This window comes from Amblyomma americanum, chromosome 5 (genome assembly GCF_052857255.1).
Source record: "Amblyomma americanum isolate KBUSLIRL-KWMA chromosome 5, ASM5285725v1, whole genome shotgun sequence".
Classification (NCBI taxonomy): domain Eukaryota; kingdom Metazoa; phylum Arthropoda; class Arachnida; order Ixodida; family Ixodidae; genus Amblyomma; species Amblyomma americanum.
In genome coordinates this window covers 21,218,299-21,715,015 of record NC_135501.1, presented here as the reverse complement: position 1 = coordinate 21,715,015, position 496,717 = coordinate 21,218,299, and the positions used below count along the sequence as shown (strand labels likewise).

At 49.8% G+C, this 496,717-nt stretch overlaps 2 protein-coding genes and 1 pseudogene across 2 annotated transcripts; 2 read left to right on the top strand and 1 right to left on the bottom strand.

The window, feature by feature from the left end:
• Positions 1–9,332: 9,332 nt before the first annotated feature.
• On the bottom strand, positions 9,333–273,331 carry Cda5 (Chitin deacetylase-like 5). The gene is made up of 6 exons (XM_077664633.1): positions 273,155–273,331; positions 24,279–24,464; positions 19,359–20,661; positions 17,407–17,635; positions 15,090–15,286; positions 9,333–10,540 (listed from the first exon to the last, which is right to left on the bottom strand). The coding sequence occupies exons 1-6, from the start codon at positions 273,231–273,233 to the stop codon at positions 9,754–9,756; spliced, it is 2,781 nt and encodes a 926-aa protein (XP_077520759.1). The 5' UTR covers positions 273,234–273,331; the 3' UTR covers positions 9,333–9,753.
• LOC144133558 (uncharacterized) lies at positions 176,706–195,687 on the top strand (annotated as a pseudogene).
• Positions 273,332–363,921: 90,590 nt separating the features above from the next.
• Positions 363,922–365,914, top strand: LOC144133732 (uncharacterized). The gene is made up of 3 exons (XM_077666861.1): positions 363,922–364,142; positions 365,139–365,289; positions 365,544–365,914. Exons 1-3 carry the CDS (start codon positions 363,922–363,924, stop codon positions 365,904–365,906), a joined length of 735 nt encoding a protein of 244 aa, XP_077522987.1. The 3' UTR covers positions 365,907–365,914.
• Positions 365,915–496,717: the final 130,803 nt, after the last annotated feature.

The window sequence follows — 496,717 nt, the reverse complement described above, 5'->3', positions numbered from 1 at the left end:
TCTATTTTTACTAGACCATTTCCCCGTGACTTCTATTCACATGACAATATTTCCCCTGTGTTGCTCTAAACGTAGCTATAGTATTTTACATGCTGTACATTAAGACACTATTTCGAGGCACTAAATGTTTCTAAACATTCAGCTTCCCTCCCGGAAAGAAACAAGCCTGTGTGACCAGCGTCTATGATATTCTACTTCCTTTTAGTATACTGGCCTGAGGTGTTTCATTGATTGGTATTCTGCATGATAAGTCCTAATATGAATACTCTTTATGGTCGGTCAGGTAACTTATGTCGTAATTTGTGGTATACAGTCAGCAGGATAACACTTGCTTGAAAGCTCAAATTCGGTCTCTACAGAATATCTACAGGTGCGGACTGCACAGTCACTTTTTCCTTTCGTTGCCATCGTCACCTGTAATTTGCAGTTTTGCGGTACCTGCACTGTGCGTGCACATGCATTTTGGTACCTCACCTAGCTCCTGCTGGCTAGGAGCGGTTGCGAACAGTGCAGTAAAAATTTGTCTTTACAGTGAAAATTTCAGCCCTGCGGACTGTACACAGGACGCGGACTGTATGCTGTAAATTACAGTAATTAGGAAAAGCGCTCTGTTGCGGACGCCACATGCAGAAAACTTATCTGTGAAGATCACGTGATTCATACTGTCAAATGCTTTCGAGAAAAGTACGAATAAATAGTTCATGAATCAGTTTCTTCTATGGTACGTTGTGAATTGTGAATTCTGTTCCTTGAAGAAAGCGAGTTCAGTCGAAAATTTTTACCGAAAGCCAGATTGCTTCTCGATCATGAGATTGTGTCCATAAAAAAGCTGGAATAGCTTTTAAATATTCGTTTTTTTTTAAACGTTCTGAAAAACTGGAGCCACAATTTTATGGTTAGTGACAGCATTTATGCGGCCGTTTTTATGCATGACGATTATAAACCTGCATTTCATTGCTTTAAGTCACTTAGTTTGGGGAGTACAACAAGCGCCATTATAAGAAAACATTTATTTTTGTACAAAGGTGGTTGAAAAGCCATAACTAATATGGAAATCAGATCTCCATAAAGTCAATTATTTTAAAAGTATCAAGTCATGAAGGTTAATGAGTTATGCTGACGCCATATTCTTCCGTAGTAAAAGTCAAAAGCGCACCGTTAACTCCTCTCTTCTCTGAAACATTGCTAAAAGGCAAGCGAACACAGTACATCACGTCACCATGAATATTGGCACGTCACCCCTTCACACGTCGGGCTCATTTCCGCTCTTTTTTCTCAGGTGTGTATATTTATAATTCGCGAAAAAAATTGTAATATATCGATCATTATAATTATGCTCTCCAAGGACAATCGCATGCCCTCCACGCTAAGTAGGTTCGCCTTCACCGACGAATTAATCGGTTGGTGTGATTTAAATATATAAGAAGTTCGATGTAATTCAGGTACGTGGGCTTCAAATATACACGGTGTTCCACCTAAGCCATTACACAGTTTTAAAAAATACGGTTTGTGATTTAGAAGAGCGCTTTTTTCTTCATAGCATTGTCAGCGGTGTAAAGCATCAGAATACAGCTAAGGTGCGCTAACTAGCAGGCTGGTTAACTTTTTAGCTATTTACGTTAGGCTCTTTAATTACTAAGAGGCGTGTAGCCGACCGCAAATAATATCCATATCAGTTTTTAGAATTTCTAAAACGTGGTAACTCTCTGCGCTGTGGCCAAACAAATTTTGCCTGCATCGCGCCAAAATGCATGCGCTTTCGAGAAGCTTGCAGACAACGCCACCTCTCCGGCGCACTTAACTCGTCGAAAAAAGCATTATTTGTTGGGACACAGCGTCGAGTGTAAGCGCGCTTTCGAAATTCTAAAAACTAATACGAATATTATTTACGGTGTGCTACACGCCTCTCAGTGATTAAGGAGCCCAACAGTAGTTAAAAGTTAACTATTCAATATTAGTCACCCATTCTGCTAGTTAGGACGCCTTAGCTGTATTCTGATGTACTGCACCCCTGAAAGTGCTGTGCCTAAAAAAGCGCTCTTCTGACTAAAAAGCCTATTTTTAAAAATTGTGCAAAGTCTTGGATGAAACACCCTCTATGTATTTCCTTGAGTGGTTACGCTAGTTCTACTTGCTTGATATGACATCCTTGCACTGTGCTTTAAATGTTTTTCTTTTTTGCTTTTCTCTTCTTGCTACCGTAACCGTCCTCTCAGCTTTCCTTTGGGTATTATTGTATTTTGTGCCCCATATTGTCCTGATGTGTGAAAGGTGTGCATGAAGGTTCGTTTCTTGAGCTTCCCTGCTAGCGAAGGTAGGCGATGGGAGCTCTTTCAAGCTGCTTGAAGCGGTTTTTACTGCCTTTATGTCTTTAGCATGTATTGTTTGAAAATAAATAAAGGATCTGCTCTTAAAAAAAAGAAAAACAGTCAGTGCCATCTAACGAGTATACCGTTCAAGTACGCCGAATTCCAGCGTACACCTACACAGCTAGGCCACAATAAGGGCGGTGAAAAACTGGCAAGGGTCTCATCAGCAGACCAGCGATCTCTTCGATCAGACGTCTGACGTTTTATCTTCCTGACTATCGCCGCTTTTGAACATGTGAACAGAGAGTGAAGCTTGACACAGACGACATCGGCGCTCGTCTATGCCGCGTTAATTCGTCTTTTTACTATCTCCAATACACTGTAGCGCAGCAAAAGACGAGGACACAAGAGACGAGATACGAACACCACGAGCGCTTGTGTCCTCGTCTTTTGCTGCGCTACAGTGTATTGGAACTATGTACCAACAAGCCCAAAAAGCCACGCTAATGAACTTTTTACTATCGTAAGACAAATCCCTCAAATGCAAGTTCCATTAACACCTCCCTGACTGTTGCAAATTCTGCTCGCTTAATCCGTCGGGCGTGTCCTGTAAACTGTCGCGAGCGAAAGGCGTGTTTTCTTCGAACATATGAGAAATAAAATTCACCAAGCCGCTCAGTTTAGAGTGCCTATATGGGACCGTGCCTTTCTGCGTATAGCAGGATGGGCGTAGCAGAACACCCACGCTGCTGTTAGTGCTTGAAAGCTGTTGAAGTTTAGCAGTAGACTTGGTGATCGTTCAGCGTGGCGTTCCAGAACTACGTCACACAAGAGGGGAGCAAAGAAGCCCGCGTCTCTCCTTGCTCGTCCCCCGCGTAGCAGCATCGCGCGAGATGAAGGTGCTGAGCTGCCGCAGCTCCACCCCCCGCGGCAGGCTCGTCTGTCGTCGCAGGGCGGACACAGGCAGCAGCTGTTGAAGGGCTCATTTATTGGGACAACACGGAGGGGGTACACGAAAGAAACGTCTCTAAAACGGCCGGCGGCCGGAGGTACAACAACAAGACACGGGGGATCGCTACACAACAGATGAGGTACGGCCGGCCGCACGCCGCACGCGTGTGCAGAAAAGAACTGCGCTCTGCTCGCCGCCTGGCGGGGAAGGACTGCTTCCCAAGGAGGCTGCGTCACGCATCTTCAGAGCCTAGAACTTGGGCGTTTATTTGGTCTTAGGTATGTTCTGTTTGCATGGCTTCGGAACCGGGCGGCATGCTTTTGCGGAGCCGCTGGCGATTTTTTCACCTGCGTGCCTCCGGCTCGCAAGCCAAAGTTGAACGTTTTCGTGGGATGTGAATGTACGCGAATACCAAATGCTGCTGTTTAGCACAAATTCCTCAGGTGAAGTGGTGCAAAATTAATATTTACACTCTCTTGACGTCTTTATGTCACCGCACAAGCTTCTGGGTAGATTCTGACCCACTGGCGAAGAAAGGCTGCTGCATAAACTGTCTAGCGTAATTTCAAAACGGCATTCGGAAGTTGGGCTGAAGATAACTACGGCTAAAGAGTGGCGGCACCATCTGCGGGGCAACTAGCCTCTTTTTTTTTCTTTAAGCTAATTTTTCTAGCGCTAGTCAGTGTCTTGCACACGAGGCGCTGACCTGTTCAGGCTTGCGTTGCTCTTAGTGGAGTTTCTTGGGGATATGAAAGCTTGCCAACCCGTTCTCCTCAGTGTGCTCATGCTGATGAATCCACAGTAGAAAGCGAGCGAATCAAAACTAGACGTGTACTGTTCTGCGAGGAATGCCGCCTACGCTGTGAGTGCCCTCTGGAACAATGTGGACGGTGTGCATGCTTCGAGCGCTTTCCGACGGACGGCCATCGTGTAAGAGGCGAAGCAGTAAAACGAGTCGAGTCGCCAAACTACGAGGTGAGACTGTCGAGGTGAGGTGTCTGTAGAGCACCTGTTCTCGGCTGACAAAATGCGTGTTGAGACCAGAGAAGGAACCGCGGTGGCCAAATGGCCAGGTTGGCTTGGTCACTGAAGCACGGCCGCCCAGTACTCGGCAGTAAGGCCTCAACGTTTCCGCGCGCCAGGCGGTCTGCGCAGAAACAGTTCTTTACCGCTCGCCCAGTGCGGGGTTGGAGGGGGACACAACGGAGACACACACACGCCGCACGGCTGCTGGCACGGGGGCGGCGCGCGGCGGACCCGGCACGCGCGACACGTGGGCCCGGAGGAGAGAGGGAAGGAGGAGAGGGCGACACCTTGCGCATCTGCCGAACGTTCATCTTGGGCTGCGTATTGGTGGATTGTGCAGGCATTGGTCTCCTAATCGGAGCGAAAGTAAGCCTCCTGGTTTCGACTGGCGGTCGCGCTCGGACCCGCACCTTAACACCTCAGGGGGCTTCTCGCCTGAGGAAATATGCTAGAAATTTGTTCCGAGAGTAGCATGCGTGACGGCAGTTTGGTTAGGCGCGCCGAGTGACGACTCCTCCTCCCGCAGTGCGGCTCAGCACTGGCGCTCCTCCGGGCGTGCTATGTACACGCCGAGCGCCTCGTGACGCCCCGGCGTGGCCTCGGCAAATGGTGGCGCTCATTTTGGACGCCGACGAGGCATGTCGGCTGGGGCAGGGCTGGAATGCACTCGAGTGCCTGTTTGGGCTCTTTCGGCCGTCAAGCATCTTCGCTCACTTGGCCCTAGGCGGACACGGCAGGAATACGACGAACGAGTGATACTGGCATTCGCACTGCAAGCTGGAAATTACACAGCTGTGGTGTGAGAACAGTGCTGGTTCGTAAAAAAAAAAACAATCGCAACACAAGAAGAAAAAATAAGTGGTAGGAATGAACAGCACGAGCGCAACCTGTCACTGCTTTTCGCCTTCTGTAGCGCTACAGGTATTTTTCTTTTTTCAAGCACTATGCACCAGCAAGCACAAGGCACTGTAGTGCTTTGTAGTTTGTCGTTTGCCCTTCTTGATTCCAGCCATGTTCGCCGGCTGGCTGCGGTGAACGAACGCTTTCCTGTCCGGACGCTCAGTCTTAGCGCTGACAGGAAAACGGTCCTTGCCGAGGCCGCTGAGATGAGCTCAAGCGCTCTCTGCCAAGCCTCTCGCTGCCTCGTACCAATACGAGTCCGGCACAAGTCGAAAGGTACCCTTAAGCCGACATACGTCGCCTGCGTTTCGCTCATTCGCTGGGCAGCACCAGCAGGAGATTCTCTCTGCCACGAACCAATGCAGCGGCGCCACGATGGGTGCCACGAGGCCTCTGATTATTCAACCACATTTCCTAGCGGCGCGCAACAAAACACACGTGATGCCATATCCTCCACGCAAAGCGCACTGCGCCGGTCCTTCCCTCAAAAGTGAAAATGCACTCGTCTGGCGTTTTTTAAGCGCCTTCCTTCGCCGCAGGTATCCTGCGGCTCGGAATTCTGCCCTGGGAACCGACAGAGGCCATTGCACGTGGCGTGGGGGAAAGACACGCGCTTTGCGACTCGCGAATACTAGCTGGAATGTCTACAAAGCTCATGGCCATAAATACACTTTCCTGGGCATAAATTAATGGCGCCTTGAATGCAACAAAATATACATTGAGTAAAACAGAAAAAAACAAACAAACAAATTCACAATGGCAACGCCAAGGGTTCACAACCGTGAATGAAGTAGCATGCGCGAAGCGCTGACTACGCTTCCAGCCGAGCGGTGCGCCGTCGTGTTCGGCCGTCGACAAGCTCGCCGAGATGCTCCGGCTGAGGCTAGGCACGAACCCGCGCTTATTTCCTTTTCGCTGCGCAGTGCAGCGCTGCACACCGAATGCAGTCTTCGGTCAAAAGTGCCGCGCCTGAAGAAACACACCTGTGGCGCAGAGTGGCGCCCCATTTGTCAACAAGGGAGTCAGCCTCTGAATTGGGGCTCTTGAGAAAAACGGGTTCACACCACTTCTTATTGGATTGCGGCCAGTTAGCTAGCGCACCCGCCCACATACAATGCTCGGCAACTTTATCGTAGCAGATTTTAAAAATCATCCCGCCTCAATCGGAGCCACGTTTGTACTGAAAGAGCGCACAAACTTTGCGTATCGAGGTAACTTTTGTATCGCTACAAGTCTGACAACTACATTGAAGAGCTTCGCCCGAGCATGATGCGAAACCAGAATTGTCTGCGACGAGCTCGAGGAAGCTGAAGTCGCTAACGCCGAGTTTCGGCCGATGGTGAGCGGGGGCGTCATCTAGGAAGGGACCCGAGCACCTTGCTAGCGCTTTCATATGCAGTCAGTAGATGGCGCAACCACCGCGCTTCGGCAAAAATTCGACATATGCTTTTTAGGTTCCGAAAAAGCATATGTCGAATTTTTGCCGAAGCGCGGTGGTTGCGCCATCTACTGCCTGCATATGAAAGCGCCAGCAAGGTGCTAGGGTCCCTCCCTAGATGGCGCCCCGCTCACCATCAGCCGAAACTCGGCGTTAGCGACTTCAGCTTCCTCGAGCTCGTCGCAGACAATTCTGGTTCCGCATCATGCTCGGGCGAAGCTCTTCAATGCAGTTGCATATGCTTTTTCGGTTCGAACCCGACCGCGGCGGCTGCGTTTTTATGGAGGAAAAACGCTAAGGCGCCCGTGTGCTGTGCGATGTCAGTGCACGTTAAAGATCCCCAGGTGGTCGAAATTATTCCGGAGCCCTCCACTACGGCACCTCTCTCTTCCTTTCTTCTTTCACTCCCTCCTTTATCCCTTCCCTTACGGCGCGGTTCAGGTGTCCAACGATATATGAGACAGATATTGCGCCATTTCCTTTCCCCAAAAAACCAATTATTTTTCGGTTCCTCATTCTCGGCGCAGACGATTACGGGCTTTCATTATGCGCGGCTGAGTCAAGTAAATACCGTTGTCATATTTGGCATCAGACAAAAGTTACCTCAATACGCAAGCTTGATGCGCACTTTCAGCGGAAACGAGCCATTGGGTGAGGCGGAACAATTCTTGAAAGTTGTTACGGTAAAGCTGCAGAGCAGAGTATGTGTAGCGAGGGGCAGACTTGGCGCCGAGTTTTGCGGTTACTCCCTTACGCGGGTTGCGTTCCGCTGTCGAGCTGAGCGCCCGATCGACGTGGCTAGACGTAGTGACGACCAGCCGAAATATTCCCAGTGGAACGGAGACGCGGAAGTGGGTCAGAGAATTTCCGGTGCGCCCCTTAGCTACTGCAGGTCGTGCTAACACTAGCGGCAGCCTGTTTTACTTCCTTTGGCGCCCTGTGAGACACGCTCATCTGTGTTCGCATGCTGTACATTCAAACAGAGTATTCTGCAGTGCGTACTGCGCAGGATTTGCAGGAAAAAAATAAATAGTTAAGAACTGGGGATTTTCGCATTCCTGAATGCCGAAAAGAAACGGCAAAAGTTTGAGAGCCGCGCGTCTTCCTCCTCCAACCCATTCGTACAACACGTGAAGAAGTGGGCTGGTCGGTGCGTCACCGGGGCGCAGAAAAGCGCGTGAAACGTGGAATAAGGGCTCAGTAGGGGCCACGCAGCGCCGACAAATTCAAACTTGTACTCACGCACACATGAAAACGGTGGCTGTAGAAATACTATGGTGTAGAAACAGCTTTCTCTGCCTCTGACGACTTGCAGTCATGCCAAGGAGAGCAAAAGAGACATGCAAATAACAGAGCATCGACTTGTTACAGTGCTAAAGGTAAAGTTTGGCAGACTCCTTTTTTGCGAGCTCTATCAATGTCCGGACGCAGTTTGCCCCTTTGCAACTAAAATGGGGACAACGACTGCTCGGCGCTTTGTCTATTTCATTCCCCTCGCTATCTTGCGCGTCGAAAGACGAGGCGGGGAAAGGAAGCTGGTGCACGTGCTGCGATCCCACAGACATGGAGGGCACTTCTCGAGGCGACGAGGTCGTTGGAAGTCAGCGCTGCGCGGAGTTTGTCGTCCCCTTACTGCCCGTTACTGAATCTCTGAGAGGTCCTCTGGGCGTATGTAGGCGCCGCCAGGACGGTTCGCGCTGACCTGCGCAGTGGCGCGACTGCAGTCCGGTGCGCATTTCCAAACCAAACGGGCCCGTACAAATCTTTCGAGGGCGGCGTCACTGGCTCGGTGAGCACGCTTCGCGGTATGCGATGCTGTCGTGGGGAGAATGTAATACTGGCACTGTGTGGCCTCCACACAGGGCTCCGCATTCTTGGCCGGAGAGTGACTGAGATTCGACCGCGCGGACCACTGCAGCCGCCAGGTGTTGCGTGACAAGTGCAAGGACTTAAAATTGGCCAATTTTTGCATCGCTGCGGAAGCGGAGCGTGTTACAGGAGCCCATAGGCTTAAAATTCGCTGTCGTAACGCGGTTCCCTCAATATGCGCAGTATTTAGTGCTTGATGACGTGCACAACTGCAGCGTCCCTCGTTCATTCTGACGCTTCATCTGGCGATTCTAATCGTCACGGTTGCGAAATCGGCGAAATTAGACACGGGTGCTCAGATGCACTCTGGATGCCATATGCACTGCTTGGAGAAAAACTGCTGTTCTACATGGTGCAGGACAGCTGTAATCATGTGCGGCACCTTTGGCAAGAAGTGTTACTTTCCTAACTTGCGTTAATCATCAATAGTGTCTCACACAAAACAGAATTGACATTATTTTTGTCGTGATCGGTCTGGTAATACTAAAGGAAGTCGATTAAAACACAGCTGACTCCTTTCGACAGTTAGCTTCCCTTAATGTCTTATCATAAGTACTAGGGCAGGAAACGCCTTAATGGATGTTGCAGCCATTTTTTGCCATAAGCCGAGCGTAGATGCCTTTAAAGAAAAGGTCTAATCTTCATCATTTGCAAATATGGTACAATTTCTTACAAGTTTCGATGTTCTGACAGGTGCAATGAATAGGCAGTGGTCATTTGCAGCAATCGGGCAGAATACAACCTGCATACTACTCATGGAAGTAGCCGCATTTATTCCACCGCATAATTTCCAGGCTTTCTTGAGCACGTTACATGTGCTGGCCCCCTGTTATTTTTTGTCATTATTTTAGTTACCGCGCCACACTTCGCCTTTTCGCTAAGGCCGATTCCGCCGGCGAGGCGTGCTGACGGCGAATTTTTTCTTTTCTAATTTTTTTTTTCGCATTCACGCGATCGTGGGCTTCCAGCGGTAACGCGCTAAAGTGAATTAGCGCGGCTTGTGCTCACAATTTGAGGACATAAAGCTGCCGCTCACACTACAGGATTGTACAGTTGTCACTACGCGTGGTCCGGCGGTCGAAGCATACTCTCCGACCTGAATTGGCTAAACATCCTTACGATTTTCTGAAAGATTTATCGTCCCCCCTCAAGATCCAATAGCTTCGGTCGCGGGTTCCTCGTTACCAAGGTCACCAACGCCTTCCTCATCATGACTAATTCGAAGAGCAATTAGGCCTTATTCGCTCAGAAAGCGCCATCTAGCGCCTGGCGCCTTTGCTGCCGAAGCCCGTGTTTCCCACCCAGGGGTAGACGTCGGGGCAGGGCTGGCACGTCTTCATGTAGCGCAGACCGCCCTGGTAGGGCACGTTGCAGACGGTGGGCCGGTGGCACGGCTCGGGCCGGTCGCCGCGGGGCGCACACTGCCACGGCTCGAAGGAGTTGATGCGGCTGTTGGGCGTCGGGTTGCGGATCCACTGGATGAGCTGCCAGTTGGTGAGGAGCCAGACGTCGCCCTTGGACAGGATGTGGTCGAGGAAGCGCAGGAAGCCCTTCTTGTGGTGCTGCGTGTTGAACCAGGCCGAGTGGTAGAAGAGGTTGAAGGGAGCCCGGTTGCTCTTGTAGTGGCGGTTGAAGTTCTTGAGCAGCATCTTGTAGACGCCCTCGTCGTCTCCCGGGTTGGAGCACGCGTCGCCCATGGAGCAGCGGCCGCCGCGCAGGTCGATCCACATGACCATTCCCACCTCCCAGACGCCCGGGAAGGACTTACTGGGGCAGGGCGTGATCATGCACTCGTGGTTGATGGCGTAGTCCAGCGTGTACGGCCAGAAGGGCGGGTTGTTCTCGAACACGGGCATGGACGAGTCGTATGTGAAGTTGGCCTCGTGCAGCATCTCGAACATCTTGTTGCCGCCGATCTGCAGGAACGGGGCGCGCATGCCCCGCACGTCCTCCAGCTTCACGCCGCCGAACAGGTGCAGGATCTCGCGCTGGCCGGCCACCTCCTTGAACCACTGCTGCTTGGAGAACTTCTCGCCGAAGCTGTGCCTGCGACGGAAAACCCAATGAATGAGCCCAAAGGAAGACTTGCGAAGAGTTCAGCCACATTTCGTCGCTTTCGTAAAGACCACGGTCGCAATTAGTGTTGCTGAAGGAGGTTTTACGTCGCGTTAATTCGACGTGCACAAAGAGTAAATACACTTTGTCGGACACAGTTTCAGAACACATTGGCGCCGTTATTCTCGGCTTATGTTATCGCGGGTAAGCTGCAAAAACACTTTTTTTTGTAAATTCCGAGTTGTGACGTGTTAAATGTCAAGAATGCAAAGTTCTTTAGCACATAGGGGCAATAACAGCATGCTCACATCTAATATGCCTCTTTTCCGTCGAAGAAGGAATAAAAAATCTCTGTCACAAGGGATGTATAAAAAAAACTCAGGATTAAACATGGTTTGGTCTGATAGATGCATCCTCTTTGAGTTGCCTGAATCCGCTGCTCTATTAGTCGTTCACTCACGCACCACTCTGTTGGGCCAATATACCATCGGCTTCGGACAATTGAGAGCGGCACAAGGCATAGTTTTCGTTGGAGGCCACACATTTTATCCTCTCATTCAGGAGACGCAGGCTTGAGGCAGCTTTTTCGAGGCTGTAAATGTGACCCCCCCCCCCCCCCCCGACACACACGAGAACTAGGTGCGGGGATTCCTCATAGATAACGATTTAACTGGCAACGTAGAGGAATTGTATAGCATTTACAAGAGGGCAGCAATTAACGTAATTTATAAGCCTAAAGTATCGTGAAAATTAATCGTGGCACAGGCCTATGCGCCTAAATCCAGCCGTGATGACCTGATATTCGAAATCTTGTATGAAGACGTGGAAACGGAAATTAACAACTGTACTGACGGGTGACTTCACTGTCATGGTAGGCAAGAGATAGGTAGTAAACCAGACAGCGGGTGACCATATGGCATTGGTTGTAGGAATAGCAAGGGGAGTTATTAGTAGAGTTCGCATAGAAAAATAATTTACTGATCATGAATACCTTGTTCCAGAAACGAAAGAACAGGAAGTGGAGGTAGAAGGTCCCCAATGGTAAGACTTTTTGCACTTTTTGCTTTCCAGTGCCTGGCAGCACAGGAAATAACGGCATGGCTTGACCGCTTTTCTTCTTTTTGCCTCACGTGCTGCTTCACAACTGAGACAGCTGAGGATGCATGCCATGGCAGTCTAGAGTACCTTCCCGCACATCACTACACTGACACATGCTACATGCGTCTTATATTCGCCGCTGAATGGCCTCGAATCCACAGTTAGACTGCAGCGACGGAATCACCAATATCATCGTCATCAGAGACAGGGACTATTTCTTCGAGACTGACGGAGCCTTGCACTGGCAGTGGGGTTGGCAGCACTGGAAAGAACGGCATGGCCAGACCGCATTTCTTCTTTTTGCCTCAGGTTCGTGGAAAGCGTTCTTACGTATGTCTTAGAGATGACAGTCCTGGTCTTACTGTGCTGCCAAGCCAACGTGCCGGCCAAAAAATCGCTATTGAGTGTTTAGAGATTATTGCCTTATATTACAGTGTGGCGGTGGCATGGAAATGAATCGTGGCCCTAACGCTAATTGCTTACAGAGATTCTTAGCGGACAAAATGCTATCAAAGCGGACATATCTGACATGAAAGAAAAGATGGCTTCCAGGCAGTCAGCAATCTCACAAATTGCATAATTGTCAAAAGGCTGGAAGATTTTGAAAGAGAGATGACGATATTGCGAACCAAAATAGGCAGCATGCAAATAAAATTGATTCTCTTGAGAATCAAAGTAGGCGCAATAACTTAGTCACTCGGGGGATCGGGGAGGCACCCAGTGAAACAGAAAAACAATGGAAGGATGCAGTCATGAGCCGCGTCTTTCAGATGAAACTGGGTGTATCGGTGACAAGTCTGGGGGTGGTGAAAGACTTTTATTGCGTCGAAAAAAGGCGCAGGGAGGTATGATTGGACCGACTCTTAGCGGACAAGTCTGGAGCGTATTCATAGAATGAGAAAGCCGGAATACGACTAAAATTGAACGGAGATTTTGCGCCTAGCAAGTTTCACTGAAAAACGAGAAATACTGTGCAATACTAAATAGTTGAAGTGTTCAGCGATTTCTACCGGTGAATATTTTTCAGCAAGTGTTAGGAAAAAGCGGCAGAAACTCTGGGAAAGTGCCTCAGACAGCCGACGGTATAAAAAACGGGTCACATTAGTCTTTGACTACATTAAGACAGATAACGTGACATATGCCTGGTATCAAGAAAATAATGAACGATATCAAGTGCGCGAGCATACATCAAAGCGGCAAACTGAAAAACATAATGATACGCAGGCTTGACAGGCGGAAAGATAAGTTCGGCTTATTTAATGCGAACGCAAGAAGCGTAGTAACCAAGGTCGCAGACTTGGAACGTGTTTTCATTGAGTATGAACCCGACGTCATGCTTGTGACAGACTTGGCTACAGCCTTCAATTTTAGATTCGGAAATTTGTCCTCCCGGCTACAGTGTTATTGTGTGCGCTTCCGGTCACTTAACGTTACAGCTATAATTTTTCTTTCTATAGCTCGCTGCGTTGTCCTCAATTTAATCTGAACCCTTTTCGTTAGCCTCCACGTTTCTCCTCCGTAGCTCAGTACTGATAAGATACAGATGTTATGTGCTTTTCTCTTCAGGGATATTGGCAAACTGCCAATCATGATCTGAGAGAACCGGCCATATGCGCTCCACCCAATTTTTATTCTTGTAGCTATTTCCCTCTCATGATCCGTATCAACGGCCACTACCAACCCTGAGTAGATGTATTCCCTCACCACTTTCAGCACCTCGCTACCAATAGTAAACTGCTGTTCCCTTCCGAGACTATTGGACATTAAATTGGTTTTCTGCATATTATTTTTTTAGATACGAATTACTACTATGCCTGCCTAACCCATTGATCATGTCTTCAATTTCATCTACTGAGTGACTCAGCAAGGAAATGTAATCAGCGAATCGCAAATCACTTAGACCTTCTTCATTAACTCTTATCCCGAACTGCTCCCAATTCAGGCCTCAGAATACCTCCTGTAAACAGGCGGTGAACAGCATTGGCGAGATCGTGTCTCCCTGGCTGATACTCCTCCTGATCGGAATTTTATTGCTGAGTTTATGGAAGACTATCACAGCTGTGCACCCGCTATAGATACCTTCCAGTGTTTTGACATAAGGCTCTTGTACAGCCTGATTCCGCTATGCCTGCATGACTGCTGAAATATTGACTGAGTCAAGTGCTTTCTCATAATCTATGAAGGCTACATATAGGGGTTGGCTATACTCTGCGCACTTCTCTGATTTATAGTGTGGATATAACCTGATTTATAGTGTGGAATGTGGTCTGTTGTTGATCACCATTTAAGGAAGCCTGCCTAATCATTTGGTTGATTGAAGTCTAAGGTTGTCTGTTGATCTATAAGGAAAGGAACATCGCGACTATAACAATTTTAGACCGGTCACTTTACCAGTCGGTTGCACATAAGGTATTTCTAAGGTACTCGCTAACAGAATAGGAGCAGCCTAGACATCAATCAACCAAATGACCGATATGACTTTTATAAGGCTATCCGACAATAGACCATAATCCCTCGATCAGTCAAGTGATAATGAATGGCACAAACTATAACCAATTCATAGCCTTTATAGATAACAAGAAAGCATTTGTCTCAGCTGAAGCCTGAGCAGCCATGCGTGCGTTACGAAACCAGGTCGTAGAGTAGGAGTGCGTAAAATTCCTCTAAATTTCAGGTAATCAGATTAAGACGGTATAGTGCAGAAGCACAGTCTGAACTACCTGTAGCACATGATAACTTAGGAAGAAGCGCTGGTAAACATTTCTGGTGTGGGAACGAGCTACCTGTTACCATGCTATCTCGAGCATCACAAGATGGGATTTCAACTCCGGTTTGCAATAATATTTGAAGCACTCTCATACGCATCTTAACTGTTTAACCCTTTTTTATTTCGCCTCACTTGTTATTTTTTCTGAATGTGATCGGCTTGCCTTCACTCATATACTTAAGGCCTGAAAATGACTGATATTTGTAATAAATTAAAAATTAAATGAAACACTCTAAACAGCTATCATCCACAGCCTTCCAGACCACCGCCAAAAGGCTAATATAAAGGATAATACGACCCCATTTTTCAAGTCATCCATTCCACAAGCTATCTATGACTGGAACTCCTTAGTACCGTCCTGGGGAGCACATATGAATTTTAAAACGACCCTGCATACTGCACCATTATGGTTTGAGGGCGCCTTTTTTTACTTCGTCCTAGGGTGTCCTTGCTTTACGCTTTTTTTTTCAATATATTCCACGCCATATTTTTATTAAGCATGGATGTTATTGTCAAATAAATTTGTTCGCCATACATGACAACATTGTTATTTGTTGCTATGTTATTTAGTCAGATCGTATTTTGTCGATGTACAACCGTGTACCGTGACACGAAGGAAATAATTAAAATGCAAGCGGGGCGTACAGGATGCGCATAAGGCGCCGAGACACTCACGTGACCGTGTGCGAGGCCATCTCGTGTCCCTTGGAGTAGAGCGTCTGCACCTGCCCGTAGTCGGTCCACTCGTGCGACACGTAGAAAGTGCCGCGGATGGGGCAGCCGTTGGGGTTCTTGCGGCCCGTGTCGAAGATCTCCGTGTAGTGGTCAAAGTTGAGGTCGTTGACTGCATCGTCGAACGTTAGCAGCACCACCTGCAGAGGGAAGACACGTGACCAATCTCGCAGCAGCTTCGCGCGAAGAACGCAGGACCGAACTTCGCGTCCCGTACAGGGCGACTGAAGCCACACCTTCTTGAGATGTCCTCTCATAGCCCTGGCGAGTGCCACGACGGCGGTGACGAAGGACGCCCAAAATGTGATGGTAGCACATGTATGCAAGGCCAAACGAAATTTAGTACCCGCGGCGTAGCAGCGCCGAGAGCAACGTTTTTACATGGCTCATCGGCATCAAAACCAAGCGTCGTTGAACGTAAAAGTCTTCATGAAAAGTCCCAGGTGAGGCCACCGTGGTATCAAATAAAAGCAAAATGTTTCCCGAAAGCGAGCGGAATTGAACCAAGGACTTTCAGACTGCGAGTCCATCATGCAACCCAGAGGGCGAAAAAAATGCTTTTTTAAAATACGGTGTTTATTACGATAAATTATGTTATATTTACAAGAAGCATTCACAAGTCTTTCAGGAAACTGCATGAAAGACATCTAAAAAAAAGGTACAGCAAGAGAGCGCTAGGCAGAAGGTAAGGCTGAGCACGCCAACTAGAGGAGTGCCACTTCCGTTTGAAGTCTGTTCGTGCACTTCCCTCAGATTAATAGTCATTTGGCAGAAATGAGATGTCGTCGCAACAACTGATTAACAAAATAGCGCTACATCTTGCCGCACAAAGGGTCCCTTGTGTATGCGTTGCGTTACGTCTGTATGCCAATGCGTAGGTGCGTATTAGAAAAGAAGAGAAAAACAACAAAAATACATCGGTAATAAAATGGAAATAAAAAACGATGCTCTCGCATTCAAAGGAACCAGGTGGTCTTAGGTGCCCTCCGTAATTTTCCTTGGCCAGAAGACCACGGCGCTGGAACGGAGCATGGCGCGGCGCCTGAAATATGGAGCGATTGATTGCCGTCTGCGTGTTCGGTCTAGCTCTAATTGCCGCGTCGTTTCTACAGGTTTCGCGGGCCCTCTTGGGCTGCTTCAACCACAACTTCACTTTTTCCTGCGTGTCCATATCTGCCCCAGAAAGGTCACCCCTCAAGCCACGGGACGGGTGAGCTCCACTGCTCGCATACGGCTGTAAGGCCACTTTCAATGGGAGAGTGCACACGGCCGCGGGATGCAGCGGCGAGTCAGCCGAGAAGAGCGAGAAATAAATTTCGTGGGCGCAGACCCTCCAGACGTCGCATAAAATCCTTCGCGGCTTGGCCACTAGTTTTCAGTACAAGAATATTTTTAAGCTTGCCATTTTGTTGCGAAATGTCATTCCATTCAACGCTTTACACTGCAACAGGGGCGAAGTGTCATAAAGTATATTACCTGCTTCACCCATACATAACAAGCAGCTACTGCAGTGCTCTTCGGCACCAGCGCCGAAGTGACGCTGAGATTGGAGCACATAATTTATAAAGCACGATCTAATCACGTCACTCGCACTGCTCTTGGTTTCTGTAGCCCCAATTTTTTGCCGCGCCAGTGGCCCTATCACAAAACTGATCGACTAGTGTCCTGCTAAAGACAAGGACAAAAACTGCAGGGGACACTTCAGCTCCGCGTTAAGGGAATGACGTGGTAGCATTAATGGGTTAACGCCCCCGCATGCGGAATAGGTCATTCTCTATTTCATATTCATAGATCTCTCGGCGTCCTCACCCCATTCTTGGCGCAGTGGTGCAGCGGTTAAGCGATGCGCCACTGTACCGGCAGGTGGCTGTTTCAAACAGAGCCGCCGGTGGGGCGTGTGAGTCCCAGGTTGCTCTTCGCGAACAACCTTTCGCAACTAAACACCTATTTCATTTCATTCCTCCACTCTGCCTGCTCTCTTTTGTTTCCGCTGCTCAAGCTCAGGTGCTTCAGTGTCGATGGCAGATGCCGGTGCTAGCAAAAAATCTTTTCCTTCCTTTTATATTATTATTTTAATGGAACCACTACTACTACTACTGCCACGGTGGGTAGGCTATGACGACGTCACAACCCTGTCGCACCTAGGTTGCTTATCTGGGGATTTTTCTGTCACCGACGACGACCACTCCGGGGTGTCCATTGAACGGGACCCTAAACGCTGTCTCGTTAGTACTGAAGCGGACACAAGAGGAGCGCCCACCTGTGGCGTCTCGTGCGGCGGCAGGTCTCCGGGTATCTCGGGCCCTCCGCAGTGGCAGTCAGGAAGGCGGCACTTGCGTGCCTCACAGCGGCCGGCCGTCTCCAGAGGCGTGGGCGTCGCGTACAGGTTTCGCGGCCGGGCAGGAGGCGAAGCCGGGGTCGGCGGCGCCGGCGGCCGCGTCGCCGGACGGCTGAAGCCCTTGGGTGGCGGCCGCCGGGTGGGTACCGGCCTGCGCAAAGGCCGCTCTCAGCTGGGCAAATCATATACCAGTTGGCTACAGCCAAGTGCACTGACGAGGCGGAATGAATGAATACAAGTTTATTTGTGAGCAAAAAAATAATGCGTGGAGTCCTAGACAAGGACCCCATTGGAGATGGCCGCCTGTTTCGCCCGTTGCGCCAGCGCTCTCTGGTCCTCCAGCCGTGAGCTGGTCAGCATCCCCTCCCACTGCTCAACTGAGGGGTTTCTGGTGCTCGCTAGCTCCTGGTATTTTTTTTTGGCACACCCAAATCGTATGAAATATATTCGAGTATTCCTCACAACATGGACATTTATCTGAATATAGTGTGGGATGTATCATATGCAGAAGGCTGAGGTGTGGGCATGTATTAGTTTGTAGTTTGCGTAACACTACTTCTTCCGCCTTAGTGAGTTCCTTGTGAGTCTGCGGGAATGTTTTTCTTTCCAGTCTGTAATGCTGTAATAGCTTCATGTATGTGGTTAGCCTTTCCTCCTTCTCCTCACCGACCTCGGATAACTCCCGGTAAGTAAATGCTCGGGCTGCAGCGTGGGCGCCATTGTTATCTCGAAGAGTCTCATGAGCAGGTGTCGATATTACGGTGACCATTTCTATCTTTTTGAAATTTTGCTTCAGGATTGTTGCCGCTTTCTTGGCAACTCTCCCTTTGACGAGATTTCTGGAGGCGGCTCAGGAGTATGTGATCGCAAACTGATTCGTTGGATCTGCTATGGCTAGTGCAATCGCTACCTTCTCGGCTTTCTCCGGTTTAACTCCTTTAAGGGTTACTGCCGTTTTGATTTTAAGGTTGTTATCTACCACTACAGCAGTCATGGCATCTTTGTCTTTGTATTCTGCCTCATCCGTGAATGCAACTCCTGCCTCTTTTCCATGCCAATCCTGAATGTATCTTGCTCTTTCTGCTGCTCCTGATTCGTGGTATTCGGGATGCATGTTTCCTGATATCTACAAGGTTTTTACTATTTTCCTGAGTTCCTTGGGTTGGTACCCCTTTCTGATTCTGCTCTAATGACTTCATTCCTAGCGTTTCCAATACTTACCTTCCAGGTCGTGCTTGTAGACATCCTCTCTATTTACGCGATAAGATGGGCCTCCATTAGTTCCTCGAATGTGTTGTGTAAGCCTAGTGCTAGTAGCTTTGCTGCTGACGTACCTGTAGGTAGACGCAAAGCATGTTTATATGATTTCCTGATGAGAACATTCATCTTTTCTCTCTCGCTGGTTTTTAGCACCATGTGCGGCATTGCGTACGTGATTCTGGTAATAATAAATGCCTGTATGAGTTTAACCGAATCCTTTTCCTTCATCCCATATTTACTGTTCATGAATCGATTTATCAATCGTAATACACTTCATTTGTGGTATCGGTGAGCTTTTTGAGCGCCGTGATGTTTCCTACGTCAGCTTGGATGTGCATGCCCAGTATGTTAATGGTGTTGGCAATCCTTACTTGTTCTTCACCGTTTTGTTCTTGAATATTTATTTCGTCTCCCTGCATGCGTTGTCCCTAGCTAATAAGTATTGTTTCGAACTTTTATGGCGAGCACTGGAGTCAGCATGTCCCTGCGTACTGCTGCACCACATCAGCTGCTTGTTGTGACGCATAGAATGATGCACCAAACTAGGAACTTTTAGCCGCCGACGCCCATTCCCGTCAGACTGTATATTAGGGCCGTGAGATGCGCAAACCTACCTCGAGGTCGTCGTCGTCGTCGTGGTGGTGGTAGTAGTGGTGGTCGTGGTCCTGTACTTGACTCGTCTCGTGGGCCGGGGGGTCGTGGTGGTCGGGTAGGGCTCCTCTTCGTCCGGGTACGCGTACTCCGACTGCAGCGAGTAGTTGTGGTCGTAGTCCTGGTAGGACGGGTACGTCGGCACCCTAGTGGGCGCCTGCGTAGCCCTTTGCGTGGCCGAGTTCTCGTAGGCGTACGTCTGCGTCACCGGCAGCGGGGCCCTTTGCACCGTGACGTGGGACGGTGGCGGTATCTGGGATACCAGCGTCTGCTGCTGCTGCTGTGTCCTGGGGTAGAAGCGGGCGTCCCTGTTCCGGCCCCGGCTGGATGGCCGCACGCTCGAGTCGCTCAGCACACGCTGCACGTCCGGCTGGGCGCCCGGCAGCTGCTGGCGCTGCTGGTCCTGCAGGAAGGCTCGGAACTCGTTCTCGTCGTCGTTGTAGCTGCTCACTCCGCTCGAGTACTGGTACCTGCTCTGGTCTCGCGGGTACGTGACCAGTACGACGTCCTTGCGGCCGTCCGCGGCGCCAAGGGAAGGCGCGCGCGCGCTGTTTCCACCGTAGACGGAGGGGATCACGACTTCGTCGTCCAGATGGGGATTGGGCGCGGCCAATATGGCCGTCTGGTCCCTCTTGAAGACCTGGTCCGATTCCTTGTCCTTCTGGTCGCCGGTGTTTCGGTAGAGGGGCTTTACAAAAACACTCAGCGAGTCTGGCTGCTTTTGTGCGGGCTCTTTATCGGTGTTCGGGATGAACTTGTCCGGGCGTCCGCCGTCCGATCCGAGGATCTTGCCATCAGAATTCACTAGCTGTGGCACTGCTTCGTCGTACTGTGGCTGCTGTGGATCGTAACTGTTGGACTGGGGCGTTTTGGGCGACACACTCTTGCGAGGCTCTTCGAGGCCCGGCGAGACGGTGTCGTGCTCTTCCGGCGCCTCGGTCGAGCCGCTGTCGTCGTCGACCTCCTCACTCTCCTCCTCTTCTTCCGAGTTTTTGCTGTCATCTTCGTCGTAGAGCGTCTGGTACTCGGGCGCCGCCGTCGGCTGTCGTCGTGTGGCCGGCGGCGGAGCCGGCGTCGTGGTCGTCCTCAGCGTGGTCGTGGTCGTGCGCAGCGTGGTCGTGGTGGGGCGGCCTCGGAACCGTGTCGGCCTGGTCGTTTCGGCCGTCTGGCGACCCCCGGAAGACTTGCGCGTGCCGCTGCGGCGCTGGCTCCCACTGAACGTCTCCTCCTTCCTGCCTGGCGCTGGCGTCGTCGCTTTCCGGGACGCTGCGCCGGAAAATCGGGCACGCGAAAGTGAGCAACCGATTAACGGCAGCCCAGGAAAAAGTGCCAGCAGGAATTCTTTTTGGATATTCCTCACCTTAAAGAAGAACTAAAGGAAACAAAGCTGGACACTTAATCGCATGTGTTCGCCTAGCCTGGGCTACGGATGGAATTTTTATCATCGTCAGCCTAACTACGCCCGACGCAGGAAAAAATCCTTCCCCATGTTCTTTCAATTAGTTCTTCCTGTGCTACCATACACCCGCAAGCTTACCAGTCTCATCGGCCCCTTGATTCCCTGCCACGACCTGCTAAGCTTGCCTTCTCTTGGAATCCTTTCTGGTAACTATAAGGGCCATCGTTTATCATGCATTGACCTTATATATTCAGCCCATAACCATTTTCTTCTTCCTTATTTCGACCCGTATATCATTAACTGGCATTTGTTCCCTGACCCGCTCTGCTCTTTTTCCGTCTCTTAACGTTACACATTACGATGTTCTTTCCATACCTCGCTGCACTGTCCTCAGTTTAAGTTCGTTACCCTGTTCGTTAGCCTCCAGGCCTATATACGATAGGTGAGCACCAGTAATATGCGCTTATTATGTACTTTCTTCTTTTCGTGGATGCTTGTGAACTGCTACTCATCTCATGAGAATTCCTGCAAAATGCCTCCGACCCCATTCTTATTCGCCTGGTTATTTTACCTTCGCAGTTAAATTGTGCGATCAGTATACTTTACCTCGGTACATGCATGCGTTCTCTTACCACTTCCACTGTATCGCTGCCTATTGTAAACTGTTGTTACACACCGAGACTGATGAATATTACTGTCAATATGTGCATAATTGCTTTTAGACCCACCCTTCTGCTTTGCCTGTGTAGCTCCTCAATCCTGCATCGCTTCCATGAATTCATCCCATTAGTTGCTTAGGAAGGCAATGCGTCCGCGAATCGGAAATTACTGCCTTATTATTAATTTACGTTGTGCCTTAGTGGTCCCCATCCACGTTATTGAGAAGGCAGGAAGGTAGAATTCTTGGCAACACAAAACAAAATGAACATTGGTGAAGCGCGAGATTCACTCCCACTAGCAACGTTTTGACAACAGTCCCAAATGAAGACAAGTTCCCTTGTCGAAACATTGGCTAGCGGACAGAGGTTCCACCTCGGCCCTTCGTAATTTTTTATGCGTCGCCTTCCCAACTGCATTCTCTAAGTGCATCCTGCTAACACACGGCGAATAGTTAACGGAAAGAATTTCTTCGTACACAGTAAAATAAGCACTGGTGAGTTGTACGCTAATAAATCCGTGAAAAGAGTATAGACGTTGTTCTCAGTTGCAGTTGATCCTCGAAAAATAAACAACAAGAAAGTTCTTAGCTGCAACCGCGAACGATAGAAGCCAAGGCTGTAAAGTTACTGCTTGAAATGAACTTGGGCAAGCTACAGAAGGAGGTTACTATAACGAGCACCTGCTTGAAATCACTCCTACTCAAAATCTTTCCACACAGAGCTAACGCTCAGAAACTGGAGGCTTTCAGCGTTCAAGGTTTATAGTTGTGTGGCGGATACCTGGGAACCGGACCACTGATGAACCGTGCTTCAGGTAGAAAAAAAGAACGAACACAAAAGAATAAAAAGAATAAAAGTCTTTCCGTGTATGTGCAAACTCTTGCGGAATCTAACTTTTGCATCGACGTTGTTTATACGGCCCCTTGCAAACTGCCTAGTTAGTGCACTCTGTTGAACGAGCGCCCGGCAAAGAAAAAACTTTGTGGCATTATGTACTCGACTAAATATGTCACCTCTACTGTAGCACATAAGATTTCCCTTATCTATGGTCTTTTGTGTATAGGACAGAGAAGGCGCTGCCTTTAGTAAACGACAGGGTGAGGGAAAATGCAGCGTCCTTGGATTCCATTTATGGCACAAACTTGTCTTGCAATGCAGAGCCCGCAGCAAGTCCGACACATGCGCGAACACATCTGTTAAAAAGTGAAGTTTTCTGAGCCGCTATTTTTCGATGTCTCGGTATCGATAATTTATCTGTTTGCCTTTCTGGATTGAAATTTTTTTTTCTTTGTTTTGATCGGCGATGCAGCCAGTCGGGTTTCATTTCATAAAATCGTATCTGTCGATTTGTATCCACCAGTGGCGCAGCCTTTCCTTCATTTTGCATGTATTTTGTTTCGAGTGCGTTGGCCTACGCAGATTTGTTCCTTGGGTCAAAGGCGCTTTTCCGTTCAGCGGGTTACCCTCCCCTACGTTTTTTGGGAAATAAAGTTTGCTACTACTACAACTAGTTGTGAGATTGCGCTTCGTCCCTTTGTTGTTGTTAGTCCCGTTTGTATTGCGGAAAAAAATTATTTTCAATGATATTTGACTAACTGGTCCACGAGTCCGCACTATACTGCACTCGATCCTGGGGCAATGTTTCCCCTCACGACTCTTCCCTAGCTCCTCTTAGAAATTTAGCAACTGTGGTGCCTACCTTCAGAAGTCTCCACGTGAAGAACTGCCACGATTCTCTCGTACTGTTTACTCGTCATGAAACATGTGCGTAACTTGAGAACCGACCCTGGCATATGCCAGCCGGAGTGACCACACCCCAGCGCAACATCGATGGCAGTGCACAGCATATTGTACGTCTAGAGTCCGGCAGCAATCGCGGAAGCCTAAAGTATGCGTGCCACGTAGCCCCGAGCCTGCGGTGATCATCTTTGGCAACGATTTCTTTCGCTCTACCCTAGCGCAGAGTTAAGCTCTAGCGCAGTCGTGACGAAAACAGTGGGAAGTGAAGTACCACCAATGGCGGCGACAGTGGTCTGCAGGATATATCATTTCTTTATTCATATTTCCTGTGAAAACAGAGTAAAAGAAGCCATCAGGGCATATAGTTCAGTACGAGGGATATAACTGCATTTTAGAACTTGAAGCAACTACTGAAAGCGGAAAGCGCTTGAGTTTATTGCTGCCTTAATGCGAATTTCAAGACGGCCTGACATTGTTATTTGTCATACTGTTGTAATTTACTGCAAGGTGCACCACACAGTGTTATTCTGTTACTTTGCATCACAAAATTATGAGGATTTGAACGAAAACATCTTCGACAGAAGTCCGCCTGGAGATGAAGTCCTCTCAACTAACACAATTATAAGGCTCTCACTGCACTCCGATTCGGAAGCAATAAATCTAAATTTGTAATTTAACCGATTAGTTCATTATTTTCTTTATTTATCCTTTGAGACATACACCTGTCTAAGGTGCTGCAGCAAAAGACAATATTCTTGCCTGAAAAAGGCCTCGGCACCCAAAGCATGAGTACACCCTGCAGCACACAGTTACTTCAGAGTGTGATGGTTGCATAAAATTGGAGGTAACGAAGGTGTAGCTCCTAACCTCGTATGCCAGACCTGCAAAACCGGACCACCTGAATCGTTGTCGGAAACAAGGAGTGAATAAGCGCCGACGGATTGCGTCCCTCGGCCTTCCTGCAATTGGCATTTCCTGACTTCTTTAGCGGAGGATCGGCTCCTCCCCGTGTACACTCTGAGGGGGCTCACAGAGGGTGCCTGCGAATCTGATAACACAGTGCCCCCCGAAGAGGAGACGCTCACCTCCGGCACACTGCACATTGCGTGGCCAGTCGCACGTCTGCAGCTCGACGCTGAAGTAGAGGCCGCCCGTGCAGCTCTCGTGCAAGGCGTCTCCGAAGACGCACACGAAGTACTTGCTGCAGTCATTCTCGTCCGCGTAGTAGCCGAACTGCTCCGGACACTTGAACTCGTCACTGGGGGCGCCCTCTGCCAAAGGAGAGAAGAGGCACAGGTACATCTCTAGCCGCCCATGCATTTCGCGGCTAGTACTGGTGACGGGGAGCGCTTCTCATCATGTTTAGCGCCAGCCACTACACGACCTCCCTCCGAGTACAGATTAAATTTCGCTGTTGTCTCGATTTTGGCCACCAATTAGATAACCTCCGCTTCGTCATTTCTGGCAGTGTTTTTCCTCCACTGTCCCTAATCCTCAGTGCCATGAATAAATCAGCCCCATTGCCGGGAATGTAGGGGGAAGTCCTTTACAACAAGTATTATGTGTTCAGCCGTTTCCTCGTGCTTTCTACGCCCACCGCATAACTTGTCTCTCTTTTGGTAGTTCACTCGATACGTCCTAGTCCGCGATACTCCTGTCCTGGCTTCGAACAACAAACAGCTTCCCCTACAATTATCGTAGATATTTTCTTTGGAACATTCCTGCTTGAACGTTTTTAAGTTCACAGCGCCGATTTCTCCTGAATCCTATTTAATACAGACCCCTTTTTGTTTATTTAACCTTTTTCTTAGCCAGCAATTACTGCTTTGCCCCCCTCCCCTACTGCTGTCCAAACGCTTGTCTAACAGCTTTTCTATTCCGCCTTCTCCATTTTCTAAAAACAACTGGAAAATTTTCTAGCGGACAGCTTTCCCTCATTTCTCTTAATCGCTTCTCAAATCCCATCGTGCTACTAACTTCTCTTCTCTCGAACGATGCCCATCACATGTCACCGTGTACCCCGCGATTTGGTATCTTTCCAGGTGCTCAAAACCAAGCGAACCTGCTGCTCATCCGTTCACCTGGCGTGCAGATAGTAAAAGATTTCGAAAAGGGCACTTGCTGATGAAATAGTTAGCCTGCAATTAGTGCGATATGAACAGCAGCCTTAGTAACAACGCCATAAGTAGGCAGAGAAGCACCAGGAGAAAGCTCAGAACGGTATATAACTAGCCCAACAAGTATTTCTCAAGTATTGCTGAGTTATACCTATAAAAGACACCGTCATCGTCATCATCATCATCATGAGTCTGACTATGCCCACTGCAGGGCAAAGACCTCTCCCATGTATCTGCAATTAACCCTGTTCTTTGCGAGCTGCGCCCATCCAATGCCTGCAAACTTCTTAATCTCAATTGTCCGCCTAACTTTCTGCCGGCCCCTGCTACGCTTGCCTTCTCTTGTAATCCACTCCGTTACCCTTACGGACCAGCAGTTATCTTGCCTTCGCTTTACATACTCTGCCCAAGCCCATTTCTTCCTCTTGATTTCAACTAGAATGTCATTAACATGACTTTGTTCCATCACCCACTCTGCCCGCTTCCGGTCTCTTAACGTTAAACCTGTCATTTTTCGTTCCATAGCTCGCTGCGTTCTCCTTAACCTCAGTTGTCACTACCTGCCCTAATTAGAGGTATTCCTTGACCACTTCCATCACTTCGCTGCTAATTGTGAACTGCTGTTCCCTTGCTAGACTTTTGAAAATTACTTTGAGCTTCCGCATATTAATTTTTACACCCAACGTTCTGCTCTGCCTGTCTAAATCACTGACCATGATTTGAAGTTCATCTCCTGACTGACGCAGCAAGGCAATGTTATCAGCGAATTGCAGATAATTATTGAGGTATTCTCCATTAACTCTTATCCCCAACTGTTCCCAATTCAGCCCTCGGAATACCTCCTGTAAACAGGCGGTGAATAGCATTGGCGAGATCGTGTCACGCTCACCAGGTGAGAAAAAGAGGCTGCTTGAAAACGCTGTAGCTTTTGCACTGCGACAGCCGCATCTGAAACGCCCTCCTCAAAGCCGCACGCACTGCACCCCGGTCGTTCCTCGCACTAAGTGCCACTTTCGTTGTCATTGGTCGATATTGGACGCGCGGCCGATTACGTCATACGCTTAGAAATTGCTTTCGGAGGCTCTATGCGTACGTATACGTAAAGGTCGGTTGGTACACCAAGTATTTAGACGCCGCCAAACGCTTTGAGACGATTTCAGCGTGGTCCCGCCATCGAGAAAGCGCCAAGTGAAAGGCGCATTATGTCCGCCTGTATCGAGCGCGCGGCGGGGTCGGCTTACATATGTCGACACCGGCGGGTGCTCACAATCGGGATCCTTAGCGGCGAGATTTTTCTCAGCTTTACACTTCGGTGCTCCATCACTTTTCGTGCGATGGACTACTCTTTCACCTTTACATGCACTTCATCCATGATATGGTTGCGCAATTCCTGCATGACTGCTGACATTGCGACAGAATTACATGCCTAGGGGCTGGTTGTATTCTGCGCAGTTCTTTGTCACCGGGTTGACGGATGGGTATGGTCTGTTGACCGAAACGCGATATAAGGCATCTGCTTCTTTTTATTAGGAATACGATACTGTACTGGCATTATTCCACGTTTCCTCCACACTGGAGGCCATGAGCTATCGTGTGTACAGGCTGGCAAGATTTTATAGCAACCCATATCCGCCTTGCCCCAAAGGAATACGCTGCTCACACGGTGCCTCTTTGCCAATGCGGTTCTCTTTTTCTGGCGTTAGATTCGCCGCCAGCGCGGCGCGGGAGAACTACTCCGCGTTGATTCACATCTCCGGCGCCGCTCGTATTAAGGAACAATACCGGAACGACGTTGGCGACAAGGAAAAAAAAAAACAAAGCTGTTCACTCACAGCATGACCTTTAAGCGGCATCTCGGTGCCAAGGCAACTCCGTCGCCTAGGCTAATACATTAAGCATAAGCTTGCTCAAAAGAGAGAACGGCAAGACTAAAAAAGCATCGAGCACTCGGCCCTGCTCTCCCTTGAGAGGGCGAAGAGGAAAAGGAGTTCAACGCCAGGGTGCAAAGCGGGAATTGTGCGAACAGCCCGAGATGGAGAAGAGAGTTACGGGGGCGTCGCTGATGCAACGGCAACTAACGCGCCAGATGCAGATACTTCGAGCAGTGAGGACTCTTCGTCGGGAATTCGAATATCGTGGAGTTGCCACTCCGGGTCGCAGGTTCTTCGAAATGCACTGCGGTTATTTGAATACAGCCGTTTCTAGGATGTTGTGTTTAGATTTGCGAACATTTCGCCAAATTTCGCGTTCCCTTCACATTTATGTGTGCTGGAGCAGCATTTAATGACGAAATTTCTGCTTAAATATATTTAATTTCATCACGACTCTTAAAGATGAATAAATCTCTGTACTGATAGTGTTGCGCGGAAACCAAAGAGCCCATATTAACGACGCACGAGTTTGTCTTCTGCCCAGCGGGCAACTAAGCTTATAGGGGGTAGAATTTTTCAAATACTATGGATATTTGACTATCACGCCTCCGAGCTTATGGAGCCCTCGAGGCAATAAGTCAGCATGTATCCAGGGATGAAATGTAATAAAGAACTTCACCCGTCCAATCTTCTCCCCGCAGCACTGGAAGCGCGAAGGACATACACGCGGCGTCGTGCGCATTATCTATCGACCACGACCGGGAAACCAGTGCTGCTTCCTAGTAAATGAACAGAAAGCTCATCCGGGTCGGTGAAAAATTATCACAATGGCAACATCCCTCGTTTCTAGCGCTGTATATATATATTATTTATTATTATTTCGAAACACAATTCAATCGTCATGCTGGTCACCACCCTACGCAGATTTCCTTTCCGCCTTCGAACAGCGTTAGCGCCGCAGCTGTCACTCGACGAAGTGGCGTCGCACGCCCTTGGTCGCCATTTGGCGGACGGCCCAGTTGGGTATGAGTTCTTGCTTTCTTTTCTGCCCTGTCCACATGGGAACGATATGCCACAAAGGAGCGCAGACTTGTGATTGTAATAGCACTTCTCCTTATAAAATGTAATGTAACTAATTAATATCACCACTGTTTGCCTACTGGTTTTATTTTTCAACGTGAAATTTTTAATACAAAACCTGTTCAGGAAACGAAGCTTACAAACTGTTATGCACGATTGCTTAAACATCGCGGCAAAGAATGTAGCCTTTGTGCCGGCATCACTGTAGTTGCATCTGAATATTGCTTTCACGTGGTGTCATGGGCCCCATAGATGAATCGGCTCTCTCCTGTACCGCCGATTTCCAACGCACAAAAGAAACACCCGCCCTGGATTCGTCCTTTGTACTCGTGTTTTTCATCAGAACGATCGAGCGAAAACGTGATGGCAGCCTCCGTTAGCGAACGCCGCGGCCACAGCGCAACGTTCTCAGGAAGCCGCTTCACAAAAGATCTCCGCTGGCTCCCGAGTTGAGCGCGAAACCGTCGCGGCCTTCGAAAAGGTCGTCGATTGAAGTCGTCGAGAAAAGATTTGAATCAGGGGCGTGCCTCGGCTACCGACTGCTGGCGCCCCCTGCCGGCGCTCCGGTTCGTTCGCTGACTGCAGCGAACACTGACGACCAGTGGTCACTTGCCTACCCCCCCCCCCCCCCCCCCCCTCGGAGGGTGTGTGCAGACCAAGCTGCCGCCCCGGTTCGTCATCCGGAGGCGGGGGCGGTCGAGGTTAGCGGAGAAAGAAGCTGTGCATTTCGCCAGTTGGGAGAAGACCATGAGCCTCGAACTCCCCACTTCTCCAGGCCAAAGAGCAGATCTAAGTCAAGATTGAGCCGGAGAGGAATTCGGCACAGTATGCCGACACTGAGACATCCTGGTCGGCTGGTCTGTACATGAGAATTGAGAAACCTGTTATTACACCGACAGTGCATTCGTTCTACTTGGCTGCACTTCGCAGACGGTGATCAGGGAATATGGGGTGTGTCGACAAAAGGCATTCACACTTGCCACTCACTCGGCTGCAGCTACAGTTGCCAACACACGTCTGCTAGGCGTCACCATCGCGCCACGCAGTGCTTGCGAGGCGTAGTCATATATTGCAGCGCTAGCAGTCTTTTCGTTCCGATGGAAGGCAATTCCACTCGGTCCATGTTTAACGAAGAAAAGAATGAGAGAAGGCCATGGCTTCACAAGCGATGGCGTTTACTTTGCAGAAGTGGTCTGTAGCGAAAGAGCTGTAAGATGGCTTGCAAAGGAATGCATGCTTCAGCTCGTCATGATCGTAATTTTATGAAAAAGGCTGAGAAGCGATCCTTTACTGCAGAGTCAGTTGCCTTGAGGTAGTCATGCTGTTGCCATTGTAATTCAAACTAATAGAACGTATGAAGTTATTGCGAATCATGTCCATCCTGAAAAGGGAAGTTCCAAAAAAGACGTATACTCCCGTTTTTACGCACTGGCGTTTCCTGCGTACACAATATATCACCGTCGGTCACTTAGTGGTAACGGAGTCGATCCAAAGATATTTATAAATGCAGCAGGAGGCGACCAAGAGTCAGCAGGTGCCACGGATGACATGAACATGTTTGCGGCGACCAAGGATGCCCGTAGGTGGCGCTGTGCAGCATTAACAGGAAAGAACTGCGGTCCAAAGGAAACCCAGTCGTTCTTGCTATCCACCTTTTAAGAAGGTGACCTAGCTGAAAGAAAATAAACTTGGTTCGTTGTCATCCCTGAGAAGCTGCTGGAGAAAAAAAAATGCCCGATGATTGCAGAACAGCGTAACGCGAAATTCGAGCGCAGCTTGATTTTGCGATACACTGAAGCAGAAAACTTGGACGATGCTTAAGCAGTCTTTAGAGTACAAAGCAGAGCATTGTTGCTTTGTCACACAAAGCCTTTAAACTCCACCCATCCTAATCGGTAATAGAATTGCAGCGATGTTAGGCCTCAACCAACCAAGGAAATAGGCTGCTTTCCGGAACAGGGGCAGGCCTAAATTGAGTGCAGTAAGTATGCGCTTTATCGGCAAGTCTGAGGCGCACGGCCCCACTTTTTGGCTGCATAACCTCAGCGGCGTTCTGCTACTTATTCCAAAGAGGCCTCAGCCTGTTTTTGTTCATTTGGCTTATGTGACACGTCCTAGCGTTGTGTTGTTTTCTTAAGGTTGGTCGCCTTGTAGGATTTTTGTTTTTATTCGTACGCCGTGAACCTGATGGGGACATCAGAAATGTGGCTCCACAGCAAAGGCATACAGGCACGCCGTGAAAGATGCGCATCTTAGTGTTATAAAATAGTTCGGGAGGCCATAATTCTAGCGCATATTGAGATAGGTAGCCAGCGGCTTTTGGTAAAGAGTTTTCAGCCTTCCCCTAAAAATGCATTCCAAAGGGAGAACTTCCCGTGCGAATTTATCGCGGCGAAAAATCTTGCGCCCCATGCAAGGACGAAGCGAATGCCACCGGCAGGCGCCCGATGGCGTCCGTTCGCCCCGGCAGGCAGCAGAGTATGCGGCCCACCTCGCTTACTCTAACCGGGTGGACCGCTGCAACACGGCGGCCGAGACAAATGTCGAGCCGCAACATGTGGCCGCTCTTCCAAGCCCTCATCAACGCCGCACAGAAACGCAGAAGCAAGTACACAAAGCCATGCACTAATTCCAAGGAAATACAACGCCATTGACACAAGCGCTCCGGGATCGCTGCCTGTGCCCAACTCAGGACGCCCGAAGATCGGCCTACTCGTACGCAGGCGGGGAAAACTCGGAGTTCGACAAGCCTTTCCAGCCACACGATCTGCAGGCCAGTCTGGCCAAAATGAAGAGGGGCACCGCGCCGGGCCAGGACAAGGTCACCGTCAAACTTCTGGCGAACCTCCCTGATTCAGCGTACCAGTGCCTTCTAGAATACATCATTGTGATCTGGACGCGGGGAAACACGTCTCCCCATTGACTGGAAGACGGCCCTTGTCACCTTCATCCCGAAGGCCGGGAAACCGATCGACACGGACAACCTCCGACCCATCTCTCTCACCTCGTGTGTGGGCAGATTGATGGAGATTATGGTGCGGGATCGTCTGTCCGAGGACCTCGAACAACACAACACCTTCGCGGATACCATGTTCGGATTTCGCCCTCACAGATCCGCACAGGATGTCCTGCTCCAACTCGACCGCGAAATCTTGAACCCCATCACACACCCCCAAAACGACAAAATTGTCCTCGCGCTCGACCCGAAAGCAGTGTTCGACAACGTAACTCACGAGGTCATACTCATCCACGCTTGAGTTAAACACACTGCGGCACCAATACCTTAAATTACGTCTACCAATTTCTCACGGACAGACTGTCCTACGTCTGAATACAGGGCCAAGAGCACGGGCCTTTCCTGTTCTGCACAAGGGAGACTCCTCAAAGCGCGGTGCTGTGTCCACTCCTATTCAACATTGTCATGATGCGCCTACCTGCCCTGCTGGGTACGCTCGAAGGGGTCCAGCACGCGCTGTACGCCGACGACATCACCCTCTGGGGCTACGCAAGGACGCCTGGTGGACATGAAAACCTGACTGCAAGCGGCCACCAGCATAGCGGACCGCTATGCCCGCGACTGTGATCTGCAATGCTCCCCGCAGAAATCGGAATTCGTGCGTCTGTGCACCTCGCGCACATGCTCGGCCCCAATCAATCTCTTCTTGCAAAGCGGTCCCATTCACGAATCCAAGGAAATTTGAATCCTCGGACTCTTCATACACGATCAGCGACGCTGTGACACCGCTCGCCAAGCTCCGGCCGGGGTTGGGGGGGGGGGGGGGGGGGGGGCGACCAGTTGGGCCGCGTGGTCCGCCGGGTTTCCAACAAGCGCGGTGGGTTACGATGCAACGACGCCTTGCGGCTGGCGAACGCATTTGTGACCAGTCGAAACTTGCATACGACTCCCTACCTCTGCCTGAGGAAATAGGAGGATGCCCTCGAGGTCATCCTCCGCAAAATCATGAAACGAGCGCTGGACCTTCCGGTCTCTATCTCTACCAGCCACTTCATGGCACTGGGGGTGGTGAACACTTTCAGAGAACTTCGAGAGGCCCACCTCACCAACCAATACACTCGTCTCACAAGAACGGGGTTGGGTCACCGCCTTCTAGCCCGACCTCACATCGAGCACACCAATTCACAAAGGTGAGATGCAGCCTTTTCGTGCACTGGAGACGCGTCCTCCCCGTGCGGCCTCCCCCCACCAACATGTCCAAAGAGGATCACAATGGCAGACGCCTGGCGCAGGCAGAAGCCTTGAACCGCCATTTTGGGAGCAAACCAGGAGTATTTTAGACGCCTCCAGGTCGGACGCCTGGGATGGTACACGGCCGCGGTCGTCCAGAGGGAAAAAAAGTGACAGGCTTACTTTGAAGTCCTAGTCAACAATTCAAGCAGAGGAGGTTGCCATTGTCCTGGCAGCCTTCGACTCCTCCTCCATAAACATAATCGCCGACTCGCGAGGGGCTTGTCGAAACGTCGAGCAAGGGTGGGCTGCTTTACTGGCTTATAGCACCCACCAAAATTGTAGACGAGACTCGGATCCCGCGCACCGATCTCTAGTTTGGACTCCAGGTCACCAAGGTCTCCACGCAAACGAGGCAGCCGACGCCGCCGCCTGCGCGCTCACACTCGGGCATTTCCCACGGGACCCGACGCCGACCAGGACTCCGATTTCAATGCGGTTTACACTTGTAAAAAAATATGCGATTATTACAAATACACGCACCAAATTAACTCTTCCCACTCCGTGCAAAGGGCTCGAGAAGACCAACGAGCGGGTACTCCTGCGCCTGCTCACTAACACGATGCCCGGGCACTCGAAAGCATTTCGATCCTCAATTCGACGGGTGGTGCTCGCACTGTGGGGAGGTGTCTAAAACCTAGCACATGGTGTGGGCCTGCCAACAGAACCCATCCCTACCCCCTATCCCAAATTCCACCCGAGAGGACTGGAAGGCGAGCCTGTCCGGCTGCTGCACCCTCGCGGCCCAAAGGGCCTCAACGCGGCGCGCCCAGGCTGCGGCAACCGCCAATGCGTGCCTTACTAGACATCCCACCCAGCGGTTGTAAGGGCGTGACCTTTGAGGCCACCACTCCCAACACTCGCTCTACGATTACATAAACGTTTTCACCGCCACCACCACCAACAACGCCACCGGCGCGCACCGCCACCGGGCCGGGCGCAGCGTCTATCATTAGGGGCCTAAAGTATGTAGTCATCGCAGCGATACTCTGATTATTAGTAGTGGCTGCCGAAGTGCAAATTAAGCGGCTACAGCATACGACCAAATAGCAGACCGAATGGTAGATATCCATGAAGACTTAAAAGACCGTGGTTGATTCCTGTGGGCACAAAGGAGACGCTCTAGGCTTCATTTCTAGTGAAACTAAGTCAGGTCTGAGTCCCGGATTTTTCTTTCTCGGAAGAAAGAAAAGCGCAGACGCGTTTCTTTCTTCAGAGGCACGCTCCTGTCGACCAATTAGAAAATGTGGAGTGCTGTCATCACTGTTGTACAGGCGTGAGCAAAAGTCGAGACCGGGGCCGCTTCGTTGGGGTGGGAGACAAGTGGAGAGACCAGACCACGGCTCCGGCGGCCGGAGCGGTGCGCGATCCCTGCGGAGGTGCCCTGAGAAGCGAAACTCCGCCCTCGCGCCACTGCTTATCACGCTGGATAAATTTATAGGGCGGTGTGTTCAGCTACACTGCTGTTGACGGCCGCGACGAAGCGGAGCAGCTAAGGAGCACCAAATACGTCGCGATTTTGCGGCAGCCCATCCGCGCTGAGGTTGTGCATTCAAGTAACCCTTTGAAACGGGTTTTTGGGTTCGTGGAGCGAGGACGCTTCTTTCTGTTCGCCGATTGGAACATGCAATTATTAGACGCGTGCAGACGAGTTCGCACTCAAGGTAAAAACAATCTTCAGTGCGAAGAAAAATCGAAACATTCGTGCAACTAAAACCAACTGTCCTATAACACTGCAAAACAGCCATGGTGGCTCAGTGGTTATGGTGTTCAGCTGCTGACTCGAAAGACGCGTATTTGGTCCCGGCCGAGGCGGTCGCATTTCGATGGAGATGAAATGTTAGAGGCCCGTGTACTGCGTGATGTCAGTGCATGTCAAAGAGCCGTACTTGGTCGAAATTATCCAGAGCCTTACACAACGGCGTCCCTCATAGCCTGAGTAGTTTACAGACATTGAATCCCATAAAACCATTTACCACTGCACAACGCAGTGGTTTGACGCCGCGTTGGCGTCTGCTTGCTCCGCTACTGAGCGACAGCGCTATATTCTTGACACTGCGATGCGTGCTCCCCTTCGTTGCGACCGTCAGCGGCAGAGTAGCCGAACGCCGCAGCAGATATTTACCGAGTGCTCGCGCGAGAGCGAGGGCGAAGTTCGTCGTCACTGGGGGGCACTCTCGCTGCGAGACCGCTGGCGCTCCTGCCGCCGGAGACGCAGTCTCCCGAATTTTGCTCACGCCTGTACTTCGTGATTGTTGCGGGGTGTTTAAATTACCCGCGCTTTGTCCTGTGGTTGCCACGCGACGACCCTGCCGACCAATGCAGGAATTTCCTTGCGCCCAAGGGGCTTTCGCCGAACGTCCGCTCCAATGCTGCCGCTTTAAAATAGCCTAGAGAAAAAGGTGCGGCGGGCACCGGCATCTTGCCATGTACACGTTTGAGCAGCAGCCGGGCAGAGCCACTGGCTGCAGGAGCCCTGGACTAAGGGCCCCTTTCAGTTCAGGGGGCGCGAAGCTCTTTATTTAAGGAAATGTCTGCTGTCTTGACCGGCCATTGAGTAGTTTGGCTGTTGCAACAGGAGGGGCCTGTAACCCACCGCAATTAATATCTATAAGAGTTTTTAGAATTCAGGAAACGCGGTTACCCTCGCAGTTGTGGCCCAACAGATTTTGGCTACACCGCGTTAAAATACATGGCCTTTCGAGAAGCTTGCAGGCAAAGCTACCTTTCCAGTGCACCTAGCCCGTCGAAATACCCAAAATTTGTTGGACTACAGCGCCGAGGCTAACCGCCTTTCCGAGATGAAAAAAAACGAACATGGATATTAATTACGGTGGGCTACACGTCTTTTAATAATTGCGGAGGCTAACGGTCATAGTTAAATGGATAACTATTCAATATTAGTGTGACAAGCGTGCTGTTAGCACTTAGCCGTATTCTGATGTACTACAGCGCTCACAGTGCTAGCCTCTGTGAGCACCCTCTTCTAAACTCTTCTAACTCAAAAAGCCCATTTTTTAATCGTCTAATGTCTTAGGTGACACATCCCATACATCCACCTTATAGCTTTCCCTTCACATCACCGTTCCCAGCCATCATTTTGCATGAGCCACATGTCTAGAATGGTTCCGAACGTTGATTATATATACTGCGGCGGCAGCGAACCTACTGTACGAGAGACGAAACGCCGCGAACAAAGATGGCAGCGTAGATCGTCGTGACGTATCTACTCGCTTTCGAATCCTGTGAAGGAATCTGCAGCACAATTGAAGCACGTAAGAAGAGCAATTCTAAGCATTCTTAAGGTTATTTGCACAACAGGCCACCGTCGGACTCAATGCAAAGAGCAGTATGTATCGAAATGGTGTGACAACTAGCAGATGACCATTACCATGGAAAAAACTGTCTGCATGGCAGTCGCTAGAAAGAAACAGCCATTAAATTACAATTATGAAATCGAACAGAAGACACAAAGGTAGAGCAGTTCAAGTATCTTGGCGTTATTATTGCCTCGGACCTACGATGGAAGGAGCACGTGACACACATTGCCACAAATACAGTCATCATGAATCCCCCACACTGTTTCTGCAAAAAGCCGGCCTCTCTACAATCCACATACGAGCCAGAGTGCTGCGGCTTAAGTTTCTGTTCCTCCTTTTGAATGATCGCACAAAACTTGATAAGACTAGATATCTGCTTGAGCCTAACACGCGTTTCACAAGAACAAAACATGAAAAACATCTATCCGAATACAGATACTGTAGTGATGCGTTCAAATTTTCATTTTTCCCACATGTGATTCGTGAGTGGAGTATCCCGCGTCTGTTCACTCACCCACTCTGCTCGCTTCCGGTCTCTTGTCATTACAGCTACCATTTCCTTTCCATTGCTCGTTGCGTACGTATCAACAATATGCGGTGAAATACGCTATAGTATCCACAACTGCTTCTGTATAAGTTTCTACACAACCAGAGGGTGGGCTTTTCATTTGTATCATGAGCAAAGAATAAAATCTCCTTTTACATTTCAGTATATACGGCAACCATCAAATTATCTTCTTTCTGGTGGTGCTAGTCTAACACGCGCTTTCGCAGGCGGGGCTCCGACGCTCTTAGATTGCTGACCTGCAGGGTTTCGCCCCGTAGTTCAAGAAAGCGGACTAAGCAAAGGACGCAAAGGCTAGCATGAACATGCGACGCGGTTAAGCTTGTAGGGTTTTAATAGGGAGATAAATACGCTCTCCCCGCTTAACCGCGACTGACTCAGTTCAAAACCGCCCGGACACCATGCCGTGATCGCATGCGCTACCGAGCGCATGCCGACCACGGCAGGCCTTGCTCTGAGGGATCAAAGGAATGATGCTCTGGCTGACACAAACAAGGTATTTATTTATGCCACAGCAACAATAACGCCAGCTAGCAACAAAACACACTAAGGAATCGAAGTCGTCCGACTTACCAGCACGGTTACGAATGAACGTTCGCCCACGCTCCAAAGCCGCACGGGACGAGGTGCGGGAGAACGTTCCCCCCACGGGGCCTCGCCTAGCCCCGCTGACGGGAGCGGAGCACCGCGCCGAACGGTCCGCGTACGTCGAGTTCCTGAGCCGAAGCACGGCCGGTCTAGACGCGCGCTTTCGCTGCGCTCCCCACGAGACCGGCCGTGGCCGAAGAAAGAGTAGCCATCACGCCGTTAATGGCACTAGTGTCGCTGCGGCGTCGGCGCCCTCCCTTGTTAGCTAAGGCAACTAACCGGGGAGGGTGCATCACGGAAAAGCAAACCAAAGGGGACGAGTCCCCACAAGCTCGATCGGTGAAACTGCATCGGAGAGCTCCAAAGAATGGCTGCTGCTTAGTTTACTGTACAACATGGAACCGGTAACTGCTCGAACTAAGAGTGTTCCCTTAAAGCAGAGTTCACTTGCTAAAAGCTTTTGTTGGCTCAATGATCCGCAGATTAGGCAGATCATTTGGAATCCTTCAGCCCGCCGTTCACGGGACACTGGGAAGAAGTAGAAGAGATGCTATTTTCCTCAGCCAGGGAACTATTTGTCTTCCGAAGCACAGATGAATCATGAGTACCTGCGCTGGTCGAAGGGGTTGGGGGTTATAAATAAAATGAAGGCCGATTTAGCGTGGTTAGGCCATATGCGGCATAGGTGGGCTAGCACTTTGGTTTTCAATTCGGTTTCGGTTCGAGGCTGGGTTTTCGAGGTCAAGCAGGCTTCAGACAAAGATTCGCCTAATCGGGCTAAAGCTACGCCTTATTTTAAGACATTGAGTTGGGCTAGCTGGCATTTGCTTGCTGGAATAATTTCCTTAGCGGTTTAAAAACACAGACTCTACTTCTGCGACAAACGGACAAGGGAAATCCACTAGCAGGTGTTCCTTGTGTGTTTGTCGCAGATGAAGTGTCTATGCTTTTAAACCGCTAAGAAAGTGATCCCAGCTTCACTTTGCGATTATAACAGGTTAGCTTTACCAGATTAAGACCCATATATGCGGAACTGTTCATTCTCTACTTTACATTCATATATCTATGGGAGTCCTGCACTCCTGGCGCAGTGGTGCAGCGATTAAGCAATGCGCCACTGCCTTGTGATGGCAGCTGCTTCCATCGGGGCGACTTGTGCGGCCCAGGTTCCTCTTCCTGAGCAACCCCTCGTGACCAAACCATTAATTTAACTGCTAACTACCATGGTGCGCACTTCGCCCACAATCCGGTCGGAAGGATTTGATGACGTCACAAGGTCACGTGATATCGGTGGCCCACCTGCCACCTAGGTGGCAGGCGGGCCACCCGCTATCACGTGGGTAGAGGGACCTCTCAGTGGAAGAATGGAAGTGGTGGAATGGAACATCTAGTGCAAACGCACTAAAAGGTGTGAAGTGCCGTGGGAACCTGTGATCCTCTTCGTTTACGTTATATACTATACCGTATATACTATACGGTGGAGACCTCCACCGAGACGCCGTTAAACGCGAGCCTAGTCAACGCTTAGAATGACAAGCGCAACCTGGGGAGGTTACTTGAGGCGCGATATAGGTCCGCGTCCCGTGTCCGGTCGAGGCGCACACCGCATGTCGAATCCGGGCCACCACTCGTCCCCGTCGCGGAGGCCGTGCGCGCCGGGACCTTCGTCGGCGCGCCTCATGCGTCCTCCAGGCGCTAATGCGGTCAACAAAGCGGCCACCGCCCACGTCAAGCGGGCCGCGCGAACGGGAGCGCGCGTTGGGGCGCGGCCGAGTGAAAGCGCCGCGGCCGCAGGCACTTGATCGCCGCAGCGCTCCTTTTAAAAAGCCCCTCAACCACGCTGCTTAAGAAATTTCGTCACGAATTTGCGCAAAGGCACCCTGAGGACTCTGTGCAGCGGTGAAGCAGCCTCGCAGTGCTGCTTCTCACCAGCAGTGCGTGGGCACGCCTTGTCGGGCTCCACCAGTGGGCACTGCACGGCGGATGAGCAAAGACACCTCGCGTCGCGGCTCATCTACATTCGTCACTAGCGACTTTTCGCGCCCGCGACTCAATCGACGCTAAGGCATGTTCGCCCTGGCGTGTTTCGCAGGATGCCCGACCGAGTTTTGTCCACTCGGGACGCGCTCCGAGTGATATCAAGCGGTCACGCAGACGGGCCCAATTTGCGGCTCCTTCCCGAAGCCTCTCCCTCCGGAGGAGATTTGCCGGAAGAGCCGTGCCGCTCGGCGTCGGTTCTTCCGCGCTGTCAGGTCAATTACACCGCACTCCCTTCATCCGTTAGCGCATGCGCCGATGTCAGCGAAAAAGGGGAGGGCCTGCTCATGTTCCCGAGCAATGCGGCTGTGGAAGCTGCACTGGCGCGTGCCTCCGTATTTGCGGTAGCCAGCCGCGCAAGCTGTCCTTGCCCCAGCTGCACGCGCACGACGAAGGGCATTGCGGATAGTCAGTGTGCTCCTTCTCGGCTGCATGTCTAAGCATGTCGAAGCTACATGCAGAGAAGCGGCCAAGAGAGCCCGTCTTCGAGACCGTGTAGTGGGGTGAGTGTAACGTTAAAAAGTGAAAAAAAATCTTTAATTTTCATGCAAGGCAAATTACAGGGAGTAATCTCAATGTCACAAAAGTTATGGTACAATATGGCATGGTATGATATGGTATAGTGTGAGGCAGTAATTACATTTAATTTCATTTTTTTTGCTCTTAAGGACGGGGGCAGGTTAACATGTTTAGCGTTCCTTGGAAATGCTGCTGGAAAAAGGAAAGAGTAAAACACAGCGAAAAAAATGTAGGACCAGCTGAATGTACAGTTGCAGGAACGCGCGAAAATATAACAAACAATGAAGCCTGGAAATCATTAACAATATGTCGTGAATAACTAAATTAGCGTACCAGTGCCCCATTTGGGCTATTAAAGACGACGCAGTAGCGGGCCCGCGGATTAATTCAGACCACATGGTGCTCTGTAACAGTCGCTGACAGTAGACAGCACTTAGGCGCTTTTGCATTTCGACACCAGATATCAGAAAAAGAATCATGACCGTGCACACATTACGCGCCGTCTGCATACGATGGTAAAATACACTACGGCCTCTTCCCAAGCTTTATATTTTTCGAGCGGTTCTTCAAATGAGGAGACTGCTTAAATGGAGATATTTCACAGAAGCCCGCCATTATTTTATGATTATGCCATTATGATGCATCAAGACGAATTTTGCGGCCTAGAGAGAGAGAGAGCGAAAGACAGAAAGGTAGGGGGGTTAACTAGGCGGGCACCAGAAAACGGGTAAGGCTTGTTAATTCGCAAGTTGGTGAACTGATTTCTACTAGTCAGCTTACTGTATAGTAAGACGACTGGTTGCAGCTGGTTGAAAACAACAGCTATATCAGTTTTTAGAATTTCGGAAACGGTATAACCCCTGGCAGTGCGGCTGAATAAATTTTCGCCGTATCATGCGCTTTAAAAAAAATCCCGCGTCTGTGGCGCGCTACAACATCCACCACTACACATCACATGTGAGCTACATTTCTACATTTGTTCCAGCATTTGTGCACATTTTTAGAAGTACTGCATGTTCTGCCTCTCACCATGATCTCGGCATTCCTTAACAACGACACCTCAACGCGAATTCGAGGGCTGTCTTCCAGCACCCGTCTGGACTTGGCTTTTAAAAAGTGCCTCTGTGCCTAGGTGCGTTCGTATTAAGAAATAAATGCACGGTAGTGATCGCATCTTCATACATTTTGTGACGAATACGAAGAAGAGGGAAATGGCGCGGGACAGAGGGCTAGCGCTAGGTTCTGAGCCATTAAATCATATTATCATTTGTCATCATATCGTCCAGTCCTTTCGCTTGCCACCTCGTAACATTATTATCATTACTGTTATTGTGTTATCTACATCTGCCAAACGTTAGCGACGCATTTACTGTGCAGCGTTCAAAGCACGCAAGAAACACGCAGAGAAGCCATTTACATATCTATACAAGACAGAACCATGGAGACTACATGTGACAGTGCCTCCGATCCCTTCGACAACGAGCAGAACGCAGATAATGGGCGCGCAAAATCTCTTCTCGATCTCAGGGATGCAAGGCACTGTTGAGATCGGCGAACACGGACCTAGGAAAAATTCCTAGAAGACCAACGCGAAGGTGGATGAGTCAACGGGAGGAAACGCTGCGGCGAGGACTGGCGTTCGCGGAAGCAGCGGCGACAGCTGCGTCTCGAAGTGCCCAGTAAAACGAGCTCTTGGGCGAGTTGATTAGTTATCTTAAGCTGAGTAGCAGCGAAAAAAAAAAACACACACAAAAGAAGCAGACACCGAGAGACACGCACAGACGCTGCACTCACAACGGATTTTATTCCAAGCCATCAAGCGGAATATATAGGCTGCGTCGGGCATGCGCGTTAAGAGAGAAAGAAGGCGTGCCACCACGACATCCTGAACATATACCTTCTAGCAGAAAAAGCACTTTTGTGCAGTTGTGAGTGCAGTGCCTGTGCGTGTCTCTCGCTATCTCGTTCTTCTTCTTTTGTGTGTATGTGTTTTGCGCTGCTACTATGCCTTAGTCAAGTGGCCAAGTATGCCCTCGAGTCGCCGGACTGAATGACACTGGTGAAAGCTCACGCGGGGGTGTTAATTGAAAGACGGCTGCTACCTCGACAGATGTCCCACGCTTCAGACAACAGGCGGGGAGACAAGGTCGTTTATTCATCTCCTAGGAGACGGCTTGACATTCCTTTCCCACTGTAGCGCCGAACTCTCCACAATGATGAAGTCGACTCGCCAGTATTCGATGCGTCTTTTACTCTTCGCATTTGCTGGGAATCGGCGTGCCATCCCTTTTCCAAAACGGCACCGACTTGGTCGTACTGGTGACATCAATGCGACAGTGTTCGAGGACTGTCTTTTCTCCTTCCCATCGACCGAGCTGCGAGAGAGCATCAGCACAGCCCCCTGCCGCTGGAGGTACCACCAGTGTCTACATCTGCTCGCTTGATTCAATGTCGTTCATTCCCAAGTCAGGGGTATGGGAAATACGAAGGGTATTTAACGGGCTGGCTGGTTTGTTAGCGAGACACTCCTATCCCGACTATAAATATGTAAAAATAAACATACTGTATAGTTTCCTTCTTAGCGGAGTCCGACACCGTTCTTCTGAGCCGGTACCTGCGGTGCCAGACAACCCAAGGGCCCCTCGTCTACAACAGCGCATGCAGAAGAATATCCAGCACAGAATGCAAAGCCTGGAGGCGGTACATTGGAAGACATACTGTGATTCCCTTGATTCTTGAAAGTCTCTGTCATACGTTTGCAATGTTGTGCGTAGCCTTTTGACGCTTAAGCTTCTTGCACTCCCCTAAAGACGCAGCGAGATTGAAGTATGCAGACTTCTGAGCCAGGGTAGCAGGCCCAACGATCCCGTCCATAACGCTGACTTTCAGCGAAGTGCTATAGTTTGAGAAATTCGCGGATGGACCTCTGATTCTCATTGGAAGAGCTGGGCGCCGCTCTGGCTAGTTGCAAACGGCCATCATCGCCGAGGCCCGATAGTGTGAGATATTCTCAGCATGCAAACCTTGGAGAAATGACTCGACGTGCACCCTTGGACCACCGTTTCAACCATTCGTGGTATGAGAGTACGGTTCCTAACGAGTGGCCAGTCCAGTCGTCTAGTTCCACGTCTAAAACCGTGCACATCCCCATTTGACTTCACATCGTGCCGTCCTACAGCGCCGGTTGTCTAGATCCGTAGGCAAAGTCAAGGAAAGGATGGTGTCTACACGCATTGACTGGAGAGCTATTAAAATATATCCTGCTCTCGACGCGGCGTCTCGGCTGCCGAGAATATGGTTGACCTGTAGTCATCCGTCAAACAGCCAAAACATTTTAAGCGCTTGCTCACGGCGTTGATCTGAGATGTCGAAGGTGCATACGGTAAGGAAGCTGCCGAACTTGGTGGACGCGTGTTCAGCTACATACGCAGTTATTGATCGGCTAGATAACTCTTGGCGTATGCTGATGACATGCCAATGTTTCCTCATTTCACATCCCGTGTGGTCCCACCGGGTGGACTGCTGATCCCAAAACATTTAAGTCTTCCACTTAGCGACCTCGGCGACGTACAACCAGAGTCGGCCCAACTCTCAATCTAGACTATCGGCTTTGTATTTGTGCTCCAAAAATCACGCACCCATAAGTTTGAGGCAGGTTTCAAAACACGGTATGCAGTCTTACATCCTACTTCCGGCTGCAAGGCCTGAACATCTCTACCGAAAAGTGCTCACTTGCTCACACCGTATGCACTACGTATGAATTGCACAGACAGACCTTACGAAACAAGCCATCATTTTTTTACAGTAATCATCCATCGATATCTATCGTGGATCACTCATATCTTGAATATGAAAACGGGACTGTGCGATTCTTGGGGAGCGTTTGTGCGATCGATGATCCTGCTGTATAAACCATTATTAATTGTATTCCTGTTGTATCTCTATACATGAAAACTTTAGGAAAGCAAACATCCGAACTCTCTGGCCGCGCCTAGGATTTACAAAATGTGCCTCTACGACCGCAATCGTAATAATCGGTCAGAAGCATTCCATCAATACCTGCATTGCAGTCGACACCCTGAAAGCGCATAATCGGCACCACTCTCGGATTCCCTGCCACCACATTTCCAGCCTTCCTATAACCAGGCCAAGTACCGTATTTGCCAAAGTAACCAAGCAATGTGGTTTGTTTTGTAGCGATAGCTACGTTACGGTAGCATTTCGAGCCTTCAGCGTGGCGGCGCCGCCACCCTGCGGCTGCGCCGCCACGCTGTCACGTGGTTGGCCACGTGTTGCGGAGCAGCTGCCGGTGGCGCTGTGCCGTGGCTGATCATGTGGTTGGTCACGTGATCAAGTTTCCTTCGGCCAGCTGTAGCTATCGCGTCACCCCAGGTTTAACCAGAGGTAAACGACCACCAATTTTCTTCGCCGTGTAACGAAGCACTGATGTCGCCATCTGAGCTCTAAATTTGTGTTAGGAAAGGAGGACCCTTGTCTTCACTTTCAGATACCTTTTGATCACTGGAGATGCCCTGAAGGACTCGACGACTGCACGGCTTCGAAGCAAACCCTGTTGTCTGGTTACTCTGGCAAAGACGGTACATTGCGAAATTCCTTGGTGCCCATCGCGCCATCCTGCAATACCATTTCCCAACCTTGCCGATATCGTCCTTTCCATCATGAAGATAGCATAAACATCGTGCGCTTCAGCCGCCGCGGAATTTCAATGGTTGTGGTGCTCGAGTGCTGGCTCGAAAAACGCGTGTTCGATCCTTACCAAGGCAGTCGCATTTCGAAGGAGGCCAAACGGTAGAGGCCCGAGTTTTGTGCGATTTTAGCGCACGTTAAAGTACCCTAGATGCTCTAAGTTATCTGGCTCCTTCCACTACGGCGCCCCTAACAGCCTGAGTTACTTTGGCATATGAAACCCTAGAAAATGTATATTATAAACCTCGTATGCTTCTTTCTTAACAGGGAATCACGGATTTATCGCCGACAGCATTACAACAGGACCCTCTTAAATATTTGCATGATAACCACGGACATCGGCTGCACGTCTACACCGACGGCTTAGTGAACCGGATTAGTTCTGGCACTGTGATCATCCCCGTGTGGACAGCAGTAATCAGAGTAAAGGCATCTACCCAGATTTCATGGACGGGTGCAAAGCTTTCTGCTCTTAGTGTCTCCATTGAGTATATAAAAAAATCCTCCTGCAGCCTCCTGAAGATGACGATGAAGTGGCCCTAGACGAGAACGCCGTCCCTAGACCGGAAGCCGGTTAAGGTTCCGATCATCTCGCGTCCCTCTGCTCTGCTGGGAACGATCGGCTAAGTTTCGGGTGGCTTCTCGTTTTGTGGGCTTTAAGCACGCGGCAAGGCAGTAAGCCCGGGCTATGTCTACCCAGTCTCCCGGTCAAGGGAGCTCCCCCTGGTCGGCTTCTCTATCCTCTGATCGCCTGTCTTTGGAAGCTTTTTTGCGCAGCGGCGTCGGCAGTATCCCTGTTGCGCTGGTGCCTCACGATGGCGATGCAATCAAGATGACCAACGCTGGAGCTGTTCGGGCTGCTGTCCAGTCAACCTCATCTCCTTATGAGTCAATCTCAGAGGTACGCCAGTTTGGACGCGGCGGGATTCTGTGTAGATCGCCAGACCAGGACTGTGTCAGAGATTTACTAAAGGCCTCATCCTTTGCCTCGCTTCGGGTAAGTTCATTTACCACTTCACAACTGGCTTGCACGAAAGGTATCGTTCGATGCGTGGACTCTTCCCTGTCTCCAGCAGAGACTCTTGAGCTTCTGTCTGCTGCGGGTGTTGTTGCTGTGCACCGCTGTAGCCGGGATGTAAACAACATGCGGGTGCCTACCGAATCTGTGATTGCCATTTTTGTCGGAACTTCCTGCCCCTCTGAAATCAAGGCATGGCCTCTAATTTTTCGGGTAGACTCTTTGTCATTTGCGCCTTTGCAGTGCAACAACTGCTGGCGCTATGACCATAGCGCCGGCGGTTGTAAATCTAACTTGCGTTGCTGCAACTGGGGTGGTCATGCAACCAGCACTGCACTGAGCAAAACGAGAATTCTTGCCTTTGAGGTGGGGCCCAGTCTGCAAACTACTCAAATTGTCCCTCCCGAGCGCAGGAAATCCAAATTCTAGAGACAATTGACAGAAAACGCTGTTCGCGCCGTGATGCTACTACACAGCTGAAAGAACGTACCCCCGGTTATGCAGGTGTGACCGCTCGTCAAGCAGTCGTGTTAAACTCGACGCTGCCCCAACCAATTGCGGCTGCTGTGGAGGCCTGAATGTCTAAAATGGTAGAAAGGATTGTCGCAAGTGTATCGGAGTGCCTTCAAACGTTCTAGAGACTCAGCTTATACATGCCGTGCAGGCCGGTTTGGCCCCACTCTCGACAGCAGTTCGTTTTACTCTTACCCGGTCTACAATTCCTGAAGCATATCAGCCCCAGGAAAGTACTACAGTCCATTCCGTGGTACTTATCTCCGGTACTTTGAGTGATGATGCTATCATCTATGATTTCGAGATGATGGAGCCTGAGGCGCGGGTTCTCAAGCGCAGCGGGTCCCCAATGTCTCATTCGTCGTCTTCTCCACGTACCCAGCCCAAATCAAAGAAGCAACAGCTTGGCACCAAGCCCAAGGATACCATTTTGGGGCAGACAGTGGCTGCTGCTAGGCTTTCACAACCATAGCGTCGTTGCGAGCTCTACAGTGGAATTGTCGCTCTATTCTTTCAGCTTCCACAGACTTACTCTGCATTTCTACCCAACTTAATCCGGATGTCATAATTGACCATTTGCGGAAAAGTTTCTGCGCATGCGCGGTGAAAGCGCAGCTAGCGCCCTCTGTAGGCGATTTGGTTTTGGTTGGAAAACATGAGCTGGCCGTGCATTCCAGCGCTGTAGTGCGGCGACAGATGTGAGCTGTAACTGCCACGTAACTGTCATGTAACTTCAACGCGTTTCTAACTAAACTGACCACGCGTTTTGCAACAGCGATACTTGGACGTAATAAAAGCCGCTACGAGATACAACGCGCAAAAGACGAAGCCGTTAATGGAGCCAGCAATTCGCGCATCGAGCACGTTTCAAAACGACTGTTCCTGCTACATTTCGCGCTTGCTCCCAAGTGCGCACAGCTCGGTCATTCTAGAAGAGTTTTGCCATCGACGCACGTGCGTATTCGGTGACAGCCAAATTATTTGTACTAGTATGAACATTCATAAATGCTACAATGTCAAGCTGTGCTATCTCAACAGCGAAGCACGCGTCAGTGCGCAACCTCGCCTATATCCGCGCATTCCAACGCTCCAGCGGCCTGTTAGAACGCAAAGCAATGCTCTATCGTATCAGCACGAGCCGTGGTTGAGATGGTGCAACGGGTCGTTTACTGACCAGTTAAGTGTGGCCTGCGGCAAAAGGTGCTGCAAGAAGTTAGCAGAATCTCTTGCCCTATCAAGGAAGCGCGAACATAAATGAGCATTAGGAAAGTGCATTTCATTATGCTGTTACACTCGCCCGCACTTAGGCGCACATTCATGCACACTTTCATTTGGTCATTCGGCGTTCCGGTGAGGTAGTAGACTGCAGGTTCAACCACACATGGTCGTTTTTCAGGCTACAACTCGAAAACTCTTCGCCCCACCCCGTTTCTAAAAACGGAAATGGGGTGTTCTCCTCCTCCATCATCCCCTTTCGTTAGCAAACGCACGCTTCCGGCGAAGAAACAACGCTAGAGCAAGAAAACAAGCGCACGTGAACAGCTGAAATCTACCTTTGCACACGCCTGCTCGAGAACCCCTTTCCAACCAAAAGTGCCAGCGGAGCTTCCCTGTTTGCACGGCAGGCGGCGCTCGCTTTTCCGCAAGTGGTCTATTCTGCAAGAAACCTACATTTTCATTTTAAAAATTACCGTCCATTTCGCCTAGATCGCCAGTCAAGAGGAGGTGGTTTATTAACTTTAGTCTCTTCAAAATTTAGCCACAGGGCTAACGTATCTTTTTATAATCAACTGCACAACTCCAACCAAAAATTTTAACTTTAACCCAACGTTTTGAAGCCGGCTCGGCTCCTTCATCAGGGGTGACTGAGGGCAGTAGCTAGCGTCTTTTAAGTATGGAGGGGGGGCGGGGGTGTCACAGGAACGACAGCTGTGACGCGAAAGGCGCGGGGGAGGGGGTTTAGGCTGTTAGTCACGCTGGCACACTGCAGGGAGGTGCTGAATGGCGACTTTTTTTTTTAGTTGAACAGCGAAGTCCCTGGGCATATACTCGGGGCAGATTTCTTTTTGTGCGGTTGATATTGTTCGGGGTGGTTTGGATATGCCAGGATTCCAGAAGGAGCCTTTTGCGGTAATTTGTTTTGGTTCCGAGGATGCGGGTTTCTTCGAAGTTGATTCTATGGTCGGAGTCCTCGGAATGTTCGGCTACTGGATTGCGTTCTCTTGCGAATTTGCGGACGTCGTTTTTATGTTGCCGAATTCTTTCTTTGAAATTTTTGGTTTCGCCGATGTAGCTTGCGTCGCAGTCGGCTCATGGAATTTTGTAGACAATGCCTTGGGCTCTTTCTCTGGGCGGTCTTTCTCTCTTTCTCTCGGCGGCAGGTAGGCAAAGCGCAACAGTGTGTGTGGGCTTGTGCGCAACCTGGAGACCCGATGTTTTCAGGATTCGGGTGATGGTCTCGCTGACACCTCCGACATAAGGTAAAGTGACGTATTTTGGCGGTGGCGTTGGTCTTTGTGCGTTGATTTCTTGACGAATGTTTTGTTTTTGACGTCGAATGGTTTTTTGAATAAAGACTTTTGGGCAGCCGTTCGTGATGAGTTCTTGAATATCGTGCGTTGTTCTTTCTTTCTGTCAAGTTCTGTGCTTCAGTATGTCTGCAATCTTCTGAACAGAGTCTTCACCACTGATGCTTTATGGACTGTCGGGTGGTTCAAAGAGAAGTGGAGATACCGGCCTGATTGGGTTGGTTTCCTCCGCAAATTCGCAAGAGAACGCAATTCAGTAGCCGAACATTCCGAGGACTCCGACCATAGAATCAACTTCGAAGAAACCCGCATCCTCGGAACCGAAACAAATTACCGCAAAAGGCTCCTTCTGGAATCCTGGCATATCGAAACCACCCCGAACAATATCACCCGCACAAAAGGAAACCTGCCCCCAGTATATGCCCAGGGACTTCGCTCTTCAACTAAAAAAAAAGTCGCCATTCAGCACCTCTCTACAGTGCGCCAGCGTGACTAACAGCCTAAACCCCCCTCCCCTTCCCCGCGCCTTTCGCGTTACAGCTGTCGTTCCTTTGACACCCCCGCCCCCCTCCATACTTAAAAGACGCTAGCTACTGCCCTCAGTCGCCCCTGATGAAGGAGCCGAGTCGGCTTCGAAACGTTGGGTTAAAGTTAAAATTTTTGGTTGGCGTTGTGCAGTTTATTATAAGTCTTCAAACCCAACCAGACAGGCAAATCTGTCAAAATGTTTAGTTTTCAAAGGTATCTTTTCAACAAATGTCTCCTGACTGTGAGATTTTGGCATTAGAAATTGCACTTCCTGGGTGCTCTCCATTTTTCATAGCAAATTGTTATTTCCCCTCTGGAGTTCAGGATATTAGACCTCTGGAGTTGTTACTCGCTAACTGCAAAAACCCAGTTCTCGTGGCAGGCGCGCGACTTCAATTCTCAGCATGTGTCGTGGGGTTTTAGGACTAATGCATGCGGCAAGCGCCTTTGGGACTGGGATTCTGATCACAACGTTATGTGCTTAAATTCAGGATCGGCCACTTGTCTTCGCGCACAGACTCAGTCTGTTTTAGATCTGACGTTCACTAGTCCTGGCATTGGCGTAACGGATTTGTCGACTGTTGATTGCGGTACAAGTGACCATATACCTATTCATTTTGATATCGTATGTCGTGTAACTCCTGCGTCTTCTTAGTTGCGGCCACATATAAATTATGACACCTCTCTAACTGAAAAAACCCAGTTCTCGTGGCTGGCGCGCGACTTCAATTCTGAGCATGTGTCGTGTGGTTTTAGGACTAATACATGCGGCAAGCGCCTTTGGGACTGGGATTCTGATCACAACGTTATGTGCTTAAATTCAGGATCGGCCATTTGTCTTCGCGCACAGACTCAGTCTGTTTTAGATCTGACGTTCACTAGTCCTGGCATTGGCGTAACGGATTTGTCGACTGTTGATTGCGGTACAAGTGACCATATACCTATTCATTTTGATATCGTATGTCGTGTAACTCCTGCGTCTTCTTAGTTGCGGCCACATATAAATTATGACAGACGGCGTTGCGCTCTGTCCTTGCGTCAGTGTCTAACATAGCCGAGGCCCACTAATCAACAAGCATGTGTCTGGCTATAGAAGAATGCCGTAAAAAAGTCGGAGTTTGTGGTGCGGCCAACAAAAGGGAATTCTTCTACCTTTTGGAATGAGGACTGTACGAGCGATTACAGGCGTAGGAAGGCAGCATGGAAAAAGCTTCTTCATAACCAATGCCCAAATAACTGGAGTGATCATAAATTTAATGCAGCCACCTTTAAACGCACAGTTTCTCGTGCGAAGGAAAAGTATGACTCATAACATTTCGATTATCTTTCGAAGTTGGGCAAACGACGTGCACTATTCGGCTTTCTACGGTCTAGAAAGCAGCTCATGAACTCTAGTAATTTACAATAATTGCCACGGGCCTGCAAAAGCGGTTTTTGTCTCTACTGCCTTTACGACCAGCGTTGTTTGCATCAGTGGTGCCCAATAATAATGCCTCACAGGTTAACGATCGCAGCTTTCCCAAGTTGTACAGAGATTACCAGCGGCTGATCCTGGCCCTGATGGTGTCACTACAAAGATGTTCAAGACTCTCTATGAGGAGTCTCCCGACTCCTTATTGCACCTCATAAACTACTCTATCAAACACGCTTGGATACCTTCTTAGTGAAAGCTGGCCAAGGTGATTCCTTTACTGAAAAATCAGGGTGGAGGCTATGAATTGGATAATATTAGGCCAATTTCTTTAACATCAAACGTGGTAAAATTAATAGAAAGGGTGTTACTAATTCGAGTGTCAGCCTTCGTGGACAGCAAAAATATACTCAGCCCGTGTCAACTCGGATTCCGGCCACAATGTTCGATATGGAATGCACATGCTGATCTTGAGAGCAGAATTCTCCTTGCTCGTCGTCAACGCCAGGTCGCGGCTTTGGTTACGCTAGACGTTGCCAAACCTTACAACAATGTAGAACACTCCATCCTAATACATAGGCTATAGTCTCTTCTGTTTCCAGATTATATAGTTGCTTGGATATCGCCAGTTCTTTATAACAGAGAATTCTTTTGCATCCATAATGGTGTGCATTCAAAGAGGTACAAACAAACGAGAGCTGTGTACCGCAAGGAGCTGTTCTTTCGCCTGCGCTCTTTAATATTCTGTTGAGATCAATTCCTCTCCATCGACATGTACGCACTTACGTCTATGCGGACGCCATTGCGTTTTTTGCGGCTCCGCCGGATATACATTCCCTGTATGGTCTGTTGCAGTCATATTTGAGTACACTTTATCACTGGATGAGCAGCTTACACAGCAAGTGCGCCATCCTTGTTTTCCCTCTACAGAATCCTGTAGTGGTCTCTCTCACTTGTCACTTACAACCAATACCACAGGTTCAATGACTAAAATACATAGGGGTCATTTATGACGAGCAACTCACCTGGCGACCCCACATTGACCATGTCGCAGTGAAAGGGGCTCGTGCCGTGGGCATGCTACGTAGCCACTGGTGCGGCATGCGAAGAGATGCGCTGTTAATGATTTACAAAATATATGTCAGGCCAATTTTAGAATTTGGATCTGTGTTGTTTTCAGGCTCGGCTACATACAAACTTCGTCTTCTCGTCCTTTTGGGGAGGGAAGCACATAGAATGTGGCTTGGCTTCCCAAAATTTGTGGCTACCAATGTTCTGTGTACCTTGAAGCCCGCATTCCCCATCTCTTATCTCGACTTTAATTTTTAACTGTGCAGACTTACCTAAGAATCTACGAATCTCGTTTCCACCGTTCACAAATCATTTTCTGCTGCCAGCCGACTTCCTTTTTTAGTGCCCTCTGGTATCGTTTTCATACCCCACAGGTAGTGCTTGTGCAAAGATTACTTGAGCCTTTAGATGTGAAAATTTATGACATCCTTCCTGCGCTATGCAGAGGGCCCACTGTCCACATTGTTTTCGACGATATTTACCCCCAAAATGCAAAAGGTTTGCCACCCTGTATTCTAAATGGTCTACTAGAAGATCATCTAAGGACTGTACCTAAAATATTGCAATAGCAACCGACGCATCGCAGTGCAATTAAAAGGCAGGTGTGGGAATATTCTGTTCGCATTTAGACTGGTCCTTTTCACTTCGCCTTCCAGATTTCACCCCTATTTTTCAAGCAGAGTTTCTGGCAGTAGTACTTGCTCTACACAAGATAGACCCCTCTATTACCGCAGTGGCAGTAATTACCGATTCTTTATCTCTGTGTTCGTCCCTCGCCGCGCATGTTGACGGTCCCATTTTCAACACAATCTTGTCCCTGCTTCCTCCGCATTTGAGTCTTGTTCATTTAGTATGGGTTCCCGGTCACAGCAGTGTGACAGTTAATGAGATTGCTGACAATCTCGCAAAGGCTTCCCTCAGCGGCCCCGTGTTGCCAATCATCCTGGCTACAGCCTATATTACAGCATCTAGATTTCGGCGACGTGCATTTGAAGCACGCAAGACACAACACTTGTAACATCGGCGGATTACCAGCACCTCAGATATTCTTGGAACAGGCAAGTTTGTCAATCTCGGCAGCTTGAAGTATCTCTGACGAGGCTGCGGTGCCGTATACCTTCTCTAAATTTCTATTTACACACGTCGGGTTTGGCGCTCTCTCCTCTTTGCGCATTTTGCCGTGAGCCTGAATCTATTGAGCATTTTTTGCTCTATTGTCGCCGATACACCTCTTTGTGAAGAAGGTTGCCGGAGGAGCCCTTGCGGCCGCTTGGTCTTACTTCAAGCAGCCCGCTCTTGCTATCATTTGGTGCCACCATATTTGGGTTTAGCCACAGAACTGTTTGTACCGCTGTTCTAAATTTCCTGATAGAATCTCACCGACTGCCATGCTAGGGGTTACAGTTTTCTTCCCTCTCAATTATTACATTCTGACTTAATAATTCTGTTCCAGTCCCTCTATTTATAATTATTATTATTATTATTACTAATTTCGAAATCAACACTTTCAACCCTTTTATCTTCATGAGGAAGAATCCTCCGGTTTTGCTTTCCCGCGTGCTTTTCATTTTATTTACCTGAATACAGGCGAATAGCCACCCGATTCTTGGCCGATCCCCCAGTGTGGGTATGTGCCATCTTTTGATAAGCTAACAACAACAACAACGCCGTCCCTTCGCCTCAGTTTTTTTTCCTGATTTACGACATTACATTGAAACCACTGTTTCTTTTTTGGTGACGGTGATGGAAGTGGACGCTGTTGAACTTCAGTCCGGTCGGTCAGCCGCTGCCGCCCAGAGGAAACGTCTTGGAAAAATTGCAGCGCAGCAGTAACAAATACGAGACGAGAAGGACGCAAACACAAGCGCTGACTAACAACTGTGTTTTATTGCTCTGAGCCAGCCTATATAAGAACTAGGTACAAAACAACAAAACAGAAACCAACACATCACCTCACGCATTCGTGGCACGATTATCGGAATTGTCTCCCGTTCCCCCAATCTTTCGTCCTATCATTGGCGTTCAGAAATGACATTTCTTTTTCACTAAGGCACACAGAGGGGTTGCTGACACACTTATCTGCGCATTTTGATATCGCCAGAGCTTCTGCTATCAATCTCGTGGTGGTGTCCCGACACTTACGAAGAATAACTGTGCTTTCAAGGGCAGGGGTGCAGCCTTTGCACTGGCTACAGTGTAAGGCGAGTTCCCCTGAGTTTGGGTCCCTTAGGTTCCTTTTGTGCTCTTGTAGCCTTGTGTTCAGACATCTCCCTGTTTGGCCTATATAGATGCTGCCGCACGACAGGGGAATTGAATATACGACATCTTTTTCGCAATCGACGAGACGCGGACGGTGCCTCGTCATGCAGTCGGGCTCACGTTCGGTGTCAGAATTTACTCCTCTGCACAACTGATGCAGTTTCTTCGGGGCCGAGAAGAAAATATCAATTCCCGCTCTGTTTCCTATCCTTTTCAGTTTGTGTGATACTGCATGTAGGTATGGTATCACAGCTGCCTTTGTTCGACGTTCATTTGTGGTGGGCCCATTTCGCGATTGTTTCAGTATGCCCTCTGCAACAGCAATTAGGAGATGCGCTGGATATCCGGCTTGCTCAAGACGACCCACTTGGCTTCGAAAGGCTTCCTCTTTACGGTGCCCACATGTTTTCTCAAGAGCGCTCACAAAGCACGACTTCACAATGGCCCTCTTCACAAGCTTTGAGTGCGCTGAGGCATACGGGAGGACTGGTTTTTTACCCCTCGGCTCACAGGCCCAGCAAACGTGATCAGAGCCAAAGTACAGTCCTAAATCTAAGAACCTAATGTGGCCGTTGGCTGGCCGCTCATGAGTCACCTCCAACGGTCGAAGACACTCTGAAAACATTGTCAAAACTTCGGGCACTCGCGTATTCGCACAACCGTTTTCGCCGTTCAAGATTACGAGAAAATCGTCTACAAACCTAAACACTTCGTCTATGCCAAACTCAGCGCATCGTTCCCGTATCTTGCGGTCCCGGACACCAAGGCATATATCGCTTAGTACGGGCGCGACACAAGAACCAACTAGCCAGTCACTATGTTTTAAGAAACGTCTTGGCCTCCCAAATGACGCAAGCAGCCAGGCCACCGGGGTGGACTCGGCCACCAGTGATGACTCTTCGGCTGACGACGGCTTCATCAGAGTCGTAAGCAAGAAGGCGAAACTGAGACTGCGCAAAGGTGAGGACTCGTCGTCGTCTGGTACGTCCTCGATCACTACGGAGCGAGGATCACAAGCACATACTGTCCTATTATTGCCAGAGACTCCCAGCGACAATCTCAGCCACGTCTGCGTTCCTGGAGGCCCGCGTCCCGGGAGCAATTAAAGATGTGAGGGTGAATCGTTTTAGAAATGTAGTCGCCATTGATGTCATGGACCGGAACGCGCTTGAGAGCTTGAGCACCATCAGAACGCTCGGCGTTATCAGCTTTTGTTTCCATGTCCTTCTAGGCAGCGGCACTACGGCAGGCGTCATTTACGACGTCGACGTAGCCATCCGCGACTCTGATCTGCCCATTTCAATTCAACCAGCTACCGACGGTGTAGCCATACTGCAAGCTCAGCGTCTTGGAAGGACAAAGTGCATCAAGCTGACCTTCCAAGGGGACTGCATTCCTACGTACGTGAAGGTTGGACACTCTCGGCAAGCAGTTAGGCCTTTCGTCCCAGATGCTGGATTTTTTTTAATTCAGTGCTTGCAGCTGTCCAATAGCTGGCACAACGCATCCTCCAGTCTCATCCTTCCGAGCAGAAGACCGATGCTTACGTTGTCATCAACATTATCAGCCTCAACGGCAAGCAGCCTTTCTTGACACTGGAACGTCTGCGCTGCCTTGTGATGGAGGGCCCTCGATCTGTTCCACTCAGGTCGCAGCATTCGGCAGCCCTCAAGGTTTGCAGGCTACAGCTGCGGTGGCCTGTGACTTAGTGCTTGTGTCATTGCCTGTCGTGCTTGCTACGGACCGAATTTCTCTGCTTCTTATTCTTTTACGCCCCCTCATCCCTCTGCCCCAGTGGAGTGTAGCCAACCGGAACATTTTACTGTTTATCCGCCCAGCCTTTCCTCTACCACTTCTCTCTCTCTCTCTCTCTCTCTCCTCCTGCAGCGATCTATTCTCACTGACTTAAAAGCAGCCCATGAAAAAGTGTCCAGGGAAATTCATGAGGTACACATCAGCCTGTAATCAATATAAAATGTGATGCAATGTACCTATGGGCACCAGAACACAGCGGCATTGCAGGCAATCACCCTGCGGACAAGGCCACGTAAACCACTCACCAGAACCGACATTGCGTGTCAATACCGATTTCGTGTGCGTACGCAGCGGGTAGGATTCGAACGCTTGCCTCATTTAATTTCGGGTAGTTTTCGAGTCCGCGTATGCAATCCCCGGACCCCGACCAGCAACTACAATTTCTACCCGGCTTACCACGGCGTGAAGCAACTTTGCTGTGTCGCGTGTGGCCTGGCGTCGCATTCACGAGCCACTACTGCTATGTTATCGGTGTGGCTCATAGCCCATGCGTTACCTGTTGGTGCGACGAAACCATAGAGCACATTATCTTATCATGCCCTACATATAGTGCCGAAAGGCAGCCTCTATGCTCTGCGATGGAGCATCTTGATCCACGCGCACTGATTGAGATGATTCTGGACAATGGCTGCAGTGATCGTTGGCGGTGAAGGCCTGATCACATGTAATGCTCGATTTATTGACAGCGTCGGGCTTGCATAGACTGTGACTCTGCCGCAAGCTAAATGCGTACTGACTTCATTTTCCTCCAAGCTGTCTTTACTCCTTCTTCTGTTATCCACCATCCATTTCTCCTCAGGGTAGCAAGCCGTTTTCTCATTCCTTTGATTGTCTTCCTCCTCTTCGATTATATCGCTGCATTGCATTGTATTGTGTTTGAATTGTATTAGCATTGTTTTACTTTCCTTGCACTGTATTTATGCTGCTCGCCTCCCTCCCTTTCCCGTTAAGGAACCATGTTGGGGTCCTTAAGGGTAAATAAATGACAATGAATACAAAGTTACTACGCTATAGTGGAACGTTTGAAGGCCTCTTATCGAGACGAAACGGCATGTTATAGATCATCCCAATGTGGATTGCAGTGCTCCAAGGCAAATTCCCTTCAACTAATCGGCTTCATTATCGATGTTACAATAAGTGGTGTCATTATGGGCGTAAGACATTTCAAGCGCCAAATTATACGTAAATAAGGTTGTCAGTAACAGCAGCCCTTACCGCACGATGCGTGTATGGTGATGTCTGTTATCCCCCGAAGAGACGTAATGACTTCATTCGAGTTCCATTTGCCTGCAGCTCTTGTCGTGCTTTGTCACAGCTCCACGCTATCCCTCTCACTGGGATAAGTCATTCAGACAAGCAGATGGAGAGAATCGAATAGAACAGGATGGAGATAATGGCACCAGAGGCGCCTTACACGAAATACATGCTCTTCTTGCGCTGTTCGCGAACCAACCGGGGAAACAGCACGCAAAATGGCGACCTCATTCTTCTCGATTTCCATCTGCATATGCGATCAGAAATCTAGAGTGATAAATATATATATATATATAGCTGTGAAAACATGAGGTAATTGACTGCTTAAAATAATATACATCGAAGTATACGCTTCATTTAAGGAAACATTTTTATTTGACTCGACGTTTCGATCGGAGGACCGATCTTTTTCAAGAAAAAGATCGGTCCTCCGATCGAAACGTCGAGTGAAATAAAAATGTTTCCTTAAATGAAGCGTATACTTCGATGTATATATATATATAGTCTCACGTGTTTAATATCGCACGCACTCCACTCGACTGAGGGCCCCGCATTTGTTTCCCCTGATTATAGCGGGGTGCGGCCCTTACATATAAGGTGCACCTTCAGTTCACTTTCCAAGCTATATTGCGGGCAAACTGACGCTATATCTGGCACGTTACGCAGATAACTTTAAGGTTCCTCATCGCTGTCGCGGTCGCCTCTGGTCGGTCCCAGCTCCTTGCCACCTGGTAAATGAAGTGATCTTCGGTGCCATCGAATGCACTGTAAGTTTCTCTCCGGGGAAGTTTCTGTTCTAACAACAGTGTCCGGGGAAACCACAGGCCACGAATTCAAAAGCCACGAGCAGACGAGCTCTTTTGATACCCTACGTAGACGCCCTGTCGGCGTAACTTCGTGGTCAGCCGCTGCCATCCAGACAGGCGCCTGAATTCTGCTTCAAGTGGTGCACAGGTGAGCAGCGGTTAAGCTTGGAAGGTGACAATAATGGAGGCAGCTGTCGTCATCTCGCTGCTTATCGGGCAGTGTGCCACTCAAGCAAATTTGTATAAAGTTTAACGCTGTTGTTCGTTGCATATCATTTTTTTATATTAAAACATCCGCTTCCGAAATGGGAGTGCGGCCGATACACGTGGGCGGCTCTTAGCCGCGTGTATGCGGCGAGACTCATCTGTACCTTGCGATTCATCTCCAATGTCTCGCTTATTCCTGCAGACTGCCTCCAGCAACGTTTGGTTCTTAGGAGGTTGCCGTCATGGGTCAGGAAGCGTGAGCCAATCGTGTAATTTAAAAGGAAGCATGCTTCACCTAGGCTGACCACAGAACGAGTCCTTCGTAACGCCACCACACCGGATGAATTAGGGGGCTCGCTGTAGGCCGTCAGAGCTGCCATTAAACGCACTCCAGGCCGGCACGCAGAGCGCAGGCTGGCCGATCCCACTCGGGACGCCGTTCGAACAGCGATATGAAAATCGGGCGCCTGCAACTGGACGGGCGGTACGCACCTTGAGCGGGGTATTTTGACGCCCCATACTCGAAGCAACGCGCATTCGTATGCAGATTTTAACAGGCGTCTGCAGCGAGCATTAAATTCATCTCATCCGCACCGCTTGCTCGTTGGTGAATGCGGGCACACTTTCGCCTCTTCGTCGGTGGTGCTTTTCCCAAACTGTCGCCACCAGCCGCTCCTTTCGCTCCTGCACGCAGCTGATGCTGACGCCTAGCAATTTATTATTCGCGCTGCGATGCCACCGGTATTTTTGAGAACTCTTTCACTGCGATACCGTGTTTTCGGCACCTACTGTTTTCGTCAAGGCTTTTGTCGTCTACATGACAGAGATACTGGGCAACACAGTTGACGCAAGAGAAACATGACATCGGTGGCACGAATCGGACACTTTTCTCCAACGGCGCAGAGAAAGACCAAGCGGCCGACCAAGCTCTACTCGTGAAGCCGGCTGCTTCGGGGCCTGTGTGGTTTGCTCGCGAAGGCGTGATAAGAGCTCACTTGTAGAAGCCGCCTCCTCGCTCGCTTAGCCTCATAACCCGGAGGCCACCACCCTCAGTCGACCTCCATTGCTGTGACGTTCTCTCAACCTCCCCAGCCAAACACAGGTTCGGTCGCATCGCACATCGCTGAGTCAGGGAGCACATTGTGGACGAAAGGGCGCGAGGTACGGCGGTGGGGCTCCGCTAGATTTTACGCATGAAACATCCGCTTCGCCATCTTCCGGTCAGTAGCGATACTTCGCGGTGCACGTTGCGAATATGCTCATGAGGCGGCAACACTCGCAATCCTCCTCACGCATTTCTCCGCCGGCCTCACCTGCTCGCCTCTCACGTTCGTTAGAGCAGATTGTGCACACGACGCCCCCGCTGTTCGCGGCTTTCATGAGACGATTGCCCGACACAGCCAAGCCGCTCACGCGTGTACGGGGCCGTTGGTCGGGAAGAGGGCATTGCTCAACGTCGCTGCAAAGTCAGACAATTCTCTTTTAGGTCCCATTCTGTGTTCCTGTCAAATAGCTTACTTCATTCGCTTAAAACGTACTGCAGCCAGTGAACATAAAGCGGAGTGCAGCAGAGGGCAAAATAAATGCTATACAACGCAGTCAGGAGGGACGACCGGTTCATGTGAAAACAACAAAAGCTGAATCGAAAACGCAGCGGTGGAGGAAAGGAAGGGCTAGTAAAGAATTAAGAAAGGTCATTTAGTCATGTTCCTCAAAAGAAGTTACGTCAGCTGCGGAAAAGACGCCTACTGCAAGTACAACTCGAATGGGCGAGGTTGCGCAGAAAAACGACTGCTTGAAAATACATGCGCGGGCGAAGTGGAGATAGGTGTGCGGTATTGGTATGGTGAGTAGGAGCCTTAGTGCGCATGATCATAGAGCTACGGCGGCGCTGTGGACTACGGTGGCGCTGGTGAACCCTCTCAATATTAGGTTACACGCAACATAAATACCTCCAAACGTCGGAGATGGACCGACACCACCGTAGCTCAGTTGGCAGAGCCTTGGACGCGAAATGCGGAGCCCGTGGCTTCGGATCCAACCGACGGCATGCGGTTGTCTTTTCTTCCCTTTCTCAGTCATAAAGTAATTACAACCAATTTCCCATCGATCAAAACCACAAGTTAGAAGAAAGCGAACTGGAAGCATTCCTCTATGGTAACCAGGGGGCCGGCCCAACAGATACAGACCCTCTTGCTGAGGCTCCCCAGACCTTTGCTGAAATCACCAACCTCCACAGAGAAACGAAAGGCCAATTTTCGTCTCCCCACCCCGATTTAAATCGAGCGCAAGCCACCATGCTCCGCAGGTTGCAAACACACTCTATCCTTAGCCATTCTAGACTATCACTCATCACAGACGGGGAATACGACTCCCCCCCCCCGCCAAAACTGTAACCAGGGAGAAATCGCCGCCCATGCGCATATCTTCTAAGCATTGGCGGGAAACCCGCCCCCATGAACCTTACTGCCAGCTCCCTCCGAGGAGGGATGCAACCAACTCCTCAGAAGGCCAGACAAGACCATCCAAATCCCACCTGTGGGCCACACCAAGCCCATCTGCCCTAAATCCCGACATTCTATGGCAATAAAGTTGTTTCTCTCTCTCCTCTACGCTTTCCTATGTTTCGGCGACTGTTGTCTCCTTCACTTGGGAGATGGTGACATACTGCGCCTTTCCCGTGCAAACGCGTTTTTGGAAATCGGTCTCCGCCGAATACAACGTGATCGATGCGTCCCTGACAAACTGCTTCACTTTGTTATGAACGTGACAAGTTTCTAACGTGATTGTGAATTTCTAATCCGCGCTTCTGCGCGACCAAATTAGAAACTTGGAGATGCTCTGGACGCTTGGCCAGAAAAGAGCTGACCGCTTGCGTGAGCAGCTGACACACCAGAATGAGCGATCCTCTGGGCGTACAAATGTGGAGGTGAATGAGCTGTCACAGAAATCGAACAAGAGCGTCATCAAAGTAAAATGAAATGAAAATGAAACAACACGGCACCCGCCAAAAGAGAAATGAAATCACGCTGCGGCGCCGTGTGACAGCTGAAGCGTCATTTCATTCGCCATTTGGCCGCCGCCGTTTTATTTTTCGTCGTGTACCGACGGACTTCCGCCAACCCTGTGTCGTCGCGTACAGCGCACGCACGTTGAGAGATAAGGCGCTTTCCTTATGAGTGGCTGCTGTAGCACATGCCGTGCGTCAGCGACCCCATGGAGAGCACGTACCGCGGCAATGGAGACGCGACGACGTGGGCGCGAATATGCGCGAAACTACGTGAAGAGGCAATAAGGAGGCGTCAGAGAAAAGCGAAGCAACGAAGACCTTCGCTATAAAAGACTCGGAGAACGCGTTTGGTTGTAGCTGCTATGCTCAGTCTGCGGTCGCTGTAATTCGCGTCGGTCGCCTCCTGCAGCGCTGCTGTTTTTTTCACCATGAAACAACAATGCCCAGCTACTCTGTAGAGGTAATAACCGTTCTGGCATATCTTTTTCGTTTGGAAAACTGTTAACTTGCAGTTAGCATTATTTCGACAGTGAGAAAATCTGGCAGAGTTAGAATTCTGCAAAATTCGTTGCTTTTATTTCTCTTTCTATACATTCATACTGTCTGCCTCAGAACTCGTGTTACGAACTTGTTCAGCTGCCTCTTAGGTAAAAAAAAAGAGCTGTTCGTTTTTTCTACACTTACATCTGATATCTTTACCCACGCGATATTTTGCTGGGTTTCTAGAAATTTACCGAAAATTTATATCTACAGGCTATATATATTTTGTGGAAGAAACTGCCGACTTCCAAATTTCGTTCGTCCAGCTACCAATATATCCAACCCCGATAGGGAAGACGTAAAGAACAATAAATGGATGGCTCCTGCACTTCGAACACCATATAATTCAAAGTCTTTCGCATTCAGTATCTAACAGTACTGGATAAATTGTATTCGATGGATTTCGAGCCATCATACGAATATGTGTTCTCTATGAGCTTATAAACTTCCGAACTTTTTGAAACGTTGGAATGTAATTTATATTATCTAGTTTTATTTACTACACATTTCTTGAGATTTTCCTGCATAATAGCGGCTAGCCGAGCTGTATTAGCCGTAGAAACCACTACAAAAGATAGCGTGCAGCAAGTGTGACGGGAAGTATGTACAGCTATGAATTAGCGTAAAGGACGAGACGAGGAGGAGAGGGATGACACACGCGTTTTTTTTTTTTGCCTGTTTGTGCAGTCTGGCGAGCTCGCGAGGCACCGAAAATATTAATACGGGGGTTAGCTCAGCAGCACGCGCGACAGGCCGCAGTCAAAAGGCACAGCAAAATCCAAGCCACCCAATAACTAGCTGCAGCGTCCTCGTCGTCGTCAACCGCACGACTGAGAAAACGTCCTCTTCACCTCGCGACTGCGTACCGTAACAGTACCCCCAATTACGCCCCGCTGAGAGAAGCACAGTCCCTCGGCGCAGTGCCGGCCTTTGGAGTGGGCGACCTGTGCGGTCGCACAGAGCGCCAGCATAAAGCGGGCGCCGACACTGTCGGGGAGTGAAGCAATAGGTTCGACCGACTCCGAACGCCTCGCACAAAAGATCAGTCAGTGCCGCTGTCTTTGCCGTCCTCTCCGCATGTCGCCTGTTCCGAAGAAGCACTCCACCGCCAGCAACAAAGCCAGGGGGGCTTCTATTCATGCCTCTAGCATTGGCTGGTTTCTTATAAAGGTTCAGATCAATCAGGCAGCCAATATTTGCACTTTTTTCGTGCTCGCAACTAACTCGAACAACAACCGAAGTTGTCTGGAAATGCAACTGAACATATTTTTCACTGATAAGCCTCTCTGCGTGCTAGTTTTCATACCAAAGCAGCTGTTTGTGATGTTAGCGGTCTGTGACCCGCTGGGACCTAGGTATAACCTAGGGCGGAATCATGGCGAAGACTTCTGGCTGGCACTATGGGTTCGCGGTCTCCCTTCAGGCTTCAGCCATCGAAATACACAGGCCAAGTTAATGAACTGTCAAAAGAATTTTGCTCTAATATCAGGCGTCCCCTAGAAAAACAACGAATTGACAAATGGTAAATTTAAAGAAAAAATTAGTTTGATGGCCGAGGGGGGAAGGGGGCGCCTTGGCAGTAGTTAGCATAGGGCGCCGAATGAGGTAAGGCCCTGCCTTGGCGTCCTAAGGTGGCCCGGTTCGAGCGGTAGGGTTTAAGGCGGGCGACGTGCACAAGCTCTGTGCAGGGGGCCGCGGGAGGAGAGGTAGGGTGCAGGAGCGTGATTTCGTAGGTCACATAGCTAAGTTGCCTCGGGACGCGGCAAGGACCCACGTGACGAGGCAGTAGCTTCTCACACAGGCCCGCACGGCACGCAGGGAACCAGAGAAGTTCGAGGGAACACAACCCGATTGTGAGCAAACTGCCCACCGTGGAAGGAGGCAGCTAAATTATTGACTGGTCGCTCGGCAAGAGCAACCTGGGCCGCACAAGGTCCACCGCTGGGAGCACCTACCATCGCAGGGCAGTGGCGCATCGCCCAACCGCTCCACCCCTGCGCCAGGAGTAGTACGAGGACTGCCAGAGATCCATGAATCTGTAGTCAAGAATGACAATTTCAGCATAAATGGGATTTAGCCCATTACGCGTATCGCGCCATACCCTTAAGACGGAGCTTAACTGGCCTCTTCAATTTTTGTTAGGCTATGGTTGCGTGAAGAATTTTGGCCCTAGATCTAAGCTGCTCCCTGCTTTCTTAGGAAGGAAACGCAACGCTACCGATGGAGTTAATTAATAGTGATGCAAATAAACCCGACTAGCCCAGCTTCATTCTCTGATGAGCTAACTACAACCATAATACAAACTGTTATGTTTGTGTCTACAGATATAATAAACCCATAAAAGGATTTAAAGGAAGAAACAATAAAACCGATAACGACCATACACACAAAGAGAAAAAATTCTACAGTAATGAACAACACATACATTCGCTCAAATATCAGAAAATACATTAAGGTGAACCAAACAAAGCAATGCATACCGACTGACATTTTGCAAGATACATCAGTGGCTTTTTTATTTTATATCCAGCAACGTCTCATTGCAAGTACGGGGATGGTTATGAGTTGAAGACTCTAATTTGTAATTGCTTCGATAAAATGGCATTGTCCGTACACCCTGATTTATTATGTGCATCAAAGAACGGCGTAATTCCAAAGATGCCAAAGCTGATTGTTTGTCACATGATTGCCAGAAAAATAGTCTTTGCAAAAGATTAAATTCTTTTAGATTGTCTACTCGGATAATTTAGCCGCCTCGGATGGCGGCTAATGTTCGACACAATCTTTGACGATGTGCGATGCGATGAAATATTTTTGTAGTACACACGCTTACTTACACTTGTCTGTGCTTGCAGCCCATACCAAATTATTGTAATTTAATTGTGAATGAAACAGTGCACAGTAAATCTGAACATTACATTTTAAAGGCACAGTGACACGACATCGGGACAGTGGATCTGCAACTGAAGAAAGTTTTTAAAAAGGTAATCAAAGTGCCGCTCCCGATGCAAGTTAGGCGAAAAATATACTCATTTTGTTTTGTATTTTTGAACGATACAGGTGACCGCTCCTTGAAAATTTAACGCATAACACTGGTACAGGCCAACGCTTCGACCGAAATATTATTTCTTTAGTTTTCGTTATTTTAAGTTTATGTATAAGGAAGATAATACTAATTACCTACAGCAGCGTTACACTTTGTTATGAGATGGTCTAGGTCAGGGCCAAGGAAGATCAGTTCGGTGTCATCAGCGCATGTTATAAATTGAACCGTATTGTGCATGTTAATAATATCTCTAATGAGTGCATCAAACAAGGTCCCCAGTAGACTTATTTGCGTACACCAAAGCGCATTGCTAGAAACAACTAGCAATAAATTCAGTATCGTTGCTCTATACATACTGAACTTGTTTGTGTGTGCGCGAGCGCATGCGTGATTGTGTATGCGTGCGTGCGCTCGTGCGCGTATGTGTTTTGGGATGGTGCTAATGTACAGAAGGGGTGAACCTTACTTTCACCATGTCCGCAGTTGCTTAGCCGATATCTCTCAATAAAACGAAAAATTTCCGATTACTTTAGCACAAAATTCCTCGATTCGTCGAGAGAAGTCACACGACCTTGTGACGTCATCAGAACCTGTCCCACCGAATTGTGAGAAAACTGCTCACCGTGGGAGACGACAGTAAAAATAATGATTTGTCAAGAGAGGTCACGTCACCTTTCGACGTCATCATAACCTGGGCGCCACGACACGTGCAATTTCCTGATTGGGTTGTGAGCTACTTGCTCCCCACGGCACGTGACAATCAAAATAGTTCAAATGAATTCAATGCAGTTGCTGCCTTCCCACCCTGACGCCACGCATTAGCCTTACGGAGCAACCTGGGTCTCACAAGCCACGCCAGTGGCTATGTTTGAAGCAGGTATACCTGCCGGGGCAGCGGCGCCAGTACTAGTGTGAGGACTCCCCGCGCTCTACGAATGCGATTGAGTGGGTCGTGGCGTTACAAGCATCACGTGACCACCAGTGGACCAGTCACGGAGCACTGCCAAATCTTAACGTCTAATACTCCGAAGTTTGGAAGATGGCGTTGGCCCACACCCAAAAATCCATAAGACTAAAATTATAGAAATCGGTCAACCTAAGAAAATAGTTAAGGTAGAAAAACGGATTAGTGGATGGATTAAGGCGAATTAGTTGGTCGGATTACATATTCCTCACCCGATAATCTAATCGAAGGTACTCGAAGATTCTAGAACGCCACGACTCATGCATACCATATATAAGGGCAACGGAAGCGGTTGCAACCGGAGTTTTGACGGGAAAAGCAAAAGAAGAAAATTGGACACTAAATGTAGACACCATAGCAGGCAATCTAGTGCTACAGCATTTTTTTTTCTTTAAGAAAGTTCTTAAGGAGGCACCAATGTTTTTTCCGCTCCTCCTTTGGGAACAGAAACGTAAATTGAAATAAATCGGCTCAGCAGTCGGAAGAAGCCCTCGGACAAGACCCAAGAATAGAATGGAATAGAATAGAAGCTTTATTGTCCGCAATATTTACATATTAATTTTCTGCCGCACCTAAGCACGTCGATGCTTGTGGATGGACCGGCAGAAGCAGTCACACCATACACCGGACAACATAACGCTTACAAATGTATTCATTTGATTCATAAATCAACAATATAAAAAAACGGACAAGTATATTCTCAAGAAGTGATGCCACACTCATGCACAGAGTTGAGGACCTAACAATATGCTGAAGTACAGGAATAAGACACCACGAAAGTGGTGGCAATTTTCGTATACAGTTCTGCTGAGTAAGAGAGCCAGAAAGGAGAAAATAGCAATACACTGCCCTTTCACTGCAACCAGTTCTACAAGTGCACTTTTCATTTTCTAAGTAACTGAAGACACAGGCATGCATGAGACTGATAAAAAAAATTAAATGAAGGAATAAAATAAGCACAAAAGAGTGACATAAAAAAAGTTACGACACTTCCAGAACCACGATTATGCCAAGGAGGAAACAGAAAATAAAAGCTAAAAGGGAAAAAATCTATCATCAAAGTACGAAGTTTCTTAACAGGAGTTTTGCTTTTTTCCTGCCGCTGATACTCAGGAGCTCTTGAGGTAACCTGTTTAACAACGTTGGAAATAATAGGTAGGAGTTCTTTTCCCATAATTAGCATAAACTCATGGCATCACAAATCTTTCCTTTGGCCTTAGTGCTCTTCTTTTGTTCACAGGTTCTTTGTAATTGATGTCATAATAATTTGTTGTTAGAATTACGTATTGATATAACTGTCTTAAAATAAATAGGCTTAAATCATTCATGATATCTCCTGATTGTCTGTTATTTATTTGTTCCCGTACACAATATTTCTGGAAATCTTGCGCAACAGTTTATTAACCTTTGTTTGCCGAGTAACAGAGAAGCTGCTGTAGATTGCTATAGCGTATCGTAGGATGCTTTCGCCTAAAGACTGAAACACATTGTAACATGTTTTGGCAGTTTCTCGTTCTCGTAATTTGTATATATATATGCCACAACTTGCCTTAGACTTTTAGAAATGTAGAAATGTATATGACATGTTCATCCCAGGTAAAGAACTCATCTATGAGCAGACCCAGATATTCGCAGAGTGGTATGAGGAAATGTGACAACAGCTATTGTCACATGGCAGTGAATGAAGTCTTAATTTTCCATTAAATTCAGCGCGCTTGTGAGGACTCTTAATGTACATGAACTTTGTTTTATCACGATTTACGTATATGTAATTTTTATACATCCACTATATTATTCTGCTTACATCTCCTTGCATTGCGAACAACGCATAGTCATAAGATCAGTGGGTAAGTGCCAGTGCTCTTTCATCAGCGTACTGAAATAACTGAGATGAAATATTTAAGGTATTCAGGTTATTTATATAAATGTTGAAAAGTAGCGGCCCAATTCTCGAGCCTTGTGGAACACCATGCTATATTAACTTGTTATCGCTAATTGATTTTCCTATTTTTACTGCTTGGAATCTTCCGGTCAGGTAGTCTTCAAACATTGAAGCAAACTTGCCTCTAAATACTGTTAAGTTGAGTTTTCAATTAAATTCCTATGATCGATAGTATCGAAGGCTTTAGTCATATCTAGTAACAACGTTAGTGTTATTACATCGCTATCTAGAGCCGCAGAAACGAAATCGTTGAACTCTTCTAATAATGTTGTAGTACATCGATGTTTTCTAAATCCATACTGAGTATTAGCTAATAGTGAATGTTTATCACAGAAACTGATCATAATACTATGGAGATATTTTTTTGTTTATATGCGTTATTTCAGGAAGAATGGCTATTGGTCTATAGTTACTTATTTCGCTGATTTTTCCTTTTTCATGGACCGGTCTATCAACTGAAATTTTCAGTTCTTCAGGCATTTTCGCTGTAGCCAATACGCCATTTAAAATACATAACAGCACGTTAGTAAGCTTGTATATCTTAAGGATCAGGTCACGAGGCCTTATTTCATCGTATCCAGCTGGATTATTGAAGGCGATCCAGTGTATAATATCAAACAAATCGAAGCGAGTCATTTCGGGTAAGTACGCAGAGTATATATTACTTTGCCCTTTCAGCTCATTGAGATCTTCAGGGCGCATTTTCTGTCTTAGTAATGCAGGTTCAGTCCAAAATTAATTGTTAAAATTTTCACAGAGTTCAATTGTGCCATTTGAGTCTCCAAACGCTTTTTGGAGCATTTTGTCTGCATTGCGGTCTGTACAATGCCCCATTAATTGATCCAGACATGACCAGGTTCTTTTGGCTGCCTCTTTTGCCCGGGCTAATCCTTTCGCAAAATATCTTTTTTTTTTCGCTAATTTAAGCTTCTCTCTAACCTCGTTAGAAACTCGTAGAGTTCCAATATTGCGCGCGTGAATAACGTTGTGCTGTCTGCGGTGCCGGGAAACTTAAAGCAGAAAAGCTGCAGAGGAAAACGTTATCCGCCAAGTATGTAAGAAAAAAATAATGTTTTACTCATCCTGGAATAAATTCTTGAGAATAGGCACAATCAACGGTAATTGCGCACGGCCGGTCCTTTTCCGTTAGCTTAACTACAATTAAAAAGTTAAAATTCTTTACGAAGTGCTTCCATCTGAATGAGTATGGACTACTAGTACCTCAGGATTACTCATACGCCACCATGCATAAAAGAAAAAAGAAGCTATGGCCATCCATCTCAGCGCATCGACGTCCTGGTCATAAAGCAAAGCTAACACGACTGCAGAGCGGGCGAGGTGCTAAGTTCAATCGTAGATAAGCAGTGATAAAAACAAAACAAAGAGGAGCTCTTACCCCTATGATAGGGCAATCGATCACGATAGCTGCTACCTAATTCGACACATGATCCACGAAATGCATAGCAAGCTTGGTGATGTTTGCTGTGTTGGTGATTTATTATGCCAACAACCTGAGTGTTCGCGCGCCGAGCCAGAACGTTAGTCGGCTCCGTGCCAGTTCCGGTTCTTGAGGTCAGGTGAATTCGTGCATATGAGCGTAATCGCTTTTTCATTTTGCAGCCTACTGAACTCGAGTTCATTCGCGTGTTTTGTTTTATGTAGGTCGAATGCTTAGGACTGGTTTCGACAGTGGCGTCCCCTGATGCAACGTCGACAACGAATTGCTAGTGCTTCATGACATCCACTTGAAGTCGCCAGCAAGGACGGTTGCCGAACTGTGCTATCATGAAATCACAATTCAACAGTTTCTCTCATATTTCTTACCCTTTGTATAAAAAACTTGCTAACAGTTTTGGCTAAGCGCGCGAACGCTCATTTTGTTGATATAAATCCACACAGCAACCATCATCATCATCCCCCATCGTGGCCCTCTTTTCTCTTTTTTCTCCTCTTCCCGTTCCCCAGCATGATAAATGCATGATAAATGAGTTCGACAGGCAGTGGAGAACGGTCGGTCTTAAAATTACCATGCAGAAAACCAACATAATGTACAACAGCCCCTTATAAAAATGGTTTATAGAGAGTCTATAGACTTCTTATAGGTTCTATTGCCTCCCCATAGATATTTCTATTTGTCTAATTATTGTCTATAGACTGTCTATAGACAAAAAGTCTACTAAAAGCATATGGCCACAAATATATAGATTGTCTATAGACTGTATGTAGGTTCTGTATTGCCTATAGACTGCTCATAAGGGTTTGTCTACAGAATGTCTATAGACTTTATAGACAGAAGTCTATGGACAGTCTATAGACTCTGTAAAGAAATTTTGTAAGTCTCGCAAGGGAACAGCAGTTCACACTAGGTAGCGATGTACTGGAAGTGGTAAGGGAATACGTCTACTCAGGGCAGGTAGTGGCAGCTGATCCGGATCAGGAGAGGGAAATAACTAGAAGGGTAAAGTGGAGTGGAGCGCATATGGCAGGTTCTCTCAGATCATGAACAGCAGGTTGCAAATATACCTCAAGATAAAAGCGTAAAACACCTGTATCTTATCGGTACTTACCTACGGGGCAGAAACGTGGAGGCTAACGAAAAGGGTACAGCTTAAGTTAAGGAGAACGCAGCGAGCTATGGAAAGAAAAATAATAGGTGTAACATTAAGAGACAGGAAGAGGGCAGAGTGGGTGAGGGAACAAACACGGGTTAATGACATCCTAGTCGAAATCAAGAGGAAGAAATGGGCTCGGGCAGGGCATGTAATGCGAAGCAAGATAACTTCTGGTCCTTAAAGGGGCCCCGAAACACATGTTCAGCGCATTGTTTTGCGTTTTGGTTGCATAGAATGAGTTATAGTGATGCTATTAGCATTGGTCGCACCGCGTATACTGCGGTTTTTAATATTTTAATTAGCTCGCAAAAACAAATTCGTGGCGCTGACGGTGTCACCATACAGTGGCGGTTTTTAATAACGGATATGACATCACTTAGCGGGAGCTTGATGATTGGACAAATAGTAAATATGCTGCAAATTGTGTTAATAACTAGAGATACATTTCGTCAAGTTTTCGTGTTTTAAATTACATTAACAAAACCAACTTGTTTGCCTTAGATAAACCCACTGTAAAGCAAGTAAAACAAAAATACACGACCAGAGGCTCTGGCTACTTTTTGCATCGAAGGGGTTTGCGCCTCTCTGTAAACATCCTATGACCTAGCACTCAACACTTATGGGTATACTCTCTATGTATCTTAGAGCGGCTTTGCAGAATAGATCCTATCGAGCCATTGAACTCTATAAGCGTTCGTTTCGGTCCCAAGGAAGGATGCGTTCGTTTCACATTTAGCAGGGAGTGCGCATCGTCAGCTTGTGGAGGATCACCGGGCAGCGGAGCCAGGTGTAAACTTGGAAACGCAAAAAAACCGTGAACCTGTTTTTTGTGTTCCCTTACTCTGTCCGTCGTCCGTTTTTTTGCGCTTCCAAGTTTACAACATGCATCACCAGCTAGCCCGGCAGCTTGCTCTCCGGAGCCAGGTGGCGCCACGTTCCCGTCAACAGCACGCGCTCTTTGCTCGTCGTGACCAACCAGCGCTAGGAGCGACGGGCAATGATTGGCGGTAAGCAGTAGCGCTACGCGCTATGCTAAATGTGTCTGATACCTTGCGCAGGCTGTCACACCGTCGCAGTATCTCGCGCTCGAGTTCGGATCCATAAGTAAGGAAACGTCACTGATCAGTGTTCCCTTCTGCGCCGTTGACGTGATGATGAAGCATCGCTGGGTCAGCTGGGCGTTCACTGGGTTGTGGTAACCATGCAAACGGCGCTGCCAGCCTTGGCATGAACGAGTTACAGAGAACAGGCAACCATGGAGTGCAAACTTCCGTCACGTGCTGATAGGCTGTTTTGGTCGGTCGCACTAAGTGTCGTCATTGGGAAAGTGAAATGGGAATGGGAAGCTTTGATAAAATCCAGTTGAGGGCAGCATTTTGTTTGCTTGTATTTTGAAATGTCTTCTTTGAATAACTCCCATTCTGATGAATCGATTCTCGTAATTCTTTTTGAGTCAGCATCTGTGTGACATAAAGAATCCATTTGAAGTGTAACCGGTATCCGTTCAAGCAGTGTTTCGCAGCCCCTTTAAGGGTAACGGAGCGGCAGAAAATTAGGTGGACGGAGGAGATTAAGACGATTGCGAGGACACGGTGGCCGCAGCTGGCAAAGAGCAGAGCTAATTGGGGAGACATGGGAGAGGCTTTTTCACTGCAGTGGACCTCGTCAGGCTGATGATGATGACGCTGTTTCTTTGAAATTTAGCTGCCCCAATGAGCCTCCTTCATTCAAGAATGTTGGCTGTAATGTGTACGTTCATGGTGAACTAGAAGAAGACAATTTAGATTATACTGGCAACTCTTTATGAAGTCGCACTGTAGGCGGTACATTGTGACGCGCCACTAATGCAGCTCTAGAGCTCTGCACGTGCACGGAAGCGAGCGGCAATGCGGTGGTGAAAGGAGAAAGCGTGCAGCGGGTACCCCCCCTTTCTATTTTTCTATCTGGCATGGCGCTCTCTGTGAGGAGCAGTAGCGCCGTTCGGGGGTGCTTTCGCAGTTTATATTAGGCTCCTGTTGTTTCACATCTGGTTCGCAGTCGGCTCCTGCTCAGAATCTTCACGTGAGAGAATCGCGGTGCATAACCCTCGCGAGTACTCCAATGCTCAACAAGACAGGCGCCGTCATCGTTCTCCAGATATTCTGCGTGCTCCCTGAGTAGCATTCTAGGCTGATATTTCCGGCTCTGTTGCCCGGTGGTCATTACCACAAGTACGGGACAGCTGCAGCCACTCAGTCATTCTATTAACGCGATAGCATTAGCGGTTCCGTTCTCGAGAAAAGCCGGCGACCTTCGGTCACGATAAAGCAGGCGGCCCAACTGCCACGTAGGGCCTCGGTGATTTGATCGATAGAGGTAACGCGATTTTTTTTTTTTGATGCCATCACAATCTGCCCATCGTTTTGTGAGGAACCTGACCTCCCCCCCCCCCCCCCCCCCCCCCGTTGTTACCGGTGGCAATTAGAATAAATCAATTACATACATTACGGAAGCCAACAGTCACCAAGTAAGCCAAGGAGCATAGGGGATGCTAGTTTTTAATTTGGGGTGTTGAACAGTGGGAGAATAATAAGGTAATTATTTTTAAGATAATTCATTTGAAAACGGAAGAAAAACAAACACATGCCGCCGATGGGATCCGAACCCACACAGCTTCCTCCCGTCATCGTTTAGTCATGTTCCGTGCACGTGACACTCGCGGTAACACAGGACGTACTACGTCCGCCGCTAATGAAGAGGTTGGCGCTGGTGGACACTGTCAAGGTTCGGTTACACTACACATAAATAGTCCTGAAAGAAGAGGATTGGGCAGCCGTCGCCGTAGCTCGCTTGGTAGAGCCCCGCACACGGAATTCGAAGGTCGTGGGTTCGGGTCCCACGGGCGGTATGCTGCCGTTTTTCTTGTGCTTTCATTTTTAAAATAATTGCCCTATTATGCTGCCGTTGGTGAGCACCAGAAAATTAAAAAAAAATCATCCCCTACGCTGCTTGGTTTCGGTCACTGTTGCCTTCCGTCCTGTGTTCCGTCAAGAGGCGCACTTTACCCTTCCCTTGTCTGCTCAATTACATTCAGTTCGACTCAAGCGCTTTAGCCGAATAGAAAAACGCAAAGTATACATGATCAATTTCGCATACAGGCGTGTAGGCAGAAACTAACCCAAAGATAAGGAGTGCTAGCCCGAGAGAGATCGCTATTGCTATCGAAAAGTACTTTTAAGGGTTGGTTAAACGTCATCCAGTTTTGTTTCTTTTTTGCGCCACGGATGATGTCAGCGCCTAATTTTTGAATCTTCAAAGCTATGTGCCACTTCGCGGCAAGCAAGGAAGCTAAAACCACGAATTTTTTTTTAGTATGCGTCTTTTTGCTTTCTTTGTTGCGCTGGCCTCACGCAAATTCATTTACCCCCCTTAAATAATGTATTGGGTGGAACAGATATGCATAGATATATAAAATATTTCTGCTAATTTAGAAAAACATTGATACCGGAACTGCGACTCTCATTTCTTTATTTTCCCCTGTTGACATTTGTGCCTCCGTGATGAATTTGTTTACTAAGCGATGGGAATCTCATCGATTTATTGGAGCTCATGGTAGATTTACTTGGCACACCGGATCGAATTTATCTGCGAGAAATACGTGTCTCATCTCTGGACGTTTTACCGATACGTTGCTCGACCCAAGACACCGGCAGGCGTTCGTTGGGCCCAGCCGACCCGCTACAGCACCTTGTCCCGGTTGAGGGGTGAGCTTGTCGCCGCGCGCCTTTCGTCCCTTCGCCGCCTGCCACGTCGCAGTCCACCAGGGGCGCGCTCCAATCGCCAGTCGCAAAGCGCACCGGTCTCACGCCTTCTCGTGCGCGCGCCAGGACGCCGTCCCTGAGAGCAGGCGCCGTGCGTGCGGCACAAGTGCTTTTGCGTCGGCCTTCCGCCTTGACCCCTGTCCTGGAAAGCGGCCGACCAGCTCGCCGCAGATTTAAAGCGGTCCTGGGAAAGCGCGGTCGGCGGCGCTCCCGCCCGCCGGTGGGGCATCGCGTGCCTCTGAGCGAGTGAGCCGCCGCAGCGCGCAACACCTGGCCATGAAACAAAAGTCGCCATCGTTGTGCACGCACAAATACAACGCTTCCCACAAAGCAGTGAATGCAGAAGCGGTTGCAGCCCAGTTCCTGAGGACAGCAAGACAGCCGGATGATGACCATCAATGAGGGACGCCCGTCTACCCACAATTTCATGGGCAGCATCGCAGCCGTCACGAGAAACCCAGGCGAAAAATCTTCCGATACATCCGCTCATTTCTCAGCCATACGCAGGCGATAATTACAGCAGGAGAGATTGAGTCATCGCATTTTCGGCTAGGGGGCAGAGGGGCACTGCAGGGATTGGCACTGTAACCGTTTCTCTTAACTCTCTCCTTCATAAAAATTCCACCAGGACTAGACGCCATGCCCAGGTTGAGACGTACATTCTACGCAGGTGACATCACCCTCTGGATCACCAGCGGGAGCGGCGGTCAGACAGAGGAAACGTTGCAAAGCGCGGTAGACACTACCTCGGAGCTCGTAGGTAAAGCACGCCTAACATGCTCGCACCCAAAGTCGGAGCTACTAGTCACCAAGGAAACTCAGAGGTCCCGTTACCAGGAGACAAGCGCCCCAACCTTCGCTTAACGTGTGCGGAGGTCAAATAGGGTAAACAGAAGATCTGCATGCCAACCGCGGGAGGCGGGTAAAAGAAAGAAACCTTTGTAGGATAGTGCAGGATAGTGTATGTGTGCACTGTCATACCTTGTTATGAACGAGAATGCGCACCAGCCGAAGAGGATTAAGGGAATATTCCATCGACCGGGATGATCACGCGGTAGCGGCAATTTCGACAGATCGCTTGACCCCACGAGGACCCCACGAAAAAAGATGTGCTGGGAACTTGCCTGCGGAATCTTTCCCACGCTCTTCAGGAAGGGGGGAGATGACCTTCCCTTTGTTTCCTCGCAATGCGTGACCAACGGTGGTCAGCCGACAGGGGAAGACGGGAACGGTGACTTCCAGCCATTAATTAACCGTGACTGACAACAGCCATCCCAACCGGAGATAGCCCGCCGGAGTTGTAGCCAGGGCGCCGCACCGGTGTTTTCCATGAACACGTGCAGCTTGGGGCGAAGTAGCAGCGGACCTCCGAACCCTGCTCGCCCATTCCCACGGTGCTCCGCGTGAGATGTGTTGTGTCACTCTCCCGATCTGTGCCTCGCGTTCAATTGGCTACCGCCTAGTGAAAGGGGCGGAGCCTAAGTGTATTTAACAGGCGACCTGAGTGAGAACGATCGCTCTGGGCCCTGACGACAAGGCTCAAGTCGCTCGACGCTATGAACTTTTAATTTGTGACTGTTTGCTCTTTTCCTAAATTATGTAAATAAGTTTCCCTCAGTGCCAGTAAACCTGTTTGTGTTTTGTTGTCCCAAAGGTCTGCTTGCATCCTTCCTCATCCCTTCTCCTGTCACACAACGCTACCCTGCATCAAAACAGCCGGTCATGCTACCCTCCAAGCTATAACAACCTGAAGCAAATTACGCAAGCATAGAAGGCAGCCTTGGAGCTGCCGAAATTCACGTCGAATGAAAGACTCCTGGGACTGGGAATACATAACACACTGGAGCAGCTCAAGGAGGCTCACCTCACGATGCAAATATTACGGCTTAAGCGCACGAAGGCAAGCATAGCCAAACCACGGACACGAAAACACAAATACCCCAGCTCATTAGGAAGCGATCGCGGATGACACCGCTGCCACAGAATATGCACCCTTCACTCCACAAAGGAAGAAGGGAAGCTAGGGCAAAAGCTCTACACAAGCTGTCTATGTAGACGCGGCAGAATACACACCAAGCGGGGCGTTCGCACTGGCGGTGGTGGACGTGCGCAGGCGGCTATCGGCCTCGGGGTCGGTAGGGACAAAATATTCAGAAACAGAGGAAGAGGCAGCTGTGGCACTAGCCATAGATGGCACTGACGCGAGTACAATCTTCTCGGATTCAAAATTGGCCGTCCCTAGCTTTGCGGGGGGCAGAATCTCGAGTTCGGCACAACAGATACTGAAACAGACCGGACAACCTTACAAAGAAATTGAGGTGATATGGGTACTGGCTCACTCAGGGAATCTGCGAAACGAAGTGGCCCACAGCATGGCTCGAGGTTTCGTCAACCGAGTCAGTTGGTAGTCCGTATCCATGGATTACTCCAAGGGGGGGCTGTCATCTTTCACGATATTTTTTTTTAATTGGTTTTTGGGGAAAGGAAATGGCGCGGTATCTGTCTCATATATCGTTGGACACCTGAACCACGCCGTAAGGGAAGGGATAAAGGAGGGAGTCAAAGAAGAAAGGAAGAAAGAGGTGCCGTAGTGGAGGGCTCCGGAATAATTTCGACCACCTGGGGATCTTTAACGTGCACTGACATCGCACAGCACACGGGCGCCTTAGCGTTTTTCCTCCATAAAAACGCAGCCGCCGCGGTCGGGTTCGAACCCGGGAACTCCGGATCAGTAGTCGAGCGCCCTAACCACTGAGCCACCACGGCGGGTTAACACCACGATATCACAAGCCATTAAAAATTGGAAAGTCACAAATTTTCACCATCTGTAAGGCTCAAGAGGCCACCTGGAGGAGACAACAAAAGAGGTTCTTTCTTAGCCCATATCTATGGGCAAAAATGCACCCGGATACAGGTTCTGTATTGAGACAGCCACGCATGATCACATACTATCACAATGTAAAGGAGAACTTTCATCGGAGGGTCTAGTACAAATTCCTTCTCTTCAGCAATGGGAGGCCGTTCTGGTCAGCTCGGAACGGGCATTCAAGCCTTCACCAGCGAGTGGGCCACTAAGGCCGCCGCTAGCCATGGGCAGGAGGCCATCTAGCGCGGACCGTGTGCATCTTGATGAAATAAACGTTTTCAAATCCAATCGCAGCGAGCGATGCAGCCCGGGCACAAGCTTGGAACAGATACAGGGTGACAGGGATCGCTGTTTCACCAAAGCTTGCAAGTGATGGGCACTTTAACCGCGGGCAAATAATTAGTGTCCACACGTCATCCACGTTGAAAACAACTCTGCTGCTTTGATTGGCATGAAAGAATTGCCTGTCCAACCGTCTAGACGACGCAGCGCCATCCGTCGAGAGGAAAGTTTTCCACTGGGGTTGGCACGCGGCAAATGACAGACTGCCAGACTTGGAATTGAAAACTTTCGTTACCGCAGTAACTGCGCCTTCTAATGACATATCCCGTAGGTTCTCAAAATACACACAGAAAGCATAGCGCAGTGCCTGTACTCTACGTTCCTTGGAGCGCTATGGAAGCCACTCACGACGGAGCGTCAAGCGTGCTCCTCCGTGACAGGCCGCCTGCTCGCGGCTTGCACTGATATGGTTAGAAAAGAAGCTGTCTACGCTGTATAGGTACGATACTCTTATGCACGTTTACGTATGCTAAACGCAAGCATTTCGCGGGATGTTACGCCACCTATCACATTCGTATTTTCAGTTCATAGTTTGAATACGGAGGCAAAACGATAAAGTCAGCCCAGTGGCGCTATCTGGTTGTTAGAATCGGAACCGGTTTTGTAAACAAATTGACGCTCTTCTTAGGACTAGAAGCGGCAAAATCGTTGCTCTAAATAAAAAAAAATAAAGCGAATTCATCGCCCATCTGTTTTTCTATAGCCAGCGAAAGCCTTGTGGCACATTTGCGGTCAGCGAACGTGCTGAAAACGCCTGTAACAGCGACGAGTTCAGTCCGAAGCGGGGGGTATTGCTTCGATGAGGGCCGCCATTTTAGAAACGATGTTTGAACGTACACGTACAACAGTCGCACACGCTAAACTCTGGAAAATACGTACGTAACGCGAGCGTAGGTATGAAATAGCGTTTGCCGCATGCGCTCTTCAAGTACGATATATCCCATACACGCACATCTTGTTTTATACGGTTTGCTGCGGCGATTTTGTCTTTTCCTTTCCCTTCTTTCCCAATGAGCACCAGAGGCATATATACATGCTCAGGAACCGCAATAAACCTTTGTTGAAAGTAGCTCTAGTCATGTCCTCGCCTCGTCTTTTGTGGTCACGGCGCTATGCTTTCTGTGTGACGATGAGCCAAGACGCCGAAACATATTCACTCCTAAAAGGCTTCTCAGAATCAACTAGAATATAGTTTACGTAAATGTACTGTCCTCGTTTACAACCAAACCATGTTTACAAAATAGGGAGCACTCACGGACGCTAGAGGCGCCGTCTTCTCCTACTGTGTACGGTTCTCTTATCATGACGCTTGAGGACTTCCTTCTCTGTACAGCTACCGATGCTGTCTAATTTGAACGGCCATCAGGAAAACCTCAGATTTCAATCAACCAAATGATCAGGCCGGCCTTCGTAAAGGATACTCGGCAATGGATCACATTCACGCTATCAAACAGGAGATAGAGAAATGCGCAGAATATAACGGTTTATGGGGGTTTAACGTCCCAAAGCGACTCAGGCTATGAGGGACGCCGTAGTGAAGGGCTCCGGAAATTTCGACCATCTGGGATTCTTTTACGTGCACTGACATAGCACAGCACACGGGCCTCTAGAATTTCGCCTCCATCGAAATTCTAACGCCGCGGCCGGGATCGAACACGCGTCTTTCGGGCCGGCAGCCGAGCGGCATAACCACTCACTCAGCCACCGCGGCGGCTACATTATATAACGAACACCTATATGTAACCTTCACTGATTACCAGAAAGCATACAACTGACCCATCGGAAGCCTCAGTAGTCGTGAAGGCATTGCGAAATCAAGCTGCTGAAGAGCCTTAAGTGAAAATACTGAAATATATATATATATATATATATATATATATATATATATATATATATATATATATATATATATATATATATTGTAATGACGAAGATGTGTCAACGCGGTAGCGGCAGTGCGATCGCTGAGCGCGCGCTGCTGGCTAGCTCTAGAACAACCGCCGACGCCTAGAAGAACCCCGTTCAGTGCCTGGTTTTCTCAGGGCTATTAAAGCCATTTTGTATATATATATATATATATATATATATATATATATATATATATATATATATATATATATATATATATATATATATATATATATATATATATATATATATATATGCTGCTTGTGCTACGCCTGTAAAGCTCCCATAGTCCTCCATAAAGTCAGCAATAAAGTTCCAAATAAGGCAGCTTGTCTGGCAGGGACACACATTCTCGCCAATTCTTTTCACCGCGTGTCTACAAGAGGTATTCCGAGGTCTAGATTGGGAACAGTTAGAGATAAGAGCTAATCAAGAATACCTAAGCAATCTGTTATTCGCTGATGCCATTGTCTTGCTAAGACATTCAGGAGATGTACTTGCGAAGCATGATCAATGAGTTAGACAGGCAGAGCACAACGGCGGGCGTAAAAATTAACATGCAGAAAACAAAATTAATGTTCTGGAGTCTCGCAGGGGAACAGCAGCTCACAATTGGTGGCTAGATGCTGGAAGTGGTAAGGGAATACGTGTACTTAGAGCATGTAGTGGCCGCTGATCCGGATTATCCGGATCCCGTGGAGCACATATGGCAGGTTCTCTAAGATCATGAATGGCAGCTTACCAATATCCCTCAAGAGCAAAAGTATGCACCAGCTGTGTCTTACCTGTACTTACTTATAGGGCAGAAATGCGGAGAATAACGAAAAGGGTTGGGCCCGAGTTAAGGATAACGCAGCGAGCTATGGAAATAAAAATGATAGGTTTAACGTTACTACACCGGGAGCGGGTAGAGTGGGTGAGGGAGCAAACGCTGGTTAATGACAACCTATTCGAAATCAAGATGAAGAAATGGGCTTGGGCAGGGCATGTAATGCGAAGGCAAAAGAACCGCTGGTCCTTAAGTGTATAGGAGTGGATTTCAAGCGAAGGCAAGCTCATAAGGGTCCGTAGAAAATTAGGTGGGCGGATGAAACTTAGAAACTGGCAAAGAACAGGGATAATTGGAGAGACATTGGAGAAGCTCTCGCCCTTCAATGGGCGTAGTTAGGCTGATGGCGATGTTGATTTGACAGCAAATGTACACACGCGGCAGAATATCGGGCTCCAGCAGAAGCTCGCATGATCCGAAAAGAAACACCCTCGTGATTGAGCGCCCAGACGTTGGGGAGGTAAATCCGGCATCACAACAGACATTTATAGTGACGTTTAAAAAAGATATCGCCTTCGATATGTACTTGCATACTTCTTTTTGCTCATCCCAAAAGCAGTAGCCAGCCCTTAACGAAGGTCCGCATTAACATGTGCTCTGCGAAGCAAGAAAATATTTCGAACGCTTTGTTTACTTTTGCGTCTTTTGGACCACGCTCACGGCCGGTGTCCCCGCCCGAGGGCAACTCCGGCACGCATATAGAGTGGTGTTTTAAAAATGCATGAACTTCGAATGACGTCCCACACTTACGTATGCTGTTCTGAGATGTACTCGGCTTTTGTTAACGAAGCCATGACCTCTGAGGTGCACTGCGACATATGAAAAGTGCATTAAAAACGGTTTCCTCTATGCATTAATATGGCCGTACACACAGCTGTAACCCCAGCCGGCAAAATCAGCGCCATCGCTCCTTGTGCTTTCCAGATCGGTGTTAGTATATGGACATACACAAACACTGATGGCAGGGCAAGCAGCGCGTCCAGTAGTTGCACCTTTGCACGCGAAAATACTGCCGTTGTTGCTATCCTCGTGGCTTTGCCCGCGCAAAGCATATGTCGCAGTATGTTTTATCCCCACGGGGTGGCTTCGAGAAAAATCTGACACGGCGCGCACATCAAAAAGTGCCGACATGCCGCAAGCATAAATAACGGGCATGTGTGCGGTTCCCTACCTTGTATAAGGTGCACGGGTGTCCTAAAGGAAGACTTATCAGCTCACGTCGACGGCATACCAAACAAGAATTGTTTCGTAGATGAAGTTTTTAGCAAAAATTACTAAGTGCTCCAAATTTTGTAGCAGTCAAGGACAGTGCATAGAGTGTTACGTTTTGCATCTCATTAATTAGCCAGAGTTTGATAGCTGAAAGCGTTTGAGCTTGTGTTTTGTAGCGGTGCACACAGCCTCGTGGTATTTACTCGAGAAGCTGATGGAGAGTTTTTTATGCGTTTTGTGCACGAACCTACTTATGATCTGAGCAACTGAGCATAGGTTCAACCACTTGTCTTTTAATGAGGAAGCCAGCGAGACTAATTTGGATCACAAAAAGGAATTTGGATTATAGGCCTTAATTACACGTCCCTAAATTCTGCTGGTAGTTGTGCTTTCATGGAATGCCCCATCACAGACATTTGGTGTTGCGGCTCTGATATGCTCAATTACTACTGTGCTGAATCAGAACACACTGCTGGCTGGGTTGAGTTCATGAAACTGCTTTTTGTTGGAGTGCATATTTTTGACAATGCATACGCCCCAAGCTCTTACCCTCTCTAAGGAAAAAAAAGCGTCAGGGTGACAATCTTTGTTAAAAGACGGCAATGCATGCACTGCGACTACTGCGGGTATGATCACATACTAACTATATGTTTTGACTTGCCAAGATTGTGAACAAACCCAGTAGGGCACCCGCGGATATGCCCAGTTGCTTGTGTTTCCGGCAGGCCAACGGTTTTTCGGGTGCTCGCTGTGACGGATTTTTCCAGATACCGTCCCGCAGAGGAAGTAACTGCCCACTTGCAAAGCGAGGAAATGACTGAGAATAGCCACAGCGGTAGTGACAGTTGTTGTTTCATTAAAAAAATGCAAGGAGGAATGGGCGTGGAAACTGTGCGTAGCTGACTGACTAAAGGGAGTACGCTTGAAATAATCCCCGACCGAGAATAGCCGCGCCACCAATCTTTTGGCATTACGGAAAGGTAGCGTGCACTTGTACAAACCATTCGCTCGGAAGCCTTTCCAGCTTCCTCGGCCATCTATCCAGTGCCGATCGACTTAACTGAACGTGGGTATTCCGTGGCTTGTCTAGGTCTGCACAAAACCCTGGCCAATCCCCCACTACGGGTATGTGCCATTTCCCACAACAACCGGATAAGTGGTGCGAAGGAGCTGGTTGCGCTGCAGCGGCCAACCGGCCAGCTGTGCAAGCCACGCTGGCTCTGTCCACCCAAGATGAGGCTCTCTTCGCAACAAGCGTTGCAGAAACTTCTGAAGTAAGAAGGTCACCGGTATTTTTTTGCCACAGCAATTCTGACCTGCAAAAAGCTGTCGATTACTTGCTTCATCTAAGACATGCGCAAGCTCCGCACAAAGGTTGCACAGTGCGTCGTGTCTGCATGTAGGCAGTGGAGAGCGGTCAGCAAGACACTCCAGAAGTATAGTTCGGCGGCCGAAAAAAAAAATACTCCAAGCGCCTTGCGCTCAGGAGACATGCCAAGAGCTACAGACGACCGAAGTAACGAGACAGGCTTAGAACGAGCGAAGCGGCACTTGATCAGCAGCTCCACGGTGAAAGTGTGGTCGCCGCTGGACAACTTCAGTTAGAACATTTTTCCGAAACCTTGCGTGCTGTCGGCATCAAACCCGTGCACAGACTGACGCAGTTCGGATGTTATCGGTTTAGTCCAAACCAGATCAGGCGAAAGCGCTGAAATGCAGATTCGCTTTGCAAGAAGGCTGTACGAGCTTAGCTAGCCGCTTGGATCTTCTATCCTGCACCACCGTTTTATTGAAGCATAGCAGCATGAGGGACTGTGGCCGCAGGAAGCATATTTTCCTGTCTGGAAAGACTGACCGTAGTCACATTAAACCACAGCTCGTACCGTCAGGAGTACGTGTTTCGTGTATCATAAACTTTGACTAGCACAATCGTCGAGTTGCTTATGCCGATCCAGCGCAGGTTGCCACTCCACGGGTGCACGGCCACGAGACCACCGCTTGCCTGGCGCTCACCTTCCAAAACAGAAATGCAATCGTCACACAGTCATGCGCGGAAAATGTAACAATTTCAGTTCACAATGTTGATATGCTAGCTGTAACGGATGCTAACGATCATCATTAGTAGCAGCAGCCTAATTACGCCCTCTGCAGGACAAAGGCCTTTCTTAGAGGCCTCTTGACATTTTATACGAAGTCTACAGCGGATAAATTGCCAGCAGCATGTGCAAGGTCAGGACTGCATGCAGCCAGCAACCACCTCAACATGAGCTGGTCAGCTAAAGCGAATAATGCAGGAGGTTCGCAAGTGTGGGTGCACGTGCTCCAAGCAAATCGCACCGAACTGGAAAGCACTGAGAAATGCCATTGCTTTTCCGTGGGTTTGGTCAGCTGGCGAAGATTGGATTGTGCTCTCGTTTTGCATGCGTTTCCGCCAAGTCAGCATTTTTTTCTGCTCACGGGAGAGGCGTGCAAATGTCGAATATTTTCGATCACGATGAATCAAATCGGGATATGAAGACAAAGAAAAATGCCGTCGGATATCGAATACTTGTTCAGTGTGAAAAACCCAAGAAAAATCCGGAGAAGTTTTCCTGCTTTTTCTCGAAATATAGCATCTTTTTTATAACTTAAATTAACCAAAACCTTTCTGCCTCAGCACCATACAAACAAACCAGCAAGCAAACAAAAAATTAAAGTGGATTAGCTCAGCTAATCCAGGATATACAAAGCGAAAGATGTCGGCGTCTACTGCGTTCATTGGCGTTGGCGTTGACAATGTTCTAGATGGCGATGGCTTTGAGCAACGGAAGGCCGCATAACTGGCTCCCTGGATATGCAGACGCCTCATTCGTGCTTGGATACATGTGAGGGTGGTGAGAGAGAGATGTGGCCTCAGTGCATTAGCGCTGACAGCGTTGTGGCTGATATGCGGCACTGCAGCAATAGCTAGGCCGCAGCGTTCATTTGGTGATCAATCTTTAGAGATCAACCATTAACTGCATGGAGTCCCAGGGTGCCAGGGAGGGCGCGCTGACTATCCAGTGTGCGGAACGCAATCAAAGCAGGCTTTTGCATTTGGGCACCAACGCCACGTACATGAAAGCGAGATTGAGGTCTCCACTGACCCACGGAGCCGGTTGTGCGCCTTTCCTTTCGTGAAAATGAACGGCCTTTGCAAAGTTGTGAACGCCAATGAACTCTATGAACGCAGTCGGCTCACTTGTTTTGTTTGGTTTTTGAGGAATAATAATAATAATAATTGGTTTTGGGGGAAAGGAAAATGCAGATTATCTGTCTCATATATCGTTGGACACCTGAACAGCGCCGTAAGGGAAGGGTAAAGGAGGGAGTGAAAGAAGAAAGGAAGAGAGAGGTGCCGTAGTGGAGGGCTCCGGAATAATTTCGACCACCTGGGGATCTTTAACGTGCACTGACATCGCACAGCACACGGGCGCCTTAGCGTTTTTCCTCCATAAAAACGCAGCCGCCGCGGTCGGGTTCGAACCCGGGAACTCCGGATCAGTAGTCGAGCGCCCTAACCACTGAGCCACCGCGGCGGGGCATTTTTGAGGAAAGGAAATGCCACATTAATGTCCGGTGGACACTCGAACCGCGCCGTAAAAGAAGGAATAAAGGAGAAAGGGAAATAATAATAATAATAATAATAATAATAATAATAATAATAATAATAATAATAATAATAATAATAATAATAATAATTGGTTTTGGGGGAAAGGAAATGGCGCAGTATCTGTCTCATATATCGTTGGACACCTGAACCGCGCCGTAAGGGAAGGGATAAAGGAGGGAGAGAAAGAATAAAGGAAGAAAGAGGTGCCGTTTCGATATAGGCTTCCGAGCCAGTGTCCCCGGGTTCGAACCCGGCCCGTGCGCTGTGCGATGTCAGGTGCACATTAAAGATCCCTAAGGGGTCGAAGATATCTGGAGTCCTTCACCACAACGCCTCTTTCTCTCTTTCTTCTTTCTCTCCCACCACCTCCCACCCCATTTACACGCCTATATTCTTTGCTGACCTATCGGCACTTGGCTTGGCTTCACACGCAGTTTCCTGAAAAAACGAAAACTGGGCAATTTGTGGACGTTTATCAATCATGGACGGCGGAAAAGGAGGACGCCGAGCAAGAAACTGAAGCACGAAGGTAGACACAGCGCTGGGTGCGTTGTTTGCTTTTTGGCCGACGTTGTCTTCTTACGCCGTTCAAACATGCTTCCCTGCAGTGTCGGCTATAGTCCCGCTCGTGGGTATGCGATATGACTGAAGGGACTATCAGCAAGAGCAACGAAGGAGATAGAAGACATTTCTTACACGAGACAGAAGATGAAAATCAAGGAGCAATTGGTACAGAAAAAAAATTGCAGGGAACACTTTAGCTGCGCCTTACGGGTATGACGCGGTGGCGTTAATAGGTTAATTAATGACCATATATGTGGATATGGTCATTCTTGACTTTACACTCATAGATCCCTGGGTGTCCTCGTACCACACCTGGGGCAGTGGTGCAGCCGTTAAGCGGTGCACCACTGCCCTGCGATGGAAGGTGCTGGCTCCCTGTTGGTACGACTTTGTTTGGTGTGTCATGCATGTGTGCTCTTTGTGCGGTGTGTGTACTGAGCCACCTCATATGGTTCTTCTACTTGGAGCGCACTCGCACGCGGGACGCCGGAGTGTCAACACTGAGGATAGGAAACACTTGCCTGGCTTATTCTGGCTCCCTTCTTGTCTGTGCACTACCGAAATGCGTCCCTATGTTCTAGTTTCGTACCCTCACTCATTTAGCCAAGTTCTGAGCCTTATGCGAACAGCGGTAGCCAGGGGTGAAGATTCGATGCGATTTCTGATGTTAATCCTTTTGCAACGTTTAATTTCCTTTTCGTTTAATTTGATACACTGGCAGTGGTCGGAGCAGTCGGTGACGTTTGCGCTGGGTTGACATCACGCTCAGCGTCGCATAAATGCAAATTATGTCACTTCCATAAACTTTCTAATTAACTACGGAAACAAGTTGCGAAGTATGACCGAGTACCCAAACAAGCAAAGCATAAGACTGGGTCGAAAAACCATTCTGCAGGACACGAAAGTAACGTTGAACAGTCTCGAAAGGGCAAACAATTTACAACAAGCTGTGAGGCATTAGATGTGAAGGAGTACGTCTACTTAGGGCAGGTATTAACCGCGACCATCGCGAGCCTGAAATAACTATGAGAATAAGAATGAGGTGGAGTTCTTTGGGCGGGTACTCTTTGGTGATGAGCGGCAGCTTACCGGTATCGCTCGAAAGGAAATAATACATCATTTGTATTTTCTCACTCATGGCGTGTGGGGAGGAAATTTGGAGCCTAACGAAAACGCTTGGAAGTAACGTTGAGAACAACGCAGCGAGCAGTGGATAGGAAAATGACAGGTGCAATGTTTAGAGACAGGAGACAGGAAGAGAGCAGGATGTATCAGAGCACGAATGCCAGTTCATAATATCGTAGTCGGAGCCAATAGGAAAAAAGGGGCATGGGCAGGTCATGGAATACGAGGACAAGGTAAGCGATGGTCCCTTGGGGTAGCGGAGTGGATGAGAAGAGGAGGCAAGCGTAGCAGCGGGCGGAAAAGAGTCAGGAGGGCGGAGGGTATCAGGAAGTCTGCGGGCACAAGGCGGCCGCAGCTAACAAGGGTATAAGAGACCTGCGGTGGACGCAATTAGTCTCGCGATGACGACAATGATGCCTTGTATGGACGCTCATGCTGCACGGGCAGACCGTCGCCGACGCCGGCGAGTGAGAAACCTCGACGACGCGTACGACATGCGTGACCAGCTTTTCTGGGTCATCGTTTCGATCTACCGAGCGATCACGCTGAAGGTTTGTTATGCTGAGAAGGTAAACGCCGATTTATTACCGAAAAGGCGAAATACTGCAATTTACGCTGAGCGTATTGCCCAACTGCATTGCATACGGCCATTTGCTTTCGCTACATTCCATGTTATTTGCAGCACTAAATTCTCTTCCAAATGTTTCTGCAGGTTAATTCTGAGGGATTTTCATCTTCTCTCCGGGTGGGTGCAACTTAACGGCGGGCGTGCTAAAGCAGTTCGTGTCGTCAACCTAGCCCATCACTGCTTGCAGTGCGCACTCTGATTAAATCTCTGCTTGTTTCTTAGTGCGAACAAAACACAGGCATAGTGGGAGAATTTAGGCGAATGTGATTGCCTAAAGACGTTGACGGTATCCCGTTAGAATAAAACAAGCTTTTATTTATCTTCTTCTGGAATTAAAGATGCAGTAAACCGATACACTATTGTGCTTCAGTTTTTTTTTTTTATGCATGAGAGCAAACGCGGAAGCGTCGCCAGGGTCGTGTGCCTCTTATTACTTATCACATTTCATTTTGAGATCACATATATTTCGCGAACTGTGCTCCTCGTCCATTCTCTCTTTCCCTTCTCAATTCTCTCATCCCTTTTCCTCAGTGCAGGGTTGTGAACCGGAACACCCTTCTGGTTAACATCCCTGCCTTTCCCCGTCCTGTTTATCTCTTTTTTTATTAAAGAAAACGTAGTTTTCATACAGCTTCTCTTTTGCCTCTGACTGCCCTGAATATGGAACATTGTCTGAATTTGAAGCAACTTGTAATCTTTCATGAACGTCACGGTACCCCGAAGCGCGTACATTTGCTACGCCTCGACTGACGGGCGAACCTCGAACCGCTGCAAGTGCTTTCCACTGGTACTGTCGGGTGCGGGAAGACGTTCGTCCTTCACTTGGCCAAGGACTTCTACAAGAGGCGCTTCAACGTGGGTGGCGACAGCGGCGGGTCCAATGCCAACGCATAAATCGTGTGTGCCACCACCGGTAAAGCCGCCGTCGCACTGGGTGGAGTGACCGGCCGCCCTACGTTCAAGCTGACCACCACGCAGGGCTGCGGCCTAATCATCGGTGACACGTTCAGGGACGCGTCCACTGTGTGAAATACGTCATCATCGACGCATGCTTGACTGCGGCCGCACATGCATGCGGGTTAGAACCACCTGGAGCAGTTTGGCGGTATGGACATGATCCAATGCGGGCACCTGCGCCAGCCACCGCGAGTCTCCCAGGACTCTGCGAGTGGCCGAAGAAGAAGCGAAACGGAAGAGGCGCTCAGATGTAGCGGAGCAGCCGGACTGGAAGCAATGTATAGCAACTGCTACGCGCTAGCGGAGGCGTGATATTTTATATCCGGCGGCCGGTACACATTTTTGTTTTTTCTCTTTTTTTAGTCCCAATACACTCTGCGTCGCTGGGAACAAACGCGTGTTAATGATCTCCTAGTCGAAATGAAAAGGACTGAATGGGCTTGGGCAGGGCATGTAATGCGAAGGCAAGATAGCCTCCGGTCCTTAAGGGTAAAGGAGTGGATTCCATGGGAAGGGAGGCGTGGCAGGGGGCGGCAGAAAGTTAGGTGGGCCGATGAGGTTAAGAAGTTTGCTGGGAAAGGGTGGCCACAGCTGGCACAGGGCAGGGTTTATTTATTTATTCATTTATTTATTATACCCTCAGGGCCGCTACGGCATTGTAGAGGGGAATGGTTACAAAAAAAGTGAAATGAATTTAACAACTGGAGTTAATGAAACAGACAAGGTGCAAACATGACTCCTACATATACATTGTTAGCTAAAGCGTTCAAGAGAAAAAAAAGATAACAAAATATAAAACATATCCTAGTTATACAATGTTAGCCAGAACGTTCTTAAATAATTGATGTTCGGTGATAGTGGCCGCAGAAGAAGGAAGGTGATTCCACTCATTTCATGTGCGTGGAACGAATGACTGAAAAAGAAAGTTTTTGTTCCGCAGAAAGGTGTGCCAACCTTATAAATGTGGTCTTGTCTCGGTGATACGTACTGATGTGGTAAGATAAGTTCGGTACGAAACTGCGGGTGGTAGAATAATTTGTGAAAAAGACGCAGAAGAAAACTTTTGCGACGTGATGACAAGGATGATAAGTTAAGGCTAGATTTCATGGCACTGATACTTGCTTCTCTGGTATAGTGAGACAGAATGAAGCAAGTAGAATTATTCTGAACCATTTCCAATGCCTGTGTTAGGTTTGTTTGACCTTGGCACCAAATTGACGCGGCGTACTCGAGCTTGGGCCGTATGAGAGTTTTATAAAGGAGTAATTTTAAAAAGGAATGTGCCTTGGAAAAGTTGCATCGTAAGTATCCAAGCATTCGGTGAGCACTGGATGTTATCTGCGTGATGTGAACGTTCCAAGTTAGATCAGAGGTTATGGGAAGGCCGAGATACTTGTAAGTAGTTATCGGATCTAACGGTGCGTTATTAAAAGAATACACAGGAAGTTCGTTAGCATTGCTTGACACCCGCATAAATTTACACTTCTTAATATTCAATTCCATTCACCATAATTTACACCATGCAGAAACAGCGTGAAGGTCTGATCGGAGCCTGGTTATGTCGTCATCACAAGTTATTTCGGTGAAAATTACAGTCATCAGCAAATAAGTGAATACGCGAGGAGGCGCAGGCAGGTAAGTCGTTACTGTAAATGAGAAATAAAAGAGGCCCAAGCACAGAGCCTTGTGGAACATCTTAGTGAACTGGACATTGCTTCGAGGTTACGACACTGAGACAAACTGTGAGCGGTTAGTCAGGAAAATCTCAAGCCAGTGCATAATTTTGGTATCAAGTTTTAGCTGATGCAGTTTGTAAATTAATAAACTATGACACACCTTATCAAATGCTTTTGAAAAATATAAAAAGATTAAGTCAGCTACTGAGGAGTGATCAAGTATTAGGTGCAGTTTATGCGTGAACGATACTGGTTGGATTTAACAAAAGTATGTTTTGCGAAAGCCGTGCTGAAATTGTGCGAAAAATGAGTTCGCTTCTAAAAGTTCTTGTAAACCAGCGCAACGGCTCGAAGCCAAACAGAAAGGGACAAAACACAGCGCTGAACTAACAACAGAATAGTTTTATTCAGGGCACCATGCAGTGGTTAAATACACGCTGGTATCACAGAATAACGGAAAAACAAAGAAAAACAAGACAAAATAAGAAAAAATATCGTTTCACAGCCTATTATTGTGATTGTGCGAAAGCTTTGCCGAAGCACGTAATCGATGACATTAGGTATCCGTGTTCTTTTTCCGAGACAGCAACAGAAGGGGTGCTTATGCATTGCGTACCTATCCTCACGATTTCTTATGCCTCAATTATCTCCCTGATGAGCTGGTCTTTACTTTTTGCTACAATTTTACTGCTCTTGAACATTGGGCGTCATGAGCAATGACGACAGTGAATCCCGATATGGCGGACGGCATTCTTCACATTATTGTTGTGCTCCTTAATTCTTTCATTTAAACACCGACCAGTTTGGCCAACGTACGACCGACCACAAGACAGAGGAATTGAATATACCAAGTTGTCTTGGCACTGAACATATTTCTTCTCATGCTTCTTCGTGCACACAGGAACATCGCGACGTGTTTTGTTTGGCCGATTTACACGCGCACATAAGGTCTTCAATTTTACAGGAGCTGAAAACACATCTACTCCAGCTCGTTTTCCTATTCTTTTCAAATTGTGCGATAAAACATGAATGTAAGGAATTACGGATACGTTTTTTCCTCGGCTAACTTGCTTGGCAGTAGCTCCAAGTTTCAACTTCTTCAGCGTTCCCTCCGCTACCGAATTTAACAAGTGAAGCGGGTATCGTGCAGCAACAAGCCTTTCAACCTGGCATGAAAAACTGTGCGTGGCCTTATGCCTCCAAGATTTTTTCATGGCATTGCCGAAACAAGATGTGGCAATGCTTCGTTTCACTAGCTTAGAGTGTGAAGAGCAGTATGGAAGTAGAGGCTTCCTGCTTCTAGGTTCAAAGGCGCAGCATACATGAACATCATTAAAAAACAGAGTCAGGTCTAAAAATTTTATGGAGTCATTAACAGGCACTTCATGAATTATTTCCAGAGGCGACATAACGTCTGCAAAGACAGAACAAAGTTTAGCCACCTCTGCAGGAAGATTTTCCGGTTCACATTCAAGTAAAATAAGGTAATAATCTACAAAGCGAAACACTTTTTTAACATTTGATCCCTTGGGGCGAATATAGAGTGCTCTGTTATTCATAGCTAAATACAAATCGGTGAGCGATGGCGCAATACGCGCTCCTATGCATATTCTTTTCTTTTGAATGAAAACACGCCCATCCCATTCTGCATAGGTAGACTTAGGTAGGTTTGTGTCAGTTCTAAAACGTTTCCTACCGGAACGCCAGAAGCATTATGAAACGCAATGGCACCATAATCGTCTATGACTTCACTAATGCACGGTAACATTTTGTCATGAGGAATGGAGTAATACAGGTCTTTGATATCAATTGAAAAAGCGCGCACCTGCTTGCTGCTATGGTTATTTTTTAGAAATTCGATTACATCGTCTGATTTTTTCACCTGATAAGGATCGTCAAAGGTTAGGAGAGTTAGGCACTTTTGTAAAAACCTACCCAGGCACTGTTGCCACGCGCCGTTTTCTGAAATAATCACCCGTAAAGGTTGGCAATCTGAGAAAAGAGAATATGTTCAAATATTTTTCAAGGTGTACTGGTTAAAGAAACTGGCCGATAGTTAAGCGGGCAATGTTTCGTACCTTATTTTTGGAGTGGAATCACCTTCCCAAACTTCCATACAGCAGGCAGTGAACCTTTGTCAACGTGAAAGACATGAGAGCGCAAAATGGCGACACGGACGAGTAAGGGAACACTTCCAACAGGATTTATTCAAGGACGAGCGTTTGTATCCCCCCTTATCTATGCTCTTAATCGCAGTTGACGAACATTCACCTCTCACAGATGTGCATCAAGAAACAGCATTTCACTGTGGCGAATAACAACTGACGTGTCACTAATGCAATTATCACCTCGCTTCTTGATCAAGTGGTTGTCAAACGGTTGTTGAAAAATCTCTGGAAGTATAACGGAACAACGTGAGTTAGTGTTCTTCAGAAACTTTGGATTAATTAGGTCACAGCCAGGAGCAGATGAAAGTTTCAGTGATGTGATTACTTTTTCTACGCCGACTGGTTCAATGGATGAAAGGTACATTACAGCAAAGTCGTAAGAATGTGTAGTTGGATTAGTGGCATGGGTGTGTTTCGAAAAGTTGCGTGTAATAACCTGATTAAAGATGGATGCAGAATTGGCAATGTGGGATGGCGTTTTCATTGTCATCAACAAGGGATAATATGTCGTCATGCTTTGGGTTAATGGTGCGCCAAAACTTTTTCGTGTCAGTAGATAGCATAGACGGCAGTGCGTTTCTTAAAAAAAGTTATCTTTTGCATCTTTGAGGGCTGTGATGTAGTCGTTAGACGCACGTTTGTAGGTTGCCCATTTTGGTCTGTTAGCAGATGCTTTAGCTGATTTGTATAAACGTTTATTTTTCTGTTAGATAAGCGCTTGATGTGAGTGTTGTACCAAGGAGCGTGACCATTAGAAGAAAGAGTGTATGTAGGGATAAACTTTTCTGTCAATTCAGTTGTTTTACTAATAAACATGTCCCACTTCGACTGCACACTGCGGTCGTCGAATTCTGTGAGGAAAGGATCAAGAAATATACACTGCTCTTTGTTAATGGAATGAAAATCGGCTTTCTTGTAGTCCCGAATAGTCTTGGTTTTCTTCCTTATTTTGCCCGTGAAATGTTGATGTTAAATTAATAAGAGAATGGTCGCTTAGGGGAGGTAAATAACTAATGTTGGAAATAAACTCGGGCCAAGTTCTTAGCAGTAGGTCAAGAGTACTAGCAGCATGTGGTGTGGTTCTGGTAGGCTGTGCTATGACTTCACTGAAAGGGAATAATGCCTACAAGTCGAGAAAACCGTTTCGCAAGGTGGAAAAAGGGTGTATGATAATGGGTTCGTTATTCCATGCGATGTTTGGAATATTGAAATCGCCAAGCAAAAACAAGGGCAAGAAAGGATGGCGTGTTATGACGATGTTGATCGCATCTTGTAATTCGTCAACAAAAGAGGCAGAGTGAGTAGGAGAAATATAGTATGCGCCAATTATAATTTTTCTTTGGAAATTTACTTCAATAACTGCCCATACTATCTCCAAGTTAGTAGTAATACTAATATGCTGAGAGTGTGAGTGTTTGTTAATAGCCAGAAGGACACCGCCGCCTTCTTTTATCGCACGGTCGCAGCGATAAACGGAGAAGCGACGAGCGGTTAAGAAAATTTCGTGGTCACGAACATGCTCATGCAGCCAAGTTGCAGTAAGTACATGCTTACAGGTGTCTATTGCAGAAGTGAACGAGTCGTGTTGGTTTTTAATGCTTCGAATGTTAATTGGAGACAGGCACGTACCCAGTTTTTTTTTTTTTCGGGAGGGGCCTGAGGCAGTTGTATAGCGCGAAGATCGGAGGGGGGGAAGGGGGTGGGGGCTCCACCTTGGATACGTTCCTGACTGGAAAGATATGGGAGAGTGGGAAAGTCCTTCGGCCTGCAGTGGGCGTTGTCAGGTTAATGATATTAGTGTCACCGGTGGTCTTCGCTTTCGAGCTTTGTTTTGTCCAGAATTCTGGAGATAAAAGTCGGGCAAAACTTTTTACCTCAAATTAGGCTAGAAATCTGATTTATGAGTAATATTTTCCATAATTAGGGGCTATCCTATCATATTTTACAGCACAAAAACAAAATAATTTGCTCTAAAAAGTCGCTCATGCGAGGGGCATAAAACACTCAATTTTCGCATATTGTTTTCTAAACAATATGAAAATGGCCAGTTCCACTCCAAAACGATGCCCAAATAAGATATTTCGTTTTTTTAATTTATTAGAATTAATTATCCCCGTGATGTTCATTGCCATAACCGAAAATTCCGTCAATTGGAAAGAAATTACTAATAGCAATGACCAGAATGTTTTGAACAATGCTGTGAACAATGTTTTGAAATGGTGCGACCAATGGGGCATGGTTCTCAATGCTGACAAAAGTGTGTATCTTCCGATAACAAGAAAAAACATACCACATAGTTACACATACAAATTAATTTCGTCCTCTCTTGAACAAGTATCTAACTACAAATACTTAGGCATAGCTATAACTAGGAAATTAACGTGGAACTTGCATATCAATAACATTTGCTCTTCCGCATTTCGCAAATTGTGCTGCTTAAGACAAACTGAAGAACGCGCCTCCTAACATCAAGCTACTTTGTTATTCTTGTATAATCAGACCGAAACTCGAATACGCATGCGTAGTGTGGGACCCGTATACTAAATCTAACATAGCCAATTTGGAACGAATACAGAGAAAGGCTGTTAGATTCATCTTTAATAAATATGCAAAGACTGACTCCCCCACCACTTTGATAGAAATTAACCAAATTGAACGACTTGAACTCCGAAGAAAAAAGTTCAGGTTAGAGTTTCTTGCGCTTTTATTAGAGAACAAATTTGGTCTGGACCCCTCATTATACTTAAAGCCGTTATCTGCCAGACAAACTCGACATTACCAACCTAGTTTTCTAACCCCTATATTCGCCAAAACAGACACCTACAAGTTTTCAATTTTCCCACGAACTATAATAGATTGGAAACAAATAAACCAACCATTTCCCCATGAGGTCCAACCAATTAGTGCTATTTCTGTCTATTTTCCAGAGTTATTTCTTTCTTATTTCGCTCACTTGTACGCCCACCCTGCTTGGACTTAGTGTCCGCCGTATTTCATTGATAAATAGATAAAAATAAAAAGGTTCATATTTCGGGCCATTTTGCCTGCAGCAGCTTAAAAACTCCCTCCACCCAATTTGAAGAAATCGGACGATTTCATTTTCTGAAATTCCGAGAAACTCCGTAACAATTCCTTTTTCTCCACGCTTTTCCACTCAAATTTTCAGAAAAAGGGAAGGTTTTCTGAATGAAAGTTCACTCATTTCATTGAGCAGATTACACTATGACCATGAAAACGTCTGTATGACAGTAAAAGGGGGCTGGACTGTCCTCTAGCCCTTTCATTAAAAAGGAGTGCACCGGAAAAAGAGCTTACTTCCTTTTCTCTCCTTCCTATTGAAAGTGCGTACGGTAAGACGCAGAACGTCTTCGCCTGAGCAGCACTTGCCTGCCCTCACTGCGACAAGATCTGTTCAACGTCTCAGCGATCGTTTTAAACGCTGAAGAGCCTTGGAGCAGGACGTCATTATCGCTGGTACCGTTTGATGCATTGGTGCCTACGAGACGCCACATCAGTGCCCGTCTTTGGCTTCTTGCTTTCAAAAAGTGTGGTTGAATTTGCCTTAAAATTTAGCACCATTCCAAACGAAAACGTTACAATCAGTTTACAAAGATCATTCCACTGAAAGCATGGTGATGATTATTTTTATGGCGCAAGCGCAGCTTTGGTCGATGAGCGCCATGGCACAAGGTAGTTTTTCATTTCACAAGGAGGGGTCAAATGCCCATTTCCCAAGCATTTCACCCTAAAAAGCCGAGCACCAGACCAGGGGAAAGCTTGTATCACCTATTGTATCACCGGTGGGTACCCGGCGGCACTGGGGATCGAGCCCCGCACCTCCCGCATTCGAGGCGGATGCTCAACCACTAGGCCACCGCTGCCGTGTCCCACTGAAAGCACCCTGCTGGGTTAAGCGCTACGTGGTGCTCGCTACTTTTTGTGCTGTCTCTTCAGCTTCGTCTGCAGAAAAACAGTTTCCTACAAGGCCTAATTTCGGGTAGAAATTGGGTTAAATTGGAGTCGGCACGATGTTTAAGAAATCTGTCCGGGGTGCAAGAATCAGGTACAATCCGGTTTTGCCCGCAAAAGATGGGCCCTATGAGTGATCGCCGACCAAATTTTTTTACTACTGTGCTTTTGAAGCCTGCCTTGCTGTGCTGGTATTGAAAAAAAAAAACTAATTATCCCCACGAGCCTTTATCTTGGCTTTGTAAAACGGCGAAAATGAGCTAGTCGTTTTTAAATATACCTAATTGCAAGCTATTATACGACGTACAGAGGCACATGCCAGTGCCAAAAGGGACAGCGTCGTGGCACCACCCTGAAGCAACGAGGTCCGCATTACGGCATGCATTCTCATTTGGAGGCAGCTTGACCGATGGCTTTGCGATGCGCCCACTTTGCCATTTGGCGATGTGAACCGCCTCCACATCCTCACGGCACAAATGAGTTCTGTGTTCGCAAACAGCTTTGAAGCGCCCCGATTCGACATCAGGCGTATAATACTTGACATCGACCACCTAAAATAAGCCACAAGAATAAGCTTCAATGAAACGACCATGCAGGGGACGAAGATTGTCGGTCGCCCTGCTGGTTCCTCGTCGGTGTTAGAGGTAAGAACATAAAAGCATTTTCAGGGAGGTCTGCTGAACTGATAAAACATGCAGAAAGCACCCAAACCACCAAACCACCCAGTGTACCCGTATCTGCTACTTAACCTGATATCAGTAACCTTCGAGATGGCTGGAAGATTTCTCAGAATAATGTATTTATTTTTCTCCTAAACAACATTTCAGATGTCGTTTTAAGCGTGAATCGTTGGTTATAATAGCAGAGGCAGATATTCCACACTACGACCACCACAGAACAGTGGCAGCGCCTTCCCACGTATCCTACAAGTAACGTTCAGGTCTGTTTCGCGCTGCATACGCTATGAAAAAGTTTCACTCACCAAACAAATCATTAGTACAACGGAATAATGTTGCAGATTTATACCCCCCATGTGACATTTCGATGAAAACAAGATATGCAGTAGGCAGCCCACTGAAGGTTGTCGAAGCGATGAAAGAAGGGCTGCCTGCCCTCCTCTCAGTTCTGCTCTCCCGCGACCGCGCTCACCTCACCGCCACCAAAGCGTCACTTGACATTGTGCGTCGTAAGCAGACTTACCGTGTCGCAAGCTGCAGGCCGCTACCCTTAAAGGAGAGCTTTATGAGAGAGGAAGACGGGCATCACTAAGGCCTCGTTAAACAGGCGCCGTACAAGCAATGCCCGCAAGAACGGTCCCAAGATCCGCAGCGAGCTCAGAAGACGCGTGCTCTTCAGCCAGCACTTACCTGCAAGAAAACGAAAGCACTGCTCACAAGGTGTCCCGAATAACAATAAACGCACAACTGAACACAACCACTACCGGCCCTCACCACACGAGCGGCAGGAACAGAAACGACTAACCAAGGGGCGACGTAACGGTCGGAATCGACAACGACAAAGGTTGGTATAGGGACACAGCTGTGCTGCTATAGACGTGCATGCTGCTGGCATGGTGAGCAAAAAACCTGGGGCCCTAACGGCATTTTTAAAGGAAATGCGATAGCATTGGGAAGTCGACTCTCTACCAAATAGCTCAAAGGGCTCCCAAATTTGGAAGCAGGCCAAACCCACAAACTGGATTAACACGAATTAGTCGAAATTAGCAGCTGCATTAGAGGGATTATTGGATGGATTAATGTGAACTGGCGGGTACATTAAAGTGGCTTAGTCTGAGATTTAGGAGCAAATAAAGCGCTTGCTGCTTTACAACACTCAGTGAACGCAAATTGTTTCATGAGTAAGCTCCAATAAAACGAAAGCGATTCTTTATGCACTGCTAAAAAATTCGCGGGTGATAAATATGATTCATGCGGAGGAGAATGCGTTCGCAAACGGGCGTCGATTTCGTGAGCGCATCGAATGGTGGCGCCCGCTTTGTGCTGTCAAAATGACGTGCGCGTCAGCGGTTTTCTGGCGCCATCTGTGCGTAACGGCCGCAACTGGTGGCACAGCGCGAGAGGCTGGCAGTTTAACACGCGGAGAGAAAATGCTACGTTGGAAAAAAAAAAGGTGGCGATGGCCGAGTGGTCTCAAGCAGCGGCTAGCGAAGCTGATCTGTTCGCACCGCCAAGGGTAGAATTCCGCTTCATGTCGGCAGCAATGTGTTCTTTCTTTTACTCAGCGCTCTTTTGGACATACATCGGACGCTAGATTTTCGTTAACATATCCGTTCTAACACTATCATCATCGTCATCATCAGCCAGACTACGCCCACTGCGGTGCAAAGGCCTCCCCCATATCCCTCCAATTAAACGTGTCCTTTCCAACGAGCACAAAGCATAAATAAATTCTAAATTGTTTATTCTGAGAAGCGGCACATCTGCTATGAGGCACGCCGTAATAGAGTGCTCCGGATTAATTTCGATCATCCTGGGTTCTTCACACGGGAATTTTGTATTTCGCCTCCACTGAAATACGGCCATCGCCACTGGTATCGAACCAGCGATATTAAGATCAGCATCAAACGCCAAAGGCGCGCCGTCGCTCCGCGTTTTGTATATTCAACCGAAGGAAAAATATCACTCGACGTCCTTTAGGATGTGACTTGGTGCAGATCGCGTAGCGATTGCTGATTCAGAAAATATCTGAGGCTCATTTTTCAAAGCATTCATATTGGAGTTAAAATGTTGCCTGTCTAGGTCATTGATCATGCTTTGCAGTTCGTGCCGTGAGTAACTTAGTAAGCCAATGTCATAAGCGAATCGCGGATTACTAAAGAATTCACCATTAATCTTTTCGCCAACTGTTCCCAATCCAGGCCACAGAATGCCTCCAGTAAACAGGCGGTGACTTTAGTGAGATTATGTCTCACTGCCTGACACCTTTCCTGATTGGAATTTTATTTATTTCACACTGCCAATCCGGTCAGGGATCGCAACAGAAAGGGTATTTAAAAGTGCGCGCACAATAGCATAAAAATATGGCAATGATAAAGATTCAAAATACACATCAATACACTACATAAACTTTATGCATCAGGAAAGAAGTCAGAAAGACTACAATGATGTGCATGTTACAAGAACTGGGCTGGAGAGATAATTATACCGCAAAATGCACAAAAAAAGGTAGGGAGAAAATCACAATATGAAACTAAGAAAATAATTACTGAGTTGTAAGTAATCAGTTTTCAACATGCGTGATAATGGAATTTAGTGCTGAGCTATTAACAGTGGACATGTTCAAAGCGTTCCATTCGCGCCTCGTTTGCGGAAGGACTCAGCACCTATAAATACCAGTCTGGAATGCAAACTTGTCTATAGTGTGTGTAAGGTTATAACGTGTTAGCCTTGTTCGGGGTTTTCAGGTTTTGATATATATATAGTGAGGTCTCCAGTTTTAATTGGTTGTGTACGAGTTGATACGTAGTTTTAAGGCGCGCAAGTTTGGTTCTATTTTGAACCGTTAGCTGTCCTGAGTGTTTGAGCAATTCGGTCTGTGAGTCTGTTAACCTGTGCTTGATATACCGGGTGTTACAAGGAAGACACGGAAGTAATTTAAAAAAAATAGAATTTTTGAGATCAAAATATGGGTTTTCGAGTATATTATTAGCAGTGCTGGCGACACCAGAACACCGGTGATTCGCCTTAAATAGTAAGCTGATTAACTAACTTTTAACGATTAACTTTTGAAGTATAAGAGTTCGGTGGCTAGTTGCAATCAGATATCTGTAGCCGGTCGTTAATAATAGCCATATCAGTTGTTAGAATTTAGAAAACGGGATTACCCTTGGCGCTGTGGCTCGACAAAATTTGGCTTTCTCGTCTAGTTACGTGCACTGGAGGGGTTGGTTTGCCTGCGTGCTTTCGAAAGCGCATGTATTTTTTCACGATAACCACAAATATTGTTGAGCCACTGCGGCGAGGGTAATCACGTTTTTGAAATTCCAAAAACTTATATGGCGGTTACTGACGGACAGCTACAAATCTCTAATTGCAACAAGAAAGCTAACTCTAACAGTTACCAAGTTAATTATTGGAAATTAGTTAACAATCGTACTAGTTAAGATAATTTCCTGGTTTTCTGCCGTCCGCAAACACTGCAATACCATGCCGCAAAAGCCATATGTTTGCCTCAAAAATTCTATTTCTAAAAATTACTTAAAGACTTCCTTGTAACATCCGGTATCAATATAACGCCTTTCTTTGTACACCTCGAAATTTCTTAATCAGCTTGTTAGTGAAACGAAAACAAAAGGATTTGCATAGTCTAGAATTGGTCCCGCGAATGTTTTGTACGCAAGTAACTTAGTCTCAGATGGTGCTAGTTTGAGGCGCCTATAAACGAAAAATAACTATTTTAGTGCAGTTGATGTGACATTGCTAACATGAGAATCCCACTTGAGGTGAGAAGTTAGTGCAATGCCGAAGTATTTGCATTCGTGAGCAGATGGAAGAGGAATGGCGTTTTAACACTTTCACTACGGCGGCGATTTTCGGGGCCCCAATTCGGGTGCGCCGTGGCCCACCGGTGGCCCACTCGTAGACTTTTTTGGCTGCAATTAACTTGAAACCGACCATATATTGCAGTAGCAACCTGGCGCGTGCGTCTTTCGCAGGCTCTTTGAAACACGTGAGCGTCCCGGGGCCCTTAACAGCGCCACTCGATATTCATCAGACAAATCAGACAACTAGCTTATCAGACATACGTACGCCCAAAGCTTGAATACGCCTCATCCATCTGGAACCCTTCACAAGCATACCTTACAAATGAATTAGAAGCCGTTCAAAATCGAGCTGCACGGTTCATCATGTCACAGTACTCGCGTGATAGTAGTGTCACTGCACTAAAACGAGCCCTTTCCCTCCCAAGTCTCCAATCACGTCGCATCGTATCACGCCTATGCCTCCTTCATTCCTTTTTCTACCGCCCTATTAATAGGCATCCTTTGCTGCAGCCGCCATCAAGAATATCCCCTCGCCTAAACCACACTCATCCCATAGCTCCCATTAAAGGCCGCACATCAGCCATGAATGTTTCATTCTTTCCAGATGCAATAGCCCGATGGAATGCCCTACCTGATAATATTGCTTCTTGCACAGATCGAGCAATTTTCCGCACTGAATTAGCGAATCACCTGTGTCTTACGTGATGTATTCGGCTTCATCAAATAATCTGATCCTGTGTTACTATCTCCTTTAATGTTTTTAATTTTAATTTATCGTTTCATTGCTTTTTGTTTTTGTTTTTATTGAGCTGGTACCATATGTTGTACACACTGTTCTTGCCCCCGCCTTATGTAATGCCCACGGGCCCTTAAGGCTTCAATAAATGAAATGAAATGAAATAAAATGAAATGCCGAATACACGAAGTGACCCACTGGTGGCCGCCAACGAAGGGAACGTGTTTTATGCAGTACTGAAAAATCGATCTGCTCTCTCTTTTTCTGGTTACTGAAAAAAGAACAGGTTTGTTAACGTTAATAGTCATGTGTAAATATTCGCACCACTTGGTCACCGCTGTTAAGGCGCTATTCTAAGCTATATGGTCATTAACAGAGTTAATTTCGTGATTGTCGGTAAAAAATCTAATATTGTGAGAAACTCCAGCAGGCATATCATTTATAAAAATTAAGGAAAATACTGGCGCTAGAAGACTTCCTTATGGAACACCTGATATTACAATGGTGGCTTTATGCAGAACTATGGGAGCCGTTATAACTATACTCCGGTATGTTCACATAAGGCTCATCCCCATGCACATTCCGTCGGAATTCTCCCGGTGTGCTGTTTAAACAATTATAAGGTCAATTCTAACCTATAAATCCTTTCTGAAGCAGAAAAGTTAATTTAGAATTTATTAGGCCCGCTGCTAGAAAACATGAGGCCTATACTCCACCCCTCGAACCCACACCTAGAACATCTTATAGCACGCCATCCTTGAGCTATACCATCCCAGCATTGCAGAACATATTACGCTCGACAAATTAAAACCCGGGATATGAGTCTATGCTCAGTTTGTTATGCCGTGAAGAACTGTCACAGATTTCTGAGAATCTTGCAGCGTCAATCAATCAATCAATCAATCAATCAATCAATCAATCAATCAATCAATCAATCTTTATTTTAACATAAGATGTTGAGGGGCTCACTCAAAAAGGTAAGAATGAGTTCACTGCTAATTAGGACAATATAAAGACACTAAAAACATCATGCAGCACTTCCTTAGTACGTGGCTATAGTATTAAACAGAAATATTATGTAGGCAAATGTAACGAAATTTTCGACTTGTACGCGCTTATTGTCTCTTCTAGTAAATCGCCGGATAATTCCTTTTTTTATGTGCAAAGTTGTACACGCTGTCCACAATGGTCAACACATTGCACACGCCGTTTGTGCAACCATGTGCGCGCAGTATAATGAAGCATCCTGGTATTGTGGGCTTTAACGTGTTTAAATAGATTATTCATTTCTTTACGACGTACTGCACAAAGCTGTACCCATGGTTTATGAACTGATGTTAACGATATTCATTGCATTATGTTTTCATCTCTAATATTGTTGGAATTGACTCTGACACGCTGTTTCGCCATTATGTCAACGGCCGGGACTTTCTTCAAGCTTTTTTTCACAGCTTTTTGCCCTGCTTCTCCTATTCGTATGGATCGGGGAAAAAAAAACAAGTGAAAAATGAAAACTAGCCAGCGAAAGATTGTTATCTGGGCTCCTTAAGATATTCCTGCAGAGGCATCGAATGAAATGACCTGCGTTTGGTACCGACATCTTGAACGACAGAAATGAGCAAAAAGAACATGACAAGCAGCTCAATTCATAGTGTTTTTAACCAATGGCTTTATGAGGACTTGCTTAATGCTTTCTCGTCAGACACATTCAACGCTATGAGGGAACGCGCGTGCCGAGTTGGAATGCGATGGCAGCTTTTGAGGAACCGAAGGCACAGATCCAGCAGGCAATCACTGGGAGAAAAGTGGTATTTATTGATACATATCTGCATCATAGCGCCGACAACGCTCCATTGCCCTGTATTCAGAACCAGGAAACGTCGTCCACGACTCCAAAGGATGACATAAGCAACAATGAAGAGGAGCCATGGCTCCACCCTAAACCAGTGTGATCACGCGGGTGAATGGAATAGTTCGCCGGACGCAGCCGACCCCGTATTTCCAGGCAGCCTGTTCCAACCGCACTGTGGTGCAAGGCACAACCGGTCGCACAGGTTAGCGTAATTCGTGCTACGTGAGGCCATATGGAGGCTCTTCGAAGCGAACCCAGCACGGCAGCAGCAAGCTGAACTGGGCTCGCAGAAGACAGGGGCTTAAGCCGCACTCTGGCAGAGGGCTGCAAATAGATCGACTCGCCCCTAAAAACAACAGCGCGCTTCTCGCTTTCCCTCTCGGGCCTACCGCAAAACGCCGCTGTGGCGCGGCCCACACAGCCCCGCGGGCCCAGAAAGCCGCCGGTCACGCCGTGATAAGCGGGGCGCCGCCGCGGGACGGACGGCCGACCTTGGGCGACCTCGGCCGGCCGCGCCCTGGCGACCTTTCCACGCTGCTGGCAGACGGGAAACGCGCCTGATCTGTATCCAGAGCAGGCGAAAATCACGCAGCCACTGCCAAGAGCCCCATACCGGCGGCGCCGTAGAGCAGTGCGAGTCAGGGCCGTTGAGAAGCGACACTCCCAGTCAGTTCCCAATCGCAAGTCCCAGGAGACCGACGACAGGCGTCTTCCAGAAGCGGGATAAAACTGAACAGGAAGCAATAGTGCACGGATCAAAGGTGTGGTGAGCTGTATCGAGATTCAAACCGACTGGCTCACGTGCAATGCGGCTCCCCCAGCTCGGCCGAATGGAACACCATCAGCGAAGCACGTCTGTGCGTGCCCTGGGCGTGGCATGACCTCATTCGAAGAATACGACCGCACAGCCGGCTACCAGTAGCGAGCGGCTGAGTCAGCCATCAGGTGTTTCGCATTCTCTTTTACATCGACGCTGGCGAAGGACGTGAAGGGCCACCATAGTTTTACCTCGTTCGCTGCCAAACGCGGGTACCGCCAAAAAGATACCTCCGCGAGGTGTTCAGCCCACCGCATATAACCTGAAAGGAAAAATGATGGCTGGAACTCCGTGAAATAAATAAATCGACTTTGTGTTGTCCCCATGGTGCCATGAACCCTGAACTTTAATATCAGTTCAGCTTGAAACGGGCAGGGCCTGACGATCAAAGTTAGCTGCTTCGATGACTTCTAGGTTTTCCCAGAAACAGCTAACATAAATCGTAGCGTCAATGAAATTTTAAATCTGGTTAAAGAAAATGGTTTGGGTTTATCTTTTACTTTTGAACTGCTCAATGATCAGATACTACATCTTGATCTTTATTTATTTTCTAGTCTGACCATGTTTTCTGGCAATTCGAAAAGAAAATGAACCAGTGCTTCTCCAATAATACTTGCGGGGAGCTAAGGTGAATCCGATCCGATACCATTTTCGAAAATAAAAAAGAAAATTTACAGCAGTAAGTTTCATCAAAATACGGAGTCAGTAAGTTCCTCACGGCTCGTATGCCGGGGGGGGGATACAAGATCTAGCGCGGCCGTATGGTCAAGTAGCAGTTCGAGCAGAGAGAGTAGATAAACACTTGTCATCTTGTCTTCACAGTTCAAGTGACTCAATAATGTCAGTCACCATGGGCTCCGTTGGGGTGACTACAAATTTCACAACGAAATCTAAAGGGGTTATCTGAATTTTCTCAAGTTTTGTAATGTAGTTTCGTGTACGAGTTTCGTTATGTCGACTAATAATGAAGTTTGGTGCTGACACACGCGAAATAGGTAAGCGGTTTCCCTTTCGGAGGCGCATTTGTAAGATTTGGTCCCTATGCGCTGCGATCGAAAATGGGTCCATTTCTGTTCCGCCACTGCCTTGTGGCGCTTTCTTGTTTATTTTCTCCACTGGAGAAGAGAGTGCCATTGTAAGCAAACATGTAAAATAGGTGTTTCGCTACGAGGAGTCAGTTGCTCTTTCATCGACCGGGGCAGCGGTTTGGTCGAGCGCCCGGACGTCCAGCGCGAGATCCCCTTTGCGACGACTGAACGTGGCGCTCTGCGTTATGCAAGAGTGACGTGGGGGCCGTTCGGCATCGCGGGACCGGGGGGGGGGGGGGGGGGAGCTTTGTTGGCGGTTAAAAGGCGCGCGGACGCTGCGGGCAAGGCCTCGCATCAAGGACGCCGCTAGCGGAGGCGAGCGGAGCTCGACACAAGGGGGCGGTTTACGCAAAACAATGCAGAGCGGTTGGGGGCCAACTTGGGCTCCGTCTCGTCGGAATCAAGCGAGCGGTATGCGTGCGACATGAAGCCACTGCTGCTGAGCCGCCGTTGCATGGATGCCGCCCGTGGGTCGCTTGTCCACGCAGAAATGATGGCGCCGTGACGAGGCGAACGATGGAGACTGCGCTTAACGCCCTCTGCTGGTCACTCGACCTCAACCTCGGCTGCTCAGTGGCTGCACGGTGTGTAAAACACCTGGCGGAATTCAGCAGAATACCAAGGAATGCCGGGCCAGCGAGGTGTGAAGTTATGCCGCTATACGCTGCACGCTTACGCCGTGCTCGCCCATCAGTGCGTCGCGCGTGTCGAGGTGCCTTTAAGCGACTGCTTTTGGACTCTGCATGCGCATCACGGGGACGTGCGTGCCCTTGGGCGTTGTTGCTTGGCGATCGGAGGCGGAACAAATTCAATGTCCTTTCGGCAAACAGGTGCGCGCAAACGCTCACCTATGCGCCGTATTCCATTCATTCGGTCCACCCAAGGGCCATCCTTGGCAACTGGCGCAAGGCGTGCGCGATTCGCTCGCCGCGGTGAGCGCAGCTAGGCGTTGTCTGCGTGGCTGCGCCCGACGGCAGCGGTCGCTGTCTTCGCAACGACTGCTGCGAAGGTCTCTCATTGGAGCTACTACAGTACAGGAACAAAGAAATCGAGAAAGAGGACTGGCTTTCTTCAGCGGAAGGGGTTCGAAGAAAAGTGAAAAGCAATCGACTCCCTTTCGAGTTTATTTCGTGCTCGTCTAAAATGAAAAGGGTGCACAACCGCCAGTTCTTGGTTATGAGCGCTACTGATATTAATTTATGTGACCTTTTCGTTCTGCGGTGGCCGCCCTTTGTTTCGTCTGGCAGTGAATACGAAGCGCTCCGAATAACTCCTCGCTCGTAACATGCTCGATAGTAGCGTGAGAGCAGGGGGCAAATTCATTGCTGTGCATACGCCGGGACGTGCCGCAGTTGCCGTGACAACTAAATAAAAGTGCCCGCACCCTTACTGCTACTTCCGTTCCTATTTTTCACTTGTCTGGTCAGAGAAAAATTCTGATTTTTGAGCGTTCATTTGCCCGCACAGCCCTTATGTCCAATCAACAGACATGCGCGGAATGCACGCCGCAACTACCATGGGAGTCGGGCCCTTCGTCGAGTCCTCCGAGCGCCCGTCGTCTTGGCTGCCAGAGGAGCCCGTACGTGAAATGGTGGTCGCTTTATTCGCTCCGGTTGCGTTTCCGAAGTCCTTGCTTCACCCCCCACGGCGGCGGCCATTTCCCAACCTCTCCAAGGAAAGCGGCAACAAATCGAGCAGAGGGAAACTCGCTGACCTCGTTTCCCCGAGGCGCAGTGGCCCGGCCGGAAGCGCGACTGCTGCGCGGGCAGCGCCTTCCACTCGGGCGGCCGTTCCGTTTTTTCACCCGCATCGCGAGCGTAGAGAAATGTCTGCATACAGCGGTCCCCCACGGTTAACCCGCGAGCGGTCAGCCTGCGCAGGTCACCGTGGAACGGGTTCTAAACAAACCGCGGGCACTGCGCTTCGGCTCCGCTCGTGCCTCCGGTGAAAGCGGTTCTCGCACGTGCACTGCGGTGGCGCCGACAAACGGCACTTCCGGCCGAGTGCATTCTTCCGAAGCCCTCCATCCCGACTACGCTGTGATTCCTCCGCCCGCACGGTGTGGGCACCACTCGGGAGTCCACCGCCTGCATTGCAACGTCGTCATCTCTGCAGCCGTCGCTTATGCGTGTGTCGCGCCTTCTTCATTCAGCACCAATTCTAAGGCGTACGCTTTGCTTGCCCCATTGAGCTAAAGCCTCGATGGCACTTCGGTAGTGCCCATAAAAGATGACGTCCTCATGCAACCTGAGAGGTGGCGTTTAAATTAATTATCGGTCTCGCGAGGGTGTTCGCGAAGAGCAAGGGTGTTCGGGAAGAGTGGCAGCAGCTGCCATCTCAGGGCACCGGCGCACCGCTTAAACGCTGCCCCACTGCGCCAGGAGTGGTATACGAGGACTCGCAGGGATATATCAATGGTAAGTAGGGAAAGACCAACCCTGCATATAGGGGCATTAACCCATCACAGCCTTAAGGCGGACCGTGGGTTGCAGTGCGGCGACGACTGCCATCACGAAGCTAGCATACGTAAACAGTGTTGAGTGAAAACAAAGCCGACCCCTGGTCTGCCGTCGAGCCCGCACTCCGCCTACACAGCAGCAGCCCGAGCCGATGCAGACTCATAATTATAAAATTAATGCAAGCATGAAGAAATGGCTGGTGGGGAGTGTAAACGCGCGCCGCGGTACGGTGGCTACTGCCTTCACGAAGTTACCGCGTCGACCAGAAGCGGTGCGGCGGCGGCTACGTGTAGCCATGCAGAGGTAGAATGGCCAGCTTCGTGGCATCGCGTTACAGCACGCCACACGGCGACTGCGTTCACAAAGTGAGCGGGCGAGCTTATGCCTTCTCACACGTAAGCACTCCTAAGTGTCTCTGCCGACTTTTGAAACGAAAGCTCCACTCGCTAGGTTTTCAAGAGGGCAGCGTCAGTGCAGTCACGTGACAGGTGTCACGTGGCAGGTCATGTGACCAACTGACGTCACCACAATCTGCCCACCGTGGCAGGTGGCAACTGCCCCATCGGGCATTTCATCGACGCTTTACAGACAATCCGTTCGGCAGTGTGTGTGGCGCTTGTGGACGCAGCCGTGGAAAGGAAGCTTTCGCTTCTCAAGCTTCTCACCAGGGTTAGCCAAAGTTTAGACCACAGCTTTCTTTTCTTGCAGCGAAAGTTTAATAGCTTTCTGTAAGCCATTTAGGGTATCCAACGGCAGCCTTAACGCGCCACGGTTTTGAGGTTGAGGTGTCCACATGAAGTGGCATAGTTACTGAGCCGTTTGTTTCCTAAAAATACACTGACGGCTCTCGTTCCCGCCGTTTACTCGGTCCCGTCAAAGGCATACAGAGACATAGAGAGGAAGTAAAGCGCTAAGCCCGAACGCTGACCTCGACTTTTTTTTATGTCAGATTTGCAGCAGTGATGACATCGACCATTCGTGTCATGAGCAAATTTTCAATAAAAGTTTACAACGCTCAATACAGCGCTGAAAGTTCTCAATGTTTTGAAGCAAAGTACGCACCAAAAATGTGCAGTGAAGAGAGGGATGGTCAGGTACATCAGGCACAAGTTTAGCAGGCTTGTCTTGCTCTCCGCGTTACTCCCGTTCACTCGTGTCTCACTAAGTACAGTGCGTCCGCTTCTGTAAAAACCTCCCGTTTATGCTATAAGGGAGGTAGGTACCTATTTGGCTAGTTGGCGCTCTGACATCGTAATTATCTCTTTAGCGCAAACGACAGGACAAAGGCAACGACGAAGGCGGGCGTTACTCACAGCAGATTTATTGAAGGCATATATATTCGCAGGCCTACGCAGGCGCAACCTGCTAAGGGATCTTGTAAAGTAGTAAGGAGAAAGTTATCATACCAGAGGCGAAAGAAACCACCCCTGCATTGCACAGTGCGACAAATGTGTCAGACGATCTTGTCCCGCATTTTTCACAAAGAAACATCTCCAAGTTTCACGAGCGGGTTTCTGCTACCTATCATAACAGCGGGACAACATTGCGTAAGTGACGCATCAGTTGTACAGTAGAGTGCAGAGAAGTTCTTTTCGCGACTCGTGTAACGTAGATCGTGAATAGAAGGCAGCAACATGGCTCAAACGTCACTGCGACATATAGTGGGCTGCACTACATGAACTGCGCTTGAAACAACCTTGAGGTAATTGGTGAGGAATCGAACCTCTGAGCCTTGGATTGCGAATCAGACACGTTACCCCTAGGCCACGTAGGCCCCTTGGTACGGCCTGGTTAAGGCGTTTTTTTTTTACGTATGTCATGCGGTCTTTCACATAATGTGTTAGGTGACGATCCTATGTTAATGAGTATACGAGTGAGTTACAAAAATGGTCTGAATCCGTACGTATAAATTAGATGAACGCACAAGCTGCTATATTTCGTTTTAAAGACAAAGCACCTCCTTCATCCCTCGAGATTAAAATATACTCACGACGTACACATTTGGCTCAATAATTTAAATGTCTAGGAGTAGTTTTTTTTCTTCTAGCATGTCTTAGGAACACGACGTGGACCATATAGCAAGGAGCTGGTTCAAATAACCGGGGTCATAAGTCGGCTGAGATGCGTTACAAATACTTAAATACCTTAACTACTGACCTGTTACCCTCTAATTTCCTCGTGCGTTCTTCCTCATGCTTCGAACAATGCCCAGCCCATCTCCACCTGTATTTCCTCGTTCGTGGTTTTGCCGTGGTCGCCTAGTGCTCATCCGCCATCACACCTCTAATTCGTGTCTAACCCCGATTGCCCTCAGCCACGAAACAAACCGCATTCTCAAAAGTAACTCCTGGCTCCAGCCCTGGCATCGTTGCAGCGCCCCTGGTGTGCGTGCGCTCACTTTCAGACACCCAACCACGGATGGGACATAGGGCGAACCGCCGCGCGTCTCATCCAGCTACCAAGCGCGTCCCATCGCGTGCGCACAGGCCGTGCACGTGCATTGAAATTAGGGCTTGAGGGTAGGAAAGAAAAAAAAAAGGGGGGGGGGGGGGCTTTGGCCCAATCCAGCTGAGCCAGAATATGCAGAGCGCAAGCTCTGTTAACATGGCTAGACGCATTTTAGCTTTGGTTCACCTGTATTGTTTCAGGACGTCAGCGAGTGCAAATCACGTCATGCATCACGCGTCACAAACAAGTGCAAGAGCGAGCGTACAGAGCGCCGGTCGGCGCAGGAGTGGACGTGAATGCCAAGCGCAAGAGCGAATCACGTGACACCTCACTTGTAGTCAAGGGTCTGGCGGAATCCCGTCTGGTCGGGATGGTGCATGATACTAGTGAGTCACGCCGACCAAAAATTAAGATGGAATGACGTTTCGGCTCCCACACGGGAGCCTTGTTCACAATGAGGCAAAACGTTGCGGTGGTGCCTTTTTTATGCGGCGTATATGCGATCCCAGGCATCTCGCGTAGATAGGTGGCAAATTCCCGTCATTTCGATTGATAGTATGCGCTGTTGTTTGGATGATCAGCGACTCAAGATAGAGCCATGATTTCCTGTCTCTCTCTTTGGCGACCACACGTGCCTCTGCCCAGTTGATATTGTGGCTGGCAGATACTGAATGCTCGACAAGCGCATTTTGTTCTGCGCGCCGGTTCTTCACGTCATTCTTATGTTCATGTAATCTGCGTGCAAAATCTCCTGTTTCGCCTATGTATACTGATGGGCAGTCGGCACATGGAACCTGATAAACAACGCCAGGGAATCTTTCTTTCTTAAGCCCGTCCTTGACATTGACAAGTTGGCTTCTCAGTTTTTGAGATGGCACATGAGCAGTGTGCACACCATATGAACGTAAGATACGCGCAAGTGCATCACTGATGCCTGGGACGTATGGGAGAGCCGTTCGCTTTTCTGCGCTTTCGGCTGGCTGCATCCTAGGGCGGTCAAGTTTTCGCTGCATGGAGTCGATGACGTGCACCGGGTAACCACAGGTCGTGAAATCACGTCGTATGTGTTTCGATTCAGCCGCTTGGTCTTCCCGCCTGGAACGTACTTTCATGCGTCGGAGGAGCGGTGAAACAACCGAACGTTTTTGGCAATCTGGGTGAATTGACCTGTAACTGAGGTAATGGCCGGTATGTGTAGGTTTCCGGTAAACGCTGAAATTTAATCTAGAGGAATCTCTTGTGACAAGCAGATCCAAAAATGGGAGACGGCCATCGATTTCTTCTTCCACGGTGAACTGTATGGCTGGCTCTATGCTGTTCAGTTGCACAATAAAATCTTTCAATGCTTCCCTCTTAATCACGCAAAAGCAGTCATTCACGTACCTTAGGAAAACTTTGGGGGCAGGCGTGAATGCAGCGAGCGCGCGGCGTTCGATTTCTTCCATGGTCAGATTTGCGACCGTGACGGAGATGGAAGCTCCCATCGCAGCACCGTGGATCTGCTTGTAAGGGACGTTCTCAAAGGTGAAATAGGTGTTTGTCAGGCAAATACGGAGAAGTCGAGTCAGGTCTAGAACGTCGTTGGGTCGGATTCAAGGGCAGCGGTGCAGACTTTCACGGCAAGGTCCACTGGAACACTTGTGAAAAGGGATTTTACGTCGAAAGATACCATTGTTTCACCGGTTTCCACTTCCAGGTGTCGAACTTTTTCGATGAAGTCCTGGGTGTTGCGTATGTGTGTAGGTCTTTTGCCTACGAGAGGGGAGATAACGCGGTGCAAAAATTTTGATAAATTCTGAAGAGGCGAACGCGTGAAGTCTACAATAGGGCGCAACGGGACATCAGGCTTATGAATCTTCGGGAGTCCGTAGATCGCAGGGGGTGAACCATTGTGGCATAGCAGGTAGTAATAGAGGGAACGTTGCTGTGGGGGAACCATCCGAAAGACATCCGCCAGTAGTTTTTGCAGTTCCTTCTGAACTTTGGCCGTGGGATCCCGAGCAAGTTTGGCGTAAGTGCCCTCATCCTCCAAGAGAAGCAGCATTTTTTCCTTGCATTTGCTTCTATCGAGCAGCACCGTTGCATTCCCCTTGTCGGCCGGGAGTACCACGATGTCTGGATTACTGCGAAGGCTCGTGACCGCTTCTTTCTCTTGACGTGTCAGTGACGAAATCGCGAGATGCGAAGGTAACTTGGACAGAACGCCGACCACGCGTGTACGTGCTTCCTCTCGGCACGACGGGTCAACCTGGGTGAGAGCATTTTCTGCCGCACAAATCATCTTTCTTGTGTCTAGGGCCGGACCAATGTTGAAATTTAGGCCCGGGCTCAAGATCGACATTTCCGCCTTGTTGGGTTGGTAAGATGACAGGTTCCTTACAAACCTATTTGGGGCGTCCGGAGACCTGTCTCTTTGGCGTTGCATTAGCCTTTCTAGTTTGTGTTCATGAGCATGCTCAGCTTTTCGTGAACGGAGGCCAGCTTGGAAATTTGCGTGGAGTTGAATGCGGGGGAAATCACCGGGACAGTTGAATTCCAGTCGTCGTCGTGCGAAGAACGCATCATTTTCCAGTTTCCTGATTGTGTCCTTACACTCAAGAATCCTGGCTTGTAGAAGCTGTCGCTCCGCCTTCGAGACAACAGACAGTCCGAACTTTGTGGAAACCGGTCGGTGCAGCGTCAATGAACGAGGAATTAAGCTTCGGGCTTTGCAGGCGAGGTTGAACTTGAGGTGCCCCTTGAATGCAGCAATCCGAGTTGTCAACGAAACGAAGCGTCGTGTCTCACTGATGATGGGTTGACCATACGTCTGGCGAAAATGCTTGTAGTCAAGGGTCTGGCGGAATCCCGTCTGGTCGGGATGGTACATGATACTAGTGAGTCGCACCGACCAAAAATTAAGATGGAATGACGTTTCGGCTCCCACACGGGAGCCTTGTTCACAATGAGGCAAAACGTTGCGGTGGTGCCTTTTTTATGCGGCGTATATGCGATCCCAGGCATCTCGCGTAGATAGGTGGCAAATTCCCGTCATTTCGATTGATAGTATGCGCTGTTGTTTTGATGATCAGCGACTCAAGATAGAGCCGTGATTTCCTGTCTTTTTCTTGCCACACCTGCCGCCGCGGTGGCTCAGTGGCTATGGCGCTCGGCTCCTGACCCGAAAGACGTGGGTCCGATACCGGCCGCGGCGGTCGAATTTCGATGAAGGCGAAATTCTAGAGGCCCGTGTACTGTGTGACGTCAGTGAACGTTAAGAACCCCGGCGAAATCACTGAAGCCCTTCACCACGTCGTCCCTCATAGCCTCTGTCGCTTTGGGAAGTTAAACCCCCATAAACGAAACCAAACATGCCACAATGGTGAGGAGGAGCGGCCGATCAGCAGCCAGCGCGGCTGGGGCGGCGAAGTTGGAAATTAAGATCGAGGCGCCTGCCACGCGCCATTTTGCACATGTGGCGCGCCTCCCGTTAGAGGTGAAATCTAAGAGCCAGACGACCTTCAGGCTCGGCATGGGAGGAGTAGAGCTTTTCGCTCTAAAACGTGGCAGGGTTTTGACGTAGCTAAACCGAGTAGACGTGCGAACGCATTTGTTCAGCCTGGTTGACTCATGGTTTTGCTTTGCTAGGTTGTCGGCACGGCTGACAACGATATTAGACTCCGGTCAAGCTCGGATCGAGATTAAGCTGATCTGATCTGTTCGCGCCGCCGATGGAAGTTGATGAAGGTGGCGATGTGCAATGCACAGCACGAGTGCATTCGAGTGCATACCTGCATGGCGAGTGCTATGCAGGTAATCATTCAAATGAGGTGGCTGATTACTTAGCAAGGTCGGCTCTTGACGGGTCAGTGACACATCCCGTCCCGAATTGCAGCCTGCTGGCAATTTCCAGGTTTCAGCGTTTCCAATACATATCAGCCTGGTTACGTGATACCTTACTAAATACCACTGATTATCAGCACCTAGCATTTAATTGGAATGTCCGTTCGTGTAAAACCAGGCTGTGTGAGGTATCAGTGACGCGGTTGCGGTGCAGGATTCCCAGTTTGAATTTGTATCCATGCAGGTGTAGGTTGACACCGACAAACCTATGTGGCGCATGCGGGGAAGTTGAATCTGTAGACCACTTTCTCCTCTACTGTCCACAGTTCACACTTCAAATAAAGATTTGCCTGAAGGTCCCTCTCTCCAGGTTAGAGATCACGTCATCTCTGCCAGTGTTACTATCGTTCGGTGCGAGTGCCAAAGGATTTGCACTGGGTTCATTTTGTGGGATTCTCCGTGATTATATAATTGCAAATCTTAGGTTTATTTGCTAACTCTCTTAAAATTCTTCGAGCTCTTTTTTTCACCAAAATTTTATCTGTTATTTTACTTTAAATAATCTTCTCTCGTTTCTATTCATACCTTTTTTCAAAATTCACGCATGGTGCTAAAATTTCGTCGTACCTTGTTTATGCCACTAAACCTTAGCCAATCCCCCGTGTGGGTATGTGCCATGTATTAAGAGGAAGAAGAAGAAGCGTGAGTGTGTGTTGCAGTTTAACACGAGGCGGGATTGGCTGCATCGATAGCATAAGCGGTGCCCTCGTTCAGTCGTCAGACGAAGCTAAGCTATTCGCGCCGCCACAGGTTCGAAACCCAGTCGCGGCAATATTTATTATATTTCTGCATGGGCTGTTGCTATGCTCGGTTTTACCAAGGTCGCTTTCAAGGCCACACAAACTCGGTGAGCCAGTTATACGTCGTGAAGCAATGCGTTAGCACTGAAGCGCAGTAACGCTGAAGCAGTAAGCGCACTGAAGCGCCCTTCTCGCTTGGCGTCTCAAGGGATGAAGGAGGGAATGTGAGAAGGATGAAAGAAAGAGGCACCGTGGTGGAGGGCGCTGGGTTAACTTACACCCCATGGGGGCCCTGAACGTGTAATGGCATCGTACAGCACACGGGCGTGAGTAGCATTTCGCCGCCACAGAAGCGCAGCCGACCTACGGCATGGTGGAAGCAGCAGGAGAATAGGGTAGTTTTCACACGTTTGGAGTACTCGAGGCCCTGAGGAGGGTAGGCGGATGTTTACGCAGTCTCATAGTACTTGGCGGATGTGGCGCCACCTTCGCACCCATAAGTACACGTGACGGTAATACGCACTTGTGACGTCAGTGGCGACGAGATAACGAGCGTCGCTTGGTATCGACGTCACTTCGCTTCGTGGCGTGGACAAAGGTGAGTCGGACGGGGCTGCCGTCTAAGCTCCCAGTGAGTTTAGCAGTTGCGCATCACAGCGTAAACTATAGGCGTAACTTTTCTTGTGCCTGTCGTTTTAACGGGCTGCTTTACCTGGTCGCACTGCATACAACTGGCTCAACTTTCGCAACTTCTCTGTGGCACTGCCCGCAGTGCGGAGCAGCAGTTCCCTGATCAGGAAAAGTGACCTGGCTGTGATGACGAGTAAATGGAAAAAGAAACAGTATTTCAGACGGGCGAAATTGCTTTTTTATTTAATTTATTTTAACCCTCGTTCCCTTGTTTCTTCAATTTTCATTACACTCTTTCCAACATCTCTCAAAATTTGTTATTCGATTTCCCAGTTTCCTCAACTTTCATTTATCAACCGCTTGATACAAGTCTGATGAATTTTTCTCCCGTTTGGATCTGCACCAAAGTCTTGCCAATCCCGCACCGTGGGTATGTGCGATCGCTTCAGAGGCACCAAAAACGACTGTTCCGTCCACAATAGCGCGTGTGTCTCCAGCTGCAAGAGCTTCCGGTATTCATGGCTACCGACCTCTGCGGCGTGCGCGCTGAGTCGCACTGCAGCCGCAAGTGCTACGACACGTGTTGGCCAGCTTCGCCAGTTGTGATGCCGTACGCCCTGCATTGAACGAAAGCAGCGGCTCACCGGGCTCTTTGGGGCCCAGGAAGATAGGTGTTTATCTTCCGAAAGCCTACTCGGAGAAACTATGCCGCCCGCTGAAGGAGAACGATTAGGCAGGATTTCCGGAAGACTTGGAACAGTTTCGAACTGAAAGCGATTTGTTCAGGCATCAGACCATTCTCCGAGTTCGTCTCCTCTCAGGCAGCCAGCACGTGGCCGCGTTCGCTACGGTCTCGGCTGTTGGGGGCGCGTCAACGAGACGGCCGTTGACTCCACGGCGGGAGGTCAGCGGGTGCTGCCGGCCAATTGGGAACACACGTGTCGCGCGGCGACACATCGGCCGGCGTTGGCCCCATGGGCGTCAAAAGGAGATGTGCCAGCGGGCTGCGTTGCGTCGCGTCGTGAGTCCCATGACAGCAGCAGGTGCGCGAACGCATCGCCAGTCGCCGACTGCACCTTACAGCCAGAACTAATCCCCAGGAGGCCGCTCGGTCATTGTCAGCTTTCTTCGCGCAATTAGCTGACAAACAAACCAGCGCGCCTGGCAACCAGCCAAGGACGGGGCAACATGTGCGACCACGCCGCAATTGCTCTACTCGATGGGCAGGAAACGGGGCCGCTGCCGATGAACTCTTTCACGAGATAGCCAGCGGATTTCACACTTCCCGCTTCCTCGGCGCCGTGTTATTCAACTGCGCCGCGAGCGTGGAAGCCGACAGCATCGGCACAAAAATGGTTTAAAGTGATTTGTAATCCGATCTGTGCATTCTTTTGTGCCTTGTAATGCCTTTTTTTACAAGCTTTTGTTGGGTTGAAGCTATAGTACAGCAAGCATGCATATTGTTCCAGGCCGATTCCTTTTCCTTTTCTTCTTGCGCGTTGTCTTCACAGACACCTCTTGCCAGGTAATGAGGTTCAACTAGAAATTTTGGTATTCCAAAGCTCTGCTCAATTCCGTACTTGCGTTGTTCTTGTTTTCTTTGCGCGAGTGTATCTTTAACCCGAGTAGTTATCTTGTTCTGCGTTTTTTTTCTACATTCTTGCTTACCTTTTGTATTATTTGTCCACCCACTCCTGCCCAGGACCATTCATAGGGTTGGCAGTACTTATAAAATAAATAAATAAACGTAAGCTGCCCTGTCGGAGCACTGGGTTCACTATTCCAATTCATATTAATAGCGATTCTGAAGAGGCAGATGAAAGGTGCTGAACGCGACGTTAGGTGGTCTCTTGGCTGCTCTCCACTGTTGTATCGAGAGGAGCGAATGAAAAATGGGAAGAAGCAAAAAGAACGATACAGGTGCAAAAGACACTCGCGAGAAGCATGCTGAACCTGTGCGAAAACCGTTTTGCAGATGCGCAGTCAACTTTCCACAATCCTTCCGCTTTCCGGACTGCTTATAAACCTTTCCTTGCTGCTTTGCACCAGCGACATACGTCATACGTTACAATTCTTATTACCCTCTAGAAAGAGTGCCGAACCAGGCCGAGTGTTTCTCTTTACCATCAGCCCACAATGAACTTTAAACTTACTTTGCTATCTCCTATCACCTCAGCCTAAAGTCCTTTGTTGTGCTACACTGAGTCTGCGCTATTTGTTAATAATGCCGTTCAGTGTAAGTCTTTGTTCGATGGGTTCCTACATTCCCCTTTGCAAGTTGTTTCTTAGCGGCAAGCCGTTGCAGGAAACAGGGGCAGTTTGGTCCGAGCCTGTCGTTGGTCTACAGCAGTTATAGAGCTATTGAAACGTTGAAAACGAAATATTCCTCTACGCGTTCAAGCGCAATGCGTGTATGGCACGTCGCGTCAGAATGCAGCAGCGTTGATGTCCGCTCAAGAACAAAACTGACGGGATTTTCAACCGCCGGTAATAACTGTTGCAAGGTTTGGTCGACAAAGGGAGGGCACATTGGACATTTTGGCGACATGGTGCCAAAATAAATCGCTTTCGAAAAGCATGCAGGCGAAGCAACCCCTCCAGTCCGCGTAACTAGTCGAAAAAGCCATTTTTTTGCCGATCCACAGCAAAGAGGATAATGGCGTTTTCGAAATTTTAAAATCTGACACGACTATTACCTATACAACCGGCTACAAATATCTAATTGCAACCAGTTGCCTAAATGTATAGTTAATCTAACTAGTTAACTTTGTTCACCCGTTTCCTGGTGTCCACTGCCAATGGGACTATTCTGCCGCAGAAGCAATTGTCATAACATGAAATGCCTATTTTTATAAATATAGTCCGGCTTCCCTGAGACACCTGGTATGTATATGTATTTTCGGACCGGTTAATTTGACTCAATATTTGCTGTTTTTCTCCCTTAAATGAATACCGACTTTCTTTGCACTTTTTTTTTAATGTACACCGTGTTTTCGCTGCTTAATATATGAGTGTCTTTTCATGTGTTGTTTAAGTTTTTACTGTAACTTCTTTTCTCTCGGGGAGATTTTCGGCACCTCTTCCCTCCAAGCTGTGTTGCTGCCGGCTCTCCATCTCTGCTACTTAGTTGCAACGGTGAGAAACCATTTAATGCTGTGCCTGAGCCCAACTGCGGGCTCGGCGGAAGGTCCTGAAGGTCTGCACAGCGGAGGGTCCATGCTCCTTTGCTGAGCATTGGGCTCATCCCCTACGCTCACTCCTAGAGCAGCACCATCAATGCTGTGCAGAGCGTTGAGCTTTACTGCGAAAGGAGTGCTGGTGGTGTTGTCTCTTCTTTGTCTTTTTGTCTTTTTTTTTAATTATTGTTTCGGTTGCTTCTTAACTCGATAGCGTTAAATATTCTGTTCCCCAGAAATACTTGCTGTAGGGCTATAGTTGGCTCACGTTATAAATTTAAACGGCGCTATGGACACTAACACGCGAAATACAGGGCGGATAGAAATGGCGCCTTTCTGTCCACAATGTATGTTCGGTGTTCGTAACTTAAATTTATAACTTTACCCCAGGAAATGCGCTGTTGGCGTTGTGAGCGAAAAATCACGGTCATGGCTCTGTCAGGTGGTCCCGAGAGAACAACGTAGGAGGCAGGTTGGCCACCTAGGTCACTTGACCTTGCGGCGTCATCACAACCTGCCCACCGGATAGTGAGCAAACTGCCCGCCGTGGCAGGTGGCAGTAAAGTTAATGATTTGTCGCTCGGGGACAGCAACCTGCGTCGCACAAAATAAGGCCCACGACTGGGGGAACCCTCCATCGTAGGGCAATGGCCCATCGCTTAACCGCTGCATGGGGCATGGGGACTCCCAGTGGTCTATGAATGTAAAGTAGTGAGTGAACTTCTGCTTATATAATTGGTGCGGGTGCACGCATGTCACTTTAGAAATCGGCCGGTGATGGCGGCACCTCTGTTTGGTTTCTTTGTCTTTTCGAACTCATAAAAGCTCTGTTTGCGGCGAGAGTGGTCTTGTTTGGGATTAGAAAGCGTTACCCCATGGGAACAGGGGGGCTCCATTTCTTCTCAGTGCTCTTTAGGTCCGGCAAAGCCCTGTTGGCTCGGGCTGCCATTCCCTTGCATGTTTTTATTCTTTCTGCACGTTTGCGAGAAGAACAATGGAAAGGTTTGTGTCAGTCGAAAGGTGTGTGTCTCTCCCAGCTGGTTTTGTCCGTTGCACACGCGCCGTACCATGCTCATGGCCGCGTGGATTTCGGTGCTGGAGCTGGTGACCGTGAGGTCCGATCTGCCGCTCGATTGTTCGACTTCCGCCGCCGCTCAACCGCTGGAGCTGCTCGAGATTTCCCACCTGGGGTACTCGAGACCTTGACGAACGGCCAGCAGCTCTAGACTCGCTTCTTGGCGCACAGCATATAGAGCGAAGCTTGCCACGAATAAGTAGCGAGAAAACGAGCCAGAAGCTTCACTGTGGCTGCCACCGTAGTAGTGTTTTGAATCAGGAGTAAGCAGCGAATACCGACACCTTCAAAGACCGCGCGAGGCGCTGTGTTAGCAACTAGCAAGGGTTAACGGCGTGTTTGCCACTGCATGTTCCTTTCAGACCACAACAACTGCAAGTGCAGACAGCGTCTGCTCCGTTGTAGAATAATGCAGGTTGCGAAGCCACGGTCCGAAGTCGCTCCGCACCCAACAAGCGGCGACATCAACCTGGGGATCAATGGAGTAGTGCGCGAATGGGAGGGGGGGGGTTCTTGTATTGATATTGCAATATCGTTTAAAAAAATGAGTACTTTTTTGCGTCATACCAACACGAAAAAGCGTAAGGATATTTTGTGTAATGTTAAAAGAATGGCCTTGTCCAGTTAAAACTTATGTTTTGCATGTACTGATTTTATTGGAAGCCACTTCCTGCGCTTCCCTTAAACGCCGGTATTTACCGTAGAGTACTGCTTCACGGCCTATTCAGCTTGATTTAGAGTAGAGCCGAACAGAGCAAGCGAAACTGAGAGCACTGGCATTAATGCAAAACGTCACCGCAGACGCGTGAACAGAGCAGAGCTGCATTCCCGGATCCTGCCGGCATTCCCGGTGTGCGCGGCAAACTCAGGCATCCGGAGGAGCGGTTAGAGAAAGTTCACAGCTGCGCCCATCACAGGCTGACTAGGCTTCGCGCCGATCGTGCTCGTCACTCGTGCGGTCGCCGGCCTCCGGTTTGCTTGGACCAAGCCACGCATACAAAGTGGCTGTTTCATCGAGCAAGACAAACGCGTCGTCAGCGCACGGAAAGGGACCGTGACGCAATGATTGCGCCTCTTGACACATGCATGCATCCGAAATCGCATTGAAAGTATCGCAGGAGACTGCTTTAGATTATCCTTCGGCCGCTTTCAAATGCCGTCGGCGTTAATCAGGCGGACTAACGAGAAAAACAGCTGACAGGGTCAACGCGGGTCGCTGATACGCGGCCGTCCCCTTAATTTAAATGAAGCGTATAGCCGGCCGGTCCGGAGCCGAGGTCCGCGGCACACTGGGGAACCGGTCGCCCAGACGTCCTTGGGGTCTTTGCATTCCCGGCGGCCTCCCAGCAGAAGAGCGTGCGGGACTGCAGGTTTTCCCACAGCGAAAGTGGCTGGGAAACAGCGCGGGCTTCGCTCGAGGCCTGCATTGTTGCGCGCAGGTCGTGACAAAGGGCCGCGTCTCGCATCACCAGCCTGACTAACTGCGCGGAGCAGCTATCCGCACGCATTACACGCACGACTGCAGGCTCATCTCGCGTCGGTGCGGCCGAACCTTTAGCCAGGACCCCGGCGGGGCTTGACGCGCCAGTTCGCCAGCGGCCCGTTTGCGATGCTGCCGCGCAAGGCGGGTAATGGGCACAGAATGGTTTGGCCGACAAAGCGCTCTCAGATCCGCGGCCACAGGTCGACCTTTAGCGATACCGCCAGCGTCTGGATTCGTACCGAGAAGGTTCAAGCCACGAGTGCGGACGTGGAGGCGCGGTCGAGAGTCGGAGCGTACGTGCGTCCTTCTGCTGGCAAGAGTCTCGGAAGAATATCAGAATAGAAGAATATTAGCACTGCTGTCGTCACCACAGCAAAAATCATGGGCCACCAACGCAGGCAGGCGGCGAGTTGAGACGCTTACTTCTGGATCAGTCATTGGTTCTGTCAGGTGACGCAGAAAATTAGGCACGGTGGCCATGCGATGAGCACTGCGTAGCAAAGGCTGCCGCTATAACTGAGCTGCATCGAGTGTTGAATCCCACCCGGAAGTCAGAGTGGCCGCGCCGAGAAGATGATCCTGTCTGCCTTTCTCTCATATGAAGCTCTCTCTCTCCCCCGTGGACTCGAAGTGGGTTTGGAGGAGCGGTCAACCGCATCACAAGGACGTCAGCGCTTAAAACCGTGGCAACATGTTGCCCTGCAAACCCTTGTTGCGCCTTGGACGCCTTAAGGCGTGCTTACATTAGCGGGAAAACGCGCAACGCAGGACCTTTTCCGCGCGCCGCTTCCCGCACAAGCCGGTTTTTCTCCCGCAGACAGCCTGCTGTGCCGTCCCGCAGAGCGATAAGTCCGGTACCTATTTGTCCCCTTGCCGCTGACGAGAACAGCCAATGGGCGCCGACCGTGAACCGTGACGTCGGTCCCAGTTCAGTGACCCCGTCGGCGGAGGCGGAGGCTGCGCGCGTCCCGCCGGCCGGCCGGGCACTCGGCGGCTGCTTTGTCAGCACGGACATGCGACTTGAGACGGTGCAGAAGCGACGGTGCAGAAGCAGCGAACAAACAAGTATAAGTACGATTACCGTAGCCAACAGCTCATCGTTCGAACCAGCCATCCTCGAGACAAAAATGGCGACGGGTGGAGAGCTAGCAGACGATCAAGACGATGACGCGAGAAAAGGGCGCGCTTTGTCACGTGACCATCCCCTTCTCTTCCTGCTCGTTCGGGTCCTCCCTCAGCGCCTCCTCTCTCCACATTCCAAGACAACCGCAGCGAGAAAACGCGCGCAGTGTGAGCGTCATTCCGAGGAGCTGCGAGGCAGCGCCGACGTTGACGCTGTGCCGCTGCGGGAAGCTTCCCGCTAGTGTGAGCGCGCCTTTAAAGGTATTTTTTCGCGCCCAACATTCCCTCCCTCAGCCTTCTTCGTGGCGTTCGTTCTCATTCGGTCGAGACGCTGGAGCGGTTGAATCGGTGTCAGCAGTGGGAGAAGCGCACTGCTGGCCGAGACCCTTGGACACTTGCTCCGCTTGAAGCCGCCTACGGAGTGGCCGCGCGTCGGCGGCGTCGGGCGGCCTTCTGCCGCGTCCTTGTGCGTGTGCTGCAACCGGTCAGGTGCGGCCCGGAATGGTCGCACGGATGCACCGGTGGCATCGCGTGCGGCGAGTTGCCTTCCCGAGAATCTGCGGGCGTGTTCACTTTAGTCTGCCAATGTCATGCGTGTCCGATCGGAGCTTCTCTTAAAGCCAAATAATCGAGTGATGTGAAAGAATCAGCTACCACGCCGCGTCGAAGAAGCATCGGCCCAAGGGTGCCACGCACAAGAGCCTAGGGACCAAGGATGTGCCCTGGTGACCACAGCACAGCTGCATTTCCAGAAATTATAGGACATCCCTTCCTCCGTAAAGGGCGCCTGCAGCGAGTTTACTCTTCCGACTGGCATAGCTGCTACCTCTAATGCAGCTGCTACCACCACCACTACTGCTACTCATTACCACTGCAACGCTTCTGTAACATTACTTCGCTGCTACTACTACTACATTTACCAGTACTATTCGTGGCTACACTACCACTACTATTAGTGTGAAAGTACTCATACGCTCACCAACATTGACCAAAAATCTTGTAAGTTCTCTCTTGTGCCGTTGCCTAGAAGCAGCGGCGCCATGTTAACTTACAAAGAAATTAAATTAATATCCACGACTGGGAGTCCAACCCGCGGCTGCACGCACAGATCAGCTTCGCAGGCCTCTGCGCGAGAGCACTAGGCTATCGCCGCAGCCGAACACGCTTCGCGTTAAACACGCTCTCGCGCTGTGCATTGCACGTCGTCGTCTTCGTTAACCAATACTCCAATCAGACTAATGTCGCCAGTAATGGCAACGACCCCCCAAAGCGAAACCCTGAGCCAACCAAGCCAAACAGAGGCTTAACTACGTTAAAAGCCCACCACTTTTTAAAATAAAAGGGCACCACGCTGCAATACAAAGGGTATGTGCTTCCGGATTTCGCAGTAGAGCTTTGTGTTCCGCCCAGTGATATCTGTGCATATCCCCCGCCCCCGCCCCCCTCTTTTTTTCTGGAGGCACCCCTTAATTCTTAAGAATTTTATTTTTCGTAACGCAACTTGGAATTTTTGTCATGCCGGCCATGAGGGATGGAGTCATAAGCTTTCCTTTTTCTACGCGAGACATCAAGGTCAGAAATAACGAATAAAAATGAAAACCGCTTCTACGTTACCCTTAACAGCCCACCCCTTAAAGGGACTATGCAATAAATTAATTGAGATTACGTAAAGCAGACGAGAGATAGGCATTCGATCACTCGTCTCCCGAGTGCAAGAATTTTTGAGCTAGCATCAACAGCGAAGATATAGACGATTAAAAATTGCGCTCCTCCTCTCCCCCTTAACTCGTACACAAGGAGCGCCAGAAAAAAATAAAGAAAACAGCTCTGGGACTGGGCCCCGCCCATGAATACGTCATCCGCTGACGTTTATTGACCAACTTCCGATTGTCGCTCCTATCCCGCCAGCAGCAGAGTCGGCGGCGTGGCGGCATCTATCCGGTCTCTCTGCCTTCCTGGATTGCAGTGCGCGTCGGGTTTCTTTGCTTGTCATCTGTGGTAATTAGCAGTAATAAACCCGGACCTCGAGGTGCGACTGCTCGCTTTTACGGCCGCGATGGGCATCGAGCCCTATGCGTGCGCACGAAGAGCCGTGCCAGTGGCTCCGGAACTCCCGACAGAAGGAGGCGGCAGAGGAAGATTGAAAATGGTTTCAATCGCTTGCGCACCATATCTGCCCTGGCTCGCGCTTACCCGAGAGGGTTGCGCGGCGGGACGAGCAGACGATATTCACGGCTACCGGAAGTGTGCCCGTGACGTCGTGGCTGCCGTGGCTCCAGCGAATGACAGCGTGTAGTGGCCTGGCGACGTCATGGGTAGTGTGACGTCTTTCTTCCACGATTTGAGTTCCAAAATCGGTCACTACGAGCAGACCAATCGGCCCGCGAATTTTAAAAAAAAACGGTTTTTAAAAGTTCATAATAAATTGCCGACTCAGTTCTGAAGACTCATACTTGGTGTTAATGCTTCTTAGCACCATTTCTAAGCATTGAAAACATTTACAAGTGACTTTTTATTCGTTGCATAGTCCCCTTAATTTGTGTTCCTGGGGAAACCCCTTATTTCATTGTTTCTCGACACCCTTCCGCAGAGCAGGGCAGTCACGTCGAACCTTTTCCGAGCAAAATTGTCTTGCCGTCTCGATGCCGCCGTGCGGACTCCAGGAACTTTGGCCTTCAATCTACCGCCAGAGTGTATTCCGGCGACCACATTGTGTATCATCCGATGAAAAGCCTCACCGATAAATGTTAGAGCTGCGCAAAAGACGAGGACACAGACAAAGAGGAACGCACAAAACACCACCGGTGTTTTGTGTTTTTCCTCGTTGCCTGTGTCCTGGTGTTTTGCGCAGTTCTAACCTTTCCGGAACTATGAATCAACCAGCCCGCAAGAACGTCCTCCTGAACGTCTAAAGTGCCCACTCTTCTGTCTTTCGTCCGTTCTGTAGCTGAGTTCTTCACAAAAAGAACGCCATATTTTACCGACATGATTGCTGTGCAATGCGGCCTCGAAAAAGTGCCCATACCATGCTAGAGCAACCATTGGCGACTGCCTATGAGTGCCGGAAGAAGTTGGTACGTGAAGTTCACAAAATAACATAAAGTTCTTCAGCTCAGAGTAAGTAAATAATATTGTAGTTTGAAGCACAGAACACGTTAAATACGTCAACAGGGCTCTCCATGTTTCTTTAGGATGGCATTAACTGCGCTCGTCCCGTGGGCTTCTTCTCTCTTGTCCCTCCTTTTTGCGCAGTTAATTATTGTGATTAACTGCCGCCTTGACATCCCGGATCTACGCTAAAACCAATCGATGCGCGTTGTGGAAGTAAGATCCTCGGTTCCTGAACATCTGAGCAGTGCTTACGGTGTATACCTGCAAGTTTACACTGGTGGGTCTGTGAGCAGAAATGAGCGGACATGCTCAGTCGCGATTGTAGCGCCTGACCTTCGTATATCTTGAGTTGGCCGCTTTCAAAGAGCAGTATTCTCAAATTCGGCTGAATCTTTGGCCATTGCAAAGTACCTCAAACGCCTTCTTTCTGCAAATCGCAGTGTTATTCTGTTTTGACTCCAAGTGTGCGATAGAGCGCCGTGGATATATTTTTGCCCTGGTCTCTCGGTTGGCTTAAAAAGCTACAACTCAGAGGATTTACAGCGTGTTTTCACTGGGTGTTATCTAGATTGGAGTCGCTGGGAGCATCTTCTCGCCCAAGAAGCTCGGTCATATTAAACTTCAGTGCACGTTCCAGCGGGAGAGAACTTCGCAAAGCAGTAAGTGATACGCCTCACTATTCTCTCTTGGGTTATTTCTCCACTTTCCTCGTGTTACACGAAGCTTGTCACGAGAGAGAGCTCCTCTCTTGTATCGCTTGCGGACCATATCTGCCTGAGCGCCGGTATGCATGCTCAGGAATCACCGTGCCGCTTCAATTATGCACCACGTAAACTGTGAGGTTGTGGGTGATGTTAACCATGTCCTTTTAGTTTGGTAAAATTTTCATGGCGATCGCGAAAGTCTCCCGTACGACCCAAAGAGAGTGAACGTTCCGTTGGACCAGGATTACCGTGTCGTTTACCCTGAGTGCTCATGATTTGAGCAGTGAATTACTATATCTGTTGGCAATGGGATATCGATGCGAGCATAAGATGACAAGGTTGATTGGAAAGATATAGGAGAGGCGCTCATTAGGAGCAAAATTTCGAAATTTACGCATTCTTTACTTTAAATTTGGAGCCTAAAGGTTTAAACGGAAATTTTTCTTGTATTGCCTGAAACCTTGTTATAGCATTGTTTGCGTTAAGGTTGAAAACTGCCACTGCACTGTTCCTTAAAACAACTGTAAATATAAGCCGCCGCGGTGGCACAATGGTTATGGCGCTCGGCTGCTGACCGGAAAGACGCTGGTTCAATCAGGGCCACGACGGTCCAATTTCGGTGGAGACGAAATTCTAGAGGCCCGTGTACTGCGCGATGTCAGTGCTCGTTAAAGAACCCCAGGTGGTCTAAATTTCCAGAGGCCTTCACTACGGCGTCCCTCATAGCCTGAGTCGTTTTGGGATGTTAACTCCCCCCCCCCCCCCCCCCCCCCCATAAAAAAAATATATATATAGACTGTAAATATCTGGATTTCTTGGAAAAAGGCCACATTGACGACTAGTAAACGCTATTTGCACAAAGGTGCGTGGCAAAAAAAAAAAACTATTCAGCGCATATAATTAGTTTCACTAACAAAAAAGTAGAAAAGTACTCTGTTGTCGGCGGGAAATAAATTATTATAAAGGGTTCGCATTGGTGTGAAGCCGGCATCTGCTACGGTCGGATACAAACGGTTTTTATTTCCGCTCTCACTCAACATTTGCAGCTGTCATCAGTGCTAAACGTATTGTGATAAGACGGCGCAATGAGGTTATTTCATCATTTCAATTATTCTTCAAGAATATGTTTGGGCGGAATGCTCACAGTGTACAGGGTATGCCATGCTGTTCACTTTGATCATAACGGAAACACGGAATTTAAAAAGTCAATCTGAACGTATTCGATACATAAGCATTTATTATTTACATCTTTCTTCCTTTCTTCTTTCACTAAGTCCTTTATCCCTTTCCTTACGGCGCGGTTCGGATGTCCGCCGAGAAATGTGACACAGTTACTGCGCCATTTCCTTTCCTCAGAAAACAAAACAAAGCCAATTATTTTTACTAAGGCAGAAGGGAGTTCTGCACCCTGGGGCAGGACTTGAGAAATGTTCGCGTGTCAGGGCTCAAGCACGACTGCTTGGTGAAAGTGGAGCGAAGCGAACCTGTGCTGGAAGGTCCTGAGCGACTGCTGCGAACGCGATGCGCGCACTGGCGCTAAACGAACGGCAGCTGTAGCGAAGGCTGCCAGAGCCGGCGGTGGCGCCACCACAGCGCTCCCATTCCAAGCCGGTCCCGACAAGGTGCGTCCACGCCTGTTGGCCAAGAACCCGACGGGTCACCGCCGGGGTCGTGAGAAAGGCCGCCGGGGTGCGCTTCATCGCCGCCTCCTCGTTACATTAGCGTGGGTGGCTCACGGAGCGACAACGTCAGCGCCAAATATCCGCCGCCACGGCTTCCAGCGTGCCCTGTGTTGAATCAAGTATGTACATGGTTCACTACACTGGACTGCTAAAGCAGATCCTTCTTCCGCTCAGACGCCTATCCTACAGACGAGGGTAGCATAAACAGACCATGCTTCTCGTTACCGCAGTCGGGGAAACAAAGAATCCAGCAAGAGCACCGAGGGACGTTCGATACGCAGCGCAAAGCGCTATCTACCGCCACCGGCGCAACGGCTGATAGCTTCCGCGCAACCCATAACCGGCGTAGACCAAGACTAATTGGTAAGATACGACGGCTGCGGGTTACAACGCATTACGCAGACATGCCACATCAGCATAAAGTTTACGATCACCGTTGAACAGCCGACGTGCACAGGCCAACACCGGAAAAGCACACACACACACACACACACACACACACACACACACACACACACACACACACACACACACACACACACACACACACACACACACACACACACACACACACACACACACACACACACACACACACACACACACACACACACACACACACACACACCCGGCGAGGGCGCCCCGTATGCTGCGTATACTATACCTTCTGATGGTTGCCATAGCTTGAGGCTTGGCTTAGGGAGTTCCTCGGATTAATCTTATTCACAGGTGCAGTACCTGCTCGTTCCTCGACTCGCCAGATCGTGATGGGTTCTTCGGCCCGCAGAGAAGTGGAGAGGGCAGGACGGAGTGGTTGGTTGAGAAAGCGCGCCAATCTTGAAGCACGATTGTAGCACTTATTTATTGATTCATTTACATTTGAAGTAGAAACTGCTATTAATGTTTGAAGCAGACCAGCGGTAAGAAATAGGATTACTGGCCTTCACAAAAAAAAATTACGCTATACCGGGAGTGTTCTATGGGTTTAGGTGGGCCATGTAATGCGAAGGCGAGCAAACCAGAGTGGATTCCAAGAGAAGACAAGCGTAGCAGGGGACGACAGAAAGAGGTTGGCGGATGAGGTTAGGAAATTTGCGGGGACACGATGGCCGCAGCTGGCAAAGGACGGGGTTAATTTGGGAGGCATGGAAGAGGCCTTTGCCTGCAGTGGGCGTAGTCAGGCTGATGATGACGATGATGTTTAGCAGTTTAGCGCTTTGAAGGCTAAATAAGGGAACAAAGCTGGAGTTTGGTCGCGCGACGACAGCGTCGTACTGCGCTCATGGCGGCGAGCCGCAAAACTAAAGCGGTACGGTGCCGCGGCAGCTCGCGCTGTCCTCGTCAGGACGGCCGTGGCACAGCAGGGGCTGGCACTCCGCTAGCTTCCCGTGCTCATTGGATATCACATATTTGGCTGTGTTTGAGCATAATGAACAGGGAACACTTACCAAGACGAAGGCTAGGACAGAGGGAAGGTGCATTCACACACAAAAATTCGCTCGGTGAGTGTGTGAAGTTTGAGCGTTTTTGTGGTAAGGGAGTAATTATTCATTAGCATCTACCCAAGCGCAGCCATACGGCTACAAAGAAAAGCTATAGATTACATAGCATATTGAACAAATTTTTTATTTTTCTCAATGTCCCAACTTTCTGTGGAAGCTATATAGCTTTTCTTTGTAGCCGCTTGGCTGCGCTTGAGTGGATGCCAATCAGTAATTAGTCCGCTATTACAAGTCTACTCCACCTTGGGGGATTCGCCGAAGCATTCGACCGACGTTATTTTTATTGTTTTCGTCACGCTACTCGCTTTATGTTGCATGCGGCGGCATTTTTTCGATGGCTGAAGCGGTCCGGCCGAAGGAGAATGGGGAAACGAGGCTGTCGCATGTACAGTACTACAACAGTACACAGAACACAAAGGGACGAGATCCGACTGTGAAGCTTGTGGGAGATTGCTGTGTGTATGCAGAGCAGCCGCTGTTTTCCCCTTCGACTCCTCTGAAACCCCGTCGTTTAAGTGAGCAGCGGCACCGCAAAGTACAGCTCTGGACGCCGCCTGTCTCCCTGCTGGGAATTCTGGCCATTTCAGCCGCGCTTTGAGGCGTTTCGCTGCGCGGTTCCCTCATTGGGCCGCAGAGACGTGACGTAGGGCTATCTATGCTGCGCTTCCTCGGGGGATCGGTTCCTGACGCGCAGGGAGGTCGATAAAGCCCAGCAACGAGCGCGGGACGCTGGACGGCTGTCTCGCTGTCCCCGTATCCTTAGCCGACGGCCTTTCACGTGCTTTGTCTGGCTAGTTCCTATCATCACGAGCCGAGAGCTTCGCGCCCCGCCCTTGCGGAAACTGCGAGCGCCCGGCGAAACCCCCCTAGTAACCGCAGCCTCTGAGCCGAGAGCAGCCGATAGCGCCAGTTTTCCCTCCGCGCCGGCCTACGCGTGCCAACTCTTGCTAGTGCGCGCATCTGCTGCGGCCAACTGTCAGTGTGCGGAGGACGCCAGGTGCATATTGGCTGAGGGGGTGTAATGCAGGGCTTGTGTCATAGTTTTCTGCGTAATATATACACGTACTGTGAATGCTGCCAATTGTCTCGGAGTGAGGCGTGCCCAGAACATGCCAGACCCCTTTCGGCACGGTGCTCGAACCACTGGTTCGAGCACCGTGCCTAAAGCACGCCGCCGGGAGATGTAAGGAAGCCCACTCTCGGGCTACGAACCGACGTCGCGCCGGGAGAGATCCAAGTAGATGCCTACATTTCTGGCTCCCGAACGCAGGGCAGATTGAATGCCTATGGAAATGGGGTCACGCACAAAATGAGAACCAGCGTGACCAGCTTACCGCGTCATGTACTCCAGTTTTAGGGAGGTGTCACCTTTGGCGTTTCTCGCGAACGTCGTCGGGTGGGAAAGGTCAGTCGTCGCTGGAGGTGTTTCAGTCACAGGGACAGCAGAAACAGGAGACTGACAGATTGCAGTATCCGGCGTGAGAGAGCACGCGGAAAACACCGTTCGCCTCGGTCTGAGCCCGCTTGAAGTATCAGTAGGGAAAGGAGTGCAGTCTGTGATGGAAGGAGCCAGACTGCCAAGAGCATCACTTGTTAACGGTGCAACCAGAGCGGTACGTGCTCTAGCGCAGACGGCTGCTGGCCCGTTCCGACGGTGTGCTGAAATGCCCATGTCTGGTGCACCTGAGAGCACGAGGACGGTGGTAGAGACAGAGCAGCTGCTTACAGATACCGGACATCCTAGGACCTAAAAGGACTGGAGCGGGCGCACCAGATTCGTTGGCGTTGCTGCAGGCTGCGACGCGGGTTATCTAGTTTCCGTCGGCTGATCTTCAGGCTTCGGTGAAGGCGTCCATGCGAAGACTCGCGGGAGACGATGAAATTGGCCTTCCCAACATACCGCCGCTATGCGAACACAGTCAGTGTGATTGACCTCATTGAAAGTCTATCGCACTGCAGGCTGGGGTACAGCTGCATGACTGTGAGGTGCTCACTCGTATTGTGCCTATGACCCATACGGGGCGAGGAGCGCTGTGGTACCGGCTTTATAGTCACCCACCAACCACGTTCAATGAGTTGAAGGCAGCTCTCCGTCGGAAAACCCTGCCCCGAGGCTGTCATTGCAGGGCACGGCCAGAGGTAGAGCTTAATAACAAGGTGAAGTTTGGGTCACTGACCAAGTCACAAAGAAATGAAAATGACGTTTCGGGCCCCGTACGGCACCCTTGTTCAAAATAAGACTGTCAAGGAAGAAGGCGGGATTATATAGTCTTCAGAATTCTCCTAATATTTTTGCGTGGATATGATGAACACAGCCTTGATTCCTGTTCAAGGTGTCTCGTCGTCTGGACGACTAATGATTCTAGATGCCGTCTTTTCAAATTATTCCTTTCTGTGGTTATAATCTCCGCCTCGTCCCAGGCTATCTCGTGGCCAGTGGTCTGCGCGTGCTCGGCGATAGCGTTCTTTGATGCGCGGTTGTTCCTTACGACGCCTTGATGATCTTTCATTCGTCGCTGAAAGTTCCAGGTTTCGCCGATACAGACGGAAGTGCAGTCGTTGAAGGAACTTTGTAAACCACACCAGGAAATTTGGCGCGTGGCAGTGGATCCTTTATGTTCACAAGTTCGGCACGTAGCTTGCTTGTTGGCACTTGGGCGATGTGCACTCCGTGCTTCCTGATGATTCTGGAAAGGGTTTCACTGATTCCACGTACATAAGGAACTGTAGCACGCTTCATGGTTTTAGCGGTTGTATCTTGTTGTCCCCTCGTGCGTTGCAAGTTTTTTGACATATTTTTCACAAGGTTACTGGGGTAACCGTTTCGCTCGAGACCCCTTTTTACCACCTAAAGTTCGTTGCTGAAGCTTGCCGGGTCTGTGCAGACACTTCTTGCACGGTTCAGTAGTGACGAAACAACTGATCGTTTGTGAGCTAAGGGGTGGGACGATTCAGAGTGAAAATATCGCCCGGAGTGCGTCGGCTTTCGGAACACGCTAAAACTTAAGCAGCATGCGTCATGCTTGACGTTGATGTCCAAAAACGGGATGCTGTCATTCATTTCCTCTTCCACGTTAAATTTATAGATGACTCCGTGGCATTGAGATGCTCAAGGAAGCTTTGTAGATGCTGCTTGTTCAGAATTCAAAAGCAGTCATCCACGTACCTCAGGAACACCTTTAGACGTGGCTTGAATGAGTTCAGGGCTTTACTTTCAAGGGCTTCCATTGTAAGGTTGGCAGCCGTCACTGAAATTGACGTTCCCATAGCAGTACGAAAAATCTGCTTGCACAGCGTACCGTTGTAAACGAAATACGTGTTAGCGAGACAGAAGCGAAGGAGTCCAGTGATCTCGCTAACTTCCAACGGCGTACGATCGAGGAAGGATGTATCGTTCTTCAGGGCCTCTTTGCAGGTGTGTACGGCAAGTTCGACCGGAACACTCGTGAACAATGAGCATACATCGCATGACACAAGTATCTCGTTTTCATCCAGGGTAACGTCCTTGACCTTCTCAATGAACTCTTGCGAATTCTTGATGTGCGTCGCTGACTGTCCCGCCAATGGAGCCAAAATTTTGTGCAAGTATCCTGGCAATTTGAAAGCGGGGATCTTGTGCAATCCACGATTGGTCTGAGCGGAGTTCCAATTTTGTGGATCTTGGGCAAACCGTATATTGCGGGAGCCGATCCATTTGTGAAAAGAAGTCTGTAGTAAAGCTTCCTATGAGAAGGAGGGAGACCACTGAATATGTCCGAAAGGATTTTTTGGAGACTTGACTGCACTTTTGAACTCGGGTCCTTGGACAGCTTACAGTAGGTCCTTTCGTCCTCGCACATCCGTCTATATCGGCGAAACCGGGAACTTTCAGCGACGAATGAAAGGTCATCAACGCGACGTAAGGAACCATCGCGCATCAAAGAACGCTATCGCCGAGCACGTGCAGACCACTGGCCACGAAATAGCCTGGGACGAGGCGGAGATGGTAGCCACAGAAAGGAATAATTTGAAAAGACTGCATCTAGAATCACTAGTCATCCAGACGACGAAATACACCTTGAACAAGAATCAAGGCTCTCTTCATCATATCTACGCAAAAAGATTAGGAACAATCCTGAAGACTATATAATCCCGCCTTCTTCCTTGAGTCTTATTGTGAACAAGGGTCCCGTACAGGGCCCGAAACGTCATTTTCGTTTGTTTGTGACTTGGTCAGTGACCCAAACTTCACCGTGTTATTATGCTTCACCCTGACCAGACAGTATTCCGTCGAACGTTAGACTAAGAGGTTGAGCTGTGGAAGCAGGTGGCTGAAGATTAATTGCTTTAGTATGTGCGGGCGCATGAGGACCTTTCTCAGATCGGCGAACCGACCGCTTCAAACCACCAGCGAGTCGCAAGAGTCGATAGGCAGGTGAATCCCACTTTTGCTGCCTACCTGCGTGGCCGTCGGTTTCGCGACCTGTAGGATCTGGCTGTGGAGGCGATGCGCATTCAAGGAGACATTCTCGCCATACGAGGCTATTGCTATATGCTACCTGCCACTTGAGGGCGCGCTGCGTGTGGGAAGGGCCTTCTACCATTCCCACCATCGTTATCTCTGCCCAAGTTGAGTGCGCAGTCGGCACGGAGGGCAGCCAACTGCCGCAGTTAAGCGAACGCGCTCTACAGTTCTCGTTACTACCCGGAATGGCTGGTCTTCCGCCACTACAGGCCACTGCCGGTGGCGATGCGCATCGGGCCATCGACGTGTGACGTGTCTCGTCAAGACGACCTCCGTGCATTCCACATTCTCCATCGTGTTGTGTCGCGTGATTTACCCCTTTGGTTGGCTGTGCGGCCCGCGAGCGCACTTAGCCCCGCCTCAAACATTCCGACCATGCGCAGGCGTGTTTGCTATCACTGGCTGGTGGCGACCGCCCCAAAAGCAGCGAGGGTTCTGCGTATATACAGTCAGGTAGAAAAGATTACGCGATGCCCATTTGCGGAAAAAAAATTCCAGTTACCAGTATTTATTTTGTACGGCGGGGGACGATTCGCTTAAAGAGCAGTAATGGCGCTTGGCGGTGCTTTCGAAGTTCACTTGGGTGTCGATGCGCGTCGCTCCCTGCCACTCTTCGCGGTGCACCGGAACTCGTCACTTGTGAAGAGTGGATCTTAAAGCATTTTTGGCGCTGGAAAAAAAAAGACGACGGATAGATGGCAACAATTTGGAACCATATAAAAATTGTCTTCAAGATTAAACAAACCAACTAGCCCAAACTGTTGATGGCGGCCCTATTAGCCCAGAACGACTGATAAGACCAAGCCTGGGAGTCACCTCATATTTATATACCATGATAGGAGGGTGAAGTGAGCGCCTGAGTGCAATGGGTTTCTCGTTTTGCATGAGAACCATGGACGCCTACGGCACGTATACACCGATGGCTCAGGGGCCACTTCCAGTTCCTCGGGCTCCGTAGTCGTCCCCGTAAGGACCATAGTTAAGAAAGTGAAAACATCACACCGGACTTCATCGACTGGCGCAGAACTTACGGCTATTCGTGTCGCCATTGAGCACATCAGTGAAGAAACACCCCAGCAATGGTCAGTTTTCACTTATTTAAAGGCCAAGCGTTACAATCTGCTCTTCGCCATGGGTCCCATGAACAACTTGTCGCGGAAATCCGAGAGCTGCACCACACCGCCATCAACAAAGGGCACTATATTGTTTACCAAAGGCTGCCAGGACACAGGGGCATCGCAGGCAACCGCCGCGTGGACGAGGCCGAGCGAACTTCTCACCACGAGGGCGATTCTGCGTCCATTTCCATCTCGAGAGCCGACGCAGTGGGTACGCTTCGAACACTGGCACTGGACATCACGCCTGCCGCATAGAGTTTAGGAGAATTCTCGAATTCGCGTATAAATCCTTGGACCCAGATCTGATGCTCCGGCTTCCATACGGCCTCGCACGACGTGAAGCGACTTTGCTGCGTCGCCTGTGGCTTGGTGTAGCTTTCACCAACGATTACTCCTTAACCGGTATTGCTGATAGCCCCGCATGCGCCATCTGCGGGTGTGACGAGAATATAACCCACATACTTTGTGACCGCCCGGCCTACAGTGCCGAAAGGCAGTCTGTCTGCCGTGCGCTGAAGCGTACGTCTAGATACACGCCCAGTGACGGAAATGAAGACTCTCGGCCACTGGCCGCGGCGATTGTTGGCGGTGAAGGCCTCCAAGGCACTGCTCCGCTTCTTGAGGGCACGATAGGCTGTGACTTTACTCAACGCTGTGACATTGCGTAGTGACTTCAATTTCTTGCTACTCTCTTTTCTCCTTCATCGTTCTATACCGTCACCCGTTTCCCATCGTGCAGGGTAGCAAACCGGTTATTCTTCCGGTTAACCTCCCCTCTTCCTCCTCGTGTTTCTGTATGTAATATCTCAGTATAAATGAGAGCTCGAAGAACTGATACATATTTCGAGAAATAAAACCAGCGGGCTGGACGCAAACATGGTAGAGAAAGACGATGTTGTACAATAAATTCACTTTATTTCAGTGACGATCGCACATATACCTTCAGAAATGAAACCAGGCATGTGCACACGTGGCACGCGCATATGTGATTCAATTGCTGAAGAGTATACATTCCAGATATGTGGAATGTTTTTAGCATTTCGAGAACAATTAACTTATGCTTAGTTTTTTTCTGATAGCATTAGTGCTTATTTGTTTGCAGAAGGGTTGAAGTGCGGCCAGTTGGTTCATATTAACTTGAAAAAAAAACTGTCACAAAAGACAAGAGAACGAGTGTTCACGCCACAAGGACTGGACTGTCAACTGAGATTTATTAGACAAAACATAGTCCCAGCAAGGCCAGCAGAGCATGCGCAACAGCCGCATCAGAACTCAACGCGCATAGGGCACACATGATACACATCTACCGTCCCCGGCATTTGTTTGCGTCCGGCAAGTTTTTTTTTTTTTGCAGAGAGCATTAGTGCTTAATTGTTGGGGTCAAGCAAGTTCTTTTTTTTTTGGCAGATAGCATTAGTGCTTATTTGTTTGAGTCCGGCAGTACTGCCGCTACTTCGCGATGACCGGTACAGTATTCGCTTTGCCAAATGCAGCGTCCCGTCTGGCCTGCATACACCTTGCCACAGCTTATCGGAATCTGATAAAGTACATTTATTCTGCAAGGCAAAAATTTGTTTTTCTGGTTGGTGCCACATCCAACCTCGCATTTAACAAACGATTACAGGAGCTTGACAACACCTCAGATGCACCACGTGAAGATCATCTACCTAAGCACCGCAAGCCGTGCTGAAGCATGCTCTGTGCTCTACAGCCAAAGATTACCGGTTGTGCGAGTGAACTAAAGGAACGCGAAACGCTTAGCCAAGCAGATAGAGTGGTTTGGCCCTGACGCGAGTGAAGCTTCCATCTACTTGTACAAGAAGCTGGATTTCGTGGCCTTGAGAATGACTGTGCGTTTGATGGTAGTCTGTGTCTGGTGCACATTGTTTGCTGTTCTAGAAGAAAGGAGGCACTGGCGCAAGAAAACATTGGTTAGTCTGCGCTCGTGCCGTGGGCTTCTTTTCTATGTCCTGTCCGTTGAGTAGATTTGTGTTTGAACAATGTACCAGCTAGCCTCCCCTCGAACTCCTCTGGAACCATGGACTGCTCTAGAATTTCAGTTTGTGTTGCTGGATGTGCAGTGCTGGAGCGCTCTACACAATGCCAGGAATTACACTCTCGCGTCGGACAGCACAAACGTTTCGCTTTTTATCAAAACGCAGCCGCAGTGGCTAGGGTTTGTTCCCACGTCCTCGAGCTCGGCAGCCGAACGACATAACCAGTGAGCTACTTCAGCGAAGGCCAGCAGAAGAAAGCGTTTCGCGACAAGCGTGCAGTGTGGAGAGAGTAATGAATGTGAAAGCCACTGTATTCCGCCTTTCTCACGCGGCAGCACCGTGCATGGGCGCCTATCTTCCTCGAGCACCATTGGTTGAAAAGAAACTGCCAGCTGTTGCTACGAATGCGCAGTTTATGTTAGCGACAAGCGCAAGCAACAGATGTCGGCAGCTGTCAAGAACACATCTTGCAACTTCGCAGGCTAAGATGGCGCCTCGTGGAGCCTGATCGCGCCTGCGTCGCTCACGTGTGATTGTTTTCGACCACTTTTAAGGCGAAAGCCTTTAATGGCTCATGCTGGGTCCGTCCGTCCGTCCGTTATGCTCTTGAACATAACGAGATCACCTTCGAGATCACCAGCCCGGGCTTGCGCGGCGGATAATCTCGGAGGCCATGTTGCGCCATTAGTAGTTCAATGCACATGCGCGAGGTGGAGCCACCGACGCGCGCACCACGCCCGCGCCAGACACCTCGCAGCTGTCGACCGGGTCGGGTGCCGCGCAACCTCCCTCCTAGCACTCGCTTCAATGGAGTCTCAGAATGCGGGCAAACACAAGTACTTAATTTAGATCTTAACCACACGTCAGAGCCATAAGCATCAACACGGCGCTAACGGCTTTCGACTCACCGCAGTTTATGTCAACAGAGTGCCGCCCTACATTTTTTCTGACTAGCAGACACATTTTCGCGCACTCCACATCTTGTGAAAATGCATTTCATGGAGAGTTGGATTGGACAAGAATCGGTCGGTTCCCTCAACGCACGATGGGAAGGGGGTGACGGCATTACGACGGTATAAATGCACATTTCCCTCTCTCAGACTCGATTGGCAACCTGGCGATAATAGAGAGCGATGCACCAGAAGCGTGACGGCTTCAACCACCGCTAAATTTGCCGTTACCCTTGGCCGCTGCCTGAGTAAAGCCTGCCCGATTCGAGCGCGATGGATGCCAAGTAAATCAAGCCTTCTACTGCCGACCTTCTTTCGTTTCTGCCGTCGGCTAGTCTCCGCGCCAGCTCCACACGTGCAGGCAGAGCTCGAGAACGCTTCATAATTAGCGACATACGACAAATTCTGGTTCTCTTTTCATTCTCGAGGCGACGCCTCTTAGATCAGCATTGGCCTGCCATGCCGACAATTCGAGCTATGACATTAGCCACCGCTCCCGGTACTCAGCGCCACATAGCGACGAGTAAACGAACAAAGGCGTCCAAAAGGTTCCCATTGAAAGCGATCGACGTGACTGGCATTCAAGCAGAGGAGGCTTTGGCCTTGGCGTCAATGTTTTATCGGAAAGAAAAGTGACATGTACGTGGCAAAGCATTCATAGTCGTTGCAGAAGCAAGTGTATTTCGTACTGTAGGTTTCGGAGAGTTGTTTTGAGCGATCAACTTAAAATTGTACAGGTCCGTGTATTTTGCTGCGTTTGTGTACCTTTTCTTTTTGTTTCCTCTTCGAGTCCTTTTTTTTTGGCATCCCTACTTTATCTGGGGCGGTTGCGAAATTGCGCATGCGCCATAATATCGATCTCCCTTATAAAAAACTGATCTATCGTATAAACGTTTGTGTTCGCACGACGACTACATGCAGTAATTTTTTTTCTTGCCTATTCAATGACCACATCGTTCAAGGTGTTGCCGGTTCCAGTATAGAGGCTCCTTTCCGATTCAGGTCATGCGCAAAGTTCTGTGCAGTGCTTTAATTTCAGTTCGCCAAGTTGCACAGAGCAGCGCTCTAAAGCTGCCTTTCAATTCTGACGTAATGAATTCAGTCGTCGGCGTGCTGTCTGGCCGGCACCGTGGTAGCCTGCTGCCATTCTCTCACCGCGATCAGCTCGGACAATGCACAACCTAAGGCCGACGACAGCTAGCCACGCAGCGGCCGTGTCAAGGCCGCCGCCGCACCAGCGATGGGCCGTGCCAGAAACAATTCAGCGCTTGAAAGGCCCGCTCGCGGGCAGCAGGGGACGGCGCCACAGCGTCGCCCACTGCTGGCGTACCCGTTCATGGGCTCGGTTCTCGCTTCTGACCGGGCAACGGTATGCGCTAGGGAGTCAGTCGCTCGAGCCAGTGTGTGCTCAGAGGAAAGGCGCTTAAAATACAAGGATATTACAGATCATACCCAGGAGGGCATAGTTGTGGGCCAGTTGGGGCGACATTGTAAAGAGCAAAAAAACGCAATAAGAGACGGGAGAGAGAGGCCGGCGGCAACGCAGGGCCATTCTAACAACTGAACATTTATTGAAGGAACATCGCGGCTTATCAATGGCGCGTGTACTCTGGCAAACAATCACAAAGTGAGGGTGTAGACATGAGGAAACAAGCAATTCCATGGTAAAATTGGCCGCATTCAGCACGTGGAATGCATGAAAAGAAACCCGGTCAGAGATGACACAATCGGCATGGGCAAAAAATGGAATAAACAACCTAGAGTCGCGGATCATTTCTAACCTGGAAACAGACCCCGCGTGGTATCTCAACGGCTACGGCATTCGGCTACCCAGGTCGAAGTCGCGGGGTCGAACTCCGAACGCGTCGGCCGCACAGTGATGCAGGCGATGTGAAAAACACGTCTCTGTTCATACGAAAACATTTCATTTCATTTTATTCCCTTAAAGGCCCCAAAAGAGCGTTGTTACATAAGGAGTGACAACAATAAAAAGCACGGATTCACAATGACAGGAAAGTTTTTTACATTTTCAACGAAAAGACTTGGGCAAGTGATGATGGCAACGTTGTTTGGAAGGCCGTTCCAGTCTGCGGCTGCAGGAGGAAAGAAGGAATTAGAAAAAGTGACGGTGTGTGAGCGTGGACGGGCAACATGTAGGTGATGGCTGGTGCGATGAGATATGCGTGCTGGGGGAAGAATATAAGGTGCGATGTGCATAGGGCTGTGGAAGAATTTGTGAAATAAAGACAGGCTGGCGATGTGACGGCGATAATCCGGATGTTGTTTTTAAGGAGGAAACGCTGATTTCATAAGAGTACGATGAATGAATGAAGCGAGCAGCGCGATTTTGAACAGATCCAAGGGCATTGATGAGGTAAGCTTGATGACGATTCCAAATGGGCCATGCAAATTCTAGTTTGGACCTGACGAATGATTTGTAAGCTAATAACTTTACATGTTGGTGAGCATGGTGAAGATGGCGCTTGAGGAAACGTAGCGTATTGTTTGCTGACGATATTAGGTTAGTAACATGCAAGCTCCAAGAAAGATCGCTAGAAATTGTTATGCCTAGGTACTTGTATCTCTGAACTAGTTGTACGGGAACTTCTGATGTTTTGTAAGAGAAAGAGGATTACGGCGGCGGCTGATGGACAAAAGATTACATTTACGTGGGTTAAGTTCCATTAGCCACTTATTACACCACTCCTGAACAGCATTGAGATCATTTTGAAGAGAACATTGGTCAGCGGTGGTGAGAACAGCACGATAAAGTACACAGTCGTCAGCGAACATGCGTATGTTAGATGTTACGTTCGAAGGCAGATCATTAATGTATATGAGAAACAGTAACGGGCCAAGCACAGATCCGTGTGGAACGCCCGACGTTACTAAGAGTGAGTTAGAGTTATATTGTTAACGGAGACAAACTGCGAACGATTAGTTAAAAACTCTTGAATCCACTTCAAAATATGTGGGTGCAAATTTAATTGGGAAAGTTTTATCAACAGGCGTTTATGGCGTACTTTATCAAAGGCTTTCGCAAAATCTAAAAATACGATGTCAGTCTGTAGATTACACTCAAGGTTAGCATGCAGATCATGAACGAACGTAGCAAGTTAGGTCTCGCAGGAGTAACCCCGGCGAAACCAGTGCTGAGCAGGTTGAAAACATTTGTTCGAATTATGGAATGCCATGATATGGGTATAGATAACGTGTTCCATGATTTTGCAGGGAATACTAGTTAGAGAGATGGGACGGTAATTAAGCGGCGTGTTCTTGTTACCTGATTTGTAGACTGGAAACATTACAGCAAGCTGGTGTTACGGCTACAAGGGAAGAAGACCCGTGCATGCATGCGGCTGACGCACAACTCAGGTCCCTCCACGAGAACAGCCTCGACAACCTGAAATAGCGTATCGACAGCCTCATCTTGTGCCATATCGAAAGTGCGCGAAATAAAAGAAAGAGAAGCGCCCGAGTGATGTGTGACGTCAGAGCACGTTTAGTCGACCAACTGAAATTTGCCTGCATCAATGCATTACCGCGTTCTAAAGACTACTCTCAGAAAGCGGAACTGTTATAAGCGCGAGGAATCTAAAACATGAAATGCAGGAATTACGGCTACTGGATGTTTTCACCAACAAGCTGCGGTCACGTAACATTTTAAGCGTATGTATCTGAGGCTAGACTGCGACGCCTATCACTTTCCGACGATGATCTCGGTGTCGCTATTAACCCTACGAAGGTGAATCGAGGAGTAGAAAAGCAATATTATGTTTCTATATTCAATTTTTTAGGAGCAAAATCTATTGTACTTGAAGCACAGCTGCATGAGGTTCCCGTGGCCTTTTCGTCCGCGCGTGGGACTCGGAACTCTATGAAGAAGTGGACAAGCGGCTGTTAGATCGGGCCGGAGAGAGTTCAGGATGCCGAGCGCCGTGTCACTTTAGAGTGGTTAAGAAGGTAATTCTGGCGGGCTAGTTGGTTCATTAAGAATGTCAACAGCTGGATTTTTAATCGACCACACAAGTAGTCTGAACCTGGTATAAAACGTGTCAGCTGACAAAAAAGTGCGCAGGCTGAAAACGACGAAACGTTTCTACTACGGCATGGCGGCTCCTGAGTGCCAAGATAAGCTCAGGTCGGTATTCAAGCAGTACTTTCGCTTTCACACCAGATCCTCTTCAGAGGCCAGAAACGTGGCGTATCAGGGAAGTCCGGAGTTTTCTCTCAGTCCGCTGGCCGCCCACATGGCCGCGCGTAAGCTCTCACTGGCAGCCAAGCACGGGCCACCTGGCTAGGTTCGCTCATTGGCCAAGCCCCAAATGTGATAGAGCCTCCCGCTTCTGGAAGGTGGCGCATCCAAGACTTCGCAATGAGCCCTCTTCCGTGCGGGCGCCGATAACTTCCTCGTGCCGGCCCGCCTTGTCCAGAGAAAAATGTTTTTCGAAAGGTGTCGGGAGCCGGCAGATGCGCGTGAGCGGCCTTCGCAAGAGAGAACAACGCCGTCGCTGCGACTATCTGGCGGCAGCGGAGCAACACGAGAGAACAGCTTCCAGAGAACGACTGGACCGTGCCGACGCGGAGGCAACGCGAAGAGACTTTTCCTCGGGGGCCCGTTCTGAGGACAGGGAGCCGCACGGCACCCACGCAGCTGTAACCCGACGTTCAGGGTTACGAGCACATTAACCTTCACCGCTGTGGTCGGCTTGAGCGTTGCGTTAATTTCTTTTGGTGCAGTATGCCACATATCGCAAACAAGGCGCGTAAAAAAGACGGAAAGGAATGGAGAGCAGACAAAGAGAATAGAGTCGGAACAATAAGGAGGTGTTTGAAAGGGCTACAGGTATAACCACACATCTCGATATAGTCGTTCATCGCAAAGGAAAAAGAGCGCAAACTTCACAAGTACAGAGAAAGGGAAGACAAGACGGTGGCGCAGGTAGGCACGTAATTCATATCGTTTTAATTGAACCCATAATCTGCGGCTCTTTGCATTGTCCTGGAGGCACAGACGAATGTGGGAGTTCCAGCAGAGCCTAGGCTCCGAAAAATCCGGACGCGCAACGCTGGTGTTGCTGGGACTGTCTTTCTTCGAGACAACCAATGCCCAAACACCTCGTGAGACATAACAAAAAGCCCTGAGAACGCCTGTCACACAATGCGCGTGCACCGCACATCAGTCTCAGAGGCAGGTGTTGCTCACGGGGGCTGCGGCTCTACTTGCGAGCGCACACAAGCGATACTTTCCCCGGTGCGAGCTGTGCCGCTACCGACACCGCTTGTGTGTGCGTGCGCGCGCGTGTGTGTGTGGGATGCGTGCAGCGCCATTCTTATGGATAGGCGGATGGTGGGCGCCCAAGGTATCTTATTGCCAGCTTGTATGTCTGGTTCTGAGCTGCTTTTTCGCCCCACGTTTGCTACCTTGCAGCTATAGCGGGGACTATAGAAAGCCTGCACAGAAGAGCGGCTCTCAATCGTCTCCTCCGCATGCGAAATTTAAGGCTGCCCTCTGAAGACTTTTGCAGCACTAGCTGTTAGAGGTGCGTTGATCCCCAGGATAGCTATTCAGGGCGTTTTTATCTTTCCTTAATGGGCGCCCTTGATGTTTGGTGCGCTTTTTAAGTGGAGGTCTACAATACGAGGAGGTTCGTTATGGCGAGAGTAAACTTTTGTAAAGATTTGTTACTTTTCTTGGCTTTTTCAAAAGTCAAGCACCTCATAATACTTCTAGCCACAATTTTGTGTTATAATGCAAGCTTTTTATACGTTTAAATGACTGCGGTAAGGATGTGTACCACATTTGAGGTCCCTTTACGAAGACAATCGCACAAATCAGTGCCACATTTTCTACAAACCCGGGGTCTAAACGGCTTGAAAGTGATATCAGTCAATTTCTAGGGTCATTCTGAGTGTGAATTTACTATTTTTGTGCATGTGAGACGCAACAAAACATCGTACCTGCAAAAGGGTTACCAGGGCTTATTTCAGTGAAAAGCCTGACAAAGGCATTGTTTAGATCGCTTCTTAGCCCGCGCCTTCCACGTCTGGTTATCTTTCCAACACTCTGTGTGTGGTTCACACTTATCTAATACCATAATAACGTGCTGTAACGAACGCCTTCCAGCTAAGGCTTCACGCCTCGCATGTGCAGCACGTCGGTGATGTCGGCCTTCTTTGCAATCATATGGCGCTTGACGTGAGCGTTGAGGGGGCGGTTCAACTAGACCTTCCGCGGCACGGACGTCATCATGCAGTCCGCGTTATCTTCAACGTCCACCACCAGTACACGCAGATGCCATAACGGGCGCCACCGTGAACATGTCTACGAAGCTGCATAAACGGCCTTCTTGGGGCGTCCAAGGGTTCACTCGCGGTATTAAGCGCCGGCAGATGGCGTGGTCTCGGCGGTCACCGGACTTCTGCGACAGCTGTTGCTGCGGCTGGGAATATGCCGTGACACTGTGTGCACTACATACTTCGTCTTCTTTGCGGTTCACAGCATAGGTGGCGCGAAGAAAGGTTGATAATGGCTCGTTTGCCGGCTGAGCGAGCGTTCGAGCGTCAGTTTTCGAGCTGTGTTGCAATGCGACATGACTATACCCCATTTCATACATAACAGGCAACGCTGGCAAAGCTAGCGCGCCTGTTCGCGCAGGCTAAGTCCGCGTCCAAAAAGTAGTTCGCCATAAAGCCACACTGGCCGTAGAGCCGCGGCGGTCGAATTTCGATGGAGGCGAAATTATAGAGGCCCGTGTGCTGTGCGCTGTCAGTGCACGTTAAAGAGCCCCAGGCGGTCGAAATTTCCGGAGCCCTTCACTACGGCGTCTCTCATAGCCTGAGTCGCTTTGGGACGTTAAACCCTGATAAACCATAAACCAAACACTGGCCGTAGACATATTTCGTGTGGCAAATCTCAAGTACCGTGAATGACAACCTCCTACACTCCATTTTATCTCTTGCTACATTTTCGTCCTGCGGGTCATCGAGACTTCGAGAAGTAAAAACGGCATGCATGTGGCGGTAGGACACGCAGCTCGTATGGCGAACCGCTCTTGCTCGATCCGCGCCTAAAAAGTAGGCCAGAGGGCCTCAGCACTGAGCGCCTCACGGCTTTGACCGAGATTTGCAGTGCTACTACTTCGTTTTATGCCGCTCTTTGTTCTACGTTCAAGCCCACACCGAGGCTTCGATATGGACAAATAATACGCAGCGGAGTAATATGGTTTCGCAGATGCACTACTTGCGCAGCCTCCACAGCGTGACGTGCAATGTATTGTTAAGAACGCCGACAGCAAGTCTAGTAATTAGCAACGGCGACATTAAGTCTCTCCTGTAGCCATCTGTTTCTACCAGGTGGCATCCAGCAACTCGATGGTAATCGCTCCCAGGCCGGCCGGAAAGAGCGGAGGCCTGAAGTTTGAGCATAGCCGGGCCTCTTTCCCAATTCTCCGACGCCGCCGCGGCGAGGAAGCGGCCGTCATCTTCCCCAATCGCCGTGACTATGCCGGGGGACAAAGGGGCCTCGTTTCCGGTGGCTCTTCAGCGTTGAGCACTGCAGCGGGCTGGCAGTAATCGCCCGCAACATCCGCAGGCATCTCTAAGGACAAAAAGCCACTTTCGGCCTGTCTTCCCGACCTTGTGTTCATCAGACCTTGCGCATCGGTTGTCATGTGATGAAGAACAGGTGTTGGCAGCACGTGGGAACGTTTGGCTGGCCAGATGACGTCACCTACCGCACTCGGCATGACCCCGACAGCGTCCTCCTCACTCTCGGGCTCAACATGTGACGAGGCGTGTGTTTATGTGCGATAATGTGAGATTGTGCGCGTGAGTGAGAGTTTCAGGCCACTCCCACTCCGGAGAGGGCGTCCTCAACCTAGGGATTTAGGGACGAATAACGATATAAAACTCGACAGCGAGTACAGTGAGAGAATCCGCCTTTTGATCTTTACGCTTGTGAAAATGTAAATAAACCCACTCGTAATCTTCCTCCCATCACCCAACTCATTCAACTCGTCGGCAGTCCTGTCCCGGTGGTGGCGGTGGGAACGGGCATCGTCTTGACCGTGGTTCCGTCTGAGCGCGAAGCCGAACCCATATCGTCAACAGTAGGAAACGAAGTGCAGGCCCTGCGTATAGAGTATAGGCCGGCCACGCGCCTTTGGCCGCAGTCGAGGAGAACAAACTCCCAGCTGCCGCCACCTGCTATTCACTATACTCGTCTGTGGGGCCAGTTGTGCGCAGCGGACGGCATTCAGTTAAGCTCCAGCCTAGAAAGACCCCCTAAAACCGCTTTTAGCACCCCCTCCCCCCAAAAAATGAATAAAGAAGACCAGTGCACAAAGGCCTCCTTTAAAGTTACCCAAAATAGGTTCCTAGATGTGTTGCAGCGCGGTCTCTGTTGATTTTCTACCTTAGAATTCATATCGTTGTTAGCGTATTATATTTAGAGTATTCAGAAAACTTAACAATTTTATCATTAAGCATCTCGGAACTTTACAAAATAGCGGCAAAACAAAGATAAGTTTGTCAAAGTAATTTTTCTCTCTGAATATAAATGTTATGCGTGCGACTTGTCACTCGTCAGGGAATGCTTGAGTTTGCAGTATGGAGTCGGAAATATACGCAACAGGGCATGCGTTAAAAGGAAGTGTTGCCTTGATGGGAGGCGCTCTAATTTCGCCATTGTTTTTTGGCGAGAAGGTATTCTTGTTTCCGTTTGCAGCAGTTACAGCTTCCTCCCCAGATGTAGGCGCTAAATACCACAAGTTGCGACAAACGCAATAAGCTATATAGATCTACAGACCTTGTAGAGTGAACGATTCATGGGCTATTATAGGAACGGCCGCATAAAGAAAATGAGTTTTAACTTGTTTGCCAGTAGTACATACCTAAAAAAGAATCTGTTCCCTTCATGTGGACACCACTCTTTGTGACGCTGTAAGATACTTCGCAAAGTTGCTTGAAATAATGCTTAATTGATAACTTTTTATCGCAGTAAGCTGATGCAGCCTTTTCCATCTGTTTTTAGAACTCTGAAATGAGCCGGTTCTTTCCCGTAAAAATTGTGTGTACAAACGTCCAGTATTCAAATTCTTTCTTACCAGCTTATGTTTGTTTTTCAAGCACGCATGGAAAAGGAGAGTTGCGCTGGCAAAGCACTTTTTCTAAGAAAATGCGGTATGCGTTAGGCAGGTCCACTTCGCTATACAGTGTTTCGTATAAGAAATTACGCAATTTTTAAAAATAGGCTTTACGAGCTAGAAGAGCGCTTTTTCTGGCAAAATCATTGTCAGTGTGGTGTGTTACATTAGAGAACAGCTAAGACGTGCTAACCAGAAGGATGGTTAATTAATATACAATAGTTAACTTTTAAACTGTTATTGTTAGGATCCTTAATTATGGACAGCAATGTAGCCCACCGTAATTATTATCCGTATCAATTTTCAGAATTACGAAAACGCGGTTACCCTCTTCGCTGTGTCCCAACAAATGTTGGCTACATAGTGCCAAGATACGTGCACTTTCGAGAAGCTTGCAGGCAAAGCAACCTCTCCAGTGCATGTAACTCCTCGAAATAGCCAAAATTTGTTGGTTCACAGAGCCGACGGTAACTGCGTTTTCGAAACTCTAAAAAGTGATTTGGATAATAATTATGGTGGGCTACGCGCCTCTCAGCAATTAAGTAGCCTAACAGCGATAGTTAAAAAGCTAACTGTTTATATTAGTTAGCCATTCTGCTAGTTAGCACGTCTTAGCTGTATTCTGTGTACTATACCAGTGACAATGCTATGACGAAAAACGTGCGCTTCTAATTCAAATTTCTTGTTAAAAAATTTCGTAAAGTCTTAAGAGAAACACCCTGTATGCATGCTCCATACAAGGAATCTTCCAATAAATAAATGAATACGCCGTTACAAGCGATTTCACCCAGTAGTTAAGAGAACTCTGCAATGTTCTCGATGATGATTCGTAGGGCGCATTTGAATTAATTCATTTCTTTCTAGTGAAAAGAGGGCAACAGAGGGAGGTGGCCAATTAAAGGGAAACTGAGAAGAAATATAAGTTTGCCTTTATCGATGGGGCACGGCGTTTTAATCTAAAAAAAAAACACTGTCACCGAAATCCGAGCTTTAATAAGCTAGAAAAGAATTAAAAACGACATACAGGTGTCGCCAACAGCGGCCGATTTCGCAACCAACACGCGTGCGTCCGCCCCTTTTTTCTTGCGCGGATCATAGAAGCCACACTACGCCGCTTTCTCTTCACAACGGGGGCGTCCATCCTTTGCGGTAAAGGCCGTTTGCAAGTGGCATACAACTATAGTAGTATAGTTTATTTAACTGCTGAGGAGAATTTAAAAAAAAAATATCCTCGCCTATAAATGCGCCTTTTGCCGTCCGCAACACGCCACCAGAGGCAGCACAGAATCGATTTTTACGAAGAACAAAAATTGGATGGAGTTGTGGTCAGTGTTCGTTTCAACCAGTCAGAATTGCTCCGGATGTTCTCACGTCTAGCGAGAGATTTGCGAACGTTGATTAATTCGTGTACGTTTCCCTGCAATATTCCTGCAGGCATTTTGCGTCATGCAGCTGCATCTGACTAGAGTAGTTAAATCAGTATTCGGATGACCGAATATTATAACGTGCCGATCACTCCGACATGCGTATTGAAGGAAAGACGGAAAAAAATAATAAACATTCCCTATGCCCTTTTTTTTTCGGAGCCTGTTGGCTTCCTTCATGCGACTGGAGTTCAATCATTCTCGCTTAACTTTCTCACTAGCGTCAGCCTAAAGGATTGAAGACGCCTAATTTTGTGGCGTGTTTTCTTCTTTCAAATGACGCTTTAGAAATTAGCATACATGGACCACCGCGTGGTTTTCTCCTACTACCACTAAATAACATATAATTAATTTTATTCTTTCATGCGGTTTCGGTTTTATCAATCGAACGATGGTTGTGACGTGTAGTTGATGTTTAGGTCACGTGCGGCACAAAAACTGACAATATAAGTGCTGATACGTCGTTTGTTGTAATTGTAGCTATTCAAGCAGGCTAGCTATTGAAGTGCTGTAGTGAGTTAAAACTACGTATCAGAACGCAGCGATGGCGTAGAGGTAGAACATCCGCCTCGCGTGCAAGAGGACCGGGGTTCGAATCCTGGTGCCGCGCAATTCTCCACCGGGTTTAAAAAAAATCCGCGTGTCGATGGAATTGCATAACCAGGCCTGGAGTGCGGCCTGATCTCGGTGACCAGAACCGACAACGCACTCTCTCACCAGAGCAGGATTTGGCCACCCTGGTGTAGTACTTGGCCACAACATTCTATGATCAAACCAATTAACCCTCGGCCCTCAGTCCCCAGCGGCTGCAGAGCAACTGACCACGGCGGCGGTCAGACCTGTGACGCAGCGGAGGGTGCTAAGAATCTCTGGCTCCGGACAGGCCGCCATTGGAATCTGAACCTGGCAACGTTTAACGCTAGAACTTTAGCTAGTGAGGCTAGCCTAGCAGTGCTGTTCGAGGAACTAGCGGGAATTAAATGGGATGTGATAGGGCTTAGCGAAGTTAGGAGGACAGGTGAGGCGCATACAGTACTAAAGGACGAACACATACTGTGCTATCGCGGGTTAGAGGATAGACGAGAACTAGGTGTGCGATTCCTCATTAATAAGGATATAGCTGGCAACGTAGAGGAGCTCTACAGTATTAACGAGAGGGTAGCAGCTATAGTAATTAGGCTGAATTGGAGGTACAAGCTGAAAGTGGTGCAGACCTACGCACCCACATCCAGCCATGATGACCAGACCGTTGAAAGTTTATATGAGGACGTAGAATCGGCAATGATTATAGTAAAATCGCAGTACACTGTACTGATGGGAGACTTCAATGCGAAGGTGGGCAAGGAGCAGGCTGACGACCACGCGGTACGTGACTATGGGATAGGCTCTAGAAATAGCAGGGGAGAGTTATTAGCCGAATTCGCGGATAAAAATAATGTAAGGATCATGAATACCCTCTTCCGCAAACGCGAAAACAGGAAGTGGACCTGGAAGAGCCCAAATGGTGAGATTAAAAATGAAATCGACTTCATACTATGCGCTAAAACCTGGCATCATTCAGGATGCGGCCGTCCTCGGAAAGGTGCGTTGTAGCGACCACAGAATGGTAAGGTCTAGAATTAGCTTATACTTGAAGAGGGAACAGAAGAAGCTAGTGAAGAAGAAGACCATTAACGAGTTAGCCGTAAGAGGGAAAGCACAGGAGTTTAGGATAGCGCTGCAAAACAGATATTCGGCTTTAACTGAGGAAGATGATCTTGATGTTCATTCAATGCACCATAATCTGACATCAATAATTATGGAGTGCTCAGTAGAAGTAGGCGATAGGAAAGTTCGAAAGGATGCCGGGAAGCTATCTCAGGTGTCGAAAGATCTGATTAAGAAGCGCCAAAACATGAGGGCATCTAACACTACCGATAGAATAGAACGAACGGAGCTATCAAAGTTATTAAATAAGCGCAAGGTAGCCGACATAAGGAAGTTAATTATGGAGAGAATCGAGCATGCTATAAAGAACGGAGGTAGCCTAAAAACAGTGAAGAGGAAACTAGGCATAGGTAAAAACCAGATGTATGCATTAAGAGACAAGCAGGGCAATATCATTAGCAATATGGATAAGATAGTTAACGTAGCCGAAGAGTTCTACACAGACCTGTACAGTATCCAATGTAATCAGAGCGTTAATGAGAAAGACAGCAGTGCACAGTATTGCGTCATCCCGCCAGTAACGAAAGATGAAGTAAAGAAAGCCTTAGAAGCAATGAAAAGGGGAAAAACAGCTGGGGAGGATCAGGTAACAGCAGATCTGTTGAAGGATGGAGGGGACAATCTACTAGAAAAACTAGCCACCCTGTATACGCAATGCCTTATGACCTCGACTGTACCAGAAGCTTGGAAGATTGCAAACATAATCTTAATTCATAAGAAGGGAGACGCCAAGGACTTGAAAAATTACAGGCCGATCAGCTTACTATCCGTTGCCTACAAAGTATTTACTAAGGTAATCGCTAATAGAGTCAGGGCAACGTTAGACTTTAATGAACCAAATGATCAGGCAGGCTTTCGTAAAGGATATTCCACAATAGATCATATTCACACTATCAATCAGGTGATAGAGAAATGCGCAGAATATAACCAACCTCTATATATAGCTTTCATTGATTACGAGAAAGCATTCGACTCAGTGGAAACCTCAGCAGTCATACAGGCATTGCGTAATCAGAGGGTAGAAGAGCCTTATGTCAAAATACTGGAAGATATATATAGCAACTGCACAGCTACTATAGTCCTCCATAAAGTCAGCAATAAAATTCCAATAAGGAAGGGCGTCAGGCAAGGAGACACGATCTCGCCAATGCTGTTTACCGCATATTTACAGGAGGCATTTCGAGGCCTGAATTGGGAACAGTTGGGAATAAGAATAAATGGAGAACACCTAAATAATCTGCGATTTGCTGATGACATTGGCTTGCTGAGTCACTCAGGAGGTGAACTGCAAATCATGATCAATGAGTTAGACAGGCAGAGCAGATCGATGGGTCTAAAAATTAACATGCAGAAAACCAAGGTAATGTTCAACAGCCTAGCAAGGGAACAACCGCTCACAATTGGCAGCGAGAGCCTAGAAATTGTGACGGAATACGTCTACTTAGGGCAGGTAGTGACAGCTGATCCGGATCATGAGAGGGAGATAACTAGAAGGATAAGAATGGGGTGGAGCGCATATGGAAAATTCTCGCAGATCATGAGTGGCAGTTTACCAATTTCCCTCAAGAGGAAAGTGTAGAACAGCATAATCTTACCGGTACTCACCTACGGGGCAGAAACGTGGGGGACAACGAAAAGAGTTCAGCTTAAGTTAAGGACAACGCAGCGAGCCATGGAAAGAAAAATGATAGGTGTAACGTTAAGAGATCGGAAGCGGGCAGAGTGGGTGAGGGAACAAACACGGGTTAATGACATCCTAGTCGAAATCAAGAGAAAGAAATGGGCTTGGGCAGGGCATGTAATGCGAAGGCAAGACAACCGCTGGTTCTTAAGGGTAACGGAGTGGATTCCAAGAGAAAGTAAGCGTAGCAAGGGGCGGCAGAAGTTTAGGTGGGCGGATGAGATCAAGAAGTTTGTAGGCAAAGGGTGGATGCAGCTGGCAAAGGATAGGGTTAATTGGAGAGACATGGGAGAGGCCTTTGCCCTGAAGTGGGTGTAGTAAGGCTGATGATGATGATGATGATAGTTGCGATCGTGTCGACTGCGCCAGTTGCGATCCTGTGTCGACTGCGCCAGTTGAGTTTCCCCTTCCGGTGGCGATGAGAGGAAACTACTTGATGATGAAATCGGGGTTTCTTGATGACCCGGTGGTTCTACTCGCAAACATTCACGTTACTCAAGGAAAGGAGAACAACATAGGTATAAAAACGAGAAGAAACAAAGCAAGGAGAAAACTATTTACATGACTAAATCGTGGATCAGACGAATTCAGCCCCCGCTGAACCCAGAGCGCTTGGTTTTAAACCCTCTTTCTCCGCCCTTAGCGGGGACAGCAACCAATAAGACAACAGACGACCCATCTCGCCAATCAGGGGTCAGGGAAAGGAAAATAAGGATTTCCGCCAACTAATCACAGATTGGGGAAAGAGTGCTGATTAAACATTTGGGAAAGGAGAGGTTGCAATCAAATAGACAAACAGCACAAACGCGACCTCCCTCTCCCACGGCACCCACGGCCCAGCCGTTACCACTTTCTTTCGCACACGCGACAAAACGATCCCTAAAGTGTTTACAGAATACACCGCACGAGACGAACACAGTCGTTACGGGAATAGTGGGTTTCTGGTCACTCGGCTAATACTCAGCCGTATCTCGTGCGCCCCCGAAACCTCGTCAACCACTTAACAACCACATGTCGACAGCTGTACATGGTTAGCGTTTTTCCCGGCGGGTCATCCCCGTGACGGCGCGGCGTAAACGAGGACGTCCGCCGCACGAAGGGGAGGCAGGGACGGGACGGGCCCCTTTGTTGGGGACTTCCGACTCCACTGAAGCGGCCTTCCCTGCGGACACAATATCAACGAGTTCGCGGAAAGGTCAGCGAACTCCACACCTCCCAACCAAGAATGTCACGCGGACACTTGCTGTCAATGTGACAAAGTCCGGCCACAAGGCTCGCGGAACAAAATTACACACGCGCGCCCAAGTATGCTCGGCTGTTCCATCAGTCCACACACACGCGCGCACATTGCGCTTAATTCAATCAGCACACACAAGGTTAGGACACCAATCTGCACATTCCAGAATCCACCATGTCAGATCGGTGCACCAAATTGGCAGAAACGATTTCTAGCCGCCTACATCTCGAAACAGAAGCTTATGTTTCTTTTTACCTTCGTCAACCAGATCGGCTCTACATTTCGAATTATCCGGCGCATCGCCGGTTGCAAAGGCAGCCGCCGCTTTCGGATTTGCATTGTCAGCTTGCTCAAAATCGACAGAGCTCACCAGCTTCCTGAACTCCACAAAGATTGCTGCTGTCATCGCGTCTGCATTCTCCCGTTCTCTGAATCTCGCACTAAAGTTAGTTCTCAGATCTGCTACTTCACATGCAGCTTCACATCGTGTTTCAGGTGAGGCTAGCTCTTTGCAGAGCTTGCAGCCGATGTTCTCATGAAGAAAAACAATCTCCTCAAGCATTCTTGCCCCACAATTACCTTGACCAGCTTGGTTCCGCACTTCTGGTAATGAGGTATCATGCTTCATGTTTAGACTTGCAGGGATGAATGCAGTATCCGGATCTCCGAGTTCCCTACCTGCTGTGAAACTCTTTGCAGCTGTCGCTGTTAACTCCCAATCTGCTGCAGAGACATTTGCAGCTTCCGAATCTGCTTGAAGCTCTACTGAAGCCTCAGGTTTGTCACTAACGGATTCGCGCGGAATTTTTAAATGCTCTTTGACATCAGCTTTCTCATTTTCTTCCTGCAGCTGCACCTTTTCTGGCTGCACTAGCAGCGCGGGCGTCTCAAGTGTTATCAACTTCCCTACACCTGCAGCTACATCTGCTGTTACTGCGCACAGTGTCAGCTCCAGCTTGCTAACCAACTCATTTTTGGCAGCTAGCTTACCATCACCTGCAAGGAGTGTGCCCACTATCAGATCTTGATTTACATCTTCCTCGCGCGTTCCCGCTGCCTCAGAGCTAGCGCCGACCTGCTCTTGGGCAACGCTGAACGCTTGTTCACGAGAAGTACACTCCTGCCCCTCCTTGGTCTGCTCTATATGTGCTCGCTCTGACAGCGAATGCTTCACAGGTGTGACTAACGCCTCTATGCCTACAGTACAGTCTTTTTTTTTCGCACACAACGTTAGATCGCCCTCCTGTTTTGTTGTTTCGGCCCCTGAATCCACACAGGCTTCAGAACTCTGACCTTCGGTTTGCAAGTCGCCGCATGCCGGCGCCAGTATCTCTATCTGAGCTACTAGCTCGCACACATCTCCCCTCACCGCGGGAACACCTTGTTCTTGCTCTTTCGGACACTCAATCATCGAATGCCCAAATTTCATGCAGACAAAACATTGAACTAATGCGAATAAGACCTCGCTATTGACTTTCGCCCCCTGTCTTAATTTTAACTGCATCTGTGCAAGTTTTCTCTTTTCCAGCTCAATTTGGAGTCTCAAATTTTCAATTTCACTCAGCTTTTCTGCCTCCTCCTGCTCAACACGTCGCATCCTGCCCTCCTGGTCATACCGTACGGCAGCCATCTCCGTTTTCCGTGCTATCGTTTCTAGCACTAAACACTACACCGACATGGTGAATTCGGAGAAAGCAGAAAGGTCTCCTACCTTACTGGTTGCTCTCTGCCCCGGTGATCTCGTCGTCCTCAGTGATGACGACAGGCTCCTCGATGCGGACGACTTGAGCTCTGGATCTCTCAGCAGCTCGCTGACTTCTGCCTCGTTTGACTGGCTTGACTTGGTCGCCTGGTTACTTTTCAGCAGCTCGCTGACTCGAACCCGTTCGATGTGGACGCTTGGTTCTTTTCAGCAGCTCGCTGACTCGAACCCTCGATGGCTTGTTGTTGCCCGGCTCCTTCAGCTCCTAGCTGACTTGAGCCTCCGACGTCCTCTCGAACTCGACCCGTGATCCTGAAGCTTTCGACGTCAGTCTATCGACGCAGCTTCACGTTTTCTCCTTTAGCACAAACTGCTTGTCCACCGACTTGTTCTTCTCACCTTCCGTCCAATGCCTTGAGTAGAAAGAAGTTGCGATCCTGTCTCCACTGCACCAGTTGCGACCGTGTCGACTGCGCCAGTTGCGATCCTATGCAGACTGCGCCAGTTGAGTTTCCCCTTCCGGTGGCGATGAGAGGAAACTACTTGATGTTGAAATCGGGGTTTCTTGATGACCCGGTGGTTCTACTCGCAAACATTCACATTACTCATGGAAAGGAGAAGGTTAACTATTTATTTACAACATAGGTAAAAAAACGAGAAGAAACAAAGCAAGGAGAAAACTATTTACATGACTAAATCGTGGATCAGACGAATTCAGCCCCCGCTCAACCCAGAGCGCTTGGTTTTAAACCCTCTGTCTCCGCCCTTAGCGGGGACAGCAACCAATAAGATAACAGACGACCCATCTCGCCAATCAGGGGTCAGGGAAAGGAAAATAAGGATTTCCGCCAACTAATCACAGATTGGGGAAGAGTGCTGATTAAACATTTGGGAAAGGAGAGGTTGCAATCAAATAGACAAACAGCACAAACGCGACCTCCCTCTCCCACGGCACCCACGGCCCAGCCGTTACCACTTTCGCACACGCGACAAAACGATCCCTAAAGTGTTTACAGAATACACCGCACGAGACGAACACAGTCGTTACGGGAATAGTGGGTTTCCGGTCACTCGGCTAATACTCAGCCGTATCTCGTGCGCCCCCGAAACCTCGTCAACCACTTAACAACCACATGTCGACAGCTGTACATGGTTAGCGTTTTTCCCGGCGGGTCATCTCCGTGAGGGCGCGGCGTAAACGAGGACGTCCGCCGCACGAAGGGGAGGCAGGGACGGGACGGGCCCCTTTGTTGGGGACTTCCGACTCCACTGGAGCGGCCTTCCCTGCGGACACAATATAAACGAGTTCGCGGAAAGGTCAGCGAACTCCACAATGATGATCAGCATTTATAGCGCCACCTCTTCGTAGGTCACGTGACCTAAACATAACATCAGGTCACAACAATCGTTCGGTTGATAAAACCGAAACAGCGTCAAGAAGCAATTCAGTTATAAATTATTTAGCGGTCGTAGGTGAATACGAATGTCTAGCGCATCGTTTGAAAGAAGAAAGAGGGTAAGCTAAAATTTGGTGTTATAGTTATTCAATAAATATTTCATCCATATTTAGTACCCGTAAGTTTGAGAGAACATAATCATTGGAATATGTTAAGTGTAGCGACACTCGTTGCCAGACTCTGTTAACCTCAGTGCAGGGCGACGGAGTCGATTGCAAGGGAACCACTGTGCGGCTGGATGGGAGGACATAGAGTGATGTCGCCTCGTCGGACAGGGTTGGGCACTACAAGGATAATTGCAGTGGGTGTAATGCGATTGATGAGGACGCTCACCTCGTTCATGTCTGCAGCACCTGATGACATAATATTCAAAGCCGACTGATTCTTCGGCTCCCACTGTCGCGACACAAATATTTCTCCTGAGTACTTCGTAGTCCGTGCTCTGAAGTTAGAGCAAGCTTCTTACTGCGATGCCTTCTGCTTTTCTGTAGTAAGACTACCAAGGTGGAACGGCGACCGCAGCGCGAATGCATCGCGGAAGAAGGGGATGCAGCAGAGAGCACTTTGAAGAGTGCCAAATCAGGTTTATCAATACGTAAGTGGGCTAATTGCAGAGCGTTTGCATTGTTGTTAAGTAAGTATGAGCCTGTACGCTGCCGTCAGTACTCACCTCTCGGGGGTTGTGTGCCGAGTACTCCCGTGGCGCTGACTGTCGTCCATTTTTTTTAATTACAAATAATGTAGGCCCTCTTCGAGCCAAAGAAAGAGTGTTTACAACGAATTGCACAAAAAGATAAAAGGATCTGAGATTTACTTTGTAAGTAATAGCGCCTGATTACGCCGCTATATAGGAAGCAAAGCGGTCAACCGAATTAAAAACACAGTGAAGTGGGTGACTGTCAAAAGCAGTTCAGAAATTGCCTCGAAACTCACACTTTTGCCCTGCCGCGGTGGCTCAGTGGTTAGGGCGCTCGACTACTGATCCGGAGTTCCCGGGTTCGAACCCGACCGCGGCGGCTGCGTTTTTATGGAGGAAAAACGCTAAGGCGCCCGTGTGCTGTGCGATGTCAGTGCACGTTAAAGATCCCGAGGTGGTCGAAATTATTCCGGAGCCCTCCACTACGGCACCTATTCTTCCTTTCTTCTTTCACTCCCTCCCTTATCCCTTCCCTTACGGCGCTGTTCAGGTGTCCAAAGATATATGAGACAGATACTGCGCCATTTCCTTTCCCCCAAAACCAATTATTATTAACTCACACTTTTGTCTTCAGTTCACAAAAGCGTCAAAAGCACAACAGTTTACTGCCATTGGGGGCAAATGATTCCGAACAGCGACTGCACTTGGGAACTGCGAATATTTTTATGAAATATTCTGACAATTGTGCTTATACTTTTTTTATTCTGATTAGTACGTGCAGGCTGTTTGCATGTATCCTGAAGGTAAATTGATGGGGGCATTTTCAAGCGCGGAAAATAAAGGTTGTACGAAAATTGATCTGCCTGAAGATAGTGTTGAAGTTTGGCTTTGTTTCGTAGATTATAGACGCTGGATCTCTGTAGGAAGAGAGTATGAAGCATGGTACTAAACTCTGAACATGCTCCATAATTTCGATGCGATGTTTCTGATACGGACTAGAGATTAAATGAGCATCATCGTTGCGGTATTCATCGCGGTTGCCTTCACGCTCTCCCAGCTCGTCAGCGACTCTGGCGATGGGGACGAGTATAGGAAGCAAGATGTCTATCGGCGCCAGGAGAATGGCGGGGATGTAGCGCTCGTTCGGACGTTAACCGCGACGCCATCCAACTGGACGCGTCCGTCGGCCCCTCAGCCTTGCACCGTGCGGGTCGGCCTCCAGCCCGTGTGCCGCTGCGCAATGAGCGTGTTTCCCAACGGCGGCGACAATGGCCGCCGGGACACAAAGGGCGCGGCGGCCGACAAGAGCGTCCAGTGCCCAGCGAAGATAACGATTTCGACATAGCGTTACTCCCGTGTACACTCGTTATCCCATATCTTTCTTCTCTCTGAACGTTTACTATGCGCGCATAAATGCAAGGTTCTGTCAAGTGTCATGACCGCTGCAGTCTGCGTCTTGTAGCGGTCTCTTGGACCTACTCAAGACGTTACGAGAAAAGCTTGGCGTGGAGACACGGGACAGGCGAAGATGCACCGCTAACTTTCATCCATAATTGGATTTTCCACCTGCACGAAGAAACATCAAGTCGCTCCTCTTCCATTCGCAAGAGGTCAGATTAGGGGAGCACGTAGTTTGTCCGCTCAATCAATGGATAGGAGGCACATGAGGCTTGAGACAAACTAGGTTAAGGAAGCAGCATAAGCGGGTACCGAGTTTTTAAAGTGCACGCGAGGGTACTAAGCGAACAGTACCGTAGGTAACCCAGAACGAGCCGACTCATTTGGTTACAATGTAATTTGAATGAATAAACATCAATTCTGTTTTAAACAGCCCAACTAATACCATAATAATGCATGTTTCTGCACCACAATGTTTACAGATGCCGCCTCCGAAAGTTCCCTTTTAACTACGGATGCGGGCCGTGTCCAATGCCTGCACTAATAACGTGTCACCAAGTTCAGCCTTGTGCATTTCTGCTTGTGAAAGCACCTTCTGGCACCTTTGTCCGGGAAATACTCAGTAACATACATGTTGCAATGGAACATGCATGTTGTTATGGGATTAGAGGCCCAACATTACTCTGAATTAAATCTTACTCATCCCATAGAACACAGCATGTCCAAATAACTGAACATAAGTCAACATTACGTATAGCCTCTTGCGGGATGGCCCACAGAGCATCCTGGGACCATTGCTATTTAACGCTGTATATTAATGACATCGTCAGTGTGGATTCTAAGGATCCTTTCATAATTTACGCTCACGATACCAGTTTGTTATTACCTGACGATAGTAGCAGTAAGTTAAGGAGAAATGCAAACATGCTCTTGAAAAAAATACAAATATGGTCAGACAAAAATCTTGTGTCAGTTATGCTGCAAAATCTCAGCGAGTACTTTTTCATCTAAGAAATAAAAGGAGCAGTGAATTCGGAGAGCTATTTTATAATGGAGAGCAAAATGAGTTAGTAAGGTCATTAAAATCACTTGACGTACTATTAATCCAAAATGTGAAGTGCAACGACCACATAAAGCATGCACCGTTAAAGACATCTAGAACCACGGGATTTGCTGTATGTCGCGCTTCAGAAGCAGTCTCCCACAAAAGGTGAAAGTGTCGCTGTGTCATGCATTATTTCTTCACATTTGAACTACTGCTCATTAGTATGGGGCACTGCTACGCAAACCAATTTGAAGAAACTAGCCGTTCTAGAAAAACGGGCCCTCAGAATGGTTGATAACCTCCCAAATGGACACTTAACAATAATCTTATTTTTCAGGTACATCTTTAAAGTTTTCAGCCCGTATACTTATAAACTATTGCACGCTTATAAAACAGAACGAAGAAGATGCGCCGACAATCAGACTTAGCCCTGATTCATTTATTTACCTGCCCCTATCCACGCCATGAAAAACCACACTGGGCGTTACCGAAAGTGAGAACAAATTATGGGCGCCAAATGGTAGCATTTAAACTTTCATAACTGCTTAATAAATTAAAATTAAATGACGAAAATATTCACATAAGAAACGTTAGCTATTCTAGCGTCCTCTGATACTTTCTCCTGCAAGCCTCCCTTTCCCAATCTTTTCATTTCCGTGTCGTGTAACTAATTTGCAAGGGTATTTTTGGTTGCTGTTATTGTTGCTATTTCCCTGTTCTATATTGATTCTAGTTTTGGTTGCAGTAATTGTTATTTCGAGCTGTTTTTCTTTGTCTGCACACACTGGTGATTGCAATTTTGTTTTAATATTTTGCGCTTACGCTTCGTTCTAACTTTCTATTTGCTATCGTAATAGAAGTGCCGTCGCATGAAAATCCTTACTTGCTGTAAAGGGAGTGAGAAATTTTTCACGCGTTAATCGCTTTTATTCCAATCCCCTGCATCAATATATGGTGATGGGAAATAATAATAATAAATGTAAATAATAAAAATAACCTTGCTCACCTTATTATTATAAACAAAACGAAACTGAGCCAGTGAAGATGCCGCTTAGACACGTACCCAATAAATCTGGACAAAATCATTTTTTTAGCGGAAAACTGTGTATGAACTCAATTTTTCATGTAATATAAGATTTCACTATAACCACCAATATACCCATAGATCTGCCGATGGCGGCCATGTATTTTTTTTATTAACATTTTAAGTATGGTCAAAAGCGTTCACCATTGGTTTTCTATGGAAGTGTTAACTCTTCGATGCGATCGACGGAAACACTTTCAAAGAAAGATTTCTACATATCACAAGAACGAACCATTACCTCCAACGTTTTTGTAAGCGCATCCATAATTTTCCAATTAAAAAAAATTGTGTTCGAGAATGTTTAACATGTTGACTAAGGCAAAGGGTTCCCCTCGGTGCAGTTAGCCGCATCCCTGCCTGAGCGATAGTGCGACAACCTACCTTGGTCACAGGAATACCAACAGCGCGTTCTCAAGGGTGCCGTGCTTTCTGGCGGCTGACCGGGACACTAGAAGTGACCAGTCTGGTAGATTCAGGACGGCGACGCCCAACAGAGAGCGGCCCCCTCGCGGCTATCGTTTCCTTTTTTTTTTTGAAACTTACCCGCCCCGATGCTCAGTGGTTATAGAACTCAGCTGCTGACCCGAAACACGCGAGTTCGATCCTGGCCGCGGCGATCGAATTTCGATGGAGGCGAAACGCATAAGGCGCTCGTGTGCTGTGCGATGTCAGCGCACGTTAAAGATCCCTGTGTGGTCGGTATTGTCCGGAGCCTTTCACTACTGCGTCCCTCATAGCCGGAGTCGCTTTCGGACGTAAAAGCCCCATAAACCAAACCGTTTTGGAAACTAGAGTGCCCGGCTTAACACTGCGGCTCGTTCGGCACAAAGCGATCAATTACCTTGCTAACATTGCCAAGAAGAGGCCGCAATCAAATGCGTGGTGGCGACAGGGTCTCTCCGCCGTAGGGGTCTCCCCTAGCAGGCACTGTTCGCCCTTCTAGTGGAAAGGGCTAAAATCGCTCCATCACTCATCACAGTAGTAAGCAACCATCTAACCTTCATGTCGCAGCCGACATGTGTCGCCCCAACAAACCGCTGCTCATCGCAGTACCTGATGCTCCGATGGGAAGTGCTCCATGCAGGCTATTTCAACTAAGTGCAGGTTTCGACGGGCCTAGGTTTCTAGGCGTTCCTTAAAGAAGTGTCACTACTGGGCGCATCTTCCGATTGCGGGCATACGTACGTACGTGCAAAACAGGCTCCAGGCACGTACGTCCGTACAGTCTTTGGCAAAAGTAGCCGGGCTCAGGTGGCTTCTTTTTTAGCCGCGCAGCGAATCACTTATGGCAGCCCTTAAGCCCTGGATCTGTGTACAGTAAGGTGAACCCTTGTCCTCTCGTTGCGACATCATTTGGTCTTTAGGGGTGCCGCATATGCTTCGTTATACGGTTGAGAAGCAAAAACCTGCTGCTCGGTGACTTTTGGCAAAGGGCCCGGGGTGCGCACCTGCCCACCTGGTTGTGGGCACCGAGGAGCGTGTGTACATCTGGCAGGCATTCAGCTGAGCCTTCGTGGTAAATGGCTTCCGGGTAAAGGCCTTTAGCCAAAATTGCTTCATGACAATGGCCAAGCTAAATCGGATGCTATTTTCGAAGTGCTCATGATTTGCTAATTGCAGACAAAATTAGCCACTGTCTTACCTTTAACTAAAGCTCAGCATTTCCAATGCAGAAGTTGTTGAGCATCTAGAGAATTGGCCACTTCAGTTGTTTTGTGCCTTTAACGTGTTTTTTTTTTCTAGAGCTTGACATAAATCCCGAGATAAAAGAATGCCACGTGCTTAAGCCCTAGCTCCATCATCGCGATATCGGCGCCCGCAAACGCTCCACGTTTGGGCTCAACGCAGCCGTGCCGTGATGAATGAACGGGACCCCAATCCCAGAGGCGGCTCCGCGATGAACGCGGCGGGCACTTCGTTTCGTCAGCGGCGCGAGGCACAATCAAGACCACGTAGAGCTGCTGGGAATCATGTCTGCTATGCCGCAAAGCGTCGTATCGGCCCGTGCAATGCGAGCGTCGTCAGCGGACGCAACCGCCTCCCCCCCCCCCCCCCCCCCCACCTCCTCGCTCGTATTCCCTTAAAATTGAGCTCAGCGGAGGCGTCTCCCTTCGCAAAACACTAAAAACGAATTGGTCCTTACAGGGGCTTTTCGGGAGCACGCTTTCCCCTGGCGCCCTCCCTTTTAGGGACAGAGTGTGCTACCGAAGCCCGAGGGTAAAACACGGGCGGCTTACGATTGGCAACGGAAACAAATTCCCCATTCAAAACATGCGAAGTTCTAACAGTTACGAAGATTTTCACGGAGTTTTGATCACCGTTATTTGCTAACCACGGGAGCGCTGGTGCTGCGTTTTAAATGCCTCCTTCCATTGCTAACTCTATACATCAAGTTACTATAACTTGCAGTGAGAATGTGCCTCCGTTGACAACAGTAAGCACTTTTTTTATTTGGTCATCAAAATCCACTCTAGCACTTCGACAGCATACCCTGCCCCTAAATGGGAGTGCACTAGAGGACAGCTTACTCCACTTTTTACTCCTTTATAGGCCTTATGTAGCGCTTTGTAGTCAAAGCTTGTACTTATTTTCGTGTTTCCAATGTCCGAGTGCTCCCTTTGCACAATGATCGGCCTTAGCAGCCTGCAAGGTCCATTGAAAAAATAAGTAAACAAATAAGTAAATAAGTAAATAAATATTCATGTTTACACTGTTACGCAAACGACACGACACACCGCGCCCGTGATCGTTTCGCACGTTGGGGACTGAGAGGAGTCGCCAGTGCCAGGAACACGTTGCGTCTGCTGCTTCACATGAAAGGTGCTCGGCCTGTGGGCCCTGGCTGTCCCTGGGATGTCCCTAGGGGCGTCCCGGGGACACCGGCTCTCTGCAAGTCGGGGCCACTAAAGGCCAAAACTCAGCAATTTTCCAATTAGTACTCGTTGCGCCTGCTTGAGTTTTCTTTTCCGCACTCCACCACGTACTTCAAGGAATGGCGGCCTGTCAGAAAAGTTGGCCACCGTCAACGACTTAGGCTGCGTGTTCAAAGAAATAACTGTGGCGACGCTGATGTCACCTTAAGAGTGGATCCAATGCGAGCGGAAGGTACTTTGCTGCTGCATGCATGTTATGTGTGAGCTCTTTCACCCCATACACAATGTTGTCACTGTCATCGTATCTTTATTTGCACACACATAATCATGCGCTGAGTTAAACCCCTCAGAACCTGTTCCAACACGATTGTCTCGCCATTTACTGGTGGCGCCCTCGCCCCTTGTTTTTCAGGTTTGAACTCTCGAGCTGCGGTGAGCCCGTGACAATTGAATTGTACCAGTTTATTTGCCACCTGCCACAGTGGGCGATTGCTCACAACATGGTGTGCAGGTTTTGATGACGTCACAAGGTCACACGACCTTATGACGTCCGCACCTTCTCTACCAATCAGCGGCTTTTGTGACTAACGCAGGACGCCCAATCGCATGATACGCAAGTGCATGGCGCGGAGGCCTCAATTGCATGAAATTTATCGTAATTTAATTGTCACCTACCACGGTCGGCAGGTCGTGATGACATTACAGGGTGAGGTGACCTCTCTCGACCAATGAGCGAGTTTTTCGCCAGAGGCAGGGCGCGAAATCGCATGATGTGAAGTCCAGCGTTGATGCATTAAAAGCTAAGATTCCCATTATTTAAATCTCATTGAGTTAAAAACCACTTCTTAATAAAAGCAAAGGATACAAACACGAAAATGATTGCGAGCCTATTACTGGAAAACATTCTGTATTTTCCCGCCACTGGTGACGTCACACCGCTGCAACCAACAGCGAGTTTTGCATCGCCAATTTCTGGGCCACAACGGAAGCAATGCTGTATTTGCATTCAGTGCAAAAAGAGGCATACGGACACGACACACAAGGGAGCGCGAAATTTGACGCGACACGGAACCACCACCTCTTCTTCGTTGTATTAATATTTGGCTGACAGCGTAAACGTCCCAGAGCCTCGTCGATGCCTTGTATTAATGGCAGTAATTTATCAAACAACGAACTCCAATCGTCAAGGCCAGGGCACGACGGGGCTCAGTTTAATCACCTCATCGGTCTTATGTCATCTTCTTCGCAGGCGCCTTTAAAAGAGGGGGAGGCGGGTGGGGTCGTCTTGAAGCGTTTCACGCAGTGCGGCAGTGGTAGCAATTGTCGTGCACTGAGAAGGCTCGAAGGCATGCATGACACCGTTCTCTTAATTTATTCCCCTCCTTTTGTAGCCGGGTTCGTGTTTTGCCATGGCCTTTGCTTTGATCCGCAGAGAAATTTCTATGGCAATTCTTAAAACGTCCTGAAAACTTGTCAGGATTACCATTTCGCTTTAAGCGGAATTATCGACCTAAAATTTGGTTAAAAACTGAGCTTCTTCGAGTGAAACAGTATTGTACCAGCACTTCTCTTTGTTGCCAGTTGTTAAAACGGTTTCTGTTGAATTTTTCCAGTTTCATTTCTCTGACTGTCGAAACAGTTGTATTTAAACGCCTCTGGATTAACGATTATAAAATACCGTATACCCCGGCCCACTGCCTAAGACGCAAAGAACCTTACGTGGTCCCTAAGAATGCAACAAAATACGGAAGAACGCGTTCGTATTATATTCCAGCCACGGATATTTGATCAATCATCAGCACCTGTATTAGAGGCAAACCCGAGACATCCCATTAAAAATCTACTTTAAGGTTTAAGCTGATAGTTTTTCAGCGCAACGGCACGCGGCAAAAGAAAAGAAGGAAGAGAAGAAGCACGAACACAGCGGGACTAACTGGCAGCTGTTTATTCAGGGACGCACACTCAGCTTAATTACATTGAGACCAGCGCAGGCGCGCCTTTCAAGGAAAAAAAAAAGAAGACAAAGTAAACGCATCACACATTTATCGCAAAAACTTTGAAAGGAACGTCTTTTCTGCATTATGCAAAATGACCGAAGTAGCGCTGACACATTCTGACCCAGCTCTTTGAATACAGTATGCGTATATCGTTTGGCGGGTTGTTTTTAACTTGCTTCTGCTCAAAATCCTCACTCCAGAAAACATAGGTGCACAATCCTTGCAAGTAGCGCAGTTCTCGACAAGGTTAGCATCTTCCCTATTTCTTGGGTCTCTTGCGTGAGCTATGAGCTTCAATGAGCTTAAATCAAGAATACCAAATAGCCCAAGGACTAACTCTACTGAAGTGCTTAGAGCTCCAGAACTTTGAGTACCATTTTTGTATAACTTTACAATTCAACGTTCCGGTGAAAGCTTTCTGCATGTTTCTGCGACATGAATGTCAGGCATTGCCAGCCGAGCCCTCGGAGGCTTTGGCAGGCTTGCGATCTGTATTTTGTTTTCGTTTTTGCACAGTAAAGATTGTATTGTATTTCTAATCCGAGTGACAGAACAGAGTATCATTTCATGATTGCGGCTCAAACTGCAGGTGCAGACAGCACTGTGTTGGGAGCATTTGATTGTAGGCATTGTGCGCCTCCTATATATAGGCGCCTAGCCCCGTTTTCTTGGTTCTGTTGCCTATTTAACTGGTAGTGATGTGAACCATACAAGCAACCTGCGTACCTAATCTCCTGTGCCGAGCTTTGACGCTCATCTTACGCGTGGGAAATTCATCGCACCAGCCGGTGAAGCACCAGGTCGTCTTTAATTTATACGGGGAAGTAAACAGGTAGTAAACACTTCAAGCTATTAGTATGTGCTCCACAATGCAGGGAGATTGCTTAAAGCAAATCAAGACGCCTTCCGCAGGAATAAATTCGGTCTGTCATTCAAGCTGGCCCCGACCATGCAAAACGAATAGCGTTTGTTGGAAGCCTAATTATCATTTCATTTTGTTTTTGAAGCCTGTCATCTTCAGTCGGCAATCTCTCACTAACAGCAGCATTTTCTGACCGAGCGTGTTTGCACACCAAAGCGGACTTTGGTTTTGGCTCTTGAGGAAAGCTCTTACGATCCCTATATTGTATGACAATGCATATGACTTCAGCAGCCGTTTCGAAACGTCTGTCTCGAAACATTCGGGTTCGGCTGTTTCATGACCTTCAGTGGTGAGATTTTTGCTAGTTGGGCATCACTGACCTTCAAGACTGTCTATGTGAGGAACATGGCGGCTCAAAATGGAAGCGAAAAATTTGACGCCTCACGTTAAATTCCCACATTGACAACTCCGTTGTTCAGCCATGTCTTGTTAAAAGAAACTCATAGGACGGTTACCACAGTGTAACATCAGGTTCAGTGACAGCTGTCGAGGTATTTTTATTACGCGATATACTGAGCTGAAGAATTTGAAAGCGACGTGTATATATGCACAGTTTTAGAACATTTTTTTCGCTGTCTTTCATACTTAATCGTTCATCGATTAGCGCTGCTCTAAAGTCAGGCGTTCCACGTTCGCCTCTCCTCGAGCGGCACATTTCACAGCGGCCGCATCAGATGGACCGTGCTATATTTCTCCGGTCTCGCCAAACTCTCCTCCCTTCCACGGTAACCAGTCTTCAGGTGGTCTCCGTGAAGCCGCCGCCTGGTTGCTCATTACTCGCACTCGCCATACATTCCTCCTTCCACGGTAACTACCGTCGGGCTGGATCTCGTGAAAACCATCCTCCAACTGTAGCTTTTTACGTTCTGGTCATAACCATCTCCTTTGTACCGAAGGGGAGGCGACTCGCATTCGGAAAGTGCTGGGCTCGATCTCCACTGCTGTCCGCAGCCCATGTGTTTTTCCTATGGGTAGAGAGATACCCTGTCTTCATGCTTCTAAGAGGGTCACGTCTCGAAAGTGGCCTTACAGTGACTCCGGGTGCCCCTTCCCGACCATAGACGGCGTCATCACCGAGCTCCGGCTATGGGAGACCCCATCGGAGTCACCCGCCGGTAAAACAGGTTCGAGCGCAACCCTCGGCCTGGCGCCCGATTTTTAGTGCGGCGCTGCAACGCTCGAAACCCTCTCAAACGGAGCATACGACCTGGTTTGTAGGGGGCTCCCTGGGTGCATCCGAGGGTAACCCAACAGCACAAATGGGTACGCATCTTCTCCGGGCAGGTGTTCGGCCATGTAGGAGCCTCCTTCTAGAAGGTGGCCTACGGCACTCTCTCCTACGTGGGTTGTCGGGTTCTCCTGTCCGACCACGGATGGCTTGGTGGTTGAGCATCCGCCATGAGTGGGAGGAACTTCGTTGTCACCGAATGCCTACTGGTAAAGCAGGCACAAGGGCACTCTTGGTCTGGTGCTCGGCTATTATGGGACCTCAGCGCTGGGAAACATGACCCAGCACATTCTGAAAAGTTGCCCCGCTCGTAGGTGCGGCAATCTTTTAGCCGCAGTGGTGGCCTTGTCGTAGAGCATCCGCCATGCGTTCGATGGATGCTTGTTTAAATCCCTAATGCGCTGCCAGGCGCGCACCAGTTTTCTAATGGGTACAAGATTTCCCCGAGCTTATTGCTCGGTTCTTCTGCGGTGAAATGCTTGTAAAACGGCCTTTGTCACCTTGCTTGCCCTCGATGGAAGATTTATCCGCGAGGGACTTTCACAGCTCTGCCTCGTCAAAACTAATCAGAAACGCCGTATGAGGAGAAGGAAAAAATTACTCAACGCTTACGGCATGACCTATAATGCGCTAAACTCCTCGTTGCTTCGCGGGACATTTGCGAAGGCCGCCTGAGCTAGAACGAAGGCTGTCTATCGAGTGATGTCGCATATGCAGTTATCGCTGGGGGAAAAAAAAAAGTCGGCAGAGACACTTAAGACTGCGCCTGCTTACTTTCTGAACGACGCCACCACGCGCTGCGGCGTGATGTGACCAGGCGCGATGCAGCTGGCAATTTTACTTCTTCATGGCTCCTCGCAGCCGCCGTACGCAGCCCTTGTGGTCTGCGCGCTAACTTTGTGCAGGGAAGGGCCGCCGTACCTCGACCCGCGCTCTGCCGTAAGGGTATGTATGGCACGATAGGTAGTGGATTAATGCCCACTATACCGAATTGGTATTTTTCTAGTTAACATTAATAAATCCCTGAGAGTCCTCATAAAAATCCTGGCGCAGTGGTGCAGTGGTTAAGCGGTGCTCCACAGCCCTGGGATGGCAGGTGCTGGCACAGGTGGATTTTCTGTGATCTAGGTTGCTCTTCCCGAACAACCAGATTAATTTGCACCCGCTTCAGTATCGGGCCTTACACGCCCGTTGCGCGCCCTCTTCCCAAGAGCAGCTCTCCATGGCACCTGCGCTGACGGCGGCCTCCGCGGAGATCGGGGACCCCATTCGTGCCTGTCGGCGCGAACGGGCCGCCCGGGGACCGTTATGGAAGCCGATCGGCGCGCTCGATCGAGGCTCGCCCGGAACGAGCCTCTTTTCCTGAACATTGCGGTCAGGGCTGTCAGACGAGCCGGACAGCGGCGCAGGAAACGCCTCGCTCGTGCCGGCGACGCAACCGCCGCCGCAGGTACCGCACCTTCCGCCGTATAACCGCTGCGCCCTCCGCCGCCGCCGACTTCATTATGAGACGGCTCTCCGGGAGGAGGTAGCTGAGGTCCTAGACGCGTATTAAGCGCACTGAACGAAGGGGCCGCTGCGTGGAAATAGCAAGCCAAAAGCACTTCATTAAGTAAACCCTGCATCAATGCATGAAGTTCCTTGGCACCCAATCAACTCGGTGAGCGTGAGACCCGAGGATGTGCAGTGAGCGCGTCGCCTTTGCCCTGTAGTGGGTGAAGTCAGGCTGATGATGATGAAGACAGCAGCAGACATTGCACGCATCAACCAACTCCATTCGTTGCCCGCAGCTGCCGAATGCACGCGCAAACAGCGACGCAGCTTACAAGATTGAAAATGCTGTTACATAGGCCTTCCTCCACTGCGGAATGAGGAAGGAGGCGGCCCCGAAGAAAGCCGCGCGTGTCGTGCGCCGGAAAGCGGGGGGCTCCGCCTAACGAGTGGATAGCCTCCGCGCCGGGTTACGCGCGCTGGCTTCCGGGAATACCGCCCTCGGCTGATATGCTGCGAGTAACCGGCATGACTGCGCCTGCTCCGTGCTAGTCTGAGACGCAAGGGACCCTGTCCAGAAGCGGGAAAGCGACAGGTCGCAGAGGGTGCTGCAGACATGCGAGCGGCATCCGCGCACGCAGACGCGTCGGGGAACTGAGAGCCCCCTGGTAGTATGCGACGGCGACATCATCATGGACAAGGGCGCTGACCAGGGCTGAGGAAAATGCTGTCAACTCGATGTGGGACAATCGGCCATGTCACCGATGCATCAATCGCCCAAGACGTAGTCGGCAAGGAGCCGAATTCGGCGCAGAACTGTGCCTTCTTCACACTGAGCTGCGCGATCCTGAGGAAAAATTTCGCCGCGTGAACGTCGGAATTTCACCTGCACTCGCTGCACTGTGATAACGCGACGAATTTCGCGGAAGGTATTTTCTAGGAGGAAATGCGGAACCTTTAAAACGGATGTATCCACACTCGTGGCGTCTTCAGGCCCAGCGTGAAATGGAAAACACCTCCACTGCGCTGGGCAGCGCTTATAAATCGGCACACACGAGTTGAGCCATTTTCTGCCTCAGAAGTAAGTCCTAACGGGCGAACGTTGCGTGAACGGTTCGCCTTTGTATCTGTAGCAGTTATAAGCCTACAGCCGGGGCGGCCGTACGTATTCGTACGTGTACGTTCCTAGGCACTTGTTTGTGACCTCGGAAGAATTCTTCTGAGAGCGTTCGTAACGCGGCTGCGGCCTCCTTCGGCGACAGTACACAACCATGGGAATCCTTTGTTCTCAGACACCGACTTGGGAACCGAATCACTGGCACTATAGTAATCTTGCCCATGATTCTTGCCGGAAGCGGTAATTACTCACTGTGGCTGTGGCCATGTACGTCTTTTACACTTCAGATCGTTTCTGCACACGGTTGCCGGCTCTCGTCCGGCTGTAATTTAAGACAGCTGTACCGCACACACGGTGGGCAGGTCCTACAAGATCTATAATGCGCCTCATCACACACCGCCAGCTAAAGAGGATTAGGGCTTTGTCAAGCGACGAAGGCCTTTGGCGCATATTGCCAGCAACCTACTGGTTTTCGTGCGCAAACCCACCTACAACGAGCAGATAAGGTGGCCATGTGCAGCCATCGCATTTTATTCGAAACGGGTATCTCCGAGGTGGCAACTTTGCTTCTATATACCCCTAAAGATGCACTCCTGCCTCGCCCCTCAAAAGTGACTCAAGGACCTTGCGCTAAGGTCGGCCAATTAAGAAAAAGGGCCACTTTTGCAGCGTCCACATAGCAGCTGGCACAGTCCTCGGTGCGGACGCACGCCAACAGCGAGGATCGCGTGTCGAGTGAAACCCGCCGCCGTTGTACCGCAGCCGGCTAGTTGCTACGGGACCAGGAAAAACGCGGCCTCGCGGGGAGAAACAATGCGGCCGCTGGGGCCGGCGCGGCTGCAACGCTGCCGGGCTTGACCGCCGCGTCCTTCCGCCGGTTACTGTGCGCCCGAGGCATTCTGCTCCCTGCTGAGACAGAGAAGGACAGTTCTACTACGCACGCGCTCTACAGGGACGCAAGAAGGGGATTCAGGCGCACCTGCCGCGGTGGCTCAGTGGTTAGAGCGCCCGGCTCCTGAGCCGGAGTGCCCGGATTGGAACCCGGCCGCGGCGGCCGCGTCTCGATGGAGGCGAAATGCAAAAGGCGCCCGTGTGCTATGCGATGTCAGTGCACGTTGAAGAATGAATGAATATTGGTTTTTGTGCAAAGCAATTGGCGCAGTATCTGTCTCACATATCGGCGGACACCTGAACCGCGCCGTAAGGGAAGGGATAAAGGAGGGAGCGAAAGAAGAAAGGAAGAGAGAAGTGTCGTAGTGGAAGACTCCGGAATAATTTCGACCACCTGGGGACCTTTAACGTGAACTGACATCGCACAGCACCCGGGCGCCTTTGCGTTTCGCCTCCATCAAAACGCTGCCGCCGCGGTCGGGTTCGAATCAGGGTACTCCTGATCAGTAGCCGAGCGTCCTAACCACTGAGCCACAGCGGCGAGGGTTCCCCAGGTGGCGGAGCCCTCCACTACGGCACCTCTTTCTTCCCTTCTTCTCTGAGTCCCTCCTTTATCTCTTCCCTTACGCGGCGCGGTTCAGGTGTCCGCCGATATGTGAGACGCATACTGCGCTATTTCCTTTCCTCAAAAGCCAGTTTTCCAGGAGCAAGCTCAGCTCCTGGATAAATTTTCTCTACCGCCCAAGTCCTTGAGGTGGAAAAGTGTAATATTTACAATATGAATTAGCAGTTATCACCAGGAAAGGTGCAGCAGCTCTCGTGCGTATCGCCGACACCCGGACCAACCCTTAGGGAATTGGAACAAAGGAGGTATTGTTAGCACTGAGAACACTCGAAAACTCGAGAGGGCGACAATGAGCACTTAGCATGAAGCATACAAGGATGGCGACAGATTTTCAAAAGGAACCTGAAGCTGTCGCCTGAGAACCAAGGAACACCGAACCCCGCAGCTTGGAACGGACGCCTTCGGGTGCTGCTGCTGCTGATGATGATGATTATGTTGAGCAAGAAAGGGACAATGCAAAAATGCTTTTTTCGACATTGAGAATTGAAAAAAAAAACAATCTTGAATTTTTAGTTTCCTTCGGCCTGGCTAGCTGATTCTTCAAGGACTTTACTGGCGGGAGATCGGTGCGGGTTTTTTATTTTTTTATTCATTTATTGAAAATACCTTACAAGGCCCATAAGGGCCTTGAGTAAGGCTGTAAGGATAAGTAAAAACATTGTACAGGAGAAACTTGTAGGCAAAAGATACACAAGTGCAAGATACGTAGAGTTATAACAGTAGAAGCAGCATGGATACAGCGCACATGGCACACGTACACATCTAAAGAAAAAGCAGCGGTCATACTGGATGGGCGAAATTTTTCAAGATGCACAAGAAACCAAAAAATAGCGAAATACAAACAGGGAAAAGGCATTATGTGTCAGAAGAAGAAACATTTAAAAAACCACGATTGTCATTTCAGTAAATGTTTGAGCAGCTGATCTTGGAATGGTTAATTGTTGCAACCGCATGCGACAATGTCGGGAAGATCATCCCGAATAGTGATGACACGCAATTGAAGATGAGTCGAAAGCCTAGATTCTTGTGGGTATGCGCTTGATGCAGAACTGATTACGTAGGCGGCGTGAAGGCGTGTCGAGAGTTAAGGAAGATGACCCGTTGCTATAATGATAGTTGTGAAAAAAGTACAAAAAGCGCCGGAACGGCGAATGTTTAATGGCTAGAGAGTTTGATATTAGGTAGTTTTGATATGGGCGCCGTATAGGGTGGGCAAATTCTAGTTGCCGCCGCAAAATTGTTAGATAAGGCAGTTTTACGTAGGGGAGCCTGACAGGTTCTGCCGCAGGTACCGTAATGATCAGGCAGTTTTAGTACAAATGACATGAATATGCGGGATCCATGAGAGACTATATATGCTTGAGCTGGATACCAAACTACTTGTATGCTGATGCCCGAGACACTACTGTGCTATATCACGAGGTAAGTGAAGTTGGAGTTGGTATACGCTTCCGGCTGAAAGAGACTGCCGTACGTGTAGTCGAGTTAAGCGTCATTTTTCATTTGATATGCGGATGAAGTATGCATGGAATTAATTGAGTAAATGACGCAAGGAGTAAGTCGTTAGTGTATATTAGAAACAATAAAGGGCCAAGAACACTGCCGTGAGGCACACCTGATTCTACGTTACTGAGTGAGAAGGTGAAGCTGTTAACTGCCGTGAACTGTTGACGAAAAGAAAGTTGAGAAGCCATGACAATGCTAAAAAATGTAGGCAAAGAGTTTTAAGTGAATCGGGAATGCGCGACGCGGTCGGAAGCTTTAGCAAAATCTAAAAAGATGCAGTCAGCTTGTAAGTTAGCGTCCGTGTTGAAATGCGCCAGTCGTGAATTCTAGCAGCTGCGCGTAAAAAAAAATTGAAAATTCAAACCTTTCCGGCAGCCATGCTGTTTAGGAAAACAGAAATAGTTTAGTTCCCGTTGACAGTAAACGTAAGAAGCGAAAATGTGCTCGCGTAATGCAGCAAATGCATGTTAGTGAAATGGGGCGGTAGTTTTGCGGTAACTTTCTGTTTCCGTTTTTAAACACAGGTATGGCCTTGGCGATTTTGCACTCTGCAGGGAGAAACTTTGATATTAATGATTGCTGAAAGATGAGGAAAATAATACGACTGGATATCAATATACTGTTCCTTAATATTTTAAAGTTAATGTAGTCAGCGCCAGTGCTAGTAGAGACCTCAAGGTCTGGAATGAGATGAGCGATACCTAAAGCGGTGATGTTAATAGGAGTCATGTATTGATAACCATAACCAGAACCAACGGGTATCAACTCAAATCGAATCAAATTTATTCCACCACACAAAAAAGGCCGCCACCGTCTCGAAGACGTTGAAGTAACGAGCGTTAGCTGTTTGGTTTACTTGAATTGCTATGAATGAGATTAAAGGCAGGTACACCAATGAAAATACGAATTTGGCCGCCCGGCGTTCTCGGAAGTATCCGAGTATATCTGATCTCTTGGACTTATTTCCCAGATCTTCTTTGGCCACGTCGTAAGATGTGGATGGTTTGGGATGATCCATGTCCTTCTTCAAACGCACTGTGGTAGTGAACGTATCGGCGAAACGAGCGTATCTGAGAGGAGCTCCCGAGGGAGACGGCTTATTACGGATGGATGAATGGATCATAAGAGCGTCCCCTTTGAAACGGGGTGGATTGCCACCATGCTACGCGTGCACGCACGCCGCGTAGTCGAGCGATCGACGCCTACCACCATCTATCAGAGAAATTACGATGCACGTCTACCCGATGTCGAGTTACACTCCCTCAAGATACGTCCCAAACGGAATTTACTTCCTTTGGGGGGTCAAGGGGGGCCTAGATTTCGGCTTGCGGTGCGATATGCTAACGGTTCAATTAGTAATTGCATGTATACAATGTTTTCCTATTATTTAATGGTGGTCTTCTTTCTATACCACAATACATAGGGCTTTTTTTGCCTACCAAATTCGGTACATAACTATTCCCGGATGGGTGCCCCTTGTCGTCGGAGTATAAATATAGCGGAATGGATATGTGCATGCATGGCGGTCCTGAAACGGGATAGTTTTCTTACACGTTATGGGATACTTTTTGAATCGTGTTTCTTTCCTCGGGCTGTACTGCGCACCTTGGTGCAGCCGCTGCAGCTGAACATTGCACCCCCCCCCCCCCAAAAAAAAAAACGAAGGGAGGGAGGGCAGGAAGGGGAGGTATGGGAGGCAGCCAAAGGAATGTTGCCAGTGTGAGCCACCTCAGCTCATAGAATAGCTTCGGCCACTTCTTCCCCTGACGCCATACTCACATAGTTCCACCACTATCCATCATATTGGACCGTGACGTCATCATTGGCACCGGCAGGTGGTTGTTTCTACAATGCTATTGTAGATGGCGTTACAAGTCTCAATGCGAGATGTGCTGTTTTCTAGTTGCTACCACAGATGGCGCTGTGATCTCAGGGTGGTAGCAGACCCCACAAAATCTCGAAACGCGATGAGTAAGAGCTAACGCTCTTAAAAGTTACGAGGAGGGCAGATAAAAGTTGTGAGAACCGCTTGAGGAGCCCTGACCCCCTAGCACACGGGCAGCATAGAAGCGTGCGGCTAAGGAAATTCAATACAGGAAGTATGCTGCAGTGACCTTCCCTTGTGAATACAGATGGAAAATATCAGTTATATGTAGGCGACCATTCACTCTCCGGAAGTGGTAGGTGGTCATCATTGCACACTGAAGTATGACTACTATAGCACTTTCGGGAGATGTCACACTCCAAAACTTTTTGGGATTAGCTTTCAAGAGAGCAGGCAGGTCAGGAGAAAATTGTCTTTGGGAGCGTGAATTGCGGGACAACAAGAGTTCAGGCATTCAGTACGTTTTTCGTCGGCACGTGCTTAGCTTTTTTGTACAAACGCCTTTTTTTATTCGATGACGACAGAGAGATCTCTAGAACCATGTATCATATTTATCGTTTGAGATACGAATCAAGGGAACATATTCGGTACCCAGATTAGTGATCATGTTCTTAAAAACCACTGTTCAACGGACCTGTCAGAAAATGAAGGCAAGGTCGTTCGAATGAAAAATTTGTTACGTGCAATAAGATAGCCTTACAACAGGCTCCATTGTTATCGCGAGCATGCCTAAATCTAATGTCTTGAAATGGTAATGGAGCATTAAGGTTTAATTGAACAAGCGCATGATCACTAAAACCGTCGAGGAATTGGACTCCACCAATCGTTTTAGGCGCACTGGGGAAGACAAGTTCTAGAATCTTAGAACCGCGGCTTGCTTGATTAATTTTGTTGCAGAACCGATATGGCAGAAGGCGGTCAGTACAGTCTGCTTATGCCTGATATGGCCACTGGTGAGCAGGTGCTGTGTACGAATCTGACAAAACTGCCTCGTTCATAAATATTACTGAGAATATTAGTGGTCTCGATTTTGGCGAGCATGGGGTGCACTGACCGGAAAGAAATTTCCTTAAACTTCTTTATCCGAAAGCCATCCTTGGAAGCAGCGAAATGGACACGCCTCGAAAGGATACGTTCAAATGAAACTTCTCATCCTGCTGCAAACGCCCATCGCCAAATCCCTGCGCCCAGTCGCATCACGGCTGACCCAGTGAACAGTACTCTCGCTCTCGCACAGCGGAAGAAGGGTTGGTTTTCCTTTCACAAACACAGGGGCATTTGGAGGACATCCGCAAACCAAGCACTGCGCCCTGACTCGCCAGTACTGGCCTCTCACTTCTTCACGTGACATTCGCTCGTGTCGCCCTGTTGGTGAGGCCACGTGTCTCTCGACACAGGCTGCAAACTAGGTCCAGGCGGCAAAGCGAACAGCGTCAGCCACGGGCGGACACACTCCACTGCCGTCGCCGCTATCTGTGAAGTTAATTGTTCCGCGTGCGCTCACTTCCACTCGAAAGCGGTTGCTGCGCCTTTGTCACGACGGCGTCGGAAAACGCGGGCTTTGTGCCGCTGCGCACAAAGACAGCGCAGTGTCGACACCCGACACAGCGGTTCCGTATAACAAGGCTTGGCGCTCGGACCTCGCACGTTGGCCTCGCGACGTGCGCGCTGTCGGCGCTACTGCAACCGAGAGTCGCGCGACAGTCACGTGTCAGAGCGAGCGGCCCTCTTAGAGATCGACGCAGCTCAACAGACGACTCCTCACTTCGCCCACTGAACACGCAACGCGCTTCCTACAGTTGAGCCTGACGTGCGTCAGGAAACGCAGCGATTCCCACAATTTGTAATTCATCAAAAGAAGACCGCACTTTACGTTTACAGATGCGGAAGGTGCCGAAGCGGGTTTCCGAGTGAAACAGAGTTTTAACACTTGCGAGAAAATGGGGCCTACAATATGCCAAAATTGTGACTAGAACTCCACAGGAAGACCATCTGGCCCAGGCGCTGAGCATCGTTTCATGGAATCTAACGCCTCGATTTCACCTGGTGTTGGCGGAGCCATAAGGCCATCATGAAGTTCAGCGGCAACCTGCGGCAAGCCTGCAAAGAATGGGTGTGCGGAAACGTCATCGCGATCGACCAGAAGGAGCGACTGAGCAATATCTCGGAAATGGACGAAAAAGGCACTGAAATTCCTGCCAACTGGCTGGGCCACACACCTGGCGGAATATGTAAAAGCAGGGGCACCTCGAGGGCACAGCAGCTCCTGGCGTGCAAACCGAAGCACCTCAGTATGAGCAGTTGGACTGTGTCGACAACGCCAAGCGGCCGCTGTCAAAGAAGATGATCGTAAAAGACGCTGGAGACGCTCCGAAAGCTCCTTTTCCATGCGCACATAAGCGACGATGGCGACGGGGTGCGCTGAGCTATACGCAGCTTCGCCGTCACTACACGCACCTCAGCTGAGCCGCGAGCCCTAAGGGCTCGACCAGAAGCTGCGCAATGGTGACGCCACTGCTCCTTCAGACGGTCCCAGTCACCAGGCACGGCCCCAACAACCGAAAAACGCAATGCCCGCGTTAGTCCTTCCCTCGTGCTGGCGTCGTGAAGGATGCGTACATCCAAACGCCATGGTCTGTGATGAGACACCGCAGCCGCCCGAACCCCGAGTGACAGAAGAAAGGGGCGATGGTCTGATACGTATGCCGGCGAGGATGGCAGCGTCATTACGTTATAGCAGCACACACTGTCCTCGAAAGGCCCGTCGGTGCATACGCCCTGTCTAACCTGCTCGATGATAATCCGCGACACCAAGTACCACAAAGACACCCCCATACAGGAGCTCATAAGCGTCTGTGAGCATAAACTGGTTGACTAGGCGACGCAACTCGCGCGCATTCTAGTCTGGCCCGCCCCTACCAGGGCCCTGCACATCAGCGACCGTATCGAGCACGCAGTTGAAATCGCCCAACATCACAACGTTACGTCCTCCAAGAAAATACATATCTAGATCTTTAAAGAATGAGTTTACCAAATTATAATGCGCAGGTGCATAGATGCAAAGGATTCTCAGGCGAAGTGCGTTAAACGTGCAATCGAACGCCAGCACACGTCCAAGCGCATCGTTGGTAACATGATGGTCTTGCAGGAGGATGCGGTTCAAACAAGAACGCCAACGCCGCTAGAACGCGTGCTGGCGTACGAAAAAAAAACATCGATGCCAAACCTACCATTAAATTCCAACACGCCACTGAGGCGAAAAAATTGGTTTCTTGTAGGCAGAGGATATCGCAACCCTAAAAACGAGCGAAAGCGACCACCTCGGCCTGATTCATAACCTTGCGGAACCTCTGCACGATAAGAGTACTGATGTTAAGGGTAGTCATTTTGGAAATTAAAAATAAAACTAGGAGCTGTGATGTCTAGGCAATACAATGCGCACCGCGAACGGTGCCAAACCACCTCACTTTTTTCGTAGGGTCGGACCAGAAGCGGCATGAGGCCTCCTTGGCCGACCAGCAGAAATGTGCGAGTCCATAGTCGATGCATGCGGACGCTTTAAGCTCGAACTCAAAGCGACCATCTCAAAATCCGAAGACAGGGTACTAGAAATGCTGGCGCTAATCCTCGATGTAGAAGAGGACGGCGACTGCACAGGTTCCGCGTCAGGAGATGGCCTTGACTCCTGCCCAGGAGAAATATTTGTGCGACACTAAACCTCGATGACGAAGGAGATGCCGACGGCGGCCTCGGCTCCGGCCCAGCCACGATGAGAGTCTCGTAAATGACGAGGTTGACTAAGAAGACGAGGACGACAAGCTGCTCTCGTCGCCATCGGTCTCAGATATGTTGGCGTTGTTGGTCAAAGCCGCAACGCTGACTGCGGGCTGCCGAGCGGGCTCCGAGAGCGGCTTTTCCCCAACATTAGAGACTTGCAGGGGCGCAATGGGCTCCGTAGAGGCAGGTACACTTGGAGAGACTGAGGCTGACAGTGCAGGCACATTTACTGTCGGTTTGCTAGGTGCATCACTGGATGCCTCAGCCGCAGGCACCGGTTCTTCCACACAGACACTCTGAGACACAGAGGAACCACCCGTAACAGCGTCGGTGTCGGAAACGCCGGGCTCCTTGATGCCTTCATCGGCTGCCTGTGCGGCCGGCGGAGGTGCAGGTCGGGCCGCCGCCTCAGAGTACGATCGAGGGCTTGATCGCGCATGCCACGGTAGCGTGTGGTTCACCACAACGTCGACACGGCAGCACACAACCTTGGCCATGGTGCCCAAACACCCCGCAGCGGGCGCAGAACGGAGCCGTGCACTGGGCTCTGAAGTGTGCAGTCGACCCACACTGCCGACAAACACGCTGCATGCTTTTGTAATCGCATGTGACGTTGTGGCCAGCAACCTTGATATAGTTAAGCACGGGCGACTCGGACTTCATTTGAATTTGGACGCACCGCGTCCCGGTGGGGAAAGTGGGACGCCTCCCCATGGTGCCGCGACTTACGTGCAGAACCTTGCCATAAGGGAAAAGAGCTTTGGCAAGGGCATCACTTGGTACTCTGGCGGCCAGAAAAGAACAGTCACCTGAGTCACCTGCGGAATCAGGGGGACGACAACGGCGCGTTCCTTGCCGATGATGAGGCAGGGCGCATCAACGATTGCAGCCATGGCGGCTTAACACTTCGCGGTTACTTGGTAATTGCGCCCACCGAAGTGCTGGACACAACAAACTTCTTCCAATCAAACTACGGAGTCTGTCGCATCGACGATATCCTCCGGACTAGCCCCCTCAGGGGCAACTACATCAAAGGCAGAAACCTCTGTAGGTGGCTGTCTCACCATATTGAGGCTCCCGCCAGCCGAAGGACACCCGACCAGAGATCGAACACCGACCACCGACGCAAGCCAGCGGCCGGAACACACAGCTCCGAAGACGCTACCACTCCGCCACGGCAAGAGCTGCGACTGACACTCCGGGTGGCTAGGCCACCCGGAGGCGTGGTGTTGTTGCCAGCGGATAGAGCATGCACGTCCCCTCATGCTTCACCACATTTCAGGCGAGTGGTTAACGTGACTGCCCTGAAATGAATGGATGTAAATTTTTGATCGCGATAGCATTGAAAACTAAATGTCAGGGCCAAAAGTTACGGAGTACCTGACTAGGCGCACAAACTTTAAACTAAGTTGGGGAAAAATTAAAATTGGTTTCTGGGGAGAGGAAATGACGCAATATCTGTCCCAAATATCGGCGGACACCTGAACAGCGCCGTAAGGGAAGGGATGAATGAAGTAGTGACAGAAGACAGAAGAACAGTGTCATAGTGGTGGCTCTGGAATTATTTCACCCACCTGGGGATCTTCAAAGTCCACTAACATCGCACAGCAAACGGGCTGCTTTTGCGTTTCGCTTCCACTGAAACGCGGCCGCCGCGGTGGGGTTCGAACCCGGTTACTTCGGCGCGGTTCGGGTGTCTACCGAGATATGTAAGACAGTTACTGCGCCATTTCCTTTTTTCAAAAGCAATTTTCATTTTCGTGACCCTCAGCGGATAATATAAGTCCACTTCGCCCTATGCACGGCGTCGGCCACATCAACTGTGGTATTGGACTGAAGGCTCCACCTGCTTTGTTCCAACGTACTCCTTCTTCTTGCCTCTCAGTAGATGCTTATTCCTTCCGTCCTATAACCGCCACAGACTTGTGGCGACTCTCTGCCTCTGCGATTTGAGGAAGGAATGGTTTTTTTTCAGATAGAAATATAAAAAGAGAAGTACCGCCTGAAAATTCTGTTATCTCTCAGCACAGGGACCACAGCGGCCTTCGCTTTTGTTGCGCGCAAAGAACTATCTCGAAAACACTGACAGTAGCTAGCCACCGCGTGGGTCGAATAAGCGGCCTCGAAGGGCGCGGAGGCAACCACTGTCGGACCATAAGCCGAGCGTGCATCGGCTGGTGCCTCCTACCGTCGCTCACTCGTGGTGGGTATCGTCAGGCGCGTCCCGCAGCCCTGCGCAAACTCGGCTGACTCGATGTTAGCTGGTTCGAAAAATAGTGATCGACTACGCTGGCGTCCTCGCACAAATCTAAAAATGATTGCAGCTGGGTGTCAGTGCGTATCTCCTGGCGACCTTAAAGTGCAATAACGAGACAAGCACCCTTGAGGGACGCACGCCGGTTCGAGAGGCGTTACGCGTGTGATTGCAGAGAGAATCGCGTGAGGAGGTCGTGCATGCGCGCACTCTGTCATTGGTGTAAGGCTCTCGACCACAGGACGTATTTACAGCGATCGCCATGCTGCTCTGCTATCCATTCATAAGTGGGTCATTCTTCTTAGGCCACGGCCACCGTGCTCTTACTTCACGCCACGCCCAACGACCATCCGCTCCTGGAGGCTTAGCGCCGGACGGGCCCCTGAACGCCACGAAGGGGCTGGGGATGCCCCTGTCACCCTGATGCAAGCTCAGACGCAGACCGGTACAGAGCTAGGGCAGGCCGTAGCTGAGCTCCAACGCAGCGTCCGCGTCCTGGAACACGGCCCACGCAAAAGAGTGGACGACATAACGATCCAATAGCCAAGGTATACAGGCGCATCAACAACATAAATGACGGCAGTGACGCAGAAAGCAACCTCGATGGCAGCAACTACTAATACCTCTAGAGACATCCCAAATCAATTGGAAATATGGCAGTGGAGCTGTCGCTCGTTTCATAAAAAAGGACACTCGTTGCAACTGTCCATTCAGATTTTCCCGACTAGGAACGCGAAATAGCGTTTCGCCTCCATCGAAACGCAGCCGCCGCGGTCGGGTTGGAACCAACTTCGTTTGTTTCACTGTTTTGCAATAGGAGGGATACTTGGGACACACTTTCGGTATAAAACTGTCTGTTCGCACCTCGCGGGGAAGCACATTACGTGCAGTGGCTAACCATTTAAGGGGGAGGGGGGGTCCACTTTAAAGTTGTGCCAGTTTTAGCGCAGCTCTTTCGTTCACTAGTTGCTATGCGGTACTTTTCTTCGTTTCTACCATAAAACAAAATTGTACCTCTTTGATATGGAGGACTTCAAGGCCTGAAGGGCCGTCTTTAGCGGCTCTCTCAAACTGCATCCCACGGAGTCCACTGCCCTCTCGTGTTTCGGAAGGCGGCAGTGCGGTGCAGTGCAAAGGGCGCGTCACGAGAACGCGCTGGGGGTCCGCACTGCTGCGTCTTCCCTCGACGAAAATACACGCGCGGCAACGCTTCCCGGAAGGCGCCCCCCGATGACACGGCGCGCACGACTCGTCGCGCGCCGCGGGTGCCTCCCGCGTGTGGTCCTTGTTTCCGGCCTTCCGAAAGAGCGGCGCTTTTTGCGCCGCAGTCGGGAACAGCGCATTCGCTGTCTGCCGCAACCCCGTCACGAGGGCAGCCAACACTCCAGGGGAACCCTCGGGTGGATCGAGCAGCTTCCCGCTATCATGTGGCCCCGTCATAATTATCGCCTATCAATTGGTCTGAGTTCGAACATCGTGTTCGAACACAACCGATTCTCGACCAGATAGATTTTTTTGTCACTTTTGAATACCTTGAGCGTTGGTTTATATTCCTCTGTACCCATATGGTTACGCTCGGGTGAGCGCGAATGAATAAAAATTTCCTCGATAAAGTTTATTACGCTTTTGATTTCAGAAACCTTGAAACAAAGCCGCAGCCTGGAGGTGGACACTACGCGAGTGCGAGGGGCGTGGCATATTCCGACTGCGTGTGGGGCAAAAGCGAAATAACATCACTAAACTTGCTGCCGCAAGAAGGCTCACATAGGCCCGCACAAGCGTAGCCTTTAAAAGCCTTACGAGCGTCTCGGATGAAAAGAAATCACGCACCGAAAAGGATAGACAACCTCTCGATTGAAAACGTTCCATCCCTTACAAGTACAGCCGTATGCTTCCCTTATAACGCCTATTAATTTTTCTTCACATTATTCACATTGCATTTGTTTTTACTTTGTTACAACTTGCAGACAGACAGAAGCCGTTTGCTATGAAACAAAAAGAATCCCCTTTTCATAATAGTGAGAGTTTATTACCTGGGTGTGCGGTGATTCAGCCGCAGCAAACGGTCTCGCATCACCACAAAGCCTTGGGCTTCAATCGCAGCACTAGACGATCGCTGCCCCACCCGCGCTGGAGCAGCGGAGTGACGAGGAGCAGGGAGCATAGCACCGGGGGCTGGGCAGTGACTGCCACGTGCCACGTCGTCACGGAGAGTAGCGATTTGATGGACGTCTCCCTGCTCTCTCCGCATGCGCACCGTTGTCGAACAGCGCGGTACACGGCCCAACGACCCGGAATGTGCCGCGAAATAGCTGCCTACGATCACATATTGTGGAGCTGTAAAAAGGAGCCGCCACCGGAATACATTGAGCAGGGTAGCACTCTGAACGCTGTTTTATTCTAGACAGATTTTTCCAACGGTAAGAAAATAATATTTTTTCTCAATTTTTGCTGCAATTTGCATCTTCGAAACAGTAAGGTGTTTCTTGATCCCTCGTATGTTTACCTAAAAACCTGGCATTTGGATGTTACTTTTTCCATCCATAGTGACCATATGTACGAAATTTCCTACGTCCCTGTAAAATATTAGCCCCGTGCATTTTGCACTGGATACAAATACCATTTCTTTCTTGAAGTCGAATATGCCAGTAGGGCAGAAAAAGACATCGTTTCAGTGGGAACAAAAATGATGCTCACAGGCGCCTTTGTTGCTAAGACGTCTATTTTTTTCGCCTAGGAAGCATTACAATGTTTTGAGTGCCGTATTCGTTCTTCTACTATTATCCAACACTATTGTCAGACTCAGCCGGAGTGCTGCGTTTATGTGCACACTGAAATGATTGTTGCCCCTCTTCGCAAAAGACGTAGTGTTCTAGGTTTGTACAACTGAAATCTTTTTCTCTGGCATACCGCCAGTTATTTACCCGCCGCGGTGGCTCAGTGGTTAGGGCGCTCGACTACTGATCCGGAGTTCCCGGGCTCGAACCCGACCGCGGCGGCTGCGTTTTTATGGAGGAAAAACGCTAAGGCGCCCGTGTGCTGTGCGATGTCAGTGCACGTTAAAGATCCCCAGGTGGTCGAAATTATTCCGGAGCCTTCCACTACGGCACCTCTCTCTTCCTTTCTTCTTTCACTCCCTCCTTTACCCTTCCCTTACGGCGCGGTTCAGGTGTCCAACGATATATGAGACAGATACTGCGCCATTTCCTTTCCCCCCCAAAACCAATTATAATTATAATTCCCGGGTTCGAACCCGACCGCGGCGACTGCGTTTTTATGGAGGCAAAACGCTAAGGCGCCCGTGTGCTGTGCGATGTCAGTGCACATTAAAGATCCCCAGGTGGTCGAAATTATTCCGGAGCCCTCCACTACAGCACCTCTCTCTTCCTTTCTTCTTTCACTCCCTCCTTTATCCCTTCCCTTACGGCGCGGTTCAGATGTCCACCGATATATGAGACAGATACTGCACCATTTCATTCCCCAAAAACCAATTATTATGACATACCTAATAATAATAATATTTGGTTTTGGGGGAATGTAAATGGCGCAGTATCTGTCTCATTTATAGTTGGACACCTGAACCGCGGCGTAAGGGAAGGGATAAAGGAAGGAGTGAAAGAAGAAAGGAAGAGAGAGGTGCCGTAGTGGAGGGCTCCGGAATAATTTCGACCAACTGGGGATCTTTAACGTGCACTGACATCGCACAGCACACGGGCGCCTTAGCGTTTTTCCTCCATAAAAACGCAGCCGCCGCGGTCGGGTTCGAACCCGGGAACTCCAGATCAGTAGCCGAGCGCCCTAACCACTGAGCCACCGCGGCGGGTGCATACCTAAGTAAAATTGATTTTTTGGGGGAAAGGAAATGGCGTAGTGACTGTCTCACGTATCTCGGGGGACACCTGAACCGCGCTGTAAAGGAAGGGATAAACGAGGGATTGAGAGAATAAAGGGAATAAGAGGTGCCATAGTGGAGGGCTCCGGAATAATTTCGGCCACCGGGGGATCTTTAACGTGCACTCACATCGCACAGCACGCGGGAGCCTTTGCGTTTCGCCTCCATCCAAACGCAGCCACCGCGGTCGGGTACGAACCCGGGAACTCCGGATCAGAGGCCGAGCGCCCTAACCCCTGAGCCACCGCGGCGGCTGCATACCTCAGGTATCTGTCTTCTTCATTCCATCAAGACATGGAGCGACTTAGCTGCTGCTGAACTGAACTGCTGAACCAACACAAACCGCATAAACCAAACACAGACCAGGCCACTTCAGCGCTTTTTTGCTTATTAACGGTAGAATATATTGAAGAAAACAAACATATAGGCGTGAATTCATGTAATTAACATATTTTGTGTGACATGTACAATCAAGAATACTTCTTGAGGATGAGACGTTTAAAACGAAAAAAAAAAATGTGTTGACATGAATGAGACGAAGGCTTGTCTGTTCTCAGCTGCCAAGTGTTTTCTCGCCCAAAAGAATGCAATTATAGAAGTTCTGACCTGCATCTTGAGCGAAAAACTGTCGCAAATAACTTGACGCGAACGTCGCATTAGAAGCGACTTCTTAATGTTTAGCGAAAACGTGGAAACAGAAAGCAGTAGAGCGTGCGACGGAGTTGGATTGCGTTGTCCTCTCACGGAAACGATGCCGCCTGAGCTGGCGATTAGGGTGGTGCAAATAAGTAGACGTTTTATTCCTCTGCTGCACTGCAGCTGCGTAATCGACTGCAGCGCATTTCTTTGAGTGCCACAGGCAGCTACACAGTGGCTGTTTCAGCCGTTGAGGGAAAGCAGGGCTCTCTGGGCAACTGCAACGCTGCTGCAGTTGCCCGGGAATAGCAGGGGCAGAACGAGAGAAAAATGGAAGCGGTGGATTTCGTGGCCCAGCAACGGGAGACGACGACGCCTCGCACACCGCGACTCGTTTCGCGGCAAAGGCGCACCTCTCGGCTTCCTCGTCTCGCGCGGCTGCGCACATATCGGGGCCAGCGACGCGCGAAAGCCCGGGCGGCGGCATCGGCGCCAAGGTTGCGCTCGCGGAGCTGATTACGCAGACTCCGTGGCTGGGCCATTGTCTGCCACAGACCAAGTGGGTCGATCGGGGGGCTCGCTTCTCGGCCAGCCTAATAAGAACGCCGCCGAGGAAAGCGGGTCGGTCGCTGAGGAGGCCCATCGGGAGGAGACGCGCCGAAATGACTCGCACACGGAGACGCGGCGAAATATGGGGGCGGCATTCCTGCAAGGACGCCGCCGTGCCGCGATGCGGGTAAGCGAAGACGGAAGTGGAGCTGAGGGCCTTTTCGGAAACCTAGACGCCACGTGTATGTCTAATATGTCAACGATGTTTGCCACTAGTTACTAGAGTGAAGCAAAAAGAGAATCTTTCAATCACGAATTACTGGTTCCTATATCAACCAGAATGCCTTCCTTTAATGAGTTATTTACAGCTTGCTACTGGTAATGGCTATAGCTCACCGTTAAACCAAATATGCTTCGGTACGCCTGAAGGATCTGTGCTAGGGTTCCTCTCGTTCGTGGCTTATATTACAACCTTTGTCCGTAAAGTTCCGAGGCTGAGTCAATTGCAAAAAATGCGTTTAACATTGAAACAGTTTGTGCAGCATCCCTTCGAAATAGTCTCTCTTGCAGTCTATAGCTTCCAACGCTTCTAGAGGTTTTGGAAACAGTTGAAAAACGCTTCTTTTGGTAGGGCTGTCAGCTCCTTTGTCGTGGCGTCTTCAATGGCCTCCACGCTGCCTATCCAGCGAGACAAGGAAACCGGAAAAAATCGCATGGGCAGAGTGGTCAGGCCAGTATGGCGGATAGATAAGCACAGTAATGCTCTGCTTGGCGAGAAATTTTGTCACGCTGAGAGCAGTGTGCGGCCTTGCGTTATCGTGGAGAAGACTCCATTGTCCGCTGTGCCCATAAGTCAGAGCGACGGCGTCGCAGTGCATCACGCATGTGTTGAAGCACGCGGATATAAAACTCCTGATTCACCGCCTGCCCTCGTGGGACGAACTCGTTGTGTATGACACCTCTGGAATCGAAAAAAAAACTATCAGCATCGTCTTTGTTTTGTCTTCTGTCTCCAAACCTTTCTCGACGCCGGAGAGCTTGTGGACAGCCATTTGGTGCTCTGCCTCTTTGTTTGAGGATCGTATTGAAAACACCATATTTCGTCTTCAGCAATGATGCTGTCGACGAATGCGGCAGCCTTCTCTGCCTCGGAGAGCAAATCAGCGCTCACTGATGCCCGCGTGTCCTTCTGGTCCTGTGTGAGGGAGTACGGCCAAAGTCTGGCATTCAGCTTTCGTTTCCCCTTGTTCTCACGCAAAATTTTTTGGCATGTTGTCTTATTAATGTCGAGAGGATCGGTCGCTTTCTTACTGTGCGATTTCTCTGATCCGAGCCACGTTGTTTTCATTCCGTGAGCTTGAAGGGCGCCCATATTGTGTCGTCTTCCACCGCCGTTCTCCCCGAAACGAACCTCTTGTGCCACTTGAAAAATCGCGCCCGCCATAATGTCTGGTTTCCGTAAGCGTCACGAAGAAGCTCATACGTCTGCGTGGCTGTCTTGCCAAGCTTCACACAGAATTTTGTTTACCCGCTGTTTGAAGTGGACGTCCATCTCTACACATTGAATCGCAGTAGAATGCGAATGCGACTAATGAAAACGTATTTTTCTACATGTAGTGCCATCTAGTGGCTGCCACAGCCCTTAACATAAACAGCTCAGGTTAGCCCGAAAAGATCTCGCTACGCATACGCACCAACATTTGTTTTGTGGATTGATTTCTAGAGAAGAAAATAAACAAGTCTCGAAATTTTACGGACAAAGGTTGTATTTACTTTCGGCTGGCAATTTTATCTAACGGCCACCCCATCATTGATAATTATCCTTATCTTTCGCAAAATAATTGATGTAGCATGAATCACTTCCCCTTGGGTGATTCTCCGAAACATTTGACCGCACCTGATTAACGGCGTCGACTGCTGTAATGTTTGTTTGGTGGAACTTGACATAATCGAGTGAAAATTCTCATCACTTGCCTGCATGTAAACTAACTAGGATTAGCGGCATACTTGTAAGTTCGTATCAGTAACTCCGTGTTTATAAAGAAGCTTATCTAAATGGGTGCCCCACATCGATACTTAGTTAACAACACTCACAGCATACCTAGGTACCTACGCTGGAACTTCAGTGATGCTCTTTTTTAAAATGACAGCTTTATGAAAAAGCAGTACGGCGAGGAAACACACAGGGATGCCAAATGAAAGACAGCTAAAAAATGGCCAGGCTTAGCTTCGTTAAGCCAAGAATGCATTGCATATCTCGATGGAGTTCCGTGCTGCTCCGTTGACTCGATAGGCTATTGACTCGATCGCCATTGAAACTGCCCGTGTAGCAGCGCTCGATCGCCTTTGAATCGATAGACTATCGGTTCGAGGGCCCTCGAAATGCCCGTGTGACAGGGGTATAAGACTGTCCCGGCGAAGGAGCGCCGCTCTTTTATACATATGCCGCGCGCGACCGCGCCAGTTGGGGCCCAGCTTTTCCTCCGTGACGTCACGAGCCAGCGCAGCGCCCCTAGCGGGAGGAGCGGCAGTCAGGTAGTGGCTGCGGCCGCGTGCGACCGCGCCAGTTGGGGCCCAGCTTTTCCTCCGTGACGTCACGAGCCGGCGCAGCGCCCCTAGCGGGAGGAGCGGGAGTCAGGTGGTGGCTGCGGCCGCGCGCGACCGCGCGAGTTGGGGCCCAGCTTTTCCTCCGGCTGTCGTGACGTCACTTCACGTGGTTTGGTGGCTGCCCGGCCGCGCCCAAGGGCTGAACTGAGTGATTGCAATATGCAACGCATAAAATGCACTAGAGCGCAACCTTAAGACTCGGACGAAGAAAAGTCCGGACACCACAGCGCTGTGGTGTTTTCTTCGTCCCTGTCTCGCTCTGTATTGCATTTTTAGCTCTCATGAATTACCAACTGGCCCGATAAGCCGCGCTTGCTAGACACAGTACGCCTTGTGCGGTGCGACGGCGGGAAAGTGCGAAATCTTAACCGGTAATAGTACTAGGAATTACAGCTGCACTGCCTGCAAAGGAACAGAATAAAATTGTAACGGAATTTCAATAGAACTAAAAATTGTTGAAATAGAACTGAGATAAAGTTGGAATAGAATAAGAATAGAATTAGAATAACACTTAAATAGAATGAGGCGTAAGTTCCTTAAGAGCGCTCGGTAATTTGTTTCTTTCTTTAATGCGAGATCCCGTTCACTGCCCCGTTGTAGCCTTACTGCGAGCCCGACGCAGGCGCTGCTGCCGCATAAAGCGGTCCAGTGCATGTATGAGGAGGCCAGAGTTTTTTTTTTCTTCGACACTCTCCTCTGCCTCGTATGGGTGATTCACGGCCGAGCTGTTCGCAGTGCTGCCAAGGAGAGACCCATGGCCGACCAGCGCCGTCTAACTGCGGCGGAATGCGTGGAGGAAAACGGCGACGGCATTCCGCGCGCCCTCCATCCAGCTGGCGAGACTGGCGCGTCTCGGCGGAACGAGCTGTTTCGACGCCTCTCGCATATCAATCAAGCAGCGCTTAGAAGCGGAGCAGAGGCCGTCGTGCTGACCCGCCGCGGTGGCTCAGTGGTTAGGGCGCTCGACTACTGAGCCGGAGTTCCCGGGTTCGAACCCGACCGCGGCGGCTGCGTTTTTATGGAGGAAAAACGCTAAGGCGCCCGTGTGCTGTGCGATCTCAGTGCACGTTAAAGATCCCCAGGTGGTCGAAATTATTCTGGAGCCCTCCACTACGGCACCTCTTCCTTCCTTTCTTCTTTCACTCCCTCCCTTATCCCTTCCCTTACGGCGTGGTTCAGGTGTCCAACGATATATGAGACAGATACTGCGCCATTTCCTTTCCCCCAAAAAACCAATTATTATTATTATTAGGCCGTCGTGCACTGGCCAGGCTTGTGGCAATTTCCCGGAGGATGCCGAAGGGGAGTGAATGGGCAGACGTAATCCGAAGACCCTTTGCGTGCTGACTGCTGCCAACGCTTCCTGTTGCTACGACACGCACTCGTTGTATTGAATCAACCCGTTGTAAACGTAGCCGCTGGACAGAGCACAGGAAAGCCTGAAGAGGGAGCGGCGGAGAGCAGCAGCGGATCAAGCCTGCCTGATGCGCGTCCCACCAATACCTCAAAAAAATTCTTTTATTTAGTGTACAGAGAGTCCATACACTTTTGCAATGAGGTCCACACACTTTCTATACACAAATTCTATACACTAGTATAGAGATAACAGAAATCATTTCATTTCATTTATTGATACTGTCAGCCTCCATAAGTGGCTGTAAGAGGAGTGGAAAAAGCAAAACGAACTGTACAGCAAAGTAAGTAATGCAGAACATGCTGAAAACCATAGCTATACATTAGTTAATCAAAAAATCGTCTCTGAAAGACACACATATAAAATTGTCGAAATCTATAGATTCATGGCCATACATCATACACTTTTAGTAGACGTTGGTCCATAGACAGTCTGTAGGTTATGAATAGTCAAAAGGAAGCAGTTATAAGAAGGGTGTAGAGTCTATAAGAAGTCCATACAAAGTCCAACGGCGATTTTTATAGGGGATGAGCGCGTTCGCTGTGAGTGATCAGGAGCACGCAGGACGCCCCGGGCTTCTGAAACTGCTTCCGAACGGGCATTTTTCTCTAAAGTGAAGTAAGAAGTGGCCGAAACTGGACGCACACTCGAGTTAATGAAACCAGCGGCATCGCCACAGCTTCACGGTCTGCTGGCTGGCCACTGCGGACGGGGCGGCAGCAATGGCGCCACTTGTAAAGCGTCGACCCCTGGTCGGAGGGAAGGTTTTCGCGAATTACGCCCACTCGGCACAAATGTGCATTCAGAGCGCGTTCACTTCCCCACCCGAGTCGATGCACGCCAGAAATTGCGGACTGTCCGTTAGAGCTGCACACAACGAATGTGAGACAGCAACTCCAGCGCTTTATGTCAGCGTACCGAATACCAGGAGTCTCCTGCCTTTGATTCCCGCAGATGTGCCTCTGAAGACGCCTGCTTATACTCAAACTGAGAGCAAACGACAAGAACGCAACCAGCGAGGCAGATGTGGCTTGAAAACGTTCGCTATTGGTGCGCTATGTCAACTAAGGCCTGCAAAGCACGCGGTGTGAAATGCATATAAGGAAGTGAGCATGTGCACTTCCCTTGCAGCAGAGCAAGGAGGCAGCCGGGGTCACTCACCTGCGAGGAAAAAAAAGGCGGTGTTAATTATTACACTGCTTTCGATTACAGACACAACGAATGCTTTCAAAGCAACAAGCTTGCATGGTTCTCCCTTGTAGAACACACACACACACACACACACACACACACACACACGCGCGCGCGCGCGCGCGCACACACACACACACACACACACGCGCGCACGCGCACGCACGCACACACACACACACACACTCACACACACACACACACACACACACACAACACACACACACACACACACACACACACACACACACACACACACACACACACACACACACACACACACACACACGCACGCAAACGCACGCAAACGCTCGCACGCATGCACGCACGCACGATACAGTTTTGTGAAGAGAATTCCCTTCGATATCGAATCTTCGACGAAAACTCGTATGGTCGAGGACAACCGTATTAAACCGTTAAAAACTGTTTGCCAATCAAGCAATTAAGAAGAATAAACGCGTCATTTCAGCTGCAATACGGGAGTGCTGATCGTGATAATTTAACCCCTGGCGGTGTTTAAACACGATGAAACCGACGACGTAAGGAGCCTCCGTGGAAACGGAATAGATCTCCGTCGCTACCACTAACGGTGGTGCGTCTGGTCGTTTGCGTGATTAATGATTCCAGGGGAAAGCATGAAGTAACTTCTCTTCGGTGGCCAGCACTCGCGCTTGCCCCAAACAACGTCTTTCCCTGTTTGTTTGTTTTTTAATGGATGCCATTATTTTCTTTCTAACAAAGAAAGGGGAAGCTGAAGCAAACGGACGATTCGCCTGATGAGGCCTTAGCTCCCCAGCATAGTTCGCAGTACTGCGCAAAAAGTAAACACGTTATGCAGGAAAAAGGTTCGCATATTTCATGAAAAGTAGCCACAGTACAGAAAAAATTTACACAGAACCAGATTTCGTTCACGCACAGAGAAGAAGAAATGGAAAGTATATGAAAATATCACAGAAACAATGGTCGCAACAGAACAATGAAGGGCAGTATACGCCACGATATAATATCAAGGCATGAATATATCCCAGCCGGGAAGTTTCTATTAATTAGATGCGATTTTCCATAATGCAGCATTTTATTCTTTCATTGAAAGTGTTTTGGAGAAGTATTCAGCTCAAGATTGATAGCCAATTTTCTGCTTGCCATATTCGATGAAGCTTTCTGTGTGTTTGGAGGTGGTACTATAGTATTGTGCGAAATTGCACAATATATTCGGTTTTTATGGATAGGCTGCAATACACAGCAGAAATAAACTTCAACTGCTCAAGCATACTACGGTTGTGGAAGAAAAGACCTGCAGCCGACAATCTTGGTGGAGCGTGACAGCCTAGCTTCGAATGCTCGCAACACCTTCTTTTGCAGGATGATTAGTTTGTTGCACTTGCTTTAGTCGTAGTACACCGGGCGAGAATCTAATAAGTTGGTTTAAAATTACAGAGTGCATAGTACATCGATTTTTTTGGCAGTAGCGACGACGCACGGAAAACAACGCCTAACGCTCCGTTTGCCCGGTTCCGCAGGTTAGTGCTTGGCATTTACACATCGAAATTTTTTGCATTTCTTGTCCGTCGCCGCTGCTGCCAACTGGTGTGTGCCCTGTTGTTCTGAAAATGTCAAAAGACGCGGCAAAAGTAAAGGATGAAATGCGAGCCGATCTGTCAAAGTTGAAAGAAGAGATAAAGCAGGAACTGAAAGCGTCACGAGAATCTGTCGAACGAAACCTACGCAATGAAATCCGAATAGTTCGCAATGAGCAAACTGAGATGATTAAGAGCATTGACCACGCCCATGCTGAAATTGAGGACCTAAAAAGGGAACTAAAAAATGAAAAGGAAAAGAACGCAAAGTTGGAGCAAATAACCAACGAATTGAGCGTGGCGTGTGCTGCTCTGGAAAAACAGACAAAGGAGCTCGAGAGAAAGCTTAATCATGCGGAACAGTATTCACGAAGGTCGAACATTGAAATTAAAGGTGTCCTGAAGCAAGACGAGGAAAATGTTCTTAATCTTGTTACAAACCTTGGAGATGCTATTCATGAACCTATCACTGAGTCGGACGTAGCGTGTTGCCATCGAGTGCCCACTCGTGACCCTAATAATTCAAACATTGTTGTTCAATTTAGATCCCGTGTAAAACGGGACGCAGTGCTGGAAAAGGCGAAAAAAGTACGTCTGACAAATGAGGACATCAGTGTAGATTGTTCTTTGCCAACTTCACCACCGATTTATGTAAATGAACACTTGACACCAGACAACAAAAGGCTTCTGGGCGCTGCGATTGCGAGAAAGAAGGAGGTCTCGTGGAAACATGTGTGGACGAGGAACGGCACTATTCTAGCCCGCCAAACTGACGATTCTTCGGTGGTTCACATTTACACACAAGCAGACTTATCGAAGATGAATTAGGGACGCCGTAAAGCAGCACACGTGAAAATGGCTCTTCTAACATTGCCAATGGAGGAATCGCCACTTTTCACACCTTCACAGCTCAACGCATATTTTTCGCAAAACAGACAAATGCTGCCAAATCATGCATTTGAATATGCAATCGGCCGTAAACAAAGCTGACCAACTAACATACTTTTTATGCAGCTTAACCTGTCCCTTTGATGTCATTCTATTAACGGAAACATGGTATCGCTCAGACGTTGACGTCATCCATCTTCCCGGGTACAGATCATTTTTTCTTAATCGTACTACGAAGCGGGGCGGACGCGTAGCAATGTTGATCAAAGAAAACTATTCCTGTGACATTTTATCTGATCACTGCTTAAGTGACGACGACATAGAAATGCTGGCAGTTAGGTGTGGCGGTCAAGCTTTTTGCGTTGTTTATCGTCCCCCACATGGCAATCTAGCCAATTTTTTTGGCAGCTTCGAACACGAGTTATCTTTTCTTTCTGAAAACTTCTTGGCGTGCATCGGGGGCGATTTCAACATAGATATGAGCACAAGCAGTTCAGTGCAAGAGCGCATGTAGTCACCATACAAACAGCTGGCTTCCAAAATAAAATCCGCGGACCTACATGTGTTACCTCACATTCTTCTTCTTCTTTGGATTTACTAATCACCAATCGCGAGGATGCGTCATTTGTCGGTCGTATTGCGATAGACATTAGCGACCATCTTCCTATATTCGTCCGTCTTCAAAAAGAACCTTTCGCCAAGACAGCCTTGAAAGTCCGTCGACAGCTACTTTCCCAAAACCGCCTTGACCATTTCAGGAACAGTATTTCACTTGTGAACTGAAATCCTGTTTTCCAGAACACAACACCCGATGAATCATACAGTGAGCTCCTTCGGCTCTTTCTCCCAATTTATGATGAGTGTTTTCCTATCGTTGAGATGAAACCTTCAAAAAAAGCACGAAAGCCATGGATGACTGCTCGCCTGGTACGACTGGTAAAAAAGAAACATAAGCTCTTCGCGACTTTCATAAAAAGTAGAGCCCCCACAGTGTTAGCCACTTATAAGTCGCTAAGGAACCGCTTAAATAGCGAAATTAAATCATCCAGGACTGCCTACTATAATAATTTGTTTAATGCGCATCTCTCCGACCGCCCGAAAGAAAAGTGGAGACGCCTAAATGTTCTGCTAAATCGAAATAACCAACATCAGGACCTCGCGAGCCTAGTTATGCATGGCAAGGAAATAGCTGGGCCGTCCCTTGCAAATGCCTTCAACCAATATTTCACTGAAGTTGGAAGCAGTCAGTACAATCCAGGTATGTCTCAATTTTTGGGCGACAGGCTAAACGAATCGATGTTTCTTGAACCAACCGACGAAGCTGAGGTTTACTCAGTGTGCAAAAGTTTAAAGAACACGACAAGTCTTGACCCAAGTAATATTCAAAGTTTACCTGTAAAATACGTACTACCTTTGATCGTGCCATGCCTCACACATATTTACAACACCGCGCTTCGCACAGGACGTTTTCCCGCTGCCATGCAGGTGGCCAAAGTTGTGGTTATTTATAAAAAGGTGATAAAAACGTTCTAGGAAATTACAGGCCAATATTTGTACTACCTTTTTTCTCCAAGGGGCTAGAGCGAATAATGCATCGACGATACTACAATTTCCTACAGAAGCACTGTGTAATAGCCAACTGTCAGTATGGATTCACCAAGCATAGATCAACAGAGCATGCTCTGCTTGATCAAAAAAAATACATATTAAATAACTTCGAAGCTCAACACCTCACCTTAGGTGTCTTTGTAGACTTTAGCAAAGCATTCGATACACTGAATCACGAAACTCTGTTTAAAAAACTCGACCACTACGGTATACGTGGCCACGCCCTCTGTCTCATTCAATCGTATTTCAGTGCTCGTCGCCAGTATGTCGCTTTAAATCGATGCTCTTCGGACTTGTTAGCAATCACAAACGGCGTGCCCCAGGGCAGCCTTCTGGGGCCACTCCTATTCAACATATATATTAATGACGTATGCAACATCAGTAATTTAGTTAAATACATCATATATGCTGACGACACCAGTCTATTTTTGTCCTCACCTGACATTAAAGAACTAACTAGCAGCGCAAATACAGTTTTGTCATCATTATCTGAGTGGTCATCTTTGAACTCATTAAAAATAAACAAACTAAAAACTAAAGCTTTATTGTTCCATCCGAAGGGGCAGCATATAGGCAGTGTGCCACCACTCTACTTCGACAACGCCCCCATTGAGTACGTGGAAACCTTCACATTACTCGGAGTGGTATTTACTGCTACTATGTAGTGGGACGCCCACGTAAGCAAAGTGTGCCTATCCCTTTCCAGATATATTGGCATAATTTCGCGGAATAAACATATTCTACCCGCCAAAACCAAGCATAATCTGTACTATGCGTTCTTTTATTCTTATGTATCGTATTGCTTCCTTGTATGGGGACAAACCACAGCATCTAACATCCAGAAGCTTCTAGTACTGCAAAAAAGAATACTTCGCGTAATTGCTAATGTACCGTATGATGCTCCGACACGTCCAATCTACCAGCAATACAGAATGATACCCGTAACAAGAATGTTCGATTACAGGTTTTCATTGTTCTATAAAAAAATAATAGCCGAAGACGACGCATTTTTTTCCGGGATTGTGACACTTACACCACATCGGACACCGTATGTGACACGACAGCGTATGATCTATTCATTACCACGATGCAGAACAAACTATGGCTTTTCCACACTAAAATACATTCTTCCGAAATACTTGAACACGCCATTTTACGACACGTTACACAGCATGTCTGTCTCGGCTATTCGAAATGTGTTTTCAAGCTAGGTGCCACAGTATGTGTACCCATGTATAGAACTCTATTGCATTGCACTGTAAATTTTGCGTAAAACCTTTATTCTGTTGTGCGGAAATACTACTTGTCCATGCTAATAAAAAAAAAGTTTCCTTTCATGCATGTATTTGAAGAAAAAAAAGTTTCTTTTTATGCACGTATTCAAAAAAAAAAATATTTCCTTTTGAGCATGTATTTTACACGCCTTGTCTTTCCATGTACCTTTGCGTTGTTACAAGTGTCTGTAACCATCACAGTCGCTACCAAACTGCCTCTTTGTAGGGGTGGCGAGGCTTGTCAAGCGGTCGTAATGACTGCTTTTTTCTTGCCACCCTCAGTTTTGTAAAAGAAGCTGAAATAAAGTGATTGATTGATTGATTGATAATTTCGACCATTCCGGCATGATATGGGTTGTTTTATAAAGAGATCAAACTGTTTCGCATAAATCAGATATGATATTGTAAACGTGCGTATCCGAAGTAAGACTCACAAGGGTGCTGTTGCGGGCTAGTTGGTTTAACATTGCTTAAAGGGAAAAGCGAAAACACAAGACTCGGAGAGAAACGCACAACACAGACGGTGTGTTCGTCTTGTGTTTTCGCTTTTCTCTTTTAAGCGAAGTCAGCCTCCCAAGAATATGTCACAGCTAGGTTTTTAAGTTTTTGTGCTCCCGTAACGAGTATTAATCGTGTCGCGTTGAAAGGCAGGTGAGACTGTAAGGGTGCGACTAAGTAATCTAGTTAGGTTATATTGATCATACTTTTTAGGACCCGCACTGAAATAGTACGTTAAAAAGCTTAGTGTCGTCCGGATACATGACAACGTTGGTATGATGTAATGTATGGCATGCATCGTTAACATGTCTAAGAAATAATGAAGGCCTTAACATGTAAACCTTGCTGAACACCATGGATTACAGCCAGCTTGTTGGAAAAGTTTGCATTTATTCGAACGCGCTGGAAGAGATATTCTAAATACGGCTTGTCTGCAGGGAAAGTGAAATTACCAGGCGAGACACCGCATGAGTTACAGAGCTAGTCGATAGGTGGGAAAATTGTCAAACTTTGAACAGTGCTCCAGTAGCACATGGCCCAGATGCACACTTTGCAACTATCTGCGCTGACCATGAGTCCCACCAAATGCGGTCTGCAATCCATGATCGGCTTTCTGCTTGCACGCAAGAGGCGAGCCGCCATTCGCAGTCTGCACCTACGCTGTTTGTGATGATGTTAAGAATCGACAGAATGTGATGCAGTGAATCACTGAAATGCAGAGTCGATGTTCATGACGCAAAAAAAAAAAGAGCAGGAGCCCGTTTCTTGTGACTGGTGACTTTTCTAAAACCGAAGATGGAATTCTTTCGAATAGGCGGCGGAGGGTGAGACAAAATTCATTAACTCGAAGTTTATGCTCTCAGCCAAAATAATTACTTTCGCTCCACATTTACAATCCCTGGAACAGTTACATTAGCGCATTCAAAGCAACGGTAAGGTCTGCAGTGGTGCACGACTGCTTCTCGAGGGCGCGCGGGTCTATACCGCACTCGCCACCATCTCGCTTCTGGCACGATTCAATTAGAAAATTTCGGAGCATGCCCCTCAGAGCCCTGAACCGTCATCCGCTTATTTTCACTCGTTTGTTCATCTGAAGAAACATCTTGCTAGAAAACTATTCGCCGATAACCAGGTCACCAGAAGAGTCACGACATTTTCTACCCATTAGGCGGGAGACTTGTATGACCACGGCATCCAAAAGCTGACTTCCAAGGTAAAGACCTGTTTGGATAATTGTGGAAAATGCGTTGAAAAATTAAGATAAGTAATACGGTTTCTTCTGAGTTAATTTTGTGACGGAAAATTTTACACGTGCTGACCTCCGTAACTTTAGTAAACCGTCCGGACACGCCTCGTAGCTGGCCAGTAGACATAGGGGAACTCCGCGTAATAAATGGAGAATACCTAAATAATCTGCGATTTGCTGATGACATTGCCTTGCTGAGTCACTCAGGAGGTGAACTGCAAATCATGATCAATGAGCTAGACAGGCAGAGCAGATCGATGGGTCTAAAAATTAACATGCAGAAAACCAAGGTAATGTTCAACAGCCTAGCAAGGGAACAACAGTTCACAATTGGCAGCGAGAGCCTAGAAATTGTGCCGGAATACGTCTACTTAGGGCAGGTAGTGACAGCTGACCCAGATCATGAGAGGGAGATAACTAGAAGGATAAGAATGGGCTGGAGCGCATATGGCAAATTCTCGCAGATCATGAGTGGCAGTTTACCAATTTCCCTCAAGAGGAAAGTGTACAACCGCATAATCTTACCGGTACTCACCTACGGGGCAGAAACGTGGAGGCTAACGAAAAGAGTTCAGCTTAGGTTAAGGACAACGCAGCGAGCCATGGAAAGAAAAATGATAGGTGTAACGTTAAGAGATCGGAAGCGGGCAGAGTGGGTGAGGGAACAAACACGGGTTAATGACATCCTAGTCGAAATCAAGAGAAAGAAATGGGCTTGGGCAGGGCATGTAATGCGAAGGCAAGATAACCGCTGGTCCTTAAGGGTAACGGAGTGGGTTCCAAGAGAAAGTAAGCGTAGCAGGGGGCGGCAGAAGGTTAGGTGGGCGGATGAGATTAAGAAGTTTGCAGGCAAAGGGTGGATGCAGCTGGCAAAGGATAGGGTTAATTGGAGAGACATGGGAGAGGCCTTTGCCCTGCAGTGGGGGTAGTAAGGCTGATGATGATGATGATGATGATGCCACGCTGCACGCAGTCGCATGTCTTTCTGTGACAGACAGTGCCGAACGATAGCACTGGTGGCCGTTTTCTATTTCTCGTTATCGTTTCATTGGTCTTCTCGACACCCCTTAAAGCTATTTGCGTCGCCATGTAAGCGTAGTCACCCATGTAGCAGGAGATGCAGCGAAGGACGGCAGGGTAATTTCTTTTTTGGAAGAACGTGTCTTACGTAGCAGTGTGTGTGTGTGTGTGTGTGTGTGTGTGTGTGTGTGTGTGTGTGTGTGTGTGTGTGTGTGTGTGTGTGTGTGTGTGTGTGTGTGTGTGTGTGTGTGTGTGTGTGTGTGTGTGTGTGTGTGTGTGTGTGTGTGTGTGTGTGTGTGTGTGTGTGTGTGTGTGTGTGTGTGTGAACATGGGCGATGTGCACTTTGAATGTGCTTAGTATTTGTGCCAAGGTCTCTGTTACCTCCAATGTCGACCACAGTATCAGGACCACCGTTTTTGCAGCTCATCGCAGTGCAGCTGCATAATCTGAAATTATCTTTTTTTTGGTATTCAGCATCTTTAGTGCGTTTCGAATGCTTGCTTTTTTTTCAACATTCGATCCCTATAGCCGTATCCTTTTGCACAGGAACAATTCGCCTTTTCCTTCTCAAGGCGCTCTTCTTTTTTTGTTTTGTTTTCGTTGTTTCTCCTTCCCCATTTTTATTCTTAGCCCTGCAACATCTACATGTCTCTTTTGTTGACTGCTTGACTTTTCGTGCTTCTTCCATCTTTCCTCTTTCGACCTCCTCGTGTGTCTGTCGCTGCATCATGTTCTGCCGCACTGCTTCTCACGTGCCCTGGCGCATATGTGCACACACGTTCCTTACCGGCCGAGATTTTTTCCTCCCGTCTTACTTTTGTCAATATTCCTGCTCTTCACGGCTGGCTTTGACTCTGTTTTGTTCGGTTCAGATTTCGGGCTGCTGCTTGCCGGCCTTTGTGCACCTGCGGTTACCCGTTCTCCTCGCTGTGTTTCCATCTTTATTTGTTTGTGTTTTCCTGAACTGTACCATGGCGCTTTGGTTCTAGAACATGAATTCTTTTCTCAACAAGTTAATTTTCTTTCGTATTGCTTTTTGAGCGCTTTGGCCCTTTCTTCTTTGGCATAAATTGGCTTTAAGCCCAGGCAAACCGCTGCTGGATTGGGTTCCTTCTCTTTTTTTATCCGTTTTTATTTTTTCAGAAACACGTTTCAAGGGTCCACACGCCGGCAACCAAAAGGAAGATATTTAATCCTAGAATCATTAATCACTCTAACTAGCGATATTCTAAGTCGCAGCGGGGGAAATGTGCCCCCTCCCGACAGGCGGTCCTTCTGCTTCCTGTTCAAACGCAAACATCTGCCGCTGTCTGCAACATTTCATCATGAGCAAGAGTCTCCTATAGAAGCAAGATTTCCTATAGAAGAGTCTCCTATAGAAAAAAAAACTACAAGCTGTTACTAACGGCTCGACATACTGCCAGCCCTCGTAAGACTACGGTTTGCGACAGCATCACACCGACTTTCTAGGCAGTGGAAAGAGGTGATGCGGTGCCCCTTAGCTCAGTGACGAAGAGAATGTCTAACAAGGGCTCACGCATGTGAACGCCAACGCACACAAAACTGACTCGGTCATCATCAGCTTTTAGAAGCATGTCGTCCATTGGCTGCGGTGTCTAGTAGGAATTTGAGCGCCGATGTACGCACACGCATACGTTGTCAGTCTTGTTTTTCTCAACCATGTCGTCCTTTGCTGCTTTCACTGAAATATTGTTCCTTTAATTCAACATTTGTAGAAAAAAATGTAGGACAATGAGGGAGCAAAATAAGACTGAGAAAGGGGAGATGGAGGCCAGGTGAGCCTCAGTACCGGCGCATGGAAGATCGCAATAACAGGTCAAGGGGGAACATGTGTTCCGGGATTCGGTCACGTGACCATTGGCGGCAAGACACGAGTTGCCGATGAGGATAGATTATGGGACCCTGCTGTGTGAACATATTTTATAGAGGCGGAAATATCGAGGAGCATCCTCGCGGCACGGCTGCAATGGCGAACGACCGTGCAACAAATGGTGGCAACCGCGTGTTGTGAACAGATCCGAGTAGCGGCCACTGGGAGCGACGTCGGACACGGGTGCTGTCGCACATGAAGTTGGGAAGTGCTGCTCATAAAGTATGCCCCGGCAAAAAGAAACGGGGGCTCATGTTCCTGCGGACGTTTCACACGTGGCGGGAAGCCAGCGCACTGACATAGCCTGTAACAAAAATAAAAATGTGTGGGGCGGATGTCGTTTATTTCATTAGGCAGGGTGGATTAGCGCATATTCTGTGAAACCATCAACTCGGACCTCTCCTCGCTGTCCACCTTGCTTACTGTATCACAGCGCTTAGCGATCTGTATGCCCGTAGTTTTCCATATAAAAAATTTCTTTTTTTAAAATAGTAATAATAGTAATAATAATAACAGTAGTAGTAATAATAATTTATTCTTTTTAATACCAGAGTACGGGATGCCGACACGCCAAAGTCACGAGAGGGCTTGAAGGGCGTCTTCCGGCAGCAGCAACGTCTCGTTTAGATAGCAGCATTTGTGCAAAACGTTCAAACAATTTTCCCTCTCATTCATGGAGTAGCATCTGAAGAACAGCAATCTACAGAAATAAATTAAGCAATTCGGGAGGAAACATTTGTGGTACGCATGCTTGTTTCTTCTCACCATTCGATCGTTACAGCCGTATCAATTTCAAATTCCAAATTTTTTTTATTAATCGATCCTCTTGCACAGGAACATTTCGCCTTTTGCCTCTCATGGAGCTCTCCTTTTTTGTTCTGTTATTGTTCTGTTCGTGTCCGCAGGACACGAGTGACCGATGAGAATAGATTATGAAACCCTGCTGAATTATTTTCCGAAAATGTAACTTCTGCCCTTCAATTCGCCGTACACCTTCCCTCGGGTGTGCTATATTTTTTATGTGGGCTACATTCAAAGTTGTTTGAAACATACTCAGTCCACTGTGTTCGCTTGAAGTCAAGTTTCTTTACAAAAAAGAAGAAAAAAGCCTTTCTTGCATGCCTACCTGTTGCGCAGTGGTTTATTGTCTGAGATGGTTGTTGCATTCTCTGCGTTCCCATTTTGTCCTGCCCTGGCAATTACGCTACCCGGAGTGGATTGCGAAACACGCGCTTGCTAATCGGCCAAAGCTTCCTGAAGGCTTCCAACAGCGTTTATCTTACTGCGTAAAGGGACACTTCTATTACGACAAGGCCAAAGTCTGTAGGAGTCTAGCACAAGCGCATCCGCTATTAAATGCAGTAAAGGACTCGCGACCGATATCCTCCTCCCCCATGCGGCGGCAATCGTAACTCCCCAACAGAACTCTCAGACACGGGAAGGTGAGCATTAACCAGTCTGTCTTACTCATTCCCATGTCGCTTCAATGGTAACTTGGTACGCCCCTTATGAGCGGTCGGTTCACGGATTGTCTTCCGCATCAGTGCCTTTGTCATTCATGGAGGCGGTCAGAACAGAGGCAAAAAAGAAAGAAATGAAATGCTCCACACAAGCTGGTTTGTGTTTAGCAGACAGTTAAGAGCCTGTAAAAGGACACAAAGGGACTGGCGTATATTGCGACAACACATTCAGCGTTTTGTCAACTCTCCTTTCGACACACCATCGTTCCTTGCAAAATGCCAGAGAGAAAGCCTAGCTAATACCCCTGCCACACTAGCAAATTTAATGTCACTCCAATCGAATGTCATTCGATGCATTGAATGTCATTCGGTCTCTCTCGATGCTGCACGGTAAAAAATAATGTCATTAGAAAATGATGGCAGTGACGATCAGTGAAAAAAAAAATAGTAGAGTTAAAACACATCAACGCACATAAAATATGTTACAGATTGTTGTCTAGCGTTTTAAAAGCGGGTGAGAACATTTCTGTGCAATATTATAAGCTTAAAATATTATTTCTGGCCATTCTGCGGCACTTTAGCCATCAAAAGCCAAGCCAAGTGCAAACTCAACCACAAATCCGAAAAATGTAAACAAACAAAATGGATGACACGGCGGCGCGTGGCTTCTGAAAGGTGAAGTGCTCAGTGACATCTTTAAATACTTCCGAGCTAAACGAACATGAAAAGCCAACCAGAAAGAAACACGCAACCCAAAATGATCTGCGGTCGAGGGAAAAGCCCTGCTTCACGCTCGGCTGCTGCGTTGGCTGCTGCTGGGACCGAGAGTAATAGCTATCCACGACAGCTACAAGTGTGAAGAGGTTCGTACCAAAATTAACATTTTTTAGCAGAACTAAATAAATACAATTTATAACTTTGACAGTGCGCACACGATCTTTTCGCGTCGCTTGTTCCTGCTGCGCGTATGGTGCCCAGAGTACACATTCGGTTCGACATCGAATGCGAATGAGTTTCGTAAACTCATTCGATAGCGAATGTCATTCGAACCTAATGACATTAAATGTTCCCGTGTAGCAGCAGATTATTCGCATTAGGTGCGAATGCCATTCGATCCGAATGACCTTAAATTTGCTAGTGTGACAGGAGTATAAGATCTCGCTTTGCAAGCTATGCATGCGGGATAACGCCCTCCTTGGCTTAACAGAGTGGTACGGTGCACTGTCCGTTACGCTGACGCTGCCTAAAGGAAGGTGACACAGATTTTTTTTCTGTTAATCACTTCTTATAGAATAGAATTGAAAAGGTGTTTATTCCTAGTGTTTTCTGCGTTTGCAAGGCCGGCCCGTTTAAGCGTTGTCACTTGTCTGCGGGACAGGACAGACGGATAAGCATGTGAAAACGGCACGCAAAAAAAAACAATGAAGAAAACGAACAGAATGTTTTCGACAGCCTGGTTACTAAAGATATCGTTATACATTTTACGCAGCTTATGCTGTATAAAAGAAATCAAATTTCATCAGCATAACAGAGATCAGGCAATGTAGGCCATTCATTTCATCACGGCTGTCTCGGCTGCTCATTAGTACTTCTATCGGTGTGCTGAAAAATACATTCACAATAGATCTTGTTGATGTAAGACATAAGAGCGCAAACTGGCAACACGGACAAGGAAGGGAACAGGACGAGCGCTACACTTTCAACAGGGTTTATTCAGGGAAGAGCGTATATAAAGCCTCTGACCTTATCCACGCTCTTAATCTCAATTTGATAAACATCTACCTTTCACAGATATGCCTCAAGGAACATCATTTCACTGTGCCGTATAATAACCGAGGTATCACTGATGCAATTGTCCCCTCGTTTTTTGATATAAAAGGCTTCCACGAGCTCACGTTCGGTCTTATCACGGCTTTTCAGTAGCACTTTGCATTCAGGCAGTCGGGGCTTGCAGACTATACGTTTCTCTTTCGAGCATGCTTGGCAGTGGTCGCAACGGCAGGGTGTCAACGCCGTCCAAGAGGCACCTTTCCTGGTTTTCTTTCGTTGTTTTGTTGGCCAGTCGTCGGTTAAGGGCTAGCCATTCGTGTGGCTTGAGTTTGGCTTGTACGCCTCTTGGACGGCGTTGACACCCTCACTAGGTCAGTCAGAGATCCAAAACCTCACTGCCATCGAGCTGATCCCACGGCGAAGGTCGTTTCGTTTTTTAGAGCGAATGATCTGCAGCTTGTGCAGGCTGACAAAGAAGGCGGTTTTGTTATAATACCGTCCGGTTTGTACAACAAAAAGGCAATAGAAGGAAGTCAAGAACTTCAGGTCCGTGGAAGTGAAAACGAAGCAAATGAAGAAAGGTGCAGTGCCGTTTTGTGAGGAACTGCACCTGCATAAACTAGCTAGTGCCATCAGGAAGTGTGAAAAGAACTGCCTTTCGGTCTTTTTCTCAGCGAAAACTCACAAGCCGGAAATACCTTTCCGGACAACAGTAAGCGAAAAGGATACTTGGCAACGGCAAATCAGTCAATTTTTGCTCAAGCACCTGAAGACTCTGGAAATAGAAGACCCCTTTGGAACTAAGAACTCTGATGATGTGATAGCCTTCCTTCAGACTAATAGGAACATTAGGTCTGGTTTTTCCATTGATGTAGAAGATCTTTTCTACTCGATTTCGCATCTACATCTCTTTGCTGCAGTGCGTGATATTTAGGTCTGGTTTTTCCATTGATGTAGAAGATCTTTTCTACTCGATTTCGCATCTACATCTCTTTGCTGCAGTGCGTGATTGCATTGATAGGAATGGAGCCACGACTTTTCAAAACGCTTCTGGTTTGAATGTGGACAACTTCATGTCATTACTTGAGTTTTATCTGAAGGCCACTTTTATTGATTTCAATGACCAAACGTATCTACAAAGAAAGGGCATTTGCATTGGCTCGTGTGTCGCCCCGGTACTCTGTAATATATTTTTATCTGAAATTGACCGCTCCTTGAGTGAAGCACTTGACACGGATTGTATAGTCCACGTTTTTAGATATGTAGACGATTACCTGGTCTTGTTGGCAGATAGCGATTTTAGTTTTGACGAAGCAGTAGCTGATGTTTTAGGTACGTTTGGTCGAAACAGCATGGGCCTCACCTTCACTCACGAACTGCCTAGCAGTAATAACCAATTACAGTTTTTAGACCTCACCCTAACCTTTCACCCTTCACATGTTTGCTGGAGATACTGTCCACGCGCCAAGAAAGATTTGTTGCCATTTCATTCAAACCATTCTAAGACCGTTAAGAGGGCTATCGCTTCCCAGTGCCTAGCGTCCGCACTAAAGAAGTCCTGCCACCATGCCATGCACGCCAGCTTTGCATCTCAGGTGTCCAGGTTGCAGAATGCAGGCTTCCCGGCTCCCCTGGTTCTCTTCGTGACGCAGACCTTGCTGAAAAAGCTGAAGGGCAGCAATGAAAACAACAGACCTCAAGAAAAAAGGCTGGAAAGGCCGGAAGTTGTACCTTACGTACACCACACCTCTCATAACCTCAAGAAGGTGGCCAATAAGTACGGCGTCAACGTGGTATTTTCAGCGCCGCGAAAACTAGCCGGAATGTGCTCGCGTATTGGGAGAAAGGAAATGCAAGAGTGCGCCATCAGACACCGAACGCCACTTGTTGGCTGCAAGAAAGGAGTGGTGTACGAGTTCCCGCTTACATGCGGGAAGGTGTACGTTGGACAGACCGGCCGGTGTCTTAATGAGCGCCTGCTTGAACACAAGAATTAATTGAATAAGAAAGGAGCCCATCTTCCAGACCACTGCCAAGCATGCTCGAAAGAGAAACGTATAGTCTGCAAGCCCCGACTGCCTGAATGCAAAGTGCTACTGAAAAGCCGTGATAAGACCGAACGTGAGCTCGTGGAAGCCTTTTATATCAAAAAACGAGGGGACAATTGCATCAGTGATACCTCGGTTATTATCAGGCACAGTGAAATGATGTTCCTTGATGCATATCTGTGAAAGGTAGATAGTTATCAAATTGAGATTAAGAGCATGGATAAGGTCAGAGGCTATATATACGCTCTTCCCTGAATAAACCCTGTTGAAAGTGTAGCGCTCGTCCTGTTCCCTTCCTTGTCCGTGTTGCCAGTTTGCGCTCTTATGTCTTTCACGAATATGCACCAACAAGCCCAGTTGCAAGTACTTCTTGTTGATGTAGTCAGTAGAAATATCCTCTGCATGGATGCTTAACAATTCGCCAGAGCTAACCATGACGCTAAAAGAGTAGTCGCTGCGTCATCAGGGTTTACCCGGGGTTGTATTATGCAGGATAAGAATCAGTTCATAAACACTCGTAGTCTTCTTGAGCAGTCCTTATCAGAACTGCTATCCTCGGGTCTACTCACGACTTCCGGGGAGCATTCCTCTCCTATCCAGAAATCAGGGCAGTGCAGAGGATCGCTGCGGTACTCAGCGGAATTTTACGGGGCGGAGTGGAAAGGGCTGCTGAAGGTAATATAAAAGCAGATGGCGACTTTCCGCAGCGTTGAAGATTACTTGGTTCTTGCAAGATAAGGCAGAAGTAATTGAACTAGGCTTCGCATTAACTTCCATGTCAAAATTGACTAAGCGGAAGTGCTAACAATTTCTGGCTGCTATATTGATGTTTGAAGCGAGCCACAAGTGTTGGTTTTGTAGTTCTAGCACCTCTAAGCCGATCCCTGTCTGCATATCGGCGCACTCAGGCGTGGCAAAGAATGGTACGGCTGCAGTAAGTTTTACTTCGGTATAGAAAAGGCTGCGCCGTCATCTCAGTTTCTCCTATCGGCTACCAAAGTTATGATCAGCAGTTTATATTCTATAGTATAACGAGCGCTAGTATATGCATCCCCGTCTTTTCGTCCTCATGTGTGTGGAGTGAATTCCTACTAGGATTTATTCTCCACTGGTGCGGTCTACCACATGCCAAGGATGACCAGAAAGGTTTGGGCTCTAAACAAGCCTGGCACGCTTGACGTCATGGAGGAAGTCAAGCAGGAATTAGTTGCCGTACCCTATCTGCACTACCTACCCCATCGTCTAAAATTTCGCTTCTAGATATGACATGAGGGTTATTCTTACCGCCCATAATAAGCTGTCACCTGTCTCGGATGCTGTACACAGAACAGTCGACATGGAACTGGGGAAGGTTTCGCCTTTAAGCACGCTAGCCATTGTGTGAACTGCAAGAAGGGCATGGTATTCGGGATGGCCTATAGGCTGCATTTTGACAAAAGCCTTCGTGTAGAGGCCGTTCTTCTAACTCAAGTATTCGTGAGCACAGTGCCCTCAAATATGCGGATTGTTCTCACCTGTCAGCACATCGCTTCGAGTGCCCTGTGTGCGCCGCTACTGAACGCCAATTTTATGCCTTCCTGCGACGGAAAACGGGTGGCGGAGAGAGAATTAGCACGAACATTTAAAAACAGAGAAAGAACGGCTAATTGGAGCGAGGCAAGTGATAGGATATAAGGAGTTTCGTCTCCTCAATTGCGCGTGATTTGATGTCACTTGCAAAAGCGTCTGAATGCACCTTTTTCCCATTTCAGTAGTCAGTCGGAGCGTATTTCGTCTCACGCCTTCTTCGTCTGTGTGTTTCGTGCTGCGTGCATCAACTTCGTTCAATTTTCTCTGCCATGGGGTGGAGTGGAGCAAGACAGCGTGCAGCACTCTCATTTGCCAACCCCCCTCGGATATAAACAGCGCGTCGACTGCCGTCCCTCGTGGCCAGCGGGCAGTAGGCTGCCAAGGGGCCCGCGTATGGACGGCCGAAGAAGGAAACGCCGCTCGTCTTTCGCGTCACGTTGGCCCGGACGGACGGAAAAAGCCACGCTAGCTCCCTTCAGCTGGCTCATCCGCCGACGCGTGGGTGCTCCACGCGCATTGACAGCAACTATGTGCACTTCGCGAAGGCCCCGCCCGGGCATGTGAACTGGTGTTCCCCCTGTCGTCCTCCGCAGGAGATTTAATGGCGCCCGCGTGGTCCTCGTCCCATCATCTCAGCTCCCGCAGCGGCAATTCCGCTGCAATCGCTTGCCTCGCCTGCCGGCCTGCCGAGCTCACTTCTATCGAGCGGGCGACCGCTGCAGGAAGTTCTGGTCGAGCGGCACCGCCCGGCGGCGGCGTGCTTCGCTGGAAGAGAAGCATTCACGCTGGCTAACGGTCTCCGCCACAATGGCCGCCGCAGCGGCGGAGCTCTCCGCGGGTCCTCGTGTTTAATGCACTCCGAAGGCGTTCCCCCTCCGCGCACGGCCGATGCTCAGAGGCGGCTCTACCCGGAGAACTGAAAGGGGACCGGCGCTCGGCGCCTGCGGCGGTGGACTGCAGGGCACGCAGATTCGCGTCCGATGCCGAGGACGGCTTTCGGACACATCGTGTACCTTTCGCGGCGCTGCTTCTTGGAGAGTTTCACGACGCTTGAGGGAACCTCGTTCAGAAGGATGCCACTCCTGATTCCGGTCTCTCGGATGCCACGAACAGGAGGAACATAACAACTCGGAACACCGTGGCCTGCGAGTTTTGCGCGCAGTCCTTTGTTCCTTACTGCCGTGTGACCGATGATAGTGTCCTTAAAATGGGGCGGAGTGCGCAGTTTCTCAACACTTAGCTGCACAGGAAGGTACGCCTCTGGTGTCACTGGCATCCGTGGGACGTAGAAATTTGGAGCGCCTGTTCGTACATCAGGGTCCTTTTTCCACCCCAGTGCAGGCACGACACAGTTGCGAACAGCATGCACTCATGACCGCTGCGCTTCCAGGTCGTGGTCCATTGCGGCATCGACGTCAGTTCAACGGGCACTCAGGGTCCCACAGAGGCGACGCTACTCTTCATTCTCTGCGCCTCCGGTCAAACTGAACTGCGACCGAAGTTAATGGTCTGGCCATGCGCATTGTAGGCGAGCATCTTGGACGGTCTCACCGAAAAACAGCGCGCTTACACGGGACACGAGAAAGGAGACACGCACACACACAGCGCTGACTTACAACTGCAGGTTTTATTGCATTGCTCACAATAAATACTAGAAAGGAAAAAACAAAACATTGGAAGGCGAGGAAGAATTCCTTCTGTCGCATCATGTCGTCATAGTTATTCACCCAGAAAGCACCCAAAAACTGCACCCAGAAAGCTCAATTTCTTTTGCAGATTGGTGAACGAAGATGCCCCAAAACCAGCGCGGTGCAGTAAGAAGCATGAACGAATGTTCACCACCTGTGACACGGAGGTAATTTACGAGATCCCGCTGTTATGCGGTGCATCTTATGTGGGTCAAAGTGGACGTTGCATACACGACCGTTTACGAGAGCACGCCACTAACTTCTGCACGGGATACGGCAGCACGCTGGCAAAACACGCGTCTGGCTGTCACTGCACACCTAACTTTGGACGAAGCCAGGTTTTGAGGCGATATAATCACCAGCACAAGCGCGAGCTGTATGAAGCTTTAGCATCATAGATAGGAAAGCCGCGTCATGCGTTAGCACACCATCGATGGCATTGACAAGAAAAGAGATTCAATATCTTGAATAACTATGACGACATGATGCGAGAGAAGAAATTCTTCCTCGCCTTCCACTGTTTTTGTTTTTTTCCTTTCTAGTATTTATCGTGAGCAATGCAATAAAACCTGCAGTTGTAAGTCAGCGCTGTGTGTGTGCGTGTCTCCTTTCTCGTGTCCCGTGTAAGCGCGCTGTTTTTCGGTGAGATCATGTACCAACTGGCCCGGCAACTGTCCTTAATCTTGGACGGGCCCCAGCCAGCTACCAAAACCTTTGCGCATGAAGATGCGCTCACCATATCTGCTTCCTCAACAGGACTGAATATGATAACGCTTTGTGTGTCGTCGGTTAGAATTATTTCACGGCGTTGACCTGTCCAGAATGTGTGGCAGTTCTTTCCAGTCAGTGGTTGTTATGCAGGGTGTTACACCCACCAGGGCTAGGGACGAAATCCATTTTCTCTAGGTTTAAATTAAAGGCGAGGAGGACAAGATCATTAGTTACCTTAAAAGCATTACATCTCGTGCTAACAGTGAACTTAAGTGTGTAAACATCAGTGGTGTGGCTCTTGTGGGGTATGTTGATGCCCTCCCGGCAGCAGAAAACGCACATTGCGTCCTGTTCGAATGTTTGCCTCGAAAAAGTGGTATACGTGACAATTTCACGTATGCCACGCACGCGCCTATCTCTATGTGAAATTGGCACTTTTTGCACTGCTGCCTTTTCCGCTAAAGAGTTGATGGAAGCATTGACAATAAAAAATTTATACTTATTGCTAAATGAGTGCCTTTCAGAAAGCGTCAGGAATGCCCGCCGGAAAAACCTGCTTCATATAACCGCATTTCCTCGCCAAATATGGCCGGTGACGGCGACAGCTGCACTTTATTTATTTTAAGACTGTTGTAGCTTTTACACAAAAAAAATTCTGGTGGTTTAACATTGTTAAACATTGCGCGAGAGCACGATTTTTTGCAGGTGGACACCACCGCCACGCACGACGTGCCCACTGTCCCACGGAGCCAGTTATGCGCCTTTCCTTTCCTCAAACTCGACGGAGTCTAAACCTTCCACTGGTTTTGTGAAAAGGAAAGGCGGATAACTGCCTTAATTTGTAGATGTACGCCACCGCCTACTCACAGCGCGGTTGAGGTGTCCACTGGCCCAGTTAACTTGGTACTCAGAGGCTTCGCATACATGCACAGACACGCAGACAAGTGCTTTTGGACTATAAAAAACGCCGTTGAGGCTGTGAATTGAGGCTATGAAGCACATGATGCGTTCAAATAACGTGAGGGATGCAGAAACTGTAATACAATCACTGCGTGTTCATCCTTCTTTTCACTCGAGCAGGCTTTCCTGAGAGTTTATGTGAATTAAAACGGAGAAAGTAGCGACCAAACCGCAGTTTTCGTATGAATCACGTCTCCTGAACTTTGCCTCGTGCGTAACAGCCGCCGTGGGGCTGTAGAAATCGAAATCGAAACGGCAGGAGGAAAAAAATCTGTTTTAAATTACTTCGCCATTGCTGGAGCAATGTGCGTGGCTGCGTGTGTTATCTAATGTGGTGAGCATCATTCTAAAAAAAAGAAAAGAGAACTAAAATTTGTTGTCTATACTATTAAAGTTCGTAGCGCTAGACTATATACCTGACTGCTTGAGTGCGTGCTCTTGGGCATCTAAAGGTAGTCCGTTGCTGATACTTTTTACTGATCGAAAGAACCATTAGACTTGTCTTGCTTCGAATCGCCTGGGCAAGCGTGTTCATGTCGGTGATTTTGAATGTCGTCCAATGTTTAGGGCAATCCTTCAAGTTGCAGTTGATTTTAATAAGGGCGCAATTCCTTTTTGACATCGCCCAAGCGCTTAGAAACGGTTAGAAGGAAAAGCTATACAGCTATCACTGAAATTTCGTAGTTGAAGAAAAATTCATCCTGGTCCGGGATTTAGAGCCGGGACCAACTGAGATAGCCAGCAAGAATACATTACGCCTTCGCAAACTCATAGCGCCCCTTTGCTTCTTCGACAAAACCTCAGCGACCAATGTTCAGCAGCGCGGCTATTTCACTTCCCTTACACGTTTTGCTAAAACAGATTTTGTTTCGTTTAACGTCAACGAGAGAGCAGTGCATGAATGTCTGATCGTACCATCGGTGATGCACCCGGTGCCAAGAACTATTCGAGCGTTCGATGAAAGCCATTTCCTTGTAGTTAGTGAAATTAACGAGTGACTGAATCAAAGTTTAAGATGGGAAAAAAGTGAACGCAACATTGTGTCGGTTGCCCTGTTAGCAGATAAGCTTTCACATTTAAATCTCCTTACTACACTTCTAACCTGGATAAAGGCTTATGTTGTCGGAAGAAAAGAATGCGTAGTTTACGACGGAATCAGTTCTGCAAGTGTGGGCATAAATTCAGGTGTACCGCAGGGATTGGTTTTATGTCCGCTTCTTTTTCTAATATTTATAAATGATCTCATTAGCAACATTTCAAGTAAAATCAGCCTTTGTGCAGACGACTGCTGTATCTACCGCAACATTTCTTCGGAAGCAGATCCGGCTACGTTATAACATGACCTCAACTCCGCGTTCTCTTGGTGGGAAAAATGGAATATGGCGCTAAATCTCTTCAAATGTAATCTCATCCGGTTTACGAAAAAGAAAAAAATTTCCCAAACGCACTATTTTCTTGGCAGCTCTGACATATCTGCAGTTTCAACTTATAAATACTTGGGAGTCTTTTTCTCGGCTGACCTCTCATGTAAATTACATATCGGCTAAAGCCAGCCGCACATTAAACTTCCTCCGACGGATCTTTAGGGAAGCGCCAATTCCACTCAAGGAGACGCTACTCATGTCCAACGTACGCCCTGCACTTGGATACGCTTGCACCGCCTGGGACCCGCATACAAAACTGAATATTGAGGAACTGGAGCGTGTCCAAAAACGGGCGGCTAGGTTTGTCTCTGGCGATTTTAATTTCGCAAAAAGCTATTTTGGTTTGCGCGGCAAGTTTAGGTGGCCGTTACTTGAAAAAACGAGAAAATATTTCAGACTCTCTTTCTTTTATATTGTGTCTAATGGCAAAACAGGTATTCCAAAAGAGAAATACATACATGAGCCAAGTTAAGTTTCCGCCCGCACCGACCACCCACTAAATGTGCGCGAGTATAATTCCTGAATTAACACATTGAAATATACTTTTTATTCCACGAACAATACATGATTGGAACAGTCTGCCTGCACAAATTGCTGCTTCCCCTCCCACATCTCTTTGCAACGCTTGCAAAATCACCCGTTAATATGATTTTAGTAAGGTAAAAAGATTGTTAATATCAGTGTTAATATCAGTGTAGCAATATTTCTTATCCCAGTGCTTTGCGTTTTAGTTTTTGTGCTGCTAAAACAGTGCTGTATTTTGAATGTTTTCTCCGCGTCTGTCGCGGGCGTGTTTGTCTTTGTGCAACGTTCTTTTCATTTTTGCCTTTCTTCCCATAGTCCATGGGTTTTCTCAGTATATTGCATCATTTGCCTCAATTACTGCATTTCATCTGTTACTTTGATGATGCTCCCCCCCCCCCCTTACAACAATGCCCCAGTGGGGGCGCTGAAGGAATTTTGCATAAATGAATAAATATAAAAACAAGTGCATTACAAGTAACCAAGGTAAACTGAGGCCGCATTTCACGCGAAAGTAAACGTGCCGGCAGAAAATCTGCCAGGAACGAGGGACGCGCCACAGCCAATCAGAGTGTGGCTCATTGCCCTCTGTGTCGTTGGGAACATTCGGCGTTTCCGCGTTGTAGCGGCGAGTGTGTCGACGAGCCCTGGGGGTTCTCTTCTTCTGGCGGCATCGTTTCACGCACCGTCGCAGTGGCGGCAGGAAGAAAGGGCGGCCTCCTTCCCCCGGCCGAGCTGGAGCATTCTGTCCGGTTTGTGTCATTCGAAACGCTCCGCGGGTTTCACGAGGTGTGCGTTGTCGGACGAGACGCGGCCACAGCCGAGGATTGTCCTGCAGAGACTGGAGGGCCATGCCACAAGTTTAGTGACAGCGAGTCTTTTTGGTAGCGCTAAAGGTTTTTCCAAAGCGAAAATGTAGGCATCACAGTCCTAGAGACACGCGGAAAGTGCTTCCATTGGGTCAGAGCGTGCTTTTACGCTGCGAAGAATCAAGCCATGCCGACGTTTTGACGATCGAGGTTTTGTCCGCCGAGTATGTGAGGAGGATTCTCACACGGGAGCTCCCTGAAATCGGGGCCCTGGACTCGTATCATGACATAACGCAATACTGCAGAGAGCTACGACTGAGCCTGACTCCTCCGCACGATTCGCTCAGCAGAGAACACGCTACCACGTGGCGACGGCTGCAGATGCGGTCGAAGCCGAACCCGTGGACATATTACAACATATTCTCCGGTCTGGTAAACCCGCGCTGTCAATTGTGCGGTGAGCCTCCCACTTTGGACCACATGATGTGGGCCTGCTCGGCGGATCCGCCTCCGGCAGATCATGTTACACCTGCCTCTCCTGAACAATGGGAAGCTGTTCTCGCCAGTTCGGACCCCGGCGTTCAGTCCAGGATGACGGCGAGAGCGCAAGAGGTCGCCGACAGACTACAGCTGCCGGCCGCCTGGAGCGGCTGAAGAGACCCAGTAGATGCGCCATTTGATTTGCCTACAAATAAGTTGTTTTTCTCTCTCTCGCTCTCTTGCTATATGTATCCCGCCTTCGGTTTCAGTTTATATTCTCCTACGCACGGTAACTATGCCAATAAGCAGTTGTTTCAAGCGCGTTATCTCTTGTATACTTACGACCCGCCGCGGTGGCTCAGTGGTTAGAGCGATCGACTGCGGCGACTGCGTTTTCATGGAGGCAAAACGCGAAGACGCCCGTGTGCTGTGCGATGTCAGTGCACGTTAAAGATCCCCAGGTGGTCGTAAATATGCTGGAGATTCCACTACGGCACCTCTCTATTCCTTTCTTCTTTCTCTTCCTCCTTTACCCCTTCCTTTACGGCGTGGTTCAGGTGTCCAACGATATATGAGACAGATACTGCGCCATTTCCTTTCCCTAAAAACCAATTATTATTATTATTATTATTATTATTATTATTATTATTATTATTATATCTTACGTTTGTCAAGGACGCGTCTGTCTGCAATGGTCAAATTGACCAAAACAGTAACCACGTGACCACACTGTATCACATATCAACAGTGGGCGCGTATTGCCCCAATAGATACAATACTTTCGATCCGTTGTATAGCTGCCAGTATAGGGGCCGTTGAAGTGGGACCCCCCTGGGACCTCCATATGCATAAAATTTGCATAAAACCTCCATTTTGTGGCCATCCGTTTGACGCACAGTGTTCGAAGTGGTGTCAAATTACGTGGCTTGTTCGTGAGGATAAAATTACTAATTGAGATGAAGCCCCAAATATGAGTAGTATTCGCAACGACGACCTTTCCGCCCCGAAACCGTGCATCCCGAGGCACTTCAGAAGTCCACTACGGCTGAACCGTTTGTCAAAGGGGCTTGAGGATGGTGTCAAACGGTTCGGCATGGTGTGACGCATGCGTTTATAAAATTTATGAACTGATACAGCGAGGAAATACACCGTATATATCGAAGGTAGCTGTAAATTGCAATATCAGGGGAAAATCCTTGAGGTAGATGGTGCTGCTTATGTCTTAGAAGGGATGTTTCCGGAAGGAAACATCCGCGGATATTCCGATTTGGTCTTCTCCACGTTTGCTGAGCACAGCGATGTAAACACCTGAAGCTCCCGTAGCTAACGCACTTAAGTCGAACACTAGGCAGTGTGGGCGGAGAATTTTTTTGTTTTTGTTAAACAGCAACTTAGCGCAAGGGTATTGATGGAATTGAAAAAGCTTCACGGGACGAAATAATTCGAGCGCATCGCATATCCTCGTAGGCCAGCTGTACCTCTGGCGCGTAAAAGCCAACCAATGTTGAAGTGCCTACGGAACCGGAAACCGTGCGGATCCGCCTCACTCCACTGTCTGCCATCCGTGGTCCCGTATCTCATGGTCGCGGCATGACCTCTTCGCACACGAAAAATGCGCGAAGGCGAGTCGCACCAGCCGTTAGGCATGGCCTGCTCAGGCCCAGTCCTAGAGAATAAAACTTCCGCTTGTACCCTCTGGTTGCGAGCTGTTCTGGACGGCTGCACTCTACAAAAGCTAACCATTCATTCATTCGGACATATATAAACAGGCGAATTTATCGGAGCGAACAGCTGTCATTCGAGCGTCCCTTAACTCCACTGGGGCAAGTACGGGTGGGTTGCTTCCCGTCTGAAGGAGGTGAGTAGGCATGGAAAGAGCGGAAACGACGACATACAGACAAGAGAAACACGTTTCCACGACCGTCGGACAGTTGTGGACGATATGATAGACGCCGCTGCCAACTGGTGCGCCCAGGTGCGTGGCCGTCCTCCCGGTGTGCGTCTTGAGTGCCCGTCCGGCATTGCCGCACGAACGTCCCAGCGGAGCAGCGCACGTCGGCGTGGAACGAGAGAACAGCGTCGCGCGCCTGCGACGCTTCCGCGACGGGCGTCACGCTGCGGTGGGACAGTCGTGACGTTTCACTTAGCGGGGGACGACGCGCTTCCGCGGGGGGGCACCCACGCGCGGCCGGAGGCGGCCGACTTAGCGCCCCGTCGAGTTCCGCTGGCTGGCGACCGGAGCGGGCGCAGTTGTGAACGGCGCGTTCGCTGCACACTGCGTCGAGACTTCGCTGCATCTGCGTCCGTTTCCTTCTAGCGGACGGTTTCACACAGCCCCTGGTTCACCCGAACAAAGCCGTCATCCTAACAAAGGCCTCTGACAGTGACCTCCCACTAACCCTGCCCATCGCTTCGCATTACGTGCCCCGTTGTTTTTCTTCTCTACTCACCAAGGAAGCGTTTCTGGACAATAATGCCGCACCACTGTTGGCTGCAATTGCCGCACAGGCACACGATGCCAATGTGCGCGCAGCCTGCCTCGAGGCGCCGCCTGAGTGGCTGCTAGAAAATATCGCCTCGAGGGCACGCGTCCGGACTTTCCGCGGTCAAGTTAAGAGGCGCCACAGCCCTTCTATGGCAGGTGTTGCCATCGGTAGGACCCAGGTTGCATGGGTTGGGTTGCAACCCACGTTGCTCTTCCCGAGCAGTCTCGCAATTTTATTGAGCTGCCGGCTGACATGGTCGGCAGGTTGCTAGGTGTGTGTGTGTGTGTGTGTGTGTGCGTGCGTGCGCGCGCGTGTGTATGTGTGTGTGTGCGCGTGCATGCGTACATATACAGGGTGCCCCAGCTAACTTTGGTCAGGGTTTAAAAATATGTCGCGGCTCTTTCAGACGACGCGGCCAAATGCATGTTGCTGGTTGTTGTATTGAGCAACTCACGCTGTTTTTTGTATTGCGCTTAATTGAATAATTAGTCGAGATTAATTAACCAACGTCGCAAGCAATGAAAGTAAACGAAAAACTCCAATGAGAAAGTTGTAAAACGGTCCGCGAAACGTCCAGTTGAACTGTTTCTATAAACCTGTCCATCTATTACGTATCGGCTTTTTCACGCTCTCTGCAGATGCCCAAGAAATACAAAAATACCACGTGACGTGCCCACTTATGCGCCGCGATTCCAGTGCTATGAAACGTTCCGCGTAGTAACGAACAGATCAATTTATCCGATGTGCTGCTCCTTATAAAGGTGACAGGGCTGCGACGTAGGCGCTGGCTGCACGATTTATGCGAGCACAAGTGGTAAGGACTGTGATTGTCGCTATGAAGCGCCACAAGGGAAGCATACCGCTCGCCTATATCGCACAGCCAGCTGCTGCGTCGCTGCCCAGTCGCCTTTTAAAGGGCAGCACACGGAGCTAACTGATGTATTCGTTCCTACACGGAATGTTTGAGAGCACTGCAATAGCGGCGCGCAAGCGGGCATGTCACGTGCTTTTTTTTGTATTTCGCGGTTATTTGCAGTGTGCGAAAAATGCTGATAAGTAACAGATGGAGAACTAAAAACTTCAATCACACGTTTTGAGGAATGTTCTACAATTTTCTCACTCGCCTTTTTCGCCTATCTCCGGTGCTTGCGAAGTTGGTTAATTAGTGTCGACTACTTATGCAATTAAACACAATACAAAAAGAGCGTGACAACAGCCAGCAACGTGCATTTGGTCGCGTCGTCTTAGAGTGCCGCAGCATATTTTTAAACCGTGGCGAAAGTTAGCTGGGCCACCCTGCATATCTATTATAGACACGTTAGAAAGAAAACAGTCGTAATGAAAAACACTGTACTTTTCGTTCCCTTTCCGCTACCTCTACACTACCAATTCGCCCGTACCCCGGAGGGCAGGTCAGCAGCTTACCACAAAGCAGGCTCCCCAGAAACAGACGTACAAACACAACAGCTAAATGCGGCGGAATAATCGATATAAGTGTTAGCGCACTAAAGGAAAATAAAGGACAAAAAGTTCGATGGGACACTTAAGCAGTTGCTCTTCCCGAGGCAACCTCTCGCGATCCATCATTAATCTAACTCCCACATGTCAGGGTGGTTAGATTGCTCAAAATCCGTTTGTCAGGCTTTGATGGCGCCACAAGGCCAAGTGATCTAGGTTTCTTCTCCGGGGGTGGCTGCCTGGGCCGCCCTACGCCACCCTATTTATCGCTCACACCGCCGAAGACGACGCCGGTGCTTTGCGTACAACGGGAGCCTCAGCTCTTTTGCCTTAGAGTGGAAAGAGGAAAAAGCATAGCTGTTCCACAGTAGTCTTCTTGAGCGAGGCTACAGTTATTGTGGAGGCGATAGGAGCACGGGGCTGGCTCAATTCGTTGCCAGCTGAGGCCACGAAGGCGTCGAAACGCAAGAAATCATCAACGCCACCAACAGCTGCACTACGCCCACTGCAGGACAAAGTCCTGAAGACCAGGCTCCCGAGAACCGTGGCAGGCAGGTAGATCCTCAAAAAGGTAGGCACCCCGGAGGACTCGCGAGCACTGGAATCCAAACCATCGCTCTCGCATTACGTGGTCCCCAGACCAAGAGGGCCTCGAGGGGAACGAGACGATTAACGCTTTAGCTCGCGATATTACCAACCGATCGGAGCTGCCTTCCCCCCACTTCGTCCCCCTACGTCCCACGTATTCAGAACGCCTTGACACCCGGCGGCTGGACAGCCGGATTTACCCACCACTACACAGGCGCTTCACCTCAGAGAAAGGCTACGACTGGCGTCAAATTCAACCAAATATTTTTTCAAACTTTTTACATTCTTTAAGATACATCCTTGCAGAGCCACTCAGGAGATGAACTGCGGGTCACGATCAATGAATTAGACAGGCAGAGCAGAAGGGTGGGCCTAAAAATTAACATGCAGAAAACCAAAGTAACGTTCAACAGTCTCGGAAGAGAACCGCCGTTCACAGTTGGTAGCAAGGCGCTGGAAGTACTAAATAAATACGTCTACTCAAGGAAGGCAGGGACCGCTGATCCGGACCATGGGAGAGAATTAACAGGAAGAATAAGAATGGGGTGGACCGGATATAGCAGGTTCGGTCAGATTATAAAAGACAGTTTACCAATATCCACCAAGAGAAAACTGCAAAAGAGCTGTATCTTACAGGTACTCACCTACGGGGCACAAATATGGGGGCTAATGAAAAGGGTTCAGCTTAAGTTAAGGATAACGCAGGCAGCTATCGAAAAGAAAATGACAGGTGCAACGTCAAGAAACCGGAAGAGGGCAGAGTGGGCGAGGGAACAAACGCAGGTTATTGACATCCTAGTCGAAGTCAGAGGAAGGAATGCGCTTGGGCAGGGCATGCAATACGAAGGCAATATAACCGCTGATCTTTCAGTGTAACGCAGTGGATTCTAGAAGAAGGCAAGCGTAGCAGAGGGCGGCAGAAGGTTAGGTGGACGGATGAGATTAGGAAGTTTGCGGGCATACAGTGAGCCCAACTGGCAAAGGACAGGGTTAATTAGAGAGACATAGGACAGGCCTTTGGTCTGCACTGGGCGTAGTCAAGCTAGTGATGATGATGACATCCGACATTATTTTATACATCATGGGGGTGTCAAGGTAAAGCGCTATATGTACAGACAGCCAACACGTCCCCGCAGCAGTTGTAGGTACAACTGACCATCGACACCTTGGAGAGCCAACGAGCGCTCATCCACTTGATGCGCTCGTGCGCCAAGGCCACTGCGGTCTTGGAATGACGACTCCAATCACCAGCTGACTCAATATCTTTCAATGAGAAAGCACTATTCCGATGGGTAAGCGCCGAGCAAGATTTTGTGGTGTTTATGGGTTTGTGCCAAGTTAAATTAAAAACGAAAATCAATATTCGCGATTGGGATTCCAAACCGCAGCGGCGCGAACATAGCTCCGCCGGCCGGTGCGCTAGCGCACTAGGCCATCGTGGCAGCCGAACACGCCTCGTGTTAAAGTGCAGCACACTGTCGCGCTATGAATTGCACATCTCTTTTAACGCGACAGCGTTAAGGAGTTCGTGTCGCAGAAAAGCCGGTGTCGTGGGCGTCTTTGGCCGTGAGCGAAAAAAGGCGCATCTCGGTGGACACATTAACCGCGCCGTAAGGGAAGGGATTTTCCTTCCCTTAAGGTGCGGTACGGGTATCCAGCGAGATTTGTGAGACAGGCGTCATTTCCTTTCCTTAAAACCAATTTTCATTTCAATTTCATTCCTTTACGGCCTGCTCCGGGTGTCCACCGAGATATGTGAGACAGGCGTCCATTCCTTTCCTTAAAAATTTTTAGTTTCATTTTCCTTGCCTTACGGCGCCGTTTGGGTGCCTACCAAGATATGTTTCCTTTCCTTAAATTGTCCGGACAAGGCGTCGAACCGAAGGACGATGGCGTTCCGTGGATTCCTTGGCAATGCTGCAACACGCTGTCGCGTCCTGCTCTTAAAGGCGAAGCTTAAGCGTCCTAAATAATAACAATAATGGGTTTTTGGGGAAAGCAAACCGCGCAGTATCTGTCTCACATACCGTTGGACACCTGACCCGTGCCGTAAGGGAACGGATAAAGGAGGAAGTGAAAGAAGAAAAGAAGAAAGAGGTGCCGTTGTGGAGGGCTCCGGAATAATTTCTACCACCTGGGGATCTTTAACGTGCACTGGCATCGCACAGCACACGGGCGCCTTAGCATTTTTCCTCCATAAAAAACGCAGTCACCGCGGATGGGTTCGAGCCCAGGAACTCAGGATCAGTAGCCGAGCGCTCTAACCACTGAGCCACCGCGGCGTCCTCCAATTGGTTTTTCGGGGAAAGAAAATCGTGCAATATCTATCTCAAATATCGGCGGACATCTGAACCGCGCCGTAAGGAAAGGGATAAAAAATGGTTTATGGTTTATAGGGGTTAGCGTCCCAAGGCGACTCAGGCTATGAGGGCGGAAGGGATAAAGGAGGGAGTGAAAGAAGAAATAGGTGCCGTAATGGAGGGCTCCGGAATAATTTAGACCACCTGGGGATCTTTAACGTGGACTGACATTGCACAGCACACGGGCGCCTTTGCGTTTCGCCTCCATCGAATCGCAGCTGCTGCGGTCGGGTTCGAACCCGGGAACTCCGGATCAGTAGTCGAGCGCTCTAACCAATGAGCCACCGCGGCTCCAATTTTGTCTTTTTCTTCAACTAATACTACTGTGACGTTCCTTGTGTGTGCTACGAGGGTCCGCGTTCGACGGCGCGGCGTAGACGGAACCCCCAGTGGCGGCAAAAGCACTCAAGGGAAAACAATTCAGCTGGAAGAGAGGAGATCGGCGATAGCCGGTCTCGTTTTGGAAGCAGCCAGCACCCATGTTTCTACTGTATATGGCTGCAAGCAACTTGAGTGGGATTGCTTTCGGGCCTGCCGCCATGGACCGCACGGAAAAGACCCAGGTGACAGCTGCGTCCAATTACCGAGCCATACTCGTTGAGAGTGAACGACCAAAACGAAGGGGTTTAAGCACAACCGGACCCCCTTTCCATAGTGTCGGCACGTGTCGAACGCCGCCGCCACCGCCGCAGGGGAGACGGGCGTTATCTTCCCCAATTGCCGTGACCGTGCCGGGGACAAAGGGGCCTCGTTTTGGCGGGCCTGGCCCCGTGACAAGACGGCGGGCATCATCACCAACCCTCCCGAGCACATCCCAGGACAAGGGACCACTTTCCCGGCCTTTTAGTGACCTCGCGTTCCGGCCTTGAGTGGCGAGTGTCATTTGATGGAGAACGGAGGTCGGTGACCCGCGGGAACCGTCAGCGGGCCAGAGACCGTCTACCACAGCCGACGCTACCTCGACGACAACCTTCTTTCCCTCGGGCTCAACACGTGACGGTGGCGAGACCATAAGTGTGGTGGTGTGTTTGTGCGCCCAAGTGAAAGCCCTAGGCCCCTCTCACTCCGGCGTGGGCGTCCTCACCGTAGGGAGTGTGGGGATAAGAGGATATAAAAATCGACAAGGAGTACGGAAGAAGAGAACGCTCAGGACGACATCGTTCGCCAAGGGGGCCTTCAGCGCCGAAGCCCGACGGCGTGCAGCTTCTGCCAGCAACCGTTCGAGCTCAACTCCGGAGCCCCTCCATCGTCCCCATGAAGTCGTCGGCACGTAAGCTCGGACACCCCAGCCTCTGATGTATAATCATTGAATATATCTGTTTGTTTAAACTGAGCCATACGGTGTCTCTTTGCCTCTCCGTCCCGTGTGGACCTGCGCATTATGGGGGGTCGTCACACTACTCTCAAATATTCGCGCTTTGAGCTATATAGCGGTAGTGGCAGAGAGACGTGCGCAGCACGCGTTGGTGTGGACAACGTTGTGGCAGAAAGGCGACACTAGAGTAATATGTATGGCCGTTACAACACTGCTGCAAAAACGCGGCACTGGAGCATAAGCCGCTGGCGTACGTAGAGTACTTTGTCAAAAATATACAGCCCAAGGGGTCTGCTACCAAGCAGTGTAGCAGAGCTCTTAAGCACATCTGAAAGCCCTAAGCTTGAAAGGGTTGGGGACTTAAGCTCCTCCCGCCTTCGTGAGATTAAGGTCTCTGAGTATATGCAAGAGGAGCCGCGCTGTCAGGCTGAGAAGCAGATTCCTACAAAGACAGTACATTGGGCAAACTGGCATTTACGATGAAAATGTTGAAGACGCGTATAACTGCCTCCCTGGGTCACTGATACCTCAAACGCGCATTCAGGTTCGTGGCCGAGGTGTGCACGAGCAAAGAAACTATTATTTCAGAAAATATTTCTTGCATAGCAATGCTAAACCGCCAGCCATTTCTTAACGTGATGGCATTGAAGGCCTCGTTGCGCATAAAATCCGGCGTTCGCGTTGTCGGCATCGGCACTGAGAGCGAAAAGTCACGAGCATCGCACTGGCAGGTAGTCCCGAGAGGGCAACCTAGGAGGCAGGTTGGCCACCTAGGTCACATGACCTTTCGGCGTCATCACAACCTGCCCACCGGATAGCGAGCAAACTGCCTTCCGTGGCAGGAGGCATTTAAATTCAAATCAAATCAAATCCTTTTATTCAGCATTTTTTTTCCATAATAAGCCAGGAAAAAACACTGGGGCAGGAACAAAAAGCTACTATCCTAGTAGCTTGACGGGGTTCCTGCCCCTGTCTTGGCATGGGTAGCAGACAACAGGCACTTATGTACAAAACTTAAACAACGCCATAATCATACACGCGCTCAAACACAACATCGCATAAGTCATTTACAGGTCAGATTAACAACAACAATAAGACATAAAACATAAAAAGGATAGAACATTCAAATGCACATTTGTGTCAAATACAGTCTTTGCCACTCCGGAATCATAAAAAAATAGCAGAGTTACATGCTTTGTGATATGAGGTATTCTTTCCATTTTTTCTTTGAGATGTTACATATGTCAATATTATTTGCTTCCAATAGATTAAGGTACTTCGGTATGTGGTACTGTAGTCTGTGTAGGCCATAATTTGTGCGTGAAAAGGGAATTGACCAGAATTCTCTTTTTCTAATGGGATAGGGTGCTTCTGGATTTTTCCTGAGATTACAAAGCTTTATAAAAATGACGCTGTCATCTTTTATGACTTCTTTGTATTTCATAATGAGGTTAAATTGGTGGACATGCTGTAAAGGAAGCACATTAAAGGAGGAAAATAGTACTTGTGTATGGGCATCATAGGGAGCATTTGCTACGTGACAAATGGCTTTCTTCTGCAGTAGACGGAATTTGTTTATGTTGCGTTGGCTTGTGTCAGCCCAGATAAGGCTACAATAATTGATATGGGGGAGAAACAAGGAATTATAAAGCATAAGTTTAATTTTCACTGGAAGCATGTGCCGGAACCTAGAAAGCAAACCCGTAGCTTTCGCTAGCTTTCCTGCCACATGGTCTACGTGCGTACTCCAACTTAAGTTTTGCTTAAAGATTACCCCTAAGCTTTTAACTTCACTTGCTAGTTTTATTTCCTCTGATCCAAGCTGCATGTTGAAATCCCCGTAATATTTTTTTTGCACAGGCGCAAATAACAGAGCTTTTGTTTTGCTAGTACTGATTTCTAAACAGTTTGCTTTAGTCCACTGAAGCAATTTCATTAGTGTTGTATTTGCGGAAACCTTAATATCGTTTAAGTCATTCGACTGGAAGAAAAGGCTAGTGTCATCTGCATATATAATGAATTATGCATGTCTGCTAATATTTATTATATCATTTATATAGATGTTAAATAGCATCGGTGCCAATACGCTGCCCTGTGGTAGAGCAATCTGGGTCGCACAAGGCCATGCATGAAATAAACATGCAAGAAACCATGCAAGAAACATGCATGGAAAGGAAATTTAATGACAACCTCAGAGGGTAAGCTAGAAAAAAGCTGCGGAGAATGTTTACTACATTATAATAATTGGTTTTTTGGGAAAGGAAATGGCGCAGTATCTGTCTCATATATCGTTGGACACCTGAACCACGCCGTATGGGAAGGGATAAGGGAGGGAGTGAAAGAAGAAAGAAAGAAAGGAATAGGTGCCCGTAGTGGAGGGCTCCGGAATAATTTCGACCACCTGGGGATCTTTAACGTGCACTGACATCGCACAGCACACGGGCACCTTAGCGTTTTTCCTCCATAAAAACGCAGCCGCCGCGGTCGGGTTCGAACCCGGGAACTCCGGATCAGTAGTCGAGCGCCCTAACCACTGAGCCACCGCGGCGGGTTTTACTACATTCGAATCAGTGCGTCAGCACAGATTTTTGCTATATATAGGAGGCGACGAAGAGCTGGCAGTATCGCGGGACGGAGCGCTCGCGCTAGGCGAACAGAAAATGCGAACCGGCAAGTGAACAGACAACAGACGATTCTGCTCGGGGTCGGTACCCTTGCGACTAGTGCTTACGCACTGAATTTCCCATCACTGCAGTCGCACTATTGAAGAAAAGAAGCGGGCGGAAAGATTTTTGAGTGCGTTTGCTCATAAGCGAGTTACAATCACGACGTGTGATTTTCGATACATACTCGACACTCGCGAAGTTCCGAGTTAAATGGCACTTGCATAAACTTGCTGAGCAAATGGGGGAGCGTGTAAACACCGGTATTTCTTATATACCAGAAAACCCCAGACATACAGAGCAGACATGGGTAGGAAAATGAGGGGCTCTTAATGACACACATATTGCTACGTACGATTAGTGGACGCCGAAGTGCCCAGGACAATAAGGACGCTGCGGTGCGCTTGTGTGTCGGTCTAGTGCTTCAGGTTATCTATCTTTGCTCTCGCAAGACATCTCTGTCACCGTAGTCATCACGCAACATTTGGAGATAGGTGCGAAGCATCCTCATCATACTGGTCCTGGAGCTTGGGCGTCCTGCGTCTGCGTCGGCCGTGTGTTCCTGATCCGCGCCGCCCAGCCGTGCCCCAGCCTGTCAGACCTGAACCAACCTCGCCGTTCGTCCCAGACCCGTGCTCCGCCCCAACCAGAAGACGCGATAAACTGGAGACGCCTCCGCGACCAGACTTGATGACCCCACTGACCCTAGAAACCGACCACACGTGATCACACCAGGTGACCTGAGGCCAGTGGGCCAGATGGCAAAGATTTGGCAGCAGCAGTGGCGGCGAGCGCACTGGCCTCTATTCAAATGTATCTGCTGTCGTTACAGGTTGGTGTGCAGCCTCTTGTTTTCTGTTAGCCTTACTTTTGTATACTTTACCACTACTGCTGCCAGTTTTGAGTGCGTCTTATGCCAATACTGCCTAGCTGTCTCCCGTATAGCTCCGTCTACAGTCTAGCGTGCCTGAAAAAATGCCTGAATCTATTTGTGACGAATGTGACGTCCGCATAAAGAATAAAGATGGTTACTTACTTTGCTGCGAATGCTCAGGGCATAATTGTTCTGGTGCAACCAAGAAAAAAATGTAGGTCCTAGATGAAGATTTTCAGAAGTCCTGGCGCTGCCCTTCGTGCCGAAATGCAAAAGCCTAGCTCCGGCATGCCCAAGGAACAGGATGCTTCATCCGCCAATATTCAATTCAGTTCAATTCATTTATTTCACCACATATATAAATGGTTGGAGCTCGTGGGCAAAAAGCTGCTCGGGGCAGCTTGACGAGGCCCAAGAGATTATAACAAGGTACAGCAGTGCACATACATGATTGCAATATGACAACAAAACAATATTATATGCAATGTTATATACAAGAAAAACACGGCTAGTGTATGCAACACAAAAAGTGACTCTGTATAGAACTGAACATATTACATGTTGAAAAACCAACTATCGTAGGCGACATAATCATGCAATGGGCGTCAGTATTTGATAAAGAAACACAATGTGATCAAAAGCTGGGCAGAAATTTAGGTTTTTACAATGCATTTAGAAATTGTTCCCGCAAGTCGTTTCTTGTGGGCTTAGCATTAAATTTAACCTTGTTTAACAGTGAGGGAGGTTATGTTTCAATGACTGGTTCTTATAATTTGTTCGGAAACGGGGAGCATGCCAGTTTTCTGTGTTTCGTGTGGATACGACTGGTTCGTGGGGTTGTAGTGAAGCGGCGGCAATTGAAAATTAACGAAATGCTCCTTGACATCAGCAAAAAGCATGATGAACTGCTTCCGCTTAAGCGAACTGTAGGCCAAATAGAGGTATCGGTCAAGCTGCTATCAGCCAAGTATGACGATGTTCTCGCAAATCTCTCCAAGCATGACAGTCAAACAAAGACACTCAGAGCTAAAGTGGCTAAAATTGAAGCTTCCTGCACTAGTTCCGATGTACAGGCCATCCGCGCCGCAGTTAATGATCTGGAGTACCATTAGCAGAAAGCTGAACCTTGAAGTTCATGGCATCAAGGAAGAAAAAGATGAATCGCTCATGGACAAACTTAACGACATCGCGTCAAAATTGAAACTTGCCCCTCTAACCGAACAAACTGCCTCCGCTATTTATAGACTTCCGTAAAGAAGCAACAAAACACCAGGTAAAATTATTCGTTTTAATCACCAATCAACAACGGACAAATGGCTCGAAAAAAAATTAATGTTTTTCAAATGTTCAGCCAGACGCTTTCATGTTAGAAAACGTGACTGCGGAGAACCGAATGTTGCTGAAGACTGCTAAGGAACGGGCACGTGTCAATTATTTTCGCTTTGCATGACACGTAAGTGGAAAATTTTTTGTAAGGAAAGAAGAAGGAGCTAACGCATGTCTGATAAAGTGCATGGCCGACCTTGATAGGCTAGTTACTTAAGCTCAGAAAAGCAAAAAAAAGAGACACTTATTTCATAATGTCATCTTTATCGCGTGAACCTTTTGTACTTCCTTCTGATTTGAAGAAATTTGTTGGATCGGAGCACAATGGATCCATTCGGTGCATTCATGTAAACTGTCAGTCAGCGAGAAATAAGTCGGCCGAGCTTGATGCGACGTTTAACAGCTTGAACCTGGAATTTCATTTTATTATGCCATCTGAAAGTTGGTGTGACCACAGCACTCGTCCTTGGCGACCCCCAAATTATGACTGTTTTAGTCGCATCAGAAGTGTTTCACGTGGCAGCGGTGTCAGCATGCTAGTGCGATGCAATTCCAACGTGCGATGTCTCGAGGAATTCTCATGTGTTTCCGATGATTATGAAGTGTTGTATGTTTTGCAAGCCCGTACGGTTTACGCTGTTTTTATCGTCCACCACAAGGAAATTCAGATCGTTTATTTCTCTTATTACAAGGGCTTTCCCAATACATCTCTTATTTTCAGTACAACATCTTATGTAGTGGTGACTTCAACATTGATTTCTGTGCTGATACTGCCATGAGGCGTGATTTTGAACTGCTGCTCCGGTTTTATGGTTGTTTTAATATCATAAGTGGCCCTACGAGAGTTACCTGTGACACTTCAACATGCCTTGAACTCTTCATTACGAATAATTGCCAGGCTGATATCGGGTCTGCTGTTTTTTCATATCACATCAGCAACCCCATGCCATTTTTTTAGTTTAAATCGTAAAGTAAAAAAAAAGATAAGCGTTCTTCTATATTTCATTCAATCACCAGTGGAAACCTTGTCCACTTTCGAGAGGAACTGCACAAACTTGACTGGAATACTGTTTATGCCTCTCAATGTGCGGATACCGCGTATGAACTCTTCATTGATATTTTTACCTCATGTTGTAAGAAACACTTTCCCCTGTGTTTGAGAAAGCCTAAACCTTCACGAATTCTTAAGCCGTGGATCACGAATGACCTATTTAAAGAAATGAAAGAAAAAAAACAGCTTTTTAACAAGTTTGTTAGGTCCAAAGTTAAAAATTTTTAAGTCCTTCCGTAACCGGCTTACAAAAGAGCTACGTGAGGCAAGAACCTCATATTTTGAAGCGAACTTTCTCGTGTGCCAAAACGATAGCCGCAAATTATGGCACAAGCTAAATTATTTAGTGAATCGGGACTCAAAGGCAACGCCCGAAATCCACATCGTCGTGAACGGCGTAGAGATCAGTGTTGACGCACTTCCCGGTTGCTTTAATGACCATTTCAGCACTAATGGTCGCCAAACGGCTAGTGTGTGAATGCATTCCGTTGTATTAATGCACACTGCACAGAATCCATCTTTCTTCACCCTGCAAACGAAGGTGAATTAACAATGCTTTTCAATGAACTGAGCAACAGTACTGCCTGTGATGTCGATGACCTGCAGATCGGGCCCGTGTGGTATGTCCTTTACCTAATTTCACCTGTTCTTGTTCATGTTTACAATATTTCTCTTTCATCAGGCCAATTTCCAAAAAGAATGCAGGTGGCAAAGGTGCTAGCCTTTTTCAAAAAAGGTGACAAAGCTCAAATTTCTAACTATAGGCACATCTCCATACTTCCAATTTTTTTCAGAAGGACTTGGAAATATCATTTTTTGTAGGCAATGTAGCTTTCTCGATAAGCATAAGTTAATAACTCCGCATCAACGTGCCTTCCGCAAAGGCATGTCGACCGAACTGGCACTTCTTAAACAGAAAGAGCTAATGCTAAAGAATTTTGAGGAACGCTTATTAACATCAGGCGTTTTTGTCGACTTGTCCAAAGCCTTCGATTCCATTGACCACAAGCTTCTGCTTTGCAAATTGTCGTACTATGGCATTCGCGGCATCGCCCTCAGCTTAATTGAATCATACCCAAGTCATAGAAGGAATTTGTGCATGTGAATGGCATATCATCTAAAGTCCTTCCTGTTGTTGTAGGTGCCCCGCAAGGAAACATTTTTGGTCATCTATTGTTTAACATTTTCGTGAAAAATCTCACTAACATTGATCCCAATACCACATTCATTATGTATGCTGATGATACCACACTTCTCCTCCAAATCTCCAGATGACCTAACTCTACATGCTAACCACGTGCTTTCTAAGTTACATCAGTGGTCTATCGAAAACGGCCTGTTAATAAACCCCGTTAAAACTAAAGCCCTACTCTTTCAACCGAAAAACATGAACACTGCGATACCTAGTGATATACTACTAAATACTTTTAAAATCGAAGTTGTACGAACATTCAAATGTCTGGGCGTGCACTTTAATCATAATATGTCCTGGCACTCTCATAAATTTTATCACCGGTAAACTGTCTCAGGTGCTGGGCCCAGTCCGTTCTGTGAGATGTAAAACTCTTAATATATAACGCACTCTTTCTCAGTAATGTTAATTACTGCTGTCTTGTATGGGGGAGAACAACTCGCACAAATATTCACAGACTGCTTGCCATCCAGAAAAAAATTTCTCCGCGTCATAAGCAATAAGCCTCACGACTTTCATTCGGATCCCCTTGTCCGTGATCTTATAACCCTGACTCTTCCTGCCTTATTGAATCACCGCCTGGTTTTATCCTACCGTAAAGACCCAAAAAATAGAATAGGTAATCTTTGCTCTCTCGCTAATCTCGCAAAACGCGTTGCCCCCTGCACTACTCGAGCTCCGGAGACCTGGTGTGTTCCTCATCGGCGAACTAATTATGGTCAACAAATGTTAAGCTACAGGTTGTCGAAGTTACTAAATTACCTTACTCAATGTAACATCGACGTGCAGACTTGTTCTTTAAGATACCTGCTTGAAATATTTTTGTACGCATGACTGCGTTTCTGTAATAAGCTGTGTATGGCAGTTTTCATTTTTTGTTTTATTTTCTCTTTTACTGTTTGAATTGTATCTTTTTGTTTTTGTTTTGTTGTTGTTTTACATCTGGTCTATTAATAAGCTTTCTCCCCCCTGCTGCAGCCACAGTAACGGTACTTGCAGCCAGTCAAGGTGCCCCTCAGCAGCCTTTTCCCCTTGTATCTACCACAACCATTGTATCTGCTTGTTTGTGGAAATAAACTCAAAAAGTGGTAGCGCATGTTAAAAGCAAGCACACGCCACCGGCTTGACATAACACAGGACCTCCGATTTCGCGTCAGGTGCTTCGACAGCTGCGCTATACGGTGGCGGCGCTCAAATCTGCTGCGTGCAGAGATATTTATATGCTGCGTATTACCTAGCCTTGACAGTGTTCACCAGCACCATCCTTGTACGTAGTGGCGGACGTAGTGTGCGCCCTATATTTGCGCGACTGTCAAGTGGAACGTGATCGAACAGTGAGCGAGGAAGCTGTGCGGTAACCCTCTTACGCTATTCATTGGCATCAACACTACAACCAAGGGAAATGTAGGTGTGGCAGTTGTTTGCGTTCCGGAAGGTTCGGTTGTGGGACCTTTTCATTTATGCACCACCTTCACCAAAAGTTAACCGGGCTGCCCCTACCGCTTCCCTGCAGCGTTGTCGTTGCGCCGACGGCCTACTTCTGCTGACGTCACAGCAGCCTGGGCACTTTTCGTAATGACGATATACATATTAAGGGCAGTGTTAACATTGCCCCGGCTATAGGCTGAACAACTCAAGAACGAAGGGGCTATTTCCCGTCAGAGGACCCCCTTCCCGCCAATGGCCTCGGCCGATTTTCATAAGCCAGCTAGCGCGACAATGCAGATGAAAGGGGATAGTCCCTGCCTTCCATGTTCGGGTATACTCCCCTCTCTGCATTGTCACGCCGTTCCCTGCATTGAAACGATAGCAGGTTCATGAGAATCGCCCGACGCTATTGGCTCGAAGGGGGTCCTTTGACGAGGAAAAACCGCTTCGTTCTTGAATTGTATGCGACTATACTAATATCGTATTAGATGCCGATTACACGAATGACCCGTTCGCCGGTCCAGCGTCGGTGGTGTAACCGATCAAGTGACAACCCAATGCACGTCCCTCGCGCTACCTTTACTTGGCTTGGGTGGGGCGCATGCTCACTCATGATCACGTGACCACGCGCAGTACTCCACCGGGATTGGACGACCACGCCGCGCTCGCAGGTCATGCGCCCAACCTTTGCCGTCATCAGGTGGGGCGCGCGGTCGTAAGACGGCGCCAAGGCATTGAAACGCCCTTCGAGAGCTCTGCGACGTGGCCAAAAAGATTGCGTTAGTAGGACCCCGGCGCTGGTTAGGCACAGTCAGCGATGATGTACCCCCTCAGTTGGCGGTTTTTCAGCTGTGGCGGCGTCGTGTAGGGCGAAAAAGCCAGAAATATTGAGCTTTTGTAGGTTTCCCTTTCCGTTTATCCGAGATCTTCCTGCTTCATAGGATGCGCCTAGCGGGTTGGGCAGCTTCGTGTCGTAGTTAGAAATAAAGTTGGTCATCAGAATACCTTTTTTTAACAGCTCCAATAACACGAGCATTTTGCTGACACTCAGACAGAGTTTGGGTGCGTGCTTCAATACTAAAAATGTATCGACGACGCTCGCGAATAGCATCACCACTTGATGGCACACGCGCCAAGAGTCAATCATGTTACCGTGCATATTGGCGTATTCTGTGATGACGGCAACTTCTCGGTGTTTGTAAAGCGCACCCGTCGCCACTGTTTCAATCGCTTGTCCAGAGTTGCGCCACCGTGCGGTGTGACCCACGCAGGAGTTCCAGGGAGCAGCGCACAAACCGAGCCCCGCGGCTGCGTCGTCGGTGGGAGCCACAGAGCGCAGGCCATCGCGGTCACGTAACCCAAAAGGCGTTCCCGATGCGATGCTTTATCGGCGGCGCCTGTTTCGGGCAGCGACCCAGAATGCCGCATTCCGCGTGGGAAGGGCCTTTCGCTTTCGTCCGGCGCGATAGCCTGCCTCTCAACTTTCACTGGGCTGTTTTGGCGCTCCGACTGCTCAGGTGTTGCCCCCCCCTCCATCGAATGGTGCGCCGCCGCGAACGCATCCTGCGCCGTGTCGACAGAACGCCACCCTACAAAGCGAGGGCGCACTGCCCATCGATTGGGTTTTTCACTGCTGCGTGTTCTGGCTGCGAACATGAGGAGTGAAATGAAGGAAAAAAGGCAGCAGCAGATTCGAATGCCATCGATGAAATAAACCCACCTGAGACAGACACAGAATCCATGTCACGAAGCCAACAACAACAAAAAAATTGGCGGTGGTTTAGCTCTGGTTAAACCTGGAATTGACGCGAGAGCTACAGCTGGCCGAGTGGAACTTCCTCACGTGACCAACCACGTGATCAGCCACGGCGCCGCGCCGCCGACAGCTGCTCCACACCACGTGACCAACCACATGACAGCGTGGCGGCGCCGCTACGCTGGAGGCTCGGAATGCTACCGTAATGCAGCTATCACTACAAAACAACACATAATCGCTGCAGGAGACACGGACAGAGACTGTTGTCGTCAACGGAGTCTGACACTTGCAGCTTTATGTGCTACGAGTGACAATGAAAATCTCCGAACTGGGCTTTACCAAGAGGGACGCGGTCGCGCATTTCGAAACTCACGTAGGCACCAGGTTCTCTTAACCTGGGGCCGTATTTGGCAGCCTTTCGCTTCGGTCGTGACGTGAGTCGAGACGAAAGTAGCAGCAGATGTGGCAGCAAAAGAGGAACCCCAGGCACTGCCAGTCTGGTCACCACGCTACTGCCGCGGCATGCAGTCAGGCCATGTAACAGGGACTCGCTCCAGGCATGAAATTAGCGACCAGTTAGCTCAACAGGCTTGTCAAAAGCATCGTCATGCTTCCTTTGCCAGAGTGGCATGGGAGGGATTAATGCGAGTAAGTGGCATCATGGGTGTTCTGGCCATAATCAAAATGACGCCAGCCCCTACCGTCAACGTCACCGAGAGCACCTACTAATGGCAGAGGACGAAAGCAACAGAACGTCACAAAAAGTTGGAGGGTACACTTAAGCTCCGTTGGCTGAGTGGTTATGGCGCTCGGCTGCTGACCCGAAGGACGGGGGTTCAATCGCGGCAGCGGCGGTCGCATTTCGATGGAGGCGAAATTATAGAGGCCCGAATACTGTGTTATGTCAGGGCACGTTGAAGAACCGCAGGCGGTAGAAATTTCCGGCATCCCTCGCAGCCCGAGTAGATTTCGGACGTTAAACCCCCATACACCATAAACCAATTTAAGCTCCGTATTAAGGATGTCACGGGATAGCGTTAACAAGTTAATGCCTATATACATGAAGAATCAGTCATTTCTTCTCGATTTTACATTCAGAGGAACCTGGGAATATTCACCACTCCTTCCGCATTGGTGCAGCGGTTGAGTGATGCACCACTGCCCTGCAGTGGCAGGCGCTTACCTCGGTGGAGCTTATGCAGCCCGAGCTACATCTCGCGATCACTCATTGATTTAATAGCCACCTTAGCCGGTGGACACTTTTCTCACAATACGGTGTTCAGGTTGTGATGACGCCACCACGTGACTTAGGTGGCCACCTAGGCTACTTCTCCGGCGGGTGGCCACCTGACACCCTCACCTATCCTCTTTTTCGCTCACAACGCTGACCACGGCGACGCCGGATTTTCTGGGTAACGGGCATATAAGGGTGCCGCGTTAATACGGCCTCCGGCCTGCATTTATCTCGACGCAGCGGCATCGGTGGTGCTGCATGCCCGCAAGGGGGCTGTTGCGTTAGCTGGGGCGTGCACTGTCGTCGGAAACAAAGCATGGCCAAGAAGCGCCTAGGCACTGGTGCAGCGTCGTCGGAGGCGCATCTGAATTACGAGCTCCGCTTTCAGGAAGGGCAGCACAGTAGCGTAAAGAGTGTTAGCGACATTTTACTGAATTTCGAGCTCCGCTTTCACGAAGGGCAGCACAGTAGCGTAAAGAGTGTTAGTGACATTTTACTCACTAAGAGCCTTACACGACCGAACAGAAGACAGACCATTAAACTGCTACCGCTTTCAGTGCTAGCTATAGGCGTCTAAAACCGATGCCCTGTGGTGTCACTGAGGCGGTCAAGAGTGCACATACAGCCCCTGAAGTTGGAGGCATCTCTAAATGTTTGTGATAGACAGAGTACGCCAAACGGAATGGTTTGGCTTTCTTGAAATTTTAAAAAGGAAATTTTGATATTGTATAGTTCTTCACAAAAAGTAATCCTGTAAATGTTTCTCTCGGAAAACCTCTAATGTACTAACTGAGATATTCTTTACGATTAATTTTGTTTTTTTTGTTTGCCGCACAATATCACAATGTTAAATGCAGAGAAAAATTATGTTCAAACCTTATTCGCTGGTAATGGTCCCTTCCGCACGCCACAACAAATTATGGCAAACAAAGACTTCATTCCCTCATATCTGACGTCCCTAACACGTACGAATCAACGTCCCTCGACATGATTGCAAGTTGTATTTCGTAAGTAAAATTTGCTACCTTTTTTTTCCTTTTTTCCCGTGTTGTTATCATTTGCCCGCAGAATGTGACACTAAAAATTTGACTTTGTGTCCGGCCTCCCTCTGCTTCACGCATTCATTATTTTTTTCACGTGTTATTTAGAAAGACCTCAGGCATTTTCGAGCTGTCTTTTCGCCTTTAGCCTGTGGCTAATTCTGAACATGCGTGCATGTCTCGGAATAAAGGTTTACAACTTTGCTACTTCGCAGGTGCACACTACCAGATGGTGGCACCGTTGTTGCATCTTCTGGGCATCACCATCTCGTACGTAAGGATCTTTTGACTCCGCTTCACAAACTTGCAGCTCCGGATCTTCGCGCAGTCATAGCTCGTGTTGGCGGCGACGTCCGCGAAGTAGTTGTGTGCACTGCAGTGGGGGACCCACGTTCTCTGCCACTGAGTGGCCGCGCGCCCATGAGCCAAGCGATACTAATGTCATAAAGCGCATGGCACTGGACGGCTCATCACATGTCCCGATAAAACCTAGCGCAGCAGCACGGTCGGCTTTGTTAAGCGACAGTTTAGCTCGCTACAAACCATACGGCGACGCTCGCGATGATGTTCGCGATAGAAATAAAGAGCTCTGCAGATGCACAGATTATGAGACATTCCATTTGGTTCCGAAACCCATCCTACGCTGGCAAGACGCCCTCAATGGTTTTCTGTCTTGCCAGCCACGTGCAGAAGCTTTACGACAGGGGTGCCTAAATGTCCCGAATGCGCGTGGTTCTTGGGCGACAGCGAAACAGCGGGAGCCGCCGACGAGAGCGAAGCGCAAGCGGGCAGAAAACGGGGAAAACGCCCCGCTCGACGCACTGCGCGAGGAAGCAGACTGGGCCGCCCAGCCGCCTGACAGCTTCGCGGCGAACGGGGGTGCGCTTCAAGGTTGGCCCACACGTGCCCCCCCCCCCCCCCGTATCTAAACACCAAGCCCGCAAATGCGACTCTAAAAAGGCAACTCATCGGCAGTGTGTCTTCTCTTACGTGGCTCGTTAATTTTACTGCTGTTTAAGCTCAGCCGCATATAACAAAGCGTTTACGGTGAAAACACTGCCGCAGTTAATTACTGCTCATCCATCGTCTCCGCGCTGCCGGTGGCTCATCGACTGTGACGCCGCGCTTGTTCAACCCGTCGCTGTTTTAGAGCGCCTCTACTTTAAGCACTGCAACGGTCCCTTTCTCTTTCTGCTTCAAGTAGATGCTTCAAGCAGAAGTAAAGAAAATTTTCCCGGTCGTCGCGAGAAGCCGAGAAAAGATGCGACACAGGGCAGTCGGGAATGTGAACGCGGAACGAAGCTTTATCTTCATCGTCTGGTTGGCGCTAAACGTGCACCTTGCAGCTCCATAGGAACTGCACCAGTGCCGATCCTATGGAGCTGCAAAGTGCACCATGCCGAGATTGAAGCTGTGCCATTGGGGCAACCTTTTGCTACAGACGATCTCATGATCAGACGCTGTATGAAAAGCTGTGCGGAGAAAGCGAGATCGTGCTCGCTTCCAGGCCGGTTGTTCAGCATGTCAGTTCCACAACCCGAAGCCTGCTGCACCCGATCAGACAGGCAGGCACACAGAGCTCCATCGCCCCGAGTATCAAGTCCGTAATAATAGGGAAAAGTGTTCAAAGCGTTGTAGAGTTCCTCATTGAGGGCATGATGGCAAGCCTAGAACCGCTGCTGGCCCAGCAATTAATGCTGCGGCTACTCTTGCTGACCCAGGCAGAGTAGGCTGCAAGTCCCCAAGGTGGGAAAGCGCGGTGAAAGACGGAACGGAGGACAGGAAAAGCATGGTCCCGTCCTTTCTACGACCCAGACTGACACAGCGCAACGAAACGAGGACGAGAAGAAGAAACACGAAACACACGCTGCGCTGTGTCAATCTGTGTGGCAGAAAGTATGATCGAACTAGCCCACACCAGAATCCCCGTAGTCCCGTCCTTACCTCTCATTTTGTCTTGTGGGTTCACCGTGCAAACATGTTTCACGAACACACCTGTGAACGTTCGCTTTTGAGGAAGGCGCAGTGAGCACTTTCTACGAATGAGCCGCGCACGCAGTTGGCTCGTCGTGCACCAAGCCGGCGGGAAACTTGGGCGACGATGTCGCCGTGGCCAACCACCACCACCGCGTGCGGCGCTGCTCCGCGCTTTCCCGGCGCTACCGCAGAAGGGCGGGAGGAACTGCAGACGGATGCGATCCGCGGTTTTCGCTGCGCCGAGGCACGGCGACCCTTGTTTGCCATGCGGCTCGGTAGGGCACCCGCGCGAAACGCGATAAATGGCGGCCGCTTTTTCGCCGGTGCTCCACATTCGCCCGTCCCACGCGCCGCTTTCGCCGGGCTTATCTGGGAAGGAGGCTGCCGAGCGAGGGAGAACGAAACGAGGAACACGCAGGCTCCTTTGACGTAACGAACAGAAAACGAAGTAACGCTTGCTACTTGGGAACGCGTGCCGACTCTGCGCGGCTGCTGAACATTTCTAGCGCCCGTCTCTTCTGCTGCCGCCGCGTGGCGCCCTTGAAGAGGCTGCGCGCTGCGGTGCTTTGTGCGCCGGAGGCGCCTTTCAACCGACAGCGGAGCCGCTGCATGCGCACAGCTTAACGGGGTTGTTCGCCAGGAGGACAAAACGTTTATTTCTGCGGGCCTTCAGTTCGGTGTGGGCTGACGGTGCCGGAAGGAGATGGGCCCTCGTGTCGTCGTTAGATGTGATGGATTAGTGTCTCTGAGATGGCGTCTCTGTATTGAGATTAGGGGTGAGCGAGCGAGCCACCCCTGCCAGGAAGTGGGGCGGTGGGTTTAGTGACGGGGGATGTTCAATATGCGGGTATACTCCGCAATCATGGCAGGTGGGGTGCCCGGGTCGTTGCAGCGTGCGGCACGCGTAGGGGAAGGGTGTCAGTATGTGTGCGGTCAAGTGTGCTGGGTCGTACGAGAGCGAAGGAGAAGCGGGACGGGCGAGAGGTCCACGGAAAGTCTCATTTATGCAGTTATTAAGGCGTGAGCCTTACTTGCCACATTGAGCGAAAACCCGCCTGCGTGCGTGTGTGTGGTGGCACTCGATGGTACCCATAAAAGATGTCGTGCTCATGGAACCTGGCATAGAAGGTCATAGAAGGTGACCTTCTATGCCAGGTTGCATGAGCACGCCATCTTTTATGTCAAGATGCTCAATCTAGCAGGTGGCGGTTAAATTAATGGTTGATTGCGGGAGGTTGCTCGGGAAGAGGAACCTGGATCGCACAAGTCCCCACAGTGGCAGCACCTGCCATCTCAGAGCAGCTGCGCACCGCTTAACCGCTGCATCACTGCTCAAGGTGTAGTACGAGGACTCTCAGAGATCTATGAATCTAGAGAGTGACCAATTGCGCATATATGGGCATTAATCCAAAGATCGCTATCCAAAGAAATTCCATCCATTTCTGCATATGGGCACTACCCAATTAGCTGTCGCGTCATACCCTCACGGCGGAGTGCGGGCCGCGGTACAGCGACGCCTTCCTTCAGATGAGAAGGGGTGCGGCGGCGGCGCGGCAGCGGCTACGCTGAGCCACGCAGAAGTAGTAATGCCGGCTGCTTGACGTCGGGTTACACCAGGCCCCAGCGCGCGGCGACTGCGTTCAAAAAGTGAGCGGGCGGGCTTACGTCCTCTCACACGTAAGCAGTCTTAACTGTCTCTGCCGACTTTTTTTTTTATGAGCGTGTTACTGGTGCTGCCACGGGCGTGGTGATGCACGCAAGTACAAAGCTGCACAAATCCACGGCCGGAAAGTCTTCTCCGAAGCAGAATTGAGGGGACAAAAAAAAATTCAAGGGGGCGCTTTGTTAACCTAATGTCGGGTAAGGCGAAAGCCTTTAGCGCGGCGTTGCTGCTTGTGTCACTGATGTGTGGTTGGATGTTGATTAAGTGCACAACTGTTTGTGAAGCTTAAATGCTGGACACACTGGAGGGCGTTTGGGAGGCATCCGTCTGATTCGACGCCTTTCCGCAAGCACTCTCCCGCGTCCTTACGCTAGACGTTAGAGTCGGCAGAGAAAAACAAATAAAGATAATGTCGCCCAGGCCACACCGCTCTTACGCTAGACAAAAATAATTGTGGGAATATAAAAAGAACGAGAAATAATGTGCCCCTGCCCATCCAAATATGTATAACGGGCTTATCTTACGCTATTCAAAATTATTGTGGGACTATAAAAAGAACGAAAAATACAGTGTACTTGCCCGTGCCACTCATTTTACGTTAGGCAAACAGAGGTTATACTGGGGTGAAGAAGAAACAATTGAAGGCGAACATCTGCGTTGGCAGGAAGTAGCGCAGTCGTTAGCACACTCGGCTGCGGAACGGAAGGTTGGTGGTTCAAATCCCGCCGTACAAAAGGATTTCCATTTCTCCTCGACTGGACGTCCTTTTATCGACAGCTATAGTGTGCCAGATTTAGCGGATGGACGGACGGACGGACGGACGGACGGACAAAGATGAGCCATTAGAAGCTTTCGCCTTAAAAAAAAAACATCGGAGAGCAAGGCTATAAAATGCAGTGGAATAAAAAACAAAAAGTTATCACAAATCCGTGCACATCTCGACCTCCCGCAAGAAAGCTAGTAGGAGTAAATACCACCTCACACAAACTTGTTCACGTGTCTCTGCTTGGCGCTGGACAAAGGCTGTGTTTGAAAACGGGTGAGGTGGGACAGCAAATAATATCGGTTCCAGTGCCGTCAGAGCGCCGCAAGGACGCCAGGCCAGCTATTGTACGCTTTCTTGTGCGTTGAACGGGTAATCGCATAATGAAGGTTGTGGTGAAGAGACGCAGATATGGCTGTTGCCGTAACGCCACTGCAAATGCGTGGCGTCCTCCGTTGGGCAAGGCTATTTCGAATGAGCGCTCTCGCTTTCGCAGTGCCGCATCAAGGAAGCCGCTGCGATGTCCGCCCGCTGCAATGAGACAGCGCATGTTCGTTACCTCGAGGGGCTGACTTCGTGAGAAGGCTGTACGGCCGATGTATCCGCTAACAGTGTCGCCGTATCTTCGAGTCGGAGCTTTACCAACGCTGCTCGACAGTCGATGACCAATACTCACGTGCATGGCGACAAGCTAGCTTCGATGCCGCTGTACTCGGAGAACCGGCTGTGCTGCACATGTGAACGATGTCGGCGCACCAGAGGAGCTAACCCCACGCGAGTGAAATAGGGCTGGCGACTAAATACGGCTGTGCAGCTTGTGTGCCACAGTTATGTAAGTGAACGTTTCAACTCGACTTGGACGGTGTCAAGGTGGAGAAATGAGCTTCCGTACGTGGGAGGTTGACTTCTTAAGGCCCATCCGTGTAGGGGAGTGAGTATACGCGGAGGATTCCGCGCAAGCAGGTCTCAATGCCTCGAGTGCAAACGAGGCCACGTGCCATGCTCACATGTGGCAGATGAATAGTAGCCGTGGCGCAGTGCGTTCCTTCGCAGTGATGCAGATCGTTCCGCTCGGCCTCCGGCGCGAACGGCACAGAAGGAAGCCGCTCGTCGTCGGCGAACATCAAAACCGGTCATTCCGAAAGGGAGGCAAGGCCTCCACTGCCTGGCGGCGGCGATCGGGTCAGGTTGGAAGGAATGCTGGCCTAACCGAGTTAGTGCAAGCTACCTACCTTCCCGGCCTGTTATGCGGTACAGTGGTCGCAGTAGCTTTTGGTTAGCAAGGATCGACGACCGGGCGGAAGCGCATTGGTATTTAAGCATTCGCTAGAAAAAACAAGGCTCGTTGGTCCTGCTCGAGGAATGACTGCGGCAGCGTCGGGGTTCCCGCCGCGGTGGCTCAACGGTGTGGCATTCGTTTACCGAGTACGCAGTACAGGATTCGAATTCTGGCTTCGGCTGTTTGGTGCCACTTTCACTCCAGTACAAACACACCCGCGTGCTGTGGGACGCGAAGCACGTTGAAGGAGCCCGGGCGTACGGAAACAACCCGCAGCCCTTCACGACGAGGAGTTTTTTCTTTCACTCCTTCCTTCGTCCCTTCCCTCACGGGGTGATCCAGCTGTGCAGCGAGAGCAAGACGTGTTTAGCGCGCTGTTCCTTTTGTCGCCCTCGCCTTTCCGGAAAGACACACGAAAGTATCTTCGCCTATCTTTCCTCCTTTCCGTCTGCATACTGCGTTTCTGTAAATTACTCCTGCAAAATGTCAAATTTCATCTTTGCGCATATCATCTCGTCGCGTATAGTTTAGAGCGTTGAATCGGATTGCTTTTCTGCTTGCCTTAACATCGCCTCAGAAATCTTTCTCCAGTTTCACCCAGTTGTTCCCGACTGAAATTGAATTCGAATAACTACCAGGCCAACTGTTTTTTCATGCCAAAGCTCTACTTAACACGGTGGCAACCAAGAATTTTGCGTGAACCTCCGGGTTATTCGGGTATTCGGGTAAGCTCGGGTTAGCTCAGGGAAGCGTCGCGCAACCTGCAGCCAATGGGGGGGGGGGAGCTCGGGTCAGTTTGGAGGAGCGTCCGCCGGCCAGCTGCAGCCAATGGGAGGAGGGCGTCACGACAGCTGCCGCCGAGTGGAGAGAGGGTGTCAAAATGATGAGCGAGAAACGCGGTAGCCTGCACATGCAGGTACCAGAAAGAAGACTGCTTTATGGTTGATGGGACTTTTACGTCCCAAGGCGACTGAGGCTATGAGGGACGCCGTAGTGAAGGGCTCCGGAAATTTCGGCCACCTGGGGTTCTTTAGCGTGCACTGACATCGCACAGCACACGGGCCTCTATAATTTCGCCTCCATCGAAATTCGACCGCCGCGACCGGGATCGAACCCGCGTCTTTCAGGTCAGAAGCCGAGCGCAATAAACACTGAGCCGCCGCGGCGGCGGGCCAGAAAGAAGAGGCGAAGAATGAACGGATGCTTTCGCACGTCTACCTTGTTTAACTACGTTAAAACCCTACCACTATTTTTCACGAAGGGTTTTTACGTTCATCTTAAACCACACACTTTTCGAATGAAAAGAACTTTCTCAAACGGCACACTCCGAAAGCCGTGGTGGCAGCCCTTGCGCTTCACCCGCGGGAGTTTACGGCCCAGCCCCGCGAAAGAATCTCTTCATGAAGTTCCGCACTGCTGAGAAGAAAAGGAAACGTCTACTGGTAATATCATTCGCTTAATTTAACCTAGATCATTAATATTGTATTGTTATTCCATTAGTTGTTAGCATACGTCTGTGCATTTTGTTCATCGCCTTTGACTTCACCGAACCTCTTATTTAAGACATTATAATGTTAACAATGAATCGTAACTGAAAAGTCATAATAATGACACATGTGTGAAATGGGCTTGTTGGTTAACGTTCATATTTGAAACAGCACAGAGAAAAGAACACAATATAGGAGACACCACGAGCACTGACTATAAACTGGTTTTATTCCAAGAAGATCAGGAACGTACATAGATTTGGCGAGACAAGAACAAAAAAAATAATTCCAAAAGGTGCATGGCGTAGGGAACCGCACGTGCACAGCTCGGCTGCTGAGATGATTTCGAGGGGGAAGCCACCAAAAGCAACAAATTAGTGTAAACAAGCAACAACAAAACATTCATAACAAGTGTGTGAGACAAGTAAAATCTAGCGACAGGGCGCGCGTCATAAATCTGATAACGATGTGAGGGGGAACCACAAAAAGTAGCCCTGTTAACCCAAACGCGCATCATCAAGGATTATCGTGGCCAGCGCACTCGTGGTATATAGGAAGCATTCATAATTAGTAAGAAAGAACAGCATTTTGAAAGCACACCGTCTGTCATCCTGTTTGCCAAGTGTGGAGTTCGCTGACCTTTCCGTGAACTCGATCTTGTGTTCGCAAGGAAAGCCGCTCCAGCGGGGTCGGAAGTCCCCAACAAAGGGGCCCGTCCCATCCCTGCCGCCCCTTTGTGCAGCGGACGTCCTCGTTTACGCCGCGCCGTCACGGGGATGACCCGCCGGGAAAAACGCGAACCAAGTACAGCTAACGACATGTGGTTGTTAAGGGGTTGACGAGGTCTCGGGGGCGCACGAGATATTAGCCGAGTGATCGGAAACCCACTATTCCTGTAACGACTGTCTACTTCCCTTAACGACTGTGTTCTCTTTGTTGCTGTCAACAACCTGAGTCATCGCCTCGTCGGCACATGTTTCTAGCGTCTGTGGTGCCGTGGGTGGCGTGGCGAACGGAAGTCGCATTTGTGTTGTTTGTCTATTTGATTGCAACCTCTCCTTTCCCAAATGTTTAATCAGTACTTTTTCCCCAATCTCTGATCAGTGGGCGGACCTTGTTTTCCTTTCCCTAACCACTGATTGGCGAGATGGGTCGTTTGTTATCTTATTGGTTGCTGTCCCCGCTAAGGGCGGAGACAGAGGGTTTAAAACCAAGCGCTCTGGGTTGAGCGGGGGCTGAATTCGTTTGATCCACGATTTAGTCATGTAAATAGTTTTCTCCTTGCTTTGTTTCTTCTCGTTTTTTTTACCTATGTTGTAAATAAATAGTAACCTTCTCCTTTCAAAAAAAAAGGAAGGGGAAACTCAACTGGCGCAGTCGACACAGGATCGCAACTTCTTTCTACTCAAGGCATTGGACGGAAGGTGAGAAGAACAAGTCGGTGGACAAGCTGTTTGTCCTAAAGGAGAAAACGTGAAGCTGCGTCGAAAGACAACGTCGAGAGCTTCAGGTCACGGGTCGAGTTCGAGAGGACGTCGGAGGCTCAAGTCAGCGAGGAGCTGAAGGAGCCGGGCAACGACAAGCCATCGGGAGTCGAGTCAGCGAGCAGCTGAAAAGAACCCAGCGTCCACATCGAAAAGGTTGAGAACCAAGCGACCAAGTCAAACGAGGCAGAAGTCAGCGAGCTGCTGTGGGATCCAGAGCTCAAGTCGTCCGCATCGAGGAGCCTGTCGTCATCACTGAGGACGACGAGATCACCGGGGCAGAGAGCAACCAGTAAGGTAGGAGACCTTTCTGCTTTCTCCGAATTCACCATGTCGGTGTAGTGTTTAGTGCTAGAAACGATAGCACGGAAAACGGAGATGGCTGCCGTACGGTATGATCAGGAGGGCAGGATGCGACGTGTTGAGCAGGAGGAGGCTGAACAGCTGAGTGAAATTGAAAATTTGAAACTCCAAATTGAACTAGAAAAGAAAAAACTTGCACAGATGCAATTAAAATTAAGAAAGGAGGCGAAAGTCGATAGCGAGGTCTTATTCGCATCAGTTCAATGTTTTGTCTGCATGAAATTTGGGCATTCGATGATTGAGTGTTCGAAAATGCAAGAACAAGATATTCCCGCGGTGAGGAGAGAGGTGTGCGAGCTAGTAGCTCAGGTGGAGGTACCGGCGCCTGATAAACCAAGTTCCCAGTCGGAGATGGCTGTTGATAAGGTCAGTCAACCAGATAGGGAGGACGGTCTGGCATGCCGCAACTTGGAATCCGAAGGTCAAAATTCTGAAGCCTGTGTGGATTCAGGGACTGAAATTACAAAATGGCAGTGTGCGGTTCTCCAAAGAGCACAAGCTGATCTAACGTTGTGTGCCGTGCCAGAACAGATCGCTGAAGGCATAGAGGCGTTAGTCACACCTGTGAAGCACGCGCTGTCAGAGCGAGCAGATATAGAGCACACCCAGGAGGCGCAGGAGTGTACTTCTCGCAAACAAGCGTTCAGCATTGTGCAAGATCTGGTCGGAGCTAACTCTGAAGCAGCGGGAACGCGCGAGGAAGAGGTAAATCAGGATATGATATCGGGCACACTCCTTGCAGGTGATGGTAAGCTAGCTACCACAGATGAGTTGGTTATCCAGCTGGAGCTTACACTGTGCGCAGCGACAGCAGACGTAGCTGTAGGCGTAGGGAAGTTGATAACACTTAAGACGTCCGCGCTGCTAGAGCAGGCAGAAAGGGTGCAGCTGCAGGAAGCAAATGAGGAAGCTAATGTCGAAGAGCATTTCAAAATTTCGCACGAATCTGTTAGCGAAAAACCTGAGGCTTCAGTAGAGCTTCAACCAGATTCGGAAGCTGCAAATGTCTCTGCAGCAGATTGGGAGTTAACAGCGACAGCTGCAAAGAGTTTCACAGCAGGTAGGAAGCTCGAAGATTCGGATACTGCATTCATCCCTGTAAGTCTAAACATGAAGCATGATACCTCATTACCAGAAGTGCGGAACCAAGCTGGTCAAGGTAATTGTGGGGCAAGAATCCTTGAGGAGATGGTTTTTCTTCATGAGAACATCGGCTGCAAGCTCTGCAAAGAGCTAGCGCTACCTGAAGAGCCATGTAAAACTGCATGTGAAGTAGCCGGTGACAGGCATATCCCAACTGTGAAATTCAAAGAGGCAGAGAACGCAGACACGATGGCAGCAGCAATCTTGGTAGAATGCAGGGAGCTGGTGAGCTTTGTTGCTTTTGATGAAAACGACGATGTAGACCCGATAACGGCGGTAGCCTTCACAACCGGCGCCGTGCCGGATAAATTGGAATTTTGGTCCAATCTTGTGGACAAAGCTAAAAGGAAACATCTTCTTTTTAGAGATGTAGGTGGCTAGAAATCATTCTGCCAATTTGGTGCACCAATCTGACATGGTGGATTCTGGAATGTGCAGATTGGTGTCCTAACCTTGTGTGCACGGAACGAATTGAGGCTGTGTATGTGTGTGCGCAGTGCTGCTTGGAACCTTGTGGCCGGACTTTAATGTCACACTGACAGCAAGTGGCCGCGCGACATTCTTGGTTGGGAGGTGTGGAGTTCGCTGACCTTTCCGCGAACTCGTTGATCTTGTGTTCGCAAGGAAAGCCGCTGCAGCGGGGTCGGAAGTCCCCAACAAAGGGGCCCGTCCCATCCCTGCCGCCCCTTTGTGCAGCGGACGTCCTCGTTTACGCCGCGCCGTCACGGGGATGACCCGCCGGGAAAAACGCGAACCAAGTACAGCTAACGACATGTGGTTGTTAAGGGGTTGACGAGGTCTCGGGGGCGCACGAGATATTAGCCGAGTGATCGGAAACCCACTATTCCTGTAACGACTGTCTACTTCCCTTAACGACTGTGTTCTCTTTGTTGCTGTCAACAACCTGAGTCATCGCCTCGTCGGCACATGTTTCTAGCGTCTGTGGTGCCGTGGGTGGCGTGGGGAACGGAAGTCGCATTTGTGTTGTTTGTCTATTTGATTGCAACCTCTCCTTTCCCAAATGTTTAATCAGTACTTTTTCCCCAATCTCTGATCAGTGGGCGGACCTTGTTTTCCTTTCCCTAACCACTGATTGGCGAGATGGGTCGTTTGTTATCTTATTGGTTGCTGTCCCCGCTAAGGGCAGAGACAGAGGGTTTAAAACCAAGCGCTCTGGGTTGAGCGGGGGCTGAATTCGTTTGATCCACGATTTAGTCATGTAAATAGTTTTCTCCTTGCTTTGTTTCTTCTCGTTTTTTTACCTATGTTGTAAATAAATAGTAACCTTCTCCTTTCCTTGAGTAATGTGAATGTTTGCGAGTAGAACCACCGGGTCATCAAGAAACCCCGATTTCATCATCAAGTAGTTTCCTCTCATCGCCACCGGAAGGGGAAACTCAACTCCAAGGAAATCGCATTTCTAGATCATCAAATTTTTGACGTGCGCCCTGCCATTACATTTTAGCGTTCTTACACAATGTTATGAATTCTTTTCGTTGTTGCTTGTTTACACTCGTTTTATTGCTTTCTGTGGCTTCCACTTTCCTATCCTCTGATCAGCCAGGCTGGGCACGCGTCGTTGCCTGTGTCAGGCCAGGTTGTGCACCTTTTGGAAATATTTTGTTGTTCTTGTCTGGTTAGCCATATATATGTTCCTGGAATAAAACCTTAGTTTCTTGCTACTGCTTGAAATAAAACGAAAGCTTCTTGGAATAAAACCAGTTTATAGTCAGCGCTGTTTGAGATGCGGTCGTTTTAAAGACTTCCCTGGCAACTTTTTTTACCCTCATGCGACTCTTTGGTTAAGAGTGTATTATTTACTGCATGATTTCCGGTATTGCAGATCTCATGACGCTTGAAAGAGATCTAAACAGCAGCCAAAACTGTTGCATCCGTGTCCGCGCGAGAGCATCCGCGGGCAGACCATCCGAGGAGGTCTTCTTTGGTGCTGCGGGTGCAGCGTGCACTGACATCGCACAGCGCAAGGAAGCCATAGCGTTTTGCCTCCAGAAAAACGCAGCCGCCGCGGTCGGGTTCGAACCCGGGCGATGGTCAACCGGAAAAATGAATATTTGAACGTGTTACAGCGGCATGCACTAAATACACTAAATGTGCTTTGTGCGCTAAATGTGAGCCACACCTGTTTCGAGGTTACCTGCGTGAGCTTAGAACGTGCATCACATTGGCTTGTAGCAGTGGAAGCTCGGAACTCTTTCCGACGTTTGCTACTTGCAACCGCCGTCATGCGGGAGGTATCTGCGCAGATGTCTTTTTTCCCTACGTGCGTGTGGCGCACTGAAACCGACCACGTTGAAGCACTCCGGTCGGACAAGAAGACAGAAAAGTGCATGGTGGATGCGCTGACAGCTTTACCAACACGCAGCAACAGGATCCCCCGCGGGCTGAAGGTAAAGAGCGATAAATGCGCCCTAGAGGAAATGCAAACACACATACTGTTGGACGCAGACGAGCGATGTGCACGATTTGTAGGCTGTTTTAACAATGCTATAACTGTTGTACCTAACGTGGTCTCTTCGAGTACGCGTTCATAATTACTCGCTACGCTGTGTTTAAAGGCACCGAAGTTGTTTTTGGCGGCAACAGTCTGCTCCCATGACAGCACACATGGAGCGTTTGGCCATTTTCAGGGAGCATGAGATAATCTCTTCGTCCAGTTTCGATACAAGAATCTGCTAACCATGGACGGCGGGATTTATTGTCCAAAGCGCAGTATTCAACACGCCGAAGTGCAGTCTAGTTGTTTGTCTGATTCACAAAACCCTCAAGCACTAGTGCGTTCCCAACACAGTTCAAGACGCGCTGTGATTTCAGCGTACTGTATCAGTACAGTAGCACTCGCGATCTCGGAGCTACTCTGCCTTGACCAGTGCGGCTCAAGAACGTCCAGCGTAGCGCGACCAACACTGGGCGCGATCAGTGCCTGCTGCAACGTGCTCCGCAAACTCCAGCCATGTCCGGTATACCCAGTGAAATACAAACCCCAAAGGTGCGGATTTCGCACTGGAAGACAGCGGAAGCAACACTTGCGGTTCAACTTACTAGTATCGTTTTAGTGCAACGTGCGTTCCTTTGCATGTGATATAGGAGCTTCCATTCGTTGAATTTCTTTGGGTTAGTAAACCTCATTTTACGGTCTTCAATATGCGACAAAAATTCAGACTTTTCTCATATTTTGTACACCACTCATGTCATAGCTTAAAAGGCTGTCAGTGTAAATAAGCAAACGACAATGAACACCTCTGAGTGCGAACGTACCACGCTTCGGAGCGAAGTAGCTCTTATTTTACATGCCAGTTAAGTAAGTCTATCTTGTCACAGGACGAAGTGCACGGTTAATAAAACCTTTGCCACTCCTTGCGACAGATCATGCTTTTCTGTTAAAGCTACGTCGCTGAATTGGTTTTTCTGCATGTTGTCGTCTTCTCTGCGTGTTTTTCTCCCTATATGTGAGCTCGCTTTCTGTACCGGTCAGGTTTGTACATGTTCCGATTTTATGCATTTTAGACACTGACGTTAGCCCAGTTCATCGAACGTTTCGGCGTACGTGTTTCCCATTCTTTCCTTTTAACAAGTACCCTAGCGCTCGCATATAACGCCACGTCAGGGACTTTAGAGCATTGACACAAAAAATATATATACGCTACACAATGCTAAGGGATACTCCGCAAGTTGCGAATGGGATCGGAAGAGTGCCCGCGAACGTTAATAGCCGGGAGAAGTTTCCCGCCCCTCCGTGAAATCCACTCGGGTTCTCCTTCCACCCATCCAGAATTACGTAGCTGGCGGCTTCTTTGCGGTGCCGAGGAAGGAAGCAGTGGCCCCCTTGGGCGCTTCTCGGAACGCTTTGGTGCCCAATTGTGGCCACTTCTCGCCGCCGTCGAGGCGCACTGGCGCCGGAGCGCGGAATTGAATGGCGCGGAACAATGACCCCTCACTGTAGCCGAGCAGTCGGCGTCAAGTGGCTCCTGTCCACTCATCACCCGCCGCTCGGGCGGAATCCTCGCACCAGAGAAAGTAAAGCAGGAGGCGCTTCTTTACGCGTTTCCGCCTCGCACGATGTGCAGCCGGCAGAGACCGTCTCTGGGGCGTCCACACCTCCTCCCCCAATAGCCGTATTCCGGGAGAGGGCGTCGCCGCGATCTGGTCGCCGATGGATTCTCACTCTCGGATGCCTCTGGCGAACGGGGTCGACGCCGCGATCGAGATCACCCGCCGTCGCGCCCTCGAACTGGGGCACCGTCGTCCCTCGCATTCCGCCATCCGAAGAGCGGCGAGGCAAATGGGTTGGCGAGTAGACGCCGAGGCAGCGCGCGCTGCATGGCTCGTCGTGCCCGATGAAGCGGACGGGCGCTCAGCGGACCAGGCGGTCATGCTAGAGTCGCTGCGAAAATTCTATTTCCGTGACTATAGCTCAGGCCAGCACTGCGATGAATGCGTGTGCAAGGCGAACGAATACTCCGTTTCATACATCAGGTGCGACGCTGTGAAAGGTACGGAAGAAGTCCGGACGGGAAAATAAAGGGAGGTGTGTTAGTGCGCGCTTGTTCTGTGCCCGGGTGGTCTATGCCAGAAGAAAGCGACAGGGTGTTGTCAGCTATAACAGTGCATTTAATCAAGATCGTGACAAATGTGTCGTGTGGTAAGCCTACAGGCAAAGCATTTACTATGTTTCGCTCGCCACAAATAACGCACTACTTTGTGGTCGTGGATGCAGGCAGCGCAAGCAAGAGCGCTAGCTTTGACAGCGTTGCACATGGTGTTTGAAACTCAGTATAGACATGACCCATGGGTGCAATTTCGGGCCAAAAAAACGTCCTAAAAGCGGCGAAAGCTGTCCCCGTGAATTCGAAGACCCGCAGACTTAGTGGCGTGGACCACCAGAACAATCGGAGCGGGCGCATGGTCATGTGCCTGGCTCTCGTCACGTGATGACATGTGGTCGGTAACGGAAGCATGAACCTGTAACCGTCACTTCAGTGTCAAAATCCGGTGACGTGACCATACGTCGACAGTCTATGATTCCGCCTATGAGAGCTCTGATAACAACATTCACCGTAGAACGACTGGCACACAGTAACATGTTGGACGAATACAGGAAAACTGTACTCGAAAAAAATATGCGCGCGTGCATATTTGGCTCAAACAAAGAAAAGAGCCTCTCCGCTGCTCAGCTGTGCATCAAATACGACGGGGAAAGACGACGCTCCAAACTTAGGACCCCATGGTGAACTTTCAAATTCCATCATTCGAAAAAAAAAAAACTAAAGTAGTGTAGGCAGACCGCAAGGAACATCCCGTATTTGATGATGTGAGACTCGTTGACGAAAACCCCTTTAATCGCCATGTTAAACTTGTAGGCTAGACTACTTGGTAGAATCAACAGCACCTTGTGCATCATGCGCACTCCCCACGACAGCAGTCCAAGGCTAGGGTACAGGAACAGTCGCGCGTACCCGCTGTGCGCGCATCGGATCCTGTCTCGCCTTTCATGTTGCATCCGGTCTCTTTAGTCTATCTAAGGAGGTAGAAATTCAGACAACCATCCTGCGGACCTATTCGCCAGATGGTCCGAGACGCGACTACTTGGGAGTGCTGCGGTGAGCCTTTGCACAGCGGACACGAAGCCCTCAACACTGCCGTCTATGAAGCTGTCACTCTTGAATATTGGCAGTGTTGTAGAAGACACCAAAAAACAAAAGTGTGACTTCTGCGAGGCCAGAAAGTACGCGCTGCGTTTTTTCCGCCCTTAGCAACGATCGAGTGGCCGACGGATGAGTTTCAGCACGGGGACACCCTGCGAAGCGGACAAATGCGCGGCCGGCGACGACCAGGAGGATAGAAGGATTGGTGTGGCAATGAGGAGACGCGCCTCCTTGCAAGGACGCCAGCCGTGGCGAACGGGCGCGCCAGATATGAGGCCATTTTCCCTGCCCGTGGATCGGCAGTGCCTGCGCAGCGGGGGGTTACACTGCTGACTCTGGGGCTGCATGCTCATTCCGGGGAGCCCATTGCACTGCGTCAAAGCTAAGAGCTCCCCCTCTCGAGTGCGCACATTGGAGGTAGCGTAAGTTGGGCGAGCTAACAACAGGTGCCGACGCCCCTGAGGCTGCTTACACTTCTGGAAATGTCGACGGGAAACGCGTGCACATGGAGCCGTGCCACCAGGTTGAATATCCACTCCAAATGGGCGTGCATACTTCTTTTTTGCAGTTATTTAAAATTTTGCACGATCAGCAGACGGTTACACGTGTTGCAATAGAACTGATCAAACATTTTCTTCGTCCGAGGCTTCGCTAATCAGTCCATGTAACCTGGTCTGTCGTGAGATGGGAGTAATATCTGTGATGCGGACTCTTGGCCTCTGCTTGCGTCGGTTCCGAGAGGCCGGGCGATGGAAGCGTACACAAGCGCAAGCATACCAAAAGGCGCGTGGTCGAACACAAATAGCCGGCCAATCGAGCCTGCATGCGCCCTCTCCACTTTGCCCCTTATTCAGCGCACGTCTCCGGCGGAGCGACGAACGTCCTCTGCGCGGCTTCTAATCAGAGCCTGCGATCGCACGACTCAATGACGCGAGCAGTATATTCCAAGGCCTCACCGCCGCACACAGCCACGCAAGGAACGGCACAAAGGCTTGGGTGGAAAGCTTCGCTCTACGAGTGCACGCTTGGGAGAGCTTTTCATTCGGGAAATTTTGTGCAATAACCTTTGCTGAAAGACATACTTGGGTCTCATGTCGTGCTTTTCTACCAGTATGTTCAAACTCGAGGATACAGTTGGCGAAGCTCTGGCAGTGAGGAATTTGCGATCGCATTCAACACCAGAGCGACAGCCGAGGAGTGAAGTGTGATTATGGCGACTGCTGAATCTTACGCGCCGAACCAAACTGCGTCCGTCGCCAATTACGGCAGTGCGTGGGGCAATGTTTGGGGCGCTAATGTCCACCTGAGAACTTTATTCCCAGCAAGTGAGCACACTACGAGGCACACATTCCTCGTGTAGTTTGCCCGTCTGCTCTCGCTTGCCGGAAGAATGTGCGAAGCCCGTCCGAAGGGAGAAGAGGCAGGGAAGTCGGTCGCGCAGGGGACACGACTGTCGAAGCAGGCCGCACGTGAGGCGCTCGATGCGCGCCGCTTTTCTACTCGCGCGCCGCTTCATTCGGGGTGAAAAGGGCCGCTGCGCACAATCGCCCTTTGTGCGAACAGCGCGTGGGCGAAAACAATCGCGCGCGCTCGTCCATTACAAACAAGCGGGCGGGCGTCGCAACGGCCATTAGGCGAGTAGGAAGTGCGCGATGCGGACCCCCCGCGGAACAACGCCATCGCTCACCGGACAGCGCCCCCTCCCCTACAGCGCCGCGTTACGCCACTACTCGGTTCCCTCCGACACCTCGTGAAACTGGCATCCCTTGCAGAGGGGCCATGTCTTCCGCGATACGGCGGCAGCTGTGGATGTGTTCGACGGGCATCCTTCTCCTGTTCTTCACTAATGAAGAGAGTTTCTGGAAAGTCCCTCTCACCCCGAAGTGAAACAGTGTCTCGAATGCAGCGCTGTCACGCGATACGGCATCTGTCAAGACACTCGGGTGCCGTGCGAGCCCATGCTCCTTTCCTGTTTTGTAGAATAGGGCGAAGAAGAACACCAGCGCTGATTTCCTGGTTTACTCCAGTATTGCGAGCGATAACTATGCATTGTAAAAGAAACGCAGCAACGCGCACTTCGGCGCAAAGAAAACGAATCTCTTGATACGCATGCTGTCTCGCGTACGGTTTCGTTTAGAGAGCATTGACGTGCAAGCGCCGATCGCATCCACTCAAGTCCAGCATCCACTGCGCGTGCCGTAGCCACCATCTCCAGCCCCACTCCAGGCCTTTCGCAGGGATGAGCGGAATTTCATTATCTCTCTGTGATTATTGATAATGAAATATTTCATCACTAAAAGGGGTACTGAACCTGTGCTGAGCATCTTTTTCCAATTCGCCTTGAAGTTATTCCTTTCTTGCATGAGGAAATACGGCGGTGCCAAAATATTAACATACTTGCTGCCCGCCCTGCACAAAACGCTGCTTCGGGTTATCGCTACCCTTCCATCATCACCATTTCAGCCTATGTGCACTGTCAGGCAAAGGCCTCTCGAGAATGTAAGGAAAAAGGCGCGAAAAACGAGGACAAAGGCTCTGGTCCTGTCGTTCTGCTCTTGTCCTCGTTCGTCGCGCCCTGTACATTACATTTTCAAGCACGAATGACATAGCCCAAGCAAGGCCTGCCTCTCCAATATAGCACTCCGCTTACCCTGTCCTGTGCCAGATGTCCTGGCTACCTTATCCACGCAAACTTCCTAATGTCATTTGCACACCACCGCCTGACTTTATTTCGCTACTTGCGTATCTTTAGCATATCACTAGTGTTATAGTTCAGAACTTACATCCTAGCCTATCCTCTCTCGAGGTGTGAAGCTTTGTCTATTATGATGCTCTTGTTTCTGTTTCTGAACTCACCGCACTCTGGTCAATTCACGGCAGAGTAACTTTGTCAGCTATTTGTAACAGTCATGTAATTCAGCTGCGAACTAAACTTAAAATCTGTGCGTTCAGATATCGTTATCATGAGACTAGGTAGATCATTGCAGTTTTATTCTTTCTTCTCGCTGTTGTAAAAATGACCCAGCAGTGTAAGCCCCATTGCTTTTATGCTTGTCACGCCGACATGGTACTGAGCGTGGCGAAATATGTTCCCCAATGCCTGTGCGTCACACATTTCTGAAACTTGATTGTATATCATATTGTTTGCATTCAATACTCAGGTGCAGGGAGGCCCGTCTAACAAGGCTCTTTGTCACCGACGCGTTCTGTTAGAGCTGCGAGACAAATTAAGCGCGAGTAGAGTGAGACGATAAATAGAGCAGCAACTGCTCTGCGAGGATTCGATGTTTGTTACCGTATAGGCTGGGTCAGGGTCCCAAAAGGCTGCGGTGTATTCGATATTAGGCCTCGTTGAATTGGTGTAGGCGAGTTTATTAGTGTGCAGAGTGCATGTTTAGGGCTGTCTTTGAGATGACCGAGTGCGCAGTTAGCACACTCCAAGGTGGTGATGCCACCACGTTAGGTCAAAGTGGATGTGCACCCCGAGAACCGGTATGCGCAGAGGGCAGCTGGTGCGTTGGCGCTATGAAGAAGACGCCAGCCAAGCAGCCAGCGTGGAGAGGAAGGCGACGTGAAAACACCGTCGAACACGCGCCTGGCACGGCTCCCGGGAAATGTGAAGTCAGCGTCAGAGAAAGACACGCGCTGGCAGCTAACGGGACTCCTCAGCCCGTCAGATAAGCGGCGGCGCTGCCCACACGTGTGCATCATCGCCCACGGCCAGACGTTGCGGCGAACGCTATTTCTCGTGGCTCAGGACCTGAAGTGAACAATTAAGGCACGGATCTTTGCTTTCTCTCCGTAAACGGGGAGAGGCGAAGATTTGTTGAGCGACGCTGGAGATGCGTGTATCCGTTGCGTGGCATCCACGCGCTCGTCGGCGCATTGAGCCTTTTTGAGTGCACTCTTTCCCCCGCTGTAGCTTGCTGATGCAGTTGCTGGCTAGCGGGTCAAATGAAAATTGAAAGGACTGCCCATTTTCCAAGCAGCGGCCATCGTCTGCTGAGGAGCAGGGCAGCGCAGTGACTCTGACAGCGCTAGAGTCCCGTGTCTGACCAGGAATACGCTGTGCATTTCGCAACGCTCCTTCGGGCTTGGCTTCATTCTCAATACAGGTTGCGCTTGCCGGTAGTTCGCTGAACTATTGGTAGTGCTGGCCAGTAGTGTTCGTAAGAATTATGGGCAGTAATTCATAAGCACTGCGTAAGAATGCGTGAGAATTACAGAAGAGCTTGTATGTGAGCCCAAACCTACGCTACTGTAGACGTCAGGTGAAGCACTCGCTCAGATGGCAGTAAGTGTATACATAAGTCCTGTTCTGCTCGTGAGTTTTTTCCCGGCGTGAATATGCGAACGTCTCATCGCACTTCCGTCCCACTTCTAGGTGGAGGGCCTTCGGTCGTGCAGGAATGTGACGTTAGTTGGCATGTCGCATCGGCTGCGCCGGATATCAAATTTCCTGTACCAGGCCTTACGCTCTAAATGTGTGGAGAAAATTTAAGAAATATTCGCCTCGCTGCAGCTAACGCAAAGAAAAAAACGCACGTAGAAGACCGACAGCGTTCCGCAGACGGGTGGGAGCCACCGAACCGGCCGGTAGGAGGAAGGCTGACCGCCAAGGGCGCCGGAAGCGCGCTGCCCCGACACCCTGGGCGGCGAGGAACGGTCTGTGGAAAAGTAAATAGGACAGGGAACGTCTTCAGGATTCGGGCCGTGAGCGACAAAGGCGACAAAGAGTGTTGTCACTCGTGGTGACGGTAATCGGGCAGGAAAGAGGGAGACTTGAGAAAGAAGCCGCCCATTGGGTGAACTTGTTTCCACAAACAAACAACGGCGGCGGCGATAGCAGTGAGTGCACGCGACGGGAGCCGAGAACGGCCCCCACCGCTGTCGCCCGCGCGCGGTGTAATGACGGCCACGACATTTCAGCAGGATACTATACTCCTCAAACGCCGACATCCATCGTGAACTAGTGATTATACTTGTCCCAGAGCCCTCCGCGCATCGGTGGCGATAACCAAAGGGCAAGGAAATGAAAACAACGCATCGCGCACATTGTTTAGCACCAGCAAAACCTAGAAGATGTCCTCGTAGCGCAGTGCTGACTACCGCAATTTTCGGCCTACAATCTGAGTCGTGAGTACGCAATTAGACTCAATTTAGGCTCAAATAGACTCAATTTCATTCCGGACTCGGCGTTACCGCAAAAAAAAAGATACTGTACTGTCCACGTGACCTCTAAAAAGACACGAGCGGTTACGAAGAAATATGTCCAGCTTTGACCCACACAGTGGGGCAGGGACCGCCGCTGAGCTGCCGGACTGGCGGGCTAGCCAGGCCCGCGCTGGCCAAGCCAGTTGCCAGTGAGCGCGTTTGCGACTGGGCGTAGCCCTTTTTCCTCCAGTCAAAAAGCACCGGAGACTGACCCGATAAGTAGCGAGGGAACGAGAAAGAAAGCATTTCGCGGCGCCCCTAATTGGGGCGCGACAGCCTCCGGGGCCGGGCGCGGTCAACGTCACCGCTTCCGCAGCGTTCATTAACGGGGGAACGCCCGAGGCACTCCACATCGACGCCCGTGGCTCAGAATGCCAGCCAAGTAAACCGGTGCATTCTCCACTTCCTGGACATCCAATTGGCGCCACTGTTTTAAGCATGGCATATCAAAGCCAGAGTTTTCCAATGTCTGAAGGTTCCGAAAACATCCAACTTTTTTTTTCGCTCTATGTAGTTTTCCTTCCCGGGAGGAGAAATAGTGCGCTCGTAGGCATCCTGGAGTCCTCGCGTGCTTCCGAGCAGGCCATCACGGGCCTTGCCAGCCTAACCGTGAGGTTGCACGGAGGGCAGAGAGACGAACGCGTGTTGTTCCGGCACTTTTTCGAGGAGCTGGTTTTCATTGAGCATGGCTGCAGGTAAAGCAACGTGCGCCTCTGCAATGTCGCGGAACCGTGGGCCAATATGGGCTCTGGAACTCGGGCCCGCATCAGCTCCATCATGCGATACCTGAGCTGTTTGTGGCAGAGGGCCTGCTGCTGTGGGAGAGTTTGAGTGCCGCAGTTGTTAGCCGGTATTATATAACTGCATGCCTGAGTTACCAGTGAGCGTCACGCCAGGCAACTTATACCACGCACCCGTGCTTTCTTCGCACTTGACGTTTGTGGCTCGCCAACTGAGCTTGCTGCCTCGCGCATGCAGCGACAGTTCCGTGGCGTCAGCGTAGCACGCAGGCAAAGGCCCAAGTCACGTATCACTCCCGCCACATTTATACCAAGTTCTGGACCGGGACTGCGCTTTCCTTTATTCTGGCTTGAACGAGAGCGGCATGTCGGAAATGCTCAGAAATCATTCTGAGAATTTTGCCATTTTCGTCAAATTTTAACAGTAAAACTTGGCTAAAAGAGAACACTCGCACGTTTTCGGGTAGTTTTGAGAACCTGAGTTTTCTGGTTTTTTCCGAAGCTGCTAGAGTTCAGAATTCTACTACAGGAAGAAGGGGGAAGAAATAAGGATTTATTTAAATCCTATTATGAAAGTTTTCCATAACGTCATGGAACATCAATGACCACGCGTGGTTAAGCCTTTTTCTTGACGGTCATGCAGAAGAGGTGAGCAACTCAAAACGCCCCGGTAATGCGCGACACGCATATGACGAGAGTCGTGGGTCCGGCACTCCCCATATCTGGTTGGGTGCCCCTGGACATATCCTAGGAGCCAAATTTGATTTGACAGATGCCACAGATGATGCCACCACATAGGAAGCATTATACTTGCCTGAAGGCATTTTACTAGGTACATCTATATGCGTTTCGTGGTTGCTACTTCGCCGTCTCCCGAAACAAGCTCCCGAGTGACCTTACCCATGCACGTGAATATACGGCAGAGCGGTGGCTGCAAATCCCCGTGGTGTTGGAGAGAAGGGCGCTTCCGGAGAAAATAGAGGCGCTGATCGACGGAAGAAAAGTCTGCTAAGGATAAGGTAAGTCCTGAAGACGACACTCGTGGAGTGAATGCTCCGAGGATATCTTTTATTCCGCACCGAAAGAGCGCAACTGGCACCCTTGGCATCAAACAGATAAATATAAACCAGAGCGGGTACGGAGTTTCACTGTCGGCATGCTATTAATAGGTTGAATTTCGGCGCTTAATGCGCAAATGACTCTCTGGGACGGCTGTTAATAGAAAATCAGAAAACCGCATATATTGTTTGAGATAAAAAGTTTTCAAAGCTTATCACTGTAAAACTGGCACAAATGGAGGCTACTGATGCACCGGAATGTTTCATTACTGCCCGATCTCCCATTAACTGTAAAGTAAATTACCTGCAGGTCTATGACAGTAATGCAATATGCTATCTGAACTGTGTCAGGTGAATTATCCGGGTGGTCTCTATAAATCCTTTCCATGTTACATGCGTGGTACAACCGTGATGTGTCACGGGTGTATTATTGCCTGTATGATATTTCGTTGCCTATTTTCATACGTGTGCTGTGCTATTCCAACTTTTGGTATAATGCCATCTTGTGGCGGTGTGGGCATTAAAATAAATGAGAAAATAAAAATGATGCGTCAATTATTTTTTCGTTAAGAGTTCTAATTACTTCCTTTTCGGATATTCTGTCCTCTAAATGGGCTGCTGGAAAACTAAACCACTTCCTATTGAAAACAACTTAATTGCTATCGGTGAGAAAATGAAAGCCGAAAAGCAAACTGCAGTGTGCGACTGACGTAGCTTTTGCGTTACAGACGTTACTGGCAAACTCTTCCGCGTGCGTTGAATAGCTGAAGGATGTCCCAGTGATAAAATGTTGAAAGGATTGAAATGGGCAATTTTTTCTTGCTCAGTACGGATGCAGTTGGCCGCACGGTCGGCCGAGGTGCAGCGAACGCAGTGTATATCCCACGAGTCGCAACTGAAGTTCCTTTATCCGGAACCGAGGTCAAGCTGTGGCCAAGTCTTGCCTAGAAACGAAAGCCTACATGGCTCAGCATGTTGCGTGACATATGGTCGAAAGACGAAAACAGCCGCAGCCGACGGCTCTGCCTTCCTCGACCCCTTCTTCCGCGCCCTGGCTGACGAAACGGGAAAAGACGGGGCCCACCGGAAGCGCGCCGGGAAAAGAAAAGGGCGGCTCGGCCCACTTTCTTCGCGGCCTCCTACTCTCCGTGCCCGACTTGTCCGCCGCCAGGAATGCGGCGTCCCGTTATCCGCCAAACTGGTTGCGGGCAAGGTCGGCCGGAACGCCGCGCCGGCCGGACAGCCGGCCACGCGAGATCTCTCCCGGCGCACTGCTGGCCAACTTCTCCCGTGGCCCTGCTAGCCTTCGAATGCGCAGCCTGCCCGGCACATGCCAAGTGGACTTTTTTTTCCTTTGCACCATTGCGCTACGCGCGCTGGGAAAGCATCCTAGCCGCTTCAACTTGGACATGTTTCTGGGCGCAGGCTGTGTGCCGGCACGGAGCCCGCAAAGGAAGCGCTGCGCCTCTTTCTGGAACGAGAATATATGCGTCAAGTGCGCAGGCAGGCCCAAAGATGTTGCTGATGGGTCGTTCAGCTCCTTCGCCGGCGTCCGGCAGCCGCTGCGTGGCAGGTGCCTACAGAAACGGGCCTTCAAGAAGGAAGTCGCAGTGGATCGGGCAGATATCGGCCGGCGCTGTACGGAAGCAATCGCATCTGATTCGTACGAAAAACAAAGCCGACTTGTTTACGCGCCGTAGCGCCTGACGTCGCAGGCCTCATCGCGGCTCGGCTATTCAACAAATTCGCGAAGGAAAAGCTAGTTGGCAGCAGTGGCTAATCCGTTGGCGGATTTAGGAGGAAATAGATCATTCCCAAGCGTAGCCCAGTACAGGGTGAGCGCTAAGCTTTTCCAGGAGCAACCAGAGGATGCAGATTACTGAAACTGCTGCTGGCGGTGCTACGCCTGAAATCATTCAACTTTAATTTGGCTGGGAAAGGTGGGTCGTGGATGGGTGGAGTTCTTAGTCCAGGGCAGCTGTGGCTGCTGCAGCAGCGATCTTGGCCATCTCCACGAGAAATGGCTGAACTAGCGATGAATCGATGAGCACTCACGGCGTCAGCGCACCGTGGACAGGATGCCCATCATGCATTGCCGACCAAGAAACAACATATGCGCGGCACGTAGCGGCGGTTAGACGAGCTGCGCACTAGCCGCAAGCCAAGAAGGGAAAATGATCTGCTGCAATTGCGAATTACGTCTTTAAAGATCGGGGGTAGCGCTTGTCCTGCGTTGAGTGGGCATTCTCCGAAATACCAGCTGAGCCATAACACGGTAGCACCGTGCGGAACACGCTAGCAGGGTTTCCACCCAAACAAGCCGGCGCATCGGCGGCGGCCATCGCGAGCAGACACTGGCGCGGGAACAAGACTGGCTGGCCCTAAGAGTTACAGGCGCACTCGAAGGCGGCGCGATGCGTGCCCCGCGTCCGACGACGGCTCAGCGCTATTCCAGACGAACGTACTGCTCGCGAAAGCGATATGCGCGCTTCTTGGCTCGTGGGAGCCTCGAGCGAACGCTATCTGCAAGCAGTTCCAAGACGTTGCGAAAGAGCCCAGCGCAAAGCCGCTTTCCACGCAGATACGCAGCAGGACTCAAGGCGGCCACTCGCATTGCCATCGCTGTCGCAACTGGCGTGCAATATCTGGTGGGGGGGTCACGACCTGTCCCTTATAGGCCGTCCGGTTATGCTGATCCGAGGATCGATTTATCTGATCTGCCGGCCACCTTGTCCGGTGACCCGCGCGACGGTTGCAGAGCCTGAAAGGTGGCTCGCACTGAGGAGCGGCGATGCAGGCGGATTAGAGAAGGAAATGCGAAACCGGAATGCTTCGAGGCGTACCAGAAGAACAGAAAAATGTCCCACGCGGCGTGCACCACACACAAAATTTGTCCATGAGTTGAGGAAAGAAAATGTGCTGATCTAGTACAATGAGAGTTCTAATTGGAAGGACAGCCAAGAGAAATCGAAGTTGCCTACGTCGTTTGCTTTCAGCGTTCTAACGAAAAGAACTTATGTTAACTGAACCCACAAAGGTTAAAAGCGGAATAAGCCAAGAAAATTAAAAGCAGGCATCGCCGCCAACGGGCAGTGTTTGCAAGCCTGACAAGAACACTTATAGACTCGAATCTCTGAGGCTATTCCCTTCCAGCCAGGGAGTGACATCGATAGAATCCATCGGAAGAATTTACGGACGGCAATAAGTGGCAGAGAAAAGTATCCCGTTTTTAACAGCAGATTCAACACCAATAAATACAGCTTTTGCTGCCAAGCAGTTCACTGCATGCATATCATGAAGTACATTTCGTATCCGAGACCACTTGACATTTGGTCATCTTTACGTGAACTTTATCTTCACAATTCTTCGCTGATTGTTTAGGTGCTCAGTGTGACATTGCATTTCCCCGCCGTGCCCTTCCTAGTTGTTTTGCAGAGAATTGGCAGCAAAAAATCAGAGGCTGCTACATAGGAGTTCTCCACTAACTTGTCCCCGGCTCTTCCTTGTGCAAGCAGCTGAATACGACCTGCAAGCCTGCAGTGGACAGCAGTCCTATTCTTGCTCGCTTGCGCGCGGTTTTCCTAGCGCGCATCAAGCATGATTTTGCAGGAGGCGCAGGCGCCTTTTAATGAGCACTGCCGATGTTTCAAGGATGGACAGGGTTGGTCAGAAGTTCCCAGGCCACAGGACCCGCTTTCGAGCCTCTTAAGGCGACATTTACGACACCTGCATGCCGCACTAGTCGCCATCATATACGCCGGCCCTTTTCGCAAAGCATTTAGTTCCCGCGTGCACCTAACTCCGTTTCTACAGCGCTACAAATCGTCCCTGCTGCTCCGTTTATTTTTTTTCGTGTTCGAGCGTTTTATTGCGAAAACACTAGACGGCTCATCGACACGAAAACCCGGCGTCACCAAAAAAGTTCGTGTTCACTTCACAGCGCGAAACTGACACGGTCGGAAGACACGAACTTGACAGCGATTTCGTCCTTGTGCGTGTCGTGCTGTGAAGTCAACATGACCGGTCACCGACTTGGCCAAACGAGGATTCTGGACCAAAAAGTGGCGTTACGAAACTCGCGATTGGTCGGAACAATGTGACGTCATCGAAAACGGAGGGGGGAATAAGAAATGCGCCCCATTAATCTCCAGCACTAGCAATTACAATTGCAGCAACTAGAAAGAAATCGGATAGACTTGGAATAGCATTCCAATGCTTTCACTTCACTCGTGCCGAAGCTCGTTACGCGCCCTGAGTAATTTATTGTTTTGATGTTGATGGGCTCACTCATCTCTAGTGGCTTTATTTTTATTTTGTATTTTATTCTCGATGCACAACTGGCTGTGATTAGCCCCTCTCTTGTACAATGACGGCTAGGAATACAGCACAGCGCAACTTTCAGACAAGGACGGAGAAAAGAGGGGACACCACCGCGACTTCAATGGGTCCTTGCAAGCAGAACGGGCGGGGAAGCACGCGAACATCTGCTATGCGGCACAAGATAAGGAAGACAAACATGAAAAGACAAAAGGTAATGATGAGAGAACTTCGCACAGATAAAATGCACTGAAGGAGCCAATAGCCGAGTTTAAAAGACTGAATTTGCTACGCGGGGCATGGCAACGATTGACAGAACAACGAGACGCAATAAAATAACCAAAGGGGAGTTAGAAGACGAAAAAATGTGAAGAGAATTAAAAAAGAATACAAGCCAAAACGAGCGAATAAAGAAGCTAAAAGGTGAAATCGAAAAACCTGAAACCTTAATGTTGCACTCTATTATATTTTAGCTGTCATGAATTGCCAATCAGCCCGATCAGCCACGCTGGCAAGCTATTCTCATTAATGCTTACTGTAAGCCCTCAGGTTGTCAATAGGTAATATAAATAAAATAATAATAACACCAAAGCGCAAAATCTCTGGAGAGTTAAAAAAAGTAACTCGTAGCTTCATAGTCTCCGTGACTGCCCAAAAGTACTGCTAAAGAACATACTTTGCGACCTGTGGACTTTTTATCAACCCTGTAGAAACGACCACTAGCTAAGCAGCGCTAGTCAGCAGCGAAGAGATTTTATCAACCTGCCTGTCATTCTTCCTGATTACAAGGACTGTGGTCGCTGTGCAGTGAACATTAGCCAACACCTTTATATCTTCATCTCCCACATCCTTGTTTCACTATACCTGCATGCCCGCTTGCGTTTGGGCTGAGTTAAGTGCTTCTTCGCAATCTATAAAGGCTGTTTATAAGTGTTGCTCACGTTGTTCGAATTTCTGTATGGCCTTACTGATGGCGTGAATGCATATATTGTCCAGTACCATTTGTGAAAGTCTGCCTGGTCCCCTGGTTTACTGAAGCAAGAAGTTGCTCTAATTCTGTGGGCGATTACTTAGTGCCTTGCAAGCAGTGGACAATGCTGATCGGTGAGTAGTTATTCAAGTCGTTGACGTATCCTTTCTTCTGGATTAAGGCACTGTCAGCGTTCTTCCATGATCCTGTAATAGTTGTGGCAGTGAGGTGTGGCAGACAGAATGAGGCGTCGCACCGACAGAATGTCGGTTTTTCTAGCACAGTGCCCTTCAGCGGGCTTGCTCTGCTGTATATTTTATTACCGGCACAATTTAGAATCCTTCGGCCATTCCGCGTCTGTGATTGCCGTCATGATTACGTCGGCTACTGTAGCAGTCGGTGGACAATTCGCCTGCCACTTGAACTGTCACACAAAGGGTTAAAGACATTGGATATTATTGTGCACACCTGACTCTTATCAACGCTTAATTTTCTCTTTGCTGGTTTGAGGCTTCCTCCGTTCTTTACAAGCGGCTCAACCCTTTACACGTTATATTTGCCGCTGTCGCGTAAGCTACGCTCATCGATTAGCGCCGACAGTTAAGCAATTCCCATTATCGTAATGGGGTTCGAGTTGTTCGCCCTGCAGCGCTTCTTAACGAAATACTCAGTTTCCCGAGAGAGCTTTCGCGTGTTGCACCTAGCCCCTTCAAGGTGAACGACGGGGCGAATGCTCCGCCGCAGAAATTCCTGCTTCGGGCTGCCCTCCGGGAGCGCGTGCGAGGGGCTTGCAGTTTAGCTGGCTCGCACTGACGGCACCAAACAACCAAGGTGAACGCTGACGGGAGTTTTATCTATCGCTAGGGCGAAACAAGTCTTGACGGTGGCGCCACCACACTCGGAAAAGGGCCGGCATGCATGGACAGCTGTTGGGACAGAAAATTCATTGGGCTGAAACACCAGCGAACGATCTCGCATGAGCTAAAACGCAAACACTCTCCACGAGTTCACGCCGATTTCGTGTTGGAGTTTAGGCGGCTATTTGATCCCGTGCCACCTGCACGACTGCTGACGTGAAAAGGTCGATCACCTTTCCTCAGCGGCTGAGCTCAAAACTCCGAAGAGTGCGACTTGCTGCATATGCATTCACCGCGCAGAAATGTATGCTGACAGTAGGCCCAGTGCTCAGTGAGATGCCTAAGCATCGGAAGAGCAGTTCGTAGTGCAAGGGCGGTGGACTGACGGACTTACGAGAGCAACAAGCGAGGTGGTAGGCCCCGATAGCAGAGCCTGCTTTTCTCGCCCCGCCGGATATCATGCAAGCACTACGCGCGGATTTACGAGGATTTAACCGCGAGCGGTAACCGTCAGGCATCGCAGGTTGCCGCCCAGAAGCAGGTTGAGTGGCGCACGCTTCCGCCATTGCGCTCTGAGGCCACGACAGCGGTACTGTTCCGAGGAGCGTTCAGTTAACCGAGGAAAACAACACCGACGCGTGTCGCATCAAGAATTGAAAGGCAGCGAAGGTAGTAAGCCGAGAAGAGGCCCGTGGCACCTCGGCCTTTACGACCAGGCACAGGGCACCTCCGCCGGCAGCAACGGTCAGTGTTGGATGCTGAGCATGACTTTGCGAAATGAGCTGGAAACTCTTATGCGCTCGGTGTTCAGCCCGTAAGGCCAGCTGGAGCGAGACTCGAAAACAAGTGCTCGCGTGTCCGCAACACAAGCCGCGGAACGAGAACGCTGCATTTTCTCAGCCCTGCATCACCGCCCAAGTGCATCACAGTCAACAGCTGCTCTCACCGAAAAGGCGACGCCCCCAGAATTTCGCCCGATGTGCAAACGAGTCTTGGATGGAGCCTCCGTGATCGTCGCAGACGCGAGTAAAGGTCGCTCGGTGGGCGCTCTTTTCGGCCTCACACCGCGCGCTCGTGCGACTGCGATAAACGGCGGGTTCGTTTCGGCGGGGAACTGGAGGTTTGGAAAGCATCCTTAAGTAAGCAACGTTGAGCGCGCTCAATGCTTTATCGGCGTCGATGGGGCCCGTTCACCGAGGGGGCGCACAAAGCCCGACTGTAGCGAACCGTCAGAGGATGTCCTTGCTTTCTTGTAACAAACAGCCCCCCCCCCCCCCCCCCTCCCCAGCGGCCGCCGCGCTCGACGCATGCAGGTGACAGCCGAGCAGGTAACCCCGTTTGGATCGGCGGCGCAGCCGCAGGCACTCAAACGCCCGGAAGACACTCGTCAATTGTTCGACTGCTCACAGCCACGGTGGACGAGAAACCCTGTGTCCACAGGTGTGCCGTGTTAGGCCATCGCAGGGCCGCGGGCAAGATGCAGGAACTTGAACATAAGGCTGCTTGCTGCGCGTGAGGAGATGCGGACCGGGTGCATCAACGCGTCGAAAGAGCAGTCTCCGTGCGCTTTCCAAGCGGAAACCAACAGCGTTAGTATTATGTCTTTCTTAGCCTTTCTTTCTTAGTATTGTGTCTTTCATAGAATGCGTTTCCTGCATGTGCGACGACAATGCGAACACGCCGGCACTCAGGAGGGCACAAGACCAGCACTGCTGCAGAAAGCAGTGAATCTCTGTTCGCCCTGCACGCTGTCTGCGCGCATGAAGTAGCGCGCAGCCGCCACCTAATTACGCGACACAAGAGCACGAACGCCTACTGCCGCCTGGGAGGAAATTCCCTCAAAAGTTTGTAGACTAGCAAAAGGCGAGGGATGTATACTGTACGGTCGGACACAATTCATTGACGAAGTGGCAAACACTCTTCAAAAGAGGCCCTCCAGCTCTTGACATCGTGGTTAATGCACGGAACTAGACACGGTTTAACCATGACATGTTAAGAATGAAACGACGCCATTGGCTGCAGGGCCTCCTTTGCGGGCCATTTTGTCACTTTGTTCGTTTTGTCACTTTGTTAAGTTGCTCAGTTTAGCTGTTGTAGCTTTTACAGCGATCATGAAGGTAACATTAGGATCCTAGTATATCTTAAAAGGCAATGTCATACTTTTCCAAGTAATATAAGTGACTCCTGTAATAATAATAATAATAATAATAATAATAATAATAATAATAATAATAATAATAATAATAATAATAATAATAATAATAATAATAATAATAATAATAGGACTTTATTTACATCAGTTTACTTGATGCAGGAAGCCTGCAGAAAAAGCTGCCGAAAAGAGAGTTTGAGAGCGCCACAGGCCCCTTCAATGGCAGTTCGCATAAAGTGAACAAAACAATAACAGGAACGGCATCTCTGTCAAAGCAAAAAAAAAGAAAAGAGTAAAAGCACAGTACATGCATAACACCGCGTAAATTGCATGGCAAGCATGAACACTGGATTTTACGCGACAGCGTAAACAGCTAGTTCGGATGCTTGGTTTGGTTTATGGGGGCTTAACGTCCCAAAGCGACTCAGGCTATCAGAGACGCCATAGTGAAGGGCTCCGGAAAATTCGACCACCTGGGGTTCTTTAACGTGCACGGACATCGGACAGTACACGGGCCTTTAGAATTTCACCTCCATTGAAATTCGACCGCCGCGGCCGGGATCGAACCCGCGTCTTTTGGGCCAGCAGCCGAGCGCCGTAACCACTCTGCCACTGCACGGCTAGCTAGTCCGGATGCGTTGGCTTGGTCGGCAGCGCGTGTCGGAAATAGTCGAGGACTGCCTTGAAGATATCGTACCATGCCAACCGTGTGCCGCAGAATGTTCCGGATGGTGTCATACGATTCAGCATTTCGCGCAGCCTAAACTTAGTAGTCAAGTTAGAGCCGAGCTCACGGCAGGGATTCGAACCGGCGGCCTATAATTGGGGAGGTGCGCAAAAAATGGTATCGTGGTCATCTGTGGTTATAGTGATTGATGGTCGATTGGTGTGTGCTAGGCGATGACGAGTTAAGGAAGTCATTGTAATTATTTGAATAATTAAAGAAATGAAAAATCGTAAAAAGGGAGCTGAAAGGTGTAAAAATGCTCAGAATGAAACACCAATGCTTGATGATTCTAATTCAAAAATTATTGTGTGTACCTGATCATTTAGTTATTTCAAACAATTGAAAAAATGAAAAATGCGTTCAAAGGTGTCAAACTGTTTTGAATGGAGAGCCTAACCCACTACGCTATCGCGTCATACCCTTGAGGCGGAGCTTAAAAGGTCCCTGATAAGGGCGTTTGATATTGTGTATAAAGTGCTCACATTATGTAGAGTGCAGGCCAACGAGCGTTCATGCCGCATACAAGACCTCAAGAGCGAGCCGATAATTTACAGTACAATTTTTAAAGCTGACGCTTCCGCGCCTAGCGGCGACCAGCGGTGCCGAGCTTTTGCCCAAATGCGCGCTCGTTACGTCAGCAGCGGACAGCTAGCATTGGTTCGCGCGCGTCGGCAGCCGGCGAAGGGGACGAGTGCGAGGGGCCGGTGGAGGAGAGCCGACATTTGCAAAAAGTGACGAGAGGAGAGGGAAAGGCGCGAAGACGCGGAAATTCAAATTTTGACTACAGATTACTCAACTTCTACGAAGCGCACCTAAAGAAATTCTTGCTAGAGGTCACTTGTCAAGCGGCGTCCTGGAGCATCCTAGCAACATCGGATCTTTGTTGAGACATCCTTTCACAGCCCCTTTAAGTTTCCTCTCCAATTTTTGTGACTGCATTTCGCCTGTGAATCGCAATAATGTGGACTAATAAAATACATAAAGCTTGAGTAATGTCCAATGGTTAGCAACTGTGGAGAGACAAGGTAGTATTTTATTACATTTACTGAGTATTTCCCCAGACTAAGCACGGCGAAAAGTTTGATCCTGGGAGCGGTGAACCGAACTTAGTGGCAATGAAAAGATACACGGAGACCAACAGAGACACAGTGCAAGCACCGATTTTCAGCCGATTTTCTTATTCGAAGCATGTGCACTACAACGCTGTACTCGGGGACAGCCTTTTGTGGCTACGCTGCGGAAGTTACGGGCGGGCGCCGCCAGCTTAAACGCCCATCTCGCTCCCTCGCGAGAGCGTAGTAAGAGCCTCGCCCTCGTAGCTTCCACTGCATAGCCACGAGAGGCTCTCCGCGAGTGTACCAAAAGTGTGCAACGGAACCGAAAGCGTGAAAATCCACGCTGGAATAATAAGAAGCCTAACGAGTTTGCGCAGTCTGCGTGGTCACGTTCTCTGGACATTTCAGTGGCCACAGCAGCTATGCGAGACTAGCGTAACTTGTGAAATAGAAATGAATCAGAAAAGGGGTCTAAGCAGTTTCCAGTGCAATCAGGATGGGAGAACATGAGACTGTTCAGGGTTCAGACATGTAGCAGGCAGCGCGAACGTCCCGCTGTGTAGTTAACCGTAAAATACGATTGAGGAAATTGTGAAAAATCAGGCTAGCGAAGCGGATGAAGGGCTGTAGGAGTGTGGTCCGTTCTAGTGTTGTAGAAATTCGCAGCCGAAAGCAGGTTGTATTCCCTGACAGTAATCGCTAAGGCTCAGAAAAAATACGACTAATTTTTCAAAGATCTCTGTGCCTTGTTTCAGTCGTCAACAACGCTTTATAGAGAGTGCGCCAAAAATCCATCCTCGAATTCGCCATTCTTCGCCGGCATGCACCGTTCGCTTGCGCCGTTTCCACATCGCTCGAGGCGGACACATACACGTGCGTAAAAAGTAAACGAAGCACGCTATTGCCTGCAGACACTTTTTACGCGTCACCTAATTGAAATTGCGAGCTATGATACGTGCGTGCCGGTAATGGTCGTTAGTGCGCTTTCTCACAGACAAACAATGTTTCACAATCTCAGACCGAGAAGGAGCGATTGCGTTCGGAATGGAATATCCGTTTACTTTCGTCCTCCTCAGAGCAATCTTTGTACGCCGAGCTTCCTTACTGCGCCATGGTCTAAACCGTTCGCGTGTAAAGAAGTTACACAGCCTGGACTAGTATGGCGCACATGCTTTACCGGCCCTGAGGCTTCATCAGTGTAGGCTAGCAGACCCTCAAACAATGTGCGTTGGCATTCAACAGCTGGCGTGCCAGCTCCACCTGAGCTAAATTTTGCGATTATCTCTTTGCAGCTGGTCACGTTATACGTCGAAAAGAAATAAACTTGAATAAAACGGAGAGTTGAGCTAGTTGGTGCACACTGCTGGGAATAACAGAAGAATCAAAAAGAAATACAGGATCCGCGCTAAAAGTAGCTAAAGGAATAAATAAAAAAAGGGATAGGAAGCATGCTGAAAAATGGGCGAGTAGGTTACGTATTCATTGACCGGCATCGAAACCAGGAGCGCTTCATGGGGCATGGCGACCGCACGCAGAACGGCAAGGCTCGGCACACGAGGGGGTCGATTCCTTTTGCTCACGGTAGTGCACCTGTCTCCGTTGTGCCCGGTCCTTGATGCGCTCTTGGCGAACAATGAACGAACCGTAGTGGTATTGCTCCTTCAGCTGGAACCCACTTTCCTTTCGGGTGCGCGGTAATGCCGAATATATTTGCTTCGTCGGCTCCACAGGCAAAATAAAAGGAACCCAGCATTTGCGTAAGCCATAGCAAAATGGGCGGTCGTTGTTATGCTCGCAGTATCCGGCGGCGCATTCCAAGGGGAGTAGATCGGTCTCGAAACCAGGGCTCCGACGAACAAAGCCCCGGGACGCCATTGTTGCCTTCCCTTCTCACGGGACGATGTCGCGTCGCCCTATAGGGTCAGCGACGCTCAACTGAGCAGTCCCACGGCTGGAAACACGCCCGGAGCCGCGTGCGACAGGGCTGCCATCCGATAGCTTGCTGCCGCTGAAGGTTTTCTGAACTGCCCCTTGTGGTGTAGAACGAAACGGACCCAGGAATTTCTTGGCGGGGCAGCGCTGTACGAAAGTGATTTTTGGACTCAGATGCAGCGACACAGAAGCCGACGAGTCGAATTACGGCATCAGCCACTGGCTGCGCTTGCCTTGCACACACACACACACACACACACACACACACACACACACACACACACACACACACACACACACACACACACACACACACACACACACACACACACACACACACACACACACACACACACACACACACACACACACACACACACACACACACACACACACACACACACACACACACACACACACACACAAAACATTAATTAATGGATAATAAATTTTTGACGACGTGAACGAACTGGTATCGCAAGAAAGTGGAAAGTGCCAAACTGTCTAGTGCGCTCTGTTTTGAGGAAAAAGCAGAGCTGCGGTTTGTCCTCACGGCTCGTTAAAATAGCTGACTGAGCGGTGTCTAAAAAAGTGCCGCCGGCTTGTCGTTCCTGTCGGCATCATCACTCTTTCCCAGCTTTGTTGTTTACCTTCCTCTCCAGCCCACACCATTCGCTGTGGCACGCTCGAGGCGGACTGCTGCCAAGAGGAGTAGCGTGGACCATTCGTGTTCTGGGCTGCACACGTAAGAATCATTTTTTTAGGCTGCGTAGCATTCAATTCCTCTGGCACGATTGAATGCAGCCGGGGTCGGCCGCACGCCCGTCTACGCTGCCCGCTTGCGGACCAGCACGACAGTCCGCGCTTGTAAAGTATACGGCACGGACTTCCCACCTAAATGTGGCCGTTGCGGCTTCCAAAGCGGCAGCGGTTCTTCGTCTCCTCTTTTTGCACTTCTTTTTTCTTCTCACATGTTCAGTCATCAGCTCGCCGAGCAGCACCCTTTTGTGAAGAAAAAGCGGTGGATTACTAAGAATCGGCAGTCGAATCTCGCTCTGTTGTAGCACGCAAGAAAGCATGAAGCGCCAGGCAGGGCTGTGGGCAGTACGAAGAGGTTGCATCACGAGGAGGCATAAGAAGCAAATACTTGCTACACGGCGGACTAACGCCTGTTTCTTGACTACGAGTCGGCGCCTCCTCGCTGCATAGCCCTGATTACGGTTCTTGCTCGGCCAGTTTTTGACCCCATAGCGGCTGCACGCCCGTCGCCAGTGCTGCGCGTTCCGTTTGCGGCGTTCCCATGCGATGGAACAAAGCACACTGGAGCCTCGCTTCGGGCGCGCTCGTAGTCCTTGAGAAGGCAGAGGCCTTGTGAGTGCGCCCACAAGCGCGAACATATAGCAGGGCGCGCGTATCAACGAACGGGCGCCGCAGCCTCCATGCGGACTCCGTCTCCGGGGCAAAAGTGGCGAAGAAATACGGCCGTATTGGCGATTTTTGGTGCTGCTCTCTTCAAATCAAAAGACCGAAGACGGCGACTGCCACTATTCAGTACATGTGCCGAGCTGACGCCGCTGGACCTATTTCCGGGAAGGGCATAAACTACGCACAAGTTGAAGAAACCTAATATACAGCCTGACTGCGTATTCTGAGCAGTCAAAAGGGATGCTTTGTGAAGTATTTTGAATTGTTCTCTTCAGTGAGCAAGGTGCACGTTACCTTGACAAAAAATGTGCCGCACACTAGCAGGGCAGAACAGCAGGTGGTGTGGGGGGGGGGGGGGGGGCAGTTGAATTAGACAGAAAAGGTGAAGCGCGATGTGTAAAATCTGCCTCTGTTCCCACAGCTCTCAGTAGGCTTCCACAATGAAATATCGCTCTTTACGTGACCAGTTTTAAAAAATATAGATGACTTGCACTGACGCCACAGCAGCCACCGTGCTGGCGGACGTGGACAATACTGAAGGGCTGCGCACTTGTTTAATCCACTTATATCCACTAGCTACGATGTGCTCAGTGAATGCTATTATGCATGGTACACACAATCCTGGCGCCCATTACGTCACGCACACGCCATCTATAGACTATCACTATCTAAATTCTTCCAGATATTCTGCATCGAGATAGAAAATGCAGACCTTCCAGTGCTTTAGCACGAGAATAAATTCAGTAATTTCAGTTTGCATCGTTGGCTTTATTTTCGCTTTTATAGACATCACAATACTGGTTTGTGCTGTTCTTTGTATGTGGCATGCGACGTGAGCACGTGTAAGCACCCCTCAACCGAAATTCAACAGTGACGAATGAAACGTACACAACCAAGTTTGGTTTCAGCCGATGTTGCTGCGGACTACAGTGAGCGACGTAAGAAACTACATGTTTGTAATCCGACGCTGCACATGTCGTCTTACGCACGGACAGACTTCCAGAAGATGAGGCCAAGGGCGTGACTTCGCACAAATGCAGCGAAAAACATTAAACCTGCTTTTTAAGTGGATAAGTGGCTCCAATTTCAATGAAAAGCCGATCGATATGCAGAGACACTGGCAGCTCCCGAGGTAGAGGAGCGTCGACACGAACATCGACCCTTGGCGCGGCCAGCAGATGGCTACCCTATACTCCACCAGTACCACCGTATGACAGGCGCTCCGTTCGCGGGCGGGCGCCGTACGTTTGTAGTCAGCGACGGTCGGAAGTGCTGTTCTGATCCGAAGATTCGGATGGATTTTCCGTCAGGAATGTGTCTTGATCCTGCGGCCGGCAACCCTTGAAGCAACAAGGTAACCATGTGGGCTAGTTGGTGTATTTCAGACATAACTTCACCAGCGAAAGCACGAGACACCATGAGAAGAAGGACACAGGACAGCGCTGGACTAACAAGTGAAGTTTAATCGAGAAACGCCCCTTATGTATATGTTTCTTAGTTTTTTTAGTGTGTATAATACGCATGCTTCTTCTGGTGTCCTAGGTTGCCCGTTTCTCGATTAAACTTCAATTGTTAGTCCAGCGTTGTCCTGTGTTCTTCTCCTGGTGACGTCGTGCTTTCGCTGGTGAAGTTATGTCTGAAACCTTGAAGTAACGCAAGAGCAAACGAAGCGACCAGGACGCAGCCCTTTGCAGTTGAAATTCCATATTCAGCGATAAAGGAAGCTGACGTAACAAATAACAGGTATACATTGGAAGGTGCGCAAACAAAACATGAATACGCGAATATATGGAAGGGCGAGAAACGTTAGAACAAAAATGGAGTACAGGGACCCGGGAACCGAATGACACGGATGATGGAGGTTCGGAAGCGGCGGCCATTCGAATCGCGCTTGAAGTCGATTCGCGGAGCAGGTCACGTAGAGCCTAAAGGCGATGTTTGTGCAAGACTTGCCGATGGCAGCAAAACTGCGGGGATCGAAGTAGCGCTGACGTTGCTGGTTAACAAAGAGCACCCAGTCGCAACATCGAATGTCCGCCCTGTTCCCAGATGCGCGGTTGCATCGTGAGCGCCTGGATCGCCCCGACTAACGCCGTTGGCGGACGACGAAGTTCTCGCGTCGAGGATGCATGGACGTGCGCTACACCACCGGAGCGCCGCTTCCTCAACTTCAGGCACTGTGTCCGAGGAAGGAGTGCGGCCGAAAGATCAGCCGCACGAGGCTGAGAAGCTCTCACAGAGAGAGGCAGCGAGAACATGATCTTCATGCACTCACCCGCACGTTCCGGCGCCGCGACGAAGAGGCAGAGGACGAGGAGCAGCGGCTGCCAGCGGGCGGCAGTAATCCAGGACATGGCGGCGGCGTATCCACTCGCGCACACACGCACACAACACACGCACCCAGCAGCTGGCGGCGGCGAGTACGCAGCGCGGCAGCCCGCTCGCAAGTGAAACCGGCCGCTCTCCCGAAAGCGAAACGTCGCGCCGGGGAAAGGGTGGCCGCCACTGCAAATCAGAGCACGCGGCGAAGGAGACTCTCCCTCGGCCACTCTCGCCTCCGCCGAGGGAGCGTGTCAACACTGTCGAAACACAAACGGGGCCGCGACACGCGTGCCGGCCTTGTACTTGCCTCGTCGCCGACGTGTAGCCTGCCCGGACGCCGCCGCATCTGGCAGTGTCCGTCGCGGTGGCCTCATGACTAGGAGCGCCAAATTTCAGTTCATGTTGGACCAGCTGTTAAAGGCGCATTCATTGGTGGACGAATTGCTTTTGCAAATTCTCCCAACGTTCTATTTCGACTCGTGATAGAGAGAACTAAACCGAGTCCGTGGTCTAATTTGGGAATGAATTGCGGTGTTTTACGGAGTTTGTCTACAAAAACTTGAACCAGAATATTTATATAGCTGCCTTCGGTATAGACCCTGGCCTCAAATGATCGCTCAGGCAAAAACAAGAAAAGATTGCTTGCATAAAAGGAAGAGGGTGGCAATTGATTTTTTTTTATATATTTCTCTAGCTCCTAGGCTCTCTTTTCAGTGGAATTAACGTCATTGGCATACGAACGCAGAAATGTATAATTCATTGCAAACTTCTATTCGCCCTTAGTTTTCGTTTAATGCTCGCTCTCTGTGGCTCCCCATAAGCTATTAGAGGAAGTTTCGCCTGTTCTGATTTATCACTGCTCGATTCGGCACACAGGAGCACGACTCAGACCCTAGCAAGTGACGCCACCTGGCGAACCGTATCCCGTGTGCCTCGGAACACGCTCCAACGATGACACGCTACATGCACCACCCCATACCACAGAATATGCGTCGCTCTGCGTGCGCGAAAAACAGCTAATCCATATGTGTCCACTTTGGGACGTCTTCAATTTGCGTGGCAGCACTCATTGCTGTCAATCGGAACCCCTTGTGGCCTTTCCTATGCGGGATCAAAGACTCCTCTCGTTTTCGTGCCTGGTTCTGCTTGTATTTAAATAGACTGTTCTCGCAGACACTTCTGCAGAAGCTCCCAAAACCCGTGACCAAAGCTGCTGCTGGTATCTGTGGCACAGCAACTCAAGCAGTCGAAGGATCCCTCTCCGGGCACAGCCCAAAATGAAGTTCGCACGTCCTTCGCCCATCGACTTATCTCTGAGAAGAGAACCTGCGGTGTGCGCTCAGATTTGGAGCCTGTGTGTGTGCACGGCTTGGCATATGTGCGGCTACAACGTTTGTTAGTCAGTCCGCCACCGGCACATGACGGTTGTCCAGCTATCATTGCCGCTCACTGACAAAGGACTGGCTCTGGGCTGACCAGCGCACTGAAGTGGTAGGCAGAGCCTCACATGTCGGCCAGCGGCGTGATGCCTGGTCGCAACTACAATCTATTTACGTCATCTTGCTCATATTCGCATGTGCCGATAGCAGCCGCTACATTAAGCAGGCCGTCCATTCTCCGCCTCAGCTGCCGCGGCCTGTCCAAGACATTCGTTAGTGGGCAAGATAAAGAAATAAAAATAACAATTTCCTGCCCACACCCCATAAGGAAAACGGGCTCAAATCAATTCTAGCATAAAAAAATTGAGGCTCGAAGGCAATTGGTGTTTTGGACACCCTAAGTTGGCACGAAATCAGTAGGGAAAGCTACAATAGCGACCCATGCCAGGGGAGATCCCTCTGATCTCCCCTGCGATAGAGATGAGCTATGAAGGATGGGTAAATAGGTTGTAATGGTATGTGTTATGTGAGTTTGGACAGGAATGGGGACTGAGAGTTTTTGCCATGATCCTTCAGTTGTCTTGACTCCTTTTCAGGCCAGCCTGGCCAGGGCAGGTAGAGGATCAAGATTTTTCCAATGGTGCGGCTCTCACTCGCGGGAGGCCTGACCACCCCCAAATGCAAGAGGCTCCGTCTTTGGAGACAGGAGAACCTACCACGGGGGTAGCTACCTGGGGCGCCTCCTTGACGCCTGATTATGCAGCCCTTGCAAACCGCAGTCCAGGTCGTCGGTTCTTCTGATTCACAGAGGGGTTTGCCCCCTCCTAGTCGATATTAGCCGTCAAGTGGTTTTCGCGGTTTTTCAGGCAATGAAAGTATGCGTGATGTGATTCATCCTCTGGCATCTCTGATGGTTGGCCTACCGGCCCACCAACCTAAGCTCTTGACCAAACCTTCCCACTGTGGCCCATTTGTGCTTCGACACACCAACCATGCAACTTATTTTCCCCCCTTGCTTGCTCCGCATCACAAGGTAGGGAGTGTTCAAGGCAGGGCTGACCTGGCCAAGTACTAAGAACGTGGCTTATGGTGAGATGACCCAGGCCTACTCACCCGTACTCCACAACATCAACGGCTGTCCCGGTCAGGTCCTATTCAGTGCCCCCTGTCGGCGTCCCGCGATGGCTTTTGCGACCATACGGTTGGCCTAAAACAATTCTTCGAGCTATAGTTCGAGCTCGGCTACTAGAGCCCCCCGCGTAGACCTGGTTCCTCCGTAACCAGAAACCGCCGCTTCAGTAGCCGGACGGTGCACGCTCCCGATTGAAGGAGGGAAGTCCCGTGTATTCGAAGACCTTTTCAAAATTTTCCACGTCTTCTGTGCCGGAGTCCGTGTGTCCAACCTGTTTCAAATCCAATCCTGCCTCCGCCCCGGGCATCGGACATCGCAGGCGCAGCTGGACCTCACTGTTGGTGGCAGTCACTGCGGCCTCCCATGGGGTTCGCAGCCTAGCAGCCAAAACTACGCCGGTCAGAAACAGGTGGCAGGGGAGACCTCTGGCAAACCACATGGTCGGCTCCCCCCCCCCCCATTTCCAAGCCAATTTACCTGTGCGCTGACCCCTTCGTAATCAATTGCCAGTTACCAGCAATTCGGCTTGGATCGACTGAAGCGTCGCAGCACTCGGTCATTGCCCCCATGTGCAACATTCCTGGAAAGGCAAACTCATCCAGAAGATTCTTATTGGTCCGCTTCTAAAATCTACCAACTTGTCAACAAGTCCGCTTGATCAAACGCGTAGCTGACATTCGCGGCTTGAAATGGGCTCCAGCTTAGCTAACGCACCCTATTATTTTTTCTTGAAGACGTCTTGGCATGTTTTATACAATTTCTGCAGCTCTTTGCTTTTCGGTACCTCTCAGGTTGCAGTTAGCTTTACCCACATGTCGCTGTCTATATATTGATACGGGAATAAAAGAAGAGGCGGAGAGCGAGCGCGAGCGGCGAGCGCGCGGCTCTAGCACGAGGGAGATAGAACGAGAAAGCTTGGCCGCCGCCGGTCGTGCTTCGCCGGCTCTCCTCCGTACTGCTGCTATATTTCTCTGGGCGGGCCCGTGGCCACCCCGTGGCATCCCACACCGTAACATTTTGGTGGCAGCGGTGGGATCATGCCGCTCACCCGCTCCCAGAATCAAGCACCGAACGTGCCAGACGACAGGAGTCCACCGCCAGCCGATAGCGCCGATGACGCGGCGGCCGGCGCCGCTAGACCTAGGCGCTCGGAGGGGCTCGGCTCTTCGCAGCAGCCGGACGCCGGTGTTGAGCGCCTCCTGGATACAGTCACCCAACGGATGGACGCATGGGAGGCCCGTCTGACTGCCCAGGCTGGGGAGATGGAAGCTCTCCGGCGCGAACTCCGTCGCCTGGTGCCAGCCGAGCCGAGCACAGGTCAGGTGCCTTTGGGCGTCCCCGCCGCCGCTGTTTACGGCTCTGCCGTCGCTGGGCCTGCGGTCGTGGCCGCCAATGGCGTGCTCGGCGCGGGTGCGTCCTCGCCGCAGTGTTCGTTGGACGTTGTGGAATTGCCCACATTTGACGGCACCATCTCGTGGGATGCTTACCGCATCCAGCTGGACGGTATTGCGGCGGCGAGAGGCTGGGACGAGCAAATGAAGGCATGGATGCTCGTTGCAAAACTGAGGGGCCGCGCCACCGAGCTGCTGCAGAACGTGCCGCCCGACCAGCTGGGCTCTTACACTTTTCTGGCGGGCCTCCTCGCCGACCACTATGGTGCCTCAGGTCAACCCCGTGTGCAGTACCACCGCCTGCGAGCCCGCCGTCAAGAGCCCGGGGAGACGTACCAGGACCTCGCCGCCGCCATTGAGCGCCTGGCTCTGCAGTCGCTGCCGGGAGCGCCTCAGAACGCCGTGGCCCTGGTCGGCACCGAGGCGTTTGTCGACGCCATCCGACTCCCCGAGGTGCAGCGCTTGGTCCGCTCTGGCCGTCCTGATTCCGTCCGCGCCGCCATGGCGCTCGCCATCGAGGCGGAATTGACTTTGCTGGCCACGCGGGGGTCGCCACCGTCTGCCGAGCGCAGCGTCCGGGTGCAGGCTCCTCGGTCCGCAGCCCCAACTGCGGCCTCTATCCGACGCCTGCGTAACGACGTCCGCATGACCTGCTTCCGCTGCGGCCTGCAGGGACACTACGCGAGGGACTGTGCCGGCCCTCCAACGTCGGGAAACGATTTGGCGGAACGGTGCCCCCGGAGTTCCGTCCCCACACTCCTTCGTTCTCCGCGTCCCCTCCTTTCGTCGGCTCCGATTACCACTGATGCTCCTTACGTGCTCGTCGACGTCGCCCTGCTTGACCGGCACGTAAAGGCCTTGGTTGACACTGGAGCGGCTGTCAATGTACTGCACAAATCGTTTGTTGCTAACGCGCCCCACCTGCTTCTGCCAGCCGCCAAAACCCGGCTCTTAGCTTTTAACGGCACCCCTGTGGAGCAAGTCGGACGTGTCGTCGTCCACCTGACAGCACTCGGAAATACCATCTCCACCGAGTTTGTTGTCGCAGACAGCCCTATTTGGCCAGTGGTCCTCGGGTGCGGGTGGTGCCAGCAAGCCGGAGTCATCCTTAATTTTACTAGAGCCAAACCACGGGCGAGCCGAACTCTCTGTGGGCCGGGCTGGCTTAGCCGGGTTTCCAGCCTCGGTGTCGCCCTGTGGCAGTCCCTGGTGTCGGTGACCAAGCGTGCCTCAGCATCTCTGCGTGACCTCGCGACGAAGTGGCCGTGTCGAGTCAAGCCGTTCGACGTCACTACCGTGACTGTGGCGTCCGCCGTGACCCTGCCACCGGGTGCGGCAACGTGGGTGTATGCCAAGCTTGACAGCCCGGTCACAGCAGACGTGCTGTTCGAACCCATCCGGTGTTCAGCTCCAGCCCGTCAGATGACCTCCCCTCGAAGCCTTCTGCCTGTGCTCAAAGGAGAGGCCCACGTATTTATACTCAACATCAGCAGCGTACCTCTCGCGCTGACTCCCGGCACGCAATTCGGTACAGCCTCAGTTTTGGACCCCGGGTCACCAGTGGCGTCTCTGCAACCTGAAGCCCCGCCTCGCCACCCTCCAGCGCCGGCGATCCTATCATGGGAAGAATTTAACTTTGGACCCAGCCTGACCTGCGCGGAGCTCGCCTCTCTGAAGACCTTGCTGCTCGAGCATCGCAGTTGCCTTGCTCTCAGCGCCGGTGAACTCGGGTGCACTTCCTGGGCTCAACACCGGATCAACACCGAAAACCGCGGGCCCGTTCATCACCAACCTCGCCGTGTACGCCAGCCGAACGGAGAGTCATCCAGCAGCACGTGTGCGACATGCTTGACCAGGGAATCATTGCCCCTTCTTGTAGCCCTTGGTCCTCCCCTGTCGTCCTTGTGCGCAAGAAGGATGGAACACTCCGCTTCTGCGTTGACTATCGGAAGCTAAATGCTATTACTAATTGCGACGTGTACCCGCTGCCTCGCCTCGACGATGCGCTTGACCGCCTGAAGGGGGCCCGTTATTTTTCCACGCTAGATCTGCTCTCGGGCTACTGGCAGGTGCCTGTTCACCCCGATGATGCGGAAAAGACGGCTTTCGTGACTCCCGACGGCCTTTACCAGTTCAACCGTATGCCCTTCGGTATCTCGAACGCTCCAGCCACCTTCCAGCGTCCCATGGACCGAGTCTTAGGCCATTTGAAGTGGACTATGGCGTTGGTCTACCTGGATGACGTAATTGTCTACGCGGCTACATTTGAAGAACACCAGAGACGCCTCAAACTCGTCCTCGAAGCCCTTACCTCTGCTGGGCTTCGCTTAAAACCAAAAAAATTTTCTTCGGTTTCGCGGAGGTGACGTACTTGGGTCACGTTGTGAGCCGGCATGGCATCCGTCCCGACCCTGAAAAGCTAAAAGCGCTTACAGCTTACGAAGCTCCCACCACCGCCAAGGAGCTCAAAAGTTTCCTTGGATTTGCTTCGTATTTCCGTCGTTTCATTCCGGACTTTGCCAAGCGCAGCGCTCCATTGACCGCCCTGCTGAAGAAGAATGCACCGTGGAGTTGGACGCAGGCCCAACAGCTCGCGTTTCTTGACGTCAAGCACGCCCTCCTCGAGCCTCCTACATTGGCCCATTACGACGAATCGGCCCCCATCGTCCTCCACACGGATGCCAGCCAAGATGGGCTCGGCGCTGTCCTCCTGCAAGAAGACGAGTCTGGTGACCACAAAGTCCTAGCTTATGCCAGCCGCCAGCTTTCCGACGTTGAGCGCCGCCGCCACTCTTCAGAACTCGAGTGCCTCGCCGTTGTCTGGGCCGTCGAGAAGTTCCGTCCCTACCTGTACGGCCGTCACTTCACCATAGTCACGGACAATAACGCTCTCACTTGGCTGCAGTCCGCCAAACATTTGAATGCCAAGATTGCACGCTTGTCCCTGCAACTTCAAGAGTACAATTTCACAATAGTGCATCGGCGCGGCTCTGCCCATCAAGATGCCGATTTCCTTTCTCGCCACCATTGTTCCGTGACGGCTTTGACGGACCTGAGGACTGCACAAACGCAAGATCCCGCCATTGCTGCCATAATCCACTCCCTTGGCACCGCCGCCGGCGCAGGCCTCCGCCAACTACGCCGGGTCTATCGAATGAAGGACGACCTCTTGTGTCATGTGAAGCGGCTCCGTGGTCGACCACCCGTCTGGTTGCCAGTTGTGCCGGCAACACTGCGGTCGCAAATCTTGCGCGGCTTACACGACGCTCCCACGGCTGGTCACCTTGGTCGCGGCAAGACCTACGCACGAGTGTCGGAGCGGTTTTGGTGGCCTAATATGTCCAGAGATGTCAAGGAACACGTGGCGTCCTGCCAGACATGCCAGTACAGAAAACCGTCCACAGGTGTAACCAAGCCACCCCCGCAGGCTTTTTCGCCACCAAGTTCACCTTTCGAGCTGGTTGGACTGGATCATTTGGGCCCGTTTCCGAAGACGCGTGCCGGCAACCGGTATGTTCTGGTTGCGATCGACTACTTCTCCAAGTGGGTCGAAGCACTGCCCGTTCCAGACACGTCGTCCGCTCATGCCGTCGCGTTTGTGGAACAGCATCTCGTTCTTCGGCACGGTGTTCCCCGGCGCCTCATCACGGACCGTGGGAGCTGCTTTATGTCCCATGAATTCGAGCGAGCCCTCCGCTCCTTCGGCATTACGCATTCCACTACATCCGTCAATCATCCGCAGTGCAATGGCCTCGTGGAGCGTGTTAACCGTACCCTCACGGATATACTCGCATCCTACGTCGCTCCGTCCCACACAAACTGGGATCGTTTTGTTTCTGCTGCAGCTTTTGCAGTCAACACTGCAGCGCAAGAAACAACGCATGTGACGCCGTTCTCAGTCGTCTATGGCAGAACGCCCTCCATCCCTCTCGACGCGCAGTTGGGCCTTCCCCATCCTACTGCGTCACCAACTGAATCTGCTCAACGACTTCATTCCGCCCGCCTCGACGCCCAGCGCAACCTCCTCACGGCTCACGCGCGTGTGCAAGCGGCCAACGCGGCAGCACCACCACATCCCCCCTTCCGGCCCGGTGACTTGGTCCTCGTTCGCCGCACCATCCGTGCGACTGGCCGTGCCGCAAAGCTATTGCCCCGATACCGCGGCCCTTACCGTGTCGTTGCCCGACTCGGCCCCGTGACATACCGCCTCGAAGACCTGCCAGAGCATCGACCATGCGGTGTGCACCACATTTTCCCAGAGCATGTTTCAAACATGAAGCGATATGTCTACGGCGCCTGCGGTGACTCCGACTTAGCTACCGGGTCCTCATCAGTGCCGTCGTCGCCTGCTGGCTCCATGCCTTCCCCACGCAATGCAGTCCCATAAACGGGTCGCCGCTCAATATGCATAAAACTCCCTGAAGTTAGCCTAACTGGTGTGGGACCTTCTTCGGCGACTGCAGACACCTTCGCCCAGCTCACACACTTCGAATTCAACGAAGAGTGTGACCGTTTCCTATCTGCGAGCCCACATTGCATCGCCCCAGGAAACCCTGCATCAAAGCACGGCCTGACTTCTCCGCCCCCCCCCCCCCGGTGGAAAGGTGATACGGGAATAAAAGAAGAGGCGGAGAGCGAGCGCGAGCGGCGAGCGCGCGGCTCTAGCACGAGGGAGATAGAACGAGAAAGCTTGGCCGCCGCCGGTCGTGCTTCGCCGGCTCTCCTCCGTACTGCTGCTATATTTCTCTGGGCGGGCCCGTGGCCACCCCGTGGCATCCCACACCGTAACAATATATGATGACAGTGGGAGGATACAGCTATAGTCGGTTACAACTCAAGTGCATAGGAGGTCCTCTGCAAGGAGGCCCTCTGACCCATGGCTTCACAGATTTTCTGGCCCCATTGCTTAGATGGTCTCCTTTGAGGAGTAACTGCCGCTATGTTCTTGTATCTGACTATAGTTCTATCCCCGCTTTGTGTGCATATGTGTAGTCTGCATCATGTGGGTACAGCTAACTGCAGCCACATGGGAACCGACAAAGCAGTGATGAAAGGGCTGTTGAAATGTCGGTATGGCTTACCAAGACGTCTTCAAGAACCAAATGTACGGTACTTTAGCTAAGTTCGAGCCCATTTCAAGCCGTGTTTGATCAGCTATCAGCTTGAAAAAGGTGGCTTGTAGACATGTTGGTGGGCTTCACAAGCTTACATCTAGACGTCTTTGAGATGGGTTTGTGCTTTCTGGGAATGCTTAAGCGAGATTTCAGAAATCCATGCTTGCTATGGCTAGTGGAAATATGCTGATGTGTGACATAGAGGAGAATGCGTATGCCACGAGTCATTGGTAAATGGACACCCAGGAAGATATTTTCAAGGGCGAAAGCGGAAAGCGAAGGAACATTGTGCAAGCGCATTTTAAAAGTAGACATATAATATTTTAAAGAAGTAAACATTTTATCATAGAAAGAGAAGCCTTATTTCAATAGGTAATGGCAGAAATGTAGCTGGATATCGTTAGATTAAAATGTTTATTGCAGCTAAGAATTCAGAGCAATTTACCACAGCTGTAGCATCATTTTGAAAGACGCTATTGTCTGCAATGCGCATTGTTGCCCTGCAACAAAACAAAACGAACAGCCTAAGTCAGAGATGTAGCTTAAAATCATGTGACAGTAGACGGTTATGGTAAAACTCGATATATTCAGCATAAAACAGAACTCTGAATGCATTTATTTGTACCAAGAATTATTTGCAAGTGCACACTCAAGTAGAAAGTGGTGTGAATTGCAGGAGAACAATCCAAGGCATGAATAAAACTCACACTAAAGCATAATGAATGAACCAAAGGTGTTGAAATTACCGTTTTACTCTTGTTGCGAGGCCAAAACTTTATTTTTTAACCTGACCGCAGCCACTTGTATGGTGAATATCGCAGCAGTACTCCAACATGGGTTGAACTCAATGGCTATTGAAAAATAGCAACATTACACACACAACAGAAAAACCTACCCTTCCAAGACAGGTATAGTACACAGGGCTCAGCGTTTCTACGACTAAAGAATTGCACGAAACCCACGACTGGCACCTGAGTGCATGAGTGAACGGCGCAGCGATCGCAGGGAAGCACGTGCACTCAGGCAAAGGGAGAGAAAAAAAATCAGTGATCAAGTACAAGCTGCACGAAAAAAGCGCGAGTAATTTTTATTTCCTTTGCCAACGAGGGGGCATCACATAGAGATACCATAAGGCAAATAAATGGACGTTAGGAAAATAACCATGATTTTCTATGTGAGGACATCAACTCTCGACGCTCGTGCCGTAAACCATATGCACGAGATCCTTTTTGTGCCCTTCGTCATTTCTTAACTATAACGGCAGAAACTTGGTTTAGCTAGCCACCTTTCTGAGTGTCCGTCTTCTCCAGCACAAACTGCAGTGAAAAGCTCTAAACAACAATCAGTAGGCCAGAACTACGAGGCTTACAACACCACCAGAATACCACCCCTGTGGCTTCCTTTCCAAAATAAGGATGACATCACACACCGCCCGTGGCAGCACCCTCCGTGCGGTACCGCACAGTACCCCATGCTTCCATGGTCACCACTCACCCTACTAAAAAAAAGCTGACCCTGTCGGACAAGTGTCAAATGGTTTCTCTAAGACTGCATGCTGTTTGTGGGACGAATGTATAATTTTGTAAGAACGTAGCACTTTGGTATGAGGGCTGTGTAACTAACTTAATGACATTTGTATGACAAGCTTATATGAGGTTATTGCATTAAACAGCTTGTTTCACTATCATAATCAGTTTGATTACGCCCACTGCAGGGAAAAGGCCTCTCCCATGTCTCTCCAATTAACCCTGTCTTTTGCCAGCAGCGCCCACCCCTATGCCTGCAAACTTCTTAATCTCATCCGACGACCCGACATTCTGCCACCCTCTGCTACTCTTGCCTTCTCTTGCAATTCACCCCGTTACCCTTAACGACCAGGGGTTATCATGGCTTCGCATTGCATGCCCTGCCCAAGCCCATTTCTTACTCTTGATTTCGAGTTTGATGTCGTTAACCCGCGTTTGTTGCCGTTACCCACTCTGCCCGCTTTCGGTCTCTTAACGTTACACCTGTCCCTTTTTTTCTATGGCTCGCTGAGTTATCCTTAACTTGAGCTTAACCCTTTTCGTTATTCTCCCCGTTTATGCCCCCAAGGTGAGCACTGGTACCATACAGCTGTTGTATACTTTTCTCTTGAGACTTATGTGAAAATACTGGAAGATGTCTATAGCAACTGCACATCTACCATAGTCCTCGATAAACTCAGCAATAAAATCCCAACAAGGAGGACGTCAGGCAGGGAGACACGATCTCGCCAATTCTGCTCACAGTCTGTTTACAGGAGGTATTCCGAGGCTGTAATTGGGAACAGTTAGGGATAAGGAGTAAGGGAGAATACCTAAATAATCTGCGATTCGCTGACGACTTTGTCCTGCCGAGTCACTCAGGAGATAAATTGCAAAGCATGATCAATGAGTCAGATATGCAGAGTAGAACGGTATGTCTAAAAGTTAACATGCAGAAAACCAAACTAATGTTAAACAGTCTAGCAGGAGAACAACTGTTCACAATTGGTAGCGAGGTGCTTCAAGCGGTAAAAAATATGACTACTCAGGGCAGGTAGTGACCGCTGATCCGGATCTTGAGAGGGAAATAACTAGAACGATAAGAATGAGGTGGAGCGCATATGGCAGGTTCTCTCAAATCATGAATGGCAGTTTACAAATATAGCGCTCTTCTGCATCCCGATTCCGCAATGCCTGCATGACTGGCGAGGTTTCCACTGAGTCAAATGCTTTTCGTAATCAATAGAGGCTCTAATATGGGTTGTATAAAACCTGCGAACTTCTCCACCACCTTATGGATAGTGTGAGTATGATCTATTTTGGAATATTCTTGATGAAAGCCTGCCGGATCTTTTTGTTGATTGAGCTCTAAGGTTGCCCTGACTCTATTAGCGATTAACTCAGTAAATACCTTGTAGGCAACGGACAGTAAGCGGATCGGTCTATGATTTTTCAAGTCCTTAGCGTTTCCTTTCTTATGGTTTAAGGTAATTTCAGAGATTTTCCAAGCTTCTCGAACGCTCGAGGCCCTAAGGCACTGCGTATACAGGGTTGCTAGTTTTTCTGGCCCAATTTCCCCTCCGTCCTTCAATTACAAATAATAATTCTTGCAAATAATACAGGGACTGGGCCAGCTAGTTACAAAGCATAAACCAGGCGTTCCTAGTGTGATGAACCAGTTTCTCAAAATGGCCCTGGGTCCACACTGGGCATGAGGAGATTGATGCACAGACTCCAAAATGATTTTGAAGTGATTTAATTAAAGCATCTGGCTCGATGCCACTTACGGGACAGAAGCTGGGCTCGTCGTCGCCGGTGTGGCACGGGCTCGATGAATGGCTGGTTGTCTGCAGCGGCCGGGCTGGGAGTTCCTCGTGGCGGTGCTGCCCTCGTTCTCGGCTGGTCGTTGGATGAGCTGCCAGGCGTCGAGGCGCGTTGGCGAAGGTCGAACGTTAGCGAAGGCTAGACCCCGGGCTCAGGTCAATGCGCAGCCCCAGTCTTCTGCCTCGCTCCGTCTCCGGCCCTCTCGTCCACTCGCCCCGATCGCTCTCCCCCTTCCTCCCGTCGGCTTCCGCTTTTAAAGCCTTTGCTTCTTTCTTCAGCCGTGGCCGCGCCTTTGTCCACTCCCCCGTGGCTCTCGAGGGGTGCATAATGACGGGGACACTCAAGCGTCGTTCGACAGGGCCGTCGACGGTTACCATATATGGTCACGTTTCTCCGCCACAACCAAATATGGTCATGTCTTTCCGCTGCGACCCGACGCCAGGACGGCGCGGCCAACCGTCTCCAGGAAAAGTCACTGACCGGCTCGCCGTGGCACCGGTGCATGTGCACGAATCGTCACATCCGCTCCTTCTTAAAAGGAATGTTCATTGAAAATTAGGAATTCGTCATACACACACACGCGCACACACACACGCCGCGCTGTTCGGGCCAGTATCCCGCACAAGTCACTCCTTTCTTCCCCACGAGCACCGAGCCAGAGCGGAGTTTCAGAACAATTCTTCACCGTAGATACCACTCGAGTGCACAATATAAGACCATAATTAACAGTATGTACAACATCTCAAACAAGAGAACGAACAAAAAATGAAACTAAACGAAGCGCACTTGTAATGTACAAAACAAGGAAATGTAGTCTTAGCGAGGTACCTCCCTGTACACTACTCGGTTACGGAGGTAGTACCTAGCGGCTGGAATACGTCTGCCAGATTGGAATGCCTCCTCCTCGAGAAGGGCGCCTCCGAGCTGCGACTGCATGAAGTGTTCCAGTTCATCACATGGACTGAAATTTTTGTGCCGGCCGCTCTGACGGCTTTTCTGCAATGCAGGGTTATTTACAATGGCGGGCTCCGTGCAAAGGTTATCCTCCCCCTCCTGTTCCCTTGAGGCAGCCGTTTCAGAAAGAGGCGAGCATGTTGGTGCTTGCTTTAACCGGTTAGCATGGACCACAGCGGTTGAGGCCCCTGCGATCTCCCGAATCCGAAAATTAACCGGCGATAGCTGCTCTACTATGCGGTAAGGTCCTTTCCATTTGGGCGTTAACTTACGGGCAAGCCCTGCCTTGACCTGCACACACTCAAGGTATACGCGGTCTCCCACCCTGAAAGGAACCGCCCTAGCCCTAGTGTCGAACCGCCTTTTTCTTTTGTCGGCTGCTTCCCGTAATGCTTCGGCTGTTACGTCATGGGCCACTTGCAATCGAGACGTCAGTTCGGCTCGATAATCATCTAGTGACCCGTATGGCACCCGTCTCTGTCCATCAACCACCGCATTCGGTGTGTCTGGGTCGCGACCGTACAAGAGGTAGAAAGGGGAGTCACCGGAGCTCTCGTGCACCGCCGTGTTGTAAGAAAAAACAGCAAACGGTATCCAGAGGTCCCAATCCCGTTGGTCTCGCGAAAGATAATGGGATAACAGTTTGCTTGCTGTTTGATTAAGCCTCTCCACAGCACCGTTACAAGCCGGGTGGTAAGGGGTGGTCGGTCTTTTGTCAATTCCCAGAAGGTTATAGACGCTTTACAGCGCCGTATCATGGGGGCTGCCATCTTTGGTCACGTGAGCACGCCGCCATTGCACGCCTCCTGACTGCTCCGAGCGCGCCTCGTCGCGACGGCTGCCGCGTCTGATGGTTCGGTTCCAACAGGCTGTGTTTCGGCTGATACGGTTGTAAAATAGTGGGAAGGAGACAGTATGGTTTGCCCAAAGATTCGAGGGGCACGTGAGAACTCTAATTTGATCTCTTGTGGCCTTGAAAACGGTGTCCGGTTTCATAGCCAGCCAATGGATCGATTTCCTGATACTTGTCTTTGCGTCCGCAGAAGGCTTTGCTGAATGTTTTTTTATTGTTATTATCTTAAACGGCAAGGTTTAATGCTTCTGCGGCAGCGCAGGTCGTTGTAGTATTCTGTGCATGCACGCAGACACCGCTCTAAAACGCTCACATGCACATCGTACGCATTTGTTTACAACCTGTTAACGGTGCTTAGGAAACCGAAAATATTTTCTATTGGTTTGTTAAGCACACAAAGGTGACAAAAATAAATAGACACACAAATGTTAACTACCATGTATAGCAGTACCATTCATCAAGCAGCCTTCACAATCTGGCGCGCAATCGTTTCGAAGGATTATGCGATATAATTGTTATAACGCGCACAGCAACGCATTCACACTACACGAAGTTCATAATTATGTCAGTCTCACATATGAAATTGCGGTACGCTCCACTCTCGATATGCGGACATGAAAATGCTCGAGGTCTCGTTGGTGGTAAGTAATCAGCTTCTCTCTGAGCGCTCGCCTGCGGGGTAACATTTAGTGGCTGTCTCGCATGGACCGCGAGGAAGTGGCAATCATCCAGCCCAGCAGCCGTAACGCAAATGCTGTATTCCGAATCTGGTCCACGAAAAGCGCTCTACTTGGAGCGAAGTTCAAGAGTAGCACCAAGACGGCATACAATACACGGACGGTAAGCGTTGTCCGTTCGTACGGCTGTGCAGCGCACGATCTACAGTAGCGGCATGTAGGAGCATAAGTCGTCCTTCTTTTCCGTACCTGATCTGGCCTCCGGCGCTGCTGTTACTACAATTGCCGAACACCTTAACTTACGAGCAATGGGGCCTCACTACACACGTAGGCGCAACTGCACAGCAACTGAAAGCACGAAGTGACGGTTTCGGTGGCGGAACACTTTGATCATGAAGCAATGTTGCGCACTTACCCTCGCAGATTTTCCAAGATCGTAACCTTTCTTTCTATATTGGCCATCTAGCACTGGCGGACGTATTTGTCGCGTTCGCCCGTTCGGAAATGATGCATGGCAAACGGGCGCGAACAGGGGCAGTACTTCCTTGTGCAGTTCGGTTCCGTGAGGCTCGTAAACGATCGCATCCTGCACCTTTAACTCTCTGTCGCAATTCTTGCAATCCACAATAAAGCACGGATCGGCCAAAAAGCCGCGAGGATTCTCTTCGCACAAAACCAACACAGACATGGATCAAACAACACACACATTCAACACACCATCATTTGGGTCCCTGACACTGGGGTTGAGGGAAATCTCATGGCAGACACCGTTGTCCGAGGGTTCACGAACCGGAGGGCGGGTTTGCCGGTCGAACCCTTCAGCACGCCAGAATCGTACGGGGAGGCAATGAAGGCGTTGTTGGGAGCGCGCAAGAAGTACTCGGCTCCGGCGGATATCCTCAACAGAGAGCAGGCCACCACGCTCAGAAGACTACAAACAGACACCTACCCAAGCAGAGCCATGTATCATAAAATGTGGCCGAACAGATATGCGAAAGAGTGCGTGTGGTGTGGGGGCTACGCCACAACGTACCACGCCACCTGGGGCTGTGAAAAAAGCCCTTTACTACCAAAGATAAATAGCCCTAGTCTAGAGCAGTGGGAGGCCCTCCTGGCTGACTCCGACCCGAGCACACAGCTTATGCTGGTGACGAGGGCCAAGGCAGCGGTGGAGGCCAACGGGATCCTGGACTAGGGAATACCGACCACTGCAGCTCCACTTCTATCTATCCCCAACACCCTACTCCCTTACTCTTCCTTCTGTGAAAATAAATGTTTTTACTACTACTACTACTTCCTCTGCCTTTCCCCATCTTCGCAGAAAGAACACTTCGGCAGCCACCTGCGATATTTCCATTACTGCATCGAGGCGTACACTCCGGCGACTTACGAGGTGCGTAATGGCGCCGTGTTCCGAGCGCGTCTGTGGCGCCATCTGGTCTCAAACGGAAGAACTGCGCGCTGTAAACGGTCTATACACATCTTTCATCAACCTCGACACAAAGTTTGACCCTTGATCCGTTAACAACTGCCGCGGAACGCCGTGCCGCAGAACCACTGTTTCTACAAAGGCACGTGCCACAGTTTCTGCTTTTTGGTCGGGCAGTGCTGCTATCTCAGCATACTTCGTTAGGTGGTCAACGCACACCAGTACATATTTGTTTCCTGTTGTCGTAGTCGGAAGTGGGCCTAGGATATCCATGCAAACCCTCTCAAAAGGCGTCGAGACTTCCTCGAATTCCTGAAGGGGGGCCGGCCTGCGGTTTTTCGGAGTTTTTCTTTCCAGGCAAGAACGGCAGTTAGCGCAGTACTCTTTAACATCTGAACGCATGCCCTGCCAATAGTAGTAGCGCTCCAACCTCCTTTGCGTCTTCATTACTCCAAAATGGCCCGCGTATGGGGCATCGTGAAAAACCCTCAAGACGTGCGGCACCATTGACTTTGGTACCACCACTCTTTCCCACACCTGGCTAGCCTTCCTTCCTGACCGCGTAGGCCGGGTGCGCTTTCGTAGGGCTCCTTCGTTGTCAACAAAGTAACAATTGTCGGGATCCCGGGCGATCCCCCCAGAAATGGCATGAAATGTTTTCTCTGGCCCTTTGTCCTTTCGCTGCTCGGAGCGGAGATCGTTTGCATCTATGGCCGGACAAAACTCATTCATGATGCGTACCAGGTTAGCTCGACTTAATGCGTCCGCGTTAGTGTGCACCTTGCCTGGCTTGTGTTCTATCTCGAAATCGTATTCCTGAAGTTGCAGATTCCAGCGCGCGAGGCGCGAGCTCGGATCCTTCACGTTTAGAAGCCACTTAATGGGTTGGCAGTCGGTCACTAGCCTGAATCTGTGGCCACAGAGGTAGCACCGAAAGTGCCGCACGGCCCAAACCACTGCAAGACACTCCCGCTCAGTGGCACTGTACCGCTGCTCGACTGGACTGAATTGCCGGCTCGCGAACGCGATAGGGTGCTCCTTTCCGTCAAAATTCTGAGACAGCACTGCACCCGCTGCAAACTTCGAGGCGACAGTCGCTACAATGAAAGGCTGGCTGAAGTTTGGATATCCTAACAATGGAGCGGTTATTAATTTTTCCTTTAGTTCTTCGAACGCCACCTCTGCCTCCTCCGACCATACGAACTCTATGTTTTTTGCTGTTAGTGCAGTCAGTGGCTTTGCGATTCGGGCGAAATCTCGCACATGCCTTCGGTAGTATCCGACTAAGCCAAGAAACTCGCGAACGCCTCGAACTCCAGTTGGTCTAGGGAAGTCGCGGACGCTACTAAACTTTCCCGCTTCAGGTTCTACGCCGTCTGCGGAAACGATATGTCCAAGGTATTTGACCTGCCGCTGTAGAAGTTGGCACTTTGAAGGTTTCAATTTTAAGCCAGCAGCTCGCAATCTGACCAGCACTTCCTCAATGGCCTCCAAGTGTTCGGCAAAGGTGCTGCTGTAAATTATTATATCGTCCATGTAGACGAAGCACCTCTTTCCCAGCAAACCGGCCAAGATTACGTCCGCAGTTCTCTGCCAGACTGCAGGGCTGTTAACAAGTCCCATCGGCATGCGTCTCCACTGAAAGTGGCCAGACGGGGTGTTAAATGCGGTTTTGTCGACATCGTTTGGATCCATTTTGATCTGCCAGAACCCCGATGCGAGGTCGACAACTGTAAAATACTTGGCTGACCCAAGCTGCGCGAGGTGTTTCCTGCACCTGTGGCAGCGGGTAGGGATCTATCCTTGTAATGGAATTCAATCGCCGGTAGTCTATTACCAGTCGAAATGAACCATCGGGTTTCTCAACTAGAAGTGCCGGTGCCCCCGACGGCGACTTGGAATGCTCAACAATGCCTTTGTCGATTAGCTCTTGGACCTGCCTATCCATTTCCTCTCTTTGTGAGTAGGGAATTCTATAGGCCCGTTGGCACACTGGTGGCGAGTCGCCAGTCGTAATGCGGTGTTTAATCACTCCGCACGTTCCCAGGTCTAGCTTCGATGCAGCGAACACATCCGAGTAGCGCTGCAGGAGACCCTCAACTCTTCCTCGCTCTTTGCAGTCGATGTGAGAGAGGTCAAACTGCAGGTTCCCTTCTTTTCCTTTCCTTTCATTGACGAGGCCCGTAGTGCAAATCGGGGTACACTGCTCTGGCCCCGCCGCGGTGGCTCAGTGGTTAGGGCGCTCGACTACTGAACCGGAGTTCCCGGGTTCGAACCCGACCGCGGCGGCTGCGTTTTTATGGAGGAAAAACGCTAAGGCGCCCGTGTGCTGTGCGATGTCAGTGCACGTTAAAGATCCCCAGGTGGTCGAAATTATTCCGGAGCCCTCCACTACGGACCTATTTGTTCCTCTCTTCTTTCACTCCCTCCTTTATCCCTTCCCTTACGGTGCGGTTCAGGTGTCCAACGGTATATGAGACAGATACTGCGCCATTTCCTTTCCACCAAAAACCAATTATTATTATTATAACCCTGCTCATCTACCTCAGCCGTGGAGAATGTAGCTATGTTTTTGTTTTTCGCCAGGTGAAGCTCTTGTTGCGAGTAGTTTCATAAGCGGACGGGAACCCTTTTCTTTGAGTCAACCGTGACCATACAGCCCGCCACACTCAGTCCTATTGCGAGCCCCTCTATAGGTTCAACGACTCCTATGTGTCCCTCATCAATCTGAGCTGACATCGCTCCCACACAGATTATCTCTGACCGAGGCGGCACCACTGTTTCTCTCGTTGTCCTAACACTAACGCCCGCGTGTGTTAGCGAGCCCTGTTTCGTGCTCTGTTCCCCATAGTCCACTCGTGCAACGTACTCGGCCTCTCGATTTGCTAATGGGACCAAAGCCCCGCGACAGGAAAGGCAGTTCTGGCTTAATATGAGATCGATGCCATGCTGCCGTAACAGGTCCTGACCTACGAGGCCCGATATACCATCCGGCAACGACACAGCATCGGAACAAATGTAGCTGGGATGGTCAAAACTTTCGTTCCCGATTGTGAAGCGCAAAAGGTACAGTCCTCCCGTGCCGAGGTCAGCTCCTGTGATGCCCACGAATCTTACTTTCGGAGATTCTAGTTCCTCATGCACCTGCCTGTCTCCCTTCCTTGTCAGCAGATCAAAAAACTTTTGCTTAAGGAGCGTTATCCGGGAGCCAGTGTCAACCAACAGATTGCAAGTGACCCCGTTTACCACGAATTTGGCAATCGGGCAGGATTCTCCAAAAACGCTTACAATAGCACAGCTATTACTGCTCTCCCCCCCAACCGGCTCGGCTGCGGGGGACTCTACGCGTTTTTGGCACAATATATCTTTGTTCCATCCCCGTGTTGGTCGGCGCGCGCTGCTGCCCATTTGGCGTACCAGATTCACGGTTTAGCTCGGGACAGTATCTGGCAACGTGTCCGTACCTTCTGCAAGCATAACAGCGAACCTGCCTCCTTTTATGGTTCCGGAAATTGCCCCTGTTATTTAACTGTAGGCCTTCCGCGAGGAGCGCCTCCAGCCGGTCTAGCCTATCGGTCAACTGAGTAACATTCGCGTCGGCGCTTGCACTTTTTGGCTCTGTTACAAGCCGCACCTTCTCCTCACTGGAGACAAGCAACTCATTACGCTCCTCGTCTACAGCTGCCTCTACCGCTCCTTCAAAAGTAGACGGCGCCTTAGAGAGAACAAACCTGCACACCGGATCCCTCAAGCCGGTGATGAACTGGGACGTCATCTGCTCCAGAAGCAGCTCTCTGGCGTGCTTTTGCTTCGAACTATCAGGCCCCGGTTCTCGCGCTAGGGTTTCGTTCCCAAGGAAGCGAAGGCGGGAGGCAAACGCGCGTGCGTCTTCTCCCGGCTTCTGCCGAGCGTCGAGGAACCGCCTGAGCTTTACGCTAGAAGGTTCCCTGTCAAAATATTTAAACGCTAGCTTTTTAAATTCAGCCAACGTGCCCGCCTTCCTGACTCCCTCATCTCTCCAGGCAAAATCATGTGCTGCCCCTGACATGCGACATTTCGCCATTCCCAGCTGTTGTGCATCCGTTAACCCGCCCATTTTGCACACCTGCTCCAACATGTCAAAAAAATTCAACAATAGACGGCCCCTGACCGTCGCCAGTGAATCTCTCCCCCATGTTTGCTAATGCAAGTACGCTTGCCCCAATGGGCTGTGCACTCGAGTGGGCTTCTTCCATATTAGACCAAATATAGTCAGTGCCTCAAGCTCCTCTCGCCGGGGGTGCAGTCCAGCTTTTGCCCAAAGATTTAAGTGTGGACCCCACTTCTGACACCAATGTGATGAACCAGTTTCTTAATATGGCCCTGGGTCCACACTGGGCATGAGGAGATTGATGCACAGACTCCAAAATGATTTTGAAGTGATTTAATTAAAGCATCTGGCTCGATGCCACTTACGGGACAGAAGCTGGGCTCGTCGTCGCCGGGGCTGAGTCAGCGTGGTGTGGCACGGGCTCGATGAATGGCTGGTTGTCTGCAGCGGCCGGGCTGGGAGTTCCTCGTGGCGGTGCTGCCCTCGTTCTCGGCTGGTCGTTGGATGAGCTGCCAGGCGTGGAGGCGCGTTGGCGAACGTCGAACGTTAGCGACGGCTAGACCCCGGGCTCAGGTCAATGCGCAGCCCCAGTCTTCTGCTTCGCTCCGTCTCCGGCCCTCTCGTCCACTCGCCCCGATCGCTCTTTCCCTTCCTCCCGTCGGATTCCGCTTTTAAAGCCTTTGCTTCTTTCTTCAGCCGTGGCCGCGCCTTTGTCCACTCCCCCGTGGCTCTCGAGGGGTGCATAATGACGGGGACACTCAAGCGTCGTTCGACAGGGTCGTCGACGGTTACCATATATGGTCATGTTTCTCCGCCACAACCAAATATGGTCATGTCTCTCCGCTGCGACCCGACGCCAGGACGGCGCGGCCAACCGTCTCCAGGAAAAGTCACTGACCGGCTCGCCGTGGCACCGGTGCATGTGCACGAATCGTCACACTAGGAACTAGAAGGCAACGTAAGAAGGGCTCCGACTTACCGGCTGGGGCTGTGGCGCGACTTCGGAGGTATTGGTAGCGAACGTTTGTATGCACCGACAATGGCGGCGATGAGAGCGTGCGGCTGTAGCCGCTCACGACGCTTGCCGGATCCCGAAGAGGGCCTCGCAGGCTCCGCGGAATTTCGCGTAACCGTCGAGGTGGCGCTGCCGTAGCTGTTTCCGGTTCCCCCCTGAGGTAGACTTCCCTCCTGGTCCAGCCGGTGCTGTCCTGACGCCCGATGGTGGAGATGGGCCGCGTCGAAATGAAGGGGGGAAACAGGTTCTCCTCAAGGCTAACAAAAAGGGTTCAGCTTAATACCCCTGTCACACGGGCATTTAGAGGGCCCTCGAACCGATCGTCTATCGACTCAAACGCGATCGAGCGCTGCCACACCGGCAGTTTCAATGGCGATCGAGTCAATAGCCTATCGAGTCAACGGAGTAGCGCAGAACTCCATCGAGATTTCGAGGGCCTTCGAGCGCTGCCCAAGGTTGCTAGCGTTACTTCGAGCGGCGCCAAGCGCACTTTCGTACACGACACATTCACGGTGCAAAAGCATGAACAAACATTATTCGCATAAAATATAATGCAAGCAGCCTGTAAAATTTTTTAAAAATTATATTAGACTGATTTTAAGTGCATTAAGCGCATTAATTTTCTGTTACAGTCTTTGCGTTGCTTGCGTACTTAACGTTGACAACATGGCGGCACCCTGCCCGCCCGCTTCACAGCGATAACAGCTTCGTCGCTAATCCCTCAAAGCAATATCGTGTGTTAAGCTGTTGTATTCGCCTTCGATTTGCCCATTCTTACCTTCGCATAATGTTTCAAGAGGCAAATAGCTTTTGTTTTTCAGATATCATGGCGATTTCCCAGGTCTTAAGCCTGACGAAGCAGCGCTCCGACGCAGTTGGACTGGTTTGGTTTTGGCTGGTCTTGCATTAGAGTGGCTACAGCAGTCTATGCATATGTCCGTCGCGTACGTGCAATTAAAGGGTGTTGAACGACTTTCGCGTATGCGTGTATTTCAGCATCTAGTATACATTTATCAAATGTTTTGTTATTTTTGCAAAATCCAAAGTAACGATTGTGGCGCCACACATCCGTGGCGTAAGACACGAGAACCATTTCAATGGCCATTGAGATTTGCCGTGTAGCAGCGGCGAGTTCGATGGCGATTGAAAATCTCGAAGACCCTCGACTCGAGGGTGATTGAAACTGGCCGTGTGACAGGGGTATAAGTTTAGGACAATCCAGCGAGCCATGGAAAGAAAAATGACAGGTGTAACGTTAAGAGACCGAAAGCGGGCAGAGTGGGTGACGGGAACAAAGGGGGGTAATGACATCCTAGTTGAAATCAAGAGGAAGAAATGGGCTTGGGCAGGGCATGCAATGCGAAGCCAAGATAACCGCTGGTCGTTAAGGGTAATGGAGTGTAATCCAAGAGAAGGCAAGCATAGCAGGGGGTGGCGGAAAGCTGGGTGGGCAGATGAGATTAAGAAGTTTCCAGGCCCATGGAGGGCGCAGCTGGCCAAAGGCAGGGCTAATTAGAGAGACATGTGAGAGGCCTTTGCCTTGCAACGGGTGTAGTAAGGCTGATGATGACGATGATGGTGAAACAAGCTGTTTAATGCAATTCCACTTTCACTTCCTGCACCTCGCTACCAAGTGTGAACTGCTGTTCCTTTGCGATATATTTGTACGTTACTTTGGTTTTCTGCATGTAAATTTTTAGACCCACCGTTCTGCTCTGCCTAACTGATTGTTAAGCTTTGCAGTTCATCTCCTCAGCGACTCAGCAAGCCAATGTCATCAGTGAATCGCAGATTATTTAGGTATAGGTATTCCCTATTAACTCTTATTCCCAACTGTTCCCAATTCAGGCCTCGGAGCACTTGCTCTAAAGAGACTCAATAACATTAGCGACATCGTATCTCCTGGCCAACACCATTCTTTAATGGTATTTTATTTCAGACATTACGGACGGCTATAGATATGTTCGAGCATTTTAACATAATAAGACTCTTCTGCACTCTAATTCGTAATGCCAGCATGACTGCTGAGGTCTCCACTGAGTCAAATGGTTTCTCGTCATCAATAAAGGCTATAATAAGGGCTGGCTATAATCTGCGCATTTTTTTATCACGTGACTGACAGTGAGAATACGGTCTATTCTGGATAATAATTTGCGAAGGCCTGCCTGATAATTTAGTTGATTGAAGTCTAAGGTTGCCCTGATTCTATCTGCGATTTTATTTGTAAATACCATCTAGGCAACGAACAGTAAGCTGATATAAATGATGTGAGCGCAAACCTTAAACAAGGACCTAGAGGAAACAGATACGACGACTGACAGACGCTTGTCGGTCGTCGTATGTGTTTCTTCTCTGTCCTTGTCCAAGTTTTGCGCCCACTTCATTATACCATGGGAAGCCGACTTGCCGGACGACATGCTCTTCTGAACAGTAAGCCGATCGGTCAGTGATTTTTCAAGTCCTTGGCGTCTTCTTTCTTAATGAATTAAGTAATGTTTGCGTTCTTCATAGCTTCTGGAACAGCCGAGGTCATAAGGCATTGCGCATACAGGGTGGCTAGATTTTAGCCCAATCGCCCTTCCGTCCTTGAACACATCTGTTGTTACCTGATATTTACCAGCTGCTTTTCTCCTTTCCATTGCTCCCCCGCCCCCTAAGGCTTTCTTTACTTCATCTTTCGTTACTGGCAGGAGTCCCATTGCTGCGCGCGACTTCCTCTCTCATTAACGTTTTGATTCCATTGTTTACTGTATAGATTTGTGTAGAACCCTTCGGCTACTTTAACTATTTTATCCATATTACTCATGACATTGCGCTCTTTGTCTCTTAAGGCATACATCTGATTTTACCTCTGCCTAGTTTTCTCTTCATTGCTTGCAGGCTACCTCCGTTCTTTAGACCATGTTCTTTAAAGCCAATGTTATAGTCGCCTATCTCCCATGGTCTCCGGCCTGCTTCTTGCCTACCTTCGCATTAAAGTCGCCCATTAGCACAGTGTACAGTGATTTTACTTTGTTCATTGACGATTCAAAATCTTCACAGAAGCTTTCAACGATCTCTTGATCATGGCTGGATATAGGCGGGTATGTCGGCATCCTATTATTATGCCTATCTACGATTGCTGCACCCTCTCGTTAATACTCTAGAACACCGGTCTAGGTTGCCAGCAACATCCTGATTGACGAGGAATCTCAAGCCGAGTTCTCGTCAGTCCGCTAATTCACGACCGCACGGTACATGCCTGCCCCTTAGCACTGCTTACGCCTCACCTGTACTCCTAATCTCACTAAGCAATATGACATCTCATTAAAAACCCGATAGAACCTCGAACAGCACTGCTAGTGCACTGGATAGCATGCTAGCGGATACCAGCCTCACTGGCTAAGGTTCCAGCTTTAAACTTTGCCAGGTTCCGTTTCCAATGGCGGCCTGTCCTGAGCCAGTGATTCTTAGCATCCTCCGCTTCGTCACAGGTCTGACCGCCGCCTCGGTTAATTGCTCCGCAGGCTCTGCGGGATGAGGGCCGAGGGAGGATTAGTTTTTTCATATAATCTTGCGGCTAAGTACTAAGCCAGGGTGGCCAAATCCTGTTCTGGTGAGGGTGTGCGTTGTCGGTTATGGTTACCGAGATCAGACCGCACCCCAGGCCTGCTTATGCAATTCCATCGACACGCGGAGTTTCTGTTTCTAAACCGTCGGAGAAGTGTGCGGCACCGGGATTCGATCCCCGGTCCTCTTGCACATGTGGCGGACGCTCTATACCATCGCTGCATCTCAAATGAAGATATGTAATCTTAAAGAGCACAAAAGTTCACATGTAGAACTTACAACTGTCTGCACCTTTGACAGTGTGCAAAATTTTGCAGCCGATGTACTATTCTAGGGGAATAGGGTATGGTACTGGGCAGACACAGCACTACTGGGATCGTTTTAGATTTATTGTGTCACTAGCTTCGCGGGGGGGGGGGGGGGGGAGGGTGAGGCAACCTTGGTAGCCGTTTTTAGCATTTTTGACTCATTGTTAGCCTGGGATCGAGATATGCCTAAATACCGATCTTCTCGTGGGGTAGAAGGAAACGTTTTGATGAAGAGTGGCATAATTTTTTAGAGTAGCAATATTTTCCTTAACGCTCACGCTGTATTTATGTAGCAGACTTTGGGTGTGTATGTTCTGTACCTTGGTAATGTTGTATTTAGTAAATAAGTTAGCAGTGTGTTGAGTATACGGGACATTGGCTACTACGCATACTATATTTGTATATATCAGGAATAGCTTACTCAGGTTTGAATCCGTATTTGTGCCCCAAACAAGAGGGTAATGATTTGTATAGGGAACAAACAAAGCATTGTAGGTTAACAGTTTTAATGATGACGGAAGAGACCTCTCTTGTTTTCATTAAATCCTCTTTCTCTCTTGATGTTGGAAGGGCATACATGTTTTATTTAGTATGCCTGTTATGCGGCTGAGCATTTGCAGCACAAAGTTAATTTGCTCATACCTTTGTAACGTGCGTGTAAATAGGCATCAAGAACCCTGACAAAGTGCGCGAGTTCAATTTTGGTATAACTGTGCTGCAAATTAACTTTAGTAGATATATATGTATCCTTGAACGAAAAACTACAGCTCTTGTTTTCAGTGTGTATCCTTAAAAAGTTATGTGCTGACCAGACGCTGAGTGCGTTCAGGGCTTCATTAGCTTTGCTAAAAAGGTCAGGAGGTGATGTGGATGACAGAGGCATGCTAGTACCATCGACATATATTATGAATTTTGCCTGCTTATATGTAAGTGTAGTGTAAGGAGGCATTCCGAGGCCTGAGTTGGGGATGGTTGGGGATAAGAGCTAATGGAGAACAAATACCTCAGTAATTTGTGATTCTCTGATGACACTGCGATTGCCTTGATAAGTCACTCAGGCGATGAATTGCAAAGCATGATCAATGAGTCGTATAGGCAGAGCAAGACGGTGGGTCTAAATATCAACATGCAGAAAACCAATGCAATGTTCAACAGTTTAGCAGGGGAACAGCAGTTCACAATTGGTAGCGAGGTGCTGGAAATGGTAAAGGAATACGTCTACTTGGGGCAGGTAGCAACCACTGATCGAGAAAATGAGAGGCAATTAACTAGAAGAATAGTATGGGGTGCAGCGCATATGGCAGGTTCTCTAAGATCATGAATGGCAGGTTACCAATATTCTTGAAGTATACAACTGCAGCATCTTACTCGTACTCACCTACGGGGCAAGAACGTGGGGGCTATCGATATGGGTTCAGCTCAAGTTAAGAACAACGCAGCGAGCTATGGAAAGAAAACTGATAGGTGTAACGTCAAAAGGCCGCAAGCGGGCAGAATGGCTGAAGAGACAAACGCGTTTTAACGACATCCTAGTCAAAATCGAGAGGAAGAAATGGGCTTGGGCAGGGCATGTTATGCAAACAAAAGATAATGTCTGGTTCTTAAGGTTACCGGAGTGGATCCCAAGAGAAGTCAAGCGTACCAGAAGGCGGCGGCAGAAAGTTAGGTTGGCGGATGAGATTACGAATTTTGCGGGCATATGATGGGCGCTGCTGGCAAAGACCGGGTTAATTAGAGAGACATTGGAGAGGCCTTTACCCTGCAATTGGCGTAGTCACACTGATGTTAATGATGATGAGGGCAATTCAGCACAAGCTTGTTATGTATGACTGGTCATATTTTCTTAGGAAGAGGTCAAGAGTGTTTTCAGATGTTAACTGAATGCAAGCTGTTGTTTTCATCACAATAGTACAGCCATTCGAGACAAATATACCCTGAATATAACGTTTACCTGGATTATAATTCTTCAAGTCTACATTGAAATCTCCACCGAAAATCACATGTCGCCTATTATTGTTACAATGTCCGAAGAGATTTTCCTAGAGATTTAGACAAAAACGTGCAGATTACCCGCAGGTGAAAGACAGCACATAGCACATAACAGATAGCACCTCGCAATCTTCTCTTACACAACTAAAACATCGTCAAAAGATCACATGGCACGAGTCTATCTGTTAACATAGATACCGGTCCTCCGCGACTTTACATTCTCTTCAAAAAGAAAGTTTTCTTTTGAGGCAGCTCAAACATGTCAAAATCACTAGAGTACCGCGTCTCGGTAAGCATGATGGCATCAGAATGCAAATTAATCATCATCAGCTTGACTACACCCACTGAGCGCAGAGGCCTCTCCCATGTCTCTCCAATTAACCCTGTCCTTTGCCAGTTGCACCCGCACTATGCCTCCAAACTTTTAATCTCATTCGTCCACTTAACCTTCTGTCGCCCCCTGCTACGCTTGCCTTCTCTTGGAATCCACTCCGCTACCTTCAAGGGTCAGCGGTTATCTTGTCTTCGCATTACATGCCCTGCCCAAGGTCGTTTCTTCCTCTTGATTTCGACTAGGATGTCATTAACCCGCGTTTGTTCCCTCACCCACTCTGCCCGCTTGCGGTCTCTTAACGTCACATCTATCATTTTTCTTTCCATAGCTCTCTGCGTTGACCTTAACTTACGCTGAACCCTTTTCGTTAGCCTCCACGTTTCTGCCCAGTAGCTAAGTACCGGTAAGATACAACTGGTGACGCTTTCTCTTGAGGGATATTGGTAAACTGGTACTCATGATCTGAGCAACCTGCCATATGTGCTCCACCCCATCCATATTCTTCTATTTATTTCACTCTTATGATCAGTATTAGCTGTCAATACCTGCCTAAGTAGATGTATACCTTTGCCACTTCCAGCACCTTGCTGCCAATTGTGAACTGCTGTTCCCTTGCTAGACTGTTTGTTGAACATTACTTTGGTTTTCTGCATGCTAATTTTCAGATCCGCCGTTCTGCTCTGCCTCTCTAACTTACTGATCATGACTCGCAGTTCACCTCCTGAGTGACTCCGCAAAGCAACCGCTGATTATTTACGTATTCTCCATAAACTCTTATACCCAACTGTCCCCAACTGAAATTAGTATCAGAAAAAAATCAAATTCTTTATCTTGCTGCTATAAGACTGGTGAGTCATACGCAAACAACTTATCCTCTTTCCGCACCATCATGCATTGCAGACCATTATTCGTTTTTTACATGATCTAAACGATTCATTTTGAAAGAATGTCACAGGGATAACTGGGAAATGCAATCGCCTTTTCACCGGCTAAATGAGTGAAGGTCCTGTACACAATGTGGTCTCAGTGCTTGGCTCTCCACTTGTGTTCGTGCTAGTACTTTCTCATTCACATGGCAAGCAAATTTGTAGCCTGATTCTTTCATCCATTCCCTAGGAGCTGTCATTAGTTTTCAAGACAACACGGTCATGTTCTCACATGTGCAGACGTTGTCCTTACTGTTCTTCAGCTCTTGCCTTTTGGTGAGCCATGCGTCCTTGATCGCCTGACTGGAGAAGCACGAAATAATCCTCGGAACATTTCCAGATTTAGCTGGTAGTTTGTGAGGGGACATGGTCTCGATTTTCATTGTCCTCGCTAGGTCACTGACCATCGACAACAAGTCCTTAGTGTCTGTTTCTGGTACGCCATGTATTTATACATTCAGACGCCTGCTGCGCCACTCGAGAGCCTCTACATCTGACTGAAGCTGAGCCAGATGCCGAGGCGGGCACGTCTTTTCGTACTTATCTATCCTTCGCTTGACATCCTTTATTTCAATTTTCTGACTATCCGGACGCTGCTCGATTTAATGAAACTTATTTTACATCACTTTAATGAATTCTTTAATGATATATCGACTGTCTTTCGCACTATACTGCGCACTCCTTGTGAGATTATAGTTCACTGCTTAATCATTACGACCGTCATTCTCAACTGCACCCGAATATACGTTGTGCAGCGAGATGCTCAATTTCTTTATTTTCTCTTGCTTGTTGATCTTCTTCCGCTTAACTAGCTTCTTCCCTAACCTCTTTAAGTCTGGGCTAATTCGATACCTTACCATACTGTGGGGGCTACAACGCAGTTTTCCGAGGACCTCCACATCCTGCACGATGCCGGGGTCAGTGCAAAGTACTTATTCATTTATTATACATACTTTCAAGGCCCGTAGGTACAACAGGAAGGAATGGGGAAATTTGCACTTTCCTTGCAGTAAAGAACAAAAAAAAAACTTTAGAGATCGCTCTGGCAACCCGCATTGGCAGAATGCGAGAGCGTCACCGCTCAACCGATCGAACACCTTCTTTGTTGCCCCATCGCGCCATCGTAATCTCCTCAGAAGTCACGGTCACCCCCGTTTAACGAGACGGCATGACGTCACGCGTTAGCATGACGAGCATGTTGATTCTCCGCCACCGCATTTCCAGCCATTGTAGGCATTTTTTCGGTACACTTCATTAATTAATGGTATTTGATTACTTCATACGTTAAGTGATGCCTTTTCAATGTGTTTTCGAGCATTAATTAAAGTTTTCCGGGGGTGTTATAGTATTTTAACGTCTTCTCGTTATATAGACGTCCAAGGCTACTTTGACGCCTTAGCGCTTTTTTTCTCCGCTTCGGCATCTCAGGATTCTTTGAGCATTTTTTTCATTCCTCATAATTTTCTTTTTTAATTTTACATCAGTTAACAATTTTTAAACCAGGTTTACGGTATTTGACCTGTTTTTCTCGTTTATTACTCTCTAGAGTCTGAGGCTGTTTTAACGCCCTCCCTCTACATCGGCGTCAATGGTTTTTATTTGCCTGTAAGCTTTTTGTTTGATTAATTATCATCAATTAATCCCATTTTAATCTATTTCAGCCCTGCATCCGGGTTGGTTGCGTAATTTTCCGCAATATCGACGTCCATGAGTGCTTTGGCGTTCACCCACTATATCGGTGTCCGGGACTATTTCGATGTCTAATCGACTTTTTCGCTTCTCATTAATTAATGCAACCAGGTCAGCCCGGGACAGGGTGCTGAATGCCGCTAAAAAGACTCAACTGAACGTAGGCCTCCTTGGTTTCGACGGGGAGCAGCCACTGTATGTCAATGAGCATCTCTGCGTGGAAACTAAGGTACTCCTCACTAAAGCGAAGCAAGCAAAGCGGGACAAAGGGTGGAGATTTGTTTGGGTGACGCAGAGGAAGGTTTTGATGCGCAGATCAGAAAATTCCACTATATTGCACGTCACATGTGAGGATGATCTGTTGAACCTTGTGTGAGTCTGCTTTTCCTATTTTTTTTTTTTTGCTGATTTGGAATTTGCTTGTCCTTCACCATGGCTTTTTCATTTTCTGAAGTTGAAGAACTGATGCGCGATAAAAAGTTATTTTCAGTTTTTCATTGCAACGTACGCAGTGCTAGAAAAAACTTAAATGATTTGGTTGCACATTTGTCAAGGTATGAATCATCTTTTGATGTCATTGCATTGAGGGAAACGTGGCTCAATGATGATGAATCAGTCTGTCTTTCTGATTATAAATTCTTATCTCGACCTCGTGAATCGCATACTAGAGGAGGCGGGGTTTCACTCTTTGTTAAAGATAACCTTGTCTACCAAGTGTTGACCGTGGCATCTCTTTGTGATAATTGTATTGAAACACTTTTTATAAAGCTTTCCAGTGGGCTAATAGTTGGAGTATTATACCGGCAACCCAACTCATCGATAACAATTTTTCTTGAAAAGTTTGAAACTATCCTCGCAGAAATACTTGGTGGGAAATGCAATGTAATCATTGTGGGAGATGGTAATATTGATCTATCATCTGGCACAAAGAATAACTATACCCTTCTCCTCGAATCGTTCCCATTGCGTAATCTCATCTCAGAAGCAACCCATATAACAAGTACGTCATGTACTTTAATCGATCATGCCCTGTGCAACATTGACACAGGTGTGAAAGCCGGTACTTGTGCTGATATGATTGCTGACCATCTGCCGATTTTTGTCTTATTTGAAACAGAACTACGTAAGCAAAAACGGACACCACTCAGCAAAATGCGTACTAAAATCAATCATGTTTTACTGCGCTAAATGCTTAAGCAAACCACTTTTACTTCTGCCTATGACAAGGATGTTAATGTTGAGTACACACAATTCTTAACTCTTCTGAAAACCGCTATTACCCGGAGCTCTACAGTGGCCACTAAAAATACAGACAGCCAACATGTCCCTAGATGACAACTGAGATCTTAAACATACTAAAGGAAAAGGACAAGTGGTACCATAAATGGAAGCAACTAAGAACAAACGACTATTATCTAAGCCAGTTTAAACGCTACCGCAACCTACCTGTGTCTCTTATGGGGTAGAGGAAAAAAGAATATTTTACGTCACTTGTAGAGGAGACTCTGGGTAATACGAAAGAAATGTTGGACATAGTTAATGATGCAATTGGCCTTCGTTCAAGAGAGAATGTTTTGCCTGAATCAGCTAACGAAGACACGGCTGAATTATTTAGTGCCCGTTTTTCCTCCATACCTTCGCTGGCTTCACGGATTAATATTGATGTAGCCTCGTTGAGAATGCCTGAGCGTGTTCCCAATACTTTCGCATTGCCTGACTTATCAATAGAGGAAGTGACAGCAGCAGTCAGCAGTCTCTCAATAGGCAAAGCAGCAGGCTTAGACGCAATACCTGTGAGACTTATAAAAAGTAATATTGATATTCTAGGTACCCATTTGTTGCATCTTTTTAATAATTCCCTGAGAAGTGGAGTGTATCCTGATGAGCTCAAAGCCGCTAAGGTCACGCCTGTCTTTAAAGGTGGTGAGCGGTCCATTCTATCAAACTGTAGGCCAATTTCAGTATTAAGTGTAATTAAAACAGTATTCGAAAAGGTGCTTTGCAAGCGAATACAGAGCTTTTTAACTAAGTACAATGTCCTCTTTCCAAATCAGCACGGCTTCCGACCCCAAAGATCCACTTCCTCGGCAGTTCTGGTCCTTACACAACTCATAAACACCGCATTACATAGGAACAAATTGGCCGTAGTTGTTTACTTAGACATATCAAAAGCCTTTGACACGGTTGATCATTCGATATTACTACAAAATATAGAGACTTATGGTTCAAGGGGGAAAATTTATGATTTAATCAAAATTTACTTTTCTAGTCGAGAGCAATGCGTTGTTACCAGAAACTAAATCTCCGCTCCTCAAAAATCACACTTGGCGTGCCGCAGGGCTCTGTACTCGGGCCCCTCCTTTTTCCTTTATACATCAATGACTTTCCACTGTTTCTGAACTATTCTGAAGCTGTTATATACGCTGATGACACTGCGCTATTTTTTACAGGAGATGCATTAGAGGATCTGGAGGGCAAAATTAACGAGGAACTTAGTAAAATTTCCCAGTGGTTCGTAAACAATCGGCTCACACTTAACACCGAGAAAACAAATTATAGTTTATTTCACTCAAGGAAAAAGAATATTACCTGTGATAACTTATTTCTAACCTTAAACGGTACGTATTTGCTTAATGTCTCCCAAACATAGTACTTCGGTGTAGTTTTTGAATCGGACATGCATTGGAAGCAGCAAATTAAAAATGTTTGCTTTAAATTCGCTTATGGCTGTCATATTTTAATAAGGGAGAGGGAATGTTTTCGTGCACCGATTTTACGCATATTGTACTTCGCGTTTGTCCATAGTCACTTATGTTACTTCCTAGAGACATGGGGCGGTACCTCTAAAACGTATTTAGAATCAATCTTACGCCTGCAGAAGCGTGCGGTTCGTACCACAACCTTTGCAAAGACAGTTGACCCTAGCCGACCACTCTTTCAATAATAATAATAATAATAATAATTGGTTTTTGGGGAAAGGAAATGGCGCAGTATCTGTCTCATATATCGTTGGACACCTGAACCGCGCCGTAAGGGAAGGGACAAGGGAGGGAGTGAAAGAAGAAGGGAAGAAGGAGGTGCCGTAGTGGAGGGCTCCAGAATAATTTTGACCACCTGGGAATCTTTAACGTGCACTGACATCGCACAGCACACGGGCGCCTTAGCGTTTTTCCTCCATAAAAACGCAGCCGCCGCGGTCGGGTTCGAGCCCGGGAACTCCAGATCAGTAGTCGAGCGCCCTAACCACTGAGCCACCGCGGCGGGTACCACTCTTTCAAGAACTGCGAATATTACCGGTATCAGTTGCATACAAACTAAAGATAGCTCAAATAATAAACACAGCAATAAGAACTAATGATGCAATTTCTATTCGACTCTTTAGATCGCCGCTGAGACAAACAAGAGTCGCCACTAAGAATATATTTAACCTACCGCCTTGTCATGACACTTACGGTCAAAGGTTATTAGAGTTCAATGGTGCCCAGATATGGAATGAGATTCCCGATGACATCAAACTCAAAGATAATTTTTCGGCCTTATTGAAAAACATTTTTCTTGTCTGCCCAGAACTATGGGACTGAATGCGTTTGTGCTTAGTTTTGTACATTCATAAACCTATTTTTTGTTGTTTTTCAGAATAAGTATGTGCTTAACATATTTGCAATGCCGCTATTGTAGCATCTCACGTCTTTTTGTACATGTATTTTGAGTGTCTGCCATTCTTTAGTGAATATTATGTATTTGGACCTTTCACTAGCCGAGCTGGCTATGGGTCAAATTGAGTTTTGATGTATTGGTTTTATAAAATAAAATGATGATGATGATGGAACTTATTGCTGCACATCAACCAAATTTGAGGGGCAGCGACATTTTTCACCCCTTATTCCATACAATCGTTCTTTTACTCCAAACACTTGATCGAACGACGCAAGGGCTGTCGACACGTTTTGCGTCCACTTTCTGCGGACACGAAATCGCGGGCATAGCAAATTAATGCTTTCGCATTGAAAATGAAACTACAAGGCACTTTTGAAGCAGTACTTGAAATTAGTGGCGTCAAAAATGGAGCCTGTGGAGGCGGGAAGGCGGTTCCATTCAGTGACGGTTCTTGGCAAAAAGGAGGAATGGCGCAGATTAGTGCGGCAAGGTGGTACTCCAGCTTCGTGCTGATGGTCGATGCGAGATTAGATGTAACTGGGTGCGGTGAAAAGATTTTCTTTCAGGAGAGGGTTCATTTTATGAAAAAGACAGAGCCGATAGTACTTGCGAAGTAGGGGAAGGTGAAGCAGATGTGGCGTTTTTTTTTCGTGGACATGACCCTAGAATGACGTGAATAATTAAGGGAATGAATTGGGCTGCGCGGTTCTGAATAATTTCAAGAAATGGTGATATTAGAATGAGCAGGGTCCCATATTCTAATTTTGGACGGACGAGCATTTCGTACAGCGGAAGCTTTAGTGAGGTGCGTGCTGATGCAAAGGTGCTTCTTATCCTATATACACTCTAAACAAAAGGAGTAAAAAGGGGGTAAAACTGTCCTCTAGCGCGCACCCATTTATAAAGTGGTGTGCGCTAAAGGACAGTTTACTGCCTTTTTACTCCCATATAGGTGTCTTTGTGTTTACAGTGTAGCGTTCGGTTAGCATTGTTAGTGACATATTCAACATGCATGTTCCATGAAAGATTGCTAGTAATACGTTGGCCTAGGTACTTATAAGAGTTAACAACCGACAGGACAGTACCGGTAATAGAATTCGAGGGCATAGCAGAAGGGGTAGAGCGGAAGGAAGCACGCAAGCTTTTGCATTTAGTAGTGTTAAGCTACACTGGCCATTTGTTACACAACCTAGATACAATGTCAAGATCATATTGAAGTTTACTGGTACCATTGAGGTCAGTTATTTTGTGGTATATGGAAGAGTCCTCCACGAACAGCCTAATGGTGGAGTTAGAGATACAGTCAGGAAGGTCATTAATGTAGATGAGAAAATGCAGGGGACCCAGTACACAAACTTGTGGTACACTGGAGGTTACGGAACAAAGCCTGGACCTAAATGAATTAGCGGTTACATACTGGGCTTCGTTGAAGAGAAAATCCTTAATTCATGAAAATAACTTAGGTTACATAAGCCGGAACCTTCGAAACTCACCTAGCTCCGTTCGAAAACTTGCATATTTTACATTTGTTCGCCCACAGCTGGAATTTATCTCGTCTATATGGTCTCCCCATCAAAAATATCTCATAGATATGCTCGAGTCCATTCAAAGCAGAGCTGCCCGGTACATTTTTAGCAATTATAGTCCCCTCGCAAGTGTATCCCAGCCTAAATACCTTAATGACATACAGATACTTGAAATTCGTCGCTCCATTTCACTTCTGTGTTTATTCCATAAATATGTTCACACCCGTCCTTCGTTGTTACCTCTGGCATCACCTTTCCGCTCTTCACAACGCTTACACAATCAACTCAGCTTCAACCGGATATATGGGAAGACCCTGTCCTTTAATTCCTCTGCATTACCTAGAGCAATAAAACTCTGGAATGATCTTCCTGACAACATAATCTCTTTCATTGATCCTGGTGAGTTTAAAAAACATCTATGTATACATTTATTGCCATAGTGATGTTCGAAATGTACAACAGTTTCATTTGTTCTTAACGTTGTTTCGTGTCTGATGTTATTTTAACTCGGTTTTGTATAAATTTCGTGTTCCTTTCTTGTATTTGACTTGTACCGCGTTCTTGCACCGATATTATGGTTTTTTTTTCCATCTGTATGCACATCTGTATTTGCCCCCCTCACCCAATGCTCTTCGGGGCCTGTGAGGTACTAATAAATAAATAAATAAATAAATAAATAAATAAATAAATAAATAAATAAATAAATAAATAAGTCAGTATTAAGAAGGGTAAGTCTGAAAATAAGCAAATCGTGAGAAATAGAACCGAATGCTCGCGAGAAGTCCACAATTACACAGTAGGTATCAAGTTGCTGATCTTCATAAATAAGCATGTCTTTACTGAAAGAAAGGAGATCGGTTTCGAAGAAATTTTCTAAAGGTAATATTGTGGGTTGTCAAAGAAAGATTTGGTCTCGAGGAAATTAATAAGATGTGAATAAATTATGCGGCCTAAAGTTATACTTGTAGTGCATGTTAATGAAACAGGTCAGCAATTAGTTGAGGAATGGGCGCCACCGGATTTATAAACTGGAACCTCCCGTTGCAGTCTTTTGGCAGCGTAGAAAGCTGTAAGGGCTGGTCGAAAATCTTGTAAAAAATAATGCTTGAAAAACGTGAAGTACCTTTCAGAATTTTTAAGTTAACGATGTCGGGACCACAGGTACAAGAAACTTTTAGAGTGCTGATAAGTTTGCCAACGCCAACCAAGTAAAAAAAGGTAGTATCTCCAGGCGTAGAACTTGGGTATATTAAGAATGGCACAGCTGTGGGTATCGACTGCCTTAAAAAAATGACGAAAATGCGTCACTCAAAATTTTGCAGCATAAATGACGCGGAAGTGGCAAGTCAGACAGGATAAACTCCAGAACTTCCTTTTCAGTGCCTATGACAACAGACCAAAACATACGTTGGTTAGAAAATGGTGGGAAAGTTATTCAGAAATGTGTCTTTGGCATTAGCTGCTGCCGAACAAAATTCACCGGCAGTACGGTGATAAAGAAACCAGTGGCCTGGACGCTTTGTAACTTCAGCGCTACGAAACTCCCTTGTTTTTTGTTGCGCGGGCCTTTAAGCGAATTGTATAACCACGGGGAACGGGGATTAGAGGGCAACCTTCCTTTAAGGACATAGCTTTCAATTAACGAGATAATTTTGTTTTTACACAGAGACCAGCTCTCAATCTATTATTCGTCGCGAAGTTTTCATGACGTAGTTTGCGACGAAAGACACAAAGTCGGATGTAATTGATGAAACATCCGCTCTTTTGTAATCAGGTATAGTTTTTGACCTTTTTATGGTGATAATAAGAGCATTAAGAGTGATGTGGAATTTTATACGGTCGCTTATTCCTTGCAGTGAAGTTAGAGCTGGAACAAGTTGGGCGTAGTGGCAAGAATGAGATCCAAGGTGTTCGCAGAAGTCGGTGTAGTACGCGTGGGGCGAGGTACAAGTTTAATAAGGTTAAAATCGTGACACAGATTAAAACATTCTGTCAATTGCGGAGAACTCTGTTTCACAGCAACGTAATCATTCCACAATGCAGCATTCGCAGAATTGAAGTCTCCCTCTATAAACAAAGGTTACGGAAGGCATCTAATAATATTTACATCATGAAGTACGTGGAAAAATGAAATAGACGCTCCAGACGGTCTACAACGGGCACATGAAATGAACCCACAGTTGGTAATGACCACTTGTACGCACACAAGTTCAAATGATGATACAAGCGGGATGATGTGTGACACGAGTGCATTTTTGATAGCGATAAGTACTCCCCTCCTGTTCAGATGTCATTCAGAGGTGCGCAAATGCCCTCATTTTTGTAGCAATAGCTACATTAAGCCAGGTTTTCGCCTCTTCGCCGTTGCTGAGCTTTGAGCCCTGGCCGCACTGTGACGTCACACCACGGCCCTCGATTCTCCAGCAACTCGTCTCGTCGCGGTCGCTGTCAGACCAGTCAGACAACGCTCGTGGTGGTCACCAAGAAATGACCCCTTTTAATGTTCCGTCGCGCAATATATAAAACCAGAACGGTCACACGACTTATGTGAGATCTGGGTGAGGGAAAGGAAGGCATAGCGCATATCTCAGCGCGTATCAGTGGGACGTCCGTGCGCACAGTGCTTATCACGATGACTGTCACAGTCGTCGCGCGGCCACCGCTCCTGCCGTTGGGCGCTTGCCGCACTCTCTGTGTGACGTCACACCCCGGCCCTCGATGGGTGATTTGAACAGGAAGCAGAACTCCTTTAGACAGCGTATGAAAGAAAAGTTTGACTTTAGCTTCGGACCCTCCCGTCCAGACTACACAATGGGGAATTATAGAGCTTGCATACTAAAGAGGCTCTACCAAATCGAAATACTGTATCGACAAAATTGAGACCGTCGCATGCTACTTCACAGATCATCGGACAGTCTTCGTCTCTGTCAAGAAAAATGAGTAAAATATGCGTATACCCCATGTATCTCATCGCTAAACGTACAGGGACCACAACAAGCTCAGCCAGCGAAACGTACCTCTCGCTACGTATATCCTGGCATAGCCGAGCTAAGCCACTGCCAATTTTTTTTTCTGCTAAACGCTAGAATCAAGAGCAGGCACTTTACGAGGCATTTATTTAGAGGCAATAGCCATTAACCATCTTTGTAAAGGTTGTTTATAGGTGCTAATATCAGCAACTCCGTCGCGTTTTCGTCTTTCTCAGTAAGCGTTTGTCTTTGTACATTCCTTTAAACATATTTACCTCTGTGTTAAAACCTTTAAAACTTTTCTTATTTCTGTATCTAAAATTTTATGGAGCGCAGCTATAATGACAAATGAAACACACCCGATTAGCTTCACAGCTGCGTATGTAGTTTTACCCTGCTTCCCAGCTTAATCGGGGGTGAATCAAAGCTTTGGAATCTCATACTGGCTTTCCTACCCGATAGGAAGTCTTTCATATATTCGTAAGTTCTCTTCCCCACTTTCCCCACTCCCAGCTCGTTCAGGTCGTCCGAAGCCTGCTTCTAGGACGTGGGCCACCTTGGTCACGTGATGCTCTGACGTCAGCGCAACCTTCCCCTCGCATAGTGAGCAAACTGCCCACCGTGGCAGTTCAATTATTGATTATTCACGAGAGATTCCTCAGGAACAACATGGGTCTCATAAGCCGCACCGGTGGCAGCCCCTGCCGTCTAAAGGCAGGGGCGCGTAGCTTTACCGCTGCACCCCTGTGCCAGGAGCGGAATCATGCAGGACTCCCTTGGAATTGTGAATGTAGAAAATTGACCAATTCAACCACAGTACAAGTCTAAAGTGATGCAATAGCACGCATACTTACATAATACGATATATCAACCGAAATAAGCCAGTTCAGGACAAGCAAAAACATAGAAAATCAAGATACATCAGACTAATGGTGCTAGTCCCGATAATTCGGGGTTAACCTCAAGCTAAATCGCCCGTGACTTGCTGCTTGCACGTCTACGCCATACTCAAACGCTGAGTGTCAATTCCCTACCATGCGTGAAAGTAATTCAGTTCATAACATTAGGCGCGCGATTACGTGGTCACACGTCGCAACAGGGGCACAAAAATACCACGAGATGTTCCTGCTATTTCGAGATCAGCAGAACTCTTTCTTTTTTAGCACCTCTTACAAGGCGGATGATTCAGACCAAGGTGGTTAACCTGTTGCTTTATTTCCATAGTAAGACTACAGTGGTTGGCTTCCCCCACCACATTGCGGCACAGCTTTCCTATAATGAAATTCCAGCAAAGCTGGAAAGATAAACCTGTACTGAACTCCTCACAGTATGAAGGAAAAAATTTCACACCAATGCCGCCAACAGGCTTTCGTTTGACAGTGGAATTTCGTGGAAGTATTTTTCGTGCTGCAGCCATTTCTTTTAAACCCCAGTAAGCTCAAATCTCCTTGGTTGCGGGTAACAAGGCTTACAGCTAGGGAAATGAACAGCCTTACTAGGAATAATTTCTACATGCTTTACTCTACACTCTGTTGATCTCACAGCGTGAGGAGCAAAACCGCAAAACAGGACGGGACTGAGGCAGGCGACGACACAGGGCGGTACAGACAACTGAACATTTATTGAAAAACCAGCAGAGCATATATGAATCAGGCGCGTGTGTAATATGGAAAAAAATCGTAAAGTGAAGATGAAGCATGAGAAAACAGTTCAATGACAACCATGACGAAAACAACCGGTACGGCGAAGGGAAGGAAACCGAGCAAGGATGACACAACTAACCTGCGCAAAACAAAAGAAAATCAACCTAGTGAAACGCTGACAGAAATGCTAATTCTTTCTGTAAAATGGACACACAAGGTATGCTGACACACTAATCTGGTTCCGATCCCAGGATAGCAACAGCCTGGACAATTTTCCTTTCCAACAGCCCCTTTCTTCTTCCTATGATCTCGGTGCAACTCAGCTTATGATAGCAGCCTTTACAAATGCGGCAGTGAACGCGAGGGCAGGTCCTCCAGGCCTACTCAAGGAACATGCATGCTCTTGCAAACGAATGATTAAACCTCTGCCAGTTTGGCAGATATAAAATCGACCACAGCTGGGGGGAATCTTATAAACCACCCCAGTTGCGCATGACACATACGTCTTCGAATGCCTCATGCCGCAAACTACAGGCGTTGAAGTTTGTTTCCCGACCAATTTGAAGAGTTTTGAAAGCTTGCAGGGCGCAGACATGACCATCTCAACGCCATATCTGCCATAGATCTTGTTAAGATTGTGGGAAATATTATGAATATTATGGTTCACCGTTTCATTGGGGACGATAACTGCGTCCCCAATGAAACGGTGAACCACTAAAGCTTCAGACAGGAGACATGTCGCCAAGAAAGTGACGACCTGCATGCAGAAAAGAGACGGGTTTGTGAGCGACTAACGCATTGTCATCGCGATCTCGTGCTCACTGCATGAGGTATGAAGTTTTATTCATTTTTACTCTCACCATTGTTGCTCCTCCAAGTCCGCTTCCTGATCTCACGTTTGCGGAAGAAGGTATTCGTGATGCGTAAATTAGTTCTCTCAGCGAACTCTTATAATAACTCCCCCCTGCTACTCCTGGAACCTATGCCATTGTCGCCCACAGCCTGGTCTCCTGCCTGCCTCTTGCGTACCTTGGCATCGAAGTTTTTATTGCGAAAGCAATACTGCTCGAGGTTTCCGCTCTTGGCCTTCGTCCCGGAGAATCCACCATTGACCTATAGCGTGACCTATGTGTGACCAGCTGTGGAAAAGCGGGGCCCCAACTCGGCTCGTCGCGATCGTCCCAGCGAATCTTCCATGCTGCAGCTTCGCGCCGCTGCCGCGAGGCGCGCTCGCTGTACGTGACGTCATGCCAGCTGTGGAAAAGCGGCCCCCCAACTCGGCTCGTCGCGATCGTCCCAGCGAATCCTCCACGGTATGTCGGATGTTGTGTATAAGGTGAAGCTGCAAGGATGTGCTGCAGCTAAGAAGCGGCGGCGTGCGGAAGAAACGGATAAAGAGCGGGAACAACGTTTAGCTAAACGGCGTGCATACTGTAGTCGTTACGGAGAGTGCGAAAGAGACGCAACAACGACAGAACGAAGCGAGCAAGAGGCAACGCGCTCAAGAGACTCCAGAAGAACGCGCCGCAAGACTCGAGAAGCGTCGTAACGCAGATGCGGCTAGAAGAAGTGACACCTCCCTTAGTGACTCTTCAACTGCGGAAGAGACCACTTCGAATTCTCGAGAGCGTCGGAATGAGACACTGCGTAGACGACGTGCCGAGGAAATGAAGCTTTCGCAATTCGACTTGGGTTAACCAGACCTAAACCACAGACAATTTTTTTTTGCTTTGCTGATTGCCGATTCAACGCCTTCATAGAAACTTTCGACGATCTGGTCATGATGGGTGGTTATAGGCGCGTAGGCTTGCACCACCTTCAGCTTGTACCTGTTAATAAGCTGAATTGAGATAACTGCCGCCCTCTCGTTATTTTGCGTATAATATGAGTTTTCTCTTTACTATTCTTGTATGCTTTTGGCTATGTTCTTTTTCCGTTTGATTTTCTTTTATCGGCGTATAAGTATACGGTGGCGTTGTCTGCTTTCTAACTTTATAGACCAGTGTTTACTTTTGTTGACCATATATATTGATTTACCATGTTCCATTGTCATCCTGCTGGGCAATGTAGTGTGTGACAAAAACAAATTGACATTCATCCCGTCATTTAAAAACTAGCTTGTGTGAATAAAGGGCTGACGCCAATAAATAAATAAATGTGCAAATAAAAAATAATTAAATAACTTAGGGGTATGCGAATATTGAAATTCTCGAATACGAATCGAATATTGAATATCTGTTCAGTACAAAAGAAAATTCAGAACACGATGAGGAAGCAAACGTTGTTGCCCTTATTTTTTTTTTCAAAATTGTGTATGGTCTTTGCAACTAAAATAAACAAATCTAGACTGCCTCAGTACCATATAAAAAAACATGATGTGCACAGAAATGTATACTACTTGATTAGACAGCATTACATTATACAAACTATAATGAGGTCATGCAAAACAAAATCTATAAAATGACAAGACTGGCAACAAAAAAAAAATAACACGATGACTATTAAAGCTCATTCATTCGGATTTCAAGGGACCGGAAGAAATGCCCAGTTCATCCGAAGGCATCTGTTAATAAAATTGCCCGTGCCCCCCTGAAAAAAAATGCTGCCGAAGAGTAAAAAAAAAAAAATGCTGCCGAAATTGCTGAAGACGCAGTAAGGCCTTATGAGGCGGCTCCATCACGCTGACACCTGTAAGCCCGTAACGAGCCACCCGTTTTGGAGTGCTGGAAGAACAACACAAATGCAACCAAGGGGCCGGGGAACACACACTGGCGTCGGAGCGGCGAGGTGGTTTATAAAAAGGAAAAAAAGAAATAAGCCGCGCGGAGCTGGGATTGGACTATCGGCGAATGCGCGGGCCGACATTTGAAGTTTCCGCGTGGCATCGGTGAAGCTCAGAAACCGAAACTACACACCCAGGCTATTTTTTTTTTGCCCTAGCGACAGAGGCTCTACCCATTGTTGCCACGCCTGCCATTACGCCCGCTAAAGAGGTGTGCAGGTTACAATGCACCATGCAATAGGCGAGATTTTAACAGGATGGCTTGCCCTATTGTGACTACTCGACGCGCCCCTTAAGGAGGCTCCCGCGGCATTCCGAAATTCGGCTTTCCCACATAGCGCAGTTTACAAAACGGGAAGGCAGAAGTCACGCTTGAAAAGTTATGAAGGCGACAGGGCGCATTCTTCGAATGTGGGTACTAAATATGTAAGGTATTACCGAAAAATGAAAAAAAGAGCGATATCGCGTTGCGATTGCTCGAAGCGGGCCGTCGGCCATCTTGTTCGCAGCACCGGTGATATGTGGGAAAGCCCACTTGGCGAAATTCTCACGAGGTGAAGCCTTGCGGCGTCGGGGTACAGTCGGTCCGCGTGATAAACGGCGGAGAAGGAAGGGGATAGGACCTCTGTATTGTTTTCCTTGAATTATTAACTCGATCATCGGCTAGTTTGCCCAGATATTGTGGTTTTGCCACGGTCGAATTTATGAAAGTATGCGCAGTATACGATCGCTGGCGAGTATTCGGGAATTTTCGAATATTCGGAAATTCACGAATATCAATTTTCGAATACGAATACGAATCAAATATCAAACATATTCGATTCGTATGGAAAATTTCGAATATTCGCACACCCCTAAAAAATAAATAAAAATAAATAAATAAATAAATAAATACAATATTAATCTATGTTTTCAGCTATATCCTGATAGACGAGGAGCCCCACACGTATAGTTCTCGTCTCCCCGCTAATGCGCGATAGCATAGGACGTACCCACCTTTTACAACTGACACGCCTTATCTCTCCCCTTAACCTCATTAGCCCTATGACATCCCATTTAATACCCGCTAGTTCCTCGAACAGCCCTGATAGACTGGCGTCACTGGGAAAGGTTCTAGCATCAAATGCTGCCAGGCTCAATTTCCAATGGAAGCTTGTGCGGAGCCAGAGATTCTTAGCCTCAGGCCTTAAAGTATGGTGGGTATCGGGAGTTCTGAGACCTCCACCAGTACTGGAAAGGGATCTGAGACCCCCGTGCTACAACATAGGGAACCGAACGAATCCGAAGTAAGCAGCCATTTTTTATCCTTCTTGTGAGCGGTGGTCGGAAGATTCACTGGCTATTGTTTAAAAAAATTCGCAGTGATTTTCAGTAATAATCATGGACATGTTTTTAAAACGTGAGACGGAGAAAAATAAACAATCGGCAGCACTACACAAAGGAGGGAAATAAAAGGGAAACCCGCGAACTGTCACCACGAGTTAGTCCAGAGCTGGCTGGCCACTTAGCTCCAAGCTACACGAAAACAAGGCATAACAACAGCGAGCACTCTGGCAGAGCGAGACGATTACTTTTTTCAAATTTGTGTGATAAACTGAGCAAGCAACGCCGTTTAAAAATGATTTCTCCCTCGAGTATGAAACGATATGCAAACCAGACCGCAAGCCTCTTTTTCTCCTTCCCTCCTTCTTTCCGTCTCCACCTGTCCTCATCGAATCACCGAGACCTCCCTTTGAGGAAGCCAAACTTTAAGCGCTGCTTTGCAACGTCCGCTGCGTGGCAGGTCGTACCGCCGGCTTGCTCAATTGGTCCGCAGACGCTGGGGACTGAGGGCCGAGGGTTAATTGGTTTGTTCATAGAAGCTTGTGGCCAAATCCTGTTCTACTGAGGGATCGCGTTGTCGGTTCCGCTCACCAAGACAGACCGCACCTCGGGCCTGGTTAAGAATTGTATCAATTCGACAATTTTTTTTAACCCGCTGGAGAATCGCGCAGTACCGAGATTCGAACGCTGGTCCTCTTGCAAACTGAGTTTACGCTCTACTTCTATGCCATCCCTGCCTAGTGGAAGCCAAGTTTGTTTCAGATAATAATGGCGCCTCCTGCGTCGCAAACGAGGCTATCTGGTCATGTGCCGGCGACTTCGAGGAAATGAACAAACAAATACTACAAATTTTCACGGGGGGGAATATGGACCCACCAGAATATGGACCCACCAGAATGCTCAATGCGTCGCGCATGTTATTAACAAACTGTCACCGGCGCAGGGCTCCGGCATGCTCGCAGGCGCCCTTCCTCAACTCTGAGGTGCCGACGGAAGAAGCCGCAAGTGCTCACCGCCGCCTCTGCGAGCGCCGTTTCCTACGCAGTGGTGCCGCAACGCATTCCGCAGGACGACGGTCTCCCCGTGCAGGAAGATTTGCGTTGCTGGCGCGCACCGCGGCAGAGCATCATCGTTGTCGGCGCAAAAGACAAAAGGCGCGAAATCGCCGGCGTCGCTGTCGGCAGCGGCGGGTCATGACAAAACAATGCCCCGCTCGCCAACCATAATGGCTCGTTCTGACCGCCTGCATGCTGCCTTGTCTCGGACAAAAGGCAATTCCGTTATAATAAAAGTCCGCCATTGTCTGCGCGCCTCGCGGGCAGCTTTCTCACGCCTGAGAAAGTCCATCACGTGAATGCTGGGCGCCTGGCCGCAACTTATTTCGGGCGCTGCGGTCTAATTGGCTGCGCCGCCACCGCCGTTTTCACCGCACTCGAAATATCATCGGGAGAAACTCAGCATTTGCTGAGCAGTTTGCCACACGTTGGTTGTAAAAAGGGCGCAGAGAACACTGTCCCCTCAGGTGGATGAGGAGGACCACATCGCACTGGATCGATGTCATGCTTCTCCCAATTCAATGTCCTGAAACAGGGCAAAAAATTGAGCAACTAACGTTCGATATGAAAAAATCCAAGCGCTGGCAAAAAAAGAAAAGACACCGAAGGGAACACAGAGCTTACTGGCAATTAGAGATTTTTTATTCAGATGTTACAAACAACCCTTTACAAACAAGTTACTGATTACATAGTGTTCCCTTGCAAAAAGTACTTGAACATAAGTGCCTAGGTGTTTATTTTACATCTAACCTAACGTGGATGAGGCAAGTTGAGTATATTACATCCATGGCCTGCAGAATGCTTAATTTTTTAAAACGAAATTTCAGTAAAGCGCGGTCTAATGTCAAGCAACTCCTGTGTTTCACTTACATACGACCAATTCTTGAATTTGCCTGACCTGTATGCAACCCCCAGTTTGCTTACTTGTGTGACATGCTCTAGCATGTCCAGAATAATGCTGCGAGATGTGTTCAATAATTACCGCTTCTCAACTAGTGTCACGTCTCTTAAAACCCACCTTAGTTGGTGATCTTTAGCTAACCGTAGGAAACATTTGAGGTTGCAAATCATGCATGGCATTTATTTTGGAAAGCTGAGCATCGACAAAGACCTGTGCCTGCTTCAACCTCACATTTTTTCTAGACGACTTGATCATCAGTGGAAGATCTGAGAGATTAAATGTAGGACAGATATTTACAACACCTCATACTTTCCACGGATGATCAGTGAGTGAAACAGGCTGCCAGCCGGCGTCACTGAGTGCTGCACGGAAAGTCAATTGCGCGCATTCTTATCCGATGTGTGACATGGCGCGCAGTTCTCTTGCACCTGTCTTTTCATTTCATTAGTGTCCTTGTTTTTATGGAGCGTGGTTGTTCTCCTTCAGTGCACGCTTTTCCTCATCTATTATTAGTTGTATATTGTATTTTGTCTAGTTGTATTTTTGTAGAAGTATTTGTATTGTATTTTTGTTATCCTCTGTACTTTCGGCCAAACGAGCAGAAGTTATTGCCCCCCCCCCCCCCTCCCACCCCTGCAATAATGCCTTCGGGAGCTGCAGGTATCTGTAATAAATAAATTAATATGCATAGACCAACAATAACCCAGAACAATCACACGGCACTTGGCAAAATTCCGGCGGAACAACGTTAACAAGATTGAACGCCTTGAGCGAAAAATCCGCGAAAAAGAAACCTAGGTTGGCAATCTAGGTCACGTGACTTAGTGGCGTCATCAAAATACGCCCACTGAATTGTGAGCAAACTGACCAAATTAACGATAGTTGCGAGAAGTTGCCCAGGAGGAGAAATTTGGCTAGCACAAGCCCCACCGATGGCAGCACCTGCCACCGCAGGGCTATCGCTTGACTGCTGCACCTTTGCGCCAGAACTGGTATGATGACTGCCAGGTATCTATGAATGTAAAGTGGAGAATGCCGGACTCTGCCTATACGGGCATTAACCCACTAAAGTTATCACTCTATACCCTTAAGGCGGAGCTTTAGTGTCAAAAAGTTGACGGACAATTGCGATAATAATAATAATAATAATTGGTTTTTTTTGGGGGGAAAGGAAATGGCGCAGTATCTGTCTCATATATCGTTGGACACCTGAACCGCGCCGTAAGGGAAGGGATGAAGGAGGGAGTGAAAGATAAACAGAAATAGGTGCCGTAGTGGAGGGCTCCGGCATAATTTCGACCACCTGGGGATCTTTAACGTGCACTGACATCGCACAGCACACGGGCGCCTTAGCGTTTTTCCTCCATAAAAACGCAGCCGCCGCGGTCGGGTTCGAACCCGGGAACTCCGGATCAGTAGTCGAGCGCCCTAACCACTGAGCCACCGCGGCGGGTCGCGATAGCCGGAAATGAGAAATTTGAGCGCAGTTCTTCACGGCCGGCAGGTGGAGTGTTACTTTCCTAACCGCCCAGAGTGACATTCGCGGGGAAGCCACCTTCCGGGTGTTCATGCCTCAGCTCTCGCCGTGGCAGGTGGCGTTTCGCTAATATAATATAAATATAATTTCTCTCTCTCTCTCTCTCTCTCTGTTTGTCCCTCTCCCTAGCATTTCGTAAAATATCGGAACTACGCTCTTAATCTCTATTATGAGTGCTCGGGGTGAATTTAAAAGACGCGCGCACAAAAGATAAACGCGCTCGCCAGATCAGTATTTATCTCGCGCTCGGTTCGCGATGTTAACGGCGAACAACACTCCCGGCATTAGTCAGGACTTAATGCGCTACAGGCCAATTGGAGATCGAAGCTATTTTCTGGACTTCTCCGCTCCGACTCATGCTAAGACAGCATTGCGGTGTCTTATTCCTTTGGCAACATAAGCGTAGGCCGCTTCTGAACTGCTTATTTTTCTTCATTATGTGACGTTCATTCCTCACATGTTTATTATCGTCGACATCCTGACGATTAGCTTTCCCAGTGACTTTAATGCAAGTCCTGGATTTGCATGGGAAGATGCAAATGAAAAAAGCGGCCAATTTTCCTTCGTGTTTTATTGTTTCAGAAGAAATTTCTGGTCTGATTGTCAAGAAGTGATCAAAAGAAGTGATTGTCGCGAGCAGTATAATGTAACAGCCGGCGTGGTGACTCAGTGGTTATGGTGCGCGGCTGTTGACCCGAAAAACGGTGGTTCGATCTAGACAGGGTGGTCGCATTTCGATGGAGGCGAAATGTTCGTGCACGTTAAAGAACCCCGGGGGGTCGAAATTACCCGCAGCCCTCCACGACGGTGTCCCTCATAGATTTGAGCCGCCTTGGTACGTAAAAAAATAAACAAAGATAGAGTTTGCTCAAAGCGTGTTTTGACAAACCGCTGCAAAGAAATCATAGGACACGACAAAAGGAGGACGGCAAGGACGGAAGCATTGGCAACTTCAGAGAGAACCGGGCCCGCGTATAGTATAGGGCTTATTATCAGGACACATGACCAAGAAAGCTAGGCGAAATCCATTTGATAGCAAAGTATTCCATGAGTAGATGGGAAGACCAAAATAACCTGACAAGCTCGTGAAACCTAAAGCGAAGAGAGGAACAAGCGAGCAAGAATCTGTGTTGCTGTTTTTGACGGCACAATAGGGCGAAAAATCGAAAGAATTTGCGGAGATGTGTAAGGGTCTATAATAAAATCCATTTGTATTGCTTCCGGTCGATGTAAAAGGTTTGTATTATTTAATCACACATGGTGACTTACGAGGTGGTAGAGCATCCGCCTCGCATTCGGGAGGTGCTGGGTTCAATCCCCAGTGCCGCCGGGTACCCACCGGTTTTTAATGGGTACAAGATTTCCCCCGGCCTGGTGCTCGGCTCTTCTGGGTGAGATCCTTGGGAAAAGGGTCTTGACCACAGTTGCACTGATGGATCAGCGATAAGTTCTGCCTTCAACAACGTTAAATCCGCCTCGTGCGGTAGAAGCCCATTTGCGGCCCTTTTTAACACCGAAGCGTGGCCTTGTGGCAGAGCATCCGCCTCGCATTCGGGAGGTGCTGGGTTCGATCCGCCGGGTACCCACCGGCTTTTAATGGGCACAAGATTTCCCCCGGCCTGGTGCTCGGCTCTTCTGGGTGAGATGCTTGGGAAAAGGGTCTTGACCACAGTTGCTCTAATGGATCAGCGATAAGTTCCGCCGTCAACAATGTTAAATCCGCCTCGTGTGGTAGAAGCCCATTTGTGGCCCTTTTTTAACACCGAAGCGATGGCCTTGTGGTAGAGCATCCGCCTCGCATTCGGGAGGTGCTGGGTTCGATCCCCAGTGCCGCCCGGTACCCACCGGTTTTTAATGGGTACAAGATTTCCCCCGGCCTGGTGCTCGGCTCTTCTGGGTGAGATGCTTGGGAAAAGGGTCTTGACTACAGTTGCTCTAATGGATCAGCGGTAAGTTCCGCCGTCAACAACGTTAAATCCGCCTCGTGCGGTAGAAGCCCATTTGTGGCCCACATGCGGCCGTCTCATGAAGTCTCCTCGTGCACAAGCAGTTTTCATACGCCAAGTGCGGGAGGGGCGGTACGATTCCGTCCTGGTGCTGGTACGCTATAGAAAGTGGCATGGGCCTTACCAGATCGTGATGTCTGTTGATCGCAGGCGCACAGATGGCCTATACTGTTGAGGGCTTGCTTTGCGCCTTTGGCCCAGAAATTAGCTCCCACTCTGCTTGATCAAAGTACCTTCCATTTTTTTTCTCCTGTATATGTATAATACATATCGATATGTATATACATCTATTACATTTCATGTATTTACCGTCGCCTCTATTTATCAACATCTGGCTCTCTCTGTTCTTTTAGTGCCTAAGTACTAACTCGATGGGTACCAACCCCGAGCAAAATCGTCCGTTGTCCGTTCCATTGTTTGCACGCAGGTGGTCTAGGGCGAGCACTCTGACCCGCTGCACTGCCCGCTCATCGTCATCTTCTAATTGGCACTAACCCTGTGGTTCTGACCTGAGCAAAATCGTCGCTAGTGTCCTAGCGCAAGCGCTCCGCATAGCCAAAAATTCTGGATAAAATCACTTCCGAAAGAAAAAGAGTTATGAGCGCAAACTTTTATATATTGTAAGGTTTTGCTATGAATTTTAATATGTCTGCACATCTCCATTCGGCAGGCTTGCATTTTTTCCCCTTAAAGTTTTTGCTATCGTCAAAAGCGATCCGAACTGGTTTTCCAAGGCAATCTTACTGCGCGATGGGAGCGATGGAAACACTACAAAACAAAACGATTTTGCTACTTATCAGAACCAGTGAAAGGCAAGAATAATCACGGCAATTAATCCCAATGTAACCCAATGCATTTCTGACATTATTGCAGTGTTCCCTAATCCTGAAGTCCAGACAATGACTAATTTTCTCAACATAGTAGTTGCTACAAGACAAAAAGAAAGAGTAGACAATGCATTATTTGAAATGACGAACTGCTTTTGGTGCGTTGTTGTTTAGACAGGAACAGTTCCTGCAGGTTTTCCAGGACCATTTACACACGCGCTCATGAAACCAAAACACACCGGCGCCGTAAAAGCAACATCCGTTTTTGTGTTCTTACCTGTCCTGAAATTTTGGGACAAGACATGCAGATACGGTATGATCGCCACTATTTTTTTTACTGCTATGAAACAATGACGTCCACATTTAAACCTTTTTAGCTTTTTTAACACCCCCTCCGCTATTGAAGTGAGGATATGGAGAGGATAACAGGAAAGAGTGTCAACCTGTGAGGAAAAACTGTGGCCAATCACATGTTTACAGGATTTCTTTAGGACGTTATTGAAACATGACGCTGCTTTGCCTCGTTTCATGTGTTTTGATTTGGAGGAATCATACAGAAAGAAACATTTCCCCTATGATGGAATGACAAGCACACATTCTGGGCAGTGAAATACCTCGTCATATCAACGAGCTTGATGCATTCATTGACGGGAACCTTAAGGGTTACAACGAGAGGTGCACGAACATCTGAGAAAAGAGGATACTTCATTGCAACTGCTCCATTAAAAACTGCCTGGTAGCAATCTATTAAATAAGATAATCATCAACAAATCGGAAGAACCTTTTGACATTAGATTCCAGGAGGCAATTTTTGAGTGTCGTGCCGTCCACTGATGCATAAAGATCACTCAGTAACGGGGCGACACATGCTCCGATGCAAATTCCTCCTTTTGGTAGGAAGACACGATGATCCCATTCTGCAAATGTGGACTCAAGAAAACTGTGCACAGGTATAATTTTCTTTTTCAGAAATACTAGATGCGTTCTGGAAAGCTACAGCTTCATGACTGTCATTAGCAACTAATGAAAATTATAAGTTTTTCGTGAAGAATGGAATAGTGGAGCCTTTTAATATTAATTGAAAAGGCACACAACCGTTTTTCTGGGTGATCCTTTATAAAGGCACCTAAACAACCCGGATTCTTGACCTGAAAAGGATCGTTAGTACTCATGGAAAACCTTTTCCCCTCTCCGTTTCGAAGCGCCCACCTTCGTCATCACCGGGCTTCAGGACAGCACCGGCTGGGCAACGAGGGAAGCCTACATCATGACTAAGTGCACTATGCTCACGAGGAAAGCCAAGCGACAACGGAATCGCCACCTCGAGAGTTACTCGGAACTCCGCGGAGCCGGAGAGAGTCTCTTCGGGACCCGGCCAGCGTCACAAGCAACCCGCTTGCAGCCGCTCGCTCTCGTCACCTTCCGCGGGAGGCGCACGGAGATCCGTCATGTCTTGCCGCTGGACTTCTGGTTCCAGGCCCCGAAGTGAGCGCAGCAACCTTCCTGCGCAAATGCTCGGGGATGGTTTTGCCCCAACGATGCGGCGCGCACGGGAAAACCAGGCCGCCATTGTCGCCCCATACAAATGTTCGCCGCCGATACTTCCGAAGTCGCGCCCCTGCCCCAGCCGGTAAGTAGGACGCCCTTCTTTCGTAGCCTTCTAGTTCCGAGGAATGCCTCGTTGACGTTTTGCAGCTAGCATCCCGCTCCGTGCATTAATTGAAAGTGCAATAAATAGCATATGAGTGTTCATGCTTTGTTGTCCCGTCCCTTTGTTCCCTCGAGCACGAACCCCTCCGCGGTTAGCGAGAGGAAACGCTGCATCCGCTGAGTGGGAGTGCGGGGAGGGAGGGTGTCCGCCCATATTTTCATAGTTAGCAGAGCTAGTTTTTTTTGAAAAAACTTAACCATGCACTCCTGCTACGCACACATTTCAGAGCCTATGACACGCATACGGACGTCAATTTTGTAGGTTTCTGCTGCGAAAAACATAGGCTGAGTTCTTTGCACTTGTCTATTAAGGATGGCAGCTAGCCTAAATTGATTCTTAAGCACATTTTAAGTCTTATATCCGGGTTCAGGGCCCGGCGGAAAATTTACGTCACTATTAATAGAACTGCGGCCGAACTGTATATAAACCGGGCCTGGAATCGTCAAGTAGCAGTTATGCGGCATTTACACCTCATTTACTATTCTCCTTGAGAGCCAAAATAAAGTTTCGCAGCACTGGCAGCGGTACGTAGTTTCAAGGCTCAAAACTCGGGCTTCTGTACTGTTGCAGGCGGCACGTTGGTGTGACGTGAAGTGACGTGGTGTGGGGGCACATTCGTGAGACAGTTCTATGTCTTGTTCGTTCTGCGCCTGGTTTTGCAAGCCACTGACAAGCAAGATACCAGAGTGCCTGTTAGCTCCCCGTCTTGTGACCGATGAGGCCGCCAGGTGCCCTGTTGTCCTGCATGCAGGCTATGAAAGGGATAATCGAGGACGCGCCCATCACACCGGCAGCGGCACGCAGTTTCAACGCTCAAAGCTCGCGCTTCTGTTCTGTTGCAGGCGGCAGGTTGTTGTGACCTGGAGTGACGTGGTGTGGCGGCATATTCGTGTGACAATTCCATGCCTGGTTCGTTCTGCGCCTGGTCTCGCAAGCCACTGACAAGCAAGATATCGGAGCACCTGTTAGGTCCCCGTCTTTTGCCGGATGAGGACGCCACGTGCCCTGTTGTCTTGCATGCAGGATATAAAAGCGATCAACGAGGACGCGCCCATCACACCGGCAGTGGCACGCGGTTTCAACGCACAAAGATCGCGCTTCTGTACTGTTGCAGGCAGTACGTTGGTGTGAAGTGCAGTGACGTGGTGTGGCGGCACATTCTTGTGACAGTTTTATGCCTAATTTGTTCTGCGCCCGGTTTTGAAAGGCCATGACAAGGAAGATGTAGCAGCGCCTATTAGCTCCCCGTCTTTTGCCGGATGAGGCCGGCACGTGCCATGTTGTCCTGCATGCAGGTCATCGAGGGCGCGCCCATCACACCGGCAGCGGCACGCAGTTTCTACGCTCAAAGCTCGCGCTTCTGTAGTGTTGCAGGCGGTGTGACTTGGAGTGACGTGGTGTGGTGGCACATTCGTGTGACAGTTCTATGACTGGTTCGTTCTGCGCCTGGTTTTGCTAGACATAGAGAAGCAAGATATCGGAGTGCCTGTTAGCTCCCCGTCTTTTGCCGGATGACTCCGCCACGAGCTCTGTTGTCCTGCATGCAGGCTATCAAAGGGATCATCGACGACGCGCCCATCACACCGGCAGCGGCGGCAGTTTAAACGGCCAAAGATCGCGCTTCTGTACTGTTGCAGGCGGTACATTGGTGTAATGTGGAGTGACGTGGTGTGGCGGCACATTCGCGAGTCATTTCTATGCCTGGTTCGTTCTGCGCCTGGTTTTGCAAGACGCAGACAAGCAAGATATCGGAGCGCCTGTTAGCTCCCCGTCTTTTGCTGGATGAGGCTGCCACACGCCCTGTTGTCCTGCAGACCGGCTATAAAAGGTTTCATCGAGCACGCGCCTATCAGACCAGCAGCAGCGGCAGCGGCACGCAGTTTACACGCAGAAAGCTCACGCTTCTTTACTGTTGCAGGCGGCACGTTGGTGTGACGTCGAGTGACGTGGTTTGGCATCACATTCGTGTTACAGGCATATGCTTGGTTCGTTCTGCCCCTGGTTTTGCAAGCCACTGAGAAGGAAAATATCGGAGTGCCTGTTAGCTCCCCGTCTTTTGCCGGATGAAGCCGCCACGGCCCCTGTTGTCTTACATCAGGCTGTAAAAGGTTTCATGGAGGACGCGCCCATCACACCAGCAGCAGCGGCTGCGGCACGCAGTTTCAACGCTCAAAGCTCGCTCTTCTTTACCGTTGCAGGCGGCACGTAGGTGTGACGTGGTGTGCCATCACTTTCGTGTGACAGTTCTATGCCTGGTTCATTCTGCGTCTGGTTTTGCAAGCCACTGACAAGCAAGATATCGGAGTGCCTGCGGCTCCCCGTCTTTTGCCGGATCAGGCCGCCACAGGCCCTGTTGTCCTGCATGCTGGCTATAAAAGGGATCATCGAGGACGCGCCCATCAAACCAGCGGCAGCGGCACGCAGTTTCAACGCTCAAAGCTCGCTCTTCTGTAATCTTGCAGGTGGCACGTTTGTGTGACATGGAGTGACGTGGTGTGGCATCACATTCGTGTGACAGTTCTATGCCTGGTTCGTTCTGCGCCTGGTTTTGCAAGCCACTGAAAAGGAAGATATCGGAGTGCCTGTTAGCTCTCCGTCTTTTGCCGGTTGAGGCCGCCAGGGGCCCTGTTGTCCTGCATGCAGCCTATAAAAGGGATCATCGAGGACGCGGCCATAAAGCGGCAGCAGCAGCAGCGGCACGCAGTTTCAACGCTCAAAGCTCGTGCTTCTTTACTGTTGGAGGCGGCGCGTTGGAGTGACGTGGAGCGACGTTGTGGGGCGGCAAATTCGTGTGAAAGTTCAATGCCTGGTTCGTTCTGCGCCTGATTTCGCAAGCCACTTACAAGCAAGTTATCGGAGCACCTGTTAGCTCCCCGACGTTTGCCGGATGAGGCCGCCACGAGCCCTGTTGTCCTGCAGCGGGCTATAAAAGGTTTCATCGAGGACGCGCCCATCAAACCGGCAGCCGCGGCAGCGGCACACAGTTTCAACGCGCAAAGCTCGCGCTTCAGTACTGTTTCGGGCGGAACGCTGTGACGTGGAGTAGCGGCACATTCGTGTGAAATTCTATGCCTGGCTAGTTCTGCACCTGGTTTTGCAAGCCGCTGACAAGCAAGATATCGGAGCCCCTTTTGGCTTCCCGTCTTTTGCCGGATGATGCCGCCACGGGCACTGTTGTGGTGCATGCAAGCTATAAAAGGTTTCATCGAGGACGCGCCCATCACACCGCCAGCAGCAGCACCACGCAGGTTCAACGCTGAAAGGTCGCTCTTCTGTACTGTTGTAGGCGGCACGTTGGTGTGGAGGGAAGTGACGTGGTGTGGCGGCACATTCGTGTGATAGTTCTATGCCTGGTTCGTTCTGCGCCTAGATTTTCAAGCCATTCACAAGGAAGATATCGGAGCGCCTGTTAGCTCCCCGTCTTTTGCCGGATGAGGCCGCCACGAGCCCTGTTGTCCTGCATGCAGACTATAAAAAGGATCAACGAGGATGCGCCCATCACACCAGCAGCTGCAGCAGCGGCACGCAGTTTCTACGCTCAAAGCTCGCGTTTCTCTACTGTTGCAGGCGCCACGTTGGTTTGACGCGGAGTGCCGTGGTGTAGCGGCACATTCGTATGTCAGTTCCATCCCCGGTTCGTTCTGCCCCTGGTTTTGCAAGCCACTGACGAGGAAGATATCAGAGTGCCTGTTAGCTCCTTGTCTTTTGCCGGATGAGGCCGCCACGAGCCCTGTTGTCCTGCATGCAGACTATAAAAAGGATCAACGAGGATGCGCCCATCACACCAGCAGCAGCAGCAGCGGCACGCAGTTTCTACGCTCAAAGCTCGCGTTTCTCTACTGTTGCAGGCGCCACGTTGGTTTGACGTGGAGTTCCGTGGTGTAGCGGCACATTCGTGTGACAGTTCTATAACCTGGTTCGTTCTGTGCCTGGTTTTGCAGGCCACTGGCAATCAAGATATCGGAGCGCCTGTTAGCTCCTCATCTTTTGCCGGATGAGGCCGCCACGGGCCCTGTTGTCCTTCATGCAAGCTATAAAAGTTTTCATCGAGGAGGCGCCCATCACACCGGCAGCAGCGGCAGCGGCAAGCAGTTTCAACGCTCAAAGCTCGCACTTCTGTACTGCTGCCAGCGGCACCTTGGTGTATCGGGGAGTGACGTGGTGCAGCGGCACAATCCTGTGACAGTTCTATGCCTGGTTCGTATTGCGCCTGGGTTTGGAAGCCACTAACAAGCAAGATAGCAGAGACCCTGTTAGCTCCCGGTCTTTTGCCAGATGAGGCCGCCGCGGGCCCTGTCGTCCTGCATGCAGGATAGAAACGGTTTTATGGAGGACGCACCCATCACATCGGCAGCAGCGGCAGCACCACGCAGTTTCAACGCGCAAAGCTCTCGTTTCTCTACTGTTGCAGGCGCCACGTTGGTTTTACGTGGAGTGCCATGGTGTAGTGGCACATTCGTATGACAGTTCTATCCCTGGTTCGTTCTGCACCTGGTTTTGCAAGCCACTGACGAGGAAGATATCGGAGTGTCTGTTAACTCTCCGTTTTTTGCCGGTATAGGCCGCCATGTGCGCTCTTGTCCTGCATGCAGGCTATAAAAGGGATCATAGAGGACACGCCCATTATTCTCGCAGCAGCGGCAGGACCACGCAGTTTCAACGCGCAAAGCTCGCGCTTCTCTACTGTCGCAGGCGCCACGTTCGATTGACGCGGAGTGCCGTGGTGTAACGGCACATTCGTGTGACAGTTCTATGCCTGGTTCATTCTACGGCTGGTTTTGCAAGGCACAGAAAAGCAAGATATCGGAGCGCCTGTTAGCTCCTCGTATTTTGCCGGATGAGGAGCGCCACGGGCCCTGTTGTCTTGCATGCAGACTAAAAAAGGGATCATCGAGGACGCGCCCATCAAACCAGCATAGCGGCAGCGGCACGCAGCTTCAACGCGCAAAGCTCGCGCTTCTGTACTGTTGCAGGCGGTATGTTGGTGCGACGCGGAGTGACTTGGTGCTGCGGCACATTCGTGTGACAGTTCTATGCCTGGTTCGTTCTGCGCCTGTTTTTGCAAGCCGCTGACAAGCAAGATATCGGATCGCCTGTTAGCTCCCCGTCTTATGCCGGACGAGGCCGCCACGGGCCCTGTTGTCCTTCATGCAAGCTATAAAAGGTTTAATCCAGGACGCGCCCATCACACTGGCAGCAGCGGCAGCAGCACGCAGTATCAACGGTCAAAGCTCGCGCTTCTGTACTGCTGCAAGCGGCACCGTGGTGTGACGGGGAGTGACGTGGTGTAGCGGCAGAATCGTGTGACAGTTCTATGCCTGGTTCGTTTTGCGCCTGGGTTTGGAAGCCACTGACAAGCAAGATATCAGAGAGCCTGTTAGCTCCCCGTCTTCTGCCGGATGAGGCCGCCATGGGCCCTATTGTCGTGCATGCAGGATAGAAAAGGTTTCATGGAGGACGCGCCCATCACACAGGCAGCAGCGGCAGGACCACGCAGCTTCAACGCGCAAAGCTCGCGTTTCTCTGTTGTTGCAGGCGCCACGTTGGTTTGACGCGGATTGCCGTGGTGTAGCGGCACATTCGTGTGACAGTTCTATGCCTGGTTCGTTCTGCGCCTGTATTTGCAAGCCGCTGACAAGCAAGATATCGGAGCGCCTGTTAGCTCCCCGTCTTTTGCCGGACGAGGCCGCATCGGGCCCTGTTGTCCTTCATGCAAGCTATAAAAGGTTTAATCGAGGACGCGCCCATCACACTGGCAGCAGCGGCAGCGGCACGCAGTATCAACGCTCAAAGCTCGCGCTTCTGTACTGATGCAAGCGGCACCGTGGTGTGACGGGGAGTGACTTGGTGTAGCGGCAGAATCGTGTGACAGTTCTATGCCTGGTTCGTTTTGCGCCTGGGTTTGGAAGCCACTGACAAGCAAGATATCAGAGAGCCTGTTAGCTCCCCGTCTTCTGCCGGATGAGGCCGCCATGGGCCCTATTGTCGTGCATGCAGGATAGAAAAGGTTTCATGGAGGACGCGCCCATCACACCGGCAGCAGCGGCAGGACCACGCAGTTTCAACGCGCAAAGCTCGCGTTTCTCTGTTGTTGCAGGCGCCACGTTGGTTTGACGCGGATTGCCGTGGTGTAGCGGCACATTCGTATGACAGTTCTATGCCTGGTTCGTTCTGCGCCTGGTTTTGCAAGCCGCTGACAAGCAAGATATCGGAGCGCCTGTGAACTCCCCGTCTTTTGCAGGATGAGGCTGAAACATGCCCTGTTGTCCTGGATGCAGGCTATAAAAGGTTTCATCGAGGACGCGCCCATCACACCGGCAGCAGCGGCAGCGGCATGCAATTTCAACGCTCAAAGCTCGCGCATCTGTACGGTTGCAGGCGGCACGTTGGTGTGACGTTGAGTGACGTGGATGGCGGCACATTTGTGTAACTTGTCTGCCTAGTTCATCCGGCGCCTGGATTTGCAAGCCACTGACAATTAAGATATCGGAGCGCCTGTTAGCTCCCCGTCTTTAGCCGAATGAGGCCGCCACGGGCCCTGTTTTCCTGCATGAAGGCTATAAAAGGTTTCACCGGGGACAGACTCATCACACCGGCAGCGGCACGTAGTTTCAACGCGCAAAGCTCACGCTTCTGTACTTTTGCAGGCGCCACGTTGGTTTGACGCGGAGTGCCGTGGTGTAGTGGTACATTCGTGTGACAGTTCTATTCCTGGTTCGTTCTGCGCCTGGTTTTGCGAGACACTGAAAATCAAGATATCGGAGCGTCTGTTACCTCCCCGTATTTTGCCGGATGAGGAGCGCCACGGGCCCTCTTGTCCTGCATGCAGGCTATAGAAGGGATCATCGACGACGCGCCCATCAAACCAGCATAGCGGTAGCGGCACGAAGTTTCAACGCGCAAAGCTCGCGCTTCTGTACTGTAGCAAGCGGTACGTTCGTGCGACGCGCAGCGACTTGGTGTGGCGGCACATTCGTGTGACAGTTCTTGGCGGAAAATCTTCAAGCGCCGACCAATCGTTAAAGAGACGGCGTTTCGGCCCCGGCTTACGGGGGCCTTGTTCACAATCACAAGGCTACCGTAAGCGGGGGCCGAAACGTCATCTCTTTAACGATTGGTCGGCGCTTGAATATTGTCCGCCATGAACATACCCGACCAGACGGGTTTCCGTCGAACCCAAGATTTCGTGTGACAGTTCTATGCCTGGTTCGTTCTGCGTCTGTTTTTGCAAGGCGCTGACAAGCAAGATATCGGAGCGCCTGTTAGCTCCCCGTCTTTTGCCTGTCGAGGCCGCCACGGACCTGGTTGTCCTGGATACAGGCTATGAAAGGTTTCATCGAGGACGCGCATCAAACCGGCAGCAGCGGCAGGTGCACGCAGTTTCAGCGCTCAAAACTCGCGCATCTGTACTGTTTCAGACGGCACTTTGGTGTGACGTGGAGTGGCGTGGTGTAGCGGCAGAATCGTGTGACAGTTCTATGCCGGGTTCGTTTTGCGCCTGGGTTTGGAAGCCACTGAAAAGCAAGATATCGGAGCGCCTGTTAGCTCCCCGTCTTTTGCCGGATGAGAAGCGCCATGGGCCCGGTTGTCCTGAATGCAGACTATGAAAGGGATCATCGAGGACGCGCCGATCAAACCAGCATAGCGGCAGCGGCACGCATTTTCAACGCGCAAAGCTCGCGCTTCTGTACTGTTGCAGGCGGTAGGTTGGTGCGACGCGGAGCGACGTGGTGTGGCGGCACATTCGTGTGACAGTTCTATGTCTGGCTCGTTCTGCGCTTTGTTTTGCAAGCCGCTGACAAGCAAGATATCGGAGCGCCTGTTAGCTCCCATTTTTTTGCCGGATGAGGCCGCCACGGGCCGTGTTGTCCTGCATGCAGGCTATAAATGGGATCATCGAGGACGCGCCCATAAACCAGCAGCAGCGGCAGCGGCACGCAGTTTCAACGCGCAAAGCTCACGCTTCTGTACTGTGGCAGGCGGTACGTTGGTGCGACGCGGAGTGACGTGGTGTGGCGGCACATTCGTGTGACACTTCTATGCCTGGTTCGTTCTGCGCCTGGTTTTGCAAGCCGCTGACAAGCAAGATATCGGAGCGCCTGTTAGCTCCCCGTCTTTTGCCGGACGAGGCCGCCACGGGCCCTGTTGTCCTGGATGCAAGCTATAAAAGGTTTCATCGAGGAGGCGCCCATGACACCGGCAGCAGCGGCAGCGGCAAGCAGTTTCGACGCTCAAAGTTCGCGCTTATGTACTGCTGCAATCGGCACCGTGGTTTGGCGTTAAGTGACGTGGTGTGGCGGCACATTTGTGTAACTTGTCTGCCTGGTTCGTCCGGCGCCTGGATTTGCAAGCCACTGGCAGGTAAGATATCGGAGCGCCTGTTAGCTCCCAGCGTTTTGCCGGATGAGGCCGCCACGGGCCCTGTTTTCCTTCATGCAGGCTATAAAAGGATTCACCGGGGACACGCCCACCACACCGGCAGCGGCGCGCAGTTTGAACGCCCAAAGCTCGCGCTTCTTTACTGTTGCAGGCGGCACGTTGGTGTGACGTGGAGTGACGTGGTGTGGCGGCAGATTCGTGTGAAAGTTCTGCGCCTGGTTTTGCAAGCCGCGGACAAGCAAAATATCGGAGCACCTGTTAGCTCTCCGTCTTTTGCTGGAAGAGGCCGCCACGGACCTAGTTGTCCTGGATACAGGCTATAAAAGGTTTCATCGAGGACGCGCATCAAACCGGCAGCAGCGGCAGGTGCACGCAGTTTCAGCGCTCAAAACTCGCGCATCTGTACTGTTTCAGACGGCACTTTGGTGTGACGTGGAGTGGCGTGGTGTAGCGGCAGAATCGTGTGACAGTTCTATGCCTGCTTCGTTTTGCGCCTGTGTTTGGAAGCCACTGACAAGCAAGATATCAGAGAGCCTGTTAGCTTCCCGTCTTTTGCCGGATGAGGCCGCCACTGGCCCTGTTGTCGTGCATGCAGGATAGAAAAGGTTTCATGGAGGACGCGCCCGTCAAACCGGCAGCAGCGGCAGGACCACGCAGTTTCAACGCGCAAAGCTCGCGTTTCTTTATTGTTGCAGGCGCCACGTTGGTTTGACGCGGAGTGCCGTGGTGTAGCAGCACATTCGTATGACAGTTCTATGCCTGGTTCGTTCTGCGCCTGGTTTTGCAAGCCGCTGACAAACAAGATATCGGAGCGCGTGTTAGCTCCCCGTCTCTTGCCGGATGACGCCGAAACGTGCCCTGTTGTCCTGCATGAAGGCTATAAATGGTTTCACCGGGGACATGCCAATAACACCGGCAGCAGCGGCAGTGGCACGCAGTTTCAACGCTCAAAGCTCGCGCTTCTGTACGGCTGCAAGCGGCACCTTGGTGTGAAGGGGAACGACTTGGTATACGGCACATTCGTGTGACAGTTCTATGCCTGGTTCGTTCTGCGCCTGGTTTTGCAAGCCGCTGACAAGCAAGATATCGGAGCGCCTTTTGCCGGATGAGGCCGAAACGTGCCCTGTTGTCCTGGACGCAGGCTATAAAAGGTTTCATCGAGTACGCGCCCATCAAACCGGCAGCAGCGGCAGCGGCATGCAATTTCAACACTCAAAGCTCGCGCATCTGTACTGTTGCAGGCGGCACGTTGGTGTGACGTTGAGTGACGTGGATGGCGGCACATTTGTGTAACTTGTCTGCTTAGTTCGTCCGGCGCCTGGATTTGCAAGGCACGGACAAGTAAGATATCGGAGCGCCTGTTAGCTCCCCGTCTTTAGCCAAATGAGGCCGCCACGGGCCCTGGTTTCCTGCATGCAGGCTATAAAAGGTTTCACCGGGGACAGGCCCATCACACCGGCAGCGGCACGCAGTTTCAACGCCAAAGCTCGCGCTTCTCTACTGTCGCAGGCGCCACGTTCGATTGACGCGGAGTGCCGTGGTGTAACGGCACATTCGTGTGACAGTTCTATGCCTGGTTCATCCTACGCCTGGTTTTGCAAGGCACAGAAAAGCAAGATATCGGAGCGCCTGTTAGCTCCCCGTATTTTGCCGGATGAGGAGCGCCACGTGCCCTGTTGTCCTGCATGCAGACTAAAAAAGGGATCATCGACGACGCGCCCATCAAACCAGCATAGCGGCAGCGGCACGCAGCTTCAACGCGCAAAGCTCGCGCTTCTGTACTGTTGCAAGCGGTACGTTGGTGCGACGCGCAGCGACGTGGTGTGGCAGCACATTCGTGTGACAGTTCTTGGCGGAAAATCTTCAAGCGCCGACCAATCGTTAAAAAGATGACGTTTCGGCCCCGGCTTACGGGGGCCTTGTGATTGTGAACAAGGCCCCCGTAAGCCGGGGCCGAAACGTCATCTCTTTAACGATTGGTCGGCGCTTGAAGATTGTCCGCCATGAACATACCCGACCAGACGGGTTTGCGTCGAACCCTGGATTTCGTGCGACAGTTCTATGCCTGGTTCGTTCTGCGCCTGTTTTTGCAAGGCGCTGACAAGCAAGATATCGGAGCGCCTGTTAGCTCCCCGTCTTTTGCCGGTCGAAGCCGCCACGGGCCCTGTTGTCCTGGATGCAGGCAATAAGAGGTTTCATCGAGGACGCGCCCATCACACCGGCAGCAGCGGCAGCGGCACGCAGTTTCAACGCTCAAAGCTCGCGCTTCTGTACTGCTGCAAGCGGCACCGTGTTGTGACGGGGAGTGACGTGGTGTAGCGGCAGAATCGTGTGACAGTTCTATGCCTGGTTCGTTTTGCGCCTGGGCTTGCAAGCCACTGGCAAGTAAGATATCGGAGCACCTGTTAGCTCCCTGCGTTTTGCCGGATGAGGCTGCCACGGGCCCTGTTTTCCTTCACGCAGGCTATAAAAGGATTCACTGGGGACACGCCTACCACACCGGCACAAGCGCGCAGTTTGAACGCCCAAAGCTCGCGCTTCTTTACTGTTGCAGGCGGCACGTTGGTGTGACGTGGAGTGACGTGGTGTGGCGGCACATTCCTGTGACACTTCTATGTCTGGTTCGTTCTGAGCCTGGTTTTGAAAGCCACTGAAAAGCAAGATATCGGGGCGCCTTTTAGCTCCCCGTCGTTTCCGGATGAGGCCGCCACGGGCCCTGTTGTCCTGCATCCAAGCTATAAAAGGGTTCATCGAGGACGCACCCATCACACCGGCAACAGCAGCAGCACCACGCAGTTTCAACGCAGAAAGCTCGCTCTTCTTTACTGTTACAGGCGGCACGTTGGTGTGTCGTAGAGTGACGTGGTGTGGCATCACATTCGTGTGACACTTCTATGTCTGGTTTGTTCGGCGCCTCGTTTTGCAAGCCGCTGACAAGCAAGATAGCGGAGCGCCTGTTATCTCCCCGTCTTTTGCCGGATGAGGAGCGCCACGGGCCCTGTTGTCCTTCATGCAGACTATAAAAGGGATCATCGAGGACGCGCCCATCAAACCAGCATAGCGGCAGCGGCCCGCAGTTTCAACGCTCAAAGCTCGCTGTTCTGTACTGTTGCAGTTGGCGCGTTGTTGTGACGTGGATTGACGTGGTGGGGCGGCACATTCGTGTGACAGTTCTATGCGTAGATCGTTCTGCGCCTGGATTTGCAAACCACTGACTAGCAAGACATCGAAGCGCCTGTTAGCCCCCCGTCTTTTGCCGGATGTGGCCGCCATGGGCCCTGTTGTCCTGTATGCAGGCTATAAAAGTCTACATCGAGGACGCGTCCATCACACCGTCAGTGGCACGTAGTTTCAGCGGCAGCGGCACGCAGTTTCAACACTCAAAGCTTGCGTTTCAGTACTGTTGCAGGCGGCACGTTGGAGTGGCGTGGTGTGCTGGCCGGTTCGTGCGACAGTTATATGCCCGGCTCTTTCTGCGCCGGGCTTTGCAAGCCACTGACATGCAAGATATCGGAGCGCCTGTTATCTCCCTGTCATTTGCCGGATGAGGCCTCCACGGGCCCTGTTGTCCTGCATCAGGCTATAAAAGGTTTCATCGAGGACGCGCCCATCACACCGGCAGTAGCGGCAGCACCACGCAGTTTCAACGCGCAAAGCTCGCGTTTCTGTACTGTTGCAAGCGGCACGTTGGTGTGACCTGGAGTGACGTGGTGTGGCGGCAGAGTCGTGTGAAAGTTCTATGCCTGGTTCGTTCTGCGCCTGATTTTGCAAGCCGCGGACAAACAAGATATCGGAGCACCTGTTAGCTCCCCGTCGTTTGCTGGAAGAGGCCGCCACGGACCTAGATGTCCTGGATGCAGGCTATAAAAGGTTTCATCGAGGACGCGCATCAAACCGGCAGCAGCAGCAGCGGCACGCAGTTTCAACGCTCAAAGCTCGCGCTTCTGTACTGCTGCAAGCGGCACCGTGGTGTGACGGGGAGTGACGTGGTGTAGCGGAAGAATCTTGTGACAGTTCTATGCATGGTTCGTTTTGCGCCTGGGTTTGGAAGCCACTGACAAGCAAGATATCAGAGAGCCTGTTAGCTCCCCATCTTTTGCCGGATGAGGCCGCCACGGGCCCCTGTTGTCCTGGATGCCGGCTATAAAAGCTTTCATCGAGGACGCGCCCATCACACCGGCAGCAGCGGCAGCGGCACGCTGTTTCAACGCTCAAAGCTCGCGTTTCTCTTTTGCAGTTGCCACGTTGGTTTGACGCGGAGTGACGTGGTGTGGCATCACATTCTTGTGACAGTTCTATGCCTGGTTTCTTCTGCGCCTGGTTTTGCAAGGCACTGAAAAGCATGATATCGGAGCGCCTGTTAGCTCCCCGTCATTTGCCGGATGAGTAGCGCCACTGGCCCTGTTGTCCTGCATGCAGACTATAAAAGGGATCATCGAGGACGCGCCCATCAAACCTGCATAGCGGCAGCGGCCCGCAGTTTCAAAGCTCAAAGCTCGCTGTTCTGTACTGTTGCAGTTGGCCCGTTGTTGTGACGTGGAGTGACGTGGTGGGGCGGCACATTCGTGTGGCAGTTCTATGCGTAGATCGTTCTGCGCCTGGATTTGCAAACCACTGACTAGCAAGATATCGAAGCGCCTGTTAGCTAACCCGCCTTTTGCCGGATGAGGCCGCCACGGGGCCCTGTTGTCCTGCATGCAGGCTATAAGGAGGCTTCATCGAGGACGCGTCCATCTCACCGTCAGCGGCACGTAGTTTCAGCGGCAGCGGCGGCAGCGGCACGCAGTTTCAACGCTCTAAGCTCGCGTTTCAATTCTGTCGCAGGCGGCACGTTGCAGTGGATGGTGCGCTGGCCGGTTCGCGCGACAGTTATATGCCTGGCTCCTTCTGCGCCGGGCTTTGCAAGCCACTGACATGCAAGATATCCGAGCGCCTGTTATCTCCCCGTCATTTGCCGGATGAGGCTGCCACGGGCCCTGTTGTCCTGAATGCAGGATAGAAAGGTTTCTTGGAGGACGCGCCCATCACACCGGAAGTAGCAGCAGCACCACGCAGTTTCAACGCGAAATCTCGCGCTTCTCTACTCTTGCAAGCGGCACGTTGGTGTAACGTGGAGTGACGTGATGTGGCGGCAGATTCGTGTGAAAGTTCTAAGCCTGGTTCTTTCTGCGCCTGGCTTTGAAAGCGCTGACAAGCAAAATATCGAAGCGCCTGTTAGCTCCCCGTGTTTTGCCGGATGAGGCCGCCATGGGCCCTGTTGTCCTGCATCAGGCTATAAAAGGTTTCATCGACGACGCAGCCATAACACCGGCAGCAGCGGTAGCGGCACACAGTTTCAACGCTCAAAGCTCGCGCTTCTCTACTGCTGCAATTGTCACCTTGGTGTGACGGGTAGTGACGTGGTGTAGCGGCACTATCGTGTGACAGTTCTATGCCTGGTTCGTTTTGCGCCGTGGTGTTTGAAGCCACTGACAAGCAAGATATCAGAGAGCCTGTTAGCTCCCCATCTTTTGCCGGATGAGGCCGCCACGGGCCCCTGTTGTCCTGGATGCCGGCTATAAAAGCTTTCATCGAGGACGCGCCCATCACACCGGCAGCAGCGGCAGCGGCACGCTGTTTCAACGCTCAAAGCTCGCGCATCTGTACAATTGCAGGCGGCACGTTGGTGCGACGTGGAGCGACGTGGTGTGGCGGCACATTCGTGTGACAGTCCTATACCTGGTTCGTTCTGCGCCTGGTTTTGCAAGCCACTGACAAGAAAGATATCGGAGTGCCTTTTAGCTCCCCGTCCTTTGCCTGATGAGCCCGCCACGGGCCATGTTGTCCTGCATGCAGGATAGAAAAGATTTAATCGAGGACGCGTCCATCAAACCGGCAGCAGCGGCAGCGGCACGCAGTTTCAACGCCCAAAGCTCGCGTTTCTGTACTGCTGCAGGCCGCACGTTGGTGTGACGTGGAGTGACGTGGTGTGGCGGCACATTCGTGTGACAGTTCTATGCCTGGTTCGTTTTGCGCCTGGTTTTTCTAGCCGCTGACAAGCAAGATATCGGGGCGCCTGTTAGTTCTCCGTCTTTTGCCGGATGAGGCCGCCACGGGCCCTGTGGTCCTGGATGTAGGGTATAAAATTTTTCATCGAGGACGCGCCCATCAAACCGGCAGCAGCGGCAGCGGCACGCAGTTTCAACTCCCAAAGCTCGCGTTTCTGTACTGTTGAAGGCGGCACGTTTGTGTGAGGTAGAGCGACGTGGTGTGGCATCACATTCGTTTGACAGTTCTATGCCTGGTTTGTTCTGGGCCTGATTTCGCAAGCCGCTGACAAACAAGATGTCGGAGCGCCTGTTAACACACCGTCTTTTGCCGGATGAGGCCACCACGGGCCCTGTTGTCCTGCATGCAGGCTATAAAAGGTTTCATCGAGGACGCGCCCATCACACCGGCAGCAGCGGCAGCGGTAGGCAGGTTTAACGCGCAAAGCTCGCGCTTCTGTACTGTTGTAGGCGGAACCTTGTGGTGTGGAGTGACGTGGTGTAGCGGCACATTGGTATGACAGTTATATGCCTGGTTCGTTCTGCACCTGGTTTTGCAAGTCACTGACAAGCAAGATATGGGAGCGCCTTTTAGGTCTCCGTCTTTTGCCGGATGAGGCCACCACGGGCCCTGTTGTCCTGCATCAGGCTATAAAATGTTTCATCGAGGGCGCACCCATCACACTGGCAGCAGTGAGAGCGGCACGCAGTTTCAACGCTCAAAGCTCGCTCTTCTGTACCGTTGGAAGTGGCACGTTGGTGTCACGTGGAGTGGCGTGGTTTGGCATCAAATTCGTAATACAGTCCTATGCCTGGTTCGTTCTGCGCCTGGTTTTGCAAGCCACTGACAAGGAAGATATCGCAGTGCCTGTTAGCTCCCCGTCTTTTGCCGTATGAGGCCGCCACAGGCCCTGCTGTCCTGCATGCAGGCTATAAAAGGTTTCATCGAGGACGTGCCCATCTCACTGGCAGCAGCGCCAGCGGCACGCTGTTTCAACGCCCGAAGCTCGCGTTTCTGTACTGTTGAAGGCGGTACGTTGGTGTGAGGTAGAGCGACGTGGTGTGGCATCACATTCGTTTGATAGTTCTATACCTGGTTCGTTCTGCGCCTGGTTTTGCAAGCCACTGACAAGAAAGATATCGGAGTGCCTTTTAGCTCCCCGTCCTTTGCCTGATGAGCCCGCCACGGGCCATGTTGTCCTGCATGCAGGATAGAAAAGATTTAATCGAGGACGCGTCCATCAAACCGGCAGCAGCGGCAGCGGCACGCAGTTTCAACGCCCAAAGCTCGCGCTTCTGTACTGTTGGAAGCGGCACATTGGTGTCACGTGGAGTGGCGTGGTTTGGCATCACATTCGTGTTACAGTCCTATGCCTGGTTCGTTCTGCGCCTGGTTTTGCAAGCCACTGACAAGGAAGATATCGCAGTGCCTGTTAGCTCCCCGTCTTTTGCCGGATGAGGCCGCCACGGGCCCTGCTGTCCTGCATGCAGGCTATAAAAGTTTTCATCGAGGACGCGCCCATCACACAGGCAGCAGCGCCAGCGGCACGCTGTTTCAACGCTCAAAGCTCGCTCTTCTGTGCTGTTACAGGCGGCACGTTGGGGTGACGTGGAGTGACGTGGTGTGGCGGCACATTCGTGTGACAGTTCTATGCCTGGTTCGTTCTGCGCCTGGTGTTGCAAGCCGCTGACAAGTAAGATATCGGAGCGCGTGTTAGTTCCCCGTCTTTTGCCGGATGAGGCCGCCATGGGCCCTGTTGTCCTGCATGCAGGCTATAAAAGGTTTCACCGGGGATACGCCCATCACACCGGCCGTGGCACGCAGTTTCAACACTTAAAGCTCGCGCTTCTGTACTGTTGCAGGCGGTACGTTGGTGTGATGAGGAGTGACGTGTGTAGCGGCACATTCGTCTGACAGTTCTATACCTGGTTCGTTCTGCCCCTGGTTTTGCAAGCCACTGGAAAGCAAGATATCGGAGCTCCTTTTAACTCCCCGTCTTTTGCCGGATGAGACCACCACGGGCCCTGTTGTCCTTCATGCAAGCTATAAAAGGATTTATCGAGGACGCGCCCATCACACCGGAAGCAGCGGCAGCGGCACGCAGTTTCAACGCTCGAAGCTCGCGCTTCTCTACTGCTGCAAGTGTCACCTTGTTGTGACGGGGAGTGACGTGGTGTAGCGGCACATTCGTGTGACAGTTCTACCCCTGGTTCGTTCTTCGCCTGGTTTTGCAGGCGACTGACGAGGAAGATATCGGAGTACCTGTTAGCTTCCCGCCTTTTGCCGGCTGAGGCCGCCACGTGCGCTGTTGTCCTGCATGCAGCCTATAAAAGGGATCATTGAGGACGCGCCCAACAAACTGGCAGCAGCGGCAGCGGCACGCAGTTTCAACACTCAAAGCTCGCGCTTCTTTGCTGTTGCAGGCGGCACAATGGCGTGACGAGGAGTGACATGGTGTGGCGGCACATTCGTGTGACAGTCCTATACCTGGTTCGTTCTGCGCCTGGTTTTGCAAGCCACTGACAAGAAAGATATCGGAGTGCCTTTTAGCTCCCCGTCCTTTGCCTGATGAGCCCGCCACGGGCCATGTTGTCCTGCATGCAGGCTATAAAAGGTTTCATCGAGGACGCGCCCATCACACCGGCAGCAGCGGCAGCGGTAGGCAGGTTTAACGCGCAAAGCTCGCGCTTCTGTACTGTTGTAGGCGGAACCTTGTGGTGTGGAGTGACGTGGTGTAGCGGAACATTCGTATGACAGTTATATGCCTGGTTCGTTCTGCACCTGGTTTTGCAAGTCACTGACAAGCAAGATATGGGAGCGCCTTTTAGCTCTCCGTCTTTTGCCGGATGAGGCCGCCACGGGCCCTGTTGTCCTGCATCAGGCTATAAAATGTTTCATCGAGGGCGCACCCATCACACTGGCAGCAGTGAGAGCGGCACGCAGTTTCAACGCTCAAAGCTCGCTCTTCTGTACCGTTGGAAGTGGCACGTTGGTGTCACGTGGAGTGGCGTGGTTTGGCATCAAATTCGTAATACAGTCCTATGCCTGGTTCGTTCTGCGCCTGGTTTTGCAAGCCACTGACAAGGAAGATATCGCAGTGCCTGTTAGCTCCCCGTCTTTTGCCGGATGAGGCCGCCACGGGCCCTGCTGTCCTGCATGCAGGCTATAAAAGGTTTCATCGAGGACGTGCCCATCTCACTGGCAGCAGCGCCAGCGGCAGGCAGGTTTAACGCTCAAAGCTCGCTCTTCTGTGCTGTTACAGGCGGCACGTTGGGGTGACGTGGAGTGACGTGGTGTGGCGGCACATTCGTGTGACAGTTCTATGCCTGGTTCGTTCTGCGCCTGATGTTGCAAGCCGCTGACAAGTAAGATATCGGAGCGCGTGTTAGTTCCCCGTCTTTTGCCGGATGAGGCCGCCATGGGCCCTATTGTCCTGCATGCAGGCTATAAAAGGTTTCACCGGGGATACGCCCATCACACCGGCCGTGGCACGCAGTTTCAACACTTAAAGCTCGCGCTTCTGTACTGTTGCAGGCGGTACGTTGGTGTGACGAGGAGTGACGTGTGTAGCGGCACATTCGTCTGACAGTTCTATACCTGGTTCGTTCTGCCCCTGGTTTTGCAAGCCACTGGAAAGCAAGATATCGGAGCTCCTTTTAACTCCCCGTCTTTTGCCGGATGAGACCGCCACGGGCCCTGTTGTCCTTCATGCAAGCTATAAAAGGATTTATCGAGGACGCGCCCATCACACCGGAAGCAGCGGCAGCGGCACGCAGTTTCAACGCTCGAAGCTCGCGCTTCTCTACTGCTGCAAGTGTCACCTTGTTGTGACGGGGAGTGACGTGGTGTAGCGGCACATTCTTGTGACAGTTCTACCCCTGGTTCGTTCTTCGCCTGGTTTTGCAGGCGACTGACGAGGAAGATATCGGAGTACCTGTTAGCTTCCCGCCTTTTGCCGGCTGAGGCCGCCACGTGCGCTGTTGTCCTGCATGCAGCCTATAAAAGGGATCATTGAGGACGCGCCCATCAAACTGGCAGCAGCGGCAGCGGCACGCAATTTCAACACTCAAAGCTCGCGCTTCTTTGCTGTTGCAGGCGGCACAATGGTGTGACGAGGAGTGACATGGTGTGGCGGCACATTCGTGTGACAGTCCTATACCTGGTTCGTTCTGCGCCTGGTTTTGCAAGCCACTGACAAGAAAGATATCGGAGTGCCTTTTAGCTCCCCGTCCTTTGCCTGATGAGCCCGCCACGGGCCATGTTGTCCTGCATGCAGGATAGAAAAGATTTAATCGAGGACGCGTCCATCTAACCGGCAGCAGCGGCAGCGGCACGCAGTTTCAACGCCCAAAGCTCGCGTTTCTGTACTGCTGCAGGCCGCACGTTGGTGTGACGTGGAGTGACGTGGTGTGGCGGCACATTCGTGTGACAGTTCTATGCCTGGTTCGTTTTGCGCCTGGTTTTTCTAGCCACTGACAAGCAAGATATCGGGGCGCCTGTTAGTTCTCCGTCTTTTGCCGGATGAGGCCGCCACGGGCCCTGTGGTCCTGGATGTAGGGTATAAAATTTTTCATCGAGGACGCGCCCATCAAACCGGCAGCAGCGGCAGCGGCACGCAGTTTCAACTCCCAAAGCTCGCGTTTCTGTACTGTTGAAGGCGGCACGTTTGTGTGAGGTAGAGCGACGTGGTGTGGCATCACATTCGTTTGACAGTTCTATGCCTGGTTTGTTCTGGGCCTGATTTCGCAAGCCGCTGACAAACAAGATGTCGGAGCGCCTGTTAACACACCGTCTTTTGCCGGATGAGGCCACCACGGGCCCTGTTGTCCTGCATGCAGGCTATAAAAGGTTTCATCGAGGACGCGCCCATCACACCGGCAGCAGCGGCAGCGGTAGGCAGGTTTAACGCGCAAAGCTCGCGCTTCTGTACTGTTGTAGGCGGAACCTTGTGGTGTGGAGTGACGTGGTGTAGCGGCACATTCGTATGACAGTTATATGCCTGGTTCGTTCTGCACCTGGTTTTGCAAGTCACTGACAAGCAAGATATGGGAGCGCCTTTTAGGTCTCCGTCTTTTGCCGGATGAGGCCGCCACGGGCCCTGTTGTCCTGCATCAGGCTATAAAATGTTTCATCGAGGGCGCACCCATCACACTGGCAGCAGTGAGAGCGGCACGCAGTTTCAACGCCCAAAGCTCGCTCTTCTATACCGTTGGAAGTGGCACGTTGGTGTCACGTGGAGTGGCGTGGTTTGGCATCAAATTCGTAATACAGTCCTATGCCTGGTTCGTTCTGCGCCTGGTTTTGCAAGCCACTGACAAGGAAGATATCGCAGTGCCTGTTAGCTCCCCGTCTTTTGCCGGATGAGGCCGCCACGGGCCCTGCTGTCCTGCATGCAGGCTATAAAAGGTTTCATCGAGGACGTGCCCATCTCACTGGCAGCAGCGCCAGCGGCACGCTGTTTCAACGCTCAAAGCTCGCTCTTCTGTGCTGTTACAGGCGGCACGTTGGTGTGACGTGCAGTGACGTGGTGTGGCGGCACATTCGTGTGACAGTTCTATGCCTGGTTCGTTCTGCGCCTGGTGTTGCAAGCCGCGGACAAGCAAGATATTGGAACGCCTGTTAGCTCCCCGTCCTTTGCTGGAAGAGGCCGCCAGAGACCGTGTTGTCCTGGATGCAGGCTATAAAAGGATTAATCGAGGATGCGCCCATCACACCGGCAGCAGCGGCAACGGCACGCAGTTTCAACGCTCAAAGCTCGCGCTTCTGTACTGTTGCAGGCTAGTGGCTACATGGTTTTGTGTATTTTTGCCTTTGCTATTTTCTGCTTTTCCAGTAGAGCATTGCAATTTGTGGCAAAATGCATGTACCAATTCCGTGAAATCAATAACATGCAGTGAATGTTGTTGCAGATACCACACCGGAAGGTGTGCTGGTATTTTTGATGCCACAGTAGAATCGAAGGGGAAGCGTACAAACAAGCGTGACGATGCACGACATGCCGGAATTCTAAACGTCGCTCACTGTCAGAAAATATGGTGAATGTGCCTGAGGCGCAGCACGACGTACGCGTGTAGTTGAAAGTGATTAACGATGAGCAGGACCTGTTGCTGCCCCTGGAAGAAACAGTTGAGGCTTTAGAGGATGCAGTTAACTTCATGAATGAACAGTATGATCATCTCCTGGCACGTACTGAAAAAAATGAGCGCGATTTCGCCGATTTGCAGAGCAGATTGGAAGCGCTTGAAGCACGGTATGAGGTCACGTAACTGAAAGCTGAGGTTGACAATTTGAAATGGCAGAGCCGTAAGCCAAGCCTGGAATTCCGCGGAATTCAGGCCACAGAGAACGAAAATTTACCCGAAAAAATAAACGTGCTGGCAGCTAAGGCCCAACTTCCACAACTCTTGCAAGATGACGTTGTGGTGATCCACCGACTGCCATCGAAAAAAGACCAAACGCCAGGCATAATTTGGCGCTTTGCGAAAGAGACAAGGCGAGGTGAAAGGTGGCAAAACAGGAAAAAGCTGAGCAATGTGAATGATAAGGTGTATTTGCAAGAAAACGTAACAAAGCGAACACGTGCTCTTCTTTCCGCAGTGAAAAATTGGGCTAAGGTAATGGCCTCAAGTTGTGTGGCAATACAATGGGCGGCACAGCGTGCGCAAAAGTGAGGGAGGGTCGGTGGTGGCCATTTCAAGTCTTTGTGACTTGGATAAGCTAGGATTAGAACCACCGAATTTTTAACAGATGATTAATATTATAGTTATGGCGGGAACCGATGGTGAATGTTACGTACTGCCACACGGATTTGAAAGTCACCTAGGTCAAGCATATATGAAATCTTTAAAGTGTTTTCATCTAAACATACGATCAGTAAAGCATAATCTGAACTTGGCCTCTTTTTTCAACAACACGATAACATGTTTGATGCAATAATGCTGACAGAAACTTGGAGCACAGATGATACAAATGTTTTTCGTTTATCATCCTACCAGACGTTTTACGTAAATACGGCAACTGGTAGCGGTGGTGGAGTGTGCCTCCTGGTCAAAAATTATTTCCCATGTGAACTACACCAAACTTTCTGTACAAGTACAAGTGACTGTAATCTATGGCACGGAAATTACAGAACAGTGTACTCGCCGTTGGTTATCGACCTCTGAATGGGATGGTGACGCCGTTTTTAGATTACTTAAAATTTTTTTAAATTTTTGAACAATTCTTACTTTGACCTCATTTTTGGTGGCGATGTGATTATAAACATGTTAAGCAATGATTCCTGAAAACTGAAACTGGATGTTCTCTTGACCCGCCGCGGTGGCTCAGTGGTTAGGGCGCTCGACTACTGATCCGGAGTTCCCGGGTTCGAACCCGACCGCGGCGGCTGCGTTTTTATGGAGGAAAAACGCTAAGGCGCCCGTGTGCTGTGCGATGTCAGTGCACGTTAAAGATCCCCAGGTGGTCGAAATTATTCCGGAGCCCTCCACTACTACACCTTCTTCTTCCTTTCTTCTTTCACTCCCTCCTTTATCCCATCCCTTACGGCGCGGTTCAGGTGTCCAACGATATATGAGACAGATACTGCGCCATTTCCTTTCCCCCAAACCAATTATTATTATTATTATTATTCTCTTGAGTGCGAATGGTCTTACAGATGTCATAAATCTCCCCACAAGGATGACACTAAATACATAAACATTAATAGATATTTTTGTTAGAAATATAACTCCGGAGAGAATCAGAGCAGGGGTTATTGTGGTTGAGTTGAGTGATCATTTGCCTAAATTTTTGTGCTGTACCAAAAATGTCAACACAAAGAAAAACTCGCCTGCAAGTTTAATACAGCGTGTTTCACAAGAAAACCTTTCCACATTTCTAGAAAAAGTTTCACTCGCACCGTGGGACAGTGTGTACAAAAAAACATGCTAGCATAGCTTACGAAGAACTGCTTAATGTTCTTGAACCAATATATGCAGATTGTTTCCCTTTTGTGCGATTGAAAGTAAACACAAAAATCTGTAAACCATGGATAACCGCCCACCTGGGAGCGAAAATACGTGAGAAAAATACAATCTTCAGCAGGTTTATCAAGAACAAGGGTCCAGATGGATTGAACAAGTTTAGAACTTGCCATAATCGTTAAGATAAAGAGCTGAAAAGTGCACGAAAACAGCATTTTAACAACTTATTCACCTTTCTTTCTGGTTGCACACATGCTCTATAGAAGAACCTGCGCTCAGTATTAAACTATAATGTTAAGAATTGTGCTCTTCGGGAAATAAAGTACAATGGTACAGAGCTCTCAGGCAAAGCCTTAGCCAATGCCTTCAATAACCACTTTCTGAATACTGCTAGTCAAAGGACAGTGAATAATAATCTAGACAATGTTCATTACAACAGCAGCTCAGTTTTTCTTGATCCTGCCAGCGAAGCAGAAGTATCGGAAATAATAACAAGCCTTAATAGCAGCAGCGCTTTTGATATTGATGGGATGCCAGTGAAACCATTGAAACACGTCATCTGTTTTCTTGCTTCCTGCATAAATTACGCATTCAATTTTTGCCTTGAACAAGCAGTATTTCCACACCAAATGCAAGTTGCTCGTGTGAAGGTATTGTACAAGAAAGGTGATAAGAATGATAGGGGGAATTACCGGCCTGTTTCCATATTGCCTGTCCTATCAATGGCATTCGAAAAAATCATTCTGAAGCGCTTTTATAGATTTAAAGAGAAACATAACCTAATAACTGATTGCCAGTATGGCTTCCGAAAAGGAGCAAGCACCGAGTCGGCCCTTTTTACCCAAAAAGAGTATATTTTAGACCATATCGAACAAGAAAACGTAATATTAGGCGCATTTATAGATTTGTCAATGGGCTTTGACCGCATAAATCATCGGCTACTCATCAAGAAGCTAGAAAGATGTGGTTTTCGGGGTGTGGCTGCCCCGTTAATCCGATCATATTTAAACAATAGGAAGCAAATTGTAGATATAGAGGGATTTTGTTCGGATTCGCTAGGAGTTTATTGTGGCCTGCCGGAAGGCAATATTTTGGTGCCATTCCTTTTTAATCTGTACGTGAATGACATAGTAAGCGTAGCTCCAGCCACAAAATTCGTCATTTACGGAGACGATACGAGTCTATTCTTTTCAGCAAATGATACCGATCAAGTAAATCTCCATGCGAATGAAAGCCTAGCTAACCTAGAGAAATGAACTGAACAAAACCATTTAAATATAAGCGTACAAAAAACAAAGGCAGTTTTATTTCACGCCATAAATAAACGTATAACAACTATCCAAAGTGTCTTGCTCAAATCAACCCCAGTTGGAATCGTTCATTGTGTTAAAACATTAGGTGTTACATTCCACGAGACCTTATCTTGGGATGAACATATTAACTGCTTAACAAAAAAAAAAAACTCTTGCAAGTACTCGGCCTCATATATCGAAATGCAAATGTACTACCGCGTAATGTAATGATGTTACTGTATAATACCTTGTTTTGTTCAAGATTTAATTATTGCCATTTAGTTTGGGCCTCTACGACGCAAAATAATATACACAAAATTCATGTTCTGCAAAAAAAGTTTCTACGTGCCGTTGTAAGCGTTCCATGTGCCATCCCTCGGAACCCTTATTTCTTATGTATAACGTGATGGCTGTTACGAAGACTTATGATTATCGTCTGCGTAAGCAATACAAACAAGAGAAAAAAAAGGTACTTGTTTCTTGCGCCAGATAGCCAACATAAGAAATGATCCTAACACAGACAACACGCAAAATTTTGAGAGATGGGATGTTAAAACACGTTAGTAAATTCAATATGGTTCTTTGCGTTTCTTCGGAGGGGCACAGGACCTCTCCAAACGTGAATTCGACGGTGTTGAAGAAGCAGACGATGATTGATGCCAGATGATGGAGACAAAGAGAAAATATATTTACAGGATGTATATTGGCAAACTGCGTTACAAGTTGAGTCACACAGACAGTCAAACTGTAACTTAAAGGAAAATATCTCACACTGAGGAACTCGACCCGAGGTTAGAGTCCAAGTCTGTACAATTACGTGCCACTGCACGGAGCCTCTAGCTCAACTAGACAAGACTGCCCTCCAATGATTTTACATGCAATTTTAAAGCTTTTTCAAACAAATAAGTTAGGGCGGTCATATTTCGAGGCCCGCCATAAGCTTTAATGAGCAATTCAGGTAGCCAGAGCCTCTGAAGGTTGAACCCAACTTCGAGCCCGGGGCATGGCTAAAAAGAAAAAGAAACACATACAGAAAACATTCTCAAAACCCTCATCCCGGGGGGAGTTCTCGCCCTTATTGCTTGATGCTTTCCCCTTCCCTGCTGCACCCGCGCGTCACCTCTCCAAGAATGAAATGTTTTTTTTTCAGCTAATTGGCGGGACCACTAATCCACTGGCTCGCCGCAGGAATGTGGGACGGCGGAGACCCGCGACGCTTCGGTTCCATCGAGCATGCCAAAAAAGGTGGCCCATCGTTGTATGCGAGGTGGTTCGCATATTTCCGCCGACGCGCAGTATCGGGGTCTGTCGCCGTGGGAATGCTGCCTAAGACCAAGCGGCACCACGGGCTCGTTGTGCGCGCCTCCCATGCTTTCTTGGCGCGCTTAACAAAGCCGTGCTGTCAAGCAGCCAGTGCCTCCTGCGCCTTTGCCACTGCTTGCGGAAGGGGGGGGGGGAGTGGGGTACGCGGGTAGGGGGGAGCTTGGAGCTTCACTAAGCTCTCCACATAGATCGGAGGCCCGCAGTGACCGCAGGCTAAGGGAATAAAATTAAACCACGCGTTGATCAAGCGCGGCCTTACAATGTTGGGCAAGATATGGTTTACAAATGTTAAAAAACCGGTTACCAAGACTTTTAAATACATTGCTTAAGAAAAAACATACTCCCCGGGAATATTACTTTCAAGAAACTTGGTCACTACTTTAGGTACTAAAAAAAACCATCAAAACAACAAGTTTAGCAACTTTATATCTCAACCCATCACTTTCATTTGCTATGTTGCCTTTATGTATCTCCGGGGATGAGATTTGTATAAATTGTGTGCCCTCTTTTTACAGTCAAGTTTTTGTGGAAATTTCCTGTTTTCAATGTAATAACTTTTGTTTGCTGTTTCACAATTTGTTGTATATATTTGTTCGTGATTGCTGACCGCTACGTGTAGCTGCCTGAGGCCTTGTGAAGCTGCCTTATGACAGCTTTTTCTGTAGGCCTCTGGCATCATGTGCTTGTGATGCAAATAAAGCTATTATTACTATTGCCGCGAATATTTGCAGTGTTTGTTCGTTCTTCAAATTGCTGCCACAACACATTATCGATTTGTTTGCGACGCAAGACGCGACTAGATTTATGTCGATTGATCGCAGCAAGGCAGAGCTGATTCTACGTTGTTCCGGAATGTTCTAGTAACTTTGCACGCTTTATCTCGAAATTTCGCTATCAGCACTATATTGAGCACGGCCGACAGCGGCAGGCATTCTGTTAGACGACCGCCGAGCCCGCTTGTCGTTTCGCCACCACCGAGTAATTCATTCCATTTTGGGCGCAAGTCAGCCCAATAAACAGTTAACTTTTAGAAGACATTTTGCCCGTTTTCATCGCTCCATCGACTGCCGTCACCACTACGTGACATCTGGTGGAGGTGCGGGGTAGCCTTTCATGTTCCGGACGCCCCTTTCAAGTCGTGAAGCCAGCCCTAAGCGCTTCGCACCCGAGGACGAACCAGCAGATCAGCGAGCCAGCCGACGTCTCCAGGCAGAGAAGCCTGAGTTCGGGAAACTGCCGTACCGCACTAGACAGCGAAAAGACGCTGCTACGAGCACCGCAACCTCGCCGAAAATGTCGACACCGATAATACTGCAGCAGCCGCGAATGCCGCCAACTTTCAATGGATCCCTAGGCAAAGACCCTGAAGAATGGTTGGACCAATTTGAGCGCGTGGCGTCATTCAACAAGTGGGATGATGCGGCAAAAATTGGACACGTATTTTTCTCCTTGCATGGCTCCGCACGCACGTGGTACGAAAACCACGAGTCGTCCCTTATGACATGGGGGCTATTAAAGAGAGAACTATTGAAGGTATTCTTCAGTGTCGTGAGGAAATAAAGATTTGAACGACTCCTCGAGTCCAGGATTCAGATTCCGAATGAGCCCGTCCGTGGCTACGACGAGGAGATGAAGCGCCTATTTCGCCGCGCCGCCCCGAGATGACCGAGGAAAAGTGTCACGGATCTCCCCGAATAACACTCGGACCGAGAGAATGGACTAGGCGACCGGTGTACCCACACACACGCACATTTAATACACCCTACGTGACGCACACACTAGAGCACAAAACTAACAAAACTAACACAAAAAACACAAATACTATAAATACACACGACCCGGGAAAACTGCTACCAGCGTCTACTACTACCGTTCTACTGTTAGTGGTAAGCGTTCGTGCTCACGGTTGGTTCGGGGCGGCTGCGGCATTGTATGGATCCAGTAGCCGGCGTCGAGGCGGCGTTCGACGTGCTTGGGCTGGCGTCGCTAGCGGCGTCGCTGGCTGCGTCGTATAAGATCCCGGTCCAGGCGTCCGTGTAGATGATGCAGGTGTTTTTGGCGTTAGGGGCATCACCCGGATGGGTGGCAACTGCGCTGGAGACAACCCTGGCCGTAGCAGGTGGTAGCGCCCTCCGTTGACTCCGCGGTACGGTCTCAGGCACGGCAGGAAGTTCACGATGCGAAGCCGTAGAACGCGAGCTCACAGGAGCATTAGCCGGCGTCGCTCTCTTCCAGCCGATGTGTCCCTGACCCACCGGAGCCCCCGCTTCTCTGCTGTTCCCCCCCGTGCCTCGGTCTCACTCGCCCTTTTATAGCCTTCGCATTAGTACACGTAAGCCTTGACGTCGTCTTCTTCTTCTCTTCTCCACCAATCATCTCTCTCCACCTCACCGAATGCTTCTACACCAATCATCTCTCTCCACCTCACCGAATGCTTCTTCTTCATCTTAATTCTTCGGTTAATCCACGTCGTCTTCTTCACACCTTTTTCCTTTAAAATTTAATTTAGGCTCCTTAATATATGTGACAAGGGCCCCCACTCACAAGAGTTTTTCCGTGAAAAATTGCTCACGTCATATTCATCTTCATGCCATCCATCCAATCGGCTATCTTTTGTGGCGATTCTGGAAACAGCACACAACACACCGGAGATGTCCAGCACACACCATGAGCACACCACTAACATAGCACACCAAACTGCGTTTTCAGAACACTAACACACCACTGCCGTTGTCCGTACAGAGTCCTTAATAAACATGTTGGTGTCCGCAACACACTTCCTTGTATAAACACATAACACCAACAACAGCAACAACAACAAGATAATTCCCAGAGATACATTAACACAGCAACAACAAGATACATCCCAGAGATCCCTAGAGCTCTTCAGTTAGCTCTGTCTGTATGCAAGTCTAATTTGTAACAAATGACTTCAGTTTTGCCTGGCCCATCCGAAAACGTCTCCCCCTTGATTTGGAGTAGAGCTGTGATCGTATGTCTTCATTCACACTGGGCTTCATTAGTACCTCATCATCTCGTGCATTTTTCTTCCCACTGCACGTGGGCACCTCGGCAGCATCACCTGTCTCCTCGGTCACTACCGCACATGCTCTCTTTGGGGCGTACCGTACGAGACCCCTTTCTTCGTATTTCTTCAACATATTTACATGGAAAACGTTCTTAGAGTCATCTATAAATAACTCATAATCCACGTCCTTTTTCTTCCGCGTCACAAGGTACGGGCCCTTCCATTGCATCAGTAACTTATTATGATTCATGGGTAGCAGGACGAGAACCCTGTCGCCCGGATTCAGATTTCTGTGAATGGCTTTCTTGTCATAATATCCCTTATGGCGTTCACGCGCCTTTTCCAGGCATTCCGGTGCAAGCCTGCATGTTTCCTTCAACCTGTCCCGCAACTCAAGAACGTACGTGTATGTTGTCTTGAGATCTGGTGCAATCTCTTTATTAGCCCACAGCTCCTTCAGTATTGCAAGTGGACTTCTAACGGTTCTCCCATATAACATTTCGAAAGGCGAGAAAGAAAGTCTCGTCTGCGGTACTTCGCGGTAAGCGCACAAAAGAGCTGGGAGATATCTATCACAATCAGTCGGTCTCTCCTGGCACATTTTCTTGATCATATTTTTGAGGGTGCCGTTGAACCGCTCTAGAAGCCCATCACACATGGGATGGTAAGGCCCTGTCAGTAACTGCCTTACTGACAAAAGGTGGCTAACCTCCTTCATTAGTTCCAATGTGAAGTTCTAGCCCCGGTCACTCAATACTTCCCTCGGGAACCCATAACGCGAAAACATTTCCACAAGAACCTCCGCCTCTTGGATACTGTCAATAGTTCTCAGTGGAATAGCGTCAGGATAACAACTGGCCACGTCAACCAGAGTAAGCACATATCTATTGCCTTTGGCGGATACTGCAGAAATTGGCCCCACAATGTCAATAGCCACTCGCTGAAACGGTAGGTCGATGGCTGGCATCTTGCCCAGAGGTACGGGACCAACTCTTACCTTCGGAACTGTGTGCTGGCACACGTCACATGAGCGAACAAAGCGCTTAACGTCACTCTGAATACCCGGCCAAAAGAACTCCTTGGTGATCTTAGACACCGTTTTTTGAACACCCTGGTGTCCGGCCATAATGACGCCATGTCCTAAGCGCAGCACGGCCTCTCGCACATCTCTCGGTAACACCAGCTGTTAGACCCGCCTTCCTGAACTAAATATGCACTCCCTATGCAGAAGAACAGTTACCAATTTATATTCGAATTACGTACGACTCTTCTTTCTTTTCACTTTTTCCCCGAATCGTTCGAAGCAGGTCTTCAGGCTCGCGTCTTCTTTTTGCCTAACTGCAATTTCGCCCGGTATTACGCTCAGGCACATCGTAACAGGAGTAGAGAGCGGAGGCTGCGTTGCTCGGGCTGTCGCTTGAGCTCTTGTCTCCACTGCCGACGAGAAACTGACTGCACCCGTCTGAGCTGTCGCGGGCCTTTCCTCCTTTAGATGTTCTTAAACGTCGAGCATCCTCCACCCGGGATCGGGGTCTTCGACACTTCTTGCACCCTTTATATATCACAAGATGAGATCGTAGATGGGCTGGTACACGCATTTTACCAGTACCTGCCCAGTGTAATATGGCGTGGACACTAGAATCCTGGCTTCAGGAAGGTACGTTACTGTGCCATCTACAAGAGTGACGGCCGACGCTTCCCCTGTAACATCCTCGTCCTTCACCAGACTTCTCCGAACCAAGACTGTGTTGGCTCCGCTGTCTCTAAGCACCGATATAGGACGTCCCCTATTTGCCCAACCACCACCGGCATTGCTGCTTTCGACTTGGGTGTTCCACTCACTGTTTCATTTTAAAGCGGCGTTTGCTCTCCTTTCAGCTGTGGAACTTCCGGTGGCGTGACAAGTTCTACCCTAGAGTCGACCACGCATGCAGCTCGGTCCTATGTTCTGTATCGGCACTCATCCAGAATATGACCCCTCCTCTTACATCCTTGACACGCAACCTGTGTTTTTTGGGCAGCGCTACTAGTCCGACAGTCAGCTGCACGGTGTCCCACCTTGCCACAGATAAAACACCTTACTGGCGCCTTAGATGCACCTACATATGCTGTTGCTTTTGCCGCATCTGTCTCTAGGACCTTTTGGGTTTTCTCCTTTGTCTTACTCAAATTTCTTAGCCCTTGAGCCTCGAGGAATTGGTCTGCAGTGTCGGCGAACTCTTCCAATGAACACAAATTTCAGGAATAGCGCTAGCTTTAAGCTGCCACATGCTAAAAATTGCGTTGTGACCAGCGTGCTACGCACCCCTTCAAAACTCTTTTCTGTGTTTGACATACCAAGCCACCTATCAATGTAGATGTTCAGCCTGCAGAAAAACTGCTTAGCGGTTTCCGAATCCTCAGGTTTCGTGGTGCGAAATCTCTCCCGAAAACCCTCTGCCGTAAGCCTGAATCTTTGGAGAAGCGCCTTTTTGACTTTCTCGTAGTCCATAGAATCAGCAGCAGGCATCCTTCAAAACACATTCAGCGCCTCCCCGACTAAACACATGCTCAATGCCGTGGCCAATTATCTGCGCTCCCAGCCTTGCCCCAAAGCTATCCGCTCGAATCGTTGCAGATATGCATCCAGATTATCTCTTTTGTCATCGAAAGGAGCCATCAGCTTCCGTGGACAAACTCTGGCCTGTCTAGCAGATTCTGTACCCGCTAAAGAACGCTGATCATTGTCCGCGATCTCCTCATATCCTCCCGCGACATGCGCCTGTTTCCACAAAATAAACTCCTCCCGTTATATCCATCTTTTCTCATGTTCTTCTGTCTCGCGAGCGTCTGCTCGCGAGCATCTGCGCGTGCTTGAGCCCATTCCTCTCTCTGCCTATCTGCCTCCTCTTTCCGCTGGTCTCAGAGACGCATCGCCTCTTCCTTGCTTAACCGAAGCTTGAGCGCCAGTTCTAACGTTCTTGTCAAATCCATACTTTCTGCCGTCGAGAGACAGGAAAAATCTGAGACAAAGCAAAAAGAAAAAAAGGTAATGTATCCTGGCACAGGATCGCCACTAATCTTTGTCACGAATCTCCCCGAATTACACTTGGACCGAAAGAATGGACTAGGCGACAGGTGTACCCACACTCACGCACATTTAATACTCCCTACGTGACCCACACACCAGAAAACAAAACTAAGAAAACTAACCCAAAACACAGACTATAAATACACACGACCCGGGAACACTGTCACCAGCGTCTACTACTAGCGTTCTACTGTTAGTGGCCGGCGTTGGTGCTCACGGTTGGTTCGGTGCGGCTGCGGCGTTGTATGGGTTCAGTAGCCGGCCTCTAGGCGGCGTTCGACGTGCTTGAAATGGCGTCGCTGGCTGCGTCGTATAAGCTCCCGGTCCAAGCATCCGTGTAGGTGATGCCGGTGTTGTTGGCGTTAGGGGCACCACCCGGATGGGTGGCAACAGCGCTGGAGACACCCTTGGCCGTAGCAGGTGGTAGTGTCCTCCGTTGACTCCCCGGAACGGGCTCAGTCACGACAGGAAGTCCACGATGCGGAGCCGTAGAACGCGAGCACACCGGAGCAGTAGCCGGCGTCGCTCTCTTCCGGCCGATGTGTCTCTGACCCGCCGGAGCCTCCGCTTGTCACATATATTAAGGAGCCTAAATTAAATTCTAAAGGAAAATGGTGTTAAGACAACGTGAATTAACCGAAGAATAAAGAAGAGGAAGAAGAAGCATTCGGTGAGGTGGAGAGAGATGATTGGTGGAAAAGCATTCGGCGAGGTGGAGAAAGATGAGTGGTGGAGAAGAGAAGACGACGACGACAAGGCTTACGTGGACTAACACCGAGGCTATAAAAGGGCGAGTGAGAGCGAGGCACTGGGGGAACAGCAGAGAAGCGGAGGCTCCGGCGGGTCAGGGACACTTTGGCTGGAAGAGAGCGACGCCGGCTACTGCTCCAGTGAGCTCGAGCTCTACGACATCGCATCGTGGACTTCCTGCCGTGCCTGAGCCCGTTCCGGGGAGTCAACGGAGGACGCCACCACCTGCTACGGCCAGGGGTGTCTCCAGCGCTGTTGCCACCCATCCGGGTGGTGCCCCCACGCCTACGACACCGGCTTCACCTCCACGGGCGCTTGGACCTGGAGCTTGTACGACGCAGCCAGCGACGCCAGCCCAAGCACGGCGAACGCCGCCTCGACGCCGCCTACTGGATCCATACAATGCCGCAGCCACACCGAACCAACCGTGAGCAGGAACGCCGACCGCTAATAGTAGAACACTAGTAGTAGACGCTAGTAGCAGTGTGCCCGGGTGGTGTGTACTGATAGTCTTTGTGTTTTGTGTTAGTTTTGTTAGTTTTGTGTTCTAGTGTGTGTGCCACTTAGGGTGTATTAAATATGGGTTTGTGTGGGTACACTCGTCGCCTAGACCATTCTTTCGGTTCGAGTGTTCTCCGGACAGATCCGTGACAAAGATAAGTTGGGAGCCTGCCAGGATACATTTCCTTTTTTGCATTGTCTCGGATCTTTCCGATCTCTCGACGGCAGAAAGGATGGATTGGGCAAGAACGTTAGAACTGGCGCTAAAGCTAGGGTTAAGCAAGGAAGAGGTGATGCATCTCTGTGAGGAGGAGGGAAAGAGGCAGAGAGAGGAAAGGGCGCAAGCACGCGCAGACGCTCGTGAAGCAGAAGAGCGCGAGGCGAAAAGAGCTCGCGAGGCAGAAGAGCGAGAAGAGAAAAGAGCTTGCGAGGCAGAGAGAAGAGCTCGCGACGCGGAAGAGCGAGAAGAGAAAAGAGCTCGCGAGGCAGAAGAAGAGGAGAAAAGAAGGATAGAACGGGAGAAGGAGTTTATTTTGTGGAAACTAGCATATGTTGCGGGAGAATATGAGGAGATCGCGGACAATGATCAGCGTTCCTTAGCGGGTACAGAATCTCCTAGACCGGCCAGAGTTTGCCCAAAGAAGCTGATGGCTCCTTTTGATGACAAGAGAGATGATTTGGATGCATATCTGCAACGATTCGAGCGGATAGCTTTGGGGCAAGGCTGGGAGCGCAGTTAATGGGCCATGGCATTAAGCATGTGTTTAGTCGGAGAGGCACTGAATGTGTTTGGAAGGATGCCTGCTGCTGATTCCATGGACTACGAGAAAGTCAAAAAGGCTCTCCTCCAAAGATTCAGGCTTACGGCAGAGGGTTTTCGTGAGAGATTTCGCACCGCGAAACCTGAGGATTCGGAATCCGCTAAGCAGTTTTCCTGCAGGCTTACCAACTATTTTGATAGGTGGCTTGATATGTCAAAGACAGAACAGACTTTTGAAGGTGTGCGTGACAAGCTGATCACAGAGAAATTTTTAGCGTGTTGCAGCTCAAAGCTGGCGCTATTCCTGAAGGAAAGAAAGTTGTGTTCGTTGGAAGAGTTCGCCGACACTGCTGACCAATTCCTCGAGGCTCAAGGGTTAAAAAACTTGAGTAAGGCAAAGTAGGAACCCCAAAAGACCTTAGAGACAGATGCGGCAAAACCAAGAGCATATGGCAGTGCATCTAAGGCGCCAGTAAGGTGTTTTCTCTGCGGCAAGGTGGGACACTGTGCAGCTGACTGTCGAACTAGTAGTGCTGCCCAAAAACACAGATTGTGTGTCAAGGTTGTAAGAGGAGGGGTCATACTCTGGATGAGTGCCGATACAGAACGCAGGACCGAGCTGCATGCGTTGTCGGCTCAAGGGTAGAACTTGTCACGCCATCCAAAGTTCCACAGCTGGAAGTAGAGCAAACGCCGCTGGAAAATGAGGCAGTGAGTGGAACACCCAAGTCGAAAGCAGCAATGCCAGCGGTGGTTGGGGAAATAGGAGACCGTCCTATATTGGTGCTTAGAGACAGCGGAGCTAACACAGTCTTGGTTCGTAGAAGCCTAGTGAAGGACGAGGATCTTACAGGGGAAGCGTCGGCCGTCACTCTTGTAGATAGCACAGTGAGGTATCTTCCTGAAGCAAGGATTCTAGTGTCCACGCGATATTATACTGGACAGGTTGTGGCAAAATTCGTAGACCAACCCATTTACGATCTCATCTTGGGAAACATTACGGGTGCAAGAAGTGTCGAAGACCCCGATCCCGACTGGAGGATGCTCGACGGTGAAGAACATCCAAACGAGGAAAGGCCTGCGACAGCTGAGACGGGTGCAGTCAGTTTCTCGTCGGCAGTGGAGACAAGAGCTCAAGCGACAGCCCGAGCAACGCAGCGTCCGCTCTCTGCTCCTGCTACGATGTTCCTGAGCGTAACATCGGGCGAAATTGCAATCAGGCAAAAGGAAGACTCGAGCCTGAAGACCTGCTTCGAAAGAGGCGGGGAAAAAGTGAAAAGAAAGAAGAGTCGTACGTAATTCGAATATGAATTGGTAACTGTTCTTCTGCATAGGGAGTGCATATTTAGTTCAGGAAGGCGGGTCTAACAGCTGGTGTTACCGAGAGATATGCGAGAGGCCGTGCTGCGCTTAGGACATGGCGTCATTATGGCCGGACACCAGGGTGTTCAAAAAACGGTGTCTAAGATCACCAAGGAGTTCTTTTGGCCGGGTGTTCAGAGTGACGTTAAGCGCTTTGTTCGCTCATGTGACGTGTGCCAGCGCACAGTTCCGAAGGTAAGAGTTGGTCCCGTACCTCTGGGCAAGATGCCAGCCATCGACCTACCGTTTCAGCGAGTGGCTATTGACATTGTGGGGCCAATTTCTGCAGTATCCGCCAAAGGCAATAGATATGTGCTTACTCTGGTTGACGTGGCCAGTTGTTATCCTGACGCTATTCCACTGAGAACTATTGACAGTATCCAAGAGGCGGAGGTTCTTGTGGAAATGTTTTCGCGTTATGGGTTCCCGAGCGAAATTTTTAGTGACCGGGGCTCGAACTTATCATCGGAGCTAATGAAGGAGGTTAACCGTATTTTGTTAGTGAGGCAGTTACTGACGACACCTTACAATCCCATGTGTAATGGGCTTGTAGAGCGGTTCAACGGCACCCTCAAATATATGATCAAGAAAATGTGCCAGGAGAGACCTACTGATTGGGATAAATATCTCCCAGCTCTCTTGTTCGCTTACCGCGAAGCACCGCAAACGTGTTTTGGTTTCTCGCCTTTCGAGATGTTAGATGGGAGAACCGTTAGAAGTCCACTTGCAATACTCAAGGAGCTGTGGGCTAATAAAGAGACTGCATCAGATCTCAAGACCCCATACACATACGTGTTTGTGTTGCGGGATAGGTTGAAGGAAACATGCAGGCATGCACATTAAAGCCTGGAACAGGCGCGTGAACGCCACAAGGGATGTTATGAAACGAAAGCCATTAACAGAAATCTGAATCCGGGCGACAGGGTTCTTGTGTTGCTACCCATGGATCATGATAAGTTAATGATGCAATGGAAGGGCCCGTACCTTGTGACGCGGAAGAAAAAGGATATCGATTATGAGGTATTGATAGATGGTATTAAGAGGGTTTTCCATGTATATATGTTGAAGAAATATGAAAAAAGAGGTCCCGTACCGCGGTACGCCCCAGGGCAGCGTGTTCGGTAGTGGCCGAGGAGACAGGTCATGCTGCCGAGGTGCCCACGTTCAGTGGGAAGAGGTACGCAGGAGGGGATGAGGTACTGAACAAGCCCAATTTGAATGCGGACAGAGGATTACAGCTCTAGTCCAAATCAAAGGGGAGATGTGTTGGGATGGGCCAAGCCAAATTGAGATCATATGTCACAAATTAGACTTGTATAGAGATAGAGCTAACTTGTCAGCTCTGGGTGTCTCTGGGATATATCATGTTGCTGTGTTAATGTGTCTCTGGGATTTACCTTGTTGTAGTTGTTGTTGTTGCTATTGTTGGTGTTATGTGATCATATAAAGGAGTGTGTTGTGGACAGGAACATGTCATTAAGGACTCTGTACGGACAGCGGCAGTGGTGTGTTAGTGTTCTGAACACGCAATTTGGTGTGCTGTGTTCGTGGTGTGCTCATGGTGTGTGCTGGACATCTGCGGTGTGTTGTGTGCTGTTTCCAGAATCGCCACAAAAGATAGCCGATTGGATGGATGGCATGAAGATGAATATGACGTGAGCAATTTTTCACGGAAAAACTCTTGTGAGTGGGGGCCCTTGTCACATATATTAAGGACCCTAATTTAAATTTTAAAGGAAAAAGGTGTGAAGAAGACGACGTGGATTAACCGAAGAATTAAGATGAAGAAGAAGCATTCGGTGAGGTGGAGAGAGATGATTGGTGTAGAAGCATTCGGTGAGGTGGAGAGAGATGATTGGTTGAGAAGAGAAGAAGAAGACGACGTCAAGGCTTACGTGTACTAATGCGAAGGCTATAAAAGGGCGAGTGAGACCGAGGCACGGGGGGGAACAGCAGAGAAGCGGGGGCTCCGGTGGGTCAGGGACACATCGGCTGGAAGAGAGCGACGCCGGCTAATGCTCCTGTGAGCTCGCGTTCTACGGCTTCGCATCGTGAACTTCCTGCCGTGCCTGAGACCGTCCCGCGGAGTCAACGGAGGGCGCTACCACCTGCTACGGCCAGGGTTGTCTCCAGCGCAGTTGCCACCCATCCGGGTGGTGCCCCTAACGCCAAAAACACCTGCATCATCTACACGGACGCCTGGACCGGGATCTTATACGACGCCGCCAGCGATGCCGCTAGCGACGCCAGCCCAAGCACGTCGAACGCCGCCTCGACGCCGGCTACTGGATCCATACAATGCCGCAGCCGCACCGAACCAACCGTGAGCACGAACGCTTACCACTAACAGTAGAACGGTAGTAGTAGACGCTGGTAGCAGTTTTCCCGGGTCGTGTGTATTTATAGTATTTGTGTTTTTTGTGTTAGTTTTGTTAGTTTTGTGCTCTAGTGTGTGCGTCACGTAGGGTGTAATAAATGTGCGTGCGTGTGGGTACACCGGTCGCCTAGTCCATTCTCTCGGTCCGAGTGTTATTCGGGGAGATCCGTGACACCGCTTCTCTGCTGTTCCCCCCGTGCCTCGCTCTCAATCGCCCTTTTATAGCCTTCGCATTAGTACACGTAAGCCTTGTCGTCGTCTTCCTCTTCTTCTTCTCTTCTCCACCAATCATCTCTCTCCACCTCACCGAATGCTTCTTCTTCATCTTCTTTATTCTTCGGTTAATCCACGTCGTCTTCTTCACACCTCTTTCCCTTAAAATTTAATTTAGGCTATGTGACAAAAAGAAAGTTCAGTTTTAATGCGCGGCGTAAAAGAACAAAGTTTTGGAAGCCTCGTCCGCCAGCCGACAAAAAGAGTCGAGGAATTCACGAAAGAAGCCTGCACGATTGAGAACGTCGACGTCCGAGCTCGGCAGTACAATCGCCCTTCCTCTGCCTGCGCAATCCGTTCGGAAGCGACGGACACCACCAGCGACAGTTTGCGGGAAGTGATCCGCGAAATCGTCAGCGAGGAGCTGCGCCGATTACTGCCATCCTACCCACAAGCAGCGACTCTCATGGAAGTGGTACGGGAAGAAGTGCAACAGGCACTTGGCACCCCGACGGCCACTGCACCTGTACGATATGAACAACTTGTTCCCCAACGCCACCTCCCTGCCCCCGCCAGCCCAGCCTACGATCAACGCTCAAGTCCCCGGAAATGTGACGCCTGGAGGACTTCCGACAACCGGCCGTTGTGCTTCCGTTGCGGTGAGGCCAGCCATATTCTTCATCCCTGACCGTACCGACGTATCGGTCTTCGAGCATTTGCCGTCAGGCCCTAGACCACGCTTCGGTCAACGTCTGCAGGAAATCGACGAGTACCTGCGTCGAGAGGAGTACACGCCGAACCGCTTTTCGCGCTCACCATCGCCGTCAACCTCGCGCTTTGCGTCGCCACGCCGCAGCTACGCAGCCTCGGTACGAGGAAGGTCTCCCAGCCCCCGTAGGAGAAATCTGGAAGTGAGGTTGCTCACGAGCGAAACGCTGAAGATCCTCCACCGACCACGCCCCATGAAGACGTTGCGCCCGCGACGCCGCATGAAGAACCTACGCTCGCTGCGCCGACGCCGCACAAAATGACAACCCCGACCATGACGCAAACTGCCTTCAAAACGACGCCGCAACCCACAAAAGCTTCGACCACACGCCCCACCCGGGACTCGCATACGCAACGAAGCAGTGACCCGACGCCAACAGCGACATGCAATGCAAGAGCCAGGACCTCCGACTAATACTGCTGTCACACGGGCACTTTCGATCGCACTCCAGTCGTCCGATATCGAACTCGATGCAGATCCGGCGTTGCTACACGGCGAATTCCATCGCGATCTACCGCGATCCTGCTCGACTGCATGGAGCACGATCCAGGCGTCGCTGCGAGCCTCGTTCCCAGACTATACGATAACTGACAGAAAATATTTGAGCTGAAGAAAAGAGTACTGGAAGAGTTGTCATAGAAAAAATGCACAATTTTAAAACAGCAGTTTTTTTTATTTGCGAATTTTGGTTTGCAAAGCGGTGTTCATACTCTCGGCACCGCATACCCGGCATGCCCGTTTTGCCAGTGGTATACAAACACCAACCCGGCTCGCACATGCGTTGGCCGCCGAGTGTTTTTGCTGCTGTTCGCAATGGAATCCCCTGCTGGTGCTTCGCGCCCTCGGAAGCTATGGTCGGAAGAGGAGACTTCCGTGCTGATTGACCTGTGGGAGGACCGTCTGGACGATTTAAGGCGCCAGGAACGCAACAGTGGCGTCTACAATGGCATTGCGGAGGCAATGGGCGCGGCTGGTTTTCAGCGGTCGGCTGTGGAGCTTCGTCATAAAATGCGCAACCTGACACGCACATACCGGTAAGTGCCATGTCCCTGTTTAATAATCAAGCGATATAGGTCAACGCCCGCACCCTTCATTGTGCAATTGAGGCTAGAAATACGAAGCATGTTTCAGTGTTCCGCAACTCCACATGTAGTACATAAAGGCTTCTGCCGTTTATACGCGAGCGCACCAGACATCTGGCAGCCTATTTATCATGTGGCACCTAATTTTCGCTAAATAAGGCGTGAAAGCAGTTTCATCACCGATGCTAGCTCCGTATGATTATGGCCACGATTTTCGCTCTCAGTGCTGGGCCTCAGCGGTTCTGTGTACAAATAAGCACTTTCGTCTCGGCGAGTGGGTTTATTTTGCATTAAATGAACTGCACTTGCACAAAGACAGGTGGAAGTAAAGAGACGTGGCGACAGGACAGAGGTTTTTGTCGCACATGTTTGCATGGCGAGGTGTAGAATACCCCTAACCTCCGACTGTTTTTATGCAGCGTCAATGGGTGTCACGGCAAAGCTAGCGAAAAAGCCACGTTGGTACAGTTTGTCGAGCCCAGTTGAAGTGCACCAGATAACCATATTTACTGTGTACAGACGTACAGGAACAAACATTTATGGGATGCGGGTTCACGAAAAAACTGTTGTTCATGCATAGTGCACAAAATTCGAGGGGGCACACATTCTCCATCCTACCAAACGAATGCAAGCTCATTAGCTAGCGAGGCAACGCAGAATTCTACCATTATTCGCGAGTCTGCATTATGAAACTTTTTTCCCAGTTTTTAACAAGAGCTAATGTCAGGCTAGTTGGTGATCATCTACAGAGGCCAAGTTATAATGTGCTAAAACCACAACACAAATACATGTGCTATGTGCTCTCTTTTGTGTTGTGGTTTTAGAATGGTTTTTCCCAGCTGTAGGCACGGAAGCCTGGTCTCGTTTCGGCCTCAGTTTTCAAACACCCCTTTTGCAGCTGTTTTCTGTAGTGCGGTATGTGTCATACAAAAAATTCAATTTGTGCAGGCACTTTCTCAAGACTAGAAAGATGACCGGTTCCTTTGCCATCAGCTGGCTGCATTTTGAGCGTCTTCATTCTTTTCTTGGGGCTTTACCGGTAAATGATCCTACACTGGCCCAGGAGTCCAGCTGTGGTGACCAGAGTTCTGTAGAACATGTAAGTAGCTTGTATTTCGTTGTACAGACATCTAGCAAAGGATGGAACAATGATTTTGTTATCTCATATTGTCCTGCTGCATAAAAATCCATTTTGCATTGGCTGTCATATCCTACAAAACGTGCAGGATATTCTCTGTATAAACTAAAGTACATTTCGTGGTTAACCATGCCTCTAAAATCCAGTGAAATAAATTGCCTCGTACAAGCTATAATCACCTGCATAACTCAAAAAGCTACTTTTTATATGTGCAGCTCATTCGACAAATGGTGCATGGCACCAATAGTACCAGCCGCCGCACTGCCACGCCTGCAAGTGATGCCTTTGAAGCCTCAACGGAAATCAGCAGGCCGCAGAACCTCGACAATAGCACTTCGGAGGGGAATGAAAATACTCTGCCGCCACAACAACCGTCTCCTCAGCAGCAGCAACCATTGCGCAAGAGGAAGCGTGCCACATGTGCGACAGAATTCCAGCAAGCTCTGCTCACAGAGCAGAGGCTGCTGAGAGAGAGCTTGGAGGCTTCTCATGCTACAGAGGTGGTATTGCGAGAGCGGCAGTACAAGCTGCACGAGAAGATGGTCAATGTCATGACTAAATTCTTTGAAACACCCTAAATAAATTATTTCAGCCATTACGTCCGTGGTGCGATTTTAGCAGTGTGTATGGATTAAGTCCTACACTGATACAGGCTAAACTGTATGTTACAAGAACACCACACCAAAAAGAAAGTACAGGAATGACACATATGTTCGTACGAAGAGAGAGAGGACACAAAGCTTTAAATCAGAATTGCAGTCGCATAGAAAGAGTGGAAAAGAACATACTACAGAGCACATTAATTTTCAGGTCTGAATGTTATGTTGTGTAGCCTTGAAAAAATAAGAGAACCAAGAACATTGAAAACAGTTAACTACACTGAATGTCTGAGCCTGCTCGAAGTGTTACTCGGAACAAATATCAGCATCCTTAATATGACATGTGTCCAATATTACAAAAGCCCCACAACAAAGCCGTGGCCCTGTAATTTGCTGGTTTCTGGGTTGCTTCGGGATTACGAGCAATGAGGCCACAGATAGGCGTACTGCGTGAGCGTAAAACAAATCAAGAAGTGAAATGTTTCCTCTGAAGATTGCATATAGTGAGAGTAAGCTGAAAAAAAGTGTATCTCGGATGAACAGTTAACTCCACGTTGTAACACAAAAAATTCCGGAGTCCTTCACTGCGGCGTCTCTCGTAGCCTGGTTCGCTTTGGGATGTTGAACCCTCGTAAACCATCCTTAAGAGGTGGCTGCAAACTAGCAAGCAACTGGACCCTAACAACATTTCAAAAGTGATTTCTTGCCATCTCTGCATTGGACATGCACACTACAGACAGCTTCCTAGTGGTGAGCCGCATGTGATGCGGAAACACTGTCACAATAAAATATATTCATCATCGTGCATTAAACTGTACAAAAATTTCAGAAAACATTAAGATAGATTTTTTCGATCTCCCTTGCTATAGGAGCAGAGTCACATCTAGATTGTTCATGTATTTTTATGGCATTATAGGCTCTCAAGTTCCTTTCAGGCTAAAAAATACAATATGCAAGAAACTGAAACATTGTATGTGGTGCACAATAGCCTTGTGTTGTAATGTGCAATAATAAGGCATGTATTAAGTACACAGTAATACATTATAGAGACTGCAATTCTTGTGGATGATGCTAATGAACTGTTTCCTTTCTGATTAAGTGCAGGCCTCTCGTGAGCCACGGATGTCAACCAGTATTTTAAAGCAATCAATACACTTTCAAATTTGTGCCGACGGCAGTAACACTGGGCATCCCAGCTAAATGTAACCAAGTTTTTAGAAGGCGGAGCGTCCTAGGCAAGCGAGGCCAACGGAGTGCTTTAGAGGGTTGGCTAGACTAGTCTGCAGTATTTTTTTTCTGCTCAGTTAGTTTACTAGCGAAGACTAACAGCTAACTTTTAAAATGTTAGCTTCAAGAAAAAATTTAAGTGAAAGTTGTAGACGTCTACAACACCTTGAAAAATAGCTGCTTGAAATGTTTGCAACATTGTACCATTTTCATAGTTTTTTTGCCTGCCCTAAAAGAAATGGCATGAAATTCAAAGTCTATACTTGACATTGGTTCTATTTCAGCGCCACAAGGCATGCTCTAAGAGAAGAAATGCACATATCTGTGGAATGCTGTTCCTGACAGAGTTTCGCATTGTAAGTGAATATGGGATACATGCCGGTAGTCAATGCGCGGGAAGATTGCACATGTCTGAAAGGGTTAGAGTAAGGAAAGGAAATGCGAGGCCACCTGGATAGTGCGTAAAAGAGATTAAGGAAGGTGTCAAGGCATAGACTTTTAAAGATAAACACGTATGTACACACACAGCGTAGTGTATTCATGTGAGGAACCCTGCATCAGTGCGCCTCGGGCAGAAGTGGTGCATAACAACCTATTCGATAAGGCATGTGTCTCCTGTTTTGCACAAGCATCTACCGTAGCTGGGTGAGATAATGATGTGAAAAAAGCTATGTGTCTGGCATGCACCTTAAATAGTGCAGAAGCGTCTCTTACTACTGCTAAAAACAGTTATACAGACGCACTCTTGGCAACGTGTCCGTAGCTGCCGGCACACACCCCACGCCCAATACAAATGCACATCCTTGCCGGGAAGCACTTTCCGGACATAGCAAATGTCGTCCTCTGATACCACAGTAAGAAAGCAGTTACTTGTTTACAGGTATGCAGTTTTGTCATGTTGAAGCTTGCATCACACTGAATAAATTACATCTGTGATGACCCAGGAATCCTTTATGGTGTATCCGAGATCCATGTTGACTCTCATCAGCAGCGTAGTGCTAGCAGGTTGAGCATGAAGCAGGTGCATGCAAATGGTCATGTTGTTCGAATAAAACAAGAAATGTAGGGTTCGTTTACCAGCCAAACTCCACATGTATGGTCGCAACCGACAAAAATGGGTTAAATTTTGACAAGATGGTCAGGCTCCACAGGAAAGCTATGATCATGAGCATGCCAGCATGGAAGCGATTTCACAGTGCAGATGGAGTGCCTCATAACAATGTGCACACACACTTGCATTGCTGGTGGTTAATGGTCCTCGATGCAGCTTACTGGGATACAACTGCTTTCACCCACACGGCATCTAGGCCAGTTTCATCTGCCAGACAGACGTATGCAACATCAGGGTTTAACGTTGCAAAGTTTTTACATGAGTACCAGCTGGGCTGTGTTTTTTGAGTGGTAACAGGGCATATCGGAGACCATGTTCATGGTGCAATTACACAGGAAGCAATGTCGAACTTCCCGGGGCTCGCTCTCGGCGTTTGCATTCTCTTGTGGAGTTCACGCGCAAAGTGGCATTCTGTAAAACCACATGTCTGAGATCTATGTGGCCGCTACCATCATCGTTGTACATGAAGGCATTGAGCGTGCTTATTAAGAGCAGGTGGGCGAAAGCAGTCACTTTTTCTTAACGGAACAATAAGCTTGAGCTCAGTTTACCAGTTTAAGTATGGCAGATACCTGCCTGCAACAACAACACTGTGTTAACGCTTTACAAATAAAGTTCTCCAAAGCATTTTTGCAGGTGCTCACCAGCTATGTTCGATAACTTACAGTAATGTGAAAAAAAATAAAAATGCAGTGCAAAATATAGCAGAACAAAGAATGGAAAACACAGCACCGGACACTGCAAATGTGTTCAATATCCTGTAGTCATGTGGTGGGAATAAACTGTAAACAATAAGCACAATACAGAAATGGCAAACAAGGCACCAGACACAGCACACATGTTCAATAACCTGCAGTCATGTGATGGAAATAAACAAACTAAAAGTGTTAAGTGCACTGGAAACATACCACACCTGCCGCTGTGACTAGGTGGTCATGGGGCTCGGCTACTGAGTCAGAGGACCCAGGTGTACTGTTGGCTGCAGCGGCTGTGTTTCTAAGTAGGCAAAATGCAAAATGCACAGGTGAGCTGTGCAATGTCACTGCACATTAAAGAAGCCCATGTGATCGAAATTAATCCAGAGCCCTCCAGTATGGTGTCCTTAATAGCCCATGCGTTGCTTCAGGATGTTACACCCCACAATTTACAATTTACGAACACAGCACAACACTGCACAACAGACTACATAACATATTGCACAACACGCAATGCATTTACATTACTGTTGTGCCCGTTCCTTGTAGTACCGGACAACAGCGGCTCGAGCTGAAACTCCGCTTGTGGTTGCAGTGTCCGTGACGTCCTCTGGCTGCTCATACAGCGCGTTGAACTCCGCTTGTGGTTGCAGTGTGCGTGACGTCCTCTGGCTGCTCATACAGCGCGTTGGTCATTCTGACGGAGAAGACCTACTGTGGCATGACAGGCTCATTAAACTCCTCACAAATATTGTTCAGCACACAGCAGGCGCAAATCACATCAGGAGCATTGTCCAGGTCACATTCCATTCCCTTCATGCAGTATCGAAATCGAGCCTTCATCCTCCCAAAGGCATTTTCTACCACTATTCTCGCTTTTGAGAGCCGGTAATTAAATTCCTTCATCTCATCATCCAGGTGGGCCCTGTGGCTAAATGGCTTGATTAGATGTGATGTCAGGGCGAAAGCCTGGTCACAAAGTATGAGTGTCCCGCCTGGTGTACGAATACGAATACGGTTTATCTTCATGTTTGTACAAAACATGGGGACATGGAAGAAAAAGCTGCTGAACAGCAACTTGACAGGCTCCCACCCCCCTTGTTTACATAGGCAACAGCAGCTCATACAATATACATATGCAGATCAGCACACACACACACACACACACACACACACACACACACACACACACACACACACACACACACACACACACACACACACACACACACACACACACACACACACACACACACACACACACACACACACACACACACACACACACACACACACACACACACACACACACACACACACACACACACACACACACACACACACACACACACACACACACACGCACACACACGCACACGCGCACACACGCACACGCACACGCGCACGCGCACACGCACACGCACACGCACACGCACACACGCACACACACACAAAAAAACATGTTTTGATGGATATTTTATACATCACTAAAATTGGTGAAAGACAATTTCCGTTAAATGTATAGGTACGAAACGCAGTGTAAGTAGGCATGATTTAAAATACTTCAAAGATTTGAAAGAACAGCAGTTATAAAACCAAACAGAAGAATTAACAGGTACACAGAGCATATAGAACAAACCTGAGAAAAAAAATTCCTTAAAAGGTAGTGCATAGGTAGTACAATTGTAGCATTTGAAAAAGAGAGGAAAAAGGTAATTACCCTTTTCTCAACCCTATTTCTAAACTAAAGGAATAAATCTCTGAATTCTGTTTTCGAAATGCTGATCACATCAATTTCTTTGCGAAAAAAATAATTTAATACACTTGGTACTGTGTGTCGTAACATTTGTTCACCATGATTAGTGCGGTTACGATGAACTTCCCAGTGCTCAGGATGTCTAGTTGTATAATAATGGGTATTCATTTGCAAGTTTGCCAGATCAGTTATGAGATTAATGCCTTGTTTCTTTTCATCCCTTAACTTTTTACAAAGATGATAGTTATACAAGATCTCTATCTAATTAGTCTAAACTTTCTAAGCAAGTGGTCTACTGAGTAGTCTGGTGAAGAATCTGAAATAATCCGGATTACTTTATTTTGCATTACCATCAGTTTCCTGATATTTGTTGAGGTTGTCTTGCCCCACACTAAAAAGCAGTAATTTATGCGCGATAAAAACAGTGAATGATAAATTAGCAGTCTTGTGCTTACAGGAAATAGGTCTCGATGCCTGTGGATTAATCCTATAGTGCGAGCTAGGGTCGTGATAACATGATTAGTGTGCGAGTCCCAAAGCATGTGCTCTGAAACAATTACGCCTACAGTTTTGAATTCTGTCACAATTTCTATCGGCTGACACTGTTTTGAAGAATATTATTTGGAAATGTGTCGCCACCCTTCGCTCGGAAAATGACTGCTTTAGTTTTTTGGGTATTAATAACCAAGCCGTTGCAGGAACACCAATCATGAAGTTTGCTTAAAGTGTTGTTTGCATGATTAACAAGTTTTTCGTAATCGTCACTTTCGAGAAACAGGCTGATGTCATCTGCGTAGATCAGGAATTTCGTATCATCGTCAATGTTAACAACATCGTTTATGTATATAATAAATAAATAAGGGCCCAAAATGCTGCCCTGAGGGACACCAAACGAAGTACATTTAAAAGTGGAGGTGCTGTTGTTTACTGAAACAGACTGCATGCGAGTACTAAGGTATGATTCCATTAACTTCAAGGCAACACCACGAATTCCGTAGAATTCTAATTTTCTAAGCAAAATACCCTGGTTAAGAGAATCAAATGCCTTTGTAAAGTCTATAAAAACTCCCAGTACGTATCGTTTTTCTTCAAGTTTTTTTTAGAATGAACTCTTTTTGATGAAGCAGGAGAAGTTCGGTGGAACAATGTTTCCTAAAACCGTATTGACAGTCAGTCAGGATGTTATGTTTATCTGTAAATAAAACCAGACGTGAATGGATGGCGTTTTCAAGCACTTTGGAAAAAATTGGTAAAATAGAAATTGGTCAGTAATTTGCTAAATGAGTTTTGTCACCTTTTTTGTGTAGAACGCAAACCTTTGCGCACTGTAGCTGTGCTGGAAATACTGCACTTGACAGAGAAAGATTGAAAATATGGGCAAGTGGGACAGCAATAATGTCAGCAATGAATTTAATCGGTCGGACTTGAATGTCAAAGATATCACTGGAGCTAGTATTTCTTAATTTCATGATAATAGAGAAAACTTCCGTTTCTGAAACTAGACTCAAATAAATTGTCTCAAGACAACTGCCAGTCAAGTATTGGGTGCAGTCTTCTGACGGTGCAGGAAACTTCAAGTTTACTAGGTAGTCATTGAATACATTAGCTAGATAAGTTCCTGAAATCGTTGTGCCATTCACAACCATTTCAGTAATTCCTTTTGATGCCTGCACGTTTTGAAATATTGAGTTTAGTTTTTCCATGTCACGGCCGCGTTTTTGGATGATCCTAAAAAAGATTATTGAAATATTTATCTCTGGCATGCTTAAGTTCCTTGTTTAATTTATTACGATACTTCTTAAATGATTTAAGCAGTTCGGGATCCCGTTGCTTAAGAAATGCTTGGTACATTGTATACTTTGTTTTTATTTTAGCATGTAAATCTCGAGTAATCCATGGTTTTCTGATCTTTTTCGATTTGGAAGAATTCAAAAATGAAAAACTTGTTTCATAAGCATTTCTTAACAAGTTAAAAAAGATATCAAAAGATATGTTTGCATCAGATAAAGAAAGCACGTTCTCCCTAGATACAGTTGATATTTTTTGGCGGAAATTTTTTACGTTTCTGGATGAAACATTTCTAGAAGGGATCGGAAGGCTAGTTTCTTTTTCATGATGTGGGATGACTACATATACAGGTAAGTGATCGCTAAGATCGCAAGCTATGACTCCAGATGCAAAAGTTTTGATGGAGGAGCTGAGGAGAAAGAAATCTATTAGCGTCGAAGACGTACTAGTAATTCTAGTTGTAGAAGAAATAACATTATTTAGGTCATAGCTCTCGTATAACCATATCATTTCTTTTGACTCACGAGTATTAGAAGTCAAGTCAATGTTAAAGTCCCCACAACAAATTAAGTAGCTTATTAGTTATGCCGTATTGAAACAGAGTTTCTACGGAAGCACAGAATGTAGTGTGATCACCATTAGGGGGTCGGTACACGACAGAAAAGACATGGTTACACATTGCTATTGTTAAAATTTCGCATTCAGATTTCGAAGAGGTGAAATCAGGCAAAAGGTCATACCTGAGATTTTCTTTCGCTAACAAGGCAACGCCGCCACCACGCCGTAAAGAGCGATTCAGGTAGAGCACCTCATATCCGGGTATTGAAAAAACATTGTCATTACTAGTATACCAGGTCTCTGAGAGCTTAATGACATAAAAAAAGCTAGTACTATCAAAAACAAATCTAAATACTGATGTTTATTTCTGGCAGACTGAATATTCAAATGAAAAACCTTTAAACCTTTGAGACGCTTACTACCAAGATGCGACTTTAGTTTGTCAGGAGTAATATGCATAGATATGTCGCGACACTTGTAGAAACACTTATGCGAGCGTCATCAAGTGATTGTTAGACTTGATAGCAATGGCTGTGTCACCTTCTTTCTGTCTAACGAGAACTTTGCCGCCACTCTGCCAAACGAAGCGATAGTTCTTGTCACGTGCCCATTGCTTTGCCTCCCAGAGAAGTGCTCGGGTTTGTTTAGTCAGATTATCTTGGATGTACACATTTTCATCTTCATGTGCATCCTTCAGTTTCTTTCTGTTTTTGAACCAGTCATGACGACAGCCTGCCGAGCGAAGCGAATAATGATTCCAGGCGTATTATCGGATTTGCATGGCAATCGGTGAATTGCTATGACGTCACTAATCGTAAGCTGCGGAAGCTCAAGAGAAGTAGCACAGGCGTTGACTTTGACATGAAGATCTTCATGATCTGTTTTTTGTATGCCGTGAATTTCTAGATTTAACTTCCTGTTATGTCTCTAGTTTGTTGATTTCTTTCTTGATCTCCTCAATCTGTCCATTGCTTTGGTTAGTCTCAAACTGTTCAATCCGCTTTTTCATATCAGCCAGGCTATGGTCATGTTGGCTGAGCTCAGCTACTGCTTTGTCAAACTTTTCAGACATCACCTGAACGCTTTCTTCCATAGAAGCAACAGTGTCTGTGAGCGACTTTACTTTTTCTTGAAGTTCTGCAATCACAGCAATTTTGACCCCTCGACAGGTTGGACAACGCCATTGTTTTCGAGCAGATTCCCCCTTTGATTTGTACGTTCTTTCTGAAATGCCTGAACAAGAACCCATATGATACGAGCAAAAGCACTCATTACACACCATGCAGTCATCATCAGGTCCAACAGATTTGCCACACTCAAAGAATCTATCGTCCTGCTCACTACCCATCTTGACAAGCTACAGGGCAGTGCTGCAGCAGCACAGGGTAACAGATGTATGATAGGTTCAAGTGTTCAGTGACAAACCTGTAAGTACACGAGCAGTCAGAGATGCGCCTTTTCTGTGCCGCTGCAGCTGCCCATGTGCCCAGGCAAGTCGAAGGCGGCTTCTTATTAGCAGCAGAGGCGAAGCACAGAACTCCGGCGGTGGCCGATGTGCGCAGGTCCAGGTCAGCTGGGTGTGACGGAAGCAGCAGGAAAGCCCAGCTTATCACAATCCGGCCAAGAAGCGCGATCTGTAAGTACACGAGCAGTCAGAGATGCGCCTTTTCTGTGCCGCTGCAGCTGCCCATGTGCCCAGGCAAGTCGATGGCAGCTTCTTATATAGCAGCAGAGGTGAAGCGCAGAACTCCGGCGGTGGCCGATGTGCGCAGGTCCAGGTCAGCTGGGTGTGACGGAAGCAGCAGGAAAGCCCAGCTTATCACAATCCGGCCAAGAAGCGCGATCTGTAAGTACACGAGCAGTCAGAGATGCGCCTTTTCTGTGCCGCTGCAGCTGCCCATGTACCACTGATGTTTGCCACAGGCGACTGAAATTCCGGGCTTTCCACAAACTCTGCCAGGTTGGACTGCTCATATACGTATGCATCGTGGCAGTGGCCGGGTGTGCCAACCCTGACAAAGCGGAACTTGTACTTGTGGTCAACAAGGGCCAGCAGTATGATGCTATGCCTGCAAAGTAACAACACAAGTCAGTCATAGGCTGTAATAATAGTTGTAATGCCCCATTTCTGCCAACCAGCAGATATTGCACTGCGTGCAGTGAACAAAGCTGTCTCAAGGTGGCTCTCCTGGCTCAGAGAAACATGCCTAAAGACAATTCGTCTGTTTAGCAAGAACACTGCTGTGCAATCTTTAAATATATGGTATACAGTAGGGGCGAAAACTGCCTGATGCGCTAATATCATCAGCAGTATAAAGAAAGATTGAATGGCACTATTTTACGCGTGCAAAACCATTTAAGCAGTGATAAAGTTACTGCAAAGGCTAAACAGACAGTAACTAATAACCTTATGTTCACTGCAAACGGCGTGTCAGTGTCGGCCCGCCAAGAAAGGAAATAAAAATGATTTAAGCTGGGAAACCTTACCATCCTTTGTAGTTATAATAGTCTATTGCCTTCTCCTTCGGCGGCGAGACTGGAAAATGACAGCCGTCCAACGCCGCAACTGCCTATGTAAAGTCCAGCACGGCATTGCACTCCTTGATGTGGTCAGTGAGCCGCTCTCCGTATGGCATCGTGAGCCAGTCGGGCTCAAGGTCAGCAATTACTGCCATACAGAATTCTCTGTATATGGTGTTTACTGTTGACCGGCCGACTAAAAAGAGGTTCGCGATCGACCGGTCTTCCGCCGACGAGCACAGTTTGTACAAGCTTATGGCGACCCTATTTTCGACGGAAATCGCCGGCCTCATGACGGTATCCTCGCGCAGCAGCAAGGGCCGGCACGCTTCCACTATAAAGCGAAAAGTAGCTGGAGAGACGCGGAACGATTGCTTGAAAAAGTTCTCGCCGAGGTGAGGCAAGGTGTTCTCAAACTACCTCTCTTTCCGGATGAAAATCCAGCGCTCGCGGTGTACAGCACCGCTACAACTTGCGGCAGCAGCGGCAGTTGCAAGAGCAATTGTGAGGAGGAGGCGTCTTTTCAAGCTTTCACTCCTTGCCTTGGCCACTTCGATTTCTGCTTCCAAGCTTGCAGACGCCGGCATCATGACGGCGATTTTGCGCTTTTTTTCGGCACTCATCGCTCTTGGCGAAACGACACAACGATCGAAGAAATGAGGCTCGAGAAACGAGCACGGATGGCACAGGATCGAGGACCGATCGGGCGGGGAAAGAGTCAGCGACTGGACGTGGATATGGCTATTATTATGGCTATTATGGATATGGCTATTATATGGATATGGCTATACGGCTATCGCAGAGTGCCAGGGCATCAGTGCAATGTGCAACTATGGTTCCCGCAGCACTTTATTAAGCTGCTTTTTATGCTCACAAGTTGAAACTTTCACGAGATAGTTTTAATAACTATTGTTATTTTTGATTTACTACAAACCGATCGCAATGATGATAGTACGCGCAGCGCCATCTCGTATGCGGTGATTTAACTAGTTGATCGGAATGGAGTGGATACATGTAGCAGCTGTCCATCTCGATCGCTCTTCAAACGTCAACCGCGATCGAGAACGATCGCGATCCGAAGTGCCCGTGTGACAGGGGTATTAAAAGTGACTATCGACAGCCGGAAAGTTACCGCTCTAGTCGACACAAGAGCCGATTACTCGTTGATGAATGGAAAATTCACTGCGCAGCAGAGAAGAGTCACAACGGCTTGGGACGTCCCACAAATTCGCACCGCAGGGGGCCACCTCATTACGCCATCAGTACGATGCACAGCGCGAGTGACTGTCAAAGGACAGACCTATCCTGCGACCTTTGTTGTGCTGCCGCAATGCTCCCGTGAAGTGATCTTGGGTATGGATTTCCTTGATGAGCATCACGCTATCATCGACCTGCGATCGAAGCTGATCACGCTTTCGACGGACGAAGCGAGCGCTTCGATGAAAACTGGGGAAAATCACGTTGCCCTGAGTGTGCTGGAGGAAGAAGTGAGCGTCCCACCCCGTTGAAGCGTTATGGTGACCGTAGGCGCCACGAAAGCCATTAACGCTGAAGCCAATATCAAGGGTAACATGCAGTTGCTTCTAGACCGAGAAATCAGCATCGCAAGAGGCATCGCACATTTCTGCAATGGCCAGGCCGAAGTACTGCTGACTTACTTAAGCGAAGATTACCGGCATATTAACAGAGGAACGACGATTGCTTTCTTCGAAGAAATATCCGACGTACGAGACTCCTTCGCTCTCTCCGACTCCTCCGCAGAAGATTCGCCTGACCAAGAGAACTCGCTCACTTTCGAGATCAACCCAGCCCTGCCCCGGAACAGACAAGACCAGATCCGCAATCAGCTTCGAAGCTACAGAGAGGGGTTTTCGACATCGCCGAAGGTGCGACAAACGCCAATTGCCAAGCATCGTATTATAACGAACCAACACGTCCGACCTCTCCGTCAAAGCCCCTACCGTGTGTAGCCACGAGAACGACAAGCCATCCGGGTCCAAGTCGAAGAAACGCTTCGCGACGACGTCATCCAGCCTTCAAACAGCCCATGGGTGGCATCGGTTGCTCTAGTGAGAAAGAAAGACGGCGCACTTCCATTCTGCGTTGATTACCGCCGCTTGAACAACATAACAAAGAAGGACGTTTAACCCTCCCCAGCATCTACGGCACACTGGACCGCCTCTGCAAAGCCAAATATTTCTTATCGATGGACCTCAAGAGCGGCTACTGCCAACTTGAGGTCGACGAAAGAGATCGAGAGAAGACAGCATTTTATAACTCCGGATGGGCTGTTGGAACTCAAGGTGATGCCATTTGGTCTCTGTTCCGCACCAGCGACGTTTCAGCGAGTAACGGATACAGTGCTGGCAGGCGTGAAGTGGCAAATTTGTCTGGCATATTTAGATGACGTCGTTGTCTTCGCCTGGAACTTTGAAGAACACGTCAAAAGATTTCGAACAGTACTAGACGCCATCAAGTCTTCTGGCCTAACCTTGAAAGCAGAGAAGCTGCACTTCGCCTACGAAGAGCTGCTGTTTCTAGGCCACATCGTTAGCAAGGGTGGAATACGCCCAGACCAGCAGAAAACAGCTTCTATTGAACAGCTTCCACCGCCGGCCGATAAGAAAGCAGTACGCAGATTTCTCCCACTTTGGGCATATTACCGACGATCTGTGAAAAACTTTTAGCGCATCGCCGATCCCCTGACTAGACTGGCGAAGGCAGACGTACCGTTTAAATGGCAAGCGCTGCAAGCAGAAGCCTTCAAGGAAACTCAGCGTCGCATTTTGATGAAAACGCCGATATTGAAATTCATACTGACGCAAGCAGCATACGCCTATGCGCCGTCCTCATTAAAAAAAGTGACAGACTGGAGAAAGTCATCGCATACGCTAGGCGTTCCCTTTCCAAGGCCAGAACTAACTATTCGCCAACTGAGAAGGAGTGAATTGCCATCATCTGGGCTACGTCAAAATTCCGCCCCTACCTGTACGGACAACCATTTAAGGTGGTCAGCGATCACCACGCGCTGTGCTGGGTTGCCAATTTGTAGGACCCCTCTGGCCGACTCGCTCAATGGAGTCTGCGTCTCGAGGAGTTTGACGTCACCGTCAATTACAAGTCCGGACGCAAGCACTCTGACGCCGATTGCCTGTCATGAGCCCCTGTAGATACACCGGCGCCGGACGACGATGAGGACGCCTTCCTGGGGCCCATCAGCCCCAGCTCTTCTGCTCAGCAGCAACGCTCGGACCCCGACCTAAAACGCCTAATCGAGTGCCTGGAAGGCAATGTTTCTTCACCCCCCGCTTCATTCAAGCGAGGACTGTCTTCCATCTGTGTGCAGAATGAGGTCCTTGTGAAGAAGAACTTCGCAGCGAGCAAAACAGCCTACCTTCTTGTTGTACCTGCTTGTCTCCGCGAAGACGTTCCACACACTTCACACGACGAGCCGACAGCTGGATATCTCGGGTTTGCTCGCACCCTCCGCCGCATTCAAGACAAGTATTCCTGGCCCCGACTGTCTGCCGATGTCACACGTTATGTGAAAACCTGCCGAGATTGTCAGCGACTAAAGACCCCTCCCACACAACCAGAAGGATTTCTTAACACCATTGAACCTCCCTCAAGTCCCTTTCAGCAGATCAGCATGGAATTGCTTGGCGCTTTTCCAACGTCAGCGTCTGGAAATAAGTGGATCATCAAAGCGACCGGCTACCTGACCCGCTACGCCGAGGTGAAAGCCCTATCGAAAGGAAAAAGCAGCAGAAGTCGCCACATTTTTCTTGGAGTGCATTCTTCTTCGATACGGCGCCCCCCATGGGCTCATCACGGACAGAAGAACAGCATTCGGGGCGGAACAAACGCAAGCCATCCTGCGTTACAGCCAAACCAGTCACCGGAGGACAACTGCATACCATCACAGACCAACGGACTGACCGAGCGCCTGAACAAAACCATCGCCGACATGCTCGCCATATATGTCGATGCCGAACACGAAACCTGGAATGTCATCCTGCCTTGCGTCGTCTTCGCCTACAACACCGCAGTGTAGGAGACCACCCAGATGACGGCTTTTAGGCTCTTCCATGGCAGGGAAGCCACGACCACGCTAGAGGCCATGCTGCCCAACTTTACAGAAGAAGAGAACGTTGACGTTGCCGCCTACCTTCAACGCGCAGAAGCTCGAAGGCTTGCTTGATTACGGATGAAAGATCAGCAGCGATCCGACGCCAGACGCTACAACCTACGAAGACGCAACGCGGAATACAATCCAGGAGAACTAGTCTGGGTTTGGACGCCCATTCGCCGCCGTGAATTGAGTGAAAAGCTTATGCGCCGCTATTTAGGCCTGTACAAGGTTCTTCGTCGACTAGGTGAAGTGGATTATGAAGTCATCCCTGACGCAATGACTGCATCCCGGCGACGCCGCGTACGACGAGAGGTTGTCCATGTTGTCCGTCTGATGCCGTATTATGCGCGCTAAAAGACGCTGCATTTCCATACTCTATTTTCGGAAGATTTGTTTTATCTATTACTAGTCGCATTATTTGTTTTAATGCATCGGGTCGATGTTTGTTTGAGAGGGGGGCAATGCCGAGGATGTTTTCAGTGTTTGTTCGTTCTTCAAATCTGCCGCCGGAACACTTTATCGCTTTGTTTGCGATGCAAGACGCTACTAGATTTATCTCGATTGATCGCAGCCAGGCAGAGCTGATTCTACGTTGTTGCGAAATGTTCTAGTAACTTTGCACGATTTATCTCGAAAGTTCGCTATCAGCTTTAAATTGAGCACGGCCGACAGCGGCGGGCATTCTGTTCGACGACCGCCGAGCACGCATGTCGCTTCGCCGCCGCCGAGTGACTCATTCCATTGTGGCCGCAAGTCAGCCCAACAAACAGATTTCTTTTAGAAGACCTTTTGTCCGCCTTCGTCGCCCCTTCGACTGCGGTCTCCACTACGCGACACTATTATTATTATTATTATTATTATTATTATTAATATTATTATTATCATCATCATAAAGTGCTAACAGTTCAAGAGGACGCAGCGTACGTTCGACAGCGAATTTTACCCTGAGACATAGGAAACGTTGAACGTCATGCGGGACGGATACACCTTACACCTGCGGACCTGGTGAGCCCACGTAAGTTTCAATGCAACACAAATATAAAAATTCGAAGACAAGCCGCATTAACGCATTGCGATGGTGTCCGGCATGATACTCGGACCCATAATGTAAGCCGCGGCATGATTGTGTCAACATTACAAGCGATTCTCAAGGATCACACCATCAGTACAGCAATGAAGATCAGCAAGCTCCCGACCTACACCTACAATTATGGGCACGTAGAAAGCAAGAGAGCTACAGGCTGCTGGTTGCCCTGAGGGACGCTGTCAGTCATTCGACAGACAGCTCGGGCACGATGCCGTGACGGCAACTCGCGCTTAAGAGGTGGACTAACTGGTGCAGGGTAGCAACAATGGCGTAGAGGTACACTCTAAGAAAAAAGTGTGTGAGAAAGGGGTAAAAAGGACTTTTACCCCCTTTAGAAGACCCTAGGAATAACTTTGCACCCGTTATAAGCACGCTACTGATCACTTACCCCCTTTTAGAAAATTTACACCCTACTTACGCTCCCTACCAGTGTTGATAACTGCGCGTCCTTTCTTGACCCCAAAACAGCGGAGTGGTTATACTTTGCTCGCATGCCGCGATGGGGCGCTCGTGGAGAATTTTGCGTGAAGTGCCTCGATGCGCGTGCCGACTTCATAGAGGGGCGGGAAAGAATTAATAAATTGTCAATTTTTCTTGTGTGGCAAAGACATAGAGCCAAAAGATTAAGCTTAGCAGTCTACACTCAAAACGAAATTCAAATGCTTACATCTTTTTTCCATATAGACTGTTTCTAGTACGACTAAAAACATTCCATGCTTTAATTTGACATGATGCGGCGATCAGCTCCAACGCTCACGTTCTATGCGCATTTAATCTGTGTCCGTTTAGAGCAGTGCATATTTCCTTCTCACGCTCAGCTGCACGTAATGGCAAAATCGGCGGGCCCTGATTTAGTGTCATGATTAAACTTGCACCATAAGCTCACGCTCGTCTGTAGGACATTCGTGCTTTACATAATACTTCATTTTATGTTACGAGTGATAACGCAAATGCAATTTGCCCTTGACAGCCTTGCCGTTAACAGGGCTGGGGGCGAGCCCAATGTAATCTTTTACAAAGGAGCAGAAAGAAATAGGGAAATGCTGAGTGGCGCATACGCAGATGAACCTACTGATTTGTGGGAATGAGTCTTGGGTCCTCTGACGCTTTCTCCTCCTCCGTGGCAATGAAATGTTTTGTATATTTCTCAATTAAATTTGAAAAAGACTTTTGAATGCTATACGCCAAGAGAAAAACAGAAAGCAGAAAACGTGCTTGTCATAAATAATTATGGTGTAATTATAAAAGAGTGCTAGAACTCTGTTAAAGCTCACATTTCTCATGGCACACTCGCAAATTCCTGTAGCAAGGGCTGGACAGGAAAGGGGAAAAGGAAGGCGCCTTTGACCACGTGTCACTGCAGCAATTAGTCCAAAAAGTTTTTTGTCGCGAGTCCGCTTCTCCAGATTTTTAATCCGCTTTGTGCTGCTTCATTCTTTCGGCGAAGTTCCTGGTCTATCCGATGTACGACGCCAAGCGCTATTGTGCTCCTGCGCAGAAAGCTCTTACTTGAATCATCATTCAGACGCGGGGCAATGTCAACACTCCCTAGGAATACTTGTCCCCTCTTACATACAGGGTCTTCGTTCAGTGACCCGGCGAATGACTAACCGAAGGCGGGATAGAGCAGCGGACGCGCAGCTCGGAAGCCACGCTTACCCCTCACCGTGCTGTCCTTGCTGTCTATGCACAGCGCTGACTTCCTGCTCACAGGAGTACACTAAAGGGTTTAAGTTATCCCGCATTAGAAGCTTTTCGACTGATTTGCTAATGCGAACGCAAGTGAGCGTGAATCCTAGACACACGTGTGAACACTGCAAGAGCGTTGTGAAACTTATTTTTTATGAAGTATGCTTTTTGACTGAGCAAATTTCACTGCGTTCAGGTCACGCACAAATCTGTGTCCCACATCTTGTGGACCATCTCTAAATGCACATTTTATCGATTATATATGTGTGTGTGTGTCTAAGGCTTCCTAAATATGAGTAAACTAGTACCTGTATTTTTAGTATACATTGGCTTGATTTGCTCTCCTGTGACAACTACAAGCTGACATTTGCTTGATTTGGATATCTGGCGCGTTGTCTTGGCCATTATTTATTAATAACGCTTGGAAAATCTTTCAAAGTATGGATGGTTCATGGTTTATGAGGGTTTAACATCCCAAAGCGACTCAGGCTGTGAAGGATGCCGTAGTGAAGTGCTCCGGAAATTTCGACCACCTGGGGATCTTTAATGTCCGCTGACAGCGCACAGTACAAGGGCCTCAGGAACTTCGCATCCACACAAATTCGACCGCCGCGGCCGGGACAGAACCCGAGTTTTTCGGGTCAACAGCTGAGCTCCATAACGACTGAGCCACCGCGGCGGCTTCAAAGTAGAGAAGATATGACGATACGTACCAGAGTTGTACGTAACGCATTACATGTAATTGATTACTTGCAATCAGCTGCACTTTCTCGCAATTTTGTGATTAATTTATTACTTTTTTTTTCAAACGGCAAAGTTCCAGGCAATTAAATTACTGTTTCTGTAGTTGATTACAGGTAACCAGTTCCTTCTTTCCAAAAAAAAAAAAGCTGGAACCAAACAGGGCATATATATATATATATATATATATATATATATATATATATATATATATATATATATATATATATATATATATATATATATATATATATATATATATATATATATATATATATATATATATATATATATATGCCCTGTTCTTTTGCTTCGTTCGCCAATAAATGAAGACCGAGAAGTCGCCTTTGACAACTGCTAATTTCAGTAATTATGAAGGTGCAACTTTTCAGTTGTGCAATATGCTTCCGCCCCAGCAAATATTGTTCAGAAACGGAAGCGTTTCGCATGCCTTAGCTCGCATACTTTGGAGTTGTCTGTTGGCTTCCAGCAGTCTCGTTTGACCTGCGTTTCTCACTTTTTTCTGCGCGCACTGTCTTGAGGAAAGCGAGATAGCCGCTGTCCTTTTCTAGTGCTGGCAGAACACCCGGGAACACAACAGCCCGTCATAGGTTGATATGCTACTGCTTCATCACACACGAGCTCACTTCAAGCAGCCGGATCGGTAGTGCCACGAACAGATCAAGACCCCATCCGCTCACTCTTATATAGACGTCTCCCGATAGTAAATAACGTGGCGCCAAAGGGGTGCGACATGACGCGCAAAATGTTTCACTACCGCCTTGGCTTAGCATGTCTCCAGCATTCCCCGCCGCCTTTATCCTCCCGATTAGAGACGCCTCGGAACAAAATGCACCTTCTACCCCACTTTTTCGGAACTCACTTTTTCGGGACGCACCCCCCCCCCCCCCCCCTCCCCACCTCTCGCCCCATCTACTTCTTGGCGCCAGTTCACCCCGAATATCCCGGCGCCGTACCTACCTTAAAGGGAAGCTGAAACGGTTTTCAAATCGCATGAAACGCCGTGGTTGGGAAGAAAGGGCCTTGAAAATCATGTGTGTAATTTTTTTCCCGATTCTATCCGCAAACAGAGCCGCAATCGCTTCTTAAAAACCCGCCGTCGACACGCCCTCGTCCCTTCCGGAAGCGCCGGGTGGGGGGACGGCAGAGAGGGAGAACTGGCGGAAGTGACGCCATTCACGGAGAGTCGGCCGGCCGGCTGCGCTTGCTTCGTTGCGGCCCGCGCTTTGGCGAACCACAGATCAACGTAATCTTCTGCCAGTGCCGTTTGCTTTCTCTCGTTCGGGCGTTCCCTGTAATGCTTGAAGCCTGTATACAAACCAGTTTTGGCATGGTACTTTCAAACAGCGCTCAGCCCACAGCTTGGCAGAACCCGTCGGTAGTTCTCCGTCAGCCTCTTCCACGTTAACCAGACAATCTGGTCGTACGCAACATGCCGAAACTGCCTGCACAAAATATGTGCAGAAATATTTCTCTTTTCGTTATATTACTTTCTTACCTGTTTGTAAACTCTTTGCCTTTTCCAGCTGGTTCACATCCATGCTGAGCTCAGGCCACTTCCAGCAATGCTTTACTGAGGAACACAGTCTTGAACTTTTTGAGCTCGTTACGCACTGTGTGCCTTTTTGCTTTTTCCTGATTGCTTGAACCTCGTGGCAGCACAAGCAATTCTCTTAATCTTTCATCAGCGCGATTATTTATTATATAGGCCTAGTATACTTGAGCGAAGCAAACATTTGCATTCATGAGCGCTTGGTCATGGCTGACGATCGACAATGGGGCCTGAATTCATACAAATTTGTCCTTGAGTCAGAACGGCAAAGTGGTCGAGCAGCGGTACGCATATATCTGCCACAAGCAATTCTGCCGGTTATCTCGATACGCAACAGCAGCAACTATACCTCGCAGCCCACTAGTTTTGATGAGCAGCACTGCGAGCTCCGAAACGCAGCCATAATTATTTTCAAAAGTGTGTTCAGCATGAAAAAAAAAACAACGCACGGGCCTTAGTGCAGAAGTTTCATGGTTGAAGAGTAGCCCGAACATGCGACCGAAGGAAAGCACACACGGGAGCTTCCTCCCCGTCGCCTCGTCTCTTCGCGCTGTAGGACAGCAGTGCACCCACTCCAACTCATGCAGTTTTGCATTATTTTGTAGTTCTAAAAGGCCTTGGGGGGTAATTAGGCAAGTAACCATAAATAAATGAACAAACAAATGGTTTACCTCGCGCGACTCGTGTAAGCGTGCCGATGATCTGATTTAGATCATGTTTACAGGCGTTACAAGAATTTGGTGGCCAGGCTTTTATGCAGCAGAGGTACACGAAAACGTTTCGGCGCAATTTAATTTTTTTTTACTGCCACTTGCACCTACACAAAACATATGCACACGCATGCACCTACGCAAAACATACGTATCAGTCGAGATTTGGTTTTCGTGTTACCCTGGTAGGACGTGAGAGGCCCATACTGGGTTAACGAAATTTCCGGCTTGCAGGCGCCGCCATGCGGTCGCTTCTCTATTAGCTTCGTATCAGGCGGTGGCGCCACTTTTCTGTTTAGTCTGTAGTTCTCAACGATTTCGGAATAGTTTTGCGCGCGCTCGTCCAGACTCCGACAGTCCGGCGGTTCCATGGTTACCCGGAAGCAAAGAATATGGGAATGCGCTGACTACCCCGGAGTCGACGAAGATAATGATAGCAGAGAAAGCTGGGAAGCCCTGCTGCTCAGCAAAGAACCCGCTCGGCAGAAACAAGCCAATTTGTCTGGCGGCTGATGCCGCGAAGAGATAGTCTCTTCGTTAGCCTTTAGTCACGGAGGATCCGGCCCCCGCCCTGCAGGCCTGCGTGCCGGGGGCGGTGAGTAGTAAGAGGTCTTCATTTCCGGTGGAAATAAAAGCTGTCATCCACCCATTCATCAAGTCGAGATTTCCAACACGTGAGCATGACGCGACTTGACATTCGCTGCCGGCGCACTCCGCGGCGTCGTTGGTACCGCCGTTTTCTGAAGCTGCTGATGGCTCGAACATGCATGGTGAAAGTCCAAACTGTTAGGCACTGCTTGAATTATCCATAATTTCCAGAACGTAGTCCTTAAAAGCCTGCTGAAGCAACGCGCTACGCAGCAACGCCGTCGGTGCCGGCCGGAGATCCCCGTGGATGACGTCACGACGGTCCCGACCAATCGCGGGCAAGAGCGGCGTTCGCTCGGCGCCCTGAGGCGATGGGGCGCGTTTTCTTCTAAAAAACAGCATTTTGCGTTTATTTCCGCTCTTTTTGAACGAGGTATTTTGTTTCAGTGGGCTAAAAACTATAAAATGACGTAGAGATCCCATTTTTTTTCGAAAAGTGCTTCAGCTTCCCTTTAAGCGCGTCAGTGAGCAAGAGAGCATGCGTAACGAATTACACTGTCGTCAAGAAGAGGCGCTTTATTTTTGGTATCGCTTTTCAGTTAATCCCTACTGGGGAAAATAAACTACCTTGGTTGCCATCACATATAGTAACGAGATAAGTAAAATTCGTCAAGCGTGCTTCTGGGCAGGCATGTCCTGGAGCTTACTTTTTTTCTCTTTCTTGATGACAGCAGCGGGGATGAGAACTTGCCTGCCGTGCGTCTTTCTGTTCAACATGAGTCAAATCCTCTCCTCCTGTCCCATCACCTCTTTCATTTAATTTTTCCATTCTGTCTGCTATCCTTTATTTCCGCTGCTACAGCTCAGGTGCTTCCGTATCGATGGCAGATGCCGGGGTAGCAGAAATCTTTTCCTTCCTTTTCATTATTTTAATAAAACCACTTACTACAACTAGCCCGGACCAGTACCTAATGAGAGGTCTACTGCCTTGGCCAGCGACTATCCATGGAGTAAGGCGGCAAGCCAGCGTCTTTTGGCAACTGGAGCAGACAATTCCGCTGAGGCGAGAAAGGCGGCTTGTGTTGCTCGACTCCCCATAGTTCATTTTGGCGTGAATAGAACATTGAAATGAAGCCGTAATCTAGAGTTGAAGTTTTCAGGTTTCTTTCTGAATTGGTCGCTTTTATTGTTTTTCCTTCATGCTTTTAACAGAAAAATTAACGTTTTTGTCTACTTAGCAACTGAAATTTGTTGTTGCTATGTAGGCTGATTCAATTACAAGCGTTTTTTGATAACTCAAAAAGGCAGTGCCCTACTCTCTGAAGCTAGGTCAGATGTCTTAGAACATCATCATCGTCATCATCAGCCTGACTACATCCACTGCAGGCCAAAGGCCTCTTTGATGTCTCTCCAATTAACCCTGTCATTTGCCAGCTGCGCCACCCTATGCCTAAGAACTTCTTAATCTCCTCCGCCCACCTAACTTTCTGCCGTCCCCTGCTATGCTTGCCTTCTCTTGGAATCCGCTTCGTTACCCTTGAGGACCAGCGGTTATGTTGCCTTCGGATTACATGCGCTGCCCAAACCCATTTCTTCCTCTTTATTTGGACCAGGATGTCGTTAACCCGCTTTTGTACCCTCACCCACTCTGTCCGCTTACGGTCTCTTAGCGTTACACCTATCATTTGTTTTCCGTGGCTCGCTGCGTTGCTCTTAACTGAAGGTGAGCCATTTTTGTTAGCCTCCAAGTTTCTGCCCCGTAGGTGAGTACCTGTAAGATACAGCTGTTGTGCACTTTCTCTTAGAACGCGCAACTGCAAAAAGAAATTTAACGAAGATGATGACGCATGTGCTGTGTGTGGTAAATCTGTAGAAACAATTGAACACCACGTACTCAAATGTGATGGCATCCATCCGGATGTCGATGCAGGCACAGTCACTCTTTCTTAGGCCCGAGGGTTTAGAGACAAAAATGGTCAAAGTTAGATTAAAGCGATTGTAATATTAGTGGCTCAAAAGAAGAGAGGTGACATAGGATCAAAGGTGTAGGAAAACATATTTCAAGAAAATGAAGAATCGTAATAACAATTTTCAACAGATTTAAACACAAATAAAGAAAAAAATGTCAAGCATGATGGCAACTGCCACCAGTCAGCTTCAAAGGGGATGCTCCTAGCTTCTATCCAACCATCCATCCATCCACAGTTGGCGTGATTGCTGCGCGCGGGAAAAAATCATAATCTTGGGCTGGGACGCTCGTGGCGTGCAGTCGTGTCTCCGCGGCACTCGGCTCTCCGCCAGCGGGTTGAAGCCTCGTTAGGAGAACGTTCCTCGCGTCTCGTCCCGTCCGGCTTCGGAGTCTCACCTGCCCTTTGCGAGGTCGAACATTCGCGCGCAACCTTGCTAGTGGGACGGATGGCCTCGATTCCTTAGCGTGTTTTGTTTCTAGCTGGCGTTATTGTTGCTGTAGCAGTAAATGCCTGTTTATGTCTGCCAGTGTGTATTTCCTGTCTTCCCCCAGAGCAAGACTCGCCGTGGTCGGCGAGCGCTCTGTAGCGCACGCATTCTCGAGGTGGGGTCCGGCGGTTTTGTACTGTATCAGCCGCGATTAAATGGGAAAAATGAATTTATCTCCCTATTGCAACCCCACAAGTTTTAAGCACGAGCATCGGCATCTTTCTAGCGGAACTTCCGTACCATTTGCTAAACGTATCTCCATGTTTCCGAATGCTTCTCCTCAGAACCAGTGCAGCGTCTCATGTCCCTGGAGAATCTCGCTGTCAACTCCGCGGTGTCAGCCAACGAACGAGAACAGCTGCGGGCACTGTTGGTCGACTTCAGAGAGTCGTTTGCCTCCTCGTCGAAACTGCCTCAAACTGTGAAAGCAAGCACCACATCGTGACGTTCGATAACGTCCACCCAACCCGTGAACACACCTATCGCGTATCGTCTGCAGAGCGCGAAGTCATTAAGTCGCAAGTTAATGATATTCTTGAAGATGGTGTTATCCTGCTTTCCAAAAACCCATGGCCCTTGCCGCTCATCCTCGCTAAAAAATGAAGACGGCACGCTTCATTCTTGCGTCGATTACCAAAGTTGAACGCGGTCACGAAGAAGGTCGTTTACTCATTGCCACGTATTGACGACTCTCTCAACCGCCTTCAGCGCGTCGGTATTTTATTGCGAAAGCAATACTGCTCGCACTTTCGGCCCATCGGTGGTCGTGGAGCCTCCTTACACAGCTGTGCGTCACGTGACTGTGTGACGTCACGCCAGACCAAGAGACGGGGCCCCACCTCGCGGCATCGATGGTGGAGGCGAAGCCTTGCGCGCCGCTGCTGCGGCGCTACCTAGAGAGGGTGCTCGCTGGTGTGATGTCACGCCAGACCGAGACGGGGCCCCAGCTCGCGGCATCGATCGTGGAGGCGAAGCCTTGCGCGCCGCTGCTGCGGCGCTACCTAGAGAGGGCGCTCGCTGGTGTGACGTCACGCCAGACCGAGAGACGGGGCCCCAGCACGCGGCATCGATGGTGGAGGCGCAGCCTTGCGCGCCGCTGCTGCGGCGCTACCGAGAGAGGGCGCTCGCTGGTGTGACGTCACGCTAGGAGGATAAATGGGGCTACAGCTGGGCTCGTCGCAGTGGTCGGCGCGCTGCCTTGCGCTATGTCGGATGATGTGTACAAGGCGAGGCTGGAACGATCAGCTGCGGCCAAGCGACGGCGCCGTGCTGAAGAAACAGAAGAACGGCAAGCTAAACAACGTGCGTATGCAGCAGCGTGGTGAGCACGCCGATCAACATCGCTTGATGCGGGTGCATCTACAAGTTCAGGGCCAAGTTTAATGAGTGGCGTTCATGGCAGCGAAACTATGGAGACAACCAGAAGTTCGGAGACAAGTTTCATGGACGCTCTTAATGCCGAAGATACTATCATGGATGCTTCCCCAAACAGGAGATGACGCCGCTCTTGCCATACTGTCCAACGGGCTGCTGAAGCGAAGTGATAAACGGATGGTTATCTGCACGGGAGACTACAATAAGGATCCTACAAGAGACCATCGATTCATTCAAGCACTTGACGAGAAGTACTGTCTTCAGTTATGCCCCCTGCAGCCAAAGAGCACCACCTAATGGAGTAGCAGTTTAGATCTAGTCATGTATGGGCATTCCGACGACTATGTCATCACCAATGTACAGACCAAAAGCCATTACTTCACGAATCACAAAAGCGTATTCATAGGATTAAATAAAGCAACATCACAGTAATACCATGTTGCGTCCAGTGTGAATCCATGTATAGCCATGCATAACATAGATAAGCCATAAGTGTACCAAGGATATCAATAGCAGAAACCAATCAAAACAATGTATAGCCATAAGTTTAACAAAGGGCAACCATGTCCACACCATCAGCCAAACCAAGGTGCAGCCAAGGGTATTTCTTTCGCAATCTTCCAGGCTTAACCAAGCTAAGCCTTCAGCCAATTGTTTCGTTCATCGGCTTAAAAAGTGGCTACCAGCTAATTGAGGTGTATGAACGGGACCATGAGAAGACGGCCTTTGTCACTTCCGACGGGATTTATGAATGTAAAGTTCTACCTTTGGATCTTTGTTCTGCGACTGCCATATTTCAGCGGATGATGGGCTCCGTTCCCGCCGGTCTAAAATGGCAGTGTTGCCTAGTCTATCTCGACGACGTGGTAGCTTTCGGCGACTCATTTAGTCAACATCTTGAGCGCCTGCGGACGGTCCTCGAAACCCTTCGTTCAACCAACCTGACACTGAACCACCACAATTTCCAATTTATCGACCAAGAGCTTAAATTTCTCGGCCATGTCGGTGCCGCCGGCGTGGAGCCTGACATCGGTAAGCTCACACAGGTTGCAGTATTTCCAACCCCTAGTGACCAGAAAGCTGTTCGCCGCTTACTCGGACTTTGTAGCTACTATCGGCGTTTTATAAAAAAATTTCGCTGGTATCGCCGAACCGCTGACTCGCTACACCCGCGATGCCACACCTTTTGTTTGGACCCACGAGCAAGACGTGGCCTTCGCCGAGCTCCACCTGCGTCTTCGAACGCCGCCCGTTGTTGCCTATTTTGATGAGTGGGGTAACACTGAAATACGCACTGACGCCAGCAACATCGGCCTCGGCGCGGTTCTCGTGCAACGCCAGGATAGCGTCGAGCGAGTCATCGCTTATGCAAGCCGCATTGTGTCGCGCGCAGAGATGCACTATTCCACGAGCGAAAAAGAATGCCTCGCCATTATTTCGGGCGCTGCGAAATTTCGCCCCCATCTTTATGGCCACCCTTCCTAAGTGGGCACTGACCACCACACCCTGTGTTGGTTGGCCAACCCTTGCTACCCATCTGGACGCCTGGCGCGATGGAGCCGGCGCCCGCAGGAATTTGACGTCATCAACGTCTATAGTCCGGACATTCGCATGAAGACGCCGACACGCTCACTCGTGCACCTGTCGATCTCGCACCTCGCGACACGGATGACGACACCAGTTTCGTCGGGGCTATACATTCTTCTGATTTGTCAACCCAGCATCGCGTCGATCCAGTGTTGCGACCCCTCATAGATTATTTATGCGCTCATCCAGCCACCACACCTGAATGTTTTTCTCGACACCTGTCGTCGTTTTCCCTGAAACGAGGCGCGCTGTATAAGAGGAACACTGGTTACAGTTCGCGAGCTTACCTCCTTGTCGTCCCCAGAACCCTTCTACGTGTCACGACGAAACAAATTATGGCCTTTGGGGTACTCTCGCACGCTTGCCGGAATACTCTAGCGGTTCTTCTGGCCCAAATTTCCCACTGTCGTTAAATGCTATATCCACAGCTATCGGCAATGTAAGCGCGTGAATGCCAGGCTCCCCGCCTGAAGGACGTGCTGCCAAGCTTTATTTATTTATCACAACACCCACAGTGCCTGTTTGGCATTACAGTGGGGGTAGAGAGTTACAACAAAATCATACGACATAGTGGCAGGATAGGAGGTCCCAGTACAGCCGCTGACTACGGGGACCTCCTTCTGTATAATTTGTCGAGGCTGTATTTCCTTCTTGTATAAATAAACATGATTCTGATTCTGAAAGAAGAAAAAATACACAAAAACATTACAGCATAGTTTGATACAAACAAACACAAGCATAAAATTAGAGCAATGCAGCAAAACATTCATTACATTTTGTTGAAACGATTTCCTGAGGTAACTTATTCCATTCATTTACTGTTTTCGAAAAAAATGAAATTTTTAGCAACTCAATGTTGCCTTTAATTTCTTTTCCTTTGAAACTGTGGTCTCTTCTTGCAGATATATAGTCTGGCTGAAGTAAATAATGGTCATTGAACGATATGAACAACTTGTTCCCCAACGCCACCTCCCTGCCCCCGCCAGCCCAGCCTACGATCAACGCTCAAGTCCCCGGAAATGTGACGCCTGGAGGACTTCCGACAACCGGCCGTTGTGCTTCCGTTGCGGTGAGGCCAGCCATATTCTTCATCCCTGACCGTACCGACGTATCGGTCTTCGAGCATTTGCCGTCAGGCCCTAGACCACGCTTCGGTCAACGTCTGCAGGAAATCGACGAGTACCTGCGTCGAGAGGAGTACACGCCGAACCGCTTTTCGCGCTCACCATCGCCGTCAACCTCGCGCTTTGCGTCGCCACGCCGCAGCTACGCAGCCTCGGTACGAGGAAGGTCTCCCAGCCCCCGTAGGAGAAATCTGGAAGTGAGGTTGCTCACGAGCGAAACGCTGAAGATCCTCCACCGACCACGCCCCATGAAGACGTTGCGCCCGCGACGCCGCATGAAGAACCTACGCTCGCTGCGCCGACGCCGCACAAAATGACAACCCCGACCATGACGCAAACTGCCTTCAAAACGACGCCGCAACCCACAAAAGCTTCGACCACACGCCCCACCCGGGACTCGCATACGCAACGAAGCAGTGACCCGACGCCAACAGCGACATGCAATGCAAGAGCCAGGACCTCCGACTAATACTGCTGTCACACGGGCACTTTCGATCGCACTCCAGTCGTCCGATATCGAACTCGATGCAGATCCGGCGTTGCTACACGGCGAATTCCATCGCGATCTACCGCGATCCTGCTCGACTGCATGGAGCACGATCCAGGCGTCGCTGCGAGCCTCGTTCCCAGACTATACGATAACTGACAGAAAATATTTGAGCTGAAGAAAAGAGTACTGGAAGAGTTGTCATAGAAAAAATGCACAATTTTAAAACAGCAGTTTTTTTTATTTGCGAATTTTGGTTTGCAAAGCGGTGTTCATACTCTCGGCACCGCATACCCGGCATGCCCGTTTTGCCAGTGGTATACAAACACCAACCCGGCTCGCACATGCGTTGGCCGCCGAGTGTTTTTGCTGCTGTTCGCAATGGAATCCCCTGCTGGTGCTTCGCGCCCTCGGAAGCTATGGTCGGAAGAGGAGACTTCCGTGCTGATTGACCTGTGGGAGGACCGTCTGGACGATTTAAGGCGCCAGGAACGCAACAGTGGCGTCTACAATGGCATTGCGGAGGCAATGGGCGCGGCTGGTTTTCAGCGGTCGGCTGTGGAGCTTCGTCATAAAATGCGCAACCTGACACGCACATACCGGTAAGTGCCATGTCCCTGTTTAATAATCAAGCGATATAGGTCAACGCCCGCATCCTTCATTGTGCAATTGAGGCTAGAAATACGAAGCATGTTTCAGTGTTCCGCAACTCCACATGTAGTACATAAAGGCTTCTGCCGTTTATACGCGAGCGCACCAGACATCTGGCAGCCTATTTATCATGTGGCACCTAATTTTCGCTAAATAAGGCGTGAAAGCAGTTTCATCACCGATGCTAGCTCCGTATGATTATGGCCACGATTTTCGCTCTCAGTGCTGGGCCTCAGCGGTTCTGTGTACAAATAAGCACTTTCGTCTCGGCGAGTGGGTTTATTTTGCATTAAATGAACTGCACTTGCACAAAGACAGGTGGAAGTAAAGAGACGTGGCGACAGGACAGAGGTTTTTGTCGCACATGTTTGCATGGCGAGGTGTAGAATACCCCTAACCTCCGACTGTTTTTATGCAGCGTCAATGGGTGTCACGGCAAAGCTAGCGAAAAAGCCACGTTGGTACAGTTTGTCGAGCCCAGTTGAAGTGCACCAGATAACCATATTTACTGTGTACAGACATACAGGAACAAACATTTATGGGATGCGGGTTCACGAAAAAACTGTTGTTCATGCATAGTGCACAAAATTCGAGGGGGCACACATTCTCCATCCTACCAAACGAATGCAAGCTCATTAGCTAGCGAGGCAACGCAGAATTCTACCATTATTCGCGAGTCTGCATTATGAAACTTTTTTCCCAGTTTTTAACAAGAGCTAATGTCAGGCTAGTTGGTGATCATCTACAGAGGCCAAGTTATAATGTGCTAAAACCACAACACAAATACATGTGCTATGTGCTCTCTTTTGTGTTGTGGTTTTAGAATGGTTTTTCCCAGCTGTAGGCACGGAAGCCTGGTCTCGTTTCGGCCTCAGTTTTCAAACACCCCTTTTGCAGCTGTTTTCTGTAGTGCGGTATGTGTCATACAAAAAATTCAATTTGTGCAGGCACTTTCTCAAGACTAGAAAGATGACCGGTTCCTTTGCCATCAGCTGGCTGCATTTTGAGCGTCTTCATTCTTTTCTTGGGGCTTTACCGGTAAATGATCCTACACTGGCCCAGGAGTCCAGCTGTGGTGACCAGAGTTCTGTAGAACATGTAAGTAGCTTGTATTTCGTTGTACAGACATCTAGCAAAGGATGGAACAATGATTTTGTTATCTCATATTGTCCTGCTGCATAAAAATCCATTTTGCATTGGCTGTCATATCCTACAAAACGTGCAGGATATTCTCTGTATAAACTAAAGTACATTTCGTGGTTAACCATGCCTCTAAAATCCAGTGAAATAAATTGCCTCGTACAAGCTATAATCACCTGCATAACTCAAAAAGCTACTTTTTATATGTGCAGCTCATTCGACAAATGGTGCATGGCACCAATAGTACCAGCCGCCGCACTGCCACGCCTGCAAGTGATGCCTTTGAAGCCTCAACGGAAATCAGCAGGCCGCAGAACCTCGACAATAGCACTTCGGAGGGGAATGAAAATACTCTGCCGCCACAACAACCGTCTCCTCAGCAGCAGCAACCATTGCGCAAGAGGAAGCGTGCCACATGTGCGACAGAATTCCAGCAAGCTCTGCTCACAGAGCAGAGGCTGCTGAGAGAGAGCTTGGAGGCTTCTCATGCTACAGAGGTGGTATTGCGAGAGCGGCAGTACAAGCTGCACGAGAAGATGGTCAATGTCATGACTAAATTCTTTGAAACACCCTAAATAAATTATTTCAGCCATTACGTCCGTGGTGCGATTTTAGCAGTGTGTATGGATTAAGTCCTACACTGATACAGGCTAAACTGTATGTTACAAGAACACCACACCAAAAAGAAAGTACAGGAATGACACATATGTTCGTACGAAGAGAGAGAGGACACAAAGCTTTAAATCAGAATTGCAGTCGCATAGAAAGAGTGGAAAAGAACATACTACAGAGCATATTAATTTTCAGGTCTGAATGTTATGTTGTGTAGCCTTGAAAAAATAAGAGAACCAAGAACATTGAAAACAGTTAACTACACTGAATGTCTGAGCCTGCTCGAAGTGTTACTCGGAACAAATATCAGCATCCTTAATATGACATGTGTCCAATATTACAAAAGCCCCACAACAAAGCCGTGGCCCTGTAATTTGCTGGTTTCTGGGTTGCTTCGGGATTACGAGCAATGAGGCCACAGATAGGCGTACTGCGTGAGCGTAAAACAAATCAAGAAGTGAAATGTTTCCTCTGAAGATTGCATATAGTGAGAGTAAGCTGAAAAAAAGTGTATCTCGGATGAACAGTTAACTCCACGTTGTAACACAAAAAATTCCGGAGTCCTTCACTGCGGCGTCCCTCGTAGCCTGGTTCGCTTTGGGATGTTGAACCCTCGTAAACCATCCTTAAGAGGTGGCTGCAAACTAGCAAGCAACTGGACCCTAACAACATTTCAAAAGTGATTTCTTGCCATCTCTGCATTGGACATGCACACTACAGACAGCTTCCTAGTGGTGAGCCGCATGTGATGCGGAAACACTGTCACAATAAAATATATTCATCATCGTGCATTAAACTGTACAAAAATTTCAGAAAACATTAAGATAGATTTTTTCGATCTCCCTTGCTATAGGAGCAGAGTCACATCTAGATTGTTCATGTATTTTTATGGCATTATAGGCTCTCAAGTTCCTTTCAGGCTAAAAAATACAATATGCAAGAAACTGAAACATTGTATGTGGTGCACAATAGCCTTGTGTTGTAATGTGCAATAATACGGCATGTATTAAGTACACAGTAATACATTATAGAGACTGCAATTCTTGTGGATGATGCTAATGAACTGTTTCCTTTCTGATTAAGTGCAGGCCTCTCGTGAGCCACGGATGTCAACCAGTATTTTAAAGCAATCAATACACTTTCAAATTTGTGCCGACGGCAGTAACACTGGGCATCCCAGCTAAATGTAACCAAGTTTTTAGAAGGCGGAGCGTCCTAGGCAAGCGAGGCCAACGGAGTGCTTTAGAGGGTTGGCTAGACTAGTCTGCAGTATTTTTTTTCTGCTCAGTTAGTTTACTAGCGAAGACTAACAGCCAGCTAACTTTTAAAATGTTAGCTTCAAGAAAAAATTTAAGTGAAAGTTGTAGACGTCTACAACACCTTGAAAAATAGCTGCTTGAAATGTTTGCAACATTGTACCATTTTCATAGTTTTTTTGCCTGCCCTAAAAGAAATGGCATGAAATTCAAAGTCTATACTTGACATTGGTTCTATTTCAGCGCCACAAGGCATGCTCTAAGAGAAGAAATGCACATATCTGTGGAATGCTGTTCCTGACAGAGTTTCGCATTGTAAGTGAATATGGGATACATGCCGGTAGTCAATGCGCGGGAAGATTGCACATGTCTGAAAGGGTTAGAGTAAGGAAAGGAAATGCGAGGCCACCTGGATAGTGCGTAAAAGAGATTAAGGAAGGTGTCAAGGCATAGACTTTTAAAGATAAACACGTATGTACACACACAGCGTAGTGTATTCATGTGAGGAACCCTGCATCAGTGCGCCTCGGGCAGAAGTGGTGCATAACAACCTATTCGATAAGGCATGTGTCTCCTGTTTTGCACAAGCATCTACCGTAGCTGGGTGAGATAATGATGTGAAAAAAGCTATGTGTCTGGCATGCACCTTAAATAGTGCAGAAGCGTCTCTTACTACTGCTAAAAACAGTTATACAGACGCACTCTTGGCAACGTGTCCGTAGCTGCCGGCACACACCCCACGCCCAATACAAATGCACATCCTTGCCGGGAAGCACTTTCCGGACATAGCAAATGTCGTCCTCTGATACCACAGTAAGAAAGCAGTTACTTGTTTACAGGTATGCAGTTTTGTCATGTTGAAGCTTGCATCACACTGAATAAATTACATCTGTGATGACCCAGGAATCCTTTATGGTGTATCCGAGATCCATGTTGACTCTCATCAGCAGCGTAGTGCTAGCAGGTTGAGCATGAAGCAGGTGCATGCAAATGGTCATGTTGTTCGAATAAAACAAGAAATGTAGGGTTCGTTTACCAGCCAAACTCCACATGTATGGTCGCAACCGACAAAAATGGGTTAAATTTTGACAAGATGGTCAGGCTCCACAGGAAAGCTATGATCATGAGCATGCCAGCATGGAAGCGATTTCACAGTGCAGATGGAGTGCCTCATAACAATGTGCACACACACTTGCATTGCTGGTGGTTAATGGTCCTCGATGCAGCTTACTGGGATACAACTGCTTTCACCCACACGGCATCTAGGCCAGTTTCATCTGCCAGACAGACGTATGCAACATCAGGGTTTAACGTTGCAAAGTTTTTACATGAGTACCAGCTGGGCTGTGTTTTTTGAGTGGTAACAGGGCATATCGGAGACCATGTTCATGGTGCAATTACACAGGAAGCAATGTCGAACTTCCCGGGGCTCGCTCTCGGCGTTTGCATTCTCTTGTGGAGTTCACGCGCAAAGTGGCATTCTGTAAAACCACATGTCTGAGATCTATGTGGCCGCTACCATCATCGTTGTACATGAAGGCATTGAGCGTGCTTATTAAGAGCAGGTGGGCGAAAGCAGTCACTTTTTCTTAACGGAACAATAAGCTTGAGCTCAGTTTACCAGTTTAAGTATGGCAGATACCTGTCTGCAACAACAACACTGTGTTAACGCTTTACAAATAAAGTTCTCCAAAGCATTTTTGCAGGTGCTCACCAGCTATGTTCGATAACTTACAGTAATGTGAAAAAAAATAAAAATGCAGTGCAAAATATAGCAGAACAAAGAATGGAAAACACAGCACCGGACACTGCAAATGTGTTCAATATCCTGTAGTCATGTGGTGGGAATAAACTGTAAACAATAAGCACAATACAGAAATGGCAAACAAGGCACCAGACACAGCACACATGTTCAATAACCTGCAGTCATGTGATGGAAATAAACAAACTAAAAGTGTTAAGTGCACTGGAAACATACCACACCTGCCGCTGTGACTAGGTGGTCATGGGGCTCGGCTACTGAGTCAGAGGACCCAGGTGTACTGTTGGCTGCAGCGGCTGTGTTTCTAAGTAGGCAAAATGCAAAATGCACAGGTGAGCTGTGCAATGTCACTGCACATTAAAGAAGCCCATGTGATCGAAATTAATCCAGAGCCCTCCAGTATGGTGTCCTTAATAGCCCATGCGTTGCTTCAGGATGTTACACCCCACAATTTACAATTTACGAACACAGCACAACACTGCACAACAGACTACATAACATATTGCACAACACGCAATGCATTTACATTACTGTTGTGCCCGTTCCTTGTAGTACCGGACAACAGCGGCTCGAGCTGAAACTCCGCTTGTGGTTGCAGTGTCCGTGACGTCCTCTGGCTGCTCATACAGCGCGTTGAACTCCGCTTGTGGTTGCAGTGTGCGTGACGTCCTCTGGCTGCTCATACAGCGCGTTGGTCATTCTGACGGAGAAGACCTACTGTGGCATGACAGGCTCATTAAACTCCTCACAAATATTGTTCAGCACACAGCAGGCGCAAATCACATCAGGAGCATTGTCCAGGTCACATTCCATTCCCTTCATGCAGTATCGAAATCGAGCCTTCATCCTCCCAAAGGCATTTTCTACCACTATTCTCGCTTTTGAGAGCCGGTAATTAAATTCCTTCATCTCATCATCCAGGTGGGCCCTGTGGCTAAATGGCTTGATTAGATGTGATGTCAGGGCGAAAGCCTGGTCACAAAGTATGAGTGTCCCGCCTGGTGTACGAATACGAATACGGTTTATCTTCATGTTTGTACAAAACATGGGGACATGGAAGAAAAAGCTGCTGAACAGCAACTTGACAGGCTCCCACCCCCCTTGTTTACATAGGCAACAGCAGCTCATACAATATACATATGCAGATCAGCACACACACACACACACACACACACACACACACACACACACACACACACACACACACACACACACACACACACACACACACACACACACACACACACACACACACACACACACACACACACACACACACACACACACACACACACACACACACACACACACACACACACACACACACACACACACACACACACACACACACACACACACACACACACACACACACACACACACACACACACACACACACACACACACACACACACACACACACACACACACACACACACACACACACACACACACACACACACACACACACACACACACACACACACACGCACACACGCACACACACGCACACACGCACACACACGCACACACGCACACACACGCACACGCGCACACACGCACACGCACACGCGCACGCGCACACGCACACGCACACGCACACGCACACACGCACACACACACAAAAAAACATGTTTTGATGGATATTTTATACATCACTAAAATTGGTGAAAGACAATTTCCGTTAAATGTATAGGTACGAAACGCAGTGTAAGTAGGCATGATTTAAAATACTTCAAAGATTTGAAAGAACAGCAGTTATAAAACCAAACAGAAGAATTAACAGGTACACAGAGCATATAGAACAAACCTGAGAAAAAAAATTCCTTAAAAGGTAGTGCATAGGTAGTACAATTGTAGCATTTGAAAAAGAGAGGAAAAAGGTAATTACCCTTTTCTCAACCCTATTTCTAAACTAAAGGAATAAATCTCTGAATTCTGTTTTCGAAATGCTGATCACATCAATTTCTTTGCGAAAAAAATAATTTAATACACTTGGTACTGTGTGTCGTAACATTTGTTCACCATGATTAGTGCGGTTACGATGAACTTCCCAGTGCTCAGGATGTCTAGTTGTATAATAATGGGTATTCATTTGCAAGTTTGCCAGATCAGTTATGAGATTAATGCCTTGTTTCTTTTCATCCCTTAACTTTTTACAAAGATGATAGTTATACAAGATCTCTATCTAATTAGTCTAAACTTTCTAAGCAAGTGGTCTACTGAGTAGTCTGGTGAAGAATCTGAAATAATCCGGATTACTTTATTTTGCATTACCATCAGTTTCCTGATATTTGTTGAGGTTGTCTTGCCCCACACTAAAAAGCAGTAATTTATGCGCGATAAAAACAGTGAATGATAAATTAGCAGTCTTGTGCTTACAGGAAATAGGTCTCGATGCCTGTGGATTAATCCTATAGTGCGAGCTAGGGTCGTGATAACATGATTAGTGTGCGAGTCCCAAAGCATGTGCTCTGAAACAATTACGCCTACAGTTTTGAATTCTGTCACAATTTCTATCGGCTGACACTGTTTTGAAGAATATTATTTGGAAATGTGTCTCCACCCTTCGCTCGGAAAATGACTGCTTTAGTTTTTTGGGTATTAATAACCAAGCCGTTGCAGGAACACCAATCATGAAGTTTGCTTAAAGTGTTGTTTGCATGATTAACAAGTTTTTCCTAATCGTCACTTTCGAGAAACAGGCTGATGTCATCTGCGTAGATCAGGAATTTCGTATCATCGTCAATGTTAACAACATCGTTTATGTATATAATAAATAAATAAGGGCCCAAAATGCTGCCCTGAGGGACACCAAACGAAGTACATTTAAAAGTGGAGGTGCTGTTGTTTACTGAAACAGACTGCATGCGAGTACTAAGGTATGATTCCATTAACTTCAAGGCAACACCACGAATTCCGTAGAATTCTAATTTTCTAAGCAAAATACCCTGGTTAAGAGAATCAAATGCCTTTGTAAAGTCTATAAAAACTCCCAGTACGTATCGTTTTTCTTCAAGTTTTTTTTAGAATGAACTCTTTTTGATGAAGCAGGAGAAGTTCGGTGGAACAATGTTTCCTAAAACCGTATTGACAGTCAGTCAGGATGTTATGTTTATCTGTAAATAAAACCAGACGTGAATGGATGGCGTTTTCAAGCACTTTGGAAAAAATTGGTAAAATAGAAATTGGTCAGTAATTTGCTAAATGAGTTTTGTCACCTTTTTTGTGTAGAACGCAAACCTTTGCGCACTGTAGCTGTGCTGGAAATACTGCACTTGACAGAGAAAGATTGAAAATATGGGCAAGTGGGACAGCAATAATGTCAGCAATGAATTTAATCGGTCGGACTTGAATGTCAAAGATATCACTGGAGCTAGTATTTCTTAATTTCATGATAATAGAGAAAACTTCCGTTTCTGAAACTAGACTCAAATAAATTGTCTCAAGACAACTGCCAGTCAAGTATTGGGTGCAGTCTCCTGACGGTGCAGGAAACTTCAAGTTTACTAGGTAGTCATTGAATACATTAGCTAGATAAGTTCCTGAAATCGTTGTGCCATTCACAACCATTTCAGTAATTCCTTTTGATGCCTGCACGTTTTGAAATATTGAGTTTAGTTTTTCCATGTCACGGCCGCGTTTTTGGATGATCCTAAAAAAGATTATTGAAATATTTATCTCTGGCATGCTTAAGTTCCTTGTTTAATTTATTACGATACTTCTTAAATGATTTAAGCAGTTCGGGATCCCGTTGCTTAAGAAATGCTTGGTACATTGTATACTTTGTTTTTATTTTAGCATGTAAATCTCGAGTAATCCATGGTTTTCTGATCTTTTTCGATTTGGAAGAATTCAAAAATGAAAAACTTGTTTCATAAGCATTTCTTAACAAGTTAAAAAAGATATCAAAAGATATGTTTGCATCAGATAAAGAAAGCACGTTCTCCCTAGATACAGTTGATATTTTTTGGCGGAAATTTTTTACGTTTCTGGATGAAACATTTCTAGAAGGGATCGGAAGGCTAGTTTCTTTTTCATGATGTGGGATGACTACATATACAGGTAAGTGATCGCTAAGATCGCAAGCTATGACTCCAGATGCAAAAGTTTTGATGGAGGAGCTGAGGAGAAAGAAATCTATTAGCGTCGAAGACGTACTAGTAATTCTAGTTGTAGAAGAAATAACATTATTTAGGTCATAGCTCTCGTATAACCATATCATTTCTTTTGACTCACGAGTATTAGAAGTCAAGTCAATGTTAAAGTCCCCACAACAAATTAAGTAGCTTATTAGTTATGCCGTATTGAAACAGAGTTTCTACGGAAGCACAGAATGTAGTGTGATCACCATTAGGGGGTCGGTACACGACAGAAAAGACATGGTTACACATTGCTATTGTTAAAATTTCGCATTCAGATTTCGAAGAGGTGAAATCAGGCAAAAGGTCATACCTGAGATTTTCTTTCGCTAACAAGGCAACGCCGCCACCACGCCGTAAAGAGCGATTCAGGTAGAGCACCTCATATCCGGGTATTGAAAAAACATTGTCATTACTAGTATACCAGGTCTCTGAGAGCTTAATGACATAAAAAAAGCTAGTACTATCAAAAACAAATCTAAATACTGATGTTTATTTCTGGCAGACTGAATATTCAAATGAAAAACCTTTAAACCTTTGAGACGCTTACTACCAAGATGCGACTTTAGTTTGTCAGGAGTAATATGCATAGATATGTCGCGACACTTGTAGAAACACTTATGCGAGCGTCATCAAGTGATTGTTAGACTTGATAGCAATGGCTGTGTCACCTTCTTTCTGTCTAACGAGAACTTTGCCGCCACTCTGCCAAACGAAGCGATAGTTCTTGTCACGTGCCCATTGCTTTGCCTCCCAGAGAAGTGCTCGGGTTTGTTTAGTCAGATTATCTTGGATGTACACATTTTCATCTTCATGTGCATCCTTCAGTTTCTTTCTGTTTTTGAACCAGTCATGACGACAGCCTGCCGAGCGAAGCGAATAATGATTCCAGGCGTATTATCGGATTTGCATGGCAATCGGTGAATTGCTATGACGTCACTAATCGTAAGCTGCGGAAGCTCAAGAGAAGTAGCACAGGCGTTGACTTTGACATGAAGATCTTCATGATCTGTTTTTTGTATGCCGTGAATTTCTAGATTTAACTTCCTGTTATGTCTCTAGTTTGTTGATTTCTTTCTTGATCTCCTCAATCTGTCCATTGCTTTGGTTAGTCTCAAACTGTTCAATCCGCTTTTTCATATCAGCCAGGCTATGGTCATGTTGGCTGAGCTCAGCTACTGCTTTGTCAAACTTTTCAGACATCACCTGAACGCTTTCTTCCATAGAAGCAACAGTGTCTGTGAGCGACTTTACTTTTTCTTGAAGTTCTGCAATCACAGCAATTTTGACCCCTCGACAGGTTGGACAACGCCATTGTTTTCGAGCAGATTCCCCCTTTGATTTGTACGTTCTTTCTGAAATGCCTGAACAAGAACCCATATGATACGAGCAAAAGCACTCATTACACACCATGCAGTCATCATCAGGTCCAACAGATTTGCCACACTCAAAGAATCTATCGTCCTGCTCACTACCCATCTTGACAAGCTACAGGGCAGTGCTGCAGCAGCACAGGGTAACAGATGTATGATAGGTTCAAGTGTTCAGTGACAAACCTGTAAGTACACGAGCAGTCAGAGATGCGCCTTTTCTGTGCCGCTGCAGCTGCCCATGTGCCCAGGCAAGTCGAAGGCGGCTTCTTATTAGCAGCAGAGGCGAAGCACAGAACTCCGGCGGTGGCCGATGTGCGCAGGTCCAGGTCAGCTGGGTGTGACGGAAGCAGCAGGAAAGCCCAGCTTATCACAATCCGGCCAAGAAGCGCGATCTGTAAGTACACGAGCAGTCAGAGATGCGCCTTTTCTGTGCCGCTGCAGCTGCCCATGTGCCCAGGCAAGTCGATGGCAGCTTCTTATATAGCAGCAGAGGTGAAGCGCAGAACTCCGGCGGTGGCCGATGTGCGCAGGTCCAGGTCAGCTGGGTGTGACGGAAGCAGCAGGAAAGCCCAGCTTATCACAATCCGGCCAAGAAGCGCGATCTGTAAGTACACGAGCAGTCAGAGATGCGCCTTTTCTGTGCCGCTGCAGCTGCCCATGTACCACTGATGTTTGCCACAGGCGACTGAAATTCCGGGCTTTCCACAAACTCTGCCAGGTTGGACTGCTCATATACGTATGCATCGTGGCAGTGGCCGGGTGTGCCAACCCTGACAAAGCGGAACTTGTACTTGTGGTCAACAAGGGCCAGCAGTATGATGCTATGCCTGCAAAGTAACAACACAAGTCAGTCATAGTTCAGCTGTAATAATAGTTGTAATGCCCCATTTCTGCCAACAGCAGATATTGCACTGCGTGCAGTGAACAAAGCTGTCTCAAGGTGGCTTCCTGGCTCAGAAAACATGCCTAAAGACAATTCGTCTGTTTTGCAAGAACACTGCTGTGCAATCTTTAAATATATGGTATACAGTAGGGGCGAAAACTGCTGATGCGCTAATATCATCAGCAGTATAAAGAAAGATTGAATGGCACTATTTTACGCGTGCAAAACCATTTAAGCAGTGATAAAGTTACTGCAAAGGCTAAACAGACAGTAACTAATAACCTTATGTTCACTGCAAACGGCGTGTCAGTGTCGGCCCGCCAAGAAAGGAAATAAAAATGATTTAAGCTGGGAAACCTTACCATCCTTTGTAGTTATAATAGTCTATTGCCTTCTCCTTCGGCGGCGAGACTGGAAAATGACAGCCGTCCAACGCCGCAACTGCCTATGTAAAGTCCAGCACGGCATTGCACTCCTTGATGTGGTCAGTGAGCCGCTCTCCGTATGGCATCGTGAGCCAGTCGGGCTCAAGGTCAGCAATTACTGCCATACAGAATTCTCTGTATATGGTGTTTACTGTTGACCGGCCGACTAAAAAGAGGTTCGCGATCGACCGGTCTTCCGCCGACGAGCACAGTTTGTACAAGCTTATGGCGACCCTATTTTCGACGGAAATCGCCGGCCTCATGACGGTATCCTCGCGCAGCAGCAAGGGCCGGCACGCTTCCACTATAAAGCGAAAAGTAGCTGGAGAGACGCGGAACGATTGCTTGAAAAAGTTCTCGCCGAGGTGAGGCAAGGTGTTCTCAAACTACCTCTCTTTCCGGATGAAAATCCAGCGCTCGCGGTGTACAGCACCGCTACAACTTGCGGCAGCAGCGGCAGTTGCAAGAGCAATTGTGAGGAGGAGGCGTCTTTTCAAGCTTTCACTCCTTGCCTTGGCCACTTCGATTTCTGCTTCCAAGCTTGCAGACGCCGGCATCATGACGGCGATTTTGCGCTTTTTTTCGGCACTCATCGCTCTTGGCGAAACGACACAACGATCGAAGAAATGAGGCTCGAGAAACGAGCACGGATGGCACAGGATCGAGGACCGATCGGGCGGGGAAAGAGTCAGCGACTGGACGTGGATATGGCTATTATTATGGCTATTATGGATATGGCTATTATATGGATATGGCTATACGGCTATCGCAGAGTGCCAGGGCATCAGTGCAATGTGCAACTATGGTTCCCGCAGCACTTTATTAAGCTGCTTTTTATGCTCACAAGTTGAAACTTTCACGAGATAGTTTTAATAACTATTGTTATTTTTGATTTACTACAAACCGATCGCAATGATGATAGTACGCGCAGCGCCATCTCGTATGCGGTGATTTAACTAGTTGATCGGAATGGAGTGGATACATGTAGCAGCTGTCCATCTCGATCGCTCTTCAAACGTCAACCGCGATCGAGAACGATCGCGATCCGAAGTGCCCGTGTGACAGGGGTATTAAAAGTGACTATCGACAGCCGGAAAGTTACCGCTCTAGTCGACACAAGAGCCGATTACTCGTTGATGAATGGAAAATTCACTGCGCAGCAGAGAAGAGTCACAACGGCTTGGGACGTCCCACAAATTCGCACCGCAGGGGGCCACCTCATTACGCCATCAGTACGATGCACAGCGCGAGTGACTGTCAAAGGACAGACCTATCCTGCGACCTTTGTTGTGCTGCCGCAATGCTCCCGTGAAGTGATCTTGGGTATGGATTTCCTTGATGAGCATCACGCTATCATCGACCTGCGATCGAAGCTGATCACGCTTTCGACGGACGAAGCGAGCGCTTCGATGAAAACTGGGGAAAATCACGTTGCCCTGAGTGTGCTGGAGGAAGAAGTGAGCGTCCCACCCCGTTGAAGCGTTATGGTGACCGTAGGCGCCACGAAAGCCATTAACGCTGAAGCCAATATCAAGGGTAACATGCAGTTGCTTCTAGACCGAGAAATCAGCATCGCAAGAGGCATCGCACATTTCTGCAATGGCCAGGCCGAAGTACTGCTGACTTACTTAAGCGAAGATTACCGGCATATTAACAGAGGAACGACGATTGCTTTCTTCGAAGAAATATCCGACGTACGAGACTCCTTCGCTCTCTCCGACTCCTCCGCAGAAGATTCGCCTGACCAAGAGAACTCGCTCACTTTCGAGATCAACCCAGCCCTGCCCCGGAACAGACAAGACCAGATCCGCAATCAGCTTCGAAGCTACAGAGAGGGGTTTTCGACATCGCCGAAGGTGCGACAAACGCCAATTGCCAAGCATCGTATTATAACGAACCAACACGTCCGACCTCTCCGTCAAAGCCCCTACCGTGTGTAGCCACGAGAACGACAAGCCATCCGGGTCCAAGTCGAAGAAACGCTTCGCGACGACGTCATCCAGCCTTCAAACAGCCCATGGGTGGCATCGGTTGCTCTAGTGAGAAAGAAAGACGGCGCACTTCCATTCTGCGTTGATTACCGCCGCTTGAACAACATAACAAAGAAGGACGTTTAACCCTCCCCAGCATCTACGGCACACTGGACCGCCTCTGCAAAGCCAAATATTTCTTATCGATGGACCTCAAGAGCGGCTACTGCCAACTTGAGGTCGACGAAAGAGATCAAGAGAAGACAGCATTTTATAACTCCGGATGGGCTGTTGGAACTCAAGGTGATGCCATTTGGTCTCTGTTCCGCACCAGCGACGTTTCAGCGAGTAACGGATACAGTGCTGGCAGGCGTGAAGTGGCAAATTTGTCTGGCATATTTAGATGACGTCGTTGTCTTCGCCTGGAACTTTGAAGAACACGTCAAAAGATTTCGAACAGTACTAGACGCCATCAAGTCTTCTGGCCTAACCTTGAAAGCAGAGAAGCTGCACTTCGCCTACGAAGAGCTGCTGTTTCTAGGCCACATCGTTAGCAAGGGTGGAATACGCCCAGACCAGCAGAAAACAGCTTCTATTGAACAGCTTCCACCGCCGGCCGATAAGAAAGCAGTACGCAGATTTCTCCCACTTTGGGCATATTACCGACGATCTGTGAAAAACTTTTAGCGCATCGCCGATCCCCTGACTAGACTGGCGAAGGCAGACGTACCGTTTAAATGGCAAGCGCTGCAAGCAGAAGCCTTCAAGGAAACTCAGCGTCGCATTTTGATGAAAACGCCGATATTGAAATTCATACTGACGCAAGCAGCATACGCCTATGCGCCGTCCTCATTAAAAAAAGTGACAGACTGGAGAAAGTCATCGCATACGCTAGGCGTTCCCTTTCCAAGGCCAGAACTAACTATTCGCCAACTGAGAAGGAGTGAATTGCCATCATCTGGGCTACGTCAAAATTCCGCCCCTACCTGTACGGACAACCATTTAAGGTGGTCAGCGATCACCACGCGCTGTGCTGGGTTGCCAATTTGTAGGACCCCTCTGGCCGACTCGCTCAATGGAGTCTGCGTCTCGAGGAGTTTGACGTCACCGTCAATTACAAGTCCGGACGCAAGCACTCTGACGCCGATTGCCTGTCATGAGCCCCTGTAGATACACCGGCGCCGGACGACGATGAGGACGCCTTCCTGGGGCCCATCAGCCCCAGCTCTTCTGCTCAGCAGCAACGCTCGGACCCCGACCTAAAACGCCTAATCGAGTGCCTGGAAGGCAATGTTTCTTCACCCCCCGCTTCATTCAAGCGAGGACTGTCTTCCATCTGTGTGCAGAATGAGGTCCTTGTGAAGAAGAACTTCGCAGCGAGCAAAACAGCCTACCTTCTTGTTGTACCTGCTTGTCTCCGCGAAGACGTTCCACACACTTCACACGACGAGCCGACAGCTGGATATCTCGGGTTTGCTCGCACCCTCCGCCGCATTCAAGACAAGTATTCCTGGCCCCGACTGTCTGCCGATGTCACACGTTATGTGAAAACCTGCCGAGATTGTCAGCGACTAAAGACCCCTCCCACACAACCAGAAGGATTTCTTAACACCATTGAACCTCCCTCAAGTCCCTTTCAGCAGATCAGCATGGAATTGCTTGGCGCTTTTCCAACGTCAGCGTCTGGAAATAAGTGGATCATCAAAGCGACCGGCTACCTGACCCGCTACGCCGAGGTGAAAGCCCTATCGAAAGGAAAAAGCAGCAGAAGTCGCCACATTTTTCTTGGAGTGCATTCTTCTTCGATACGGCGCCCCCCATGGGCTCATCACGGACAGAAGAACAGCATTCGGGGCGGAACAAACGCAAGCCATCCTGCGTTACAGCCAAACCAGTCACCGGAGGACAACTGCATACCATCACAGACCAACGGACTGACCGAGCGCCTGAACAAAACCATCGCCGACATGCTCGCCATATATGTCGATGCCGAACACGAAACCTGGAATGTCATCCTGCCTTGCGTCGTCTTCGCCTACAACACCGCAGTGTAGGAGACCACCCAGATGACGGCTTTTAGGCTCTTCCATGGCAGGGAAGCCACGACCACGCTAGAGGCCATGCTGCCCAACTTTACAGAAGAAGAGAACGTTGACGTTGCCGCCTACCTTCAACGCGCAGAAGCTCGAAGGCTTGCTTGATTACGGATGAAAGATCAGCAGCGATCCGACGCCAGACGCTACAACCTACGAAGACGCAACGCGGAATACAATCCAGGAGAACTAGTCTGGGTTTGGACGCCCATTCGCCGCCGTGAATTGAGTGAAAAGCTTATGCGCCGCTATTTAGGCCTGTACAAGGTTCTTCGTCGACTAGGTGAAGTGGATTATGAAGTCATCCCTGACGCAATGACTGCATCCCGGCGACGCCACGTACGACGAGAGGTTGTCCATGTTGTCCGTCTGATGCCGTATTATGCGCGCTAAAAGACGCTGCATTTCCATACTCTATTTTCGGAAGATTTGTTTTATCTATTACTAGTCGCATTATTTGTTTTAATGCATCGGGTCGATGTTTGTTTGAGAGGGGGGCAATGCCGAGGATGTTTTCAGTGTTTGTTCGTTCTTCAAATCTGCCGCCGGAACACTTTATCGCTTTGTTTGCGATGCAAGACGCTACTAGATTTATCTCGATTGATCGCAGCCAGGCAGAGCTGATTCTACGTTGTTGCGAAATGTTCTAGTAACTTTGCACGATTTATCTCGAAAGTTCGCTATCAGCTTTAAATTGAGCACGGCCGACAGCGGCGGGCATTCTGTTCGACGACCGCCGAGCACGCATGTCGCTTCGCCGCCGCCGAGTGACTCATTCCATTGTGGCCGCAAGTCAGCCCAACAAACAGATTTCTTTTAGAAGACCTTTTGTCCGCCTTCGTCGCCCCTTCGACTGCGGTCTCCACTACGCGACACTATTATTATTATTATTATTATTATTATCATCATCATAAAGTGCTAACAGTTCAAGAGGACGCAGCGTACGTTCGACAGCGAATTTTACCCTGAGACATAGGAAACGTTGAACGTCATGCGGGACGGATACACCTTACACCTGCGGACCTGGTGAGCCCACGTAAGTTTCAATGCAACACAAATATAAAAATTCGAAGACAAGCCGCATTAACGCATTGCGATGGTGTCCGGCATGATACTCGGACCCATAATGTAAGCCGCGGCATGATTGTGTCAACATTACAAGCGATTCTCAAGGATCACACCATCAGTACAGCAATGAAGATCAGCAAGCTCCCGACCTACACCTACAATTATGGGCACGTAGAAAGCAAGAGAGCTACAGGCTGCTGGTTGCCCTGAGGGACGCTGTCAGTCATTCGACAGACAGCTCGGGCACGATGCCGTGACGGCAACTCGCGCTTAAGAGGTGGACTAACTGGTGCAGGGTAGCAACACTGGCGTAGAGGTACACTCTAAGAAAAAAGTGTGTGAGAAAGGGGTAAAAAGGACTTTTACCCCCTTTAGAAGACCCTAGGAATAACTTTGCACCCGTTATAAGCACGCTACTGATCACTTACCCCCTTTTAGAAAATTTACACCCTACTTACGCTCCCTACCAGTGTTGATAACTGCGCGTCCTTTCTTGACCCCAAAACAGCGGAGTGGTTATACTTTGCTCGCATGCCGCGATGGGGCGCTCGTGGAGAATTTTGCGTGAAGTGCCTCGATGCGCGTGCCGACTTCATAGAGGGGCGGGAAAGAATTAATAAATTGTCAATTTTTCTTGTGTGGCAAAGACATAGAGCCAAAAGATTAAGCTTAGCAGTCTACACTCAAAACGAAATTCAAATGCTTACATCTTTTTTCCATATAGACTGTTTCTAGTACGACTAAAAACATTCCATGCTTTAATTTGACATGATGCGGCGATCAGCTCCAACGCTCACGTTCTATGCGCATTTAATCTGTGTCCGTTTAGAGCAGTGCATATTTCCTTCTCACGCTCAGCTGCACGTAATGGCAAAATCGGCGGGCCCTGATTTAGTGTCATGATTAAACTTGCACCATAAGCTCACGCTCGTCTGTAGGACATTCGTGCTTTACATAATACTTCATTTTATGTTACGAGTGATAACGCAAATGCAATTTGCCCTTGACAGCCTTGCCGTTAACAGGGCTGGGGGCGAGCCCAATGTAATCTTTTACAAAGGAGCAGAAAGAAATAGGGAAATGCTGAGTGGCGCATACGCAGATGAACCTACTGATTTGTGGGAATGAGTCTTGGGTCCTCTGACGCTTTCTCCTCCTCCGTGGCAATGAAATGTTTTGTATATTTCTCAATTAAATTTGAAAAAGACTTTTGAATGCTATACGCCAAGAGAAAAACAGAAAGCAGAAAACGTGCTTGTCATAAATAATTATGGTGTAATTATAAAAGAGTGCTAGAACTCTGTTAAAGCTCACATTTCTCATGGCACACTCGCAAATTCCTGTAGCAAGGGCTGGACAGGAAAGGGGAAAAGGAAGGCGCCTTTGACCACGTGTCACTGCAGCAATTAGTCCAAAAAGTTTTTTGTCGCGAGTCCGCTTCTCCAGATTTTTAATCCGCTTTGTGCTGCTTCATTCTTTCGGCGAAGTTCCTGGTCTATCCGATGTACGACGCCAAGCGCTATTGTGCTCCTGCGCAGAAAGCTCTTACTTGAATCATCATTCAGACGCGGGGCAATGTCAACACTCCCTAGGAATACTTGTCCCCTCTTACATACAGGGTCTTCGTTCAGTGACCCGGCGAATGACTAACCGAAGGCGGGATAGAGCAGCGGACGCGCAGCTCGGAAGCCACGCTTACCCATCACCGTGCTGTCCTTGCTGTCTATGCACAGCGCTGACTTCCTGCTCACAGGAGTACACTAAAGGGTTTGAAGTTATCCCGCATTAGAAGCTTTTCGACTGATTTGCTAATGCGAACGCAAGTGAGCGTGAATCCTAGACACACGTGTGAACACTGCAAGAGCGTTGTGAAACTTATTTTTTATTAAGTATGCTTTTTGACTGAGCAAATTTCACTGCGTTCAGGTCACGCACAAATCTGTGTCCCACATCTTGTGGACCATCTCTAAATGCACATTTTATCGATTATATATGTGTGTGTGTGTCTAAGGCTTCCTAAATATGAGTAAACTAGTACCTGTATTTTTAGTATACATTGGCTTGATTTGCTCTCCTGTGACAACTACAAGCTGACATTTGCTTGATTTGGATATCTGGCGCGTTGTCTTGGCCATTATTTATTAATAACGCTTGGAAAATCTTTCAAAGTATGGATGGTTCATGGTTTATGAGGGTTTAACATCCCAAAGCGACTCAGGCTGTGAAGGATGCCGTAGTGAAGTGCTCCGGAAATTTCGACCACCTGGGGATCTTTAATGTCCGCTGACAGCGCACAGTACAAGGGCCTCAGGAACTTCGCATCCACACAAATTCGACCGCCGCGGCCGGGACAGAACCCGAGTTTTTCGGGTCAACAGCTGAGCTCCATAACGACTGAGCCACCGCGGCGGCTTCAAAGTAGAGAAGATATGACGATACGTACCAGAGTTGTACGTAACGCATTACATGTAATTGATTACTTGCAATCAGCTGCACTTTCTCGCAATTTTGTGATTAATTTATTACTTTTTTTTTCAAACGGCAAAGTTCCAGGCAATTAAATTACTGTTTCTGTAGTTGATTACAGGTAACCAGTTCCTTCTTTCCAAAAAAAAAAAAGCTGGAACCAAACAGGGCATATATATATATATATATATATATATATATATATATATATATATATATATATATATATATATATATATATATATATATATATATATATATATATATATATATATATATATATATATATATATATATATATATATATATATATGCCCTGTTCTTTTGCTTCGTTCGCCAATAAATGAAGACCGAGAAGTCGCCTTTGACAACTGCTAATTTCAGTAATTATGAAGGTGCAACTTTTCAGTTGTGCAATATGCTTCCGCCCCAGCAAATATTGTTCAGAAACGGAAGCGTTTCGCATGCCTTAGCTCGCATACTTTGGAGTTGTCTGTTGGCTTCCAGCAGTCTCGTTTGACCTGCGTTTCTCACTTTTTTCTGCGCGCACTGTCTTGAGGAAAGCGAGATAGCCGCTGTCCTTTTCTAGTGCTGGCAGAACACCCGGGAACACAACAGCCCGTCATAGGTTGATATGCTACTGCTTCATCACACACGAGCTCACTTCAAGCAGCCGGATCGGTAGTGCCACGAACAGATCAAGACCCCATCCGCTCACTCTTATATAGACGTCTCCCGATAGTAAATAACGTGGCGCCAAAGGGGTGCGACATGACGCGCAAAATGTTTCACTACCGCCTTGGCTTAGCATGTCTCCAGCATTCCCCGCCGCCTTTATCCTCCCGATTAGAGACGCCTCGGAACAAAATGCACCTTCTACCCCACTTTTTCGGAACTCACTTTTTCGGGACGCACCCCCCCCCCCCCCCCCTCCCCACCTCTCGCCCCATCTACTTCTTGGCGCCAGTTCACCCCGAATATCCCGGCGCCGTACCTACCTTAAAGGGAAGCTGAAACGGTTTTCAAATCGCATGAAACGCCGTGGTTGGGAAGAAAGGGCCTTGAAAATCATGTGTGTAATTTTTTTCCCGATTCTATCCGCAAACAGAGCCGCAATCGCTTCTTAAAAACCCGCCGTCGACACGCCCTCGTCCCTTCCGGAAGCGCCGGGTGGGGGGACGGCAGAGAGGGAGAACTGGCGGAAGTGACGCCATTCACGGAGAGTCGGCCGGCCGGCTGCGCTTGCTTCGTTGCGGCCCGCGCTTTGGCGAACCACAGATCAACGTAATCTTCTGCCAGTGCCGTTTGCTTTCTCTCGTTCGGGCGTTCCCTGTAATGCTTGAAGCCTGTATACAAACCAGTTTTGGCATGGTACTTTCAAACAGCGCTCAGCCCACAGCTTGGCAGAACCCGTCGGTAGTTCTCCGTCAGCCTCTTCCACGTTAACCAGACAATCTGGTCGTACGCAACATGCCGAAACTGCCTGCACAAAATATGTGCAGAAATATTTCTCTTTTCGTTATATTACTTTCTTACCTGTTTGTAAACTCTTTGCCTTTTCCAGCTGGTTCACATCCATGCTGAGCTCAGGCCACTTCCAGCAATGCTTTACTGAGGAACACAGTCTTGAACTTTTTGAGCTCGTTACGCACTGTGTGCCTTTTTGCTTTTTCCTGATTGCTTGAACCTCGTGGCAGCACAAGCAATTCTCTTAATCTTTCATCAGCGCGATTATTTATTATATAGGCCTAGTATACTTGAGCGAAGCAAACATTTGCATTCATGAGCGCTTGGTCATGGCTGACGATCGACAATGGGGCCTGAATTCATACAAATTTGTCCTTGAGTCAGAACGGCAAAGTGGTCGAGCAGCGGTACGCATATATCTGCCACAAGCAATTCTGCCGGTTATCTCGATACGCAACAGCAGCAACTATACCTCGCAGCCCACTAGTTTTGATGAGCAGCACTGCGAGCTCCGAAACGCAGCCATAATTATTTTCAAAAGTGTGTTCAGCATGAAAAAAAAAAAACAACGCACGGGCCTTAGTGCAGAAGTTTCATGGTTGAAGAGTAGCCCGAACATGCGACCGAAGGAAAGCACACACGGGAGCTTCCTCCCCGTCGCCTCGTCTCTTCGCGCTGTAGGACAGCAGTGCACCCACTCCAACTCATGCAGTTTTGCATTATTTTGTAGTTCTAAAAGGCCTTGGGGGGTAATTAGGCAAGTAACCATAAATAAATGAACAAACAAATGGTTTACCTCGCGCGACTCGTGTAAGCGTGCCGATGATCTGATTTAGATCATGTTTACAGGCGTTACAAGAATTTGGTGGCCAGGCTTTTATGCAGCAGAGGTACACGAAAACGTTTCGGCGCAATTTAATTTTTTTTTACTGCCACTTGCACCTACACAAAACATATGCACACGCATGCACCTACGCAAAACATACGTATCAGTCGAGATTTGGTTTTCGTGTTACCCTGGTAGGACGTGAGAGGCCCATACTGGGTTAACGAAATTTCCGGCTTGCAGGCGCCGCCATGCGGTCGCTTCTCTATTAGCTTCGTATCAGGCGGTGGCGCCACTTTTCTGTTTAGTCTGTAGTTCTCAACGATTTCGGAATAGTTTTGCGCGCGCTCGTCCAGACTCCGACAGTCCGGCGGTTCCATGGTTACCCGGAAGCAAAGAATATGGGAATGCGCTGACTACCCCGGAGTCGACGAAGATAATGATAGCAGAGAAAGCTGGGAAGCCCTGCTGCTCAGCAAAGAACCCGCTCGGCAGAAACAAGCCAATTTGTCTGGCGGCTGATGCCGCGAAGAGATAGTCTCTTCGTTAGCCTTTAGTCACGGAGGATCCGGCCCCCGCCCTGCAGGCCTGCGTGCCGGGGGCGGTGAGTAGTAAGAGGTCTTCATTTCCGGTGGAAATAAAAGCTGTCATCCACCCATTCATCAAGTCGAGATTTCCAACACGTGAGCATGACGCGACTTGACATTCGCTGCCGGCGCACTCCGCGGCGTCGTTGGTACCGCCGTTTTCTGAAGCTGCTGATGGCTCGAACATGCATGGTGAAAGTCCAAACTGTTAGGCACTGCTTGAATTATCCATAATTTCCAGAACGTAGTCCTTAAAAGCCTGCTGAAGCAACGCGCTACGCAGCAACGCCGTCGGTGCCGGCCGGAGATCCCCGTGGATGACGTCACGACGGTCCCGACCAATCGCGGGCAAGAGCGGCGTTCGCTCGGCGCCCTGAGGCGATGGGGCGCGTTTTCTTCTAAAAAACAGCATTTTGCGTTTATTTCCGCTCTTTTTGAACGAGGTATTTTGTTTCAGTGGGCTAAAAACTATAAAATGACGTAGAGATCCCATTTTTTTTCGAAAAGTGCTTCAGCTTCCCTTTAAGCGCGTCAGTGAGCAAGAGAGCATGCGTAACGAATTACACTGTCGTCAAGAAGAGGCGCTTTATTTTTGGTATCGCTTTTCAGTTAATCCCTACTGGGGAAAATAAACTACCTTGGTTGCCATCACATATAGTAACGAGATAAGTAAAATTCGTCAAGCGTGCTTCTGGGCAGGCATGTCCTGGAGCTTACTTTTTTTCTCTTTCTTGATGACAGCAGCGGGGATGAGAACTTGCCTGCCGTGCGTCTTTCTGTTCAACATGAGTCAAATCCTCTCCTCCTGTCCCATCACCTCTTTCATTTAATTTTTCCATTCTGTCTGCTATCCTTTATTTCCGCTGCTACAGCTCAGGTGCTTCCGTATCGATGGCAGATGCCGGGGTAGCAGAAATCTTTTCCTTCCTTTTCATTATTTTAATAAAACCACTTACTACAACTAGCCCGGACCAGTACCTAATGAGAGGTCTACTGCCTTGGCCAGCGACTATCCATGGAGTAAGGCGGCAAGCCAGCGTCTTTTGGCAACTGGAGCAGACAATTCCGCTGAGGCGAGAAAGGCGGCTTGTGTTGCTCGACTCCCCATAGTTCATTTTGGCGTGAATAGAACATTGAAATGAAGCCGTAATCTAGAGTTGAAGTTTTCAGGTTTCTTTCTGAATCGGTCGCTTTTATTGTTTTTCCTTCATGCTTTTAACAGAAAAATTAACGTTTTTGTCTACTTAGCAACTGAAATTTGTTGTTGCTATGTAGGCTGATTCAATTACAAGCGTTTTTTGATAACTCAAAAAGGCAGTGCCCTACTCTCTGAAGCTAGGTCAGATGTCTTAGAACATCATCATCGTCATCATCAGCCTGACTACATCCACTGCAGGCCAAAGGCCTCTTTGATGTCTCTCCAATTAACCCTGTCATTTGCCAGCTGCGCCACCCTATGCCTAAGAACTTCTTAATCTCCTCCGCCCACCTAACTTTCTGCCGTCCCCTGCTATGCTTGCCTTCTCTTGGAATCCGCTTCGTTACCCTTGAGGACCAGCGGTTATGTTGCCTTCGGATTACATGCGCTGCCCAAACCCATTTCTTCCTCTTTATTTGGACCAGGATGTCGTTAACCCGCTTTTGTACCCTCACCCACTCTGTCCGCTTACGGTCTCTTAGCGTTACACCTATCATTTGTTTTCCGTGGCTCGCTGCGTTGCTCTTAACTGAAGGTGAGCCATTTTTGTTAGCCTCCAAGTTTCTGCCCCGTAGGTGAGTACCTGTAAGATACAGCTGTTGTGCACTTTCTCTTAGAACGCGCAACTGCAAAAAGAAATTTAACGAAGATGATGACGCATGTGCTGTGTGTGGTAAATCTGTAGAAACAATTGAACACCACGTACTCAAATGTGATGGCATCCATCCGGATGTCGATGCAGGCACAGTCACTCTTTCTTAGGCCCGAGGGTTTAGAGACAAAAATGGTCAAAGTTAGATTAAAGCGATTGTAATATTAGTGGCTCAAAAGAAGAGAGGTGACATAGGATCAAAGGTGTAGGAAAACATATTTCAAGAAAATGAAGAATCGTAATAACAATTTTCAACAGATTTAAACACAAATAAAGAAAAAAATGTCAAGCATGATGGCAACTGCCACCAGTCAGCTTCAAAGGGGATGCTCCTAGCTTCTATCCAACCATCCATCCATCCACAGTTGGCGTGATTGCTGCGCGCGGGAAAAAATCATAATCTTGGGCTGGGACGCTCGTGGCGTGCAGTCGTGTCTCCGCGGCACTCGGCTCTCCGCCAGCGGGTTGAAGCCTCGTTAGGAGAACGTTCCTCGCGTCTCGTCCCGTCCGGCTTCGGAGTCTCACCTGCCCTTTGCGAGGTCGAACATTCGCGCGCAACCTTGCTAGTGGGACGGATGGCCTCGATTCCTTAGCGTGTTTTGTTTCTAGCTGGCGTTATTGTTGCTGTAGCAGTAAATGCCTGTTTATGTCTGCCAGTGTGTATTTCCTGTCTTCCCCCAGAGCAAGACTCGCCGTGGTCGGCGAGCGCTCTGTAGCGCACGCATTCTCGAGGTGGGGTCCGGCGGTTTTGTACTGTATCAGCCGCGATTAAATGGGAAAAATGAATTTATCTCCCTATTGCAACCCCACAAGTTTTAAGCACGAGCATCGGCATCTTTCTAGCGGAACTTCCGTACCATTTGCTAAACGTATCTCCATGTTTCCGAATGCTTCTCCTCAGAACCAGTGCAGCGTCTCATGTCCCTGGAGAATCTCGCTGTCAACTCCGCGGTGTCAGCCAACGAACGAGAACAGCTGCGGGCACTGTTGGTCGACTTCAGAGAGTCGTTTGCCTCCTCGTCGAAACTGCCTCAAACTGTGAAAGCAAGCACCACATCGTGACGTTCGATAACGTCCACCCAACCCGTGAACACACCTATCGCGTATCGTCTGCAGAGCGCGAAGTCATTAAGTCGCAAGTTAATGATATTCTTGAAGATGGTGTTATCCTGCTTTCCAAAAACCCATGGCCCTTGCCGCTCATCCTCGCTAAAAAATGAAGACGGCACGCTTCATTCTTGCGTCGATTACCAAAGTTGAACGCGGTCACGAAGAAGGTCGTTTACTCATTGCCACGTATTGACGACTCTCTCAACCGCCTTCAGCGCGTCGGTATTTTATTGCGAAAGCAATACTGCTCGCACTTTCGGCCCATCGGTGGTCGTGGAGCCTCCTTACACAGCTGTGCGTCACGTGACTGTGTGACGTCACGCCAGACCAAGAGACGGGGCCCCACCTCGCGGCATCGATGGTGGAGGCGAAGCCTTGCGCGCCGCTGCTGCGGCGCTACCTAGAGAGGGTGCTCGCTGGTGTGATGTCACGCCAGACCGAGACGGGGCCCCAGCTCGCGGCATCGATCGTGGAGGCGAAGCCTTGCGCGCCGCTGCTGCGGCGCTACCTAGAGAGGGCGCTCGCTGGTGTGACGTCACGCCAGACCGAGAGACGGGGCCCCAGCACGCGGCATCGATGGTGGAGGCGCAGCCTTGCGCGCCGCTGCTGCGGCGCTACCGAGAGAGGGCGCTCGCTGGTGTGACGTCACGCTAGGAGGATAAATGGGGCTACAGCTGGGCTCGTCGCAGTGGTCGGCGCGCTGCCTTGCGCTATGTCGGATGATGTGTACAAGGCGAGGCTGGAACGATCAGCTGCGGCCAAGCGACGGCGCCGTGCTGAAGAAACAGAAGAACGGCAAGCTAAACAACGTGCGTATGCAGCAGCGTGGTGAGCACGCCGATCAACATCGCTTGATGCGGGTGCATCTACAAGTTCAGGGCCAAGTTTAATGAGTGGCGTTCATGGCAGCGAAACTATGGAGACAACCAGAAGTTCGGAGACAAGTTTCATGGACGCTCTTAATGCCGAAGATACTATCATGGATGCTTCCCCAAACAGAAGATGACGCCGCTCTTGCCATACTGTCCAACGGGCTGCTGAAGCGAAGTGATAAACGGATGGTTATCTGCACGGGAGACTACAATAAGGATCCTACAAGAGACCATCGATTCATTCAAGCACTTGACGAGAAGTACTGTCTTCAGTTATGCCCCCTGCAGCCAAAGAGCACCACCTAATGGAGTAGCAGTTTAGATCTAGTCATGTATGGGCATTCCGACGACTATGTCATCACCAATGTACAGACCAAAAGCCATTACTTCACGAATCACAAAAGCGTATTCATAGGATTAAATAAAGCAACATCACAGTAATACCATGTTGCGTCCAGTGTGAATCCATGTATAGCCATGCATAACATAGATAAGCCATAAGTGTACCAAGGATATCAATAGCAGAAACCAATCAAAACAATGTATAGCCATAAGTTTAACAAAGGGCAACCATGTCCACACCATCAGCCAAACCAAGGTGCAGCCAAGGGTATTTCTTTCGCAATCTTCCAGGCTTAACCAAGCTAAGCCTTCAGCCAATTGTTTCGTTCATCGGCTTAAAAAGTGGCTACCAGCTAATTGAGGTGTATGAACGGGACCATGAGAAGACGGCCTTTGTCACTTCCGACGGGATTTATGAATGTAAAGTTCTACCTTTGGATCTTTGTTCTGCGACTGCCATATTTCAGCGGATGATGGGCTCCGTTCCCGCCGGTCTAAAATGGCAGTGTTGCCTAGTCTATCTCGACGACGTGGTAGCTTTCGGCGACTCATTTAGTCAACATCTTGAGCGCCTGCGGACGGTCCTCGAAACCCTTCGTTCAACCAACCTGACACTGAACCACCACAATTTCCAATTTATCGACCAAGAGCTTAAATTTCTCGGCCATGTCGGTGCCGCCGGCGTGGAGCCTGACATCGGTAAGCTCACACAGGTTGCAGTATTTCCAACCCCTAGTGACCAGAAAGCTGTTCGCCGCTTACTCGGACTTTGTAGCTACTATCGGCGTTTTATAAAAAAATTTCGCTGGTATCGCCGAACCGCTGACTCGCTACACCCGCGATGCCACACCTTTTGTTTGGACCCACGAGCAAGACGTGGCCTTCGCCGAGCTCCACCTGCGTCTTCGAACGCCGCCCGTTGTTGCCTATTTTGATGAGTGGGGTAACACTGAAATACGCACTGACGCCAGCAACATCGGCCTCGGCGCGGTTCTCGTGCAACGCCAGGATAGCGTCGAGCGAGTCATCGCTTATGCAAGCCGCATTGTGTCGCGCGCAGAGATGCACTATTCCACGAGCGAAAAAGAATGCCTCGCCATTATTTCGGGCGCTGCGAAATTTCGCCCCCATCTTTATGGCCACCCTTCCTAAGTGGGCACTGACCACCACACCCTGTGTTGGTTGGCCAACCCTTGCTACCCATCTGGACGCCTGGCGCGATGGAGCCGGCGCCCGCAGGAATTTGACGTCATCAACGTCTATAGTCCGGACATTCGCATGAAGACGCCGACACGCTCACTCGTGCACCTGTCGATCTCGCACCTCGCGACACGGATGACGACACCAGTTTCGTCGGGGCTATACATTCTTCTGATTTGTCAACCCAGCATCGCGTCGATCCAGTGTTGCGACCCCTCATAGATTATTTATGCGCTCATCCAGCCACCACACCTGAATGTTTTTCTCGACACCTGTCGTCGTTTTCCCTGAAACGAGGCGCGCTGTATAAGAGGAACACTGGTTACAGTTCGCGAGCTTACCTCCTTGTCGTCCCCAGAACCCTTCTACGTGTCACGACGAAACAAATTATGGCCTTTGGGGTACTCTCGCACGCTTGCCGGAATACTCCAGCGGTTCTTCTGGCCCAAATTTCCCACTGTCGTTAAATGCTATATCCACAGCTATCGGCAATGTAAGCGCGTGAATGCCAGGCTCCCCGCCTGAAGGACGTGCTGCCAAGCTTTATTTATTTATCACAACACCCACAGTGCCTGTTTGGCATTACAGTGGGGGTAGAGAGTTACAACAAAATCATACGACATAGTGGCAGGATAGGAGGTCCCAGTACAGCCGCTGACTACGGGGACCTCCTTCTGTATAATTTGTCGAGGCTGTATTTCCTTCTTGTATAAATAAACATGATTCTGATTCTGAAAGAAGAAAAAATACACAAAAACATTACAGCATAGTTTGATACAAACAAACACAAGCATAAAATTAGAGCAATGCAGCAAAACATTCATTACATTTTGTTGAAACGATTTCCTGAGGTAACTTATTCCATTCATTTACTGTTTTCGAAAAAAATAAAATTTTTAGCAACTCAATGTTGCCTTTAATTTCTTTTCCTTTGAAACTGTGGTCTCTTCTTGCAGATATATAGTCTGGCTGAAGTAAATAATGGTCATTGATAAATAAGGGTATATATTATGGAAGAATTTCAGCCTAAGTACGTATCTGCGTCTCTGCAGTGTCTTCTTAAGCACATCGTAAGATTCCTTGAAGAAAATAATCTACTGAGTTCTACCTAGCACGGCTTTAGGAAAGTGCTATCAACTACAACTGAACTGCTCGAAACGATCCACGATCGCGCATCCGCACTGGACAAACGCAGCCAAGTTGATGTTTTATTTATTGATTTCTCAAAAACGTTCGATCGTATATCAAACCCAAAATTGGTGTTTAAACTTCAACACTTCCTTGGCTGTAATAAAATTACAGACGATACAAAGTTCTCTTTCAGACCCCTACCAGTATGTGCATATGACGGCCACGCAACGCCCCATGTCAAAGTGATGTCTGGCGTACCTCAAGGAACGGTATTAGCACCCATAATATTTCTCCTTTACATCAACGATCTAATATTCGGTTTCAACGCAAAAATCCGAATGTTCGCAGATGATTGCATTATCTATAAAGAAATTAAGTCACACGACGATCAAATCACATTAAGCAATGCAACTGGTCGAATAGCAAAATGGTGTCGAGAGTGGCAGATGACCCTGAATCTGGAGAAATCAGTGTGCATGACTGTATCAAGAAAAAAAGAACCTGCTCGTTTTCCCGTATAAAGTCGAAAATAAACCTTTAATATCAGTCCAAAAATACAAATACCTTGGTGTTGTCATCTCCTGTGACCTAAAATTGGATAAACATGTGGAATTCATATATCGTCAAATGCGCTTTCCGCACTCTTTTCTCTTAAGCGATCAATACCGTTTGATCAGCTTTTGCAATTATGTAGTTAATCTGCCTATGTCAATACAGATCGCTGGTTAAATACACTCCGAGATATCTGTATTCGGTGACGGACAACAAATTCACAGAGTTAATGCTGTAAAGAAAATTGCAAGGTGACTTTTTTTTCAGTAAATCAAATGCGAACGCTTTTCCGGGGATTAATTGTCATGCCCTATTTTTCACACCATTCAGAAAATCTGTCAAGGTCACATTTCAAAGCATCAAGGTCAGCAGGGTTAGCAACAGTTCGGCACGAAAAGCAGTCGTCTGCGGACAGTTTTATTGTAGACGATATACCAGAGAAAATATCATTTATAAAAAATGCAAACAAAAGTGGTCACAGAACTGACCTTTGTGGGACACCTGAGGTTACAGCAACTTCGGCCAATATTTCACCACTAACCACCACCCTTAGTTTTCTTAAATGAAGGTATGCTTTGATCCGTGCTATTACTTGGCTCTTAATGTTATAAAGCGATAATTTTTTCAGTAGTAAAGTATGTAGTACAACGTAAAACGCTTTCATGAAGTCAAGAAACACGCAGTCTACAGATGGAAAGAAACCAATGTTTGTTAATATTTATGAGGGAGAACTTATTAAGATGGTCTGCAATATTCGATCGTAAAAAATACATACTCCAAAAGCTTGCAAGCTACTTGTGTGGGACACTGGACGATAATTTGAATCCAGATTACGTGGCCTCGATTTATGAATCAGAACAACATACGCCATTTTCCAATCATTGTCTTCAAGTGATTTTGAAAAAAAGAAGATAAATATATCTCGCCACAGAACTTGCAAAAGATGAGAGCAACACATTTGATAACCCATCAGGTCCAGGGGCTTTTGCAGCTTTCAATCCTTTTAGAAGCACCATAATTCCACAGTGGTCAAAAAGAACGTCATCCGTTGGCTCAGTGCAGAATGCACCAAACCGTGCAGTGTCATTGGAACCAACATATGTAGAAAACACTGAACTAAAGAAGGCGCTCAAGCAGTTTGCTTTATCGATATTATCACTTTTTTCTGCACCGTCATGTTGAAGCACTGGGACAGACAGATCGTCCTTTCTATTTCGTTTAAAAAACTGCCATAACCTCTTCGGGAATTTTTTTAATGTGCGAGTGGAAAGAACTAAAACGCACCCTTTGCTTCATTCATCACGTACTCATTTTATTTGTCAGCTGCAGAGGCTCATCTTTAGGTATCTGTGATAGATTGTTTTTGAAAACTGCATAAGCTTGTTTTCTTTTATTGACTGCAACACGCCGCTTTCTGTTGCACCAGGGAAGTTTACTTGTGCTGCGGCGTAGCGTTGTCACCCAGGATGGAAGGTATATGCCACCCAGTTCTTTTATTTTTTCGATCAATATGTTCCATAAATAGTTTATATTTAATGACTCCGGTAGCGTTTCAAATACGTCATAGTAATTATCCAGCACAAGTGAGATTTCTGCTGTTCGAGCCTTCTGGTAGTTATAAATACACCTAGAACCTGTGTCTAAGACTTCCGCATGTTGTAGCTTCATTCCAATCAGAACAGTATCGTGATCACTGATTTCTGGTATAACCAGCGGAGGCTGTACTGCTATTAGAATATTAGTCTGGGGCAGATCTAACGCACTGGTGCCACGCGTTGGCTGAAAAACTACTTGGGATAGTGCGAACGACCTACATATCCTTGTAATGGCTCGCCGTAGAATTTGTCCTGGATGTGGAATATATTGTTGACCAAGCAATCTCCTCAAGGTTGCAATCTCCACCAGTTACTCAACTGTCAGCACTAACAGTTTCTAACGCTTCTGACAGATCCAACAGAACTTTAACCTTACTTCCCGGTGGCATATAAAATAAACACACAGACAGGGACTTTCCAATACCGAGCATTATTTGTGCCCATACAGCCTAACATGTTCCAACATTAATATCTAATCCGCGAGCATACAGTGACTGGATGACTAAAATAAAGACGACACCACCGTGACCATCACGCTCTTTACGGTAAAAAGTGCAGTGTTCCGGAAACACATCACGGTCACTGATTCCGCTCTGAAGCCATGGTTCTGTTCCAACAACCACAGAGGGCTTGGTCATATCGATTAGGCTACAAAATTCATCTACCTTGTTATTTATGCTTCTGAAGTTAACTACAAGAAAGGACAATAAGGATTCTTGAGAAATATTTTTCTGTCAGCGAGCCTGAACAATCTGACCGATTTGCTCATCAATCTTATGCTTTACTTTATTTTGGCACAGTACAAAATATTTGAGAGAAACTTTGTCGTTCTCCTGACGGTTTAATTGAGCGTGCTTCTATAATACCTCGCTTTTTTTCTGACATTTTTCAGAGAAGTCTTCAGAGATTGCGATTTTGATATCTGAATCTTCCAATTCTTTTGCAATAGTAAGAACTGCTTGTTTACCTTTCAATGAAGAAACTTTTGCAATAATTTCACCTTTCCCAGTTGTAAACTTCCCAGTTCTGAGAGCCGTTTCTATTCCTATTTAATCAACTTCCTATGTAGTACGGCAGAGGTCAGGAACTAATTTTCCAGATGTTCCATGCGTTTCATGCTCCTCTTTATCTTCAAAACCATAGAAAAGCAAATTGCACCAGCGAGCCCGATTTTCTAGATCGTTGACCTTATTCACTAGAGCCTGATATTGTTCCTTTAAAAGATCCTCATTGATTTTACACTGTGAAACAACATTGTAGATTTCATCGAATTTAGCCATTTTAGTGTCCAAGGCTGTCAAACGATCCGCAAGACTGTCCATTGCGTTTTTCTTTTCAGCATGGTATTCTTGAACGGCTGTTAGTTTCCTTCTGATCGCATTTTTATGTTCAGAAACTTTTGCATCACGGCATCACCACGGCCAGGATTTGCTTCAATATAACTGGTGCTGTTACTAACACTGTGACAATATCTTCGTGCAGCCACATTCTGATTAGCAGGATGATATGTCTGTATTATTGTCCATGATTATGCATTGTAAATATTGTTTTGCGTTTTTGGATTACATATCATATGTTGGTAAAAGTAAACTTTTTAAGACGAGAAATGAGCGCAGTCGAATTTTGAAGAGGCATTGAGGATAATGCTATCAAAAAGTTTGTTAGTAAAATTCGATAGTTGGGTATTTCGTGACTTTGTTGCCGCTACTCCGGCAGCGAAAGGTACATTTATTGCTAAGAGTTTTAGAATCGAAGTTGAAAAGCTTTTTCCCGCCGCTGCAACTCAGACCAGTAACTCTGTGATGACGAAATAGAAGAAAAGTGATGTAATGTGGCGGGAACGGAAACCAGCGCTCCGCGATTGAGGGCCCGAGCGCTGCGCTGCCGCCTAGCGGCAGCCGAAATGCAAACTACTGCCAGCCGGACGTTGAAGGCCTCTAACAGCCGTCGTCACATCGTTTACTTTTAGACCAACGATACAATGAGTCCCGTTCCCAATTCCGACAACGAAGTTCTCGCGAAGAACTTCGGCCTGCACTTGAGCGACCTCAACCTCACACAGCGTGCGATGCTTTTGAGGGCTGAGGAGGCGGTTGTTGCAACAAAGTCCAAGCGTCGCGGAGATGACAGCGCCGCTGTCACCGCCAAGCCACCGTCACGACTGATGTGTAGAGACTGGTACGTGTGGGCATACTCATAATCTGTTGCAGCCCAGCGTCTTGGTATGTTGACGAGGCGAACGCGCCAAGCGGTGCGTTTGCTAACGTGGAGGCGCGTGTAACATGAGCTATACACCGCTCTTTTTCCTTGTCGCAGGTGCATGCCGTTGCAGGAAGTTCTTCCGACGAGCGCTTAAAAAGGCACTTGAATGTACTCTGCTGCTCCGTCCTTGTAAACCGAGGCGCGTAAGGAAAGCACGCGGGCACGCAGAACGCATAGCTGCGAAGCACCGGCATCCCGAAATATTAATAATAATAATAATAATAATAATAATAATAATAATAATAATAATAATAATAATAATAATAATAATAATAATAATAATAATAATAATAATAATAATAATAATAATAATAATAATAATAATAATAATTGGTTTTGGGGGAAAGGAAATGGCGCAGTATCTGTCTCATATATCGTTGGACACCTGAACCGCGCCGTAAGGGAAGGGATAAAGGAGGGAGTGAAAGAAGAAAGGAAGAAGAGGTGCCGTAGTGGAGGGCTCCGGAATAATTTCGACCACCTGGGGATCTTTAACGTGCACTGACATCGCACAGCACACGGGCGCCTTAGCGTTTTTCCTCCATAAAAACGCAGCCGCCGCGGTCGGGTTCGAACCCGGGAACTCCGGATCTGTAGTCGAGCGCCCTAACCACTGAGCCACCGCGGCGGGTCCCGAAACTGAGCTGGCCGCCTATTCCGCCGCCAATAACAGGTTTTGTTGGACTTCCAACGGTCAGGTTGAATGTTTTACCGCTTTCTTCATGTGATAAATGTGCACTTATGGCTTAAAAACAAAGCTTAAATACTTGAACAATGACTAAACACGTAACGTTCATGTACATTTGTCAGCCTTACAGATCTGTAGTGTCTTTTCTTCTATTTCGACATCACGCTTGTACTTGCGAGCTAAGCCTGTGGCGGCGATGCCTGTGTTTTAGTTCTTACTCTTTTCTACTTTATAAGAGTTTTGTTTTCATTAAAAGTGATGTTTCTGTATTCTATCGATACAAGCGAACTCCAATTTTTCCTCAGTGTTTCTTCAAACGAAGCACTGCGGCAGGCAGTGCATCACTTCGCAGGGCCAAGAACGCTCTCACTGAATGCGGCGCAGTGTGTTCCTTTGCGCTGTCTGATGCGGAATTGGCGAGGAGGCACTTGCTCCTCATGCTCAGTTTTAATCCTTTCAGGTATCAAGTTGGCTTTTTTGCAATAAATATGTTCGCCATGTTGGTAACGGCAGAAGTGTCTGATATTTGAAGGCAAAAATATGCGATATTTCACTGAAAAGTGCTTACTAGGAAGCCACTACGTTCCCGACCACATCGCTTCTTTAAAAGATCTTCAACATTCAAGTCTACCATCGAAAACCATTTTTCTCATAACTGCCGTAGTCCCCGCCCACCCCTCATTCTATACCCTTCAAATCGGACTTTTGAGGACCTAATAAATAAATAAATAAAGATTTTATTTCTTATGTTTCATAATGCTCTCGATACTCTGTTTACTTGTTTAAGCTAATAATGTGTGTCTATAATTAAAAACGAAATGCTTTGTTTCATAGCATGAACCATGCACATGAAATATCATTACGAAACACCTCTGCTGTATTTTATTTGTTAGGATTTTTTCTGCGCGCGAACAGCGCTTTTTGTGTGTGCGCATGAGATGACTGGGCATATTTTAAAATCCACACTTTACTTTTGCGTTTGATATTTGTTTTACTTAGTGTGTCTCAGTTTGGCAATAACACTAACATGTTGCTATGTTTCACCTATTTATTCTTTAATTTATTTCAAAAGTACTGCCAAACTTAAATTAACGCCTTAGGCAGGAGTGTGCAATACAAAAAGATTCAAACAGAACGCAGGGAAAATGCATATTAAGATATTCTCAAGATAGGCTTCGCATGCAAAAATCGTTTGAAATCAATGCAACTTGTGCCCCACGGCTGTAAGGTAGAACTGAAAAATAATAAGCTTGGTAGCGTTTAACCACCGTGAAATATATTTTAAATATTTAAGTGTTGTTAAACTATTTCAGTTTTTCTTACGGCGCAAAATGTTTCGACCGAGGAGTATTCCACAATGTCATGATTTAGCGAGTTCCAATCTCGGACCGTGCGCCGGAAATAGGAATTTTTAAATGTATGAGTTCTGCAACTACACCATTTGGCCGTAAACTTTCGAGACTGATTTATTTTCTTCTCTAGAAATGATTCCTTAAAACAAATGTTGGCGCGTATGTGTAGCACCATCTTTTCGGGCTAACCTGATATCTTTTACGTAATTGCTGTGGCAGCTAGACGGCACTACATGTAGAAAAATACGTTGTCACTAGTCGTCTGCGCATTCAAATTTGAGTGGATGTGGAGAAATGAACGTCCACCGTGAACAGCGTGTAAACATAAAATGCGGCGTGAAGCTTGGAAAGACAGCCACATAGACGTATGAGCTCCTTCGTGACGCTTACGGCAACGAGCCAGTATTGCGGGCGCCAGTTTTCGAAGGGCACAAGAGGTTCACCTAGTCACGCCTGCGCTTCCTGCAGATAAATGAGACGCTTTCAAAAAGCAGCAAGCAGCCATAATTGCTGCAATAACAAGGATGATGTGCACCGTCAATGCGAGAATGCAGTGTTCCCTCAGGATCCAGTGTAGAAAATAATAGCTGTTTTTTCTTGGAAAGTACTTTGAAGGCATGAATTTTCTGTCCCCCATTTACTTATGGTGAATTCCAATCGCAGGTCCTGAGCGGTCTGCATGCTCTGTGACAGAGCGCCTGAATCCGGCGCAGAGCGCGCGACCCGAAATTGCGATTGGAGTACACTTGCTCTGGCCAGAGCATGTAGGTGGCGCTCGCGAACTGCTGGAGGCAGTACCCGTCATTCTTTGCGGCGGGCGGAGCTGATCGTCTGCTACGGAGCGCGGAGAGGAGCCGGCGCGGCGGACGCGTGAAGCCGCCGGAAAGGCAGGGCGCCGCTGCGCCGCTGAAAAAGAACGTCATGCAAACTTCCGGTCGACTCCACCGATTTCGGCGGAGCAGTCCCGACTGCTCCACGGAGCAATCTCGGCTCTGCAACCACTCCCTGTCTACGATTGGAAGACGCGATCCGTGGCTCAGATCTGCGTTTGGAATACAGTTGCTCCAAAAAGAGCAGAAAACGTTGCTCCCGAAGTCCTCCAACTCTACGATTGGGAGTCACCATTATCTTGCATTAATTGACACGACTCTTTCTGTACTCAGCAGCTTTGACAATACCCGCCGCGGTGGCTCAGTGGTTAGGCCGTTCGGATACTGATCCGGAGTTACCGGATTCCAACCCAACCGCGGCGGCTGCGTTTTTATGGAGGCAAAACGCTAAGAAGCCCGTGTGCTGGGCGATGCCAGTGCACGTTTATGATCCCCAGGTGGTCGAAATTATTCCAGAGCCCTCCACTACGGTGCCCTTTTCTTCCTTTCTTCTTTCACTCCCTCCTTTATCCCTTCCTTACGGCGCGGTTCAGGTGTCCAACGATATATGAGACAGATGGTGCGCCATTTCCTTTCCCCAAAAACCAATTATTATTATTATTGACAAACATGTGGGCCAGCTGACAGCCTCAGAAGACTGTAGCACCTTACCGACTTGCAAAAGAAGAAGGCTGAGAATGAAAAGGCTAACAAAAAATGAGGCGTTTGCTTATTCGCACTGTATTTTATATGGCACAAAGAAGGCAGCTGAGACATGGCATGAAAATTGTTTTTCTGCTCAGCTACGAACTTTCAAGCCTGTGCTAACGTATCACTGCAATGTAAATAATTAAAAATAGTTGCTCAGTACAACATGCTCCAAGACTTACGAAATACTCCACCTACAAGGCCATCACATACCTCTTACGTGCGGTATAGCTTATATCGACCAAACTTGCTAGCCTGTAAATATGAGGAGACACCAAGGCTCTGAAATCTGGAGATGTGTACGTCCCACGTAATTAGAGGGATTGGAGATGCTCCTTTTTGATGACACTTCAGTTGATGGTTATGGAAGGACCAGATACGAAGGGGAACAACTAGACATCTTGTATTTAAGCAGCTTCACAGTGAGCAATGTGCCTTGGCTTTTCTTCTGTCCTTAAAGGAGTCCATGTTCTGTGTTCACATAACTGCTTGCGTGTGCTCATTTTTGCTTGCTTGAAGGTGTTTTTCTGTGTTAAACTACAGTTTTAACTCTGGCCTCAGTCCTCTGCACCTTCTTTAATTTTTTTCTAGTGTCATTCAGCTTAAGTCGCGTACCAAATCATACAGATCTCTATTCTTCTACATTTCCAACTGTCTCCGCCTCCGTCATGTTCACCTCTGCATTCGACGCCATCAAGTAGGCTGCGTATAGTGATCTTCATTACGCTGCCTATTACACATGCATTTTTGTTAGTGACGTACTCCTCTCTGTAATTACAACTTGCCCTGAGAGTAAAAAAAAATGAAACGGTAGTCTAGCCTGAGCAAGCACGCATTATGATCAGTTTATTTTACCATTTGACAAGTAGAGAGCTGGTAAAGCTGCTAAGTTGAGCTTGACATGCCTATCACCCGTACACTGGAGAAAAGCAGGCGCCAAGGCATACGTAACCACTAACGACAGCAGAACATGCCAAGTGTGAAGTAATTCAGTAACGTTCCTCGCATTTATGACAGTGCATACTCGCTGCTCAGTATTTTATTACCCCATTAGACATCCTGCATGCATAGTGCACAATGATGTGTTTTATTTTAACTTGGCAACACAGTACAATGACAATTATTAACACTGTGCCAACACAGTAGCAAATAAATTTCTGGCCAATGAATGTATAGCTTACAGCAAAATCAACAGGCTTGTATGGTGAACCCTTAATTTTAAAATAATAAAGAATGACATTTGAGCAGCTGCTCAGTCCCCCCACCCCCTCGCTAAAAAAAATGAAAAAGGGTTTTCTTCAGACGGAACGTCAGAACGATGTGGATGTAATATTTGCGACAGATCAACTACGTGTGAAATTCAGATATAAATAATCACCGTCCATGCATGCGGTTAGATGCGAGGCGGCAGGGCGCGGGCAAACAGTAATCGTCTTCAGGTATCGACAGGCACCACCTCCTTCTCAACGAATACCACTCATGGCCACGTTCACATCCAACAAGTTTGTGTCAAACATTAGACAGGTATTTATATCGTAATGCAGCAGCAGTTCATCAGTGGTGTTGGCCGGTGCTGATTTTTTTGGAGTGATAAACGGAATCATCCTACGAAACGCTCGTGAACTGTTCCTTGCCAGATTCTTTCAGTCCCACGAGGAAGAGCAGCTTTTTCGTCGGCTTCAAGTTGACTCTTTCGCGCAAGGCCACTGGCATTGTAACGCACATTCTGGACGTTCGTTCTACTATGCATCGACGCCGCATGGGACACCAAGTACGGGTGTACAATCCAATACAGCGCACGGGCGACACATACACACTAAGGACAATGCAACGCACGGGACACACGCAGCGAACACAGAAAAACAAAAACTGCTTCAAAGCACCAGTTCCCCATGCTATTCAATGTTAACTGCGTTCCGATTGGGGGCTTTGCCAGCGCTTCGACTTTGCTATGGCTAAGCTGCAGCCGTGATGGTAACAACGTTCATGCAACGAAAAGAAAAATTTTAATGTATCAAACCATCCAGGTTGTAAGCTAAAAAAGCTACCGTAAAATTAAATGCATAACTTTGCTTAAAAACGTAACGTTGCGCGCCTTTGAGAAGTCAGCGATGCTAGCATGGACTCAAACACGCGAATAGCACTATGAATTTGCTGTGCTTTTCTGTAACTCTGTAAATGGCGCGCTTATGCCGGTCGATGTTACGGTGGCCCATCTAGCCACTGTATCGAAGTGCACATTTGTCGGTGCGAACAGTTCGAGGTTTAATCAAATTAAATTGCTCAGGGAATGTCAGCGGCACTGTAGTTCTCGTTCCTGTGCATCGCGAATGACTTTGGTGGCAGCCACAAGGCAACATCTCCGGTTTGGTGAACTTGTGACAAGGTCAGCATTTTCTTCACAAATTTGGAAACCGTTTTTCATCCTTATTTAACCGCGCGGTGTTTTTGTTTGTATTGTAACCCTGCATATCGTCGCATGTTATGCTCACGATAGCATCAGTACGACGTGCATGCGTTTTCCGTCTCTATTTGAAGCAACATTTTTCAATCTGCATAAACTTTTGGGTTCAATTAAGCAGAAACTGTCCATGCTGGTACTGCTTGTAGGATGTGCTTTGATATGATTCTGCGCACGAGGCGGTCTCCTGATAGTTTGTTTATTACCAGATATAGTCTAGAGGCCTGGAACCATTCATCCCACTGCAACACCACTCAAAATCTCTTTAGTGTTCATGCATCGATAAACACTTACCTAACGCTAATCACGAAGATAAAGTTGAAAATGTGCCGCTTTCTGTCTACAAGGGCTTCGTTGTGTGTCATTACTGGTTTATCTTTATCAGGGCTACTTGGCAGCTGCCATGAAACGCAGGTTTTTGAAAAGCCATACGTCAAAAAAGAGCGTCTATACTATCACAATTTAAATGTGTTTTGTTGAAACTTTAATCATTGCGGGTCAGGGATTGATATTTTCATGCTGTTTCAGGCGCTGCTGCTGACCGGATTCCACTATCAGGCACCCGTTTCACCGAGATGCCCACCGGATCCGCAAGCTGCCGCCGTTGACTGGATTCTTGACATCTGCAACCGTTGTACAGATTACCTGTGCGCACCGCAGCCATTTTTGGAGGCGTTTAACCTTCTGACCAGGCAGCACGCAACAATGTCAGCTGATTAGGACACCTACATAGGCGTGCGGTTTTCACCGTCCTCTTTGGCCGCGACACTGCTGACGAAACGCCACTCCACTCGCCGTTCATGCTGTTTCAGGCGCTGCTGCTGACGGGATTCTATTATCCGCCACCCGCTTCACCGAGATGCCTACCGGATCCGTAAGCTGCCGCCGCTGAATGGATTCTTGACATCTGCAGCCGTTGTACAGATTACCTGTGCGCACCGCAGCCGTTTTTGGAGGCGTCCAACCTTCTGACCTGGCAGCACGCCACAATGTCAGCTGATTAGGACACCTACATAGGCGTGCGGTTTTCACCGTCCTCTTTGGCCGCGACACTGCTGACGAAACGCCACTCCACTCGCCGTTCATGCTGTTTCAGGCGCTGCTGCTGACGGGATACTATTATCAGCCACCCGCTTCACCGAGATGCCTACCGGATCCGTAAGCTGCCGCCGCTGAATGGATTCTTGACATCTGCAGCCGTTGTACAGAGTACCTGTGCGCACGGCAGCCGTTTTTGGAGGCGTCCAACCTTCTGACCTGGCAGCACGCAACAATGTCAGCTGATTAGGACACCTACATAGGCGTGCGGTTTTCACCGTCCTCTTTGGCCGCGACACTGCTGACGAAACGCCACTCCACTCGCCGTTCATGCTGTTTCAGGCGCTGCTGCTGACGGGATTCTATTATCAGCCACCCGCTTCACCGAGATGCCTACCGGATCCGTAAGCTGCCGCCGCTGAATGGATTCTTGACATCAGCAGCCGTTGTACAGAGTACCTGTGCGCACCGCAGCCGTTTTTGGAGGCGTCCAACCTTCTGACCTGGCAGCACGCAACAATGTCACCTGATTAGGACACCTACATAGGCGTGCGGGTTTCACCGTCCTCTTTGGCCGCGACACCGCTGACGAAACGCCACTCCACTCGCCGTTCAGGCTGTTTCAGGCGCTGCTGCTGACGGGATTCTATTATCAGCCACCCGCTTCACCGAGATGCCTACCGGATCCGTAAGCTGCCGCCGCTGAATGGATTCTTGACATCTGCAGCCGTTGTACAGAGTACCTGTGCGCACGGCAGCCGTTTTTGGAGGCGTCCAACCTTCTGACCCGGCACCACGCAACAATGTCAGCTGATTAGGACACCTACATAGGCGTGCGGTTTTCACCGTCCTCTTTGGCCGCGACACTGCTGACGAAACGCCACTCCACTCGCCGTTCATGCTGTTTCAGGCGCTGCTGCGGACGGGATTTTATTATCAGCCACCCGCTTCAACGAGATGACTACCGGATCCGTAAGCTGCCGCCGCTGAATGGATTCTTGACATCTGCAGCCGTTGTACAGATTACCTGTGTGCACCGCAGCCGTTTTTGGAGGCGTCCAACCTTCTGACCTGGCAGCACGCCACAATGTCAGCTGATTAGGACACCTACATAGGCGTGCGGTTTTCACCGTCCTCTTTGGCCGCGACACTGCTGACGAAACGCCACTCCACTCGCCGTTCATGCTGTTTCAGGCGCTGCTGCTGACGGGATTCTATTATCAGCCACCCGCTTCACCGAGATGCCTACCGGATCCGTAAGCTGCCGCCGCTGAATGGATTCTTGACATCTGCGGCCGTTGTACAGAGTACCTGTGCGCACGGCAGCCGTTTTTGGAGGCGTCCAACCTTCTGACCTGGCAGCACGCAACAATGTCAGCTGATTAGGACACCTACATAGGCGTGCGGTTTTCACCGTCCTCTTTGGCCGCGACACTGCTGACGAAACGCCACTCCACTCGCCGTTCATGCTGTTTCAGGCGCTGCTGCTGACGGGATTCTATTATCAGCCACCCGCTTCACCGAGATGCCTACCGGATCCGTAAGCTGCCGCCGCTGAATGGATTCTTGACATCTGCAGCCGTTGTACAGAGTACCTGTGCGCACCGCAGCCGTTTTTGGAGGCGTCCAACCTTCTGACCTGGCAGCACGCAACAATGTCAGCTGATTAGGACACCTACATAGGCGTGCGGTTTTCACCGTCCTCTTTGGCCGCGACACCGCTGACGAAACGCCACTCCACTCGCCGTTCAGGCTGTTTCAGGCGCTGCTGCTGACGGGATTCTATTATCAGTCACCCGCTTCACTGAGATGCCTACCGGATCCGTAAGCTGCCGCCGCTGAATGGATTCTTGACATCTGCAGCCGTTGTACAGAGTACCTGTGCGCACGGCAGCCGTTTTTGGAGGCGTACAACCTTCTGACCCGGCACCACGCAACAATGTCAGCTGATTAGGACACCTACATAGGCGTGCGGTTTTCACCGTCCTCTTTGGCCGCGACACTGCTGACGAAACGCCACTCCACTCGCCGTTCATGCTGTTTCAGGCGCTGCTGCTGACGGGATTCTATTATCAGCCACCCGCTTAAACGAGATGCCTACCGGATCCGTAAGCTGCCGCCGCTGAATGGATTCTTGACATCTGCAGCCGTTGTACAGATTACCTGTGCGCACCGCAGCCGTTTTTGGAGGCGTCCAACCTTCTGACCCGGCACCACGCGACAATGTCAGCTGATTAGGACACCTACATAGGCGTGCGGTTTTCACCGTCCTCTTTGCCCGCGACACTGCTGACGAAACGCCACTCCACTCGCCGTTCATCCTGTTTCAGGCGCTGCTGCTGACGGGATTCTATTATCAGCCACCCGCTTCACCGAGATGCCTACCGGATCCGTAAGCTGCCGCCGCTGAATGGATTCTTGACATCTGCAGCCGTTGTACAGATTACCTGTGCGCACCGCAGCCGTTTTTGGAGGCGTCCAACCTTCTGACCTGGCAGCACGCCACAATGTCAGCTGATTAGGACACCTACATAGGCGTGCGGTTTTCACCGTCCTCTTTGGCCGCGACACTGCTGACGAAACGCCACTCCACTCGCCGTTCATGCTGTTTCAGGCGCTGCTGCTGACGGGATTCTATTATCAGCCACCCGCTTCCCCGAGATGCCTACCGGATCCGTAAGCTGCCGCCGCTGAATGGATTCTTGACATCTGCAGCCGTTGTACAGAGTACCTGTGCGCACGGCAGCCGTTTTTGGAGGCGTCCAACCTTCTGACCTGGCAGCACGCAACAATGTCAGCTGATTAGGACACCTACATAGGCGTGCGGTTTTCACCGTCCTCATTGGCCGCGACACTGCTGACGAAACGACACTCCACTCGCCGTTCATGCTGTTTCAGGCGCTGCTGCTGACGGGATTCTATTATCAGCCACCCGCTTCACCGAGATGCCTACCGGATCCGTAAGCTGCCGCCGCTGAATGGATTCTTGACATCTGCAGCCGTTGTACAGAGTACCTGTGCGCACGGCAGCCGTTTTTGGAGGCGTCCAACCTTCTCACCTGGCAGCACGCAACAATGTCAGCTGATTAGGACACCTACATAGGCGTGCGGGTTTCACCGTCCTCTTTGGCCGCGACACTGCTGACGAAACGCCACTCCACTCGCCGTTCATGCTGTTTCAGGCGCTGCTGCTGACGGGATTCTATTATCAGCCACCCGCTTCACCGAGATGCCTACCGGATCCGTAAGCTGCCGCCGCTGAATGGATTCTTGACATCTGCAGCCGTTGTACAGATTACCTGTGCGCACCGCAGCCGTTTTTGAGGCGTCCAACATTCTGACCTGGCAGCACGCAACAATGTCAGCTGATTAGGACACCTACATAGGCGTGCGGTTTTCACCGTCCTCTTTGGCCGCGACACTGCTGACGAAACGCCACTCCACTCGCCGTTCATGATGTTTCAGGCGCTGCTGCTGACGGGATTCTATTATCAGTCACCCGCTTCACCGAGATGCCTACCGGATCCGTAAGCTGCCGCCGCTGAATGGATTCTTGACATCTGCAGCCGTTGTACAGAGTACCTGTGCGCACGGCAGCCGTTTTTGGAGGCGTCCAACCTTCTCACCTGGCAGCACGCAACAATGTCAGCTGATTAGGACACCTACATAGGCGTGCGGTTTTCACCGTCCTCTTTGGCCGCGACACTGCTGACGAAACGCCACTCCACTCGCCGTTCATGCTGTTTCAGGCGCTGCTGCTGACGGGATTCTATTATCAGCCACCCGCTTTACCGAGATGCCTACCGGATCCGTAAGCTGGCGCCGCTGAATGGATTCTTGACATCTGCAGCCGTTGTACAGATTACCTGTGCGCACCGCAGCCGTTTTTGAGGCGTCCAACCTTCTGACCTGGCAGCACGCAACAATGTCAGCTGATTAGGACACCTACATAGGCGTGCGGGTTTCACCGTCCTCTTTGGCCGCGACACCGCTGACGAAACGCCACTCCACTCGCCGTTCAGGCTGTTTCAGGCGCTGCTGCTGACGGGATTCTATTATCAGCCACCCGCTTCACCGAGATGCCTACCGGATCCGTAAGCTGCCGCCGCTGAATGGATTCTTGACATCTGCAGCCGTTGTACAGAGTACCTGTGCGCACGGCAGCCGTTTTTGGAGGCGTCCAACCTTCTCACCTGGCAGCACGCAACAATGTCAGCTGATTAGGACACCTACATAGGCGTGCGGTTTTCACCGTCCTCTTTGGCCGTGACACTGCTGACGAAACGCCACTCCACTCGCCGTTCATGCTGTTTCAGGCGCTGCTGCTGACGGGATTCTATTATCAGCCACCCGCTTTACCGAGATGCCTACCGGATCCGTAAGCTGGCGCCGCTGAATGGATTCTTGACATCTGCAGCCGTTGTACAGATTACCTGTGCGCACCGCAGCCGTTTTTGAGGCGTCCAACATTCTGACCTGGCAGCACGCAACAATGTCAGCTGATTAGGACACCTACATAGCCGTGCGGTTTTCACCGTCCTCTTTGGCCGCGACACTGCTGACGAAACGCCACTCCACTCGCCGTTCATGCTGTTTCAGGCGCTGCTGCTGACGGGATTCTATTATCAGCCACCCGCTTCACCGAGATGCCTACCGGATCTGTAAGCTGCCCCCGCTGAATGGATTCTTGACATCTGCAGCCGTTGTACAGATTACCTGTGCGCACCGCAGCCGTTTTTGGAGGCGTCCAACCTTCTGACCTGGCAGCACGCAACAATGTCAGCTGATTAGGACACCTACATAGGCGTGCGGTTTACACCGTCCTCTTTGGCCGCGACACTGCTGACGAAACGCCACTCCACTCGCCATTCAGGCTGTTTCAGGCGCTGCTGCTGACGGGATTCTATTATCAGCCACCCGCTTCACCGAGATGCCTACCGGATCCGTAAGCTGCCGCCGCTGAATGGATTCTTGACATCTGCAGCCGTTGTACAGAGTACCTGTGCGCACGGCAGCCGTTTCTGGAGGCGTCCAACCTTCTGACCCGGCACCACGCAACAATGTCAGCTGATCAGGACACCTACATAAGGCGTGCGGCTTTCACCGTCCTCTTTGGCCGCGACACTGCTGACGAAATACCACTCCACTCGCCGTTCATGCTGTTTCAGGCGCTGCTGCTGACGGGATTCTATTATCAGCCACCCGCTTCACCGAGATGCCTACCGGAACCGTAAGCTGCCGCCGCTGAATGGATTCTTGACATCTGCAACCGTTGTACACAGTACCTGTGCGCACGGCAGCCGTTTTTGGAGGCGTCCAACCTTCTGACCCGGCACCACGCAACAATGTCAGCTGATTAGGACACCTACATAAGGCGTGCGGCTTTCACCGTCCTCTTTGGCCGCGACACTGCTGACGAAATGCCACTCCACTCGCCGTTCATGCTGTTTCAGGCGCTGCTGCTGACCGGATTCTATTATCAGCCACCCGCTTCAACGAGATGCCTACCGGATCCGTAAGCTGCCGCCGCTGAATGGATTCTTGACATCTGCAGCCGTTGTACAGATTACCTGTGCGCACCGCAGCCGTTTTTGGAGGCGTCCAACCTTCTGACCCTGCACCACGCAACAATGTCAGCTGATTAGGACACCTACATAGGCGTGCGGTTTTCACCGTCCTCTCTGCCCGCGACACTGCTGACGAAACGCCACTCCACTCGCCGTTCATGCTGTTTCAGGCGCTGCTGCTGACGGGATTCTATTATCAGCCACCCGCTTCACCGAGATGCCTACCGGATCCGTAAGCTGCCGCCGCTGAATGGATTCTTGACATCTGCAGCCGTTGTACAGATTACCTGTGCGCACCGCAGCCGTTTTTGGAGGCGTCCAACATTCTGACCTGGCAGCACGCCACAATGTCAGCTGATTAGGACACCTACATAGGCGTGCGGTTTTCACCGTCCTCTTTGGCCGCGACACTGCTGACGAAACGCCACTCCACTCGCCGTTCATGCTGTTTCAGGCGCTGCTGCTGACGGGATTCTATTATCAGCCACCCGCTTCACCGAGATGCCTACCGGATCCGTAAGCTGCCGCCGCTGAATGGATTCTTGACATCTGCAGCCGTTGTACAGAGTACCTGTGCGCACGGCAGCCGTTTTTGGAGGCGTCCAACCTTCTGACCTGGCAGCACGCAACAATGTCAGCTGATTAGGACACCTACATAGGCGTGCGGTTTTCACCGTCCTCTTTGGCCGCGACACTGTTGACGAAACGCCACTGCACTCGCCGTTCATGCTGTTTCAGGCGCTGCTGCTGACGGGATTCTATTATCAGCCACCCGCTACACCGAGATGCCTACCGGATCCGTAAGCTGCCGCCGCTGAATGGATTCTTGACATCTGCAGCCGTTGTACAGAGTACCTGTGCGCACGGCAGCCGTTTTTGGAGGCGTCCAACCTTCTGACCCGGCAGCACGCAAAAATGCCAGCTGATTAGGACACCTACATAAGGCGTGCGGCTTTTACCGTGCTCTTTGGCCGCGACACTGCTGACGAAATGCCACTCCACTCGCCGTTCATGCTGTTTCAGGCGCTGCTGCTGACGGGATTCTATTATCAGCCACCCGCTTCACCGAGATGCCTACCGGATCCGTAAGCTGCCGCCGCTGAATGGATTCTTGACATCTGCAACCGTTGTACAGAGTACATGTGCGCACGGCAGCCGTTTTTGGAGGCGTCCAACCTTCTGACCTGGCAGCACGCAACAATGTCAGCTGATTAGGACACCTACATAGGCGTGCGGTTTTCACCGTCCTCTTTGGCCGCGACACTGCTGACGAAACGCCACTCCACTCGCCGTTCATGCTGTTTCAGGCGCTGCTGCTGACGGGATTCTATTATCAGCCACCCGCTTCACCGAGATGCCAACCGGATCCGTAAGCTGCCGCCGCTGAATGGATTCTTGACATCTGCAGCCGTTGTACAGATTACCTGTGCGCACCGCAGCCGTTTTTGAGGCGTCCAACATTCTGACCTGGCAGCACGCAACAATGTCAGCTGATTAGGACACCTACATAGGCGTGCGGTTTTCACCGTCCTCTTTGGCCGCGACACTGCTGACGAAACGCCACTCCACTCGCCGTTCATGCTATTTCAGGCGCTGCAGCTGACGGGATTCTATTATCAGCCACCCGCTTCACCGAGATGCCTACCGGATCCGTAAGCTGCCGCCGCTGAATGGATTCCTGACATCTGCAGCCGTTGTACAGATTACCTGTGCGCACCGCAGCCGTTTTTGGAGGCGTCCAACCTTCTGACCCGGCACCACGTAACAATGTCAGCTGATTAGGACACCTACATAAGGCGTGCGGCTTTCACCGTCCTCTTTGGCCGCGACACTGCTGACGAAACGCCACTCCACTCGCCATTCAGGCTGTTTCAGGCGCTGCTGCTGACGGGATTCTATTATCAGCCACCCGCTTCACCGAGATGCCTACTGGATCCGTAAGCTGCCGCCGCTGAATGGATTCTTGACATCTGCAGCCGTTGTACAGAGTACCTGTGCGCACGGCAGCCGTTTCTGGAGGCGTCCAACCTTCTGACCTGGCACCACGCAACAATGTCAGCTGATTAGGACACCTACATAAGGCGTGCGGCTTTCACCGTCATCTTTGGCCGCGACACTGCTGACGAAATGCCACTCCACTCGCCGTTCATGCTGTTTCAGGCGCTGCTGCTGACGGGATTCTATTATCAGCCACCCGCTTCACCGAGATGCCTACCGGAACCGTAAGCTGCCGCCGCTGAATGAATTCTTGACATCTGCAACCGTTGTACAGAGTACCTGTGCGCACGGCAGCCGTTTTTGGAGGCGTCCAACCTTCTGACCCGGCACCACGCAACAATGTCAGCTGATTAGGACACCTACATCAGGCGTGCGGCTTTCACCGTCCTCTTTGGCCGCGACACTGCTGACGAAATGCCACTCCACTCGCCGTTCATGCTGTTTCAGGCGCTGCTGCTGACGGAATTCTATTACCAGCCACCCGCTTCACCGAGATGCCTATTGGATCCGTAAGCTGCCGCCGCTGAATGGATTCTTGACATCTGCAGCCGTTGTACAGAGTACCTGTGCGCACCGCAGCCGTTTTAGGAGGCGTCCAACCTTCTGACCCGGCACCACGCAACAATGTCAGCTGATTAGGACACCTACATAAGGCGTGCGGTTTTCACCTTTCTCTTTGGCCGCGACACTGCTGACGACATGCCACTCCACTCGCCGTTCATGCTGTTTCAGGCGCTGCTGCTGACGGGATTCTATTATCAGCCACCCGCTTCACCGAGATGCCTACGGGATCCGTAAGCGGCCGCCGCTGAATGGATTCTTGACATCTGCAGCCGTTGTACAGAGTACCTGTGCGCACGGCAGCCATTTTTGGAGGCGTCCAACCTTCTGACCCGGCACCACGCAACAATGTCAGCTGATTAGGACACCTACATAAGGCGTGCGGCTTTCACCGTCCTCTTTGGCCGCGACACTGCTGACGAAATGCCACTCCACTCGCCGTTCAAGCTGTTTCAGGCGCTGCTGCTGGCGGGATTCTATTATCAGCCACCCGCTTCACCGAGATGCCTACCGGATCCGTAAGCTGCCGCCGCTGAATGGATTCTTGACATCTGCAGCCGTTGTACAGAGTACCTGTGCGCACCGCAGCCGTTTTTGGAGGCGTCCAACCTTCTGACCCGGCACCACGCAACAATGTCAGCTGATTAGGACTCCTACATAAGGCGTGCGGCTTTCACCGTCCTCTTTGGCCGCGACACTGCTGACGAAATGCCACTCCACTCGCCGTTCATGCTGTTTCAGGCGCTGCTGCTGACGGGATTCTATTATCAGCCACCCGCTTCACAGAGATGCCTACCGGATCCGTAAGCTGCCGCCGCTGAATGGATTCTTGACATCTGCAGCCGTTATACAGAGTACCTGTGCGCACGGCAGCCGTTTTTGGAGGCGTCCAACCTTCTGACCCGGCACCACGCAACAATGTCAGCTGATTAGGACACCTACATAAGGCGTGCCGCTTTCACCGTCCTCTTTGGCCGCGACACTGCTGACGAAATGCCACTCCACTCGCCGTTCATGCTCTTTCAGGCGCTGCTGCTGACGGGATTCTATTATCAGCCACCCGCTTCACCGAGATGCCTACCGGATCCGTAAGCTGCCGCCGCTGAATAGATTCTTGACATCTGCAACCGTTGTACAGAGTACATGTGCGCACGGCAGCCGTTTTTGGAGGCGTCCAACCATCTGACCCGGCACCACGCCACAATGTCAGCTGATTAGGACACCTACATAGGCGTGCGGTTTTCACCGTCCTCTTTGGCCGCGACACTGCTGACGAAACGCCACTCCACTCGCCGTTCATGCTGTTTCAGGCGCTGCTGCTGACGGGATTCTATTATCAGCCACCCGCTTCACCGAGATGCCTATCGGATCCGTAAGCTGCCGACACTGAATGGATTCTTGACATCTGCAACCGTTTTACAGAGTACCTGTGCGCACGGCAGCCGTTTTTGGAGGCGTCCAACCTTCTGACCCGGCACCACGCAACAATGTCAGCTGATTAGGACACCTACATAAGGCGTGCGGCTTTCACCGTCCTCTTTGGCCGCGACACTGCTGGCGAAATGCCACTCCACTCGCCGTTCATGCTGTTTCAGGCGCTGCTGCTGACGGGATTCTATTATCAGCCACCCGCTTCACCGAGATGCCTACCGGATCCGTAAGCTGCTGCCGCTGAATGTATTCTTGACATCTGCAGCTGTTGTACAGAGTACCTGTGCGCACGGCAGCCGTTTTTGGAGGCGTCCAGCCTTCTGACCCGGCACCACGCAACAATGTCAGCTGATTAGGACACCTACATAAGGCGTGCGGCTTTCACCGTCCTCTTTGGCCGCGACACTGCTGACGAAATACCACTCCACTTGCCGTTCATGCTGTTTCAGGCGCTGCTGCTGACGGGATTCTATTATCAGCCACCCGCTTCACCGAGATGCCTACCGGAACCGTAAGCTGCCGCCGCTGAATGGATTCTTGACATCTGCAACCGTTGTACACAGTACCTGTGCGCACGGCAGCCGTTTTTGGAGGCGTCCAACCTTCTGACCCGGCACCACGCAACAATGTCAGCTGATTAGGACACCTACATAAGGCGTGCGGCTTTCACCGTCCTCTTTGGCCGCGACACTGCTGACGAAATGCCACTCCACTCGCCGTTCATGCTGTTTCAGGCGCTGCTGCTGACCGGATTCTATTATCAGCCACCCGCTTCAACGAGATGCCTACCGGATCCGTAAGCTGCCGCCGCTGAATGGATTCTTGACATCTGCAGCCGTTGTACAGATTACCTGTGCGCACCGCAGCCGTTTTTGGAGGCGTCCAACCTTCTGACCCTGCACCACGCAACAATGTCAGCTGATTAGGACACCTACATAGGCGTGCGGTTTTCACCGTCCTCTCTGCCCGCGACACTGCTGACGAAACACCACTCCACTCGCCGTTCATGCTGTTTCAGGCGCTGCTGCTGACGGGATTCTATTATCAGCCACCCGCTTCACCGAGATGCCTACCGGATCCGTAAGCTGCCGCCGCTGAATGGATTCTTGACATCTGCAGCCGTTGTACAGATTACCTGTGCGCACCGCAGCCGTTTTTGGAGGCGTCCAACATTCTGACCTGGCAGCACGCCACAATGTCAGCTGATTAGGACACCTACATAGGCGTGCGGTTTTCACCGTCCTCTTTGGCCGCGACACTGCTGACGAAACGCCACTCCACTCGCCGTTCATGCTGTTTCAGGCGCTGCTGCTGACGGGATTCTATTATCAGCCACCCGCTTCACCGAGATGCCTACCGGATCCGTAAGCTGCCGCCGCTGAATGGATTCTTGACATCTGCAGCCGTTGTACAGAGTACCTGTGCGCACGGCAGCCGTTTTTGGAGGCGTCCAACCTTCTGACCTGGCAGCACGCAACAATGTCAGCTGATTAGGACACCTACATAGGCGTGCGGTTTTCACCGTCCTCTTTGGCCGCGACACTGTTGACGAAACGCCACTGCACTCGCCGTTCATGCTGTTTCAGGCGCTGCTGCTGACGGGATTCTATTATCAGCCACCCGCTACACCGAGATGCCTACCGGATCCGTAAGCTGCCGCCGCTGAATGGATTCTTGACATCTGCAGCCGTTGTACAGAGTACCTGTGCGCACGGCAGCCGTTTTTGGAGGCGTCCAACCTTCTGACCCGGCAGCACGCAAAAATGCCAGCTGATTAGGACACCTACATAAGGCGTGCGGCTTTTACCGTGCTCTTTGGCCGCGACACTGCTGACGAAATGCCACTCCACTCGCCGTTCATGCTGTTTCAGGCGCTGCTGCTGACGGGATTCTATTATCAGCCACCCGCTTCACCGAGATGCCTACCGGATCCGTAAGCTGCCGCCGCTGAATGGATTCTTGACATCTGCAACCGTTGTACAGAGTACATGTGCGCACGGCAGCCGTTTTTGGAGGCGTCCAACCTTCTGACCTGGCAGCACGCAACAATGTCAGCTGATTAGGACACCTACATAGGCGTGCGGTTTTCACCGTCCTCTTTGGCCGCGACACTGCTGACGAAACGCCACTCCACTCGCCGTTCATGCTATTTCAGGCGCTGCAGCTGACGGGATTCTATTATCAGCCACCCGCTTCACCGAGATGCCTACCGGATCCGTAAGCTGCCGCCGCTGAATGGATTCCTGACATCTGCAGCTGTTGTACAGAGTACCTGTGCGCACGGCAGCCGTTTTTGGAGGCGTCCAACCTTCTGACCCGGCACCACGCAACAATGTCAGCTGATTAGGACACCTACATAAGGCGTGCGGTTTTCACCTTTCTCTTTGGCCGCGACACTGCTGACGACATGCCACTCCACTCGCCGTTCATGCTGTTTCAGGCGCTGCTGCTGACGGGATTCTATTATCAGCCACCCGCTTCACCGAGATGCCTACGGGATCCGTAAGCGGCCGCCGCTGAATGGATTCTTGACATCTGCAGCCGTTGTACAGAGTACCTGTGCGCACGGCAGCCATTTTTGGAGGCGTCCAACCTTCTGACCCGGCACCACGCAACAATGTCAGCTGATTAGGACACTTACATAGGCGTGCGGTTTTCACCGTCCTCTTTGGCCGTGACACTGCTGACGAAACGCCACTCCACTCGCCGTTCATGCTGTTTCAGGCGCTGCTGCTGACGGGATTCTATTATCAGCCACCCGCTTCACCGAGATGCCTACCGGATCCGTAAGCTGCTGCCGCTGAATGGATTCTTGACATCTGCAGCTGTTGTACAGAGTACCTGTGCGCACGGCAGCCGTTTTTGGAGGCGTCCAGCCTTCTGACCCGGCACCACGCAACAATGTCAGCTGATTAGGACACCTACATAAGGCGTGCCGCTTTCACCGTCCTCTTTGGCCGCGACACTGCTGACGAAATGCCACTCCACTCGCCGTACATGCTGTTTCAGGCGCTGCTGCTGACGGGATTCTATTATCAGCCACCCGCTTCACCGAGATGCCTACCGGATCCGTAAGCTACCGCCGCTAAATGAATTCTTGACATCTGCAACCGTTGAACAGAGTACATGTGCGCACGGCAGCCGTCTTTGGAGGCGTCCAACCTTCTGACCCGGCACGACGCAACAATGTCAGTTGATTAGGACACCTACATAGGCGTGCGGTTTTCACCGTCCTCTTTGCCGCGACACTGCTGACGAAATGCCACTCCACTCGCCGTTCATGCTGTTTCAGGCGCTGCTGCTGACGGGATTCTATTATCAGCCACCCGCTTCACCGAGATGCCTACCGGATCCGTAAGCTGCCGCCGCTGAATGGATTCTTGACATCTGCAGCCGCTGTACAGAGTACCTGTGCGCACCGCAGCCGTTTTTGGAGGCGTCCAACCTTCTGACCCGGCACCACGCAACAATGTCAGCTGATTAGGACACCTACGTAAGGTGTGCGGCTTTCACCTTCCTCTTTGGCCGCGACACTGCTGACGAAATGCCACTCCACTCGCCGTTCATGCTGTTTCAGGCGCTGCTGCTGACGGGATTCTATTATCAGCCACCCGCTTCACCGAGATGCCTACCGGATCCGTAAGCTGCTGCCGCTGAATGGATTCTTGACATCTGCAGCTGTTGTACAGAGTACCTGTGCGCACGGCAGCCGTTTTTGGAGGCGTCCAGCCTTCTGACCCGGCACCACGCAACAATGTCAGCTGATTAGGACACCTACATAAGGCGTGCGGCTTTCACCCTCCTCTTTGGCCGCGACACTGCTGATGAAATGCCACTCCACTCGCCGTTCATGCTGTTTCAGGCGCTGCTGCTGACGGGATTCTATTATCAGCCACCCGCTTCACCGAGATGCCTACCGGATCCGTAAGCTGCCGACACTGAATGGATTCTTGACATCTGCAACCGTTGTACAGAGTACATGTGCGCACGGCAGCCGTTTTTGGAGGCGTCCAACCTTCTGACCCGGCACCACGCAACAATGTCAGCTGATTAGGACACCTACATAGGCGCGCGGTTTTCACCGTCCTCTTTGGCCGCGACACTGCTAACGAAACGCCACTCCACTCGCCGTTCATGCTGTTTCAGGCGCTGCTGCTGACGGGATTCTATTATCAGCCACCCGCTTCACCGAGATGCCTATCGGATCCGTAAGCTGCCGACACTGAATGGATTCTTGACATCTGCAACCGTTTTACAGAGTACCTGTGCGCACGGCAGCCGTTTTTGGAGGCGTCCAACCTTCTGACCCGGCACCACGCAACAATGTCAGCTGATTAGGACACCTACATAAGGCGTGCGGCTTTCACCGTCCTCTTTGGCCGCGACACTGCTGACGAAATGCCACTATACTCGCCGTTCATGCTGTTTCAGGCGCTGCTGCTAACGGGATTCCATTATCAGCCACCCGCTTCACCGAGATGCCTACCGGATCCGTAAGCTGCCGCCGGTGAATGGGTTCTTGACATCTGCAGCCGTTGTACAGAGTACATGTGCGCACGGCAACCGTTTTTGGAGGCGTCCAACATTCTGACCCGGCACCACGCAACAATGTCAGCTGATTAGGACACCTACATAAGGCGTGCGGCTTTCACCGTCCTCTTTGGCCGCGACACTGCTGGCGAAATGCCACTCCACTCGCCGTTCATGCTGTTTCAGGCGCTGCTGCTGACGGGATTCTATTATCAGCCACCCGCTTCACCGAGATGCCTACCGGATCCGTAAGCTGCCGCCGCTGAATAGATTCTTGACATCGGCAACCGTTGTACAGAGTACATGTGCGCACGGCAGCCGTTTTTGGAGGCGTCCAACCTTCTGACCCGGCACCACGCAACAATGTCAGCTGATTGGGACACCTACATAGGCGTGCGGATTTCACCGTCCTCTTTGGACACGACACTGCTGACGAAACGCCACTCCACGCGCCATTCAGGCTGTTTCAAGCGCTGCTGCTGACGGGATTTTATTATCAGCCGCCCGCTTCACCGAGATGCCTGCCGGATCCGTAAGCTGCCGCCGCTGAATGTATTCTTGACATCTGCAGCCGTTGTACAGAGTACCTGTGCGCACGGCAGCCGTTTTTGGAGGCGTCCAACCTTCTGACCCGGCACCACGCAACAATGTCAGCTGATTAATACACCTACATAAGGCGTGCGGCTTTCACCGTCCTCTTTGGCCGCGACACTGCTGACGAAATGCCACTCCACTCGCCGTTCATGCTGTTTCAGGCGCTGCTGCTGACGGGATTCTATTATCAGCCACCCGCTTCACCGAGATGCCTACGGGATCCGTAAGCTGCCGACACTGAATGGATTCTTGACATCTGCAACCGTTGTACAGAATACATGTGCGCACGGCAGCTGTTTTTGGAGGAGTCCAACCTTCTGACCCGGCAGCACGCAAAAATGCCACCTGATTAGGACACCTACATAAGGCGTGCGGCTTTCACCGTCCTCTTTGGCCGCGACACTGCTGACGAAATGCCACTATACTCGCCGTTCATGCTGTTTCAGGCGCTGCTGCTAACGGGATTCCATTATCAGCCACCCGCTTCACCGAGATGCCTACCGGATCCGTAAGCTGCCGCCGGTGAATGGGTTCTTGACATCTGCAGCCGTTGTACAGAGTACATGTGCGCACGGCAACCGTTTTTGGAGGCGTCCAACATTCTGACCCGGCACCACGCAACAATGTCAGCTGATTAGGACACCTACATAAGGCGTGCGGCTTTCACCGTCCTCTTTGGCCGCGACACTGCTGGCGAAATGCCACTCCACTCGCCGTTCATGCTGTTTCAGGCGCTGCTGCTGACGGGATTCTATTATCAGCCACCCGCTTCACCGAGATGCCTACCGGATCCGTAAGCTGCCGCCGCTGAATAGATTCTTGACATCGGCAACCGTTGTACAGAGTACATGTGCGCACGGCAGCCGTTTTTGGAGGCGTCCAACCTTCTGACCCGGCACCACGCAACAATGTCAGCTGATTGGGACACCTACATAGGCGTGCGGATTTCACCGTCCTCTTTGGACACGACACTGCTGACGAAACGCCACTCCACGCGCCATTCAGGCTGTTTCAAGCGCTGCTGCTGACGGGATTTTATTATCAGCCGCCCGCTTCACCGAGATGCCTGCCGGATCCGTAAGCTGCCGCCGCTGAATGTATTCTTGACATCTGCAGCCGTTGTACAGAGTACCTGTGCGCACGGCAGCCGTTTTTGGAGGCGTCCAACCTTCTGACCCGGCACCACGCAACAATGTCAGCTGATTAATACACCTACATAAGGCGTGCGGCTTTCACCGTCCTCTTTGGCCGCGACACTGCTGACGAAATGCCACTCCACTCGCCGTTCATGCTGTTTCAGGCGCTGCTGCTGACGGGATTCTATTATCAGCCACCCGCTTCACCGAGATGCCTACGGGATCCGTAAGCTGCCGACACTGAATGGATTCTTGACATCTGCAACCGTTGTACAGAATACATGTGCGCACGGCAGCTGTTTTTGGAGGAGTCCAACCTTCTGACCCGGCAGCACGCAAAAATGCCACCTGATTAGGACACCTACATAAGGCGTGCGGCTTTCACCGTCCTCTTTGGCCGCGACACTGCTGACGAAATGCCACTCCACTCGCCGTACATGCTGTTTCAGGCGCTGCTGCTGACGGGATTCTATTATCAGCCACCCGCTTCACCGAGATGCCTACCGGATCCGTAAGCTACCGCCGCTAAATGAATTCTTGACATCTGCAACCGTTGAACAGAGTACATGTGCGCACGGCAGCCGTTTTTGGAGGCGTCCAACCTTCTGACCCGGCACCACGCAACAATGTCAGATGATTAGGACACCTACAGAAGGCGTGCGGCTTTCACCTTCCTCTTTGGCCGCGACACTGCTGACGAAATGCCACTCCACTCGCCGTTCATGCTGTTTCAGGCGCTTCTGCTGACGGGATTCTATTATCAGCCACCCGCTTCACCGAGATGCCTACCGGATCCGTAAGCTGAAGCCGCTGAATGGATTCTTGACATCTGCAGCCGTTGTACAGAGTACCTGTGCGCACGGCAGCCGTTTTTGGAGGCGTCCAACCTTCTGACCCGGCAGCACGCAAAAATGCCAGCTGATTAGGACACCTACATAAGGCGTGCGGCTTTCACCGTCCTCTTTGGCCTCGACACTGCTGACGAAATGCCACTCCACTCGCCGTTCATGCTGTTTCAGGCGCTGCTGCTGACGGGATTCTATTATCAGCCACCCGCTTCACCGAGATGCCTACCGGATCCGTAAGCTGCCGACATTGAATGGATTCTTGACATCTGCAGCCGTTGTACAGAGTACCTGTGCGCACGGCAGCCGTTTTTGGAGGCGTCCAACCTTCTGACCTGGCGGCACGCAACAATGTCAGCTGATTAGGACACCTACATAGGCGTGCGGATTTCACCGTCCTCTTTGGCCGCGACACTGCTGACGAAACGCCACTCCACTCACCGTTCATGCTGTTTCAGGCGCTGCTGCTGACGGGATTCTATTATCAGCCACCCGCTTCACCGAGATGCCTACCGGATCCTTAAGCTGCCGCCGCTGAATGGATTCTTGACATCTGCAGCCGTTGTACAGATTACCTGTGCGCACCGCAGCCGTTTTTGGAGGCGTCCAACCTTCTGACCCGGCACCACGCAACAATGTCAGCTGATTAGGACACCTACATAGGCGTGCGGATTTCACCGTCCTCTTTGGCCGCGACACTGCTGAGGAAACGCCACTCCACTCACCGTTCATGCTGTTTCAGGCGCTGCTGCTGACGGGATTCTATTATCAGCCACCCGCTTCACCGAGATGCCTACCGGAACCGTAAGCTGCCGCCGCTGAATGAATTCTTGACATCTGCAACCGTTGTACAGAGTACCTGTGCGCACGGCAGCCGTTTTTGGAGGCGTCCAACCTTCTGACCCGGCACCACGCAACAATGTCAGCTGATTAGGACACCTACATCAGGCGTGCGGCTTTCACCGTCCTCTTTGGCCGCGACACTGCTGACGAAATGCCACTCCACTCGCCGTTCATGCTGTTTCAGGCGCTGCTGCTGACGGGATTCTATTATCAGCCACCCGCTTCACCGAGATGCCTATTGGATCCGTAAGCTGCCGCCGCTGAATGGATTCTTGACATCTGCAGCCGTTGTACAGAGTACCTGTGCGCACCGCAGCCGTTTTTGGAGGCGTCCAACCTTCTGACCCGGCACCACGCAACAATGTCAGCTGATTAGGACACCTACATAAGGCGTGCGGTTTTCACCTTCCTCTTTGGCCGCGACACTGCTGACGAAATGCCACTCCACTCGCCGTTCATGCTGGTTCAGGCGCTGCTGCTGACGGGATTCTATTATCAGCCACCCGCTTCACCGAGATGCCTACCGGATCCGTAAGCTACCGCCGCTAAATGAATTCTTGACATCTGCAACCGTTGAACAGAGTACATGTGCGCACGGCAGCCGTCTTTGGAGGCGTCCAACCTTCTGACCCGGCACGACGCAACAATGTCAGTTGATTAGGACACCTACATAGGCGTGCGGTTTTCACCGTCCTCTTTGCCGCGACACTGCTGACGAAATGCCACTCCACTCGCCGTTCATGCTGTTTCAGGCGCTGCTGCTGACGGGATTCTATTATCAGCCACCCGCTTCACCGAGCTGCCTACCGGATCCGTAAGCTGCCGCCGCTGAATGGATTCTTGACATCTGCAGCCGCTGTACAGAGTACCTGTGCGCACCGCAGCCGTTTTTGGAGGCGTCCAACCTTCTGACCCGGCACCACGCAACAATGTCAGCTGATTAGGACACCTACGTAAGGTGTGCGGCTTTCACCTTCCTCTTTGGCCGCGACACTGCTGACGAAATGCCACTCCACTCGCCGTTCATGCTGTTTCAGGCGCTGCTGCAGACGGGATTCTATTATCAGCCACCCGCTTCACCGAGATGCCTACCGGATCCGTAAGCTGCTGCCGCTGAATGGATTCTTGACATCTGCAGCTGTTGTACAGAGTACCTGTGCGCACGGCAGCCGTTTTTGGAGGCGTCCGGCCTTCTGACCCGGCACCACGCAACAATGTCAGCTGATTAGGACACCTACATAAGGTGTGCGGCTTTCACCTTCCTCTTTGGCCGCGACACTGCTGACGAAATGCCACTCCACTCGCCGTTCATGCTGTTTCAGGCGCTGCTGCTGACGGGATTCTATTATCAGCCACCCGCTTCACCGAGATGCCTACCGGATCCGTAAGCTGCCGACACTGAATGGATTCTTGACATCTGCAACCGTTGTACAGAGTACATGTGCGCACGGCAGCCGTTTTTGGAGGCGTCCAACCTTCTGACCCGGCACCACGCAACAATGTCAGCTGATTAGGACACCTACATAGGCGTGCGGTTTTCACCGTCCTCTTTGGCCGCGACACTGCTGACGAAACGCCACTCCACTCGCCGTTCATGCTGTTTCAGGCGCTGCTGCTGACGGGATTCTATTATCAGCCACCCGCTTCACCGAGATGCCTATCGGATCCGTAAGCTGCCGACACTGAATGGATTCTTGACATCTGCAACCGTTTTACAGAGTACCTGTGCGCACGGCAGCCGTTTTTGGAGGCGTCCAACCTTCTGACCCGGCACCACGCAACAATATCAGCTGATTAGGACACCTACATAAGGCGTGCGGCTTTCACCGTCCTCTTTGGCCGCGACACTGCTGACGAAATGCCACTCCACTCGCCGTTCATGCTGTTTCAGGCGCTGCTGCTGACGGGATTCCATTATCAGCCACCCGCTTCACCGAGATGCCTGCCGGATCCGTAAGCTGCCGCCGGTGAATGGGTTCTTTACATCTGCAGCCGTTGTACAGAGTACATGTGCGCACGGCAGCCGTTTTTGGAGGCGTCCAACCTTCTGACCCGGCACCACGCAACAATGTCAGCTGATTAGGACACCTACATAGGCGTGCGGTTTTCACCGTCCTCTTTGGCCACGACACTGCTGACGAAACGCCACTCCACTCGCCGTTCATGCTGTTTCAGGCGCTGCTGCTGACGGGATTCTATTATCAGCCACCCGCTTCACCGAGATGCCTATCGGATCCGTAAGCTGCCCACACTGAATGGATTCTTGACATCTGCAACTGTTTTACAGAGTACCTGTGCGCACGGCAGCCGTTTTTGGAGGCGTCCAACCTTCTGACCCGGCACCACGCAACAATGTCAGCTGATTAGGACACCTACATAAGGCGTGCGGCTTTCACCGTCCTCTTTGGCCGCGACACTGCTGACGAAATGCCACTATACTCGCCGTTCATGCTGTTTCAGGCGCAGCTGCTAACGGGATTCCATTATCAGCCACCCGCTTCACCGAGATGCCTACCGGATCCGTAAGCTGCCGCCGGTGAATGGGTTCTTGACATCTGCAGCCGTTGTACAGAGTACATGTGCGCACGGCAGCCGTTTTTGGAGGCGTCCAACATTCTGACCCGGCACCACGCAACAATGTCAGCTGATTAGGACACCCACATAAGGCGTGCGGCTTTCACCGTCCTCTTTGGCCGCGACAGTGCTGGCGAAATGCCACTCCACTCGCCGTTCATGCTGTTTCAGGCGCTGCTGCTGACGGGATTCTATTATCAGCCACCCGCTTCACCAAGATGCCTACCGGATCCGTAAGCTGCCGGCGCTGAATAGATTCTTGACATCGGCAACCGTTGTACAGAGTACATGTGCGCACGGCAGCCGTTTTTGGAGGCGCCCAACCTTCTGACCCGGCACCACGCAACAATGTCAGCTGATTGGGACACCTACATAGGCGTGCGGATTTCACCGTCCTCTTTGGACACGACACTGCTGACGAAACGCCACTCCACTCGCCATTCAGGCTGTTTCAAGCGCTGCTGCTGACGGGATTTTATTATCAGCCGCCCGCTTCACCGAGATGCCTGCCGGATCCGTAAGCTGCCGCCGCTGAATGTATTCTTGACATCTGCAGCCGTTGTACAGAGTACCTGTGCGCACGGCAGCCGTTTTTGGAGGCGTCCAACCTTCTGACCCGGCACCACGCAACAATGTCAGCTGATTAATACACCTACATAAGGCGTGCGGCTTTCACCGTCCTCTTTGGCCGCGACACTGCTGACGAAATGCCACTCCACTCGCCGTTCATGCTGTTTCAGGCGCTGCTGCTGACGGGATTCTATTATCAGCCACCCGCTTCACCGAGATGCCTACGGGATCCGTAAGCTGCCGACACTGAATGGATTCTTGACATCTGCAACCGTTGTACAGAATACATGTGCGCACGGCAGCTGTTTTTGGAGGAGTCCAACCTTCTGACCCGGCAGCACGCAAAAATGCCACCTGATTAGGACACCTACATAAGGCGTGCGGCTTTCACCGTCCTCTTTGGCCGCGACACTGCTGACGAAATGCCACTCCACTCGCCGTACATGCTGTTTCAGGCGCTGCTGCTGACGGGATTCTATTATCAGCCACCCGCTTCACCGAGATGCCTACCGGATCCGTAAGCTACCGCCGCTAAATGAATTCTTGACATCTGCAACCGTTGAACAGAGTACATGTGCGCACGGCAGCCGTTTTTGGAGGCGTCCAACCTTCTGACCCGGCACCTCGCAACAATGTCAGATGATTAGGACACCTACAGAAGGCGTGCGGCTTTCACCTTCCTCTTTGGCCGCGACACTGCTGACGAAATGCCACTCCACTCGCCGTTCATGCTGTTTCAGGCGCTGCTGCTGACGGGATTCTATTATCAGCCACCCGCTTCACCGAGATGCCTACCGGATCCGTAAGCTGCCGACACTGAATGGATTCTTGACATCTGCAACCGTTGTACAGAGTACATGTGCGCACGGCAGCCGTTTTTGGAGGCGTCCAACCTTCTGACCCGGCACCACGCAACAATGTCAGCTGATTAGGACACCTACATAAGGCGTGCGGCTTTCACCGTCCTCTTTGGCCGCGACACTGCTGATGAAATGCCACTCCACTCGCCGTTCATGCTGTTTCAGGCGCTGCTGCTGACGGGATTCTATTATCAGCCACCCGCTTCACCGAGATGCCTACCGGATCCGTAAGCTGCCCACACTGAATGGATTCTTGACATCTGCAACTGTTTTACAGAGTACCTGTGCGCACGGCAGCCGTTTTTGGAGGCGTCCAACCTTCTGACCCGGCACCACGCAACAATGTCAGCTGATTAGGACACCTACATAAGGCGTGCGGCTTTCACCGTCCTCTTTGGCCGCGACACTGCTGACGAAATGCCACTATACTCGCCGTTCATGCTGTTTCAGGCGCTGCTGCTAACGGGATTCCATTATCAGCCACCCGCTTCACCGAGATGCCTACCGGATCCGTAAGCTGCCGCCGGTGAATGGGTTCTTGACATCTGCAGCCGTTGTACAGAGTACATGTGCGCACGGCAGCCGTTTTTGGAGGCGTCCAACATTCTGACCCGGCACCACGCAACAATGTCAGCTGATTAGGACACCCACATAAGGCGTGCGGCTTTCACCGTCCTCTTTGGCCGCGACAGTGCTGGCGAAATGCCACTCCACTCGCCGTTCATGCTGTTTCAGGCGCTGCTGCTGACGGGATTCTATTATCAGCCACCCGCTTCACCAAGATGCCTACCGGATCCGTAAGCTGCCGGCGCTGAATAGATTCTTGACATCGGCAACCGTTGTACAGAGTACATGTGCGCACGGCAGCCGTTTTTGGAGGCGTCCAACCTTCTGACCCGGCACCACGCAACAATGTCAGCTGATTAGGACACCTACATAAGGCGTGCGGCTTTTACCGTGCTCTTTGGCCGCGACACTGCTGACGAAATGCCACTCCACTCGCCGTTCATGCTGTTTCAGGCGCTGCTGCTGACGGGATTCTATTATCAGCCACCCGCTTCACCGAGATGCCTACCGGATCCGTAAGCTGCCGCCGCTGAATGGATTCTTGACATCTGCAACCGTTGTACAGAGTACATGTGCGCACGGCAGCCGTTTTTGGAGGCGTCCAACCTTCTGACCTGGCAGCACGCAACAATGTCAGCTGATTAGGACACCTACATAGGCGTGCGGTTTTCACCGTCCTCTTTGGCCGCGACACTGCTGACGAAACGCCACTCCACTCGCCGTTCATGCTATTTCAGGCGCTGCAGCTGACGGGATTCTATTATCAGCCACCCGCTTCACCGAGATGCCTACCGGATCCGTAAGCTGCCGCCGCTGAATGGATTCCTGACATCTGCAGCTGTTGTACAGAGTACCTGTGCGCACGGCAGCCGTTTTTGGAGGCGTCCAACCTTCTGACCCGGCACCACGCAACAATGTCAGCTGATTAGGACACCTACATAAGGCGTGCGGTTTTCACCTTTCTCTTTGGCCGCGACACTGCTGACGACATGCCACTCCACTCGCCGTTCATGCTGTTTCAGGCGCTGCTGCTGACGGGATTCTATTATCAGCCACCCGCTTCACCGAGATGCCTACGGGATCCGTAAGCGGCCGCCGCTGAATGGATTCTTGACATCTGCAGCCGTTGTACAGAGTACCTGTGCGCACGGCAGCCATTTTTGGAGGCGTCCAACCTTCTGACCCGGCACCACGCAACAATGTCAGCTGATTAGGACACTTACATAGGCGTGCGGTTTTCACCGTCCTCTTTGGCCGTGACACTGCTGACGAAACGCCACTCCACTCGCCGTTCATGCTGTTTCAGGCGCTGCTGCTGACGGGATTCTATTATCAGCCACCCGCTTCACCGAGATGCCTACCGGATCCGTAAGCTGCTGCCGCTGAATGGATTCTTGACATCTGCAGCTGTTGTACAGAGTACCTGTGCGCACGGCAGCCGTTTTTGGAGGCGTCCAGCCTTCTGACCCGGCACCACGCAACAATGTCAGCTGATTAGGACACCTACATAAGGCGTGCCGCTTTCACCGTCCTCTTTGGCCGCGACACTGCTGACGAAATGCCACTCCACTCGCCGTACATGCTGTTTCAGGCGCTGCTGCTGACGGGATTCTATTATCAGCCACCCGCTTCACCGAGATGCCTACCGGATCCGTAAGCTACCGCCGCTAAATGAATTCTTGACATCTGCAACCGTTGAACAGAGTACATGTGCGCACGGCAGCCGTCTTTGGAGGCGTCCAACCTTCTGACCCGGCACGACGCAACAATGTCAGTTGATTAGGACACCTACATAGGCGTGCGGTTTTCACCGTCCTCTTTGCCGCGACACTGCTGACGAAATGCCACTCCACTCGCCGTTCATGCTGTTTCAGGCGCTGCTGCTGACGGGATTCTATTATCAGCCACCCGCTTCACCGAGATGCCTACCGGATCCGTAAGCTGCCGCCGCTGAATGGATTCTTGACATCTGCAGCCGCTGTACAGAGTACCTGTGCGCACCGCAGCCGTTTTTGGAGGCGTCCAACCTTCTGACCCGGCACCACGCAACAATGTCAGCTGATTAGGACACCTACGTAAGGTGTGCGGCTTTCACCTTCCTCTTTGGCCGCGACACTGCTGACGAAATGCCACTCCACTCGCCGTTCATGCTGTTTCAGGCGCTGCTGCTGACGGGATTCTATTATCAGCCACCCGCTTCACCGAGATGCCTACCGGATCCGTAAGCTGCTGCCGCTGAATGGATTCTTGACATCTGCAGCTGTTGTACAGAGTACCTGTGCGCACGGCAGCCGTTTTTGGAGGCGTCCAGCCTTCTGACCCGGCACCACGCAACAATGTCAGCTGATTAGGACACCTACATAAGGCGTGCGGCTTTCACCCTCCTCTTTGGCCGCGACACTGCTGATGAAATGCCACTCCACTCGCCGTTCATGCTGTTTCAGGCGCTGCTGCTGACGGGATTCTATTATCAGCCACCCGCTTCACCGAGATGCCTACCGGATCCGTAAGCTGCCGACACTGAATGGATTCTTGACATCTGCAACCGTTGTACAGAGTACATGTGCGCACGGCAGCCGTTTTTGGAGGCGTCCAACCTTCTGACCCGGCACCACGCAACAATGTCAGCTGATTAGGACACCTACATAGGCGCGCGGTTTTCACCGTCCTCTTTGGCCGCGACACTGCTAACGAAACGCCACTCCACTCGCCGTTCATGCTGTTTCAGGCGCTGCTGCTGACGGGATTCTATTATCAGCCACCCGCTTCACCGAGATGCCTATCGGATCCGTAAGCTGCCGACACTGAATGGATTCTTGACATCTGCAACCGTTTTACAGAGTACCTGTGCGCACGGCAGCCGTTTTTGGAGGCGTCCAACCTTCTGACCCGGCACCACGCAACAATGTCAGCTGATTAGGACACCTACATAAGGCGTGCGGCTTTCACCGTCCTCTTTGGCCGCGACACTGCTGACGAAATGCCACTATACTCGCCGTTCATGCTGTTTCAGGCGCTGCTGCTAACGGGATTCCATTATCAGCCACCCGCTTCACCGAGATGCCTACCGGATCCGTAAGCTGCCGCCGGTGAATGGGTTCTTGACATCTGCAGCCGTTGTACAGAGTACATGTGCGCACGGCAACCGTTTTTGGAGGCGTCCAACATTCTGACCCGGCACCACGCAACAATGTCAGCTGATTAGGACACCTACATAAGGCGTGCGGCTTTCACCGTCCTCTTTGGCCGCGACACTGCTGGCGAAATGCCACTCCACTCGCCGTTCATGCTGTTTCAGGCGCTGCTGCTGACGGGATTCTATTATCAGCCACCCGCTTCACCGAGATGCCTACCGGATCCGTAAGCTGCCGCCGCTGAATAGATTCTTGACATCGGCAACCGTTGTACAGAGTACATGTGCGCACGGCAGCCGTTTTTGGAGGCGTCCAACCTTCTGACCCGGCACCACGCAACAATGTCAGCTGATTGGGACACCTACATAGGCGTGCGGATTTCACCGTCCTCTTTGGACACGACACTGCTGACGAAACGCCACTCCACGCGCCATTCAGGCTGTTTCAAGCGCTGCTGCTGACGGGATTTTATTATCAGCCGCCCGCTTCACCGAGATGCCTGCCGGATCCGTAAGCTGCCGCCGCTGAATGTATTCTTGACATCTGCAGCCGTTGTACAGAGTACCTGTGCGCACGGCAGCCGTTTTTGGAGGCGTCCAACCTTCTGACCCGGCACCACGCAACAATGTCAGCTGATTAATACACCTACATAAGGCGTGCGGCTTTCACCGTCCTCTTTGGCCGCGACACTGCTGACGAAATGCCACTCCACTCGCCGTTCATGCTGTTTCAGGCGCTGCTGCTGACGGGATTCTATTATCAGCCACCCGCTTCACCGAGATGCCTACGGGATCCGTAAGCTGCCGACACTGAATGGATTCTTGACATCTGCAACCGTTGTACAGAATACATGTGCGCACGGCAGCTGTTTTTGGAGGAGTCCAACCTTCTGACCCGGCAGCACGCAAAAATGCCACCTGATTAGGACACCTACATAAGGCGTGCGGCTTTCACCGTCCTCTTTGGCCGCGACACTGCTGACGAAATGCCACTATACTCGCCGTTCATGCTGTTTCAGGCGCTGCTGCTAACGGGATTCCATTATCAGCCACCCGCTTCACCGAGATGCCTACCGGATCCGTAAGCTGCCGCCGGTGAATGGGTTCTTGACATCTGCAGCCGTTGTACAGAGTACATGTGCGCACGGCAACCGTTTTTGGAGGCGTCCAACATTCTGACCCGGCACCACGCAACAATGTCAGCTGATTAGGACACCTACATAAGGCGTGCGGCTTTCACCGTCCTCTTTGGCCGCGACACTGCTGGCGAAATGCCACTCCACTCGCCGTTCATGCTGTTTCAGGCGCTGCTGCTGACGGGATTCTATTATCAGCCACCCGCTTCACCGAGATGCCTACCGGATCCGTAAGCTGCCGCCGCTGAATAGATTCTTGACATCGGCAACCGTTGTACAGAGTACATGTGCGCACGGCAGCCGTTTTTGGAGGCGTCCAACCTTCTGACCCGGCACCACGCAACAATGTCAGCTGATTGGGACACCTACATAGGCGTGCGGATTTCACCGTCCTCTTTGGACACGACACTGCTGACGAAACGCCACTCCACGCGCCATTCAGGCTGTTTCAAGCGCTGCTGCTGACGGGATTTTATTATCAGCCGCCCGCTTCACCGAGATGCCTGCCGGATCCGTAAGCTGCCGCCGCTGAATGTATTCTTGACATCTGCAGCCGTTGTACAGAGTACCTGTGCGCACGGCAGCCGTTTTTGGAGGCGTCCAACCTTCTGACCCGGCACCACGCAACAATGTCAGCTGATTAATACACCTACATAAGGCGTGCGGCTTTCACCGTCCTCTTTGGCCGCGACACTGCTGACGAAATGCCACTCCACTCGCCGTTCATGCTGTTTCAGGCGCTGCTGCTGACGGGATTCTATTATCAGCCACCCGCTTCACCGAGATGCCTACGGGATCCGTAAGCTGCCGACACTGAATGGATTCTTGACATCTGCAACCGTTGTACAGAATACATGTGCGCACGGCAGCTGTTTTTGGAGGAGTCCAACCTTCTGACCCGGCAGCACGCAAAAATGCCACCTGATTAGGACACCTACATAAGGCGTGCGGCTTTCACCGTCCTCTTTGGCCGCGACACTGCTGACGAAATGCCACTCCACTCGCCGTACATGCTGTTTCAGGCGCTGCTGCTGACGGGATTCTATTATCAGCCACCCGCTTCACCGAGATGCCTACCGGATCCGTAAGCTACCGCCGCTAAATGAATTCTTGACATCTGCAACCGTTGAACAGAGTACATGTGCGCACGGCAGCCGTTTTTGGAGGCGTCCAACCTTCTGACCCGGCACCACGCAACAATGTCAGATGATTAGGACACCTACAGAAGGCGTGCGGCTTTCACCTTCCTCTTTGGCCGCGACACTGCTGACGAAATGCCACTCCACTCGCCGTTCATGCTGTTTCAGGCGCTTCTGCTGACGGGATTCTATTATCAGCCACCCGCTTCACCGAGATGCCTACCGGATCCGTAAGCTGAAGCCGCTGAATGGATTCTTGACATCTGCAGCCGTTGTACAGAGTACCTGTGCGCACGGCAGCCGTTTTTGGAGGCGTCCAACCTTCTGACCCGGCAGCACGCAAAAATGCCAGCTGATTAGGACACCTACATAAGGCGTGCGGCTTTCACCGTCCTCTTTGGCCTCGACACTGCTGACGAAATGCCACTCCACTCGCCGTTCATGCTGTTTCAGGCGCTGCTGCTGACGGGATTCTATTATCAGCCACCCGCTTCACCGAGATGCCTACCGGATCCGTAAGCTGCCGACATTGAATGGATTCTTGACATCTGCAGCCGTTGTACAGAGTACCTGTGCGCACGGCAGCCGTTTTTGGAGGCGTCCAACCTTCTGACCTGGCGGCACGCAACAATGTCAGCTGATTAGGACACCTACATAGGCGTGCGGATTTCACCGTCCTCTTTGGCCGCGACACTGCTGACGAAACGCCACTCCACTCACCGTTCATGCTGTTTCAGGCGCTGCTGCTGACGGGATTCTATTATCAGCCACCCGCTTCACCGAGATGCCTACCGGATCCTTAAGCTGCCGCCGCTGAATGGATTCTTGACATCTGCAGCCGTTGTACAGATTACCTGTGCGCACCGCAGCCGTTTTTGGAGGCGTCCAACCTTCTGACCCGGCACCACGCAACAATGTCAGCTGATTAGGACACCTACATAGGCGTGCGGATTTCACCGTCCTCTTTGGCCGCGACACTGCTGAGGAAACGCCACTCCACTCACCGTTCATGCTGTTTCAGGCGCTGCTGCTGACGGGATTCTATTATCAGCCACCCGCTTCACCGAGATGCCTACCGGAACCGTAAGCTGCCGCCGCTGAATGAATTCTTGACATCTGCAACCGTTGTACAGAGTACCTGTGCGCACGGCAGCCGTTTTTGGAGGCGTCCAACCTTCTGACCCGGCACCACGCAACAATGTCAGCTGATTAGGACACCTACATCAGGCGTGCGGCTTTCACCGTCCTCTTTGGCCGCGACACTGCTGACGAAATGCCACTCCACTCGCCGTTCATGCTGTTTCAGGCGCTGCTGCTGACGGGATTCTATTATCAGCCACCCGCTTCACCGAGATGCCTATTGGATCCGTAAGCTGCCGCCGCTGAATGGATTCTTGACATCTGCAGCCGTTGTACAGAGTACCTGTGCGCACCGCAGCCGTTTTTGGAGGCGTCCAACCTTCTGACCCGGCACCACGCAACAATGTCAGCTGATTAGGACACCTACATAAGGCGTGCGGTTTTCACCTTCCTCTTTGGCCGCGACACTGCTGACGAAATGCCACTCCACTCGCCGTTCATGCTGGTTCAGGCGCTGCTGCTGACGGGATTCTATTATCAGCCACCCGCTTCACCGAGATGCCTACCGGATCCGTAAGCTACCGCCGCTAAATGAATTCTTGACATCTGCAACCGTTGAACAGAGTACATGTGCGCACGGCAGCCGTCTTTGGAGGCGTCCAACCTTCTGACCCGGCACGACGCAACAATGTCAGTTGATTAGGACACCTACATAGGCGTGCGGTTTTCACCGTCCTCTTTGCCGCGACACTGCTGACGAAATGCCACTCCACTCGCCGTTCATGCTGTTTCAGGCGCTGCTGCTGACGGGATTCTATTATCAGCCACCCGCTTCACCGAGCTGCCTACCGGATCCGTAAGCTGCCGCCGCTGAATGGATTCTTGACATCTGCAGCCGCTGTACAGAGTACCTGTGCGCACCGCAGCCGTTTTTGGAGGCGTCCAACCTTCTGACCCGGCACCACGCAACAATGTCAGCTGATTAGGACACCTACGTAAGGTGTGCGGCTTTCACCTTCCTCTTTGGCCGCGACACTGCTGACGAAATGCCACTCCACTCGCCGTTCATGCTGTTTCAGGCGCTGCTGCAGACGGGATTCTATTATCAGCCACCCGCTTCACCGAGATGCCTACCGGATCCGTAAGCTGCTGCCGCTGAATGGATTCTTGACATCTGCAGCTGTTGTACAGAGTACCTGTGCGCACGGCAGCCGTTTTTGGAGGCGTCCGGCCTTCTGACCCGGCACCACGCAACAATGTCAGCTGATTAGGACACCTACATAAGGTGTGCGGCTTTCACCTTCCTCTTTGGCCGCGACACTGCTGACGAAATGCCACTCCACTCGCCGTTCATGCTGTTTCAGGCGCTGCTGCTGACGGGATTCTATTATCAGCCACCCGCTTCACCGAGATGCCTACCGGATCCGTAAGCTGCCGACACTGAATGGATTCTTGACATCTGCAACCGTTGTACAGAGTACATGTGCGCACGGCAGCCGTTTTTGGAGGCGTCCAACCTTCTGACCCGGCACCACGCAACAATGTCAGCTGATTAGGACACCTACATAGGCGTGCGATTTTCACCGTCCTCTTTGGCCGCGACACTGCTGACGAAACGCCACTCCACTCGCCGTTCATGCTGTTTCAGGCGCTGCTGCTGACGGGATTCTATTATCAGCCACCCGCTTCACCGAGATGCCTATCGGATCCGTAAGCTGCCGACACTGAATGGATTCTTGACATCTGCAACCGTTTTACAGAGTACCTGTGCGCACGGCAGCCGTTTTTGGAGGCGTCCAACCTTCTGACCCGGCACCACGCAACAATATCAGCTGATTAGGACACCTACATAAGGCGTGCGGCTTTCACCGTCCTCTTTGGCCGCGACACTGCTGACGAAATGCCACTCCACTCGCCGTTCATGCTGTTTCAGGCGCTGCTGCTGACGGGATTCCATTATCAGCCACCCGCTTCACCGAGATGCCTGCCGGATCCGTAAGCTGCCGCCGGTGAATGGGTTCTTTACATCTGCAGCCGTTGTACAGAGTACATGTGCGCACGGCAGCCGTTTTTGGAGGCGTCCAACCTTCTGACCCGGCACCACGCAACAATGTCAGCTGATTAGGACACCTACATAGGCGTGCGGTTTTCACCGTCCTCTTTGGCCACGACACTGCTGACGAAACGCCACTCCACTCGCCGTTCATGCTGTTTCAGGCGCTGCTGCTGACGGGATTCTATTATCAGCCACCCGCTTCACCGAGATGCCTATCGGATCCGTAAGCTGCCCACACTGAATGGATTCTTGACATCTGCAACTGTTTTACAGAGTACCTGTGCGCACGGCAGCCGTTTTTGGAGGCGTCCAACCTTCTGACCCGGCACCACGCAACAATGTCAGCTGATTAGGACACCTACATAAGGCGTGCGGCTTTCACCGTCCTCTTTGGCCGCGACACTGCTGACGAAATGCCACTATACTCGCCGTTCATGCTGTTTCAGGCGCAGCTGCTAACGGGATTCCATTATCAGCCACCCGCTTCACCGAGATGCCTACCGGATCCGTAAGCTGCCGCCGGTGAATGGGTTCTTGACATCTGCAGCCGTTGTACAGAGTACATGTGCGCACGGCAGCCGTTTTTGGAGGCGTCCAACATTCTGACCCGGCACCACGCAACAATGTCAGCTGATTAGGACACCCACATAAGGCGTGCGGCTTTCACCGTCCTCTTTGGCCGCGACAGTGCTGGCGAAATGCCACTCCACTCGCCGTTCATGCTGTTTCAGGCGCTGCTGCTGACGGGATTCTATTATCAGCCACCCGCTTCACCAAGATGCCTACCGGATCCGTAAGCTGCCGGCGCTGAATAGATTCTTGACATCGGCAACCGTTGTACAGAGTACATGTGCGCACGGCAGCCGTTTTTGGAGGCGCCCAACCTTCTGACCCGGCACCACGCAACAATGTCAGCTGATTGGGACACCTACATAGGCGTGCGGATTTCACCGTCCTCTTTGGACACGACACTGCTGACGAAACGCCACTCCACTCGCCATTCAGGCTGTTTCAAGCGCTGCTGCTGACGGGATTTTATTATCAGCCGCCCGCTTCACCGAGATGCCTGCCGGATCCGTAAGCTGCCGCCGCTGAATGTATTCTTGACATCTGCAGCCGTTGTACAGAGTACCTGTGCGCACGGCAGCCGTTTTTGGAGGCGTCCAACCTTCTGACCCGGCACCACGCAACAATGTCAGCTGATTAATACACCTACATAAGGCGTGCGGCTTTCACCGTCCTCTTTGGCCGCGACACTGCTGACGAAATGCCACTCCACTCGCCGTTCATGCTGTTTCAGGCGCTGCTGCTGACGGGATTCTATTATCAGCCACCCGCTTCACCGAGATGCCTACGGGATCCGTAAGCTGCCGACACTGAATGGATTCTTGACATCTGCAACCGTTGTACAGAATACATGTGCGCACGGCAGCTGTTTTTGGAGGAGTCCAACCTTCTGACCCGGCAGCACGCAAAAATGCCACCTGATTAGGACACCTACATAAGGCGTGCGGCTTTCACCGTCCTCTTTGGCCGCGACACTGCTGACGAAATGCCACTCCACTCGCCGTACATGCTGTTTCAGGCGCTGCTGCTGACGGGATTCTATTATCAGCCACCCGCTTCACCGAGATGCCTACCGGATCCGTAAGCTACCGCCGCTAAATGAATTCTTGACATCTGCAACCGTTGAACAGAGTACATGTGCGCACGGCAGCCGTTTTTGGAGGCGTCCAACCTTCTGACCCGGCACCTCGCAACAATGTCAGATGATTAGGACACCTACAGAAGGCGTGCGGCTTTCACCTTCCTCTTTGGCCGCGACACTGCTGACGAAATGCCACTCCACTCGCCGTTCATGCTGTTTCAGGCGCTGCTGCTGACGGGATTCTATTATCAGCCACCCGCTTCACCGAGATGCCTACCGGATCCGTAAGCTGCCGACACTGAATGGATTCTTGACATCTGCAACCGTTGTACAGAGTACATGTGCGCACGGCAGCCGTTTTTGGAGGCGTCCAACCTTCTGACCCGGCACCACGCAACAATGTCAGCTGATTAGGACACCTACATAAGGCGTGCGGCTTTCACCGTCCTCTTTGGCCGCGACACTGCTGATGAAATGCCACTCCACTCGCCGTTCATGCTGTTTCAGGCGCTGCTGCTGACGGGATTCTATTATCAGCCACCCGCTTCACCGAGATGCCTACCGGATCCGTAAGCTGCCCACACTGAATGGATTCTTGACATCTGCAACTGTTTTACAGAGTACCTGTGCGCACGGCAGCCGTTTTTGGAGGCGTCCAACCTTCTGACCCGGCACCACGCAACAATGTCAGCTGATTAGGACACCTACATAAGGCGTGCGGCTTTCACCGTCCTCTTTGGCCGCGACACTGCTGACGAAATGCCACTATACTCGCCGTTCATGCTGTTTCAGGCGCTGCTGCTAACGGGATTCCATTATCAGCCACCCGCTTCACCGAGATGCCTACCGGATCCGTAAGCTGCCGCCGGTGAATGGGTTCTTGACATCTGCAGCCGTTGTACAGAGTACATGTGCGCACGGCAGCCGTTTTTGGAGGCGTCCAACATTCTGACCCGGCACCACGCAACAATGTCAGCTGATTAGGACACCCACATAAGGCGTGCGGCTTTCACCGTCCTCTTTGGCCGCGACAGTGCTGGCGAAATGCCACTCCACTCGCCGTTCATGCTGTTTCAGGCGCTGCTGCTGACGGGATTCTATTATCAGCCACCCGCTTCACCAAGATGCCTACCGGATCCGTAAGCTGCCGGCGCTGAATAGATTCTTGACATCGGCAACCGTTGTACAGAGTACATGTGCGCACGGCAGCCGTTTTTGGAGGCGCCCAACCTTCTGACCCGGCACCACGCAACAATGTCAGCTGATTGGGACACCTACATAGGCGTGCGGATTTCACCGTCCTCTTTGGACACGACACTGCTGACGAAACGCCACTCCACTCGCCATTCAGGCTGTTTCAAGCGCTGCTGCTGACGGGATTTTATTATCAGCCGCCCGCTTCACCGAGATGCCTGCCGGATCCGTAAGCTGCCGCCGCTGAATGTATTCTTGACATCTGCAGCCGTTGTACAGAGTACCTGTGCGCACGGCAGCCGTTTTTGGAGGCGTCCAACCTTCTGACCCGGCACCACGCAACAATGTCAGCTGATTAATACACCTACATAAGGCGTGCGGCTTTCACCGTCCTCTTTGGCCGCGACACTGCTGACGAAATGCCACTCCACTCGCCGTTCATGCTGTTTCAGGCGCTGCTGCTGACGGGATTCTATTATCAGCCACCCGCTTCACCGAGATGCCTACGGGATCCGTAAGCTGCCGACACTGAATGGATTCTTGACATCTGCAACCGTTGTACAGAATACATGTGCGCACGGCAGCTGTTTTTGGAGGAGTCCAACCTTCTGACCCGGCAGCACGCAAAAATGCCACCTGATTAGGACACCTACATAAGGCGTGCGGCTTTCACCGTCCTCTTTGGCCGCGACACTGCTGACGAAATGCCACTCCACTCGCCGTACATGCTGTTTCAGGCGCTGCTGCTGACGGGATTCTATTATCAGCCACCCGCTTCACCGAGATGCCTACCGGATCCGTAAGCTACCGCCGCTAAATGAATTCTTGACATCTGCAACCGTTGAACAGAGTACATGTGCGCACGGCAGCCGTTTTTGGAGGCGTCCAACCTTCTGACCCGGCACCTCGCAACAATGTCAGATGATTAGGACACCTACAGAAGGCGTGCGGCTTTCACCTTCCTCTTTGGCCGCGACACTGCTGACGAAATGCCACTCCACTCGCCGTTCATGCTGTTTCAGGCGCTGCTGCTGACGGGATTCTATTATCAGCCACCCGCTTCACCGAGATGCCTACCGGATCCGTAAGCTGCCGACACTGAATGGATTCTTGACATCTGCAACCGTTGTACAGAGTACATGTGCGCACGGCAGCCGTTTTTGGAGGCGTCCAACCTTCTGACCCGGCACCACGCAACAATGTCAGCTGATTAGGACACCTACATAAGGCGTGCGGCTTTCACCGTCCTCTTTGGCCGCGACACTGCTGATGAAATGCCACTCCACTCGCCGTTCATGCTGTTTCAGGCGCTGCTGCTGACGGGATTCTATTATCAGCCACCCGCTTCACCGAGATGCCTACCGGATCCGTAAGCTGCCGACACTGAATGGATTCTTGACATCTGCAACCGTTGTACAGAGTACATGTGCGCACGGCAGCCGTTTTTGGAGGCGTCCAACCTTCTGACCCGGCAGCACGCAAAAATGCCAGCTGATTAGGACACCTACATAAGGCGTGCGGCTTTCACCGTCCTCTTTGGCCTCGACACTGCTGACGAAATGCCACTCCACTCGCCGTTCATGCTGTTTCAGGCGCTGCTGCTGACGGGATTCTATTATCAGCCACCCGCTTCACCGAGATGCCTACCGGATCCGTAAGCTGCCGACATTGAATGGATTCTTGACATCTGCAGCCGTTGTACAGAGTACCTGTGCGCACGGCAGCCGTTTTTGGAGGCGTCCAACCTTCTGACCTGGCGGCACGCAACAATGTCAGCTGATTAGGACACCTACATAGGCGTGCGGATTTCACCGTCCTCTTTGGCCGCGACACTGCTGACGAAACGCCACTCCACTCACCGTTCATGCTGTTTCAGGCGCTGCTGCTGACGGGATTCTATTATCAGCCACCCGCTTCACCGAGATGCCTACCGGATCCTTAAGCTGCCGCCGCTGAATGGATTCTTGACATCTGCAGCCGTTGTACAGATTACCTGTGCGCACCGCAGCCGTTTTTGGAGGCGTCCAACCTTCTGACCCGGCACCACGCAACAATGTCAGCTGATTAGGACACCTACATAGGCGTGCGGATTTCACCGTCCTCTTTGGCCGCGACACTGCTGACGAAACGCCACTCCACTCACCGTTCATGCTGTTTCAGGCGCTGCTGCTGACGGGATTCTATTATCAGCCACCCGCTTCACCGAGATGCCTACCGGAACCGTAAGATGCCGCCGCTGAATGAATTCTTGACATCTGCAACCGTTGTACAGAGTACCTGTGCGCACGGCAGCCGTTTTTGGAGGCGTCCAACCTTCTGACCCGGCACCACGCAACAATGTCAGCTGATTAGGACACCTACATAAGGCGTGCGGCTTTCACCGTCCTCTTTGGCCGCGACACTGCTGACGAAATGCCACTCCACTCGCCGTTCATGCTGTTTCAGGCGCTGCTGCTGACGGGATTCTATTATCAGCCACCCGCTTCACCGAGATGCCTATTGGATCCGTAAGCTGCCGCCGCTGAATGGATTCTTGACATCTGCAGCCGTTGTACAGAGTACCTGTGCGCACCGCAGCCGTTTTTGGAGGCGTCCAACCTTCTGACCCGGCACCACGCAACAATGTCAGCTGATTAGGACACCTACATAAGGAGTGCGGTTTTCACCTTCCTCTTTGGCCGCGACACTGCTGACGAAATGCCACTCCACTCGCCGTTCATGCTGTTTCAGGAGCTGCTGCTGACGGGATTCTATTATCAGCCACCCGCTTCACCGAGATGCCTACCGGATCCGTAAGCGGCCGCCGCTGAATGGATTCTTGACATCTGCAGCCGTTGTACAGAGTACCTGTGCGCACGGCAGCCATTTTTGGAGGCGTCCAACCTTCTGACCCGGCACCACGCAACAATGTCAGCTGATTAGGACACCTACATAGGCGTGCGGATTTCACCGTCCTCTTTGGACACGACACTGCTGACGAAACGCCACTCCACTCGCCATTCAGGCTGTTTCAAGCGCTGCTGCTGACGGGATTCTATTATCAGCCGCCCGCTTCACCGAGATGCCTGCCGGATCCGTAAGCTGCCGCCGCTGAATGTATTCTTGACATCTGCAGCCGTTGTACAGAGTAACTGTGCGCACGGCAGCCGTTTTTGGAGGCGTCCAACCTTCTGACCCGGCACCACGCAACAATGTCAGCTGATTAGGACACCTACATAAGGCGTGCGGCTTTCACCGTCCTATTTGGCCGCGACACTGCTGACGAAATGCCACTCCACTCGCCGTTCATGCTGTTTCAGGCGCTGCTGCTGACGGGATTCTATTATCAGCCACCCGCTTCACCGAGATGCCTACGGGATCCGTAAGCTGCCGACACTGAATGGATTCTTGACATCTGCAACCGTTGTACAGAATACATGTGCGCACGGCAGCTGTTTTTGGAGGCGTCCAACCTTCTGACCCGGCAGCACGCAAAAATGCCAGCTGATTAGGACACCTACATAAGGCGTGCGGCTTTCACCGTCCTCTTTGGCCTCGACACTGCTGACGAAATGCCACTCCACTCGCCGTTCATGCTGTTTCAGGCGCTGCTGCTGACGGGATTCTATTATCAGCCACCCGCTTCACCGAGATGCCTACCGGATCCGTAAGCTGCCGCCGCTGAATGGATTCTTGACATCTGCAGCCGTTGTACAGAGTACCTGTGCGCACGGCAGCCGTTTTTGGAGGCGTCCAAACTTCTGACCTGGCGGCACGCAACAATGTCAGCTGATTAGGACACCTACATAGGCGTGCGGATTTCACCGTCCTCTTTGGCCGCGACACTGCTGACGAAACGCCACTCCACACACCGTTCATGCTGTTTCAGGCGCTGCTGCTGACGGGATTCTATTATCAGCCACCCGCTTCACCGAGATGCCTACCGGATCCTTAAGCTGCCGCCGCTGAATGGATTCTTGACATCTGCAGCCGTTGTACAGATTACCTGTGCGCACCGCAGCCGTTTTTGGAGGCGTCCAACCTTCTGACCCGGCACCACGCAACAATGTCAGCTGATTAGAACACCTACATAGGCGTGCGGATTTCACCGTCCTCTTTGGCCGCGACACTGCTGACGAAACGCCACTCCACTCACCGTTCATGCTGTTTCAGGCGCTGCTGCTGACGGGATTCTATTATCAGCCACCCGCTTCACCGAGATGCCTACCGGAACCGTAAGCTGCCGCCGCTGAATGAATTCTTCACATCTGCAACCGTTGTACAGAGTACCTGTGACACGGCAGCCGTTTTTGGAGGCGTCCAACCTTCTGACCCGGCACCACGCAACAATGTCAGCTGATTAGGACACCTACATAAGGCGTGCGGCTTTCACCGTCCTCTTTGGCCGCGACACTGCTGACGAAATGCCACTCCACTCACCGTTCATGCTGTTTCAGGAGCTGCTGCTGACGGGATTCTATTATCAGCCACCCGCTTCACCGAGATGCCTACCGGATCCGTAAGCGGCCGCCGCTGAATGGATTCTTGACATCTGCAGCCGTTGTACAGAGTACCTGTGCGCACGGCAGCCGTTTTTGGAGGCGTCCAACCTTCTGACCTGGCGGCACGCAACAATGTCAGCTGATTAGGACACCTACATAGGCGTGCGGATTTCACCGTCCTCTTTGGCCGCGACACTGCTGACGAAACGCCACTCCACACACCGTTCATGCTGTTTCAGGCGCTGCTGCTGACGGGATTCTATTATCAGCCACCCGCTTCACCGAGATGCCTACCGGATCCTTAAGCTGCCGCCGCTGAATGGATTCTTGACATCTGCAGCCGTTGTACAGATTACCTGTGCGCACCGCAGCCGTTTTTGGAGGCGTCCAACCTTCTGACCCGGCACCACGCAACAATGTCAGCTGATTAGAACACCTACATTGGCGTGCGGATTTCACCGTCCTCTTTGGCCGCGACACTGCTGACGAAACGCCACTCCACTCACCGTTCATGCTGTTTCAGGCGCTGCTGCTGACGGGATTCTATTATCAGCCACCCGCTTCACCGAGATGCCTACCGGAACCGTAAGCTGCCGCCGCTGAATGAATTCTTCACATCTGCAACCGTTGTACAGAGTACCTGTGACACGGCAGCCGTTTTTGGAGGCGTCCAACCTTCTGACCCGGCACCACGCAACAATGTCAGCTGATTAGGACACCTACATAAGGCGTGCGGCTTTCACCGTCCTCTTTGGCCGCGACACTGCTGACGAAATGCCACTCCACTCGCCGTTCATGCTGTTTCAGGCGCTGCTGCTGACGGGATTCTATTATCAGCCACCCGCTTCACCGAGATGCCTATTGGATCCGTAAGCTGCCGCCGCTGAATGGATTCTTGACATCTGCAGCCGTTGTACAGAGTACCTGTGCGCACGGCAGCCACTTTTGGAGGCGTCCAACCTTCTGACCCGGCACCACGCAACAATGTCAGCTGATTAGGACACCTACATAAGGCGTGCGGATTTCACCGTCCTCTTTGGACACGACACTGCTGACGAAACGCCACTCCACTCGCCATTCAGGCTGTTTCAAGCGCTGCTGCTCACGGGATTCTATTATCAGCCGCCCGCTTCACCGAGATGCCTGCCGGATCCGTAAGCTGCCGCCGCTGAATGTATTCTTGACATCTGCAGCCGTTGTACAGAGTAACTGTGCGCACGGCAGCCGTTTTTGGAGGCGTCCAACCTTCTGACCCGGCACCACGCAACAATGTCAGCTGATTAGGACACCTACATAAGGCGTGCGGCTTTCACCGTCCTCTTTGGCCGCGACACTGCTGACGAAATGCCACTCCACTCGCCGTTCATGCTGTTTCAGGCGCTGCTGCTGACGGGATTCTATTATCAGCCACCCGCTTCACCGAGATGCCTACCGGATCCGTAAGCTGCCGCCGCTGAATGGATTCTTGACATCGGCAACCGTTGTACAGAGTACATGTGCGCACGGCAGCCGTTTTTGGAGGCGTCCAACCTTCTGACCCGGCACCACGCAACAATGTCAGCTGATTAGGACACCTACATAGGCGTGCGGATTTCACCGTCCTCTTTGGACACGACACTGCTGACGAAACGCCACTCCACTCGCCATTCAGGCTGTTTCAAGCGCTGCTGCTGACGGGATTCTATTATCAGCCACCCGCTTCACCGAGATGCCTACGGGATCCGTAAGCTGCCGACACTGAATGGATTCTTGACATCTGCAACCGTTGTACAGAATACATGTGCGCACGGTGCTGTTTTTGGAGGCGTCCAACCTTCTGACCCAGCAGCACGCAAAAATGCCAGCTGATTAGGACACCTACATAAGGCGTGCGGCTTTCATCGTCCTCTTTGGCCGCGACACTGCTGACGAAATGCCACTCCACTCGCCGTACATGCTGTTTCAGGCGCTGCTGCTGACGGGATTCTATTATCAGCCACCCGCTTCACCGAGATGCCTACCGGATCCGTAAGCTACCGCCGCTAAATGAATTCTTGACATCTTCAACCGTTGAACAGAGTACATGTGCGCACGGCAGCCGTCTTTGGAGGCGTCCAACCTTCTGACCCGGCACGACGCAACAATGTCAGTTGATTAGGACACCTACATAGGCGTGCGGTTTTCACCGTCCTCTTTGCCGCGACACTGCTGACGAAATGCCACTCCACTCGCCGTTCATGCTGTTTCAGGCGCTGCTGCTGACGGGATTCTATTATCAGCCACCCGCTTCACCGAGATGCCTACCGGATCCGTAAGCTGCCGCCGCTGAATGGATTCTTGACATCTGCAGCCGCTGTACAGAGTACCTGTGCGCACCGCAGCCGTTTTTGGAGGCGTCCAACCTTCTGACCCGGCACCACGCAACAATGTCAGCTGATTAGGACACCTACGTAAGGTGTGTGGCTTTCACCTTCCTCTTTGGCCGCGACACTGCTGACGAAATGCCACTCCACTCGCCGTTCATCCTGTTTCAGGCGCTGCTGCAGACGGGATTCTATTATCAGCCACCCGCTTCACCGAGATGCCTACCGGATCCGTAAGCTGCTGCCGCTGAATGGATTCTTGACATCTGCAGCTGTTGTACAGAGTACCTGTGCGCACGGCAGCCGTTTTTGGTGGCGTCCAGCCTTCTGACCCGGCACCACGCAACAATGTCAGCTGATTAGGACACCTACATAAGGCGTGCGGCTTTCATCCTCCTCTTTGGCCGCGACACTGCTGATGAAATGCCACTCCACTCGCCGTTCATGCTGTTTCAGGCGCTGCTGCTGACGGGATTCTATTATCAGCCACCCGCTTCACCGAGATGCCTACCGGATCCGTAAGCTGCCGACACTGAATGGATTCTTGACATCTGCAACCGTTGTACAGAGTACATGTGCGCACGGCAGCCGTTTTTGGAGGCGTCCAACCTTCTGACCCGGCACCACGCAACAATGTCAGCTGATTAGGACACCTACATAGGCGTGCGGTTTTCACCGTCCTCTTTGGCCGCGACACTGCTGACGAAACGCCACTCCACTCGCCGTTCATGCTGTTTCAGGCGCTGCTGCTGACGGGATTCTATTATCAGCCACCCGCTTCACCGAGATGCCTATCGGATCCGTAAGCTGCCGACACTGAATGGATTCTTGACATCTGCAACCGTTTTACAGAGTACCTGTGCGCACGGCAGCCGTTTTTGGAGGCGTCCAACCTTCTGACCCGGCACCACGCAACAATGTCAGCTGATTAGGACACCTACATAAGGCGTGCGGCTTTCACCGTCCTCTTTGGCCGCGACACTGCTGACGAAATGCCACTCCACTCGCCGTTCATGCTGTTTCAGGCGCTGCTGCTGACGGGATTCCATTATCAGCCACCCGCTTCACCGAGATGCCTGCCGGATCCGTAAGCTGCCGCCGGTGAATGGGTTCTTGACATCTGCAGCCGTTGTACAGAGTACATGTGCGCACGGCAGCCGTTTTTGGAGGCGTCCAACCTTCTGACCCGGCACCACGCAACAATGTCAGCTGATTAGGACACCTACATAGGCGTGCGGTTTTCACCGTCCTCTTTGGCCACGACACTGCTGACGAAACGCCACTCCACTCGCCGTTCATGCTGTTTCAGGCGCTGCTGCTGACGGGATTCTATTATCAGCCACCCGCTTCACCGAGATGCCTATCGGATCCGTAAGCTGCCCACACTGAATGGATTCTTGACATCTGCAACTGTTTTACAGAGTACCTGTGCGCACGGCAGCCGTTTTTGGAGGCGTCCAACCTTCTGACCCGGCACCACGCAACAATGTCAGCTGATTAGGACACCTACATAAGGCGTGCGGCTTTCACCGTCCTCTTTGGCCGCGACACTGCTGACGAAATGCCACTATACTCGCCGTTCATGCTGTTTCAGGCGCTGCTGCTAACGGGATTCCATTATCAGCCACCCGCTTCACCGAGATGCCTACCGGATCCGTAAGCTGCCGCCGGTGAATGGGTTCTTGACATCTGCAGCCGTTGTACAGAGTACATGTGCGCACGGCAGCCGTTTTTGGAGGCGTCCAACATTCTGACCCGGCACAACGCAACAATGTCAGCTGATTAGGACACCTACATAGTGCGTGCGGCTTTCACCGTCCTCTTTGGCCGCGACACTGCTGGCGAAATGCCACTCCACTCGCCGTTCATGCTGTTTCAGGCGCTGCTGCTGACGGGATTCTATTATCAGCCACCCGCTTCACCGAGATGCCTACCGGATCCGTAAGCTGCCGCCGCTGAATAGATTCTTGACATCGGCAACCGTTGTACAGAGTACATGTGCGCACGGCAGCCGTTTTTGGAGGCGTCCAACCTTCTGACCCGGCACCACGCAACAATGTCAGCTGATTAATACACCTACATAAGGCGTGCGGCTTTCACCGTCCTCTTTGGCCGCGACACTGCTGACGAAATGCCACTCCACTCGCCGTTCATGCTGTTTCAGGCGTTGCTGCTGACGGGATTCTATTATCAGCCACCCGCTTCACCGAGATGCCTACGGGATCCGTAAGCTGCCGACACTGAATGGATTCTTGACATCTGCAACCGTTGTACAGAATACATGTGCGCACGGCAGCTGTTTTTGGAGGAGTCCAACCTTCTGACCCGGCAGCACGCAAAAATGCCACCTGATTAGGACACCTACATAAGGCGTGCGGCTTTCACCGTCCTCTTTGGCCGCGACACTGCTGACGAAATGCCACTCCACTCGCCGTACATGCTGTTTCAGGCGCTGCTGCTGACGGGATTCTATTATCAGCCACCCGCTTCACCGAGATGCCTACCGGATCCGTAAGCTACCGCCGCTAAATGAATTCTTGACATCTGCAACCGTTGAACAGAGTACATGTGCGCACGGCAGCCGTTTTTGGAGGCGTCCAACCTTCTGACCCGGCACCACGCAACAATGTCAGATGATTAGGACACCTACAGAAGGCGTGCGGCTTTCACCTTCCTCTTTGGCCGCGACACTGCTGACGAAATGCCACTCCACTCGCCGTTCATGCTGTTTCAGGCGTTGCTGCTGACGGGATTCTATTATCAGCCACCCGCTTCACCGAGATGCCTACCGGATCCGTAAGCTGAAGCCGCTGAATGGATTCTTGACATCTGCAGCCGTTGTACAGAGTACCTGTGCGCACGGCAGCCGTTTTTGGAGGCGTCCAACCTTCTGACCCGGCACCACGCAACAATGTCAGCTGATTAGGACACCTACATAAGGCGTGCGGCTTTCACCGTCCTCTTTGGCCGCGACACTGCTGATGAAATGCCACTCCACTCGCCGTTCATGCTGTTTCAGGCGCTGCTGCTGACGGGATTCTATTATCAGCCACCCGCTTCACAGAGATGCCTACCGGATCCGTAAGCTGCCGACACTGAATGGATTCTTGACATCTGCAACCGTTGTACAGAGTACATGTGCGCACGGCAGCCGTTTTTGGAGGCGTCCAACCTTCTGACCCGGCAGCACGCAAAAATGCCAGCTGATTAGGACAGCTACATAAGGCGTGCGGCTTTCACCGTCCTCTTTGGCCTCGACACTGCTGACGAAATGCCACTCCACTCGCCGTTCATGCTGTTTCAGGCGCTGCTGCTGACGGGATTCTATTATCAGCCACCCGCTTCACCGAGATGCCTACCGGATCCGTAAGCTGCCGACATTGAATGGATTCTTGACATCTGCAGCCGTTGTACAGAGTACCTGTGCGCACGGCAGCCGTTTTTGGAGGCGTCCAACCTTCTGACCTGGCGGCACGCAACAATGTCAGCTGATTAGGACACCTACATAGGCGTGCGGATTTCACCGTCCTCTTTGGCCGCGACACTGCTGACGAAACGCCACTCCACTCACCGTTCATGCTGTTTCAGGCGCTGCTGCTGACGGGATTCTATTATCAGCCACCCGCTTCACCGAGATGCCTACCGGATCCTTAAGCTGCCGCCGCTGAATGGATTCTTGACATCTGCAGCCGTTGTACAGATTACCTGTGCGCACCGCAGCCGTTTTTGGAGGCGTCCAACCTTCTGACCCGGCACCACGCAACAATGTCAGCTGATTAGGACACCTACATAGGCGTGCGGATTTCACCGTCCTCTTTGGCCGCGACACTGCTGACGAAACGCCACTCCACTCACCGTTCATGCTGTTTCAGGCGCTGCTGCTGACGGGATTCTATTATCAGCCACCCGCTTCACCGAGATGCCTACCGGAACCGTAAGCTGCCGCCGCTGAATGAATTCTTGACATCTGCAACCGTTGTACAGAGTACCTGTGCGCACGGCAGCCGTTTTTGGAGGCGTCCAACCTTCTGACCCGGCACCACGCAACAATGTCAGCTGATTAGGACACCTACATAAGGCGTGCGGCTTTCACCGTCCTCTTTGGCCGCGACACTGCTGACGAAATGCCACTCCACTCGCCGTTCATGCTGTTTCAGGCGCTGCTGCTGACGGGATTCTATTATCAGCCACCCGCTTCACCGAGATGCCTACCGGATCCGTAAGCTGCCGACACTGAATGAATTCTTGACATCTGCAACCGTTGTACAGAGTACATGTGCGCACGGCAGCCGTTTTTGGAGGCGTCCAACCTTCTGACCCGGCAGCACGCAAAAATGCCAGCTGATTAGGACACCTACATAAGGCGTGCGGCTTTCACCGTCCTCTTTGGCCGCGACACTGCTGACGAAATGCCACTCCACTCGCCGTTCAAGCTGTTTCAGGCGCTGCTGCTGGCGGGATTCTATTATCAGCCACCCGCTTCACCGAGATGCCTACCGGATCCGTAAGCTGCCGCCGCTGAATGGATTCTTGACATCTGCAGCCGTTGTACAGAGTACCTGTGCGCACCGCAGCCGTTTTTGGAGGCGTCCAACCTTCTGACCCGGCACCACGCAACAATGTCAGCTGATTAGGACACCTACATAAGGCGTGCGGCTTTCACCGTCCTCTTTGGCCGCGACACTGCTGACGAAATGCCACTCCACTCGCCGTTCATGCTGTTTCAGGCGCTGCTGCTGACGGGATTCTATTATCAGCCACCCGCTTCACAGAGATGCCTACCGGATCCGTAAGCTGCCGCCGCTGAATGGATTCTTGACATCTGCAGCCGTTATACAGAGTACCTGTGCGCACGGCAGCCGTTTTTGGAGGCGTCCAACCTTCTGACCCGGCACCACGCAACAATGTCAGCTGATTAGGACACCTACATAAGGCGTGCCGCTTTCACCGTCCTCTTTGGCCGCGACACTGCTGACGAAATGCCACTCCACTCGCCGTTCATGCTCTTTCAGGCGCTGCTGCTGACGGGATTCTATTATCAGCCACCCGCTTCACCGAGATGCCTACCGGATCCGTAAGCTGCCGCCGCTGAAAAGATTCTTGACATCTGCAACCGTTGTACAGAGTACATGTGCGCACGGCAGCCGTATTTGGAGGCGTCCAACCATCTGACCCGGCACCACGCCACAATGTCAGCTGATTAGGACACCTACATAGGCGTGCGGATTTCACCGTCCTCTTTGGACACGACACTGCTGACGAAACGCCACTCCACTCGCCATTCAGGCTGTTTCAAGCGCTGCTGCTGACGGGATTCTATTATCAGCCGCCCGCTTCACCGAGATGCCTGCCGGATCCGTAAGCTGCCGCCGCTGAATGTATTCTTGACATCTGCAGCCGTTGTACAGAGTACCTGTGCGCACGGCAGCCGTTTTTGGAGGCGTCCAACCTTCTGACCCGGCACCACGCAACAATGTCAGCTGATTAGGACACCTACATAAGGCGTGCGGCTTTCACCGTCCTCTTTGGCCGCGACACTGCTGACGAAATGCCACTCCACTCGCCGTTCATGCTGTTTCAGGCGCTGCTGCTGACGGGATTCTATTATCAGCCACCCGCTTCACCGAGATGCCTACGGGATCCGTAAGCTGCCGACACTGAATGGATTCTTGACATCTGCAACCGTTGTACAGAATACATGTGCGCACGGCAGCTGTTTTTGGAGGCGTCCAACCTTCTGACCCGGCAGCACGCAAAAATGCCAGCTGATTAGGACACCTACATAAGGCGTGCGGCTTTCACCGTCCTCTTTGGCCTCGACACTGCTGACGAAATGCCACTCCACTCGCCGTTTATGCTGTTTCAGGCGCTGCTGCTGACGGGATTCTATTATCAGCCACCCGCTTCACCGAGATGCCTACCGGATCCGTAAGCTGCCGCCGCTGAATGGATTCTTGACATCTGCAGCCGTTGTACAGAGTACCTGTGCGCACGGCAGCCGTTTTTGGAGGCGTCCAACCTTCTGACCTGGCGGCACGCAACAATGTCAGCTGATTAGGACACCTACATAGGCGTGCGGATTTCACCGTCCTCTTTGGCCGCGACACTGCTGACGAAACGCCACTCCACACACCGTTCATGCTGTTTCAGGCGCTGCTGCTGACGGGATTCTATTATCAGCCACCCGCTTCACCGAGATGCCTACCGGATCCTTAAGCTGCCGCCGCTGAATGGATTCTTGACATCTGCAGCCGTTGTACAGATTACCTGTGCGCACCGCAGCCGTTTTTGGAGGCGTCCAACCTTCTGACCCGGCACCACGCAACAATGTCAGCTGATTAGAACACCTACATAGGCGTGCGGATTTCACCGTCCTCTTTGGCCGCGACACTGCTGACGAAACGCCACTCCACTCACCGTTCATGCTGTTTCAGGCGCTGCTGCTGACGGGATTCTATTATCAGCCACCCGGTTCACCGATATGCCTACCGGAACCGTAAGCTGCCGCCGCTGAATGAATTCTTCACATCTGCAACCGTTGTACAGAGTACCTGTGCGCACGGCAGCCGTTTTTGGAGGCGTCCAACCTTCTGACCCGGCACCACGCAACAATGTCAGCTGATTAGGACACCTACATAAGGCGTGCGGCTTTCACCGTCCTCTTTGGCCGCGACACTGCTGACGAAATGCCACTCCACTCGCCGTTCATGCTGTTTCAGGCGCTGCTGCTGACGGGATTCTATTATCAGCCACCCGCTTCACCGAGATGCCTATTGGATCCGTAAGCTGCCGCCGCTGAATGGATTCTTGACATCTGCAGCCGTTGTACAGAGTACCTGTGCGCACCGCAGCCGTTTTTGGAGGCGTCCAACCTTCTGACCCGGCACCACGCAACAATGTCAGCTGATTAGGACACCTACATAAGGCGTGCGGTTTTCACCTTCCTCTTTGGCCGCGACACTGCTGACGAAATGCCACTCCACTCGCCGTTCATGCTGTTTCAGGCGCTGCTGCTGACGGGATTCTATTATCAGCCACCCGCTTCACCGAGATGCCTACCGGATCCGTAAGCGGCCGCCGCTGAATGGATTCTTGACATCTGCAGCCGTTGTACAGAGTACCTGTGCGCACGGCAGCCACTTTTGGAGGCGTCCAACCTTCTGACCCGGCACCACGCAACAATGTCAGCTGATTAGGACACCTACATAAGGCGTGCGGCTTTCACCGTCCTCTTTGGCCGCGACACTGCTGACGAAATGCCACTCCACTCGCCGTTCATGCTGTTTCAGGCGCTGCTGCTGACGGGATTCTATTATCAGCCACCCGCTTCACCGAGATGCCTACCGGATCCGTAAGCTGCCGACACTGAATGAATTCTTGACATCTGCAACCGTTGTACAGAGTACATGTGCGCACGGCAGCCGTTTTTGGAGGCGTCCAACCTTCTGACCCGGCAGCACGCAAAAATGCCAGCTGATTAGGACACCTACATAAGGCGTGCGGCTTTCACCGTCCTCTTTGGCCGCGACACTGCTGACGAAATGCCACTCCACTCGCCGTTCAAGCTGTTTCAGGCGCTGCTGCTGGCGGGATTCTATTATCAGCCACCCGCTTCACCGAGATGCCTACCGGATCCGTAAGCTGCCGCCGCTGAATGGATTCTTGACATCTGCAGCCGTTGTACAGAGTACCTGTGCGCACCGCAGCCGTTTTTGGAGGCGTCCAACCTTCTGACCCGGCACCACGCAACAATGTCAGCTGATTAGGACACCTACATAAGGCGTGCGGCTTTCACCGTCCTCTTTGGCCGCGACACTGCTGACGAAATGCCACTCCACTCGCCGTTCATGCTGTTTCAGGCGCTGCTGCTGACGGGATTCTATTATCAGCCACCCGCTTCACAGAGATGCCTACCGGATCCGTAAGCTGCCGCCGCTGAATGGATTCTTGACATCTGCAGCCGTTATACAGAGTACCTGTGCGCACGGCAGCCGTTTTTGGAGGCGTCCAACCTTCTGACCCGGCACCACGCAACAATGTCAGCTGATTAGGACACCTACATAAGGCGTGCCGCTTTCACCGTCCTCTTTGGCCGCGACACTGCTGACGAAATGCCACTCCACTCGCCGTTCATGCTCTTTCAGGCGCTGCTGCTGACGGGATTCTATTATCAGCCACCCGCTTCACCGAGATGCCTACCGGATCCGTAAGCTGCCGCCGCTGAATAGATTCTTGACATCTGCAACCGTTGTACAGAGTACATGTGCGCACGGCAGCCGTATTTGGAGGCGTCCAACCATCTGACCCGGCACCACGCCACAATGTCAGCTGATTAGGACACCTACATAGGCGTGCGGATTTCACCGTCCTCTTTGGACACGACACTGCTGACGAAACGCCACTCCACTCGCCATTCAGGCTGTTTCAAGCGCTGCTGCTGACGGGATTCTATTATCAGCCGCCCGCTTCACCGAGATGCCTGCCGGATCCGTAAGCTGCCGCCGCTGAATGTATTCTTGACATCTGCAGCCGTTGTACAGAGTACCTGTGCGCACGGCAGCCGTTTTTGGAGGCGTCCAACCTTCTGACCCGGCACCACGCAACAATGTCAGCTGATTAGGACACCTACATAAGGCGTGCGGCTTTCACCGTCCTCTTTGGCCGCGACACTGCTGACGAAATGCCACTCCACTCGCCGTTCATGCTGTTTCAGGCGCTGCTGCTGACGGGATTCTATTATCAGCCACCCGCTTCACCGAGATGCCTACGGGATCCGTAAGCTGCCGACACTGAATGGATTCTTGACATCTGCAACCGTTGTACAGAATACATGTGCGCACGGCAGCTGTTTTTGGAGGCGTCCAACCTTCTGACCCGGCAGCACGCAAAAATTCCAGCTGATTAGGACACCTACATAAGGCGTGCGGCTTTCACCGTCCTCTTTGGCCTCGACACTGCTGACGAAATGCCACTCCACTCGCCGTTCATGCTGTTTCAGGCGCTGCTGCTGACGGGATTCTATTATCAGCCACCCGCTTCACCGAGATGCCTACCGGATCCGTAAGCTGCCGCCGCTGAATGGATTCTTGACATCTGCAGCCGTTGTACAGAGTACCTGTGCGCACGGCAGCCGTTTTTGGAGGCGTCCAACCTTCTGACCTGGCGGCACGCAACAATGTCAGCTGATTAGGACACCTACATAGGCGTGCGGATTTCACCGTCCTCTTTGGCCGCGACACTGCTGACGAAACGCCACTCCACACACCGTTCATGCTGTTTCAGGCGCTGCTGCTGACGGGATTCTATTATCAGCCACCCGCTTCACCGAGATGCCTACCGGATCCTTAAGCTGCCGCCGCTGAATGGATTCTTGACATCTGCAGCCGTTGTACAGATTACCTGTGCGCACCGCAGCCGTTTTTGGAGGCGTCCAACCTTCTGACCCGGCACCACGCAACAATGTCAGCTGATTAGAACACCTACATAGGCGTGCGGATTTCACCGTCCTCTTTGGCCGCGACACTGCTGACGAAACGCCACTCCACTCACCGTTCATGCTGTTTCAGGCGCTGCTGCTGACGGGATTCTATTATCAGCCACCCGCTTCACCGAGATGCCTACCGGAACCGTAAGCTGCCGCCGCTGAATGAATTCTTCACATCTGCAACCGTTGTACAGAGTACCTGTGCGCACGGCAGCCGTTTTTGGAGGCGTCCAACCTTCTGACCCGGCACCACGCAACAATGTCAGCTGATTAGGACACCTACATAAGGCGTGCGGCTTTCACCGTCCTCTTTGGCCGCGACACTGCTGACGAAATGCCACTCCACTCGCCGTTCATGCTGTTTCAGGCGCTGCTGCTGACGGGATTCTATTATCAGCCACCCGCTTCACCGAGATGCCTATTGGATCCGTAAGCTGCCGCCGCTGAATGGATTCTTGACATCTGCAGCCGTTGTACAGAGTACCTGTGCGCACCGCAGCCGTTTTTGGAGGCGTCCAACCTTCTGACCCGGCACCACGCAACAATGTCAGCTGATTAGGACACCTACATAAGGCGTGCGGTTTTCACCTTCCTCTTTGGCCGCGACACTGCTGACGATATGCCACTCCACTCGCCGTTCATGCTGTTTCAGGCGCTGCTGCTGACGGGATTCTATTATCAGCCACCCGCTTCACCGAGATGCCTATTGGATCCGTAAGCTGCCGCCGCTGAATGGATTCTTGACATCTGCAGCCGTTGTACAGAGTACCTGTGCGCACCGCAGCCGTTTTTGGAGGCGTCCAACCTTCTGACCCGGCACCACGCAACAATGTCAGCTGATTAGGACACCTACATAAGGCGTGCGGTTTTCACCTTCCTCTTTGGCCGCGACACTGCTGACGATATGCCACTCCACTCGCCGTTCATGCTGTTTCAGGCGCTGCTGCTGACGGGATTCTATTATCAGCCACCCGCTTCACCGAGATGCCTACCGGATCCGTAAGCGGCCGCCGCTGAATGGATTCTTGACATCTGCAGCCGTTGTACAGAGTACCTGTGCGCACGGCAGCCACTTTTGGAGGCGTCCAACCTTCTGACCCGGCACCACGCAACAATGTCAGCTGATTAGGACACCTACATAAGGCGTGCGGCTTTCACCGTCCTCTTTGGCCGCGACACTGCTGACGAAATGCCACTCCACTCGCCGTTCAAGCTGTTTCAGGCGCTGCTGCTGGCGGGATTCTATTATCAGCCACCCGCTTCACCGAGATGCCTACCGGATCCGTAAGCTGCCGCCGCTGAATGGATTCTTGACATCTGCAGCCGTTGTACAGAGTACCTGTGCGCACCGCAGCCGTTTTTGGAGGCGTCCAACCTTCTGACCCGGCACCACGCAACAATATCAGCTGATTAGGACACCTACATAAGGCGTGCGGCTTTCACCGTCCTCTTTGGCCGCGACACTGCTGACGAAATGCCACTCCACTCGCCGTTCATGCTGTTTCAGGCGCTGCTGCTGACGGGATTCTATTATCAGCCACCCGCTTCACCGAGATGCCTACCGGATCCGTAAGCTGCCGACACTGAATGGATTCTTGACATCTGCAACCGTTGTACAGAGTACATGTGCGCACGGCAGCCGTTTTTGGAGGCGTCCAACCTTCTGACCCGGCAGCACGCAAAAATGCCAGCTGATTAGGACACCTACATAAGGCGTGCGGCTTTCACCGTCCTCTTTGGCCGCGACACTGCTGACGAAATGCCACTCCACTCGCCGTTCAAGCTGTTTCAGGCGCTGCTGCTGGCGGGATTCTATTATCAGCCACCCGCTTCACCGAGATGCCTACCGGATCCGTAAGCTGCCGCCGCTGAATGGATTCTTGACATCTGCAGCCGTTGTACAGAGTACCTGTGCGCACCGCAGCCGTTTTTGGAGGCGTCCAACCTTCTGACCCGGCACCACGCAACAATGTCAGCTGATTAGAACACCTACATAGGCGTGCGGATTTCACCGTCCTCTTTGGCCGCGACACTGCTGACGAAATGCCACTCCACTCGCCGTTCATGCTGTTTCAGGCGCTGCTGCTGACGGGATACTATTATCAGCCACCCGCTTCACCGAGATGCCTACCGGATCCGTAAGCGGCCGCCGCTGAATGGATTCTTGACATCTGCAGCCGTTGTACAGAGTACCTGTGCGCACGGCAGCCATTTTTGGAGGCGTCCAACCTTCTGACCCGGCACCACGCAACAATATCAGCTGATTAGGACACCTACATAAGGCGTGCGGCTTTCACCGTCCTCTTTGGCCGCGACACTGCTGACGAAATGCCACTCCACTCGCCGTTCATGCTGTTTCAGGCGCTGCTGCTGACGGGATTCTATTATCAGCCACCCGCTTCACCGAGATGCCTACCGGATCCGTAAGCTGCCGACACTGAATGGATTCTTGACATCTGCAACCGTTGTACAGAGTACATGTGCGCACGGCAGCCGTTTTTGGAGGCGTCCAACCTTCTGACCCGGCAGCACGCAAAAATGCCAGCTGATTAGGACACCTACATAAGCCGTGCGGCTTTCACCGTCCTCTTTGGCCGCGACACTGCTGACCAAATGCCACTCCACTCGCCGTTCAAGCTGTTTCAGGCGCTGCTGCTGGCGGGATTCTATTATCAGCCACCCGCTTCACCGAGATGCCTACCGGATCCGTAAGCTGCCGCCGCTGAATGGATTCTTGACATCTGCAGCCGTTGTACAGAGTACCTGTGCGCACCGCAGCCGTTTTTGGAGGCGTCCAACCTTCTGACCCGGCACCACGCAACAATGTCAGCTGATTAGGACACCTACATAAGGCGTGCGGCTTTCACCGTCCTCTTTGGCCGCGACACTGCTGACGAAATGCCACTCCACTCGCCGTTCATGCTGTTTCAGGCGCTGCTGCTGACGGGATTCTATTATCAGCCACCCGCTTCACAGAGATGCCTACCGGATCCGTAAGCTGCCGCCGCTGAATGGATTCTTGACATCTGCAGCCGTTATACAGAGTACCTGTGCGCACGGCAGCCGTTTTTGGAGGCGTCCAACCTTCTGACCCGGCACCACGCAACAATGTCAGCTGATTAGGACACCTACATAAGGCGTGCCGCTTTCACCGTCCTCTTTGGCCGCGACACTGCTGACGAAATGCCACTCCACTCGCCGTTCATGCTCTTTCAGGCGCTGCTGCTGACGGGATTCTATTATCAGCCACCCGCTTCACCGAGATGCCTACCGGATCCGTAAGCTGCCGCCGCTGAATAGATTCTTGACATCTGCAACCGTTGTACAGAGTACATGTGCGCACGGCAGCCGTATTTGGAGGCGTCCAACCATCTGACCCGGCACCACGCCACAATGTCAGCTGATTAGGACACCTACATAGGCGTGCGGATTTCACCGTCCTCTTTGGACACGACACTGCTGACGAAACGCCACTCCACTCGCCATTCAGGCTGTTTCAAGCGCTGCTGCTGACGGGATTCTATTATCAGCCGCCCGCTTCACCGAGATGCCTGCCGGATCCGTAAGCTGCCGCCGCTGAATGTATTCTTGACATCTGCAGCCGTTGTACAGAGTACCTGTGCGCACGGCAGCCGTTTTTGGAGGCGTCCAACCTTCTGACCCGGCACCACGCAACAATGTCAGCTGATTAGGACACCTACATAAGGCGTGCGGCTTTCACCGTCCTCTTTGGCCGCGACACTGCTGACGAAATGCCACTCCACTCGCCGTTCATGCTGTTTCAGGCGCTGCTGCTGACGGGATTCTATTATCAGCCACCCGCTTCACCGAGATGCCTACGGGATCCGTAAGCTGCCGACACTGAATGGATTCTTGACATCTGCAACCGTTGTACAGAATACATGTGCGCACGGCAGCTGTTTTTGGAGGCGTCCAACCTTCTGACCCGGCAGCACGCAAAAATTCCAGCTGATTAGGACACCTACATAAGGCGTGCGGCTTTCACCGTCCTCTTTGGCCTCGACACTGCTGACGAAATGCCACTCCACTCGCCGTTCATGCTGTTTCAGGCGCTGCTGCTGACGGGATTCTATTATCAGCCACCCGCTTCACCGAGATGCCTACCGGATCCGTAAGCTGCCGCCGCTGAATGGATTCTTGACATCTGCAGCCGTTGTACAGAGTACCTGTGCGCACGGCAGCCGTTTTTGGAGGCGTCCAACCTTCTGACCTGGCGGCACGCAACAATGTCAGCTGATTAGGACACCTACATAGGCGTGCGGATTTCACCGTCCTCTTTGGCCGCGACACTGCTGACGAAACGCCACTCCACACACCGTTCATGCTGTTTCAGGCGCTGCTGCTGACGGGATTCTATTATCAGCCACCCGCTTCACCGAGATGCCTACCGGATCCTTAAGCTGCCGCCGCTGAATGGATTCTTGACATCTGCAGCCGTTGTACAGATTACCTGTGCGCACCGCAGCCGTTTTTGGAGGCGTCCAACCTTCTGACCCGGCACCACGCAACAATGTCAGCTGATTAGAACACCTACATAGGCGTGCGGATTTCACCGTCCTCTTTGGCCGCGACACTGCTGACGAAACGCCACTCCACTCACCGTTCATGCTGTTTCAGGCGCTGCTGCTGACGGGATTCTATTATCAGCCACCCGCTTCACCGAGATGCCTACCGGAACCGTAAGCTGCCGCCGCTGAATGAATTCTTCACATCTGCAACCGTTGTACAGAGTACCTGTGCGCACGGCAGCCGTTTTTGGAGGCGTCCAACCTTCTGACCCGGCACCACGCAACAATGTCAGCTGATTAGGACACCTACATAAGGCGTGCGGCTTTCACCGTCCTCTTTGGCCGCGACACTGCTGACGAAATGCCACTCCACTCGCCGTTCATGCTGTTTCAGGCGCTGCTGCTGACGGGATTCTATTATCAGCCACCCGCTTCACCGAGATGCCTATTGGATCCGTAAGCTGCCGCCGCTGAATGGATTCTTGACATCTGCAGCCGTTGTACAGAGTACCTGTGCGCACCGCAGCCGTTTTTGGAGGCGTCCAACCTTCTGACCCGGCACCACGCAACAATGTCAGCTGATTAGGACACCTACATAAGGCGTGCGGTTTTCACCTTCCTCTTTGGCCGCGACACTGCTGACGATATGCCACTCCACTCGCCGTTCATGCTGTTTCAGGCGCTGCTGCTGACGGGATTCTATTATCAGCCACCCGCTTCACCGAGATGCCTATTGGATCCGTAAGCTGCCGCCGCTGAATGGATTCTTGACATCTGCAGCCGTTGTACAGAGTACCTGTGCGCACCGCAGCCGTTTTTGGAGGCGTCCAACCTTCTGACCCGGCACCACGCAACAATGTCAGCTGATTAGGACACCTACATAAGGCGTGCGGTTTTCACCTTCCTCTTTGGCCGCGACACTGCTGACGATATGCCACTCCACTCGCCGTTCATGCTGTTTCAGGCGCTGCTGCTGACGGGATTCTATTATCAGCCACCCGCTTCACCGAGATGCCTACCGGATCCGTAAGCGGCCGCCGCTGAATGGATTCTTGACATCTGCAGCCGTTGTACAGAGTACCTGTGCGCACGGCAGCCACTTTTGGAGGCGTCCAACCTTCTGACCCGGCACCACGCAACAATGTCAGCTGATTAGGACACCTACATAAGGCGTGCGGCTTTCACCGTCCTCTTTGGCCGCGACACTGCTGACGAAATGCCACTCCACTCGCCGTTCAAGCTGTTTCAGGCGCTGCTGCTGGCGGGATTCTATTATCAGCCACCCGCTTCACCGAGATGCCTACCGGATCCGTAAGCTGCCGCCGCTGAATGGATTCTTGACATCTGCAGCCGTTGTACAGAGTACCTGTGCGCACCGCAGCCGTTTTTGGAGGCGTCCAACCTTCTGACCCGGCACCACGCAACAATATCAGCTGATTAGGACACCTACATAAGGCGTGCGGCTTTCACCGTCCTCTTTGGCCGCGACACTGCTGACGAAATGCCACTCCACTCGCCGTTCATGCTGTTTCAGGCGCTGCTGCTGACGGGATTCTATTATCAGCCACCCGCTTCACCGAGATGCCTACCGGATCCGTAAGCTGCCGACACTGAATGGATTCTTGACATCTGCAACCGTTGTACAGAGTACATGTGCGCACGGCAGCCGTTTTTGGAGGCGTCCAACCTTCTGACCCGGCAGCACGCAAAAATGCCAGCTGATTAGGACACCTACATAAGGCGTGCGGCTTTCACCGTCCTCTTTGGCCGCGACACTGCTGACGAAATGCCACTCCACTCGCCGTTCAAGCTGTTTCAGGCGCTGCTGCTGGCGGGATTCTATTATCAGCCACCCGCTTCACCGAGATGCCTACCGGATCCGTAAGCTGCCGCCGCTGAATGGATTCTTGACATCTGCAGCCGTTGTACAGAGTACCTGTGCGCACCGCAGCCGTTTTTGGAGGCGTCCAACCTTCTGACCCGGCACCACGCAACAATGTCAGCTGATTAGAACACCTACATAGGCGTGCGGATTTCACCGTCCTCTTTGGCCGCGACACTGCTGACGAAATGCCACTCCACTCGCCGTTCATGCTGTTTCAGGCGCTGCTGCTGACGGGATACTATTATCAGCCACCCGCTTCACCGAGATGCCTACCGGATCCGTAAGCGGCCGCCGCTGAATGGATTCTTGACATCTGCAGCCGTTGTACAGAGTACCTGTGCGCACGGCAGCCATTTTTGGAGGCGTCCAACCTTCTGACCCGGCACCACGCAACAATATCAGCTGATTAGGACACCTACATAAGGCGTGCGGCTTTCACCGTCCTCTTTGGCCGCGACACTGCTGACGAAATGCCACTCCACTCGCCGTTCATGCTGTTTCAGGCGCTGCTGCTGACGGGATTCTATTATCAGCCACCCGCTTCACCGAGATGCCTACCGGATCCGTAAGCTGCCGACACTGAATGGATTCTTGACATCTGCAACCGTTGTACAGAGTACATGTGCGCACGGCAGCCGTTTTTGGAGGCGTCCAACCTTCTGACCCGGCAGCACGCAAAAATGCCAGCTGATTAGGACACCTACATAAGCCGTGCGGCTTTCACCGTCCTCTTTGGCCGCGACACTGCTGACCAAATGCCACTCCACTCGCCGTTCAAGCTGTTTCAGGCGCTGCTGCTGGCGGGATTCTATTATCAGCCACCCGCTTCACCGAGATGCCTACCGGATCCGTAAGCTGCCGCCGCTGAATGGATTCTTGACATCTGCAGCCGTTGTACAGAGTACCTGTGCGCACCGCAGCCGTTTTTGGAGGCGTCCAACCTTCTGACCCGGCACCACGCAACAATGTCAGCTGATTAGGACACCTACATAAGGCGTGCGGCTTTCACCGTCCTCTTTGGCCGCGACACTGCTGACGAAATGCCACTCCACTCGCCGTTCATGCTGTTTCAGGCGTTGCTGCTGACGGGATTCTATTATCAGCCACCCTCTTCACAGAGATGCCTACCGGATCCGTAAGCTGCCGCCGCTGAATGGATTCTTGACATCTGCAGCCGTTATACAGAGTACCTGTGCGCACGGCAGCCGTTTTTGGAGGCGTCCAACCTTCTGACCCGGCACCACGCAAAAATGTCAGCTGATTAGGACACCTACATAAGGCGTGCCGCTTTCACCGTCCTCTTTGGCCGCGACACTGCTGACGAAATGCCACTCCACTCGCCGTTCATGCTCTTTCAGGCGCTGCTGCTGACGGGATTCTATTATCAGCCACCCTCTTCACAGAGATGCCTACCTGATCCGTAAGCTGCCGCCGCTGAATGGATTCTTGACATCTGCAGCCGTTATACAGAGTACCTGTGCGCACGGCAGCCGTTTTTGGAGGCGTCCAACCTTCTGACCCGGCACCACGCAAAAATGTCAGCTGATTAGGACACCTACATAAGGCGTGCCGCTTTCACCGTCCTCTTTGGCCGCGACACTGCTGACGAAATGCCACTCCACTCGCCGTTCATGCTCTTTCAGGCGCTGCTGCTGACGGGATTCTATTATCAGCCACCCGCTTCACCGAGATGCCTACCGGATCCGTAAGCTGCCGCCGCTGAATAGATTCTTGACATCTGCAACCGTTGTACAGAGTACATGTGCGCACGGCAGCCATTTTTGGAGGCGTCCAACCATCTGACCCGGCACCACGCCACAATGTCATCTGATTAGGACACCTACATAGGCGTGCGGTTTTCACCGTCCTCTTTGGCCGCGACACTGCTGACGAAACGCCACTCCACTCGCCGTTCATGCTGTTTCAGGCGCTGCTGCTGACGGGATTCTATTATCAGCCACCCGCTTCACCGAGATGCCTACCGGATCCGTAAGCTGCCGCCGCTGAATAGATTCTTGACATCTGCAACCGTTGTACAGAGTACATGTGCGCACGGCAGCCATTTTTGGAGGCGTCCAACCATCTGACCCGGCACCACGCCACAATGTCATCTGATTAGGACACCTACATAGGCGTGCGGTTTTCACCGTCCTCTTTGGCCGCGACACTGCTGACGAAACGCCACTCCACTCGCCGTTCATGCTGTTTCAGGCGCTGCTGCTGACGGGATTCTATTATCAGCCACCCGCTTCACCGAGATGCCTATCGGATCCGTAAGCTGCCGACACTGAATGGATTCTTGACATCTGCAACCGTTTTACAGAGTACCTGTGCGCACGGCAGCCGTTTTTGGAGGCGTCCAACCTTCTGACCCGGCACCACGCAACAATGTCAGCTGATTAGGACACCTACATAAGGCGTGCGGATTTCACCGTCCTCTTTGGCCGCGACACTGCTGACGAAATGCCACTCCACTCGCCGTTCATGCTGTTTCAGGCGCTGCTGCTGACGGGATTCTATTATCAGCCACCCGCTTCACCGAGATGCCTACCGGATCCGTAAGCTGCCGCCGGTGAATGGGTTCTTGACATCTGCAGCCGTTGTACAGAGTACATGTGCGCACGGCAGCCGTTTTTGGAGGCGTCCAACCTTCTGACCCGGCAGCACGCAAAAATGCCAGCTGATTAGGACACCTACATAAGGCGTGCGGCTTTCACCGTCCTCTTTGGCCATGACACTGCTGACGAAATGCCACTCCACTCGCCGTTCATGCTGTTTCAGGCGCTGCTGCTGACGGGATTCTATTATCAGCCACCCGCTTCACCGAGATGCCTATCGGATCCGTAAGCGGCCGCCGCTGAATGGATTCTTGACATCGGCAACCGTTGTACAGAGTACATGTGCGCACGGCAGCCGTTTTTGGAGGCGTCCAACCTTCTGACCCGGCACCACGCAACAATGTCAGCTGATTAGGACACCTACATAGGCGTGCGGATTTCACCGTCCTCTTTGGACACGACACTGCTGACGAAACGCCACTCCACTCGCCGTTCATGCTGTTTCAGGCGCTGCTGCTGACGGGATTCTATTATCAGCCACCCGCTTCACCGAGATGCCTACGGGATCCGTAAGCGGCCGCCGCTGAATGGATTCTTGACATCTGCAGCCGTTGTACAGAGTACCTGTGCGCACGGCAGCCGTTTTTGGAGGCGTCCAACCTTCTGACCCGGCAGCACGCAACAATGTCAGCTGATTAGGACACCTACATAAGGCGTGCGGCTTTCACCGTCCTCTTTGGCCGCGACACTGCTGACGAAATGCCACTCCACTCGCCGTTCATGCTGTTTCAGGCGCTGCTGCTGACGGGATTCTATTATCAGCCACCCGCTTCACCGAGATGCCTACCGGATCCGTAAGCTGCCGACACTGAATGGATTCTTGACATCTGCAACCGTTGTACAGAGTACATGTGCGCACGGCAGCCGTTTTTGGAGGCGTCCAACCTTCTGACCCGGCAGCACGCAAAAATGCCAGCTGATTAGGACACCTACATAAGCCGTGCGGCTTTCACCGTCCTCTTTGGCCGCGACACTGCTGACGAAATGCCACTCCACTCGCCGTTCATGCTGTTTCAGGCGCTGCTGCTGGCGGGATTCTATTATCAGCCACCCGCTTCACCGAGATGCCTACCGGATCCGTAAGCTGCCGCCGCTGAATGGATTCTTGACATCTGCAGCCGTTGTACAGAGTACCTGTGCGCACGGCAGCCGTTTTTGGAGGCGTCCAACCTTCTGACCCGGCACCACGCAACAATGTCAGCTGATTAGGACACCTACATAAGGCGTGCCGCTTTCACCGTCCTCTTTGGCCGCGACACTGCTGACGAAATGCCACTCCACTCGCCGTTCATGCTCTTTCAGGCGCTGCTGCTGACGGGATTCTATTATCAGCCACCCGCTTCACCGAGATGCCTACCGGATCCGTAAGCTGCCGCCGCTGAATAGATTCTTGACATCTGCAACCGTTGTACAGAGTACATGTGCGCACGGCAGCCATTTTTGGAGGCGTCCAACCATCTGACCCGGCACCACGCCACAATGTCAGCTGATTAGGACACCTACATAGGCGTGCGGTTTTCACCGTCCTCTTTGGCCGCGACACTGCTGACGAAACGCCACTCCACTCGCCGTTCATTCTGTTTCAGGCGCTGCTGCTGACGGGATTCTATTATCAGCCACCCGCTTCACCGAGATGCCTATCGGATCCGTAAGCTGCCGACACTGAATGGATTCTTGACATCTGCAACCGTTTTACAGAGTACCTGTGCGCACGGCAGCCGTTTTTGGAGGCGTCCAACCTTCTGACCCGGCACGACGCAACAATGTCAGTTGATTAGGACACCTACATAGGCGTGCGGTTTTCACCGTCCTCTTTGGCCGCGACACTGCTGACGAAATGCCACTCCACTCGCCGTTCATGCTGTTTCAGGCGCTGCTGCTGACGGGATTCTATTATCAGCCACCCGCTTCACCGAGATGCCTACCGGATCCGTAAGCTGCCGCCGGTGAATGGGTTCTTGACATCTGCAGCCGTTGTACAGAGTACATGTGCGCACGGCAGCCGTTTTTGGAGGCGTCCAACCTTCTGACCCGGCACCACGCAACAATGTCAGCTGATTAGGACACCTACATAAGGCGTGCGGCTTTCACCGTCCTCTTTGGCCGCGACACTGCTGGCGAAATGCCACTCCACTCGCCGTTCATGCTGTTTCAGGCGCTGCTGCTGACGGGACTCTATTATCAGCCACCCGCTTCACCGAGATGCCTACCGGATCCGTAAGCTACCGCCGCTAAATGAATTCTTGACATCTGCAACCGTTGAACAGAGTACATGTGCGCACGGCAGCCGTTTTTGGAGGCGTCCAACCTTCTGACCCGGCACGACGCAACAATGTCAGTTGATTAGGACACCTACATAGGCGTGCGGTTTTCACCGTCCTCTTTGGCCGCGACACTGCTGACGAAATGCCACTCCACTCGCCGTTCATGCTGTTTCAGGCGCTGCTGCTGACGGGATTCTATTATCAGCCACCCGCTTCACCAAGATGCCTACCGGATCCGTAAGCTGCCGCCGCTGAATGGATTCTTGACATCTGCAGCCGCTGTACAGAGTACCTGTGCGCACCGCAGCCGTTTTTGGAGGCGTCCAACCTTCTGACCCGGCACCACGCAACAATGTCAGCTGATTAGGACACCTACATAAGGCGTGCGGCTTTCACCTTCCTCTTTGGCCGCGACACTGCTGACGAAATGCCACTCCACTCGCCGTTCATGCTGTTTCAGGCGCTGCTGCTGACGGGATTCTATTATCAGCCACCCGCTTCACCGAGATGCCTACCGGATCCGTAAGCTGCTGCCGCTGAATGGATTCTTGACATCTGCAGCTGTTGTACAGAGTACCTGTGCGCACGGCAGCCGTTTTTGGAGGCGTCCAACCTTCTGACCCGGCACCACGCAACAATGTCAGCTGATTAGGACACCTACATAAGGCGTGCCGCTTTCACCGTCCTCTTTGGCCGCGACACTGCTGACGAAATGCCACTCCACTCGCCGTTCATGCTCTTTCAGGCGCTGCTGCTGACGGGATTCTATTATCAGCCACCCGCTTCACCGAGATGCCTACCGGATCCGTAAGCTGCCGCCGCTGAATAGATTCTTGACATCTGCAACCGTTGTACAGAGTACATGTGCGCACGGCAGCCATTTTTGGAGGCGTCCAACCATCTGACCCGGCACCACGCCACAATGTCAGCTGATTAGGACACCTACATAGGCGTGCGGTTTTCACCGTCCTCTTTGGCCGCGACACTGCTGACGAAACGCCACTCCACTCGCCGTTCATGCTGTTTCAGGCGCTGCTGCTGACGGGATTCTATTATCAGCCACCCGCTTCACCGAGATGCCTATCGGATCCGTAAGCTGCCGACACTGAATGGATTCTTGACATCTGCAACCGTTTTACAGAGTACCTGTGCGCACGGCAGCCGTTTTTGGAGGCGTCCAACCTTCTGACCCGGCACCACGCAACAATGTCAGCTGATTAGGACACCTACATAAGGCGTGCGGCTTTCACCGTCCTCTTTGGCCGCGACACTGCTGACGAAATGCCACTCCACTCGCCGTTCATGCTGTTTCAGGCGCTGCTGCTGACGGGATTCCATTATCAGCCACCCGCTTCACCGAGATGCCTACCGGATCCGTAAGCTGCCGCCGGTGAATGGGTTCTTGACATCTGCAGCCGTTGTACAGAGTACATGTGCGCACGGCAGCCGTTTTTGGAGGCGTCCAACCTTCTGACCCGGCACCACGCAACAATGTCAGCTGATTAGGACACCTACATAAGGCGTGCGGCTTTCACCGTCCTCTTTGGCCGCGACACTGCTGGCGAAATGCCACTCCACTCGCCGTTCATGCTGTTTCAGGCGCTGCTGCTGACGGGACTCTATTATCAGCCACCCGCTTCACCGAGATGCCTACCGGATCCGTAAGCGGTCGCCGCTGAATGGATTCTTGACATCGGCAACCGTTGTACAGAGTACATGTGCGCACGGCAGCCGTTTTTGGAGGCGTCCAACCTTCTGACCCGGCACCAC

Excerpts from the sequence above, each read along its gene's own strand:
- Cda5 (XM_077664633.1), bottom strand. The coding sequence starts at position 273,233 with ATGTCCTGGATTACTGCCGCCCGCTGGCAGCCGCTGCTCCTCGTCCTC. Across the intron at positions 24,465-273,154 it reads CGCGGCGCCGGAACGTGCGG|AGGGCGCCCCCAGTGACGAG; the intron begins GTGAGTGCATGA and ends CTCCTTTGGCAG. Across the intron at positions 17,636-19,358 it reads ACGACGACGACGACCTCGAG|GCCGGTACCCACCCGGCGGC; the intron begins GTAGGTTTGCGC and ends GCCTTTGCGCAG.
- LOC144133732 (XM_077666861.1), top strand. The coding sequence starts at position 363,922 with ATGGAATCCCCTGCTGGTGCTTCGCGCCCTCGGAAGCTATGGTCGGAA. Across the intron at positions 364,143-365,138 it reads AACCTGACACGCACATACCG|GCACTTTCTCAAGACTAGAA; the intron begins GTAAGTGCCATG and ends CAATTTGTGCAG. Across the intron at positions 365,290-365,543 it reads ACCAGAGTTCTGTAGAACAT|CTCATTCGACAAATGGTGCA; the intron begins GTAAGTAGCTTG and ends TTATATGTGCAG.